This window comes from Anomalospiza imberbis, chromosome 2 (assembly GCF_031753505.1).
Source record: "Anomalospiza imberbis isolate Cuckoo-Finch-1a 21T00152 chromosome 2, ASM3175350v1, whole genome shotgun sequence".
NCBI classification, from domain to species: domain Eukaryota; kingdom Metazoa; phylum Chordata; class Aves; order Passeriformes; family Viduidae; genus Anomalospiza; species Anomalospiza imberbis.
Window position 1 is genome coordinate 67,217,693 of NC_089682.1, and position 576,716 is coordinate 67,794,408.

General features: G+C 40.3%; 1 protein-coding gene and 1 long non-coding RNA gene across 10 annotated transcripts; both read right to left on the reverse strand.

Moving 5' to 3' along the window:
• Positions 1–64,961: 64,961 nt before the first annotated feature.
• Positions 64,962–463,839, reverse strand: FAT3 (FAT atypical cadherin 3). Of its 9 annotated transcripts, XM_068181540.1 has the most exons (30): positions 399,100–399,937; positions 374,955–378,266; positions 281,009–281,323; positions 199,764–199,825; positions 173,836–174,150; positions 171,723–171,933; positions 171,205–171,273; positions 162,365–162,504; positions 152,571–152,846; positions 150,811–151,021; positions 143,099–147,172; positions 135,504–135,700; positions 134,258–134,411; positions 133,162–133,395; positions 119,373–119,762; positions 116,890–117,104; positions 115,999–116,136; positions 113,215–113,358; positions 112,437–112,634; positions 109,134–109,932; positions 101,785–101,919; positions 100,604–100,761; positions 92,588–93,056; positions 83,145–83,298; positions 80,978–81,633; positions 78,204–78,317; positions 74,782–74,841; positions 72,575–72,650; positions 72,146–72,181; positions 71,443–71,544 (listed from the first exon to the last, which is right to left on the reverse strand). In XM_068181540.1, exons 2-28 carry the CDS (start codon positions 378,247–378,249, stop codon positions 72,580–72,582), a joined length of 13,254 nt encoding a protein of 4,417 aa, XP_068037641.1. In that variant the 5' UTR covers positions 378,250–378,266; positions 399,100–399,937; the 3' UTR covers positions 71,443–71,544; positions 72,146–72,181; positions 72,575–72,579. The 9 variants fall into 9 exon arrangements, 8 of the variants coding, with proteins under 8 accessions (XP_068037635.1, XP_068037634.1, XP_068037636.1 ...); XM_068181534.1 differs by lacking the exons at positions 72,575–72,650; positions 399,100–399,937 and adding an exon at positions 463,716–463,839 and having other exon boundaries at positions 64,962–71,544; XM_068181533.1 differs by lacking the exon at positions 72,575–72,650 and having other exon boundaries at positions 64,962–71,544; positions 399,100–399,934.
• On the reverse strand, positions 427,650–431,608 carry LOC137469118 (uncharacterized). The gene is made up of 3 exons (XR_010996348.1): positions 431,412–431,608; positions 429,814–429,849; positions 427,650–429,105 (listed from the first exon to the last, which is right to left on the reverse strand). It is a non-coding gene; the product is annotated as an uncharacterized lncRNA (long non-coding RNA).
• Positions 463,840–576,716: the final 112,877 nt, after the last annotated feature.

A 576,716-nucleotide genomic window follows, 5' to 3' on the forward strand; every position in this document is an offset into this window, starting at 1 on the left:
TGTCTTGGTAGTGCTCACTATCCCAACTTACTCAGTGCTAGTCATTGTCAGGGACAGGATGATGGACATCTCAGCATGTTCATTTCCATTAGCCCAGTTTACTGGGGATCTCAGGTCATTATTTCCAGTCTCCTTCATTGCTTTGATTCCTCAAGGCTAGGATGAAGTAACCTTGAAGCTAGTGGTAGTGAAGAAAAAGGAAAATTTTGGGTTAGTTTATATCCTAATTGGCTTCAGGATACAGAGCAAAACCAGTTGGTTTGCAAGGATAGAAGTAAAGGTAAGATCCGGGATTTCATAAAATCACAGAATTTTCTTAGTTGGAAGCAACTCACAAGGATGATTGAGTCCAACTTTTAAGTGAAGGGCCCATACAGGGATCAAGCCAACAATCATTTGTAGCTTTTTCTAATTTTTGCCACTGCGAGCACCCAAAATCTTGCTTATGAGTAAAGAGGAAGCACATCTTTTATCAATATGTGTATATCCAATAATTTCATCTTAGTATACTCAAAATCTTATCATTTTACTCATTGTTAGTCCAGATAGAATCCACACATGGCAGCTTTTCCATAATTTCATGTCTTTAAGTCAAAATGGCATAATTTTCTATAAATATTATACAGGAAGGAAGGAAAAGGAAGCAGGTAAGACCTAATGCTAAAATGGCATGGTAAAACCATAGAAGTTCCAGTTCTTCAGAAAGGTAAACAAAACTGTCAATGAAAACTGTGCTCCCACCAAAAGCAGAAGCAGCTGTTAGGCATTTGTGGTGAGTGGAAGGTGTCCTCAGTACCTGTCTAAGGAGGATTCCTGCACATTCCCTCTCCTCAGAGATGAGTTGGGATGGGCACACAGAGCCTTACAGACAGCTTTCATCTCCTTGTGCCTCCCTTAAAATGCCAGCGTGCCCAAGTACCCATCTCATGTCCTGACCATTTCTCCTTCCCTCCAACCTGAACCCCATCTTCATCACTGTCTGCTTTACTTGCCTCACCTTTCAAGCAGGGATCCTGTATTACTATCCTAAACCTTATTTCCCCTCTCCCCAAACAGCTGTTATCTCTGTCCCAGCTGGAGCAAAAACTGCTGCCCACCAGCATCCCCAGAGTAGCTCTCCAGGCAAAAAGCCTCCCTACCATCTTTCCAGGGGTAGGACTTCCTTCCTGCCATCAGAAAAGAAATCCTCTGTGTCACTTGAAACTTGGATGAGGCCCTGGATATCCCATTTAATCACTACTACTGATATTTAGAGATTCTGTATATGTCTACCTGCTCTGTTACCACTTCTATGTACCCTTTAATACCTGTGTGGGACTATAACACTGCTGGCTTTAAGAGGAGATCATGAGGCAACAGGAGAGGCCATGTGATGTTCTGGTTCAGCTGTAACTTGCTTATACAGATTCCCTGGTACTCCAGCAGTATGTCAGATTTAATTTTTAGAAATGCAGTGCATTTCAAATAAATACAAATTTTAAACCCAGCATCACGGAGCAAAATTTCCAGTACATGAGAATATCTATTGGATGCAATAAATGAAATTAGATTTTTCAAATTGTTATTATTATTATTTTAAATTGCTCTGACATGTAGAGAGAAAGGAGTTTAGAGGATAGTAGTTTTATAAAGGAAATAAGTTACAAAATTCTGCACAAAAGAAAAGAGAAAGAAATTCTTTTCCCTCTGGAAATAGTGTAGTTGACACAGAGTATATTTTTCACTGTCGTTTAAGCAATGCATTTTTATTCCTTTGATTATTCCTCCTCCATCTTTCCCATGCATCCAGGATGTTTGATAGGTCCCTGTGAGTAGTGAAACCATATATTAATTCTATGGACTATCATAGTCAATCAGGCATGAGTCCTGGAATTTCTGAGCAATAAATTTTCCCAGATTAGATAGCATTTGCTCTGTTCTCTTCCAATTTGGACCCATTTCCAAATTATCCTCTTCCACTGCTAAGAATCTCACTTGAGTGAGATTTGACACTTCAGTCCTCAGTGTTTCAGAAATGAATTCACAGCTGGTATAAATCTAGAAGCTTGTTCTGTTTATGAACAAGTTTCTGTGCAACAAATGTCTGCAACAGCAGCAAACTAAACCAAGGACTAAATGTCTCTGCTGCTGCCATATTCACACTGGTATGAATAGAGCGCAAAAAATGAAACATTAGCCTTACCCTAAGCAGTTTATGTCTGTCAGCTTAGCCAAAGCCGCTCATTTCAACTGTCAACATGGTACAAACCCAATTCAAAGAAATCAGGTTAAACTGCAACACAAGTTGTTTTTTAGCTACCCTGTTATCCATCTACACTGGGGCATTCAAATTACTTGAACATAGATACACCAGCTGATTATGCTGAACCTTCTCTCGACACTCATGGGTTCTGCTCTTTTATTTAATATCCTAAAGTGTTAGAGTCAGATGAATGCCACAGAATCTTAGTTTCTTCATCAGAAGTCATATAGGTGAAAAAAGCAAGAACGAAAGTAAAAGCCCCTAATACATAACCCAATGATTTTCAAAAGTAAGAAATCAAGTTAAAAAAATTGAATATGTTGTTTTTAAATGTAAAGATTTTTATCCATTCTCAAGACTTCAGGATGCTTTAATCAGGTGTCACCCAGATGTTTTACCTCCATGGCTTTTTGTAATTTGAAAAGCTGTAAAATCAAAACACCAAAGAAAAGTTATGTGACAGATATTAATCCCATCACTCAGGTACATTGGATCTGCTTATGCTTCTCTATTCATGCAAGCTGATTATGCCCAAAAGCAAACGCTAAAGGGATCATAGTATCAGCGACTTAGAGCAGTGTGGGTTGGAAGGGACCTTAAAGATTATCTCATTTCAACTTCCCTGCCATGGGCTCGGACACCTTCCTCTAGATCAGGTTGCTCAGAACCCCACCCAACCTAGTCTTGAAAATTTCCAGGGATGGAGCACCCACAACCTCTCTGGGCAATCTGTTTCAGTGCCTCACTAGTGCTTTTGCCTTAGAAAAAACCTGCTGTCCCCCAGAACAAAGACTTGTCAGAGGAAAGGACAGTGAACTAAGACTGGCAGAAACATGCTAGATGCAATAGCTCCCCTCAGAGCTTTTCAGTGTGCAGTGGATAGAACTGAGATTACTCATTTCATGCACATTTTCCTGCAAAATCTTCCTTTTCATCAGAACTGCACAGGAAGCTCTACACACGGTCTAAGAGATTCCCTGTTAAGGGATAATCCGCTTCACAAAGTTTAAGATCACGGTGTACTTTATTGTCTCTGCCCATTCTGATTCTTTCCCTGCCAACAATTCCTTCAGCATAGCTATAAAGCCCATTAGGTGAGGTCACCAGCTCAAATGAAGAAAAACACGTTCTTATGTACATTTCCCAGTGTCACCCCAGGCATGTATTTTTATGGCAGGCATTTGGGTGATCCCTAGGAAGAGAAACCATGTCAGTTATAAATACTTTTGCAAAATAACCCAAACCTGTCAGACCATTTCAGGCCACAGAGTTGTACTCCACTGTTACAGCAGAGCTATCAGGTGTGATGATGGTAGCCATTAGTTGCTGTTGCTAAAATTCAACCTAATGGTCACTTTGCTGATAATTTTTGGAGCCAGAAGCAAGCCTTGAGCGTGTGCCACGTGAAGAAAGGTAAAACATTAATGTTAATATTGTTATTTTCTGGAAGAAATGTACCTGGCAAATTATGGGCAAACAAATAATTTTTACTGAAAGAAATGCCACTTGTTTCTTTAAAAATAGCAGAGTCTCTGTCAGAGAGACAGACTTTACTTAAAAGTGCTCTTTTAAAATGTAATACCACTTATCCTACTTTCACCTGCTTCTGATGAAACCAATGAACTAGAACATATCTGAACAGTCACTCTTTGAAAAAATGACACACCTTTAACTTTTTTGCATTGTTGTTATTTGTGGTATCCAGTTTCAGATAGTTCCTGCCTTTTGAAAATAACATGCAGCTGGAAATCCCTCCTCATACATACCCATTTAGTAGTGGGGCCAGCTTTTGGTTTGAATAATAATTATTGACAAGCTTTAAGAGTTTGCTCTGCGTAAATGCTTTTGGATTTTTTTCACTGCTTCCATAGAAAGCTGTCTAGGACAACAAATGCTCATTACATTGAAATATCTGTAAGATAATATCTGTATCTATGTGTTCTGTAAGCCCTTATGATACTTTTCTCCTGTATTTTTAATGCATGTTAATGCTGGCAATGGTGCATTTAAGACATAGCAGTTTCTTGCTCCTTTTTTATTCGAAATTGTTCATTACGTGCTTGTGTTACTTTCTTTCTTCGACGGAGTTGCACAAGGACCTTTCCTAGAACCAGAAGACAAAAGTAGAGGAACTCTCTAAAGTGCCACAATAGCAGGAACTTTCCAAGAAAAAATAGCAGTCACATGTCAAATAGGAAAATTACATTCCCTTTGATTCCAGTCATGTTTGTTTGCTAATCCATTTCTTTTCTGATATTCCAGTCTTCTGGGCAGAATAAAAACCAACATTTTAAAAACTCTTCCTGATATAAAAAGGTGTTCTCTTTGTCCTTGTGGATAAATGAGTTCTCCCTACTGTGAATCATTCTTTTGATCAGCTTTGCTGCAAGTTGATTAACACTCATTTTTGGGCCAGTAACATGTTTCCAGTATACCAGTTTCAAGGTCTGAAGCCTCATTGTAAGGCTGGAAAGTATTCTGCATGCTGAATCAGAGACCCTGAGTTGCTGAAGGGGACATATATTTGTTAGAGGCTGGAAATATCAGGCTATTATCCTGGAAAGTCATATTTTCAATATAGAAACACCACTTTCGAGGAGGGTTTATGCATCCTTTTAAGCTTAATTTCTTGGGTTAATTGAAAACTGAGTCATCTAGCTACATGTCTGAAAGGGCACAAAGTGTGAATATTTTAAGCATGAAAAATATCTGTAAAACACTTAAAATACTTTTTCTGTAACCTATGTAGCATATGTGTAGCAGCTAAATTTATTTGGCAGACTGAGATTTGCTTCATAAGCTTCAAAACTTTGTTTCCAAAACATTTGAATTTAACATTTCTCAGTGTGTGCTTATTTGGCAAAATTTCTGAAAACTTCAGCTATCATCTACCATGACAAAATTCTAACCTTGCCTAACATGAATTGGGTTCTTCATGCAAAGAAGACAAGAAAAGAAGACCCATAGCAATGAGAAGCAAACACATTGGACAGATATTTTCAAATGTGATTTATGTATAGTATTCATTGTGATTGTTTTAGGTTAAAACCAGCAGTTGTCTACAGAGAAGGTAATGTAGATAAGATAATGTCTGATAATAAAACTGTGATACAAGTAATTTGCTTTCAAAATCATACACTATAGGCTTTTATTTTTTAATCAGAACAACTCTGAAATTCAGTTGGTTATTATTTTAATATTTTGCTATTTTTAATTCTAGTTAAAACTTTTGGTCATGTTCATATTTACTTTAAGTATTCAATACATGAGTGACTCAAGCCCCAGGGAAAGTGCTAATTACACCTAGCCACACCACATTGTGGGGAAAGTAGACATTGTGGGAGCTTAAACTGAGATTTATGCCTTTATAAACATAGGGTTTACATCATACATAAAATTAGGTGCAACTTGGACATTCTTATTATAAAAAAAATCTGCAAAACAATCCTGGCTATCTGTCTTCAGGACAACTTTGTTAATGACATCCCATGGAAGAGAAGTGCTGTAACTGAAAGGATGTCACTTCAAATGAATTTTCCCAGCAAAAGCTACTGCTGAATCATCTAATTTCCTATATATTGAAACAAATTGAGAGCAAAGACCTTCCCAGTCACAACATGTTACTGGAAGTTCAGTATTGGAAGCTATTCTGTGCTTTAAAAGTGCAAATAGTGAAAGATGCCTTAACTGAAGATACTGCATGTGCTGCTCCCTTTTCAAATGGGATATACAGGAAGGCAAGAAAGCATTCAGATAAATATAGTCTTTTGGAACTCAAGTGCATTAAAATGCACGAAGTCTGGAAAAGCATTTTGAGATATACCTTTAAGTAACCTAAGGAGGAAACTGGAAGTTTGCTGAATTAAACACTTGACAAGAAACCAAAGTTGTAAAGCCAGCTCTGCTATCCTCATTATGTGTGGGATGTGTGGGATCTTGGAGCGTAACTGGCTTTCAGCAAGCTGCAGTGCAGCTCTCTCCAAGCACTGTGCTGGGAAGCTGTCCAAGGGATATTGACTTCTGCTTTTCTGGATCCAGGAAATAGTACTGTCAAGTCCTGAGGGTAAAACTAATCCTTATTTAATTAAGGCTTTTGATTAACTGAGTTTGGGTAAACAGGATGGTAAAGTAACCAAAATATTTTGAAAACAAATATAGGAATTGAGAGGCAGGTCCTCATCCAGCTACTTGTCAGTAAAGATACACTCTTAGTCTCTCTGCTCCTGCAGCTTTTGGGGATAAAAATGCAGACTCCTGGCTGCAAAGAAATCATTGTGAGCAGAGATGGGAGAACACTTTGGTAGAATTTGTGTGAGGCACCTATCAGCAGTGAGTTATAGGATTAGCTGTGCTACCAACTGCACTAGAAGAAAAAAAAAATGAACCTTTGTACTGGGTCTGCTTGAGATGAAGTTAATTTTCATAGCAGACTGGAGAACACAGTTTTGGATCTGTGACCAAATCATTGATGATAACACACTTTAGCTATTACTGAAAGGTGTTTTTCCAGTGTCAAAGCCTTTTATTTTTCCTACTCTCCCTTCCCCAGTAGGCTGGCAGTGGACAAGAAGTTTGGAAGAGTCAAAACCAGGACAGCTAACTCCAGCCAGCCAAAGGGCTGTTCCAGCCCGATGTTGACATGCTCAGCTATGAAATCTCAGAGAAAGACACAGAAAGTGGGATGTCTGACATTTGTCTTCCCAAATAACCATTGCATGCAATGAAGCTCTGCCTCCTAGAAATGGCCGAACATTCGCCTGCTGATGGGAAGTAGTGAATGAATGCTTTGTTTTGTTTTGCTTGCACGTGCTGCCTTGCCTTTCTAAAGACTTTCTAAACTGTCTTTATCTCAAACCCTAACGTTTTTTTGCTGACTATCTCTTCCATCCCTCTTGGGAGGGAGCTCCCAGGGGTGGAGCTTAAGTGCTAGCTTGGGTCAGCCTGCCACAATCTTGCAACAAGGCCCTAAAAAGTTCTTCTCTCTGCCTCTCCCTCCAAACCTTCATGTTTAAACATTTTTCCCTTTCAACTTATATAAAACACGTTCAAGAGATACTCAGTAATGGACCATAATAAGAAATATGTAAGTATGCAGTTGCATACTTAATTCAGGTGCACAGCTGTGAGGACACATGCAAAGGAAGCACTCAGAAATTAAGACTGGCATTTTTTGAGTGAGCTGCTCCTTTGGTTCTGAGTTGCCCAAATGTTATTTAATGCACGTGATGTAACTGCTCTGGTTGTGTGGCTGACCTCTTTGGAAGGCTGTGTCAAAGGCTGTCCTCAGTGGTAGCCATGCAACCACATTGATTTCTGTGCGATCACACAGGCGTGTTTGCAGACAGATCGCCTCAGTGGTGTGCCCTCCTCCACTGCAGAATCGCCCACTGTTTAGGTCTTTTTTTTGTCATCAGAGCTGGCTGCGGCTTGCTTAACTAATGTGTCAGTGTATGAGTGATTCTGTTCTCCAGTCTGTACAAAGGCATGCTGTCCTTAGTCCACGCCAGGTCATCCCAGGAGAGCTTCCTCCTAAATAATTTCCTTTGCCCCCTCACTCATTAGCTTATCGGAATCCTCTTTCCAATTCATCAGATAAAATTTGATTATTTTACTTTACAACAAAATAGAATTAATTTAAAATGGAAATGATGGAGAAACATTTTGAGACACTACCAAAATTCTTTGACAAAATTTTTGGAAGAGCTTAGTGTTCAGATCATTCTGAACTGTCATGCTGCACAGATAGAAGGCCCTATATGCAAATGTGGGGTAAATAGGCCCCTGATCAAAGAAACATTTTGATTCTTAAGGAGGGTAACAAAGGTCCCTGCTCTAGGAAAAAAACATGCATTTATTCCCACAGAGGACTGAACAGACCCCCACTCCACATAGCAAGGTGCTATGTATTAACACAGACTGAATAGGTGCCTCTCCTAAGGAATGGCACATAATGCATGCAGCTCTGGGGTTCTCAGCACAGGAAAGACTTGGATCTGTTACAGAAGGTCCAGATGAGGTTCACAAAGATGAGAGAGCTGGCCCACCTCTCCTGTGAACAAAGGTTGAAAGAGTCAGGATTGTTCAGCCTGGAGAAGAGAAGGCTTCAGGGATACCTTTTAGCAGCAATCCAGTACCTAAAGAGGGCCTATAGGAAAGATGGGGACAGACTTTTTAACAGGGTGATAGGACAAGAGGTAATGGTTTTAATCTGAAAGAGGGTAGATTTAAACAAGATGCAAGGAAAAAATGAGGATGGTACAGGTTTCTCAGAGAGGTGGCAGATGCCCCATCCCTGGAATCATTCGAGGTCAGGCTGGATGGGACTCTGAGCAACCTGGTCTAGTGAAAGGTGCCTCTGCCCATGGCAGGGAGTTTAGACTAGATGACTTTTAATGGTCCCTCCTAACCCAAAATATTCTTTGATTTTATCCTTTCCTAGGAGTGGCTAAACAGGCCAGTGCTCCCAGGACTGACACACATTGATTTTTCAGGAGGGTTAGAGATGTCCTCACCACCAATTATTGTTACCACAGTATGTTACCACTCTCAGACTGTGTCTCTTTCTCTGTCTGGAATTCTCTGCTCCTTGGCAAGTAATTTGTGCCATTACTATACCCAGCCATCTCCCAAAAATGTCTTTTCAAAATATACCTGAATGTTTTATGCTCAGTCTGAAAATCAAGGAAATTTTTTAAATACCTTGATTTCTTCAGCAATTATCTGTCACACTGTATGTCCTCAGCAGCTTTAGTGACCTGTTGGAAGCAGAAGGATAAAAAACAGCAATGAGGAGAAAAGTTTAATAAATACCCATTAGCATCTAAGCATCCACCTTGTAACCCATGAGACACAATTTAAATGATGGATGCTTCTACCTTGGTCCTCATGGCCAGACTTCTACCTCACCCAGCTATGCAGAACAGCAGGGATCAGTGTTGCCAGGGAGCCAGTTAACAGCGTCCTGGTTCAGCCATAGCCTGGGACACAGAGTGCAGCAGGCTGCAGGCTGCTTTAATAAACTCACAGCACACTGTACCTACCCAAGAGCAGCTGCTCCAGCCCCTTGTCAGCCCTGCCAGTTTACTCCAGCAGGTATCAGGATCAGGAGAATGTTGGCACTGGCAGTGCTGACTGTATGCATCAGAGCAAGCAGTAACAGCAGCACCTCATGGCCTTTTGCCTTAGAGGAGCTATGGGATCCTCTGGATAATGAGATGTTAAAGATGAGATATAACTTTGTCACTATGTCATCAAATCACTTTGATGGGATTTTAATGGGTTTTTTTACTGGCCTTCTGCCTACAGGATTCCTCAAGGGCATTCTCTTCCATTCTTTGCCCCTTTATGGTCAAGCTGGATTTCCTGCTTGAGTCCTGAAGAAATTAGATGCTGACTTTCAGAGGAAGTTGCTGTTGTCTAGGCCCAAGTCACTTGTTCTCAGAGAACAAAATGAACTGAGACCATATGAGAGTGTTGGAATAAGGGAAATAAGCAGAAGACAAAAATAATGATTCCATTAGGTTCATTTTTCAAAAAAGCTTGATGTTTTGAATCAATTCAATCATCATCAACTGTTTGAAATATGAATATATACTGCTTGAAAAACATACATGTTAGATACCAAATTAGGTGTAGAATTCACTTTTAGGAAGTAGCTGTAAGATGGAAAGAAATCTATTCTTGGAGGACAATAACTCAGAATAAGTTTAGAGAACCTGCTCTAGGCTGGGTTAGGAAGACAAATCTTAAAAGGTAAAGGTCTGGTAGTAGATATTGTCTGTGTTTCCCTCAGGCTATGCTTAGCATCTGTGGATAATAGGCAACAAAAGTCCAAACTGCTCCAAGCTAATTCACATCAATAAATGAAGTACAGGCATCCAGCACATGACCCAGATGAAGCAGCTCTCCAAGGATAGTGCTCAGAGCTGCTTACTGGCTCCTGCTCTCAGCATTCCCCAACCAAGGAGTGAACTGCTGTCCTTTGTCTCTCCCTCTCCATCATCAGAGTTGACAATTCGCTCCTTTCTGTGGATTTACATGGTAATAAAATTGCCTCCACTTGGAAGTGTTAAATAATTCTGATCATAAATTCTAAGAGAGGTGTTTTCCAAAACCAAGATAATTTTCCAGAAATGGGAATGCATGGGTTCCCATGGGAACGAATGGGTTGAGGGTGGGAACCACCTGAGCCAGATGCAATAAATAGAATAGGCTTTCTTCTGTACTCTAGGTTTGTTCCTTCAACTGAGACCTTGCCAGAGTGAGCAGCGGGGTTGCTGTAAGAACGCAGTCCTGTTGAAGATACTGAGGTGGGGTATTTTCCGAGGATAAATAAAAAAGGGGGAAAAAAGTCTTGACTTTATTTGCTACCCATATTTTGTGACTGGGTATATAAGAACAGCAAAAAGAACAGCTCCTCTCCCTGAACAGGAATTTGCAAGACCAATACCAAAGAAATCTTGGTAGGTACATTTCATATGGCTGTCATTCTATTGCCCTGAATAGCTGTTCAGGGACTTATTAGCCACAATGGGCTATTTTGCTTGTCTTCCAGTTGCTCAATTAGAAGAGCATGGGTCTTTTGTAAGGCTTATGCTGTATTTGCCTTGTTGGTACAGATATACTGTAGCTCTGATATCCCATTTGCAACTTATTAGTAAGGTGAAAATAAAACATGAGTCAACAATGTGCACTTGCAGCCCAGAAAGCCAATTGTCTGCTGGACTGCATGAAAAGGATTGTAACCAGCAATCGAAGGAGGGAATTCTATCCCTCTACCTTGCTCTTGTGTGACCCCACCTGGGTGCTGTGTCCACTTCTGGGACCCCCAAGATGAGAAAGACATGGGCCTGTTAGAGCAGGTCCAGAGAGGAGCCACAAAAATGATTTGAGAACTGGAGCACCTCTTTTGTGAAAACAGACAGAAAAAGTTGGGATTGTTCAGTCTGGGATTGCTCAGTCTGGAGAGAGAAGGGAGGCAACAAGAAAGAGCAAGAGAGACTTTTCACAAGGATATGTAGTGACAGGCTTTTAACCTGAAGGAGGATAAATATACATTTGACATGATAATTTTTTTTTTTATGAGGGTAGTGAGATATTGGCACAGGTTGTCCACAGAAGTTGTGGATGCCCCATCCCTAGAAATATTCAAATCCAGTTTGGATGGGGCTTAGAGCAACCTCCTCTAGTGGAAGATGTTGCTAGCCATGGCACTGGAATTGGACAGGATGACCTTCAATGCTACCTTCCAGTACAAACCATTCTATGATTCTAGTTCACTTCTCTTAAGGCAACTAATCCTGTCTCCAGTCTAGCTCTTCATTTTTTTGATGGGGGAAATAACTTAACCATAATTTAAGTCTTGGTAGAGGTAGGAACACTGTAAAGGTAAAAGAAAATACAGATTTGAGGACATATGAAAGGACAAGAATATCTATGAATAATGTTTTCTGTGGATGAATATGATGTGGTTTCAATCTCACATAAAGCAGATCCTGTCCTAGATATGGCACAGTTCAGCTGCCCCTCCATTCAATGCAACCCCTTGTGGAACTGCGCCAGTTTACCCCAGAGGAAAACCAGCAATCAGTTGCATCAGACCAATGCATGGAGCAGTAAGTTGTGACTCAGAGGCAAGAAAAAAATGACTCGAGAAGAAACTTCATATTATCTATAACCTTGGAGAAAAATCTGTGCTAGATTTCTTTAGATAAGCTTAGAAACTGGAAATCCTTTATCCTGAAGATGGACTTACATGAAGGCTGCCACTGCATTTAAGAAAAAGGCCTATCAATGATCTTATGGAAAGGGGAAATCAACTTGCATTTTACAAAAAGAAAAGCTTTTCATTTGCTGTCTCAAGAAGGCCAGTGGAGCAGTTCTTAGAGCAAACCCTTATACCTCTCAAGCTCTAGCACACAGGCATTTTACTGCTATTCATTACATGTAAATGTCTCTTTGTCCAAACACAAACTTGCAGCTGTCAACACAGCCAACACTAACTACCAGGAAATGAATCTGTCTGAGAAGGAAACGTTGCAAGCTATCAAGTCCCCACAATGTGCTAAAACATCCGTAGAGGCAGGCTGCCAGGAGTTTATTATAAACTATGGACCATATGTTCTTTTTGGCTTCATAGTTTTGAACAAGGAAATGTGTCATCAAATAATCCCAAAGGGAAGGGAGAATGAACTGTGCAGGGGAAGAATCATAATGATACTTCACTGGAATGGCACCCCAACGTCTGCTTTCCTGAAGAGTGTGAAGGCTTAAAAGACCAATAGAGATATAAAAAGGGGGTTGTTACTAGAGTGTGGATAGGAATAAACTTGGCAGGAACTCCACCATATGGCAATCTCAGGAGATGTGATGGGTGTCTGAGGAAAAGCTGCTATCATTCATGCTGGTTCAAGAAACAATAACTTTCTAATGTATGTATTACTCCTGGCTCTAGTCAAGAGAACTATGTCCAGACATATATGTATCCCAAAACTTAAGATGAAGCAGACAGGTGACCCTGCTATCCAGGCTTGCTGACCATGCTGTTGAACAAGCTCCACAAATGCGCAGTGTAGGTACAATTGCTGTTGTAAAATAAATGAGTCTGGTGAAATAGATCTACATAAAAAGGAGACCGAACTGAGTCTACATCAATTTTCACCATCTCAAGCTGGTAACATTTCTTTACAGGCTAATGTTTTCTATGCTGATACTGGACAGTGCAGATATCACTGCCTATTCCACCCCAACTCCTGCTGTTGCAGAACACTGAACACCATGGGCTGTGGCATATTTTTCTTCATTTACCTGACAGCCGATGCCACCGCTACCCAGAATTACTCTCACAGTTCAGTGCAGTGCCCTTCAGAGCTTGAAAACATGTTGACAATCAGACACTAAGGGTGAATCAGCAGTGCCTCAGGTGAGAGACCAATGAAAATAGAGATTGTGGGACATGGTAGGAAGCTTCAAGCATATGCTTCAAAGCATAGGAAAGGTTAGGGCAGGAGCTGTGTTCTTGCAAAGATGAGGTTGGCCAATTGATGACAAAACAGAAGCACAGTTATGAAAGACAAATAAACCAAAACATATTTCACTGAAGCACAACCTAACTAACAGGAGATAGATTTAGACTAGATATAAAGAAGAAACTTTTTACAATAAGGGTAGTGAAACATTGGAACAGATTGCTCAGAGGTGCCCTGTCTCTGGAAATTTTCAAGGTCAAGCTGGAAGGGGTTTTGAGCAACTTGATCTAGCTGAAGATGTTCCTGCTCATTGTAGGTAGTTTTGACTAGATTATCTTTAAAAGTCCTTTTCAATCCCAACTATTTCATAATATATGATTCTATCTGAATCTCATCTTTTTTCTTAGCTGCTCCATTCCTATTCCTCCTTTTCTCTAGGAGGAGTCTTGGCTGAGAGAGCAGAGAGAACAGATTCTGCAGCACCTCCTCCTCTGGGGTAAATTAATTTAATTTTCTCTATATTGGATGTGTTTAGTTCACAGCAGTAATTAGTAAGCAATCCTTCTGTCTTTATCTTGATCCACGGGCTTTTTTATTCCTGTTCCTCCTCTTTTTTATCCTTTTCCACTTCTGTCCTAGGGAGATGGAAAGTGAGCAAGCATCTAGAGAGAGAGTTAAGCTGTTAGCCATGGCCAACCCACCACAGTTTAGCATCCCTACATGGCATAAACATGAAAGACTTAACCGATTTTGTATTTTATCTACCTTGTTTCACTGTCACATCTTTCAACATTTTTGGAATATCTTCTGACTTTTAGATTCTTAAAATTATGTCAAACTTAAGACTTGGTCTGCAACCTGCAGTTCTATGTGTTTACCTCTGACATTTTGGAATAAATATCAGCAGACCTAATAAAAAAAAAATTGTGCTTTAGTATAAATAATCCTAAAAATTAATTCATTAAGAACATCCAGCAAGTCTGTGCTTTGAGTCTGTGCCTATAATTTAGTTAGTGATCTCACAACAAAGTTGTGCTGTTTGAAATCTCTCTAAATACCTCTTCAACTTTGACCAGCTGAAACAGCATTGGAGCTTTGGTTTTTGTGTGTGCTGTAGAGACCAGGATCAGGGATTGCTGTTCATGTCTTCTGTATGTGCGTGGTGCATGATCAATCTCCGTGATGCAACCAAGATCTTCCCTTGTCCTTCGGAGCACGCATGGAGGGCACAGATAGAGCATTATTCCTTGGCCTTGAAGGGGCATGTAACACCTTGTATTGTTCGAGCTTATAATGCTCCTCTTTCCTACACATGAAAATCTTATATGAATGCTGCGTGGGGACAATTAAAGATGGTGCTTTTATTTCAAACTTAAATGCCCCAAGTATCTTCTAACTAAGCATGGCTATGCTAGGAAATTCCTTCTGTGTCTTGACTCCCATATACTATGCTGCAGAAATATGCCACTTCTTTCTTTTTCTGTATTGGAACGAATAGAATCAACACGGTGCAGCTGTGAGAGTGACTCAGCAGAATGGCCGTGAATCTTCATGCACATGACATCCTGTGACAAAAAGAAATCTCATATTTTGAAGATTTAAAATGTCATAGTTTCATTAATCTTTTCCTCAAGGGGAGCTAACATTATTTTTATTAGGAAACAGTAAAACTGAAATTCTACTACACCAATTTGTCAAGATGGCAAACATGAAAATTATATCAAGAATAAGTTACACTTCAAATTTTATCGAATTCATAATTATTTTCATACTTCCCAGCAAGATTTAGGAGTTTCTAAGGCAAGGCTTAAATGCGAAACATATGGCAGATGAAGTGATGCTAATAACAATGGGTACTAATGAGAAGTGTTTTGCTAACAAGCATATTTTACGTTGTAGGTTTTTCCTGAGGATTAAGGAAGAAACTTGGAATTTGAGATCTGGAGGAGAAAAATGATGGAAATCCTTCAGGATCTGAGTATTTAACCTCTAAAAGCCCAGGGTGAATGGACTGCCTTTTACATTTACAAGGAGAACACAAAACAATGATTGATGGAATTATAGATTCTGGTTGGGCTTTTTGTTTGTTTTGTTCGGTATTTTTTCTTTGGTTGTTTTGTTGGGTTTCTTTTTTTTTTTTCAAAGAGCCTTGAGAGTTCAACAAGGCCTGACAAAACCAGTAAGATTTGCCTGCTTGAAAATATATGTCTGAAGTGGCATTATTTGGTTAAGTTTTCATCTGCAGCTCTGTCTTTCTGCCTCTACAGCAATGCACAAGGGTTTCTACATGTTTAACAGACCTCTTTCTTGTATGTTTCCTCATATCACCTCAAAGAAAGATATATGACCTCCATGCAACTCTGTTGCACCAAAGTTCCCAATTTCCAGATATTTAACTTCCATACTAATTGTGGCAGAGCAAAAAGACAGCCTGCATACAAGCTCTGATACAAATTCATCCTGACTTTGAGTTAGCTAGCAATCTCTGCTGAAAGAAAGAGACACTAGCAAGAAGAGGTGTTTTCTCAGACCTTTCATGTTAGGCTATTGTGGCTGGTGGGGCTCTAGCACTTGAATAGGCACTAGGCTAAGGATGGAATACACCATTAGATTGAGAATTCAGCCTGGGAAGCAGAACACAGTGGATAGCTGCCATGTGCAAAACCTGAGGATATTCAGCTGCTATGTGTACCCTAATCTTCCCTATCTCTGACGTTCCCAGGACTGTTTTCTGGGGTGAAGACTGATGGGCACAATCATTGCCTGTCATTCAAAAAATTTGGGATGATCCTGAGCCCTTGCTGAGGCCAGATTGGTTATTGGTTAAGAGCATGCTCATTGGTCTTGGCCAGAGCTTTCACAGTCCAAAGGTCCAGGGCCCCATCATATTCCTACCTATTGTTTAAATCACTATGAGTAGACTTAGCCAGTGAGTTCACTTTGGGGAATGCCCTTGCCTCTCACCACTTAGGAGGGTAACTCTGTGCCTGTGATAATTTCTGAGCTCCTGTTCACACTCCCACTTCTCAGGCTTCATGGGCAAATTGCATCAAACTCCAGGATAAAGACAAACACCATCCAGTACTCACTTGACTTCCTTAGAAAAGTGTACCTCTGAATAGTCCAAGCAAAGCCACCATTGTCCCTGCATGTCAGCACCTTTTAGCACCAACTATCTAGTCAATGGTTTCTGAATTTCTGGAGTACCTCATCAATATTTGTCAGCTTATATTTCTTCTACCTTTGATATTCTATTCCATGATGAACTTAAACTTTATCCTCACTAAGTGCAAAGTCCTGCACCTGGGGAAAACTCCATGTACCAGTATATGCTGGAAAGTATCTTGGCAGGAAAGAACCTTGCGGTCCTGGTGGACACCAAGTTGAGCATAAGCCAGCAAGAGGGCATTGCTACAAAGCAGGTAGATGGAATCCTGGCTGGCATTAGGCCAAGTATTGCCAGCCTGTCGGTCTCCTCTACTTAGCCCCACCTGCAGTATTGGGTCCAGTGCTGAGCTCCTCAGTACCAGAGAGTCATGGGCACATTTGAAAAAGTTGAACAAGTGACCACAAGGATGATTAAGGGGCTGGGGCACCTCACATATAAGGAAAGGCCGGGAGAACTGGAACTGTCAAGCTTGGAGAAGGATCAAGGGATACCTTAAAGAAGGTGCAAGGAGAGCAGAGACAGTGCTGTCCACTGATCAGAGGCGATTAGCACAAACTGAAACATAGAAGGTTCCCTCTGAATATCAGGAAACACTTTTTTTACTGTGACAGTAACCAAGCACTGACAGATACCTGGTGAGGTTGTAAATTTTCCATCCCTGGAATTATTCAGAAGCTCACTGTATATGAGTGACTTGGGAAACTAGCTGTAGTTAGTCCTGCTGTAGTGTGGGGGCTGAACCAGATGATCTCCAGAGTTCTCTTCCAGTCTCAACTATTCTGTGATTCTGTGAACATCTGGAAGCTTTTCCTTCAAAATGCTACCATATAAACTTTATTTTCCTTCAAAATGCTACCAAAGAGTTGCTGCCTATGGACATATGTGGCTAATTCCATGATTATTTGTAGCAAATTCTCATCATGTCATAGTGATATTTTTCAGACTCAATGGCTTTTTCCACAATTAAAAAACCCTGTTTTCTGAAAGACTGTATTTTAGCTGCCCAGAGGAGGTTTAATTACAGTGTTAGACTTATCTTGTAGTGAAAAACCCACTTTCTGTGTGCTAGTGACATTAATTTAAGGTTTAGACACTGAAAACTAGTAATAGGGTGGGTATTTAAAATACTGCTCTAGATGATTTGCCTCAACATAGTGTGTAATGTCATTGGAATTTCCTGGGAAAGACACCTGCATAGGGCTGGTTACTATGATAAAGAGCCTATAGGAAATCCCTATCTTTTAAAGAGGTGGTTGGAGGCTCAAATGGGTCTGCAGGTGTCAGGGTGTATGAATCCCTACACTAATCAGTACAATCAAGAGTCGCGTAAAAGGCAGTCTGGTAGAGATCAGCCTCTAGGAGGGCAGTCCATATATTCACATCTAGACTTGAGTGCCTGTAGCTAGTCCCAGCTGCACTGTGCTCACAATGTGTTCATGGGGCTGGTAGCTCTGTCATGGTATCTAAAGCATACCTACATGTTCCTGAAAGGCTACCTAAAGACCAGGAAGACTATCTTGGCTTGTTTATCTTGATCGATTGGCATCTGTCAAAGTAGTCAGGGCAGTTAGATTTCTCACTGTAAGTAATGGCATTGCAATGAAATGCAGTTTGGGAAAGGGTCCACCAACCTTTATGAAGCCCCTGTTAATAAGGATATATCCTTGTTTAGGGAACAACAGTTTTCAGGAGTCAGGGGTAGCACAGCTTGTTATACCTGCTCATTGAAAATGTGTGCATTCTTGAGTATGTGTGTATTTGTAATTCAAGAGCATTCTTGAATTACAAATACATCTTCCAAAAGGAGATCTGACTCTGTGTATCCTCACAGTGAAAGCTGAGCACAGGCCGAAGCAAAAGCATTTGCTTTGTGTGGGAGGAAGCCTAGGCCAGTGATACAGAATTACCTCCCACACTTTGGCTGGTATGTGTCACACTTTGAAAAGGGTATTAAACATTAGATGAGACAACAGAGAAACTTTCAGTCAACTGGCATTTTGTTCTGCTCTGTCTGCACCCCCTACACTTCTCTAAATGCCAGTCCAGTATTTCCCTTTTGGCAAAATTCTAAGTTTGTTAAATCTTTCATTGATCCAGTGAAGTTCCTGCAGGTCTCCTTGTTCTGCAGGTGATGCCTAGATCTCTCTGTCAGGGTTGTGTGACAGCACTGCTCTCCCCATTCCACCAGCTTCCTTCCAATGCCTGGCCTTCCCCTTACCATGAGCAATCTAGGTGGTTTCCCACATGCATGCTGAGATCCTGTGATTGCAAACTTTGATTAAGAAAGCAGGAGAGATCAGCCTTGAAAGTGTGATCTGTAAGGTGCAGATGGTGAGAACATGTTCTATCTTGTGCTGTTGTCCATCTGACCTGATCCTGCATCTCAAGAGAGAATGTGAGCCTGGCCTGGGCAGTCAGTGGTTTAAAGGTATTGATGATAAATCCCTGTGTCATCCTTTTATTATCTCTTTTTGTGCTTGCTTTCCAAGAAATTGCCTATTAGCCTTTTGGACCTGCCATATTTCTACCTGCAGGGTAGAGGCATATGCATGAAGTCTAAGGGCAGAATGATTTTCAGGTCAGCTAGCCCACTAAAGATAAAAAATCAAACCAATTCCTTCCCCTCCTTGTTAAGTCCAAATCTGTATGTTACAAGAAGCTATTTCATTGCTCAGAAAAAAAAAAAAAAAAAAGTCTATATCCTGTCCCACAGGGAGAAAATGAACACATGCATCCTCCTTGAAACAAACTCTGTAAGCCCATGTCAGAATACTGACCACTCTATATAGTTTTACTTTCCAGGCTTTGGCTGGTCCTTGGTTTTTAAGAGAAAAGCAATAAAAAAATCTAGGCCTTCCAAAGGCAAGTACTACTGGGGTAAAAATCATTTATACTAGTGCAACTGAAACCAAAATTTATCCCATTCTTATCCGTTTTCTCCCATCAGCCTCCCACTTCTGAGTTTCATTTATTCTCTCCCTCCTGCTGCAAGGTTTCCCTTAAATCATATCTTCCCTCAAGGCTTTTCTATGTTTCTTTTCCAAAAACATTTTGTGTTTGAATTCCTCTGGTGCATTATAATTGTCTGAATGGGGTAGCCATTTGTCATGACCCAGACCCTGTCTTTTATCTTGGAGTGGAGAAGTGCGAAAATTTATAATACTGTAGAATTATTTACAAGTTTAAGCTCTGTGCCTTTTTTTTTGTCCTCTGATAAATATGATTTTTGCTCTCATTAATGATCACGGTAGCATGTCACAGTTATAAACAGTTATTTTACCTTCTGATTACAGCAGCACCTCTTAGCTATGGATCTCAAAAAGGTTTGCAGTCTTGTAGAACTCCATTTAAGAGACAGGTAGTTTATTATTGCTTTCTGAAAGATACTGAGCTTCAATGTTTAACTGCAGATTTGTCAACAACCAGACTAAAACCTAACCCAAACATCTCTTGTTTCTTTATGAGCAACTTTTAGTGAGATTCAGCTCAGGAGTAATTTCAGGATTGGGATGTGCTGTTGAGTGCAGAGAGATGCTGACTTAAACCAAAGCAAAGCCTTGTATTTATATAATAGAAGTCAGGTCAAATGAGTCACAGTGTTGGTTCCCATGTCCTTACTGAAACTTCCCAAGTTTCAGTAAGGGAAAAAGAGGACTAAAAAAGGTTTGGTTATGCTTCTCTTGCTGAAGTGTTTCAAGACAGAGGACTGGTGCTGCATTACTAGTGTGCCCACAGGCTGGCTGCAGCTGTGTGCTGCGCAGGAGAAGCACAGGGCCTGACTGCCTCTGTTTGACCAGCTGAGCACGACTGCTTCAGCTTTGCTGCCCTCTGTCCTGTGCAGACCTCCAACTGTGCCCTGAACTCCCCTCTCAGTGTGTGTCTCAAGCTGTGCAACACAAACCCTGAGCTTCCCCCTGTGGAAACAGCTTCCTACTGGGCTGAGACCCACAGCCTCACATCTACTATGGATCTGAACAGGGAAAAACCCCAGGTGAACTAAGCAAGAATGATGGTTTTGTGTCTTCAAGGGACACATTCCATTGAGCTTGGAAGAGACCCTGGGCCTAGGGCTGTGTAGCTTTTCTCCCTGGCTTCATGGCAAGATACTCTCTCAGCAAGATGCTTCTTCAGTTTTATATAGCAAGGCAGATATGTTCTATGATGCAGATGTAGTCAGGCGAGAGTTTATAAGCAAAGCACAGGATTTTGTGTATTGATTTACATATACTGAACATTGCAGCTCTTTAGAGTAAGGCCATATGAAGGGTACTCGACCCAGCTCTGCTCTGCTCCAAAGCTGCTGAAGATGACTAATATTTAATCAACTCAGAGAGTAAAACCATTGGGATGAGAAGGAAAATATTATCACATTTTTAGAAGAATAAGGATGTGCTATTTAACTGAGATACTGTACTTTCATACTTTCTGAGTTTTTCTTGCAATTTTAAAGACATTTTCAGCCTGTGCAAATGTGATGTGGCTACTTAACCAAGAGGAGAGCCCTCAGCAATTTGAACTGAGATAGTACCAGCTAAGTCAGTTGCCTTAAGCAACTAAATTTAGTATAAACCTAGTCCAATAAACACAAAAATATAATCAAATTCTGACTAAAATTTTGGGGACTGATAACTCACTAAACATCATTTCATATTGTTAGGTCAGTGTCAGCTGCAAGGCAAGTGAAATGTCAGGGTTCTTTTGAAATCATATTAATGAATAAATGAAGGATGTTCTTATCTCACACATGAATGATGATTTCATGGTGAGGGAAAATTGTACATCCTATCTCTCTGCCTCACACTGCTGGCTAATCAGTCCTGATGGGGATTCCCATGCACTGAAATCCAAGCAGCAGCAGATGAACTTAAATGGAAGGATAAGATCTGGGTTATTTCAGGAAGATTTCCCTTTTCATCTAAATGCCAGCGTTACTGAAATTCAGACAGGTCAAATCTTGTTTTCTGATGAGCCAAATGCAGATTGCTGCAGTTGTCACAGCAGCAAAAAACTGTCCAGGCCCATCCTTTGCTCCACATGGGATCTGAGTGAAAGACAGCCTCAATAAACTGTTAATGTAATCACTCTCCAGACAGGTCAAATCATAACTAATCCCATGCTCGCTGTTGTTACTTTGAGAGCTAACTCAGTGCGTACCATGCAGCTATAATTTGATCTGATAACTGCAATACAGAGGAGATGATAAAGGTCTGCAGAGGAGCTGTGAAAGGAAGGGGTCAGGCTGAACAGACCCCTCTTTAAGAAGGGTGGACCCCATCACAGGAAAGGCTCTGTGCACTGTGGGCAGTGGGGTATGTGAGGACAGACAGGCCAGTCTAACATTGTCTGCACTCCTGGGAGCATGGCTTTGCAGGGAGTGTCAGCCAACCCTCTGGATGTGCGGGTTCAACCTTGCCTAATGGATGAGGTGTTCAGAGGCAGCTCTGCTGATGGATGTAGAATGCAAAATAAAACACTTCTTTGTCAGGAAAATTTCATTACACCCATGGTAGCACTCCCACTGCAGTGGAGTTTGGAGATCTTTTCTACAAAGGCTGCACTTGCCAGTGTGATTTCTTCAAGATTTCTTCTCTCTGGCAGAGATATAAATATCTTCAGGAAGTACTTTTTATTTGTTCCCAGTGGTGAATACCCTTTTGTGCATAAAACATCTTCTCTTTTATGCAATTTTTCTAGTAATACTGCAGTTGTAATTTTTCTTTTAGTAAATTGTTATTTCAACTCATAATCCCTCATTTATTGTCCCTTCTTACTGGAAGGGGCAGGGGAAGGAAAGTGGTTTATTTGAAGTTCAATTTTCCTGCTGGGGCTAAACCCAGCACATTTAATTGATGCCCAATGTAGGCCCGAGGAAGAAGTTGAAATAACATTCTAATTGAAGCATTTGTGTATTGGGTAAGAACTCCTTGGTTACAGTGCTCGATCTGTTTGTGTGGATGTGGTACTTAGCCCAGTATGTATTGCTCTATGTGCTCCTCCTGATAATATTTGTCAGGGTGGGGAGAGGGATTAGGATTGCTTTGGTAATGTGCTGCGTGAACTCAGTTTATGACATGACAGCATCACGGACATTGAGGGTCATTTGGGGTGTGAATTCAGTGTTGTTTTCGTGTCCTGGCCTTGGCTGCTACCTTTGGCAGTTCATTAATAATAGTACCCAGCTGGTGGGGAGAACAGCAGAAGATGACTTTACCCAGCCATTCACCTTCTTAATCCTCATTCAGGTTTGCTACAACAGCTTTTGAGAATTTCGAATTCCCTTTGGATGTTAAGGACAGCATAACCTTGCTGCTAAATCTGCAATGTCTCTGTGTAGAGTCTATATTGTCTTTAGAGTCAGGACAGACATTTCTAGGGAAGTTGTTCAGAGACGTGCCCCAGGGGTAGGTAGTCCTGAGTAGCATGAAAGGTGAGAGAAAATCGGCCAGCTTTTGAAGAAGTATTTTGCTCCAATGATTTGGAAGTTCACCCCTGAGCAAGTACAGACCCTGATAAAATGGCAGAATATTTGAAAGAAAATTGCTGTGGCGGTTCCAGACAGGCATGAAGCTGTTCTGGGCCCTGGCCACTGCCTACCACACACTGTTTGTTACTGTACAGCACCTTCAGGGGAGGGGAGGGGAGGGAAAGCAGACCAACAAGCACCACGGCCACTTACACTGCAGCTGAACCGGAGTGACAGCTCATGCCAGCAACAGTTGCTCCTGTTTAAGAGGAAGAAATCCAAGACCAAATCAATTCTTGCAGGGAGCGATAAGAGGAAGCAGGATCTTCAAAACCAGTGGAAGGATCAGGACCAGAGATAATCACCTGATCCCTATCCCTGGGGGAGCCCCTATTGACCTGGCTTCTCCAGTGCTGCGAGATGGTGGCCAATGGTGTGGCACCAGATGGTAGTGAAGCCAAACAACTGGGATCCCTCTCCCAGGATGGGATTCACTGGTATTGACCAGTGAATCAGGAGAAGACCAGAAACTTTCAGCCTCTGCAGACAGCTCTTGTCAAGTGTGAGGGAAAGATACCCATGCAAAGTTGAGCTTTTAGTGCACCACAAAGGCTGGAACGACATGGCACAAGGTATCTGGTACCCTAGAGAATTAGCTGTGCTGCAGATAATCTTTTCAGAAAACCAACAATTATAATCCAGATAGCACCCAGTGGACAGAAAACATGAGCCAGAAATTCATATGGAATGTGCCAGCCTCATAAGCCACCTCATTGGGAGTGATGTCATTGAAGGAGGGAGAGCAAAAAGTGGAAACTTTGGTTGGCACACTCTGGATATATGAAGAAACTATCTTTGCCCTGTTAAGGGCCTATATCTCTTCCATGGAAAGACTGATCAAGAATTTCCAGAATTAAAAAGAGGAAGTTAAAGAGGACCTCAAGAAATTTAGAGAGGCAGTTAAAGAGGAAATTTTCCATGTTCCACCAGTACCGACCTGAGACTCTGCTATTAAAAGCAGGTGCCCCACCATTCAAGAGAAAGGGTACACTCCCCAAGGTAAACTGTGCTTTTACCTATATGAACATGGAGAATGCAGAGGAAGTGGGATGGAAAACGCACCTCTGCCCTCACAGCTTGGGTTGAGAGGAAGAATGACTACCACTGTAGTGCACAACTGGGCTTCTCTTTTATTTTCCGAGAAGTTAACAATGAAAAAAATTGAAAGTAGATGCAGTAACAGACTCTTCTTCTCCCTGCTCTTCATACAATCTGGCAGTCTAGAAGGGGACTGATGGAAAAGCTTAGGTTATTGCAAATTGACTTCCACCATATTTGGATTCTAAGATCAAGGCTTCTTCTGAAGCACAAGCCTTCAGGTCCAGGATTAGATACTGATGATACAAATTGTACTTGAGGGGACCAAACCTTGACCAAGGCTGCAAACCTGACTCTCATGACACTGAAGCCCACAGGTTTGATCTGAATTCTTTAGTGCCTGCAGAAATTCCCTAAAGAAAGCAAGACAAACAAAGCAGTAGCTCATGGTGGCTAATAAGCCCTCATTTCTCAACCACCAGATGTAGCCATTCACTGGATATTTGAAACGCAAGGCATGTGAGTAGACAATATTTCATAGTAAAGCAGCAAGTGGATTTTCCAGTCTTTCTTCACTACCATGGGTAGGTAATATATCCACTATGCCACATCGAATAATGAGAATTATTTATCTTATCATTTTCTCTGTTCAACACTTGTTTTTCCTACAACTTCTGAGACATGACCGTGGTCAAAGCGGGTTTAAAACAGCAAAGTTAGATCTCATGAGTTTGCATTCAGGTTTAACACGTGGCCTTGTTCCAGGAGAAAGCCACAGCGCTGGGCTGCAGGACGCATCTCAGCATGTTTCCTGCAATTAGGTAAGGAACTGTACCGAGCAGCTCAGGATCAGCAGGGCTCTGCCCTCGCTTTGCTGCTGCTCCCAGGAAGAGAAATGATAATATTCTGAGGCCACCTACTGTTTGCTTTCAACACCTACATGTTAATGTGTAGGATGCTGTCCAAGACAGCAGGCTTATCCTCATGACCAGAAAGTATTCCCAATAGTCCTTGGGGATGTCACGATACGACAGAAACAGAACTTGCTCTACCTTAATTTAAGTAGCTTTATAAGTATAATCATACCCAGCTTTTAAAGATAATTTTTCAAGGAGAGTAAATATTACTGTCTTGATAATTTTTTACTTCATTAATATCTTCTGTAATCTCTCACTGTAAGAATACCCTTAAAAGTGCCAAACACTCCCAGAGCTTCCACTTTCAAGTACTCAGGAGGAGTCTGGATGCACAGAATGAAATCCTAGCTCCACTGACTCACAAGCAATTATTCTCCTTTGCATGAATAGAGCTAAGTTAGGGTTTTTCACTCTCTCAGTTCATCATAATAGGAATTTGCTGATCCCATGCTGTTAAATCCATCTGCTGCCTCAAGCTTTGACTTCAAGCACAATGAATAAAAGAAGGAGAGAAAAAGGGAGGAGGAGAATCAGAAGCTGTTATCCACAAAAGAGCCTAGACTGAAAGCCTCAAGCTGAGCCTGTGAAGGCCAGCTACTGCTGTACAAATGGAAAGACAGCTGAAACTCCAGGCACTAAAATCTTCTGCCTATTAGTAATAGCAGGATTCAGTTGACTTTAATACACAGGGACTCCCTTCCATTTACACATTCATTACACATTCTCAGCTGCTATTTAGGCATTGACTCCCAGTTCATGTTGTAACACAGGTCCCACTTCTCTTCCTTTTGAATGGAGTCAATTGGATGCTGAGTCCTCTTCATTCAGTCTCATCTAGAGTGCAATGAGACATTCAAGCCTGCTCACACCAATCCCTCTCACCAACATCTGGCTTGTAAAGGCTTCAATGCATCAATCAATCAATCAATCAATCAATCAGTCATCAGTCAAAGCATCAATAGCTTATTCTTTTTTGTCAATTCTGCTCCACTAAAGCTCCCTTCTATTTAAACCACATTCTCCAGAGACGTTTAGGAATCCATTTTCCCAAAGTTCTCTCTCCTCTGTTTGCTGTACCTTGGAAGGATAGCAGGTCCACTTGTGCAGAAGCACTGCTGCTGGGTGCAGCCTCCAGATCCTAACAGAGAAGTGACCTAGCATCTTCTGCAGAGCTTCAATAACCCATTTCCAAGGAAAATTAAACAACTTGGAGCATGTATAAACTCATATTCTTTTTAACACATTTAAAGTATTATAGACAGGGAAAAATAGGGAAAAATATTATTTTAAACCTCATTGTAATGAATGACCATGAAGTGCAAAAAAGTCACTTTTGGGGACTGAAAATCAGAAATTCTTTATTGGTTTCTTCACTCATTGTTAAAGAATACCTTAAGAGTTGGTGGTGAATGAGTGGCTGGGAAATTTGATGTATGCACTACCTTTCCTCAGCATCAATGCAAGATAATTAGAAGTAGCTTGCCTTGAATGATTTTTTCTTCTTTTAAGTAAAAAATGTTACAACTTTCCTCCCTAAATTCACCTTGGAGATTTACAGGACCATGCTGAATTTAGAAAATGAAATAATTTCTGAAATGAAAGCTAAATGCTACCTGGATACCTGCAATAATGACCTGATTATTCTGAACTTCTACAGACAGAGCTGGTCCCAACTATAAGAAACATACTTTATGTTTTGTAGGGCAAATTTTCCTTTTCTAAGGAAAATTATCAGGAGAACAGTGTAGCCATGAGACAGCAGACAAAATGGAAGAAGAATATTAGATTAGAGTTACACTGTAGGATAAGGCAGGGCTCAGAGGTGGCATAGAAAATGACAGCTTGGTGGCTTAGGCAGTGTGCTGCTCTTCATTGGTGGGCACCAAACTGAATATGCCTTAGTGGTTGTGTTTAAAAAATTGTCAACATTAACCTTGCATAGTGCTGCCACGTGCAGCAGACAGGAGACCTTAAGCAATCGGGATACTAAAATCCCACAGTGCTGGGCTCAAGTCCCTTCTTCAGCAGAGGAAAGAGGCCAGCCAGTGGACATGAATGATGAAAAATAAAAATATGAAAATAGGAAAATAGAACCATGTAAAATGTAAACTGTGCATAAAACTAAAGACAGGTGTGAAAAATAAGAGTGTGTTCTGGTTTGAAAACAAAACTAGTGAGAGACTCCAAGTCAGAAATACAGTTTATTGGGAAAAGGGAAAAGAAACAAAACACATGCAATAATACAAAAGGAAGACCACTGACAAAGTCAAAATACAACTTGACACCCCTTTGGCCATCGTGTTGGTAGCAGTCCAAATTGGAGTTGCTGCAGTCCTCTTGGAGTGGCAGATGTGGTTTCTGTTGGAGCACTGGTCCTGTAGAAAAGGTGTAGTCATCCAGTGGAAACCCCAGCTGTGTCCTCTTGGAAACCTGTGGGAAAGCTGCCTTTCTGCCCAAAAATCCCAGAATATATCTAGGTGGGAATGCTTAGCTCCTCCCCCTGGGCAGAGCATCTCACAATGGGTGATTTCATTCTGAGTCATGCGGTGGGTCCTTGATCACCTGTACAACAGAAACGGCTCCTGGAGGGAGTTATCTCTGAGCCATGTGGCAAGACATTGATGGGCCCATTAACAGGAGATAAGGAAAGCTGCCCAGAAGACAACTGCTATACAGATGGCAATAGAAAACATCCTGCTTCTCAATCTAGGACAGAGTGCTAGCAGTAATGAAACCCTAGCAATGGCAAAGTCCTATTATTAGGTGCTATAATGTAAAGCTGATGTGTTGAAGGTTACATGTATGGAAGCAAATGTTAAGAATATTTCCGTTCTAATCTAGATTTCCATTCTGCTGCTAAAGATAAGTGATATCTCTTACTTGAACTCTTTAGAGCATTTAACTTGCTTTCGCATTCCTGTCAGTACTGTACTGCAGAACATGAACTGAATGGATAAAGTGTTTGGTAAGTGAGGTTACATATGTGCTATTATTTCAGAGTCAACACAATTAAAACAACTGGAGAACATTTCACTCACTTACGAAGTTCTGTGCTGCTACTGTGAAGCCACAAAGACTCTAAAATAGAGCATGTGAGCCAGGTGACCAGTGTCCACACTGCTTCAATGCAGTATGAGAGGAAGCTGTCTACCCAATTTATGCATCTTGGCAGCAAAGAATGTGGGACCCCTCCAGGAAGGACTTGCAAAATACCCCAGGATTTATTTTTTGACTGTCCTTGATATGGACCCAAGCAGGAAGGCAGATTACAGTTCAGAATTAGAGAGGAGGGTATCCCATACTCTGTGTAAAACTGTTAAATATAACATGAATCACACCTCAAAGTGAATGACTGATTCTATCAAATATAAGCCCATTAGAAGTTTAAGCCATTGAATTGCTTCATTCAGTCTCTCAATTTATTGAAGATCAAATTATAGACCAATACAGTCACCACAACAAAGAGGAATGTGCAGACAGAATGACTGATCAGGGCTGCTTGGTATTCTTAGTCCATCCAAGCTGCGTTTTAATACAGCCAACAACAAAGGTACACATGTAAGTACCAGTGCAAAGTGGTAACAGCATATGGAGAATACAAAGAACGGCAGAGTAACTCCTAAGCAGCAGTGGTTGTGAAAGCAATTCCCAGACTGTGTTGAACAAACAGATGTGGTGGTAAAAAGAACTAGTATTACTGAATCTGTAATAAGGGCAATAATTGTAAACATAATCAGACCGCTCATTCCATTGTGTATTTGGTATATTTAATAAGCCCAGCACTGGAGTAATGCATCCTTTCAAGAGTGCTTAAAAATATCTGTAGATGTTCAATAGAGAGCCACAGAGATATTTGAGGGCTGAAGGAACTTCTTCTCTGGGACCAAATTATTGAGCTTAGTGTTTTTACTTTGTTAGAACAAAACCTTACAAATTACTTCAGTCTATAAGACCATTACAGACTGTGCTCTCATGACACAGAGGAATGCTGAAATTTAAAGAATTAGAGAGAAAGGAATAAGAATCTATACCAGAAGATGGAAGTGACCATTTACAAATAAGAAATCAGGCAGAATTTTTTCTATTGGAAGCAACTGACAAAAGGAACAAGCCAGCAAGGGAAGGGTTGGGACCTGTGTTCCCTGATAACTTTCATTTTTGGACTAGAAGTAAGTCTGGAAGGTTTCCTGTAGTTTAGCACAAGGCCTGTCTGTGGATAGCTGGGTGAAATGCAGTGGCCTGTGCATCACTGCAGGGCTCAGTGTATCACTGAGTATTTTGCTTTATACCCCTACAGTTGTGTCTACCTTTGCCTCTGTCTCCAGCTTCCCTGCATAAACACCGAGCACAGGAAACCTGGGCAGAATCATCACTATTTATCTTGTCCACAGGCCCTCTCCTTGGGTGCAGGCTGCAGTGATCCACTCAATCACTAGCACACAGCTAACAGATAAGCCCTCTCTTCTGTTGTGCTGATCTGACATGCTACTTTTATATGTTACCAACGTACTGTGCAGGCATTACTGCAGACCTAAAGAGAAACAAAATTGTCAATGCACATACATAATTGGAATAGAATAGAATAGAATAGAATAGAATAGAATAGACAATTACAGTTGAGAGGATCTACAACAATCTTCTAGTCCCTGTGCCCGACTAATGTAGTTGAAGAACTATGTCCAAATGGTTCTTAACCACTGACAGGCTTGGGGAATGGACTACCTCTCTAGAAAGCCTGTTCCAGTGTGTTTCTCTCATAAAGAAATGCTTCCTCATGTCCAGCCTAAATCTCCGCTGGTGCAGTTTTGAACCATCCCTATGCATCTAATCACTGGATACCAGGGGGAAGAGATAAGCACCTTTCTCTCCACTTCCCTTCCTGCAGAAGCTGTAGAGAGCAATAAAGTTGCTCCTTGGCCTCTTTTCCTTTAGACTAGACAAGCCCAAGGTTCTTAGCAGCCCACTGTAGTTGCTGCCATCCCCTGGATCTGCTTAAAGACCTTCACATCCTTCTGAGCTGTCAGCTCAGCACTGCACACAGCACTCAAGGTAAGAGGACACCAGTGCTGAATGCAGCAGGACAATTCTGGTCGGCTGGTGATGTTGTGTCTGATGGACCCCAGGGTGAGATGTGCCCCCTTGGTTGCCAGGGCTCACTGCTGGCTCACACTGAGCTGCTCCCAACCAGCACTCCCAGATCCCTGTCTGCAGACAGGTCCTCCCCCAGACAGGTCTTCTGCACCGCTTACTTGACTTAGGACACACTGGAATTGCCTGCTCCTGAGCTTGTAAAACATGTTTCTTACAGACTGACCAGCCCTGAAAAGTGAAAATACTTTGCTAAATATCTCCCTGAATAACTCAAAGCTTGCTCCTCTGAAGGCCAGGGTAGCAATTTTGCTGTCCTTTATTCTTTTCTCACAGAAAATTTTAAACTCAACTGTTTTGTCATCATTGTGATCAATACTGCCTCCTGCCTCACATTCTCTAATCCTTACCCAGAAGCTCAACCACATCACCACGAACTGTAAGGAGTGTGCAATCAAACCTCTCCCTTACATATAGTGTCACCCCTCCTACCTTGCCTGTCCTGCCTATCCACCCCAGCACTCAAATTGTGGGACTGGAGAGGACCCTCTATCTTCTCCAACAGGACAAAAATTTCCCCAGTTTTCTTTATCCCGTTAGCCCCAGAAAGAAGGTAGAGAAAAGGTTACACCCAGCCCAGTGTACATATTTAATTGCTTATACAAATAAAACAGATATTATGTGTACATACAGCCACACAATTTAAGTGCCTCTGTAACAGAAATACTTGTAAACTGTAATACTTGCCGTTTTATTACAGTCAAAATTTTTAATTAACACAAGTATAAATCATAAAGATCTGTAATTGTGAGTTCCCTGCCTTGAAAGTCACCTGGGATTCATGAATATTGTCAAGTTATGCGAAGATCGTGAGACTTATTGACAGAGGAACAACTGCTGTTAATGAGCAATATCTGGTGTCTCCTCATAATTAATACTCCCCAGTCATTAGCAGTAGCACAACTACCATTCAGATTGACATTTCTTTCAACCCATTTTCAAAATATTTTTACCTGTGGTAACTGCATCTACAGAAAAAATCCTGTACAGAACTAACCATGTGCAGTATGCATGTACTATTTTACTCGAGACGTCACCAAACTAAGGGAAAAAAACCCCCAAAATATAAAATATTAGTTGATAATTTACCATACCCCTGTTCATTTTTTTCCCCAGTGCTTTAGTCTCTATTATAGAAAGTCTAAAGTTAAAAATAACTGTCAATGCTAGTTCTTCCTCAAGGAGGAATACTGGCTAGGAATCTCATTTGTTTATTAATCGATTTTCTTCTTTTTCAGAACATTCCCTAGGAAGCATTCAGAAACTGTGTCCTTGCATATACACACTGTGGCCTTTCAGTATAAAAAGGGGAATTACAAGAAAGATGGAGACTTTTTACCATGGCATGCTGTGACAGGAGAAGGGGCAACATTTTTAAATTGAAATAGAGTGGAGTTATATTTGACATAAGAAAGAAATGTTTTTACAGTGTGGGTGATGTGACACTGGAACAGGTTGTCATGAGTTGTGAATGCCACATCACTGGAAGTGCTCACAATAAATGTGGATGGGTGTTTAGCAACCTGCTCTAGTGAAAGATGCCCCTGCCCATGGAAGGATGGGTGGAACTAGAAGATATTTGAGGTCACTTTTAACCCAAACCATTTCACAATTCTACAACTCTTTGATTCCAATGCAAAGATGGGAAAGACTAGGAGGACATAACAATCTGCATTTTGAATAGGCTGATAAAAGCACTTGCCTCAAGAAATGGTTGAATCACCATCTTTGGAGGTATTTTAAAAGACATGTAGATGTGACAATTATGAAAATGGTTTAGTGGTGAACTTGTCAGTGCTATATGGTAGGATTCAGTGATCTTAAAGGTCTTTTCCAACCTAAATGATTCTATGAATTTATGATTCTCTGTATGCAGAATAAAAAGACAGTGAGGCATTAGTTATCCTCCAAGGAAAGGACAGTGCCTATAAATGTGGGTGTGGTTATGTGTGACTCATTAATTCATCACTCCTTTTAGTTGTCTTGCAAGTTTATGTCAACTTGAAAGTCGTCTCCTTATTGTTAGTGTGACAAAGTTCCCTTTGAGGGGAATTGCTCAATTTGTATCCCATGGTGATCATTATAGCAATTTCTTGCCTGCTGCTAGGATTTTAATGCAGAAGGCCGAAACTGCTAACACTTGCATCCTGGGCAACTCTTTTGACTTCAGTAAGATTGCACAGACTATTAATTAGCGCAAAAATTGGTCCAACTTCTGTAGGTTTTTGGGAGCATATAACACATGCACCAATACAAGAAAAAAAAAAGCAGTTATTTGATAGAACAACCTAGACTCCTTAATAGCAATATGAACACAACAAACCACTTGAAAAAGCAGTGTCCTTGAATTTTATTTCACAATTGAACATGTCATTTTAAGTGTCATGATTCATAGCTACTCAAATTCTGTACTTTTACAAAAAGCATTTATGCACTAACTTGTAATACAGGTTGTTAAAAATGAAGAAGTAGTGCTTAGGGTTGTTTTTATTATGATAGATAACATTAATTAGCCCTGGTATGGAGGGGAGGAGAAGTTTCTCTTGAATGCTCTACTCTGCAGTGCATTATTAATTTTCTCATTCATTCCTTTTTAGCTCATTAGCTTTTAAATGTTATAGTCTAATGCTGAGGTGAAGTTTCAAGTGTCTGTTCCCTCTGCCACCCATTTCAAGCCATCTCACAATCACTGTCATTATGGTTGATTTATACTGCAGTGGTACCTAATCTATGGTAGGGATGCTATCATCACCACAGCTTGTGGTGATGACAAAATGGAACTCTTAAAGAATTCATTAAAACTTAGGTAATTCTCCCTTTGTCAAAGAAAACTTATTTAGCAGGTAGGACTAAGCATTATTCTTTATAGGCAGCAAGCCCAAGAAGGAAGACTATCAAAATACTAATGCAAGAATTGTGGACTGAAATCCACAATACCAGATAGCCTTTCAGGACCTTTGACTTGCTAGCTTCATTTTGCAGGATATCCCTTTGATGAAGGAATTTACTAAGCCCACACTTTTGGAAGAGATCTCCCATATGAGATTGTACAAAATTTTATGGCCTGAGGCTATAAACAATTTACACTATTTTTTTTTATTCACCATGTAGTGAATGTCATAGAGCTCTAGTCAACTGACCTACAATATCTTAGGTATAATTGTTCAATGTACCTGTAGTTCTCCCTTTGTCAATGGTGACTCTGTTAGATGCACTACAGAAAGCAGCTCCTTCCAGCACTGTACTAAGGAATAAAAGTACCAGGAGTTGGGTGTTTTTAGGAGGCAACTGAAATATGTGATTTTTCTGAGAGCACTGTGACCCTGCTTTTATGTGTTAGAGTGTACTACTGAAAGGATTATATGGAATGAGAAGGGATTATTTTCAAGCAGGTATGGTTTCTCCCACACTGTGAAAAACATATGACTCACTTTGTGCTAATCACACAGTATTTCTGTGGCAGTACGTGATAGCAATTTCTTCAGTTCTTGTCAGTAATTTACCTTCCTAATAAGGTGGAGCTGCTGAAAGGGAACCAAGAATCAATAGAAGTTGAAAGTCAGTGAAATCTGAAATGTGAACCTAATGGTGAATCTCTTCAGCTTTACACCTTCTCCCATGCTTCCCCCACCCCTTCAAATTAGTTTTAAAATCTCCAGTTATTTTAGTTCCTCCTGAATACAAGTCTCAGAAGAGCATCTCTGCCACATCTACCTTGCTTAGAAAGCCCAGCAGGTCCAACTATGCAAAGCATGGCTCTGCCTCATATAATGTGTGAGAAAAGTTCTGGATAGCCATCACTGTGCTGAGTGTCCTGCACAGCACAGAAACCCTTTTCCCTTTCCCCATCAAGACATACACTTTACTTGCACTGCATTGTACTATCAAGGAAGAAAGCTTATTTTAGGTCTTGCCAAAACCTATGCAAAGTCACAAAAAGTTTACATTTTTGAAAAAGTGTAGGGCAAAGACCTAATGCTTTTCTGGTCTTTACCTTTCACTCCTCTTCATGTCTCTGCTACAACATTGCCATCAGCAAATTTCCTCTTTTCTATGCTCTGTTTTTTGCATAAAAATGAAAATGTTTATAAAATAGCATATCTTTTGCTTTTCTGATCCCAAAAATATTTGAAGTCCACTCTACACGCCATACTACACAAGTTGACACAAAATATGCTCTCTATCCCTTTTACCCCAACATCTGAAAGCTTCGTAACCACTCCTTTGTAGAACTGATGATACGGTCATGAGTCTGACTGCACCTGCTGGAAGCACAGTGACCTGGAGTGCTAGAGCATTGCATTTCAGATCTGTATCCCTGTTGGAAACAAACCTGCAAGTCTGGATTGTGGGTCTGTTGCTGGAGACTTTCCTTACAGTTTTATAAACCATAGCTGTTCATTGTTATCCTCTCTTTTCATCTACAGCTGCTTCATCCTCATGGATGAGTTTTGAACAGAGCTGTTTGCACCAAATGTAACAGCTGATTGCTGCCAAAAAGGAAGAATCCCAGTTCTCCCTCATTGGAGCACATATTTTTCTCTTATCTTCTGCCAGCCTTTTCTGTTGTTCTTTAAGCTTTTAATCACTCAGTAAAAATGGTGGATATTCTTCTGCTATCTTGGCAAGCCAGGTGGATCATAATATGCTCCAGTGAGCAAACTGACATTGTGCTTATTCACAAGAGTGAGTGCATGGTTTGGAGGAGACAAGGGAGGAGCCTTAGTGCTTTAATTTGATGGATGGGATTGAATCAGCTTGGATATCTCCTGGATTCCTTGACACTGGTTTATGATCTATCATGGGGGCACCTTATCACAGCCTTCGAGTCCACTGCCTGGAGATAAATGGTTGTCAGTCACAAGTTCTCTATGAACACATCCTCATTAGGACCTGGAATGCAATGCAGAGATACTAAGCCAGTGAACACCTGAGGCAATAAAGCTACAGGATGTGGTACAAGGACTTGTCTGGTAACAGCAAAGCCCTGCTTCCATCATGATGTGTGCAGGACAGGGTACCTATCTCCCTTAGAGTGACAACTCATCCGTTTGGAAACCAACTCAAACAACACAGCTGCAGAGAGAACTAGCTCCCACCGATGTACCAGATCTGGACAAATCCTCATGGAGAGTTAGGTGACACTTAGAGAAGAAAACACTATATCTATTACAATGTTTCAAGTTACAAAATGTTCATTCATTTAAAAATTACTTTGTTAACATAATTCTTGAATAATAATTATTCTCTGGCATTGAAATTGTTTTGTCTCTTTATTGTGATAATAATTTCAGTAAATTTTATTCTAGCCTATTAGAAATTAAAAGTTTTCCGACTCCAGAAATTAAAACTTCATTGGGTTCATTTGAGAAATGCAGAGTGCTACATCCTAGAAAAAAATATTGACCATGACTTCATACTGTTACCATGGCTACTCTTTAAATAAATTAAAGAAAATAACCACTTTACTCGTAAGTTTCAGCAGTGGAGGCATTTTTTGTATCAGCAGCTAATTTAACAGGTTATAAAGAAATTATAATCTTTCTAAGGGAGCTGGACCTGATGATCCCAATGAGTGTCTTCTAACTCAGCATATTCTATGCTTCTATGATTAAAGATATTGATGCAACAAAGACCTTCAATGTATGTCTGTGAAGTCTCTCCCAGATCAGAAAGCTTCTTAGTTCTAAATGTTCTTTTATTCCCTTCCTGTAAATATCAGCTTTGTTTCTCAGTCAGCCAAGACCACCCAGGCTGATTTAATCCCCAACCCAATGCATCTTACTGACAATTTCCACGGCACAGAGGGAGATCTGGCAGGTTCCTTTATCGGGCCAATTACTGCATCCCCAAGTGCAAGATTTGGAAGGTAGGAGCTCATCTCAAAATCAGCAGTCTGGATGGTTGTCTTCATTACACAAAAAATAAACCATATCTATGCAATTCATACAGCCTAGTACTTATTATATAACTGTTGTGGTTTAAACCAAGCTGGCAACTAGGCCCCACAGAGTCATTCATTTTTCCATGACAGTGGCATGAATTCTTCCTTTTTCCCTCTGCCCTCAAATCAGTAAAATTTTTGATGTATATGTTTATTTGCTTGGGTGGGTTTTTTGAGTGCTTTTAGTTTGGTTTGGATATTTGGTTTTATTTTTCATTGTTTATTTTTCTGATTGTTCTGTTTTTTGTTTTTTGGTTTTTTTTTTTTTTTTTTTTTTTTTTTTTTTTTTTTTTGGTTTTTTTTTTTTTCCCAGAAACAAGTTGCTGAAGTAAAGCAAACAGGGAAAAGATAAGCTTCTTGGCTGGAGAGTCAGATTTACATAACATATTTCTTCCAGTCTTTTCCTTTACTGTGTTTAAAAGTCATTATTTCTATTTCCCAGCATATCCTATCTGACTCTTATCCAGTAGTAATAATTGCCAAACGTCTTTTTTTCTCTTGATTTAGAAAAGAGGTAGAAAGTACCCCAAAGAAAGAAACTCTGCCTTTGTAATAGAGTTATGAACATTTCTGGGTTGTACAGCTGACTGGGCATTTAAGAGGTTTGGTTCATCTTGCTTGTGAACTGTGGCTTATTAGTGTTAATTGATAGAATTAGCATGAAAATCCCTCCTTATCCTTTTCTTTCAAGGTCTTTCCCAAACTTTTTCTTCTTTTATCTTCTGTAATATGGAAGCTTCATCAGAGATACACACTCTGAGTCAAGGTTTATGTTACTCATCACATTAGCCACTCTACATGGCAGTAGTGGAAGTGGAAAAAGTGGAAGAGAAGACTTGAGAAACTGGAGTAGAAGGTAGAAACCCCAAGGCACCTCAAACACTCCAGAATTCCTGCCAACTGGAAACATCAATGGCAAGGATTTTGTTTATTCAATTATGAAAATGGACCTTCTGGAAAGGAAGACACACCAAAAGTAGCTATTTTTATTTTAATATTAATGGATTGTACACACTAGGCTTAATAGCTATATTTAAATGAAGAAGAATATGACAGCTAGACAGTCAGAGACAGCTGAAAATAGTGTGCTCTAAAAAGAATGATGCATTTGAAAGGCATCAACTGGATAGGAGAAGCCGAAAGAAAGGAAGGGACTGCTGCATCATTTATAACAGATTTGAAACTGCAGAGCTGAATATGCAGTTTTGGATGGTTTGCACAGTCTGAGTCCAGATGGGATATCAGGGACTCAAAGGAGAAGCAGAAATGCTAAAATTCATTTTTTTTAAGTTAAGGAAAAGCAATCAGAGTTTGTCAGGCTGCAAAAAATAACTGTTCAGAGGGAAAACTGAATAGTGCATAGTGGACTGCAAGATCAGCAAGATCCTAGAGACTGTGAAAAGGAAAAACAAAAGCACATATCCTGAGAAAGGATTTTAAAAGTACAAGTTGAGTATATTTGCATGAGGAAAAAAAGAGAAGTTATTTTGAGGAGTCACCATGGCTCTGAGAAGCAGTTTTTTTGCAAAAGTCTTCAATTAAGGGGATGAACATAAAGAGTATTTCCAGTCAACTTAAAGAATCAGAAATCTTTGTGAGAGCTGGTCAAGATACAGGTGCTTCCAGTCCATAGATACTACTTTGAGGACAAATGCAACTCTCACAAATAGGCATCTGGGGCTCTAATCCATGGCATATTGTGCAGAGAGAACTGTATCTGTTGGAACAAAGAGGTAAACTTCAGATCTTATAATGGGGCATAATTCTTTGACATTCTTTCTGCAAACAGATTACATTCTATTCAAGGGGAGCACAGCCCACATCAGGATTAGGGATTGTCTCACCTAACCTGAGGTGTCTGCAGTGCACACATCCACACCTGAGCTGGCCCATTGGTCCTCTTCTGTGAAATGGAGAGGAAGAAAAACTTTTGTAATTCAACCAATTCACTTATTTTATGTGTCTGCACCAGGACACAGTGAACTTTTTCCTTGAATTGTCCATTCCTCGCTGCCTGTTTGGACATTGAGGGAGAGTGGCTGGCTCAAGGATAAGTACATGAAGTATGATAAACCTCACTGAAGGTCTCAATGACAATGTTTGTTCTTTAGAAGCACTGAAGCCCCAGAAGGTTTCAATCACCCTGCCTTCACTATTATCAGCTTACTGTCCCATACAAAGATATTTTAAGGGAAACATTACATTAAACTTGTTTTTATCCACTGAGAGAAAATAATAGTATACTTTATTAAAAAAATGATGGGTTAATCAGGCCATTTTTTGTGTGAATATACACTTATTAACAATGGAGACAAGGGATACCATTTCTGTTGATGAGATGATGTCCTAGGGTGATGTTATGGTGCTTGTATCCCCAGTCGTGTGTTCTGTTTATGCCTGATATTATGTTCTGTGCCTTCAGGACTGACTCTGAAAAGTGAAGGTTTGTTTTGTCTTGTTATCAGCTGGCTCACCTCTCACCATGGTCTGTGTCGAGGAGAGGCTAGGTTTGCTTGCTCACTTGCTGGCTTACTTGCTTTTGCTTTGCCCTTGCTTTTGCTTTTGCTTATTAGTTAGTTTAGCTAGGCAGTCCAATTTTTACCCTGGACTGCTTCTTTTCTCCTTCCCTTTCCCTTTCCTGAATATCATCTGAACCTGCTCCGGACCGGGACCTGGGGAACACCAAGAAACACCAAGAGCCTGCATTTTGTGACCTGCAGCAGCCATCCCTAGTGCCAGAGACCGAGAACTGGGCGACCACTCCCAGGAGAGACTTTCTGAATTTGTCATCTCTTCAGAGCGGTGAAAGAGTTTTGTCATCTGGTGTTGTTTTTTTTGTATTTGGGAGTGTTACGCTTGTTAAATGAACAGGTTTTTTTTCCACTTCTCTCCAAGGAAATTCTTCCCCAACCAGGTGGGGGAGGGGCCATGGGGGGTTTGCTTTCTGGGGGTTCCTTCTGGAGGTTTTCTCCCAAATTTGCCCTAAAATAGGACAGATGATCATCACAATCAAATTACTGTCCTTGTATTTCCTGGGGAGGTTAGATTTGCACTTCATAAAAACAGCTTTTGTGTTTGGAAGGGCAGAGTAGGGCTGCTTCTTACAGGATGCTTTGCATTTTTCAGGGTAAAGCTGACAACAAAGGATTTATTGTGTATCATTGAAAAAGGTGAGTTTTCCTTACATTGATGAAGTGATAAATCTGTTTCTGATAACAGGGAATAATGAATTGCCACATAAAGAGAAGAATCAGCCATTTTGTAATCTGTCATGTTTTTGAGGAAAAATTGTTATTTTTCTACCCCAAGTAAGAATCTTGTAATTATCTTTTTTATGACTGACTGTCCTTAGTACTGCATGAATTTGAACATGTTGGGTACAAAACTAGAATTGTCCTATCGTGTGCTAATCCTTTCAGCAAAGATATTTTTGTGAATATTACTGCCAGACATAAAGACAGACACTATCATTCTAAAAACGTCTCCTTCATTTACCATGCATTTTGAAGTGTACAACTGGGAAGGATGGACATCAGCTCTACTGCTTCATTGTGAAAGGCTTGAAAAAGTTATGCTTGCAAATGGGTCTAAGCCCAGACTGCCAGGTAAAGTTGGCTTAGCAAACAGCTGTGGTGGTGTCAGGTCTAACTGTATTTTTGAGGGTTTCTAACACCTTTTCCCCATTGGAGTGGGGGCCACTGGCCGTGTGCTTCAGTTCTCATTTTGCATGCCATGGCTGTGGGGCAGCAGGGGAGTCAGGGGCCTGGGCTGTGTTGTTGAGCAAGTACCAGGAGAAAGGTTGAGTAGGCAGCTGGAGGCATCAGCAGCCCCACAGTAAAATTCACAGCAAGTTGTATAAAAGCCTTAGGCAAGTCTGTGTAAGAACCAGGACTAATGTTGGTTGGAGGGATCTCTGCAGGTGTTTCTCCAACATCCTCCTTGAAGATCACCAGCACTGAAGCAGCGTGGCTTTACTAGCTGACTTGAAAATCTTAGAATGGATAATTTTCAGACTTCTTGGACAACCTGTTCCAGTTCTGATAAAAAATTAATGTCCAACCTGAATCTCCCATATCCTGGTCTGTGACGGTTGTTAATTTTTATATATTCTCTTACTGCTGTTGCTGAAAGGAGTTTCTATCTCTCCACTAAGTCCTACAGACTGCAGTTAGGTCTCTAACCTCCTCTTCACAGTACCAAACAATCCCAGATCCCTTAACATCTCCTTGTTGGAATTCTAGATACTGACCATCTGTATAGCCATCCTTTGGACTCTTTCCAGTTTCTCCACAACCCTATTGGTCTGGAAGACCCAAAACCAGTTTTGCAAGGTGTAGTTTCACCAGGGCCAAGGAGATGAGGCTGCTTGCCTTTTTCCTGTTGGTCGTGCTCCTCCATGTATAACTCTGCTCTGCAGCTTGTCTTATTTGTGAGGAGAGCACACTGTAGGTTGATGTTGAGCCTTGGGTCCATCATAACTCGGGTCCTGTTCAACAGAGAGCCAGTCTGTGTCTCATGTGTACTGATGTTTGTAACAGTGCAGTTACTCTGCCCCAGATGGAGCACATTGTATTTCTTGCTGAACTTCTTGAAATTTCTGTTGGTCCCATCCCTGAATTTACTAAGGTCCCCTTGAATTAAATCTCTACTGCTTTGCATATCAAGTGCCTCCAATTTAACTTAATCCACAAATTTGCTGAGGCTTTGTTCTGCCTCATTGCCTGGGTAACTGATGAAGATAATCAACATATTCCATCCATTACTGGTTGCCCACTGAGCACTGAGCCACTGATTACTGCCCTCTGATTCTGGCATTCCAGCCCATTTTTAATACATCTAATAACCTGTCCATCCAGCCTGTGGTTTGGATCAGTCCCAACAAGCACTCTGCCCTGCAATGCCCAGGCAGGGCCTGGCACACACAGCAAGTTGTGGCCCATTCCCAAAAGGCCCTCTGAGCAGGAAACAATTGCGTGCTAGTTGGACATAGCATTAGATATTCACATTTTTAGTTTGTTATTCAAAAGGAGAAACTGTCTCATAAAATAATTAAGGCTATAGTCAGGTCTTAATTAAGGGCAATTTTAAAGGAGGAAATTGTGTTTTTACTAAATTTTGCATTCAAGCATGGAAGTCAAGAAGGTTCATGTGAGACCAGACTAAAAATGTTCAGGGGTTCCCTGAAAAGAGTTTATTCTTTCCCAAGAGCCTTTCTTGTAACTATTTAGGGCTTGTTTCTCTAAAAAGCCCCAGAGTAAGGAGACATCTCTTTGTTCCTTGATATGGTTGTCTATAAATCTATTCTATACAGAAGGGATAATCTAAGTGTTAAGAAGCTGCTGTTTCCGTCTCAAAAATGTTTCAGCATGTAGCAAACAATAACTAGCTTTAAATTTGAATTACAATTCAAGATATAATATTTTCTTTGGGAGGAGAAATTATGAACATATTTTGATTTAAGTCTTCTCAGTCACCTAGGGGGCTTTATCCATGTTTTAATCCTAATTTTAATTTTTATTCTTATTTAATTTAATTCAAATGAAACCTCTAAAGAAATAATTACTTTTTCCTGAAGAAATCCAAATCTAACAACATAGAAGTTGGATGCTTAGACAGAATAACGTTATCTAGATCTTCTTCTACAAGAAAAAAAGTTTGCCCTCACTGGAAGTGCAGTTATTGAGAAAAATACAATAATTTTTCAGGCAATTTATATTTGCTTTCATGAACAAAGTACTTTGTGCTTTCTCTAACACTAACCATCTCAGATGTGTTGGTAGAGAGAATGGAGTGATGCTAACCAGAGAAGGACCTGGCTAGCCACACTTCCCCATCAGTGTCTTTAGGAATCAGCATCTGGACATTTTGGCTCAGTCTCAAAAGGAAAGTAAAGAAAGCAAAGATGCAAAATCATTGAAGTTTATGATAAAATTGTTATTATATGTCTGCACAGCATCATGTCCAAATAAGTTTACTCTAATCAGGGTCTTGAAGCAGAGCTCTGATAATAAAAGATAACAATTCCCTGGAAAGGAAGGAAAGGAGAAATGCAAACCAATGGAGGTGATTACCTGCTGTATATATTTTTCAGGGGATAAAACCTAACAGTTTTCAGATAAAGATATCTAAATTGTAAATGGTAAGTAAGTTTTGTGTTGGATAACAGCACATCTCAAAATACATGGATGCCTTGGAAGTGTCTGAGGGAGAGCTAGTGTATTTTAAATGGAAAGGCTTTCATTCCAAATCTGTCTTTTCAGTCACTGAAATGTTCATTAAATATTTGCACTTGCTCTGAAACTGATGTGTTTTTTACAAAGGGGTTCATCAAAGGACAGCTTATACCTGTGCATTTTTGTCTCCAGCGTAAGAGATTCAATCCATAGCAGTTGCTCCAGTTTGGGTAAACTGTCTGAAAGTGAATCAGTGTGAATGCAGTGCATTCACAACTGCTCCAGGCTAAGCAGTCACATGGCTAAGCTATTCTGGCATAACGATTCTGGAAAAAACTAGCTGCATAAAGATGTTTACTTGGGAGTAAGTATTCAAGCATGAAATAGATGCTGTCCTCTGCCTTCATAGCATATATTATTCTGACTTAACTGCTAGGTGTAGCTGGATACACTATAAAACTCTCATCTGAAGATTGAATGTAGAGTGGAGACATAGTAAGAGGGTTAGTGAGAAAAGCAAAGCTTTCAGTAAAACTGAGCTGCTGCATCAGGTGCATTATGTGGCTTGTCTTTAGCTCACACATGTGATGGTGAGTAACCCTTTGCAGTCCTTTTTAGTCACTGCATGATCTTGGCTATTTCTGCTTTGAACTTTCTAGTGGTCTGGGCAGCAATATCATCCCCCTTTGAAGTATGTGCTACAGTCTTAGGGTAGAGCTCCAAAGTGTTTTTCATATCTTCAGAGTGGCCAATAAAAGTGTTGGGGATTTTTTTGGCTTTTTTTATCTTGCCTTTTTTTTAATCCCAAACCAAAGCATACCACAGTCCCTCTTCATTCTTTATAGCTCTGCTGGCTCAACACTGATGGAAGAAGAATTGTGATACTCAGAAAACTTCACCATGAGTCAGTGTAGATTTGAAATTAGTATTAACACTCCTTTTAATCCCTATAATCTTTTAAATAATTTAGCCTCTTTGTTCAAGGGATATCTGTGTTCCATACACTGCAGATCCTACATGGCTCATTGCTTTTTAGCCTGAGAATGAAAATGGCCCCACTAATAGAAAGTTATATTAATTTTATTAGATTGTTATTCAAGAACATTAGAAAATATTAATGTCTTTTTATAGTTCTGTTTTTAAGACACTTTCTATTTTATGTAAAAAGGATCATTAACACTAAGAGACCGGTTCTGTTTTCTTGTGCATGTTATTAAACATGTCATAATATTTCAGGTGTATTACACAGAACATTGAAATGAAAGACCTCACCTTTAAAAGCTCTTTGTACCCACATCATTATGCATAGCCTAACTTTTATACTCTTACTTACAATAAATATGAATTGAAAATATTATTCTGGAAACTGCACAGTTAAGAATAATGGAGTAGTTTACATAGCAATATACTGCTTGCCAGGAATAAGGATACATGCACTAGTCCCTGTGTGTTAGTGATAAAGTAAAATGGGAATACTAATGTAGACTTATGCTAAAATAAAATGTGCCACCAGACATTATGCATCACAGGAGATAAGCCTGTTTTCCATGCTTCCAGACTGCTGTTAACCTCAGCTTACAGGTCTAGCACATTTCTCCTCAACTTTCCTTGCATTTACCACAGAGGTCACACTCTGCTATATTGTTCATTCAAGCAAGGGTAGTAGAAGTCAGAGGGGTATTTAGGGCTAGGAAGGGATCTAAACAGAGATAAGTGGGCATTATGATCAGAAACATCCTGCTCTAGGCACACAGGTACCAGCCCATCACTCCTCTATGTGAATAAAAGAACCATAATTGGCAGCCCTTTATATAATGGACTGTTTTCATCCTGCCTTCAGCTGCAGAGACATTAATTTGCTAAAGCTGCTGTGATTCAACAGAGCTTTGCACTTAGGTGACACTGAAGTACTCTAGAGGCTGTGATCCCCAGGAAGCTTATTGCCTCTCTCCATTTTTCCTTCTTAGGCATGCAGGAGTCATAGGCATATTATTATCCCTTCATTCCCTCCTCACCACTATCTGCTTCTCATACTGCCTTGAAGTTTGTTCCAGTCCTGTGATGCATTCAACAGGTCTCTGTACAGGTTCATGTGTCATCACGAGGAGACCCAGTTGTCGTCTGGCTTGGGAGAACTGTACTTTAGCACACCCCTAAAAGATGCAGGGTTTTTGAAACTGTGCCTCAGAAACCTGTGAAGAGACCTGTGCATGACACTCAACCTTCAGAAAGAAATGGAGCAGGTGGTTAAAGAGAAAAATGGTTTGGGAGACAAATCTGTTACAGCAAGAACAGTCAGAATGGGACTGCAGTGAGAAATGGGAGCTGATACCTGATGGAAAACTGATTGTTAGTCCTTGCTGTAGCCAAGGTAAAAACCACATCCTGATTCACCATGCAATCAGTAAAAAGGCTTTTTTTCATGGATTGATGTATTTTGAATTCAACAGTAGAGGCTTGAGCCCTGGTTTGTTATGACTCATCCCCACGTTCCCCTTCCCCTGGTTCAATGCAAATGCCTCCCTCCAGTAGTCCCTCCCTGCCCAGTCAGCCTGGAAGTACAGCCTCCCACACCTGTGTAGTGTGTGAAGGGGCCAGCCCAAACACCCTATGCAGCAGCTGAGATGCCTTTCCCAGCTCCTTTAACCATGCATGTGATATTCAGCACAGCTGTGTGCGTTTGGCTCTTTTCCTCCCAGTGAGTGGGTTTTTGTACATGATCAGGAGGTGACTTGACCTTTGATAAAGAGATCTGAGCGCTGTGTTTGCCAGCGGGACACAGGGTGACACATATGGTATTTTTACTCTGTGCTATGTCTGGTTTCTTTCTATCCATGTGTACATAAAAGAAGGGGAACTCATGGATTTGACAGATGTGCTTGATAATTCTTTTCAGTTAGAACACGCCAATGTAGATATGTATTAAAAACAAACAACACCCCCCTTCCCAGCCCCTACTGGTAAACACACCTCCATGTCTACATTGTTCCCATTGCCAAGCCCCAGTGCTTCCATGGTGCTGGCAGTCTGTGCAGGAGGAGGCATCACACCCCAGATTTCTTTTTTCACAGGTTCATGGCCTGCAGATAATGCTGGCAGGTTCTCAGGCTTTGGATTGGCTTTCTTTTAGGCACTGCAAACAGCAGCAGCTGCTGAATGCTGAGCATTGCTGATAACATCATCAAACTTGCTAGCATTTTGGTAAATATTGCTCTTGGTGGAGACAATCAAACACAGAGAGAGAAACCTGCTTTGCAGATGCCATCCATCCTCTCCAGCAGAGAGCACAGAAAGCAGGCCATGCAGTGGACTGGATACTTGTCAGGGAATGGACTACTGTATGAGCCCCCAAGGGCCTCCAAGTATCCTTTTGGCAGGAGTCAACACACTGCTGATGGACATCTTCATGTCTCAGCCACAATTGTGTCATGAACACCAAAGGAGAACTGTGGGCCAACAGAATCGACATTTAAAAGAACAGGGCACAAGGAAAAGAGAACAAGTAAGGCCTGGGAAAAGAAGGAATATGTAGGGAAATGGAGATAAGGATCCCAATAGCCATATCAACTTTTACTTCTATCCCCTTAGTCATATGTCCTGTCTCCTTACCAGCCTTTTTTTTCCTCATTTTGGCTCTTCAAAGAGCTTTAGCTAGGGTGTCACCAAATGGGATGAAAGAAACTTATCCAACACCAATTTGATGCAAATAAGCAGACACTTCTTTTTGGGGTGCTGGGGACATGGGGCACAACTCCTCTGAAATGTGTCCCACTCAACAAACAAAACCCACCCCTTTATATACTTTTTTGCTAAAACATTGTTGCATAAGTTCTTAAAATCAATATCCTAAAACAATCATTGGCTATATCTATTGAGGTCTACTGATTGGAGTCCTTGATATTAAAATCAAGAAGAGAAGGGAAGGGTTGGGTTTCCAAGCGGCATAACTGGTGAGCATGGTTGTCTCCACAGTTTCTTGACTGAAACACAAGTGTCCTGTAACTTCTTGGTGAGATTTCTATGGTTAAACAGCACTCCGGATATTTCTATACCTTATACTTTGCAGTTTTCTACTTATAATCATAGCTAACCCTTTAACATTATTTAATTGATTATTTGATCAAAATATTCATAACAAGGGAATTAAGAAAATAATGGTGAATCCATTAGTGAAATGTTCCAGGGGAAGGTTTTCCCTCTATTTTTTTCATATGTTTTGATATCAAAAGAAAGCCTTCAGCAGAAGATTAAATGACATTAATCTTAAATGACATTAATCTTAAATGACATTAATCTTAAATCTAAGATTAAAGATCTTAATGACATAAGAAGGGACTCCTGTTGGAAAATAGAATTTGATAAGGAACTGATGCTCTAAGAAGTCTGTGAGCTGCTGACAATAATATTGCTTAAGGCACTTCTATAAACCATGTGCTGTCCATGGCAGACATACTAATAGAAGATAAATTTCTCACTTGCCTGATGAACTGGACTAGAAGTCTATCTAAAAAGACAGGCTTCTAAGAATTTACATTAAAAGTTAACTGCAATTCTCCACTCCTCAAGCCCACATGGAAAAAAGAAAAAAGGAAAATACAAAGTTTAGGATTTATTCCTTGTGTCCAGAGATTTTCCCTAAATGTAACGCTTCCAGAGGTCTGCTCAAAAAAGGCATACTGGGAAGCCTGACTTGGAGCCATTCATGGAAACCCTGCACAAGTAGTGAAGTACCACAGCCTTTTCCATACAAAAATTAATAATGAAGATGAAGTTTCTACTGCGAGGGACCCACAGGGTGTCTCTCTTGGCCCAAGTGAAGCAGCTTATCCACTCTTTCTGTTGAGGATTCCTTTATCAAGGAGTCTCGTGGTTAGAAACTCACCTGTGCAGTTGACAGACTGTTCTTTCTTAGTTCTTCATGCATATGACATGCCCTGAGGCTGTAGTAAAGATTTGTAGTCCTTACACAGGACAGGCAGCACAGGCAGAAGTATTTAGCATTTGGCTCTTCACCTTGGGTTAGTTTCTTCTCCTGTCTGAGATGGATCACTAAGTGCCTGTGATCCATCCATATCCTGCTTAGGACCTCTCAGCCTGTGCATTCTTGGTGGTCCTCCATGCCTGTCTTTCTCTTTTGCTTTTGCAATGCATCTTGGAAAGGCATTTGGGCAACATACAAAACCAGCTTTTTGTCGTGATATGAATGAGGATTTGACTGTTCATTGTATGAAAATTGCATCCACAGCATAAAGTCCAAGCTATCAGGACAGACCCCAGGCAATCTGTTAAAAGTGACATATTTTTCTGTTTCCATATGCAGGGAATGAATTTCTCATTATTTCAGGTTCCCCCAAGAAATAGGAAAGACAAATGTCATTTGCAGTAATAATAGGAATTTAATACAGGAGTAAACAAAATGCTTGTTTTTCTCTTTGAGGAGTCATTTCATCCTGGCAGAGGGCCTAAACTGGTATTCTGGGAGATCCTTTCCTTGTTTACCATAAACAGCATTAATCTATGTATGTCTGTGTCTTCTTGTCTGCTGCAAGCGCCCCATGGGTTATGTACTTGAAGGCAGGGTTGTATCTTGAACCAACTGTTCAAGATACTGTCTGTTATGGATGCCTCTGGAGAGAAATTTCTCCATTCAAAGTGCCATTGTAGTTCATTTAGTTTTCTTTCCACCATGTTATTTAATAGACCTTTAGCAATTGTAACTGCCCAATGCAGATTTACCGTTTGACTGGCCATGATCTGGTCGTGACTAAGTGGTGATAACTAAGTGTCCATTTCCAAGGAAAATGCACAAGTTCATTCCAAGAAACCCGAGGTTGTTGTTCTGAAAATGGCACACATAAAGACACTAATGTTCCTGAAACATTTTGCTCCTTTCCCTGCAATGGCCCCTTAGATACCCTCCAGTAACCTCTCCTTATCACAAGGGTGATTACCAGTGTACAAACAGGAGCTGCAGTTTGTGCAGTTTACCATGAAAATAAGGCATAATTTTCTCTTTCTCTGAGACTTGATAGTTATGGCAGATCAGGGTACCAACAAAATGCTATGCAAACTTTTCATCTCCTTATTAGTATATGTGTAGTACTGAAGTCAGTCATGGCATTATCTTCATTTATTCCATCTTGGATTTATTTCCAGGGTGCTTTCCAGCAGACAGGGAGGGCCTTGGTGAACTGCTATTGTCACCCTCAGGGCAATAGCCTGGAAATGCCATCTACTCAAACAGACACCCCACAAGTTTTGCTGGAGGGTTTTCTGCCATGTGGTGGTTTGCTTTGGTTTGGATCCCAGTGTTTTTCTGCTTCTGTCTCTTTCTTGTTGTCCAATGTGTGTGGCAAGGAAGCTGCTTGGTTTATCTAGAATTACCAGTATTTTTCTCTAACATCCAGCACTAAGAGTTTTTTTTTATTTTTTTTTTCCCCTACTGGAGTCATCCTGAATTAGTGGAGGGCATTTAGTCTTAATGTTTTCCAGGTCTCAGACTCAGTTTATTTAGTAAAAGTGACTACTTTCCACATTTGTTGGGTTACTCTGTGCAGCAGGTGAAACACCTCTGAGTCATTCATACCTTTTAAGATACAATATATTTAGACAGTATCTTTAAAACAAGTCTTGGCTGTCTCTTAGCAGTTCATTTGTAGTGGAGCCAAAATTCTCAGTGCGCTTTGAAATCTTTTTGTGTTCTGTTTGTTGTACACATAGCTGTTCCATAGCATACTATAGGCATTAGGGTCAGGTGATCCACAGCTGAAAGAAAAGATACCCCTCTTAGCCTTCTGCCTGAGCCTCTGTGAGGCAAGATTAAATCAGTTATTTAATATTCTGCTGTGGGTATGTAATCGTGCCTTTCTGTTGTCCAATTCAACCTTTGCCTGGCTGCTGTTGTCCAAGTACCTTGTGAAAGTTTCTGCCTCTTCCTCTTGCCTCATAATGAAACAGAGCAATGAATCTCAAATTTAGAACTTTCTAGTTGGGGAGTTTCCTCTTTACTCCCAGTGTTATTTCAAGTTGGTGCAAGTCATCATCATTTTTATTAAATCTAGAATAAAAATTGATTTACTGGCATAGCTGTTTTTCTCTCCATGCTTCCCACTCCTTTCTGCCTTCTTTTCTGTTTGCCACTCCACCAATATGCTTCTGACATTAAGTTGAGAGAGTCTTCTTTCACTAGGCATTCAACATTCTTCCATTAAGTGATTCCTAAAAGCAAAGTTTTTGTTTCCTCTTAGCAGTTTCCTTAGAGAGAAATGGGGATGACACGGATGTGCAAGTAGCACTTAAGAGAAAGATGAGAATTTTGTCTGATGGTAGTGACAGCATTAGTATTTGAGGAGTCAAAATGTCATGTAAGTAGTTCAGTTCAGCCATGAGCATATCCTGCTATACTGTAAAATTCCTAGTTTTACATCTATGAGTCAATAATCATCTGTAAGCCACCTGTTGTGTCTGAATTCTGAATGACATATATCTGCACATTTGCCCTTCCTTCTTGTCCTCACTCATGAGTACTGCAGAAGTACAAGCACATATTAACAATGTCAGCTTCAGTTCAGTTTTTCAGCTGTCTCTGTCAAACATTTTGGAATTGGGGTTCATATTCTTAAAAGAATTAGCAATTGCTGAAGCTCATCTCTTTCTGATCAAAGAAGGGTGGTGAGGTAACTCATGGGTTTCATTTTATGAACTTCTCACAAACAAACTTGAAAAAGAAAGATTCTGGTTTTGTTTTTAAATAAGCAAGATCCACTGACGCAAAGTCTTTAGGCATCCTTATATTTTAGAATATAGTGTACTGCCAGGAGAAAAAAACAATGAAGTGCATCCCTGCCTCCAGGTAGACGTTGCCTTTAATGATTCATCTACTTAAATGTCAAAGCAGATGCTTGAAATCAGACTCTACTTGAATGCGGAGGAGTGGCCTTCTTGTACCCATCACCAATAGCACAGTGACTGGATTTGGGAGTTGCAGTGTCTAAAATGCCACATTTTTTTCTTGTTCTTTATTTAATCCTTTTATTTCTCTTAATGTGGAACTTCAGGGGCCTCAAAGAGAAACATTCTTATTCTAGAGAACAAAGAAATCAGAAGTATGTGCTGAATCCACACTTTCAAGAAAAGCTTCAAGTGAGATTATAGACAAGTGGCTTCCTAAATAATACTGCACTTTTTAAAATTAAATCCTCAGGTTTAAATTAAATTTCTTTTTCTTGTTGAATGACCATAGGCACTTGGCACTCAGATATGAGACATAAGACAAAGGTGTGAGATTGCAGTTAGTTTTGTTCTTATTTATCAAGAACTGTTGTCTATAAATAACATTTATTTCAGGTTTAGCTTTGCACTTCTTGAAAAAACGTCTGAAATTCAGGAATGTCTTAAGCATCATTATTGGTTGCTGACAGACACTTCCATTCATACAAACACAGAGCAGACTTGTTCCCTCAGGAGTAGATAGGGAGGAAATACACATGCTTTTCTTCTCCCCTTGACCCATCTGTTAACAAGAAAAGTGTAAAGGGAAGTAGGAGCAGTTTCCAGACCTGTGGTACCTAACTTAGCTATTGCACTGTTCAAAAATCCAGTGCCAAAGGGAGGCACTTAGCTGCTCTATACACTCACTGAAAACATTCTGGTACTTCTCAAGAGTGTCAAAGCATTCCCTCCTCTGACTAAATAAAGTGCCTCAGTATTTCATACTTCTACATACTGGTTCACAACATCTTGACACTGAGCAACAAAGATACCAAGAACCAAGAAAAATTAACCATGGAGGATGCCTTAAAACAGACCTGAATTGGACATGCTTTATGGGCATTGCTGACTACAATGGACACAATGAGACCTTTCAGAGATTGTTAACAGAGGACGCAAAGGAAAGTGCAATGATGCAGTTGTCTAATAAGCAGAACAGTCCCCAGTACTGACTGAGTCCTGGGGAACCCTGCTTGTAATGGATGTAACTCCAGCCACCATCACCCTCTGAGCTCCAGCATCCAGCCAGTTTTTTACCCAGCAAGGAGTGCACCTGTCCAAGCCAATTTCTACAGGAGAATGCTACTAGAAACATTTTCTAAGACTTTAATAAAGTTTAGGTGTACAACATCCACAGCATTTCCCTCATTCCCTAGGCAGATCCTGCTGTGACAGAAGGAAGGAACTCAGATTGGTTTGCTGCATAGGATGCGTGAAAGTCCCACTCCATGCAAAAATATAATCTGTTCCCAGGGACTGAGATTGCCACTCACAGTGTAAAGGCTAGAAACACAATATTCACTGGTTTGATGTCATAGCTATGAATTATGAATATTTCTTAGTCATCGCCTCCAGATTGGTATGCTAGTAAGGAAGTGCAATTTGTCCTATTCATTTACTGTGGGTGTTAATACAGAAAGGCCTTTTAACACATTTTTAGCTATCAATGCAGAGAAGATTTTCATCCATAAGCAAAATCTTTAAAATTCCTTACTATGCTTTAAGCAGCTATTATGATGGTTTTAGTTTCTTTAAAAAAAACCAATCACTTTGGCTGCCTGTGTTTAGGATGCTTCACTATAAGTCTGGTTTTCTGAGCTCTCAGCATGGGCTGAAAGCCTTTGTAACGGCAACTTCATGAAGTCTGAAGAATAATCTGCACACACATTTTTCTGGCCACACGGGTGACTACTGGACAGGTATTCATGGGCTCAGGGTATTAAGCAGAAAACCAAGACCCTAAGCTTGGAGAGGAGGTGGGAGGGTGGTTTGAGGTTTTTTTTGTTTTTGTTTTTTTTTTTTTTTTTTTTTTTTTTTTTTTTTTTTTCCATAGGCAGTGAAGTTTGTTTGCATGCAGTTTTAACTATCCTGTTCTGTAAAGGCACGTGTTATTCCAAATCCTGATGTACATGCATGTTTACATGCATATATGTATATGTGGATGGGGATACAGATAACACATAGAGGTGCTATCTGTACAGCTTCCAGTAAGCTATATCTGATCCTTTTTCCCTGAATAATAAGAGCTTCAGCAGGCCAGACCTCCTCTGCTGAGTGCCTGGTTCAGACCCACCTTGCTGGGTATCTGTAGTTAAGCAGCCTGATGTTCCCTTTCTTCCTTCAAAGAGCAATCCTTTCCCTTTGCACAAGTGCATATAGCTGACATCCAGCCCCCTCAACGACCTGATGTTTCAGCAGCTCTGGAAGCACTGACAGCTGCACTTGAATCCATTTAGCCAGTGAAAGCTGTAATTTATTCTGGCAGCATGCCAGCCAGGTTGGTCACACCCAGGAACTGTATGTCTGAACTTCAGATGAACCTTTCCCAAAAACATGATGGCAGATGAAGACAGTAATGGAAATTAATGTAAATGAACATCAATACAAACAGTTTTGCAGGGCCTAATAGTCAGACCAGAGCTGATCACCCAGACAGTTGTTAAACAACTTAAAACACTTAGTTGAACACTGAGTGTATCAGCCTCTAATTCCAAGAGCATGGTTCAAAAATAGGGTTGGGATTTCAACTGTAGAAATGTAATTAATCTTGTGTGAGACAAATGTCATCTGACAGAAGGTAACCTGAAGTCAGATCACTTAGCTAAACCAAAAAGCTGGTGCTTCTTGAAGACAAATAGATACAAATTAAACAAATACTGCCAACTTAAATTTTAAAGGAATGCTGAGATTTGTATTCCACAACACAGCAAATTAAGAATGTAAGAACACAGGGTGACACTAACAGCCCATATGTCCTGTCTATGAAGGTGACTAGCACAAGATGCTTAAAGAAAGAACATAAGAAATAGAATAACTCAAAATATGTAGTGATCCTTATTAGTAAAGAGGGCTGGGGAAGACTCCCAGGAAATACCTGAACCAGAGATTTCCTTTAAACAATTTCAGTTAAATAGTCATCAAGGGATCTGTGAAACATTTGCTTTATATACTTCATATGATTCTATTTTACTCACCATTTATGTTTTTTTTAATCAAAGGCTTCTCAAGTTAACTCTATATAAATAAAGAACTGCTTGCCATTTGTTTCAAAATCATTGCTTAAGAATTTCAGAGAATCCCTATAATTCTGTATTAGGAAAAGCAGTTAATGATTATTTCCCAGGCATGTTCTCTGTACAAGTGTTCAATGTTTCCAGTACTTCCAGGTCTTTATCATAAAAGATTTTGGTATTTCTCTCTAAGATGCAGTATCTTAATATACGTCTTCCTCTATGGTGGGATACTGCTATTGATGTCCTTTTCTGCCCTTTCTGCAGTCCTATGTGAGAATGACAAAAATAAACAAAATTGAAGATAAGGGTGCTTTATTTCTTTAGAAAGAAGTATATTTTTACCTGTATTTTCAATTACTTTCCTTATAATTCCCAATACAAATTGCTTTTGAACAGCATCTAAGCATTAAACTGATATTTTCAGAATAAAACTCATTTTCATAATAACTGATGATGACATCCTTTTCTGAATTGAAATGCATAATTTTAACCCACTATACACAATTAGAGCTATTTTTTTGAATGTGGAGTACCTATCACATATCAACATAAAATTTAATCTAAGATTTCTGAAAGTGTTTGTAGTCACCTTAAGTTCTGTCTATCCTGAATAATTTTATAATTATTTGCACACTTTGATAAAACACTTTTGTGAATAATTTGTGAATATCATGAACTACCCAGATTCTATCACAGAGCCTTCTGAAATTATTCTTGTAATTCTGTGAAATTAAAACTCATGTCCTCCTATCTTTTATTTCTGATGTCGCAATCAAGTTTCCCCCCTGAGGGATCTCTGATTTTGCACATTAGCCTAATTTCATTGATGATTTTTTTTCTTGTAGGACCATATAGAAAGTTTTTTAAGGACACTAGGTCCTTAAAAAACATGTTTACCAGACACCCATTACAACATCCTCATTGACTTTTCCAAAGAATTCAAGTTGATTTGTGACTACCAACCAAATCAGTGCTAACTCTCCTCTAATTCTATTCTCTGTCACGGTTTTGAGTTATTTGCTTAATGCAGTGGTCAGTCTTATGGGTCTGTAGTTACCTGGAGCTACCTATAAAATTTGGGATCACACTTGCCGTTTTCCATTTTTCTGGTGTTTTATTAACTAAAGCAATAAGTTCATCACTTAGAAGTGCAGCAAATCTGAAACTGTAGAACTCCTGGGGAAATTCTAGGAAATGCAGAAACGGATTCACAATGGGGCAATCCTGGCCCACTAAAAACCATGTATACCTTTACAGGAAACAAATTTTCACTTATTGATCATATCTAGGGCCATGAGAAATCACTTCAGGAAACCTGAGATGTTTAAAGCTCTGATTAAATGTGTAGTTTCACCCCATGGTTTGGTTTGAGTGCTTTCAATAAAGTGGCACAAAGGACCTTCAGTTTTAATCCATGTTCCTCTTAGTATTTTGTTCCTAAATTCTTCTTGTGAATAGATTGATCCAGATATTTGAGACTTAAGTATTTCCATACTGAGCTACATTCTAATTATCCCTTCTACTGTAAGTACTTCATTTATTTGGGGAGACAATGGTATGTAACTTAGCAAAAGGGCAGCAAAATTATTGCAATATTAATAAAAATGCATCACAACAGTGGTGGAACAAACTGTTAGGCTTTAAATCAGAGAAGTAATTATAGGCCCATTATCCAATATGGCTACAGCTGCTCTGTGTATTTATACACACAATTGCTTTCACATATACTCCAGGAGGATTAGAATGAAATAAAATCCATGAAAAGAAAGTATTTATCCAGGGAGCTGGAGTAAAAGCAAAGATTTCATTTCCATACCAAGAAAAATGGAACCAAGCAGCTGTTCAGTTATTTTGGATTCTTGTTCTTGCTTGACAATGATTAAAGATATTAAGAGCACCAAAATGACATGTCAAGATAATAAATGAGGTTTACTTGGTGGTGATCAGCATCTGTCATCAGAACTCCTATTGCTCTTAGCAGTATTTCTCTACTTATCAGAAATTGCTCCTTCCAATAATGATTACATTTTATTTTCAGTTTCACATACATTTTTTTTTCCTTGAACTTTTGCATTGCAAAACTCTAGATATCCAATGAAGAAAATGAGAAAAATGATTGGTAATAAAGGTTCTCACAAACTGTCCATTTTGACTGAATGAAAATCCAAAGCCTGTGTGTGCAAAATGTTTATAGGGTTTCAGGAAATCAAATACAGTTATAAAGCCCATGTTGGTCTGGCATCCAAGTTTCTGCATTTCTGTCATGGCCATGCACTAACATTTCTGCCATGCTTCTCTTCTCCAATGTGATATTCAATTGCATTCTAATCTAATTGACAAATTACATTTTCAGATGCCACTTATTTACTACTTGCATTGCACTTTGGATCGGGATAGTTTCTGTGGGCACTGGAGGGTGCTTTAGCCACTCTAATCTGCTTTCAGAGAAAGTTAAAACCCCCCAAACTACAGTAATTTTTTAGAGGAATAAAATTTTTATATTACAGCCAGGGATTGGGAGAGGGCAAAAGATGAAAAGCGCCTGTACACCCAGCGGCAGTTCCATAATCAGCCCCACTGCGGAGTTATCCAGCTTTTGCCTGCACTGCATTCGCAGGACAGAGGCATTGCCACCCCATGCTTTAGGAAATAATCCAACATATTCATCCGGAATAACAAGCCACATGATCTCCTCAGGCAAAACGAGCATAGAGAGGAGGAATGCCTCTGCTTATCACAGTCACCACAGGCATGCTGGCTCCTGATAGCACCATCTTATCATGTCCAGAGCAGCGTCTCCCAGGCAATTTGCTCCTCTCTGTGCTCAGACAATCAAAGTAGCTTAGCTTTGAAAATAGTTTATAGGACAAAAGCAGGTGTCCTGGGATCCTGCCCTGGCAGAAAGCCATGCTATAATTGACACCATAAGTCTGAAGACTAGAAGAATCCATTTGGTGTGAGCAACAGAAATGACATTGCAATAGGTGGTGGCGCAGAGGCCGTTCATTAGAGGGACCTGCACAGATGAAAGTATGTGGGAGGGAACCAGGCATCAGGATGCAAAGGAGAGGGCATATACAGGCAGTTGGCTGCTGAGACAACTTCTTTTTCACCAACGCCAGCATCACTACCCTGGTTGGTACAGAGAAGCTCCCACTACTGTGACTCACCCAGGTCATGGCCAGAATCTCCAACTAGCCAAAACACTGCAGAGAAAACAGCTGCTTCAACTTGACTGTTGTTTCCTCCTTGAAACCTTTTTTAGTTAAAGCTACCTTTTCATACACATCCTCAGTGTGGTTTCCCTGAGTTACTTTTTCTATGCATCTTGTTGTACTTTGTTTATATATTCTTCTGCCTCGTCATCCAGACAGGAAAGCAAAGGTTATAAAAAGGACAACAATTTAAGTGGGCATTATGCAAGGACCAGTCTTTCAGGGAAAAAAAAAAGATATAAGAATATTGATACAGCAAGTAAAAAAAAAGACCCAAGTAAGCGTGGAGATGTCTGACTGCTGGACAGAATGGACACCTTCTGCCTTGCTGCTCCCCTGGCTGGTGGAGACTTGCTGTCTGACTGCCAGGTTGCTCAGTGCTCTAGCTAGGAGAGCAGGAAAATATGACAGCTTAGTGATGCACCTTTCCTGACAAATAAGGAAAGAAGGAATACAATTTGCTCATCTTTGGCCTCTGATGTGATTCTATTACATGGAGGAGAATTCAGAAGGGCCCTAAACCAGTAGGGAGAAGGATAGATACTTTAATTGCCACTGAAGCAGCTACCCAAAAGAACAAAATTTCATGGGAAACGTTGTTTTGCCTAGGTAAATTTGACCTGATTAAATCAATGTATATTATTTCAGTGTTGCCTATCACATACTAGGAACTTGACCACAATTTTGTAAGTGTTTTAAATTACTGCACATTGCTTCCCAATTAGAAAGGGATGTTTAAAACATGAAAGACAGCTGAAAGGTCAGCTGAGATATGCTGACATTTTTACAGTCCATTGTAGAGCATTAACTTAAAATGAACAGTTTGGATTTTGCTCAGTTTTTCGGGACCATCATAGAACAAGGATGGGTATCTCTGCATTACCTGCAAACCTTATCAATGCTTATATATAAAAATGCTTATCAAGACATACATGCTAAAAGATCTTCTTTCAAATCCTGAAAACTTGTATTAACACTGAGTTCTTTGAGATGAACAACCCTGAAGTTCAGTGAAACATATGTCCCTAACTTGCTGCAGAGTCATGCAAAACTCAATCACTGGTTTCTGCAGTTGAGGACCAGGAGGCTGTGTCTTGGTGAGCACTCACACAGCAGGTACCACATTTGTCCTGTGGGATGCAGCAGGAACACCCAACACAGCGGTTTTCCCTATAATACATCTCAAGAATTCATTGCTCTATCACTACAATTAATTCTAATTTGATGACCTAGTTGAAAGCCCTGAAAGCCCTTACAACTGTTGCCTTGTGTCCTGCCAAAAGTGTATCCATTATCCTTTCTAATATATCTGTGTGGGGACATGGAAGACCCCTTTCAGTCATCTAAAACATTTGTAGTTTGAGTTTCTAGTGAGTGCTTTTGACAATTTGAAGTTTTTCTCTTTTGCTTAGTTTCTCTAAGCAATGAGTAATTTTTCTTCACATGATAAACTCTATTGTCCCCTAAAATTAGTCCCCTGTGAAGAAACCACGTCAAAGCAGTGATCTAATGTCAAAAACACCTCTGGCTCTTGAAATCAGAGCAAACAAGAAAGAAGGAAAAGAAAAATTAAAAACACCTTCATTGACAATTTGGAAGAGAATTTATTTCTTCCTACAGGGTGTATGATGAGTAATTCCTTTGCAAATGCTAAATTCCCTCAGAAAGCGTTCTGGAGAAATATTGTTGAAGTCTCATGCTTTCAGTAATGCAGTCAATAAAATGAAACTGTCCCTTGATTAAAAATATGACTTAAGAAAGAAAGAAATGAGGTGGTAAAATAAGAAATAAATATTGAAAATGATGGATTAGTGCTTATAAATCACCCACCTCTCCCTTAGTGGTTTCTAGCAAAGTTCAGCTGCAGACATGGTTGACCAGGGCAGGAGTGCTGCCATGGTGCTCACAAGGCAGACACACTGCAGGAAGTTTCCAGACAGGATCTACTCAACACCAAGGGACATTTTATATCTCTCAGACTTTTAATTTCTTCTCTACATTAATATTTTTTTAATCATAGAAGGAATTAATTTCACCATATTGTCTGGCTTTTGTTTACCATAAACCAAACAACCTTCCTGGGTGTACCTGTCAGTTCTTGTAACTTCAGCCTGAACGACAGCTTATCTTTCAGAGATACAGATGGAGTCCTGTTTACAAACAGAGAGATTTAAGATCAGAGGGATCTAAAGACATCCAGAGATGAGCACTCAATCCAAGCTTTAAGTAATTTCTCAATGTCAGTTCCCTGCCTTGCTACAGAACTAGCCTGAGACAGACAAAGCTTTGTTTTCTCTAGTAACTTTTAACAATCTTTTGATAGCTTGCTGTGGTGTGGTTTTTGCTTAAAGTTTCTGTTTGCCCATTATTGTCTTCCCTAATTTCTTCCCTCCCAAGTTATTAATCCTCCCTATCCCTACCCCTTTTCCTAGAGTATTCCTTATCTATCTTGGTAGTATTCGATACCCCATTTGTTGCTTTGTATTATCCCCCTCCTCTGCTCTCCCTGATAGGTTTATAGAATGTTAGTCCTGCCCTAAATTCCTCCCCTGCCATGCCCTCATTGGTTGGTTGCCCTATACCACTCACCCTATAAAAACTTCTGCAGAGCCCCTGGGCTTTGTCTTGGGGTCCCAGGTCGTGGACCTAATAAACCCATCCAGTTTTACCCCAAGTCCCGTGTCGTCGTTATCTGTTCCTGCGTCGGACCAAGCGATAACTGGGAACAGCAGAGCTCACAGGGGGAAGGTCGCGCCCCTGCTGTCACTGCCCAGCACAATACAGCGCACTGCGACAATGGCTAAATAAGTAAAGTTTGAATCTCAACTCCTATTTCAGTTTTACAGATTTTCTGAATGCTTTCCAGCTTCTCAACATTCTTTTTTGTGATTTGAATGAGTGCAAGTATAGCTGGAAATATCATCTACCTACTATCAATCTTACGCAGCCAGGTTGCTTCTCACCTATAGATCAAACTCCTACCATCACACTTACAGCACTTATTCAAAGGATTATCTACTACACTATTTCTTAGTTCACTGAGACACAATACCAATGCATAGGTGCCAAAAAAACTCATGCTTAAATGTATTTAAGGAGGAAGCTGCAAGGGTTAAGACACATGAGAAGAGACAGTAAAGGAAGCATCTGGAAGGAAATGCTGGGAAAATGGCTGGAAATAACTCTTGGAAAGAGGTGTTCCATGCCAGAGAAGGTACACCCAAGGGGACTGCAGATATGAGTGACCCATACTGGGGTGTGATTCCCTCTGAGGAATTGTGGCATTGGGCTACTCATGCAAGTGCAAGGACAACCCTGAGGGATTGCATCTTGTAAAACAGCTTTTCCCATAGCTTTTTGTGCAATTTGTTGTGTTCTTATCTTATTTTCTTACCTTGCTATCTGAATCAATAATCAAGTTATTGTTAAAAAGCCATGAACTATATTAAACAAAATTCCTTAAGTAGAGACTGCTTTGAAGATCACAACCTCTTCTGTTCCACCAGCTGGAGCAATGCTGTTCTCTGGACTTTCATTTGGGGAGCGCTGCTCCCACACTGACCTACGTCCAGCCCAAGGGAACAACATGACAGGGGGTCAGAGGTTCAGTTTCTTTGAAGAGGGTGACCAAACCACAGCATTCAACACTCCAACTCTCCAGGCCTTTGGGTACTTTTAGAGGGGAATTATGTTGTTCTTCTGGACTTATTTCAGTTTGCTATTACTTGTAAGTAATTTTTCATTAAATGGCTCAAATTTATCACTGAACATAACAATCAAAGGAATTTGATTACCTCTGGCCTAGGAGAAATGATACTGTTTTCCAAAACGAGAGGGCTGTAGAGCACAGACAAAGGCAGGCACTTGACAGTGTTACAGGGCTGTATTTCCCTACAATCTTAGAGTGCTGCTCTTCTCCTGGCACCTCTTGCTCTGATTCTGCTATGCGCTGAAGAAATCCTTCATCTCCGGGTATGTACTTGGTTCACAACTGTAGAACCAGTGGCAACTGCAACAATCCTAAACATTTTCAGGTTTTTAAAGGATGGAAGGAGGAAAAGTGGTTTTCTGGTCAACTTGGCTAATCCTGAGAGCTGACTAGGTCTCCTGTTTCTCCAGCTGCACTGATGCACAGCTCAAGTACTGCTGGTTTCATCAGGCTACGTGTGGATGCATTCAAAACACAGTAGACCAGCATGTGATAACAAACCTTTGAAATAGAAAAAGGCCTTGATCAGAGCATTGTCTTCTTGCTTCAGGAGTAAATTCTTCCTTCTCCTGCAGAGTAACATGGTTTTTGAGGTTTGCATTAAGTAATTAGTACTATTAAAAGTTAACGGTAAGCTGGGATAATAGAAAGTTATTTTTCCTGAACACCTACTAAATTAGATTTACACACAATAATTCATGAAAGGAAAATAATATTTATATATAGCAATGGAGAAATTTCAGTAGAATAGAAAACATTTTATTTCTTAGGACAGAAAGCACAGAAATAGATAGAATCACAGAAGGAGGTAAGTTGAAACCTTTATATTCTTCCTTCCCATATGTCATGCATTCCAGGCCCTGATCCTCTTAATGGCTCTCTTCTACCTCTCTCCAGTTTTCTAATCTCTCTCTCTCATAGGAGTAAATTTTAAATATTTATATTAAATTAAATATTAAAGCGATTAAAATTTAATTAAATATTAAAGCAATTACATGAAACAACAATAGGAAATTATGCCCTGGAGGCAGAATCCATGGGATCCAAATAGAAGTTCACGACTAAGATGATTATCATCTGGAATCCTTAATGGTCACTGAAGACAAATAGTCTGTTCCCACAAGGTGTCCTAAAGTCGATACCAACATTAGGTTAGATGACTTAACATATTAGATCTCTTCACTGAACACAAAACATCCAAGGATGACTGTCTCAGAGGGAAGCACCGCTACTGCACATATCTGAGGGTAGATAACAGCAATCCTCCCCCTGTGGCTGTATTTTGGTCTGTGCTGGAAGTAAACACAAGGCACAGTTTTACACTGGAAGCTCTGCAGGCAGCAGCTCCACTACACCAGGTATTAATCTTCAACCTCAAGATGAACAGAAACAGTTAATTCTGCTTTGATTTTAGCAGGATGGAGAATGACAGGAACTTGGTCTCCTTGCAACATATCAATTCACAACTAGCTTTAAATAGCACATATTGAAGTTTTCCTAGCAAACAATTCCCAGGAGAAATCCTTCCTCTTTGTATTAAGACACTGCTAATGCCCTAACAGGTGGATTGCAAACACCATTCTCAGGGAGACCCCTGAAGTTATTGAAGACAACTGGAGTGACCTAGCGGACTTAACAAAATCAGCACATTAACTTTTAGGACCATTAAGGCTTAAATACTCATGCTGCTTCAATCCTCACACATTGTTCTGTACAGATATGATCACATTCTATCATCGTGTTAACTCCTAATGCATTTAATTTTCTGTTATTTGAAATAAATGCCTTAAAGTGACTTAGAAAAATTATGTTAATATTTTATCTTTTTTTTTAATATATATTTGCCATATAAATGACCTTACAAACACTGCCAGGTAACAGCTCAGTAGGCTGCAGCAGGCAGCTGCTGTCTCTGCTTGGCCTGAATACAGCAGCATTTTTCCTTGAAGGGCAATCTGTGACATGTCTGAGCAAGCCAAGAACTAGCCAAGTGCGACAGCTGGAATTGGCTTCTGTGCAGCTGGTTCTTCGTACCTTTGTACTTTCTGTCTTCACTGGGCAATAGCTTCAGAGCAGCAGTGTCCACTGAACTCCGTGGATTCACCCTGGCTTTTAAAGTCCATCTCTTGCAGGAGGTGCCCATGGCTATCCAATGGCTCCTGGAAGCTCAGGTTATGTGTGCTGCAGAAAGTTATTCCAAAGGTAGTGGAAGCTCTAAGTCACATCAAAGCAGTGGCTGAATTACAACTCACATGCCTGTGGATTAAAACTTCCTTAACTGGCTTGCATCTGATCATCCCTGGCCATACCTCCCTGGTGAACAAACATGGAATCACAGAATCACAGAATGGTTTGGGTCAGAAGGGACCTTAAAGATCATCTAGTTCCAACCCCCTGCCACGGGCAGGGATGCCTCCCACTATCCCAGGTTGCTCCAAGCACCATCCAACCTGGCCTTGGACACATCCAGGGATGGGGCTGCCACAGCTGCTCTGGCCAATCTGTGCCAGTGCCTCACCACCCTCACAGTTAAGATTTCATCTATGGCAGTGGCCTAAGGGACATTGTAGGGTTTCACTGCCAGGGCTGGTCACCACATCTTTAGGTGTCTGGCTCATTAAATCCTATAAGAAGCCCTCCTCCACACCAGAACCATGGTTTCAGGTGCTGGAAGAAATTTATGTAGTATCTGGAAGCCTAGAAAAGCAAGTTTAACTGGGGGTGTGAGCTAAATACATGCACAGAAAGACTGTTGGTACCACTGGGGAGAACGTAACATCTGAAGAAGTTAAAATAGGGGAAGAAGAACTTGATATTCACCTGCTGTTACAACTTCCTTGCCTGTTCTCCTATGAAACCACACACTTCTCTCCACAGCCAGGAGTCCTTCCTGCAACAGGCTGACAGGCCTTCTGCAAAATGCTTTCTTCTTTGTGGCTATGACTGCTGGCTGAGAAGACGTAAATTGCTTTCTTTGAATGTTAGAGAAGTCACAGTCACTTCACTGATGTTCTGTCCCCCACTGCATGATAGAGTGCAGGGTAGGCAGAACAAAAACTGCAAGTAGGAAAGGTTTTACCAGCACGGAAAAGTCTGTCTTTGACCTGAAAATGAAGATTCGTAGTAAGTGTTCAGATAGGATGGATTGTCTCCTTCTTAATGTTCACCTGACTCATCCCTAGAATACTGCAGAAGCCCTCCAAGCTTTTCTGAAGGGCTGGAAATGCCACAGCCAGTCACCTATCTCTGATTTTCACGTTGTTTTGCACTACAGATTTTTCCATGCAAATAAAGGAATAAAGGAAAAAATTCTGTGCGAAAAACTTCAGGTCCATTGAAATGACTGGAGCTGTCATTTTAGTGTCTTCTCCTTTTCATACTTTCTCATGAGGTGTTCCCCCTCCTTAGCTTTTAGACCACAAAGGCTTCTGGTGTGACTTCATGCACCAGCAGCACTGCAGTGTTAACAGGGGAGGGTTTCCACCGCGACGGACAGGATATGCTGCATATTTACAAAACCTGTTACCAAAACACATGGAAGGAAGAAAAAACTTATTTTTGGTTGATGTGAAGGGGAAAAATCAGTGGTGCTGGTTCCATTTTGACAGAACACTTAGGTGCATTTTGACCTGTTTGCCATCTCAATTCTCATCTTTTCCACCCTAATGGAAATACTGATGTCATTTCGTATCAATAGCTTTGAACATTAAACTGAAGCAAGAAAATTACCTCATTTATTCTTGAATGTTCTCTGAATTATACTCACTTTCTCTTTAAATGTTTTGCTTCATCTCACTGTAACAGTGAGCCTTGCTGGACTGCCAGGCTACTTCTGCCACCGTATTTCTCTGAGATTCTGTCAAGATCTACTGGTAATGGTGAAATAGAGAAAAAAGAGTTCCTCTACAGAACAGAAATAGAAACAGAAACAGAAATAGAAAATTAAATAGGAAACTGACTAAAATAAGGTAGTCATCCATGCTAGGAAAAAAAGAAAAGGGTATTCTTGAGGGAAGAGACACTTCTAATGTTGACTTGGTATTTTTCTTTTCCACAGCTTAAACTTCAAGATTGCTGAGAAGGGGTATTTGTGTGCTGACTGGTGGTGACTGAAACACTGCTCTGAGTCCTTGCTCTAATGGGACACACAACGCAGGCAGCATCCCTCCTCCCCCGCAGCATGAGGGGTGCTCTTGGCTGTGTTGTGGCAGGGTGCTCAAAGAGCTCAGGAAGGACTGTCTCCTCTTCTTCCTACACTAAGCTTCTGAAGTGATGCTTCAGTCCAGGCCAGTTAGAGCAGCTTGGGCTGTGGAGCTGGAAAGGTGTGATGAAGGAGGAATAAATGGGGTATCCCTGAATGCAAGGCCCTGACCAGACTGAGTATCATGCCCAGCAAAACATCTCTTTCTAGGGGCAGTGCTAACATACATGAACTTGTCCCAGCTGGTCCCACCTGCCAGTGCCATGATGCTGGAGCACAGAGATGCCCATGGCAGGCACACTGTGGAGTGGGATGCTGCTTTACACACCCACTCCTTCTATCCCCACTAAGTAACTAGACAGCTGCACTGTCCCCCGGAAACTGTCCCCATTGATGGAGCTCACTGTCTAGATGGCTACATGATGCAATAATGCCTTCTGCACTCTTTGAAGATGTGGTTTTGGTCAAGCAACTGCCTTAGCTTACATGCATCAGCTAAGCAATTCTTGGCAAGAGTGCTCTGCGGTGCAAGTAGGGGCCCCTATGGAGGAACTTCCATGGAATAATGAAATTAATTTAAAGAGTTCAAAAAACTAGCATTTTCTGCAACACAAAGAAGGAATGAAATGTTACATTCCTTCAAGAACAGGTGTATTTTATCTCGCTCCCTCCTTTGAAAGTAGGAGAAAAGTCAAAAAGCAGTCAACACAGCTGGGCTTTTCTTTTTGTTTACTTGGAAAACTTATTTTAACCATCAACTTTAGCAAATTTTGGCAGTTACAAACCTGTACACTTTTTTTTTGTTGCTTTGTTTTTATAGAAAAAGAACACAAGACAATACTGCCAACAGCAATTATGAAGGAACAATTAGTTTTCAGATGAAGAACTATACCCATTCAAAGTGATAAACCTTCCCTTTTGCATAAGGCTGAATTTGTTGTCATTGGAAAAATGACATTCTGAATACCTACTTGAAATGGAATAAAAATCATACCTCTAGGTTTTTTGTGCAAAACACATTCATTTAAAAAAGTCAATAAAAAAATCTTCTTAAAACCAGAAAGAAGTTAAACAAAAAGAGCTGAACCCAAAGGAAAGTTACAGTACATTTTAAAATGATTAAAAAGTTTTCAGATCTAAAACTTTTTTTCCTGTTATCTTAGAAGTTTAAACCAACTTTGATGACTCTTTAGAATTATATCAAACAAACAAACAAACAAACAAAAGAAATTAAAGCAACCTGATTGGCATCAAATATCTACAAAAGCCTGGTAATTTGAAACCATTATATACATTATTTTATAAACTTCTTTTTAAACACCAAAACATACATCTTTTACAAACCAGCCTGCTTGAGACAGGTAAAATTTACAAGACAATCTTTTCCAATACAGTGCTTTAAAGAGAACTGCTTTCACTCCTTAACATCTTTGTCATCTCCTGAAAATCGGCAGTATGGGCTCATTGCATTGTTGATTAATAGTGTTTCAGGTACTCCTATGACAAAAGCATGCCACAGTTCTGAGGGCTCCAATCTCTTTCCATAATACAGTTCAAGTGCACTCTTAACACTGGTAAAGATTACTTATGGCCTTTGTGTAGTACGACATATTTGCAATTATTGCTTTTCATTACTACATAAAGAAACAAATTTAATTTCATTTCCTCCCCATCTGCTTGTCCCTTGGATGATGCAGCTAATTTACTAACTGAATGGCCCTTCTGGTAATGGAGATGTTAAATGTCAAGTTCATGAAACACAGGCTAAAAACCATGGGCAACGGGCAATGGTCTAAATTTCTAATGCTCAAATCCCAGTCTGGTGTATTGAGAGGAGCAGAGATGCAAACAGGCAAAAAGCACAGTTTTTACCACATGGTAAATTATGGTAAACCATCAGGGAATGAAGCTGAAGATGTAACTCTCTTGTTGGAAACCAATTAAATTCCCATTATTACTGAGTGAATAGCTCCAAACATTATCTACAAAGCACAAATGCACTTTCATACTGGTTCTGAAGAGCTGGCTTCCTCCATTATTAAAGATGCTTCCTTTTCAAATGAAGCTTAGCAGAACTGGTCCAGGGCACCCTCACCTTCCTCTCCCATGACTGTAGTAATTGACTGTAAGGATATACTTACTATAGCATCCATTTATCTTTTTCGATGAGGAGTAAAGTGTGTTCTTAGCCATTTGTTCAGCCCACTGTTCAGCCCACATTCTCCTTTATGATGGAATTCATAGAAGACAAGAGCAACAACTTTTATGTCATGTTCTCCAAATGTCTCTGCCTGGCTCACAGAGACAACAGGCTGCTGCCTCCCCACTGATCATCATTTCATGACATGCTTTTATTCACTGTGCTGCAGCCACACTGAGTTTCTGACTAGAGAGGGTACCAATATATGAAGGCTCTCGCTTCTTCAGAATACACTATAGAATTTAGAGAATGGGAGAAAAAATTCCAAAGACCAAATTTTAAGTTCTTTGTGGGACATGCAGAGGTCAAGACACTGCTTGACAGATGGAGCACACAACTTTCAGGTTCAGGAAAACAGTGGCAGTGAGAAGCCTTTGACTCCTTCCAGCCTTTCACTGGAATTGTATGTTAAAGAAACCCCTGGGATAGTTTGGGATCAAAGGTGTCACTGAGCTTAAGGAGAAGAGCTCTACTGACAGGAAATCACGGTTCTGTAGTGAATCTATGCATTCCAAAGTCCTCCTGGTTGCCTAATATGCTCTATCCTATAGGAGGGTCCTAGAGGAAGACAACTTTATGTAGGCCTTCTAGTGGGGTTGTTCATTATTTCCCATGGGAGGGAAGTGATTCTATAGCTCCATGGTGTCACATTTGGCCCTTTATTTGACTTCAAAATACTGGTCAAGGATAGCAACTACATCAGTATCTATAGTTTTGTGTGGGGGGGTTGCCCTTTGGGTTTTTTTAATGTTTATAATACAAAGGCAAAGTAATTAACATACTTAAGAATGGTATATAAGCCTAATTTTTCCTTTTGCACAGGGCCACCTAATGAAGTACTGACAGAATAAATGATGTTTTAGTCACTGTAAGGCTTTTTCCATTGACAGTGTTATTAAAAAGGCCAGCATTGTGCATGACATTCTCAACTTGATCAAAATGCAGAGAACAAGCACCCTTTTACTTAGACTCATACACCTCTGGCAAAGTTCATGACTTTTAATATAAATGTGTATTTGCATTTTAACAAGTTGCTTTTTTCTCTTGCTGTTTCTTTCCAAAAAGCAAAAACTTTCTTGATCCTACGTTATAAGCCAGTGATACTCAAAAGTACTTCATTAAGACTATGAAATCATCTGCTACAGATGATTCTGAGAGAAAATACCATGTAGTGGAGCCATCTACAGGGATGTAGCTTGAAATACAGACACACAGGATAAGCAGAGATGTGCAGGGTAGCTGTTGCAGAACCAGGGACCTGACAGTAGCAGTGATACAAAAATCATCTTATGGCAGAAAAAGGAAATATATATTGAAGTGCTAAAATGAATAGTAATTCTTACATTATGTTATGAATGTGTTCTTATGTTCCAGATTAGAAGATTTTGACTTGTTCGTGCGGAGTAGTAGTCAAAAAAAACAAAAAACAAAATGGTTTGGTTTAACAAGAGATGTTAATATGAAAATCTTACTCTCTAAGAGATATTTCACCTTTAGATCTGCACTTGGGTCTTATCATTATCAAAAAGAGCCTGAAAAAAACCAGAAAGGCCACAGAAGTACTAATATTCACAGAGGGGACTCTGAAAATGGATTTGGAGGGGAGGAGATATTGAGGTATAGAAATCATGAATAGGACAGAGAAGGCTGAACGGGTGATCCTTGGCACCTTCCCAACAGCATTTTAATAAGTAGCGTTCAGTGAAATGAAATGGCAACAACATCAAACAGAAAAATTGCTATACATTGTATTTATGCATATTTTACTATTAAAACTCACTACCAACAATATATTACTGAGGCAACAAGCTTGGTAAGAAACATCAATTTTTTTTTTTTTTTTTTTCTTTATGGCAATCACTAGGCTCCCATCGTGCTGTCCCTTGTGACACTTCTGATATGTTCCAGTAAAGGTTTGATACTGGTGTCTCAGGCTTACGCAAGAACTTTCACTACAGAAGACAGGTGACAAGTACACCTAATAACTATCTGGGGGCTTGAACAGAATTACTTGCATAATAGATAAAAATGTCTCAAACCAAAACTGAGTAGGAGCAAACCTCATGTAAACTGCAGCCTGATGCTAAGAAAGCATCACATTCTCAGAAGGTCATACAAGCTTTAAAAAAGTGCAACTAAATTTGTAGAATTGCTTTGCCAACTCTGATGCTCCTAACTCTTGAAGAGACATAATCTAATTGCATTTTCTTTCCTGTAACACAGACTTCATGAACAATACGAGTTATCCTCTATCCGTGCCTCTAGGCTTGCCAAACCATTTTATGGCCTTCTGGCAAATCCCTCAGTTCCTTGCAATCACAATACAAATTTCTGTATATTTTTCTTCTCAAAACCTCAGGAATAATGTCAGGGGAAAGGGTTTGGAACGCACCATGAGCACATTCAGAATATATCACTGTTACAGAAGCATGTTTACTTTGAGAAGACCAAGTGACATTCATAAATTCAATGGACAGGACCTATTTGCAGACAAGTACTTGATAATACTTGTATGTGCAGTACATTCTTTCTAGAAGTTCACTCATTTTATTCATATACCTGAATAATGAGCTGTTTTCTACTGAAGAATTGCTGCATCATCCCAAAGAAAATATCCACACCAATCTTTCACAGCTATACAGCTATTGGAGGGAAGCAGCAACACACTGTACCTACTCCAAGAATTCTAGAAATCCTGTTTTATTAAAAGTGTTACAAGATGACATTATTTAAATTACATTCTACTAGTAATTTCTTTGTGTTGGGGAAAATTTCTGAAGAAACCCTTTTTGTATGTCAATAAATGGCCCACAGTTAAATTTCGTGTGAAACTCATGTCAGTCAAGAACATGCCCTGGCATACAAATGCTGAAACTATCCAGTTTAGGAGATGGACCAAGGGACAAGACAAGGAAAGCAGCACAGGAAACCGACTAATGCATCTGTTCATTTATCAAAATGATGTAGGTATTCAACAGCTTTTCAGAATGACAGAATATTATGCCATGGAAGAAATGGATGAAAACTCAACAGTAATGCAAGCTTGTAGACTCACATTCACTGGTAAGGTACACAGATGCTGTAAAATGCAGTGGGGTAAAAAGATTTTCAGAGCACCAAGCAACCGATGTGCATCCTTCTGCTTTAATATATTGAGTGAAAATCCAAGATTTCCAGATTGCACTTGACTATTCTGAGCAAATCAATGTGAATGACCACTTACTCCAATCAGGCTGAGGGAAGCATAAAAGTATACAGATGCCATGGTTTTCTTGATTCCACAACAATATTCTGAAGCCTGCAAACAACCTTTGGATGTACTCAAATCCTATAAAATCATGCACCCAGTGGAAAATCTGGTGACAGATCTTTGGCCACAGTCCATTCCTGCAGCTTCACCGACTGAGTCAGTCTACAGCAGCTGAGAACTCATCCTGTGAATGAACTCTAGGGATGGACATTTGCCAAAAGATGTTAAAATAATGATGTGAGATTACAGCAGCCTTATATGTAACTTAATTGCAACTAATTTTACTGCAGTAACTGCAGCATGAGGACTGCTGTTAAAGAGCTGATTGCCCAAGCAAGAAATTTCCAAAAAATAATCAGCTGTGTAGGTTACCTCAAGTTTTCAGATCCATGTTCACGTTACATACACATTAAGAGAGGCTGTGTGTACACAGCTGGGGCAAAACCAGGCCACTCCTGAGCCAAACTCTGACATTTTGGGAAGTCCTCATGGGTAAAGCGATGCACATGCACCTGACATCAGGTTTTAAAAATTACAACCAAAGTAAGCCAATTTAGAGCAGATATAAACTGTATGTATGTGTGTTACTCTACACAAAATAGAATGAAATGCTATGTAATGAACAAAAGTATAGATAAATATTTATGGACAAACAACTGGTCACTCATCTTTGATAGGTCAATTCCTAATTGTTGCTTTTTTTAGTCATCTGACATGTATGCAGCAGCCCCAGCAATCAATTGCTTTCACTTTTTTTGCTGATATAAAATTTCATGCAACAGTGCATTCTAGAATGATCCATACTCGTTCCTTAATACTGTGGGGAGATAATAACACTGTAACACTTTTAATAACACAATGCCAAAAAAAAACCCCAAAACAACCCAACTTTGTAAGAGAGAAAAATTATTTAGCAATTATTTTTCCCCCTGTCTCAAAAGCTGAGCTTTACTCTTGGTAATAAATAGAAGGTACACTCTTTCCAGATTGTCTGTAACCATTTTTTGATTTATAATACTTAACACAATTGGTCTCTTTGTGTCTGCACATACAGTATCATTTCTGAACAAGTTAATAATGGGTTATACTGTACTTTTCTTTGCCCAATATATATATAGACACACCTTCAGCAAAATTTCTTCTCAATATTTATACTATTAATTGGACCAAATGACAAAATTAAAAAAAAAAAAGAAGAGGAGGAGGAAGAAGAAAGGAGCTTCCTTTACACTTGTGTCTGCTGCTGGGTCTCCACAAATGGAATGTGAACATTTTCTAGGCTGAGTTCCTCCACGCTTTCAAAGTCACTCATGGCTACTTCAGAGTCATCAAAGCCACAGCCGGCTGAGACGTCAGAGGAAGAGGCGTTGAGAGAATTGTGCAAGGATAAGGGCATCTTACCTGCACTAGCATTTTCTGTGTTTTGGCTTGGGCCAGCAGCAAAAGTACTAAATTCATTCCCAGTCTGGGATCCTGTGGTGTCCGTCTCATTGGGGAATGGGTGAGGAGGGAGGTATTGGCTTGGGTGGAAGTGCGGCCGTCTCCGGCAGTCAGGGCTGAGAGTACTTGCCATTGAGACTGGCTGAGAGGGTGGGAGGGTTTCATACTGGTCTGGGTAATCCTCTGGAAGAGGAGGTGGTAACTGGTCCTGGCTCAAAAACTCCTCTTCGTGAGGGGGAGGGTAGTCGCTGTCGATGTCATAGCCACCAAGGTAGTAATCTGTTTCCAGTTCTCTGGTGCTGCTGTGATGAGCCGAGCCTCCATCTGTCGTCTCAAAATTGGGCACTTCCTCAATGTCAGACAAGCGAGCACTGGGCATCCAGTCAGAGGTATCCCAATGATACGCTGCAGCAGGGAAGAGAACCACAGCGCTCTTGTTAGGATGAGACCACAGAGGAAAGCAGTGTCCTGCATGCACTTGCCTGAGTCCTCACAGCACAGTCAAATCACAGCATGCCCCACAGGCCACGGACACAGGTCAGCCATGCTCTGACCAGAGGGGTAGAGGAAGAGAATAAATTGCATTATGATGCTAATGTAAACAAGCAAAGAAACAAAACATGGCCACTCTCAGGCATTTTGTTTTTTAAGATGCTACTGGGTTGTATTAGAAACTGTGAGTCCAAGAAATCAAAATGTCTGAATTACTGCTTTTCACAGTTATTTGAAAAAAATCTTTAAATGTAGTCAGCATGCCTATAGAATCTTATCTCCCCTTCCACCTCCAATGAATTCAAGAAAGAAAGTGTGCAAGCAAATAATCTGATTGACTGAAAACTGAATTTTGAAACAAAAAAAGTGGCTGACCATTCTCATGCATCTTTTGAACCCAACAGAATTCAAACAAAAGAGTACACGTGAAGCAGTTCAAGATAAAAAACAAATAGATCAAGTCAGTACTCTGCCCACCCTGGCCCACAGGCAGAAGGTGCCCCAGAAAAATCACCTCTGTTGTAGTTCTGTCCTTGATCCATAACAGACACTGTCAGATACAAAGTGAAAAGCAAAAACTGGTAACTCGGATCTTGTCACCAGCATAGTATTACATGTGAAAATACAAAACTCTGCATGCATATTTCTAATGTACAGCTGCCATGGTGTCATTTTAGTAGGATTTTTAATTATTCTTTATTTTAACATACAAGATAATCTTGCCTGTCAAATGCAGACATACATAAAGGAATGTTTATGTTGTGTATTATATTCCTTTTCTATCATATCTTAATTATTTACCCTCACTGAAAAGATACAGAATTACATTAGAGTTGTAATTCTTAGTACAAAAAAAGGGCTATCCACTATTGACACGGCTTATAATTGCAAAGTACATTTTTCTCTCACTTGTTCACTTTGAAACAGAAAAATAAGAATCTACCATTCTCAGGGCCGGTTCAAACAAATCTGGGCCCACCTGGGCTCAGATACCATGGTGATGGGCACGGTATAAGAACCTGAATAGAATAGAATACAAAGCCATTTAATGGGGCTATCAGCTACAATGCTCCGCAACCCCACACCCACCTCCCACCTGCACTGCCATGCTAGCTGGTGGGGAGGGAGGCATTCCAGTATGGAGACGGTGCAGGGGTGGGGGAGAGAGCAGGGAAGGAGGTTTCATGTGAAACAAGAGCGGGGAATAAGCTGCAGTGTTTTCTAGATGGATATGCTCTTGTTCAGCTGCATGTTATTTGGCTTCATGCAAGAAGTCATCGGGCAAAGTCTCTGGATGACATTGCTGGAGGAGGTCTGGCAGGAGAAACAGACCTTTATGGCATCACAGCTCGTAACCTCTGTGGCTCAGACACAGGTGAGGGCAGAGAAGACTTCTCCAGCCCTTCACCTACTAAGACCACACTTGCCCTTGCTCATCACCACATGGTGCATGCAGTGATGGTGATTTCTCCCTTAGCTCGATAGCCAGGCAGGAGTTCTCCACTTGCTCTGCCATGTCCTGGAGTGAGGAGGGCTGGGGCTGTTACAGGTTTAGCAGCAGTGTCTGAACCGGCCCTAACCTCTCTTCTGCACTTCTCTCTTCTTTGTACAGTGGATTTTGCTGTATTCGGGTCAGTGTGATGGCACTGCACTGAGATGTGTCAGGGCCCTCTGAGATGTGTGTATCAGGATCCACGAGAACCTCACTAATTTGCTGACTTGCACAACCCTGGGCAGGTGCCTGGGGCAGAAGCCCCATCCTCCCATGACTCTGTGGCTGCAGTTCTGCCCAGAGCTCCAGTGTGGCTAATTATTCACCACTTCCGACAGCTCTGTTGCAGAGGAGACAATCCTAAGAATCCTAAATTTCATATAAGGAACTGGGAAGTGGGCAAAGCATTTTCAGCAACAGTCTTGAAACTACTGCCAGACTGGATTTTTCTGACCTGTAAAGGATGATAATGAGCCAGTGTATTTGCTTAAGCTTTCCCTTAGAAAGGTAAAGTCATTTGCAGTGCCCGTGGTTTCTTTTCAAGGTTATTTTTTTATTTTTTGAATGGGACTTTCTTTTGAATTAACCTTGGCTAGGTTTTTTTTTTTTGGTGCTTTTTTTTTTTTTTTTAATAGTGAGAAGAATGGCACTCTGACACTTCAGGAAATCAATAAATGTACTATTAAAAATACTCAAGTGTCATCACTAGCTAGGAGTAAAAGTGTTTTTCAAAATAACTGTGACACTGGCTCAAGGAAAAAAAATCAGTAGTTTCACAAAAATAATTTACTTAATCATTTTTATGTATTATGCAGACTAGATTAGCTGAAGTATGTAAAATCTGTCTTAAATTTGTTAAGGAGAGATGAAGTTTTTGACTTGTGGATAAGCTGAGTTGATGCTGAGTTGACATTTGCCCAAGGGTAGGAAAAATGTTGGAAAAAAAATAAAAATAATGTTTATCTATGGTAACAAGACATTTCCTCAGTGCTTTATGGAAAAAAGAAAATAGTGATATCCCCGCATTACAGGTTCACTTCTAACATGATATGCCTGAGGTTACCCAGGAGGTCAGTGGAAGAGGTGAGCGTTGGGTCCTTGGAGCACATTGCCATGCTCTGGTGAATGGGCACACCAACACCACGGGAGAGCCATGGCATCCGTGGAGCTGTGCCCACACATCCACTGTTTGGCAGGGTTTCCTGGGAGAAACCAGCCACCAGCCAACCACCACTGTGCTCCTCTCCGTGTGATACCACTGGGGTACATAACCCAGCTCTGCTGCAGCATGGGATACTTTACAGACTTCCTGTGTCATCTTCTGTTTCCCAGTCTCTGCAGCCAGGATCATCTCAATTATATGGCTCCATTATCAGTCTATTATTTTCTCTGAAGGCAATGAGAATAAGCAGAAACATTGACTTGAACAGAAGAGGATGAAGGCTTGACACCTTTTCTACCACCTCCAGTAACCCACAGATATTTTGTGGTACATTCCTCTGGCATTTTCATGTTTGCTGGTGAACATGCTGATCTGCAAAACCCAATCCCTGCCACAGGATTGCTGGTCAGTTTAGATTAGTGAGGTTCTGCTGGAATGTTTCACAATGAAAATAGGAAGCATTGTTGTATAACAAGAAAGAAAAAAATTTAAATACCTTCATTTTCTATAGTGTCAACTACATTGTTGACAAGCTGTATGACAGTCACTATGGAAGCTTGCAGGGGAGGGAAAGCAGAAAATAAAGGGAGGGGAAGGACAGCTTCAGGTTAGTATTTAAAACACACATTGTAGGTTACCACAATAAATACTCTCAAAAGACAGAAATGACATTGAAAAAAAAAAAAAAAACAGGCTGCTGACTAATGCATGATTTATGCAGTTGGTTGCAGGACATTTCATTTCAGATAATCTCATATATCTTCAGAGTGCTGATAAATTCCAAACCAGCATTTCAAGAAAGGCATATGGGATGATGTGTATCACCTCATAAATTCAAGCAGACTGGTCAGCTGATTCAATTAACTGAAGCAGTATCTTGTCTACCTGACACTAATTTCTAATTCATTCTTGCTTAGAGGTCTCCAGAGATAGTGCCATGTGCTCCAAGGATCATTATCTTTTAGACTATCACACCATCAGAAATGGTGTTAAGCTCAATCTATTTCCTAAGAGGAGTGTTTTACTTATTTACTGTCTGTGCCATGCCATGCAATACCTCAGGGAGGTTAAGCAGCACAGCTATAATTAGGAGGACACAGCTATGTAGCTGTGGTTCAAATTTTGACCCGTGTTTGACAGAATAGTTTCACAAATGCTTTGTGTGTTCTCTGCAGGTGTTCCAGCAAAACATACTTTTCCCTTGAAATCATTAATATAAAATTTGCAGCTGTTTAATGTGGAGGCCTATAATGTGCGGTCCTCTAGATGATCTGCATTTTGCACCACCCAACACTCCTACCTCTGAGAACATGAAATAAACCCAAAAATCAAAACTGAAGAGAAAGCTCTGGATGAGAGGGCAGTGGATCCCTCCCTTTTCCTTTGTCTTTAGTTTTGAGAAAACCAATTGCTTGGAGCAACGTGGGGCAAAACATACTTTGTTTCACACAGCCAACAGACTTAGAGATCACAAGAAATGTGTTAACAGTGCAGACACACGTTGAATATTTTCACATTTTTGCTAAATTTTGCACATGGGATCAGGTGTATCATCCAATATCCTCAGTTCCAGTGAGGGCTTAGCAAAAAGAGCCTTGATAAACCAAAGGACCCCTGTTCTGTGTCTATGATCAGCATATTTATGCCGTCAGCAGCAATAGTAATTATACAAGGGAGACTTGTACTGGTTAATGCAAAATAAACATGATAGAAAAATAAGGGGCTCCATGCAGTTAGTGCTGCATGGCTGGAAAAAAGATGGAGGGCAGCTGTAAACTATTAGAAGGAAAAAACCTAAGAGTGAAAAACAGGTCAAAACCCAGGGCCAGCACAGTTTTATTTGCAACTAAAGGTTGGCTCTGGTGGGAGCTGTACAGAGGATATTCACAGAAAAGAGGGAAACCCACACCACACAACTCAAGTCAATGCTCAAATACAGCATTGGTCAGATTTTGGACTACAAAAATTACTGCTAAGTCCTCACAGAAAGACTAGGGAAGCTGAAAAATTTAAATGCAGGAGAAAAAGGTGAGAGAAAACAAATAGCTTCAAAATCTCACTCCATGTGAGTTTTCATGGTTATGACAAGCTCTTGACACAGCAAGAGAAGGCTCCAAGAGCCCTAGAGAGGGTGAGTAGAAGCTGCCTGCACCTTCAGTGGAATTCATCCCAGTGATCCACTGCTGCAAGATAGGTTTCCCCAGTCAGAAGCTGCCACCCAGTTTCTCAAGTCAGTGTCAGCATAGCCGTTTGTACATCTGTGTGACACAAGCCTGTCTCCCCTGCTATCCTGAGAACCCAGCAGAATTGCTCTTGGCTTTGGAGGAAGTGGTTTGGAGAAGGAGCCACTGTCCTGTCTCATCAAAGAGTGTGGATGCTGAACTGTATCTGTTGTGTTTTCAATGACAACCTTCTAACCTTTGCAGGCATGTGAAGTACAAAAAATTAAAATGACAAGGAAAGCAAGGATTTATGGCTTCAGGAGGCATATCCATTAGACCTAAACTACAGGCATGTGAGTATGTATATGCTTACTTATGCCTGGCTTTGCCCTTTAGGCTCTTTTACTGCAAACCTTCCCTGCTGCTTCAAGCAAACCAGAGCGTGTGGTCTTGCATCGATCTCTGCAAATGACTCAGATGATTTAAATTTCTTCCCTTGTTCTCCCTGAAGATATGGATTTGTTTGAACCCTGAACTAGAAATGTTATCTCTAAAGGCCATATTTTAAATGCAGCCTTCACAAAAAATGAGTGGGCACAGAAGGTCCAATCCAGCTTGTGGGTACTGTGTCAATGATTTCAGTGGAGACAAGATCAGGAGTTTCAAATGTCTAATTAGAATTTGTGAGATATAAAAAGTAACAATATACAATAAATGACCACTTGAATAATTATTACAAAGGTAACTATAATGTAAATACATATTATTAAGTAATACTTATCCTAAAAAAAGGCTAAAGGGGTCTTTTTGGTGCAGGGGCAGAAAAGCACTGGGAAGCCTGACAAAAATAATTGTAATGCTTCAGCCACAGTGGACCAAAAGAAATTGCGAGTGTACTTTGCTATCAGTGCTTTTTCCAACATTTTAGAGTTCCTAGAGAACAGCTGCATGACATGACTGAGCAACTGAGTCTACAGACAGTTCATTAACTGGTGGCTGAGGTAACCAAGTACGATTCCTTTGTGCTACTCTTTTTCTGTGTGTCTGAACAAGGCTTCCCAGCCATCCACCATCCCTCCCCAGCAGGAATATCTTGACTTTTCTCGGACCCACTGCTCAACATACGTGGGCCACAGAACAAAGGTTTGCTCTGACTCTGTGGACCTTTTAGTGGGCTGTGTATGGCTCTGCCTGTGTCACCCAGGGAGATAATGATGGAGGACATGAGAGGCAGGCACTGAGTATGCACTGAACAAGGATTTAATGGTGCTCTATTGTTTGCTGAGCTGTGATTGCCAGGGAGAAGCCAAGATGCTGGGGACTGGCTCGTCTGCTCATTGTTGCGGCTGAACACCAGCAGAGTTTTGTTGGGACCATGAATGAGACCTGGCAAATAGCACAGAAATCCCTTTTATTCCACTGGTGAAACATGAAAGTCATGCTCTTCCCAGAAGGAAAATTATATAAATTCTACAGTTTCACTTGCAACCTATTAGTCAACTTACATCTTGGCAATGTGACTGTGCTGTAATTTGCTGTAAAGCTTGGTCCTGATACAACAGCCCCAAGCATCAAGATTTTTATTACGTTCCTATAATTTAGTAAGTGGAACACAAAGTCAGGGTTCGAACCCACGACTTTCTTACTTTTGGCATCGTTAAAGGGTTTCAAGAAGTCACATAAATGTTTCAATAATATTAGAGAGAGAGATAAATAGCTTTCCCCCCAGCATAATAAAGATGAAATAATTTCTTACCATTATCATCACCGGAATCAGACTGGAAGGAGCTGAGGGACTGTACTTCAGAGTTACTGCCTTTATTACTTCCTGAAAAACAGGTCACTTCTTCAGCGTCATCAACCCCTTTACCTTCATTGACAGCAAAGACAAAGCAAAATGGTACTCTCTAGGTATGCAAATGTATCTATTTATACCATGGACACATTTGAATCCTGCCTTCTATTATCTGAGTCAGAATGAAATTATTTCCTTCATACAGAGGACATGACCTATTCATCAAGAAGGCAGTTGGTGAAGATACTTAGACTTTTGAAGTGTTTGAAGCCCAAGGAGTCTTTCAAGTGGCTGACAACACTGTAATCAAGGAAGAAACATCTATATTCAATATTGTCTTTTTAATGACATATAGTCTCAAAAGTAATGAAAATGATGACTTAAGGAATGTAGTATAAACAGCTTATACAAGAGATTACAGTTACATTTATCTTTACTGTTCATTTCCTAATTTGAGAGCCTCATTAAAGGCTCATTCAAGTTAGTAAAGTTACTGTGCATCTTGTTATTCATATCAATGGCCCTTGCATCAGATTTTAATAGCTCCATCACTGACATATAATAGATTATGCTTCAATTTACATTGCTTTTCATCAGGGACATTCAGTCCTCACAACTCTACTGTTTGGAAATGTAACTGCAACCTATGGTATAAATTCTCCTGTAATTAAGTTATATAAAAATAAACACATTCAACTACACATTATATGGGCAATAATTAGGAACATAAAAAGTGATCCTCCATTGTAAGCACTAAGATACCTGAGCCAATTGCAAATGAAGAAGGTCAGGTGCTATCAACATGACAATACAGCTCTCTACCTGCCAGCTGTAGGTATTTCTACCCAGCATGGCACACCTCCACATGGTAAGAGCTGATTTGCTTCTGCTGAGCAGAAGGGTATGGAGCTGATGAAGTGAGTGCTGCAGTAACAAAGCTGCACTGCTTTCCACTCCATGACTGCTGAGGTTTGTATTCCTGGTATGGCCTCATGGTGTGCAGAAATTCCTACCAGTACCAGCAGTGCCTGTGGCACAAACACCCAGGATAATACAGAACAGAGCATGTGTGGGGGCTGGTGTGTTGATGCTTTCAATCAGCATAACTATATTTAAAGTTTAAAAGGTCAGAACCAACACAATCCTGAAATACAGCCCAAATAAATGGAAATTAATTCAATTTCTCATGACCTTAGCCAGTGTGCTGCTTTGGATGAAAATGTGCAGATCAGGGTACAGGTATAGCCTCTATAAGGCTGGAAAAGACTTCCAAGATCATTGAGCCAAATCTTTGACTGAACATCACTATGCCAACCAAACCATAGCATTAAGTGCCATGCCCAATCATTTCTTGAACACTTGCAGGAATGATGATTTTATCACCTCCCTGGGTAGCCCATTCCAAGGCTTGACCACCCTTCCACAGCAAAAGTTCTTCCTGATGTCCATCCTGGACCTCCCCTGGCATAACATGATGCTGTCCTCTTGACCTGTTGCTAAATTCCTCTTTCTATTCCTCAGTTCCTATTGCTTTCAGCTATAGGACTGGTGACAGTTTTGGTTAAGGCTGTGTTGCAACAGGGTTGAAGATCATAGAATCATAGAACGCTTTGAGCTGGAAGGGATCTTAAAGATCAATTGGTTCCAATTTCCCTGCCATGGGCAGGAAACATTTCACTAGACCAGTTTGCTCAGAGCCCCATCCAATCTGGCCTTGAATACTTCCAGGGATTGGATGTCCATCCCTTCTCTGAGCAACCTGTTTCAGTGCCTCACCACCCTCACAGTAAAGAATTTCTTCCTAATAGCTAATCTAAACCTACCCTTCTTCAGCTTAAGGCCATTCATCACTACAGGCCCTTGTGAATTGTCCCTCTCCAGCCTTCTTGTAAGGCCCCTCCAACAGGTACTGGAAGATGCATTAGGAAAAATCCCTAATAAGAGAAAACATCTTTTAAAAAATCATATATTGTGAAGCAAACGTGTCCCAGTCCATATGGCATGGTCTGACTTGCAAGGGTAGATGATGCAGGGCTGTAACTCTTTCCCAGAAAAGTGGTATTTCCTGCCATGACAGAAGATGTGAAGTTTGCTGCATCTCCAGCAACTCACTCAGGAATGGAGGGAGCGCTGTGTTATCAGGTGAGGAACCATCAGAGCACAAACAGGGTAAGTGTGGGGATTGAAAATTCCACGATGACTCTGATACTGAAAGCAAAGGGGAATGCAATGGCCTGAAAAGGTGATCCTATACATCAAGCCGTATGTGATTTTCTGCTTCACTTCACAGACACTGAAAGTAGGGAATATTGGTTCATTTCTCCCTGATGTAAAACAGGATTGCTTCTTGCAGAAAGTTTAAACATTTTTAACTCCCTTGGGAAACAAACAGCCTGAACCTAATAGAATTTATATTTGAGAATTCTGCCCCAAATTGTTTTTTTCCAATAGAAAGATGATTGCATTGTATCACTAAAAAATGCTCAGAGCACTTACTCATATATGCTTTCTGAACAAGTGAAATAAATGCTTTTAGTCATACTTCATGCACAGAAGGAGAAGTCTTGTATGCCTGGCTTAATTATAACCTTTCAAAATTAAACCAGATCACTTCTTGGAGAAATGTAACAATTCACATGTATTAGGCTGGAGCACTAAGAGTACCTGTGCTACTGTACCTGCTGCATCCTAACCACTGGCAGGGAAGAACGAGACTGGCACGCAGTGCTACTTACTTTCTGTCCCAGCATCCCATGTGCTCTTCCTGATGGAGTCACAGTCGGAGCGACAGGGAGACACAGCAGGCAGGTTTGGAGCTACACTGCACACCACCACCCCTCTCCTGGCTGTCAGTATTCGAGGGGACTCCGGATGAAACGTTGTCATCTCCTGGTGCTCCACACCGAGCCCATCCACTATCTTGTCCAGGTTATTCCGTGAGTCACTCTGGAAGCACGGGGTATAGGCCATTGGCCTCACCGGCACCTGTGGAGGCCCAACCTCTTGGTAGATATTTCTGCTGTCTCCACTGTTCCTGATGTTCTTGAATTGGATGCCATTGCTCTTGTTGAGCAGGGCTGCAGTAGCTGGATCCTGTACGAGCGTGATGTTGTTGCGGGAATAGTTCTTCCTGAAAACTTTCTTGCGAAAAATGATGAAAAGAACGATTAACACAAATATGACAAACAGGACCACGGCTATTCCTATCAACTCCTCCTTGCCAACATAGGAATGTCCAGCTTGTATATTGGGAACCACCACGGGACGAAGACCACAGTATTGACCCACATAGCCAGGGGTGCAGTTACACAGAAATGAACCAAAGATGTTGACACAGGAGCCACCGTTTTCACATTCTTCTCTTTCACACTCGTTGATGTCTTCTTCACACCTTAAAAGAAGAAAAGGAGAGTCTGGAATCTCGAGAACATCTAAGAAGCAGTCCAGGTTGTGCATGATGCCTTATCTTGTCAAAGTGGTGCCATTAGTTAGCACCTTGTGGTACTTTGCAAATTATTATATTATTATAATATTATTTAATGGCATTTAATCTTTTCTACAGCTATTCCATTGGTTTTTTAAAGACAATAAAATGGAAATATCAAGAAAGAAATAATAGTATAAAGCATCTGATAGATATCAAGAAGGAAATAATGCATCTGATAGGAAAAGGCACCTTGATCCTAATGAGGCTTACTGAATGTAATAGAGAATCTGCTTTTTTATATTGTTTTTGGACTACCCCATGGGTTTCAATACAAAGTATTTGAGGAGGATTCAAGGAGAAGATAGTTGAGAAAAAATATAGCAAAAACATCAGAGTATTTATTGAAGAGAGAAGAGAGGGGAGGGGAGGGGAGGGGAGGGGAGGGGAGGGGAGGGGAGGGGAGGGGAGGGGAGGGGAGGGGAGGGGAGAGGAGAGGAGAGGAGGGGAGAGGAGAGGAGAGGAGGGGAGAGGAGAGGAGAGGAGAGGAGAGGAGAGGAGAGGAGAGGAGAGGAGAGGAGAGGAGAGGAGAGGAGAGGAGAGGAGAGGAGAGGAGAGGAGAGGAGAGGAGAGGAGAGGAGAGGAGAGGAGAGGAGAGGAGAGGAGAGGAGAGGAGAGGAGAGAAGAGAAGAGAAGAGAAGAGAAGAGAAGAGAAGAGAAGAGAAGAGAAGAGAAGAGAAGAGGAGAGAAGAGAAGAGAAGAGAAGAGAAGAGAAGAGAAGAGAAGAGAAGAGAAGAGAAGAGAAGAGAAGAGAAGAGAAGGAGAAGAGAAGAGAAGAGAAGAGAAGAGAAGAGAAGAGAAGAGAAGAGAAGAGAAGAGAAGAGAAGAGAAGAGAAGAGAAGAGAAGAGAAGAGAGAAGAGGACATACTGACTATGTAAAATTGTTTGGGCTGGGAGATAAAACAAACAAATATTATAGGCAGGGGAAAAAAGAACAGGAACCATAAAGAGGAGAATATGAAAGAACAAGAGATAGTAAAATACAGAGGAAAAAGTACAAACAGTAGACAAATCAGATGAGGGGAAAAGCATGTTGATGAGCAGGTCAGGATTTTCTGTCTCTACACCAAGTTTATGATCAAGGCAGGGATTTAAGAAAATGACTGCATTAAATTACCCTTTTATGTCAGGGCTAAGGTGACTAAATAATTGATCCATTTTCAAAACAAAGATTACAGAGCAGCTTCCACAGGTTTTACGAGATTGTTCAAAAAGCTGGCAACACTTAGATAGGTGAAAACTGTCTCGAGGTAACATCCTGAATCAACAGCTTAGGAGGGGAAGTTCAGAGAAACCATTTCTCAGCATGCAAGTCTCAGGGATTGAATCATAGCTTTTGGGTACAGAATGCCTGATCAAAAAGCCCACCATCACTGAGTCAAAAAGCTCCCATTGCCCACCTGAGGAGAGACACTTACGTTACTCCTGTCAGGCCATTTTTGCAGTTGCAGATGAAAGCATTGCCGATGGGATCACATGAGCCTCCATTCCGGCAAGGATTTGGGAAGCAGGCTGTGATCTCTGACTCACAATTCCTTCCTGTAAACTGGGAGAGGCAATTGCAATGGTACCCTGGGAGGTGAGGGACAGAGAGATGCAAATTAGACTCCTACCACTGAGTACGTCTAAAAGCGAGAGGACCCATTTGGCTGCTTTACACAGCAGCCAAATTATTACACAATTTATTTATTTACAAAAAATAAATTGTATTGTGGGGGCAAGGGGATGTTTACACTCATTCTGGTCTGTCCATGTGGTCCACACTAATGCTAGTGAAGAGTCTGTCAATCTGAGATGCCCAGACAATCAGAGCTCATGTCTACAACCAGAGGCTGCAGCCCACACCATCCTAATTGCAATGAATAAATGTAATTTGTGAACATCTTTTAAGAAAGTTAACAAGAAATATTCTAGATCAAGGATTATTTCCCAACTTTTTCAAAATGTTTGCTGATAGAGGCAGTCTACTCTCCTTTTGGGGCTTCACCGATGAACAAATACATCAGCTGAGAGCTTTTCCATCTCTGCCCTTTAAAAGGACAACACAATGGGGATGTGACAGTAATAAAACACCAGTTTTATAAAGTGCATCATCAAGGCAGAAACTATAAACTTCAAAATACCAGCTGACCTGGGCAATACCAGCCCTAATCAGAGCTGATTATGTTCAGTGTGTGTTATCAAATTCTGATTAATCACTCACTGCAATTCATCAGACATAGCAACAGTCATGTGGGGAGGGGACTCTGTTGGGGACTGAAGTCCCATTTCTTTGATTTTTGCCAACACAGAGGCAACATCAAATTAAAAAAAAAAAAAAGGTTTTAAACACATCAGTTCACCCTGCCAACTATCAAATGACAAATCTCTCTTTTCTTTTTCTCTCCTTGTGAGTTCATATAGCACAGTGCCAATAATAAAATCTTTATTTAAGGTCACAAAGAAATCCAGTGAGGCAGCGCATCTCTTAAAGTTGTGAACTGGATATAGAAATTTGACTGCTTTTTCATTTGAAAAGAACATGGAACACGTAGGCTGTGAAAGCCATGAGATGGCCAAGACAGTCCCTGGAAGTGGAAGACTCCTAAGTTAGAGCTGTTGAACCAGCAAAATTTTCCTGGACATATGTAAAAAAACTCAGGCTGATCTTTTAAAAAGTTCCTTATATAATCCAAATGTCCTAAACAGATGTGTAGGCAAGGTTCAAGCTCCAGTTATGGGGTTCACATACCTACTGAATATAGCATATTAAGGAACTAAAACAATGAACCTTCCTGCCATTAATACAGCTGCAGTTAGAGCTGAAATGGTTGAGTGCAACTCAATTCAGTGTCAAAATTATTGGCAATCAAGCTGATGTAGTGGAAATACCATCTCTCAGTGGTGAGCCTTTTAAATTTTTAAAAACTTTCTATATCTATACATCTGGAAAAAAAACCAAATATTTGTTTTTAAAGTTACTCTTTCTGCAAACACGGCAGGAATTTCCAGCACAGTTACAAGGAAAAGAATTCATGGAAACAGTATAGAAAAACCCAGTGGAGGCATAAGGAAAACAATCCTGCATCAAGACTCCCACATGTTTTATGTCCTATATGGTTCAATTTGCCTTGTTCAGCTACTCTAATTGAATTCTTTCAGGAGGACAAGCTTTAGAGAATAAACTTGGAACCAGACTTGCTGGCATACTCAGTCAAGAGTCCAATACTATTTAATTGAATATAAATGAAATAGATACTCAAATATCATGCTGTTTCATTGTTCTGCTACAAGAAGGGAGACAGACACACTGATCTTTCCAATGTTACAGAGTTAAGAAGACAAATTATTCAACTTCTGGTCTTCCCAAAAAACATGTTTAGTCAGCATCAGCAAGATGGGCTTATTTCTTTTTGTGCCTTAAAAAGATCTCACTCAGACAATATGAACAGCTTTCTGGACCTATAGTGATCTGGGTCTGAAGAACTACAAACCTGTGACTGTAGGTAGAATTCACAGCGTGAATAAATAAGGCTGTATCAGTGCTTCCTTTTTATGACTGAACAGTGACATCTATAGTTCAAAATTTTACACTAATGTTTTATATTTTTTTTACAGTCTCAATGAGTTTAAGCAAAAGGAGAATGTTCAATTCAAATATAAACCACTTTATTCATAATCAGTTCTGTTGCCTTATGTAACAGCAGAATATATATGTTATTCTATTTGTTATCTGATATTTTATGAACCTCCATAACTCTAAAGTGGTGTTAAAAGCCAAGTTTCTGTTGTTTTTTAACAAAGTTCTCAGGTGCCAATCATTTGTAAGACAAAGCCTTTGAATCGCTTTCTTTTCATGTCTTGTGTTCGTTTCAGCTAAGTTCTAAGTTCTGTAACATATTCTGTTTACATTTGTTCATTATAGAAAACTTGAGAAGTATTGATTTGATTAAAAATGTATTTATACCACTAACTATAAAAGAAACATGGAATTATGCATTTTATACTAAGAAGAGATGAAACTGAATGCACCAGATGGGTCAGAGTCCTGTTCAGCAGTGTATGAATAGGACCAAAATAAAAATCTGCTTCTGAAAGCCTACATTTTTCACACAATTTGATTTAATGATGGTGGATCACACATCAGGTATTAGAAGACTACAGTATTCATTACAGATTCTAAGTCTAAGGATCAAAGTTAAAAATCAAGAAGGCACTAAGACAAGACAGTATTAAATTACCATATTTATCACTGGTGTTTCCTCTCATTGGATTCACTGCCATACACCTGCCAAGTCCAATCCACTGGCAAAAGACACAGAACTTTTCCGTGACACACTTGCTCAGAGCTGCAGAGAATTCACCCGGGAGGTCTCCAACACAGCAAAGCATATGTCAAAATTCATGGAGTAGGGAAGAGAAGAGCTGATATGATGGCTCAGTAGACAGCATATAGCACTCAGCCAGAAGACCTGCCAGACCTTTCAAACCTTCTCCAAACCTCCCAGCAGAGGCTGTAATTTTGCTGGCTACTGCATATTTTAGCCATATGACTGTGGACAAAGGCAAATTGTGATGAAAGCCCCTCTGGTTGGGAGTGCATCTTGGGTCCAGTAAAGGAATTTTATTACATTTTTCATTTAATATCCTGCTAATGTACCATTCATTTCTTCCCTCCAGTTTAGAACAAGAATAACAAGCAAACCTCTCACATTCAAGGATGAGAAAAGGCTCAGTGTCCTGTCCTCTCAGCAAGGGATGAAAAATCTCTTTTAAATAATGTAGGGCTTGATCCTGTTAACAATGAAAATACTGAAGTTTTAGAAATTCATCAGCATTTAAAATCATACAGTCCATCTGAGCTTCCTCCAAGATTAATGAATATTTAATTCCTAGAAATGTTGATCTGTGCTCTCCAAGGCAAATTTTGTGATGTCACCACTGTATTTCTTCAGAGGGAATCAGTGGAAAAAGACAGGAAGCTCTGTAAAACACCTCTGAAAAGCTTCTAGTGTGGGACCACAACATTCTCAGCATGTGCCATAGCAGCATGCACTAACAGCTGATCTAAGAGCAACAAGCTATGAACAACAATACAGCTTTTTTAGGCTGGATCTACATTAACAAGTCCTGCAGAGCAGCAGCAGTGGGTCTGTAGAGCCAACAGCTGATGCTGAGGACCCTCAGAGTGTGCAGCTCAGGGCTTTGGGGCTAGCTGTCTTCCAATTCAGCCTAGTCCTGTCCTCTAAGACCTTGCCTCTCCACCGTGGGAAGTGAAGCCCAGGGAGAGATAATGATCACGAGAGTTGCATCAAACATCATTCATGACCTGAAACATTATGTAGACATAGGTCTACACATTGTCTTGGGCTTATTGGTTGTTTTATACGGCTTCTCTCATGCTTCTTCATCAGTCTGAGTCCCCTCTACATAGTTAAACCTCACCTTCTTGCTGTGACTCAAACAGCTGCTCTTACTGCTCTCTTGGCATATCCCTACCCAAAGGAAAAGGTGTTTTTCACCCCAGACCTTACTGAAGAGCAACATGCAGTAAGACAGGACACTGCACAGGCTCCCTGCCTATACCTGTGTTTGTTTGGCACTTAAGAAGCAGAGGCAGCAGCACAAGGCAGGCACGGTGCCATCAGCAGATGGGGTGTCATTATGTAGCGAACATCTCTGCTGGTAGCATTCCCAGCCTGAGCATCTGACTGTCTGTCTATCCCAAGGTTTACTTGGCTTTATTAAAGAGGATGCTCCAAACTGCTGCCAATTTTTTTTTTTTTTTTTTTTTTTTTTTTTTTTTTTTGGAACATGTGTATGCTCCTGTTTCTATCTATCCCATGCAAGACAGGCTGGCTTTTATCTGTAACATGCTTTGGCCTTTCCATTTGTCTCTCTGTGTAGTTTCTCTCCCTGCTGTGCAGCTAGACCTGACAAATTCGATGTCCAGAAACAGCCCTGCCCTTGGCATTGACCACACAGTATCACACACCAAGTTAACTGATGAGAACTACTGAAGGTGAAGAGGACCTCTCCCAGCATTTGTACTTTGGTACGTCTATAGCCAAACCAGGCCACCTTCAAGCAGTGTGTGTTCTCCAGCCATACAGAGTCCTGCCACTCCAGATTTAACTTATCTGTCTTCAAACAGATCATTGCCTGCTGCCACTTGTTGGTATGAAAATAAACCTCAGTCTTTGCTGAACCAGTGCTTTCTGGGAAGATTGGCATGTACATGCTTTTACATGGGAATTCAAGAACAGATGCCTATATTCACTAGATATTAAAAAGCTTAAACACCCCTAGAATTTCTAAAAAAGCTTAAAAAAAATAATTGATGTGCATTTGTTGTACTCACATCACAGTATGCTGGGTGTGTGAAAAAGCAAGATCAAGAATATTAATAAGACCAGGCCAGTTCTGTGGTATTATTACACTAATTTTTTCCTTATTTCTTTTTTATCAACTCTCTGATCCTTGAAACTAGCTGTGAGTAATGCTGCCAACAGCATTTAAAGCATGTATTAAACCCACCACCCAAGTGCCCTCCCTTTGGATTTTAGCTCTGTTCATGAAAAAAAAAAAAAAAGAAAAAAGAACAGAAGAAAAGTGAAGAGTGGGGAAAGCAAAATGACTTTATGTCCCCAGACTCTGCCCACAATCCTTGACTCAGTAAATATTTCCGCTAAAATGCTTCATGTTCAAATAAAATCGCCTACTCATATAAGCCATTTACTTTAATCAAAGCCAGATGTATATAGGACTGATCAAATTAAAAGGAAGTAACTATACTTATAATTGCAGGCTTTACAAGCTTGAGGTTTCTCTCTGTGGTTGAAAACCTTGATGCACTCTTTGCATTCGATTACAGTAAAGCTTTCTATTGCTCAGATTGCTCATACTGTTACTCATGCAGATAAACATACATTTACTATTGGCAGCCCTCGAAGTGCCACACTATTATTAAGGTTGTGTGACATTTCCCATTTTGAGACCTCATATTCAGCAGCTTATAGCTTAACCGCACTTTAAACACTTGGTTGAGTTTTCTTGGCAAATTTCAGTTCAAAGACCCAAGCTGTTTCTGAAAGTCATGCTGTTCATCAGGTTTCAAAATGCTAACTTTCTTTAAAAATAGCTTTACTGACCCATAGTTATGGATAGAGAGTGAAAAGTCTGGAAGAATGTGGCCTGTACTTCAGGGCTGTGGTTTCCACTGTCTCCCAAGAAAATTGTCATAAGACTGAGTATGTCTCTTTCTGCTATGAGTCTCTTGAGCTGTCAGATCCAGTGAGTGGATTCCTCTCTGCCAAACTCTATTTAATCATGCATTGGATCTACCCATGGGGTCTCTGGACATGCAGTCCCCCCTCTTGTACCACTGACATCGCTTGGCCAACACTGTTGCCTGAGAGCAAGAAGAGATTCATGTCATTGTTGTTTTCTGCTGGTTGTTTTCTGCTGTTGTTTCATGGTTGTTTTCTGCTGGCTCAGAAACCAGATTTTGAAAGCAGAGAGGCTTTTCTATACTCTTGGAGTTCCCATCTGAGCTGTCTGTGCTCACTCATACAGGCTGAGATCCACATTCTGCTCTGTTCCATATGCAGAGAAGTCAGGCAGAAAGAGCCACTGTGGGTCAGCTTAGCCCTGTGCCAGCCCTGCTTTGGGGCAACACCTCTGTGCTGAGTCCTGAGCTCTGTGCAGCCTAGGCACAGCCCTGCCCTGCACCAGGTGCTGTGAAGCTGCTGGGAATGTATCCATCCAAACCCTAACAGCAGTGGCACAGACACACTCCTAGTGCACACAGAGCACTTCCCCAAACAGGGCCGTGGTATGACCCTATTCCCATAATCACAGGATGAAGTGAAAGGCAATTGAGGCAACTTTTTATTAATGGTGAACAGGGCAGTAGGCATTTCTACTGAAAGAAAGATTTCAGGAACAGAGATAGAATAGAGAATCTTAGATTCTCTATAGCAGGAACACTGATAGAGAGGTTTGTGTCATAGATGCTCAATTTATGCAAATCATATGCAAATTAGACATGGCCTCTTTGACTTCTGGTATGTAGCCAGCAACTCTTTCATGTTATAATGTTGGGTAACCTTTGCTTGACTGTTTTCTTCTTAAGTTAGCTATCAATCTCAGCTTTCTTTTTCTTTCTCCTAATTTTCTCGTAAAGCACAGTAGGTTGTCCATAACTACAAGGATGCTAACAGTATATGAAATCTGCTTTGTAAAATTTGAACTAGAGGGTTTATTTATTAAAACAAATCTTATGCCAACTACTGTCTGTTTAGGAAAAGGAACAGTATTCTCCAAAATCTGAAAAAGGAGGATATCATAGAAAATATTAGTCAAGAGATTCTGATGCTACTGAATGCCCTGTGATTGCGAAAAGGACTTTTGCATGGTACATTTTTGCATTCTTCCCCTCACCAAACAAGAAAAAAGCTGCCATTTTCATTATTAAGAAAATTCTTTTAAAAATGAAGTTTTTTTTTCTGTTTTAAATTGAAGTCAGCTGCGAACATCTATGTCAGCAAGTGCAATGGTTGATGGTTCTTAAAAGCACATTGCAATTTGTGTGTCTACAACTAAGACTTGCAATGCTGTTGGACTCTTAGAATTTAATTATGTGGCCTTTCAGCATTTGGAGGACACTAACAACAGAACTGCTTTGCCTAGTGGAAGCAAAAATGCCCATGCTTTCTCCTTAAGGGCTGGGCTGTAGAACCACTGACATACAGTCAGTGCCCACTGCACTGGAATTATGGCTTTATAACAATCCTTTATTTACACACACTGCTGAGACAGTAAAAACAGCAAACAGATTTTTTGACGGCAGGCAGCCAAAACATCCCTGCAGGGCACATGCCCCTCGCCGAGGCAGGAACACAGGCAAGTTAAATCAGTTCTGTGACTGCCTTCCAGCAGCAAATTTTGTTGATGTGAAAATTATATTTGCCATCCCAGTAATAAGATGGGTCCAAACTTCAGGGCTGCTTGTTTCTCCCTTATCCCGTGTCTTCCCTCAGTTTTAATTGGCATGCAACATGGTGCTGGGAAAAAAAAGAATTACTGTAAGAGTTCCGTTAGAAAGGTTTCAATTTACTCATCATGAGATTGCTGAGCAATACTGTAAATAGACTCAAATAAAATCAATAGAAGGAACTGTTCTTATGCTTCCTAGGATGTGAGGTGAATGGTTAACCTCATTTATTAAGTAGGGACTCTGAATCAAAGCCCTCATACATACGTTCCCGTACATACTACAGCCATATTTCCTAGGAAATTCAATAATCATGCTTAGCAATTCTTCCAGTGGCTGCAGCATCCTTCTGTCTCAGAATTATTTTCTTTTGCCCTTGTTGTGCAGCCCTCCTTTTCTCTCCTGCCCTTGGTAAATAAAGACCCTTAAGGACAAACACATGAGCAGCAACATTTCTCCTCATGTCCCACAACACATGCTGGATTGCCAGGGCTGTGCTTCATTCCTTCTAACTGTCTTCTCATTCCTTTCCAGCAACAGCAAAGTTGATAGCATCCCTGATGCTTCATTTGTGATAGCACGGGAGAAGAGTTGGCTGAATCAAAGCCAAAGATCCAGAGGGGATGCTAGCTGAGACAGCCCAGCATGGACAAATCCACATTTTTAGGACTTACTTTATAAGAGTGGGGCTATCCAACTGAGAAACTTATCACAGTTTTGTTCAGATCTTACCACATGTCAACCTTGAACAAATCTGAAGTTTAGACCTAAAAAAATCTGTGTGGTGAAGGGAACTCAGAAAGGAAATATGAGAGTCAGGCTTAAACTAATGAAAAACAGAAATAATAACTATGGGTACAAGGGAATTGCATGGACACATTAAAGCAGAAAGCCCTGGGACAGTGGTTAAATGCTCCATAAAATAAGAGTTTAGGCAGGAACTTCCCTAGAGAACTATGACCAAAACTCACTGACAGTAAGTGGAGGGAAAGCACTGAACTTGCAGAAAACCTCTCTGTTGAGCAACCTCCTCTTCAGAGGAAGTTTTATTCTGCCAGGAAAGGAGTGCAATGCTGCATGCTAACACAGTATGGGGAATTGGAAGGGAAACTCCTACACTGCAGAAAGAGAACTGCCCAAGAGGCAATGCTTTACATGTGTGCCATTTGCAATCCTGCTAACATGCTGACTGTTCTGGTAACTTGTGCACTGCAGTAAGTCACTGGTATCAAATGACACAAACCACCACATAACCACTGGATAGGAAACTCCAACACAAGCACAGTCTAAATCAATGCCCTATAAAATTTGGATAGTATTACTTAGACCTTAGAGCACTCAGGCCTCCGAGAAAGCTGTAAAATATAGTTCAGGGGGGTTTATAATGAGCCCAACTTGCTATTTTCCATGCAGACATGTAATGAAATTACTCACTTCCAAAAGGACTAAGGTGTTTGTGGACAGCTCAGTAATTATTTGTGACAGCTTCGGAAACAGAGTAAGGCAATACTGCAGTTACATCTGTGACGGACATTTCAAATCACCATCTTTGTGTACAGCCCTCAATGCTGTAAGGATGCTGTAAATGGATTCTGAAAAATCCAGCTGAACATTACAGTAATTGTAATTCTATTGGTTTCTATAGAAATAGGATTATACTAACAGCCAATAAATCAATTTCCTCCTGGAACACTAATGCAATAAGAAGGGGAACCATTTCACTGTTATTTATAGAGCAAACAGCTTTTACCCAATTTGCAATACCTATCAGAGTTTTATAGAGTTCATGAGATTTTTCAAGCATGTTGCTGCATTAAACCATCTCTGGCAATAAATTACAGAGGAAAACTGGGAGGGGGAAGCCCATAAAGTAATGAAAACATTTACCACCAGATGGCACGGCAGTACAGGTGCCGCCGTTCTGGCAGGGGTGTCTCTCACAGGCATCGGGATACAGGACGCAGCCGAGCTTCAATTCTGTCAGGCCAACCACTTCTGCGAAGCTGCTGCGCTTGTTCTGGAGTGGCAGCTCGTTGTTATTTAGGACTACTGAGTCCAGGCAGCCCTGGAAGCCGCTCAGGACCTGCGTTGTCCTCTTGTCAGTCAGGCTGCGGACGTTATCCACTTGGACCTGGGCGCCAAAGTAGACGGAGCTATCTGTGCTGAGCGTCTGGAAGTAGAGGGGGGCTTTGCGGCGCTCCACGTAGCTGTCGTCCAGGGACAAGCTCGTGAAATTGCGGTTCAGCTCCAGGAAGACCGAATGCCAGCTTCCATCATTAACGGCCCTTCCAGAAATTCCCAGGATTCCTGGGCCGCTTCCACAATCCAACTGGAACCAGAGTTTGCCATCGACAATCTGCAGGAGAAAACAGAAATCAAACTGCTTCAGGCGCTCAGCTGTCTCATAATATGCTCTCACAGAGAATCTGGAAGCACAGAGAACTTCTAGACAGTCTCTGCACACTGTTAAATCTGCTCTCCTACATGACACTAAAACAGCAAAAAGCTGTGCCTTTATCATGAGCAAAAAAATATAAGGTGGAAAATATCAGCTTACTTCAAATTTGCCCAAAGCCAATTACTGCAGGAAAACTAAAAATACAGAAAATCATATGGGTGCAGAACACAGGTGAAAACCTGGATAATTATACGTTTTACTTAACAGGATATGGACTTGAGGACCCTTGTTCTGCTCTTGGCTCTGCTGTCTAACAGCTGTGTCTCTCTCAGCAAGTCCAAGAGCTGTGATTCTCTTCCCAGTGGCTGATGTTTTCAGAAGAATGGCCAGGGCAGAGGATCACCTCTTAGTGTTTGAAAGGCTTGTGGCAAAGTCAATGGCCACACTTTCAGCTGGTGATGTTGGGTACTCTGCTCATGCAGACATCCTGTGCTTCTGTAACTTTAAGGAGCTCTCAACAAGGTGCAGATTTGCCCCTAAACATCCTAAGTTCAGCATCACTAATTAAACAGTAAGATACTCGTTGACCAAAAGTCAGTTATTTCCCAAAGATGCAACACAACCTGCTCTGTGTATACCTCACAGATGACACAAGATGGGTCTTACTTTTCTTTCTTTCCTAATATTTATGCTGGACTCATGGATTTAGAGAGGTTGTAGGGGATTTCTCACTCTCCCTCCTCTCCCTCACCCATCCCAAGTCCTCATAAAGAGAAAATCTGTGCTACCCTGCTGGGGCAGGCAAAGTGCAGAGTGAGGGAATGGATATGAAGTGCTGCTTTCCTGATTAGCAGTTTACCCAAAGATTTTAGGTTTCTCTAACAGATGGCATTTAAGTTTAAAATGGCTGACAAGGTTGGAAATAATTTCTTATGACACATTAATTGGATTCAAGTTCTCTGAAAGCTCTTCCAAGTATTTTACTTTTATGTCATGCTCTAGGAAGTATTTATTTCTGCAAACCCCATTTGAAGACAGTTCTGTCCCATTATTTATCCCCCTGCAAAGTTCAGGTGCTGTGTCATTTTTCATCCTTCCAGGCAGCTCACATTGTCCTCTCACTCGGGTATCTGTTACAGAGACTGACTGCTCCCCACAGTGAGAGCAGAGTTTCCACAGCTGTCAGTACAAGAACCCCATACAGCTTTGGTGGCTTGCTGAATTGGAATGGCAAATGCAGATGTGAGGATGCTGCAATGTCCATCTGCCTTTGACCATTTTTAGCCATTTCTAGCATTAACAGTCATGTTAGATGAAGACATCCCTTGGCATGTGACTGTGTGCTCAAACTCTTCTCAGACAGGTTCCCTGATGTGGCTTGAAGGTGAACAGGAAAGTGTTAATCTATAGGAGCAGACTGTGCTGTCATGCCATTATCAGCATTTTATGTCCTTGGAGGTTGACAAAACTACCCAGGGAAAAGCTAAAGGTAAAATCTTGAGATCTGTAGATCTCTGGATCTCCTTCTCCTTTGCAAATCCTTGGTTTCTTGACTGGCTGACTCTGAAATGGACCTCAAGCCAAAACACACAGAGCAATCTGGGGATAAACCACACCAGTCCTCTGCTCGGTGATTGCTTGGTAGCATGGACACAGAGGTGCTAAGCATGGGGCAAGCTCCCTACAGATGCCAGCTGCCCACTTTGCATAGTGTGAGGGGGTGTAGAGGAATGAATACACATAGAAGGAGCCAAGGGAAGGAGCTAGAATTAGTCCCTGCTATGAACAACGAGATGTTTTGCAGTCTCTGATCTGTGGGATGTAATGAAACTGAGAAGAAATCACATCTATGACTGTAATATGTGCTTAAGGGATTGCTTGATACTCCTACAGCTCAATCAAATAAGGCTAATGGATGGATAGAATAATGAGTCTGGATCATTTTTCATTAAAAAACATTTTCTTAAAGGACTCAAAACTCAGCTGTAAACAGTTTCTGTAGATTGAAATTGGGTCTGTTAAAGCATATTCTCCGGAGGAATCTTGGTAAACAAGATGCCCTGATAAGCAGAGAATTTTTTCTCTCCAGAGATGGAGCAATAGTTTCTTTCCTCCCTTTGCAACAAAACAGTCCATAAACATTGAAGGTGCTGCTCAGAAAGTGTGGTCTGTCTCACCAGGAATACAAATCAAACAGAAAAATGCATGCCGACATATTACACTTTGAAAAACAACCATCACTGGATAAGCAGATACCTTGCTGCTTACTCAAAAGGCTTTTTCCTATGGAAACTCTTCTACTGATTGTGTAGAATATACATATACCTCCCCTATGACTACTTATGTCCTGAAGGACCTACTGCCTTCATGTCTATTCCTCTTACTCACAGAACATGTTTTTCCAATTATCTTTATAAATACAACACCACATTTGAGCACCTGGGATAAGTATTACACCATTTGTATACAGGAAACTATGATCTAAAAGATTTGCCATTAAAATATGTTTTATACATCTTTCTCATCCACTTTTACTTCTTTTTACCAGCAGATGATCTGACATACACAGTAAATATATATTGTCTGAAGGGTTAAGTTTCCTTCCTGTTATTGAAGAAACACGAGTAACCTCTAGCTAGAGTGAAAGATGGAAAGGATGGTCTAATGCTTACAGTACTAGCCTAAGACATGACAGATCTGCATGGGAATCCACACTCTGCAACATTCTTCCTCTGAGATCTCAAGCAAGCCATTAGTTTCAGGTCTCCATCAGTAAAAGAGGGGTAATGTAATTTCCCTACCTCACACCACTGCTTTACAGATACATACATTAAAGACTCTGTGACATGCCCAGATACCCCTAGCAATGGGACCATAAAAGCACTTTCATTAATCAGATGGTCACAGGCCTTGCTGTAGAGGGGCTGGGAGGAAGTATTTTCCCCTGATGGACCTCGAGGAGGAGTAGGGAGAACAGGAAGAGCTGGCAAGGAGCAGATGCTGCAAATGGCTCCCCTCTTGAGTACTTAGAAGCTGGACTGGCCAGGCAGGGAGGAGAAGGTTTTTCCACCTGACAGGTAAAATTGCTGTCCCCACTCCTAAGCACAGAGAATTCAACCATCACTCAGCAATTAATCCCTGGTAATCACTCAGCAATTAATCCCTGTGATTCCTTGTCAGAGTCACTGCTCAGTCCTCCGAGGGGGTTCTTTGATTACAGCCTGGACATTGGTACCAAGAAAAGCTGAACTTAAGGCTAACTGAAGGACATTCAAGGAAAAAATATGGGCATCCAATGAATACCCAGAGTCTTATCCAGGCTTAGCAGTTATCAAGACAACAACTTCAGTGGCATGGTTGGTCTGGTTGAGAGCTGGTAGCATCAGACTGTCAGTCCAGCACTAAATGTGTGGTGCTGCTTTTTTTATTCATCTATGTAGTGCAACACTGCAGAAAGCCTGAGTTACTCCATCTCACAGCAAAGATATGCAAACTTTGCAACCCCTCACCAGTGCAGCCCATGGCACCAGCAGGACCCTCTATACCATGAAAGCAGAGAGATACTGCTTCATCCTAGCTGGGCAGAAAATTCCCACAAAGCTTCCTCCTCCCAGAGCTTTCTAGGCTCAGGGTTTAGTTACAGTCTCAGTTATAACAACTATGACAGGGAGATTAATGTACACTTAAGCATATATGCCACAAGATTCCTCACCTGTAGAGAAGTTAAAAGAACAGTGAAGACTCCAAGAGCTGATGCAATCTGTTACATTTCAACAATTTCATTCAATGGGCAGAATGGAGCCAAACACATACTGTAAATTATATTAGAATATTAGTCTGGCTAAGATGTTTGGCTAACATCCATATTTGTGTATCAACATAGGTAATAAAATGATCAAATGGTTCTTCTGAGACCACCTCCAGCTCACACAGTCCATCTGCAGTCAAACACCATGGATACAGCATGCTGCCTCCTAATCTATCTGGGGAAATATTTCATTAGCTGAATTGCATTTCAGGTTTGTTTGTGTAAAACGGTGTATTTAATTAAAACATTACTCGTTTCAACTCCAGCCACAGCTGGGATCATATCCAAACTTCAGTCCTATCCAGCATAAGCCATGCAGCAGTAATGCATTAAAATGTGTAATACACACTTAAGTAAACCATGCAAAGTTTCGCATTAACTGCCTGGACAGAAGAACATATGCTTGCCTTTTATCATTTAGCTGCTATATTTATGGCATGATGGGAAAGTCTTTCTTTACCTATTTTTAATCCTTAAAATTTCACAAAACAAGATGAATCTCCATTATACTCACTGGGGAATTTTCTTCTGCACTGGCCTTGTAATGCTTTAAATGGTTAAATCTTACTTTTCTGGATTAGCTGCTACATAGGCAAAAAGGAAAGGGTGGTACTGGTCTTGGGACATGCAATCTTTCCTAAGGAAAAAAAGCCAACATTGACCTGCATCTCATTTTGCTCCAATTGTTTTAAAAGCAAGAGCATGCAACCAGAAAAAAAAAGAAAAGGGCCAACCTCTCAAAATCAATGGATGAGTTGCTTTATTTGAAACAGCTGAATAAATAAGACCCTTATTTTATTCTATCAATACAGTGTAGCTGGTAGGCTTTCAGCAAAGTAGTAGACAAGCAGTTTGCTCTATGGAATTGATTATTCATCCAGGAAGGACACTGTCTCAGGATTATGAAATATTTCCATCCCTGCAGTTATCACAAATGTATGAGCTTCCAAAATTAAGCTGGCCATTTAAGCACCAGAAAGCATATTGCAGCATTAATGTTTAAACAGACTGCAATGGCAGAGACTTGCTTCAAAACAATCAATGCCACTCTGTGCCCCAAGAGCACAGGTGTTTCTGCCTGTCTTCCCACGGGTTCATACCTTGTATGTCTAAATTTCTTCCACCTCTGCCTTTATTTGAAGCTCAGTGATGGTGCTGGGCCCTCTGGAGCTAATCCAGCAGATACTTAAGTAGATGCTTAAAATTAAGGTATGTGAATAGTTCCAATTGGTTTCACATACAGGAAGTTAAGCAAGTGAATAAGTGCTTTGCTGGAGTGATGCCAGAATGCTCAAAAGAACACAGGATTTCATCCTTTATCCTCTATTTGGAAAGCTTCTCCTCATGTTTAATTTAATTGAAAGCAATGCTCAAATGATAACAACTTCACATTTATAGACCTCTAATTAATCTGCTTAATGGCCTCATTTCTGAGTGCCTCCCTACCTCCCAACATATGTACCTGGTTAAAGGAAGCCTTACCTCTGGTTTACAAATTAAAAAAATGTGTGTTTGGAAAGTCTAAGCATAACTTCCTTGAAAACACCTGAGTCAGGGATCCCCACAGTGCAGTCCATGACCCAGCTGCCATGCCCTGAAGAGACCTGACAGGGCTGAATCCCTTTAGCATGATGCCATTTGTCTGCCACAGAGCACGTTTTTTGAGAACATAGCCTGATATTCCTTGGTTCAAAGACCTTCACAAATGGAACTCTGACAATTACTGATCTTTTAAGTGACACCATTTCTTAAAAAAAAACAAAACTGCTGAATGTAATGATTTTGGTTTCTTTAAAGCCCATGCATGCAGAAGCCCAGTGCCAGACCTGGGAAAAGGATCCTGCCCTACTGAAAAGCTCAGCAAGAGGCTTTGAGAAGGTAATTCCTGATGTCCTCCCCTGATCAATGCACAGGATAAAGCAGAGGCTTTGCATCCATACACGACCATGGACCTCACTCATCAGATATGAGGAAGTAGCTGCATGTGGAGCTCTCTACTTTCTCTTTCTTTGTTCTTTAGACCTAGGAAGCAAACCAGCCTGACATGGAGGTTGCTGACTGAGACTGCAGCACAATAAGCACAGCTCTTGTCACTGCTCCTTGAAGTATTATTTTTAATTCAACATTTTTCAAAGCAAAATAATTAGGTGATTATGTGAAGTGGGGACTGAAAACATGATTCCTACCTCACAACTAAATACTCAATTCAGGTGATTGCAAAGGGTGGTTCTCTTACTGGTTTTTTTTTGTTGTTGTTTGTTTTTTTTGTTTTGTGTTTTGTTTTGTTTGTTTTTGTGTTCATTTGGTTTTGGGTTTTTTGTTTGTTTGTTTTTTTTCTGGTTTGTTTTTTTTTTGTGTGTGTGTGGTTTTGCTTACTTTTTTTGTAGCAATAGTAGTAGCATCAACTTTTCTATTTTGGTGGCAAAATTTCCCTGCTTCAACTGGATGTTTTCACTCAGGTGTCTGTGACCTGGATATGCTGTGCTCCTTCATGATGAGAGCTTTATACACAAAACTCTAGCAAAATGAATTCCCCAATCACCATTCTAACTACAGTTGAGGCCATCTCTGTATCATCTCCTATTGTTTTCAAGTGGCACCTTCCACTAGGGCCATTTGTTTTTTCCCAGGTATTTTTTGAAATTACCAAATTGCAAACATTACCTACTGACAGATGCTAAGAGCAAGCATGATGAGGACATCAAAGAAGGTCTTCCAACTTCCAGTTTTGGTTGTTTTTTTTTAACAAAAACACATACTTGGAAGTTCAAACTGCATTTCTACGTCTCAAAGCAGAGGTTGTCTTGTGCAAATCTGAACAATCTCTGGTGAATGACAGACAATATTCTTGCTCAAGAAATACTTCAGTCTAACAGCCATAAAATTATTTGTTGCCCATTAATAACTCATCTAGCCAGTTTAACGATACCTAAGCATTGAGCCAAAAGTACCCTAAAGATTGCAAACACAGACACAAAAGGCTCTGTGCCATTTCTTCCACTGCTGAATTATAGAATGTGGCTGAATTACAAATGTCAATGTTTTCATTTGGTACCTTAGAGGCTATAGCAGAAATACTGTATGTGCAGGCTCTTGGATGAGCCCAGTACTCCCTTTCCATCCTGCATTTATTTGCCATTCCACAGGAAAAAAAAAGAATAAAAATTCATGGAAAGCTTATCAATTAAATATTGATTTGGTATCAATCTCCATTGACCCCATGACTGTCTCAACAAAGAATCTTAATCCAGAGTGCATAGATCTTCATATTCAGTAGGAGACACCTTCTAAGCAGTTGGTTCCTGTAATTAGCTCACTAACAGTAAGGGCATATCCTCTAACCACAGACAGGACAGAAGGGAAGAGCAGCAATTTCAGCAGGCTTCGTTTTGACTACATAGTCATAGAAATGGCCAAATCTTACATTTTGTGCAGACTGGCTCCTGCACAGACACACATAATGTGCTTATAATGAACAGTACCCAGTGGGGAATTCTCCAAGTAAAGCACCACTAACAAGCTGCTTTTCTGATCGTTGTTGCTGCTGCTGTTGTTGAAATTGTTTTTCCCTGTTAGAATCAGACTTCATCTTCTCAATCTACAGCTGAAATGAGAACAGCATTCCCCAAATCAAGAGTCAAGAGAAAATACAGAATCGAGAAAAACAACTGCAGAAAAGCTAAGTTATTTTAATTACCTTCAGAATTATACAGGGATTCGCTCTGGTGTACATTATAATCCCATTGCTTTGCAGCGTTCGCAGTCGGAGAGCCAACTTGAATTCCTCTTTCTTGCTATTTTCAGAAACACGGTATTTAATGTAGCTATTCCCAGCAAAGCTAAGGGAAGTGTGGCCTGAAACAACCATTTTGAAAGGACACATGTGCTTTTAGTGATACATAAAACAATTCCTTAACTGTTAAGTAATTAAAGAATTTATAAAGTTAATGAGAATTACTAGGAAGAAATAAATAAAACCCATTTTTGATGAGAGAAACAAAGCTGGCATCTACTACGAAATATTTCTGCATTTCCTTTTTTTAAGCTATTTTTCAGGGGATAGAGCAAAGTTCTGTTTTTCCATACTTAAAAATAAAAAAAAATAAAGAAGTTTCTCCAAGTATTCAGCATTTTTCAGCTTATACACTCCTGGAGGAATCAGTCTTGTCTCACTGATAACAGAGGGAATCAAAGATGACCACACCTGTACATTAGGCAGTTGAGCTATGGGTGTCAAGTTACATGTGGGCAGATGTCAGGCAAACCCTCGCAATGAGTCCCCTGCAACCAGTGCCCAGGACCACAGTTCAGTATTGGCCGTGCTTTCATCAGGCAAACAGCACAAATCCTTTGTCCTGCAGCCTGGGATTCACTGAAGTCAACAGAAAGCTCTGCTTCACTGGCTGTCCACCTGGCTCTTCATATCCCAGGGAATAACACAGATGCAGAGAACTAGCAGATGTCCTCAAACTTTCTTTTTGGGATAGTGTAGTGTTTTCATTAATAAAGGCTGGAATTTTGGTAATCTAAATAGTAAGCAGAAGAGTTAATTATAGAGCTTTGCCCATGGGCAGAAAAACATCTGGCATAACATTCTCTAGGAAAAATCCTGTTTTCTCAGCAGCCTGTTTTACTGAGCTGGTATTCAAGCAAGCCAGTGGGAATTTCCAAACAGAAACTGAATCACACTCTACATACAGCCCATTAGCTATAAAGACAAGTATTTATAGGGCTTATAAACACACACCCCAAGTGCCCGTGCTGAGATGGGTTAAGCAGTACATTTTCGGTTAACTTCACTGCCACCTCTGCCTAAAAAATGAGAATGGCAGCACTTTATTGTCCAAGGATATCCCCCTTCATGGCTGTGACATGCACCTGAACACTCGCCAAGCTTTCCTGGTGGGCACTGGCAGATGAACGGTCTCCGGTTGGCTTCATACCCCACACACTGCATGTCCCCTGGACACGGCTTCTCTAGACAGGGATCGTTGGACCCTGGGCAGAGTCCTCCTGCAAAAAGGTAAAACACTGTCAGGGATCCACAGTGTAAAGCACGATATGCTGCAATAAAAGGGCAATGAAAGACAATTTTTGATTGCACACTTCAGTACCAGCAAAAAAAAAGGCTTAATAATAATAACAAAAACAAAAGAAGCCCCAACAAACCTTCATAGAAAGGAACAGCTTTTGGGCAAGTACACAGCAGAACTGCAATAGTTCTTTTCCAAAGACTGCCCTAAATCCCATGGGAACGTATTATAAAAATGAACTATTATGAGCAGTAACTGGTTTATAAATGTGTATGATAACTCTCAGGCCATTCATTTCCCCACAAAGCTTCCTGCACAGGGGCTTTAAAGATATGAGGGAAAAAAAATTACTTGAAGCTATGCAGTCCTTTTCCCACAGCACACCCATGAGAAGCAAATCTAAGGAGGTAAAAATGGTCACAGCACCAAGCCTGCCAGAGTTCAAGAAGCATTTGGACAATGATCTCAAATACATGGTGTGACTCTCGGTGGTCCTATGCAGGGCCAGCATCTGGACTTCGATGATCCTTGTGAGTCCCTTCCAACTCAGGATATTCTGTGATTCTAAGCCATGCTTGGGTTACAGTGACACCTGGATTTTTCTTTCTCATACTACACAGAACATGCTGCCAGCTCGATCATACAGCACAGGCAAACTTGCCCTCTCCCTATGTTTCTCCTGACATTTCTGAGATCTCACATCCTATCCTGCTTGCCCAGGCTACCAAAACCTGCCCTCCTTTTTTCTAATCTGCAGGGAGAGAACTATATTGACTTTTAAATTTGTTTAAAATACTTGAGCGACACAATTATATGTAGGTTTTTCAAAACCCCTTAAATTCTTTACATCTATCAAGCTGAGCATGTCAAGGACTTACTATTTAAAGCCTGTCAATGCCAAAAGAATTTTTTGCATTTCATGGGGTTTGGCTAAAACTTCAATTTAGACACTTCTGAAAGTGTCTAAATGAATGTTTTGATTGCCCTAATCTTAAAAGATTTACACACACTGTCTATAATAATGCAAAACACGATACGACTATTGCTGCGTAACATATGAATGTTCAGAAATATGTGACTTCCACAGCAGCTAGCCTCTTCTTGGTTGCAATAAGGTACTTGGGAGATGCAGGGTCAGTTTCTACATTTGGGCATCTGTGTAAGCTGTTATGAAAGCAGTCTTCAAGTGCAGAAAAAAAAGGCACTCCTGTCCTTGCTTTTGTTGATTTGCAGCCCCAGCATGAATGGAGGCAAAGGCAGTTGCTGGGAATGGACAGACACCTCTTCTTTTCTTTATCAAGTTAATTTATTTAAGACATGCAGGTGATGAATTTAATGATAAAAAGCACCTTCCTATCCATTGCTTTCTGAATACTGGCAGTTCTTGTGTATTGCAGGATCTATATTATAGGATCCTTATCAGATTCAAAAACTCATTTACTTTTGAGCACATTGTTTTATTTACATAATATAAAGGAAGGAATCAACCAGTCACGGACTACATCTCCAAAAGTAATGAAAGAAAGAATCTTACTGCTCTCACACTTTTGTACAAACCAAGCAGGGCTCATAGTAAGCATAGCTAAAATTACCTGACACTATAAGTATTTTCTGGGAGAAGAAAAATTACTGCTGTAGCTTTCAAAGTGGACATGGGCTGACTACAAATATGGCAATTACTGTAAATGTCCTCCTTGATGTACAGCACAGTCAATTTAATGTTTAACATCCTCTCCTCCTTTATCAAACATTTGTTTGAGAGGTCTATGGAGTAAAAGATTTACAGTACTGCCTGCAGCACTGTTAGAAAATGATGCATGGCAATCTTTATTAATCACATTAGTAGGTAACTAACAGGAATAACAGCTGCAATACACAGTCACACTTTAAGCCTTATAGAATCAAGAAAAAAACTGTCATAGGGTTCTGGACTACAGATTTATATTTTATTTAAATGTAAGATCTGTAGAATTCAACAGAGAATATGATGTTTTCTATACTTTGGTTTGTTTGGCTTTTTTTTTAGAATAAAACTCCTCATTTCTTAGAATACAATGGCAAGTAGCAATTATTTCTGAAGTTAAAATGGGTTGTTAAAAATTCTACAGGCTGCTTTGTATTTTCACCTTGGTTGTTTTAGCTATTTTACTCATTCTTATGTGACAAATACACAGCATTCTGGTGTCTGCAGAGTATACCTCTCTTTGAACAAACTTAAACCTTTAGTGAGGCTGCAATTCAAGTGAGCCTCTGTGTAGCTGACAGACGTGTCATTTAGACTAAAGCCCCACAGCTTGTCACTGTGCAGCAGAAAGAGGCGCTGAGATTTCCAAATGTGGCTCTGCCAATTTTCACATCCCCTAACCTATGACTGTATCCTTGACATGAAGCAATAAAGGAACAGCTTCCTTTGTTATCCACCTCTGCCAGTTTTTTTTTATCTGATTCAAACTCTGATTTGTACTTTAGAGCCATCCTTTCACATTCTGAAAATATATGGAAAAGATCTAATGTACTCCGTGCAACAGTGGAGAGAACTGTTTATCCTGAACGGCCAAGAATACTCCTTCTGGTAAACTACAAGGAAACCAACTCTTTATTCATCCTGCTGCAGCAGGATTTCATAGCTGTCACGAAACTTTAAAATATTCAGACTTGCGAGAAGTGCTTTATGCCTGTCTGTATAGTTATAAGTACATAAGCTACAAATCTGCATTATTGCATTGCCCCAGCTAACACACATTTTCAGGCTGATTTCACAACTATGTGGAGCAAAATTGTAAAATTGTTCAAGGTTACGCTGTCCACATCAAAGATTTACAGCTTGAGTTTAAATAAAATTATTCTAATGTTGCATTTCCACTCCAAAGAGCAGTCTATTTTCCATCCAATAAAAGATTCAAGAAATATAAGTTCAAATTGATCTTTTTTTTTTTTTTTCCTAGGCAGGTCCAGACAATCTACAGCATTCTCTTGAAACTCACATTAGTATTAATAAGAACTGTTCTTTACAAGGTACCACAGAAACACACGAGCTAGCATCAAGCAGTGCATGGCAGGAAAAGGTGGAATAGATGCACTTGATTTTGACAGATCATCTTCAGTTTAATTCTCTAAAAGAAGATAAAAATATTTCAATCTTCTAACCAATATATTGAGGCAGAAAACACTGTTCCATGGCAAGAAGAGAGATTTATTTAATTCCTATTCCTTCAAAATAGAAGCACTTCTAGGATTTTAATTATATTTTGAAAATTGAGTGATTCAACAATTTTAACTTCAGCCTTGTGATATTAGGTGGTTTTCTATCAGCCCAGTCTCCTGAATCTGTATGAGTATTGCAAAGACTCTGTTTTCCTCACTTACAATAAAAAAAAAGCTTGAAAGGAGGGAGATTCCTGAAAGCCAGAGTTGCAGGAACACAGGGAGAAAACCTTCCTTGGACAAAGGTGACATAAAACAGAGATCTAACCATGTTATCTGCAGTTCTCTGTTCCCAAGCACAGACCTTTTTCTTCAATTTTTCCTTGCCAGGAGAATTCCAGGCTCATTAATATGAATGTGTGTGCTTCCGGAAAATGGGAAAAGCAGTGATGTACACATAAGAACCATGTTGCTGATGGCCAGTCTTTCAAAGCAGCCAGGACTCTTTTAGAGGCAATGTGTGCTCTGTGGAGCTGAGGCCAAAAATCACCTCAGAAGAACAGGTCCTGTATTAACAGCAGATCCTCACTGTCTATGATTTCCTTCTGTCAGAGCATTCACAAAATACTAGAAGTGGCTACATAAAGTCTGAATTGTCTTGTTTCATGAGAAAGTGGTCCAAGGCTGTTGTTCTCTTGATTAAATAATGTGGATGTGTCTACACTTTTGCTGAACACTCCTGGGTCTATTAGAAAAATTCTTTCAAACTATTAGGCCAGAACCATATTAAACATTTTAAATAGAGTTAATCTCATCTAACTTCAGGGCATGATTCATCTAACTGATTTTAGACATCTAGGGAGAGATGTATCACATTATTAAAAATATCTCATTCTTCCCACTATCTGCAAATGGGGCCTGGAGTGACCAGCACAGATGTAGATATATGCCCATATTTGTCAAGATTATTTTGACTCCATCCCTCTCCTGTGAACATATTAATGTACCATCACTTTTTTAAGATTATAAGGCAGAACAACTGTAGAGCAAAGTAGTCCCAACAAAACCTGCTCTGCCCCTGCACCTTTGTCTCAACACAAAAGAATTACTTTGCATAATGAAAAAATATGGAATAGATTTTTGCCTCTGAAAAATGAGAATGCCGTGAGAAATGTTTTACAGGAATATATTTATTCCATTTCTCCAACTTTTATTTCTCCCAGCACTGACAGATGCTTGCATACCTCGTGCCATGTGATGGGAGGTTGGTAATTGCATAGCCCCTCTGTCATGCTGACACAAACCTCAGTTTGTAACAGTATTTTTCATACAAACACAAACAGATGAGCAAAAAATCTAAGGAGACAGTCTGTTATTGGAAGACTCTTTAGTTCAATTTTATTGATTTAAAAGCTAAGATTGATGCATGTGAACTTTTGAACTTATCCTTTCAGAGCTGAGCTGCTGAACCTCTGAAGTTCACCCACTGCCTACTTTACAGTCTTCCTGCATTTTCACATTAGATAACTCTGTTTTCTCACAAAGGTAATCCAGGTAAGTTATGCACAGCTGGCATGCATAAATTGTGCATATCTGTGACATCTGCCAGTGGACAAAAACACTCCAAGTATGATACATATTTCAAGAATGAGTGAATTGGTTCAAACTCAAGCTTTCAGGGCCATAATTGAATCAGATCTCTGGAAACATATGCAATATTTTAATGGCTTTCTCATAATTCAAGGTATTAATATTTACTGGATGTGGAACTCTTTTAACAAAAAATGAAGTGTAATACTTTTATTACACTGCTAATATCTTGCTAATGCTCTCTCATTAAACAAGCTAAAATAAATTTGTGCACTTTTTCTGGAATTGCTGCATCTGTGCATTTATTTATAAGAACTACTGATGGAAGAAGTATTGCATTTTTCTAACTCTTTTACTCTAGTCTTTAGCTTTCATGAAAGCAAAACTACCCATACATTCTCTATTATACTCTCACAAGTCTGTGTTATTTAGTGTGTTTGCCTAAATACCACAATATTTTCTGTGGCTCCTTAAATTAAACACAGTAGAAGAGGATTACGCATTAACTAATGAGGAGAAGGCCCAAAGCATTAATTTTTGCTTCCCACCAAGCTGTATTATTTCTGTGCAAGTAATAGACACCAAGGTGCTCACCTCTTTGGCAACTATACCTAACTCAGCAGCTCTGGACATTTTTTACTACAGGCTGTATGGCAGGCTGGATGTGCCCAATCCCACCCCAAGTGGTGTGGATCCCCCATGGGAAATCCCCACTTAGTGGCTCAAATGGGAGCAGTGGGAACCCCTCCAGCTTTTCAGCAGGACCAGGACAAACTGCCTGTTACAAGTGTTCCCACACAGCAGTCTTCAAGGCCATGATAAATGGCCCAGAGGCTGAGGACTACAGTCGCTCTCAGAACCACACTGCCTCTCCAGCAGCCTTTCATCCATTTTGAGGATTGACTGGTACATGACAGGAGAATTTGGAAATCGCTGTCCCAGCTGAATTTCTTTGATTCCAATGCAAGCTTGCTGTGCCAGGAGAGCTGCTGGGTCAGAACTGTTCTGCACTGCAAAGTCCCTTTTTTGGAGCTAAGCTAAGGGATTATGAGGCAGAGGGAATAATATATCAGTATTGACTTTAATAGGTAGTGAAATCAAATGATAAACAGTGAAAATTTTGGCTGCCAGAAAACCAATTTCTGACTGTGAAGACTATTGCTATCCCCATGGAGATGAGGATTTGTGATTTCTTGATACAAAAGCGAGACTAAGTTATAACTTAGAGAATATAAAAAAGTTTGGCAGACAGCGTTCCCGCACTGGCTCCTGGACCTGAATGGAGGCTATTGCAGCATTGTTCCTTTTAAATCCGTGAAAATCCTTTACTTCAGAACCTTTTATGTGCAACAGAATGCTGGCTATTGTTATGATAGATATGTCTATTTGAAACTTAGAAGACTCTTACTTAAAAAGTGGACAGATAGTCTACTCTTGAATGTACCTCAGATAGAGAATCATGGTATTTTTTCAGAATTGAACTTCTTTGCCACTATTATCCATGTGCCACAGGAAGAAAAATGATTTCTGGTTAAGTTATATGCAATTTATGCCTATTTTCATCCCTACCGAGGTCAGTGGTAAAATATGAAGCCCTGCTGACTGCTGCAGAAACAAAGGTTGGTTATTGAGGGATATGGCTGCTGAATTCTTGTATTGCTCTGTGTGTGTGTGCATGTGTGCTTAAGATGAGGGAGACTTAGATGTATTGATTTTACAACAGCTTTTTTCTCTGCTCTTAAATGAAGTGGAATGAGGAGCAAATAGCCTGGCAAACAAAAGAAACAGAGCCAGTATTATAAATGCCCGAGGTTTTAAAATCCAAGTGCAGAATCATACAGAAGCTTGGCTCGTGGGTCTATTTGTCATATGCCCATATGAAATCTCTGCTAAAATGTGGAGCAGCCTGAAACCTACTCTGTCCCCTACTGCAGCATTAAAGGTCAGGAAAAGTGCTTGCTAATAAAATACTTCGTTGGTTTCTGTGGTTGTCTGCAACAACAGGACTGGGAAAGGCCTTTCCACCTACCCAGCTTAGGTCAGGGGTGCTTTTCCTTGGAGACTGCTAGTGCATTGCTGGAGACCTGGCTGCTCTGCTGCGGTCACAATCCAGGTTTATTCCAGTGGTGGCACCAACTGATTGGGAAACTACATCCCTCCCTCTTCTCATCTTTCCTCTCCCACTCCTTCCCCTCCCTGGAAGCTGGCTGATGGCTCTGGTTGCAGAGCCTCCAGGAAAGCAGTCTTTGTCGTAAAAGGCCAAAGTTCATAAACTTCCATTTACATCAGTAAACACGAACAATTCTTCCCGAGCCTGAGAAATCAATTCCCACAACGCATCAGCCAGTCGTGCTTTAGTGGACTGAATTGAAATGCCCCTTCTAATCTGCATCAGAGGTATAAAATGGATCCTATCGCATAATGTGCAGCGATGGGAGGGGAAGAGGGAGCAGTACTCACCATTGCACATGCAGCGCACATTCCTGTAAAAGCGGGGACACACAAAACTAATTCGTGCTGTGCTGTAAGTCATCAGGGAATGTGAATCAATAGACAGACTTTGCTCACAGTGTTGTTCCTGACAATCCAGTCTGGAGCAATTCTTCTCCAAGATAGCAGAAATACGAATCACATTTTCCAAGTGTCTCCTCGCATTGGTAAGCTTCTGAATCAAATAGGCAGGCTTATAGAAACCACCGCTGTGCATCTGAACGGCAAACAGCATGTCGAGCTGGCTGCTGCCTGCCACCGGCTGAATGCTGATGATGTGCAGGCTGTCCTGTTTCTGGGAGAGCACCGCATTGCGCAGGGTGCGCCTGAACCCGTGCATGTGGAGACCCACAAAGTCTTCTGGGGAAACGTTCTCAAAGCGGATGGTGACCGTGTTCTGCAGCATTTCTTGCAGCAGCTGCTCAACGTGGACCACAACATCAATGGGCACCTGGAACCGGCCGTCGCTCACGGAGACATTCAGGATGTACTTGCCATTATCCAGCCCTCCAAGGGCGATGATCTTCCCATCATGGCTGTTGACCTTGAACAAACTTTTCTGCTCTGATTTTAGCGTGTATGTGAGGACATCGTACACATCCTGATCTGTGGCATGAATTTTCCCAATGACTCCCCCAGGAAAATCATCTTCCATGGTGACAATGAAAATCTCCAGTGGAATGGCGGTTGGTTTGTGAATGCTCTCTTCAATAACCCTCACCTGAACATAGGTATGGGAAACCTGCTGAGGTTTCCCAGAGTCCTTTGCCTAATGTAATTTAGAAAGAAAACAGAAAAAATAAGAAATAAAACCACACATGGAACACAGCCTGCAACCGTAACTTCTTGCTATGTATATTCTCATAGCATCAGTCATTCTGAAAAGAAATTCTCAAAAGAATGCTCAAATGCATTTGACAAATATATATGTAAAGAAGTGTCTCAGCCATTTCTAGCAGTGGAACTTACAAACTCTTTAGGGAAGCACTGATCTCTAAGTGGATTGCAGAGAGAAATGTGTCAGTAGAATGTCTCATTACTCAAACTGAAATGTTCCCAGGATCCCACAGCTATCACTTGTCATCTTCACAATGGAGAATATACCAACGTGGTATGTTCTGCTCCAAACACAGTTTGGGATCACTTCTACCCTGGAGAAGAGACTGAATTCCAGTGAAATATCAGCCTTCTGCATTGCTTGGTGCTCTCCAAAGCACTCCACACCTTGCTTAGCTTGTGTGGATGTGAGGGAGTTCAGAATTTTTCTACAGCATTCCGCACTTCTTTACCTGAAGCAACCAAAAAACATGCTTGACATAAATAAAATTTATCATCCTCCAAAAATGAAATAGGTGCTTGTGCTGTTACTAATGATAAAATATGAGAGCAGTACTGCAGTTGGAAAAATGACTGGATGACCCAGAGCAGGTATTATAGCATCATTTGCACTATTTTTATAGAGAGCAAAAGAGCAAGTATGACAAAAAACCCAAGGCCATCTTGACGGAAAGGTGTGCAAACTTGAATCAGGGTCCTATCCTACAATAAGAAAAATGTTTTATTGCAGTCCCTATTACAATATACTGCTCCACACATTTATTTGCTTCAGAGAAGAACAGAAGAACAGAAGAATAAACTGCCTGTAGGCAGAGATGCAGGACATGTTCAAAGATCTTAGTATTTGGACACGGGAGGAAAATTTACAAGCTGAAGGAAAAAATGAGAGGATGACAACAGTAATATGGACACTACTATGAGCAGATTAGCAACTCTAAGACACTCTAAAATTCATTCATCTTCACTCCTAAAAGAGCTCTGTGGAGTATTTAAGAATATTTTATATATATGTGCAGATAAATACCGATGCACATAGAGAATAGATTACGTCTCATTCCATTTTCTATTTTAACATTAATTCTTAATAAACCTAATACAGTGGAGAAACCAGATAGTGGAAAAGAGAAAGCAGCACTCTGGCACATATGGATTGAAAGAAACACTTCTATGGTCTATACCCAACAGTAAACGATAAAATATGTTTTCACTGCAGAAATCCCTGATGAAAATAATACTGGGAGAAATCATGCCTCCACCATCCAACAGCATCGTTTTCTGAGCTTATAGGTGCATCTCAGACATGGTGCTCTGTCTAATATTTCATTTATATGAAATACATGGATCTCAAAACTTGGAGGGTGCTTCTCAAATTTAACTCTCATGCCCAGTTTTGGCTACACTAGAACTCTGGCTAGCAAATTAACCTGATAGCAGGATATTTTACTATTAAGGCATGGTAAGAAAGAAAGAAAGAAAAGTGATGATTTTTTATTTCCCTACAAGGCTAAAAAATAGGTTTCAAGGATATTAAATGGCAAACTTGTAAAACTTTGATTTGAACTGTTAGTTAGCATCAGAGCCTGTATTTTGTGAATTGTAACTAACAATTGCCTCTAAGGATGCTACTGCTGTGAACATCTTTAAATGTGCTTGTAAAGGAACAAACAGGCTGTGCTTAGAGAGATCAACCCCAGCAAAGCAAGTGGAGGAAGCAGGTATTTCAGACACAGCTTATGGGACCACGACTCATTTCAGTGAAGAGGTTCATTCCCTAGACCTGCATATTTACTGAACCCTAATACATCTTCTCTGGCAGACCTGAGAAATCTGGACAAATTACTTTTGGATTTACAGGTTTTGGCAATCAAAATTACCCTGGTTACAAAGCTTCTTAACGATTATTCTAAAGCTAAGTTTGAGCTGGACTTCTATTGCATGTCTTATTTTGACATTCTTTAAAAGCTAAGTTGACCTTGGAAATGTGATTTCATGAATTCTTGGAAGGCTTCCAAAAAATTTATGATTAAATTTATGACCTAAAAGCAGAAATTATTTTTGTTCCTAAAGCAGTATTTTGCAGTCACTTGTTCTGGGGTATATTTATATGTATATAATGCATTTTTTCTCATTTTCCTTCCTTAGCTACAGAAATAAATGATGAAAATCTTAAACCATAACGGTCGCTGCTCAGAAAATTCATTTCATGCTGAGGAAATTGGAAAGGTGGCTGGCTACCTATTTATATTTATACGAAACCAGGTTTAAGAACATCAAAGAAAATATTCTGCATTGTGCATTTGCAAACTGGAATGTGTGGTATTTACTTGTAGAATACAGCCCATTAAAAACAGCCCATACAGGCAAAGTACAGGTTACCTACCACTAAGAGATTTTTTTGTTTCAGAGTAGATGTAAAAAATATTAATTAAGCCTTACCTGCACGCAGAGCACATACTCAGTTGAGACCATGTGCCTGAAGATGACTGCAGACCTCAAAACTCCATGAGGGTCCAGTGTAAACTCCTCCTCTTCATTGCCAGTGAGGATGGTGAAGGTAAAAGGGGGGCCATTGTGAAAAGAGTCTTTGTCTGTCACTACCAGCTGCAAAATGCTTGTGCCCACTGGTTTATTTTCCTTTACACATATACACAGCGTATAAAGAAAAGGATTAAAATGATACATATTGCAACCATAAAATATCACATTTTTTTATCGTGAATATTCAACTGAATGCTCTCTGCCCAAGCTGGCATTTCACAAGCTGCATTTTGTTGACGCCGCTTACACTCCATGGACCAGTGGCAGAGATGAGGGTACCCGCCACACCTCCAGGGCCTGCTGGGCTCTCTCTGATACTCTGTCTGATCAGGACTGACTAAAAGTCAGGCTATACTCAGACTACTCTGTGTGTCAAGACTCACACCCAGAGCAAGGTATAAAGAAGTGTGAACTTATCCCAGAGCAGACATTTTGAGGTTGGAGTACCTGGTGCAGCAGGGATGGATGGTAAAATGTGTAACATATGCTGTGGTTAAGGAGCCTCAGCAAACAGAAACTTATCAAAAGACTCAAGAAAGATTTGTTTATATTTTCCTTTAGATAAGATCACTCGATACATGTTTTGCAGATAGATTATCAAAAGGTACTTAAGTGAAACCAAATGGCGGTGCATTTTAAAAGTCAGAGAAGTTTTTGATGTGCAGGATAAACTTACTTGAATTACAGCTGTGTAGTTAGCTGGAGTAAACACAGGGCTGTTATCATTCACATCAGAAATGTCGACATTGACCGTCACAGATGAAGACAAAGGAGGGGTACCACTGTCTCTTGCCTGGACTACTAATGAATAACCAGATATCTGAAAGAAGGTGAAAACATTAAATCATTGTGAAAGTGGGCCTAAATTTTAACTCAGGTTCTTTACATTCAGTGCACCACCTTCCATATTTTAAGGAAAGCTATTTGGCCTCATTACCTTCCTGTCCTTAGCATAACATTATCCTGTTTATCCCACATTGCGCCCCAACTTCTGTTTTATAAGGCTACCAATAAACATAACAGCTTCATTGTATTAAAATAACTGCATCAGATAAAGCATTCCTGAAACAAAGGGGAAGAGAGAAAAGAAATGACAGATAATTTCTGAACTCAGCTATTAGTCCTGTAAGCTTATGTTTTCATCTCTCCAAGGTGTCTTCTGGGATAAGTGACCTGATTCTATTTATCTTACAGTTGGTTTCCAAGATATTATATAAATTGCTTATTAGAACCAGCGACAGTTTGACACATACTGTTTCTAAAGCGGCGATGGAGAGCCAAGAAAAAGTTCACAGGCAGTTGGCTTAAACACACTGGAAAACATTTGGGAGTATGAGGGACAACAGTCTCTGTAGCAACAGAATATTATCCACCACTCTGCAGAAGATAAATGGGCTTGAGTCTGCTTTTTTGCAACAGACACAAACAGCGCAGTGCAGGCAGCTCAGTGTATCATCCATGGGCCCTCTACACACATATGTGCCCCTGTGTGAGGTGTGAGCATATGTGACAACTTGCGAAAGCTCTGTCTATGCACAGTTTATGGATGACAGTTGGATTTTCTGAACTGCATCCTTATGTTGGCTTCCTTAGGTCTTACTACTGCTTTTTACTGTATATTGCTCCTTGCTCCACAGGGAAAGCTGCTGACATGTCTGCCCCTGAATCCTCCCACAGCAGAGTGAGAGAAGGGCAAAACATGCCAGATACAACACTCTGCTCCACCCTCTCAGTGCAGGGCTGGAAAGGGGAAAAGCATGCCCCTGCAGAGGGGAAAAAGATAATGTTAAAGGGGCTATTTTGGGGAGGGTGTAGGAGGGAAAGAAATCCAAATACATTTGAAAAATGACAGCTTTTTTTGTGGTAGGGAGGAGGTCAGACTGAGCACACAAAATAAGGGGGCTCTTCTGGGATGTGGGACCAATACAAGGCAGAAGGAAACATTTTTGGGAGGTTGTACAGAGGAGATAGACTTCAATTTGGTGGGGGCAAAGTGACAAAGGAGGGAAGAGGAATCCTGAACTATGGAAAGTCAAGAAACTTGAGTAAGAGAATTAATCTGTTTTTTAACTGTAATTTCCACTGCTAGCTAAAATCAGAGAGTTTTGTAGAGTCTTTCCTAATTTTTTTTTCTATGTTTGCTTTCATTTCAATGTATCCCAGAAAGGTACATGACAAAAGTCATGGTCTCTGTGTGATTACAGCTCTGGAAATAAGTTGCCTTAAACCACAGAATCCTGGGAGTCAGCAATACCTTTGGGAATCTACAGCAGATGGGGCATCATATATAATTTTCCCTGCATGGGTCAGAAACACCTGTGTCTAGGAAATGCGCCAGGGAAGCAAAGAAGAAGACAATATCACAGCTTATTTTAACTAAGGAAAACTTTGGAAAATGCAGACCTAACACAGCTGGCGTTACACATACACACTCTTGTGAGAGTAAGTGCGTGTGTCTAAATGCAGAGCAAGTGCACTTCAGAAACTAGAAAAAGTCATATTAAGGAACTCAGTCTGTGCTTTTATTACAGCCAACTTGTAACATACACAGCCATTGTTCCTCCCCTGTTTTAGACAATCTGTGGTAAAGTCATTCCACCTCCAAACACAAACAATACTGCTTTTGCGATAATACAGAAAGGGGTTTTTGCCTCTGTTTTAAGAAGGAGGTTTCCTTCCAATAAAGAACTTCTGCAGCTCAGCTGATATTCTGAAGGTAGCAATCTGCTTCCCCAGTTTTGTGGATGCATTGTTGAGGCAGGAGGCACGGATTTCCTTATATGCTGCAAGATTTCTGAAGCCATGTAGCACTCTCCTGCCTTGCTAGTAGCACAGGCAACTGCATTTGTTTGTTTTTTTTCCCAAAAGCTGCTAATTGCTAGCTATGGCAAAATGGTGATAAATAATCCTGAATGAATAATGGAGTGAGCAAACAAAGCAGCAGAACCTATTTAATGAAGCACTCTTTCACTTTTGGTACAGCCTGGCCACTTCATAACATCCCCTCCCCAGTGACATGTTTTGCAGAGCGCTAATTAATGGCTGAGGTCTCAGCTCGGCACTCGGAGCCACAATCTGGAGCATTTTGTAACCACTCTGTTGCACACACAGCTGCACATGTGTGCTTGCACACACAGGGGAGAGGAGGCAGCTCATTAACACAGCAGCAGCTCCTGCTGGCACCACGGGAGAAATCCAATGCTGCTCCTCTCCCCTGATGTGACCCCAGCTGCTGTGAGGGTGCAGTGTGAGAGTGGCAGCAGAGCAGTTGGCATGTAGATAGACTGGGGACAGGGCTGGCATGGAAAGAAGTGGGGAAACCTTAGCAAGACCTGTTGGAGCATCTTAGGCTGATTGCTGCAGAGTATGAAAGAAACTCCTTCAACACAAGCTAGCAGCAGAGTGGAGATTGATACACATCTGTAAGTCATTGCAAGTTAAGAAGTCCCACATGTCTTACCCTTTCTCTATCCAATTTCTTTTTAACCTTCACGAGTCCCAAAACAGGATCAACTGAAAATTCATTGTCTTGATCCCCATTCACAATGGAAAAATGAATCTGACCATTGGGAGGACTGTCCAGATCTTCTGCTATCAACTTTTTTTGAGAGAAGAATAAAAAATTAGAAAAACAAGTATCAAGCAATCTGTATGATACATTAAATGGTCAACACACAAAAAGTAAACTTCACATTCCATCAGACTAGTTATACCTGAACTGCACACCTCTAAAACATCAATCCAAAAGGTTTTTGTTAGGAGGCTTCACTTGGGCCTTTTCAAAATTCTAGTCTGAAAACATACAGAATATTTTAATCTTAATATTCCATACAACAGTCTCTCTCTGGATCCACAAATTGCAAGACGAGAAAATTATGAGGTTTGGGGATGGCTCACTGCATGCCAGACTATACAAATACTCTGTATTTGGAGCTCTGAGCAGTCTGGTGCAGAGAAAGGTGTCCCTGTCCACAGCAGGGGGATTGGAACTAGATGATCTTTAAGATCTCATCCAACCCTATGACTCTATGATTGCATTTCACTGAAAAGTAGAATTCTACCTTTCTATTAAAACCTGTTTCTTTCTAGCCGACTCATGAAATGCAACACCTAAAAATGCCATTGCTCTTTGACAGCGTAACAGGGTTAAAAAGAAAGGGTCAGTACTACTACTGCTTTCCTTTGGGGAGAAACTGACAGCAGCTTGGGGAGCAGTAGCAGATGCAGAGTATTGTCTAGAAAATGGTTTGGGGGCCTCAAGATGTAGGAATTATCAATATTAAGCAGTGCAGCAATTTTTTAGGGGCAGAGGGCTTCATCGCACTAAAATGCCACCCATGGCCCCACTCACCATGACCACTGAGTCCCCGACGGCTGCGTCCTCGCTGATGACGGCGCTGTAGACAGCCTGGCTGAACGTGGGCGCGTTGTCGTTGACGTCCGTCACGTTCACGTTCACTGTCGTAACTGCGCTCAGGGCTGGCGTTCCTCCGTCCTTTGCTTCCACTACTAAGTAGAAGTCCTTGCACGATTCAAAATCCAAAGCTTCAATAATGGAAATCACTCCTTTGAAGCAAAGGAGGGAATGTCAACAGCCGGCAAAAAATAAATAATGCCACAGAGTAAGGGATTTGACTGTAGTAAACAGTACAGCATGCTATTTATCACCATGGCACATATACAATACTAACTGTAAGACAGCCCAATCCAATAAAAATGTTTATTCAGGTTTCTACTGCTGTCGTTTGATTAAAGAATGATGCCAATTGCACTTGGGTTGCCTTTGCAGAAAGGACCTTTACAAGGCATGAGGCAATGAATGGTTCCTTATGAAAATAGCTTTCATTATGTGAGGATCATAGATGAAGAAGTGGGGACCATATTCACCCATTTACAGTCTCATTCTTACAGCCTTTGGAAGAACTGGATGCCGACTCTGGAAATAAGCCCTGACAAGTCAACAGAAATTCACTCCCACACAATTAACTTCTCATGAATTAAATACAAATGAATAGGATATGAATACCTCTGAGAAATCAGTTGTCTATCATTTAAGTGATTAAACAGAGACTTCCCCACTCAACTAGGTTTATAAATTTTGTGCTACTTCACCACACAACCAAAATTAAGATTCTCTGTAACTTGATTCACTGTATAAACCCAGATTCCCTCTAGGACAGAAATGATCTGATTTCTAGTGTTCTTACAAGCCTCCAATAATATCAGCTTCCTAACCTTCTTAGGAAATGTATTTCAGGCCTCAATATACATTACAGCTAGGAATTTCTTCCTATAATTTTACCAAAGTAATTTAAATGTAATTTAAGCCCATTCACAACTTCTTATGACTGGGCATAGACTACAGTTTATTTCCCTCTTCTTCATAGGTAATTTCTAGAGGCATGAAAACTAAAAGCATGTCTTCTCTTTTCTAGCATAAACGGCCTTAATTCCTTCAGTCTTTCCTGTTAAGTCACATTTTAGAGACCTCAGATTATTCCTCTTAATCTTGTCTGGGCTCTCTCCAAACGAATTCCACCTTTCAGCATGACTTGCTGAAAGCAGGAGCCCTGAAGAGAAGCTTCCAAGTGGCTAGCAGAGAGCACCCACTGATAAATGGTGTGAAGGACATTATTTTTCAAGCTCTGATCAGGCATGCTACATCACCACTCTGCTGTCTAGAAACTGAGTTCCTGCCTCTAAAGGGATAATAATAGAGCTGTCACACATTAATGAGTAATATATAGTTTTAGTTTTGGTAGGGTTTTTTTTCTGTGTGATTAAGCTTCATTATGGGTTTTTATTGATTTATTTCCTTGGCTTCATTGTCAAACGTGAAGTTAAGTATCGCTGCCTAGGCATATTTATGTTTAAATTTTGCTAGCACTAATCAACATGATGAAGATGACAGACAACACACAGTTATGTTAAGTCCTTCACATGAGAGGCAGCAGCCTCTGCAGAGTGGAGAGCCATTTTTACACACAATTATAGAAATGACACAATGCATAATTTTGCGATTTTTCATGTTACTGGCTATCACAGTTGCACCCAAAGAAGTGTTCTCTTCAGCTTTTAAAATCAATACTGTTTTGCTCTCAGACTCAGGTGACAGATTTGTACTGGCCATCCTGAAGGGTATGAGAAGAAGGGGATCCACTACAGGAAGCACAGAAGAAACAGCTTACAGTTGATGGAATAAAAACTCAGTGAGGATAAAGAATATATCCCGCTAAGGAAATTCAGAGAAAATGAGTAATTTACACCAAATATGATACCTTTGTTTGGTATTTCTCATAGAGAAGCAGTGGTGGACTTCTAAAATTTGTGATGTGTAACCAAAACGACCTCAACCCAAGCCATGGCTGAAGTCAAAAAGACAAATCAGAACAACCTAAGTCAGGAAAGCAGCATATAGCTACATAAATGGCAATCACGTATTAGGACTGAATTGGTCCTAACAGGTCCAGGTAACACTGATTGAGGCTTTCTAGGGGGCAGACAGTTGAGACACTCAGCTGGTAAGCAAGTGAACATTGCAAGTGTTCAGAAGTGTTTTGCACAGTTTGGCTAATAGGTTGTCACATCTATATTGGCTTCGACAGACTTACTAATGAAGAAAAGTATTCTCCACTTGAGCTGGGCAGCCACGTGTGACCGTAATTGACATCACTCTCCGACCTAAAATTGCTTTTTAACTGTGCAGGTAATTACACAATGACAAGCTATGAGTCTCTGGCCTTGGAAATCTTTTGGTCCAAGAGCCTTCCCCAAAGCATTCATGTTTTTCTGATCCTTTAATTTAGCATTGCAAGTAAGAGCCACTTTACAAACCTGTTTTTGAGTTAATCTTGAACTTCCCTTTCTCATTCCCTGATCTGATGAGATAGGCAATCTCAGCATTTGTACCAATGTCTTGGCTTGTAGCAAAAACAGAAAGGACCTCAGTTCCAGGTGAGGTGTCTTCAGGTACTGTAACAAGATAATCTCTTCTTTCGAACACGGGAGGATTGTCATTAATGTCTAGCACTGTAATGGTAACGGTGGCAAATGAGGATAAGGTCAGCACAATGCTTTGATCTGAGGCCTTTACAGTGATGTTATAGGAGGACTGAAGCTCTCTATCAAGTGGATGCTCCAAAATAATGATTCCTGATGACCGGTCAACTGAGAAGTAACCATCTGCAGAGTCTGACAGGGAATAGGTGACTTTTCTGTTCACACCTGAAAGAGAAGCAAATAGGAAAATGAAAAGGAGAAATAAAGAGAATAAAAACCTCTCCCCAACTAATGGAAACCCTAAGAAAAATCTGCTATCACACTGAGCATTTCCAGTGGGGGTAGAGGGAGGAGTGCCTGTGGGTACAATATTGTTGAAAGTTGGGAGGTCAGGACATGCTCTTCTCACATGACAAATCCCTGCAGATAAGTTAAGTTCCTTCCCTCATCATGATACTTTTTTTAAAGATTGCTTTGCAAAACTGCTGTATATTGAAACTTGAAGGCAGAATCCAGATATGGTCCTTGCCCAGAACAGCTTATAATTGAATTAGATGAGACAAGCAGAATGCTGAAATTGGAAATGTCTCAGAGCACATCTTGAAGGAATAGAAATGTACATAAGGGGAAAATAAACCCGTAGAAATACATCAGGTGGCACAGAATGTACTTGCTACCAGTGTTGCCTTGATTCCACTGTTGAGCAGAAAAATATTATCATAAGATGGTACCTGTTAAACAAAAGCTGCATCAAAAAACTCCTGCCAGAATATGAACATTTTGAAAAGGAAAGTCCCTCTGTTCCCCAGCCTAAGAGCAAAAATTGAGTTGTAAAAAAGATATCCTGCATTTTAAAATCCTGCCCATATTTCCCAATACAAAGCACCTATCCACCCAGCTGCTGAATATGCAGATCTGTGCAAAGGTTGTTGTCAGTAATAAGGCCTAAGGGGATGGTACTGACTTGGTTTCTGCACTACAGTGGGATAGCCATCTCAAATCTAATTAAAAGTGAACACAGATATAAGCTAATTCAATTCCCTTGATGCTAGTTGATTTTGTGATTTCGTCCTGGGTGCTTCAGTAAGAGATTATAACTAAAACATGAAGATCCACTAAAATGGAGAGTCTCTAACATCTCTCACTTGAGCATTTGCTGCTGTTTTTGTGGGAGAACAGACTTTACAAGCCTGACATTAATCAGATGAACAAGAGCTACCAATCCCTTCTAGGCATATTTTGTTAATTTAAAATTTGTGACAGTATTATTCTGCTTTCCAGCAGCAAAGCATTATAAAAATGTCTGATCAAAAGCAGCACAAATCACAGTTGTTTTCTGCTTGATGTAGCAGGAGTTGAGCATCCACACAAGGGGGAGCTGGGAGACTCTTTGTTCAATCATACGCACATAAAAGCTAGAGCAACTACAAAGTCCCAGACCCTACTTGAAGGGCATTAGGAATTACTATTTGGCTCTTCAGAGAATTAAGTTTTTATGCAGTGCTTGAGATACCAGAGTATATTTAAAAAGCTCAATGTCTTCAAAATACGGAACAAATTAAATGGTGATATTGCAGTGAAACAGGCTGTTAGGATTTTGGATGTTTTGTTTTGGGTTTTTAATCACAGCAAAGCCTCTCTACTCACCATGGTATCACAAATGTGAAAAATAAAATGTCCCACCTTCAGCAAAACAGCAAAGCAATCAAGGAAGTGACTCCTGTCCTTCAGAGGAGGAACTAAGATAAGCCCATGAACTCACAGGAAATTCCTTCATGTTAAAACATGTAGGCTTTGAATACCCTACAGCTGCTGGAGAGCACACTCACCCCTTTCCTTAGTCTCTTGATATATTCATCCAAATACTCTGCCAGCTGACAGTCAACCAAACTGACAAACATTAAAAAGTAGTAAAACCCTCTAGAAAGTGGAAGATGTTCAGAGTCTGAATGGTTGGAAGTATCTATGTTTCCAGCAGGGGAGGATCTCCTTCAGCTAGACATCCTCCATGAACTTCCACTTACGAAAAAAGAACAGACCTGACTATAACAATTAATGAGTTAATAATAACAGCTGATCCTGAGGGATGCTGGAAAATGGGAATATTTCCCCCCTTGATTCAGAGCATGCCACTGAACACCCAACCTACACATGAGTTTTAAATATAAAACTATTTAGTATTCTGCACCAGCCACTCCTGGTGCCTGCCAGTTACTACACAGTTGATATCAAACACTCCTCTGAGGTAGGGACCCTAACACACACTTTCTTACACATCTGTAACTGCAGGACAGCCTTAGTCTGGTTTGCTCTTTTCTCTGGCACAAACTCCCTTTCTGATACTCACTAGAGCACACCTGGGCACAAGACAGAAGATTCATATACCACAGTCCTTGAGGGCACAAACAGCTAGAAAGGTGATGGATGCCTTGTGCCTTGGAACACCACAAAACTTCATCAAGAGTATCTTTCAATGGGGAATGGGGAGAGAGAATTTGGTGCATGCGACACCACGGAGGGCGAGTTACGTACAGGAGGTAGTAACACTAGTAAGGGCAATCTGACATATAATTCAGCCCCTCTTCTTCTAGGAATTGGAATTGCATTCTAATTCCTAAAAGTGATGTCCATGAATTAACAAAATATTAATTTTTTTTTTTTTTGTAAGTGATTAATGGCATTCGTACAATGGAGACAGATAAAATATAGATTATGGTGTTCTGGTTGCTCACTCTAATATATGGGATTTTTAGGCAAAAATAAAGAAAGTAAAATTTTGTAGGTAACTTCTTTTATTTTTCCTTCCTGGAGAATGAGAGGGGAACACAGAAGCTCCAGAGACATAGGTTATTTTGTACCAGTCTGGTATGATGAAGAGAACAGTCTTATTTTTCCAATGGGTTATGAAAGAAAAGCTCTTACACGTGAAAGTGCCATTTTATGCAAGGAGAGACAGAAGATTAGGTCAGAAGACCTGAATGGGTCTCAGATACCAACCCTTGGTGGCTTTTGGCCCAAACGCCAAAAGGAGGGAAAAAAGGAGACATACAGAGGGAGATCTTAGCTGTGTGCTGACCCTCTCACAGAATGTTTTGAGGGGTAGAATTTAATACATGCTTCTTAGCAGTAGAATCAGTGAAAAAGTGTGGCAGAAGCAGCACTTTGAAGAAAGTGGTGTGTTACATCAACAGCTGTTTCTACCGAGCTTTCTGACCCAAGGATGGGAGAGAAATGGGCATGAAGTAAAGGTGAAGTAGGAAGCTTTTTCTACTGAAATCAAAATGCTTTAGTCCAGGGTCTACCCTATCCTGAGAGATAAGTGTCCTCCAATGTGTGTCAATGGCATCCCTGCGACGGAGGTGACGGTAGATTCTGCTATGACTATAAAGGAGTTGCCTTCTGTGGAAAGGAAACAACTGCTTCAACGCCATGGTTCTTGCACTGGTAAAGAGAGCAATCCTCCTACACTGCTTGCCTACAGCTGTTGGTGGGTTAATGTTTGCAAACTGCTTTGTGTCAACTCACTCACTCAGACTTCTCGGATTTCTAAGGTGCCAATCATGAACATGAGCTATTTGAACATGGAAAGCCTTTGCAGGAATCACTGTTACAATAAGAAAATTGCAGCACATTTCTTTTTAAATAAAGGAATAAGGTAGCACATTTTCTATTTAGATTTGTATTAGCATATGATAGAATATTGCCCTTTGCCAAATCTCTGGTGTGAAGAGCTTGTAAAACATATACCTGCCTAGTACCTCAAATGCCATTCTTCTAATAGGCTTTTATTCTTGGTTTCTTCTGTACTGAAACAAAGGGGCACACACTGAATGTCACATCATGACAACTTCTATGTCATTACTACTCTAAATAGCATCAGGAATATATAATAACTTTGCTTCATAATTCAGCACTATCAATATCCTCCTTGTATAAAGCACAGAATCACAGAGTCATTCAGGCTGGAAATGACCTTTGAGATCATTGATTAGTCCAGCACTGTCACTGCGAGGCCACCACTCCACCACGTCCCTGAGTGTCACATCTACACATCTTTAAATACTTCCCAAGGTTGTAACTCAACTACTTCCTTGGGCAGCCTGTTCCAGTGCTTGACAATGCTTTCAGAGAAGAAAATTTTCCTTTCCTCCAGTCTGAACCTCCTGTGGCTTAACTTGCTGCCATTTCCTATTGTCCTACTGCTTGTTACTTGGGAAAAGAGCCTGACCCTCAACTCACTACAACCTTCTTTTAAGTTGCTGAAGAGAGAGAGAAGGTCCCCCCTGAGCCTCCCTTTCTCCAGACTAAACAGTCCCAGCTCCCCCAGCTGCTCCTCACAGGAATTGTGCTCCAGACCCTTCCCCAGCTCTGTTGCCCTTCTCTAGACAAGCTCCAGCCCTTCAATGTCTTTCTTGTAGTGAGGGGCCCAGAACTTAACACAGAATTTGAGGTGCAACTCAACTAAAAAAGGTGGAGTTACCACACATTTTGATCCAGATTGACACCAATTAAAAGGCTGAGAATTAACCCAACAGGCACAATCCCCATATGACAGTAAGTTTCTGCAGTGGGCAATACCTTTATGCATCACACATAAAGTAAAAGTTACACATATTAAATGCCACTCATAGTGTTTCTCCTTTCAGGTTTCATCTGTCACCCTAAACTCATTATTTATTTCCCCAAATTCAGCTAGACTACTCATTTTAGTTTATGTCTGAAAAATGACATTAACTTTTGTCATCTACTCTTTTTCATTTTGAAAACCTATGAAAATAAATGTAATGGCAAGTATTAAAAACAAGCAAACAAGATGCAGACCAGAAAGCAAGCAAAAAAAAATATTTTTCAGTTTAGCAGTGGTTTGCAGACATACAAAGCAAGCTATCTGATTATTGTGCTTCCTCTTACCTCTTTTATGATGTGATGATTAACACTGGTGTGTACCTATGACCTTTCCCAACTACCCAAATGTTAACCACGAGGCCCATTACTTATGGATAGAAGTCCACAACTTCATTAACAACAAACAAGACAAAAGATGAATTCTAAACTAGATTTTATAGTACTCTACTCCATCATTTTGAGATGAAAGAGAAACCTTGCCTGAAGTACCTTGTTGAACTGTAGAAGAATATATAGCCCCATAGGGAAAATATTTCAAGTGATTTTTACAGCTTAAGCAGAAAACCCGGCCGAGTTCAATCTATAACATCACTGCTAAGACAGACTTCACTGTTTTTCCCTTTTCTGAAGGAAAAAAATAGCCCTTACCCCAAAGGCCTTTATTCACACCACTGCTCCAATGGAGTCAGGGTACCAAGGAATGAGGGCAGGGCACACCTCAAGATAATCAGCCCCTTACTGAAGGGAAATACTTCAGTATAAACTGAAGAAATGGGAGGTATAAACTGTTAGCAGTATGGGACCATCCATGGGTGTCTAAACCCCTGCTTTCTATTTCAGCTGGGACAGGAGCTGTCTTTTTTGGTGGGAAGTCAAGATCTGGATAGTTGACTCACCCTCCATCTCTTTCTTACTAAGGATTTTCATATTCCTGGGTACTGGTTTACATCACTTGATGTATATACTTGTTTTTTTCAGTGATCCTGAGTCAATTTTTCTGAAGTCGGGATTTTGGAGATACCTGATTTAGAATTACATATTGCAGCTGGCAACATAAGGAAACATAACTGGAAGCAGTGGAATGCACACACAGAGAGAGATAAAAAAAAACATATACATTTATAAGCATGAAGAGTCATTAAGATAGAAAAAGATCCAACTGTTAACCCAGCTCCAAACCACGTCCTCAAGCAGCACATCCAAGCACATTTTAAACATTTTCAGGGGTAGTAATTCCACCCTGGATAGCCTATTCCAATGCCTGTGAAGAAATTTTTCCTAATACCCTATCTAAACCTTTCCTGGCACAACTTGAGGCCATTTCCTCTCGTCCCTTCATTTGCTACCTGGGAGATGAGACCAACCACCTCCTCACTACAAGCTCCTTTTAGGTAGTTATTAAGACCAAGAAGGTCTCCTCTCAGTCTCCTTTTCTCCAGGCTAAAGTACCCCAGCTCCCTCAGCATCTCTTCACCAGACATGTGATCAAACAGTTTGTATATTATATTTTATATATTTGTGTATATACACAGAGAAAGACTGTTCATATACATATATGTTTAAGTGATACAGTTTAAAGACAGGGTTTATTCACTCAATATAATCCAAGAGATACAATTCTCCTTTGTCTACTTCTTTACCTCTATGTTGTTAACAATATCTTGGAAATCTCAAAAATTAAAGAAACTACTGGAAATGAGGAAGTGTGAAGAGAGCTGGAATCTTGAGAGGTCATCTAATTCATCTCTGCACAAAGACAAGATGGATGCAATTTATCCCCAAACAGAGGCCTATCCTTTGATCAGGAGCTTGCACAACCTCCCTGGATACCCCAGTGCCTCACTTTTCTTACAAATAAAAATCTTGTTCTGACTTTTTGCTGAGATTGAAAAAAATAAATAAAAGACAAGGAAAAAAAAAAAAGGAAGGGTCAACTTCCTTCCTTAGAGCTACTCTTAGAGCTACTTATCTGATAGCTGAAGACTGTTATATTTTATCATTTCAACTCTTTTTTCCCTGGCAGACCCTCTCAACTGTTTCGATATTTCCTGACTTTTCCTCCAGACTTTTGATCTCTTTTGTCAATCTCCTACCTGTTCCTGGAAAATGTAGCCCACATCTTCTTGGAAGTGCTGCACCCAAAACAACCCAGCCTTTCAGGTCAGGATTTGACAACACCAAATAAATAGAAAGAACGACTTATTTTTTCCAGTATTACTCTGGTTTACCCATCTCATTAAAATATTTGCCTTTTCACACAGTATGAAAGTGTAAATACCTTCAACCTGTGGGTCACAGTAATACAGCTGCACCTCTGCAGTTCTGCTGCCCAAGCTGTCCCCACCCAGACAACACCAGTGCACTTGGCTTTCTTGCCTAAACATGAGACATCACATTTATCTTGATGACTTGCACTGGGTTTTTCCATACCACTTTTCCAACTGTTAAATACCACAACTGCAGCTTTGACACTACCCAAGGTAACTTGCAGCACCACTCCGCTTGCTGACATTTAGCAATACAGTTCTTATGCCTATTTATATATTCAGGAATCAAAATACTGCACCCAGTACCTTTCTTAACTTACCCCTCAGTATAATGGTTACTACAAACTCCCCTGATAGCAGTTTGGTGCAGACCATGTTTCCCTGGCTTACCCATAAAAACATGGTGCAGTGCAATGCCATAAAATTCACTAAACCTAAGCCAAAACACCCATAATACTTATTTCAATATGGCCTCCTCACATGTTGCAGAAGGAAATGAGATTGGTTTGATGACTTCCAGTTCCTGAATAAAGACTAGCTTTTAGTCATCTTGATACACACATCTCATTATTTTAATGCAAGGAGGGTTATTGCATTCCCCTGACTACCCTTGAAGCTTTAAAAATATGGCCCTCTGAGGGATTCAACAGGGTCGTGAATGTTTTGATAAAGGTTTTCAAAATCCCCGAATACCTTGTTTATTTACCTCCTAACAATAAGTGAAGTCTAAACTCCGAAGAGCCTGACTATTATTTTTTTATTTGGCAATTTTTCCGGGGTCCAGTGTGCTTTATCTCTGCATTCCTATTAGTGTTTTTGCCTTTACTAGGAAGGCAAAACCTAGGTTTTCTCCTGAACAGCTCACTGAGTGAATTTGGACTTGCAAGTAGGACTGGCCAGACAACTGGGGAATACGGGACATAGCCCTTCCACTCTCCTTCTCTGGAAGACTGGGACAGAAGTCTAATGGTAAAGACACCTTTCCAGGAAGAAGGAAGAGTACAAGGATATGTCATCATGGACTACTACTGTTCATTGAATAAGCTTTGAGGAACAGAGCCAAGAACCAAATCACCCACCAGGCTAGAGAGCAATGCTCACTCATGCCTTTTGTTTTGTGTTCTGTGGTGGGCTTTTTTTTGGTTAGTTGTTTTTTCTTTTTTTGTTTTGCTTTGGTTTTTTTAGGCTGTTTGTTTGCTCTGTTTTGTCTTTTGGTTGATTGGTTTCTTGTTTTTTTCTTCCATGGCTGATTCCTGAATTCTTTCTGAAAACAGCTTCAGTGACAGTGGACAGGCCTCCCTACTTCAGCTACACCTCTTACTTATGCAGCACTGTTTTGGATTGCTAGAGTAAAAGGAATTAATGATTCATGTCTCTTTCATATCCTGCATTAGAGCCCTAACCCAGGTACTATTTTAAAAGTCTGTGAGGCAACGATGTGGGTGAAAATATAGGAAGCACCATGTATATTTTAAAGAGAATGATTCATCCTCTGTAAAGTATCTTGTAATATTTATTTTATAAAAACTCAGACAATACCCAGAAATGCCATCTAGCTGGCCTCGCTGACAAAGTTAACTACCTATTAGCTGTTTAGTTTTAGTACATCTTCTGTCCTATTATCTCTGTTATTCTTTTTATTCATGTTTCGATCCCTGCCTTCATCTTTTTCAGACCCTGAATGCTCCAGAAGTTTCTAGGTCCATTTTAAGGGACATGACTAACATTAATAAACACAGAAAGCAAAGGTTTGCTGTGTACTGGTTTTGCCAGAAAATGCCAAAATCAGTACCTACTTCAGCATTTCTATTATTTTGTCACTCACCATTACACCAATTCAGGAGCTGCTCTCCAATCAAGCTGTGACTTTCTTACACTTCTCTCTGACCCCCCTGCAATCTAACCTGGCAACACTTTACACTTCCCTAAGCTCAGCTCTTAGGTAGCTATGACTGCAACACACTCAGCTGCCCTCATTTCTTCAAGAGCAAAGCCCACCATTGATGAGGCTGAAGTCTGTACTCTAGTTCCATGTGTGTATTCTTGAAAGTGGTGACCCACTGAACAGCCTGAGTGGTTTTTTTTCCATGCTGGGCTCACCAGCATCCTGATCCTACACACTAAACTGGACTGGCTGAAACCTGAAGAAGTCATATTAGCATTCTTCCCTAGTAAAGAAATGTAACATTTCCTGTGCAGGTGCCTTGTGGGCACACATGGTAAGGGTTTGGGCTTTCTTTGGCACAGCAAGTCTTGATTAAAACATCAAAATTAATGAGGTCAAACCTTGCAGGAAAATTATAATTTTTTGATACAGATTTCTTTGGAATCCAATATAAAATTTTCTATCAGAACCTGAAAGAAAATGGCAGTCCTTCCCCCAGTTTACCAGTTTCCCTATCAATTTTTATTGGAGTAGTTTGGGTTTAGGAAGAAGATGTCTTCTATTGAGAAGGTCAAATGACTTCCCTCAGAAGGGCTGAGTCTCTTCTGCTGCATCTCTTCCACTTTGTGTGAAAAGGTGAATAATTAGTTCCCCACACCAAGAATCAGACTGATTAGAGACTTGATTGATTTAAACTCTCCAGATTAAACACAAATGCACTAATCAGCTGACAACAGAATCCTTCTCATAAATCCTGGTCCAAATATTATTTAACTCTATAAAAATGCTTAAAGAGCAGAATCAAATTCAACACAATTAACCCATATAATCTTAATGTATAAACATATCTGTGGGAGGGTCTCAAATCATATTCTGGCTTCCTGAATTAGGCTTTCAACACCCATATTTTCTCTCAGATCCACTTAAGTACCAAAGCTTCAAATACTAGGAACAAAGAACAGAAATCAAGGCTCATCATTCAAATCTACTGACCCCAAAACTAGCTGGATGGGTTTTTTTCAGAACAGCTCAATAAACCTTAGACCATTCTGCTCATGAGGTTACAAGGCCCTGCAGAAGCTGGGACATGTCCAAAACTCTGGGCACAAAAGTGAGAAAATGCTTTGAATAAGGTAGCACACTGCTTATTTTTTTTCCAGGTTGCATTACTCAATGCTATTAAATCTTCTAAAAGTTATGGGGTATTTCCTGAAATAATACTTTTTTTTTCGTGTATAACAGATCATGGTGAGGATGTTACACTTTTGTCTGTATCCACAATGCAGGTCTCTGGTTATTCCCAGAGGACCTCTGATGTACTCATGCTGCATAGCAGTCAATCCTTGGAGGACAGCACTCTCTGCCATTAGAGGCAGCCAAAAGCCATCTGGACTGAGTCCTAGATAACCTGCTCTAGATGGCCCTGCTTGCGCAGGATGGTTGGACAAGATGCCTGCTATTCAAGGAAGAAGCAGATCAGTCTCATCAGTGACTCTGAGAAGCTCCTAGACTTGCCTTCCCAAACCAAAACACGGATACCAGACGGCTCCTAGCAGCATGCCCGTTACCACATCTCCTGTGTGATGCACTGGCACGGGCCCTGGGCTGGGGAAGGGCTGTGAGGTTGAGGGGCAGCTGAGCACAGAGCAGGGCAGTCTGCACACTGCATTAACTCTCCAATCAAATAAAGGCTGCTCCTGCCAAATTTTTACCTACATGCCCGTGTTTTCCTGCACGTTGGCTGCATGCAATACAAGGTGCTGGCTCGAAGATGGCCCAGTCCATCTGTACTGGCTGGATGTGCAGGGAACAGGATGATCTGCCACAGCTTTAAACATCGACTAATGGAGAGAGAGGCTGGAAGGCAGCAATGGCAGGCAGGACAGAGATGCCTGACAAGGATATTCCCATTGTGAGCCAAATTAGAATCTCATATTCATGATAAACCCAGAAAAAAATCAATTGGTCAGTGAAATCACTAAACTGACTACAGATCTGGATGGCTGATGCTCCAGTGGTGATGAAGAAGACTGCAGATGGATGGATAATGCACTGTTCATTTTTAGTACAGTAAGTGCTCCTGCCTTTGGTAGACTACACCATTAATCATCATGAAAACAGGCCTGAGCATGGAGGTCATTCATAAATCACAGCATCTGCAAGTGAGGCAGGATTTAACCATCGCTTAAAGCACTGCTGAGCTTGGATGATGTTGCCATTCATTTTTGTACTGTGTGAGCGAGGCCACATGTGCATGCAGAAAACATGAGCAGCACTGGAACTGAGTATGTGCCTGCACCTCAGCTTTGGGCTCCACGTTAATTCTGAAGTTTGTGGAGAGTATGATGCTAAAACATTGATAAAGTCCCATGCAGGTTTCCTCAGAGTCACTGCCCTAGCATGACCCAAATTCCTTTGAAACAGGCTGATATTGCAGTTGTTTGATGGGTTTGCTCATGTAATTACACCTCTGCATTCATTCCAGCTCTTCTAGTGCCTTAATTTGAATGAAATGGAGTAATTTGGCACTTTGCTTTGGAGACAATGGGAGGTGAAAAATTCACTGTTTACTGTGAACCTCTCGGAAAAACGTAGAACCAGCATTTCACTTCCACTCCTCAGTTTGAACATTTCCAAACCTGCTGGTGGTGAATAAGTCTCAAATACCATACTATGGAAATACTAAAACTTTCCAATCACAGCAGTATATGAGAAATAATTGTTTTCAATTAAAACCACTAAATTATCCTAACAAATAGACTTATGTATATTCTCTCTCCTTTAGGAGATCATGTAATTTAAGATCCCCAGCTTTATGTAGAGGTTATGGAAAATTAACTTGTGTGCTACTAAACAGTTAAAACTGTTTTCTTCTGTTGAATACTGTGAAGAAGTATCACAAGATTTTCCCTCAGTGTATCCAGCTGGTACAGCTAGTTTCTAAGTATGTATTTAAATTATAAATATATTAAACAACAATTTATAGTCCAGCCCTTTAATTTCACAGGATATTATGAGATCAGGAACTTCAACAGATATCAAAGGCACAAGGCAGATATAACCCTATTTTTCTCTTAACTGGAAATTGCCTTAATTATCCAACAGTGTCTGAACACAGTATTCTCAGGATTCTGTTAAATTGTGTTTAGTTGTGGACCGCAAAGGGACTTCTCTCAATGGCTTCAATATTCATGCTCCTGCTCTTAGAGTACATGGCCCTTGAAGCCCAAAGCAGAACAGGCAAATTCTAAGGCTGATCATAAGATGTTTCCTGAATGTTAAAAATTTATTTGTACGATGATTACTGCCTCCACTGATGTTTTCAGGATAACACTTCAAAAAGCCATAGAGGAATATCGCAGCCCATCAGGAATATCAATAATATATTTTTTCTCTCATGGGAACATTACACTACCTGAACTCATTTCATTATCTAGCAATAGGGAATCAGTGATTTTAGTAGGGACTAATGGAACAGTATTTAGAACAAAATACAGTTTTAGGGACTTTAGTCATTTGCTTATGATACACAGTATGGTTTGATTATCAGGTCTAAGCATTAATGAAGTACACAGCCCCCTCTCATTCATCATATCCATCCCTCCCTTTAACTTCTCTAGTTTCAGAAGGAAGGTACAGCAACTAGCTCCTGGTTTGTGGGGTTTGTTTTCATTGTTAACCATCTTATTATGTAAAGTTGGTGCTAGCAAGAACTTTTCTTGACAACTTTTTATTCTAAATGTGTCCCCTCTCTCCTTGAATGTCATCCCACCTACAAGAAAAATGGCAATTAATACAACAGTGGAAAATAACAACACTGTCTCTTCAGATGGTTCAGTAGTTTACCACCAGTAATTGGCTCTTCACTGCAGGACAGTATCATGATTTTAATTGCAAGTTTTCAACCATGGCATATAATGCAGGTCTTCATAGATATATTAATGAATGTTTGCTGCTCCTTTATGAATTCCTGTATATCTAAACTATCAGCTTTGCAAATAACTGAAATTTCCAGCATGCACTCTACACTCAGCAATTTTTTTTCACTGAATGAAAGATCTGCTTTTTACATGAAACTACTCAGGCCATAGGTTTTACAAAACACCTCCAAAACACAGGAATAAAAAAAACCCAACTAACTAAGTTATTTAAACCCAAGTGAATGACCTAAGAATTTTTCTAGTATTCAGTAGGTTTTACCACTGTATTATGCAAAATGACTCCCCTTTAAATATGTATAATTGAGCCCACATTTCAAGGCTAAGGTCCTCATATAATAAACTATTACACTTTCAAAGAGTGTGCAGTTAAGCAACCAGAACATTTAGTAACCAGAACATTTATAATGTACATTCACAGTGTACAATAGTTCTATGCTAAGGTAATCAGCTGGAACAAATGGGAGCTATTGCAGTATAAAACTCCAGAAAAGCTGTGATTAATCAGGTATAGGTTCCTTTGGCATGTAACTATATTATTTGCATAAATAGAGGCATGGGTATTCAAAATCATGGCTTAAGAAAAGAGGTGAGACCACTGAAAGAAAAAAGTTGCAATTTAGCCCCAAAATGATCATTTCCCCCTAAACAGAGCTACTGCTGATCAAGAGAAGACTATATGCTTCTGTGGCTGCTGCAATGCTTTTCTGTTTGTAACATCATTATGTCAAGATCAGACACAAGCATTTTGATGTGAGGAACAAGAAGAGAAAGAAATTGGGAGGATAATGAAGAAGAAGGAAGAGAAAATGAAGAAATTTAGCAATAGAAAAGTGAATTTGCACTGCAATTCTACCAACCCACAGAATTTTCATAAACGTTTTCTTTTTGCAATGTTATCCACTTACCAACATCAGGATCAGTTGCTTGGACTCTTGTCAACAAAGCTTTAGTGGCTGTGTTCTCATAAACACAGGCAGTGTAGTGGTCAGATGAAAAGACTGGTGGATTATCATTAACGTCTTCTAAAATAAGATTAATTTCTGACTGGCAAAACCTGCCACCACCATCAGTGGCTCGGGCAAGCAAGTTGTATGCAGGGATTTTCTCTCGATCAAGGGGGGCCAAAGATTTCAGCTCACCTGAAATTATTTAAAAGCAGCAGCTATCATTATTATTGTAGCAACATCACTAATTCTAGACAGCCTGAGTGTCTCAAAACCATGTGTTCCACAGGAATAGGAAAGAGAAAATAAAACCAACATTGCTTATTCCAACAAACAGATTAAAAACTCACAGCAGTGTCACTCCCCCTTCCTCTTTACCCAAAAAAGTGAGGTGCCAATATGAGCGCAGGGATGACAAGCCATTCATGGTGGCTTTAACAGCAGCCTACAGATGTACCCATATGAACACCACCATGTTTTTCCAAGTCTGTCTTTCTGTCACTCTCAAGATTTATAGACTCCTTAACACAGAAACATTTCCTTTTTGGCAGTACCTGCTGTGATATGACAAAGAGTAATAGTTTTAAATTAAAAGAGGGTAGATTTAGACTAGATATAAGGGAAGACATTTTTATGATTAAGGTGGTGAAACATTGGCACTGGCACAGCCCTAGAAACCTTAACTGGATGGGTCTCTGATAAACATGATCTATTTGAAGATGAATCTGCATATGGAAAGGGGCTTGGCCTAGACGACCTTAAAAGTTCTCTTCCAGCCCAAAATATCCTGTAGTTCTATGATAAAGCTCTGATCTAACTTGAAATCTGCAGGGAAACAAAAGGATGGATGGCCACTGCTCTGGTTATAACATCCAACCTGGCCAACAAAGATGTCCCTCTTTCTCCCTCCTGCCACCACTGTTCAAATGGTCACCCACATCTACCAGAACTGGAACAACTGGCTGACAGCCACGTGTAACCTAACTCCATTTAAGGAAACTAGTACCCAGATGCAGAGGGGTTAAGGCTATTCAGAAATATTTGGTTGTCTTCTTACCATTTTCTGGATCTAAGAAAAATTTATTGTTCCCCGAACCATAAAGAGAATAGCGAATTTCACCATTGGACCCAATGTCAGCATCTTTAGCGCTGATTTTGAGAATGACTTTGTTTGGTGGAATGTCTTCAGGAAACAATGCTGTGTATGCAACCTAGAGTCAAAAACAGACATGTAAGTTATACAGTAGCAGTATTTTACAGTCTTTGAACAACCTTTTTTAAAAAAGCATTTGTAGTGCATCTTTCTATAGAGGCAACAATTTTCCTTTACACAACACATTCCTAGAAATTCAGATCACTGTTAAGCTTTGAGGTGTCACAGAAACAATGCCAAATTATGACTGTGAATAGGGCTCATCTTAGGTGCTTAATGCAATACCATTTTGTATCTTCTGTTTATTCCATTGACATCTACAAAATGAAAATCTTGATGAGCATGCTAACAGAAACAATTGTTTTTATCACCTCATCCAGCACTTTTGAGGGAAATACAGATTGTGATTCCCCAGAGCGGTAGAGTGGTTCTTGCAATGAGACTAATTTAACAGTGAATGATAATGTAACAATGGGAATTACATGAGTATGTGCATGCACACACACACACACACACACACACACACACACATATATTTATAAATTTTCTTTGAGTAATACCATTAAGGAACTCTGGGTTTTATCATGTTTTTAATTTCACATAGACCTTTCTATTGCACTAACATCAGTTCCCTGGGTTGCCTTTCCACAAAATACAAGATAGCTAGCATTCTGAAAGCTGTGGTCAGGCCACACTGCATGCATTCCCGACAACAGGACAGCAGGCTACATTTTTCTGCCTTTTCTGCTGGATGTCTGGTATCTGGAAAGTTGAGGAAAGCTGGAGTTAAACTAGAATGATGACATTTCCACATGGGTTGTGAACGGAGAGCTCATTCTTTTTTGTAGGGGAAGAGTATCTGCCCAATGCCACCTCAGAAGGCATCACTTGTTGTAAAGCCAACTAAGGCAACTGCATACAAGACTCCTTTGAAAGCTTTATGAGACCATTATCCTTCAATCTTGGCTTCACAGGAATGTTTTATCCTGCTTCTCTCCCAGGTCACTGCAGATTCTTCAACTAAGACCATAAGGATGAAAATCAGCATTGTCTATGAATACTTTGAATACTTGCAAACAGCAAGAGACACCCGTAGGGAAAGCATTGCTCTCAACACAGCGGCCAATTGCCATGGGTGGTGTTAGCTCACCTGTTCACAAACTGGATTATTATCATTAACATCAGTGACAGTCACTTCCACGGCAGCTTGGGTCACAAAGAGGCCATCTGTGGCAGTGATGTTCAGATAATAAATGTCTTGCTCTTCCCGATCCAGAGGCCTTTTAACATAAACTTTCCACTCATTCTGAACCAGTCCCAGAGCGAACTTCCCTTTGGGATTTCCTCCTGCAATAAGACAAGCAACACACAATGAGCTGAGGTGTCCCTTCAGCGCTCCTACCTGGTTTAAACACAGAGACACATCACTAAGCAGCCATCATTTCTTTCACAGCCTTTGGTGCTTCCAAACTTGCAGACTCAGGAAATCTGTAATGAAATTACACTCCCTGTGTTTATTGCCCCCTGAATGCCCTGTATGAAAGTGAACTGATAACTTTCAGTGGAAAAAAAATCCATTTAGCAGAGCTGAAGATGATCTCTCGTTCAGTTCTCCGTAAGGGTAATCAAATTCAAACTGTGAACAATCAATAGTCCTCTCGGGCTGGTACAATTGTCTTTCCACTTAGTCTCAGGAGAGGATGTAATACACCGTAGCTCTTGTTACCAAGACAATTTCATTAGCTGTTGATTGTGCAATCAAGGACTGGAAGTGGGCTCTATTAAGGAATCCTCTAATGAAAGCTTTATCATACAGCTGTGCCATTCTTGTGCTTATTAAAATTCCAGTTTTTAAAAAAGTTTACACGACACAGGAAGACACATTAGTACTAAATAGTCCTAACAAGAGGTCATTTGAGGAACAGTTGGAAGATAAACAGTACAAATAGATCAAATGTATCCAAGAGTGAAAGCTGGTGAAAGGTGTGCAGGAGATAAAGCAGAAGAGTTTTTTACCATGCCGTAACACTGACACTGAATCTGGCAATGTTGCTCTTCCACATCATTAAATTCCCTGGTGACAAAAAGAGGTTGGGAGAGGGAAGGTTTTGGTCCACATCATCCTCAGGGGGAAGGGAAGGGGAAGGGGAAGGGGAAGGGGAAGGGGAAGGGGAAGGGGAAGGGATAAGGAAGGGGAAGGGGAAGGGGAAGGGGAAGGGGAAGGGGAAGAGGAAGGGGAGGGAAGCACATGTCACATACAGAAGTGTGCAATAATTAAGGTGGGCACAATCGTTAATGTTTCTAACAGTTATTTACTCTTTTATCTGAAATAGTACAGTCTCCTGCCTGGTCCATGAAGAAATCACCTTCAATCATCTTTCTGTGCATGTGATCCAAACCTCCTGCCAGACCAGACAGTAAAATCCTTTAAACCAATGTTATGACTTTACTTTGCTAGTCAGCTAAGCCCCATACAGCTGCTTGCTCATTTCCTCTCCAGTGGGAATGGGAGGAGAATCTGAAGGGTAAAAGTAAGAAAACTCATGAGTTGAGACAGACAGTTTAATAGGAAAAGAAAAAGCTCTGTGTATAAGCAAAAGAAAAAAGAATTCATGGCAGGTGTTCAGCCATCTCCAGGAAAGCAGGGCTTTGTCACCCTGACAGTTACTTGGGAAGATAAATGCCATTAACTCTGAACATCTCCCCTTCCTCCTTCTTCCCACAGCTTTTTTATGCTGAGAATGCTGCCATATAGAGTGGAATATCCCTGTGGTCAGCTGGGATCAGCTGCCCCAGCTGTGTCTCCTCCTAACTCCTTGTGCACCCCCACCCTCCTCACTGGTGGGTTGCCTGAGAACTAGAAAAGGCCTTGACTCTGTGTAAGCTCTGCTCAGCAGTAACAAAAACATCCCCATGACATCACAAATCCAAATCACAGCACCATAGCAGATTCTTCTTAGAAAATTAATTATACCCTAGCCAAAGCTAGAAAAGCCAACTACCCAGTCTTCTGTGCCCAGCTTGGTCTGTAAAAATTCATCTGCACATTTAATAATTTAGGATAGAGCCCTACGCTCATAGCAAACTCATGTGCTACAGAAACTGAGTGAGGAAATATTAAAAAGCATCATCATGCTCCACTGGCTGAACTATAATTGCAGCTAACCCACTACTAGCTCTTTGCCCACCATATTAAGCTTTCTCCTATGGTCTCCATGCAGGAATTCAATCTTAGAACTACTTTCCATGTTGCACATGTTTCCAAGTGCTGTGAAACTATAAAAGGAATGCTTATTCTTTCTTGTAACACATTCAGGAATGTCAAACATGCTAGTGTGCATTTGCTTACAAATTAATCAGGGTTCTGACATGTGTCATGGGATCTGTACCTGAATGGAAGCTGAATGGAAAGACCAGGCTCTTAAACCTTCCCCTCTAGTACTTCCACTAAATGCTTGCATAAGTAAGTATTAAAAAAAAAAAAATCCAAGGCTGAATTGATTTGTGTTGACTCTGTTATCAGGCAATTAGTGTCTCTGATATGTTGCTTCTGTTGTCACAATTCTGTCAGTTCTCAGGGACCTTTTTGTCAAAATAACAACACAGAGAAGGTCTGAACTTGAAGTTGAGCTTGAAACAAATCAAAAAAGTCAAATGTCCATTCCATAACGTCTTTCTACATCAAAAAGCAGGAAAGAGGTCACAGACTGTAATCTATGCCTTCTCCATTAGCTACCAATGACAAGATAGACTGGTTTCTATTTAATACGAAAACTAAGTCAGTTAAGTCAGGCTGAGCAGATCTTTCTTGTTAAGAGTCACCATTTGTGCTAGCTGTGACTGTGCCAAAAAAAGCAAGTTGTAATGAAGAGGATTTTCAGAAAATTAGTCAGATAGGCATTATAATTATAGAAGGCTTTTGAATCATATAGAGCACTAAACTCATGTATCAAACACAGATATTTACTGTTGACAGAAAACCACCCTTTTTGATTACAAAACCAAGTGGTTTTCCCAATGATCTCTAGTCTGGAATAATCACCAGAGGACACATTGTTTAATCTGTTGTGTCATATAAACACACATTTCTCCTAAAGAGAGAACAGACTGTTGATGTATATTACTGGCCAGATCTGAATACAATCCAAGGAAGTGAGAATCTGTCCACTGACTTGAGCCTGAATGTGACTTCAAAGAAGGCAGACCTCTACTGATTGATATTAAATTCCTTCTATTCAGTTCAATGTCAGCATAAAAAAAAGCTTAACTTTCCTTTATAAAAGGCTGTAATCTTTTCATAGTGAGTTTAATGTTGTAAACCATTAATAAAAGTAGTCTTAAATATTCTTATTTTGCTTCATGATATTAATCAGGGCTTTACTACATATTAGTCCTTTTGTAAAAGAAAATTATTAACTGTCCTGACCAACTAGGAAGCAATATATTCAAGCTGTGAGCATCCCATTGCTAGGAAAAGAGGAAAGGCAAAATCTTATAAAATCAGCTGGTGGCTTTTATGGTTAGCAGAAACACTACCTTGGAGCAATTTTAAAATCATTGTCACTTTGTTGCTAATGGAATGGCTTTTAAATAATATTTAGGAATTTGGAGAATATGTATAAAAATTGGTCCTTGGGATCTCTTTTTCTCCTCTTTACTCCACTAGAAAAGAATCAATCTGAATGACCAAAAAACCTGTGCAATAAGCAGGAATACAGGAATAGTGGTTTATCTGCATGTCTTTTTCATGAGCACATGAGCACTTTTTTTTTTTTTTTTTTGCTTCTCAGGATTGGCTCTATACTTCACTGATGGCAGGCAAAGGTGGGCAAAGGTGGACTACAAAGTGTAAGAGATATAATGAGATATAAAACTAAAACACCACCAAGAAAGTATTCTTAAAAATGGAAAGGCAAAAAAATCCACACTGTGGCCCAGGAAACCATTTCCTAGTATTTATACATATGTCTTGATGCAGATCTCGTTCTGCAGTGATTAATTAACTTTTTCACTAATTTATGCAAGCAGATTCAGTTTCCTAGGGGCATTCTAATTAATTAGTTTTTCACTCTGAATAATGTAGCTTTTCTAAACGGAAGCCTCCTGACTACATGTATTAATGGATTCTTTAAAATCTTTTGGCAGTTTTCTTATGTTCTACTTTGAATGTCACAACAGTGAAGTGCTAGCTACAAAAAACACTCCAGTAACTTTTTAGAAAGGCTTTGAGGCTAAAAGAATCAGCAGTATCTTTTATCTTTTGTTACTTGAAGCTTAAATAATGCTCTCCCTCCCTCCCTAGTCAGCAAATAGTACAAAGCCAAATCAAGCTCAAGTTGAAGTAAAGAAAGAAAACAGCCAGATACAAATGAAATGCAGAGACACAGTGATCCAAAATAAACAAATCCTGACACACATCATTACTAAAGCACACACAGAGGCCATTATAGCAACTAAAAGGGAATGGAAAACTAGAAGCCAACAGTATCAGTTTTCACTGCTATGTCCCCATCTGGGAGGGGGAACTGAATATTTACTAACTTATTTATTTAGCTTCTGTCTTGCATTTATGCATTTATTTAAGTACTTTCAATTCCCAGTTAGTACTCTAGGCATTTGCATTACACAAAATCAATAGGTTTATCTCCACTCCCAGTTTAAGATGTTGCATATTTACTCAGCTTCTGAAATGATAAATCCAATCCTCCTAGCTTTACTACCATAAAATTGCAGAAACTGCTCTTCATCTGGCAACACAAGGTCTTCCCTAACACTGAAACATCCATTTTTCCAGAATTCCAGTATCTCAAATATATGATAAAAATTAACAAAAGCCACACCTTTGCTCATACCGGGCAATCAACCCAGCAAATAACCTACCATGTACAATATCACTTCTTTCTTCCAAAACACACTGTCCATCTTCCTTGTATTCAACTGAACCAAGCCTAAAGACTGTTTACTCCCTAGCTTTATGCACCTGGGGAAGCTTAATTAACATCACTGAAGAACGCAAAACACTTCACTGTACCAATGTCTTGGCAGCTGACATTTTTCTGGTGGTTTTTCATGGTTTGTCACTCTTAAAATCTCAGTAATATCTGGCTGGGTGTAGATTGGCTAGACATCAGAAGAGCCCTGGTTTTATGCAAACTGCCTCAAATGATACAGGCAGTGACCTCAAATGAGCCTTCAAAAGAAAACTACTGTGCTTCCTAAGTGCATTTGTGTAATCTGCAGTTCCTATTGATCTTCTATTAAGATTTATCTACAGTGCTTTTGCTTTGTGAACATCTCCAGCTGCTACTGAACTACAAATAACCAGGAATAAGTGCAAAAATTTTTTTCCCTCACCATCAAATGCAAATGAAGGTGGACTTGACAATGGCAACTACTTGCCAGTAATCATGGAAAACAATCATAAACTGAAGGAATCCAAGCAGAATATTTATTTATCCACCCAAATGTATTTACCCCTTTTCAAGATTGACCAGAAGACTGCAATAGGCACTTGTACTTCTCAAAAGGGCACGAAGGACTCTTCAGTGATCACATCTGACTCAGAATATTTATTTTTCTTATCTTCTAAATAATGATTTCTTCTATCTATCTATCATCTATCTATCTATCTATCTATCTATCTATCTATCATCTTCTATGTGCTATTTTTCTCCAGATGCATTTTCACAAAGCTGTTTTTGCTGGATACATGACAGTCTCATAATTTGTCATCTTCCTTTTTGTTAATATACCATTTTTACTCAGAGTTTACTGTATTCATAGAAGTTTCTATGAATCAAAATTCCTCCAGAAAGCCACAGCTTTTGAATAATCATCTAGCTAATCTGATTCCATAAAATACTCAAGCATACTTCCTGAGATCAACTTGAGGTAAAGTGTGAACAGACCATTTTGTGAGTGAAACTATATTTTAACATGTTTTGACATTTTAATCAAAATAACCAAATTTTTCCTGGTGCATTTCCCAAGCTCAAATGATATATTCAAAGGAAGTGGAATTTCTGAGCCCATTCTGTGCTTTAGTAATTGGACAGTAAAGAAATTCTGGGCTTTAACATCTAGTGTTTTCAGAAACTAACAGAACAGCAAAATATCTGTCATATTTGTAACTGTGACAGAAACTAAGGTACAGAATGATTCTTAATTTATGAGCCACATCTGCCAGTTGTTATTCAAAAGTCCAGTTTTTGCTAAAGCAGCACAGGTATGTGAAGAAAAAACACTATGTAACTAAAGGCAAAATGCATTATAAGAGATGACTGCCAGACTTCACAACAAAGCCAATGATCACAGCACATTAACGTATCTTTGTTACAAACCTAAGGGTTTTCATTTCCCATCATACTTTTTACACTGGGATCCCCAAACTCCTTCAAATATCCCAAAATCTCTAGTATGAGACACTACTGATTTACATATGTGGGAACTGGGCCACCAGCAACTAATGCACCTTGCCCAGAGCTTCTAAATCCTGACATTTACACACAGGACTACTTTTGCCCCTACTCCTAATATCCTACAGCACATTACACTATAAACACAAAGTCTTTGCAAATCTTTGAAGTGAATCCAAAATTTCAATTTACAATTAATCAACGAATTTCTGGTTGCTTTGAAAATGATGCCACTTGTGATGTGTAACACAGGTGGTCTGTGGCTAACTGGGGTGTTATACCTCTCTCTACACACCACCTCACAGTCATTTTCATTTTGATAGCTAACAAAGGGGTAGGAGCTTTACCCTCCAGAGCAAAATACACAAACTATTTTCCCATTAGTTAAGTAATTTTTGTCCACAGCCTGCTTCCTACATGCAGTCTTATATATGTTGAATCCCATCCAGTGTGTAAAATGTGGATTTTTCCAATAATTTGGTTATTACTAGATAGTTAATAATAGCTCTTGAATTGCTAAGGTTGGGGGGAGTGAAAAGTTGTTCCCTGACAAAAGCTATTGGACAATGCAAGATGGAAGGAGAAAAATAACTGTAGCACCCATCACTCATAACATACTTACACAAAAGCCAGGCTGAATCTAGGAGAAAAGAATGATAATAAATATTACACAATAGGAAAGAGCAATGTTACCATGCTTTGAAAAATGTATTAGGAATGTAATGAAAATTTCCTTATGCTGTATATAACAATGCATGGCAGGTAACCAGTGCTTCTAAATATATTACTATTTCCCTGGCCAGAAATCTGTGCTGATAATAAATGGCATTCCCTCATTCCGTAATGTAAAATTCATTTGTGCCCCCCCTCTTCAAATAGTGGTATTTCAAAATGGCTCTAGCATCCACTTTCCTGTCTCAAAAAGAAAAATGTTATTTCAAAAGAAATTTAAATGCTTGGAAGTAAAAGGATTTTTTTTTTCTGTAAGAAGAAAATTTTCCTTTTCCCTTGTTTGAAACATTAAGTAATGATGGTTTTCAAGCTGACATATCAATTATGATGGGTTGATGGCTACACTACACCGCACTGCAACAAATCAGGAAGCATTCATCTTGGAAAATTGAGAGAGCAACACAGACACACACACACACATTCCTCTCCCTCTTTTCAGCTTTGCTGCAAATTCCGTCCAAAAAAAAAAGGAATGTAATTGACTCATTCACAGTGATAATTTAGCTGAAACTCTGCTAAACATTCAACTAAAACTGGACACATACACAGTTCTTCAGTAAGCTGGTTATGGGAAGAAAGCATGCAAGCTGTTTCTCACCTGTAATATGGTAGCTAACCTGCCGATTGACATCAGATGTGTCTTCATCCCAGGTGCTAAGAACAGCCACAACTTCCCCTGGAGGGTCACTCTCCTTCACCGACCCTCTGTACACCTCGTGCTCAAAGACAGGTGCATTATCGTTTATATCTGTCACAGTAACTGAGACCAAGGTGGTTGAGGACAAGGACAAAGCTTCCCCCAGATCTGAGGCCACCACTGCAAAAGTGAAAGCAGAATCCTTTTCATGGTCCAGATCCTTCAGTGTACTGATCCAGCCACTGTTGCTATCAATGGTGAATGCTTCTGTAATCTTCTGCAGCTCCGATTCCACCGCAAGTGTGTATGTGACCTGCCCATTTGCACTCGAGTCTGCATCAACCGCTTTGACTTGCATAAGTTTTGTTCCTATAGGCATCCCTTCCATTATTACAGCATCGTAGCTAGCTGCTTCAAACACAGGCTTGTTGTCATTTACATCCAACACCTTCACCTCCACATCCACAGTCAGCACAATGTCTACTTTGTCTAACTGAATTGTGGCCGCAACTTTGAAGTGAAAGGCGGGATTTATTTCATGGTCAAGTCTCTTATCCAATTTTATGAGCCCTGTGTCCTTCTCTATGATGAAAACTCCATCTCTGTTGTTTTCAGGTAGCTCACCATTAACTGTGCTATACAAAGCACCCTGATTGGGCAAAACATGCAGAATGTCAATAGTACTGCCTATGAGGGTATCTTCTGCCATGGTGAAAGAATACTGGGGTTGAGAAAAAGAAGGCAAAATGGTTTCTGGTGGTAAAACATGGATGTAGACAGGAATGAGGGAATGCTTTACAGGAATGCCACCATCAATTGCTTTGACAAAGAATGACAGAACAGTGTTTTTCAGTTGGTTAAAACTACCCTTGGTGACCATCCATCCATTATCTGGATCAATTTCAAGCAGATCAGCTACTGAAACAGAGGCTTCACTATACAAAGAATAGATAATTCTGGAATTGGCTCCATCATCTGGATCTACTGCTTGAACCTGGGTCACCAAGTAACCTTTCCCAACATCTGCTTTGACACTTGCTCTGTATTCAACTGTCATAAATTTGGGAGCATTGTCATTCTCATCCACTACTATCACTCTTACAGTGCAAAACGTAGTCCTGCCACCTCCATCAAGGGCTCTCAAGAATATATCGATATCACTTTCCAGCGGGCTCTCACGGTCTAACTTCTCAGTTGTCAGAATCTGCCCATTTGCATCAATCAAAAATCGGTCCTTGGCGAAGTCGTTTATTATGGAGTAGCTGATCTGGCCATATACACCTGAATCCCCATCTGTTGCCTTCACATGGATTACCTTTGTTCCAGGAGCAGCGTTTTCTCTAACCTCTGCAACATAAATGCTCTGTGAAAACACAGGGCTGTAGAGGTTGGCCCCAAGGATCTGAATGTGCACCTGGGCCGTGCTGGTGAACAGCCCGTCTGACACGGAGACGTTCAGGCTGTACATGGGCTCCATCCTCTGCTTGCGATGGTTGGAAAGGGTGATAACACCACTCTTGCTGTCCATAATGAAACTGGTCCGATCATTTCCTGATAGGATGCTGTACTCCAGTCTGTCAAAATCAGAGCTGTCGGCATCAGAAGCTTGGACACAAGTCACAAAATGACCCCGAGGCGCCAGTTCGCTCACATATGATTCATATATTAACTGGTTAAAAACTGGAGGGTTGTCATTCATATCTGTTATTGAGATACTAACGAGAACCTCGCTGCTCAGAGGCGGGAACCCATTATCAGTTGCTCTGACTTTCAAGCTGCACTGCTGTATGAGTTCATGATCCAGCATTCGGGCTGTCAGAATTAGGCCACTGCTGCTGTCTATATGGAAATAGTCAGTGCTGTTAAAGGTGTCCTGGACTATCTGATACTGTACAATCTTGTTATTGTCAGAGTCAGCATCAGTAGCAACAACCTGCAGTACAGGAGTCCCAATCAAAGAAGCTTCGGACAGAGTAGCATTATAAGCTGACTGATCAAAAACTGGAGGATTATCATTAACATCATTAACAATCAAGTCCACAGTTACCTCAGCGCGAGCGCCAGTGAGAGCATCGCTGGCTCGCACCATCAGCTTGAAAAGAGAATTTATTTCATAGTCCAGTGGGCTGATGACACTGAGAACTCCAGTATCAAAGTCGATATTAAACTGGTTGTAGGGATCTCCATCAACAATTATATAAATGATACCTTGGCCTTCTGGACTGGTTGCATTTATGCTTAAAATTGGCATGTGCATTTCTACATCTTCATTCACGGAAACTGTATAGAAGGGCTTGTCAAACACAGGCATTGCTTTGTTAACAATAGTAATGGGGAGCTCTACTGATGCAGACAATGATGGGTTACCACCATCTTTGGCAAGAATGACAACCAAGTACTCTATATTAGACAAATCAGAATTGAAGGCTTCTTTTAAAGTGACGCTGCCAGATCCTCTATCAATTTCAAAATGTCCATAGTCTTCCTTCAGCAGGTATGACACCTCGCCATTGTCACCCTTGTCTTTATCAATAGCTGTCACTCGGTATATCAGGGTACCAGGTTCAGCATCGACCTGCACAGCAGCATAGTATGGAAGCCCTACAAATACCGGGGCATTGTCATTTATGTCCTCAATGTAAACTCTCACCACGACTCGAGCAACACGGAGGTGATCTAGCTCACGGCTTGCTTCCACCACCAACTCATACAGCTCCTGTTCCTCTCGGTCAAAGGGGATGCCAGTGGTCTGAATGACTCCTGAGGTGGATTTGATTTTAAATTTGTTTCCTGGGTTTAATATGCTGTATTTCAAAGGCTCGTTGAGGCGGTTGCCAACAGCATTCACCACAGCGATCTTTGTGATATTGGTGCTGTTTTCTGATATAGAAGTGGAATAAAAATTTTGTGTGAAATGGAGTCCACTATCCATAGCTTCTTTTACCATTATTGTCACCATAGCAGTGCTATAAAATTTCCCATCAGATACTCTTACTATTAGCATATAATGGTCTTTGGAGAGACTATTGTTTTTAATGGTGAGTACCCCTGTGCTTGAGTCAATTAAAAAATGGTCCATATTGCCTTCAATTATACTAAATGTTAGTTCTGGAGGGATCTCTGAATCTGGGTCTGAAGCTTTGACTTTGAGAACCTCAACACCGATATACGTGGGCAGGAGCAAGACTGTCTCAAACACAGCCTGGCTGAAGACTGGTGGGTTGTCATTGACATCAGTTACCTCAATGGTCACTTCAACTGGGCTCTCTGCTGTAAGCTGGGGATTCCCACTGTCTCTAACATGAACATGGAAATGGAAGTGGGCTATCGTTTCATGATCTAAATTTGCAATTGTTCTGATTGCACCTGTGCTGGAATCTACTGTGAAATACTTTTTTGCAGTTGATTCAACAATCTGGTAGACAAGCAAAGCGTTCTGGTTGCTGTCAGCATCAGTGGCACGTATCACGAGGGGACTGTTATTTGCACTCCGGACCACGCTGTTCACAGGAGCAGCTTCACTTATGCTGCCCAAGTACTGAGAGAAGAGAAAAACTGGCGGGTTGTCATTTTCATCAACAATCTGAATGTTCACAGTGGCATTTGATGCCATGCCTGCCATATTTGTTGCCTGTATGATGAGCTGGTAGGAGGAAGCATGTTCATAATCAAGGGCCTTTTGACTGGTGATCACTCCAGAATATGGGTTTATGGTGAAGACTCCATCAACATTGCCATCTTTAACCTCATAAACTAACGTGGACTGACTGATTGCAGAGAGAGAAATGACAGAAGTACCAATATCCACATTTTCATTAACCTCTGCTTGGTATTCTTTTAGAGTGAACTTAGGGTGGGAGTTATCTGCCATCGTCACAGATATCCTCACAATTGCTGTTGCAGACAGCGCTGGAGAACCTTGATCAGTCACTTTGACTGACAAAACAAACTGTCCCATTGTGGTTAAGTCTGGCTCCTTGAGTAATGTAATGATGCCTAAAACTGGTTCAATCTTGAATGTGTTTCCCGTGTTTCCTAAAACAAAAGTATTGAATGAGATTAGAAATGAAATATGACTCACTTTATGATAACTTAAACCAGGAGACACAAGCTGCCTTTTTAAAGGCTGTTACTTAAATAAAAAAAAAAAAAACAAAAAACCCCCAATGTAACAGTATTCTGAAGGCCCTTCCAGCCTTTCTTTCTGCTAATTAGAGAGCTCACTAGACAGTATAGGTATTCAAAGCATCAGAAACTCAGGTGTTGCTACCTCTATATCTTGATTTTCAGTACTAGCATCAGAGCAAGAACTGCATGCACATTACTCCTACTGTAGTAAGGAAAAGCATCCCTAAATTACAGAAATTAGTCAAATACATGTACACCTAAGGCAAAGAAATGAGACTGGGGCTAACAAGCCAATTACATGACTAATGGATAACAACTCAGGCTCCTAATTGAATGGGATATTAAGAAACCATATGGGAGATTACAGTAGTTCAAGACTCAAAGAACTGAATATAAAAAGGTTAAACTGGCATTTAGAAAAAATAAAACAGAGCAAACAGCATAGAAAAGAGATTCAAGCGTCTGGTGGCACAAAGTTTTCTCATATGATCTCTGAGGAGGATGAATCCAGATGAATGAGATTTAGCAGAAAATGTCATGAAATGCTTGTTACAACATGAAACATGAAAGCACAGATATCACTGACTGCAAAAAGGTGAAAACAGTAAGTTTGGATCAGAGAACTTTTTGGGGGCCTTATTTCTTTCTGGTCTTTTTGCCAATCTCTTCTTCAGCAAGACAGATTCAAAACTTTCTGTATGTATTCCTACCCTGTAATTTGAGATCACCTTTAATTGGCAATCCTTATTTTGCTCTTTTTCTGAGTGCTTGCTTGAAGTAAGGATGCTGCATATATACATGGCATACTGAGTTACAGCAATTTCAATCACTATACCATGTTCCCTCTATTGTAATTCACATCTTCAAATCTAGAACTGCTTCTAATCTATGGTCAAGCATCCATTCAAGGCTGGGAGAGAAATATATCTCAGGTGATACACAAGAGGGTTTTTTTAAGAGTGATTGTTACAGGTGCTGCGCACAGAGAGATAAACGTGTAAGTTGTAGCTGGAATGCCTAAATACATGGAATCCTAAATGAAGTGAGGCAATGCGAACTATTTTTAAGATATGATCCACAATCTGTTGTAAATTCTGGAGGCTAATTTAAACTACATACTACTCTATGTAGCTCAATACTGGCAGTGGCTTTCTATTTATAACCTTCCTTTCAGATCAGTTTACTCTACTACCTAAACCAAAAATGGCGCTATTCACCCAGGAGGTGAGATTCTTCCAGAGCTACAAATTGTCATAAAAATAACGGTATCTGTCACATTTACAGACACTACAAATGCTGCTGTTATTTTGTCAGTGCTTGCTAATACAAATAATTTTGAGACACTGACTGCCTCCTGCAAGGCAAGAGCTGGTTCTTCTCTTTTAGGAATTTCTTATGAAATTACACAAAAACTACTTTCTTTACCAATTGCTCTCTTCAGAACAATGTAAGATGGGGTGAGTAATTCCCCTGAATCAAAGGGCTGTGTACAATTTGAATTCCGCATTAAAATCAATATCCTCAACTGCACATTTTACGGATCATAGAAACTAGAGCAGTAGAATACTGAATTTTGATGCACCTGAGATTGGGACATCTATACATAATGAAACTGGAGGAGTGTGAGGCTTACAGTAAATGGAAATTTGAGATCTGACATTGCAGAGAGAACTCATGATGAAACAGAAACAGGCTGTAATGAAAAAGAAAGTCTCTAGAAATCATCTAATAACTAAAGCATCTTTTCTAGTCATAATATTTTCCTGCCTGCATCATGTAGGATTCTATTACCAGTGCAATTGGAACTACACTCCTTAGATGTTAGGATGCTCTTTACATTGTGGTGGCACCTCTAGATGATTGGGAAGCCATAATAGTAATAAGGTGTCAAGAAAAAGCTGGAAATAGTCTTGAAAAACATTGCCCCAGGAACCTGGTCTAGTCTGCTCAGAATTTGTTCCATAAGGACAGTGTTTTCCTGTCTGGGCATGTGTAAGATTGCCCCCAATTAAAGTCAAAACCCACTGGAGAATACTGAGAAATAACTGGTAAGAACAAACGCAGTGCATAAAGGAAATATTTGCTTTGGAGTGCTAACATCTTCCTCATTCTAAGTTCAACACTTTCAGCTGCAAAAGACTTCACCTTCTGGTTTGCTGAAACTAGTCTCCTTCCACAGAGCACACAAGATAATGACAGAAAAAACGTTCCTTGAGTCTTCTCAAAACTTCAGGTTATATCATCTTAATTTAAGGTGTGAGCTTGAATTATATTAAGCTAAATCAGTATGAGATGGTGTAGATATTCTTGTTTCATTAGTTATTTGTCATTTAGCCTGCTCCTAATTGACATAAGCTATCCTAGCTGGTAAGTCTTTACAATAATATAGGGATAAATAATGATCCAGTAGGATCAGAGCCTAATGCTGGGAAAGGCTTGAGATCTGCCCAATATGGATATAATCTGAAGCAACTTCTTTTTATGGAAATAAAGGTTTCAAGTTTCACTAGTATTACAGTGGAAAGATTAATATTATGAATAAAACCCCCTAAGTAGCAATGAAACATTAAAAAATTCTGAGGTTACAATTTTCTAATTCTTTCACTCTTTTTCTAGGCATCCCCCTCTTATATATCTGTCAATGGTTTATCTCAAAGATAATTCTTAACTTCAGATTCATGTGACCCAGAGAAACTTACATTCACTTGCACATGTGTCAGAGATAATGCAAATGTTTACTACTGTGGAATGCTTTTGCTGGTACAGATTATGTGCTGAATGTAAATATGCAGAGTTTAACTGCAAAGGCAATTTTCATCTGGTATCATCATGCCCTCTCTTAGTTTCAAGAGACCTTGTGCCATTAAAATGCTATGGCAGAAGTTTTAGCATAGCCCTGTTCTTAGTCGCTGTGGTCCTCTGGTCCAAATACTGGCAAAGATTTCAGGACATACCAGCTGTTGTGGCATTTTTTATGGAGGATCCACTGTACACTAGTCTGAAACCAGAACCTTAAAAACAAGTCACTGGCTGCAGTTTTGAATAACTACTGTGATGGCTTTGACCCAATGACTTAGAGGTAACAGGCTCTGTAGCCATGTGGTGAAAATGAACCAGTCACAGAATAACAGAATGGCTGGACTGGAAAGGGACCATTGGAGAGCATCTAGTCCAGCTTTCCTGCTAAAGCAGGTTCACCTACAGCACGCTGCATAGGATCCTGTGGGGTTCTGAACATCTCAAGAGAAGGGGACTCCATAACCTCTCATGGACAACCTGCTCCAGTATGAGTTTGTTCTGACAGATTTTGGGTATAGTAGCTTCAAAAAAAAAAAAAAAAAAAAAAAAAAAAAAAAAAAAAAAAAAAAAAAAAACGAAAAGAAAAAAAAAAAAAAACGAAACAACAACAAGGTGTCTCCTTTGCCATCTGTACAGGAGAAAGTAGACCAAAGAAGCTGAATTGTATGTCAACACAGATGACCATCACATCACTGTTCTGTGTCTGGCATAATCCATGATACTTCATTTTTGGCCTCTGTCCTAACCTGCTTCAATAGTATAGATAAGCTCTGCATTTTCTCCTTTGTCTTTGTCCAGAGCTGTGACCTGCAACACTGCTGATCCAACTGCTGCTGATTCAAACACTGAGGCTTCATACAATGGGCTGGTGAAGTAGGGACTGTGGTCATTGGAGTCTTCCACATTTATGATGACTCTGGCCAGGTTTCTTCTATAAGGGAATTCTTGATCTCGGACCTATAAAACAAGTGCATAACACACAATTTGACAGTTGTCTAGTAAGACTTCACAAATATTACACATTTGAGTCTGAATACTACTTTCAGTTCTATTTAATACAAAGTAGTAAAAAAATCAATTTGTCCCAAAGAACAGTCTGAAATACAATCACACATGGGATACCAGATACTAAAAGCAAAGAAACGGGAAAGAGCTTAGCGACTTTTTTTTTCACTTGTGAAAAAATGCGTTGCAACTAACCATCATGACGTGAATTTTTCAAGTGGCAACCACATGAAATCTTAAATTTGGGTTGAGGTTTGCAAAAATTTCCTTTTTTATTAATACTTGTTGAATGGTCATGCCTTTGTCTTGCCATTGGCTTCTTTACAGAATATAAGCATGTCTAGGGCTTGTAGCTGCCAATGGGCTACTTCATCATTATATATGTAGATAATCATATCAACAGTAAACAGAGCAGGAATCACTTTATGAAGTGCTGGTAACTGCCAACAGAGGTGTAAGTTACCACACCTGTCTCAATCCCATACAAAATACCTCAGCACTGCTTCACTTCAATCCTGCCACCACTATCTCCTCAAAATTTTGGTTCTTCTTAAACAGAGGTAAAGACCTACTGCATCAGGTGAAGATCAAAACCAAGCACCAGGGAATTACCTCTCTCGGCCATGTGTTTCTGTTAGTCAGTTTATAGCTAGTCTGCTTGTCTGCTAGTCTGCAGTCTATTTCTTAGTCTGCTTGCCAAAGGACTTACAAGATTTTACTCTGTGAGTGGAGACCACACTCAGCTCCTTGCTGCATCTCACAGCAGCTTTTTGCAGCCTAGGGTGCCCTGCCGAAGCTGCGCCTGTACCTAACACACCATGAGTAGTTCCTTAGAAGGCCTCTGCTGCAGAAGTCTTAAGTGGTTAAAGAAAACAGTGGAGTCCAATGTTTAAACTAACACGGGGAGGTTTTTTGTTTTTTTTTTTTTAAATTATGTCTGTGATATACAATCTCCACTTGAAAACAGATAGATTTATGCTCTGTAGTCTAGACACACCAAGCAAAAATTGGTAATTAACTTCTTTTTGCATACTCAAAGATTTTGGAATATAGATAAAAGAAAGCTATTTTGTATATCAACAGTTTATGCACTGAAATAAGTCCATAAAAGTGAGCCATAAATGAGGTTTGTATTCAGAAAGGCTGTAGCATCCTCCCTGTGCAAGAAAGCAGTTATCTTCCTGTGAATAACTTCCAGCCTCACTTCAGAAACTCTGGAAATTACCTTGAGGGAAAGGATCAGATGCCAAGAGATTAAATAATTACCTGCTTGCTCTCCCTCGAGATAGAGAATCATATCACATTCCATACAATGGATTCACAAAAAGGTTTCCCAAAAAGCCGAAATAAAAACTGTGAAATAAATACACAGCAGGGCAGGTAAGATGAAATTAGTGGCTACGTATTGCACTGAGTCCTTCACTCAAGTGAAGCCTACTCCATGTATGTCCCTGAAGCAGCCACAACTGTGGCCAGACCCAAGGGAATACTGCATTCTTACCATGACATTAAGGATGTGCTTATCTTGAGCTTCGTGGTCTAATCTCTCAGCCGTATAGAGAACCCCGGTGTTGGGATCAATTCTGAATTTCCTCATGCTGACTGTATCAATGCTGCTGTGAATAGTGTAGCTCAGCTTATGCTTTTCATCTCTGTCTATAGCTTCAATTTGCAGAATTTCAGTATCAGGGAGGATGTCCTCTGAAATGGTGACATCGTAACTTGGCTGAGAGAATTCTGGGCCGTTATCGTTGTTATCCAGAACTTTGATAAGAACCTACAGTTAATTAAAAAAAAAATAAATCTGAAGTTATTGAAGTCCAGTCAGACTACTGAATAAGCACCTAGAGAAATGCAATTTATTTTGAATGGCTGAAGACGTTATTCTGCTGCATGGTGGGACTGAGAAACATTATTTAATATTAAATTCTTATTTTTCACATCAAAAGAAATAGAAAGGATTTGACTTTGGAAGTAAAATGTTCCTAACTGTAAGACCTGCTCAGAGCCCGATAAAGAAGGTCATGTTTTCAGTATCTGTAGATTGGAAAGTATTTCTACAATGGTCCTGGGGAAAGGTTTAGTCCTTCCTTGTAATTGCCTTGGTTACAAGAGACTTCTAGAACTATTATGTAATTCCATTCCCCTTCACTACTAAGAAAGCTATAAAATAATCATTTTCATGTTGCTTAAATCTGCTTTTTATACAATCAAGATTCAACTGAATCCTGTGTTTTCTGCCCAGTATATTGCATTGGGGCTTACTGGCAACATCAAATTGTGACAGCAGTGGAGACTTCAAGTTGCTGTGACACCTCAGATTGCTCTTACACTACTTGAGGTGGGCAGAGGAAACACAACTTCATTACCACACAAGCACACCCCACACAGATCAATATGTACCACCAAGGACAGCTGATCTCAGGGCACTGGTGACACAGAAGGATTTTTTTTTTTTTTGTTACATCATTGCTTTTCCTTTGCCAGTGATGGCTGCCTTTATTGCCAACTAGCTCACTTTCCCCTCCAACATCTATTTGCCTCCTTTTTGTTGCAGTTTATGAATGGTGGAACACTAAAAATGTGAATGAATGCTGTGCTCTTTGCCTCAAATCTGTCTTTAAAACTTCTGTATTGACCCTTAAGGAAACTTGGAGAGAAGGAGAGCAGGCCAGGGTGCTGTTCTTTCTGCCTATTACATTCATTTCAATATATCACAAGCTGACTCTGATAAATAATAAGAATCACTATTTTCCAAACTTTGCCTTTCATAAGTTATGCTATGCATGTGTCGCTCTGATGATATTTTGCGGATTTTGTCATTGAAGTCACTCCCAGTGGAAAACGTGCCTTCCAGACTTTGTATACCATAGATTGCTGTGGGTAGTGTGGCAGCAAAACCCTTGACAAACTGCATAATACTGAAAGCTGAAATCTGAAGAGTTGACTTCTTTTCAGTGCTAGAAACAAAAAGTATTTTTTCCAGAATATGCCTTTGAAAGGACACATCTAATTTTACAGTAAGTAAAACAGAACAATCTTTTTATTAAAAGACTTTGAAATAAGAAATAGTCCAATTAATGACTTGGGAAAGGCCACATACAAGACTCTTTGGTCAGACTAGGAGACCTGACCCATCACTCAATGTATTTTCTTTGTTGCTTTATTACTTGGCTCTTTTTAAAACAAGTATTTCATTATTTTGCTTGATCCAGCCCTGTTCATCCATACTTTCTTAACAGAAGAAAAATACAGCTATACTTTTACTGCAATATTGCACAAACAGATGTTGGCCTCGGAGAGAAATGAAACTTTAGATTTCCATGATATGTGGGAGGGTTTGCAGAATACATTACCAGAAGAACATGAGCAGTTGTAAGAAGCAGTTGTAATGAACTAGCCTGGGAAATGTTCAAAAGACAGCTGAAATAAAATGCTCTGTAAGTTAAACGGCATAAGACTTGCATTCCATACAATTTCATTTTCACCAGATTATGGCACACCAGAGTGAAGCAGGGTGAAGCCTATATTAAGTTATGCTTCAGTCTTGGAAAGATAGCAATAAAACGGGGGAAATTCACATTGCTAGGCCTATAATAATGATGAAGAGTTACTTAGCTTTTTATACTTTTATTGTTGCTGTACTATATCAAACATGTTTCTGATCTGAGGACAAAAAACCCACTCAAATCTGTGTCTTAAAAATATGTGAAGAAACTAGTTGTAACATATGAAACAAAGCCTGAGGAGAAGATTAAAGTCTTGAACTCTAATCTAATGGGACACAGAGCCAGTGCTGAACCACTTTTTAGTGTAGAGAATACACAGAGAAGCAATAGGAGTTGGCGATAATCAGTATTTGATATTTACAGAAATTTTCTTGAGCAGTTTTAATACTCTCAGACCTTGACAGGTACCACTGTAACATGACTGATAATTAACACAGATAATTTATTTTGCTCTTCCTTCAGGACCAAAAACTTTGTCATGAATAATTTTAGACAGTCCAACAGAGAAGTAAAAATTTTTTCAAATGGATTGAAAACACCAAGAGTGCTTGACTCTGCTGACAGTAGTACAGCTCAGACTTACTTGAACAAGTAAGCTTCCATGTGAGGGACAGCCCTGTATCTGTGAGTTTATTTTTAAAATTGGTGTGTGCAAGCTGAAGCTGCTTTTGAAGGCAAAAAAATAGAGAGAAACACACCAATGTGTCTTAAAAGTACTGCTACAGAAGTGACATGCTATTTTGTTTGCATGGTATATAACCACCCCAGAGCAGTGATTAATTTCCTATAATATCTAATGCATTTTGGGATCACTGGTAAACTGAGAAAGCAAAAGAGGGCATAAAGGTTTATCCATCCCAAGGCTTCCACTATGACTGTCCAAGCCACAGCTCCATGATTTTTGCCTTTACTAGACTGCACAAACTGAACAGGATGAGACTGGATCAGCATCGGAGACCAAGGGTAATCCATGAGACTGTGGAAATTAGAACATGGATTCACAGAGCAGCATTTCTTCCCACTGAAAAAGGCTTAAGTTACTGCCCTGACACACTACAGACATGATCATGCTTGGGAAGTGCAAGGCATGGAGGGGTAAAAGATATAAAAATTGAGGCCCTCATTCACTGTGATCATCAAACTTACAGGGAACTATACAGTTAAAATTGCTTTGATCATTGCCAAAAAAACCTTATTTTCCTTTTTTTTTTTCTTTTCTCTCTTTCACTTCACATCTACTGTTCAAGTGTCTGTTTAAGTGGTAGGCATCTTCCTCCCTAGAGATGCCAGTATTTTAATGATTTGTCAAGTGATCCACATTGAAATACACATTATTTATTACATACTTTGCACTTCAACAGCCACTTCCATCTGGAGATGGAAGGCGATGGGTTAGAGATGCTAATGAATAACAAAGTCATTATTGATTCACAATTTCTTCTATTTAAGCAGTTAAGAGTATTTCTAATTTTCATCAGCTGTCCCTCAAAATCCCCGAGAGTCAAATGTAATTTTAACATTTCTCTCCTTTAATAGAGGGGGGTGTATTTTCCTTGCAATAAAAGAAAGTTAAGTTATATATGGGAATACTGATTATACAGAGCTCCGTTAAACTATAAATGGAACTCTTTAATGTTCATAAAAATTGAGCTATCTAGGGAGTTACTTTAAACAAAACCAGGTAAAAGAAAATGGAGTTTTAGTCCCATTTAGAATAGATATTAATCCCTTAGTTCTTACAACATTTCTGAGGAGCAAGTGACTATCATCCCCATATTTTGTCCAGGAAAACAATGCCTTGCAACAAGGTTACCAAAATCCCAGGTGAAGTGCAGTGGTAAAGCTGAGGAAGGTGTCTTAAGTTTATTTTTGAGCCACACCCCTTTCATTAGGTCACCTTCAAATGCCATTTTTCTATGCAGATTTGCTGCTCCAGCAGGATAACTTCTAGTAAGATGTTACATAAAAAGAAAGGAAGGAAAATGTGACACTGACATGAAGACCAGGCTCATAGAAAACTGGATCCTACAAACATACATGAAGATGAGTAAACTGAGTGCCACCAAATTGTTAATATGAGAAAAGATTCTCAAATTCATTTCATGGCTGCCGACTTCAGGCATAAAATCTTTGTACTATTAGCAAATTTCCCACTGACTTCAAAAGGGTCAGCAAAAGGGTCCTTGAAGTCTTATGCTTAAGCCAGCTGGAAGCACATCTTTCACCTCAAATCAAGTGTTACACTACTGAAGTGACTCAAAGACTCCCAATGTCTGTGTAATTTAATATTTTCTACATATTTATTCCCAAATGGAAGATATGGCAAGAATGAGCTGTGTGGCATAAATATCCTTTACTACTGCATAGATGCCCGGGGTGTTAAGCTGTGACAATATCCATTGTATAGAATCAAAGCCAGGCTTTAGAAGTTTCCCAAGACATCTCCAAAAGGCGACAAATGGAAATGTTTACTATTTGTTGGCTGCTAAGTAGGGATTCCTCTTTGCTGATGACTGTTCAAGATTACTGACTGAACTACTTTTCATTGACAAACATTAGCTGCAAGTCTTTTTTTCCACGCTCATAAAGCCAACATGCAGCAAACCAGTCTCTGCCTGGTTCTTCTTGAAAGCCCATATCTTTTCCAGTGCATTGTGGGCTTCAGAAAGGCAGGCTTGCCTCCTTCTGTGTCCATTGTGTGGAGCCTAATTTATAGTCTGAACAAGCGCTTCACTATGAAAGATTTGCTTCTCCCTGCTCACTTCCTATTTCCCACAGTTAAAGCAAGTTTCAAATAAAGGAAACGGCCCTCCAAGATTACAAATTAGGCAAAGTAACACTCAGAGCATTAGCAAAGACTTTGTACTCAAAATGGTAAGTGAAAGGCCTAGAGAAATACAATCAAATCAAAGCAGGACAAAACCTAATGCAGGAAGTCTCTCCAAAGCTGATTTTAATGTTGCCCAGAACAAATACCTTTGGTTTAGGCACAGACATATTTGAGTGAAAACTGGGTAAATGCCAGCAGCTGCTTTAAAGACATTTGAAGCTGGAAGAATCTGCTTGGCTAATTGCTTGGTCTGGGCACCGTGTTGTAGTACAACCTATTAAGTGCTTGAATTATTTAAACTCAGGTTACACTTCTGCACAGGTTTTGAAACCAATTTTAATTTAATACTGCTTTCAATAGTGATACCACATAGCTCTATTTTTTACTTCCTGACAAGGTTTTCTTTCCTCCAAACCCCAACTTTAACATAAAAATTCAGCTTCCCTAACAACCTCAGTGGCTAGTTATTTATACTTTACTGTGTTCTTTGTGTTATGTTAAAATTGAAAGAAAAATATTTGCTTCATAGGCAAGGCAATGCTGAGATTACTGGGTGTGAAAGAAAAAAAAAAAATCAAGGAGTGGATTGATTACATTTTGGAGTAAATGTTCAACAGAGCAAAAGTGAAAAACTGAATTGAATCCCCGTGTCTCCTTTTCTGCCCTAGAAGAATCCACAGCCCAGAAATGCTTTTGGCAGGCTTTAGTATCTTATCTGCATTTTGGCCATGGTCCTCTAAGAAGAGCTTTTCACCATTCATGTAAGAGAACGACCCTCCCTCAGGGTGACTGATCAGCTCCTCTAAAGAAAATGTTGTAAAGAAAAGGTGATCTCTGAAAGGTGAGACAGAAACTCAGAGTTAAAAGTCAATCCTCAGCACAAGAATAAACTAAATTCCAAAACCTTCTGCAAGGAGCGACAGAAAGGGGCAATGAGAAGTATGCTCTGTCTGCTCTTCCAGTCTGGTTGGCTCCAGCAGAAGGTATTGTAAGTGAACATCTATGGATCTGCAAAACCTTTTCAGAGGGAATTGCACATTACCCTCTGGGTGCCCAGTTTACTGGGAAATAGTCAGGTGGTTTTGCAATAAGTGAAACTGAGGTGCCTTTTGCCTCCTAGCTTGGAAGCAACAGCCTTCATGCTCTAACACATCTTTTCTATAGCAGTTACAATGATGAGAAAGAAGAAGAAGGTGGGAAAATAAGGAGTAGAATCATCTTTTCCACACAGTAACATCACTCCAGAGGCTGTTTTTAGAAAAATATAATTATCTGCTAGGACAACATTCTCAATAAAAGTGAAACATTATAATAACTTAAATGATAGTTCAATGATTCCCCCCTGTACTCTGCTTCTGTGGGTATTTTAGCAAAGCTCAAGAGTATGCACTACAAGTAAGTAAATATATGCTATTCTTTTCCTCTGTTGCATCTGTATGTAAAATATCTCAGCTGTTCAGTAAAAATCGGGGTTTTGGATAAACCTGACTCATGACCAGGAGAATTTCTTATGTTTCAGAGTCAAAATTGTGGCAGGAATAGGCATTTAGATGCCACTGAAACGATTCCTTGTGGGGAGAGACCCCTCTCTGCTCAAACAAGGGCACCAGATCCTTTTGCAGGCCAAAGGGAGGTGATGGCTGTGGCTGGGAGCAGAGTCACTGCACAGAGCCTCTGTCCCAGCTCTCTCCAGCACATGGGATACAGAAGCCCCAACCGCTCTGCAAGGCCAACAGCTCGCCTAACAGCTGCAGGAGTTGTATTTCGTGGGAATTTAGAGCACACGTATGCCTTCAGCCTTTAATAAATTATTGCATGGCCTCAAGCAATGATGGATAAAAGAAAGAGAAAAAGCAAAAGCTCTCCCTGGCTAAGTCAGGAGACTTAGCCATTCTAGGAGTTAATCACCGTGACTGAAGTTTTATATCCACACTTCAAATATATAAATCAAACAAGTCAAAATTTCTTTGTATTTTTTCATCTCCATCCCTTCCCATCCCAACTGCTGGATGGTTCAGGCTTAGATGGATGGGCAGCATGGTGAATGGCAGTGGCTTAACAAGTCCTGGCACTTTGGTTCTCACTTTGGAGACTGTATTTATTTTGGAAACCTTGATCATGCCCAATACAAGTAGGCTTTTGGTTACACAGGAAATTTGTAACTTTTTTTTTATTAGTACTCCTTATGTTCTTTTTGCCTCTTTTCGCAACAGTGAACCATTATTACAACAGATGTAGCTTTTAAATCAAAATTATTTCCTTCCTCTCATGGTATAGTAATGAACTGTGTGCACAGCAAGGCATGAAGGAAGTGAACAGTTCATTGGAGTTTAAGACATGCAGGAACATTGCTGAAGAAACTTCACCAAGTCCATGCCAGGGATCATGTTACCCAAACAAAAATCTTCGGCATTTTTATGCTGTATTTCACCACCTCCAACTGTATAATAGACAAAAGGCCAAGAAGAGATAAAGGAAAACAGCTGGGGTGGAATAAAAAGCAGGAGTGTTCCATGGCACATGGTGATTATCAGCTGTTTCATAATAAACCATCATACTTTGAGGGGGCCTTTAAATTATTTTATTGTTATTCAAAATTGCCTTCTACCTGCTTTATCTTCTACCATAACTTCCTGCAGCTACAGTTAAAAATGCAGGCGGTACTGTATACATAGAACAAAATACTTAAAATGTTGTTTTTTTCAAAACTCAGAATAAGGCCACTGAGAGCTATCAGTAAATTATCTACTCTGTGACATTCTTAAATTAGACCAATCAGTTTAATATTTTTTGTTATTTTTCTAAAAGAAAATTAAGATGAGGAAGGTAACCAAAAGCTTCAAAGTACAGCCAAAAATAAAGAAGGAAAGTTTTGCAAAATGGAGTGATAAATATGAAGGCCATAATTTCTGGCAGTTTTCAGATAACAATCACTTTTGAAATCTTTCTTGTGAAGACCAAAAGAAACACATGCTTGGATGCCCTGGCCACAATTAAATAATTAAACAGTATCCACAGAGAGAGAAGATGGGGGAGGGAAGGGTCTGTACACACCAGTGATTATTAATGCTATACACTTGCAATTTGAAACTATCTTACATTCCTAAATGGGTCACATCACTGTTAAAAAGAATGCTCAGGCTTCTTTTAGAATGCAACAGCTTTACTGAAATATGTTTTTACCATATGTTTTAATTAAAAATGTAGGGGTTTCATCCAACTAGGTTTTGTATAGGTCAATTTATTAAACCAAAAGCAGCAGAAACAATAAACACAATATCCATGAAAAGAAAAATTACTTTAATCCAGCATGTTTGAAATTCCATAAGCCTTTTAATATTTTTTTGGCTGAAATGTTTGCAAGAAAGAAAAAAGGTCACATTAGGCATTCAACACCATCTAAAATGTGGATTAAGAGTGCAGCCAAGATTAAAAAACAGCATAACAAAAAAAAAACTACTCAAGAGTTGAAGAAAATGCCTTATGGAAAGGGAACATAAAGAGGTCAGTCGTTCTCCTTTACTTGTCTACCGGAAGACTGGGAGGTGATTTGAGTGTTGTGACTAAGTGCCTTCCCGGGGAGAAAATAGTGGTTTTTAAATAGTTCCTTATTTGAGCAGAGAATGACATAACAGGGAACATGGGTCAGATATAATCAAGCTTAAAGTAAGAGATGTTTTTAACAGAGGTGAGAATGACATAACAGGGAACATGGGTCAGATATAATCAAGCTTAAAGTAAGAGATGTTTTTAACAGAGGTGCAATTAATTCTGAAACTAACAGGGAAAAATGGATTTCCTACCACTTAACTTACTATCAACTAATGTTTTTTTACCAACGGTGGATTACTGGGAGAAAACATCAGACATTTTAGGGCTGGGTTATAAACAGGATATATAAACATGAATTCAGATTGAGAAAGCACTCAATGATTTAACAATTTCTTAGGAAAGCTGGTGTTGTGGCTCACTGAATACAGATTTACATCCAAAGCATTTGAGCAAAAAGGCAAGGTACAAAAGAAGCATCTGCATGTGCATGCATACATATAAACGTAAAAAATATTCAGGCTTTCTTTCTGAATTATAAAGAAGGAAATAACATCACAAACCTATTTTTTTCATTTACACTTGGGGAATAACTCAGATGTAGAATTTCAGGCCCTAAGTAATCCACAGCCCATAACTCTACCTTGTATCAATGGATTTTGCTGTTTGCAGTCTTCCTGGTGTCCCCTTAACCTCAGAGCTCCTATCCTCATGCAACGACCCAATTCCAGATTGCTTCCCACTGAACAGATACCTAGGCTCTGTGTCAAGGCATCTCTTACAAAGATGTGTCAGAGCCAGTGTTGCCCCAGCCCATCACATTTATCTGACCCAACTTTTAAGGCAATGAGCCTGATAAGCAAGCCTGGTTTTAAAAGATTCAGCGGGACTGCTTCGCAGAAAACAGTGTAATCACAGGTAGTGACACTAAAGGAGGGATTCTTTGAATTTTAAATTTTGCCTCTGAACAATTTATTTTCTGAACAATTGATCTTGTGTCCCACATTTGGGTCTTTGGAGGATGAGAGATATAAACTCCATTTAACATAATCAATAGCAATATTCCCCGACACCATGGAAGCACTATTGTATTTTGGACCATTATGGGGAGACGCAATTGTCAAAATCTAGGCTTTGCTGCCTGTGATAGGGACTCCCTCAGCTGGATGCAGGCAAATTGCTTTCATGTGAGCAGGAAGAGAACAAAAGGAGAAATAAGACTTTGAAACATTCAACAGCCGATTCTTTATAGCCATATGGAAAGGCTCTGAAAAATATCCCTTCCATTAGTTATTGGTGATCTCAAAGGATGAGGTTTCACTTGAACGGAAAAATTAATAACTTTTATAGCATATACATTCCAGCAACAAATGAATAACTTGCCAAGAAAGGAATTTGATATTCTACCTGAGTTGTGGCAATGTTTGTTCCATCGGTGACCTCCACAGTCATATTATACATTGACCTCTGCTCTGCATCCAAGGGCTTTGCAATGACAATCGTGCCCACTCCCTTATAGGCGTCGAAAGAACTATCGTAATTCCCTCCTAATTGTTGCACAAAAACACAATCAAATTAGCCATTTCCTGAAAACTTCCATTGCAAGTATTCCTACAAGTGGGCATTTCTGTTTAGTGTCATCCATCTTAATGGCCTCTCTTAGCATATGCAGTACATCTAGTGATACTTCTTTGTTCGTAAGTAATTTATATTTCAAAGCACAATTTGTATATTGAAAAACAGATATCATTAAAATGCATTGCCAAAAAGAAAGAATAAAAATCTAGCAGTACGTTTCAGTAAACTATAGCTGAATCTATGAAACTAATCAAATGGCTATAAGCCCCTAAGTTTTGTGCCCTTGTGGTTTGAGTAATGAACAAGAATAATTATCATTTTGAATAAAAGTCATTTCAAAAGGGTTTTAATCTACAAATTTTATTTTCAGGAAATTCTCACTGATACTTCTGGGTGAAAAGACCATTATCCGAGTTTTAAAAAATTACAATTATAATCAATTTTAAAAATGCAAATAGAGATTTTTTTACGTTAATACCAAGGACAAGGATAATTACTGGCAGCAGAGGTCAGATCTTGCCAATGTTTTAAGAATTCTTCAAATAGATCTGACAGGATACACAAGCTAAATTCTTTTCAGTACAAAAATACCTCTCACAAAGCACCGATCTAATACTAACATTCCCTTTTCCTGTCACACACTGAATGCTACAGCAGTGGGAAAACTCTCCTGAGTACTGAGTGAAAGAAAAGAAAAAAAAATCTATTAACAAGTAAAATAAGGCTATAAATAACATAATCTCAAATATAATTTCAGATTGAAGGGTTACAAGATTTATCAGTCACAGCTACAGTTTATAAATTTGAACCAGTCATTATTTTCAAAAGCAAAACACACATTCCCTGCTGATAAACTGTTTTCTTACTTACTCATCTATGAAGTGTAATTTAGTATTAGTTGAGTCTGAAATTTTTGGAGGCTAGGGAAAGGGAGAGGTGGGACACAACACTGCTGACAGACAAACTCTTAAGGTATATTCATAACACAGCAATTCAATGTCAATCCAGTTCTACAGAGATGACAAGCCTTTCAAACCCCACTGGTTATGAGACTTGTGTAACAGCTGCTGAAACCTCTTGAGATGAGCTCCACAGATAGAAAAATATCCATCCTATTGACTTAGCTCTGGTGATGTATATATAAAGAGAGATATATGTGAATGGCTGGTAGTGTCACAAAATGGCTCTCTAAATTTTAGGGATGGGGATTGAGTAGAGAAGAGGAGAGTCTTCCATGCTCTCCCATCTGAATGGTTTGCTGAACAGGAACTGGCATTATTCTCAGAAGCAGTCATGCATTTAGTGAGAGAAGAATGTTTTGGCATTTGAAGAAGCTGAAGATTAGGAGGTAACAGAGCAAAATCACAGACCCTGAATTCCTTAATGTGAAGGAACCTTCACTTCTACCTCTTGCACAGGCTATTGCTAAAAAGGGCAAGGCAGAAGAAGCACTCCTCTGTCCATTTTTTCCTTGAAAGACATTCAGGGATGGGTAGAAGAAAATGCAAGGAAAATAATAATGCAGGTGACTGCTGCAGAGGAAAGACAGTATTGGGGAATTTCTGGCCACTGAAATGATCCAAATGTAGTAATTTTAGATGTGCCATCAGATTTACATATGTTGAATAGATGTATGTACATATATACAGGTCTAAACCTAATAGATTAAGTTGTGGTTTGCCAGGAAAACATTGCCACTGGATCTCTTGTCATTTCTGGCAGATAGAAACATTGCTTATTCCTTACCCTCATTCTGCAAGCTGTCCTTGATATTTAAGCAATAGCAAGGTATTTGGACATTGATTATATCTTCAGTGCTCTCTTTTTTTTTTTTTTAAGTTAGTCTGGAAGAAGAAGTCTCTCTCTCCCAATTAATGTTTTAAATTGATTTACTTGAGAAAAATTGCACCATGAAAACCTCCTTTGAAGAAAAGAGCTTAAGATTCATGCAAGGAAATCTCAGCTGAAATGAAACTAGCCTTGGGACAGTAGGCACTTCACAAAGAGAATGTTTCATACTGATAACCATGAAAACAAAGTGCAAGTCTGTACTTTGAGATGCTTAATAACCATCTTAATGAGCAATCAAAAATTATATGATATCAACTGGCACACACTTCCAAAAAAACCTGCCTTTAAAACTTCCAAGAAGTAACATGGAAGGATTAGCAATAAATGTTTTAAATGACCTTCTGCTGGCTCAGAGCTGGGTTTTCAGGGCACCATGTAGTCTGTTGCAAATAGACCAACTTCTTCAAGCCATTTCCATTAAGTGAAGTATACTCTTCCCCTAAAAGAAGAACTGAATCCATCATGTGAATTTTTTATACATTATTCACATCTTCCAAAATGGTCTAGTGACAAACAAATTAATCTTGGTAGCCAGCCACCTCAGCCTGTAACTAACCAGGCAATGCAGTTCATTTTACATTGAATTGTTTTCTATTAAACAAGGCAGAAATTGCATCAAACACTGAGGCAGAGATGGATCAGAGAACATCCTGCTGTGAGATTTGTGATTATAATCTATTTTTGAGGGAAACCCTGAATTATTCATGTTTCAGTCTTCCACGTTTTAACAGACCATGGTCAGATGAAGAACCAGATGGATGAACTTCTGGGAATACTGCCTGAGATATTGGGTCCTGCCTCTCATCTGCAGTACTAGAGGCAGTCTGCAAATGGTTTGTGCTGCTCCTCAGCCTCCATATACACTCAAAACAGGTCCTCATATGATAAATGCTTCTGAAACTGCACTTAACACTGAAGAATTAATGAATTACATTAAAATGCTATAAAAGTGAAACATTAAGAGTCTTACAGATGTGTTAAGTCTATGCAAAGCCTACTATGAAGTTAAGTCTATGCAAGGTCTACTAGAAGCATTCACCACAATCATCTTTGAAAGATGTGTGTGGGTCGTGCAAATAGAGAAGTATCATTCTGGTACTTTTACAAGAATGTAAAATGTAAAATGTCCATCTGCACAAAAAGTAGTCTTCTCTTTAAAACTCTTGAAGCTCGGAACTCCACATGAAACCACTTCCATCTGAAGGTGCCCATGTAGACATTGGAGGGCTGAGGCCCTAGGAGGTGACAACTGAGATGGTGTTATCTTCTGGGGTGCTGGAGGCTGTTTTCAAAAGCCTGATGCTTTGTCTGTACTAACCTTTTGGAAGTGAGCTTGTCTGCAGTGACATAAGCTCCCACAGTATCAGTTTTAACAATTTTACTATTGTCCATTTATTAGTTTCTTTGATCACAATCTTCAGATGAAAGAGGGCTAAGGATGATGGCATTTTGTTCAGCTGCTCAGTTTCATTACTGTGAATTTTCATTATTTATTCCACTTTCCAGCATTTGGCACACGCTTTTCTTTTTACTGTCTACTAAACCCTGCTTTCAGATACAAAATACATAGAAGTTGTCTTTGCTAATGTGCTTGCAATTGCATTACGAAAGAAATATTTCAAATTAAGATAATACACTGCAAGTTCCTCAGGCACTTGGGGAAAATCAGTGACAAAGAAAGCAAGATGATTGCACTGACAATTTGGCTAGACAGGTTGTCCTGAGAAAGCATTTTAATACTGACTAGCCCCAGAGAGACGTGGATTAGCTGTTGTCTACAGGATCATTTCAGACTAAAATGTAATGCTGATACATCTTCAACACAGTTTAAAGACTTCCTTTAAAATAATCTGATTACACTTTGAATAAGATTTTATGAAAAGTCCACATATACTTTAAATGCTGTCTTTGGATGAGAAGACTTATCATTTTGGAATGGTAAAAAATCATCCTGAAAGTACTTTTTCTCTCTGATTGATTGTTAAGTTTCCCAAAGTCACCTAGCAGATAGTTATGTCCACACTTCGGACACCTAAAGTTAAGTGAGATGATTTCTACCCTTACTTTTTTGAGACTGATCTTAATGCTTTTGCATAAGCCCTGGAAGCATTAAATTTTTAGAACTACAAATTTTTTATGTCATCAAAAAGCCTGTTATAGTTTATATATGATTTTCCAATTCCAGCTGCTTTCAGTACAGCTGTAGAAACAGACCCTGGTACAAAAGAGTTTATTAGCTGGCCCTCACTACAACTCTCTAGAACAATCTTTATTTTCAGTTTAATAGATGGTATAGCACAGTTAAGAAAGAGATCTCAGGAAATTGAACTGAGACACCTCTGAGCCAACAGACTCTAAGTTGTGTACTTGGTATAGAGTTTGTTACATTTTCTGTCAGAATCTGGACTTCTACCTTTGTTCTTAGCTTATTTTTTGCTTCATAGTCACTATGAACGATTTTTCTTCTGACAAAAGTCCTGTATACTTTGGAAAGAATTTATTTTCCTTCTTATAGAAAAGAGGCCTAAAAAAACCCAAACCACTGAACCTCACAAGGCGAACAAGAAAGGTGCAATGGAAAGGCCAAGGAAAACTTGAACTATCAAAAGGGATTTCTGGGGGTCGGCTGAAGAATTTGCCTAAGGCAAGGCACAATCCAGATCTTGAATTCCCACAGGACATGGGCTCTGCATCTCTGTCCCTTTCTAATTTCAGTGTTGGGGTTTTTAATTTTCAAGCATATTCTTCTTATATTGCATTTTGCTGCAAGCAGTTTATTTTTTTTGGTAGGGCTTTTCATAGATGTGGTTCCTTTTTGGTATGATGCGGAGCCTCCCCATGTTCCTATCAGTTGCTGATAAACAATTTAAGATGGATCATGCTGCTGGGAAAAATAATTTTCTCCTCTGAGAAGGAAACATGTCAGCAAATCTGGAGGATTTGTAGGCAAATGAGTCCCATATAAGGATCTTTTTCCATATTTTCCAGCGGGATGATCAAAATGCTGGGATTGAATACCACCTCAGAATATCTGAAGACTGCAGAGGATCAGACTTGTTCAGTCTTAGATGCAAAGATGGATCACACTGAGCTCAGGAGGACATCCCCAATTTAAACACTGCTAAAACCTGGCAGGAGTCTTCCTTCACTGGCAGGTAGCAAACAGCACACAATGTTCCATGTTCAAATTTAAGACAGCCAGGATATATGGACATCCTCGCACAAGTCTCACTTGGCCCACCATGCCATGATGGACAAATGGAGAAGAGAACTATGGGAAATTATCTGATTTAGAGAACAATCTTCTAAACCACATTTTCTCAGTGCAGAGAAGATTCTTACTTGTCTGTCCCAAAAAAAGCTGACAGCAGGGAACAGTGATGATTAACTGGGCCAATTGCTACAATTGTCACACTGCTCAGAGGAGAGAATCAGAGTAAAATGCTGGAAACTAATTCACCCTGAAACTCAGGGGTGAGGCTAAAGTACCTTTAGAATTTTCAGAAAAAGAGCAAAGCCAAAATTTTCATTTCTTTTGTTTTCATAGAAGATGAAATAAACTTACTGACTATCTAAAAAAAAAATCAGCTACACATTTTCTTAATCATAACATAATAAATATTAGTAAAATGACAGGCAAATATTTATTCTTTTATGTACTATATCATGCTAAGAAGAAAGTAATGCAGACTCTGAATTTTAGATAAAACTACTGTAAAGAGACTCAAAGCCTTGAGTTTGCTGCTAAGAAGCTGAAAGCAAGGGCATAAAAAGCAAGAAAGAAATCGGGAAGGTATTTTAGATAGTTCTCAGAGAAGATTATTCAAAAAAGGCTAGGGAGTTACATGTTTTTGATTTTAATGAAAACTTGCAGCACTATGAATTAAATGGACAATTAACTAAAATTAATAGATATTAAAATTATTGGCATTTAAGCACGCTTGGTAAAAAGTGCTGATGTGGTTTCAAAGCTTGGCTGCTGTTATAAAGGCACAGGCTGGGGGAGGAAGCAAAGATAGAGGGAGGACTGTTTGGGGAACCAGAGAGATGTTGTGCAACATGCCACTTAAGCAAAAATTAGCATCATGCAGCTTAGCTCCAGTGTTAAAGTAGTCATCCCACCATTCCCATCAGTAACAAAGGAAAAAAACAGAAATTACTCAATTTACTTGGTACAAAAAAAGGTCTCTAACTTATCTGGGATTTCCCATTGAAAATTAGTTTATTATTAATGATTAAATAAATTGTAAACTGGTACAACTTATGCTTATGTCTTTCACACTGTGGGATGTGCATGAATTGAGAATGGTATTGAATGCAGTCTGAAAACAGAAACCAGGTATGACATCTCAACTATTCCCAATTAAAGAAACAAACAATCATCCAAGTATCCTGCTCCTCTCTAGTCCACCAATGGAAGATGACCTTCCTTCCTCTGTGGCATCTTCCTCTCTTGGAGCTAATTAACTCAAGAACTTAAACAGCTACCTAAAGTATATATAATTAAGGTGCAAAGTTAGGTAGACAGGATACTTTATAGCCAAACTTTATCTGTTCTCCCTCTCTTTTTTTGGCTGGGAGAGAGTGGATGTTATGCATTAGAAAAGAGATTGTCTGAAATTCCAATGCCCATTTAGTTTGAAAAGGTCATAAAGATAAAGGTCAAGCTGCAAACTCTATATTAAACCATGTCTCTACATAAGCCTTCGGGGGGTTTGTTGACATTACTGTGAACTATGCACAAAGGTACAGAATCATGAAATACCAGATGGATCAGGATCAGGTCTGGTTTTACAGCAGCACAGAAACCATCTCTTGCATCAGCAGTCACACACAGCTTTCTATATATGACAATTAACTTCTACAAATACCCCATGTCATTCATTGGGCTTTTCAGCACTAGACCTCAATGCTGATGACATCAAGGAACAATGAAAAAAAGTGGTTTTTGACACCAGCTAAAGGCAGAAATGGTTATCTAAATACACAGTGTTCTGTCTGTAAAACTCTCACGAGGGGTTTTGTCTTTGCTCCTTGCATGCTGAGTGTCTGGAACAACAAGGTCTTCTGCATGCCCAGGACTGTTGGCTATTCCTGTTGCAGAAATTGGTGGTGTTGGGAGTGCTATTATTTGTAACAGCAGCAATATTTAATGAAAACATTCATATGGTAACAGAACCAAACTGGAACGTCGGGGTCACCAATTTCTCATTAAATCTGGGAAAGCTCTGTGTCAGTGACCTCTGCAGTGATGCAGCATCTTGCAACTTCAGAAGCTACAGCCTGTGGGGAAACCATTAGAATTGTTTAAATAGGGAAACTCTTTTAAACAATTTGAACTAGTTTAGGCATAAAGACCACATTAAATGACAGGCTAAAATTTCTTAATGTTCTCCCTAGCATCTCTGTTTCGTAGGGAAAAAAATCAAATATCATTATAAGGTGTTGCCTGATTAAAAGTGACTCTAATAATGAAAAAAATGTAGCAGAAGAGCAGGGGGTTTCCCTCAGGGCAGCATTTTAATGAGAGTTGGTCAAGCTGCCATGGAAAGGACCAAAAGAAGTCCAGCAAAAGGTTCAAATAGGAAAAAAAACTGTCAATAATATAAAAACAGATGGATTTGTCCTGGAAGGAAAGGGTCAGTGAGGAAGGGAATGGCAGTGTAAACATTAGCTAATAAACTTCATGTAGCATACTGAAGCAACCAAGGAAATGGCAGGAAAACTGTAGGAAACATATGCTGTCCTCCCCCAGGGACTAGCAGGAACCCCAGAATATGGTAGTAGCTTTGGGTTTAATTTTAATATGATTGGCACATCAGAAACTGTGCTACAAATTCAGAGAGGAAATGGTGCTGCTTCTGTCTTTCATCTGCACAAATTGGCAAGAGAAGGTGGATGAAAACGACTCTGACAGACCCTTTCTCCTGTGGTCCCTGTATATAACTATGTTGAAATGAGAGCCAGGCTCAATCCCTGTAAAAAAGACTGCTGATGCACACTTTCTGCTAAGTCCATGGCAAAGGCTTTTTGTTTCTCTACTCTTTAATATAGCATTTGCTTTATAACCCTTCATTTAAATAACTACACTTTGTGCAGATGAACTGTTTTATATCCAAAGGCATGCAAACACTACATACAAGCATCTGCAAATATTAAGAAGCACAGTAATTTTCCAGGGGAAATTCTCACTTTTGAGATGTTAAATTAGTTATTTTAAATGACATTAACTGAATCAGCAGCAGAAGTGGGAAAGAAATGCTTAGGAACATTGACTCCCATTTCTTTACTTCAATTAAGTGAGATCCTTTGCTCCCTGTCATTTTGGCAGCTAATGGCATTTCCCTGCGATTTTAAGACTTCTACGGCGGCTTCTCCTTTTTACTAAAGATGCTTCTCCCTCCCTATTTTTATAAGCAATTTTATGTAAGGCAATTTTGTGGTTGAAATCTCACATCAAAACACATTTCTCTGTTTCAGCTTGCATTCAAGACAAACTTTTGGTGTCTCCATTTGTAACCCATATGTTGAGGCATCCCATTCTGTTTCACAGTTAAATGGATGGCACTGGACTGTGAAAAGTTTGAATTAATTATTTGTGATAAACTGTGGAAAATCCGTGAATAAAATGATAATAATTGGACACAAATACGGTAAAAGCTGTCATAGAAAGAAATGCAGCACATCCATTTGTCGCATTGCATCCTGTCACAGGCAGTTATGAAAGATGTAATACAAATTGTCTCAAAAAAACTTGCAAAAAATAAAAGGCAGCCTGGATAGTTGTATTTTAGCAAATGTGTTTGCACTAAGGGTACCTTCTGTTGAACAGTTCTGCCCACAAGCTGTCTGTAGAATATAGAACATCTCTCGAGCATGCTTGCCACCTTGAAGCAGGGCAGTCGGAAGCAGAAAAAAAAGAACAGAATGCAGAAAAAAAGGTGAAGAAAGAGAGAAATGAGGGACAGCAAGTCTAAGTACCATAAATACATTTAGAAATGAGATTAGCAAAGTATGACAATAGAATTTAAATGACAGACAACATTAAGATTGCAGTAAATAACATAGTACGAAAAAAAACAATTCAGCCATACAGCGCTTTTTTTAAGCTTAGCTAAGGAGTCATAACAAAAGCAGGAATAATATTATTATTATTACTACTGTTATCACTATATTAAAATAGCATTTTCATTTCATCATTAGGAAAATGGATTTAACTGGGATAGGGGAGAGAGGTGGGGAGACAGTTCACGGTTAGTTTTCTTGCTCTCAAAACCGCACAGCCGTATGCTTTGCTTCTGGGGCATCCTCCTGACACCACTGGCTCCCAACTTACCAATGATATCGAACCAGAGGGGGATGTTAGAGGGCTGCACAGAGACCACCCCGACAATCTCAGTCACTTTATCGCTCTCCATGACGGTGAAGTTGTAAAAGGGTTCGTCGAAAGTCAGGGGCACGGGCGAGGGCGCAGGCTTTTTTATCCACTCAATATGGAGACGTGCAGTGGAAGACTTTTGGGGCCGGCCATTGTCCACTGCTTTTATCTGAGAGGCACAAAGAAAAGAGGGCTCAGGCTGAGCATCCCAGCTTGGCAGCTCAGACCTAATTCTACTGCAGTGCAATGACTGCTTGGAAAATGGCCTTTGTAATCTTATATGTAAAATCCCATGGAAAGAAAGGAAGACAAACACTTATTACTCAGTTCTCACTTTTGTTTTTTTCTTTTTTGGCTAATGCTTTGACTTTTCACTGAAAAAGGTGATTTTAAACGGAAATGTTTTGCTTAAGAAATGCTGGTGTGAGGCTTCCTGCAGATGCAATTCAAACACTCCCCACATAGATCCTCCTCTCCAGAACCTGCTTCCCTCTCTGATTTAATCTTGCACCCAGCTCCCTCTTGCAGCAAAGCTGGAAGCTTTGTAATGACCCTGTGTAAGACCATGCATTTGCAAAACATGCTCACCTAGAGCATGTTTGACTCTTTCAGGTGGCATCTGTGTTGCAAATAAGTATTCCTTATATTGCCTTCCTCAGGACCTTTAATTGAATTAAATAAGTTTCAGGTAATTTCCCTCATTCTCCATAAAAAAAAAAAAAATTCAAAAATTTGTCATGTTTTCTTTTCTTTCTCTTCTCTGTCAAGTTCATTAAGAATTGCTTTGCTTGGTGCAATTTTTTTTTATTACAAAGTCTTCTAGAAAGATGGATAGGCTTGATCTTTGTGTGACATGCTTTATGGATTTAGCATAGCAAAGACAAGATGAGCAACAACAAACACTGGGCTGAAGGAAAGGCTGAATGCAGGTTACAAAATGGGTGCTTTGGTGGATAACATCAATGTTGACAAAATGTTAACCTTTTTTTTTTTAAAAAAGTGATGATTCTGGCTATATAGGTCCACAGGTATAAATATGCCGTTAGAATACCTTTTAAAAATGGGAAATACGTTTTTTTTCTGAGATATCATGCCCTACTCTTCCTCTGGAAATGTGTTAAGTGCATTTGATACTAACACTCGTCACTCTGCTCCATTCAAGGCAGGCAGGCTCTTTGTGAAAAGATACGAGAGTGTGACGAGCAGTTTTTAGTTAGAAAATCTTCAGTTGTTGCAGTATAAGAAGGCTCAGATCTCAAACATGACTTTGAGGTCACCAGAGGGAAAAGTACTCACTCACTTGAAGGCTCCTCTACACTGATTCCTAGGTATTTCTCAACGTTTTGTTATTTATTCATTTTCCAACATTATGAAGGCAACCCACTTCTGTAAGATACATTACCTCCAGATGTCAGACCATGGACCTCTGACATTTTTATTTCAGCTCCTTAACTACAACTTGTTGGCTTATTCCTGCACATGAAGAGCGCACATTTCAGTCTTGTATGGCTTTATATCAACTCAACCATATTTTATTCCCCCTTTCTTTCACTTTCACTACATGGTTAGAGTTCTGAAAGAAGAATTTTGACTGAGCTTTCTTGTAACTGAAATTGCTTCCACAACACAGAGTACAACAGTACTCCTCTTCTCTTAGATGCAGCCACTTTACTGGGAAAGTAGGTGCTCTCTGTAAGGGCAAACAATTGTGTCCACACCAAAAGTATCCTTCTGTAGCTGTATCTGCCCAGGCCAACATGATACAACTTTGGGAGCAGACAAGTACTTGGTCTTCATTTCTGCATGTTCACAGGAATGGCTTATGCTAACAATTTGCAGGCTGACTTAAGATTCCAAGAATACTTCATGACCTGCAATAGCATGAATGATCTCTCACACTTAATTTTTGGCAGTAGTTGTATATGAATACTAAATTTCTTAATTTAGGTCTTACATTCAGGGCATAAACACAGTTATATATTCCTCTTTATACAGGAGCGCTTATTTCTTAAAAAAAAGAAAAAAGAAGTCAGTCAAATCATGGTTTGTATGTCAATGAAAGAGTGCTTACCGTTAAGATGTCGTAACTCCCTGCTGTGAACTGCTTTCTGGAAGAAACCATCCCTGTTTTGGGATCAATGAAAAACTTCCCATCATCGTTCCCATCCACAATGCTGTACGAGATTTCTGCATTAGGACCTTCATCTTTGTCAAAAGCAAAAGCTCTGTAGATTGGCTCCCCTCTTTTCTTACGGTCCCTCTCGGGCAGCTTGATCTGATAGACTTTCTCTGGAAACTGCGGTTTGTTGTCATTCTCATCCAGAATCTGCACCACCACCCAAACAGAGGATTGCCTGGGAGATGTGCCTCCATCTGAGACAGTTACCTGAAAAACAGCAGTGCAAGTTATTCCCAACAGCTACAGTGGGACTTCAGAAATTGGAGAAAAACATAAAACATAAGGAAACACCTTGCCTTCCCCAAAGCTAACCAACAGTTTACAACATTGTCTGTGTGTACAATACATAATTACTAAAAATATGCTCATTGCTTAATTCAATTTGTCCACAATGGCAAATCCAGGAATCCTGAAGATTTTTTACTTCCGAGATGAACGTAGAATAAGGAACCTGCAGACTAGGAAGCTATTTCTCAAAACATAAAATCCTTTTACCTCCAATTCTGCAAGTTTATCTCAGAAGAGAGAACTGGAATTAACCCATTAATCAGGGATCCCTGCATTTTCTGCATACATATTTCAAAGTTTCTTCTGTCATGGAAAGAATTTGAAAGATATATTTCTTCTTAAACCCTAAAAAAACCTCTGTCATTTTTTCCCCATTAATTATTTGGAAATTCTTAAACAACAAAAGGATTTCTGTCAGCTCTTTTCATTCATTACCCAAGATGTGACAGCTCATTAATTCCAAACCTGCTTTATAAGATTATAAGGAGCACAGAGAGGCAGGTAACAAAAAATTTCTGCTGCATTGTGTAGAGAGTGCACTGTGCTGCCAGAAACATGTAAGAAATAAAATCTTTGAGATGAAAGTTAATTAGTAATTTAGCTGCAACTTAAACAGAATTACTAATAATTTTCAATCTGAAACACTATGAAAATGAAATGATTCAAGATCAACAAGCCCTCAAGAGATTTAATAATATGCCTTCAAAATGAAATCAATATGTTTCAAACTTCTCCCTCAATATTTCGATTGCATTTTTAATGAGAAAGAAATAAGGTAGAAAGTTATTTTTCTTTGCATGAAAGAAGTTCAAATTTCATTTTCAGCTACATATGGTAACATGCCAAATCCCACAGTAGCAATTTCTGATGATAGTGAGCCAAGATATTACAAACCCTTCCCTGCTCATTCTGATCACTGCACATCGATGGTAACTTCTTGATATTTTATTTTTCCTTAAAAGTTTTTGTGTTCCCTTGCAAATCCTATAGTCCTGATGTCCAGTTGTCAGACAAAGCTAAATTTTCTGGGAATAATACCCCTTAGCATTTTCCCATCCTTGTGTAAAGTCTGAACTTCGGGTAACCCCAGTTTAACACTGAGGTCAGCAAAAAAATCGTGTTTTCTATGAGGAAGGTAAACGACATTATCCCTTTCCTGTATTTAACTATGTGTTTAAAAACTGATGCAGTGGAAGGGAGCAGACTGACAGCCTCAGGGACTGAAACAGCTCATTTATAGAAAAGTGTGGAGCGTGGCAACATATAGTGGCAATGTAAATTCCCCAAAACAGCCCAGAACCCACTTGGAGAGCGGGACCCATCCTCTCAACAACACATACCAGTCTCAGGCCTCTTTCTCCCAAGACTGGAGTAGAGTTTCCTAAGTGCTGAGTAGGTTTGGCAATTAGCAGTTGCTGGGATCACTATCCTATGATGGGGACAGCTGCTTGCAGAGTGCTGGATGAGGATCAGACCCATCCTGCAAAGCCACCAACGTGACATCTGCCAGTTACCAGCACAGGGGTGTGGGAAGAAGACTCACACTGTTATCAGTGTGCTGTGCCATCCAGTTGCCATTGCCAACACTTTCTGAAACAGCATTTTTAGTGCTGAAAGGCTGTACATACAGCTGTGAATCTGCCTTTCCACATGGTGAGAGCCATGCCACCAGGGACCTCAGCCTCTCCACTTCACTGATGATCCCCTCTATTTCTCTTCTACTCTGCTGCAACTGGCCAAGCTCTAGGTCAGACCACAAGTTAACAAAGGAAAAACCTTTTTTTGGATTTCTCCACAGATAAAGTAACTATTGATGACAAACAGTACAGGCTGTATTGCATAGAAATGATCAGAGACACAGTAGTCCAAACTAAAAAAAAAAAAAAAAAAATCAACAAAATGCTTTTTTTTAGCAAGTAATGTTCTTGCATTAAAAAATACTAGCGAGATTCTGGAAACTCTTGTTCTCTGAACAAATACAACTTTTTTTTTTTTTTTTTTAAGATGTTTTCTTCAATCTGCTAGCAATAATCAAAAAAGATGCGTGAGTGAGATAAAGGGTTTACAACCAACTATGACAATAAAATCTGCGAAAACCACAGTGGTATAAACTATCAAACAACTATGATGAAAAAACCCTACCTAAGTATAAAAACTGCTCAAGAAGTGAAGCATCCTTCTGTCTTACCAGTACATTCTCACAGTTTCTGCTGAAATCCTGACTAGCATGGTGTTGTGGCATCAAATATTTACATGCATTTGTTTGTTTTGTAAGCCCAAAATTGGGGGGAATCTATTCAATTACAGAAACATTGCACTGTGAATATTTGCTGACAGTTAACAGGAATGAGTAATGGCAATAACACAAAATGACAGCTAATTAATAAAAATTAATGAAGAATGCCTGAAGTTAGTAAATTCTACTTGAGCTAAAACTTTACATGCCTGGAAAGGAGAATGTTAGGTACCAGCTAAGCCTTTTTGTCTGGGTGACATTCAAAACTTTTCAAAATTACAGGATGCATGCAGCTCCACTCAAAAAAGCTCTGAGTGTCAGATACAGGAGCTGAAGTTCTGTCTTTGTAGGCATGTAAATTAATTAAGCCTCCTTCACACCAGTTATACGATTATTTCCCCAGCTGTAAACATGCACCCTGGCTGATCCCTTTTCTATGCTCCATCATCCTGACCCCCGCCTGGCTATTCAGGTTCCAGTCATAAACCAGGTAAAAGAGCTGCAAAAATTTCCTCTGCCCCTACAGAAAAGCCCCACCATGACAACACATTAAAAAAAGCCAAGAAATTGCTGCCAGTTCAGAATTGTTGCCAGACAAAAACAGGGAGAAGCAGAGAGGTAATTTCAGCACATCACTCTGCAAATACCATTTCCATCAGGACACAGTATCACACCAGCACTTAGGGGCCCCTCTAACCAAGGCAATTTCAGTTCAAGCATTACCACAGTTCTTAGCTCTACCCTTGAACAGCTGGAAATTACAGTACGAAAGTAACCAGGGAGGGAGGTTAGGATGCTCATAGGACAAAGCTAATTCACAGCTGGTATCTCTGGAAATGCAAAAGGCGGATGTGCAAGGCACAGGAGAGCTTGCAGGACAGAAGCTGTAATTTAGGGCCAGTGAGGTTCTTTTGTTTAGAAACCTGCAGGTAGCATGGTAGGAAAAAGAACACGGAGAAGAAAGGTAATGCAGATGAATGACATCTGAATGACATCTGTCATTCATCTGTCAGTCTGAGACAGACTGTCTCAATATATGCTTGTCAAAATTTGCCATTGAAAACCCAACAAGAGGTGACTCTCACAGTAATCAGTATGGGAAAAGGGTAAAGACAAAATCATGGCTTTCCCAGTGGAGATGAGGAACGGCTGCTTGGTCAGCATGTGCTTTCCTAAACGGTGAACATCTTCTCCTGTCTGTGTGATGAGTCAGGTATCCAGATCCAACTGCTGTAGACAAGCTGCTGCTTGACCATGGGCAGGTGAGATGGACCAGGACAGCCCCTGCCCCCTCTGCTGCACTGGTTAAATATTGCTGCTCATGATGCATCAGGACAGCCTAAACAGGGGATACAACCTCCCAAAGCTGTGATTCAACCACGAAAGCAGCTGAATTTGGACTCCCTGAGTAATTAGACAAAGGGTTGGTCCATTCAGCAAGGGTGGAATGTCTTAAAAGGAATGTGATTACATATTTAATAGGGCCTGAATGCAACAAACAACAAAAATAATATGAACTATTAAATATTTTTATGGTGAAATCCTAACATCGCTGCTGTTTTCTCACAGCCTACAGACAGTTCCACTCCAGTTTTCTCCACAAAATGAGCATCTTCCTTTAGGAATCTGTATTTACCCATTGGCTTTAATGCTTATGTCTTTACTGAAATATGTCTGCCAACACACATACAGATGCTGGTTATCTGGGAATTTCTTTGCTAAAGTAACAACAGTCACACCTCTCTTACAATGTTTCCTTTAGCTGGATGGACCAGGACAAAGCCTCCTCAAATTCCCTGTACTTCTATCAGGTATGTATTTATTGAGAAAAATGCACTAAAATATCTCCTTCTGCAGCGTATGACAAATTCAGTGTAATAACAGAACTTTCTCTCCAAGTAAAACAATTTCCACTTCTTCTGCAGGATCTACTTCAGCAGGTTGGTCTATAGACGTTATCACTCCCCTACACGACTGAGAGATATTCATGTTTATGTTCATGTCCACAGAACAACTACAAAGGGATTTCCATAGAAGTAGACCTTCTCAGTGAAAATGAAGACTGACACTGACACTGTTAACATACCACAGCTGGAATGTTAGATGTGAGAATTTCTTCTTTTTATGACTATGGAGAAGACATGGAGGAGACATCTACTGTGGAAGTATGGCCTAATAATCCAGTCTAATCCAGCCTAACAGACCTCAGCAATGGTCACAAAGGGAATTTTGCCTTGAGACAGTCACTCCTCCTATGAGTCAGACTGTGACACTTAATTGGAGAAGGTGTAGCTCTTGAATCTTTCAGAATACAGATACAACTATGAGGACCACCCTCCTGAATTAAGAGCACTATATTGAGTCTCATTAACAAAAGATCATGACTTCCAAGGTAATTATTAACTCAGCTGGAGGGAGTAGCCAGCAGGGATGTTACTTCAACACATACAAGACAATTAGCAGGTGTTTAATGTGAGTCATCAAGCCTTGAGAAGAACAGATATCTTCTTCCATATCATTCTTTGGCAGGAGGAAGTACTTAGCCTACCTGATATTTAAGTCATGAGGAACTGTCACATCACTGTCATTAGCATTGCAAAAAGATGAAGACGCCATATTTGCTTGTTTATTTTTTGGTGTGATAACTGCTTAATGCAAAATAAAGTGAGCTGAGATGCTTGTTCCTCATCAAAGGAGAGTGCACAACGAGGTTTTCAGGTAAAAGTCTCTCCCTTCCCCCCAACAAGAAATGCTAATTTTGCTTCAGAAAAACCTTAGAAAAAGAGAATCTGGTTGAGCTTCTGAAGGCAGAAAAATGATCAAAGGGAGAGGGAGAGTTAAGGCATACCCCTGCTGTTAGTGACTAATGGGTTTGTTTCTTCTGCCAGTGTGTAAGTGAGCTGCAATACCTATTGTAAGTCTCTGGAATTCAGTCCAAGTAGGAGAAGTGAAAGATTATAAAGGAGAGCTCATCGAAGGATGAATACGACTTTAAAGTCAAATGCACTGATACTATCTCTGCCAACTTCAGAGAGAGACTAAACTCATGGCTAAATTCTTACAAGGATATATTTTTCTGAAATGCATGCTGTTACTGAACTACATGTCAGATTATTGCTACAAAGTGAAGGCAGTGTAGCTCAAAGATATACAGAATACGAGAGAAAATAAATGTACTTTTTTTTTTCTTCTTCTTCAAAACGAATACTGAGTTAGCTGTAGCAAACTAGATACCTTCTCTTTCTAATCCTTTATCTAGCAACTCTGGGAAAGAAATGAGTAAGTGCTTATTTCACTTATTCTAATAGAATGTGGTGCTTTCCCAAAAGACAAATTATATTTCTTGTCCAAAGGAGTTCCAATCATATCAATATGATCCATCTTTCCTTATTTCCTTTACAATGTGCTAATCTGGGAAATCTTTGTTTGTAAAAAAAATCAATACATTCACTCCGGCCAGGTATGAGAAATAAATAATTCAGAGTGCATTTTAAATAGAGATTATTACTGACATAAACACTCTAGGTGTTTGATTAGGTATGTCAATGGCTTCCAGCCACACTCAAGCTAGAAATGGTCTGTTAAACCATTTGAGAATTAACGATGACATCAGGTAATTTCAGTGCTGTATTGCCAAAAGACAGGAAGAAAGGAAGGAAGGAAGGCTTTTTCATTTAGAGTTAAATGCTCCCTGTAGTATTTGAAAACCTAAATATTAGAAGAGCGTACTGAAGAAAGCCTTAGAGGCTTAAAATATTAACTTTTGTCAGACTCAGTAAGCTGAGACCAGTAGATGGTAACCAAAGGACCTGGCAGAATGAAATATCAGAATGGGTGACTTAAAACTCCAAAAACACTACTACTACTTCTACTATTACTTCACAGAATAAACTACATTTATTCTGTGCCACACTTTATTCCACAAGCTTTTTGGAAACAGAAACAGTAAAGAAGTCTCTGTAAAGAAACTAAAGACTTATATTTCAGATTTAGTAGCAATAAAAAGAAGAATCTGCATAGCTCTTGACAGCGACCCTCTAAAAGAAAAATAGCAACTTTCTACAAGAATTTCTTTTAAAGTTCATTACAGTTTGGAGATCCTGACGACCTTTGTGCATCAGGCTTTATTTACAGTGTTCTTCAATCAACACATGCTAAGTGCAGAACCTACCATTACTCCATTAGATTCCCAAGAAAACAGAGCAGCCTGTCATATGTTAAAGGAAACTCCTTCAGGCAACCTCAGAAAGCACCTTCTCTTTCTTTTCCCTGAGTAAAAGACAACTATAATCCTTAGGAATGTCAAGCTCATATAATTTGCATTCGATGAAATGGAGATTAAACTTTGTCCAGAAGTGACTCTAAGCCAGTCACTTTCCAGAAATCCAGAAGTGCCTCTTGCACTGGTGGAATTAAATACAAAAAAGCTTTACCCCTATTGCCTAATTGTAGTATACAGACACGTAAGATTCAGCAGAAATCATCTGGTAAGGAAAAGCACTGCTCAACTAGGACTTTTTCTGACCTTTCAGGTGATAACAGCACCTTGAAACTGCAGGTATCATATGCCATGTTGTGCAGTTTGCAAAGTTTGCAACAAGAAGATTGGAAAATTTGAGATGATAATAGTAAGAACATCAACCTCAGTCTCCAAACAACAATTGTAAAGGTCTTTTGAGTAGATTATGAGCTTCCTCTCATAGCTCATGAGAGTAGAGTAATGAGTCTTGCGAAATATATATTGAAGAAAGAACTGAAAAACAGAAGAATACACTCCAAACTGTCCACTGATAATACCTGTCAAAGGACATTTACCCACCTCCAGAATGGCACCTTACAAACAAGATAAAGTATGATATGCAATTGCTTAAAACTGATTTTTTAGGCACATGAAATCTCTTGAGGAATAACCTATCACTAAACAGAAGTATAACTACCATCATAGCCCCTAAACTAGAAAGAAGATAAAAGTTGCCTATTGATCTTCACAGTAAACTTTGAAGAAGGTGTTTAGCTCCTGCTGAAAGTGAAGATTACAATCTGGGAGTTTTGTGAACAGAAAATGAATAGTCAAATGTGAGAATATTTCACTTCAAGCAGATTTAAATAATATAACGCTTGCAAATCAAGATATGCATGCAGTTCAATGTTAGCAGTATTCTCTATGTCAGTTTTAATCTGATTCATATCTCAATATCCACTTCAGCCATTTGTGGATTTTGCTTTTCTTATGAAAATAAACACCTGTGATTAAATATTGGTAAGTTCCCCTCTATCAGATCTACCTCTACAGATAATGCCCTTCTCCAAAAATCAGGACATACTGTAGCTCTCCATTTTTGTGCTTCAAAAGAGGTGTACATCAACTTGCAAGCTCACCACACTGCTGTTTTCTCAGAGATTCAATTACTCTTCATTTTCTATCCACAAAAGTTACTTGATTCTCATCTTCACTATAAGCAGGAAGCAAATACCTTCTTCAGTTTCCCCAAAATGATGAAGATTGTTATACATCGCCAAACTTCCATTTTGTCATACTAGACCAGTCCATATGTGTAATCATGTAAGAAAAACATTCTGGCTATTAATAAAGACAGAATATGTTATCCATGGTTCCAAGATATTTTCCTAGTATTAATAAGTTACGTTTTAACTATCAACAGACATGCCCTGCTCAAAAAATACGTGCTGATTTATTGCCAAAATTTAATCAAGCTATAGTACTAGTCACCATGGAGTTAACTAATCAACAGAATTTACTTTACATCCCTGTTTGGGTGTGCAGCCGTGTAGGTTTGTAGCACGGGTCCCAGATATCAAAACTGACGGGGAATTAACTCCCTGCTCTTTTAGCAGAAACTCTCGGATCCAAAGCAGGTGTGGGGCAATAGCTCTCCATCTGTCTGGCACTAAGTCAGCAGCACTGCCTCATGCTAATGTGGAACAAGCTGCTGAAGGTCCTCTAAGAAAAGGCATAGTGTGAAAGAGCTTGCTCTGTACACCCTTAAAAATATTGTGGCAGAAGCATCTGTTACAACAAAGCAATAACTTCAAATAAAACTTTCAGTCTTCAAAGGGAATAATCATCTTGTGTCCTAAACTATAATATAAACACCCACTTCTAAACAATTTTTGTCATACTGAAATCCACTGCCCTCAGATGTTGGATGAAACGTCCTCAGGTGAGCCTCTGTGATGGTCAGTTTCAAAACAATATTGCTGTTCCTGAGGAGGTAAAATGTTTATTTGGCCACCAATGAGATGAAAGATATACACTGTAGTTCCTTATATTTATTTACTTTATAGGTACACTGCATCCGAATTCTATGCTGCTATATAAAGCAAAACCAGGGATTTTCAAAAGAAAGGCAACAGTTTGGGTTTTTTTCCCCTCAGCAGCACTTGGTTGTGCTAACAGGGGATGACACCACCTTGTCTTTGGCCGACAAGCAGATTAGGATGCATCCAGCCCCATCTGCAGCTCCTCCTCTTTATGTTAATCCCCTGTCATCCACTTGCAGCCACCTCCACCCACCAAAAAACTGTTTGTGCATCTGTGCTATGAACAGGGCTACTGAAATAATTAGGGTTTAAAATGAACTGCCAAAAGAAAACAAATCCCCCCAAAAGGCAGACAGTAGTGAGCAAGGGCAATGAAAGAGCCAAAGGAGGGGAGGTTCCTCAAGTCAGGCTGAGGCAAGTTTACTAAGATGTTTGGTCACTGAAGGAACATGCATTGTACAACTACAATTTTGGTGATGAATTCTGCAATCTTACTACAAAGAAAAACTTAAGAGTTAACCCCCGAAACCTCCCTCCCAAAAAAATCTCTATCTCTGATCAATACCGAAGCAGGCAAAGCCAAAACCATTAATATTAATGTAAAAGCCTTCGTGTCCCATCAGTAATGCTGAAAATACCCAATTTTCCTCATACGCTGCTCTTCCACAATATGCAAGAAATGAGTGCTCTCCATCCACACACATAGGTTAAAAGTTTCAAAGTTATTTTTACAGCTGACAGACTGATGAGAAGCCTCTGACATTTAAATGCAATTTATTATTTTTGCAGTAAAATTGAAGCTTCCACAGTTTTATGTTCAAAATAAAGCTTACCTGCTAGAAAACTGATAAATAAAAAATTGATTTTCTAGCTGGGTAGAAAATATATAAATCAGACTTTTAAGCGATACGGGCTTTTCCCAATTTTTGAATATCCTTTAGAGATATTTTAAATTGCAAAAAGCAAAAATGTATGGTTTAGGCCTCATAGATTTATCTACATTTACTGAATAGTCACTCAGGAAGATTGCAGTGACTGTTTTCATTAATAAAAAAGGGAAAAAAAAAAAGATATTATTTTTTTGTGATATTCAAGTTATTTGACAATCATTTCTTTGGTTAGCAAGGAGGTGTAAAGTAAAATTTTAATCAAATTAGAGGACAGTATCATAGCAATTATTAATGCATATTTGAATAAAGTAATTTTTGGAGTCAGATGAGGATTCCATCCTAAAATATCTTACAAAATAGTATAAAGATTCTCAGAAAATCAGTATGAAAAGTAATTAAAATAAGGTGAAGGAGATAAGCATGAATAAGGAGCCTTGTTGGGATTCTTCCCAAGGCAGATTTTTTAATGACAATATCATCCTGTTTTTGTCAGACCAGGTTAAATTAAATCACATCAATAGTTGCTTTGATTTTAGTAATAAAAAGTTCTACTTGACTTCTTGAAGCTTACTTCACAACTTTCTGTTACAAATCAATTTTGGACAGATAACAGGCATTAATTGGGACATATTTAATCACACTTTCATCTAACAGGCAACACAGACAAGCCTTATTATCTCAACCTCTACTTGTCTTTGATTTTGTAAGTCCTGTAAATATCTACTAGCTAATTTATATTGGCATGGGGTCAATTTTACAAGCTGGTTGAGAATCAATCAGCATGGGGAAAAAGAATGAAGATTCCAATTTTGAAGTAAAACTCATATTCTTGGACTGATTACTTTTTTTACTTTTTCCACATTGATCTTCCAGCTTGGAAAACTCAATCTGGAAAATAGGCTCAGATGGATGTTGTGTCCAGTACAAAGATGTGAAACTGAAGTTCAGGTAACTGTTCTGGTGATAAAGAATGAGAGCTATCAACCCCTTCTCTGATGGGTGCAGCAGGACTCTGTGTTTCACCAGACACAGTACAAACCTTGCTCTTTCTCACAAGACAAGACTGGCACAAGCTAAGCATACCTTTAGGTACAGGTTCACTGTAACCTTCTTTTTCACTAAGTCTATTTAGCTCTTTTCTCAGCTCTACTGAATCTCTAAAAATCAGCACAAACACCTGAGAATAGTCTCGGCCTCCCCAGCCATGCCATGGTCAGCAGGGTACACAGATACTGCACAACTGGAGACACACAGAGCAAGTGTAAAGACAAATATTACCCTAATGAACCAATTTCATGTTGTCTGAGCAGCCAAATAAATACAGACGCCTTCTTGGTAGGGAAGCACTGGCCAGCTGTGAAAACCTCAGACTTGTAAATCAATGGGAATTTTCCCATTGACTTTGGTGAGAACGGGGTGGAATCCAGAGCTCAACAACCTAATTTCAGTACTTTTAATTCTCACTTAGCTTTTGCCCAGCCCTGGGCATGAGTTGCATGAGTACCTGAAAGCTGTGAGCCTTCAGCTAAAGGGTAGGGAAGGCGTGCACTACTGCAGCATCACCACTGTGTGCTTGATAACTGACTGGGAACAATCTTGTTTAGTGCTCAGGCAAATGTAGGATTTTCTGTTTGCTTTAAAGAAACAGCAATTTCACATGCAATTATTTTCTTTAGCACAATTTTTTTTCCTGTTGGTTCAATCTGTTACACACATAGCCAGTGATCCTGTGAACAGTGATGTATACAAAAAATTTTCAGAATGTGTCAAGACCATACTGCCAACATAAATAAGTAGGTGTGTGTATGGGAACAAAGTCATTTTGGGGTAACGATACAACAGGAAAAGCTGTCCCTAGGTTTTAATATCCCAAATGTGTTGAAAAGAAAAAATCCTGTCCCAAAACCTTAATTTCCCCAGAGTAACACTTGGAATGCATTAAAATGTTCAGGTTATTAATATTAATTAATTAATTAATACTATTATAATTAATTAATTGCATAGTGCCTGGAGTCCTGGAAAGGGATCTCTACGTGTTGGAATAATAATAAGATGGCATTCCACTCCTGCAGTGCGGGAGGCATTTTAAAAGATCACTACTTTTAAAATATTCTTGGCACTTTGATTCTTCTGCAGAATAAGTCTTTAACATGCATTTGGGTTTTGTAGCCACAGGATGGCATTCACTGCTGTGCAAAAGGGTCAATAAAATGTAAAATGTGAGTAGAGCTTAGGAAGCATACTTTTCATCTGTGGAAAAGAAATATTTAATCAAGAATGATTAATATAAATTTACTGCTTTCTCTTGATAACAACCATTGATTCAAAGAATGTAATACAGAAATCTTAACATGCATAGCCCTTAAGGTTCATTTTCTTACTGCATGGGCACCATGTCCCTCAATAGATAGATAGATAGATATCTTGCCTGACTCCAGTAAGCTGTGACACTAAAAATACAGAGCAACAATTCCAGCCTGGGATACTAGCAACTGCATAAAACACCTCAGTTTCACTTCCATGGTTTATGGAGTCAAAGTCACTCTTTATTGGATTTATACAGGCTCATAATTTACTGTTTATTTGCCCATTAGGGCAGTGTATGGAGTAGGTGTTGACACATAGCATACCAACAGAAGGACAGTTGAACCAAACGGATGGCCAAGGTGACCGATAATTGGACTGCAAATGTCAAAGAGCGGGCTTGAAAAGACAGGTGTATCAACCCGCACATACTTTTCCCAGTTGTGATATGAAAGTTTAGAGCAGGGACAATCAGCTACTAGTAGTTACAATTTATAGAACTGGGTTTGAAGTCAGTGGGAAGCAGCACCCAATTAACGGCAGCAGAAGCGACTGGTGAAACGACTAGATTTAGAGCGATGAGCAGGAATGTCAGATAGAGAGACAACCAAGTAATGCTATTAACCTTTGTGAGATTGCCTCCCTGATAATGTGGTCTGGGGGACAATAAAACACTGCATGAGACAATATGCCCAATTTGGTAGTGCAGGCCTGATATATGGGAGAAGGTGGCTAATTTCCCGGGATTCATTTTATAAGCCTCCAATTAGCCCTCACTAGGTGAAGGGAGCAAAAGGAGGAAGCAGAAAGAAGGAACCTCTAATGAGTTGCTTTGTTGGGTTTTAGCAGAGAAGATTGAAAAAGTAAAGTTTCAGAAGCTGCTTTGCTTTTGAGACTGTCTCGGGAGGTGTTAAAGGGGCAGGATACTCTGTTGGAAATTGTCGTGAGAAAGCTCCTGATTTATGGGAGGTCTTGAAGAGTACAAGTACGTCCTGTCAGGACCAGTGCAGGAGGTGTGATCCCTTGGCACAGGAAAATGAGATATGCCAGTCCCAGGCACTAATCCCCATGTCAGTGCTGGGTCACTACTGCAGATGTTTGCTCACTGTGTGGAGCCCTGGTTGACACTACCTAGAGATGCTGCCACTACTCCCTCTGAGAAATCCCATACAAAATGTAAACAAACTTGCTCTCCAAAAGTGCATCCAGTTTTAGAAATGGCATATTAGGAGCAGATCTAATCCACAGATTACTAATATCACAAAACACTTAAAACTGATTTACAGGCTTAGTGAGGCAGTTTGTCCATCAAGTGAAGTTGAAGAGCAGTTCCTGTTTTGGTACGCAAGTCTGCTGAATGCACTCGCAATAACCTCTAGAAAACAGAGCACAAATGTGTAATTTATTCAGCTACTACCTTTTAGGCATTCAAGGGCTAGTGGAGCTTATTGCACTCCAGAGAAACCAGGGGTGTGTCTCAAGTGAGGAAGTCATGAGGTAGGTCTCAGCTATAGCTTGGAGGAGCAGGAAGGGACACCAAATTAGCTCTGCAAGAACTGAATGAGCTGAAAAACAGCCCACAGCTCTGAGTTGGATAATGTGCTTTGTCAGGAAGCTGGATAAATGACTGCCTCATGCTGAGCACTGTGCTGCAGCAGCAAGGATTTCTTTTGGGACCTGAGCAGCTTGCTGGAAGTTGGGCATCCCATCACCACTGTGATCCATTATCAGGCACCCTCCCAGCGCTGCAGAAATAACACATCTTCTGTACACTTCAGACTTCTTTTATTAAAAAAGCCACAGCTTTCAATTGATACTTTCACACTGAGAGTCAGATATTATGAGGATTGAATGCCTGAAGAGAAGGCATTCAAAGAAAGTATTATTTTACTTTTTAAATGTCATTCCCCAGCTGAGGTGCTGCAGAGAAGACTGCACTCAGGCAGCATTTAGAGCGCTGCAACAAAAATAGTGAAAGATCCTTAACTGTACACATACTTGGTAAATGCCAGTGGGAAAGACAGAACAGGCTTTAGTATTCAATTCAATCCCATAAACATATGTCCAAAGCTACACAGATAGAGTTTGGGCAGGTCCATTTGAACAACAGGGTTTTGGTGAGGAGGATAAGGAGTAAATGAAAATTAAACTCACATGTCAGTTAATATTTTGATTCCTTCTGCTACAAATTATGTTCTATTGAGACCAAGCTAACACACAGCCTTCACTGCCTTCTGTCCCTCTCAGTGAATAGATATCATGCCATTTTGGCATACTTTGGTGTACCAAATAATAAAGCTCTGCTTAGCTAAAATGTGTGGTCTAAAATTTATGATTTTGTGGAAATTTTCTAAGTATTTTTTAAATTGTGGTCAAGTGTTGGGGTTTTAAAAAAGTGTGGCAATGCAAAGAAAACGCGTTTCTATTCTCCCTATTTTTTTTCCAATAAAGTCTTTAAAACCTGAGAGTTAGGAACACTTGTTTAAGTTGATACAACACCTTAATAGCTATCTGGAAGGGCAGTGGAAGACAAGATACATTGGGAAACCCAGATATATTTGAGGTTGTGAAGAAAATATGAACTTATTTACTAGTATCTGGGTTAAAGATAACATGCTGGATCTCAGAAAAGTCAAAGCCATGAATTTACAGACTGCTATTAGCAATACTTGTATTTTTTACTTTCCTAAGGAATGTGAGAAAAAAACCTCATTATTTTGATTCTGACATTTTTGCTCTCAAGTGCACATGTTAATCCTTGCTTTTGAATATTTAGAACATTCCTTGCCAGACAAAGTATTATTTTTTTGCCAAACCATAAAATGTACTTTAGGACTGCTATGATAACATTTTAAGTGTCTCTGTATCATGAGAAATTAGCAAACAGCAATATTACATTTCAGAATGATGAGATTAATCTGTTTCTTGACAACTGAAATTTGTTTGGCTGTGAAAAGAAAATTACTGGTTCTAAGGGCCGATTTCTTTGCACTTGATGCTTCAGGGCCTTTGTACTTTTCTATTTAAATCATATCTTCATAAAAAAACAAAACAACTGTTTGGTCCCTGATTATTATCAAGCTGAAGTCAGATAAGAAAAACATTAGGATTCTTATGTTCTGTGATAATACATTTAGGGAGAAAAAAAGTGTTAATTATGCTTAGTAAACTGATTCTCAACCCGATTAGAGGTTTTATTATCTTTAGGTATCTTGTAAATACCTTAATTTGTCATGTTACAAATTATGCTGAGAACTCCAATCTTATTTCAGCACATTTCACACGATGATGCATGTTTGCCATAACAAATTACTTTTAAAATGAACAAAAAAAAAACAACAAAAAAACCCAAAACAACCCAAACAGCACAATTTTTTCAAACCACCATGATTTTGCTTGACATTTTCCTATCCTGTCCAGTATATCCTTCTTGATCAATATGAATGTTTAAGGATCATATGGTGGAGGGATAGTGTGGTGATGTGGGAATGATCTGAAAGATCAGAAAAAGAGGGAAAATACATTATATTGAAGGACATTACAGGCTACAGTGAGAAGACTGTGACATGTGATGAGGCTCAAAGAAAATGTAGTGCATTCATTGAACACTGGGAAAAGGTTCTCATTAAATGCATGGCCTGGTGGGGGCAGTTTTGTGGAATGCTGAGTTTTTAATGTATGAAAATGATGAACTCCTGAAAAAGAAAAGCACTAAGAAGGGAAAGACAAAAAAAAAAAAATAAAAATTCAGAGGACAGAGCACTGACAAAACACGTATGTGTCAAATCAACCCAAAGGCCACTCAAGGCAACAGAATTGTAGAGTTAGTGCTGGGATCCCTACACAGGGTATTGCAGGGTGGTGGGAATTGGTGCATATAAATGGTGGTGGCAAGTGAAGTTGCTGTGAAAAAATTCCAGAATCAACTTTTTTTAGCAATAACAAAACTGAATTTGGAACAGCTGAGAAAATATCACCCTGGCAGAAAGAAAAAATGGATGCATATCTTGTTTTAGGGCATTTTCTAAATGGTGGATTAAATAAAAAAGCATTCTAGGATTTCCTATGCCCAGAAAAGATTTTAGTACAGATGCTAATGCATTCCTAACTGAGGAAGAAGATGCTCCCCTGCCCTAAATTCAACTCTCAGCTTGGTCTTAGCTGAGAAGGCAGGAAAATGAGACCTCTGCAAAAATGTGTGTATGTGCATGCATGTTTGTGTGCTCAAATAGTACAGACATAAATTAACAGTCTGGCAGCTGATGGGTATTACCCATGCTACAAAAAACATGATATTGCACTAAAGCAGACAATTCACAAAACATAAAGGCTTTGTATATTTAAAACAGGTTTGAATCATGTGAAAGAATTTCCTGAGGCTTCTGCAGAAGATTAAAACATTGGTACATTCATATAAAAATGTGAAGATTTAGCAAGGCAGCGCACCCTGCACAATGACTCTTTGTTTCACCAAGCACAGAGCCTGGCAAGAGAGACACCCTGAAAGAATATATCCAACCAATTTGGGCCTGGTAGGTGGGCTTCAGCCCATAAAAAAGGGAGCTACAGATCTTAAGAAACATACAATGAAGAAAAAACCTGTTAGCCCTGAGCTAATATATGAGCTAATCCCTCAGTGAGAAAGCAACATTAGACTAAACTTCTAAATCCTGACTGAAAAGAAAAGCTTGATGTAGATTAACACAGAATTTGCCTGCACAAGCTTAGCATGAGGAATGGTTTATAAAACAAGAAGGAAGACCACTAATACATCCCTCTCTGTTTCAACAGCATTTAACACATGGATGCAGACCTAATTTTTGAAGCATGCAATAAAACTTGATGTTTTAATAATACTTTTTCACCCATTTGTATTGATCTAATGCTCTGCTATCTCATAGTTCTGCAAAGAGAAGAGAGAGGTATTGAATGTATTTTAAATTGCTTTTCTCTCATGTATTCACTCACCCATTTCCAACACACCTGAGGAAATGCAGCCATGGGAACCAATGTCTAATTCTTTTATCCTTGGATTATGAGGGATAAGTTTAGGAAAATCATTGCTACTGAAGCCAGACTAAGCACACTACTCAGGATAAGCAAAGGAATTGAACTAGCCCCCAGCATAATACTTTCCCCTCTCCATAGTGACATCACACACATCTTAATATAATGCTAGTTAATCATAGGGTAATTTTCTTGCACTACACCATGATGCTGAATCCAGTGGGATTTTAATTAGGTCCAGAGGGTCAAGGAAGTGCTGATACACCCCTAGGCTCTCAGGAGACACTCAGAACCTTGCAGGGTGACTGCAGGCTGGATTTCCTTCCTGGCACAATTACATATTTTCTGTTATGCCTTTAAAAAATTTGGAAAATGCCTGATAAGATAGCACGCAAAGTCTATAAGCTGAATATCTCCTTCCATGCTTCCATGCTGAGGTGCTTAGAGCCAAGACCTGCTGCTAGAATGCTGTGGGTCTACAAGGAAAATCCTAAAAGAGGCATTTGATGCCCAGCATGAAAAAGCCAACAGAGCTGCGCTTTGCGGATATTCATTTCTTCATTTCATGACCCAATGGTTCAGGTCAGTGATTCATGAAATGTGTAAAACAACCTCCGTCCTTCTGCAAATGTCAGATATATGCAAATCATTCCTTGACTAAAGCAAAACCCTAGGCAATCAAAAATGTGATTTTTCTAATGAGACACAACCACCGTGGCAGACAGCAGTGTGTGAACCTAAGCCTCAGCCCTGGATGATTCTGATCTTGCCAAGCTCTTCAAAACATGAACCTCAATGAGTACCTGCAAGATCATCTGTACCTTGATACTGGGCCAGATTTTCATCTAAATAAGTAATTAATTATTTTTTTTTAACCTGGATCATAATACCAATTGTTTACTGCTCATTTCTAGCACACTCACTGTCCAATGAAACAAGATTTAGCAAAAAATATATTTGGGGCAGTATTCCACTGTAGATGGTGCATCTCTCATCATATGTCCATGAACTGGGAAAATCAAATATTTTCCATAAGCTGAGGAGGGAAAATATAATAAAAGCTGCACTTTCTTATTTTAATACCAAATAAATTAACACAAGCTTACATTACCTACAGAAAGTCTGTAAGCTATCTGGCTCATTCCTGTAATCATCAAGCATTCACAACAAAACCCCACAGTTTTGCATATTGAGTTATGAAGGTTTTTTACTTAGGAGGCTCATTAATGATAGAAAAGAGGATTGCTTTTCTTCATTACTATTGGTATTTGGTATCAATAAAATAGATTAACCAAACAATCATGAGATGTTTAATACGAGACTAAAATCCTGCCATGTAAAAGCTTCCATACAGTATCATATTAGCTGGATGGCTTAAACACTCTCAAAGAGAAGCCAGAATCAGGTACTCTGATATAAATGATGCACTGATGGAACTGTCAGTAGCATATCTATCCATGACATCATCCTGGCTTTAGCATGTGCAAAACAATTTTAAGAGAACCCAACTAATCATTAGAAAGTTAAAAGAATGAAATTATTATTATTATTGAAAAAATAAAGATTGAAATCAGCCACGAGCATAAGGCAAAAAAGTAAACAAAGCATCCTCAGAGCTGACTTGAAAGTCTACAAATTTTATGGAAATGTCACAGACATTCTTTGCACACCCAGTCTCTCAAGGCTATCAGTATTTCATCAAACAACTGAAATGAGCTGAGGGTCACTGTTACTATTTCATATACACAGACCCATTCTTACCTTCTCCCTTTGTATATCTATTGTATCATCAGAATTGTGGACATGTTTTCCAATGGCTACCTGAATTTAACATGGAATACTAAGGACTTTAAACACACAATTTTTTTTTTTTAATTCAAGCTTAATTTGCTCCATTATTATAAATTTATAAGGAGGTATTTTTTTCTTATTTAGTAAGAAAACATAATTAAGATTCCATGTGCATGAAGAAAAGCTTTATTAAATACAGTTTTCCCAATGCTTAGGCTCTCTTACTTGTAAAACTTCTCAAGACATTATCTAAAATAATGGGACATTTGGGAGCTATTGAAATTTGTAATAATAAAAGAGAATAATCTGTAAAAACACGATGCCTTAATTATTTTGCTGTTTAAAATTTCTGTTCATATCTCTTGCACAGAGACCACTCACTTAAGAATGGAATGAGTAGTATTTTCAGTGATGCACTTGATAATTCTTCATCTTACCAGATCACGTAAATTAGAGACAGCAGTCTAGCTGAGGAGACCACTTGTCACTGCAGACAGATGGATCACACCAGGACTTTCCCCTCATTTTGCTGTGTAAGACTTTCTGCCCAAATACCCAGGAGAAGCAGTGTGCAATGTCATATGTAAATCTGCCTCTGAAGGATAGTTTTAACCTCCAGTCACCTCCTGCCCTTGGAAAGTTCTTGACTATTTCTGAAGAGAGCAGCAGAAGAACACAGGGTGCAGGAAGGAAACCTGCATCATGGGGTGAGGGAGCTCAGTTTGTGCCTCCTAACTCCAGACCTTGCGTGTCTGCTAGATCTACCACCACACTGGCCAGGTGGATTTCCCCTTTGCTGACAGCCCCATGGAGAGGCAATATGAGATTACCATTTTTGATTTTCTTTAGAACTGTTTGTTTTCTTCCCTTTCTTTCCTCCCCACCCTCTTTCTCCTCTTTTTTTCTTCCCTTCCTTTTTTCCTTTTCTTTTTTCCCCTTAACTTTGAAGTTAAGGGGAACATTAAAGTTCAGTGTCACCATTTGAAGATGACATTGATACATCTTCCATTGTCCTTTTAGAAAGCTGCCTCCATAAATAAATCGTTCAACTGGAAATACTTTCAGGTGTCTCAAACATAACTAAAATAGTTCTCTTCTTTCCAGCAAGCACAACCAGTAATACTTTTCGAACTCAAGCTGGAAAGAAGAGACTGTTTACCTATTTTTTAAACTTCCCTTGTATTTTCTGATAAGCTTCAGTGTTAAAAAGGGAAAGGCATGTGCCTTTGGACCCATTTAAACCTCAGACAAAATGTTCAATCAGACACACAGCCTCATTTTTACACCATCACCAGCATGTCACTGAGAAAAAATGCAGCTTTCTCTGCCAAATGTGGGCAATGCTAAAGAACCATGAAACAAATGCTTACACAGACTTGTAATCCAGGATTTAAGCAATCAATGTGCTGTAGAGCACTATTCAGCTACATAAACCCAATGAACTTCAGCTTTTGTAATTCTCCCGTAAAAATATACATGAGCATATTGCCACACAGCTGCCTATATTCTTCAGAAAATGTTGCAGTTTCTCACAAAGGACCACTGACTTCAGGCATCACCACTAGCAAAGGCTACAGCCCAAGTGAGCAGGCTCAACAACAAAACAAATTTAGATTTGTTAATTTCTTGTGTGGGAGATGCTGCAGGAAAAGAGGGGGAGGGTGGAGAACACAGGCTGGTCCAATGCTGAGCCACCAGTGCGGTGTTTGTGGGAAGAACTGAGAGGTAGTGCTATTTTTAAATGCCACTTAGCGAGTTTTTAAACTCCTCCTGCCCTGCAAACTGTGGCCATAAACTTTCCGGCAGCAACTTCCCCAGTGATATTCTGGACCAAATTCCAAGTGGAATAGAATTATAATCCCTCTATCAACATTCCCCTCACATTTACAGCTCATCATTAAATGAGTGGAAATTTGAATTCTTTTTAGAAGGCTCCAATTACAGCAGATTATCATGTTTCCCTCTAATTACTGCATATAAATATATGCCATATAACGCAGTTTATTGTACCCTTAGTGCACCTACAGTAAATAGAAACCAGTGTGTTTCATTCAGCCCATGTATTTTGACACTCACATCAGATTTAGCAATTTGTCTTCATTACGACCCCTTGCACTGTTACTGCCATCCTTCTCAGTGCTGTGCTCGAGCTTCGCAGCAGGAAGATTGATGAAGCTTGTGTATACTGATTTGTGACAAAAGCAGGGCACTTGAGAGGCACTGTTACCATTCTGATAGCACTAAGTGGGCTAAAAATTAGCTGCACAAAGCCAATACTCTGCTCCCACTTCTCCTCCTCTCCAATTAGGGTACATGACTTGGACCTTGAAAGGCTAAGGCTGCTATAACACTATTTTTAAACCTACTGCCTTCAGTTGCTTTGTCACTTCTGAAGAGATTTAAAGTTCTGACCATGCTTATTAACAGCTATTTTTATTCTTTAGAGACACTTTGAATAGACAGGTTTTTTTACCATGACAAATGTTAAAAGATATTTTCTGAATGACTCTACAGTGGTAAATTTAAATAGCTATTTTAGTGTTTTGGACCAACAGATACTTGGATATAATTTTCAAAACTGGCTAAATGTCTGAAGAGCCCATACCACATGTGCTCATGAGGGAGAGACTAAACAGCCTCAGCACTTTAAAAGCACCAACTTATTATATACCATTATCAAGAGGATGGAGAGGTCACCTCTCACTACAGACAATTCATCCCTTCAATTATGAAGTTTCAAAGACTGTTGCTAGAATTGCACACTGAAGCCTGTAACTCTTCTGGCTCATTCTTTTGCTAAACACAGGTCTTGACACAGCAATTCCCAACAAGCTGAACTGCTCAGTGGTGGGTGCATTTTGCAGAGGCTTTCTGTGTTGGAAGCATGAGTAACAAAGGCTCTGCAACAGAGTGTTTAGAAGCTGCTCAGGGCAAGAAAACGTGCTCAGATCCATTTTCTGGGCTGAATGTGCAAGTAAGTGAAGTGTAGCCTGGATTCAATAATCCTCTCCCATCAAGTTTGCCCATGTACACTGGAAAGCAGAGCAGAAACTATTCATGTTCTGGAAATCTCAGAATCAGCTGATACTACACAAGGGTGCAGATCCTACATGAAATGGTTTCATTTTTATGCTCATTATAGGACCTCCACCACTCCTGCAGCTGTTTCAATAAAATCACACAGCAAAATCACTAGAGTTTGTAAAACTGTCAACCAGCATTAGGAGGCATCTGTAAAAACTGGGGGCAGAAAAAAAAAATGGCAGACTACTTTTGTGAGGGTTTTTTTCCACAGCTCAACCTCCACTAACATTCTCCACTTCTAGCTTATTTTTAGTAAATTAGCATAATACGAGAAGATTATATGAAGTGTTAATGTAGAAATTATTAGAGACAATACATGTCCTGAAGAAGGAGGAATTAAAATAAGGAAAGAAGAGGTAGATGTATTCAATTATTGAAGGAGAATAATGCCAAAAAATCTGAAATTTGCATCTCTCTTGGAAATACATAACTATTCTCATTCACTTGCGAAGCAAGCAGGTAGCTCTCAGGATTACTTCTCCTTCAGACTGTTATTTAAATACTTCATCCTAACTACAAAATATTTGAGAAAGTCTGTGAAATAGAACAAATGCTTTTGTCTTGCTTCATGTGAGAAAGTAATGTAATCAAGTGGTCATTTTCCTCCCATTTCAGGCAGAACCAGTCCATTAATAAGAATTCACTAAAGCAAGATACCATCCTGTATAAAATCCAGTGACATCCAATTTAAAAGTTCGCAGTAAAATTCTACCTGATAACAAGCACTGAATACAACTTGCAGATTTGCAAGGTATTACAAATGTGTCAGAAAAAGATTAAGCCCTCAATTTGAGAGCTTAAAAAAAAAAGCATTGACAATCAATGAAAAACCTGGGAGAAGCAATTATTTTTCTACCTGCTCGTTCCAAAATGCCAAAATAAACAAACAAACAATACCCAAAAAATATCACTGAAGCAAACAGAAAATCCCAATGATTATAAAAGGGGAGTTGATTTCTGACTTCTTCATGCATCTTTTGGCTCAGGGTCTAGACATGTTTCTGCACTCACTTTGGAACATACTCTTGGTAAGTGTAAGTCCTGCAACAGCAGCCTGAGGTACCATTAAAAAACTCCATGTGGACACAGGCCCACACATCTAAAGAAGACAATTAAAGGAGAAATGAAGAAGAAATTCACATCTGACCTTGGCCTCAGTATTTACTTTGCAACAGAATTCTCATGCAACTTAGAAGGAAAGTCACTTAGATTCACCTTTCCTAAACATGGAAGCCTTAAAAATACACATCCAGTCATTCCTGATAATTCATGTTTCCTTTGGTACAGACAGGGACGGACAACTCCAGAAGAACTCTATGCCATCACAAGCAGTGATCTGGAGATGATCACTGGCACTACACACAACCCCAGTGACTAACATCTGCTATCTTGTATCACTTTGTTTTCCTAACAGCTTAGGTGAAAGTGGTGGAAATACTGTTAATAACAAAATTTGCTAAGTGAATACTGATTGGTACTTACAGGGTATAGAGTCTCCGCCAAAGACAGGCTTATTAAAAATAATTACAAAGTTGTATCTAGGAAAGGTCTGTCAGTGGCTCACACAGACACTGGGCAAAGGGGAGCAAGGGTTGCTAGGTCAAGTACTAATCAGAGCTTTTCAAAGGGAGCCGAGTTTGTGCTCCTTTACACTAGACAGACTCCTGGAAGAAGGGTTTGAAATGAAGCCGGAAGGGAAACACTGTACTACTGGGAAACCATGGCTGTCTAGGCAATTAAGGCCTCCCCAGGGGGTTAATTACCCGGAGACAGACAGGCATTTCAGAAAACGTTTCTCAGTTTGCCACAAGAACAAGCACAGCTTGACCAGCCTGGCTCTGGACCCCAGCCTATGTGCGGATGTGCTGCAGGAATGAGCCTCCCAGGAGGCAGCGATGGGCAACGTTTCAGCAGCAGCTCAAAGGCGTAATTTGACCACTGGGGCTGCGTCTCCACCAGAGCCCAATTCCCTTTCCCACTCACTGTTTCTAGGTGGGCTTTACTGTGTGGTCATATCTGCACTTCTGCAGGACACCCTGTTTTTCTTCTCCATAGCCTGCCCTCCACTTCACTCCACATTCATAAGCCTCGGAGGAGTGTTAGACACAAATTTCTCTCGACTGCATCTTCAGCCCCCAAAATCTTGCATATTGTTATTTTTTCAAGCAAGATACAATTAAGGGGAAAGAACAGATTAACTTGTATTGATGAAAGCTCAATTCCTATAAGTAACTAATTTGTTTTCTTTTTGCTATTAATAGGAGCACTCCCCCATCTGTACGGGAATCCCTTGGAAAATGTGTATTTGGCATGTTTCACTGAGATCTCTGAGGCAAACACATAAATTACAGAATCACAGAATAACTGATGTTGGAAAGGACCTGTGGAGCTCATCTAGTCCAACCCCTGCTAAAGCAGGTTCACCTACAGCTGGCTGCGCAGGATCACATCCAGGCAGGTTTTGAGTATCTCCAGAGAGAGACTCCACAACCTCTCTGTGCAACCTGTTCTAGTGCTCTGTCACCCTCAAAGAAAATAAGTTTTTTTTCCTGATATTCAGATGGAACCTCCTGTGTTTCATTTTGTGCTAACTTGTTGTCCACCAGGATTACCTGGTCCTTCTCTGCAGAGCAAAGGAGACTTACAAACACAAGATTCTCATCAATAGACACATTTCATAATCAATGCCCTTTCATTCCATTTGTGATCTTCTCTGACAGTAGAAACTGGAAAGCTTGAAGTTATTAGCATACACAATTACTTTACTAACTTTACAACTTAAATCCTAAAAAGGGAAAAATTCTTGTATTTCCCTCCATTAATTTATGACATGGAATGTGTAAGAATCTACGGTGAATTATCAAGAAAAAACCCCAACCCAAACTAGTATAGTAATAATCAACCCTTTCCTCCTGTATTCTGCACTAACCGAAATAATTTGGGATTTTTAACAAATAAAATATCTAATGAATATGCTAATATATATTTTACTACATTTTCCTGTCAGATAGTGATTGCACTGAGAACTGTTTTGTCCAGATGTTTTTTAGCTTGTCTGGATTTGAAGAGCATTTCCTAATAGGGGTGATTGATTATGTGGGACAATATGGTTCTTTTCACTTGTACCAACAGGAATCAATAATTCCTCACTTCACAAATAGACAAAAGGACAGGCAAGGAACTTTTACCCAAAGGAAAAAAAAAAAACAAATCCAGAGCATGGTGTACAGCAGTGTGAAAGAAAACACATGTGGCAAAACCAGTAGTTTAGAAGTATATCACTCCATATCCAACACATGTGAGCTGCTTATGAAGAGAAACATTCATCACAAGGGCCAAGGGAATGGTTTAGATTCTCTTCTTTAGAAGATAGTTTTTAACCTGAAAGTTGTTGTTAACAATCCCAATAAGTGAAAGCTAAAAAAAAAAAACAAACCAAAAAAACCAAAAATGAAACCAAAAAAAACCACAAAAAATTCATTCTGATAATGCAGTGAATGTGAAAAAGTTCAAAGTTTGCTTTCATCCGAATTCTCAGGATGCACGTTAGATCCAAGATGCAAAATTTAAACCAGTTTAACCTGAGAGACTAAAAATCTTGGCAGGGTTGGGGTCATTCCACATATTTTAAAAAAATATTTTGCTCTGGATATTCTAAATTTCTGTCACAAACAAAATTTAAGAGCTACAATAAAAGACTTAACTGAAGTAGATTAGAGGTGGAAAACAAGTGTTCAATTTTTGTTCAATTTTTTTTTCTGTGCTTGTGACTTGCAAAATGTTTTATTTCTTCTGTATAATCAGGCAATTCCCAGCTTTGTGTGAGTCGGTTATAAATGAAGAGAAAGGAGATTACCACACTCCTGGAACAGCAAGAAGTGATTTTAAACTACAAAAATCAGCTAACCTCTTAACATATATTTTCCACTTAAACTTACCTCTAAAAAATGTTCTGCTTGCTGTTCCCGATCCAATTTTCTTGATGTTGTGGTAATCAAACCTGTGAAAAAAGGATGAAATTTGATTATCAATAGCCATTTAAAAATATCTATCTTTATCAACCTGAATACAAATTAATTTTTAAAACACTCAAAGTGGAAAAAATCTATTTGAAGCTCTATCAGACACAGCTCTCTTGACATCTGTCAAGGATTTTATTTCTCAGTCCAACCATTATCACTTTCTGACCAGCAATGAATCTTAAAACAAAAATGCTGTGAGAAAAATAACTGAGAAATAGTTAACTGTGTGTCTACAGTTAACATGCTACATTTATTACAGTGAATGAAAAAAACTCACTAAAGAATCACTATTTGTCTTATGATTAAGAGTTTCAATGAATCATTTGCATATGACTGAAATTCTTCTGTAAAAAACCTCAATAAAGATTTCAGAGTTCTCAAACAATTAATAGGATAGGATGCTGATTACTTCCACGCCAAGAATACTTGACAAAGAAGGCCATTTCTGTAGTAACTACTTGTATACATAATGATTTCCACATGTAAAAATTCTAATGCATTCAAGGTTCTGTACTAAAATTTCATCAATTTGTTCCATGCTCAAATTGGGTCTTTAAAATAAAGTACCTCTTGACATGAGGATGATTAAGATATCTTTTTTTTAAGGCAATGATTAAGCTCTTGTGAGATTTCTACCATGGAAACAAAAGGAAACATTTCCAAAGTTCCCTTAAGAAAACAGATGCATACCTTCTAGGAACATAGCTTAGTTTTTTATTTTGTTCTTACTAGAGATTTAAAAGGCAGATTTGGGTTTTCCCTCATACAAAACATTTCTTTGGCTAGGAAAATGCATTATGTTCTTGTTTTTTGATAGAACAACTTTTCCTAGATATAAAGCTGATTTTGGAGACAACACCAGTGGGCCCAGTTGTTCTCAAGAATTTGTCATCTTTAAGATTACCAAGGGAAACAAGAAAATAAATTCTTCCTGGATTAACTATTCTACTTATTGAATCAATCAGACCAGCCAAGCATCTAAACACAAATCCATGATGACAGTGAATTCTTAAAACACCCCATAAGCAACATCTACATAGGACTTCCAGTCCCAGGAGCTTCTACAGCTACAGCTCCTCATATACTATCACCTTCTCCTTGGAGGAATCCATTTATCTGTTTTGGTGAGAAGGGGAGAAATATTACTTGAAGTAATGGGATTAAAGGAACAAAGGCAAGCGCACTCTGCTTCCAGGATTTCAGACTTGTTACAAAATACATCAGACCACAGAAATGACACCCAGGGGGAGGCCACAGAAATTAAGAGTGGTTCATTACAATTACATGGAAGAAACTGGTGCTGGCAAAAAGCTGAAAAAACAAAACTGGTATAGCCTGCATCAAGCAGTTGTAAGTATTCAAAACTGTTACACCATATGGGAGACATCTATCTACTCACTGCATGAGTTTAAACAGAAATGACAGCACAGATGATAAATTGGTGTCATTCACACAAGATCCCCCCATGTCTAAAAAGAACTCAAAGATACAGGCAAGTAATTCCTAATTATGAAAGAAGTTCAGCCCCAATAAATTGATAAAGATTTCACATTTGAAATATCCCTATTCATCATACGCATGGCCACTATGGATATTTATCAAGCACAACCTAACCACATCACAGAATATGATAATTTTTATATTATCTTCCACTTCCTTCATTGCTAATGTGCCATTGTGAACTCTACCTATTTTCTTCTTAAAAAGAGATCTCTAGATGTAAATAATAGAAGGTGTCTGTCCTCACCATCTTCTTCAGGCAGAGAAATTCACAATCCTTTTGAAGACCAAGAACTAACATTCGAAACTGAATATCATGAACTCTTAGAATGAATAGAATAGTACTTGTCTTTCAGCGGTAAAACTAAAACTACTGCTACTACTGCTCCTCCTCAAAAAACTACTGTTATCATAAAGGAGGTTCCTTTGTTTAATGTAGAGCCTTTTTGACTGCAATAATTGTCAGAGTGCCTTCAGACCTGAATTTTCTTCCAAAAGAGAACACATAGCAAGTCTCTACAACAGAACTGCCTGTATTCTAAATGTAGCAGATCTCAGAAGATTTATCACCCAGATGTAACAGCTGATCCTAAAGGGGGAAGTAGCAGACCATCACCATCAGTTCTGCAGACCTGATTGTGAAGTATGTTGATTGTGAACCATCACAACTGCTTGTTTTTGCTGTAAAGGCAGCATACGACGCCCATTCTGGGCAGTTTCATCAGGCTGTTAAATGAATGTGTAGAAATTACTGTTCCTGTGTATGTGCAGTTATGAGGCTTTTAGTTTCTTCTCCTGTTCTCTGTCCCACCTGGCAACCATGATGGCCTCACTGCAGCATCCTGGCTGCTCACTGTCACATACGTTCCTGATGTCAGGGACAGATCACACTGTCCAACACTACTGCTCAAAATGTAACTACACATAAAATCAGGTCTCAGTTACTTGATATTAATATTTATTGAATTATTGTATTGGTATGGATATGAATCTGGTTCTTTCAGGTTACAAAACTGTATTTCAAGAAATTATGAAGAGTAATCACCAAAACTGAAAAAATAAATATGCCAGTTATGTCTAATACTACCCACAGCTTTACTAGTCCAGTCTCAAAGAAATTAATTTCCTGGGTTTTATGAAAACCTTACTGTGTTCCTCCCTCCTGTGTTCACTACTCCAAACCACAGATACGTAATGATAGCAATATTTAGCAGGATGTAGAACTTTATTTTCCAGACACTGGGGCAACTGAGAAAAACTTGACCTTGCACAAGACACCATATCCTAGTGTTAGCTCTTATCTAACTGCATTAAATTGTCATACTCTGTTATGGTGTAAAGGCATTATCTAAATAAAATAACTCTCAGAGAAAAATAAACCCCAGGAAATTATGTTAGGCTGCACTCCTGCCTATGAGAAAGTCACAAGGGGACAATGATAAAAAAACGACCCTTCCTTTTTTCCCTATCTTCAATATGTGCTGTAGCCCTTACGGACACCGCCATATGGACAACCCTCCAAAGCCAGCTGGGAAATACAGCACACATTTATAAAAAAATAGTCAAAACCACTAACAAGCTTCAGAAGCTGTTGCACACCTCTCAAGTAGTTGCTCTCAAATTTGCAAGGAAACATCATGGTCCTGCTAAGGGCAGGAGATATTTATAACTGTGATCTTTAAGAACATCCACAAAAGTGAAGAGAAAAATTGTATTCACTAGAGAAGTTACTTACAGTAACACCATCCACTTACAAGCAAGGCTATGTCATTGTCCTCACACAATTTCATTTTTTTCTTTGATTTTGTGAGTTAAAACATCTCTTTCTTCATCCTGGCACATCTGTTCCTCAGACCACATAAATGAGTTGTTCTGTGAAACTCTAAAACATTGTTTGATCAAAAATTTCAGCTTTGAGATAACTTGCTATATAGCACCTTGGAGGTCCAATACAACATGCTTTTCTATGATACCAGCCACTTTTGCTGTTGGGGTATTTTTCCCATCTTAACAAAAGAATAATTATTGTTCTACTCCTGTTAGAGAGTTTGGAAATGCTGGAAGGCAAACATGCTCACTCTACACAACATGTCCCATAATACTGCAGGACACAGTCACAGGTCCCAGCTGACACTGACAGGGGAACATCCTATCAAAAACCCACTGGCTAAGACACTGTACCATGTCTCCCAAATCATTACCCTGTAAAAGGCCATTCAGGATGTAGATGGAGAAGAAACATCAATGTTCTTCATCTCATCACTTTATAATGTGGATGGGGAAACCAGAGATGTATGGTGGGTAAAAAAAAGCAGACTTGCCTTAGTGGTTAGATGCAGCCTTAGTGACACAGAAGAAAGAAAAGGACCAACACAAAGAAATTGTGAAAATTTAGCCAACACATCAGCCTATACAATCTTTAGCCAATGCATCATCTTACAAAACACCAGTTATAAGGGCTCAGATGTGTGATTGAGACATTTGAACAACACTTACCACTGATGCTTGGAATAATGCTTTTAGCACACTGAGATGTGCTAAAGAATGGAAAAGTTCAGTGAAAGATCAAAACCCACCTGAGATACTTTGCACTTGCAATTAGTAAAGCCTGCAGTCGCTACACTGCATATGAAGAAATATAACTAATCAGTGAACTGTACCTTGGTGATAGGTCTGATGTCTCAGGAGTAATGCCAGGCAGGTGTGTGGATGAATGCACAAGTGTGTCTGTATCACTGAACATGATATAACTTCAGGAATAGTTACAAATTCAACAGTATGACTAATGCTTTATCATTTTTTATGGTTTTTTTTTTTTTTTAGAATTTGATCAAAGTGAAGGATTTAATCCATGCTCTACCTTCAGTGAGCTCTCGTTTCCTAGAAGGGTACTCACAGAAATAAAACCTCTGTGTGCCTGTGTGTGCTGAAGTAGACAGGCAGTGCTATGCAAATACATTCATATATACTGTATGTACAGTCAAATATTAGACTATGTATATGCACGTGTGTGACATTTTGCATCTACCCCGTAAGTTGAATATTAAAAGTTATCCTAAAATGCACATATTTACAGAGGTATATTTAGCTCTAAGGTTTACTGATGTTCATTCTTTCCATATATATGCATTATTTGAAGTATTTTTGTTGTAAACAAATGATTTAATTAATCCAAATTTCTTCTGTGGACTTAGCCACAGAAGAAAAATCCATAAAGGGTTGTTAAATGCAAAAGTTATGGCAGAGGAAATCTTGAAGCACTGGAGAGTTTGAACAGTACTACACAGAGGGAAGCACTGCTCTGGGTTTGCTTCTTCTGATGCTTATTCTCTACACATCCAGAACAGCCCACGGCTGTAGGTGTGATAGTAACAAAACTGACCCTTGACTTAAAAGAAATTCACATATTTTTCAGTACTATGGTACTTAGGGACCAAAAATTAGTTTGCTACAGGCTATTTTCGGATACAGATTGAATTTCCCTAATATGGCTGTGAAGCCAAGGAGAGTTCAATAGCCTTCTCCTTATGAAATTAAATTATTTTCATTCAACCTGTGGATGGATAACCTTACCTGAGCTGTTTCCTGAAGTACTGCTTAAAAGATAACAGAATCCGGTATGTAGAGACAGCATATTTTACTGCTATCTCCTGAAGTGCTGCAAATTTTACAGTATAAGGAATATTTTTTTAAAATTAAATTCTGAAGAACTCCTTTATTGATTTTTCATTCTCAAACTTTGTTTAGGTGAAATATGAAAAAAGTGTAGGACAGATAATAAGCAGGCTAAAGTAAAAGAAACTGAATAAATTTCTGTTTTAAGATGAAGGCTGAGTGTCTTCACAGAGATAGGAAGCTGAGAAAGAAAGCAACATCATCCCTTTCCCTGGCAAAAGATTAATAGGATACATTTACTGCATGTTTTACTGTCCATTAATTTTTTTTTCTTGTTCTGCATATTAATAAAAAACATTTATTAACAAAATACAAGTGGGGGATGGATGGATGGATTGGAAGTGTAATAGGGGACTTCAGGTTATTATGCAGGCTTTAAACACAAGCTCAGAACATACTGCCTGGCTCCAAGTCATAGCAGCACATGCTTTACACCTTTGCCACTCACAGTAGAGTCAGGATCTTTGCCTGGGACTTCAGGCAGCACAGGGCCATCCATGTATGTCCCACGACACACACACACACAGATGGTCTGGATGGATTAGCCGAGGTCTAATCTGAAAGACTTCTATTCCCCAGGTGATGAGGGACACTTTCTCCTCATTCAGATACTGATTCTCATTTTCAAAGAGAAAAATTTTGAAATGGAAACAAGAATATAAAATTAGACACATTTCTCAATGGAGTTCTTGTGCCCTGTGAGATGCTCTGAGCATCCTGCCACACTGCTCCTATCCTGTCACAGTCCAAAGTGGATGTGCTTCCCAGTCTGTCTTTCTCAAATACTGTAAGGAACAAGTATACAGAAAGAAAAGCACAAGAAGATATCAAAAGAAACATTCTGTAGAGTTACCCTTGAAAGCTCTGCTTGGAAAAATAATGCCTTGGGATTGTTTGCTGGAAATACAGCCCTTTTAACCCAACCAGTTAAACAGACAAAAGGAATAAGTAAAACAAACACTGCTTTTACAAAAATGTTCCATAAATTCAGTGAGTGGTTAGACACACTGCTCATTTACCAAAGCCCTAGGGCTGAATCGGCAGAAATTCATATAGGAGTTTATGGGTTTATTAGAAATTTACAATATTTATTAACATTACACACAAAGGTATGAAACAGACTCTCCACACATTTATGAACCCAGAAGAGAGTACACGGCTGCTGAGAAATACAGCCATCAGTTGTCAGCTGTCCCACTACTCTTTGAAAGTAAATTTAAGTCTTTAGATGGATAAAAAAGAAAGAGGGCAGCCACAATAAATAGCACCAGGATTTTCACTATATATTCAGGAACATAAAACTATTGCACATTCCTGACCATAGAAATGTCGAAATGAATAGCAATAACCAGGGTAATTCTATTATCCACAGGCAGCGAGAGGCATTGTAAACACTCTAACAGCACATTCATCTCCTGCAATAAATTAGGGATCGACAAAGCAAAATTGAATTTCAAAGATGAATGATAGAAAACTACGTACATTTTACTAGGAGATGTAAACAAACATATCATTTTGTATAATTACACATGTAAACCTCTAATTTAGAAAGACTGTATTCTGATCTAAATGAATGATACTTCATTGAACAAGAAAGAGAACCCACCAGGCGAGCCTGTGCAATTACATGGAGGACTGCTGCTTTATTGTTTTTCCTGAGGTGACAATGAAAGTGGAACGACCTTTTTGAAACAAGCTAGGTATAAAAAATGATAGCTTTTTAAAAACAGTTCCATTTTCTAATGCATGGCTATGTCTTAAAAAAAAAAAAAAAAGGAGAAGCTGAAGCAAAACCTTTTTGTTCTTCTTTCACTCTCCCTTCTGTCTCTTGTTAAGAGTTCCGTCAGCTTATCGCTGAAAATATCAAAACTATGAACAAAATGCACAGCAAACATTCACTTCAATGAGGATTTTGGATTATGCTTTCCTTTAAAGGCAGATTCTGGCTTTTTTTTTTGTTCCTAGAATATGTTTGAAGTGACAATATGGTGTGCCAGTCTGTTCTGCCTGTAAAACAGGGGATTTAGAGGGACTCCCTTTCATTCTTTAAAACTCAGCCAGTGTAGTCCCAAGGAACTGCAGGCAAAGCCACTACTTTTCTAAATATTCTTCTCCACTTGTGGAGTGGCCAGGTTTTCTGTTCTGTGTATTCCTCCTGGAAGGTTATTTGCACACATCACTGCTGAATAGCCTGGTTTCCAGACTGCATTTATGAAGAATTTGCACCTTCATTTTGGTCAACTAAACAAGACAAGCTCTATTGGCTCTTTCTCACCTAATAAATTTGCTGTTACCTTTCCCGCATTACAGTTCCAATCTTCATCCCCCCTAAGCCTGATGGATGGAGAACACTGCGCTCCAGCTAAAGTCTACATATCAACACTAAAGCAGCCTAACTACTGATTCCTGTGGATGCATCTAGCAGGGAGCAGCAATCTCATATTAGTCTTCAAATACACTGTTTAGTTTCCTCCATTAATGAATTTTTACTCTTCAAACTCCTAGAGAACCTTTCTTTGGTTTTTTGTCTTCTTGTTGTTGTTTTTTTTCCATTCTTCCTTTCTTTATTTTCCCCAAACCCTCCGGTGTGGATGATGCCTTCCAATCCTGGATGAGAGCAAACTCCCTCTTTTGAAGCCAGCATCACTGAAGAAACCACCAAGTAAGATCATTTGTGTAGCCAATACTTGAGATAATCTGTTAATGTATGCCCTTCAGCATGCAAATTCCTTATTCAAGACTCATATTTTTTATTTCCTCTTCAGCCAGGCCCATACGCAGTATCAATTCAACAATTAATCTCCGCGTCCTCGTGCCTCATAAATTCTGCAGTGCAACTGTATCAAATGCATTACTGAAGTCCACGTAGATGACATACAAAGTATTTCTTAGAATATAATTTATCTTATCCGTGACATCAAGATAGGCTGATACAATTTACTTCTGGTAAACCCATGAGCACTTTTATCCCAATTTCTATTTATTTTCACGTTTTTAATTATACTGTCCTTCAAAATACTTTTGAAAGCCTTGCGATTGACAGAGGTCAGACAAAGAGTTCTGTGACTGCAAGGCTTATTTCTTCACCCTGTCTTCCTGCTCTTTGCTGCTGATATTTTATTTGTTATCTCCCAGCTGCATGGCTTAAATCTCAAATTTTATAGTACCCCTCTGTATTTACTTGCTAGAGGAGTTGTATTTAAAGTGCCAATTCTTTCACATTTCTGGAGCAGAAATTATCATCGTTATTCTTACTTGATATACGAGTGATGGCAGTGAGTTGTGTTTGGCCAGGGAGAAGCCAAATCCAAACTCACTGCGGACAGCAGGATAAGGTCTGCAAAGGCTGCTATATCAAACCACAGTCACCACCTGAATATGGTCACTTTGGACTGCAAATGGCTTCAGGCATCTCACAATGATGTGCTTCTTGAACTCAGGTGGGATGAAACTCCAAGTGCAACTCAAGATGCCTGCCCTCTAAAATGATCCCTCAGGACCCACCCTTAAGATTGCAAGCACAGTCTGCAGGACATAGCTGCAATATTTATATGATAATACTCAACGTGCCCAAGCTGAACTGGCCCCTGTAGAACAACTGATGAGAAATTTCTCCGCGTTGTCATTGTTGCCTGAGTCATCTCTTGGGGCTGCGATGTTCTGGAACAACTGAGCAAATGCCCTTGAGGGACTGTCCCACAGAGGCTTAGCTCTTCTAAAACACTTCACAGATAAATTCATGCTTTGTAGGATAAGGTTTTAAAGTTTAAATGCTTTATTTAGGCTCAAACAAATACGTAAGAATAGAAATAGCACTCATATCTTCTTTTGCTTTCTTCCCTTCAGAAGCACAGTGCCACCTAAAAATCTAATTGCTAATATGATGCCTCAGCAGAGATTTTAACATCTCCCTGCATCGCTTCCATTTTCAGGGAGAAATTACAGAATTCTATTTGGGTTATAATTAGCATATCATTATTAGAGGCAAAAATAGCTATAAATATACCTAACTGGTGGCTAGCTTAGTAACCAGCACACATCATCATTAAACAATTTTCTTTAATTTTTTTTTTTTTGTGCACAAAGGCCTCATAATTCTGCAAAAGCAACAACTAAGCCTAACTAGACTCTGGATATAGTTTATGCTAATTAACTTCACTGTTTGCAGGAATGAAGACATATCTGCAGCAAGGGTGGTGGTGGTGGTGGTGTCACTTTCAATGGAAAGGGGCTATGCAAATATTCAGTACCTTGAACCTGGATACATCATGACTTTTTGTTTAATCTCTTTTTCTGGCATATTATAACAAAAGAAGGAAAAGAGAATAGTAAAAAAAGTCTCCAATTAACGCTTTCGTAAAAGATATGCATAGGTTACAGCATGATGAAGTCCTAGTATTTTCCCTTCTCATTTGTGGAGGAGGTGCAGAGGGTGCGCAGGGCGCAGCTGTCAGTTCCCCCCCCCGTCCCCCCCCCCCCCCAATTTACACACCCCCATTGCCTTTTAAAGAAAAGTGATTTTGTATTTTTCCTCAACCAAGCAGTGTTCTCACCAACAGAAAAACACCCCCAGCTTTTCCCCAAAATGTATTAAAAAAAAAATAGGTGCCAATCCCTCATGACCATCAATTGTCTCCAGCTCAGTAAAGCACAATGGTGAGAGCGGTGCCCTGCTCTACCTGCAGATTCCCCAGGTCAAGTCAATCTCATCTTCATCTCTAATAAGAAAATGATTCATCGGCGAGGTGATCTTGCTGATTTGGAGACTGAACACAGAGCTGTGGAAAGAAGCCTCACAGAAAAGATATATGGCCCTCTTTCATGACATGCAACTCACACTCAGCACTGTCAATATCTGCCGCCTTTCTCAAGGTGGTCTCCTGCCTGAGAAAGCATACTGAGACACCTCTGTTAGATTTCCAGCTCACCCTCTGTCTTGGTCTGTAACCTTACATGGGACATTTTATGTCTCCATGCTTCAGCTTTCCCTTCCATAAAACTGGGATAATGAGTATGTTTCTTTCTAAAGTGCCTTGTGACCTAAATATAAAAAAACTACTTTTTGTAAGATATTATTAACTAACACTATTATAAAGCACAGAGATAACAGCATTAAGCGTTTTCTAAAATTTGTCCCTTTTTTGGTTCTCTGAGCACAGATTTATAAACTGTTATCAAAGGGTAAAATACAGTATTAGGTGTGACCCCCGCTTCGGTGTCTCAGCACAGAACAAATAGCAAAAATGCACAGCAAAACTAGAACAGGGACAGTAGCTGCTTTTCTCTGTGAAGTTGGCCCAGTGCCCCAGCCTTGTTAAGCAGCTCAGTCCTTTGAGTAAAATCTAAGTCTCCTTAGATGCGTCCCTCTTGCACAGGTCCCTTTTAGAAATATGACGGATATGGATGAAACAGGAATGGAAACGTGTATATGTGAAAGCACTCGAAGAAACAACAGTCAGTTTTAAAGGAATGGTCTATACTGCTAACCAAGGAGGTGTCTGGGGAACATGATGATTACATCTGGGCACATTGCTAAGGTCCCAGCATTGACCTTTCAGCAGGAGATCTGTGGTTTGGTAACAGAAGGAGGGCAACAAGGTTCCAGCACATCACCAATACTATCATGCTAAGTAAAGGACAGATGATGGCCTTAAAAAGATCCAAGATGAGACAAAGACAGTCAGCAATGAGTTACAGAGGCAGAAATAAGCCAAATTGCAATGCAAAGTTCGGTTAACTCCTAAATGTTTTGGAAGACCGGTTTAAAACAAGACCTGTTCAGCTCCCTGTAAGTCAAGAAGAACCAAAGAGGCACAGTGAGGACTTCAATTTCCCGCAAGAGTCATCTTCACCACAGCACTTGGATACCTATGCCTTGGTGTGAGGAGTATGAGCATGTAAGAAAAACCAAGTTCCAGATCAAGTTAAATTAAATAAAATGGCCTTCTCCCTTCACAAGGTCTCACACTGAGTTTGCTACAATTAATTCTGACACTCTTATTTCAGCTAGTTTTAATGTAGGCAACTTCTCACTGAAATGGATGCCATGTTTAACTACCCTGCTGACCACAAGCTGAGGAGAACCATGAGGATAATACACACACCCATTGTGAAACCTATTCTGCGCTAACCTATCATGACTCAAAAGCTGGTTGTTATTGCACTACTGGATACTACGGCTCCAAGGCAGAGTGGGATGCTTGGTGTGCTCATTTGCATCTCATTACCCAGCATGCTCTTCCTCCTCAGTGCTATTTTCATAGTGGCATTGTTGTCCGAGCCCTGGGAACAAGTGAAAAGATTTGGTGACTTTGGATGCATGCAGTTCTTTTCTACTTGCTTTGCTCTCCCTTTATAATGAAAGGCTTTGCAAAGTGGTGAAAATGAATCAATTTTCCATTTTAAGGCTGTATGAGTGTGGGTTTGGTTTTTTTTTTCTTTTTTTTTCTTTTAGTTTTTTTTTACAGTAGTTTAAGCTATCAGGAGCAAATCTTGAATAACAAATAAGATTACAGAAATGTGAGCTTAATGTTCCTCTCTACAAGACACTCAAGCATGAAGGTTTTGATCGAAGAGTAAGAAATGAGATTTAACTTCCTTCTGATTTAAGTTTCATCTGTACAAAGAACCTGTTTCAGCAAAATGTGATTGCAAGCTCATTATTCAGCGAAGGGCAAATATCTTCAATTGAAATCTAGTAAGATTAGCAGCTTTTTCTGTGTTACAAGCCTCAGTGAAGGGAACTGAACATACTGGCTTCTGTCATTGTCTACATCTGAGACTGTGATGATTTCACCCTGTCCAATTCATTTCAAAAGCTGTAGCTTCCAATTAAATTTATAAGTTGTCAGCCAGAGTAAGTGTCTATCATTTGAGCCAGATCAGTTTTGGTTTCTGGCAGTTTAACTGCATCAAAGGGTTGATTTACAGATCAGTTACATTTTTTTTTTATTCAGTACTGAAGGGAATAAAACTGCCGCAAACATGGGACTCAAAACAACACTGAGTTACCTGTTTTCCATAGCTTTCAGTGTGTTTTAACAAGCTGGAAATAAAACTTCATTCCGCAGTGACTTGATGGTTTTCAACATGCACTTAAAAATTATTTAAAAAAAATAAACTCTAGGCAAATTTAAGAACCTTAATATCATGTTCTTTAACAACATCTAACACGCAAAGATTACATTGTACTCTGTAACTGTCAAAGAATTCAGCACCAAAAGCTTGTGTGAGGTATGAAGTTAGCCCCTTCTCAGGTTAAAAAGACTTCTCCCATTTTACAGATAAGGAATCTTAGCTATAAAAGTAAAACTATGTGTTGAAGACCGGTGGTGTGCATAGCAGAAGCACATTTAAAACACTTCAGTCTCACAGGTTCATGTTTTAAGAATCTAAGAAATTTTGAGAGTCCTTCTTGAGATAAACATGGGTAAATGTAGGTTAAAATAATGCAAAAATACTTGAGATGGAGTCTCTATGCAAGAAAAAAACTATGAGTTTTGGCGGGGGGGTTTAAGGCTGAGACTCAGTACCTCCTTAAAATATGCAGAGCATTTGCTCCTTGGGCTCCTTGTGGCAGGAGGCTGAGTGGCATTTCACAGCAGGATCCTGTGACAATGCTTTGAAGTGTTTGTGCTCTATAACCCTTGATTAATCAATTAGGCCTCCTCACTCACCCAAATTATTCTTTTTACGCGCAGTATTGTTTTTACAGCAATAGCACAGCCCTAAATCTAGAAACTGGTCCTGTAGGATCCAAAAGGATCAGGTTGTAACTACTGTAGGTGGTGGTTGGTGAAACTGAACCACCCAGAAGTAAAAGGTAGATGGATTAGGTTTTTAAAACCTTTAAGATGTTTTAAAATCTTAAATCACTATCAGGTAGCCTCTTAACAGCCTGAATCTACCGAGGCACACTGAGTTAAGAGCCACTGTGTGGGGAATCATGGAGACATACAGGAGGAACAGGACTGGAGACAGCATGGCAGCTTGATGGGATCAGAGTCGGGACACCGACAGATCTACTCCCAGGAACTAAACCCCACTGTTTTCAAAAGGGCCATGATGTCTGGTAACAACGACTGAGAGCTGAGTGAATGGCTGAGGACCTGGGCAATCCTGGTGGCTACTTAGAGTGGTGATGGTGGTCTAAATCCAGGAGTGCAGAGAGCTACAACAGCCTTTTCTCTTCCAGAAGAAATGCTTGTATGAGCAGGCAGATATGAATCAAGGTAGCCACAGGTAAAGTAGCAAAATAATGAACAAGTTCATTAAAAAGTGAAATGAGCAAAGAGTTAATTAAAGTTCACTAAGACACTCAATTTTCCAAACTAGTTTTGCTTTGTCAGTTAAAGGAACGAGGACAAAGAAGTGAAAGGAAACATGTTTTTAGTATATGGATTTTTTCAAGAGTCAGTAGTATTTCTGCAGCCACACCACCAAAACCTCTCTCAAAGCCATGGGCCAGCACAGGTGCCTTGGAACAGAACAGGACCCTGGTTAACCAGGACAGGCAAGACTCACTGTACCTGCATCCTACCCAGCTGACAAACATCCTTGTACAGTCAAAGCAGTGAAGCAGGCACCTCTTAAGCATGATTTATATGGGGATTTTTTAGATATTCAAACTAAAAGGAGATAAAATGTAGTTTAGAGGTATCTCTCTCTCTCCAGTCATATAAAGGCAGTTTACAGATGGTGCAGATCCCTACAGTTTGGCAGAGGGAGTCACAGACTCTATGTCCTAAGAAAAAATCCCCATGAGGCAGATGAGGGAGGCAAAACAGGATTGTCTCTTACCCCTGCAGGTCCTACTGGATTTGGGGCTATCAGCATGGCTTTATGGCATGTATTAGAGCAGCCCCAGAAAGTTGTGAAGCAGCTCTCCACCTCTTATTTTAGGCTACATCACTCTCTTTCCCATCACTGGCATTTCTCCAGGCGGGTCTGCTGGCTGGCCCTTTGCCTGTCTCTGTGCAGGAAGGGACCTCTCCCATGTCATGGCTCAGGTGGTTCCTTCCACCCCCAGCCTCTGGAGTTCAAGGAGGGAAGATAGCACCTGCGACCCCTATTTCTGCAGCCGTCATAAATTCAACTTTCCATTAAATTTTTATTTCTCGGTCAAGACAGGAATGATAGATTAAAAACAAAAATAGCTGAGCATTCAGTATGGAAGCTGCTGCAGCACAGCACTTCCAGCCTGCCAGACCCAGACAGCCTCCAAGTATGCCAGTTATTGATTTTTGTACCAAAACATTTACACTGGCACAACCCCTGGTGAGTGCAATTATATGGGTATAAAGGTGCTTTATACTAGCATAGATTATGAGATAAACAAGCTCACTTATACCACTCTAACTGCATGCACTTCGGGGTATTTGTACCGTTTTAATGATACCAGTGTAGTTAAAGCAATACAACTTGTGTCTACAGACTAGACCTCACCCTGATGGTAATTAACACGGGCATTTCCAGCCACCCTGAGCAGCTGAGGTTAGCGTTAGAAATAGCAACTGACCCATAACAATTTGCAACAGCATCAGAAGCCTCTATAAAATAGCTCCACCTTCAATTGCTTTTTCCACATTTGCGGGAAGGATGTTTATTGTACCCTTTTTACCAGAGGCCCCAAGAACTAAAAGTTGCTTGTGGCCACTTTTCTCTTGTGTCTGGACAGCAAAACAAAACAAAACAAAACAAAACAAAAAATCAATTCACCCAGTGACATTTTGCTGTGAAAGAGCGAAGGCAGCACAAAAACACTGATAGAAGTGGTGGTTAACCCTGTGCTACCCTTATTGTTCCTTATTCACCAGCTCCAAGTGCTGGAGCAGCTCGTGGAGCACAGGAAAAGGGGCTCTGCCATCTGTTGCTAGGGCTGACATCACCCCTGTTTGCTCAGGCATTGCTACTCCGGGCAGTGTTTGCATCATTAATCAGCACCAGCCCTGTGCTGGCCCATTCAGCAGCGCCTTGGCTGTCAGCTCTGGAGAACCTCAGTGCAAAAAAGCCTCACTCTCCAAGTGAGCGGCCTCACTTGGAGAGAGGCTTGGATATACATCAAGAGTGCTGTAGATGGAGTATTTGTCGACACATCTTGGGAGAAAGTGAGCCCTGCACAGTACACAACTTGACAAAGGGAGGAAAAATAATCCCAGAAAACCACCCCCATCTCCCATATGCATTCTCCACAGGTTAAACCTCAAGCCACAGAAAACCAAATTGTTATTTCCCTGAAATCAGGTTTGCCAAGAGGCTGCTGAACCCATCAAAGTGATAATGGATACATATCGCTTAATTTTTTTTTCCTGAATAATACTAGCACAATCTCACAGGAAGCAACAAGAAATTCCTTAATCAGAAAAAAATAAAAAGAGACTTAATAAAAAAATGGCTGCCAATGCAGACAGAAAGCAATGTTTCCATTGGACAATCGGGAAACAGAGGCACAGAGGGGTTTACTGATTTCCTCAAGGTCAAACACATCGAAATGCACAAACAAGGAAAGACTGAAACAGCAGCACAGACACCAACTAGACACATGGACACCCTATTTCCAATCATCTTCTGTTTTCCCAAATGTCCGAGTGGGTCATGCAATAATAGCATAAACAAAGGGCATGTCATGTTAGAAATACATAGGGCATAAACATGGAAAATGCTGAACAGAACTGACATATATTGAACCAGTTTCTGGAAACACTCAAATGTCTGGAAGGAGTTGTTTTGGGTTTTTTTTTCCTTGGGAAAGAAGAGGGGAACACAAATACAAATTTCTTTTACAGGCAACAGATCTGTTTGAAAAATTAGTAATTATTTAAACATAAAACATCAGATGAGAGTCATCTTGAGACTAAGACCCTTGAATTTAGGTGTCTGCACATGATCCAGAGAGCTCATCAGTACATGTTCAACTCAGATTCCTACACATAAGCATCTGTGGCTTTGGATACATCTGGCTCCTAGCTGTAGCACCCACAGGACTTCTCATTTAGTACTCCATGTCCACATCCAGAGTGCTTTTCTCCCAGTTTGAAGGATAGAAAAAAAAGTTTCTTTTCATACATGCTCCTGCAACACAGTGATGGAGACAAATAATTTAAAGAACAATTTAGGTTCCTACTTTCAGTAATTTTAATTTTTTTCTTATATGGCTGTTTTCCAGACCCTACCTGGCATCAAGCTAATTCATACCTTCCTACACAGCTCAGCACTAGTGCTAGACTCGCTCCCAAGTGGTTTTGACAAAATTGGACATCAAAGGAAGTACTTTTCTCACTCGCCAGCAGTTGTGAAGGGCTTTTTTTTCTTAAAAAAAACCAACCAAAACCCACTCACACCTTTTCATTACAGTGTTTTTAATTTCAATATTTTTTTCCTCTAAAACTAGGCATTTGGATTTGAGGATCCCACTGTGCTAACAGTCTCTCTTCATGCCTTGATGTAATCCAAGTTCTCAGCGAATCTCAAAGAGACAAATCCTACTGCTCAGAGGAAGTTGTGTCAGTGGGTTGTCCACCCCAGGAGAGTGGAAGCTGTAGTAAAGGCATTTGGACTGCTTCTCAAAAACAAAAGGTATTGTAAATGTTGATTTTTGACCCCCCAAAAATCAAACTTTTTTAATGGAAAAAAAAACCACATCAAAACCATTCAGTCTCTTCTTGCTTTATGCAGTGATATATTGGACAATGCTCCCAGGCACATGGTGTGATTTTTGGAGGCGTCCTGTGCAGGGCCAGGAGCTGGATTTTGGTGACCCTTGTGGGTGCATTCCAACTCAGGGTATTCTATGATTCTGTGATTCTGTATAACTTTGAGGCATGTCACCAACTGAAAATCCTCCTTGTAGAAGTAGTTTCTTGGCTAATAAGATTTGCTTTCTGTAGTACTGTTATCCCCTGACAATCAGGTCCACCCTGGAAGGACAAAGAAGCCAAGTTAGACCCCAACTAGCCCTTGAATGAGTGTGTGCTCAGCGCTGCAAGCAGATGTATCTGTTTTCTTGCTTTGCTCAATACTCAGCCACCATGACAGGAGCTTCCGAGCACCAACAACTCCCTTTTTCTCCGTCCTCTTAACCTTATGAAGGAAGCAAAGGGCTGGCATTGGACAGGGGTCTGCAAGAGGGTACTGTGTCTCCATTCTTGCTCCACACTGGCCTTTCCACAGGAATGAAGCCACCAGAATATACAGCCCTAAGTGGAGTTGTTTGATAGCTCTGCATTAAAACATCTAAGGGCAAAAAAAATCACACCCAGTAACTTATTGAGACCTACATCAGGGCAGCACCATTCTGTCACAGGAACAGTACTAATTCAGTTGATATGATTCCAAACACCCCAGAGAACAAAAGTCATCTTGTCTGGTTTTGGCTAAGTAAATCTGGGTGTCCTGCCTAAGTCTGTAATCCAGATTTCTGCTGTAAAACACACAGAATGGCCTGCTGGGCAGTCTGGACGGCCTCCCTCTCCAGTACCTACAGATCAGTCCGCATGCCTGGCTTAGCACAGAAGCCTAAATTCTGAAATAGTGACACTAATTAAATAAGAGGAGACTGAGGGGAGACCTTGAGCAGGCTACAACCTCCTCACCAGGGGAAGCAAAAGGCAAGCACTGATCTCTCTGGTGACCAATGACAGGACCCAAGTGAATGGGCTGAAGCGGTGTCAGGGAAGGTTTAGGTTGGATATTGGGAAAAAGTTCTTCACCCAGAGGGTGGCTGGGCACTGAACAGGCTCCCCAGAGCAGTGGTCACAGCCTCAAGCCTGACAGAGTTCAAGAAGCATTTGGACAATGCTCTCAGGCACATGGTGTGACTCTTGGGGTGTCCTGTGCAGGGCCAGGAGTTGGATTTGACAATCCTTTTTGAGTCCTTTGCAACTGAGGATGTTGCCTGATTAATCCCATCCTTCAGTGCCAGCATCACCACCACAAAGACTCTGCTCTCCTCTCTCCTGCCTTGCCCATTCCATATATTTAGTAGACACCCTGGGCGGCAGTATGCTGGTATTCAGAAGTCTTGATTTCATTTTGGCAATTTAGCCCTGAGTTTTAGCTGTTTATACAGGAAGACTTAATGAGTACAGTTACTTGTGTGAAAACACAAGCATCTGTGGTTGTGATTACGGCTAAATTCAGCCTGCAACCTCAGCTGTCAATAGTTTATTATCTTTTAAAAATATAATAAAACTAAATTACATCTTCTAATTATAAAGGGACCATTTTGAGAAGCCTGAAAGAGGTGACCTGCACCTTATGGGCAGGAGTGCGCTTGCTGTGAGACCTTCCTGTCACCCGAAGCCTAACGAAGCAGAAATAATTGGGAAATTCCCTCCGATGTCACCTCTCAGATTGCGCTCTCCGCTTCTCAAGGCTGTCATCGCGCTGCCTCCTGCTTGCAGTAATCGCTGCTGGCACAGGACATGCTCGCACCACACTGCATTATTAGCAAGCTGTCAGACACCGGCACTGCAGAGCCCCCATGCCAACACGCAGGGAATTATAGGGGTAATAATGTTGTTTGTTAGGTAAAAATAACTGAACTTTTAGCGTAAAAATAAAACCACAACACAAAACTCTAGTCTTTGGTTGAATGCTATTTTCTTTCTTTCCCGGTGCCAAGCTCAGGAATGGGTTTACAAGGTGGGTACAAGCTGATATTGAAGAGTAGTGATTTATTTGCCGAGTTCTCTCTGCAAGCCCACAAGGGTTGCTAGGGGCAAATATTTGCTAAGTTATAATTGCTTTCTACAGGCCAGATAGTGCCTGTAACCCAAGCCCTGAGTAAGGACTTGAACACAACCTCCACCACAGGGAGAGCAGCTCAGGAGGCCTCATGGCTCAGACACATACTCCTGGGTCCCACTTTCCTGCCGTGTCCCCAGGGCAGTCACCCACCATGGAGCCATGACAGTTACACATCGTGGCACAGCTCCCTAGGCCCTTTCTCCCTGGGAAGCCGAGAGGCAGGAGAAGAACCCCAGAGAGTCCTCATCCCCCTGCTCCCAGCACAGGAATGGAATAGTGAACAGTGACCCTCTGCACGCTACACCCTCTGTTTGGAGCAGCTGAAAAAGGAGCAGGGGGATTCGCACTCTCCCATAAAAAATATCCATCAAAAGTCAAAGTCCAGCTGTCAAACAGTTAATTCCTTTATACCATCTTCCCCTACATAAGGAACAGCCTCTCAGTTCAGTTTTCAACCTAACACCTCATTCAAATCTCTCCTGGAGCCCATAAAAAAATCTGTGAAAGGCAGTAAATATTTCAGGAAGAACAAGTCCAAGTTCCTTCCCTCTAACCAGCTCCTCAACATACACTCTCTTCTGCTTCTTCTGTTTAATTTGTAAACCCAGGATACAGGAATACTATCAATTTGCAGCAATGATGACTGTTGAAGTATCATAAAGACAACAGGATAATAAAACAATTTACAACTAAGTTGAAACACTTAGCAGCTGACTTCCTTTCTGTGCCTATGATATCAAAAACTAAAATTTCCCCTTCTAGAATGACCTAGCTTAGGAGCTTGGATCCTGTACCTCACTGCACCGTGCCTGTATCTGTACATGTAGCATGAGATGGCATTTTTCCAAAGAACACGCACTATATTAAATGGAAATAAAATATGACCATATACTTCCTATCCTCTCCAAATGACTGAATTTAAGATTCATTTACAGACACAACTCAGAAAACCGGACAAAATCTGTGTAATTTCCAGGAAAAACTGAGAAATAGGCACTTGGTGTGTTTCGTGGGGGTATACTGCACAGGGCCAGAAGTAGGACGCCATGATCCTGATGGGTCCCTTCCAACTCAGCACATTCTGTGATGTTTCCCTGAAACATTTATTTGTTGCTTATACAAACGGTCAATACCTGATCCGAAAGCAGCATGTAAATCACCATCGTTTTTTAAACTGGCACTGAGGAGAACAGTTTCACACATGGCCATCCTGATGATGAAGACCTATTTTACTAATGTGAGCCAAACTTGGGTAGATGCTGGATCTGTGATAATGATATTTCTTGTCCTGAAAACATCTCTGAGAAAGAATATGGTGAATAGTATAGTGGACTTAGGAGTTTGGCTCTGTCTTATCAACTGACTGGCTCCTTGGCAAAGGAATAAATGATCAGTCACCTGCATCCATCCTGTCAAATCTCATAATGTTTCTTAACACAGGAGTAAGAACTGATGTGCTACTGATGTTTTTACCTTTGCAAATCAGTGCCAAAGGCTAAAAGGAGTGATCATCAATAACCAGGGCTTGCACCTGCTGAGCTGCTCCATTCTCTTCCATTCTCATGCAAGATCCACAGAAACATCTAGGTCAAACTTTGCTAGAAACCAGAAGAAGCTGCAGCCCTGAATAGCAGCAGTGCACTGGAATGCTGGCAATGTCCCCCTCTGAGCCAGCTTACCAAGCAAACAAGTCTGCACCTGAAAGAATTATAAGTAACTGACATTAAGGCCCAGCATGACAATTAAGAGTTATTGTGCTCTTAAGCATAAGGGTAAAAGCAGTATTTCAACAACTACTTTTAATTTTCAGATGTAATAATCAGGGGTGGCACAACTGAAGGTACCTTAAAAATGTTTTTAGAATGCTGAAAAACTGTATCTTCTGAAATCAGATCATTGCTTCATTTTAGGTGCCCCTAAACTGAAGTAACTGACGTTCCAAATGAACTCTTTTCATAATTGGTCTCAATTAAACATATTACTTTAAATTAAGAAAGAAAAGACTTTTGTGTTAATATCTGGGACACAGGCACAACTCATAGGAGTCTGTCCTATCTGCTAAACTCCTCTTTTCATGGTGAGGTCAGGCACAAATGTTACCATATCCAGTGCCCTTCCTTTCAATCACTGAATATAAATTTGTGCCTTCTCTCTGATGATCTGATGATCTTAGAGGTCTTCTCCAGCCTGAACGATTCTGTGATTCTGTGCTTAGCTACCAAGGGTTACATCTCTGGCTACAGATCTCTGGTTCACAGGGAAGGACAATCTACAGCTGAAGCCACCTATTGCAGCAGAGCAGGCTTACTGCTTGAGCCACTTCTTCCCACCCAGTGCTTGGGAATGCTGCTGGGAGAGATCTGGGCAAGACTGTCCATCTCTGCCGGCAGTGAAAAAAAGAAATCCACAAAGAGATAAAAAGCTGTGAGTTCCTGAGTGATCTTTATGCACACTGAGACAATATGAGAATCCTGGCTGCTGCTGCTGTTTTGACAACCTGGGGAGCATGTAAAATGGGGCAGAGTGGAGCAGAACAGCTAAAACTATTGCTCCTCTTTGGGTAGAAAACCAGCAGAATCCAGACAAGAAAGATTTGAATATAACTGTATACAGAAACAAATAATGAATGCAAGAACAGAGCTCTGAGGCAAGAACCTTTATAGGGCTTGTGGAGAATATATCAGGCTTCTCTCTTGAACAAGGATGGGAGGAAAGCAAGAAGCAATGATGATGGTGGCCTCTCTCTCTACATGTGAGGCAGCTGATGGGTAAGACAGACCTGTCTGACTCTCCTATTAAGAAAATTTTACAAACATCTGTACCTGATATACTTGTCAGAACATGATGAGTCCAAATAGTCAGTGATCAGGCTGACAACTGCATCACTTTCTCTTTCGCTTGGGTAGCTCCAAGGAGCAATGAAAGCTGCTGTCAACTAGAAGTCATTATTTAAATTTGGGGATCAAGCATATCTCTTTTCAGTATTTCCACAATCAACCAGTTCGGTGCCTGTTTGCAAATGAGATGGTATTTTCTCAGCATAAGTTTATCTGAGATTTACACTTGTGCTTATTCATCTGGTCTTATGGGATAATTCTTGGACATCTGCTTTTCTCCACATTCCTAATGTATTCTTTGCTTATTTAGTAAACTTGATGAGTATATAAATTTATTTTGCCCTTACAATTAAGCATTACAGAAATCTACTTCTTCCTTTGAAGATGCTAAGCTGTCCCTTTAATAGACAAGGATTATGAAGATCATGAAAAATCCCTACGTCATTAATATATCTTCACATTTTAACAGCAAAATTAGGAGGTTAATGTGTCATTTAGACAGTACTGGTTATTAGTGAACAGTATCATTGTTTCCCCATCATGTCTTTTTCTACTAAATCACTGGACCGTCAAGAAAAGTTACAAAAAGTCTATCCTCAACCCAGGGAAGACAACTTTCCATATCTGTGGATAAGATGCAGTTTACATTAAGGAGAGGAATGGCATATATAAAGTACAATGAACTTTTAAGACACCACAGCAGCAATTCAGTGAAATATGACATCCATGATGGACCAACAGGAAGGATTTACATAAATTTGACTTTAGGCTTCCATATCTACACATCTTGTTTTTAAGTATTTGCACAAAGTATTTTTTTCTGTCTCATACACACACATAAGGATGTAAAAATGTGAGTAACCTGTAGCTACATGGACCAATTTTTTTTGGTTTTCAAGTTTTCAAGAGGACATAATTTATGGTTGCACCTATGAAAGTGAAGGATCTGTCATGGCCAGACAACATAGCTAGCAATCAGTAGCTCACTAGGTCTCTATTCAAAGTTGTAATTGTATTTGCATCTGCCTGGACAGCAGGGAAAAGGTGAAGAGAAGCAAAAAGGCAGGCTGATAACAGTTTAAGTTATGGCTGCTGTGCAGATCTTCCCTTCTGCAACTCTGTAAGGGTGGCTTTGTGCTGGGGCCACTGAGATCTGAAAAGAACCATAGAATCATAGGCTGGAAGGGACCTTAAAGAACATCCAGTTCTAAGCCCCTTGCCATGAACAGGGACATCTTCCACTAAATCAGGTTACTCAAAGTCCCATCCAACCTGGCCCTGAGCACTTGCAGGGATGGGGACTGTAAAGAAAGGGAACAAAACCGGGGGTTAGGAGGCACTTCTCTCTTTCTCACTCTGAAGATCTCTTAATGCTTGCATAATGCAGAATAAGCTGTAAGAAATCTTTATGTATTGAGGTGTAAAACATGAGATACAAGTTTGAGAAAACTGTAGGGGGTCAACATATCTCAAGACCAGACCCTGGGGCATTAAATATAAATACAGTAAGTTTAGTAATAAAAACAATGGAAAAGTGAATGGACAAAAACATTAGTTTCAATTTATTAGGTTTTGTAGGGAAAAATCTTCACTAAGATTTACTATTTGGCAATGGAACTGAATACAAAAGCCCTCATTCTCCAATTTTACACTACCCTAACTCTGCTGTGTCCTCTGTGGCCACTTCCCATTCATGCTATTGTAATTTGGATGAGAATTAGACCAAGCACCCTCATGAAATTTTAATTAAACACTCAGCACAGCACTCAATAACATTTTTAAAACTGCAGCTAGTAGAGACAAGTACAGAGCAACCAGTTGGGAATGCTGCTCTAACGCCATGACAGAGATGCTGCGTCAAGCCTGTTCTTGAAAGACTGAAGCAGCCCCAAAGAATATATCACTGACACAGAAAATTACCAAGCATTTATAAATAATACAGTATGCTCAAACCTATCATACTGCAAACAAAACAGATCAGCAAGCTATCGAGCAGCTGATGAGAGAGGAAGACACAAAGTCAGCCAGCCTGAAGTCAGCCAACTGATGACAACTGGTGTCAGCGACAGGGCAGGTGAACGGAGGTTTTAACAAGGGCTGTAGCAAGGGGGGCTGCAATGGTGCGAGGTGCCTTCATGGTCCTGACTCTTCTTATAACTGCTTCAGGCTCCCGAAGCTACAGCCACGGCTGACACCCCTCAGCCGCCGGCTAATTCTGTGAGAAAAAGCAAGGTAGAGGGAGTGGGGTACGAAGAGTGAAAGGAAAAGTGTGATGCCAGAGATTATCTCCAGCAGCAGAGTAGAAGTGACATTGAAAGCAAGCTTCACAGACAAAAGGCAAATACTGTCAAGAAATCTTAAGTACTATTAAAAGGCTCTGCAAACGGGTATGCCTATTGTGAGAAGCAGTGTAATTTGCTTTAAGTCTGAAAGTCACTCAAAGAATTTAGCAAGATGCAATAAATTATATCTGCAAGGAGTTTCTTTTCCTGAACCACTGCTTCACAGTAATGTTAGATAATAGGTCATAATGCTACAACTGAGTGCTCCTGTCAGGCAAAAATTTAGGTAAACTCACATTGCTTTATTTACAGGATTTGACCGCCAGGGTCAAATCATCACATCAAATCAAAATTGGTAATGAAACTTAATGGATTCTAGCTACAGTAACTAAACCATGATGTAAAATCCACCTCCCTTCTCTTGCTGACATCCAAATGCCACAGGCATACTGATGTTCACTCATAATGTACCCTTAATTCAGCCTTTTTTTCTGAGGTAACAAGATGACAAGATTGCACTGCCTGGTAAAAGTCCACGATCATTTTTGCCCTGCCTGTAAAAGCCCTCAAAATTGTATTTATATAGGTAATTAAAAAAAAAATTAACAATTCCAGTCTCAAATATATTAATTTCATATAACCTGTTATAGATTTCAGAAAAAAAACCCAGCTGAAACAGGTGAGGCACAGCAAGCTGAGGCCAGTGGTGGTGGATCTACCCATGACAGCAGGTCAAAGCTTCAGTACTAGGGGACACCAGTAGGGATGGCCAGTTCTGAGCTCCTGATTCTGTCTGGGGTGTGAAGCCAAAAACCTTACATCCCCCCTCCTCAGAGAACATCCAACTCAAACCTCAAGGCACGTGTGTGGAACCACAATGAAACAAACTATCTGGTTCCCCCTATAGGTACTGCACCAAAGCAAAAAAAATACCTAAAATTTACTGGCTCCGAGAGAAAGCTTCAACTGGATTACCAGTCTTTGGTGGAGCTCTTTGGTGGAGAATCTCACCTTGGAAATTCTCCAGTTTTATGTTGGTTGTGTTAGTTCAATTGAGGTTCATCAAGAAACACCACAGCTGCCTCAGCAGCAGAGTTTGAACACTCCCTTCCAGGTAAATACTCACAGCCCTCAAACTGAAAGTCTTATTTTCTCTTGCTCCCTTTGCAAAGCTTGCTGTGCTTTACTTCTCTCCTTCCATTACAGAAAATCATTAATTCTTTTTTTGCACTGAGAGTCAGCATAAAAGAAAGGGTACCGAAGGTATCATTACAGTACATCTAACCTACTACATTCACCTGCTGGAAGAGGAGAAATGCCATCTTGAATCTTTGGGATGAGAGAACATTAAGCTTCCTGGATAAGTGCTATAGTTCTTGCATTATTTCATCAAAGCCCCTCCACCCTTCTTACACCCTTCAAAAATAGCCTGGCAATGACAAGATGCAGGCTGCCCAACCCATCCTTTCCTTTCCTAAACCTTCATGGATCACGTTTTCAGTTTATATGTGAATTACAATCCAGACTGATCAGTCCTGTGTGGACCACAGTGGACTCCAGGACCCTGGGGCAGGGTGAGTGTTCACTATTAACACAAATGAGCGGAAAAACTGAAAAGACATCAGGGTTGTATGCAAGTAATTATGGTTTTGGGACTGAAATATTAGATTTACGTCTTTAAATTCTAAGTCTCATTTTAGGCAAGCGATGTTTTCTCAATCTAGCCCCTTGTGACCAGTTAGCTGAAGTAGATTTCCTGTTGTCTAAGCATATAATAATGATGTTTCACCAGAGTAACCACCCAAGTGTCCCTTCATAGCCTTTGGAACCTGGCTTCAGAAACGCTGACTTTTTAGAGGTCCATATTCAGTTAAGCAAATCCCATCCCAGGTGTTAATTTCACACGCAAAAAACCAAAACCAAACCACATTTTCTTCGGCCTGGAGGAAGCACACACAGATCTAGGGGATTACATTAAGAGGGAAGTAGACACTGGACGCTCGGATACCTGCTGGGAGAGCTAGAATGACCACAGGAGGAGGAAGGGGACAGCAAAGGGAAGTTTTGCCACACAGTCTGAATGCTCCTTCCCGGCCCCAGCCCAGCCTCAGGCACGCTGCAGATACTGTGCTCACCTGTGCACACCACGGATCCATCGGTCCATGCACAACTCTACTCCCAAAGCTAATCCCAAGCAATTTCCTACAGACAGCTATAACACTCAAACAAGATGATTCCACAAAAATCTCCAAAGTAATTTTAGTAGTAAAACAGTGTTCTGATTTTCCTGACAGTCTATTTTAGAAAGCAAACTCGCCCTTTGTGGCTCCTCCTGTACATCTTAACCTTTTGGATGCCACAGGAGGTGACAGGGCTGAATGAAATCTAGGTTTGTGAATTCACATGCTTCTGTGCAATAAAACTCTTCTTTTCCCCAGCTGCAGCCTCTACCTACAGACTCTCTGGGTGAGCTCCAGGAGCTATCTGTTTTCTACTTGTACTTTACAAAAACATGGTGACACAAAAGTGGTGTGAGCAGGCTTCAATGTCTGGAAGATCTGGGTTCTGGTTTTGCAGTAGATAGAAAGCAGATGTTTCTCACATGAAAACATGAGATTAGACATGAAATTTTAGGACATTCAGTGGCATTTACTTAAGGAACACTGTCTACTTTAAACATGGTCCCTGTAAAAAAAAGAAAAAGAGAGATTGCTTGCAGCTACTATACAAAGCCTGCCACCAGTGTGTTTCAAAGCAGTTAAAGAAAAGAAATAAACAATACACCCACCTAAGACTTCTTCCAAAACATACTAATTTTCTAGTCACGTTATGCTCCTTAAATACAAACTAACTCCTATGCAGATACAGATCTTCATCTTCTTTACCCAAACCCAAGTTTCACGCTGTGGTCACAGCCTAAAACAGGGTTCTCTTGCCTGGGATGGAGATGGGATGAGGGTTGTGAGGATAGGCAGAACCTGGTGCCATGGCCAGGGAAGGCTCATCCTCCTCTGTATGGAGCTGAGAGGCTGATGGTACACAAGGTGCATGAGTCTGGACACAAGGACTGCACTGGGGTATGATGGGGCCAATGGGTGAAGCCTTGCACAAGCAGAGTGACATTCACAGTATCCACACAGGCCAGACTTTCTGAGACAAAACACCACGTAAGCATGGAAAATCCAGGGCATACATATGTAACAGTCCTGCTCACACTGCTTGTACAGTGCCTTTCCTACTCTGTCCTTTCAAAACAGAAAGCTCACACAGGCCCCAGTCTGGTTAGAGATTCTGTGCATGTCTGGTTAGAGTCTGGTTAGAGATTCAGTTAAATGGGATTATGCAATTATAAGGAAACAGACTAAAGTACTAGAGATGTTGGATTCCAAACTTTGTGAGTATCAGAAAAATATTTGGGAAGAAAATCCCTTAAATAAAGAGAAGTAAAGGCACCTAACATCAAGTAATTTTTTACATAAGATTCAATTTCAGGACAATTTGTTACTTTAAACACGTAATTCTTGTCAGATTTTAGGATTTGGACTGATGCAGGGCCCCCCAGAAAACATTTTGGTGGTCAATTGATTAGGAGGTATCTGGAATGAAGAGAACTAGGACTGGATTAAAACACTTCTAATTTCAGTGAAATAGATCCTGAACTTCATGATAAGTGTCTGATTTGCACTTGGATTTTTACAGGCAGATCCCTGAAGCCTGTGTGGGCCCCTGAGTAGCACCTGAAGGATTGACTACTTAGTCTTTGTTTGACTGAGGAGAGCTGTCAGAAGGCATCAAATCAGCGACAATTTTCATAAATAAGGAATTGATTAAAATTCTGCACAAGAATTTTCCTCTTAGAGAAAAGCTCAGAGAACCTTCAAGATGCCACAGAAAGCAGCTGGCAGCGTCTCTCTCTGTATCTCTGGTAAATCACTCTGACTGAATCACATTCAACACCTCCCTAAGGCTTGGAGCCAGTCCTGCCTCCCTGTGTTTTGTAGGGCCTGACTAAGGCTTTCCACAGGATCTGCGGCCACTCCTGCAGCACAGCACCCATCTGCAGCCTGGGAGAGGTCCTGCTGGGACATCCTGCTTGCCTGGGCTCATGGCTTGGAGGTGTGGAGAGCCATCCCGACAGCACAGAAGGGGCTTAAACAAATAACTTCACAGTGATAACAAGGGACTTTTATAAGGCCACACACGGACTTCATGTTGGAGCAAAAGCATAGGCAGCTCTGGACAGCAAGCTCTAAACCTGTAACAAGGGCACCGGAATTAGTCCTTATAGTGCTGTGGAAGTACTTCTTCACAGCCTGGTAAAGCCTTATCATCATATTCACAAATTATTTCTGAACCCCCAGAATGCTGGAAAAAGCAGACGGAACAATTTAGATTAAAACCTCACAATCAAACTCAGTTTAAAACACTGATCCATTTGTCGTGTAAACTACTGAACTCCAGATTGCTTCACTGCACTCCTAGAGTCAGACCATGTCTTCAAATGCAGGAGAAAACCCAAAACCCATCGGCAACCAAAAAAGCATTTACAGGTTATTCCCTAACCATGGCTAGATGTATTGCATCATAAAATGTCAACATCAAAACAATATAGAAAAAATAATTACAGACAGTGTTAGTGTTGTAAGCTGATAAGGACCAGATGGTCTTTTGTATTTATGGTTTGCCTTGTGCATACAAATGCTTTTGGGATCTAATTAGCCTTCTACAAAACACAAACTGGGTAATTACTATCATTATCCCCTTTTCAAATAAATCTGAAGTCTAAACTGCAATTAAGTTTTTTATCTTACAATTCATAACCACGTATTTTAAGGATTGTTCCTTACTATCTTTTCACAAATCTTCTTCCAGTGATTGACGTAAATAAAATAGAAGAACTTAAAATAATTTTTAAAAGGATGATTTTGTACAAAGAAGAGTTTTTTGGTTAGTGGAGTTGAAGCCTTCCTGAGAAACGTCACATTTGTAGTGAAAAGGTTGCTGATTTCCCAATCATTTAAACCTGGCACCTTCATGGTCCTTGCGTGTCCTATATTCCTAATGACAGCAATCACTGAGAACAAAGAATGGGGCACAACTGGCAGAGCTGCTGACAGACACATGTAAGGAGGTGCATAACTCTCCTGTACATACAGTAATCATCTTTCATATGACATGAAGTGGCACTCATTCTAATTAACTATAAACTTAGGCAACACATAGGCTGATGATGGGCTATCAAAGGGTAGTGGTGCAAATAATAAGCAAGAATGTCATTTTTATTGGTTTCTTGCCCTCAGGACAGCTCATCACATGACCCAGGTAGCATGCTACAGAAAAGCATGACACTATAATAATGCACACCACTGAATTTCCTTAATAGGGAATTAATCAAAATCTGTCCAAAAATAGATAGCAGATGAGATTACAGCGTTATGAGCTAATCTTCTTCCACCTCCATCTCCGACAAATGATTACAGGTTACAGAATTGCACTGCCATCTCCTTCTTGCAAGAAAGAAAGTACTGAGTTAAAAGCTGATACTAAAAAAATTAAAAACCCCACCACAGTTCTGGCAACTAAGGGAGGACATACTAGCTGTTTCAAGTTTAGATGCAAATTTCCATTTTCCTGATGAAGTATTTTTATTTTATTTTACTGCTTCCAGGAGAATCATTAGTAGATTATCAAAATCAGTATCATTAGTAGATTATCAAAATCAGTACTAAAATTAGTGTAAATGCTGTTTCAATCTGAATAGGCTTTCTGATAGTAATAACAATGATTTCTCAAGATACACTTCTGAAAACATTACCTTCTTTCACACGTGAACCGAGTGAAAAAAAAAAACATTTAAATTGGACTCTTCTGTGAACAAGGGTTTAAGCACTTTTAACCCCCCTGACACTATGCCAGGTATTTCAGATATAGGTAATTCAGGCTGGAAGGGACCTCAGAAGGTCCATTTTGTCACATTCACCATGGGACTGCTTCTTGATGTTCAGTGCATGCCTTTGTGCAAACCAGGGTCAATTTTTGTTAAACTATTTTTTTTTTTGCAACACCAAAACATTGAAGCATTGAACTCAGGAGATAAACACAGGCTCCTATGCTGATACAAAGAGATTCCCAATACTCCTGCTCCATTTCCACTCAGACAAATTTCCATCAATGCCTGCATTCCTAAGCCCACATCTGTCGTGTGAGGAGCAAACAGTTTCACGCCTGGCTGAATTTTGACGCAACTAAAATTAGTCACCCGCTTGTCTATCAGCTCATTTAACTGTGACAGTGATGGGTAAGTGTGCTTGCAGCTTGCCTAAGCACCCAGGCAAGGACAGGAAAGTATGGCCATCTTGCCTCTCCCACCTCCTCATTCAGAGATGAATTCCTTCTGCTAACACATGCAAAATTGAAATTCAACTCTTCCCTTCTCTTGCTGCTCGGTAAGGACAAGAGATCTGAATCCAGGCCAGAAGAAATACTGCATTTACCTGGCAGAAGTTTTCTGGGATATCCCCTCCTAGTGCATCTGTTTCATTAGCAAAGAAATAACTGCATGTTCATGGGAGCAGGGACAGAAAAATAGATTTCTCTTTTCCCAGATAAGTGCCTGTATCACCTGGCTACTGAGTCACTGTCACTCTTTGTGGCCTAATTCTGTAATGATTTCTATGACAACAGAATTGTTTGCAATTTGAATAATGTGGAGCCTGAAAAAAAAATTACAGATAAAAATTCAAAGAAATATCACAGATAATATTAATAACAAAAGAAAAAATGGAAAAATCAGCCACTACTCAGGAAGCAATATCCATCTCTGACTTCAACAGACAATTTCTCTGTGTTTTAAGGTAGCAACAGAGACTGTTTATGGGCATCATAACATTTTCTGCCATGGTGAGATAAATACATGCTTAGTTGCTGATTTCCTAATCTTCAATTAAGACAAAAACACCCAACCATAAAAAAACATATCTGGCAGACCAATCTTTCACTAGATGATACATCCATTAAACAGACAGGCCCTGCCTTGGAATGTTCTATTTCTTTGTAACGATTATAGGGTCATAGAAATTTAGTATAATTCAGGTTGTGAATTATAGAAAGGGACATGTGAATGGCATTTAGAGCATTTCACTGCACAAATCAGGAGGAAAAGATCAGGTGGCTCAAGGACTGGCTGAATTTTGAGTATTTCCAAATACGAAAACTCCACAACCTCTCTGGGCACCTGTTCCAGCATCTGAGCATCCTCATAGTGAAAAAGTCTCTTCTGATCTGTATCTGAAATTTCCTATATTGCAACCTGTAAGTCTGGAGTGACACAGATAGGTAGACTGCATATGCCTAAGAGCAGGGGAGGTGAATGCTACTCCAATTCTTCTTCTGCAAGTAGGGCAAACAATATTCCTTCCAGACTTCCCAATTGCACATGTCCTGCCTCTGCAGGAGCTATTATCTCAAAAAAACAACCAAGTATCCTGGTATCTTGGCATTGCAATTCAACAAAAAATCAACAGAAAATCAATGCAATCCTGTGTTGTGGTTGTTTTGTGGTTTGTGGGGTTTTTTAAAAATTCAATTGCCTTTTCCCCCCCATTCTTCTAGTTTCATGCTTATCTTTACAATGCTACACTACAGTCTCACACTTCTTTTGGCCATGGAAACCACTGAAAGAAAAGTGGGGATAAGGAGGTCCACAGCCTTGTAAAGGGCTTGCCAGACTTCTGCTTATATGAGTCATGAGTGGCAGACTGCCTGTTCTTGTCCTTGTTCTCCCACGAGAGGATGGGACTAACTGGATGAGGGCTGACTGGTGAAAATGTATGTATCCCTGAGTTCACATGTAAGCTTCTCAAATCCCTCTATGGGAATCTGTAAAGCTGGAATTCTTCATGCCTTCCTGCATGTCTCCATACATAACCAACTGTTACACTGATGGAGTGATGACTATTCATCCCAGGAGGAAGATGAGTCAGACAATGTGCTGAGCAAATCAGAAAACTTGTCTTGTGCTACAGTGATGGAACATAAAAACCAAGTGAGGGAGGGCTTACAATGTCAAGCCAATACATCCTTGGTGGTGTGATGTGCTTGTGGAGTCAAATCTTAAGTGGAAGGAGGGCCCACCGCCAAGAGAGTCATTGTAAGGCAAAGGATGTCTCCAGAGCCAGAACACTAGGAAGGGTGAGCTGGTAGCAGACAGGCTCAAATGCACAGGAACCTTTCTTTCAGGGGGCTTCCATGGCTTCTGTGGGAGATGCTCAAATCTGCAGGTGTTATCAGCATCATAGGGAGCATGCCAATGGAGTAGAAAGTGGACAGAGTTTCCAGCTAGATTTAGAAAGATGGAGTTAATGCAGTTCATGCCTCTGGACCATCATGAAACCCTAGTGGTGCAATTGTAGCTACATCATTTGTGACCAGAGTTCTGTGAAATGGAGTGACACTTCCAAATCCATCAGTACTGATGGAGAAATGTGGAGAGGAGCCGATTGGTATGGAATATCAATATTCACAGTGCAAGGCTGCAAAGCCATGCTCATCTCAGGCAACTGTCACTCTGAAACCATGCTCTAGCCTTGGATTTCAGTAGAAGTTTGTGTACCCCCAAGTTACTGCATGCAGATCAGTGCTCTGCTACAGAAGCAGAGGATGACTCCACTAGGAAAACTAGAATCAGCTCTTCACATGCTCTTTTCTTTCCAGAAAGTGGACAATAAACGGACAGCACAATTCCCATGGGAGACACAGGAGTCCGTGGACATGGACTCATAAACCTCTGATCACGTTGAGTTCAGGAGAACCATGATAGTGACCAAAGGAGTGTTTGAGTAAGACAGGAGAAGATGAAGGCATCCTTATTTACAGAAGCTCCTTGATACCTGGTGGAAACACATCACATCTGAATTGATGCTGACCTAAAGTGGCCCAATTTCTTGTACAAGTTGGGCTAGAGGATTTTCAGGGTCCCTTTCAACTTAAGTTTTTCTGTGCTTCTGTAAATTAAAACAAATAAATTTAAAAGTGGAGATGAAAAGAACATTAAGGAACTCATCCACAGGCACAGGCAGGCTGTGAATGCTCTCTGTCAAAAAACAGCAGTTGAGGAGAGCAGGAATTATGCAGTCCCTTTCATGCCCCTTTGCATGGGGTCTTTGAAGCATACGGATAGACACTTGACAGAGATACACTAAGGAAAACAGTCTTGGCACTTGTGTGCTGGGTGCGTGGAGGTCTGCAGTGCAGTGTGCACACAGGCAAGCACTCTTAAGGATAACTGTATTTTATTCCCCAGCATAAAACTCAATTGTCCCAATAATGGTATGGCTTGCAGCCAACTGTACTGTTGTGTTTTGCTCCAAACAATAATTGAGTTGACAGTCCATTTTTTCAGTGGAGGTTGAAATATCAAATTTGATCTGATATTAATACTGATGCTGCTGCATTTTGCCAGCTTGACAGTTTTTCTGGATGACAGGGGGATTTGCAATCACAGCACCATGACTTGAAAGCCACAGCTGTGGCAGGAAATTGCCTTGGTCATGGATTTGGAACATGTGCTGCAGAATATAACACAGTGCAGGATTGGGAAAATGGGTCAAACAGACAGAACTCAGACCCATGAGTGACAGACGACTCTGGATTCACTGAGTCACTGAAAATGCTGTGGTTTGAGATGCGTTTCCTGCAATTTTCCAATCAAAATCCTGTCTCTTCTGGACTTTGGATGAATTTCTAACAAGAGGGAAACACAACACAGATAATGAAAATTAAAATATGTGTCTTTTCTGCAGCTCTGTTAAACTTGAAGTTGGTGATTATATTTAAACCTTTGCAGCCATTGGTTTTCAGATTTTTTTTGTCAAGCTTTTATTCAGGGAAACACACTGTGCATATGGTTTTGTCTCCTTGTTTTCAAGAACATGCTTAGCTTTACAAGTGCGCTTAAATGCCTTCTCAAAATGCTTTGTGATATGTGCCTTAATGCGGGCTGGCATAAGTGCTTAGCCACGTAGCAGCTCACCCAAGAAGTTCTTACTACCCATATGGCTCATTACACCTCTCTCCTGCAATCTCTGCTGGATGCCAAATGGCTCCTGTGTGAACCTTAAGCAGTGGTACTCGACCTTCTAATGCCACGTGTAACTGGTACTGCTTGGGAAGCCACCCTTCTTCCCCCCGATAAAAGCCAGGCAATCAGACTCTCCTGATGCAGTGGTGGTGAACTAAATTACTCAGCATAAAAGCTTCATGAGTTGCAAAGAATGCGGGCAGGTAGGGAGTTCCTAAATATGTGCATCCTAAAGAGGCTTCCTGAATTTTGATGGGCAGCTTTGCCCGTCAAAAGCTGCACCTGCTGACATGCTGTGAGCCTCAGGCAGACCCCGCTCCCACAGAATTGAGAGTTAAGTGAATACATTATGGGTGCCTGTCATTCTTTCTCAGTAACATTGTTTTTTCTGTCTTAGCTGATTTTAACCTTCATTTGACAGGAAGAAAGAATTCTCTATCCATGTTCCTGAGAGTCTGATAAAAAGCAGGTGACTGAAGGACAGAGGGCCATTTTAATGCCTCCCTCTCCTCAAGCTGAGCTTAGCTCTGGTCAGAGAATCCATGTGTCCAAAAATGAATGGAGGAGTCATAGAAAAAAAGTAACTTATGAAGCCCCAGCAACATGAGATTATTTTTTGCCTGATGTCCATAGCATGCATAATCATGTTTCATCCTTGATCCTCTTGTGTCTCTTAACCTTTCTGGATGGCATTAACTAACTATGGCAGAGAGGCAGCAAGAAAAAGGAGAAAAATACCCAAGCATTCCTATCAGTTCACTTCCAAAATCCTATCCATTAATCTCCACAGTTCCATGTAGAAGCCTATATGTCACTCTCAGAATACTCTGAGAATGGAAAGGTAAAAGATTAATTTAGAGATGTAAAGACAGAGAAAATTCTGTTTTCCAAACTCCAGTTATAAAGAATCTTTAGATGTTTCTAAGTATGATTTAAATTATGAGAACCACCTCCCTTAGTTGTGGATCTTCCTGGTACCTAACCTTTTTTGAGGAAATCTCCTCTAAGAAGCAAGTTCCCAGATGATGTTTATAGGCTTACTGTCCTTCCTGGACTGGAAATGTATTTAAGCCTGCAATCTGGGAAGAGGCCCCTAGCAAAACTCTCAGCATGTGCTCCTGATGCTGGCACAGAGCCAAGTCAGCAGCTTTTCCAGGTATTTAAAGACTGTCTCTGTTTTGTTAACTGCCCAAATCATTCACATACAGGAATGCAGCAAGGTGCAGTTTGCAATACTCCCCCCAACCTCAAAATATTTGCCCCCCTAGCCTAAGAAACTGATCAAATGTAAGCAGAATCTTAAACCGATCTTAAACAGGAAAAATGAACACTAAATCCTTTTCCTTCTGTCAACACTAAGGGATAAATTTAGTGCATGACCTACTGGCTCATGTAGCTCTTAAGGAAAAAACTGGGTTTGCATTACAAACTATAGCACAGTCACAAGTATTTGCTAAGAGAGATCTCTTCGGAGGAGAGATGATGACAAAGACTCTTGTTTTTTGCCAAGTTGATTTGCTTCAGAGAAATGACAGAGTGATAAACTCAGTAGAGTTTCCACAGGACTTTGAGCTTGAGAGGAGACAGGCAGGCCAAGTTATGCCTCAAATGGAGCATGCTGCTGATCCAAAACTACCAGTGCTGGCTTTCCAGTGGTCCAGAGCATGGGTGCTTCTTAACAAATTGGAAATGAAAAATGACATTTAGTGCACATTTAAAGGGAATAGAGTATTGATACAGGAGCCAGAGCACCACAAGCTTTAGTACTAATACAAATGCTTTGGTTCAGTCCCTGCTCCCTACGCACTACGTATCCCGCTTTTTTGTTTCTGCCTGACCAAGAGCTCCTTGACACTTCAACAGAGGATACTTGATGTTATTCGACTCTGCCAGCTCTCCAGGATTTTCCATTCATATGTCAATCTACCACTTGCATACTTACTCCAAATTCCTCCAAGAATTCAAAATTAATACTAAGGTCAGGGCTTTGGAAGGCAGAAATCAGCTCTGCTTCAGTGAAATCTCTCATCAAACCAAGCTGTAATTCAGCAGATCGACTACACAGCTCTGGCCAGAAGAGGAGCATCTCTAATCTTCCTCTTCACTCGGCCCATGCTCCCCTCCAACTGTTACAAGCCTGATGGCATCTGCTACCACCGATCTGAGAGCAGTTTTATTTCTATCCTCCAGTTAGACGCTGGTTTTAGGCTATTTTATGACCATCCACACGCTGTCAAAAACCACCCCCATTTCAGTACTGGACCTGGAACATTAACTAGAAGGATGAGGCTGCCTGTGCTCATTCCCTACCCACAGACTGTCTCTCTTGAGGACCATCTCTCCCAGGGAAGCAGGAGGTGTCCCTTGAGTTGAAGCCAAAAGACAAGAAGAGGACTAGTGCTACACAAGCCTCTCCAAACATTTTCCACTAAAAATGCCTGGCAATATGCAGTGAAACCCAGAACAGTGAAGTAACACTGTGTGCTTCACGCATGAAAGTATAATGTAAAAAGACTTTCAACTATGAATTGTCTAAGACGGAACCAGGGGCTGCCAAAGAATTTAGATTCCTAGCAGTCCTACTGTTTCATGACAGTGCCATCTCAAATGAACATCTGTATTTTATTAGATTATATAGTAATCTGTGTGCAACAACTTTAAGACAATAGATCTTTGTATTTGAAAGCGCTCCAAACATGAAAGCATAGAACCATGGGTAGCCTGCTACTCAGAGCATGTTGTCTGCACTCCAGCTTCAGGAGCTTTCAATCTGTTAAAATACCACAGAATGTATGTCAATGTATCCATGGAAAGGGGCCATAATCCTTTCTGTTACCCTTCCTGCTTCATTGCCAGTCACTTTTGGAGCCAGGGAAGGACATTTCTTCGAACATTTGTGTTTTACCGTGCCTTCATTTCCATCAAGACCCCCATAATACATATTGCAGTCTGTTGCAGGCTTCTTTATGCCCTGAGGGAAGAGAGGGGTGTGAGCTGTTCAAATCCAAATCCTCGAATAAGCATGATGCAGCCTCAGCAACTGAGGCCCTGCTGCCAGTGGGAAAGCTGCTGCACACCCAGCACCATTGGCTGAGGGAGGTTTGGTCAGTAATGAAACCCTGTGTGTGATGCTGCTGGAGGAGCCTCTGTCTGGATTTAGCACTGTGAGAGTCATGGACTAACGTGGGACACAGCTTGGTGGCCAGGATGCCTGCCAGGAGCAAGAAGACCTTGCAGGCACAGGAGAGAACTGAATCTGGTTCTCCCTTAGGGAGGATTTCTTTAGGCATCAAAAAATCATGCTGCACAGGGGTGATACTGTCATCTCCTTCTTGAAATTGTTTTTGTTGTGAATTGGTTCTTCCCAAACTCACCTTCATGCACTCCTGGGAATGGTAGAGTTCAGACTACCACATACAGCAACCCCATGGCCCAGCCAGAGCCCTGTTGGTAAATGCTGGTGCTTGTACCACATCTCATGTTTTACAACAATAATTAACTGTATGAGCTATATGTGACTCCAAACCCTGTAAGACCTTGTCTGGTCTTGAATTGGTTTTAGGTTGGTGTTTGTTGCACCTAAAAAAGTCAAGAAATGTTTGCTGCTGGCCCTACCATCAGATGCCTACGGCCCCATTTGACTAGCTGTAAAATTTGCCTGTGTTTATTTGCCTGTTGACTGCTGTTTGGTTTTGAAGCTGTTTTAGTTGCATAATTGCCTAATTTACTAATTTACCTTTAATTACTTCAGTTCTGCTTAGCTTTGTTCATCTGCAGATTCTTTTCCTGCTCCAAAAGAGAAATCGCAGTTTGTACGGAAGACTGGCAAAAGTAAGTAACTGTGGTTCAAGTAACCTCATGAACAACAGGAAAGCACAACCTGTGAACTACTGCGATATTGTACTATGGAGAAAAAAAAACTGAGTGAACCAAAAACTCAGGAGAAGGAAATCCCCATCATCAACATCCCACTCCTCTTACAAAGAGCATGTGATGCTGACAGCTCAACCTAATTAGAGAATGGAAATGTAAAATTTGACAGTTACTTGGGAACAAAATTTTACTGAACTGCTAATGACCCTTTACAGAAATGTGGTGATCTAGATTCTTGTTATAATTGGTCTAATGATAAGCAGCTGTTGCTGCATTTGATTACACTGAAAAGACATTAATTAATATTTTAAAATTCTGAGATTTGCATTCTTGTATTAGATGTGTTCTTTTGGTTACCCATAAGTTGTATGAACACATTTGGAATTCTATGTGTAAAAATATGCACGTGCATATATACAAACACAGTGATTTACAGAATACTTTTATTACACAGGAGTGCAACTGTGGAAACTATCACAAGGTTGATTCATGGAATTTAAAGTAAATCAGACCAAGTGAATTGCTGGAAGATCTGTATGCTGCTATGAACAGCCGTAGATAAAGTGCATAAAATATCTGTGAAAGTGATCCCACAAATCCCAGAGTTAATATATTTTATTTAAGTGGACTATAAGGAATTATATTTTTTCCATTGCTTAAAAAATATTTCACTATAATCTGCATTGCCAAGACCACACCACCTCCTCAGAAGAGATGATACAGGACAAAGCAGAGGCAAAATCTGCTTTTATAGAAGAAAGGGACCAAACCAATCAGTTCAGAACTGTTCTGAAAAACAGCTAAGTTGTGAATCTAGGCCTTAGCCTACCCAAAATACCTGAACTAGAAGTCTGTTATGTCATTTATGTTACTTACAAGAGTCACAGCCAAAGGGATGCTAGTTAAATGAAAAATCTTAATGCAATTTTCAGTGCTGACCCTTCCAATGCTCTTAATTTTTAGTGTTGCATCAATCTCACTCTCATCATAACTATTATCATCAAGCAATGATGAATACTCTTTATCAGCCATCAAAAGAGGCTTCTGAGGGTTGCCAGCAAAGAACACTTAAGGGAAAACTTTCCCAATTAAAAGACTATTTTCCTTTTCCTCCTGAAGTCAAAAGGTTATAAGATTTCCTTTAAAAAAATAGATTAAGGTAAAAAGAAGTCTTTGTGATTATGGGAAAAATTTCATTTGAGATGAGGTCAATGAGTGCCTTCTCAATTCATTATTAGGCTGTGCAGCAGAGGACCGGATGGTCAGCCCCCAGCTCTAGCCACAATCATCTATCACAAGGTAAAATCAAGTCTTTCATTTCCCCTGCTGTTTCATGTTGTTCAGAGGGCAGCATAACAACAGTTCAATCCTCTGCAGGTTTGTTCTAGGCCACCTCTTGCCCTGGTACGTGATTACTAGAATTATTACAGAGATACTCTGCTGAAGGATTTATTCAGGCTGGCAAAGTGCGCCCATTTAACCAATGCTTTAATCACCAGCTAAAACCCATGCTGCTGCTATCAACTCACTACAGGTTTATCTAAAGTGAAGAAAACCATCAGCTTGCTCCTGCTCTAGAAACAGTAACAGGAATGAGCAGGACAGGAGCTGCTGAGCTAAACACTAGCTCTGCTTTTATAAAGATAACCATGTCAAGGGCTGGACAGAAAGCATCTAGCTTTCAGGGACTGGACAAATTGCTTCTAAATGCTTCAAGATAAAAAAAAAAATTAAAATACCTTCCAGCCTATCTCATGACATGGCAGGTACTGTAGACAATTATGAAGCAATACTGAAGTCATGATCTGTGCAGACATAATGGTGAGCTGAAATCCTAAACCACTAGGGTTATTTAACAGTATATGGTGCAGCTGGTTTCATTAGAGCTTCTTTCTTTGTGCATCCTGCTTCCTATTTTATTTATATCCTGATCACTATTACATCTGTTGGTTCAAGCATGCATCTGATTTTCTGCTTCCAGTCCTATGTCATTTATTTTTCACAAATTTTTTCCCCAAGGAAGGGGAGTTGTTCCTCCACTGACTAATTAAGAAAACTCATAGCCACATATTAAACTAATGCTCCATATAGCTGCCAAATAATGTGCAATCGGCATCTTCATCTTTAAATTTATGATATATGACTGGTGCCCTGAGAAATTCTTAATTCTACCACCTTCACTTTAACAGGGATGAGTACCAGATGTTCCTGAAGAAGTTACAAGAAGACATCAAAATACTTACCCTGTACACTGTGGAAGTTTCTTCATACCTCCCTCCCAATTAAGGGCTGGCTCTAAAGCATGAGGGTTTATAATTCTTGGGTATTTTTCTCCTTATCCTACCTAGTACAACTGTGGATATTCTCATTAGCTGGTTTCCTATCAAGTTCCATACCTTAAGGCCACAAGCAGCACAGGCTCAATTATCTCACATTACTTCTAATTCTGATTGTCCAGTGCCTGAAAAAATGAACAGTAAAAACTTCTAAATGCCTAAATGGCACGAGATTCACTAAGGGTGCATTTAATGGGAAATAAAGCCACCTTTTTCACAAGGAATAAAGTACCAAAGGTGGAATAAAGCTTACCATGATCAGTCAACATGCCATACAAATGCTTTTACATTCATAAGTTTCACACTAAACATTTATTACGTGGATACAACTCCTCACCCTACATCCCTGCTGAAGGTATTTAAAATTCACCTAAAGCCCTAACAGCTTTAGTTTCTTCTCTTCCTAGTTCTGCAAGCAAAGCAGCAATTTAAGTCCACAAAACAGACACAACAGATTTGTATTAAAAATATGTGACTTGACTTGAAGACAAAAAACAAGGAGCGTTTTGACAAGCTCACTCTACAGACTGATGAATACACTGTACCTTACTGTGATTAAATATTTAATACTACAGACTATTTGCAGTTCACTTATAAAAAGCCACTGACTACTATGAGGAAACTGTGAAAAGCACACTGAAGAATTCTGCTGATGAACTACATTTTCAAAGGGAACAGTTATTCTTCTATTTTCCTAACCAACAAGTTAGCATTAAGAAACTGCTTATTGTGGCTTTGACAATACCCTCCTGTGGTTTCATCCTCACGTGTCTTCATAAACTCTGTGCCTGTGACTGTGCAATCCCGAGTACTGCAGTGGGAACAAAGAACCACAGACATCTGAGCAAAAAGTAGCAGAACATTTGCTGCACACAAGGCCTACAAATAGTAATTATTCAGAGTAGCCTTATCTCCCATATATCCAAACACAATACAAGTTTCTTTCAGTGTTATAGCTCCAAATAAAATGACAAATGTGACATTGAGAGAAGAAGCTGGAAATGACATAGGCAGAAAGAAAGGGCTCAGGATAAGCAGAAAGAAGAAAGCTTCCCTTAGAGAATATCCAATGTGAAGCTGAACAGCCAAGATGTTTTAGAAGAGGAGACCTAGAAAGGGAACTCAAAGGAGATGAGGGACTGCAAGGACAAGGTTTGCATCTGATGGTTCACGAGAGACAGAGGGCAGAAGCCCTCAAACCAAAAGCAGGCACGTACAGCGCAGATCTCTGCAGCTTGCTTAGCAACCCCACGTAAGTTTGCAGTCAATGAGGAATATTCTCCCACAGATGACTCACTTGGGTCTTGTTTGTTTTCAGTAAGCATTTAGGGAATCCTGGGAACAAGCTCAAACATAAATACCGCTATTACTACATTTCAAAAACTAGGTGACATTAATTCTGCAACAGGCTCGGCAACATAGCTGTTCTGAAAACAGATGCTTTGGAAACTGTTGGATACAAAATTTGGAAATTTGGAAACTTTCAAACTAAAAGCAGTTTTAGGAAATGTCAGTGAATTATAAAATTTAAGAGGTCTCACAATTTGTGTTCAGTGACAGAATTGCAGATTCCTATTAAATAAAATTGCCAGGAGTAATCAAAATGTTCATGTAGATCAAGAAAATCTAAACCAAAACTTTAATGTGATAAAGCAAAATTAATCCATCTGCTAATACCTAAAGTCTGCAAACACCTGCTAAGAGCACAACCTTACCACAAGGCATGACCACATGAAATGCAGATTTGATCATTCTCACTGTTACTGACCTGGACATACAGCCTGAATATAATGACTTGAATACTGTAATCTGTCACTGCCTTCAAACCACTGACCTGATTTTCCTTGTCACATGCCTCATTCCATTGTAGTTGGAACTCAGAGCTGTGAACGCTGTCATAACAAACTTGTCACCGTAACTGCTTGAGAGCTGTATCAAAATGGGGCATCAAACCTTCCCTTGAGCCCAAATTAATTTCATATACAAACTAAGACCAAGGGTAGATGAAAACAGTGAACGTCTGGTGAGTGGCAGGGATGAATTTTTGTGCTCCCAGCAGGACCTGGATGGAAACTGAGGCTTGCAGACCAGACAACCAGGTGGAAGCTTGTCCAAGAAGATGAACTCAGTCTAACATCAGGCAGCCCATAACAACTTCCAACCACAGTGTCTACACAAGGCTACCCCCCTTCTATGAAGGGGGCCAAGACTGCAGCAAAGCATTAAGTGATGTGCAGGCCCCTAAGCCATGAACATCCTGGAGCAACAGGGATCCCAGCAGGGATTTCTTGAGACTAGGTCCAAAGATTTTACTCTCACTCAGGCCTCTCACATGGCTTGTGCTACCTTCAGTAATCCAAAACAGTCACTGAGGACACAAAACTTGTCATCTGGGACTGGCCAGCTCACTTCAGTTTTATAGTGATGCTGAAACTACCCTACTTCTTGAGTAAAAATACCATCATGTAAATGTAAGTCAACATTTCAGTAAACTGTCTGTGCTGCAGAACACACATCCTTACAGAAGGATGATGAGGAGATTTCATTGTAGGGATTGTGAAAAGTAATCTTACTTAAATCAGCAACTTTCCAGATCTGACCATCAGTACTGGGGAGGAAAAGGCCATATTACAGTTTTATTTATATAATTCCAGTATATATTTATGCAAAAACAGCAAACAAAAATAAAGTAACAATAAATAATATTAAAAATTAACACATCTGAACAAAGCTTCCAGTATCACTTTCAAATATTGTTTGTAAATTCTAGCCATGGGCACTTCAACACAAGCACAGAAACATCACTAATTATAAAATCGGAGAGGGTTTCTCAGGAATAAAAGCGAATTTAATAATGCACTTGAGTATTCACTTCTATCAAGAATAGAACCAGCGAATTTAACACTTACACAGGATCAGTTGCATGGCTCCTGATACTCAGTGGCCTACAAACGTTCCATACTTGGGAATATTTGTTATTTATTGATCTCTATTTTTACAATTTAACAATGAAAGGCTTGCTAGCTGTGTAGGAGTTATTAAATTAAATGCTGCATTTCAGAATGTCTGGACTCACTTCTTACCTCCGAAAAAATTAAAGATGCCCTATTTGCTTGGCCGGGTAGAAATACAGGAGATTCCAGTGTCTGGCAGAAAGCAAGTCAGTAGTAAGGCTGTTTTCTTTCAACAGGCTTTGCCAGAGATGCTGGCAAGGGTGGATTCTCTTCTTTTAAGACTTCACAGGAGCTCCTTTTCTAACAAAAATGGCCATTTCTCTTCAGAAATCTCTAGTGTCTTTCTCAAGGTCTATTAATACCACCTTTAAAAACTTGCCATTCCAGATACTCCTCTTTGAAAAGGCACAGATTCAGATATTCATCATCCCAGCAGCTGTAAAAGCACACCACTTATGACACAGCTTAGGTCAGGTATTGTCTCAGTCATCCTAAAAAATCTTTACTGAAACCCTCTTCCCAAGCACCAGACAGAGTAAAAAGCCTTGCATCTGTATGAGTTTGGGGTTCAATTTGCATGCTTAGTCTACTGAGCCCAGAGACAGAGATAGACAGATCTTGTGATGCACTAAATGAGACAGATAGATGGACAGATGGATGGATGGACAGATAGATAGCCAGCCCTCCCTGATCTCATATTTGCAAAGTTCATCACTGCCTCTTAAAACACACCTTATAATGACCTCCTTTATATTACACATTTCATTGCTCAGACACCCACATCCAGGGCGCACAGTATGTTCAGAACAACCCATTAATTAACAAACTTAATAAGAGAATATGAAGACAGGACCAGAACACCTTTAAGCAGTTTTGTCCATCTCAGGGCCCCAAAGACAGATCAGCAATATCTAATCCTTTCCCAACAGAAATTCTCTTCACTACTCTTACTACTCCAAATATTCTCTAACTACTCAACTGCTCCTGGGTATGTTTCATGGCACTTCACATTTCATTACTGAAATGGACAGCTTAGCCGTCCTTATGGTTAAAATGTTTCCCCTAAAGTTTAGCCCAGATCTCTTGCATTACCATGACACTTGCTGAGAAAATGAGCCTGACATTTTCTTTTGATCACAAGTCCAATGAAAAGATGTCACATAAAAACTGATGTTAAGAAAATCCCTTGGAAACCCTCAGCCTGAATATCAAGTAGAAGAGAAGAGAAGGAGTGATAGGAGCTGTTGAGGCAGAGCACATTTACAGACGGGGCAGCAGCATCACCATCTGCTGGAAGAAGCGAATTTAGCTAATGTACCAGTTGCCACCAAAGGAGGAGTGAGAAATGCCTTTGGCAGATATGCAACACAACGAGAGGAACAGAGAGATGCCACGCGCTGCCCAGTTCACAACAAGTGAAAAGTATAATGGCATTCCCATGCCACGGAGCAGAATGTGCCTACCCTAAGAGTCTAAAGTAGTTTCAGATATTTTATCTATTAACCACAATTTAGATTGAAATTTTTAAAATTCACCTCTCTTCTGGTAGACATCATCAGCTGTAATGGAGGATTCCTGATCTCCATAGCCCAAGTGGAGCTGGGGCAAACCTCCCCTCACTGAGATGGAAGGTCATCTCCAAGGGATCAAGCTAGCAGGTGTGTATGTGCTTTGGGATCTGCCCATCCGCTTGTGAGGAGCCAAGACCAAAGGCAGTATGAAAAGCTGATAATTGTCTTGGGAACAGATTGGGCTCCTGACGAAGAGGAATTTCACACTTCTCCACAGGCACCGCCTGGTCAGATGGTGTTTCTTTGTGCTGTTTGTGTATGGCCAGGCAGTGAACGCTCACAGGTTCTTTCTAATATCTGTTCTCCCCTTCGCAATGGCTGCAACAGCTCCAGGAGCTCTGCAAGAGTGGGAACAGGAGGCGTCCATGCACAGCCGGATGTGGGACACCCTGTAGCAGAGCGTAGGGGAGATGCCTCCAGTGCTACTGCGGGAGTGCAAGGCAGCATGGTGCTCTCTGCAGGGACTCACGGCATCACTGGTGACTTCAAAGAATACCAGGGAGACAGCAGTGTCCCAGGGCATTTGGCTGCTAGATTTCACAGGAACAGACTGGCTCCCACTGCTGCCAGTTGAGCTTTTCCAAGGGCTCACACTGACAGGGCAATGGAGGCAAATTTCTACTGTGCTGATTTCAGTAGCCTGTGGTGTCATTTTTGGTGGTGAGCCCAGGATTGGAGAAGTGTTGAAGATGGTTACCACATGAATTAATGTCACTTTCACCACTGATAAATGGTGTTGAGAGGTGCAGTAAGCGGAAAGCCTGCAGACATTGCACAACAACAGCTACTGGGGCTCCAGAAGACACCTTCTGTTGGATGTATCAGTAGAGAAAGCTGGGAATTGAGGGTAGGATGCAAATCACCCTAAGTCATTTATGCGACACAGCTCATCCCTCACCCCCAGTTCATACTCTTGAACCTTTTCAAAGCTGTTGTCAGGGGACTCCTGCACTGAGTACTAATGACAATAAGCTGGGAAGTCATATATTTTATCTGCGGGACAACCTGTGTAATTTACCCCTGTGCAGAAGTGGTGACAAGGTCTTTTGGCTGCTGTGGAGGTATGGAGGGTGACTGCTGGTTAGAGTGCTAATGAGCAGCACAGGGAGGTTGTCACCAGCAATGCTTTTACAGCAAAGAAATCACTGTATGATAGCTGTCTCTGGGGAAAAATAAAAAAAAACCCTCTGGCTTTGTGATAGTGGAGATGGCCCTAGTGTCTTCTTCAAAGTCCTGCCAAAGCAGTGTAGATTTGCAGCATCGTCTCTCATATGTTCTGGTGAACTACCCTAACCCACAGCCTCACCGAGCTCCAAACCAAGCCCCAACAGACTGACACTGCTCTTCTGACAACCCACTTCCTATCACACCTGCTTTCCTACTCTTACCAGGGCAGTGTGTCTCAAGGAGCTCACTCCTGCCCTTGAGATCTACCTAAGACATTGCATTTAAAGTATCTTTGTGGTATTGAAAAACTGTAGCTGTCAGCAGCCTGCATTCTGCAGTCTGCTGAAAGCTGCCTTTGCACTTCACCAATATTTGATGTTGGAGTTATTTCTTAGACACATTTGTTTCTTGCTGTAAGAAAAGATCAAAACCCCACCACTTAATGCCTCCTTAGAGCCTACAAGCAAAAGCTATTATCACCATGTGTCTGAAATTGCTACCTTTTATTAAGCTAGCATGTCACTTCCAAAGGAATTGCAGCGAGCAGTCTGCCTCATGGATGTTATTATAGTGGAATCGCAAGTGTGAGCATGGCCCCGCTCCACACACTGCTAGGAAAGGAAGATTGATCAGATTTCACATCTAATAAAAGGTGGGAGACTGAACTCCTCTTAGCTCTTACTGCTAAGTGCAAAATGGTGCTGATTGAGGAACAAGTACTGAAGTTTCCAGTCCTGAGACTGTTATAAATATGAAATTAAACCTCTGTTTATAGAAATATCAATAATGTCATCATCATCACCTTGATGTGCTCTGCTATTGTCCAAGAAGTAAGGCCATGTAAATCAAAATGTGGTCCTGCACCATATATATTTGAGGTGATACCTGTGCACCCATATTGTCAACCATTGTTGGTGTTACCCCTGTGTGACGTTCTGCCACAGTCTTCTGAACAGGACTGGACTGGTGCTCTGAGAGCAGAGGTGAGATGCGACAGTGCCCAGAAGTGTATCACTAAGACTGTGATGTGTTACAGTGATGCTGTGACAGTGTTTTGCATATTTAGCAGTTCCCAGCTAGATCCAGGAGTACCAGAACTAAGTGTGTAGAGTTCAGTGCATACGTTGGCATTCAGTGCCTAAGACTGCACCATAAGCACCAAGTAACACCTTTGAAAATGTGGATTTTAGGCTTTCCTGAGATTTCTACTCACTATCCCTTTGGCTGAGCATAGCAATGGACTGCAAAAGAGAAACCTCTCCTAGAGAGGTACCACCAATTTTAAATAAATACTCTGCTCTGTTCAGAAGGCTATCTGCTGGTCACTGTAACATGACAACACCTTACAATAATGATGATGCTATGGTAAACAGGCCGCCAAATGATCATGTTCTTATTTCAATGGTTTTCAGTATAAATTTCTACTGATATTACTGCCTTCAGACAATACAAGCATGTATTGTTACCCTAATCACACCAGTGATTTCAGTGTCGCCACACATCTGGGAAAGAGATTTCAAGAGTGGAAAAAAACAGAGGACTAAATGATATATCAGCTGGAAAGGAGAAACTCAAAAACCGTGCAGCTGATTATACATTCAAGAAATATCAAATATCTGCTACAGAGGAAACTTCCTTAGATGAGGTAAGACTGACCCAGCCTTTCCAGAGCAGGTCTCTAGAAGGTGGGCTAATTTCAGCAGTGCTGGAAAGCTGAGGTTTCAGCCCTTCCAATGGCCATTTACAGGCTACTCAGCACTGTTGAAAACTGAACCTTGTAGTCTGGTGTCCACCGACTGATAGAAGAGTTGGCCTGTGGGACTACAGATTTCCCCATAATTTTTAATAAAAATAAATAAACCTCCAACCCCAAACTTCTACGCAAGAGAAGCTTTTCCTATGAAAAGGAGAACTGTCAAAGATTTTGCGACAAACACTTAGGTCTTTGGGTTATGAGGGAGTTTCAACAGAAATTGTGGTGATATCTACAATGGTGGTACCTGTAGTGGCATCAGATTTGGAAAGTGATGACGAAGACCTTCAGACCTATAGTTCCAGAGTGCCAGACAACAGTTACGTGCACAGCCCAGGACAACCAATGGGTGCAGCACCTAAGGGAAGCTTTCAGAGCTCTGGATTGAATACAGCCCTCAGCATAAACCTGTTGATCAGCAGCCTCACTCAACAAACTATGTGAATTTTTAATCACTCCTGAATTCAGACATCAGAGCAGGTGACTGAGTTTGACACAGTAAATCAGCTGGATATGAGCTATGTAATTGCTTCTGACTTTAAACAGAAAAAGCTTGGATAATGTTGAGAAGGCCATCAGAGACATTTGAATAATGTGTTTAAGCAAGTGAAGCTCATAAGCAACAGAAAACAATGCTCAGAGAAAGGAAAATGTGCAATAGTGTCAGGGGGAACCTCTTCACCAAAGAGTTCACCAAGTCCCATTTGATTCAGAAGCCATTACTCTGCATCTGTATGTTAACGAAGCAGTTGTTTCGCTGCTAATTGCTGCTCCAACAAATTGCTTTTGCAATTACGATTTTATTATCAGATTTATTACTGCAAACTGAAATAGATGCATTTCAATTTTAGAAAGACAACAGAATGATGCAATTAACCACCAGTCCTCCAGAAAGGCAAAAATCAGAGTCAGTAATTTCAAAGCTTTCCAAGTTCCTTGGAAGATGAGCAGTTATCTAGGTACACGAGTCTTCTGTGGATGTCTGCTTCCACAAGCATGCCTATATTAGCCTCTTTTAATTGGGTTGCCTAAATAAAATCCAGACATTTTAAGTCTTATCTAGGCATTTAGATAAATGGCTTGATTCTTAGAAATGCTAATACAAACCCCATATCCATTTCAGTTTGGTAGTCTTGCACATTGGAGGCCAAAAGGTGAACTAATCTTTAAGCAGCATTACAGTTTTCTTAAAGATTCCTCTACTATAAGGCTCTATTATCAATGAGGTAATTAGACTTTCAAATTAAAATTAACACACTTTTAAAACTGAATTCATCACTACTTTAGAAATATGAGGCCTGAACGACCTTTTAGTAAGCATAGATGCCAAAGTTCCTGCAATGGCCCACCATGGCTGGGAGAACATTTCTGATTACTATTTCTAAATGTAGTGACTCATAGAAAGACAACAAACACTGTGTTAACCACAGCAGCAGTGTAAGTTTGGTTTTCTAGCACAGGAGGTAGTGGCTGCACCAGCCTTTATCCAGTTCATGCAGATGCTGTGGTTTGCAAGGAGCCCTGATGAAGACAGTATAAAAGCCAGACAAGTAAAAGTATAAAGTGCTGGACAAGAATACAGTCAACTTTGCTGCACTGCTGTGCACAGATACTTGGGACTCTGAGGGACAGAACAAAAAGAAAGGAGACTAAAGTGTTAGGCAGCAAAAAAATAGTAATTTGGCAGATTCACAGACTCAGGCACATGGTTTTGGGAGACTAACATATATAACAATCCTGAGGTGGTCTCAGGAGAAGAGAAGAAAATTTCTAAGACATCTATTTTTTCTACTGCAGAAAAGAAACTGACCTTTACAAACATGTCCCTAGCTTGCAGAGATGGCAAAGAAAATTCATGCAATACAGGCAATTGATACCAAGCATTCTGTTCTTTTGTTGTGTACTGTATGTATTTTTTGAAATATTGCCACCAGGCCCTAAAATTGTGTCTCCTCTGGGCTGAATGGGTAACAGTATTTTCTCTTCAGAGGAAAGACCAATGACTACCACAACAATAAAGCATTTATCATCCTTGCTGAAAGATCTGAAAAACAATATCCATTTCAGAAGTGGGGTGCAAACAAAATGAACTTCAAGGACACATCTGATTCCCACTACTCCTTACAGCAAAGATCTCTCTGAGAGGGCAAAAGCAACCATCTATAATACGACTCTATTTTCACTACATTACTGCTACTAAAACTACAGTAATGACAGCCAGTGCCACACAACTGCCCCTCTACCATCAGTGGTTAGGGAAGATTTTAGCTGTATTTAGAAAAGTCAAATCACTTAGGACCTCTAAGATCATCGAGTTCAACCATTAACCCAGCACGGCCAAGTCCATCACTAAACCATGTCCCCAAGTATCACAATTACATGTCCTTTAAATAAAAACAGAACTATTAATTTTAATATTAATTGCTTTTTTTCTTATTCTTTTCATGCACATATAACACATTTTGTATTTTAACATTTCAAAATACTCAGTTTTCTAAAAAGGTTAGGCGAGCTTTTCAGAAGCTGGAAATAACACTGACAGCAAATTTACAACAGGAGAAATAACTGCTTTAAATACAAACAGGGCAATAGCCATCCATCTATCAAACATCTGCTTAGAGTGATGGATTACAGAGAAGAGCCACTTTAGTTAATCAGGTTGGACTTTGAAATACTTCTGTGTTCCATAAATAATATTTTAACAGGAGCTTTTCTGTTGGAGACCACTTTGAGCAAATGGTGGAAATAAGTCTGCCCTTTTCCAGAAAGTATCAAATGAGAAGACACACTGATGGCTATCTCTGCCCTTTGAAGCAAACTACTAGAAAATTAATCTTGTTGAAGATGACCTAAACCAGCCCCAGCAAAAACCTAGCAGCTTCAAAATCACATACTAACAGTCTGAAATAGCAAGGCTAAAAGGGTTAAGACACAGGCATGCAAATGTGGTTATTTTCTCTACTTAAATAAAAAGGAAAAAAAAAAAAACACATCAAAACTTTCAAGGTCTCAGAGACAATGACTTGGAAATACAACATTCAAGGAACTTTGCTGGAGACTGCAAAAGATACGGCTAAGTGGTCATGTAAGACCAGCATGCTGGGGTCTTTTTATATATTTGTTTTCACCAAAATTGCCTCTAATGCATCACATTGAAGTATGGCAAGGCTGACAATTTCCTAGACACTCTAGAAAGCAATTTTTCATAAATAGGTAAAACCTTTGACTCCCAAGGGAAATTTTCTTGAGCTTCCTTTAGGAAATCTATCAATAATGCAACAAAGCTAAAGTGAAGAATCCATTTATGGCAGAGGAATCCAGAAAGCCTGGAAACAACATGTAGTTCTGACACCTTCAAGCATGTCCTTCAGAAGAAAAGAGGCCTGCAGCAATGATCAGAACCTCAGTGTCACTCAATGGGATGTGTACTACCAGACAGGCATTCCCCTGGTGGATAGCTACTATAGCCCTGAAGGCTGTAGGCAATTAGTAAGCAGTGCATCGTGCAAGACAAAATTCTGTCTAAAGTGATTTGGCAAATTTCCACTGTTACAGAAAGTGGTAATGGAATGTAATGGCTATGTATATCAGATTGGGTCTCAGTCATTAAGATCTCATTCTGAGAGAATAAAATACAATAAAATGGGTAGTCTTTCATCTACATAAAAGGAAAGAATAAACACTGAGGTGATTCTGCCAAGATTTGTGATTCCAGGAAATCAAGGTATTTTTGGCTTAATGCTTAAGGTTAACAATCAATCTCATGTGGCTATTCATGTATCATCTTTCATCTTGAAGTATTCTATAGCACTTAAAACATAATATACAATCAGAATCCCTACTCACAGGAGCATTCATTTCTACTCTTCACATTTTAAGAGCTCCTAGCACATGCAACATATAAGTAATGGGCAGAAGCAACTTGATGTGTTAAGGCCAGAACAGTTTAATTTCTGCCACTGGTACTATAAAATAAACATACAGACATCCAAGCTCCTCCACTAATAGGAAAATGAAACTCCATCTGGCTCTTGGGTTTCTGCAGCTTTCTCTTGCTTGAACTGCAGTCAATAATCAAAATGGAAATACGCTGAGATTAGCCATAAATAAAAATACAATCCTTGATGAAAGAGTAGGGTGAACACATACATTCCTGTCCACTTTCTGGAATGTTGAACATTAGCCACTGCCACAGAAAAATGAAAGCTACTCAGATAGATCTATGATGAAAGCGACTGAGGTTACATGGAAAAGTCCATGATGTAAGGTTTATAACTTCCAACAGTAAAGCAAGATCAAAAAAGCCCCCAGTCCCTCTCTTCTATGCAATTGGATCCTATTTCACAAACTAATGCTTTTGTGATCTCTATTGGGAGTGAGCCCCAAGGACTTCTAAATATCCACAGCCAAAGGCTGTGTATATGTCTTATAATGGATGAGCCCTGCATTCCAAAATATGAACATTTTTAATTTAAGTAACCCATATAATGAAATCCTTCATTATTTTTTCCTCTCAGTTTATCTGCTTTGTTGGATGTTAACTCCCTCATATAATTTTTAAGACAGTAACATGGTTATTTGAAAGAAATGAGTAGTTGACTGAGAATAATCTGGTATTATACTTCCAACAGTGCCCAGTGCTGCATGCTTCTTATGGAGATGCAAGGAACCTGTAGATGGAAGACCTGCCTCCATGGAGGAGAACAGTGGTTTTAACTTTATATCAGAAGAATGGAATTATTTTCCATTCTAAGCATAAAACCTGGTATCACTTACAACTTTTATCTTACCAAATGTAACAGTGATAGTAACAACAAATACATTTTCTTTTTCCAAATGGTTCTACTTCACACTACTAGAGTTTCTGAACAAGGTTATAGGAAACTCTAGTACATTAGGGATGTATGAGAGGATACACAAGTTCTTGAGCAGAAGGAGAATGACACTATCCCTTCTGATCCTAATGTAAAAATCCTTTAAAGCATAGGTCAGTCACTTGGTTAATTTAGGGACACTGACAGCATAATTTTTGTTCTTTGAGCTCCAAGTCTTTGGATTTACTTCCTTTTTCCTTTAAAAAATCCCCTTTCCTTGAAGAGACTCCATTTATTACTAACTAGGGCAGGATCCCACTACAAGACTTCTACGACCAAACTCCAGCCATTCTATGAAACTGCTCTGCATAATTATAATATGTGATGAGAGGACAACGTTCTGAACATTCTTAACCCCAAAAGTGCCATTTCTGCTCTTTGAAACAGAAGTACAAAGAGAAGAGGAGACTGCATTTTACATTCCCTTTTGCATAACACATCACCAAATTTACTTATCAGAAGAATATGAATGTTTCAAAAATGAAAAAAAAAAAAAACCTTGGATGTTTGAGTGAACAAATTCTCCACATTTTCTCTTTTTAAAATCAGAGAGCTTCTCATATATATTCCTTCAGGCTTTAGGCAAGTGATATTCAAAAAACCTGAAGATTTCATTATGATCTCTTGTATTTTCTGTAATGCTGTGATGGAGATTAACCTCCAGGTTACAGTGAAAGCTTTCATGCCTTGTGTTTGCCGTGACTACAGCTACTCTCCAGCTGCACAAGACTATACCCTTAAATGAAACTGAAAAGTTCACACAAAAGCCTTATCCTACAAAGTCACACAATACCATACTAAGCCACACTTAACCTCCAGACACACAAACAGCCAGCCATAGGCAAGGTCAGTGCAATAAAAATTACTGCACTTCACAGATTTATCATGAGGAACTGTGTGCATGCTCCTACCCTGGCAATGCAAAGGAAATCATGCAAACTTTAAACTACCCTGTGGTGATTTTTGTGTTGTCATCAGTCAAGAGCATCTGATATCCACCACCAGGGTCTGCTGATGAGAGCAGTTCCTTAAGCACAGCAGCTCCAGTATTAACATCAATCCATAGTGCCCTGCTCCAAGTGCTGGCAAGAGTTGTCAAAGAAGGTGTCATTGCAGTGGGCAAGGACAAGTAAAACAAGACAATTTCAGACAAAAAAAAACCCAAAAGCAAACCTAGCAGTATGTAGGCTGCATAAAGAGGCCAAAGGAAACAATAATTACTCAACTTGTGATGTCAATGTACTTCGTTTAAGCAGAGGGAGAAGAACAAAATTCCTGAACTAGAGAAGACAAGAGGACTCTAAAACTTAATTGTGGTTTACCAGAGGCAGTTCTGTGATTCTGGAATAGGAAATAACAACTCTGGACAAGTCTCCACACTGCACAATATAAATAAAAAAGACTTAAATCACTCCGTCTAATCATGACTTAAATCAGCAAGCAGGAAACATTAATTTAATTAATCAAGTCTAATCTTGCTTTGCAGCTGTACTTTTTAGTTATTTTTCTAAACTAAGTTTCAGTCCAATGGTTGGTAATCATTAAAACACACCGAATTGTAACTAAACACTAAATTGGAAACCTGTTTTTAACCAGGACAGTGCATTAAATCTGCACACACTTTAAAGAAGTTCTATGTTTTTCTATGGTACATTTGTGATTTTCTTTTTCTAGATTATTCTTATTACTTTATTTCATATTTTGTATATTATTCCAGCATCAAATTGCCCTGGGAGGCTAACTAGAATTCAATTACAAAGTTCATAAATAATATTTTTAAAATTTGGTATTGCTATGAAATGATAGATTAAGTATATGAAAAATAGAATACTAGCTGATTTCTTAAATTAATGAAATGCTAGTCAAAGAATTGAACTGCTGATTTCTAGTCACTATGTGAAAACTACAGATTTTATGAACTTCCTAGTGCTTGGGCAAGTGGCTCATCACAAGTTTTGGTAGTTTTGGGATGGATGAACTGATTTGGTTTTCTAATAAATTTATGCATGAATCACTATTTCAAAAGGTCTGCTGCCATACAAATATCACTGGATTGCTCTAGGAGACAGTAAGAAGAAACTGGCAGTGAGATGGATGTATAAACAGATTCATTATTCCAGAAACAGTTGTCCTTTTGTGACCGTGCTTCTACATAAGGCATAGATAAGATACTGGCTCTTAGGCATTTGGAAAGAGGGATGTTAAAGAACATCACATAAATTTACTACTCATCTTACAAAAAGCTGGCTGAATCCATACAATATTGAATATCACTATATCATTTTCATGGATTATAAATAGATTGGGATCACGCTGAACACTAGAGTGACACCGTGTATAAAGTATATTACTCGCACAAATTTATTCTTGCTTGCACTCAATGTATCTTTGTTCAGAGACAGCCTCAACCAGGAAAAAGTATCTCACCAATACAGGACAAGATGCAGCCCAGGGGACCCTCCCAGCCTCCCCCACCATGCAGCAAAGGGCTGTGCTGAGACAGACAACATCCTCCTAATGGCCAGACAGCACCAACACGCAAATGCAGCCATTTAAAATGCAAATGTCATTAATTTTAATTAATGATGCACCATGCTTCAGTTTGAATATTTACCATTTGAGCTCAACATACTTAGTATTTTATGCCTCTGCTCTGAGCACTCAGCAAATATAAGCAGTGAAACATGTTTAGGGGCACCAAGGTTACACAGGCTTGCTTAATACGTGCTACTGAACAAATGTGACATAATTATTACTACCAAAATAATTAACTACTTACTATGAAAAAAAAGCCCATTTTCTTTGACACATTAGTTTTATGTTGGAAATTTCAAGTGCTTTTTTTTCCCCCAAATAAATCCATAAGGTTTTAACTGCATTATGCAATGGGGGAGGATTTAAAACAGCTCTACAGCCATTTGTGAGAGAAGATACAAACTACATCTTCTCTTCTTCTTCTGCAGAGAAAAATGACTGATGTGAGGAAAACAACACCACCATAACAACAGAATTTAACAACCTCATGTTTCATGAAAGATTCTCCTCTAAGTTTGGAACTGTGCTGCTAAAAAAACAACCAAACAAAATAAAGCACAGTTGCAGAGCATCACCTCAAAATAAAGATTTCATACAGTTCTCTGCCTACTAACGTATAAACTAAGTGTGTGCAGAAGCAAAGCAATCAGAAGGAGTCTCTGGGGCTTTTAAACACGATCCCATGGTGAAAGGGCTCTTTGGAGAATGCAACACATTCTCAGGACCACATTTCATAATTATAACAGCAGACTATCATAATTATACACATTCTGAAAGGCAGTGATAACTGCCACCTCTCATTCAGGAGTGGTACTACTTGACTTTTTTAATTGTGTTGGATCTAAACCTCCGTGTGGGTTGCAGACCATAAACCACAAGGGTCATGGTAGGATGCTGGAACATTGCTGCTGCTTTCAGGATTTTAATGTCATCACCTTGTTTATTTTCAGCTCAAAATGTGGTCAAATAAAATCGAAGGTTTTGGTTCTGCTAATTCAAAAGCCACCCTCAGGATGGCAGTTCTGAGTTTTAATAAAGGAAAATATTCAAGTTACACTTATCTTCAGTTATTAACTAAACTTAAGCAATGTTCTTTTATATCTGCACTTTTTATAGAACACTCTGCATTACTAATGGAATAGAAAATTGTATTTATAATACAAGGTACACACATTTAGAATTACGCACTTTTGCACACATTTAGAATTATGTATCTGCAGATTCTAAACACAAAATAAAATACTATATGAGACAGAAATCTGCCAAAGCTTACTTTACTCCCATTTTTTTTTCCCCAGGCACTTTCCAATTTTTGTTTTTACCTTACGAAAACAATATGTACAGTAAGGGTCACACACACACACATAAAAATACATATATCTGCTGAGGCCACATCTTGAATGTGTGCTCAATTCAGTTCTGGGCTCCTCAGTGTAAGACAGACATTGAGGTGCTGGAGCAGAGGGAAGGGCAACAGAGTTGGGGTAGGGTCTGGAGCACATGTCTGATGAGGAGCTGCTGAGGGAGATGGGCTGCTGAGGGAGCTGCTGGGAGATGGGAGGAGCTGCTGAGGGAAAAGCTGAGGGAGGCTGAGGAGGGACCTTACTGTTCTCTTAAAATCCCTGAAATAAGAATGTAGCCAGATGTGGGCCAGTCTCTTCTCCAAAGTAAAAAGCAATAGAAAATTGCCCTCAAGTTGCTCTCACATGCAGAGAAGCAAGTGATGCTCATTACAGTCGCTCATCACTTGATGACCAATACCCAGCCTGTCCCCAAGTAGTGGTCAGCACCTGGTGGCCAACTCCCCCCAGTTTATAAACTAAGCATGATTATCTGTGGCATGGCCAGCTCGGGCCAGCTCTCCAGGCTGTACTCTTTCCCACCTCTTGTGCACCTCCTTGCTGGCAAAGCACAGGACACCTCAAGTCCTTGACTTAGGGTAAGTACTGCTCAGCAAGAGCTTAAACATCAATGTGTGATCAACACTATTCTTATACTACATCCAAAATGCCGCACTGTACCAGCTAATAAGATGAAAATTAATTCTATACCAGCTGAAACGAAGACTGAAATCAAAGTAAAAAGTGAGACCTTGAGGTCCTGTCTTCCAGCAGATGGGTAACACTTAATTCAAAGAACTTGTCTCTGTCCATCCTAACTTTTGCAGTTGATAAATATATTTTGGGTTGGAAGAGTAGTCTTCTATAAAAAAAATTAAAAAGTTTATGACATTGAGGCTTGTAGAACAGGTACCACGCACAACAGTGGGAAAAGCTGTAAATGCCACTTCTGGTTGACTGCCTTTGTGAGTAAATGCATTAGTAAATTTTGGTTCAAATAATCCAGTACCATTAACACCGAAAAAGAGGCCGTAGGTGAAAAGATTTCCCTTAAATCAGAACCCAAAGCAAATCTAAAATAATTCAACCATGTAGCTACCTTGTTAAAATAGAGTCTCAGGGATGTCCCTGTCTTGCACTGATGCCCACTTTTATTTAAAGAAAAAATAAAGATGCTTAACCTTTGTGTGGATTGTATAGGGAACAAGTAAAGTGATTAAACAGCAAAATACATTGTCTCTCTTGTCTTGTACTGAAAAAGTGACTGGAATTCCTAATGAAGTTCAGCACACCTCTCTTTTTCATATGCTCAAAATGCCCTACTTTTCTCATGGTGCCTCCTGCACATTTCTAATGTCACCTATGCAACCCAGCTTCTTGCACCCAGCACTCTGTACTCCCTTCCAAAAAAACTTATCTACAGCAGCAGACACTGCTTCATTCACTTGACTGTTTTTACTGCATCCTTCTCTCCTTTATCTTCATGAAAATTTGAGATGAGAATAATGCACATGTGTACTCTGATCCAATGCATGTCTCACCAGGAGCTGCTGGTATTTTCTATGTGCTGCCATCTGAGTAACATTTTGGAAGCCTCAGGCAAACTATCTCTTAGATTTAGACATTCCTTATATGTTGAAGATGTGCCTCTCCTTGAACAGCTCAGTAACTGCACAGTAAAGTGTTTCTTCCGCTGTTGCCTCATAACAATTAATAAAAGTAAAAATAGAGAACCTAGATAAATGTAAGAAGAAGGATTAAAATAATAACAAATAAGAAAAGGTATGCTATGCCTTTTCAGTGTGTATGGCCATGAATTCAGAGTATGGCATCTGTTTATCCATATAGAAATAATCCACTATAGTGAGGTCTCACTGAACAAAGAATTTTACAAAGCTGTTTCTCACTAAGTACAAGAAGAAGGGCTAAAACTTGTTCTCTAATGACATTTTGGTGCCAGATTACCAGACTACCTTTAACGTAAAAGAATTCTAACCTTTCATCTTAAGCTTGCAAATATATATTTTTTCTTCTGGTAACACTAAATCAAATAGTTTTAATATATGGTACTCCTTTCATTCATGCTGTATTTTCTGCATTGAATCTCATCTGTATCTGTATCCAGAGTCTTAGCACTTGAGAACACATTTAGCATATGCATAAAAGCGATGACCTAGAAAGTTTGCTCTCCAATCTCAGATGCCCATACAGCTACAACATACACAGGAATAAGGCAGCAAATTGGAAATGTACTGTATATATTGTGACACAATGATTTTTTTTCGAGTGCCAGCAGTTGGGCCTGATGATCTTAAAGGTCTTTTCCAATTTAAACAATTCTATGAGTCTGTGACATAGCTGACTTTTCACAAAATCAATGCCTTTTAACAATGAAATGCCTCATTTTCTCTCAATCAGATTTGTAACAAACCTGGTTTGTTAAAGAACACTCAAGTTTACACTGGGTGTTAAAAGACTGTCCAGAAATAAATTGTTTTCAATCGAAAGGTCCTAGAAATTGAGGTCTCCTTCTGTTATTTGAAATAAAAGAGGAGAAATGCTTTGACACCTCCAACCCCCTCCACACACATGCAATCTCTTTTGCAACAAAGAACAGACCACCTTCTTTGTATGACTGCTAATATAACTGCAAGGATCTTCACATTCAGATGTCTTAGCAGAAAAAAACTCTAAAACATACTTAAAGTGGAGGAAAACAAAGTAGGCATGCTGCTTGTGGTGTGTACATGTGTGGCAAGGCACCGCACTGACAGACACAGCTGCAGCCTGTGCTGTGAACCTCCTTCACCTTGTTGCTGAGACATTAATAAGGCACTTCAGGACGTTTTGGTCAGTGTCAATGCTGGGAAAATGAGAAGTTTGCCTCTTTGTCAAACTTGCCTTGAGAGACATCTTCACCAATTATATCCAGGGCTGCTCATAAGAAAGCTTGAACTGTGTATGATTTGTACGAAGCTATTTGACAGCATAAAAAATGACCAATAGCTCATAGAGTTCCCTTCCCCATGGTTTACTGTCTCTTTATATCTTGTTCAAAAGTACTATGCAGAGCTGTAGTGTTCATCATTATTCCACCTCTTAACAGGTTACTGTGGCACTGAAGAAAGTTACCCAGCATGTTCTGAAGCTGTGCACTTTGTTCTTTACAGCCCCAGAAGTAATTCTGATCAAGAGGAGTATGATGCTGGGACTCCAGACCTAGGAAGTCATTTTAGGCTTGAACATGAAGTTCAGCAGATATTCCCCATCCCACTTTTCAGGCCCTTCTCCACCACTAACTTCCTTCGGCACCAAAATGGGGGTGAACTGAGCCTGGGCTGGATCTCTTACACTGCGTCCACTGCAAGTTCACAGTGCTGGTGAGTGCCACCATGCTGTTTGTGGACGGTTTGGAAGATAAAAAGCTTCCTCTCATCTCCCATAATGAGCCTTCACCATCACCAAGTCTTCCCACCCATGCTGCATATCCTCAGAACTTCCCTCCATGCCTGTGCACTCAGCCAAAGCTGAGGCACTTCCTACGTGACATCTCTGAAAATGCTGAAATGTGGTTTCAGGAGCCTGAGAAGTAGTAGTTTGTGCAGTGTTTGGCTTTCAGCCTATCTACGTGATGCCTCCAGAGCTGAATTTATCCAGGCTCTGCAGTGTCCCTCATAGCAGTACCTAAGTGCTGACTATGTGGGTGAACTTTAGCAGGGTATGGTTTAAAATTCTGTCACACATTTCATGTGAGAATGGCAGAAGGTACATTAATGAAATCATGTGACTATAGGCCAGAAGTGAAGATGGCAAATATAACATGAAGCTATTTGTTTTGTTGCTAGAAAACTACTGTGAGATGCCTGACAAAGCTGAGGCTGAGATGCAAGACAAGTGCCAAGCAGGACTGAAGTTATATGTAGTGTGCCTCCTTGGGCTGGTACAGAGATTCTCCCTTGTTAGGTAAGTCCCTGCTGTGGAGAGCTCAGGGAATTCAGACGAAGGCTGAGGCCAACATGATCTACAAGAGTGTCAGCAGTACAGACCCCTGGAGAAGCCCACAGACTATTTATATGCCGACAGCTGCAGCAGAGGCAGAGCAGGCTGAACAGTTGCAGACTCAGGAAAACCACGCAGCCTCATTTCAGGAGATCATTGTGATATATAAAATGTACAGTGCTTTTTGTTCATCTTCAAAGAAAGTGATTAAACTGATCAATCTGTTCATAGAAATGGCTAAGTGTTCCTCTTTAATGCCCGCTGAATAGTGAGCACTTGCTAGAGCTCAGAGCATCTGGGGAGAAAAAAATATTGAGACCCTGATTTAAAAAATGCCTGGCAATTTTATCTGCTTCAATACCCAAGTGGTGTATGTTTGCAGTCGATTAGTCATTACAGATCACTTTTCAGCCCACATGGCAACAGTTGCTTTTTTTTAAATCTGAGAACAAGGCAAATTAGTCCTGAATGGTAAAACTGAGATTTAAGTTTTTGATGTCCTTACAAATATGAAACTGTTTACTTGTAAAAAATACACCTATATATATCTAGTCTTTTATGATAAGTTAGAAGTCGTAATTAAAATAGTATTTTAAATCTTTATTAATAATATTTTAACACAGGAAAAGTAAAAAAAAAAAAAAAAAAGAAGGCCAACTAAAACCCCACCAATTCCTGTCACTGTATTCCTCTCAGTTTTCAAGTCTTATCATTATGTAGTGGCAGAAGAATATTCTTTCTCTGGACACTGTCTTACTGTATTCTGAAAGACAATTTAAGTAATAACCAGATTTGCTATGTAAATGAAACCTTGGTAAGTCTTACAACCATTTTTCTTCTCTATAACCTCTTCAGAAAGATGGATGCTCCATTTTACATTTTTCATTAATGCACCAAATCACAGGAGGTTGAAAAGGTTAAAGATGTTTAATTGTTACTATATGATAATCAGTCAGAAATTATATTCTAGCATGTAGCTGGCTGGCAAAGATGTTGTATTTTCAAACACATCCCTCCTAATTCTTACTTTCCCTTTGGAATTTATCATTAAACTGCACTTATCTGTCTCACATGATGCATCAAGGCAGGAATCAATCTGAAAAGCCAAATCTGAAAGCTCCTTGCCATTTCTCAATTTTCTGCAACCAAATAAGGAAGAAACCTGCATGACTTTGGTGGCAGAGATATTTACATCATTTATTTACATCATTTACTATGACAGCCCTAAATGTGGACCAAGACCAATTGTTCCAGACTCAGGACAAGCAAAAAATGAAAACAAGCCAGACGCCAAAAAATAAATATAATTTCACACCTCTCTTTTCCTCTCTCTTTACTGAAAGTGTTGCCAAACAGGGTCTAGAGGGGAAAATGAAGGAAGGGTAAAGAGATTTCTCATGCTACTTGTCCTGTGATGCCCAGAAGTGGTGGGAGACGGGAGACAGACGGAGGGCAATAGAGATGAAGTTTTGGCAATTCCTACCCCAAAATCTCTCCCTCCTTTTTATCTTCTCCTAGTCTGGAGCCACAGATCCTACTTCCTGTACTGGCAGTGTGTTTCCAAACAGCTAAGTTCTTTTTATAGAACCTTCAAAGACCCACTCACACCCTCCAACTGAAGTCAGAATGGGAAGATCAACCCTCTCTGTGCTTTCGTTACAGAGGCATTTTGAAGAGGTTTTTTTAAGTTTCCGGTTTATATAGGCTTTAATGCAACGAGAACTGAACAGTATATTAGTATTTCTTATATAGAACAAGTCTGCATCTTATTGGAAATGTTAAATGGATTGGTTAATGCATTTTTGAAAGGTATTTAAATGCTGTGGCATAAAATATTAATGTAAAAATATTAATACACAGCAAACCATGAGATGCTACAGTACAGACACTACAGTAATTCAGGCACCAATTTAAGAGGTAAATGGTATTTTTTGATTACCTTACATCTGCCTTTGTTAACCATAAAAAAGGAGATAATAGGCACAAGTGCACAATAGCCTTGAAAGTGGCAAAATACATAAAAGGTCACATAACTGAATGGAAAAAGGATGTTTTGAAATTTCTTTTTCTCCAGATACTGAGCAATACTGCAACATCTGCAAAACTCTCTGTGACTGGGCACAAGCTCAGGTCCTTGGGCAGACTGGCAGCAGCACAGGCAGGGGAAAGCTTGGGAGCTGGCACAGCACCCAGATGGCACATCCCCATAGAGAGCAGGTGCTGCCTCAGAGGTGGCAGCTCAGCTACCAGTACCAGGAAACCTGTCCTGTGGGTGTGGGCCCTGGGGAGGCAATGAAATCCCCACGTTCCCTCTAAAACCAGGGAAGATGACTGGTTGTCTCAAACCACAGCAACTCTTTCTGGTTTTGAAGCCTGTGATAGCAGGTATTGCTTCCTTCTCAAAAGCCAACAGACCAAGCCGCAAGAGGTGATCGCCACCTAAGAGTAAAGTCACAGTGAAACCTGAGAAAGCAATCACAAAAATCTCTGTCTGGAGTCAGGTGCAGGGATAACCCAATAGTATCACAGCAGTCTCTTGGCACGGAGCAATATAAAACCAGTCAATGGTGGAAACCAGAGGAGAAGGACAGGTGCCCTGAGGCAAATCCCCTTCCCTTGTCCCAAACCAGAGAGCTCTAAATGCAAAGATCTCAGTGAGAACAGAGGATGGGTGAGAACAACCTGTCCTGCCATAGAGCCAGGGACTGGAAGATGACCATGCTGCACTTTGAGCTCCCCAAAAGCTGCAGAAGATGGAGCAGCAGCAATGCCAAGTGTGACTTTGACTCCGGGAGTTGACTTTGGTGATGGAGAACAGTTCCACTGAATACAGATTGTTTCCATGAAAGCCAGTGCCGCAGCGTACTACTACATCTTTCTAAACAGTATTATTAAACTACCATAATAATCACCCTGCTCTTCAATCCAAGGTCTCGAAGCACATTACAGGCAGTAATGAAATAAGTCACACAAGAGCACTGTGAGGAAGAAGGGGATCGTTACTGCTGCTGCTCACAGTCATAAAGTTGTGCTTTCAGACACAGAAATTCATTGCGAGGACTGAGTGCACAAGTGTTACCACATACTTCACTGCCAGTTATGGGTCCTGTCAAGGATTTGTCATTGCTTTCCTGATGCTCCGTATTTAGCCAAAGTCTTGAGACTCTTGGTAATTACAAGAGACCCAGCTTTCATTTACAAGAAACAAAATGAAAACAATCCCCAGAAAAAAAGCTGTATTTGTGGATCTGAAGTTTGAAATCTGTTCAGTCTGCCCTAAACCAGAAGGCAAATGAAAACAACAAAAATTTATTTTCTTTTTGTGCTTCTGATACTTCCGTTCTCTTAGGGGCTGCAACTCCTTCTGGGGGATGAGTCAGGCTTTCTGTCCATGTGTGGGCATCAGCCTTGCACCGCTGGTGTGAAGTCAGCTGGATGGGGCAAAGTCCTGACATCTGTGCAGGGGAAGCTGCTCCAAGAGACGCTTCCAGATTGTGCACAAGCCTTATGGCAGAGCTAAGGAGGGAATCCAGGTCTTAATCACCCCACATTTCAGGTTAACAAGGAATTGTTAATACACAAGTGAGTTAACTGCCAGCCTGCTAGGGCAAACAGTGCTGCATCATGTGGTTCTGACTTGGAAATGGAATTCAGAGGAGCAAAGTTCTAACCTGTCACTCTCCCCCCACTTTCCTTCATCCAACTAAATCCAACCCCTCATCCATGATAGTTGTTTTCCAAAAAGACTATGATCTATTGGCTTCTGTGCAATTAGCAAGGTTTTGCCAGTGGGTAAGGAAGCCAGCACCATTCTGTTCATAGGACAGAGGCCGTGAACTGGACGGGACAGCACCAAGGGACAGCAGGGACAGCAGGGACACCAGGGCCTGCCACTTTGGTGAGCAAACGTGATTGGTTCACACTGGACTTCTTCTCTTCTGTGCTATACAACACTGCTCATCTGCAGCTGATAAACCCACATTGGTTGGGCTCACAGTGTGCATGAATCTGTGATCAGTGGGAGCAGAGCAGAAACAAACTGGAGTTTCTAAGAGCATCTGCCATACATTCCGGAAATATCAGAACTTGGGTCTTCCTATTTTTTTGGTCTTTAAATATATACTGCGATGTTTAGAAAGCTTACATCTGTCTAGATTCCTTATCCCAAAGATGCTTTCTACATATTTGGAGACAACACCAGATTTTCCATCTTTTGACTGCAAAGGAAGCATTAAAGGGGATAATTGCCACCAAGCCAAAACCTTCCATCTCTAGCCATAAAAACAGTGGGGGAACTTGTTCTTGAAGAAGGGGGGGATAGCCATGGTGGGTGACAAATGGCTAAGCCATATGCATTCACTTCCTATCTACAACAAAAAGAAATTAAGCATCAGCTTACTGTGGGAGCCAGTGCCACGAGCAATAATTTTGTGAACAATAAGTTGGCACACCTTCTTTGCTGCATTGGCAGCTGCTGCTGCTCATGTTGAGAAGGTCCTCAGAGCTACTTCATACCCGCCTCTATACCTGACCCTGGTTTTTCCTGCATGTTTCAGACTTGAGCAGGGAGAACTCTGAAAGTCACATTTAGACTGTGACCACAAATGGCTTTATGGAGGCAGAACAGCCCGCATATTTCTACATGTAAGTCAATGACAATATGGCACCAATTAAATCAGTGCTTCTTTTCCTCTCTGCAATAAAAACTATACTGTTGTTAATTAATTAATAATTGGATTAATGCATAGAAGTACCTGCACAGGGAGAAATTACTAGGGAGTAAAGGTTTTTTTATTACAGCAGAGAAAACTAGAATGAAATCTAATGTTGGAGAGAAGAGGCAGACAAATTCAATGAAAAATAAACAAGACATTTCAAACAATACAAGAGATAAGCATCAGGGAAAAGAAAAAAGGTCTTGTAGCCTTTAAATCAGTATCTTCCTGGAATACAGGCTTTAGTCAAACAGCAGTTAGATACCTCAGTGTAGGAGTAATTAGGTGATTTTCTACCATGTCTACCATGAAGGGGTCAGAGCAGGTGATATAATATCCCTTTGACCTAAAGTCTATGAATCTGTTTATTCACTGTCCTGTAGCACTGCAAAACCTCCGCAAAAACTCTGCTTCCATCTCTAAACCAGAAAATATCACAAGCAGGAAAAACAGAGGAGCTCTCATGCACTATGCTGGAAGGTCTAGGAAAAAAAAAATCACATTCATAAACAAATAAATACATAGAATTAACTACATTACAATATTGAATAGAATAATAGCATGAATATTAGTAACACAATATAGTAAAAAAATGGAAAATAACTATCTTAAACTACTAGTTTTTTCCTAAAGTCAAAGTAATTACTTAAATCCAGTAAACTGGATCCAGTAAACTGCCACTCCAGTGCCAGAGATTTCAAATATTTTTTCTATGTTAAATTATAATCCCTTTAAATGGAGGAAGTACATATGGGGGGAAGAGGGTATTTAATATTTGTGACATGATTTATGGTCAATATGCTGAAAGGCCATGGTAATCAGCTCCAACTGTTACCTTAGATGAGAATTCGTCTCTAATAACTTCAAATGAACCTGGCTAAATATATTTTCTCATTTCACACTCAGACAATCACTAAAGGTTCAATCCCACACCCATCTGCAGCAATGGCAAGAATCCCACTGACATCACTGAAAGCAGGATGAACCTCTTTCCTTGAAGGTGTTACATTTATAACACATTTTTTCCAAGGTATTCATGAGACAAGAGTGGGTTGGTTTTTTTTTGTTGTTGTTTGTTTGTTTTTTGTTGGTTGGTTTTTTAAATTATTAAATTAACAGAGAAAATGAAGTTGGGGTTCTTCTACGCCAGTTCTGAGTGAGACACCCTGGTGCATGTGCCATGTGCACAACATCAAAGCATTCAATCCGGGAGCCGTGCAAGGAGACCACACCAAAATCAGGGAAGAATGTATTTGCAAAGGCATCTAAAATGGATTCTCAAAAGTCACTTCTAAAAATAATTTCCAAGCATTTTTGGTGATTTCACTGGGGGTTGCTGTGTCATCTATCCCACAAATCAGTTTTGACTGAATGAAAGATTGCAACACAATTTAAGGTGGGGAAAGGATAAACTCTAAAGTAGTAAGATCAGACTGTTATCCATTTAGAGTACTTTCACATCCTGACAGCTCCACAATTTCTGGGAAAGATTTATCTTGTCCTAACAAAACAATTTCTCAAGTGCCATGACTCAAGTGGACCTCTGGCAAAGGCAGGGCTAAGGACTGGGTGCCAGGCAGAGTCAGCACCCTGCGTTTCACACCACTAACACCATGGACACAGTGATACAGGGGGAATGTCTCTCTTTGGAGGCTGGGAAAAGTGATCCTGCAGTGATTCTGAAATCACAACAGCATGGAAAAACTACCAAATCTGAACAATTCAGTCTTATCTTAGGAAAAAAGATGCAATTTGCAATTGGAATTCAATAAATATTTTTGGCAAAGACTCACTTAGGAAGGGCACTTCATGGACTCTAGAAATTATTTCTAAAGCACTCACAGTTTTGTCTATACCTTTTCTTTTTTTAAAGGTAACTGAATATTCAAATGCACGTTTGTATTTTAAGTGCAATTTCTAATTACATGCACAATTTCTAATCCATCTGTTTACTACATACTGTAAATGCCTGTTGTTCTATATGCTTGAATAATTGCTGAAAATTAAATATTGTGAAGAGTCAAATTAATTTCTCTCAGCATACCAAATTGCAAGAAGGCTGCAAGAGGATAAAATATTACACGCCTCCAGAAATGGAACAAGTCACTCCTACCCCACACCTCACCGAATGTGCTTATTGATGCTTCGTAACAGATAGGAAACTTTTTAATCCAAAAATTTGTAACAACAGTCTGAAAAGCTCCATTACACCTCGCTATCAGTGAGAGAGTGTTTTAAAAGGAATATGGTCTGCTACGTTGTAAGCTGTGACAGAGCAAGAAAATCATGTTTCTTATGTGAGACAAGTTGGTGCTAATGTATTCTTATTTTTATCCTGTTAGAATCAATATAGATATATAATAATTTTTTTCTTTTGTTGAATTATTTATAACATTTCACAGCAATAATAGTATTCAAGTAGCCCAGAGGAGAAAAACATGGGACAACACTGTATTTGAATACATATTACCCATTCCCAGAAGAGACATGGCCTCTCCTCCTAGCTTTTTGTGCAAAATGGAGCTGTGCCATAAAGCCCCTCCACTGCTATGTTATTTTTGGCTTAAACTGTGTTCATTATGCATTTATAGGTTTTTAGGACAGATCAGATCATCTGTTTTGTGCTCCTGGATAATAATGCTCAGGAATTTTGCCATTTGGCCTCTGTGTCTGGACCATAACCTTGGAATAGCATCTTTACAGCTACAACTATCCTAAGCCAGAAAAATAGGACTCTTTTAAGTCTGAATTTCTCTAACTTCACTATCTTTTATTACTTTTATCTGTTAGATGAAAGAAAACCTTTGTCAGAAATCCTGTTTCCATGCAGGCACACACAAACTACGAACGCACAACCTCTTCAATTTTTCTTGACAAATTACACAGACTGAAATTCTTCAGCTCCCCATGCTATGGTAGTGCAAATTTTAGGTATAAAAAAGGACACTTGAAAATCCCAGTGATGTGAACCTTTTAAGTTGATGTACTGACACAGGATCCAGTCATGCTTAAAAAGAGATGAGAATCTTGCTCTAAATGTCTGACTCTGTCATTTAACATTAAGTCTCTCTGCCCACACAGGTAGACAGGTGAAGAAAACGTAGGATTTTAATTCTGGTACACCTGTCTATATGTACATCATTACCAATCAGAAATCAAGTATTTAGATAGCTTCCCGGATCCTACTCTGGCCGTAGACAGCAAATGCCTCTATAAATCCACACTCCAAAACCCCTGGATCTCCAGTGCAGGAGGAAGGGATGGGGATGCACCATCAGGAATTTTCTTTCTGACTATGGTGAGGCCAAATTTTCCAGACTATAAAGGAATTTCACCTTTTAGGAGCAGAGCTCCACATCACGTTTGAAAACTTCAGCCTTTCCAGGAGACTATGACATTATGTCCCACTCACAGGGCAGTTAAGGTTTTCACCTGTAGACTGCCACTGTATTTCTTTTCTCATGAAAACAGAGAAAGAGAACAGGGAAAAAAGACCTCCAAACTCACAGATATTCCAATAAAGAGAAAAAAAAAATCTACTTGGAATTTTTTTTTTTGCTAAGAAATTCTTTTAATTAAAAAAAAAAAAAACCCAAACATAACAGAAACAAAAAGGAAAGAAAAAAAAAGCCAGAACTGAAACCCACCAGAACCAACTCTTTGCAATTTGTGTTAAATTCTGGAAGAAAAATAATCAAAAATTGTATCTATATATACACACCTCAGAGAGAGGGAGGGAAATCTTTCCTTAGATACAGATGCAGAACATATATATATCCTGTATCCTATTTAGAGCCAATCCCTGCAAACTCCGCAAGAGGCTGGGAGCTGCAGCCCCAGGACGAAGCCCATGGCACACAAGGGCACCTTGCCAGCCCATGTCCAAACTGCCCCATGCTCCGTTTTCTAAAAGCCTGCTCTCCACTCCCCCGCACACCGAGAGCGCCCAGCAACAAACTTAGCACTGATCAATACCGCCTTGGTTTTTCTGACGCATCTCCATCTGCTTTTCCCCATCTGTTGTCTCAGGCTCCCCCTAAACTGCGAGCTTTTTCGGAGTAGCAACCATCTTTTACTCCACTTATCCTGCCAAGCACGGCAGGGTGCTGCCTCGCGGCTGCAGCTACAAAGGAGCCACAAGATTACAAATAAATATTTAAAAAAATAAGTCACCGTTTCAGCTTACCAAAAGGCAGCACAGGTTTTGCTTTTCCTGACTGAGTTCTTAGCTATGAATTATTTTTAATTATTAAATAATTGAAATAAAGCGCTAAAGAAAATCCAGAAAAACTTGTGCAAAAAAAAAAAAAAAACCAAACCAGAAGCAAAACCACAAAACCAAAAACAACCTGAACCCCCACAATCCTTCTTACTTTTCTTGCAGGACTCAATATGCAGAAATTAAGGTATCTTGAGTATATGATTCTGGGTTGTTTAGGAACTATTAGATGTGGGGGTGGACATTCATGATGACAAAAGCCAAGTCCATACACATAGATGGGTGAAACAGTTCCAAACAGGCAATATTTTCTTTGTCATGCAACTGTCTTCATACAGTCCCTTCAACAAAACCTGTATTATCTTCATGTTTTCATCTCCTTTCCTCATGTTTGTTTATAAGAAAAAAATAATGTCTCTCTACATAGGAATCTTCTCTTCTCTGAAATTTTTGTCTTCCCATTAAATCTTAATTACATTCTCAGTGCTGCACTTCTGTTGTTAATAAGGCAGTAAAGAGGTTAGACTAATGCCTTGCAGGGTGTTTGCAAAATCCCAGCTATTTTGCACAATGACTTCAAGCAGAAATTAGAGACAGACGTTTTGGAGGTGGAGAGGAAACCTCCTCCTACAGGCTGAATACAATAAAAACTCTACTCAACATCAGGTTGCAGAAGGAGAGATGCACCAACAGATCAGAGGTAAGCTTGGGAGTGGGGCATGAAGCCCCCCCATGCAGCTGACCGAACAAGGGCTGTATCCAAATCCTGCCTGTTTGCTTCTCTGATGCTGAGCTGTGCATCCTTCTTACAGGACTCTGTCCTCTACAAGTGAATCCAACCCAAGCCAAGGGCTTTTCACACATACACGTGCAGGGCATGGGCGTCTTATTGAGTCAAAGCCGTAGCTCACCCAATAGACTACTCAAGTTAATTCTTAAGCATATGTTTGCCTTATTTTTCTTCCCTCTAATGCATAGCATTCCCTTAATCAGTTTGGATTACATTAAGTGTTAGAAGAAAGAAATAAAAATCCTCAGAGAAATCCCCTAAGAAATTACAGACTCACATGAAAAATATCTCAGCATCATGTGTATCTAAGCTGTTAATATAGTCTAACATTTTTCCATCCATGCAGCTACTTTGGGTAATCTTGTGTGTGTTTATTCTCTGTTTAATTAATCTAATTCACACCTACTCAATAAATTAAATTTAGCAGCAATTATTCTTTACGTCATTTGCAGTGCATTCCCAGGTTGTGTCTCAAGAATGGCCTCCGACACAGAATAATAAGGACAAAGAGAAGATTCTTCATCCCTGTTTGCCTCTCCTAAAGGATCTGAGTGGGCTTACAGCATTTCTTCAAAGATTTAAAAAAACTAATCTCATTCTTCTATTAACAAAAATAACTTCAATATCTTTGAGCCATGACAGCACCTTTCCATAATAACAACTTTTTAAGGATACAATGGTCAAATTCTCAGGTGGCACAAACCACATAATTCAGCTGAAGAGGTAGCACCAGAAGCACTTGTGCTTCTTTAAGCAACTTTTGTTTTAATACTGCACATTTTATTACACAGAGACTGTGAATAAAATGAAGGTCAGAAAATACAAGCATATGGTGAATGGAGCAAAATTAATTATAGCCAAAATATTCTCTTTCAGAGTAGACTTACATTTATCTTTTGGGCATTGTGGCTACATTACAAAAAAAGTGCATATGCACTGCTGTTCATACACTGCTGGTAAGTTAAAATTCAAGAAATAATACTTAGTTTTCAAACCAAATCCCTTTAAGAGTTGCAAAGCTACTTGCTAATTACCATATAAATAGATCACTGCAGCACAGATTCCTTGCACGCAACTCATCCAACACAAACATTAAATTTCTCTTAGAAGGCAACAAACCCACAGCATGTCATGACATTGACTTGTATACACAGGAAACAACGAGGAAACGTTCCTGCACAGAAAGTACAATCAAAGGTAGCATTGAGAAAGAAAGAACACGATTACTGGGGGTAGTGGGAGACTTGAGTGCTCTAGGTTTGCTTCCTTGCTCCATGACAGCACCAACACAAACACTTAGGCTTGTGCATTAGGCTGATGGAGAACGGGGTTGCTTCATCCACCCAAGAGTCAGCTCTGCCCTTATATGCCCAGGTTCCAATTGAGCCATCTGAGACTCCTTGTCCCGGTGCAAACTCTAATTCTTTCTCTCCTGTGGGCAACCCAGGCTTGCTTTTGGGCAAGAGAGAAAGAAAGGCCAAGGAGGACTGAAATGCAGGAATGGGAAATGATGTGCTAGCTGGGAACAGGATAGGAAATAGATTCTACTGGGGCTCCAAATTGCCCAGATAAATTCTGTACACACGGCAGAAAACACTTGTGCCAGGGTTGCCTTGCATTTAGCAGGGTAAGATGGGCTGGACCCATACCATAAGGCTTTGCACTACGTGTGGCCATTGGCTTTGAAGGCAAATTAAGACCAAATTTTTATTGCTGGCATCGGATGAGTTAGCTGCTTCCTTTGCATCAGTTCCCTGCTTGTAAAAAATTAAAAATGGTCTTATTTTACCTTACAAAGCAGCATGAAGAATTTAGCTACCACAGGGGGAGAAATCAAGTAGGAACAACATGCAAGGAAATAGAGGCATAGTAGAATCCACATGACAATCAACGTAAAAACAAGGTTACAAGAGCATGGTCCCATGTAAAGAGTGTTTAAAAAAGATTTAACTTCAGAGCTCTTCAAGCTCTTAAGAAAACTGTGTATAATGTGAAAGCTGTGATTAGGGGGCTCTTCTGATATTTAGCCCCCAGATACGGCTTTATTTTTACACATGTATGTCTCTGGTTAAATTAAGCTCTGTGCATGTAGACATATGGCAGCACGATCTGTACAATTACACAGATAAGGTCACATACTTAACTGGCAACAACACTACTAATTTCAAAGAAGTTGTGTCAGTCTTCCCAGCAATAGAAAAACACTCTCATTAACATAAGGGGAAGGGGGAAGGAGGAGAGAACAATTTCACAGAAAATAATTACCTTTGGTTATAACAGCGTAACTCTGATGGAAACAGAGTCAGAAAAGGGGAAAAATAACAAAATCCACTGTTAAGCTTGATTTTTGAACAGACTAGTTTAGCTGAACTGTGTGGTCATGAGACTTTGGGGGTTTAAGAGGTGCTGACACAATCCCCTGTGTGATGGAAGATAAAGAAGAATTAATAATTGGTGATTACTGACATCGTTATGGCTTATGCAAACACACCTGCTTTCCCAGTTGCCTTCTCTTTTTATTTCCATTTCCGAGCTTTTTTTTTTTTTTTTTTTTTAATACGCACATGCAGCATAGGTCAATCTAATTCTCCAAACAGGAAATAACACCATTTGCACCAAGGATCACATGTTAACTAAGAGTAAACCAGAACTACATTCCTTGCCTCTAATGTCCAGTCCACTAAGAGATTTTAGAAATTCCTCACACCAGGCAAAACACTACTGAAGCCATGAAAAGTGCCTGATCTAAGAATACAGTATGACTGTATTCATTGCACCTGAGTAAAAGGGGAAAAAGCTAGTTTAATATTGTCTGCTTGTGATTTGCAGTGTCCAACATCACAGACACCAGCAATTACTTTGACTGTTGAGCAAAAGATAAACACAAGTTATTTGATTGATTAAAAAGCAGTAGGAAATAAAAAGGAAAAAAGAACCTCTTCAACTACTCCCATCCCAAGCTTTCAGCTCCTCTGGGCTAACATCACAGCTTGATTTTCCTCCCTGGCAGATCCCTCTCCAGACCCCTGCTCCTGCATAAATGCCATGTTCACAGGCTCCACACCTCAGCATCCCTAATTCCTCAGCATCCCTAATTCCCCCTGCCAGAGTTCAGACAAGGACCACAAGCAATTACTGTAACACAGGGACATTTGCTGATGTTATCATAATAATGTATGGCAGGATATGTCAAGTATCCACAGCAGATGCATTGTGTGTACATTTAATAGGGCTGTTACTCAGTATTTGTGGCAAAATTTCACCCAGTAAGCTAAACTGTGCTTCTGCCATGGATAATACTTCTAACAAGAGAATTTGGCTACCTGGAAGTGAATGGAACAGCCCTATTTAAAAATAGTGCAGGAATAGCACAGCCTATTAAAAAGGTGATTTCTTAAACAGTTCTGCCTAGCCACGACTTCTGGAAATTTATGAATAGAGAAAGTAAACTGACAGACAAGGTAGAAAAATGAATTTCACAGCTAAGCTGGTAGGTGAAGTTACTTCTGAATAAGCAGAAGATGTGCTCTGTTGATGTTTGTAACAATAACAAATGATTGATCTAATGCACAACAACATAGATTTATGAGATCAGTGGCAAAATTGTGGCTGTTCCAGAATTGGTGCTAGGACAAGAAAAAAGGGAGCTGTCTGGTTACTGGGCAGCAACTTCCATCAGAAAAAAACTCTGTCCCACTGGCCCTTGCCATGCTTATGCCCTTCAGACATAAATCTCTACTAAAGCAAACAGGGCATTCAGATTAAAAACTGGTGCTGCAGTAAGTGAGGACACAATTGTCCAGTCAAGGCAACAGGAATACTCCTTATACTTCTTACTGTGAAAGAGGGCTAAAGAAGTCATCATGGACATCTAAAGAAAGGTTAAAATTTCTATATGCCAAGTATAAATCTGCTGATTACAAAGAAATGGCATTTCTAAGAAATATTGTATCTTTAAAAGTCATTTTAAAAGTGGCACTTGATACCAGAGACATCCAGCAATCTCAGCCATATTCAGTGCTTCATGAATAAAAACCCACTGCTAGCAGAAATCAGGTCTGCTCAAGAGAAATGATAAAACTGGATTTATTATTTTATTAATAGCAGCATTACTGTAGCTGCAACTGAGGTGACACAGCTCACACCTTTACCCTCTCCACAGATAACATATACAGACTGAGAAGGAAATCACTGCCAGGGAGGAAGGGAGGAGGGAAGAAACATGCTGGCTGAGCCCAAATTTTGTAATTTTCAGTGGAATTACTGGTCTGGACATTAGACAATACTTACTTAGTCTAAAATTCTTTTATATTTCTCTTCATCCTACCATTTTGGAAGTGATGCGTCTCTTTTATTTTTTTTTTTGTATGCGCACGAATACATGACTGTGAATGCACGTCTATTAATGCCAAGATGCCTGAAAAATCAATAGCTTGCATTTCCAGAGCATATTTGATCCCGAAACTGTCTACTGTGAATTAATTTACAGGACAATCACATAAGGCAAGAAAATATTTCCATTTACAAAAAATGCAAAAAAAAAAAAAAAAAAAACAAAAAAACAAAAAAAAAAAAAACAAAAAAAAAAAAAAAAAAAACAAAAAAACAAAAAAAACCCATGAGGTGATGTGACTCAGTCAAAAGAAGAGTTTAAAGAAGAGTTTCTGTCCCTGCTATGCTGCAGCTCAGGATGTAATTGAACATTTCCTCTGGGGAATGAACATTCCCTGGCAAGCAGATGGACTTGATTTACATCCTTCTCTCTATTTTTTTTGGTCTCCTCTTTTTTCTTATTACTATTATTATTGTTATTATGACAAACTCCTTAATGCAGGAACTTTGTCTAATATGCTGTACAGCACCTAGCACACTTATAGGTCCCACTGTGATTAAGCACACAACTCCAACATCCACGGTCCTTTGATTTTCCAGCTGTTAACCCTGGGCTCAAACCCCTGGATATACGGTGTCTAGTAAAGAATAAGCATGCCAAAGCAGAAATTAAAGCTTTTAAAATGCTCCAAAGCTCCATTTTTAACAGTGAGTGCATTACAAAGAAGTCATTAAAAGCCACACTTTTAAATAATAGAGAAGTGAAAGCAAAGAAAGTAGATAATTTAGCGTGTGTTGATACAACATAAATTACAGAGGATGGAAGCCAGCTAATGTGGTAAGGGAATTACACTGTAAAATTCTGTGTTAGTTATGGTCACGTATCAGTGATGGATATATCAAGCTGGACTCTGCAACTGTTGGTGAACTCAGCATTTGTACAAACTGTGTTAAAAGAGCATGGAAGAAAAGGGAGACAAATTCCTCAAATTCACCATTGACTGGAGAGCCTCACAATCAATGTTTTTTCCCCCTGCAAGGTTCTCTCTGCTCTTCAACAGGGCAAGGACACTTACAGGCTGAACAGCATTGAGCTATTCATGCTATGACATGATAAGCAGAGCTGATTTTCATCACACACATGAGCTGCCAAAAACAGCTCCATGGCCAACACACATGAGGGAGACACCCTTCAAGAGGAGCACCCAGTGGGGAGGCAACTGACCTGCAATGCCATCAAAATTCAAAATACATTTTCTAATTAGATCACAATAGCACCTAAAACACACCCTGGAGAAAGACTGCAGGTTAGACTAAAAACCAAAAAAAAGCTAATGGCCTTCATTTACAAGATATGGAAGATCTTATTTCAGAGGAAGTTTTTATTAAAAGTTTAGCAGCATGGATGGAGCAGTCAGGACAGGCAAGTGTCCCTTGGCTACAAGAACAGGCTGAGAAACCTAGAAACCCTCCACGACCACTGGGAAACCCTCCAGAGCTGCCCAGAGCAACTCCCTCCTCAAGGTCTGCTCTAACAACAGCTATAATATGTAAGTGTAATAGAAGGATAATCCCTGCTCCATTCCTGGAAATGTTCATGGCCAGACTGCACAGGCTTCTGAGCAACTGTGGAAGATGTGCCTGCCCATGGCAGGGGTGTTTGAACTAGATGGTCTTTAATGTCCCTTCCAATCCAAACCACTCCATGATTCTATGATTTCTCGGCTGAAAAGAGGCACTGGGTACCCTGCATCTGTACTGCTGGCAGCCATCAGGATGTGGAGCAACAGCAAACCACTGATTTGTCTCAGTCTGTGAGAGCAAAGATGCACGGGGGTTTCTCAGGACAAGCCAAAGAAAAGAGGTTGTAAAAATCAGGATGTACGACAGGAGGGTGAAGCACTATTTTAGTATGGCAGAGCAAACGTGGCTTTCAGACCCTGCAGGATTCTTTGCCAGTTGGCTTTGTGAGTGCAAAAGAAAGTGAAGCCCAGCCTATTGAGAAGAGTAGGGTTCGTACCAATTAAATTCTGACACTCACAAACCCCGTATTAGCTTATATAAATATTAATACTACTTCAGTGTGAAAATATCCAGAGTCTTCCCAAATCTAGGTGCAGATGTGACAGTTCAGACACAGCTTCCAGAGGCAGAGTATTGCTGCTCTGTAAAGATGTACTGACCTACATGCACTATTTCTAAACCTAAAAGTGCATCCTGCCTTAACCACTGCAGCAAATACTATTTCAGTGGTGCTAGGGGTCTGCCTCTGTTTAAATAGTGCCAACAACAAAAGGCTAAGCAAGGTGTAAGCAGATTTTCCAGACACACAAGCATAATTTTAGAATAAATTAATGAAGAAGAATGTGCACAGGAGTGAAATTTGATCTGATGGCATGTTAGTTAAAGAATCTCTTAAGTAATCTATATTAGACTGCAGAGAAGCTTACTGGGTTGGTTCAAAATATGTTAACACTAAACAAAGTAATGCAATGGTTTGAATTAAAATTCATTTTTCCAGAGTGCAGAAACATAATAAATCAACGCAGTAAATTACCCCTGTGCTGTGAAATTAACACCCATATACATGAAATAAAAGTATGAATTTACAGCTCTGATCAATCAATTTTTTTACTAACTCCATCTTCTGTTTTATTTACCTTCTTTCACATGCCACTCACCCAAGAGTAACTGACTTGGCTCGGGACGAATGTGGCACTCCTGGGAGCTGGTCAGCCCAGCTGCTCCAGCAGCAGCTCTGCCATCCTCCCCGTCTCACACCACCCACAAAGGAGCACAGCCTTGTGACCCTGTGCTCTGCCAAAGCAACCCTAAGCCCTCCCAAGCACAAAAGTCAAGCTATGAGGAAAAGGCCTGGCTCTCCCAGCAGCCACATCAGGGTTTAGGCTGACTTGCAGCTGCTGAAGATACTGAGCTCCAGGAATGCCTCCCTTGCTGCTGTGTGTATACACAGCTGGGAAACAAATGCCCAGGGGAATGCCTTTCCTTGTAGTCATGTAACCCCTAGAGTCACCTCAACTTTTTGAAAAACATGTTTCCTACTCCCCTCACAAAACTGTGCTTTTGCAATATATTCCCCTTGCCCACTATAAAGGAAAATCCCATCTTGCTCTCTTGGACCTGCTACACTTAGGCTGCAGTGTCCACCAGTTAGCAGAACAAGGCTGCCTTGTTCTCCAGTGTAAATAATCTATGGTTTCACACGTGCTCATGTGCTTCATTATTCACTTAGTACTTGTACCTATGAATATCAGCTCACGAGATAAAAGTGCATACCAAGGCGCAAACTGATGCTTGGCTGTATTTCAATAAAAATATCAAGGTGAGAAAAAAAAAGACCTTCATGGGAGGTTGCCTTTCCAATCCTGACACACATGGGTGGGCTGCTCATGTTCCTGTCCTCTTCCCTGGAGCACTCATATAAACCCCAAGCCCAAAGAGGAGGGCCCTTGACACCATGTACTCGTGCCCCCACAGCAGAGTCAGCCCTCAGTGAGAATACGCCCAGGGTGACTCCAGTGCCCAAATCTTGCTATCAGTGGCTTTTTAGCAGCTCTTCATTTCTGCAGGAGCAACTCTTCATCTCTCTAAAACCCAGAGCGCAAACTGCAGGTTATAATCCTGAAAGGTCTGAAGCCTGCCTTCAAACAGATCAAAATGCATGTGATACATTTGCAGTTGGACTGCCTAAAATAGCCACCACGAGCTGTGCCAGTCTATAAAAATGTAGGAAGGGACAACTTGACTATTAAGAGGTTTCTTCTATCTACAGATACAGCATACAAGGAGTAATGTTGCTTCTGCTATCAAGATAATCAATCACGAGTGTAAGAATTGGCTACAATTATGATCCTGAATTAGAACCAGGAACAAAACCTGGACTCCCTGTGTCCCCACTTGATCAGACATGCAGTGGTCCATGTGCCTCCAGAAACCTGCCTGACCTGCATGAGCTACAAGGCAGCTGAAAGTGAGCTCCAGAAGAAGGCAAACACAGTCACTGCTGACCTCCAAAGACAACTGAGAACATCCCTATGCTCCAGCAAACTCCCCATCTCTTCTGTCACTTCCCACCAAAAGATGTAAAAAATGCAGGATGCTGCCTCCGTGTTGACTCTCAGCAGTGGATTACTCACAGGAGTGAGATGTCAGTTTGCTGGCAGTGTTGAAACTTCCAAAGTGACACAGAAAATAAAGATCCCCTTTCTCAAATGACTATTCTCCCCCGACAGCAAGAGCATGCTCATTCAGCCCACGTATACAGCAATTGCAGCATATTTGGGTTCACATTAAACCTTTTCATCTTGATTATACAGCATGCTGTCACATTTAGGGCTGCTGTGCAACACTCTACATGAGTTACTGCTGTGCTGAATCCCAGCTAGAGTATGGGGCTGGCAGGCTACGAACCTCTTCTGTGCGTGGAGAAGTCTCCTGTACAAAACTACTGGAGTGTAAATTACTGTCTTAGAGAAAAGTAGTGCACTGCAGGGAGACGGCTGAAAGGAGCCTTGTCAGAGACCCCCAGGGGCACTCTCTAGGAAAATCCATTACGCTTTTATTTCTCGGACATCAGCATCCCATCAAGAGAAACCCTTCTGATGTCAAGGCCTGGCGCTCCCCTTTGGGAAAAGGGATCTCTGCACACACACACACTCTGTCAGACTCATCGTTTTCAAAACAAACTCCAAGAGGCCACCTTGCCCAGTTCTCACTGCTCTGCATTTGGCATTGAAATGGATAGAAAAGGGATGATTTATCCACTCTATAACAAATCACAGCCAGTCACTAGCAAGGATGCTTACTGAGTGTAAGGGGGGCCCTCTGGGAGTTGCCCAAGCAGCAAAGTTACACATCCCGAAGCCTTTTAATCTCTCAGACAGCAATTTCCACAGTCCAAATGAAGATTAACCACTGTCAGTGTTAACTGTGAGAGTAAGATCTCACTGTTAGGGAAAGGGATCCTGCCTGCTCTCCAGAGGGACAAAGAGCCAACCCACAGGGTGTGCCACCAGGCTAGGGTGCTGCAGGACTGCCACATGCCCGGCTCCAGTCCTTGTCACAGGCACACCCTGGCAGATAAGCAGGGCTGTGCTGAGCAGATTGCTCTGCTGGAGGAGCTCATGGAAAGGAAGCACAAGCATTAAACACTGTGAGTCCTAACTCTGCTACTTTGCCCAGATGGGATTTATGGGGTGGGGAGGGGGAGAAGGGATGCAGATGGAAGAGCATCTTCGGCCATTCCAAGTGTTAAAAATAAGTGAGATATGCGCCTTAGGGCTCAGCAGATTGAACACAGTGATTATACATTCTCCATAATTCTTCACCTGGGCTTATGTCTGAGAAGATCCTGACCCCTTCTTATGCCACACATTGCAATAGGATTGCCCAACCAAATGTTGAAAATCTATTTAGTGAACACCATTTCCGTACACAAAATTAAAAATGCTCCCTCTCGCATCCATTCCTTCTAGTTTTTTATCTGTTTAGAAATTTAACAGAAGATATAAATACATTTTAAAAACAATCAAAACCCCAGAACAAAAGTAAGAGCATGAAAAAAAGCAGCAGCACTGTGTGAATTCTCTGAAGTCCTGTCATAAAGATTGGTATATTGCTCTGAAAGATCCCCTCGACTCTCAAGCTCCAGATCATGCTGGAGGGTCACCACAAGCCCAATGAATGAGCAAAGCTGGGTACATGCTGGAGTGAGGAACACAGCTGCCAAGTACAGGTAGGTACCCGGCAGAGCATCCAGGACCTCAGGCTACATCTCCTGAGGCAATTTCTTTATCAGCCTCATTCAGCAAAGGCACCTGGGGTACAGACATGTATAGAGCTGCTCTGCATGAGTGCCATGCTCCACTGCCAGCTAAGGACAGTATTTTAACTTAAAACAATCACCATCTCTGCCACACTGTACCCACAGGCTACCTCCCCAGCTGTTAGAAATCAATGCAAACACACAGATTTTTTTTGAAAGGCCAGAGGGACGTTTAGGTCATCTAAACTGTTTTGGTTTGTTTTTTTTGGTTTTTTTTTTTTTGGGTTTTTTTTTTTTTTTTTTTTTTTTTTTTTTTTTTTTTTTTTTGTGAAAACCAAGCTGTAGAATTAAATCCACCTACTTTAATGTGGAACCTTATTACATGTGCTGGACAGCCATCATGTCACTCACTTCAGTGGTGCTACACCAGCTAATAAAAAAATGAAACCTGCTCTGTAACCTGCAACAGCTTGAATCTGCTTCCTAGCACTGCTCTGCAGAGTCAGTGCAACAAAGTCTCATCCCTGTAGACACAGGGAAGAGGCAACAGCCAGCAGTGATTCAGTGACCCAGGCCAGAGTGATTGCTGCAGCAGTACACCTGCAGCACATCATCTGCCAGCACCTTTGCGCACCCATGCAAAGCAGAATGCTTCGGACACATACAAAATGCTTTAGTCACATAAGCTATCAGAAAACAGAGAGGTTTGGAAAGCAAACCAGTGCACCCTGAAGGGGTAAAAGCCAATAAATATGTAAATTGCATTTTCCCACTGCCCTGAGGCAACAGGGTTTTGTTACCTGTTTTGGGATTGATTACAAAGAAGTTCTGGGGATTTCCACTCGTAATCCGGTAAATCAGTTTTTCATTAGTGCTGGAGTCAGGGTCCTGGGCTTGTATCTGAATGACAGATACATCCTTTGGGGAGTTTTCCATGATGACTGGGTAATAGATAGGCTCAGAGGTGAGAGGGGCATTGTCGTTCACGTCCTCCACTTCAATGTAGACTTCGATGGTAGTGTAGAGTGGGACAACACCATGATCAGTCGCATACACTGTCAACCAGTAGGATTTGGTTGTCTCCCGGTCAAGAACATCTGCTGTGTAGATAACTCCTGTAGAAAAACAGCAAGCAGAGGATGTCATGAATAGGATCAATAAAACATCACATCCATTTTCATTTGGCTGTACTACAGAAATGTGTTCAGCATGTAACAAAGGCTCTACCCGTAGAAAAATTCAAGGTATCCAACAAATGAAAACAGAAGCCAGAGCTCAGGAATTGTTTTGTGAACTCAGCTCAACATCTCAATCCTTTGTTCCAAGAAATTGAGAGGGAAGGAAGGTAAAAGGATGGCTCTTCATAAATGGCCTAATGCCACAGCAATTTCTTTGCTAGAATGGCAAAGAAGAAGAAACACCATCATTTTCTGCTTTGTCATGCAAACTTGTATAAACCTTGGTAGGAAGGGATACAACCATTGACAATGAATTGTACAAAAAAAAAAAAAAAAAAAAAGTGGCTTTTCTTTTCTAGTTCCTGCCTGCGCCCTTGTTAAAGAAGAAAACCTAGGAGGCAATCTAAAATTAATCCATCCAAGTTCAGAAAATAGACAGTAAATTTAAAATTGAGCTCCCTCATAGCACAATGCCAAAATCCTGGATAACAAGCAATCAAAAGCTCATGCAGTAGCCCTTAGACAATGAATATAACGAATATATTTCTATCCTCTTTTATCACAGAGGAAGAAAAGGCTTTGCCATGTTACCTACTGGTGTAAGAAAACATCAGTTAGTTTTCCACCTGGTCCTAAGAAACAAAAGAGAAAGTCTATCTGCGTATAAAGAGATGAAAATGTTCATGATATATGTGCCACAAAAGTGGCGGTGAAGTGCATTTTCTTATTCTGATGCTTATGTGATTCTGGGTCAGAGCCAAAGAGAGGGACTGAATTACCAGCCCCGTGCCTGAACTGTCCTGGCATGAAGGGCTTCCGCTCACCTAATTTCTGCCTGAAATGCTTTAGAAATTCCATCCTCCTCCTGACATTAACACCTGGTTTGTGTCTGGTTGGAACGAGGTGTCCCTTCAGGTCCCTTCTAAACCAAACCATTCTGTGATTCTATGATAAAGCAGAAACTCTGTCATTCCAAGACTTGCTTGTATTGGCATAGTCCAAACCTGCACTGGCTTAAGCAGTGACCATGAGGGCACAGAGGACCAAATACCCCAGTACCACACACAAAATCACACCAGCATCAAAATTAGCAAATGCACTTCCTCACCACTTCTGTGACACTTATATCAAGAACATTTTCATCTCCTAATACGGCATTGTTAATCTTGAGAGACACACTAATGCAGTGGATCTCAAGCTTAAGAAACATTCAAAAGGACTGTTTGCAAACCATCAAATCATGTCATTAGTAGATGGCAAATGATGGAGAAATTGCAGGGCAAAACAGGAATACAAGAAACCTGAATTTAGTCTCAGATGTGTTTGATGCTATTTAGAGCAAAGTTATCAGTTAGTTATTAATTATCAGTTATTATCAGAGCTGCTCTAAGGTCAGCACTAATAAAAGATATGTGTGCCTTTTTGGCTTTTTCTTTTTAAGGATCCAACTGCACTGTTTCCATGACAGCTTCAAGTCTTAAAAAAGTTTTCAAGGTAGCACAGAACTCAACCACACAGTCACAGAGATGCTACATGTATTTGCTCTTCTAAGATACTTTTTTTTTAATACTACAATTTTTTTTTCAAACTTTGGATATTTTTTTTTTTTGTGTCTTTTAATGCTAGTTTGAACTGACAAGTATGCTCCTAAAATTTGATCAACCATATAATATAGGAAGGGGAAAGGAGCAGCACTTATTCTGGTCATGTATGGGCTTAGGTAGTTTTGTAGTAACCACAGATCCGTGTCCTTCTCACTCAGATATATTATTCACCCATTGTAGGTGAGTAGGGCAGCACTGGAGGACAAAAGCAGTGTGTATTCTAAATATTCTTGTTGGCAGCAGCCTGTGCTACGTAATGAGTTTCTGTAGAAACATAGGTGAAATATATGGTGAACTGCAATGAAAAAAGTCCACAAGTCCAGAAGCGAAATTACACTGCAGGGATGAGAAGTGCCCATAACAACCCACAGAAATAAATAAATAAATAAAATAAATCAACATAGGAAAGAATCAGGGAAAAAAAAAAGATGAATATTAGTGATACTAGAGATGATGATTTATTCAGAAGACATGAAGAATTATTTTACATCTTTAAACAAAATTTGAAATAAATAGACTTCTCCCCCCAGTGAGAGCACAGAAGGTTTTAGCAGATTAACCTATGTTTATGAAGCTGAATTTCACCAATACTGAGGTGATAATAAATCTATCTTCTGAGTCATTCCTTCATTTTATAACTCCTGGCAAGAGTTACTTTTCATTTCTGTATTTCAGAAGGGAAGGCTCATTGAAAAAGCATTAGGTACTGCCAACAGGTCTTTTACACTGGTTCTTACTTTTACTTTTGATTTATTAAAAGGTCCCAGATACAATTAATTCCTTTTCTTCAATAAGTCTTGTCGTTTCACCTGTCAACACCACACAGCAGCTTGATAAATAAGAAGACTTTTGTTCAATTTCAGGTTTTCCACATGGAAATCCTTCCATTATCCTAGGAATACCTCCTACCATGGTCTTCAACGTTCTGTACAAAATTCCTCCTTGCTGTACACCCACATATGGATATAAAGGTAGTAACCATAAGAATACACAAGCTGCCCAAATATTTAATGGATCACTTTGCACAGGTGTGGATGACATCCTTCCAGAGGGATGCCAAATGCCAGCTTCACATGAGGTGTTAACACTTGAGACTAATGATACTTGGTCATCAACACTGCTTTTTCATCACTATGGCATGAATGCAAAGAGCTGACAGAGCTGGCGTCAGGGGCTGCAAAATATTCCCTGAGTAGTTCACAGATAGGCTCTCACTCACTTTAGCTGAGAGAAAGGAGGGGAATATCCTTGGATAACATCACAATAAATTCAGAAAACACACCACTTACTTCAAAGCTCATAGATATTAACAGGTAATAGCTCCTGTTATTACAGGAGCAGAAAGAAGGAGAGGCCTTTGGGAGCAGCTCTAAGGGCTTTTCTTGGATGGGTTTTGTAGTGCACTCTTTCCACCCGCTTGTTAATTAAAAGAGAAATGTGAGCAAAGTAAGGACGCTTGGACTAAAAAAATCCAGAAGAAACACCTGCAGAAATCATGAAAATTTCAATGGGACTAAAAACCAAAAAGTTCCAAAATTTTGCAGACACATTTCTGAACAAGACAGATAAAACAGATGTTCTCATCCACTGGGATGCTACACCATGGTGGCACTACAGTGTTTTTATGTAAGACAGCTGAAATCCAACCACACATCTGTGAGCCAGCTCTTTATGTCGCCCTCAGCTGGATTTTGCAGTATCCTTGAAGGCCTGGAGCCAACAACACCTGAGGCCCAGGGCAGCCTCAGAAATAAAGCCAGCCAACAATCCAAAAAGCAGTGCCACTAATATGCTTGCCACTGCATACCTCCAAGTACATATGCGCCATGCAATTTCCCAGCCACCATGTGCATTGCAAACACTGTAAGTGAAAAATAACAACAGCGTGCATTAGTTGCTAAATAAAATCCTCAGCACATTTTTATGTAAATTAGGCACAGCCCTTAGGCATGGCAATGTGCCAGCAATGCCAAGGTTGTGTGCTTGTTTCTCTTTAAGGCTTGTTTTCCTTCTTTCCCTGAAAAAATAATGAAATAATGCTTTCTGTATGGCTCCTACAATTGGACACAATGAGACATAGCATTATGAAGGATGAAGGTTAAAAAAAAAAAGAAACTATTAAAGTGGATAAAGAATTGGCAAACTGGATTTCCCTCTTTCATCTCCCACTGATTTGCTGTACATCTGTCACCAGAGCACTTCAAATGATGTGGTCCACCCAAAAAATATCTGAAAGTCATGTATTTACTATCATGATGAGAAACCTGAGAGACTCTTAAAACAAAAAGGGATTAGAGAAAAGCATTATTTCTTTCATCACTTCTTTGTTGCCCCCTGTTTGTTTACTTTACATATTTGACAGTACTGTGTATATAGGTAGTGTGATGGATGGACCTGCCACAGCTCTTTAAGAGAATGTTTACTGGAGCTGTCAGCCTGGCTGTTTACATAGGTGCCCATCGCCATGGATATCTGCTACACACATATGTTCCTCCTAAAAGTCAGATCATCCTTCATGAATGCCCTCAATAGGACAAACATTGAAAGGAGTTCAATTCTGTTTAGTTTTTTCAAGGCAAGATTAAAAGACAACTTGGTGGTCTGTAAGAAGCTGTCCATGGAAAAGTCAAAAGAGAGTAAGAAAGCTCTTTAATCTAGCTGAGAAAAGCAAACTGAGTTCTGATGGCTGGAAGTCAATGGCAGAAAAAGGAGAGTGCAAATATTCAACAAGGAGGATATCTAGCAGGAGCAACTGCTTTTCAGGGACAGGCCAGAATCTCCCGTCATTTGACACCTTGGTACTGAGACAAGACAATAGAACCTATTCTTCTATCCAAGTTATTGGCTTAGCTGCAGAAACTAACACAGAATCTGATTTTGCTAAGTGACTCAGTAACCCATGTTAAAAAAGTTGCCAGTAGAAGTAGCCATACACTCAATAAACAATGAACAAGATATGGGGAAAGAAGACTGACTATGAAGTATCTGCTACTCTGCCAAAAATTATCACAAAAATTGCCACATAAAAACAATTAGTTCTCTCCTTTTCAAAATACTGCAGTAGTTTTGCAGGGGGACATATTGCATCAGCTATCAATTGAGAAGAGCATCAGTGACAAAAGATGTTGCTTATTCTCCTCAACCCTTTTCAGGAGTATGACCTAATTGCACAAATGTGCATCGCAGACTGGGAAATCAGGAAAGGTTAGATAAGGTGAATGGCCCATTTATTTCCAGAGCCTGGCCCAGGACTAGCTGTATGTGGTGTTATATTTTAGTTAAATGGTATACTCTGTCTCACCCCTTGAAAATGTATGGTTTATTCCAAGCCCGTGATCCTCCCCTGCAGTATCCTGTGTCTGTAATCCCATTGGCCCAATCTGTTCCGCGCCCACTTTGAATCTCCCTGTTAAGTGTGCAGGGGGATGGTGCTCACTCTCTCTTCGCCAGCTCTCCTGGCCGGTGCTCTCTTGTCCCCTCTCTCCCCCTCCCCTTTCCCCCCTCACTCCCCCTTCCCCCCATCTCCCTCAGAAACCATGCTGCCTCCCGGGGGTAGGACCCCCAATAAACCCTCATCTAATGAGCACCCTCAGAAGCCGTGTGGAGTCTCCTTGCCTGCCTGCTGCTACCAGCGAACTCACAGCCTAGGGGGGCCCCCCGGGGACACGCCGGAGGGTCCCCCCAAACGCGCCGCAACAGCTGTAGAGGTGGGCAGGAGGAGTGGGAGGCAGCAAAGGCAGAACATGCCCTCATCACAAGTTGCAGCACAGGATAGAAGTGACACTGCAGTAACACACTCCCAGATGCTCCCAGCTACCAGAGTGCAATATGCCCATTCCCACCCAAATCCAGTTCCTTGCTAGTGCAAATGCAAGGTTTGGTGGTTAAAGTCACTATAAAAACATATAACCTTCAGGGTGAATGAAGCACTAAGGGTACCGCATGCACCTTCCTGACCTCAGACCCCAGGACACCAGCAAACTCCCTCAGTAAGTCCAAGGGCCATATCAGCTTCTGCCATGAAATGCTAGAAGAAAACATTTCCAGAGCCCCCCCATCTGCCTTTCCCTCCTCCAGCTTCCAAACAAAGGGGCTCAGTGCAAACCAGCTACAAAGCAGAAGCTGCTTTGTCCCCAAATTAAAATGACAGAAATGAGGCCATCAGGAATGCCGACTAACAATGAAGTACTCAGAGCTGTTACATCTCTCAAAGGAAGAAACAGAAAAATCACTGATTCCAAAATGCTACTAATTATTCATGATCCTTTATCAAAGACTCTGTGAGTCTCCTGGAAGTAAACACAACACCTTGGTTGTCACCGAGCTGTCAGCCAAAGGTCTTCATTTACATTGCCTCACTGGGAAAAAGTAATAAATTAAAGTAGCTTGAGAAGAAAACACTTGAATATTGAGTTTTAAATTTTTTTCTGTCTAAAATACAGAGGGAAAAGAAAGAACTTACATACTTCATCCGGCTGCACCAAGATGAAGGCTTTACATCTGCCTACCCATGCTCCTACCCCCAAGATCTGGCTAGAACCTTCCCCCACACATCGGCACACAGGGGAGCCATGGAAAGATTTGTGAGTGCAAATGCAAATGTCAGAGCTAATTCAGATTCCTTGCATTGAGCGGAGATGTGATTTTTGAAGGACACTTAGTGGAGAGCTATTGTAAGCAGGAAAAGTTTAAAAAATGTTGCAAGCCCATTATTTATCAAACCAGTGAATGTAAAATCAACCAAAAGGTCATGATTTGTAGACAGGAATTTCACACTAAATTAAGGAAGAATATTTATGATTTCAAGAAAACTAACATTATACCTAACCCATTGTTTGTTTTTTTATTTAGGTTCTTCACATAGAACAGTTTTGTGTGCATGAAAGCAGACTGCATACATCTTTTGGGAGATATTTTATTCATTAAAGGGTAAATTGTAAATATAACCCAAAGGATTAAACAGTTTTAGCATAAGAAATACATGAACCTGAAGCACCAATGCCAGACCAATTCAGCACACTGGGGCCACCGAAGCCAGTGGGAATCAGAATAAACCATAATTATATTGACCCCTTTTTAAGGTCTTCTCAAGCCATAAATAACCAGGGCCAGTTCTGAATGCGGGCAGCGGTATCACATCAGCCACAAACTCAACCGGAGCATGAAGGAGACCTATCGCTCATCCCCCCCATCGCTCGCAGCCGGCAGCTTTGAAAATCTGCCTCCTTACTCTGGTGATTAAACGCTATTTCAAGGCCTTCATTTAAGGCCCCCCACTGCGCAAAGTGTGCCCTCCTGTTTTTATTTTATTGCACAAATTTTGTAGGCTTTACTGCGTATTAAAACACAAACTCAATTCGTATTGAAGCAAGAAGAAAAATCTCCACTGACTTAAATGGAGATTAGATCATGCCCAGGAACGAGTCCAAAAGCAATATTAACTTTGTGAGGTTATACATACCTACAACTTCCTAATATTCTTATGTCTGGTTGAAATACAAAACACATATCATAAACCACTCTTGTCAGACAATGAAAAGCAGGTTACATTCCTGTCTAGGGCTTAACTTCTGATTTTCTCTTTTTCACTGATGTTTTGAATGTACAGATTTACTGTTACCTCAAAGTGCAGTTTCTGTGATGAATATCACATATGAGTTCCCAGAGCAGTAAAAGAGAATTAGAAAGCCAATCCTCAGCAACGCTATTTCCAACAACACCGAATTAGTCTGCAAATAAACCTTTTACTATGATATGACACACAATATCACAATCATCACAACCAGCCAGAATCGTGGCAAGGACATTAACCGTGTCAATAAATGTAATATAATTGCATTCAATAGATAAGTAGATAAATAATATATAGTTTGCAACTCAGGCTGGACATGACATGCCAGCATGTGTTTCCAAGCCAAGTTCAAGTTGTTGGCTCTTCCCAAAGGAGGGAGCACTGCTGCTGCTGTGAGCAGAGCACCAGTGTACAGAGGGTCTGTAAATCACTCCTGCTCATAGAGGAAACCACCACCAGGCAATGCTTTAGATCAAACTCAGGTACGTATTGAAACTCCCAAATTTTAACGGCTGGAGCTTGTTGCATGCCGGGTCGGTTCATTTAGGGATTTTAATAAACGTTAGATAGTCCGTTCTATGTACCCCCATTTCCCCCTCACAATGGTCTGCTCCAAGCTGTCTGCCATAGGGACTCTTACATGTCCATCTTATAGCCACCCCCTGCTCATTCCTGAAAGTTCTGTGTCAATCACCCCACCTCTGCATTCCCATTTGTCCCAGAATGCTGTACCCACCTCTGTAATGTTCCCATAGGTTGCTGTGGTCCGTGTCACTCCCCTGTCGTCTGTCCCCATTGGGCAAGGGGGCTTCCGCCCTGTCCGCCTGCCCCCTATTTAACCCAATGCTTCCTTTGTTCAAATTGCCATTTTGTCCACGCGCGCGACCTGGGAACCCCGTGCTGCTGCGACCACTGCAGCGGCCACGCGGGAAATAAACAGTTCTCAGCCACGCAGGACAAGGTGTGACTTCTCTCTCCCTTTGTCTCCTCTCAGCATGTGGCTACGAAGGCGGCAAACCCATGTGGAGGCTCAGCCCTAGAGCTCCGCACACGCGGCAGCCCCGGTCTCACTGAAAGGCAGCGCCACTAGCCGGGCGACCAAGCTGCCCGGGACTGGGGCAAAGAAGAACAAAAGCTGCAGGAGCTGATGGTCTTTTCCAACCTTAATGATTCTGTGATTCTTCTGACCTCTGAGGTGTTGGTTCAGCCACAGTTAGGGAGGGATACTCATGTGACTTAAATGCAAAGTGCAGCTGCAGCTGTGCTCTGTCAGGGCCATTAAATCAGGTACAGCCCATCAGTACAGTTTAAACTGGCAGGACCTCGACACCAGGCTGGGAAGGGTGTCCTGCCTGAGCAGGAATCCTGGCCAGCCCTGCCTCAGGCTGCAAAACATAAAAGTAACCTAATTTCCTACAGATAGAGGGGAAGTTCAACAAACTAAAAGCAACAGTCAAGTTCAGGTCTGGCCACTGCCCTCACAAACAAAAATAATTATTTTAAAATGTATTTATTTTTAAAATAATCATATATGAACACATAAATATTTATGAAGGCATACGTATTTATATATATTTATAATACATACATATATATATGAGCAATGTGATTCCAAGGGTGAATGTTGCATACTGAATTGGCAGTGCCACCCACCATAAGGTGGGTTTTCTCTGGAGTCATATCACATCTCCCCAGGTGTCCCAAGGCTGACACCAGGGTTGGGGGACTGCTGCCACAAGGGCAAACTTCCCAGTGAAGCAGCATTTTAATAGCACTGAAACAGAGATACATCTCAGATTAGGTGCTTGACTTTCCAGGCTATTTATATTTTGAGTTTTGAGGAGAGTTTCTTCCCTCTTTACCTTGAAATTACTTAAATTCAATGCTGAGTTCCTTTGCTTGCTTTATTTGAGGCCAAGGGGGAGGCTTACAACTTCACATCAAAATGAGCTATCACTTAAATACGACATCTTCAAGGTCACTTACACATCAATTTCAGAGCCATTTTCCAAACATATCATCAAGACACTGAACCAGAGGCTTAGTCAAATAAATTCTCTATCTTCTTCCACTTATGAATTAAATGAAATAAGATGTGCCAACATTTTTACCTGACTAGGCTTTATTACCATTTTTGTGTCTTCCATCACATCCCTCTACTTATTTTAAGAAATATCCTTATTCATCTTGCTTTAATATCTTTTGCTTGGGGAAAAAATATTTTTAAAAATCTTATATGGATGAACAAAAATTACAGAATTGACAGCTCTGGAACAAATTGCCTTCAAAAGCACAAATAAAGGAAAGAAACCTCTAATTTATGAATAACCTCTGTCAAAGTTTAACACACTCCATCACTGCCAGACAATGCAGTAAAACTCAGCAATAAAACCAGGCTGATGAGTCATGAAGCCCCACTGAAGACTAAACTGCTGCCATGTTCCATTCCCTACTTGCTCCAAGTGCTTGAGAACAACGGGGAAAACCATGACAAAAGGGATTTGTTGCCACCCTGCATGGCTTGAGCCATATTGTTCCAAATTTTTAGAAATCTGGGCTGCTACTGGCATCCCTTTAGTGGTGGTAGATCCACCTTACCCTTTGGTCTCACAAGCACAGCAAAATCAATGCCTACGCATTGAGTGAACTTTGTGTTATTCCCTGGATATGCACAGGCTCAACTTGTCAGCCAAATGGGCAAGAAAAACAAACAAAAAGCACAATTTCGTGGCTGAATTTTACATGGCAGATGCCATGTAAAATTCAGACACCTCAAACTTTCACAAGATCTTGCAGGAAAATCTACTGTGGGAACACATTCTTGATTGATTCAGAAGAACAACAGTTGATGGTATAATTTCACTCTACTGACTATGCCTTTTTTTTTTTTCTTTTTTTTTTTTTAAGCAGTTGTGGGCACTGCATTTCTAGCCACACATGAATTACATACTGGGAACTCTCTTCATTATTATAGCCTCTCTGTATGTATTTTTCCCCCCTGGATCTGTTTGTCTCTACAGCAAATGACAACTTCTGCCTTATTTTCTAAGCACTTCTGGGATTTCAAAACCCTTGCATGCCTTGTGCCCACCTCTGCAGCCTTCCTAACCAAACCAAATGTGGGAATGGCACCAGCAGAAATCCTCACCAAGGATGAAAGCTATTAATTCTCAATAATAATCTGTTTCAATGGGGGAATTTTTTCTCAAAGGTTCTAGCTAATGCCCAGAGTAACCCAGATTTTTCACACATCCTCTTTAGTAGATTAATAAAGAGATCAAAGTCCGACCCATGTGTCCTCTGCCTGCAGGACTGTGAAGCTATTTTAAAAATAAGGGTTTGCTCCTGGTTATTTTAGAAATAAGATCATAAGTGCAGCAAAGATGAAGCAGAAAGAAAAGATGGAGAAAAAAGGCAAAGAATGCTCAAAAGGATTCTGATTAAAGTCCTGGCAAGGGACTTCTGTACGGGGTCCTTTCCTTTACACAAAGATCTGCATCTTTTGTAGTTCCTACAGTACAAGACATGGCTTTGGGAGCCCTTCTGCAAAATCTGTGCCAATGTGCTTCAGTTGTTTTGTACCAGTAGTGAGGGAGGTGGAGGGAAGCAGAGGCAGCTCTGCAGGGGACCCTGGCTGCTGGGAAAGGCTGCCCTGGAGAGCAAGTAATCCTGCATACTGAGCAGTGCTGGCCCAGGATGGCTGGCCAGAGCAGACAAGGAAGTATTGGGATATTCCAGCTAGAAAATGTCTTTCCCTTTTCAGTTATATACATTATACTGAAATCAGAGTATGTATATTTCACTGGAAAAAGAGTAATTTTCCCACTCACTCCCCCACTCTGTCCTTCTTACTTGTTTATCTTGGCCCACAACAAATGAGCAACCCTATGAAAAAAGTAACATTACTCTGGAATCTGCCTTTATCTCTCTATCCAAACATTAACCCAGAGGAGCAGTCAAAAAGGGGAGAAAGAGTACCTCTTAAATGGCTTAATAGCCATGCTGCCCCTGAACATGAACACAGCAGGAAAGAGGAGTATGATGAACAAAGCCAGCACAGGAGCATCATTTAACCTGCCCATGTTTCCTTTTCTCAGACATACCATGCATGACTCTGGAGTCTATTTTACAAAGCATGTAAAAAATACTGGGGAAGATGAAAAGAAAAAAAGGCTCCAAAAACAGTCTGAGGAGCAGAGACAATGATTTACTGTAAGGGAGTTTAAGATTTCAATCTGCTAAACTTATTAAAAAGAAGATGAAGAGGCAACTTGATTAGAAAAATCCATGTAAGGTTCATGGGGAAATATTACTGGGAAGCAAAGGGCTCTTTAATCTAACAAAATAAGGTGGAGCAACATCTAATGATTGGAAACTGAAGCCAGGAAAAATAAAATTAGCAATCAGCTTGATACTCTTTATTTATTTATTTTTTTTAAAGCAGATGATTAATTCCTGGAATAATCTCAGACATCTGCAAATGAGAGCTACAAACTGTTGAGGGAGAAACATTTCATGGCAAATATATGCTATGGTTTAGTTAGAGAAGGATCATTTATTAAAGTTGTATAAAAGAGATATATAATAGATAGAGATACAAAAGGGATGAGATCAAATGATCTGATTTTTTTCTGTTTTTAAGCACTACAGATCTGTGAACACTGTCCAGCTGTTTTCTCCAAGGAGCTCAGTAAAGAAGAAGTTCACTGGGTGATGCTGGGCTGCTGCAGTGCTCCCAACATTCCCAGCTCCACTCCCATGGTCATTTTATCCCAACAGCTTCATTGTCAATGCCACAATGAGGAGAAAACACATTTAATGAAAAAAAGAAGCTCCCAGTATCTTCTTGCTTCACATATGAGGGCATGAAAGAAACTGTAGAACCTATTCTAGAGATGTGCATCAGAAGCAGCCAAAGTGCTGGATGTGACCAGTGGTGAGCCTGGAGCAATGCACACTGCTCCTGTCCGGGCAGAGCAAAAGGTGGGAGGCACTGCAGGGATGGCAGACAGGGAACAGCTTGGTCTCAGATTACAAGATGCTCTCAGACAGACAACTTTGTGGCTTTGTGAGAACAATCAATTGTCCCTTTGTTTCTCTGAGTGAAATTTCCAGTGGTAAGGGCAGTCTATACTTCATCAATATTGTAGCAGAATGTTTCTGCTTTGCAAAGACACTTTGCATTTCACCGTGACATGCAGAATGGACACACTGATACCTGAAGTTTTATCTGGACCCATTTTCAGGAATTTTCTCAGGTCCATAATATGAAAGTTTTTTCTCTATATCACATTGGTTTTGTGTACCAGGAACCAAGGTACTCCACTGTAACCATGTCAAAAAAAAAAAAAAAAGAAAAGTGACTTGTTTTGGATCAGTACTACTGCTTTAAATTGCCCAGAGGTAAAGCATTTCAGTTTTTCTTAAGTATGCTTTTAGGTGTACTCTATCCTCTTTTCTCTAGAGAGGCTGAGCAGGAGACTCATCACCTTTCATCCTTCTTATCCAGAGGGTGTAAAAACACCTCAAGCTGCTGCTTCTGCCCTGGGCAAAGGTTTCAGTGACTGCAGCAGAAAAGAATTCAAGAGGCTTGCCTGGAGGCCAAAGTTTTGTTCAGATCAGCTGCCTACATTGAGAAGATTAGAAGCATTTTTTTTGTTTGCTTCAGAAAGGACACATCAGTTTTCCCTTATTGAACATAAGCAACACTGTCTCTGGTAGCATTTCTAAGAACAAGAATGGTTCTAACACTCCAGACCTATTTCACAAATGGGAAATTCACCTCCACAAAGCAGTCCCCATGAGACACCTTTTGCATAGATGCTGAACCTCTGCAGGGAAACCACACTAGCATGATGTTTTCATTCACAGTGTCATTCTGGATTTAAATAAGTAGGGCCGCAAGCCCCTGTGGTTAGCTGTGATAACTGAAAAGCTGATACACACCAAATCATGCCAAAACCCACCTTCCTTAAAAGTCTGTGGGGTTTGTTTCGTTGGGGTTCTCTTTAATGTTATTATTTTGTGTGAGGATGGCATAATATCCCTTCAGCTCTCTCGAAGCTCCTTTTCTGATTTCCCAGTCACTACCCCACCAGCATACACCTTTCACCAAAAACTCCCAACAGTCTTCAAAGACTTCTCACAATTAAGCTGACTCTCTCTTAGTGTGGAACAAATATCTACAAAGATTGCCAAGTGTACCCCCTGATGCTTCTAAGTGTCTTTCTAATAATAAAGTCATTGACACAACTACAAGCTTTGTATGGAAGGCAGCTCACCTACAGCCCTATCTGGAACTGCAAAAAGTGAAATAACTAGGATTCATTTCCATGTTGGAATTTTTCCAAATCCCCTTGAGCAACCTCACGGTATCTCCACAGGAAAAACTGCACATGATCATTGAGATAGTCAGAAGTTTAATTTTCTATCTTTCATACCGGAAATGGAGCTGGGTTATAACATCAAACCTAGTGCAGATCCTGCACAAGCAGACCATAATTACACTTCTGTTTCACTCTCCATACTCTTTGTGGTAATAAATCCAAGGTTCAAAGAGTATATGGGAATATGACAGAGTATACTGGTGGTAAGCACCAGTTTTTTAATCTTGGGGAAGCACTATTCTTATATTCATGTTACAAAAATCTCCCACAGGTAGGATATTCTTCTTTTGACAAGGGAAGAGAAGGGAGAAGAAAGCTGAGATACACAAGGGACTGTGGCAAATGAGAGCTGTACAATAAAAGCCTTGACTCAGACAACTCTATCGTAATTCCTGGGAACTGTGCCAGTGACTCTGTGGGTGCTTCCTTTTGGCTCTGAAGAGAGAGAAGCAAATAAATGTGCTCTGGCTGCTGCACTCCAAAGTACAACCTTTCATTTAAGACATACAGGTCAGCCCTTATCCCACTAGAGTCTTCCAAAGTCACAACACTTCCTACCAGCTTTACCTGTTCACGGTTCCAGGAGATATTATGGCTATACTCACATCACTGGGAAGCAAAGTGGGCAGCCTGGCACTAACGGGGTGCCGAGAGTTCAGCATCCACCCAGATGTTCCCTTGCTACCCAGGGCAAGGCTCAGATGCAGTCTGTAGGAGTAAGTATTGCCTTCCCCAGGTGGTGTATTTATACATGCATATCAACTGCAGCAGCTCAATTTTAAAGTGTTTTCTGATGAGACGAACTAAGGTCCCTAAGGAGACAAGGCAAGTGAGTGTCCTGATAAAGTAAATAATGAAATGTTGCAGTACCAATATACACTGGGTGATCCCTTGAGGGAAAACACAAGCATGAGCCCTAATGAAATAAGACATGGAAAATAAGAACCTTGCTGTGGACACAACACTTAAGTGCTCATTATGCACTGCAGCAACTTCTATCACTTTATCACACTTAATCATCATGATGAAATGTTGTATATATGTACAGACAGGTATAATATGTATAAAAATACATGTACATCCATACTCACAGACACATATATTCCAAAAGAAAGACAGGAAAAGGAAAGATGATTTATTTTATTTTCTGTAAATGGCCAGACGTAAATGCATAGGATGCTTTCTCTGCATGGATTGCCTTGCAAATCTATCACTGTAGGCAGTTAAATCTATCATTGTAAGCTTTCATAAACAGTTAGCATTTGAATCTGATTTGTGAGTATTTCAGCTTTTAAAAATATACTTGTATTTTATGCTTTAAGTTCCTTAACAGTCAGTTGTACCAGTGTGGGCTTTGCCTAGGGCTAATTGATAGGCTGCACTTATGAAAAGTCTATTTGTCTATTTACACACAATTCTGAAATGGAGATTATATTTTCACTGTTTGAAATGCATCAGTTTGAGGAAATCATAAAATAGAATGTCATTATTTATTTATAATGCAACTTTGCTGACTGTGAAAGCAATAAACCCTATCAAACAAAACCGAAGAAATTATCCCTGATCCAACAGCGGAAGCATGGTTCCTTCTAATTGAGTTTCCTTTGCTCTTATCTTCTCAAGATCCCTTAGATTGTTTTCCAATTTTCATTTCCATTTCTTCCATTAAATGCTTCTAACCCATGACCTCCATTTACTGCCATCCATTTATCTTCCATTCTTAATTGAGATGCAACATGTCCACTTGTCCAGTGCTGAGCACTAAAACCCTGACAGCATGCTTGATAGGTAGTGGCTTCTTCAGGAAAGCTTATTTGGGAAAGTGCAGTCCAGGACTTGATTCCTGAACAGGTAAGTCTGTTCCATTAAACTTGAGTTTACCTTATAAACATACTGTGATAAGGACCAAAACCCCAATAAAAATAATAATATCTTTGGGTTTATTTGCTTTTACTGCTACAGGATGGAATTATATTTGTCTTGACCCTGGGAGGGTACAGTGTAACAGGGCCAGTGGGAAGCAAATATATAAAGCAGCTTTCAGCAGGCAGTCATTTTTTTACTTTCAGTTTTAAATGTGATGGTTTGCAATCAAACTCTCTCCCTCGAGACCCAGTGTACAGGAATTTTTGAAGGGTGGCATTCTTTAGAAAACAGTTAGACTTTATACACTCACTTCAGGAGCTCTTGACAAACATTAATAAACTACCAGCAGCCAGATGCTTCTGCACCTATTTAATGGAGGGGTAAGCCCAGCAGCAGTCAGAAATACAACAGAAGGAAAAGAATAAAGCTCCAGCTACCAAGCAGTCATCATAATCTCACATAGCACTACTAAGCTAAAGCATGAGAGAACCAAACAGCCATATCTTGGCCTCTTGGAGCAGTAAAGTAAAATTAATACAGCACCCCAGGCTACTATTAAATTGTAAAATGTAAGAAAACATACTGTGGTCAGGCATTCAACCTCTCAAAATAAATAGATGAATCACTTCGTACTTATTCCAAACGATTAAATGTTTGCACCAGTGACACTAAGTAAAACACAAATTCGCTGAGATCCTGAAGGTGAACAAGACAAAAATTTGTCATTCAAAACTATCATACCAGGGACTAGGCTGGAAAGCTCCATAGCCAAAATGACTGAGTGGAGCACACTCCTACTTCATACTGCAGGGGTTTGCGAACTGCAAACGGTTCTGACATAGCCAGATGCCTTTAATTCCAGGTCAGTGCTTGGTACTGATAGACTGATACTGGTGCCAGTCAGGCCAGGAGCAGGCTAACTGGACAGCACTAGGCTGGCTGTGGCCCAAGGCTGCCCAGCAGCAGCACAGCCACGTTGCTGTGTGAGTGCGTGTCAGGCATCTCCCCAGACACTCCCAGGATCAGCCAAAGTTGAAAAAGGTATCTAATGAGGTTGCAGCATTTCAAGGAATGTCTAGAGGCAGTCAGGGGCAAGAAATATAGGCTGCTCTTACTTTTGAAAGAAGGTGACAGGCAAACTTCTCTATTTTGTAGTATAGTCTTCCCAAACAGAACCAAGGAGTATTTTGCTATGTACAGGTGCCATTTCCACACAGAACAATCAGGTATCTATAAGGCTCCCAGGTGAGCAGAATATTAAACTTTATATTATAGCCATTTATAAGATACACAGTATGCTGGAATTACTGCTGCTGTCTCCTTTTTTCTGGATGTGTCATGGCCATAATGAATCCTACCTCAAGACTATGTCACCCACTGCCTCTATGCCCAAAGTTACACTCAAAAGCTCATGTCTGAATAGCTGCTGCCACAGGAACAAGCTGGCTGAAAGGATCTCTGGAACTGTTAACTGAAACTGTGACCATGCCACTGAAAGGCAGCACAGACTTTCCTTTAATCTCAATTTGTAATGCCAAGAGGAACTGTGGTATCAAGGTTTCTGATCCTGAACACTGCCAAAGAAGATCCTGGGAAGACATAAAAGCATTACTCTGGCTGGTCAGTAAGTTTTAAGCAATGCACTGAGGCACGCAAACCAAGCTCTGAAGGAACATTCCTTGCAAGCGACTTGAAGGCACAACTTGGAAGTAAAGCGGAGGCTGAGAATGAAGAGAGACAGGGGATGTTCACTGCAGAAGGCACCACTTTGAGGATGAAATGGGAGGGGAAGCAGCGATGGCATTGCAGTAATATTGGCATTCCCAACATGAGCGTGTCTCTACTCACTCACCACCAAACAAGCATCTGGTGCCACCTAATTAAAACACCAGTTCAGGACGTGACATCCAGCATCATGAATCAAATGAAACATCTGCTAATTCTTACAACAGCCAGACAAAACAAGCCTAAAAATGGCAAAACAAACATGCACACACATTACTAACTTTGGCACTGACATCCCGGCTGAACATAAGAACCATATAAAATTCCCACATTATTAACCAGTGCATCTTCAGTTTAACTGGCTTACTGTGCAAATTTACTACAACACATGTTCAGCTGCTCAATGGGCAAACTGGATCAAGTTTTGCAAAAGTGAGCAAACACGCCTCACCGCACAGCACTGCTCTGTGGACGGGAAGCCCCCCTCGAGCTTGCGCAGTGTAATGGTGCAGGCGATTAACTCAGGTGATTAAAGGACTGGGGACTGCAGAAATCTCAATACATGGATGGCCTATTATAGCACAGTGCAGGGAGCGTTTTCCCCAGTGACAAACAGATGCTTTGTTTTTATTTCTGCTATAAATGATTCTGGGGGTTTTTAATAGGTATACATGATCAGGCATTTACATGGTTTCCAGCAGAGAAGCAATATTAAGCTACTATGTTACAGCCATTCATATACTGAATACAATGCTGAAATTACTTTTTATTGTCATTATTATCCAACAATCTCTACAATATGCATTGTTACCGCAGAAGTAAAATGATTAGATTCTGAAAATTGCTGGAAGTCTGTAAGTAACACCATGGAGGTGAACCCTTAGCAAAATGAAGTATTCAAGAACTTCAGATGGTCCCATTTTCTGAACACTGCAGGCTCCTTAAAACAGAGTAGGGACACAGTTCATGGACTCAGTTCTGTCATCTTTTACACCAGCAACATTTCATGTACATGATTTAACCCTACCAGTGAATGTAACCTACATGTGTGTGATAACATTTGTTGAAGTGCTCCACGTCAATACTATAATAAATCTCGTTAGCAATTTTGCTTAGCTTTGCCTTCTCTCTTGCACAAATTTGTCCATCTTGCTTGGAACATATCTTTTTTCCTAATTCTTTACTGTAAGACTTTGCACATAAAGGCATCTGGAATTGCTGCAGAAGGAAAATCCTACAGTAACCCTTAATGACCTATTTATTCTCAGTCAAAGAGAAAGAGTCGGGTTTTGCTTCCCCCCCCCCCCCACCCCCATGATGAAAGAAATAGGAATTTCATGAAAGGATAATACACAAGCTGATTGCAGCAACTTGCAAATTACCTAGCAGGGGGTGTCTGGGAATAGACAGCAATTTTCATTCCAACCGGAATGGAAATTTCTGTGTCAAAGGGTATTACTTCTGAGCAGCCAGCATGGAGGGGGAAGCTGGTGCAATAAAACAACGTGAAATTTCTAAGTGATCGGGACCAGGAAGAGAGAAGAAAAGCAACTGAGGCTGCAGCCCTGCTAAATGCTAAGATGAGGGGGATATGGAGAAGATGCAGCTGCCAAGGCAGTTGCTGAACAACACACTTCAGAGATAAGAGACACCAGCCATTCTTCGAAGTAATTGTAGCTGCCAAGAGCTATTGAGAAAAGAGTGAATTGAAGGGGATAGAGGGGTCAACTGCAGTGAATATGAAAACAAGTCAAGGCCAAGGACAGGCATGATGCTTTGGGATTTGGCCAGAAGTGATAATTTGTGGGTTTAGTCAACTGCAATCTCAGTGGAGTAGAGAGGGCAAAAATTCTGAGAGAGCTGGCAGTGGGAAGATGAAGGCAGCCAGAACACAGAAGAGGAATAAGGAGCTTGGGTAGGAGAGAAAAGGCAAAGGGGCGCCTGGCAGCAGTAGATATGCTTGGAGAATTGTGGGCTTTTCCCTGTGCAGGGACACAAAGGCAGAACTGAAAGTTGAAGGGATGCCAAGAGAGAAAATAGGGTTAAGTGAGGTGGCACGAAGAACAGTGAATAAAGGTCAGTAGTGATTGAAGGAGGAGCAGGTCAAGAGCAGGAAGGATGAGGTTTGTCCATCATGGGTCTCACATGAAAGAGCTAAAAAAAGGATTTCTATCCCAAAGCAGCAGCAGTTGCTGCTCTTTGGCCATGAGGAAGAGCTGTGCCCTCCCACTCATTCTTCCTCAGCTGGTACTCTGGGGCTCGTGTGTGCCTGTAGTTCAGGAAAAGAGGTACCAGAATCTCTTAAAGAGAAATGGCATCCTTTCACATCTTCTGTTTTAAAATATAAACTAGATTCATACAGCATCTGGGTTAAACAAGGTACAGTATATTCTTATCTCCCTATCCCCTCTAGTTGGAGCTCTGTCAGGCTGTAAGAAGCAATGACTTCAATTTGCTTTCATCTGCATTTACTACACTCACAGAAGCGTAACACGTACCTGTCCTGAGAAGTCTATTTACCTCATTTTCCATTAAGACCACAGCAATAACCTCTAAGCAAATGTTGCATGAAATCACAATGCCATTCATATCAATGCTGAATCTATCATGCTCTGAAAAAAATCCAGATCTCACCCTCTAGTTTTAAAAGTATCCCGTAAGACCAGCTATAAAACTTCTCCACTGCTCATATCATCATATATGTGTCAACGAGATTTCTGTTTTCAGTGGACATATTTATTATCGACCTTGGGATACAATTTCTTATGCTATTTATTAAATAGAAAAATATGTCCTGACAGTTTATAGGAGAAAAAGAGTGTTATGATTACACAAGAACAACACCATTACAACCATAATTACAACAAAGCTGCACGTACTGACCCCAGCAACAAAGGAAGAGTTGGAGGGAAATTCTGTGTAATATTTTATATCCGGAACTAATTAAAGATCTCATTCCCCAAACAGCCAGATAGCAAACATAAGCAGTGCCTCCAGATGAAGGACTCCTGTTTTGATGGTTACTGTAATGAGCACATTCCCAAAGGAAAGAGCCAATAAAAAGCATCTCCTATGTGGAGGATGCTGAATGAATGTTGGACTTTTCTTAATTTTACTGCAATTCCTTATTGCATCATATCAGCCTCCACCAAAGGTCTCAGTTCAATTTTTCTGTAATGAATTTGGAGACTCAAAAGAAAAATTCCATCCCATCTCAACCAGCTAAATTTCTCTCCTTGACTTAGAGCTGACAATGACTACTCGTAAAACACCATTTTTACATCACTCCATGCAGCTTTAATTAAAATTTATTAACTTGAGAGAAATTATCTCCTTATCACCAACAGACATTTAGAACAAAAATGCCTTTTATTGTGTTATTAAACAGTTTCAGACAGAACCATCACTACAGGACACTGTAGCTCAGCTACCTAGTGGCAAATTAGACTGATCTTTTTTCCTGCCCCGCCTTTCTGTTCATATGAAGTGTGCCACAGACCAAAAAGAAAACTGCCTTCTGCAAAATTTTGTACCTACACTGATAAAAAACACCTTGCCCATTTCTTGTAATTAAAAAAAGCAAATAACAGGGGCCAGGCTGTGAATCACAAGTCCTGGATCATGTGTGCTTTGAAAGGATCTTTGGAGTCACTTATAGAAATGACAGCTGCAGCTAAGACAGTCAGAGGGAGAGCACATAAGAGTAAAAATATTTAAAAAATACTTTTAGAAAAGGACAATATTTAAAATGCCAGTGAGTATCATGACAGGGGGTTAGGCAATAAGGATTCATGAAAGGAGTTGGAAAAGTAAGCTGTAAACCAGGAGAACACCAGACTCCGAAATCCAAACAGGAAGAGATATGAACACATTGAGTAGATTAGCAAGATGCTACTTGAAGTGAGAGATGAAGGGAAGAGTTATTAGTGATGTGACTAGTACCTTCAGTGACAAGGAAGAGACAGAAGAAACTAAGAAAATCCCTCACCTATTTGAAGGACTTGAAGGGACTATGATGGGAAAGGAGGAGGAAAAAATAACAGACATTTCCCAGGTTAGATGTCAGAAGAGAGCTGTGGGACCAAAGGTTGGTCAGCCAGAAAAGGCAGGATGTGACACAGCTAAAAGTATATTAAAACAGAATCAGCAGTGCTCTCTGCTAACTTTTAAAATACGATTTTACATGTGGAGTTCCTTCATAATGTCTCTCTTGCACTGGATGGAGAGGAATGGGGACCACAGACAGAAATATAAACATCATGACCACTTACATGTTTTGGGTTTTTTTTTAAGGAATAAAATTGAAAAGAAAGAGGCAGAATTAGCGGAGAGACAAAGAGAAGGCTTGTCTCTTTGGGGGTGAAGAGATACTAGGTACTGGGTAAAGCACAGATAAGCACAAAAAAGGAGATGTTTCCCAAAGGGGGAAGGCTCACTGCTCTGAAGTGGTTAAGATTATCAAGAAAAGCAGAGCCAGGAATCAAATTGCTTTGGTGAGAGAGAGAGAGAACACTCAAGGTGAGAGACAATGCACTGGAATAGGTATTTACCGTGACAGACTGAGTGGAGTGGGATCATTTACGAGGGCTTTGAAAAACAGTACAAACACAGCAAGCAATTACAACACAATAAATAAACCAGCAGCACGCGTGCAAATGAGGCATCTAACAGAGTGTGCACAGCAGATACAGCAATTGCCAGGAGAGTCGATATTTGAGGGGCCCTGAGGGTGCACCAGGGACGCTGTCCCCAGCATAGGCAGAGCGAAGCAAGTGCTGCCCTGCAGAGCCCTTCCTCTGCTAATCTGCTGCATGCAGATAAAAACGTCAAATGCCTAAATTGGAAACAAAAAAGGATGTTTTCAATTCTCTTTCTCATCACCTTGAAGATACCCTACACAAACTTATGCAAACACTTAGTTCAGGTTGCTGATCATAAAAATCAATCCACTTCCATTTAATGGGATTTAGCAATTAGTCACATCCTGGTTCCAGTAATTTTGCATGGTTTTCTAACCATCTCTCAAGCATTACTGTAAAAGCACAAATATCTGCAATATCATAAACCTACCTCCTGCAATGGTGGTCCTTGTCTCACTCTTTATAGCTAGAACAGACTAAAGATGACCCATGTCCTATGCACGGATTCCTGCCTATGTATGCGCTACCAGCCACAGTTAAACATCTTTTGGGTTTGGTCTCATGGAATATGGCTATTTTCTTACATTACCTAATATTACCAGATCTTAACTCACGTTTTCAGCTGGATTCAAAGTTCCCACAACACTCCTGGCAATGTCATCACCTGCTGTGGCTGGTAGCACTGCACAACTCACCATTCCCAGGTCTCACCTCTTCCACCAAGAGCAAATTTGTTGCCTGGATAGGTTAAAAGTTGATAAAAACAACCATCCTCTTTCAGTAAAACCTACGCACAAACCCATAGCAACATGACCATAAAACCTGCCATCTGTAGCTCTGTCTTGAGTTCAGGAGGTCTCAAGTCAAAGCTGAAGCTTAGGATGATCCCAGGCACTCCAGACAAAATTTCCCAATGAGAAGATGACGTTTAGAGAATTAATAACTATTAAGAATATTTTTTTTTTTTTTCAGAATCCATAATTTTAATCTTTTTGGCATAGCTGAGCATGGAAGGCAAACTGAAAGCATTCTTAACTTCATGGCTTCCCTGGAATTTGCTAAACAAGTCTAAAAACCCTTTTTATTTCCCTGCTCATTTATGTCTCTTCTTTATGTACTGGCTCCTCCTTTGGCTGCTTAGTGTCTGGGAGATAAAACAGGATAGGTTCATGCCTAGCTGAAAAGAAATCACGTTGGACTGAAAAGGTGGCAGTCGAAGTGACAATCCCCCAAGCCCTTACTGCCTCTCTCTAAGCCCTGGCGGAATTGCAGCTGTCCAGCTGCTCTGGAGCTTTTGGCAAACACTGCTCGCCTGTCGGAGTCAGGTGTGCAGCATTCCCCCCTCACCGCCTGCCCCCAGCAGCATCTCCTCCTAAGGACCTGCCATTTATACATGCACAAAGCACCAACCCTCACTGCCTTTCTGGGACTCCCTCATTTCATGCTACACTGCAAGGTGTCTCTAGAAATCCTGTTGCCTAAATTAATAGCACAAATGAGTGTTTGACATAAACAGGACATCTTCTAGCTACTTTTTGTCCATTTATGATGAGGCTGGTAAGGGGAACCTACCTTCTCTGATGTAAAGCTTATATACAGCTTCACTGACTGAGCTAGAGAAAAGCCTCTGTCTTCTTTATTCACAACCATCACTACTTTGTCAAGCTAACTGTCTCAACTGAAAACAACCCTCATATTGATTGGCACTGAGATAGGGTTTAAGGCTGGCAGGAAGATAACCACTTCCCCACTTTTAGCTCAGTGATTTTGACAAAGAAATGTGCTTGGACAGCTACAACTCTCCATTTACAAAGTCAGTTTTCAGAATAAAATAATCCAGTAAAGACTTTTCACTGACAGTCAAAAATAATTCCAGCAGCATAGTTATAAAGTGTCTAAAAGATGTTTTAACCTGCCTTGAAGAACCTGTATGCCATCTTTGGCTGCCATGAGAAGGAATAAAAACATAAGTCACAAGCATGAGAGGTTACTTTTGGAAACTGGAATAGCAGGCAGTCTAAAAAAGATATATAGGAAAAAGCAGAAAAACAAAAAACCCACAGCTAGGGAAGCCTGTCATGATGAGACCCCAAAGCAGAGGCTACAGCAATAGGCTTCTCCAGCCCAGGAGTTGGGTGCTACTCCTTGTCCGCAGGACAGAGAAACCCCGCAAGAAACAAGGTGCTCGTGTCCCCACACCAGCCACATGTAGCCGTCAAGAAGTGACCATAGCATTAAGCTTTTCTAACCTGAATACATCTGGGGAGAGGCATGCTATGGAGTGAATTGAAAATGAGCCAGGCAGTCCTAAATATGGTAGTTTTAACTTTTCATTAATCAATCCCTCAGCTCCTCCAGCTCTAAAAACTTCTCAGTCTTTTCTTTGCCCCTCTAAAATACACGCCTCCATGCTGACCACTAACATGCCACAGCCACCAAGCCACACTGAGCCTGGAACACAAAACACAACCATTCAAATCACAAGCACAAGAGAGAGCCTGCACTAAGGCTTATCATCGTTACTTAATCACATGTTAAACAAGCTAAGAATTAACAGTTAACACAAGAAAAAGTTGGCTTTCCATCAAAAGCAATTATAATTAATTCCTAAGAAACGTATTTCTGGATGCCAAATCAGATGGAGGAATCAACTAGGGGATAGATACGCTTCATCCATAGCTCCACTCGAAATTCTAATTAAGAACAGAAATACAAAAGTGGTTGTGGTGGAAAGGTTAATATAAGAGGAGGGAACCTCTAGAGACACCATGCCAGATACTCAGTCTCTCTTTTTGGCTCTTCTACACTTTTCCCTTAACAGACAGTCGCTAGAGACACAGCTATGCAAACACACACAAACATACTCTACCATATGGATATTTTAGTAAAAATAAGGTGACCACAAAGTCACATGCTCTGCCATACGAGAGATCTTGTAGACAACATGGCTTTGAAATCATGGGCTCTGCTGTAGTCAAAAATCAGCTGTGTCAGAAAAGCTGAGCTGCTGGGGAAAGGAGAGAAAGGTGAGATCTGTAACTCTGAGGATGCTGAGTGTGCAACCCACTCCCTAAACAACAGCGGCACTGAACAATTACAGCTCAGACAATAGGAAGACGGTGTGCAGCTCAGAAGAGCAAAGAATGCTTTTCAGCTAAAAACTCCCTTTCTTCTGCACAGATTCTGCTGAAATATTCATAAGATAAGGAGAACCTGCACAGAAGAAAAAGCTTCCTTGATGAAACCTTCCCCAGACTGGGAGCAAAAATAAGAGGTAAGTGCTTCCAGCAGTGTTTTGCAAAGCTAATGTTCTCCCAACAAGGATGCAGAAAGAAAGCTTTGAGATATGGGAGAGGAGAAGACTTTCCTGACCTCCCTAAGACATGTCACCCTTATAAAAACCTTCAAGACTGAGCTGGGTGTTCTCAATTTGCAATTCCTGGCTGGGTTTGCAATAAACCTGACTGCAATACCTCTGAGCCATGAACTACCCCTTGTGTTTCAAATGCAGTTACTCCAAATACTGAGAAAAATACTTTCAATATCACTGCTGTGAAAACCTGGGATTGCTCACAATGAGTAAAAACAGCCTGATTAAAGTCAGACACTTTTGAGGACAATGAAAAGAGGTTTGTAGGGAAACTATCGGAAAGATTTTTTTCTTTCTTTAATTTTTTGGTTTTTAACCAGTTCTCCCATTCCTCACTGATGCAGAAGACAGGGACAAACTAAAGCATCCAAATCAACCTCTACTGCCATTTCCCAAATCCTTGTGCATATGCTACACAGTCAGGAATTCTGAGGGAAGATAAAGCTTACAAAGACCTATGAAACATTGTTCTGTGAGAAAGAATCATAGGAAGAAGGTATTTTTTTAAACTTCCATCCAGGTTATTTTCCTCTGATGAAGAACATACCCTGAAAACTCACACCACCTTAGTCACTCAGACCCACACATGAATGGTGTAGTGGTCACCTAAAAGCTTAAATTAGTCTTGTAAAAAAACACCCTTGTTTAATATTCTTATTTTGATGACTCAAATGTCATTCTTCTGGAAATAAAGCAGCATGGAAGTCCCACTGCCTGTCATTTCCATAAATATTTAAGCTGTTTAACCAAAGTATTGTGCATAAAGGTATCTCAAGGATTATTATATACTTGTCACCTTATCAGAAGAAGTGCTTTCCCCTCCTATTATTTATCTTCTGTAAAATAAGCCATAGTGCTGGGTTGTTTTTTGCTATTTTAAGATTAATTTATTGGAAATTCTCTTTCTGCATTAAGATTAATTCAAGACCACTAAAACCAATAAACTGTTGTTATTGGCTTCAATCCACACTACCTTTTAAATCTTTGGATTTTCATTCTAGGGCTCTGATGAAAGATTCATTCCAAGTACCTAAAGTAATCTTTGCCTTCTACTCTCCTACACACCACAATTTTCCCGTATAATCCATTCTATGCTTTCAGTTACAAATACATAATTCTGTCTACCTGGCACCTCAGATAACAGAGGTGCCCATATAGCACAGTCTGCCTAGACCATGTTTAATGTCAATCACGAGGACCTGCCCTCTTACTGACGCTGGTCATCTCACCCGTGGTGTAGAGCCAGAGTGATGAAGTATTGCCCTATTCAAGGCAGGAAGACAGAAGTCACAACTCCATCATGTTGCCACACCTCAGTAAAACACCATAAATAAAACATTATTAATCTAGCAGTTTGGGGATCAAATCCAGTAAAAACTGACATCCAGAAGAAATGGATAAATTTTACGCAAATTGAGGTTATTTCGTGCTTTACTTCTACTGTTTCAACTAACTGAAACACGTAAGCCAAGTGATAGAGAACTGGATGCTACAGAAAGCTATGAAAGCAGGTGGAAGGCTTTCGTAAAGCCACATTTTCAACTACACAATTCTTTTTTATTTTAAAATTAAAAATCTCATCACTCTGGAGAATTTCTGATGCCATGGAAAGCAATAATCTGCAAACACAAAGTCTGCCCAACTTGTAATGCACACACACTGGCGTACAGAAACCAACATAGTATCACACTAAGAGTTTTAACTTCATTAGGTGTATAGTTGAATTAAAGCACACACAGGTACATAATGTTACATCAGACAGGCACTAAACCTAAACAAATATTTAGCATCCTATGATGTAGGGCAACAAAAACCAGGTCACAAATGTAGAAACTTCCTAATGCAATATTTATACCAATCAACTTTATTTTTTATGACACCTTGCAAGACATAAAATGCTTTAGAGGGTTAAATAATAAATGATAGGAGAGAAATGAGAGGGAGAACATTGTAAGGACTTAAATTTATATCATCTGATGAAATATAAACCGACAGGAGCTCATTGAGGGAGGAAAATACAAAGAGGCTGGCCCAGATAGGGAAAACTGCAGAGACCCTTTAGTGTTAATAGAGCCTGTTTCTTTGTTTTTATCTTGAATCTTATTTTCATTCTAGAATAATAGAGTATTCAGAGGCCAGCTAAGGGGTAAGAGCTTTGTCAAAGGACAGCATTTATTAAGATATTATCAAATATTCTCCTATTCATGTTCTGTGGTGTTTTCAAATCTTGAATCAAATTTTGCGCTTTTTTAAGAAGCTTTGCAGCTGGCAGGTTGTTCGTTCACTGTCAGTGCACACAATGGAGAACAATGGCACACAGTCACCACCTGACTTTACTGGAGGATGGTGGCTCAGATACACTTCTTATAGCTGTCATCATAACATAAATTATTATTATAGCATTGGTGTTATGTTATTGATTATTTTATTTGATTTAGCATTATATAATTGCTTATACTGTTATATCATTGAGTGCCACCTGTGCCCTCAGGATCACATGCTCCAGTGATGCCAAAATACAACCTCCACAGTCTCCATTTCATTAACAATCAAATTAAAAAAAAAAACATTGTCACAAGATCCAGTGAATTACTGTGTTACAAAAATCACAAAATACCAAGTCTCCTACCTGTGAGCGTATTAAGACAGAAGTGATGCCACAACAGGCTGGATACACCACTCCTGCTGTGCTACCACACACAGCACTCACAAGGTGATATTGCATAAATAACAAGTATTTTCTTAACTGGGTCTTTCAATTATTTAGAGATACTTGGTGAATGCATTGCTAACAGCTGTTTTATAACAGATTTCATGCTACCACACACCTGGTACTAATGCTTCAGCATGTCTAAATGGTTTTCTAAAGATTACACAATCAAACCTCGTAAGATAAGATCACTGTAATTGGAGCCCTCATCAAAGAAGAAATTACCATTACATTTTACAAACCGAACACACAACTTTCCAAGGCTGAGTAAAAGGTAACATTATGATGGCCATAGAGCTAAAAGATCTTTCCTAACCTTACCCCAAGTATAGGGATCCCATTTCTTGCTGTGATTCTGTAACAGGCTTACAGGGTCTACCTGATAATATGAAACATAAAGCCTATCTCTGATTCACCTACTTGATTTTAAGCCAAATAAATATCCTGACTTAATATCCAAAGCAGAATAGTATTTCAAACACTGTGTCACAGACCCCTTTCACTTTTTTGGAGGAAACTCTAAGACTCAAAATTTATTAGTGACCTTAGAGTCATACCTTAAAAATTTATTTTCTCAACACTGGTACTATGCTGAAAGCAATTATTCTGATCCCTAAATACTACCTAAATAAGTGAATATTTTTTAGATGCTGAATATTGAATCGATGCCAGATAACTGTGAGTTTCCCACAGGTGTTTTCAATAAAACAAATTGGATAAAAGTTATGCAACACAAACTTGCTGAATCTGGTGATGGCTTTAGGGAATTTGCTATTAAAACAACACACAGGAATTGCACGTGTATCTCCAGGTTTATAATCTACCAGGAAACCCATGAACAGGAAGAAAATTTATAACTATGTTAATTTTTGCATGTGTTTGAATGCTGCAGGATTACTATGACTGCAATTTGCACAGAAATGGTGTCTGCAGCTGTTTAGGTGTGCAAATATCTATACTGGGAGAAATCTTAGGTTTACTGAAATTAATATCAATATTGCCACTAACTTCAACTGGGATTCTGAACACAAATAGATTATGTTAGATGAGATCACATTAGATCACAGCAGATCAAAGACCACACTGAGCTGAATAAAACAGAAAGGAGATAATTGATGGGCAAAGCCATGGACACGCAGCCATGCGGGCAGCTTCTCCTGAGCTCTGAAATCCCACAGGGTCAACTGGGAGTCACCACTCTCCACAATTAACTCCTAGGAAAAAGACCATGATATTAGTCCAAATGTAGCCTCCTCCCTCCTCCTCCTCCTCCCAAGGGTCATTTCACAGGGATCTGTAGAGTGAAGCAGCCACCTTGGTGCAGACCTTTCCACTACCACCAAGATTAAGCACAGAGTCTGAAGTTGGTGTGAGTGAAACTGAATAGCCCCTGGCTCCTTGGAGCAACTCAGTAACACTGAGTTAAAAGAAAAGTTATTCTGATTAACCCCTCTTTGTTGTCTTCTCTTTGGGGAGCTGTGCGCCCACTCCAAAAGGCTGGAAATACACTGGTTTTATTAAATCACATCCAATTACAATGGTATTTATTAAAACCAATAACTGCAACTGGTAAGAATCCCTGTGTGCTTGTTTCTAGGTATTTAAATTAAGTTAAATGCACAATAAACTTTGCATTGTTTCAATTTACATGACCCCTGAGTCTTTAGACATCCCGTAGGCAAAATTCACAGACTTATAAACTTCTATTAAACATGAACATATGGTGGACTCGGCATCCTGTGCTGTTTCTGCTCTTACTGAAGGGTTATGAAGTGCCTTGCTGCCGCTAAATCCACTAAAGCAGCCTTACACCAAGCCAAAATCCTCTTTCATCCCAAGGAAAGGTGCTTTACTTCCAGCAACAGCTCCAGTGAAATGGTGACACCACCAGTGAGACATTTATTTCCTCTATGTCCTGACACATGCCAGGCTATGGATAGACCACTGGACCTGCATTTTATGTAGCAGATACACCAATGCTCTGGTTTCTGGGCCACTACACATTTCACAGACCTCAGAATCCATCAGGGACTTGGATTTGCACAGGCTCAGTAACATGATAAGGTCTCCTTACAGAAAGATATCCCCTCAGCTGCAGATGAGGAGATGTTTGCCATGGCTTTTTCCCAGTACTGTCTTACTGAAAGCTCTCAGAGTGGTACCCAGGCTCCCTCACCCACCCAACAAACTGCTTGTATTCAAGGAGACAATCCTCACCTTCATTTGGCAACCACTCCCAGTCCTGTGTGAGCCACCACTCTGCATCAGCTTTCCTTGCATTTGCATTCAGGATAGAAGAAAATCACTGAATTTCTCTGGCCAATTTGTGATGTACATCTTCTTTCTGCCCTTCTTTTTTCCAATTTCATTGAAGGATTCAAGTCAATATCACATTCAGACAAATACCTATTTTCATTCCATTCCCTTGGTAATTCTGTCTATGGCATTTTTCTCATGTTCAGAGTTTCCCACAGTCACTTTTTTAACATTTTACACATCTTTCACAGCAGAAGTACCACTTAGTTTCCCTGAACTAGTTTGAGTCCTGCACTGAAAGCAAAGACTGCACTACACACAACATAGCACATCCTCCCTGTACAACAGACAGTTCAGACAGCATTTTCTGAGAACTCACAAATAGGGTCATTTGTCATTTTGTGAACAAAAATGTGAAAATACATTGGTAGTAACCTTCCTCAGGCACTACTCTTAACCATATCTTCATCCCTCAGGCACAACTTAAGAGGAAAAGATAATTTAAAAGACCAATTTATTCTGCTTCAGGACTTTAAAAATAATAAAACACTATTATTCACTCACAATAATTATAAAGCTATTACATGACCTCAGTACAGAACAAAGTAAAGATTCTTTGGGAGAAGTGACTGTGCATTTCCATTCCTGAACATCTTTGATTTATTTTAAGGTTAACCTTCATTCTAGATATGTTGCATCTATTAGGCTTATTTTAGAATATTTGCAGTGTTCCTGTCATGTGCCCAGCCCTAAATTGCTTTCAGAAACTCTTAATCCTTAGCTGCATTTTAATAAAACTTTAATTTTGTAATGTGTTTTAAATTATACCTTTGCAGAACACAAAGGAATTTCAGGTTTGACTTTGTGACTCCTAGGAAGCTTTTATTAGAAGCTGAAACGCTGTTCAATGCGCCCGTTCATGTCTATTTTGCTTTGCTAAGTCCCCACCTCACTTCAACAGCTTAAGAGCATGTAACCCAACTAGTTTCTTCTGCTGAAAACTCTACTGTTCCTGCTTATGCCATCTGCTTCCTATGCGGTTTTCCCTCTCCTACTGGTATATTATAATACCCTGCAAAAAAACCTCATGCTACTTCCAGCAACTGAACACCACAATATTTGTGCAATACACTGGTAAAGAAAGAACAACACTATTTATTCAATCATCTACATGATCAGCTGTAGTACCTGGATTTGTCACTAATGGGCTCTCCCCACGTACTGATTAAGTCACATAGTGCTTATCTTCTGACAGCAGGCATTACGCAGCAAAACTCAAGGAAGGAAATAATAATTTTAGCCAATCTCACAAGAATTCTAAAATGTCCTTGCCATTAATCACTACACTCCCTTCAACAAACTTTATGTGGCAGCAAGATAAATTACCAAAGCCAGAGCCTGTATCAATATAAAAAATAAAAGACTATGGGAAATATCCCAGAAGAAATCTGGTGCAAAGACATAAAACTCAGATTCTACTAAACAATTTTGACATTTTTTCTCTAGACAAATAATATCACAACTATGAACTGCGTGTAACAGATGTGGTTTATCCACATCTAAAATAGAAAATGGCACACAATAATAGCTTATAAGGTAAAAAGGAATCACAAGATCACATAATTTGACCTCCCATATAACAGACATCGTCATTTCACTGACCTTGACTGGACTTCAAAAGCTGCACTGTGCTGCTTATATATTTGCTTAAGGCTTATTTTCCTGATGACATGTAGAGATGGGCGGTAGATTTTTGAAGCGGTGGCTCTGACATTCAAGTGCAACCCTCCCTCTCTGGGGTCTTTCCCTTTCTGTGATGCACTGAAGAGTCTCAGAGCACCTGGCACTGTCTCTGGGTGAAGGCTTCTCTCAGGCCAATCAATACCTCATCTGTTTAGATAAACTAAGCAGAAAACATTCTACAATTTTAAGACTTCTCACTGAAAAACACTCTCCATTACTTCCATGACTGCAGTAATTTTTCTGTTTCCTTATCAGGTTTTCTGACTCAGGAGTACAGATACCCCCTCCCAGCCTACGTGGACCATGGAAGAAGTCACTGAATTTTCTTTTTTCTCTTTTTCCTTACATTGTCAGTCAAAGACGAATTATTTCATTAGGATTTCAACCAAGCCAAAAGTTAAAACATTCAGTTCTGACCTATATAAAACCAGTCAAAATGTAAGAATAAGTCTAAAGAACAATAAGCAGGCTTAAACTCCTGTGAGAGCTCAAGCTAAAATGGCTGTGTTGCTCACATACACACAACACCACACTGGGTGCTGCCAGCATTCATGCTTGTAAACTCCACTATTCCTTTTGAGTCTTAATCACTAACCAACCAACCAAAGGCAGTGCTCAGCAGCTATGAAATGCATGGGAAGATAGAGGAAAGTGTCCTGCTGTAAGTTGCTTTATTTGATGTCAGTGTTGAACACCACAATAGTAATTGTCAGTAGGGGAGGATAAGGAGAAACAAAGGTAAATTTATACTTATGGCATGTTGCTTCCTTTTAAGCTGTAAATGTAGAATTATACATACACTTTACTTCAAATAGTCTTAATAGTATGGGGCATTTATTTTCTGACCCTCTGCTACTGAAACCTCTTTATGCCACCATTTGCTTCCGAAAGTTCATCTCACCTCTTCCTTGGGCTGAGAAGTAGTCTCTGGCTCTGGCAGGCCTTTTCCAACAAAATCTAAACCTAAACAATAAAAAAAAAAAAAAATCCTGGCTAGCCATAATGCTGAGGTGAAGAAAAACCATCTGCAAGCTTTAAAAAGCCCATGTGCACGTGCACACAGATAAAATAAAGAAACAATTTGAAAGCTATAATAAGAGCAGCTTTTATTAAAGTCAGTAAAAAACGTGGCAGAGGCTTGGAAGAACCAACAGCAAAGGAACAAGTATCCTCCTATTTTTTTCTTTTGATACCTTAGATTCAAATACATATTTCTTTCATATGTATAAAAAAAAGAGGGGGTAGCAGTTGCTAGCTGCAGCCATTAATCCAAGGGAGTACACTTGGATTAGACATTAGAAGCAGCATTTTCCTTTGGTCTTGTTTCCCAAAGGAGGGAAGATGATGCTACTCATTTAGTCTCCAGTTGCTGGAGGGAACAAAATTCAATGACTGGATCAAAAGCAAAATTACTTCTGGAGTGTTGCAGGAGATGTCCATTTTTCAGCCTTTTTATTAATTTTTTTTTTTCAAAATTGAGGAAGTTAGTGAACTTGATTATGTGCATAGATTGACAAACATCGCCCATGAACTGACACAGTGACTGTGGAGACTTGTTATAGTAAAACTACAATAATCAATCGTATCTGTTGAAGTCTGTGTGTACTATACACAATTGTTTCACTCTTTGCTCACTGCCAGCCTGGCGGGACAGTGGGGAAGAGAGCCCAAACTGCTCTCAATCCCCCGGGGTTAGCACCAATCCCACATCCTGCCCGGGCTCATTCCGTTATTTCCCAACCATGCAAAACCCAATTACTGCACAACAAGAAACTCCCAGCTCTCCACACGTGGCTTTAAAATATCCTAGCACCCTCAGTGCAGACTGAGTCTTTTATTTGGGATTTTTTTTACTGGGGGGGTTTTCTGAACTTGAAGTCTCCCATAGAAGAGTGTGAAGAGGACTTAGAAATAAAGTCACAGATAATTTCCAGTGACTCACCTCATGTGAAATAAATGATTAATATTAGGCCAATTATATCTTACAAATTTTTATCTTCTTCTTCTTCTTTGCTTTGCCAAGGAAAGGCAGATGGTAAGTCAGCCTACAACCAAGACATGAGAAAAGAAAAAAAAAACCTTTCAAGACAAGTAAGTGCAAACTGACCTACTTCTAAACGAGAGTTTTAAAGAGTTCTGGGGTTTAATTACAGTTATATTAAAGCAGTGCCTTCTGAGAAATTTCAAAAAATATTAAAAAGGACTAATTTAAAAGCTCAGCAAAACAACAGGCACAAGGAGGTCTGGACTGAACCAAACCATGAGCTCATTTTTGCTGCTGCTTGGAGCCATATGTAAGCCTATGTTTACAGGGAGAACAGGGAGACCTCCCCGGGCAGGCCTTGCAAGCTTTTGGCAACCTAAAACTAGGAGGATTCCTGAGCTGTGAGGAATAACTGTTCCTTGGTTAGTAATAGCTCCACAGGGGCCTTTCTTCTGTAGCCCTTTTGTGTGCCCATTTTGGCCCTGGCAGGCAGAGCAGCCAGGGGTGCAGAGCCACACAACCCCAACACATGGTGCTGGGGAAAATGGGGTCCCCCTTTTTTGCTCAGAACTTGCTGCCCACTTATTTCATATGACACATCTACACCTTTTAGCGGGCATACCCATGAAAAATCACTTCTTTCTATCTTCTCCCTGCCCCTTGGAAATGGCATCTCCACATGCCACAGCCCGTCTCCGTTTCATTTCCTCTCGCACAAAAGCCATTTGACGAACACGAGCGTCACTATCGCCTCGCTGCAGCTTCCCCGTGGCACATCCTTTTGATCTAGCAACGGGTATATTTTTACATGCATTTCTCATTTTTTCAGTCTCCATGCCTTGGCAAATGGTGATACTGATGACTCAGCCTCGCACGGAGCACACACAGACGTATGCATTTGCTCACATGCTACAGAAGGGGAATGTGCACTTCAAGCTCATTTACCAGTAATGCAGAAGCTTTTGGCCATGGGACTCTGCTCCTCCACACTTTGCCAAACTTAAATGACTCAGTATTTAAACTTTCATACTGGAGATCTGTGTCACCAGATTAATAACCATCACTCTTTATTGCAGGCCAGAGCAAAACCAGCTACCAGTTTTCTGATTGGAACGCTTTGCTTTGCAAATGTGGTGAGGTGAGGTTATGTCTGGTCTCCGAGCTTTCATTGCATGAGTAGATACACATTTGTGTTTGACTCTTCAGGATGCTTTTGGTGTATGAGCTGCAGATCCAGAGTGAGATGTCCCTGTAGCTGCTGCTCTGGCTGTAACAGTGCTGGTCACTGTCCAGAGAAGCAGTGGTATTTTTATATGGTATGTTAACTGCTGTATAATTCATAGAATCATGGAATTGTTTAGGTTGGAAAAGACCTCTAAGAGTATTGGGTTGAACTGTTAACCCAGCACTGCAAAGATACCAATAAACCATGTCCCCAAGAGACATATCTACACACCTTTTAAATACCTCCAGGGATGGCAACTCAGTCATTTCCCTGGGCAGTCTGCTCCACTGCTGGACCAAGAAAAGGAAAACTTGGGAGCAGTGGATTGGGTGGAGATGGACTAGGATGGACGAATGAGACCAGGAGAGTGAATGATTGTGACAATCCCTCTCCCCACACCTGAGACTGGAATATGGAAATCTCAAACTCACCACTGCAGAGTTTCTGCAAGTATCTGCAAAACCCATAGGCAGGCCTTACACCTCTGCTACTTCTGTGGGGCTTTCCAAGCATATGTAACAACAACAACCATCATCACCATCATCAACACTAAGAATTACAACTGCAAAATCAAGCAGTCTAACTTAGAAAATACTAGAAGTTGCAATCATACAAAATTTTTCATCCCCACTTGAAATTTTTTAGTTTTTTTCCTTTTTTTTTTCCCTAGCTGTTTGTATCTTGTATTAGAGGCCAGAAGTTGCATCTATTCCTTGACTTGGGTCCCACAGTATCATCCCGCCATAAACATACACGTTCCCCCACCACATACAAACTCAGTGGAAATTACCGGCACAGAAGAAAATTATCACTGCCTAGCACACAAAGGCATCATGGCTCCTATTCTTATTGTAAGAAAAAAACCCCAAAGAAATCCAGACAAAATGAAACCAAAATCCCAGGAAGAACAGCAGAAAAACCCAAAAAACCCTTTAAATTGTGCCTCTGTGTAAGAAGTCACAAGTGTAGTGCTCTGCAAGGAGAGGTGTACAGGAAAGGGGATAAGTACACATACACACAGAGCTCTAGACAAAGGCTTGCACACAGGCTCGAAGGAAAGGGGGCCAGGAAAACAAACCTTACCAGCAGTAATGCATAATTTCTTCCACAGCACTACAATTTTATTTTTTCCCATGTTCTAGGCTTTTTCACTTCTGTTTTGAAACAGAGAGAATAGACAAGGGACCTCTTCTATAAAATGCTTCTGTACACTCTGTTAAGAAGCTCATTTGCACTTTAAAAATCCTGTTAGTGTTACTGGGTTTGCTTGAACTTTGTGGTGCAAAGCAAACAGGAGTCTCTCTAGACTTTCAAGACTCAAACATAATTCCATTAATTTTCAATTAGTAGTTGGTCCATGTACATGCAAAATAAATGATTTAGCACCTGAGTCCTGAGATACCAAAATCTAAATGGAGGGGTTTTTCTTCCTCTATTGTATCCTGTCTGCAAATATTAGTTACCATAGCAGAATATCACGTAAATCAAATAACTGCCTCTTTTTCATAATCGTGCTGGCAGCTGCAAGTGCCATGTTTCAATGGCTATCCACTGGAACTCATTAAGAAAGCATTATGTATTGTAAATTAAAATGCAGGGTCTATGATCTGCAGACAAAAGAATGACAAAGCTTATCAAATGCATGCTGTGGACTTCTCATTAACTCAGGGCTTTAAACAGCATTGTCCTCTCCAAGTGGGCTGCTGTGCCCGAGCATCTCTCTGTTTGCAATGAACAGCCTGTATCTCACAGAAATTGCTCTGAAGAAAAGTCTGTTTTCCTTATTCAAAATAAGATGAAATTTTGATTCGGATGAGATTGCACCCTGAACCAGCTATTAGAAATATCCATGCATGTGCAGAGCCTGAGCAAGGAGTCTGACTGAAGGCAATGGGTGCCAAGTAGAGATGAGCAGCATTCATGAGGACTTGTTTTTGCAACCTCTTGTAACTTTAGGGAAGCAAGAACCATGGCCTGGCAGCACATGTAAGGACAGGCAAGAGATTGGTCTCACTAAAACCACCAGTAAACTTCCAGCCCCACAGACATCAAGGTCAGTGCAGAACAAGTGGCAGGAGGTGCTCCAGGCACCAGAAATGAGATTCCCCTGCAGCCCATGGTGAGGCAGCTGTGCCCCCAAGGGGGTCAAATATTGAGCAGAGATCCACCTGCAGCCCCTGGAGGAGCCCATTCCAGCACAGGGGGATGCTCAAAGGAGGCTGTGATCTTGTGGAAAGCCCCCAGTGGAGCAGGCTCCTGGCAGGACCTGTGGGACTTGGGAGAGAGAAGCTCACACTGGAGCAGGCTTGCTGGCAGGACTTGTGATCCCATGGGGGATCCATGCTGGAGCAGCCTGTTCCTGAAGGACTGCAGCCCATGAAGGGACCCACGCTGGAGAAGTTCATGGAGAACTGCAGCCAATGGGCAGGACTCATGACAGATAAATTCGTGGAGGACTGCCTCCAGTGGGAGGGACCCCAGGCTGAAGGAGAAATGTGTGAGGAGTCCTGGCTGAGGAGGAAAGAGTGGCAGAAGGAGTGTGATGAACTGACTGCAGACCCCATTCCCTGTCCCTCTGTGCCACTGGGAGTGAAGTTGAGGCCAGGAAGAAGGGAGAGGCAGAGGTAAAGGGTTTTAAGATTTGGGTTTTATTTATCATTATCTTACTCTGATTTGATTGGTAATAAATTACAGTAATTCCCCCAGCTTAGTCTGTTTCACACATGATGGTAATGGTGAGGGATCTCTCCCCATCCTTATCTTGACCCACAGACATTTTGTTATATTTCCTCTGTCCAGCTGAGGAAGAAGCAGGTTTGGTGGGTATCTGGTGTCCAGGCAGCATCAGCCCACCAATAACTCTTGATTTTGTTACAGATCATTCTGTTTTACATTATACATGGTGCACAAAGCAACTACACCTCACAGCAAGTAAAGTTATTGTGAAAGAAACCTGAAATCTAAACAGCTGACACAAATTCTGATAAGTTTAACACAGGGATGCAAAGAGAATTTGTCAGTGCATCTGACAGATGCATAGTTATCTCTGCCCATAAGCTTTGCCATAATACTGCTGGACTTGCACTGAACGTGACAGCGAAGACAACACCGGTTGTCACTTCAGTAAGCTCTGATTTCCCCAATGACCGCTATTCAAAGAACATCATTCACTCACCAGAAAATTAAAAACACATCAACAAACTGCCCAGACCCTCACAAGTGCCTAATTATCTACAGTCTCCTTAATACAAATCAGGGCATTGACATTGATGCTCCTTGACTCAGCTTCAGAAAGAGAAAGAAATAATTTATTAAAAAACAGTAATTCAATATTCATCTGGGCTGCAAAATTTGCAAGCAGAAAAATGTAAGGAAGTCGTAGGGACAAAAAGGTTAATAGCTGCTGTTTAAACACTAACAAATGAACACATCTTAGACCTTAGTAATTGAAAGAGAAAATTACCTATTTTTAACTGATATTTCTATCTATTTTCAAAGCATATAAGTAATTTCTTTTTATTACTTCCCAGTGCTAGGCACACTGACAGGCAGTGCTACATAAAATACAGCACAGCAGCAGGAGAAATAGCACACGGCAGTGTTGTGACTTGAAACAGCACAAGGCTTCGGTGCCTGTTCAGGCGCCAACACAGAGGTTCCCTGTTAGAGGCAGCCACCACAATGACAGCGAAGCAATGCCCAGGCATCGCAGCTTCCAGCTCTGCCAGCCTTTACAAACCCAGATTAAGACACCAGCACAAAGGTACCCCTGTAGTTCTCCCACTCCATATGCTAACACCTCCCTCCTTGTAGGCTCTGCACCTCAGATAAGTCATCAGCCCATTAATCCAACTGGATGTCCACATCAAAGCAACCACCTGAGTTCTCCCTATTTTCCACTGTTGGCTCTTCAAAAGACCCTGACCAGGCCTGACACTGTTGGGAGCCACAGCCACGTACCCTCGCATCAACCCAGCTTCTCTGCAACTCTGCCCAGAGAGCATCATGACCCACAGGATGGACCTCCCAGAGCTTATGACACCAAACCTTCAGCACTTCAAAATGTGGAGATGGAAGGGAAATCCTGATTTTTTAAAATTTGTTCCTAATTCCGTGGTGTCAGTATTTAGAAAGAATTTCTGTTCAGCAAAAAGGCATCAGAGGCTTTCAGGTGGAGGATGCTGACCAGATGCTCCCTTGCCCCAGCCTGCATAACACATAAGGTGGGAGATGGCATCTACAGCCCATTTAGAATCCAACTCCCCTGCATCACAGCCAACACTGCCCTTTAAAGCAGTTATCAGGGTCTTCCCAGACCTAAACTTATGTAAAACTGTATGGACAAAGACTGAATTTGAGCCTGTCAGCCCACTCTAAAGTAAAGGGCTTGAGTCAGACCACACTGGCTAATCACATGGATTAGGCTCCTGCTTCATCTTCAGAGACTTATAAAATCCACCTCCTCAGTGATATCTAAAATATGTATAATTTGTGCTTTTCTGTTCCCTCACCTCTTGTCTGTGTCCATCTATAAGACTGAGAAGGTCTTTGTATTTATTCCTATTTAACTGAGATATCAACACAGTTGGAGAAGGAAAAAGAAAATGAAGATGAAAGCCCCAACCTTTGCCAAATGAGTGATGCTTATACAAGCACTATAGTTTTCATCACGGTGCACAGATGTGACTGAGGATATGGGGTTATTACTACTCTTCTTATATACTGGTAGGGTTGAGAGCTAGCAGACCCCTTGGCCAGCCCGAGTCTAAACAGGCTTTTGCATTTTCACAGGGTTAAAAAGTAGTAATTATCCCCATGACCATCCTGCTTGGCACTTGATGTAGCGGTCAACTCTTGCATCCAGGGCTTCCAGTGGAGACAGTAACCTGCTCCCTGCATGATCCAGCTGCACAGGAGCCTGGTCAGGCTGCTCCCTGGGGAGGACCAGAGGTTGCAAACATGCAACCCAAACACAACATGCATTCCTGGCGCAATACTCTTCCGAAGATAAGAGGAAAGAAACAGCTTTGGAAGAAGGGATGAGATGAACTCATGGACACTGTAAGACCTGTGTTTTAAGATTTCACATACGTTTTTCAAGATGGTGCATTTAAAAACCTGATTGCGTGAGTGCCTCCCCATGGACAGGACACTGCTGTTCAGTTCTGCTTCCCAGATGTACAGAACATCTGGCCCCTATGGAGTTAATCACCAGGCAAAGGTTCAGCTGTCTTGGCAGAGCAAATACTGAAAACAGTAAAATACTTTGTGGTTTTAATCTGCATGGATCTCCTGGCAGGCCTAAGGAGGCCAAAGCTGCACTGAGCTGAGCTGTGCCATCAGACAATGGCAACACCACTGTGCCTGAGTAATTTTGTTGGTCTACCAGTCATAGCAAGCAGGTTTCATAAATAATCATATGAGGGGTTTGGCTTGTTTTTGCAAACATTTCATTTTTTCTTGTGGGCGTCACTAGATGGCAGAGCCCATCACAGGACTCCCACAGCTACATTCCTACAGCTTTCAGTATTTGGATTTCAATTAAGCAGTGCATTCTTGGGGTTTTCAGTGGCTATCTCTGGGGTAATTACAAAATCAATGTCCTTTAAAACAAACAAAGCAAGCTTACAAGTTAACGATATGAACGACTGACCTATCTTAATATAATCCATGTTTACGATGATGACCTAAATTTAACCTTTGACTCAAAAATTATTTGAAATATCATGCCCAAAGACTGAGTAGCCTCTGGGAAGGCACTATTTGGTGCTGCAAGTGGCTCTAACATCTGATCTCTGTGACACTCTGTGGAGCAAAGGCAGCCAGAGAGTTCAAGCTCCCATGCTGGGAATGTGCATTTCAAATGCAAAGCAAAACGTCCCAGCCTGAATAGTTAATCTGCAGTTCATTTATGCACTCAAGTTACTGACAGCAGACGATGAAAAGGACAAGTCACAGAGAAGCAGATAACCTGGGAAGCAACCTGCACAAATTCCAGCAGGAAAAGCTTACAGTGGCTGTGTCCTGCTATTATTTAAACTACCTGGGCTGAAAACAGGCTTTAATGAACTGCTACTCATTATGTTAGACTCATTTAAAATGCTAATAATACAGAATCCACTCTGTCAGGAGACCAAACCACATTCTCAGCAACTACTGGCATCTGCTGGGAACCGCCCATCACCTGAGGAAGGACCTTCACTGTGACACCCAGCATCTCCAACGTGAGCCAATGACTGGCAGGCACCACGATTCAAACAGGCACACAGAGACACACAGACAGGTAAGTCTGTGCCCTGATTCCAGCCAGGACAGGGTTAATTGTTGCAATAGCCAGAAGGGGGTATGGCCAGGACCCAGAGGTTATTCTATACATAATTTTCCAGGGGTAGGGGAAGGACTCCCTTCTGGGTGGCACAACATAGCAGAGGGAGCAGTCAGGCAGTGTTGGAGGGTTTCCACGTGAATCATCTGCCTCTTTCTTGTACCCTCTGTCATTAGTATTGTCGTCACCACTATTTGTTCTCTTATCTCACTGCTGTGTCCAGTAAATTGCTCTTTTCTCAAGCTGTGATCTTTACTTTTTGTGCCTCCATACCCTCTCCATCCCACTGCAGGGGAGGGGAAGGGTATGGTGAAGGGTGGGAATGAGTGAGTGGCAGCGTGGTTTGGAGTGATTTCAGGGGGAACTATAAATTGGAGAATACCATTCCTAAACAACAACAATATGACATATATAGATATATACACACATACACGTGTAGAAGCAGACGAAAACAGCTTAGCCACCGACTACTGCTATGAAAAATTGATTGCTCAAAAATGGCAAAATCCTGCTGCACACATCTCCAAGTTATTTTATTTCCACCTATTTTTCAGTAAAGGCTTTACAGTACAATTTACTGTAGGAAGCTATATATATCAACTGGTTGTTAAAGATCTCAGGAAGACAGAGGCAATCTTTATCAGTCAGAGTTCAGCTGGAAAATTTTGGCTTTTCCCAAAAAACACAGAAACCAAAGTGTTTCATACAGCTTGGAAAATCTAGGAAATTTGGAGAACTGTTCTCCAGGAATTATATCTCTACAACACCTTCATCCCATTAGTCTACTTGACAATTACTTCCCTCCCCAGGATTGCGATGCTCTCAGAGAAATGAACAAGCTGAAGATATGACATGCACACCTTTTATATGTGATTGACTACCATTACCCTGCTCCCGACAAGCCAAAGCCCTCATGTTTCAAGAACTGCTCTTACTTTTTTTTTCTAAGTGCTACCTATGGGGACAATCAAGCAGGCCAAACCCTCTCTGTTCACAGTACTGCAGGTGGTCAAGGGGAACTGCAGGATTATATTCTCCTTCCTACCCTAGAATGCCTAGGGGTGCTGGGAAGGTTCTGCACACTGGAGTGTTCCTACATTACCAGTTTTTCTTTCTCCCCAGCAAAAGCAAAAGGGTCCAAAAGAATACAATTATATCTTAAAATCCACAAATTTTAATTAACATTTCTGGTGTCAGAGTAGCACCATACTCAAATCCAGGGGTTATAGATTCAGCCCCAAGTAACCCAGCAACGCCACAACAGAAGACCAAAAAGTTTCAAGAGACATTTGGGGTAGAAGATATATCTTTGAAGACCAATCCTACATGGCCCCTTAAGGATGTCTACATTGAAAGCTTCAGGATGTGAACTGAATCATCCAGTAGTCAGCACCAAGGGTGCCCATGTCAATACCTATAGGAAAAAAAGGCAGTTCCAAAAAAAAAAAAAAGAAAAAAAAAAAAAAAAAACCAAAAACAAAAAAAACCAAAAGCCAGCTAGCCAGCTGTGTTACTGACTTAGTCTCTCTCTTTCCAGAAAGCTGCTTTTCCAGGGTATTGCTTTAGGGCTATTTACTCCTAAGTGGTGGCTTTCAATTTAATTTACCCTAGGATTTCTTTTGTTTTGAGGAAAGGCTGCATTGATCACTAAATGCATCCACAGCTGTTGTCTGGTTATCTCCTGGAGAGAATCATGTATCTTTCACCTCTCTCCTCTTTTTCTTTTTTTCCTGAGCTCCTTCACAGGGCTCATCAGAAAAGCCTACTAGGGATAATTAAGTACATAAAGCACCTTAGATAACCAAAATGAAAGAGCTCCTTGAATATGCACAATACACAACCATAGGAGGAGCTTTGAAGGACATGAGGACAGCTGACAGTATCCTGAGTTTCCATGTGCTGTGGAAAAAAACCACAAAACAGCAAAACCCCAAGCACTTGAAAATGCATATTCACCATTAAACCTCATCAGAACAAGGAGCAGGAGCATTTTCTAGCCAGCTCTGGGGGGAACGAGTGGATGAGAAACGTTCACTCTGTGAAATGTGTGAAGGTACTAGCATCAGCCTTTCATCTTTCAGCCTGCTAGTGTGAACCCCAGGTTAGCAGCAACAGGAAACACAGCTCTCACAGGGCACAGGTGGTAGCCTCAGCACAGGCCTAAGCTGAAATAGTATAAAGAAATACTGTGCTTTCTGCAGGCTACCCTGTCATGCTCAGTTTTTGTTAGGAAGCAATTAAAACATTTGTTCTGCATTGATGACATGGGCCTGTCTATGGGAGAGAAATTCTGTGAGCTGAAGTGTCCTTTTCCATTTGATTACAAATTTCCTTTTAAACATAAATTGAAGAACAGAAGGAAATTGCACACACAATGAAATGCCTAGAACCTGCACCCAGATATACTAAACTATGCATTTTCTCAGCAGATGCCTTTGTCACTCATTTTTGGGAATATCACTTGTCATCCCCATTTCAAACACTTTAAGGAATGATTTTACCACAAAAGCTTTCAAGAGACTTCATGTTACTCTTTGTATATTGTTACTTCTCCCTGCCATGCCCCCTCCCCAGTCTCTCTCCAGTACCTGATCAGCCTTTTAGCTGTTCTTCTGAGATCCTTAAAACAAATTATTTAATCTTCACTACACCTATGTGTAAAAAGAGTCTTTAAGTAAAAGTAATATTTTTATACAATCTGGATTTTAGTATTTTTATCAATGTGGTACTCTCAGCAAGTAATACCTCCCAGTATTCGGAAGTGAGGATAATGGTATCCAAGTTATTGATATCAACAAGGTTCTTTCCTTTCACCAGTGCATAGCTCTACGTGGCCATGCAGGAAAGCCTCTGCAAAACAGCTAAAATTCTGAAATCTGCCATTAAACCGATGTGTCAGCTGCTCACCTAGCAGAAATATCTTCATAAACATCTCTGGGGCTGATAAAGTAGGTTATTTAAGGATGTGAGGGTTTTTTGCTGCTGTTTTTTTGGGGTTTTTTTTTTGTTTGTTTGTTTGGTTGGTTCGGTTTGGTTTTTTTTTTTTTGTTGTTGTTGGTGGTGGTGGTTGAGTGTTTGTTTTTTTGTTTTTTGTTTTAGTTTTCTTTTCCTTGCAGATTTGGAGGCTATGTCAGGCTTGCAAGGTTCACTGCTTCACAGGGAATGAGCCCAAAGGGCAGGCAGCATGTGTATCATCCAAGCAGAGTGCAGCTGGAGCAAAAGCACAGCTTATAATGATAATGGCACAGATATCCCCAGCTCAGTAGTGGCTTGGATATCACTATTTCCAGTGGCACAATCTACCAGTTGCATATTGGTGTAGAAAAAAACTTGTAAAGATTTCTTTGCAAGTGGCAAGACTTCTTTGTAAGCAGGAAGGAGGACTGTTGAAAGATGCTAATACACACACATTTCACATGATGTTAGAAACACGAAACAGCTCAGGTTGGAAGGACCTCAAAAGACCATCTGGTCCAATCTTTCATGTGAAAGAGAATTGAAAAATGTGGATTGAAATCTAATGTCATCCACAACCAGATAATCAGTTGTCCACATCTTTAAATTGCTGCATATTTAAGCACTATAAAGAACATTGAAGAAAGGGATAAGAACACTACTAATCATTCTTTTATTTACCTAATGATCACCCCTTGATATACTCCTGATGATACACTTATTCATCCAGTAGAAATTAGCAAATGTCCACCTAAAATCTGCAAAACTCCAAAATATTCATTTCACCCAAATAAAAAGCATCAATACAGTAAAAAAGAATCAAAAGTATAAGTAGAACAGTATCCCATCCTACCAGATGAGTAACAGATCTTTCCATGATTTTTAAATGGGACTGAATATAGGAAAATTATTTGGAAGTATAGACTATATTGTCTAATTTCATCCCCTGGAAGCATATTCAATCAAGACCTACTTTTGGCTCTTCAGGTAATTCTGCTGCCTCCACTGACCTCAGGTCTGGACCTGCGTTCCTTCAGACATGCCAGTCCTTCACTGCCTCTGGAGGGCCCCTCTTAATTCTCAGTTGTTGCACAGCATCAGGAAGACAGAGGAAAAACCTGGGCTAATACACTCTTGCTAAGGTTTTCACATTTCCTTTGAGCTTGCAATTTAATTCAAATATGAAGATAGTAGAAAAAAAGTTTTAACTCTCAGTTATACACTTGAGAGGTCCTGTGGACTAACTCCTTCCTGCCCCTGCCAACCCACAGCTCCTCCTGTGCAGATGGCCGATGCTCCAGGCAGCCCTGGCCCTTTCCTGGCTGGTGGGTTGGTTCCAGGTGACACCCACAGCACCATCCCCTGACATTATTAAAAATGAAGGACTTGATGAAGCTGTATTTAATGAAATTTTATTTAAATAGTATCATATGGCCTCTTCCTCTATTGCTCCAACTTTCCATTATCTCATAAACATTTATGTTCACATGCTGGCAGCAATTGTAGAGATTTTGGGTTTTTTCATTTACCAAGACAGAACTTTCATTTAGTTTAACAAAGTTCAGCTGTACAAGGTGCCTGAGTGTGTTGCCTGTGCCATAAGCATCTGCCTCAGAGGTTTTCACAGGTCAGCAAATGCATTTCAGGAACTGCAGTTACTGGCATCATCTGACAAGTGCCCAACTACTGGACAAAAAAGGGGAAAGGTCATTTTTAGGAATGAAAAACATTCATTTGCATTAATTATTCTAATGCTTATGTGACAGTTCATACCCATAATGTAAAATTAAGGCAGACAAATTATTCTTACAGGAAACCAGTATTCTTACAAACTTCCACAGCCAGATGGTTTTGAGGGTTATTACAGAGCATGTGCACTTCTCCCTAAATCCCAGAACATTTGTAGAAAGAGTCATTAAACCCAGTGGAGGTGCTTTGCCAATTCAAGTCTCCCTTTTTGGGTCTCTGCAAAGACCACAAACCTTTCTCCCCTCCCTGCAACAGCCCATGAAGCAAGACCTGCACCTAGTGCAAGGTGATGCAAGGCACCAACCCTCCCAATCGCAGCTGAAATGAAGCCTGGCCAGACAGAAGCACACAAAACTCCTCAGCTTTTTTCATGGGACACCTTCCCAAGATGCTACATCACTAAGTGATGAGCTTGCCAGGGTCTGGCCAGTGATGATTTAAGGTTGAGGTGCAATCCATGACTGGTGTTGAACACCTTTAAGCATTGTTTACTGTCTTTGGGTGATGATTTACAAGGTTTGATTACCCATTTTTCAAAATGACCAAAAGTGAGATTAAAAACCTTCTCGTAAGATAGACTGGCACCGGGGAGAACCACAGCCAGGCAGTGAGGGTTTCTGAACGGCAGCCAACACACACACAACAGCAGTCAGAATTCACTGACCATTCTCTGCTGACTACGTGTCAGAAAGTTAAAGAAAAGAAAAAAGCACTACAACCTTGCCAACACTTTGTAGAAGTATAACACAGGCATTTTAAATATCTGTATTTAAATTACCTGCTTCTTTGCACCTAACAGGGAGCAAAAATTAAAGCCCAGGCAAGAGTAATAAACTGGGTTGAATGGCCCTTTGGTGAGGACCCAAGAATGGGATGGAAACTCCAAATAGGGAACGCTGAGATGTGAACAGGAGTGAACAAGCAGTGGGCAACCTCCCTGTTCCCTCCCAATATGAGCCCTCTCTAGCTGGGACTGGTGAGAATTCCTCTTACCTTTCCAGGAGGAACAAAGAGGGAGAGGGAACATCAAAATAACTTCTCACTAGACTTAAAACTGCACAATACTATCCTCTCCGTGAAGGAGAAAATATATTAAGAAAACTCCAAATAAGCCCACCAACCTACAAGTCAATATGCTGTTTTCAAGGGGTTCTGCAAATACCTGAACAATCACAATTATTAACAGTAGCTACATTTTTTTGCCTGATCCACAGAAGCAAGAAATGCAGAGAGGGAAGTTCAGTGTGATGCACATCAAAACTAAATAAATCATAATTATAGACTGCTCTGTTCCATCATAAGGAGATTACTTTCTCTGCTGGTCTGTGCATTCCCCTGCCTGCACCACCTTTTTTTTTAATTCCTGAAAATAAAATTTAAAAAAATTAAAACAAAAGCATCTACTGTAATAATTTTCTGCTGAGGTCAAGAACATGCTCCAGGGGTGGTAGTGGCAAAGAGGAACTACAGTGAGAATACAAACAGATACTCTCCACCTAAACTGCTTTGATGTGCCATTCCTGGATAACTAGCTTTCTTCCCTTTTTAGCTTCGGGCCTGTGAAGATTTTACACTTATTTTCTTTTTTTTTTTTTCTTTTTTTCTCCTAGATATCCTTAACACAGGACCTTTTCCCGACCTTACAGTAATAATAAACAGGAGATGAAAAACCTATGTGCTACCTTATCAAAGCCATCTGCAGAATTTAAGCTTTCATTTATAGAGAAAAATTAAACTTCTAGCCTTTATAGGTTGCAGCGATAACCTTCTCTATGTGAACTGATCCACAGCCATCCTCTATTTCTATCCTCCTTTGTCAGACTTTCCTGAGGTCCGTAACTGCTCCCCATGATCAAATGGACTTTTCCGAAAAACTATTTCACAAATAATGGTTGTCTTGTACTTCCCAAGTGAAATACCATTGGTTTCTTACTGCTGATACGTGAAGCTTGTAAGCAGACACAAAGTAAGGCTTCTGCCATACAGATTCACAGCACCAAAACACGGGCACCTGTAACACACTGGTAGCTAAGCTAAATGCTCCTGAGCCTCATTATAGCTCACCAAGAGAAAAAAACACTTCTGCGTGGAATTCATCTTGCCAGCCTGCCAGGTCTGCAGGGAGAGGCAGGCACTACTGGGTGTGACTCCTCAGGCACATCACAGACACTGGCCTTAAGGTGAACTGCTCTTAGGCTGCCTGACTCTGAAGGGGAAAAAATGGCCTTGGTGCTCACAGTTCCTGCTAGAGACATGGCAGGGAAATTATTAGGGGAGATATAGGCAAAAATGACTGCCCCAGATGATGGATGAGCCCTGCTGCAGAGATGAATTTTTTTCCCAAGTTCTCTGTTAATCATGCGGCAGAAAAATCTCTCCTCCCTTCAAAGAGCTATCACTGTGATCCTGACCACAGAAACAACCCTCCCTGGCCAAACTAGTAGGACTAAGCATTCGTTCATCATGCTGTGTTTCTTATCTCCAAATAAGGTCCCTCTTTCTCCAAGGAACAGAAAAGAAGGAAAAAAAAAACAACAAAAAACCTCAACCCAACAAAGAGGAAAATCAACAAAGAGAGGCACAGCACATCCCCAGTTAATTATGTACTGATAAAGCAGTGATTCATCCATTCTGAACCTGGTGGACAAGTCAAAGAGAAGAAACACAGAACTGGTTTTATTTATCAGCTGCACAGAAAGCCTCAAATATTAAAAATTTCCTGAAGACAACACTAGTAATCTTCATTCTTGTCAAGGATGATAAAGGGTCAGGATGAGCAGGTGGAGTTGGTGTGTTTATATAAATAAATATATATATATATATATATATATATATGCTTTTCTTTTCAAACTCTTTTTAGATTTTCCAAGCCACGGGACTATCACCTTTCTTTGCAACCATTCTGGTACCTAGTGACTTTCATTAGTAAGCAGCAGCCCTAATTCAAAATAAGAGATTTCTCACAAGGACTTTCAGTCACTGGATCTTGTAATCAGTTCACCAGGAAAACCACAAAGATGCTGCCCTTCAGTAACTATGCTCTGTGCAACTACATGGAGGGATGAAGACACCAAACAATGTTTTCTTGTATAAAAACAACTATATTGAGCTCCTTGCTTTCATATCTCCTCGCAAGGACTGAAGTCTCCTCCTGTCTCTGCTCAGTACCCCACTGCCAGTATCAAGATATTATACCTTTATATTATTTTGTTCTGGCCAGTGTATTTTTTTTCACTTCAATAATTAGCTGGTTTTAACCTACACTGACAAATAGCCTCCTCATCTTTAGCACCTCACCTATCTTTATTACATCTGTAAATATTTGAGACTGTTTTCTTGGTTGCTGCCAAGAATACTGAGTAGCATCAGGACAAGAACTGCTCCCAGGAGTATATAGTGAGAAGTAACCTCCTCACTGATACCCTCTTCCTAACAATGACATTTTGACACACATCATTAAACCAGTTTTTAATCCACCTAGCATGTAGTGTTATGCCTACACAAGCCAAAACAAAAGATCTGGTGGTACCAAGTCCAAAGCCTTGCAGAAATGCACAGATTTTGTGTTAGAACATGTCTCTCAGTACCAGACTGGCAGAAAACATCTTTACAGACATGGTAGCTTCAGAATGAACTGACATAAAAAACTTTCTGCTTTACTTAATGAAAGTGACATATGCAAGAATATGCAGAAAATGAAGTAATAAACCCCCAAAACAGTGTCAAAAAAAGCAGGTCAACAAATACATGAATGAAGAATAAAACATCAGCAAATTCAGAGCAGAATTATTTTATTCACAGTAAGAATTTAAAAAAATGCAGCATATAATTCTTTAAATTATTCCACTGTTTCCTAAACCAGAACTGCCTAAGCTACATATGCTATCACAAAGCTGGAAAAATCATAGAGTAATATATTGTTTCCATTATTCAAAAAGACAGATAATGATCCTTTCAGGTCTTAAATTCCCTGCCTCTAACAGACAGAATAAACCTTGCCTACACCAGCAACAGTATGATGCAACTGGAGCATGTCTGTACAGCACAGTAATGGGTTCTGAGGAGCCCAAACCCATACTCTGTGCATCGGGGTGTGCTCCAGCCTGCTCTCACGGCTGCACACCCATGCTACTGGAGTGCAGCAGGTGCTTATCTCCCAGTACAGTTTTCCAAAAAGGCTGCACATTTGGGCCCTGTAAGACCTTCGCCCAATCTGGATCAAAGTCTAGTACATGGGGACAAATGGACAAATTTTTGCTTCCAAAAATCCCTCAATCCAAACATATCCAGCAACATAGATCCAAAACTGCAGGATGCAGAAGGTGATCAGGGATCATTTAAAATGAGCAGAATGTTTTTAAGAGTCAGGAAAGCCACATCTTTACTAGTGTGACATTTTGGGGCTGCCTCCACACTGATAAAATTTAAACCTATCAGTAACAGATGTGAGCAGAGGAACATCATCAATAAGCTTACTGATAACAAAAATGCCTATAGGACACAAGTGGTACTGGGTCCTACCACAGCCACCACTGCAGGAATGGAGGGATGTTGCCTCAAAGGTAGCAAACAGCTTAGTGATCTAACCTCAGGATAATAAAATACAGACACCTCTGCCTGGATCTGGGGGAATAACAGTTATTTTCATGTCATGCACATCCCCCAGGATGTGCCCAAGCACTTACTCCCACAGCTCACCACCTCCTGTAACCACTGTGTAGGAGAGGAATGTGGTCTTACCACGAAGCCCTCAATGTGGATGAGAACGAAGCATAAGGCACTTGGACTCCCACAAAATATCACAGTATTTCCAAACACTTTTCCCTCTGGCTTTGAGCCAGTATTCTGAGCTTTGGCCAATGGATTTGATTATTTCTAATTTTACTACAAACAAAAAAGGCATGATCCACAGACTCGGGTACACCCTCCAGCTTTCTTTTTTTATTGGCTTTCAAAGCAGCCATTTTCCCCATTAGATCATATTTGTTTGCTTTATACTTCAGAAATAAATAGATGACATTATGCAGCAGTTACCGTATGTGTTTGCTTTATCCATTTTTGTATTTATTGAAATGACAATTTCCATGCCTGAATCTTTCACCAAGTGATAACACCCTCCCGCACATGTTCCTATTTATTTTAGACCCCGGAAATGACATTTCTAGAGATAACCCCACACCTTTCCCAACCACTGTGGCTAACTATATATAATGCCCTTAAAGTACTAGGGGGTCTGTCCTTATTTTACCTTATTTTAATTAAAAAGCTTTTTGAATTTGAAACTGATCCTCTAACCCTATCCTCCTTAAGGAATGAAAAAGAAACAGGCATGGGTTAGAATCAGCTGAAATATTGTATTTAAAGAATTCTCAAAGGATCCCACTGGAAAACAAAATAATAAAATCCCCAAACAAATAAAGCTCATGCTTTACCTGCTGCTACTGTTCTTTGCTAGTCTGTGACACAGCACACTCTAGAAATGGGCAGAAACCCCCAAAACAAATCACAAGAAGTAAAAAAATTCCATCACAGAACAACAGCCCTGAGAATCCTACCAATGAAAACAGGACTTGCTTTTTGGCCACATCAGGTCTGAAGGCTTTGACTCAAGGTCTAAAGCCTGGGAAGAACCAAGGTCCAGCTGATGGACAAAGCCTCGAGCAATTTCACAGCACTCAAACACCCATGACCTGCAGGCCAGACTGCTGTGTGTGGGGAGGAGGTGGCAGCACCTTCTTCACCCACCTCCCCACACAGCATCCTGCTCCTCACAGCAACCTCCAAGTCCTGGGCTTGTCCTTAGGGAAAAGAGGAAAACGTGTCCTCTTTTTCTCTGTAATGATAAAGCAGGACTGTACAAGGAGGAACCCAACACAGATGCCTCTCTTCCCTCCTGCTTTTGCCCCACCTGCAGAGGAGATGTGTCTTCCATGAGAGTTAAATCAATGAGTGCTACAGTAGAAGCATTCTTGGGGCCCAGTCCAAGACCACAAATTTAATTCCTCCAGGAATACAGGCATGCAGCAGACATGCATATTTAAAAACAAAAAAGCAAAAACTCTACCAAACAAAACATCTTCCTGCACGCACACACTGCTCCATGCAGGCAGGGAATAAACCACAGAAGAGAAATCCTGGCCATCCCACTTAATGCCCAAGATGATAGTTATGAAAAGGGAAGCAGCTAAGCCAGATGATGCAATCCCACATTTATAGCATCACCAAGGTCTAGTGTGAAGACAAGAGGACTGCATATCAAATGTGTACTTAGGTAGGAGGGAAAGCCCTGTCACTACAGAAAACCTAAGAACATACGATGGGTAACATGCCATGGAGCTGTACTTTCTGCAGTACATATCTGCACGCCACATGACCAGACTAACATCATCTTGCAGACAATGTACAAATTGAGGGGGCTGTAGGGGAGGAGAGGGTTTCACTCATTTTTCTTTAGATGCCTAATTGCTTTTGGTGTTTAGAGATATATAAATAGCTGTATCACACATGGCAGAGATTAGATCTAAAATATCCCTTGGAATGTGAAAAACAGATTCTTAGAGAGCTCTTCTCTTTTGAAGCATCGTTTGATACACTGCCCAAAGAAGTGGCATTTCATGGAGGAAAGATTCATGTGAGCATTCCCCTTTGAGACAGCAAAGACAACACTTTGTTCCTCAAGAAAAGAAACCTATTACTATCTCATCCGGAGCAAGAGTGATTTCATTCTTTAATATTCATGTGAGAAGGCAAATAGTTCATCTTTTAAGGTTTGCTTGTTTATCCACGTAATGAATGTCATGCTTCACAGAAAAAACTAGTTTGGTGATGGTGCAATTTCTTTGTATGCTAGTTTTAGTTCTCCCTTTTTTTTTTTTTTTAAGAAAAACCCTAGAACACCAATAATAATTTTCTGCTAAGTGATCAGTGATCCATTTAATATCATCTGTTACAGAACAAAGCAGCCTTAGGATGGGCTTGTTGAACTTTAGCAGATTCAGTATTGAAGCCTCTGTTGATTTCTTTCTCACTTCCTCCAGTGCATCTTACAGCAGGATAACTGGCAAGTTCTTAGGCACTTAAACTGTTTTTCCTAGGATGATGAGTCACACCAAACATACTTATAGTGAAAGCCCTGATTAACATTTTCTTCAGAAATCCTGACCAGAGACATTAGTAAGTCTTTTAAAACCTTGAGAACTGTGGATGCCCTCTCCCACCTCACTGGCAAAGCAATGTCATTCCGACTAGGGGGATGTCCAAACCCTGTTTTAAAAGCAAAGAATCCCAGTTGGTCAGAGTGGCCAAGCCTGTCGCTCATGTGTGGGAGTGAAGGCAGACTGGAGCCTCAACAGCCAAATACCTACCACAAAAAAGCACATTAACTCTGCACTGCTGTACCTGGGATCAGCATCACAGTTGTTGACATCTGCTGCTCCCTTTCTTTCTGCCGATCCATAAAATGAGAGACAGTCAATTTTGAAAGCTCATCAACCCCTATAGTTATGACAAAGTATACCCAGGAGAAAGGCTGAATTTGCATGAGTATTCCCCAGGGAAGCTGATGTTTCCTTGTTCCAGCCAACTGACTACAATGGAAACATCATCAAGCCTCAAGAGTACTCTTGTCCTGAGAGGGCTCTCATCTCCCTGGTACTAAGGACCTTATGAAAGCTAATGCATTTACCACCAGCATCACTTCTGTAAAAGAATGTTTTCATCCCTGCTCACAGAGACGGGCACAAATCCATGGAAATTCTCCATACCAAACTGTGACCAAGATGAGGAGGAACTGCCTATATACTTGTCAGGGAATCTGAACCTACAGATTTGCTGAAAATCCTCCAATGTATCATTTTCAGGTAAGAAAAGGGACTTGAAGCCCCCACCCTGTAGAATCTCATCCTTTCCAGAGGACCCACAGTCCCATGAGCAGGAGGCTAAAGGTGACTCGCAGGGTGCAGTCCCGAGGTGCTGAGCACTGTTCACATCACATCAATCTACCCCAATCAGTCCACAGATGCTCTCCACCATTGCCATGAATTGTAAAAATAATAGAGGCATCAAAGAAGCCTGTGACAGGCATGTCATCACAAAAGGCAGGGATGCGTTGGGTCCACCCAGTAGCTGAGCTGGAAACTGCCTTATGTATTTGAAGAACACATAACTGTCTTCCTTTCCCATGCACAGGCTGGAGGACTTCATATTGGAACAGTATTCCAACTGAGGAGTGCAGGAGTCCAGAGTCAAATGGCGGGCAGTTTGCTTAGTTACCCCCAGCTCAGTCCTGACCAGTCTAGCCAGGGCAGCACTTACTTTACAATCACTAAAACATATAAACAGAAAACAAAAATGTGATGTTTTTAAGTTGAAACAGAGTTGTAATTAACTGTCCATCAATCACACTGAAAGCTGACTGGCAAAAATGGGTTCCTCAGGTCCTCTATGCGTGAGGCTCAGTTTCTGCCCAGTTCTTGTGCAATACTGTTTCCTTTAAGCCGCTCTCACTTTCGCAAGCTAATTTTCACCAGATCCTTGGGTATAACAATGTACATGCAAGACACATAGAGCACACAGAGAGCTGGACAGATGCAGGTGCCAAGTGAGGTTATGTCTCTCTCATCTGGTTCACACTCTTTCAGCACCACACCTCTATCTAATGCAAACAAGGACATGGTAGAAGAAAACTGAGCATCACTTCTTAATCTTTACTGAGATCTCTTCTTAATGTACAAGTACTAATATTTGTTGAACAGGTCTCAGTTTTGAGATGAAAATGTGTTTTTGAGGCAAACCCTGAAATATCAGATCCCACAACTAAAAACCCTTATCTGGCATGGGTTGTTTATTCCTGCATTATCTGTTTACTTGTAATAACCAAGAAAACTTAAAAAAATAAAAGAAAGACCATGAACAAATACTGTCTATGGGTACCAAGATACCTCTAAGTGTCATTAAGTCTGGAACATGCTACAGAGCTTGCTTTATTTGCAGAAGGACCTGGCAGGTTATCAGTTCTCCATCAATAAAAAATAACTGTTTTTACTGCACCTTTATGGGACTGTCAGATCTCAGGCTTCCTCTAAACTGAAAATACAATTCATATAAAGCATGTAGTTGACTGAAATATTACTTATCAACTCTGTGTGATACCCAGACAGGATCCCAACCCCAGTCTTGCAAGCAATTTATGGAGACTCAAAGTTTCTGTTCCCAGTGCTGCTGGGAGACCTTTCAAACAAGGAGAAGCGTGGAAAGCACACTATTTTTATTGTGTAAATCAAATTATATAAAGTAGCATGATTGGCGAAGCCACTGTAAGACCAGTTCCCAAAAATATAGTTGATGCTCTGCATGTTTTTTTCCACTCTGAGTGAGCTGCAACAGACTATTCAGCTGGTTTCTCACTCCCCCTTCAATTCTTCAATTTTCCTTTTTTTTTTAATCCCTTGGGGCAGAGCCAAGAATGTCAATGTGCCACAATAACCACGTTTACTTATTTCCAACTCCTGTCTGTAGTATCATATCATATAAGCTCAACCTGGCATCAACATGGTGCTCCTCACTGACAAGCCCAGTAAGGAATCCAATCTGTTCCTCATTATGTGATGCTTGGGAGATATGGGAGGGTGGAAAAAAAAACCATAAAGGAGTGAAGGGGGAGCTAACTAGGGCAGTAGTGGACGGAATGAGAAATAGGAAGCAACTAATGACTGACAAAAGTGTGAAGGAGGAACATGACACAGGTATGTAGAAAGAATGAAAAATAAAAACATGAAGCAATAAGGGAATGGGACAGGTGGGAAGGAGAAAAGCAATAAGACAGAGTTAGGGGAAGTAAGAAATCCTAAAGAAAACAAACACTCCTGGAACAGAGTCCCATTGCTTCCTAAAGCACAGGCTTTCTGAATAATTTTTCCCAGAGCTTAATTCACTGATGGAATTGAAAAAAAAAACAAAAAACCCCAACTTCCAAGGCCAGTAAAAAGTGTTCCCACACTAACCCACTATCAACTGACTGTGATTTCTTCTAATTGCAAGTGAATAATCAGGTTCCCCCCGGGCAAACCATTAGTGGAAAAAGGAGAGCAGAGTGAGCGAGGAAACACCTGCTTAATTGAGTGGATTTGCCTTTCCAGAAAGGCTGGTGTATTGGTGCATTATAGAGAGTCACAGCAGAGTTAGGTGTGGGCGTGAGCTTACACAGTCTATTAAGCATCATTTAATTGCATTTAAATAATTAATAATGAAGTATATTTTAATTGCATATAATTTCTTTGTTGTGCAATACCGTGCACATTGCAAAGCCCAAGTCACAAACACTCAGCAATGCCGGATCTCAGCATGCCCAGGCTGTCTACAGTCACCTGCACCCATGCCTTTAGACTTGAGGTACAATTAGCCAAACACATGTAATTACTTCCTCCACAGCCCTGACTCCCTCATGGGGCACAGAATGGTAAGGGGCTCCTGAAATAAAATTGCTGTTCAACGTACCTTTGATATCCAGAGGGGCTTGGACATGCTGGAGAGGTGATCCAATTTGAATCTCATCAAGTTCAACAAGGCCTTGCCTTGAGGACAAGGACCTAGGCATGCTGGTGGATGAACAGCTCAACATGACCCAGCAATGAGCCCTCACAGTCCAGAAAGCCAACTGTGTCTTGATTCTGCATCTCTCCTCCCCTCCAGCAAGACCCCATCTAGAGTGCTGTGTCCAGCTCTGGGGCACCCAACATAAGAACATGGACCTGTTGGAGTGAGGCCAGAGGTGGCCATGAAGATGCTATTTGGGCTGGGGCACCTCTCCTATGAAGACAGGCTGAGAAAGTTGCTGTTTTTCAACCTGGAGAAGGCTCCAGGGAGAACTTCTAACAGCCTTCCAGTACCTCAAGATGCTACAAGAGAACTGGAGAAGGACTTCTCACAAGGACATGAAGTGCTAAGACAAGGGGAAACAGCTTCCAATGGAAAAAGGGTAGGTTTAGGTAAGGTACTAGGAAGAAATTCTTTACTGTGAGGTTGGTGAAGAACTGGAACAGGTTGCACAGAGAACCTGAGGATGCCCCATCCCTGCATGTGCTCAAGGCCAGGCTGGACGAGGCCCTGAGCAACCTGATCTAGGTGAATGGCATCCCAGTTCATAGCAGAGAGACCTGACATTGTGTGCCACCTAAAAGATAAAGGCAGAGGCAACAAGATCTTGACTTTCTGTGTAAACTGAGCTTAAACTGGCAATCAGGTAAGTGCATGCATGTGATCCCAAAAGCCTGCTCCCCATTATTACCTAAACCTAGAGGTAGCTCCCAAGAGTTTCCTTCTCAGTCTCCCAACAAGGCTCCCTGTCTCAGCATATGTATTCTATGATCATTCATTCTTTAGTCATAAACATTTTTCCCTGTCTTTTTTGGAAGGATACATTAAGGGAATCCAGATACTCCATTTCATTTGTCTGCTGGAGCTTCACACTTAGGCTTTATTTAGCTATCAAAAGTATGTATGGCTCTTGTCCCTATGCTTTAAAGTCTCCCAAAGATTTTGAAAGCAGCAGCTTACTCAGTTTGCCATATATGGTTTGCATGATGGTGTGATTGATATGGGTCTCCTTGGAACTGGCTCAGGTTGGTATCCACATCTCACAGCAAATTAATCAACAAGCAAAAGAAGCCCTTTCAGGCCAGAGGCTGATACAGAGTGCATGATAAGGGCACTGAGAGTTGCCTGAGGTATCTGCATTACAGGGAAGCAGTGATTTCCTTCCCTTCAGAAACCATAACACTGAGGCCTGCTATGCTCAGACACTGTGAGGCTTCAGGTCAACTGAATTGTGTCAAAACCCACTAAAACAAATAAACAAAAAAGTGTCTGTGCACCAACATGCTTGTACAAGCTAGCTAGAAATCAAGGGAAGGGGCATGGCAGATACCTTGGGAAGAAGTATGGACAAGCATCTGCAGCTAAATTCACAACACAAGTTCAGAAAACTCCATCAAATCATGTAAATTGACCATTATAGGTAAACATATAACTCCCAGCTACTCCCTCACAGATCCCAGTATTTCCTGTTTCCTTGAAGATCAGTTTTGTTGGGCTAAAACAAGACTTAATTTGAAAACAGAAAGAAAAATCTAACATTTCCAAGGATAATTTGTTCCAATGGATTGTAACTCTGTCAAAAATGTCTAACTTTCTGTGCAAATTTGTCTGCCTCAGCTTTTAGACACCCTTTGGTGCTCTCTTTCTCCACTAGGTTGAAGAGCCCTTTAGTGCTTAATGTTTTCTCTCCCTGAATGTACTTAATGCTTGCAGTGAAGAACTCACCATTTCAGACAATTTTCCTTTCAAAGCCTGTTATTTCAGAGTAACTGCACACCAAAGTTAAAAATCACAAAAAGTGTCTAGACTAGTGTATTCCTCCTGATAACATGCTTAGTAAGCAGGATTACTGGCTAAAGCTCAACTTAGCTGGTCAACTGTATAATAATGTCTTGTTTATTTAATACTATTTCCAAAGGCTTTACAAATTGCTTGTAAAAAGAGGTCTGCACGTCACTGAAACAGTCTTATTCTTCACCACATATTGGTGGCTGGGTGAGCCTGAGCAATGCTCTGCAACAGGGAGTGAACTGGCTCTACCCAACACGCGGTGGACACCTATGTCTTGCTTTTCTACACCACTTCCTGAATAGACATTAACTATCACAGAGCTTACAGTATTCCAGTGTAGCAGCTACCCAAAACCAAGCTGGAATTCACATCTTCATTCATAGCACTGTACATGAGAAAGCATCTTGTTGATTGCCAGCTGCATTAAGTGCTACAGGAAAGTAACTGGTTGTGCTATGAAGGTGCATGAACAAACCCACAAGTGTTAGCTGCTGGTACCAGTACCTGGTGTTATGGTTGCCTGAAAATGCCTTCCTCAAGCACTGTTTTTGATGGTTACTCACTACTCATCCAGACTGTAACCTGTAATAGACTGAGGTTTTCCAGGCCAGATTGCCTGCACCATGGTGAGTACTTGTGAAACTTACTGAAGACAGAACAATGCCTTTTTTATTACTCATAATAAATCAGAGCTGTCTGAAGATTTCTACTGTCCATGTAATTTGCAAGATGGACTTTGAATTGGCATGGGAGGAGCCTTCAAGTCCCAGTATTTTTTTTCTTCTCTCTGTTAAATGCTGCCCATTTTCTGTCCCAAATTACAAGCCCTCAAAAAACTGTCACTGACAAATAGTTGTTGCTCATTTCCTACAAGATCAGAGGTGATCTGTGCAATGTCCCTGCAAACCAGATGCAATCCACTCCCTATGGATATCACATGTGATTGCTGTTACTGGCTGTACCAGTCTTTGCAACATGTTTGTCCTAGAGATCAGTGCAGGCACTGTGCTTGTCAGTGCTTTCAGCAGTCTCCCAAGGCAGGAAAGAAGGAAGATGGAAAAAGCTATACCAAGGACAGGCAGAAAAAGCCTGTGCCTAATAAACTCTCATCCAAAGCCCACAGTGAGAAAATTCCTGCACCTCAGTATTTCAAAGAAAACAACTGCAAAATCCTGTGGAAAAGTGCGTGTCTAATGACAGCTGATGCTAGACAGTCTGTTACTAAAAGGGTTCACCATTTATCACTACTACACAAGGGTACTTTATCTTTCCCAACCAAGAAGTTACAAGCTGAAATAACAATTGTTATTGTGTGCGCCCAGGAGCAGCCCAAGCTCTTCTCCTCACTGTCTCCTTGCCTGCAGGCAATGAGGCTGCTCTCAGGTAAATCAGGACCACAGAGCTGCAAGGGCTTCTTGGTCATCACCTGCTGCATGAGCTGGAAGGCAGGCAGGAGGACAAAAGGGGGTTAGGAGAACAGAAGCTCAGCTGAAGGCTCCATGGGCAACTGCCTCCCAACCTTTCTGTCACAGATATATTCTGAAACAAAGGCTTCATGGGCAGCTTCTACTCGCACACACCACACCTCCACCTACCCTGGCCCCTCCAGGTGTAATGGTCCTTAGCAGATCCAGCTGGCACCAGCTTTTTCCAGCACACATCTGGTGCTTTCTAGGGGTATGTGTTCAGACAAGTCAGACACCCAAAATCATCTACAGAAAGATACTTTTTGGGATGTTAATCATTCTCTATTCAAATGCTGCTCTACAAATTCAGTTGGACTATGGAAGAGAAACTTTGTGAACAAAGTTGAACAGTCATTCAAAGCCCAAGCACCACTCAGGAAGGGAACAGAATAAGGTAATTGGTTTTCAGTAAAAGTGACTGCTCAATCCTTTAAATTAAAACCAGGGAATACTGCAGGGCACAAGAGAGGAAGGAAGGGCACCATGGGCAGCCTTCACCCTGAAACCACTTAAGCCTGAATGCTTGCATTCTCCGCCTTATTAATCTTCTTTTAACATAATTGTTTGCAAAGAATAAGCAAAGACATGGTTTGTTCTCCTAGTGACAGGCAACTTGATTCTTTTATGACTGTGACACCTTTCTTTGTATTTCATTTAAACAAAATAATAAATGTATATCACTAGTTTGAAATTTACCTGCCCAAACCTAGACACAAGCTGTGTTTGCTTTTACTATGAGATATTGTTTCCTAACAGGAAGGCAGAATTATCTGATAGAAAACACAGTTAATGTAGCACAAACAAGTTATTAACTGGAGTCCAACAGGGCACATGATGAGCAATCCTAAAACCACAATTCAATGGGGTAAAACACCACCATGCAACTGAGCAAAATAACCTGCTTCCAAGGTTTTGAGACTGCGTGGGATAGAAATAATTTTAAATCAATTGAGTTACTGTTTCTTGGCAATTTGATAGAAAGGAGAAACAGCGTAATTGGCAATCAAGTACTCCTTTGAGAGCTTCCAAACACAGCCAGCTGGATTTGTAAATGCATGTTAATCTGCCAGGGCTAAATCCTGCAAGGCGCTTAGAGCAGTGGGGTAAATTGCAAGCTGGGTGTACATTATTCCAAACAGGGATGTAAGCAGTAAAGAAGTACAACTTGCATGTCAAAGGAATGCTGCTTTTGTCCCTAAAAGTAAATATAAACCTGCTTTTGCTCCCTTGCCAACACAGAGTTCTTTCAGTGTAATCAAGCACAGATCTACTCACCCTTTGCTTGCTAAGCAGTAGCTAAATATAGCTCAGGGACGAATATGCAGTCTGCATGATTAATTAGCTGGTGTCTTTATCTAACTTTCCTTCAACCTTTATATGCTAAATAATATCTATTTATTAAATCAATGAGCTTGTGTATAAAACTGAATCCATTAGTTTATTTTAAGTTACTATAGACAAGTTTTCATTGCAGGAGCAAGCACTACGGGCAAACTACTGGAGTCATCTGGATCCATCACTTGAGAGTGAGGGGGGACACTGATAATGACCTCAACTCTAAGGGACAGTTGTTAGAGTCCTTCAAGGATTGTTTCAGGGTTTGCATAGAAAGAAATAGCTTTCCAACTGAACTAATAATCTTCTTGCATTCCTTGAAATAATTTCCTTCTAGCATTGCTTGCCTTTATCTGAAAACTACGAAGTTTTCCTATACCCTGTGCTGTGAAGGAAGATGAACTAGAAGTGACCCTTCTTGCTCACCCAACCAGACTATTCAGATAAATAAATTCAAAGACAAATTCCCTTCACACAGAGATATGCTCCTTGCCCATTACCATGTCTCTAAACCATCCAACCAATCAATCACCTTAGGCATTCCACTTGAGAGAGGTGGCACTGTGTCAGGCAGAGGGATCTCTCTATTGCTTTTATGGCAAGAGCCCAGATGACTACCTAAAATACTCATCTAACTTCCAGATAGCTAAAGTCATGTGAGATGAATCCTGCCTCACTCTGGCCATGTGTCTGAAGAAATGGCTGGCGTTCTCTAGAGCACATCTCCAAAGAACTTCACTTTAGAATCACAGAACAGAGTCATATCCTGAGTTGGAAAATATCTACAAGGACCATCAAGCCCAGCTTCTGACCCTGCACAGGACAGCCCAAAGAATCACATCGTGTACCTGAGAATATTGTCCAAATTCTTCTTGAATTCTGTCAGGCTTGATACTGTGACCACTTCCCTGGGCATCCTGTTCCAGTGTCCAACCACCCTCTGGATAAAGAAGCATTTTCTAAGATCCAACCCAAACCCTGCCCAACACAGCTTCATGCGATTCCCTCAGGTCCTATCACTAGTCAGCCCAGAAAAGAGATCAGTGCCTGTCCCTCTGCTTCTCCTTGTGAGGAACTTTTGATTGATTTCTGACAAAACCCCCACTTTTACACAAAATTTGTGATGCTTTCTTCTGTATTTTTTGTCATATATGTCCTCCACCATACTGAAAAGGAGAGCCAGTGCTGAATCCTAGTCCTATTGCTGTCCCCTGAGAGGTGTTTGAAATCATTCATAAAAACAGACCCTGTAGCAGCAAGGACAGGCAAGCTGCAAATAAATCCTTTAAGGTTGCTGGGAGAGCCCAGGCCAGCATCATCTGGATGTCCCAGGCAGTCTCATTTCCCACCAACTCCTGCACTGAACACAAGTTATTTCTGAGGGATTTGCAAGTCAATATGTATTAAATATGAGCAGTTTGCAGAATGAAAACTACTTTGGGAATGGTACTTTATAAGAAATACATAAGGTGTGGAAGAATAAATTCTTCCCATGTGAAGAATAAATATAATTATATCATGCTCCTTGCCTTTCTTCCCCGGTAGAGAACAGACACTTCAAGAGGCCAAATTTTCTCTGATCCATTAACATGCAGCCCTTCACATTAAACAAAGCAAACTGAAATTCTACAACTGCAAACTAACTCCTGAGGGGGCAATGGGAAATTAAAACCAAAACCACAAAAATATTCCACCAAAGTTTCCCAGGTTTCACATGCTCTGAGGAAGCAAAATCGTGATATCCATGTCAGTTCCAAAGGTACAGAGTGAAATTAGATACTTCAAGGTGTAGCAATTCAGCAATATGAAGATGCCTTTTGTTATTCCTGTGACATTTCAGAAAGACCACTCTATTCTGCATCTGGCCTGCAATTATTATCTGAACACATCTCAAGGAAAGTGCTGTGACATCCACAACAAGGAAGTGTTTTACAACTAAACCAGACTAAACAGTAGAAAATACAACGGGAAGTAAAATACAGCATTGTTTCCCCAGAGATGGCTCTATTACAGTCTCCACTAGTCCAAACTACCAGAGGATTACTTCCTTCCTCCTGGTTATGATTAAATGCTAATTTGGAAAAATGGGCCATAAAAAAAACCCAAACCTTAAGACTTGAGGGAAGACTTCCATGGTCTTAAACCCAATGCCAAATCCCAACACAATCGATTCAAGCTGCTGCCTTCCTTCATTTACACGTTCTTATTTCATTTTGTTCTCATACTTTTGATGCTTAGTGAAGGCTGACCTAGAACAGAGACTAGATGGAGTTAAAGACTAAAGTAGGTATTTATTAGGAGGTCTCAATGGACAGACCTTGAGCAGTACAAAAGCCCAGCCAGGGCTACACCCCAGATGAACCCAAAACGGTCACAAAACGGACGACCAGTCACGGGGTCTCATACTTTTATAAGTTCTGGTCCATTAGCATATTAGAGCTATTTGTGCAATTATAGCTTTAGATTATGAAGTCCCATCCTTCTCATTTTTCTCTCTTCAGTCCACCATTGTTTATGCTCTTGGGCCTGAAATTTGGACCATTTGTCATTGGTCCCCAGCTAGAGAAGGAATAGTTTTGTCTACCTACTCTGTGAAGAGAGCTTACTATCCCTTAACATGAAACTCAGAACTACACACTAAAGCAGTACAGAATCTGATAAATACAAAAGCTAAAACCTGAGGCATCACCTTTTTTTAAGTTACAGTGCTGGCAGCCTTCCAAATGCTTCCTTCTGAGCCCAGAGCTTGCTGGAAGACCTCTGGCCACTCTTGATGTACATCACCTACCCTGTAGCTAAAAGGTGAGGTCAGTAAATCTCCCTTGGCAAGCCAGGAGCAGGACTGCAGGAGCAGCACCCTGGGGCTCTGCAGCAGGATCCAGATGTCAGTGCCCAGGAGCAGCCTGGCCAGTCCCCACTGCTGGGTGACCAATTGGCATAACTCAACCACACACTTCAGAGGGATGCAGCCAACACACAGATGCTGGGATGCATCCCCTGGCCTCTGTCAAGCACGGTGTAAAACAGCAGGCATTGGCAGTTTGGAATGGAAAGTAAGGAAATCCACTTTTTTTCTCACATGAGGGACAGATATTTGCTAAAGACTGAACTGCAGCAGGAGCGGAACTACCAGGCAGCGGAGCTATAGTACAGGTCTATCACAGAAACATGAAACCCATGAGTCTCCTGAGATAAGGAGCAAGAGAAGAGCTCCTCAGAAAACATGGGAGGAGAAGGAGCAGGATATGACTTTTTATTTTTTGGCTATGACTAATATAGCATTCAAAATAAGTGCTTCACGCCCAACTTGAAAGAGGAAGAAAAAAAGAATCATTTATCTCTATTAAAAACCCTAAATACAGTACTTCACTAACTACAGTTACTCTTTGACTAACACTGTGATTAAAAAGTATATTAAAAGGGCAGGGATTTTGCATTAGAACCTGAACAGTAGGGATGAAAGTCATCCTATTTTCACTGTATAAAGATTAAGAAGTCTATTGTAAAGTAATCATTTCAATTATAATTCCTGAATAAAGCAGCCCCCTATGCATGCCCCCAAAACACAGCTTTTTAACTTCAAGCATTAAAATCCCAATACTGTTTTTGCAAACCTAAGAGAGACAATGTGAAACAGTCAAAGACTCTCAGTAGGGCAGCTACTTTCTCTCCATTTATTCACAGGAAGCTTTCTTCAGTGGAAAAACTGGAAATAGTTTGGAATTTTACTCCAGAGCTATGGTGCACTGGACACACCTTTTCCCTTGTTTCTTTCTCTCTTCTTTTTTTTTCTGTCCTAAAACTACAACTAATAAAATGAAGTTAGAATTGGGAAGTTAAAACCATCCCAATTATAAGAATTTTCTACTTTGAGAAACTCAGAATGAAAAATTACATTTCTCAGTTCATTGTAAAAGCTTAAAATCTAATGTAGACTAAAATTTAAACACTGAAGGGAATTAGTTGACAATCTTGACCTAGATTTGCTAGATTCTTAGTTTGTGATAATGTTCAGTTTGGGCTTTTTGAATCAATTCAAGAAAGAAGAACCTTCAAAATACAGAAGATACCTGTGAATTAAATAATTCCTATCAAGGCAACACATCTGTAGATCCTAGTTCCTAAATATTTGGAGCAAAAGTAAATTTAGACCACCCATTTTCTTGTTAGTTGATTGGCATTCCACTTCTAAAACTTCAGAGGGAAAAAATAAAAATAAAACCTACCAGAACTCCCTCCCTTGTCTTACAGGGTGTACCAGAGTTTTCTATGAACTCAGTCCTTCATTGTATGATGCCAAATGGACTGTGAAATTGTTTACCTTTATGGACAGTGCTACTTTCTCTTGGAAACAGAATTAAATTTATGGAGTAATCTAAAGCAAAACAACCAGATTTTATTCCCTTACAGTGGAATTGCTTCTGCTCCTTCTCTGCTCATATGGCCACTAGGCTCAGCTGAGAAGGTGAAACTCCAGCAGTCACATCTGCGCCTCGGTCACACACAGCGCCAACAGAAATGCACCAAACCCTTGGCACTGACACCTACTAATGTGGGCAACACGTCCTAATAGATGGAACACTGGGAATAGCTTCTGGACTTTAATTTCTGAGTCAAGAATTGTCATTTTTCAGTGGCCGCACAATTTTAAGTATATAAACCATTAAGATAAAACCCAAAGGCATGTAAACACAAAACAAAAAATAAGAACTGAAAAAAAACACTATGTTTTCATCTCAACAGGACTAGACACAAAATACTTCCAGATTACTGAACTTCCTCAAGGATTATGTATCAGCAGGCACCTATAGAAACATATGGAATAATCGCTTTTTAATTACTGCAGAAGCCAGGCACTGGTTTAACCCAGAGCCTAGGAAGCACAAGCAGGTTATGACAGTGACAAACGGGGTTACAAGCCATCCAGACTTCAATCTCATTTGATATTTACATTATTGTTAAAGTAACTCAAGGCCACAACAGAAGATAATTCAGAAACTGGATGAAACTCTGAAGCACAAGATCTAATATCCCTCCTAAAATTCTTAACATCAATAATGATAAATCTTCATGTCTTTCAAAAACCTGGTTTAAAATACAGGATACCTTCAAATTACTTTTTGCAAGTTATCAAGCTGACATCAGACAGCAATGTTATCAGCCCAGGGCTATAAATTAGTAAGTCTGTTTCTACCAACAATGCCATAAACCTTTACAAATTTCTTCAAACTTCTCTTTAGAAATTCTGGCAGAAGTAATCCTGTGACACAAGACTAGTACATGGCGTGCGAGGAGAAGCACCTGCATAAATCCAAGCACCTCCCTTGAATCTCAGGAAGTGCAGTAAATCTAAGTGCAAGGAGATGCAGATCTCAGCACAGACTGTAAGAAGAACTCTCAGAGAGCAGCCCTGTGGTGAAGGACTTGGGGGGGTTCTTATGCATGAAAAGCTGGACATGAGCCAACAGTGTGTGCTCACAGCCCAGAAACCCAACCTCATCCTGGGCTGCATCCAAAGCAGCGTGCGCAGCGGGGTGAGGAAGGGGATTCTGCCCCTCTGCTCTGGTGAGACCCCACCTGCAGGGCTGTGTCCAGCTCTGGGGTCCCAGCACAAAAAGGACACAGACCTGTTGGAGCAGTCCAGATGAGGGCCGTCAAGATGATCAGAGGACTGGATCACCTCACCTATGAATACAAGCTGAGAAAGCTGGGGTTGCTCAGCCTGGAGAAGAGAAGGCTCTAGGGAGAACTAACAGCCTTCCACTATCTAAACAGACTACAAAAGAGCTGGAGAAGGACTTCTCACAAGGGCATGTAGTGCTAAGACAAGGGAGAACAGATTTCAATAGAAAAAGAGAAGGTTTAGATTAGGTTTTATTGAGAAATTCCTTACTGTGAGGTTGGTGAGGACCTGGAACAGGTTGCACAGAAAAGCTGTGGATGCCCCACCCCTGCAAGTGCTTAAGGCCAGGCTGGATGGGGCCCAGAGCAACCTTATCTAGCGAATGGCATCCCAGCTCACAGCAGAGAGAGTGGATCTTTCAATCTTTCCCTTCCAACCCAAAACCATTCTCTGATTCTAAAGCTGCAAGCTGTGGCATCTGCATTCCTCTTTATTTCATTTTACTTTCTGAGGGAATGTATGAGGGAAAGCAATCTGAAATTGCTAAAACTGCTATAAATACCAGATGGACAAAATACGGCAAGCTGTAAAACTGAAGGGTAGAGGAAGAAAATGGGGAACACTCCAGGACAAAGGATTCTCAGATTCTCCATCTGCCCTGACTGTCCAACTCCATGGAAATAAAGGAACTCAGGAACCTCACAGCATGAAAAATAATGAAAATGGAGAGCAGATATTTTTAGTATAATGTAAATGCCACAAATGATACTCTCTAACTTCTGAATAAACAAGTTCGAATCCATGGAAAATTAGAAGGGAAGAGTTAAAGCTCTTTGCTATTTATTCTTATATAATTCAAACAAACAATTTACAGAACATACCCAAGCAGTCCTATAAGCTTCGCTTTTAAATCCATCTTCCTTTCAAATTAAAGGGAAATAACTTACTTTGAATTCAATTGCATTTAAATTAGTGTCTTAACCTGAAATCTGCTATGGAAGAAAATGCAAGACCTTATCTTGAAATCTTCAGGAATAAAAGCTCCTTTTTTGAGCTCACAAAATTCAGACATGATTCTGGGTGAAAGACAAGGAGAAAGAAATTTTTTTCTTCTTCTTCTATAATCTCAGAAATGTAAAACTGTAGTCATGTTTTGCCAAGACTACAATAAAACAAAGACCTTATAATGAATCTAAAATTGTGGCAAGGAAGAATACAGTGAACAAGAAGAGGTGAAGTTCATTCAAATCAGGTGGCAGCATAACAGGAACATTTACCAAACCTAGACATGGTGGGAGACATAGCTGACCCTCAATCACTCAGGGTTGACTGATCAATATGCATAATCCCTTAGTATCTCTTGATGTGTCCAGATGGTCAAGAAATTCCTGGATGATATTCCAGTTACTCCCATCATTTTTGCCAGCACATCAGCTCTACTGCATGTACTGCCCATCCTGCCTCCACACCAGGGCTCAGATGCGCTCTGCTCCATGGACTGGGTACATTTTACCCAATTGATGTGATTTGGCCAAAGCTAAACAGACTGAGATTAACTAAAGCCTACAAGCATAAATCAAAACTTTTCTATGTCTGCCTTCCTAATGAAAAAGGCAGATGTTAAGCAAAAAAAAACTGGTGTCACTTCCCACTGCCCTGGAAGTCAGTTTATATTTTATTTAAGGATACAACTCCTCTACAACTATCCTTACATGTCTAAAAGTTTGGTTTCTGTTGCAGCCTGGTCTGATAGATTCACTGTGCATTCAGAGGAGAGAGAGAGCCATTTCCAGAGAGCAAACTATCCTCAGAAGAGCCTGTTACACAGGAAGCTCAAGGGATTGGACACGACAGGCAATTTCTAGACAAGTGACATCAGGTGAACACGTGCTACACCATCGGACTGGCAAAACACATTGTCAATAAGCGTATCAGATACTTAATCCAGACTAGGCTGCAAATAAACTTCTCCTTGATGCACTCTGGCTCCCACAGCCAGGCAGACCTCGGCCCCTTCCACCCCACGGGTGGAAGATCAAGCCTGTACTCAACAGAGATGCTAACACCACGTATTAGAAGTTTATGAGGGATAAAACCAAAGTGCGCTGACACTTATCCTCATACCACTGTGAAGAAGTTTCCTAGTAAATATGACTATTTCAAGTAACATCTAATAAGAAAGAATGAATCTGCTGATTAATAGTCAAAACTCTCATTACAAGCATCACAAGTCACCTTTTCAGTTCAATGTTATCTTTGCAACCATGTCTGCTTTCCCTTTGCAATCATTACATTTCTCAGCCATCACAGAAAGCAGTATACTTCTACACATAACTTAGGGAAATCACCAGTCTGTAAAACAGCAAGTCCTCACACTTGGGATTGCTCTCACATCATAAAGTGTACACATGCTATTTTATAAACACATTTTATTAGCTTGGCTAAAATAATTGGGCTGCAGTGCAGTCATTAAAATTGCTCAAAATTAATTTTAGAAGTATCTCTCTTCATTTGTTTGAAAGTTTACCCCATTACTTAGCATTTCTTCACTAAGCTTTCTATGCCACAGACCTGCCTTGAACTCAACCTTTTCCTACAGTTCAGCTTAAGTTAATAACACACTCAAGAACTGCAATGGTGAAAACCATTTTAAAATATTTTTTTTAAATGTTAAAATAATTTCCATGAGAGGTCATAGCATTTCTATGATTCACCCTGGAAAAGGGGTCAGAAGCAGCAGGCAGGTACACAGATGTAACCAAAGTTTCTGGAGAGCTTAGTTCAGGCTGCTACTGCCCAGGGTTGAGCCCAGTCAAGAAAGGAGGATCAGGGAGGGCATCCCATGCTCACAAAGTGAGCAAATTGCAAAAGGCAGTATAAGGAGCTGGCAGCCAAGAATAAAATTCTACAAGCGGTAACAACAGCCTTAAGTGGGCCTTCCCACCCAACCAGGAGCACACAAGGGATGTACCTATGGGATGTACCAGTGGGATCCAGGTCATTACAGCAGGTGCTGAGCCTGCAGTACTGGATCTGCATGGAGGCACCATGCTGAGCATCTGCAACAGGCTGTCCTCTAAAAAAACCACGTGGTGGGTGGAGCTCTCTTTCAGCTGGAAGAGAGCCAAAGTCATAAATTTGGTACTCAAGTGGATATACCAGTAGCCAAATCAAAGCTTTACTTAAAACACAACTCACTATGGTTTTCCATAGCTTTTGCAGCATAATTTAGGGGATTTGGACTGGATAAGTAGACAAAGTGAAGTTACTGGCTGCACTGCTGCATAGAAATAACAGAGGTCTGTAGTTCCAAGTGTTCTGGCTCATTACTCAGGTGTTCATTGTGACAAGGGATCCTAAAAGGTCAAGAGTGGAACTGTTGCTGTTCAGCCACTACCTGGGTGGTGGATAAAAACCAGCCTCACCCAGTTCACAAATGACACCAGTTTAGAAGGAAGAACGGATATTGTGGAGAGCAGGGCTTCTCTTCAGAGGCACTGCAGTAAGATGGAAGATTGACTGATGTGAAAGCAATTGACAAGAACCATCAAGACATCAATGAATAAAACCTGCACTGGGATTTGCTGTTCATCCACTGGAGCCCCATGGGAGCAGGTCAGAGGCAAATGTCATGGTGATTCTGGTGGGTAACAGAACGAGCCAGCAGTGTCTCCATGCAGTGATGATGGAACAGCAGGCCCAGTTTCAGACTCCCCAGTGCCAGTGCCCCTAAGGACAAACTGGTATCTCTCCAGTAAGACTGTCAGAGGACCCAAGCATGTGGTGGAGAAGATAAGGGAATTGGGTCTGTGAAGAAAACGCTAGCAGTGGTAGAGGAAAATCTCATTGCAGTCCTCCCACCTAAAGAGAGGCTGCAGAGAAGACAAAGCACAGAGAGGAAGCCGTCATGTGTGACAGAATAAACCTCTGCTGGAACTAAGTGAAAACTCATTGCCAGAAGGGTGGTTAAACACTGGAACAGCCATCCCACAGTCATTTGCTCAACCAATTTGGACAAGGACTCCCTGGAGTAACTGGACCCAACACTGAGGTTAGATGAAGCTGGAGTAAGAGGGCCTCCTAATCTAAAAGATTCTGCCATTTTTTCTGATGTGCTTTGAAATACAGATAGTTGTATTTTCTGAAAAATCAGGCCATAAAATTTCTGTGTATTTCCTGTTTTAATTTCTTCGTGCCTGTTTCCCATCTGCAATGTGTTATTAACATTATTACCAAGAATGGAGTCCAAGTCCAGATTCAGATTCTTAAATGTAGGTGTCTCGACGTGAGCCAAACACCTACACTCTCCTCATGCTCAATGAACATCTGAAAAATCAGCTCCCTCCACACTGTCATTATTGCCATTTAAGGTTCCTCAGCATATTACCTGAGGCATCCTCAGGGGACTGACAGAAATGACAGAAATTATGCATGGATTGATACTCCTCTGCAGTTCAAGCAGGAGACTGGGTAGGCAATGCTAGGACATACAAAATAGCCCCGCTAGACCTTCAGCTGGAAAAATGAAGGCTCACACTCAGAAATGCCTGACATCATGCCCATGGGTCTCCACTTTCAAGTCTCAACTCCAGCTGAATCCTAACCATGATTTCCAGAGCCAGTAAGAGATGTCTCAAAAAAAGAAATTAAGATGTAAGATACAGTGGGGAGTGAAGAGCATCACGGTAATTTGAGTTAAAGACAATGGAATTTATCTTTTTTAAAAATATGTTAAAAATAGTGAATTGGGCTACAATAAATAAAAGACAAGGGAAAAGCAAAGTAATGAACAGTCCCCAAAATACTGTGCTTTGAATAATAAAGACCTTGCAAAAATACTACTGCTACCACTAATGACTGTATAATTAAAGCGTACCCAATAATGCAGAGAGTGGACAGACTAGATTCACACAGGTATTTTTCCCTAACTTGCAAGTTTTCTGACTTTCTCACCTTAATCCTATTATTTTAATGCACTTGCAGTGTGCAGTGTTCCAGGCACAGTCATGAGTATATGAATACTAAAGGGTAAAGTTTTCAAAGACACTCAGTGTTGGATTAACATTTGTCTCCCTGAAGACCAGGGTAATTTCTTTATACTTCTGACATCTTCCTCCCCCTCCTCCCCAGCTTGAGATTTATAATGTAACTTTATACAGCCTTACTTTATCTTCTTGAAATCATTCTTGCAGCTTTATGAATTACATCCATAATATCATGTTCTGAATACCTATTTTAAGGAGTTTCTTTCGTCCTAATAGTTCATACAGAAAGTAGGTTGGGGCTGGCAACACTCCAGTGAAATCCACATTCAGTCACTCCATTAAGGAAAGAAGTGAATACTTTTGCATATGCACTTAACCTAAAATATAAACTAGCACATGGCTCTGAAATAAAGCCATTATTTTTCAGCATCAGTATTGTTTTCTACCAAATGCCCTAAAATGAAGGGCTTCTTCAGGGTACAAAATAAAAGCACTTAACCTTAAAAATTATAAATTTTCAGCAATTAAATGTTTAAAAATATTTTATTTCCTATCATATTAAATAACACAAATTGACAACAGCTCTACATGCTGAAAGCATCCAGATGCATTTCCTGATTGTGAAAAATCAGCAATATAATGTAGCAAGAGACTGGTATTGTGCTCATTAGATCACTAAGCAGCAGTGCTTACAGAATATTTAACTACACTCTACAAAGATATTCAAATGTAGCTGTCAGAATGTGCTTGGAAAATTTCCACCTAATACAAAAATGCAATTATCTTCCTTTAAAGGAAAAAGTTCAAGGTGAATGTTACCTGATTAGCTCACTTTGTTATTAATTAAATTCAATAAAAATCCCAAATATGGAATGTCATCTTTTATTAGCATTTCTGCAGCAGTAAGAACTATGCTTATAATTTAAGAAAATTTAGTCAGAATAAATGAAATATCAAAGAATAATAACACAGCAGATGAAGGATATAAGTTCAAAATGTGACACTGAAGGGAGAAAATTTAGTATCTCCTAGAAAGATTTATAGCAATTTACATATATTTATTACATACTCCATATGTATTGCATGCTATAGAAACAGCAATTTCTTTAGAATTGCTTAAGGTATTTTAAGGGGGAAAATGCTCACCTAAGAGCAACATGACACCAGAAACATGGTTCCTTACTCTCCTTTCTGTCTCAGCTGGATTTTTTTTTTTAATCTCTTGCCACATGGTACAAAGGTTTATTTATTTTTAATATGAACTTGCCAAGAAATGGCCTGAGCAGTGTTTTTCTGTGAAGTCACTCCAGTTTCAGTATTCCCATTAGCCTACCACCTAACCAAGCACACCCTTCCAGTAGAGAAGCCAGATCTGCTTTAGCATGGAAAAAGGGCAGCATTGCCCCATTCACTCTGAACATTAACAATGAAGATTAGCCTGGGGAATTTTGTATCTCTGTTGCTCTGCTGAACTTTTGGGGTATAAACACAGAAGTAGCTGTCTTCTTTCAACAATACAGAAATGAACACTATGAATATTCCATACAAATCTGTATTTCCATGTAAAGGGAATTTTAATTAGTTAAAAATATTCTTTTAATCTCAAAATACTTATTCTCTGAGAAGGCATATTCCCAGTTGAAAGAACTTTCCATGGTATAGCCTTCTAGCATTAGGAAAAAAAGGAATTTTCCAGGTATCTGATAAGTAGTGGTAATATCAAAAGACTCACTTCATAGTTAGCAAGAATTAATGCCCACTTAATCAAAAAACACTGGTTAATCTCTGGCTTACCAGAAAGCTCTAACGGGTATTAATTGATGTCATCTGTACACAAGGAAGAATCCATTTGTGACCCAAATGTCATGAAAATCAGCATAATTACACACTTTATAGTGCAGGTGATTTTTTTCATTAAATTAGGAGTTCAGAGTGTGACTAGAGTTTCATCATTTGATTAGCTTTATCTCATGAAGAGCACTTCCTTCCAGCTAAACCGGGAGAGCAATGCTGAGAGCTAAAGATATATGTGCCAACTGTTAAACATACAAAGGACATTAAAAGTTGAAATACAACATTTTTCAAGTTAGGGAACTGGTAGTCAACAAGAAGGTAACAAAAAACTACAAAATTATGCTACATTGCTGGAATAGAAGAAATAACCAGCTCAAACAAGGAGAATGGGACCTTTAAAGGACTAAGGACACCATCAGGAGAAACACTAGGAAACCCCAACCTATCCCTCCTCAAGGAATGAAACAGTGATAGCCTTCAAAAAAGAGAAACCTCAAAATCAAACATGCCTCAAGCTAAGAAGTTATGAAAAATGTTCTCAGTAAGTTTTTCCATGAGACAAATCCATCACTCCCATGAAGCACAAAACAGATTGTATTTGGGAGACAGAGAACTGTATTCCTTCATGGTGCAAGTAATTTGGGAGGCACCACAGTATTTACTTAGGGAATGACTAATTAGGTATGAAGACAACAGGAAAAAAAAAAAAGAGGGGGCCTCCTAATGTGGTGGAAATATAATTATTTTTAAAAATGCATGAACTGCAGCTCTAAACATGGTCTTCGGGAGGTACCAGGCACATGTCAAGATTCAGCTTCACCTCTGAAACAGCTGAGTGTTAAAAAGGTTTATCTGTCACCATGCTGGACACTGGGACATCACAGAAGTAATGATGAGGCTGAGGAAGAAGGGGCCAAAGTGGCAAAAAGGAAATCCCCCTTTTATCAGCCCAGCATGCCCTGTGTGAAAGAGGGGCAGTCTCTGGGCACGAAGTCAGCTCCAAGATGGATGATGAGAAGGAGAAGGCTGCCTGTGACAGAGAGAGGAGAAGCACTCTGCATACTGTGTCCAAAAATATTTGTAAGAAAAAGTAGCATGAATTTCTACCTGCTGTCCAAGAACACCCACAGATCCCTGCACTAATAAAAACCTTCCATAATAAATGTCCACACACTTGGGACATTTAAAATGAGGGTCTAAGGTCATAATGCAAGGGGTCAGGAAGATCATTAAATTACCTGCAAAGTCAAAGTAATTATGACTGAAACTTATCACTTCATCATGTACTCAAAAAAACTCAGGAACTGAATTGTTGCTATTAAAAAAAAATACACCATTCAGCAGGCTTCTGTACACCCACACATGTATTCATCCAATGCACCACTACCCAAACAGAACAAAAATATATTTTAACAAATCTTGCACGAAGTCAAAACATAATTTCTTTTACAGACATGTTAGTTCACAAATCTGCTTTTTCATTCAGCTTACACTGCTACAATCACTTATGGACATCTATTACAGAGATCTGCCAAATCCCTAATTTGCTTCTTGACATTAAGTAATAAATACATAATGCAGACACGCATTTGTCCTTTTCAAAATTCAGCTGAAACCCATTTCTTTAGATAAGAGCATGACTTGTCCAAGTCACCTTCCAAAATTCAGAAAATCTTCCTGCACTGAGGCATGCACTCCAATCTTTATATCATGGCTCCTACTTGAAAGAGGAGCTATATACATCCAAGCATTTGACATCAAAATAGGAATTTATGACTGCTTTGAGTGCCACTGGCATGTGGAAGTGCCATTCGTAAAGCAGACACTCATGGCAGGGCTCACTGTTCAAGCAGAACCAGAGGACATCAAGATCCATAATTAAAATTTTCACACGGAAAACCCCATGTTGGCTGCTCCTATGCCTGGAAAGCGTTTCACTTTAATCTGTTCAACCTTGCATGATACCTACTAGCCTGGGTTAAATTAGTGGTGAACTTTGTATTTTGCAAACAGCTACACTCAAATTGTCTTCTTAAATTTGCTTTTAAGAAGGGACGTAGATGCTGAGACCAAAGTTCGTATAAGAAAGTACCTGGCTCTGTATTGCTTAGAAGTGCAGCCTTTTGGTGGCTTGTGGCAAGCACATTTCTCTCTCTCTCAGGATTTTTATAAAGGTCCTGGGAGAGAGAGAAATGTGCTTGCCACAGTGGCTAATGTAGCTGGAAAGGGGTCTGTACTATACAACACTTACAAAACTTCCTGGATACCAGCCCTGCTTATTAGTGCTTCAATTTCATAGTCAAATGGAGGTCACTGCAGTAGGTGTTTTTCAAAGAAAATTATTAGGATGGAGAAGGATGTAGGGAGGATTTGCTAGAGATGAAAACAAATGACACTGGCCTTGCAATAAAAATTCTGAGTGCAGCAGGGAGGGGAAGATGTATCATCATTAGCTCATTTACCGGTTGTGAACTAGCAAGGGCTCATATCCATGAATCTTTTCATGCCGCATGCACAGTTTTAAGAAGGCAGCAAGCTCTAGCACGCACAAGTGATGTCAGACCCAGTGATCACACAAGTAATATGCACCCAGAAAGAAAAATAACAGTGGAAGTTTTCTAGCTGGAATACTGCTGAAGTCTGTCGCACTGCAAGCAGAGCAAAAGCCATAGAAGACACCTCTGAAAAAATGAGCTGTGCTCTGCAGGGGGAGTTCTCCCAGTGGAAGAGGCAGAGCACTTGTCAGCTACTGCTGGGAAAAAAATTAGAATCACAGGATCACAGAATGACAGAATGGCTCAGATCAGAAGGCACCTTAAAGATGCTTTATTTAACTCAAGACCTACTTCCACCCCTCCCACCATGGGTAGGTGTATTGAGTTTGAATGACCAGGTTTCGGTAGCAGGGTGGGCTACAAGAGTGGCTTCTGTGAGACAGTGCCAGAAACTTCCCCATGTCTAGCAGAGACAGTGTCAGGCAACTCCAAGATGGATGTGCCACTGGCCAAGGCTGGGCCAGTTGGAAATGGTTGTAAAAGCTCTGATAACATACTGAAAAAGATGGAAAAAAAAAAAAAAGTACATTTTCTTGTTTGGTGATGTGAATTAAAATATTGGCATTTACCACAAGGCAAACCTGACTATTAACTTCTTTCCCAGGGCTCAGTGACAACTTCTCCTTAGGTATGCAGATTGTGCTGGTGAAGAGGAGAGGGACCCAGCAGGATGGACCACTCTTGTCACTCATTCACTGGATTTGAGTTCTGGAAACAGGCATTTGGACTTACAGACAAATTTAAAAACATAAACCATACAAACAGAAGACTCTTACACATTCAGAAACTGCAAACTGACTGCAAGCACATCTTAATTCTCAGTGTTTTCTTATCTCTGGCTCAACTCTTCATCTACACAACTGCAGATGTAGACTGAAATGTCGCTTTCATAATAAAGGGCTGTAAAGCTAATCCCCTAATCCCCTTCCAAAACACTCAGACAGGTATTTAAATCCCACTGGCTTCATTGGGTTAAAAGCACTCAACTAAACAGGAGGCCAGTGCTGATGGCAGAAATGAAAATACGTGACAGACAGACAGGAAGAGAGGACATACCAGGGTAAGCGCAAATTTGCTAGAGAAGGCTTTGGAAGAAAATAAAAGACAGAATTAAAAAATGGGAGAAAGCTCTCTACTTAATTGAAGATTAAGAAAAAGTAGAAATAGGAAGTGTCACTCAACTGAAGGTACAAAAGGTTGACAGAAGAAGGCAGGAGATTACTTACATTTTTACACAATTAAATTAATTCCTTTTAATCTTTTTATACATATTGTAAACAAGATCTCTCTATCCCATGAAAATTACCTTTTAAAGGCTAGGTAAATACATTAACTAATCCTAAAATCCCCAAAATCCTGATTTTTAATTTTTTTTTAATTTTTTGTGAAAGCAAAAAGCAAAGCAGGGAAGAGCACTAAAAACCGTTGTGACCTTCAGAGAGCCTGGCTTTCTCTTAAATTATTCCAAAACAGAAACACTGCTTCAAGCAGGTAAAGGAAAAAAAAAAAAAAAAAAAAAAAGGTCATTTCAATGGAAATGGCTACACACCACATTTGCAGTGACCAGGAGGATACACCCTAAACATTTGCAATATTACACAAAACCACAAAACCAAACAGGTGCTACCAGCAGTTCTCACTTTTTTTTCTTGAAAACAGTTTAAAAAGCAGTCTAAAGCATCTAGCAAGACACAGGAGTAAAAGGAAATTTGATTATAGCTCTGAATTTAGTATTGAGAGTTACTTAATTGCTACTATTCCTTCATGTGCTCATTTCCAAATACTGTAATTCCCACTGGCATTTTGTACTTGTGCCTCAGGTGAAATAGCAGCACCCTGCACCAGCATACATGGTGGCAGACACAATGGGTGCTTGCATGCCAATTTCAGACATCAGGGTGGAACCACAACCACACTCAAGGCCCATCACTGCCACAGGCTGAGCCCACAGGGCTAGGGGGGCATGGCACAACCCAACTCCATGCTATGGGAAAGTGACCTTGCCACCACCACAACACAGTCATTTGAATTGCATCATTTCATTTTCAAAGACTGATTTTCTCAGAACAGAATATCCCGATGAATAATACAAATAGGCTACCTTATTTTCTTCTGCTCACTTCATATACAGATCTATAGGAATTTTGATTACAGCCTAAAAAGTTCCTGTTTCACCCTAATATTAAGAGTACAACCCATCATGCTCAGCAATATGGAAATCTCAGTTAACAACAAAATAGAAATGTTAATTCATCTAGGAGCTGCTTCATGAGAACAGAGATATCCATCTACTGCTTACTGCCCTGTGCTCATTCAAGAGAGAAACCACATCTAAATAAATAAATAGACATGAAAATGCCAATGCCTCCCAGAGTAAAGAAATCTGAAGGCAAATTGCAGGAAGCCTACAGGCTACAAATACTGCATTAAGGAGAAACGTGGTCTGGAGGATTTTGTGTTGAAGTTTCAGGACAATAAAACTCAAATTCAGCAGCTGCTGTCATGATATAACAACTGGCAAGACAAATACTTTTCTTTTATATATTTCTTTTTCATTTGTGGCACTATACATTTTGTTGCCATGACAACTAAATGTTTTCTGCCCATCTGTATGGTGACAGAATAGGCGCATACATCTGTTCACAGATTTTGTTTTTAAAAGACAGATAATATTTTTCCAACTTCTGTATGTTTTTAAAGCTCTCTTTAGTAAGAAGCAGAATATTGCAATTTCTCTAAAATAGTGGACCATAAATCACACCACTCAGGCAGTATGTTGCCCAGGAGACACTCTTAACATCACTCATTGCCAGCACAAATGAAAAAGTCAAAACAGAGGCCGGTGACAAGGACCAGGGAACATTTCTTTCAGCATGACTTCTTCCATGTTGATTTTGCTTATCACCATTAGCAATATCACTATCAAGAGACCAACTTCCTTTCTGGCTGATTAGAAACACAAAGCCATTTTCTCACAAAAAAAGACAATATATGAATGATTAGGGATAGGGTAATGTTTTTTTATTGCCATGTATTCTAATAACTCTCTAAAGTCTGGTATATTTTCTATCCCAAAGATTCTACAACTTTTGGACATATAATTAAATAAATGAACAAATAAACTTCAGTGACATCAAGGAACTCAACCAAGGATGTAGAATCAATAATATTTGTGTTCGACTAAATCTTAGGTACCTCCATTAAATTAAAAAAAATCTGTCCTACATTACCTAGCCCTGTTCATACAGGTGCCAGGCTGTGACACTGGCAAATCAAATTATTCCCAATCATTATAGATTCCTGAAATCTTTAGGAATATTTTCAGTCCTGTGCTTATCTCCAGTTAGTGAAAAACTGAAAAAAAACCCACCCAACTGATTCTGGAGTTGAAGCAGTGCAAGGGGTTTGATGGGAAATTACTTGGAATTTAGGTGGTACTGGGAAGAGAGACACTTTCAAACGAAGAAAAAAAAACATAAAAAGCCAAGAAAAACAGAGACAGTCAAGCATCACATGAAAGAAAGGAGAAGTCTGCAACTCTGCTTGTGGGGTAGAATTCCTAAGTTTAATCAAAATGGGAGGAATATGACATGGTGGAGCATGCTTCCCTAAAACAACTACCACCTTCTATGCCACACAATGCAGCAAATATTTTAGCAAGACAGTGAAGCCACGGTAGACACGTCTTCCTTCAGCACGTTTTTGAGCCAAAACAGCACGTGCTGCAAGCAGCATTAATCTGCTTCCCCGGCTTCTGCATCCTTCCTCAAAATTCCTGGCCCCAAACCCAAAAATGGGAATTAGTAGCTCAGCTTTATTCCTGTCACTTCTGGTGAGCCTCATACTGGATTTAAAATAAGGACACCATGGCAGTGCTCTTTATTGACATGGAAAATACTCTAAGCAGGCAAGTTAGCTAGCAGCTGCCAGAACTATTTATTTAGATAAACAGAGAGAATCTTCACATCAGTTTCTGCTGTACTTTGCTCTCATCTACAGCTTTCTCTCCATGCTACGCTCACATTGCACCCATGGTATGGACACAAAACCTGCACATTTCTGGCACACTTTGCTGTCTACTGTCCTGCAGCTGAGCATGCTGGGCTAGACGTGCTCCTGCTTTCTGGGGCACAAAATCCTGGTTCTGGACAACAGCAGAGCCCCATCTTAGCATGTTCCCTCAATAAATTATCTATGGTATCACTAAAAAGTATTACCTGTCTCAGGAATACTTAAGTGGCCTTCTCCCATGGTACCTGAAAGCCAGAAGCCTAACTCCAAAAAATTCTGAGCCCACCAAAATGATCTCTCATTATGTCTTAAAAGGAATGCTTTCCCAAGGCAAAAGTTCAACAGCTCTATCCACCTATGGCTATCAGCTCCATAACTGGGAAGAATGGCTAAAAACAATACTGTAGCTTCATTTTTTATCCATTTAAAATGATGCATCACAGGACTACTTGCAACACAAAAACACAGCCAGCCCCTTGTCCAGGTAAAACAGAGACACAGCAATTATGGCACACAGGGAGCAACAGTGAGGATTTGTCTCATTTGATCCTGAAATTTATTTAGCATTTTGTTTCCACCCACTGCACTGCAGTGAGCCAGGATTTGAAGCATCACTCACCCCTGTAAGGCTGAAAAGAATGACTGAGCAACCTAAGCACATGGCTGTTGAGTATGTCCAGTGCAGTCAGTGTAATGTTTCTATCATTAATTGTTTGGAATAAATGTAGTGGCTTAAATAGGTCACTGTGATTCTACAGTTCTCCTGGGAAATCAAACTGGGAAGAAGCAACTCCTGAAGGGACTTCTCTTTTAACACCCTCCAAATACCAAGTGACTGCATTACCCAGTTGCTGCATTGCATTTTGGTATGTGTTTCCATCAGAATCACTCACAGCATTTTAAAGCCATTAATCATGCAAGCATAACAACTGGCACAAAACTGCCTTTGACAATGTGATGATCATTAGACTTACTGTACAGACAGATAAGAAAGGCATGAAAAGGTTAGTTATAATGCCAGAGGGATTCTGCCTCTCTCTGTGACATGTAGTAAGCAGCTTTAGCCATCTGATAGTCGTTCTGACTTGTGATTTCAGCTCAAGGCCCAGGGACCCACACCATAAACACCATGTAGCAAATAAGCATCCCAATCAGCTAACACACCAAATCCCCACATTAGCACACATCTTGCTCGCTCCATCACATATGCCTCTTCCACAGCAAAGCCAGGACAAAGCAGTAGCTCTTGCACGTGCTATTTCCAAGCCATTCCTCGATCATGCTAAATTCACTTCTGGTTTATCAGGTCGACTCTCCACCAAGCAACTTCTACAAAACAAGGAATTACAAATTTCCTATATCAACAAGTAAATGTCTACTATGGATATTCTCAGTTCAGTCAGAGAGAAAAAGAGAGGGTTTTTCTGACTAGGCAAGAGCCTGGGAAGCAGTTGGGAAATAATGTAAGCAATTCTCTAATCTATCTTTCTTGTTGTTCACATTGTTTATAGATATGTTCTGCCACTGTGCGTCATTCACTACACACCAATGGTGTGAGATGTTTTTACTCTAAGACCAATGAAATTAATCCGCACTATGGTCTCTATATATAGAGCGGTGCCTTTGAAATAAATCAGAGTTCATTCTCTTGCCTTTTGACTTGGAGTCATTCTGTTCCCGTCCTGCTCAACAGCAACAGTCTACTATGCCTCAGTATGAATTTCAAGGACATAAATTACTCCACTGCAGCTGTGTGCATGGATGTTCCCAAACCCACAGGGCTACAAGCATCAAAAGGGCAATGCAATACTTAGCTTTGCACCTGATCTCCTTCTCTAGTCAACCCAAATGGCTTGTACTTGCAAGGCCTATAAATGCAACCAGGGAGCTGGATCCCCCCAGTCTTTTCCTCAAAAAATGAGTTCTTCCCTCATGGCTTTCTTGAGCTGGTTCACCACTGCCTGTGGGACAAAACAGAGCCATGAAGGGGAGGTGGTAGGAAACAGCACTCAGGTTCAGGAATGGGCTGCCTCTGCTGCTTTCAGAACAGATAAAGGCCAGGTATAAAGGGAATGGAAATCACAGCCTTTTTTAACTGAAAACATGAGATTCTTCAGAAGCAATTCAAGTTGCAAAAGCCTGCTGTTAGTTTGCTTGGCTGGGGGATTTTTTGTGCATACTTCAACCCTTTAGGAATCCCACCAGTAAGATTGTCTCTCCTAGATCCAGGTGACTGGGAAAAGGGGATCCTTCGCCCCTTTACCAGAGGTTCCCATACCCTCCAGGGACTTGCCAGCAAAGTCTAAACCCTCTTGTTAAATTGGACTGGATTATGATTGACAGTGTGACCACACAGTCATTACTGACCACATTCAATATCTAGATAGAGCTTCCAACTGTAATCAGATGAGTTTTAATTTGTGGGTACAGAGAAAGAAAAACAGATTTTCTGAGAATTAGCTGGGTTTTATCTTTGCCAGTGACAGATTAATGTTCATTATGAAAGATTAAGCAATTAAAGGAAATCCCCATGAAAGAGCAGAAGCATATGCAAAAAGTTTTAAACACTAGTATGTTTACACAAAGACAACAGGAACCCTTCTGTGCTCCTAACAATATAGGAGTAGAGCACTTTGCAATGCAGCAATGGCTACGCCCAGCAACATCCACCAGCTGAATGGCTTTTTCCACTTCCAGCATAAACTAATTCAATCTTTACAGTTGAGGCAATTCCAACATTATTTAGGTATTACCTTAATTTTTAGAGAGAAGCTGCTACAGGTTTTGACAATGAATGGATGGAGGGACAAACTTTAGAATCAGCAGTCATAAATTCATTAGGTCACATTTATGAAACAGATTTTGCTCTTTACCCAGCACAGCTAAATGTCAGTCCTGGCCCTGCCTCATAAACAGCTCCCATCTCCTTTACAAATGTCACTATGGGCACAATCTTCCTTTTTTGATTATTTTGCTTGTCTCCAGCATGACACTCTGTACCTCAGAATCAGCTTGCTGCCCACACTGAACTACTGCCCACACTGAGTGTTCCAAAAAGGAAGATACCTCATTAAAGGCAGACCCACGTTGGGTTGCAAAGGAGCCGCATGCTCACAAAAAGCATCTCATCTCATTAGCAACTGCTCCTCGTGGAGATGAAGACACACCACTAATTTGAGGTACAGAAGGCATGGAACAGACTGCCCTATCCTGGTACCGTGGGAGTGAAAATAGCACATTAAATGTTTGTTAGGTTTCCAGTGGATGCTGTTTCCAATGAAGCTGTATTGAGCTCACAGGGGCTCAATCTGCTGTTTTCAGGATTTCCTTAAAGAGAAGAATCAGCCTGGGAGAGAGTAAAGTGAGGGAGGCTGCTCCATACCAGGAAGTCTGCCCCATATTGGGAAGGCCCCCACAGCCACTCAGAGCCACCCAGAAGAATCAGCCCCAAAGGCCAGCTGACGTTTCTGTCCAGCTGCCAGTCCTGTGGGCAGCCCAGGGACTCTGGTTATCCCTGGACTGACCCTCACTGCTGATGCTTGTGTCTATCCTCTGCTCTTTCCCCCACAGCAAACCAGGAGGTTATCACCCCAGAGGAAGCTGCATTAATTATTGACAGTGGCTTACGCTACAATCTGCCATCATCAAAGAGTTACTGTTAAATGATAATTAAAGCACAGTAAAAAAACCAAAACAAATGAACATATCCAGTGGAAGTAGAGCAGAGCAAACCAAACCAGTTCATCCTTACAAACTATCTCAAAAAGAAACAGTAAAATCCAACCCTTTTAAAACCAGCTCCAAGATCCTGTACAGTGTAAGAAGGGTGGTCTTACATGGAACAACAGGATGGGACTCAGAAGAGTCCCATCCACCCCTATTTGCTGTGGATAAGTACAGTTTCATCACAGAGATGCCGAACACCTGAAGTTCCCATGGCTTTTAATGAATTTGTGCATTGTCATTCCTCCCTTTCAAAAAAAAAAAAAGAGAAGAACATCTCAAACTATTAACTTACCTACACCTTTCAGTAAAATAGAAACTACCATAAGCATTGTACATCAAAGAGATTCCTTCATTAAAATGTGGAAAATAATTTGTGTACTTTAGATGAAAGGTGTTCTGGGACTGTGAAGTATTCTGGCAAATTTAATTAAATCCCATAGTTATTTCTCTTGCAAAAATAAAGTTTTTGGGCAAAAAAAAAAAAAAAACTGATTCACAGTATTAGTTTGTTTTCATCTTTTTGTCAAATCTCTACCCTATAGAATGAACCACTGTTATGAAGCAAAACCGTTTTTAATGACAGATACATAAAGTTACATTTCCAGAACACAAATTCTCAATAAAATTTTCAAATGAAGATGAAAAATTCCCAATAAAGATGCAAATAATTCGTTACGGGCTGCAAAGATCTAAAATCTGAAATTCATTTGCTATGCATATTTTAGCAAAACTGAAAAACCAAAAGCTTCAACTGTGAAAGACGGGCAGACCTTGCCATCACAGGGGAAGCAGAGAGCTGCTGAAACCACAAACAATGAGATTATTCTCACCTTTCCCATCCATCACCTTAAACAATTGTTGCTCATGTACAGTGAGCACATTTTGCTCAACTCCAAGATTATCATCAAAGTAATTGAAAAACATTTCCAAAGAGAAGTAGCTTCAGGCTGCCTCCCTCTCAAGGAGGGTTGCAGTAACCAAACCGTCTCCTGTGGGTAACAGCTGCAAAGTTGAGACATCTTGCTCTTAAGCAAAAAATCACACACGTATCTCAGTGGAGGGGTGGGTAAGTGCCACAGCATGTCCTGATACTCCCAGTCATTTAGGTGGGGATGTACTGGCATGTACCACAGCTCTCAGCATGGAGGAAACAAAGCACAGTCCTGCACCTTCATACAGTTCCCACTCTGATGGAACACTGCAGCAACACTTGGGACAAACTTCTTGCCACAACTGAATGGATCTACCCCTTTTGCTCACCATGGACAAAATGACCAGGTCAATGCCAGCAGATAACTTCGCTCTGAGATACACAGATGTATTAGTGCAAACACCTAACGCAAACCAACTGCAATGAAAACCCCCTCCCCACATGCACTCTGCTTGGCTTTCTCTCAGTTATTTCTTACTGGCAGCACTTCAATGCTAATAAGACACCATAAGTGTATAAAATGCAATAAAGATGTTTACATTAAACAGCAGACTACAGATGGAAATAATCTGTTCCATGAGCTACAGAAGCTCATCTCCAAACATCTATTTTCAGGTAAACATGTATATGTGAATTCAAAGAGATCTGACAGTGGAAGGGCTTTTTAATTTTATTTTATTTTTACCTTGTTGGCAAACACCTAACAAGTTCTAAGACTCCAATACCAAAATTAGCCAAACAGCCTTACAATATGACACAATTTTTAGCAATGAAAGTAATGAAAGATTGGAAAAGCTTTCCAAGCAACTGACTGATTAACCATTACTTGTAGTCCTTGAACTGCAAACAGCTTTATAAAAAGTACCTTTTAATCCAGCTTCCAAGGAAAATCCTTGAGCCTACCTACGTATTCAAGCAGGGGAAGAGATATATGATCAGTCCAGTGTTATCACTCCAAACCAGCTCTACAAATTCCTGATTAACTCTGTCCAGTTCTACTGCTCCCTAAAAAGCCACACAACCTGCTGCAAGGTCAGACAGCAAAATGTGTCCTCAATTTTATTAGCCAGCGGAGATTTTTCTCTATCTTGGACTTGTCACAGCAGAGGATTAGGCAGTGCAACAAAATGGCTCCATGTAATCTTAGACATTGTCCAAACATCCTCCTCTGCATACTCCTGGAAGAGGAGTGCCCATACTGCCCTCCATACGCTCATAAGTTTGCATTTCTGCATGAACGACATCACTTCTCAATGCCCTGGGCTTCCACGAGTGCTTTGGAACAGCTAAAAGGGATTTTTCTCCAGTTTCCTCTGAACTGCAATGAACTGCTGGCAGTTCAGCAGTTGCCAGGGTAAAGATGGTGCTCACATGTTAAGACTGAACACCAGACATTGGAAGTCAATTTTCCTCTAATATCATCAAACTCACTACCTTGTGTCTTGGTACCTTTGCTGGCACCTTAGAGAAAAGCCTTCTGCAGGAGCACCTGGGTATAATTTAAGAGATGATGATGCATGAGCTAATATAGAGGTCACTTCTGGGATTATACACTAACAGAAGATGTAATACAAAATGCTCTTGGAAACATCTTTCAAGGGTAATAAAGGTGACAGGAGGAAACAGAGACTACATATTTCTTTATTAATAAATAAATTACTCAGTGATTGAGACAAAATGGGCTATCACTGGGAGCATCCTGAATAATAAAGGAGATTCCCTAAACATTTTCCAAAGAAGGGAACTCATGCAAATTACAGCTAGCTATAAAAATTGTATGTTGTGAGTTGTTTTATGGGGTTTAAACCTAGAGAGCTGAACAGCTCGAATAAAACAATTCTTCATGACTGGCCTCACTTTGGAAACTCTGAAAGTATGTCAGAATGATACTCAGAGCATTTTAAAGCAAATATTTTCATAAGCTGATGCATTGTTTTAGGGTTCATATTACTAAAAAAAAGTTAAACAAATTTGCTCCAGTGAAACTAAGACAAGCCTTGTTCCTTACTAATTTACATCTAGAAATGACAGGGAAATTATAAAGACACAGAATTTGTATAAAAATTATTGGTTTTCTACCACAACTAATTTAAAAGAAAAATTAAAGGGTTAGTGATTGTTGTCCTAAAAGTAGAAATCTTATATGAAGGACCACTTCCACTGTTAAAAGCTGCCAGAGATAACTCAGAGAACAATAATAACACAGCACCACAGGCTCAGAAATAGCTGCTCTCAGGCATGCTTCATTCCTGCCTGACACAGATACAGGCTGACAGACCAGATTTTGGCCAGGACTGTGCTCTGTGATCCATCTGGCACATTCCTCCCTAAAAAGGCTGCTCAGGAGAGACACCATGGACAGGCTGAGGGCTGATGATATTGTCATGAGTGCCTGCTCCAAGTGTCTCCCCTGTGAGCAGCCCTCTTTTCCCAAACTACCTCCCAGCAGCACCCACTGGCACTTCTCCTGTGATACGGCCTGAAGTTACCTTGAAAATTTGGTTTAGAAGCCTGGAATATTAAAGAGGCTCCAAAATACTGGCTCTGTGTAATGAATTTTGCCTACACTCTCCAGGAAGATGAATAACATCTGTAATACTAGTGCCTCCAAACCCTACAGTGAATTAAATTCTGCCAGTGAGTCCACCTAGATCCACCCACTAGCTCCTACACGCCTCCATAAAATTAAACAACTGAGAGGGAAAAAAACATGTATCACAGATGATTTTCATTTTACTTTACTTTGTTTCAGGGAAACACTAGCAATGGTCCCACATAAATATTTATCAAACCACTCAAATTGTAGCAAATAAAAATATCCTTCAACCTGCATACAAAATAACTGAAAACTATTTTAAAAGACAGCTAGAAGATGGAAAGAGTCTGAACCAGTAAATTAATTCCTTTCTGCCAAATAGATTGAACAGTGCAGGCAGGTCTGGTTTATTGTAAACTATATCATCGGGTGTTTCTAGTTTCCATTATGAGACGTTTGAAGCCATGATTAGGATTTTCCAACACCAACTACCTTCTCCAGCCACAGTTTGTTAGGAATTTCTATCACTTTTGAGGTATCCAAATAGAAGATCAGACCATTATCCTCAGCACCATAAACAAACCCATGGAGTCTGTAATAATTTGAACTCTACCTCCATTTAACAGTACCTTTAAGCTTTCAGCACTGTGAAAGACAGGACTGGCCTGTTAATGTGAATTTCAGGGCTGAAACACATAAAGATATTAAGTTAACAGGGTCATCTACAAATTGCATTCTTATCAGATGTCCTCTACAGGGTTAGAAATTAGTGCCAGCTAACTCGTAAATTTAAAGTTCTGATGAAAGCTGGGGGACTCAGGTTCCTGAACAACCCTAGGAAATAAAGTTAGTGAGTTTAGAAAGCATTCCTTAAGTCCGTGCTCATGGGCTTTGCAAGAACATCAGAGATCCTGTAAGCATTTCATTAACACCACTGTTTTATCTTCATGTTCAATTTCAGTGGGACTTAAGATGTTTCTATGCTTTCCTGAGAACAAGTAAAAAACTTGTTGCTTCATTTTTCCCACCTGTGCAGTGGAGTTAGTAATTCCTTGCATATCAGGATGATGCTCCACCAACTGTGACAAACCCTACAGAAGCTTCTGCAGCAGCAGATGTTGATTTTGTCTTGCCTCTCTGCACCTCTAGAATTCACTTTGATAATTTCCTATTACCAGTATGTCCATGGGTAGTGTAAAGGTAAATATAGAAACTCTTTGTGTGCCAGACTGATATATTAACATATAGAAACAGACGCCAGACTAAAAAGTGAAGCTAAAGTAAAAAGGTAGTTTAGCTGAACTACAAATTATCCAAAAAAGGAGAAGGAGGATTCCAGCATTTAGGCCCGATCTCATCTAACTCAGCCTTTCAAGAAGTCATCCCACTAGTTGTTCAGATCTACACTGCAGCCAGAAAAGAGGTTCTGATAGATAGTATTTAGTCTCCCAAGGTGGGTGATATCATAAACCCATATGCCTTTGTTGGACTTACCACCAACTCCTGAAACAACAAAAATAGACCACTTTGCTGTGCTATTGGCACTATGAGGCTGTACATACCAGGGCTAAGAAAATCCAGGTTTTTAATAAGGCAATGTAGGACTTCTGACCCATTTCCACAAGAGTAGTCATAACTGTTAGAGCAAACCTGTGATGGAAACTCAGAGCGTACTTTCACACCACAAAATTTTTCACCACATGTCTGCTCATTTGTGTCACAACAATCTGGAGATAAGAGTGCATTTTACACAATTTTCTTTTAAGAAACTGCAATTAGCAGACTGGCAAAGAGAGTAGAGATGCACACCAGGCAGGAAGCAGTACTAAAGATGAGGAAATGGCTCCAGCTTCTCTTTAGCATGAGAGTTGCACAAGGGGAAGGTTACTAGTCACTTTTGCAAGATCCAAATATAAAATATTGATCAATTTCTGTAGATAGAAAAGAGGGTCCAATGCTTTAACACTGTATTGTCAGAAAATGAAAAATCATAAACTATTGTTTACATGACTCTCACTCCTACACTATTAAATTTTTTTTTCTACTTTGTATTTCTAGAAGTCCACTTATGTGTGGGTTTCAGAATAAAAGATAATTCCCACAAACTAGATTAAAACCATGAATCTGGTAGAGAGGAGTCATAAAAAATTACCTAGCAGTAAGGCTGGCAGTATATCTTCTTGTTCACAGTTAACAGGGATGGGCTATGTCTGACCAAAGCAAGGCACCCAGTGTAGACCTCTACCTGAGCTAGTCTCACAAGTACCTCTACACATTTTTAGAGCATGATTCACCCAACTTATTTCATATTTTTACATTAGGGTCAAATGAATCATATTTCTCAGTGACTTGTTTCCTTCTGTTGAATTGAAGAAGCTTGCAGTGACTAGTTCTCATTGTAGACAACCATATTTTATAACAGATTAAATATCTGGATCCCAAAAAAATGAACATGACAGGGGAGAAAAAAAAAACAAAGGCAGTTCTGAACAGGAGACAGAAGGATCACATTACATGTTCCTCAATGCAAGGTTTTTAAATGGTATGTTTTTGACATTTATATCAACAGTCAATAAATAAAAAAAAAAACCTTCATTTTTTTAACCTCTAGAAAAGTCTGAAACGAGATTTTTTAGTTATAAATCAAGACTGACTTCTAAACCCATGAGAAATTTCATTTTCTATCTAAGGTAGTGGGAAACCACAGATGGAGTTGAAAGGTCAGGACGTGCAGCAATCCAGTTCAGGAGACTTTCTATTTATTTTCAGATATGTACTGGCTCTGACTCCTGGAAATGGAAAGTAAATCCACTGAAGAAAATTTGGAAGTGATTCACACTTCGTTCTGGCAAATACTTGCTATGCTTCTGGTTACTACCATGTATGCACTGGCATATTTAGCAGTGAATGCTGTAACAACAATCTTCCAAATCAACTCTATATGACATGAGGCAAAGAGCAGCACTGTAGGAAAGGAATCCCAGGCTCACTCCCATGGCACAACTTACCAAACTACAACAGCACACAGATTTGCACATTTACACTGTGCAGAAGGATCCATAAGGACCAATACAGGGACGACTCCCAAGCTTCCTGACTGCAATTCACTGTTCTTACCTGAATGGTGAATAGCCGGTTGTAGAACCCACACCAAAAGCTAGACCAAGCTTGGTGGAGATAGATCACAGAATTACAGAATCATTTAACTTTGAAAAGACCTCCAAGATCATTAAGTCCAACCACTAACCTAGCACTGCAAAGTCAATCACTAAGCCATAGCCATGACTGCAACATCCACACATTTCTAACACTTTTAGAGATGGTATTCCACCACACCCTTGGGCAGCCTGTTGCAATGGCTCTCAACTCTTACAGTGAATATTTTTTCCCTAAAACCCAATCTAAACCTCTCCTGGCCATTTCTTCTTGTCCTGACACTTGTTACTTGGAGAACAGACTGACCCTCACCTCACTACAAGCTCCTTTCAGGCAGTTGTAGAGAGTGAGAAGATCTCCCCTGAGCCTCATTTTTTCCAGATACACCATTATGCACCCATGTACATCTGTAGTGGGAGAAGAAGCAGCCATCATGACAACACATGTGCAGCTGCACGGTGCAGTGTGTATCCATCATGAAGGCCTGCTTCTCCTCATTTCAACTCCTCAGTATCAATGTGCCTCAGGAAGCAAAAGCACATCTCACTCAACACACAGGGCAACACCAATAACATATAACATTTCAGAAAAATAAAAATAATGTGCTTGAGCAGAATTTTGCTGAAAGCACAGACTTGCTTGCTGTCCAGCTTGCTCATGTATCAGGATGAATTTGGCCCAGTTTATATCTTAATGATTATAATGGATGCTGCAGTCATCTTTTCATTAAGGCAGCAGCCAAAAATATTGATTTGTTATACTTCACACTCCTGCTTACCTTCACAAATTTCAGGAGAGACGGTACATAAGCCAATAGAGTTGGTCAGTTTGAAAGTGACAAATGAACTGCACTGAAAGTAAATAAACAGCTATCTCTTTATAAATTAATTCAATATGCGACTTAAGCCCTTCTCTACAGCTAGAAAGCTGATTCATCATTCAGCAGCATTTAAGTTGCCACCGGTTCAATAGCAGAGTATTAATGTTGCATTCTATTTGGCACAAAAGGTCAAATCCTGCATTCATCTTACAACAGCATGACCCGGAGAAACCCTGAAGCCCTGCCCTCCACATCGCCCTGGCTGCACCTCGGCACCCAAAGTGTTCTTCAAATTGCTTTCAAGAAGGCTTAGATGATATTGAACATTTGGGGAAATCAGAAACAAGAATCTCAAATATTTTTATCTGCTGGATTATCTTCTGGAATGATTAAGTGAAATCGCACAGGTTGGCTCATTTTCACTTAACACTCGTGAATGAGTGAAAGGCATAAAAATCTTTGTATCTTGGGAGATTTGGGGCTTTTTTGTCTCCACAAAATCTATTTCAATTTTATAAAGAAAGTAAATATATTTAATGTGGAACAGTGAGTACAATTTCCATTCTCATTAAAACATGATTTGTGCTTTACTGAACAAGGGACCTAACTTATTCTAGGCCATCACCTCTACTAGGGTAGGCACAGGGTAAAAAAACTGGTTATTTTACTTATGAGTTACACACACTCAGTTACTTTCCCTACAAGCTCTTTTAAATTCAATAAATGTCAAATGCTGAGATTTCTGTACCAATACTGCAGCATTGGCATCAACCTCCCAGTGCTTTATAAAGAACCCATTGAGATGAAGCTGATACTACTCAATAAATAGGTAGGATGACACTTTCAAATGCAGGAGCTTAATATTTAAACACATGTCCAAATATCTAAATAATGTTGGCCTGAATGCCTTCCTCTACTACCAGTGCTGTAGGATATGTGAGTTTCTAACATTTCTGGAAATTACACTGGGTGCCCTCTTGACTTCTGACACTCAAGTCTGATGTTTCTGGACATAAGGTTTTGACTGCAATCATCTGCGTACAGCTGTAGCAGCAAGGCTGTAGCAAAAATAGAATAAAAATATTTTTCCCTGCTTATACTATGAGAGCCACAGCATTTGTGATGTCATCTGTTTTTCATAATGTTCAGTTTAGAAAGTTGACATTTGATTAAACAGTTTGAATTTGCCAAAACATACATTTTAATCTTATGTTTAATACCACATTCTCAATTAAAAGCTTCAGAAGAAGACATACAAACCACAGTAAACCCACAGACCCAACATATTTAATATAATTTTTGAAACTGTTGACTAATATTTTCTAATTTCCTCACTACTTCTAGCGGTGCACAGCTGCACTATTATTCCCAACAACTATCAGACATTTAAGCAGCAAGTTTTTAAGTGTTTTACTAAACACACTTTTATATTTAGTGTTTTGAATGTTTTCCAGTAGGGTGGTGTGGTAATAAAATACGGCATCTGAAGAACCGTCACTTTATTAACAATGCTTTCTAAAAATCAATGTTTATAATACTACTGCCATGAAAGGAAAACTAGCACAGGTCACTTACAGCTATGAATATTTCCCTGGATTTCTACCTTTTATATAAGCACACCAACACTGATAAACACAAGAAAGTGTATTACACAGGATGGTGTGTCATTCCAGAATAACTCCCATGAAAAACGACTCCCAGCAACAAGAACAAGGCCACAAATAGGTTTTAGGACAAAATAATCTTTCTTTCATGCTCCTTATTTCCTTTCATTGGGTTTAATACTGGATTCAAAGTCATGAGTATTGTGACTTTGTGGAGGTAGCCTGAGTAATTTACAGTGATCAACAGATAATGCAGTGACTGTAAGCAAGTCATTCTGTAGCTATCACTGCCTTCTAAATGGAGTCCTCATGTAGCTGCTGGAAAGAAATGTGTATTATTTCTCATCCACAGAGTGATGAATGTAACCAGGTAATTAAATCATGTCATTGCTCTGCCTGGAAAATCCTTACTTATAATTTTATCTTGCCTGTTAAGAAGAACTGAATTTCTTGTTAAGGGTAGAAAACAATTATGCCTCAGCTTTGCTTTTGAAAAAACCTCTGTGAAGGAGAAATTAGAAACAAAACTCACCAGTTTCTTCATCAATGCTGAATCTCCCCAGGCCACTGCCATCCCTGATGGAATACTGGATCTCCCCATCTCTTCCAGAGTCCTCATCTCGAGCAATAACTTGCAAAACACTTGTACCAATGCGGGAGTTTTCCTTTACAGATCCAATGACAGCAAAGTCAGGAAAATAAGGGGCATAAAGATTTTCATTAACATCCACCACTTCAACTTCTACAAAAGAAACAGAAGAGAGAGAAACTGGGCGTCCCTTGTCCTTGGCACGCACAGTCAGGTTGTAGAACTGCTGCTTCTCGTAGTCGAGCTCCTTGTTCAGGCGGATGGCGCCGCTGGCTTTGTCGATCTCAAACCGCCCATTGTAATCGTTTACCAGCGAGTAGCGGACTTGGCCTCCCAAGCCCAGGTCTGGATCATGAGTTTCCAACCAAGCTATGACAGTGCCAACTGGAAGGTCCTCAAGGACCTTCACGTTGTAGCTGGATGGGATAAAGGCTGGAGAGCAATCGTTAACGTCATCCAAGAAAACCTTCAGAGGCACAACAGAAAACTGCTGATGGCCACTCTCTGCTCTGTCCCTAGCCTCAATCTTCAGTGTGTAGTTTGCTTTTGCTTCCCGATCTAGTTGATCTGCGACATACACCACTCCCGTGGAACTGTTGATAGCAAATTGATGGGTGTCTGTCAGCACTGAGTAAGTCACTTCACCATTAGATCCTAGGTCTTTATCTCTGGCTTCTACCTGGATAATCTCTGTACCAAGACTTGTACTTTCTAAAATATTAACCGAGTAACTGTCCTGTAGAAAAACAGGCTTGTTATCATTTGCATCCTCCACAGTGACAGTCAGCAGTCTCCATGCAGATTTCTGTGGATTACCTAAATCATAAATTGTAATATTAAGGAGATAGAGCTCTGTTTTTTCACGGTCCAAGGGCATGAGAACACTAAGTATACCCATCTCCATGTCAATGTTGAAACAACTATCTACATTACCATCAGAAATTGTATAAAGTACTCTTCCATTAAAGCCTGAGTCAGCATCATAGGCTTTTATCCTCAGGATGGTGGCACCAATTGGCAGATCTTCTGAAACCTTCACATCAGTAGGAAAGGATTTGTCAAAATGAGGTGCCTGCCTGTTGATTGAATAAAAATCAAGAAAACCATCTTCCAAATTCAGCTTCACATTTGCTTTTGCCTTTTTGAGCAATTTTTCTGCTAGCTTCTGAGCAACTCTAGTTTCTCTACAGCTAAAGGTCTTTGAAGACACTTTCCCATGAACTACTGAAATATTAACAAACATAGCATCAGCAAAGTTCTCTCCATCAGTTGCCGTTATCTTAAGGCCAAAATTGCTATTCTTTATGCCAGAGTTAACAAGAGATTTTTTAAGTTGCAGGACACCAGAGTCTGGACTTAAATAAAAAAGACCAAGTTCATTTCCAGAGATTATTTTGTACTTCACAAGCTCTAACTCATCTATGTCTATTGCAGAAACAGCAGTGATGTGACCACCAACAGGAAAATCAGATGAAATCACTCCCTGACAGGCCACTTTTTCAAAGAGGGGCTTGTTGTCATTGACATTGCCTATGTATATGGTGACATTCACCTCACTTTCGTGGCGGTAGGGAGAACCCCAGTCAGATGCTCTCACAATGAACCTGTAGCTTTCTGGTGAGGACTCAAAATCCAGTTCTTCAGATGTGCTGATGACACCTGTAAACTGGTTTATTGTAAATGGCAGTGAGTTCAGACTGGCAATACTGTATGTAATGTATCCGTTCTCCCCCCTGTCTTCATCAACTGCTGACACTGCCAAAACGCTGGACCCCACTGGGACACTTTCATTGACAAATGAGCTGTAGGAGAGCTGCTGGAACTCCGGAGTGTGGTCATTGGCATCCTCTAACCTGACAGTAACCTGTGCTTTTAAATCACCACCTTTGTTTGCATATACTTCTAATTCATAGAGGTCTTTCTCAATGATTTTCAGAGGATGAGCAGTAGTAATAAGGCCTGTGTTAGGATTGATCTTAAAATACTCAGCTGCCTCACTTGGAGATATTTTATATTCCACACCCTGTGGCTCAGGCATCAGCTTAACTACTGTAACCACCACACCAGGAGGTGAAAATTCACTGATGAAAACATCATATGCTTCCTTTTCAAACTTCAGGGGGATACTTTCTTTCTTCGGACTAGCAATGTGGACCAGTTTGACCGCAGAAAATTTCTGAGGAGATCCTTTGTCCTTAGCTTGAAGAGTGAGGTTGTAACCATAAGGGAAGCTGTCCCAATCAATAGGCTTTCTTTCTTTGATTTTGTACTCATTCATCCATTTTCCTTCTTTAGTCAGAAAGAATTGTTCTAGAGGATCTCCAGCAACAATAGAAACAGATTCTATTTCTCCATTGGCTCCTTCATCTAGGTCATCAACATTAACAACTGCATAGGTAGGTTCCTTGTCTGATGGGAAGGGAATGTGGGTTACTACACTTATTGTTGGGGCATGTTCATTTATACGTTCAACGTGAACATAAAGCTTGGCAGTGCTGCTTACGCCATTGTTTCCATAAAGCTTCATCCCACGGTCCACTGCCAAAACCTCAAGGTCGTATCTGTTTTTCTCATCGTAATTTAACCGGCCACTTAAGGAGATAACACCACTCGTAGGATGAACTGAGAAGAGCTCAACTTTACCTTTAAAGTAATAATAAAATTCACCATTGGACCCAATATCCGCATCTGTTGCGGTCACCTGTGCAATGCTAGTCCTTAAGGGAGTGCTTTCTGCTATTGTGACAGAGTATGTGGTTGGTGAAAACAGAGGTCTTAGGTCATTCATATCCAAAACCTGGATGTTCACTTTTGTCCATGCTTCCAAGTCCTCTCCTCTGACAGACCCTTTTACCATCAATAAATAGTTGTCCTGGATTTCTCTGTTCAATATCGCAGAATTCCCACCTTTAGTCCTTATTCTGAGGAAGCAGAAGTCAGCAATGATAACTTCCTCTGCTTTAAAAAACCCCTCATCATCACCGGACACTATTTTGTACTTGATATCCCAGGAAAGGTCAGCCATGGTAATGCCCATCCTCGTCTGACTGTTGACATAGGTCCTGGCTGCAGAATTCTCGTACACTGTGGCATTGTAAGTGGAATGTGTGAAGTGAAAGCCAAGCGGGGCAGTCCCGTGAGCCACCTGGCAAATGGAAGCCAGGAACTTGACAATCAGAATGGCAAGGCATGACGGAGGTAGCCGTGAGCCTGACCAGCGGCCCATATTCACGTCCATCACATCATTCTTTCACCCTGTGACAGAGAGAGAAAACATGAAATAGTTGCTCAAGAGATAAAAACAGTGCTGTGAAGTGACATGTCAAAATGACTTACTAAATTTCTGACCTAAAGTAAAATCTATGTAATATCAATTCACCACATCTTTAACAAAACTATACAAATGCACACACCCACACCAGCTCTGGGTATTATCACAACTGAGTAGTATATATGCATGTGCACGTATATATAACTATATATATGTATGTATGCACACATTTTTAACACAGAAGACTCTACCACATGCATATACACGTGCACACAGTCCAGAATAATAATCACAGTAAAAAAAAAATTAAAATCCACTATAAGCATTTGTATAAATTTATATCAAAGGATGAACCACATACAGAAATTATTTTTTATTTATCAGCAGCTCCAACTAAGCCTAAACTTGTTTGTTTTCAGAGCATATTGGAAAATTCATTTTCAGACCCAACATTTGGAAGAGAGACAGGATTTTCATATGTATGTAGCACTGTCATAGTCAAATGTTACTTTTTTTATGGTCAGTTAAGAATGATGAAATTTGAGCCGCCAAGAACAAGTAGAATAAGAAAGTCATTATGCAGTCATTACTTTGAATACGAATACCTTCAGAAAAGGCCCATTTTTCTCACTCCAATAATCTAAATTGTGAGGTTAAGCAGAGACAGAGTAAGTGGAGGCACTGGCTGAAGGTTGCTGGAGGGTATTGCAGAAGGTGGGAGCCAAGTCCCGCTTATCTATCGCTTCTTCTTTGAAAGCAGAGGAAAGGAGCCTGAGGAAACTAGGCAGGTGCTACCATAGGCAGTGGGAATAAGCATCTTTGTTATAGAGTACATGTACTGCTACTTGTGAAAAATCATAAAAATCGATTTTTAAAGGCAACTATTGAAAGACCCACTGCACACAAACATTGTTCTCATTGTTGTTTAAAAGCTACTTGGAAATGTAGTTTTCTCCAAGCTAGAATACAGGGAGGGAAAGGATAGGAAAAGTTGTCAATGACACAGGTTAATTTAAACTTCCAACAAGATTTCAACTTCCCCAAGGAGATTTATAAATTGCATGCAAGTTTTGAAGTATGAATTCATATTAGTTATCACCTCCAATGTAACAGAGGGACTACTGCAGTTTCAGTACTAACAACAAACAATTTATCATGCTGCTGTTGCAATGTCCACATCAGCACAAGATCCTGATCCCACAGCCTATACCCCATTTTTTAACACACTAATCAATTTGGTCAATTCTCCCAAGTGCCTGTCAAAGCACTCATCTTCCACTACACTTATTTTCACATGCAGTTCTCCCCCTACCTTTGTTTCCTTCTTATTTTCTTTTCTATTAAAAAAAAAAAAAAAAGGAAATAAACTCTTTAAAAAGAGAATAAAAATGTAAGATTATATCAACTTCTGGACCTGCATTCCCCAGTAGCCAGCAAATATAATTTGTGGCAGTTCCTTTCCTGAATATGCCCACTCAATTACTGTGCGCATAGCATGTGAGTCCTGTGAGTAACATCTTGTTCCATATGGTTCATACATCAAGTAAGTACAATTCTCCAATATGCCTAGGGTACATGAGGGAACAGGTTCACCTCCAGAAGTCCCAGGATGGAATTAGTCTACTTCACACAGGAAAGATTATTTTATTGTTGTTACCATTTCATTCAGCTGAAAGACCAGCAGTGGCAACTTATTGTTCAGCACAACAAATATTCATCAATTTAATCCACCAGTATGAAAATATCAAAGTCCCTTATTTTCATGGGGCTTTATGGGATCACTTCTGAGTACTGAAAGTAAAAGCTGTTGCTTCAGACTAGTGTGGGAGATTATGCTAGCTGTATTTTATATATATATACATACATACACACACACACACACAGAGTATACAATGAACTGTTGAGGAAATTCAGCCAATGAAATGAGAAATTCTAATGAGACACAGCTCATGGGAAAATAAAGGGCCGGACCTATTCTCTGATGTGCATTATTAAAATAATCAACAGACAATCACTGCATTGATGCCTTTCATGAAGAGCACTTCAGCATCCTTTGTCTACACCACAATACTCATCTCTCCCCCTGCTAAGAGAGAGAATTTTTGCTGACTCACTAAAAAGACTGATGTCATGTTTCATATGAGCATCTAGATTTCTTTTCACTACAGTTCAGCAACTTCCTAGAAATTAATTTTCCTACTCTCTGAAGTAAGGAAATGAATTGTCTTATACTATTTGTCTCATTTGGTGGTCTACTTTATCCTGTCCATGCCATAGTCCAGCATGAGCTGGTTTCTCTCTACCTTTCAGGGTCATCAACATCAGGTTTTCAAGTCCAGCATAACTGGTAATCAGTTTTCCTGAGAATATCATTGCTAAAAAAAGAAATTATTTGAAACTTTACTTTCAGCCCTACCCCAGGTTTCAGACTGCTGTGGCAGACAGGCATCAAAGCAGATTATTTACAAAGCTCTGTGATTAGGGGAACCTAATGAAAAAGTTGTGTATATCCTAGGCAATATAACATGACAACCTTATGCTCCTATTCCATTTATCTTATCATTTTTAAGGAAAGCTGGAGCTAAGACCTAATCTCAAACACACTGCTGCAAACTCAGTCATGTCAATAGTCCACCAAATTTTAGAGGTTCAATGCAATCAATATTAGTCCTGAAACACTAAATTCCACCTAGAAGCAGCATATGTATATGTGAGAGTGTGCTATTGAAAGCATATTTTAGCTATGTGTACAAATATATACAGAGACACACAGATTATGTATTTTTATGTAGAATTTCATGGTTGCCACTGGAAAAATTGGACCTTCACATCAGGCAGCACTTTCAGAGTTTGATTTCATCTCAAATGTGGTATGCAGAGCTGTAACAAGCTCCCCATTGAAGTTATTCATCTATCCATATATTTATATGGCTATCACCATTATATTATATGAAAGTCCCAATGGATGAGCTATTAAGCTGCCACTTGGGCAACCCAAGAATGTTTTATTCACTTACTGATTCCTTTCTTCTGGGATATTTGTTTTTAGGAGTTCATAATACATACATACTTAACACACAGGAAATGTAACGAGATAGGTTACAGAAACAAAGTACAAAGCAACCCACCGCAAATTAGGAGGCATTTCTTTAAAGGCACTTCTTGTCAAAAAATGTTATGTTTAAAGTGAAGAGAAAGGTTGTGATTACTTTTGCTTGATTTAAAAATGTTTGGGCAGGAGTAACTAAAAAAAAATTCCCCAGTACTGCTCAGCATGGTTAGTATGAAGGAAATAAAAAGGGGGGGGGGGGGGGGGCGCGGGGGGAAAGGAAATTAGGGGAAAAGGAAACAGGGGAAAAGGTAAAAGCTTTCTGAGAGAGGAAAACTGCTCTACAATAGCAGCAGAGACTTAAAGGGAACAATTCCCTTCTAACTACCCAACAAAGTGAAAAAAACAACACAATATAGGAGTCCAGAATCTAGTCCACTCTAGCTCTCATAAAATACTCTGGCCTTGAAGTGCAAAGGAAAAATGGAAAAAAAAGAACAGTGTGTCTTGATTTTTAATACTCTTTAAAATAAACTTGAACATAGTCTATGATTTGAAATTGAATTCATCATTTGAGTAATTTTCCTTTGCTCCTTGAACAAAGTTGGCTAACTATGTGACCCAAACCTTGCAGAATAGCTGCAAGGACCTGTAGGCGGCTGGTGCTCCTTAGAGGAATTGAGAGAGGTATGATCATCATTCCTTTATCTCATCTTGGCTCTGGCAACCTCCAGTCTGGGCCGCATCCAAACATAACACCCCACCAGACAGAGAGGAAGACTGAAGTCCCAGAAACTGCCAGGATTCCTACACACCAAAAATGTGGCTCTAACTCAATGTGCAGATATGAAACAAGTGTTATCTGTTCCTTGGTTTGACTCCCTCTCCCTAGGCTAATTTTTCTAATTCTAAAGATCTCCAAACCATAAACTACTTGAAAAAGAAAACAGTGCATATGTCTCTTGGGTAAACAAAAGCCAAAAGATCTTTTATAGAATGTAAGGAATATAGCAGGCAAATTTCTTCAGCAAACAGGAGGAATAAGCTTTTAGCAGGCGACAGAAGGGATAACAAAAGAGCCGCCTCCTCTCTCCCTACTGCGCCTCCAAGCCCAGTTATAATCTGAGAGCATGTTTCCAGCTGGCCATCAAGCAAATTAATTCAGGCAATGTGACTAGCTAATACGAAACAACCATTAAAGACTTTTTAACATGTCCTTTGAAAACAGAAGAAACTCATTTGTGCTTTAATGTCCAGCTTCAGTGAAGGGTGAAGAACCCAATGGAGCTCATATATAGCTCTAGGCTATGAGAAGTATAAAACAGTTTCTCAACTTCAGATACATTTCTTAGAGTCGAGGTATTTATGCACCTATGCGTACGGTGGAAAAAAAGGGGTCAAGAAACCTTGACTGAAAGGTTTTCATCCTAATTTGCATTTCTCTTGGTGAAGCTGGGAAAGGACGCATGTCTCCTCACACAGGACAGGATTGGAGACCTCATGGTATGGACAAATACTACAATTTGAAATTACTATGACTTCTTTGAGAGAGTTGCCACAATTCTCTAAGCAGTTTTACAGCAAAAACAGTGTATTTGAAAACGTAAAGGTATTTTTGGGAAGCAGAAGAACAGTAACATCACATGCACATGAAGTCTAAATAGTATGTAGACAAGTCATGCATGTACTCTAGGAACAGAAGCTGTTGATTTCTTTGGAAGTGGCCTTAGTCTTTCAAGGCAACTCCTGCCATTTAAACGTCAACTTCAAAAACAGCTAATCTTTTTTCATGGTCTAACCATCAAAACACAAGGCATGAAACCTCTTCTCAGTATTCTTTTCTATCAACAACAGCAATTTGACTACACAGAAACTTCTGCATGACCAGACCATTAGGATTTGCAAAAAGGATACAGGGAAGATTGCAAAGCATTGTGGTAAGTTTGCAGTTGTCACCTATGAAAGGCTTTCATCAAGCTGCATCAGTGATAGAAAAAGAATTGTCAACAAATCTGTTGTCAATATTGCAACCAGGAGGTGAGAGTCCATGTATGTCAGTGCCATCTTGGAAGAAGTCTCTTCCATAGCACAGAACCATTGAAACCTCTTCTGAACTCATGGAAATTATTATTTGGGCAAATGGAAGATATTGATCTAGGAGTTTAAAGACCAAGGTCTACCTGCAAAGCTGAAACAGACTAGAGAGAGACATGGATTTTTTAACTCTCCTCTCATTACACAGGCAATATCATTAGCATGTTGTCAAATGAATAGTGAGTAAGGGAAAAAAGTATGTTGGAACAACACTTCCCCCTAGCCAGACAATTTCCTTGCACTCCACAATAATTCACCCAGTTAGGAAAGGCTAACAATTTACTGGCCAGGAAAAGAAGTCAGAATACAGAATAGGAATTTAGAACATGCGCCACACAGAAATGAATTGAAGATTTGTGTTCAAGTCTAGGCAGGAGGCAAAAAAACCTTACTGACACTGACAGATTTACAACAGGAGATATATTCATGGAGCTACCTGCTCCCCGATGAGCACGAAGATCTGCTTTTCCATATATATGATTATATCATGATGTGTTTATCCCCAAAAGAGAAGGTGAAGACAAAAGGATCATTTCTGCAGAGTAAGCCCTTGCAAGAGACAGCACTATAAATCCTAACCTTTCTCAGAGCTGCAAATCCTCCTGCTGCCTGCATGTCATTCCACACGGGAGACAGGCTGCTCAGCGTGTAGCAAGTGTAATTCAGGCCGTCCCTAGGAAGTGAAGATTTAGCCACCCAGCCGTATGCTATGAATAACTTTGTTTTGCTAGCAGGTGCTGGGGATTTTTTCCATACAACACCAATTTTTGCCAAGTATCAGTTCATCAGCAAATGCTTCCACTTGCAAGCAGGGACTGAGCATCATTTTTCTTCCCAAATAAAGGGTGCAAAGGGTCTGTTGGACTCTCCCTTTCCCCTCGAGGCTGAAACGTGGCTTGAGGAAAATGTAGGAGGAGAGAGGAATAATTTGCCACCATGTGAGATCTGTCCAAAGTGAATTCCTGGGAGCCACCTTACAAAAGGATTTGAGCTTGTCCCTTGGTGGTCTGCCTCCAGGGAAACAAAGGCTGCCATCCAGTTTTCACGCTTTGTGTATCTCAAATCCCCCTGGCTCCTGCTTCTTAGTCACTGTAAAATGGGGATGCTTTGGGACAGTATCAAAATGAGCCAGTTATTTTCACAGGGGCTTCCTTTTGGAACAAATTCAGTGATACTATTTCTTGCTTATCTGGCCTTTCTTTTTTTTTTTTTTTTTTCCCCTTATGTATTATTCATAAACCTACTTTGACCCCCGTCCAAGGAGTCCTAGCTTGGAAGTTCTTTCAAGGTGTAATGTCAGGAGCAAAAATTCAGCATTAATGAGTCCCACTTCTGTCACTGCTGGTCTTTCCCCAGTTCTCCCTTCACCACAAGTAAATTTGGATCCCCTCCAAGCAGCCAGCTTTTTACCAAGCTGCACTTCTGATCCTTAGCGGCAAGAGCTCTACTCATACACCCAGAGGCTGCTGAGGATGGGGAGAAGGAGTACAGCCTGCCTTGGGGCACATTCCAGCTGCATACAGTAGGAGTTGAGCAGTGATTTGACTGGGCTTTTTGCAACTCCACCCTTACCATAATGCAAATAATAATGCTACATAATAATAACAATACAACAATTGAGACAAGATGGTCTTTGTACAAAACCCTAGAGCAATCTGAATCTCAGCTTTTTACAATATCTGGTTAAACACAGCAATGAAATAAGCACTTTTTGAGCTGCAGCACTAATGTACCTGAAGGTGATGTACCTGCAGCTTAAAAAGCATATTCCACCTTTGCCACACAAGGCTCAGCTCCCACCATGAACTCTCTTCCATGGTTGTTTACCTGCAAACTCACACCGGCTAGCCCCAGCTGCTGCTGGTTGCTGCCTCCAGTCTGCTCTGTGTTTGGGGTACTGCACATACTCCTTCTGACAGCTTGCAGAGGCTTGTATAAACTATTTGGATATAGTTTATAGTAAGAAAGAAGTCCATGAGATTTACAACTACTGTTTCCAGGGCCATAAATAGGTATGTAGGTATAAGAACAGCAGAAAGCTGTTACTCTCAAAGGAAAAAAATACCATATATCTCCCTCAGACCCTCTGTGTGGGGAGGCAGAGCAGCTCAAATGGTCCAGGCCTTCATAGATGGGCAAATGAAGGGAGATTGAAAATAGAGATACATATACAAAAGCTTCTTCACCGTTGACAGCACAATGTAAAACACACAACATAAAATGGAGGTTAAGGAAAAACACTGTCAGGTTGGACTAGATGATATTTAAAGATCTCTCCCAACCCTAACCATTCTATGGTTCTATGATTATGAGATGCCAAATCAAAATCTTGATAGTCCAGGAAGGACTTTACAAAGAGACTGTAGGATAAAGCTTTTTACTCTACACCAAAGAAGACATATGAATGTAGCCAGGTGCCTTTAAATAAAAACACAATTAAACAGAACAGTCACTTGAAAACTAGCTTGATCTTACTAACTTAGTCAGGAAGAAAGAAAAAAGATAAAAAACCTTTATTGAGGCTAGGAATTGGATCATTTGTTTTGCAGTGCCATGTCTTTTTAAGAGAGCTGTGACACGCAGCAATAGAAAGAGATCATGATGGAAGTGGAAGGAGAAAATATTTTGATTGAGATTCTCAACAAATCTGAGATTTGAGAACAAAACCTAGATTTAGCAATGAACATTATTCTTTCAGTAGGGCAGGAATCTGCAAGGTGTTGGCACTTGCTGCTGTGTCACAGGCTGACATGGAGCTGCTTCTGGAGCAACACACCAGAGTTGTCTACAACCAGCTAGAGATCTCTACATGGATCTGGCTTCTAGGCACTGCAGAGCAGCCACCTTTCTGAAAGACAGCCCCCCAAAATCTGTCTCTCATGAAAGAGTCTCCAAAAACTTGGACAAACTGTAAAAGTCCATAAGCGTTCATAAGAAAACAGAAAGCAGAAAACAAAAAAAAAAGGATTGTTGATAAATACAGTGGCTGCTCTCCAAGTTTTTCTGAAAAAAAATCAGAAATTTTGTCATTTGTTTTAAGAGGCAATATTTAGAGAGAGGGCTCTTGCCATTAGTTTTTAAAATTACATCCAGCTCTGGCCATAGTAGTAGGTTAACCCGCCTAAGTAAAAAGCAATGCACAGCTACACCAGGTCAAATAAATCATACTTTATCTCAGATAAGTGGAATACATACTGCAGACATCATGTGGGAAATAGAAAAGTAGATGGAGTCAGCCTTAAACCTAACAGTTCTGAGAAAAACCTAGAAATTTCCTTCCAGCTCATGTGTTAAGGTTCAATCACTGCAAGAAGAAAAGCTCTCCAACAAAGCTGGTCTTGGACAGCTATCTGCATTAGAAATGCCCAAATCCATACAAGGTGCTAAATGCAATTATTTTGAAGAGAATATAAAAATATACTATTTTTGATGCACACGAGGGAGTGCTTGTGGCACTTGGAGAGACAGATCTGTCTTGGCTGTGTGGAAGAGGCTCTGTGATGCCACCTCCACCAGTCACCACCACTCAGAGAACAGCCTTCAAGGGAAAAGCACAGCACTGGAAGTCTTCAGCATGCTGGAACTCCTTCCACATTCAAGTATTTCATCTGTACTGAAACCACAATTCTGCCCCCCCTCTAATGGTCAGCTCATGCACAGGTATTTGAGATGATAACCACTTTTCAGCTAACCATACATTAACTGAAACCACCACAGCTTCAGCTTTCCAACTCGGCCAGCTCAGTCACCACAGCTGGGAGTCCCTCAAAGTCAGTTGCGTGTTTGGAAAGGTTCAACTTTGCAGACACGGCTCAATTAACAGCTCCACAGAGCACAGATCACTATTTAAAGCTAAACTGTTCACTTTTGTTTATTTATAGCAAAACCATTAATTGCTAATCACATATTTGTTTGCTGGAAAACCAGTGCTCCAAAATAAACACCAAGTTTAAAGACTGTTCACAGAACACTGAATGGTATCAGGAACAGTGCTAAAAATGTAAATCAGAAACATCAAAACACATCAGGACTTCAACTGAAGGAACAAACAACCCATTATTTCTGTGCCAGAAAAGAGGTTACCCATAAGCCACCAGTTACCCACAGAGTCATCTACAGTCCAGCAGTTATTCATGTCCTGAAGAATAACAGACACCATGGCAGAGTATCTGTTGAAAATATCTTCATGGCAATCAGCGTATGTTAGATTAAACGAGGTATCTCTTAATGCATATTTCTGATAATCACCTTGGAAAAGTGCCTTTAAAATATTTGGCATAAGAAGCAGAACCACAGAAAAAGTGTATTTTCATTTATGATCCAGTTTCAAATGTCAAAATCACATAAAATTTGAAAAAGAAAAAAGATGCTCAGCCTTTTTTAGCTCTCCTCACTGACAGAGATCCATGCTTCCCTTTAGAGAAGCATGTTCCTCAAATATCTACAGGAGCAGTGCATGGAAACCCGAAGGAAACAGCCATATTGAGCTATGCTCAGCCCTTTCTCTATGAAATGCACTTCAAACAAGCACAGCAGCCAGGCTTCATGGAGAGCCTCACAACCAGGCACACTGGGAAGCAGGAACGAACTTCCATGGCAGACTGCTATCTACCTCCTGAAATCCCCATGGGTACTGACTGGACTGAGGCACCCACACTCACTGGCTGTCACATAAACTTTGACTCTGAAGTGCCTCCACCTGCCCTGACAGCAATGCCCTTGAGGTCCCTGATTTTCATGCATACTTGAAGGTCAGGTTAGGGCACACTTAGCCCATTTCCAGCTGAGGAAACAGGAACAGCATCTCAAGCCCATTGCTCTGGGGTACACAGGAGACCTTCCCCACATACTCCAGCTTTCACTGCCTTGCTACGCTGCCCTTGGTACTTGCAAAATCTAGGGCAGGAAGGCTTCCCTACAAAGCAATACTCACCAGCATTTATGGCCTAAATTCCCAAAACAGAGGGTCATACGGTTGTGTTTCCCACCACCACTGCCACGGCTGCCATTCAAAACTCATCATTTATTCACAGGTCAGGAGTTCAGGCTTGGTTAGGAGTTTGGGTTTCATCTTCAAAATTACATGTAGATCTTGGAAAGTTAAGTGGACACTGATCATGAACTGGAGATGAGTAAGGCAGAGGTAGTAATAATAACACCAACAACATCAACAACAGTGTTATGACTCCATTATGTTGTTTACAGTGGCAGCCACCAAGAAGAACAGCCCCATCTCAATGTCTCACCCTTTTCTATTTGCTCTCCTGGAGAAGGGATCACATGCAGCCAAAGGTCAAGTTGCAAAGCCTGTGCTCCCAAATCCTGGGTATGCACACCAAACACTGGCTGGAGTAAATCACCTAAACGTGCAAGGCAAGGTCAGGCCCTGTCCCCCAGACCACAAATTCATCATGTCTCCCTCCTGTGAATCAGTTTATTGTCAGACTCCTTGGTCTGCTCCCTTCCTGCTGGTACCACACCAGGTTCCTGTGGATGAATCTTCCTAGTAGAGCCACCCCATCCCCCAGACACTTTGACAAGCAGAGAAATTCCCAGTGAAGTGACCACATCACATGCTGAACATCCACCTCATGTCCTCAAGCTGCTGATCCATGTTCCCGAAACATAGTCAGTCACTGGCTCTACATCTTCTGTTTGCTCACCCAGAGGGGAGTAATCAGTGCTAGCACCCCCATATCATCCTACCTGTTCCCTCAAATCCCAGGCATGGCTATGCCATACTGCTCCATCACTCCAGCCTCATCCCAAAGGTGCTGTGATGGTGTGCAGCTCCGAGGAGCTGTGGCAGGCAAAGGTACATGGATGTTCCCTCTTACAGCATCCCACAGAAGCAAACTCAGGCTAAATATTCACCATTCTCTTACCATTCTTCTGACAAGAGAAGGGGAAAACTTCCCACATGAAATAAAAAGGATTCCAGCCTAAATAACAACTCTTAACTCATGCCCAGCAAGGCTCGCTGCTCCTGAATTTGAAACCTCAGTTTAAAATGAAGTTCCACATAACAAGGCACTACTTGCAAATAGCTCTTCCTCAGGCTCCACCATGCACTGACTGAAAGTCAGCTGCCATTTCAACCCGACCCCTGCAATCTCCAGAAAGGTAAAAAACCAAAAAGAGTTGTTTCAGAGAGCATCAGGTTAAAGATCAGCATCATTGGAATAATTTAACCTGTTTCCTCTGTGTTTGTAAGATAAAACCATGTAGGGGGAAAAAAATAAAATAGTAGTGTATAAGGTTACAAAGCAAATGTACAAATCCACAACTAAGGGGGGAAAAAAGCAGCATGCCTCACTTGTGAAACTACTGTGGGTAAGGACAAAATATCTGTATATAATATTGTTCTGTACCACTTTGATAGGAAAAGACTGCCAACAGCTTTTGGCATATGAAGGCTACTGTGAGGACTTCAATAAAACTGAGTATACTGTTAAAAAACCTTCTCATATGCATCCCTAGAATTTATCTTCAAATGCCACTTTATTAAATTTTGTATTCTCTGGCTTTTGGAAAAATGCTTTTATTTGATTAAATGAAATCTACACAATATATTGTTTCTTTGAAGAAAAAGCATCAGTAGGAATATAAAGTAGTTCTTTCAACACTAAAAAACACACATTTTGAACTTGAAACCAGGAGGAGAGCACACTTGTAGTTTGAGTGAGGGTGTACATACACATGTACAGCACATTTCATCACGCCCAGCTGCCCTCATACCTCATGTAACTACACAGCCTGTGACAGTTACAGACATTTCAGAGTTTAAACCTTTGTTGCTGTGTTTCTAGGGAATACCCCAAGGTCTAACAGAGTCTTGAAGAACACGAAAGCATTAATTCTTTTTTTGACATGCAAAAATACTGCTCCCAAGCAGATGTTCCTCAAGTGCATATGAAAACATCCTCTGCAGCCAGTGGAACAATGAGATGTGCAAAAATCATGGCGGTAACACACTGAGCTTCATGCCCATGTGCAGCATCAGTTAAGGGCCACAACAGACAATGCATCACCATGTGAGCCTGGGCACCACAGCCTGGAGGCTCCTAACAACTTCTTTGCAAGAGTTGCAGACACTCTGCACAACTAAACATAATTATATTCAGGCATAATCCTTTCATGCCACAGCCTGGTGATCACTTTACAGCAGGATAAGCCACCGTGGCCACCAAAGCAGCTGTCCAAGGCTCAATCCCCTTGCTTTTTCGTGTTGGTTTGGTTTTTTTTTTTTTTGTGTTTTTATTTTTTGCTGTTTGTGTGTGTATGCATGGTTTTGTCTTTGTTACTGTTGATTTGGTTTAGTTTGGGTTTTGTTTATTTGTTTTCTGTTGATTTTGTTCTCAGTGGGGATTGAGCTGCCCTATTGCAAATATGCCTGTGAACAAAAGGGAGGGAGGGAGATGGGAACGGGTGCCTGGGGCAGGCAGGATCCTTTCCATGTCCATGGCAGCTCAAACTGTTTGTTAAACAACAGCCGGAGTTGAGGCAACCAAGATGGTGTGTAAAGAGCAGAAAGTACCTTTGTGAAACATACTGAACACTATCAAAATACCCAAGCCTTAAATAGACACATGAAGTATTTAAATGCTTTCACACCCATAACAAGTTTTGCTTACTGCCCAGCATTTAAACAGCTTTTTCTTTACTATTGTAAAATTGTTCCCAAACAGTGTGAATTCCATGTTACAATGAATAGTAGCACTCTAACCCCTATTTACAACCCATTCAGCAACATAATTCCAGAAATAGCATGCAGGATTTCCACACTCTAAAAAATAAAACCTGTTCTTGGCTCAAAAGAATTTGTGCAAATTAGCTGACAAGAATCACTTCCTTTTGTTCTTCCTCTTGAGTACAGAATATTAAAGGAAAAAGAGACTCGCTAACCAAGTAATATGAAAAACTTTTATTAAAACCATTAGAACCACGAAGCATTGTTAAAGTCCCTCTCATAATTATATGCAAAACGTTCAGTAACCAAGGAAACAGCGTAGTAATGAAGTTGGAGACTACTGTATAAATGCACCTTCTAAATCACCACCAAGAATGTCTGCTCCAGAGAACTGGCCAGTTTATTAGTGTGTGACACCCTGATCGCTTAGACATGCTACAGCTTAAAAACAAAAAGCTAACAAGCTGCTTTTACATAAAGGACCCTTTTGTTTCCTGTGCATGAACTGCCCCCTTTTAGCATCTGGTTACAGAGCTCCTCTGCAGAGCTGACAATTTCTCTAAGCTTGTATTCACCTTCATGGGAGTTGTTAAGTAATGATGGGCACTTATTAATTAAATTAATATTTAAATTAATTAAATCAATTAAACCACATAACCAGCAACAAATGAAGAAGAGATGCTGTCCTTTGCCCCAAGTTCTCAGCAAACTGAAATGTGCAACAGGAGAAATACTGAAACTGCACTCTTCTCCAGACCCCATTGGTCTGAAATCCACTTCATTGGCACCAAGCACTACTGCATATTGACTCATGTCCACATTATTAAAATTAATTGGAAAATGAATACTTATGCTCCAATATCAACAGCTCATGCTCTGGGATATTTCGTAGGAAGGCAGGCTACAGTAAGGAAACCAACGCAAAATTAACTCCTGCTTTTGGTGTTAGCACTTAGAGCACCCTGCTAAACCCATGGGTTTTCAACTCAATTTCAGCAAGCATTCATTTATTCTCACAATTTCTGTGGCAGCTTATTCCCCCCAACAACCACTGAATATAAAGCAGTCCTAGTGGGTTCAACCACTCTGTCATGCTGAGGATGAACTTTGGTACTCTGCTCTTCCAGTAGGTGTGACTGGAAGAGTCACATGTTTATAGAAGCACACACCTCAACATCCCTGCTTCTCCACATGTCCCCACAGTCTTTCTATGTGACCTTTGCATTCCTTCTTGGCTCATTTTTTAACACGACTGACCAACAACACAAAGAGTAAGAGAACTCTGTCACTAGCCTGGATGCTTTCAGGGATGCTAATTTGGTAAAAGAGGTTCCACCAGTACCTTCATGCTCCCTCTTCTTTTAGACCTTGTCTCTTCTGTCTTCCCAAACTACTCCTTTCCCAGCGTAACCCTTGTCATCTCTGTAAGGCCTAAAGGTAACTTGTCTGCCCTGCTCTTTCCACTCACACTGTTTTGGGGAGGGGTCTTGTATCATTTAAAGAACTTTCACATCTTCAGTATATTCTGATACTTTTTTTTACACTTCCCCCCTTCCAGACTGTGTAGGGATGGTCCTTGTTTTTTCCATCGTGAACAGTTTCGTCTCCTGGAACACCTCACTGCTTTGCCTGCTGCCTTCTCTTCTCAAGCTCCAAAGCCCACTTTCACATACCACAAAAAAGATCTTGCCCAATTAACCTTTCAACTGGCTCCTATGCCTAAAATGCTTTCTTAAAAGGCTGTACAAGTTAGGGCCATGGCTTTCTGTCACTACTTTCTCTCTGTCAGTATATCCCAATTGTACAGCATGTCTTAATGGGAAGTTCTGCATTGTATCATATACCTACAAATCTGGCTTACAGCACCATAATTATCTGATTAGCAGACTGGCTAAACCCTTTATTTTCTAAAGGCATTGCCCTGTATTCTTGTACCCGAAGCAGCTGTGCACTCAAAGCATTTAAGTGAGTGAACTTTCTCATTCCCATTCCATTTTACTGTATGGTCAGCTCATCCACTTCACCAGCATTGGGGTGTTTTTTTTTTTTGTTTGTTTTTTTTTGTTGTTTTTTTGGTTTTTTTGCCTATGATCAACAGCCACAACAGCAGCAATGCCAAGAGTACCAAACCTTTCTTAAAAGCCACATCAAAGATGGAATACCCAGAAACACTGCATCAATGAAGTCAGACCCCAGTAATGGTCACAACCTGTCAGTGTTGTGAGAGCTGGCACATCTTTGTCAGTCACTTTCTACTTAATGCAAAAAGCTACAATTCCAATCAGGGCTGCTTAATTCAGAAAACTCTGAATTAAAAAAAAAGTCTGGAAGGGCATGAGGACATTTCAGTAACTTCCCAAGATGATACTGCTTATGCAGACTCACCAAGAACTCAGCAGCAAGGAAATGCTAAGGCAATTTTAATTAATTAAATCTTTAATAGGCAGGTGCTAGATTTAAAACTGTAAATATTAACTACCTCCACAAAATCCACTGCCAAAAGGGTAGCTCTTACAGCCAAGTCAATAGCATCCTCATTTTCAGAGGTAAATGGCACCTATAGCTTGGTTCACTGGGAACGTCACTGTTCACTACCATGGGAAACTTGAGTTCTTCACCTCTTCCTGTTTTAGTTTACTTATTGTGGTTTATGCTTATCTGTCTGTCATGAACATCATGAGGTTTAACTAGCTTTGGTCTGCAAAACACACCAAGTTCCCCTGGAAAACCTGTATATGCAATCACAGTAGGATCCCTGCAAGATAATTTTCTTGGCATCCCTACAGGACTCAGCACAAGCAGCCAGAGGACAACTCCAAAGACCAGTTTGTACTCGATGCACAAAATTCTGCAATCTCCATCCATAGCTCAAGAAGCAAGTGTTTCAGGGGCAGCATTCTGGTGCAACACACAACAGAACTGCTGTGGGAGTTAAAGTGAAAAGTGCTGGCAAAAACATTATCAACAGCATCTTTCAGCATAAATAAGGCAAGTAAAAAAAAATAATCAATGCAACAAAAACCTTAAAATGAAAATATTAGGTGAAAAAGTTGAAATCAACAATACTAACAAAGGCACCATGTGGGTTTCTTAAATATCCCAAACAGCTTAAAGTTGCCCAGACTCCTGCATTCATTAACTGTTCAGGACACAGATTTATTTATTTATGGCTCAGAAAAGAATTCCCAGCTCAGAAGCTTTCCAAAGAACAACCCTCCCCAGTTCTGCATGGGCACCTCAGCCAACTTGCCCTGCCATTTCTTATTCTGATGCTAATGCAGTTCAAACAACCCAACCCTGCATTTTTTATCTATGCAATAAGCCTATCTTTAGGTCACTTAGTTGTGTCAGTTTAAATCACAACATTCTCACAGAGGAAAAAAAACCTCTTTTTTTTTTTTACTTCTGGGGACAGAGAAGGCAGAAGAAAAAAAAAAGCTTATTATAAAAACCCTATTTTATTGTTTGTGGTGCCTAATTCAATCCCCTCTGAAACATGTGTGTATTTAAACAGCAGTTGAACCACAAGAAACAACAAATTTTAATTAAGATTTGCAGTTACCTTCAAGACAAGGTACCCTGAGAAAACCTGACCATATACAGGCCTATCATATAGTATCATTAGTATTACAGTATTATTGGAATAAAGGCCAAGATTCTGTTGATCTCTGTGGGTTCCAGTTCTCTCTCCTTTGTAAAATAAGCCTGGATTCTGCTACTCCAGTTTTCACAAGCATCCGCACAGGAATACTCACAAGGCTTCTCACAGGAGGGAAAAATCGTGAAGTTGAAGCCATCCATAAAAGGTACTGGATTTATTCCAGATGTGGAACTGTTTTTAATTAATTTGGAAGCATTTGAAGTATTCCCTCATTAAATATGCTTTGCATTTTACACATGCACATAAGAGAACAAGAAAACCCAAAACTGAAGCCAAAATAATAATGTCTTATTAAAAAGACTCTGACACCACTTTTAGTAAAATTAGGCTCATATGAAAACAAGATTTACAGCACTGCCATAATACACCAACACCCAAAGCACGCAATTCCTGCACTGCCCATCCACCCCCAAACAACCTCACCTTGACTTGGAGGACTCACTGGCTGGGAGCTCTCCTATCTTCACGCAGCCCTATACTTCCCCACACAGGACACTTCCCACTGTGCCCATTCTCATCACATAGAGCAATCCCTGAAAATCAAGAGACCAGATCTTGTCGCAGCATACGCCACAGTACATGCTACAGTTGACAGGACAACACACAACATCAGAAGGCTTTGACCCACACAGAAGTAACGCCATACCACATCAGAAGGCTTCAGGCATCTCCCATACAGAGCAACACCATATCACTCCAGAACACTTCAGGCATCTGCCCTTCTTGTTCTTTAGCCCAACCTTTTATACCCCTCATGTTGATGTATGGCACCTGTGCCCTCTGTTCCCTTCCCTGACTGGTCAGGGCACTCCAGATCTCATTACCTCCAATGCTGCTTACCTGCTTTTCACAGCTGTAGCCCACTGGGGATGAGCTCAGTACACCTGGGCACTCCAGATCTCATTACCTCCAATGCTGCTCACCTGCTTTTCACAGCTGTAGCCCACTGGGGATGAGCTCAGTACACCTGGGCACTCCAGGTCTCATTACCTCCAATGCTGCTTACCTGCTTTTCACAGCTGTAGCCCACTGGGGATGAGCTCAGTACACCTGGGCACTCCAGGTCTCACTATCTCCAATGCTGCTCACCTGCTTTTCACAGCTGTAGCCCACTGGGGATGAGCTCAGTACACCTGGGCACTCCAGATCTCATTACCTCCAATGCTGCTTACCTGCTTTTCACAGCTGTAGCCCACTGGGGATGAGCTCAGTACACCTGGGCACTCCAGGTCTCACTACCTCCAATGCTGCTCACCTGCCCTGCACAGCTGTAGCCCACTGGGGGTGAGGCTCGGCCGCAGCCCCACTCCCAATTACCACAAACTGTGTGCCTACAAGTTCTCTACAGAAGGATTAAACAACTTATGGTAAATCTATGTGCCAAATCATCACTACTGGTAAAAGTCATAGGATATCCTGAGTTGGAATGGACCCAGAGGGATCACTCAAGTTCATCTCTTGGCCCCGCACAGGACACCCCCCCCCCCCAGGAATATGACCACATGCCTAAGAGCATTGTCCAAGCTGGTGCTGTGACCACATCCCTGTGGAGCCTGTTCCAGTGCCCAACCACCCTCTAGGTGAAGAACCTTTTCCTGATATCCAACCTAAACTCTGCCCAACACAGCTTCATGCCATTCCCTCTGTCCTGTCACTGGTCACCAGAGAGAGATCAGTGCCTGCCCCTCTGCTTCCTCTCATGAGGATGCTGAAGACCACCAAGGACATCTCCCCTCCTCTTCTGCAGGCCGGAGCCCAGCGAGAGAAAGGCTGTGTACAGAGGCACAGAGAGGTCCACAGGCAGAAACTCCAGCGCACACGAAGCGTGGGCACGTTTCTGCTCCATCTAAACCTGTCTCAGGACACCACCCACCACAGCAGCGGGAAGCTCCTTGCGAAGAGCACCTGTATCAGCCCACACTACGCCCCAGCGAGCACCGCCGCATGTTCGCGGCACGCAGGAGATGCCGGCCGTGTCCGTGCTCGGTGCACACCCAGCCGCGGACAAGCGGCTCCCGGTGTTCCCCGGCGGTGCCAGGCACCGGGATAAGCGGCTCTCGCCTCCCCTCTAGCGGCTGACCCGCCGCCGCCGCCGCCGGTCCCGCTGCCCGCGGCCACGGGCGGCACGGAGCTGGGTCCTGTGCGGGCACAGCCACCGCTCCCTGCTCCGAGCCACGCCGGACAGCAGCACTGCTGCACAGGCAGAGCGCACAGAGCACAGCTGAGCACATCTGGGCAGAAGCGCAGCTCTCCTGCCTCCACGGAAGCCCAAGATTTCCAGTTTTGAGAAGAGGTGAGCAAATTGCCATATAGTATGAAGAACCACAACTAAGTTCAGAAGAGTTATATTTTTAATTGTCTCTCTTAGAGATCCAAAAGAATCACGTATTTGGTGACAACGAAACTCAAACTTTACCTGCCCTAAGACTAAATTTTGTATCAGATAACAATGGTTTTGTCTCCAAAGGTCAAATTTAATTCTAGTGATAGCCAAGCAGGTCAGTTTATCGGGGATCACCAATTCTGCCAAATGCTACCAAACTGTGTATGATGTACTGCTCACAACCAGCACAGAAACATTAACTTCACACGTCTTCACAAGTAGTTTTGGGTTTTTTTTGTTTTTTTTTTTTCCTAAAAAACCCCCAAGCAGGAACATTCCAGTTTCTTTCCTTTGGTTGCCAGTGCTAAAATATGCTAACAGCATTAAAGCAAGGGACGACTTGAAGAGCTCGCAATCTGTATTCAGCATAATTAGCAGATGCCAATTTAACTTATTACTGCTTCTTATACCGCTTTCTATATTATAAAAAGAATATCAATGAAAATCTGTTATCTAAATGACTGTTTTCTCAGTGCTGATATGATGCAACAATAATGGGAAAATAAGAGTCACAAAGCATGTGTTAGAAAATACCTGATTTTGAAAAAAAACATTTATAAACAGCCACAGTACAGAAAGAAATGAATGCCTGCAGACAGGACTTTTCTCTCTTCCTTCACACTTTGTATTTTTAGACTGTTTTCAAAGTAATTACATATTTAGTGGCATTCCTGGTTATTCAAATAAGCAATGCAACATTCCTGGTAAAGCGACACCACTAAATCAGGTTGCTCAACTGTCTCAGCCACTTTTGACTGCAAAGCATGAGAAATGAGCACACTTAAGATGCATTTTCCATGCAGAGAACTAACAGCTAAGAAGTAAGAACACAAATAACTGAAAGAAAGCAAACCCAAGCCCTAAAATCAGCCCTTTCCAAAATGCCGAACAATGGGCTGTGTCACAGCTAAGGGGACAGTTACAGAGAGCACTTCTGCCTGCCTGCAACGCAGAAACACATTAACACATTTTAGAAAACAATGCCCTCTTGAACTAAGAGGCTGTTGAAAGATGTATCCAGCACACACGCACAAAAAAAGCAGTGCGCACCAAGGTTGTGGATTAAACAGGTTTCTAACACATAAACGACATAATGATCTAGTCCAGCATCATTCACTGCTAATTCTTCTTGGTGAAGATGCCTTCCTGCTTACAATTCTGCATAATACATTGCAGAGAAAAAAAATATTTTAATAAACTCTCAGGCTAAGTTGAAGAGCCTTGTAAGGCTATGCTTCTCCACAGCTTTAATCGATTTCAGCTATAACTTCATTTGCTATGCCTAACAGACAGTGTAAACTTCACCCTTCCCAAGAATTAAGAAGAAAATAACATTTCATACTCCCCCACTAGCAGAGTATGGAAAGCACAAAACAGAACTCCTGCACACATACCCCCCAGTTAAAATGGTCTCTGTGGAAACTAATAACTTTCCACAGTATGCACTGTAATCCAAGTAATAATTTTAAACAGGCATAAGCTGCAGTGTGCTGAACTAAGGCATTCTTACCTTGAGAAGGGTGCTTGAAGACATTTAGTTACAGTTACAGAGAAGAATATGCATGTTGCCAAATATTTGCCATGCACCAGGGTTATGCCTTACCCCACATCTGCGCACACACACCAACTGGATGCATGTGCTCCCCAGGTAGAGAAAGAGCACTAGAAAAGATAAGCAGCAGTGATAATGCCCCAGCTTTATGTCTCAATCAGTAGCAAGCTAAACTGGAGAAACCATTTGAGATTAAAAGGGAAACAATTCCAAGAAACAAGATCTTTTTTCCTCCTCTGGATGCAAAGAGCTTTGCTTGGGTGACCTATAATACCTTAACACAAAAATCTTCACAACCCATCTCCCTCCTGAGCCATGGAGTTGCACATGTCAAATGACACCACAAACAATGCACAAAGACTAACAAAAATACTAAAGAACCCCTTACCTTTTAGTCAGAGTAAGTGACAGATAACAGTCATGAGAAACTCAGTTGGCACAGCTGCTGTACGTATTTCTCTGCAGACTTCTTTTTAGTGGTCCCAAAAGCACTGAACATAAAAAACCTCCAGCCTGCCTGCTTCATTCTTCAGCAACAGAGATACATGCTGTCACGGTAACGCAAAAAAAAAAAAAAAAAAAGGCAAAAGGAACTATAGATCTTAGTTTTTAAAGCCTTTGTGCTTATAGGGAAGAAAAAGAGAGAGTAGGGAAAAGAAAGAACAGAGCAAACACTTTTTCTAAGAGAAATGTGGTCTTGGCTATATAAGTAACCACAGCACAGAGACATTCAGTTTAAATTTCCCTGTTTGCAAGCTCCTTTGGAAAAATAATAAGAAAAAAAAAAAAAACGGTCTTTAGGGGAAAAAAATCAAATGCATGGTTGGGGGGAAGGGAGAGGAGGAGGGTACTGCTCCTATGTGACATACATATGGAATGAGCATTAGAACAATGCTGACAGGACAGCTAAGCAACTGCACTCTGGGGCAGCAGTTTTCAAAGCAGAGCTTTTGCAGCTTTGCAGACAGGAGAGGAAAACAATTCAAATAAAAAAAAAGCCCTCCGCAAATTGGGGGGGGGGGGGGGAAGAAAAAGCATAGAAAAATAAAAGAAAGGAGCTGTTAATTCAAGAATAACTACCAGACTGAAGAAAAAAAAAAAAAAAAAAAAAAAAAAGAACAAAAATAGTTAGCTAATTTCTGAAAGGGGGGCGGGTGGGAACCGCCGCGACTGCTTCCCAGCGATGCAAGCAGAAGCCTTGATGTCTAGTGCACTTACATTTTATGCTGCGCACAGTGGGTCCCCTCCTCCCTGCCTACCTCCCTCCTCCTCTCCCTCCCTCCTTCCCTCCGCCCTCCCTGCCTAGGAAGCTCTCTCTCCCAGGGGACAAGAATTCCAGTGGACCCAATTAACACTGTACTTTGCTGGCTCCTTGGTATGATCGATATTAAATAAGAGGAGTTTTAGCAGCATTGAAAAATAAAGCAGCCATGTAATGTGTGGCTGATGGAGACTGCATTTTTCCTCCTACATCTCTACTCCCCCAGTCTCGAAACGATCCAACGCAGCAGAAAAAAAAACAATTTCAAAAGCATGTGCAAGTACCAGTGATCCAAGCTGCATCAGAAATTTGTTAGGAACTTGATGGGAGCCCTCGGCTGCTCATTTCACTAGCTTCGGCAGTACTTTAATAAAGTGGATTTACAAATCAATGGAAGGAATCCAAAGGTTCACAAACAGGCTCTTTCATCAGGTCCGCTGCCTGACCGTACAGGAAGTTTGCTGAAGGGGTCTGGGGACTGTTTCGCCAGCACGCTTGCTTTCAATGGACTCCCAACAACACGACTTGTTTGGTTTGGTGAAAGAAAGTCAGTAAGAGGTTCACTGCTTTAAGGGAATGCAGCCTAGTGTGTTTACTGCTTCATTCCTGAAGCACGTGTGGCAAGGCATCCTACAAATTGCGAATTATTTTCATTTGAAGAGGGAAGTTGTTGGGAGGCAGTAACCTTCTTTGGTCCTGTTTTCCCTGATCTATCAATCACAGATTGCCATGTAAAAACAACCTACTACAGGCTCTCTCTATAGAGGAAAAGCAATTACTAGCATTAACTCTCGCAGTTGCAAATTAATACAATACAGTCCACAACTAATAGAGTCTGCCTGCAAGCTATTAATCTAAGAATAAATGGATGGTTTGCTTAAATCCAACTGGACTGAAATTCACAGGTTAAGTGGTCTCCATTCCCTTTCCATATTTCTATTTGTATTTGTAAAACTCAGTGGAAAGGAAAGAAAGCCGTATTTATTTCCTGTGGCCAGTACAATTCCAAGCTAAGAGTATCCATCAGTGAAACTGCCTACAATTACAGGATTTCAGCACCAGTAGCTGCTTTTCCTTTTTTGTTTCTGGGGTGGCCATGATCTTTAAATTAAACCCAAAAAATAGCACTGAGCAATATCCTTGATTGAGCAGCTGGGTTGACCACTGATTTGAATCCATCTTGTTAAATTAATGTTAGATTACATTTCCATACAAATAAGGTCAATTAAAAATACTCATAAAACCATGCGATCAAAGGCAGTGAAGAGTTAAATTAATTAACTCAAAAGGCCTCCAAATAAATACTGTTAAGGTTATGATTCTCCCTCTAGCTAACAGAGGGGAAAACCCAGCAGCAGGAAAAATTTCTGTTAGTGTCTACAAGAGTAGATCCAAGTATCGCACCATTTGTCAAAAATTCTTTATGATGCCAAGTAGCATCCTTCATAGTTAGATAAACGTGGGGCACGCAGAAATCCCAAGAAGTGGTCAACTATTGCAAGAAATATCACAAAGCAAAAGTTTATTTACATGGGAAGATCCAAAAGAGTGCAGCTATACTGCTTATAGACAGGAAGGCATGTTTCTTGAGCTATGGTAATTCCTGTACTTGCACCTGTATTTGTGGTGAAGATGCTGCACTTCACAAGTATCCTTTAGCTGACATGGGGTTTTTTTTTGAGCAAAGGGAAGGGAAGAAGTAGGATCCAGGAAGAAGTATCCCTGAATAACAGGCGCTAAGCAGTACAACACCGGGTGACAATTTGAAAGAGAGGAAAATATAAAACCTTCACTGGAAATCACAGGAATTTATGTAGAACATCATGTAGATCATGCTTCACAGTTGTTACTAATCCAGCACCACAGCATGGCAAACTGGATTTGAAATGTGATAAAGATCACTGATAATATCAACCTGATAGTGAGAGTCGGCAAAATGACATTTCTCTTTCAGTCCCCTACCATGAATTAGGGGGCAATGCTAATTGGCTAAAGTCCTCCTGAAAGTGGCCTAAACCTTGTACACAACACTTCTCTCAGCAAGGGGATCAAATCACTTTGCAATTGCTTTGGGACAACATCAGAGTGAAGGAACACATACAATCACTCACCCTGGCAATCAAATTGCTTACACAAAAAACCACTTTAGTAAGGATATAATGCACTGAATCTACACTGGCTATGGAGACCCATTGGGTAGCTGCATTTTGGGAAAGGTTGGGGTTTACAGCCACACAGGGGAACATAAGGGCTCTTGGAACCCATAAATGATCCATCAGTTGGTCTGTCATCTCAACACTCCCTGGCACTAAGAATGTCTTTATTATCCCTGTTTTGGAGATGATGATTTGATGACTGAAAGCCTAAATTGCCTCCCCAAGGAGATACAAAACGTGTTGGAGAATAGCAGGAAACTGATTCCAGGCTTTTCATGTCCCTTACTTGCAAAGACTGTTCTTCTTTCATATGCAATCAACTGAAATTGACATATTTTTAAAGTAAAGCTTTGTTCCTTAAAAAAATACCAATACCATTCTAGACCACTCAAGTTTGAATCAAAGCACTATTCATGGTATTAGAGGAACACCTGTGCTCCTTAAAAATTCTACATGTGCATTCACTCTCAAGTTTTATTCCAAATAAAAATCCACACTATTTTACTACAAAATAATTTAAAGACTGTTTGACAATTAGAATTACAGTCCCTGTTTAGTAGGATATTTCAAGCCAGTGGGGAATTCAGTAAATGGACACCTGTTATGTATGAAGAAAAAAGGATAGAGGACATTTCTCAAAATAAGCCAGTATGCAGGATCAGACCAAGTTATTGGTCAATGACGTCTTAAAGTAAAAATCTTGAATGCCAGAGTGAAGGTCCCAGTCCCTCGCTGTCAACAAAACAAGCCCTTCTATTGCTGGAGGCAGGGAAAGAGGGATGTACTGCGGTCCTGACTTGGGCAAGAGGCTTCTAAAAAGAATCTAACATGCACAGACATCCTGGTGAGCTGCCTGTGCTGCCTCGTTTGCCCCGGAGAGCCTCTGCACACCCCACCTGACAGGAACAGCCTTTGCAGATCAGCATCACCCCACACACAGCCACCACTGCTACCACCATCAGACATGGGGCCCTGATAATCACTCAAACAGAATCCACAGAACAGGACATATTTAGCCTAAAAGTATTTAGAAGAAGAAAGAGTTGCTAGCAAAAGAGAAAGAAGTCAGTATTACTGCCTGAGGGCAGGAACTAATGATTGCTAAGGGGGCAATACTGTGTGATACAGAGGAAAAGCTATGAAAATTTTTCTCTTCTCTCCTTTGGAAACTACATTGGAAAGTGCCAGCATTTTGGACAACCAAAATGTGCCCTCTTTTTGGACAACCACAATCGATCTGGGTATTCCCAAGCACGCAAGATTGAAATTGCAAACATGGAAGTTTAGCTAAATAAAAATAAATGGTGTAACAGAATTTCTATCAGCTAATCCACTTTATTACAGGCATCATCAACTCTGTTCATTATATAAACCTCTCAATTCAACTGTTCTCAAAGACTACAGCCTTTGGCACTATTTAAAGTTGCTTACATTTTCTTTCAAATATAGTCATTTTGATTATTAAAAGGGAAATAAATTGGTTAGCTTTTCTCTCCTTCTTTGTATCTGTTTTCATAATAGTACAATAGATACTAGAAATTACAAAAGAAGAGAAAACATTTAACACACCTCAGCTTCATAACATCAATACTCAGAAACAAGACTGAACACGTGGTTTATGTGGTCTTTGCTCAAGAATGTGAAAAAATGTCTGCAGATATTTTAAATATTTACCAAGTGAAGGGGAAGTATATCAGGTTGCAGAGCTCTGGATTAAACACACTTTCAAGAGATGATGATTCATGTTAATGTACATCAGTAGGGTTGTAAGTTTGCTTTGTTCTTTTTAATTTCTAATTACATTTTAGTATCAGAATAAACAGAGAGAACACATAAAGCCAGAAACTAAACCTCAACTAAAACAAAGGAAAAACAACCTTTTAAGGCACTTAACATCAGAGAAGGTTAGTCAGCCAATTACAATTTACAACCAGGCAGTAAACCATGGTAAGGTTCAGCTGACTAATGCTCTGGACCATTATGTAGCAAGTACCAAAGATAAAAGGCCAATTTCCTATTTGAAAATTGGGTTTCAGTAATGTGCAGCTGCCAGTCTGTGGGGCTGGGTGATTACCCCCCCAACGGCATCCACCGCAGAGGTCCAACGATCCCAAACGGAGCTGCAGTGCCCATCGCATCCCTCCCATGCCCCAACTCTTCAGAAGGTGTTCCTACTTCCCAGCTAGGCATGAGGGGCTCACTGTACTCTATGTCAGATCAACCATACTTTGGTGAACTGGGAATTGGGAACTCTTGTTTACATCCTCATGATGCTAACAAACTCTCTAAAGGCACTTTATTTCAAGTGACCAAACAGCCTTGATTAGCTCTTATTTTCACATTTTAAAGTTCTTTTTCAGCAGGTCTGCAAAACATACCCTTCTGAGAAAGGTCCTACAAAATATGATAGAACACAAACTTAGAAAACAATAGTTATTTCTTACTATTTCCCCCAGAGATGCTCTCACTCTGCATGAGCGGGGTGGTAAATGACACTGTACCCAAAATCCAACTACAGCACAGAGAAGCAAACCTAACCTAATTTTAAACAAGACTGAACAGCATTGAATAGCTGTTCACAGCAGTGACTCTACAAGTATCAGCACAGACCACATAAATCTAATCAGGGTCCAAGGAGCTCTGACCACTGACCATACCACGATAAAGCATCTGTTACTGTGGCTTTATGGCAGACACAGCCACTCAGGCAAGCTTGGTTAAAGCAGCTGGCACATTTCTCATGCTTCTGACTGTAGCATTAGAAAGATCTGTAATTTACTGGGGAAGATGGAGATCCTTCTAGAATGAAGTGAAATGAGAACAAAATTGAAAATAACATTGGATGATGGGTAACATACTATTCAGCTGTAAGTGCTTGGTTGGTCCTAAGGCAGCTACAGGTAGTGCAGTAGAGCTCCTGGGGCATCTGCCTGCCCAACTGCATCGGCCTGGGCTGATGCTGCTGCCAGCTTGATGCAGTCGATCCTACCAGGTGTTTAGGGTTCCATGATGTATGTCTCATCCCTATCCCTATACCATGCTCACTCTGAGCATGAACACAGGACAGAGCTCTTCTCAAGCAGTTTTTCTGTACAACACCTCCGATCGCTTCTCCCAATTCAGACTGAGTTACCACGCTTTGGTTCCTTCTCTGCAGCAAGGAAACCTTCCCCCACTGCTACAGCTTGGCAGCTTAGGGACGGAGCTGGCTCAAAAGCAGAGAGAGACTTGTATCTTAACAGAGCCAGAAGAGCCTGTAGTGATGGTTAAGACATGCCAGCCAAAGTCTACTGAAGAAGGAACTTCATGGGACAGTGCGAAGGGAAAATAAGTATGTTTAAGAGCATTACAAGTACCTAACAAAATTGCTATGTAGTGGTCTGTGATTTCACTGAGAAGATTATATGGTAGTATGGCTCCACTGCTAATTTTGGTTACTGATACATAGGCCTTTCTATAGGATATTGGCATACAACATGGAATACATTTTAAGTGTCGCTTTGCTTGAATATGTATCTCCAACACATGCTAATAACAGTTAAAATGAAAAACTCTGCCACATCACAGATGCTCACGTCTATTATCTTCGAAGACAGAAAGTAACTGCTAAGCATCATTCCTCAGAAATGGAGAGAGAATGTGGGAAAAGAGATGGATAAATTTGGCAAGAGATCTCAAACGCCTAGGATATCTGTCTCCCACTCACTGCAAGCTTGCATCCTCTACTCCTCCAGTTTTATTTTAGCAGCAACTTTTCTAAGCACCTTTTGCAAGCCAGCTCAAGAGAACATGAAGTATATTGGCACATCCCACCACCACCATCCTGTCACTGTGGTCAAGCAGTCAAAACCTTCATCAGCATATTTTCAGGATATGCGTTGCATCAGAGTAGTCAAAACCACTCCTAGTTATATGTGGACACCTCCTCTGACAGTCTCCTGGGAAGATTATGGAAAGATACAACTTGTGGAGGATCTCCAGTCACACGAGGATGAGGTGATTACTGAGTTCACCCTCCCATTTGATGGACATCCCTGAAGGTCAAGCTGGAGCTCATGCATGTTAGTTCCAGATTAATAAGTAAAAAGACGATTATCTCCTCTGATGTTTCTCCACTGGTTTGGTAAAGCTTTTCTCACCAAAGCTCTTTCCCACTCCTTTCTCCTCTTCCCCTGGCCACCCTCCCCCAGAAATGCTTCGTATTTTATGGTTTGCCTGTATAGGTCTCAGTTACCATTTAGAGAGTAAGAAAGAGAAAATAGAGATATCATTCTGAAAAAAACCCATCCATTTCTAACAGGTTTCCAGCACAGCCAGACTGATGTGTCCATTATTAGGAGAGGCTGCATTAGTGTTATTGTCTTATAATTTTGACAGTTTCTGTCATTCTCAGAACAAATGTTCTACAAGTTCTGCCCTATTACCTAAAAGTCATCAAGTCACAATATCCATCCATTTAGGGGAGGTCTTCTGAAGCAAAGTGCATGGGTCTTTAGAGTGACTTGCGCTCAGGACTGCTTCTTCAAAGGCTACAAGGCTAGTTGCTATGGTTGCTGAAGGTTAAAACTCTCAGGGCTGATGCCTTTATCAAACCCAAGCACCAGCTGTGGGAATGAGTCCTGAAGGTTGTGGAAACTCCACAAAAGCAGCTTCAGGGCTAGAGGTCCTGGCAAAGGGAGCTGGAAGTGAGCAGATGAAAAAATGCAGCACCCTGTAAGAAAAAGGCAGCTGGGATGGTCTAACTTTGGTGGATTGGGATTTACATCCCAGTAAAAAGATAAAATAATAAAGGTTCAGGTTTCCTCTTTCAACTTAGTTTCAATGTACATGACTCCAAGTCTGGCATAGTAATACGTATGTATCAGCCCTCTGGTAATTCTGGGACTAAACGGCATTCATCAACATGAATCCCAAAGGCAGGTACAGTCTACTTTTCGAGGCAAACCTCAGCCAGACTCAGGAGGACCTCTGAACTCTTGGTTTACTATCTCCAGCAAAGATGAGAAAACAAAGCCCAGAAGAATCCATTTTCCTTAGATTCTACAGTATTGTCATGAGAAGAAAATTCACAGCTTCATCCATTTTCATAGCCTGTTTTCAACTCCCTAAACAAACACATAGAACAGGGGAGAGGAGCAGGGGTGAATAAATTTATGTTGCCCTGGTTGCCACTTTCCTAACTCATTTTGAACTCATCCTTCCTCAACAAGCAGAAAGGTCAAGAGCAGTGCTGGACATCCAGGCCAAGAGACTCAATGAGAAGAAGACAGAGCAGCACCATCTCCACCATGTGTGCCATGATTCAATTGGGCTAGGGCTCAATGACCTCCACTCCAAAACTTAGGCTGGGATCTTTAGCTTATACACTGTAATTACAGCCAAAACCAAGACTTCATAGCTCCTTAAGTTCTGATATTTTACACAGAATAAAAATGTCAGAGCAAAGGACATCCATGTCACTGTCACTGAGCAATCTCCCACCCCATTTGAAGGTGGTAAACCAAGTTAAAATGTGACAAAAGTCAGAACTGCAGACCATAATATTCAGCACTAGAAAAAAATGAGGGCAGAATAAGAGAAATGGGATAAAATACAGCATAACCTTTGAGGTCAGGTTGTGGCAAACAATGGAGACAACAGGTCAGGGTTCACCACAAAGAAAGCAAAGACTTTTTTTTTTTAATTGTTACTAAGCTACATGGTACATGAAAAATAGGGTCTATGGATGTTCCTGGCAGACACAGAGGGAAACCCATCCTCTTGGGGCAGCTAAGTGCTTGACTTCTGTGTATTTTTATGTGTTTGTCAAACACTCAGACACTATAGGCACTTAGAATCCTTTAAATAAATAAAATGCATTGTGCTAGTTCAGTGCAAAAAGGCACTGTATCACTGCATGTTAACTACTTTCAATGGAAATTATTACAGGGTATGGGCCTAAGTGCAGCCAAAAGAAAAGACTAATAAAAATAAGGTAGCAAGGAGAGAGGGGAGGAAATGTAAGGCTGGCAGAATTGCAGCCTAAAAAAAAAATCAGAACAGTAGATCTGAGAATAGCTCAGATCATAAGACAGGGAGGGAGAGAAGGTACCTCCCATTTTACTGCGATTGGACCAGCTTACATTTCATTAGAGGGAATCCAGGATAGGCAATTGTGTAATCAAGACCCAGACAGCTTTACTCATTTATAATTAATTCAGAGTACTTTGAAAGTGAGCTTAGAAAATAGCCAAGTGCTTCCCTTTAAGGAAACCTCTTGTAATGTTTCTGCAGGGCACCGCAAGCAAAGCAGAAGTTGTTCAACTGAAGACAAAAGGTTTTCTCCTGACATAAATGAATAAAATGTTACCACAGGCAGTGAAGCAGAGAACATGGCCCATCTTAAAGGAAAGCTTTCATCCAAGTGCTGTATTTTTCCAGCAAGAAACACCATTCTGGACTGTTTTACACCATTTTAAGGGTCAAAAGCAGCCTCAATACATTATGGACTGAGATGCAAACTATTCAGTCTTCTATTTACTGTACACAGACAACTGTTCCTTACAGGCAAGCATGACTTTTGGCTCCAAAACCACAACCAGCACTTCCACCTGCCCAGAAGCACTTGCCAAAAGAGTGGACCTTAGAACCCAGCAGAGTTGCACTGACCCCCCCCAATAGAGCCCTCCATCTCCCACAGCCACCACACCGTGAACTGCGCTGTCAGCGGAGCCCTGCACACTGGCATGGCCTGTTTTGTTCAGATCCTCAGGTATTCATTAGCTGTCCTGTGCCCACACAAATAATTCACAAAGTTAAATGCTGCCTTCCGTTTCGTGTAGTTACTAATTTATCCACACTTAGCCTCTCATCTGTAATTCACATTGACATTAATGAAGAGACAAATATGTGTGTAACAGAAGAGGCAGTCCAACACAAATGAGAAAAAATGTGGTCACCAGAAACCCATTATACATTCAAAACTGTATTGTGGAAATCACCAGAGTGTTGAAATCAAGTGAGAAGGAAAACGTACCAAAACCACACACTTGGACTGGGGGAAGAAGCGGGGGGGCAGGGATGAAGTTGCTAGCACATACAATCAGTCTCAGCCTCATGGAATAGAATATAAATATTTAGACATGAACAGACCTCTTAAAATACAGTTGCAGAGTCTGCTGGCACATGGACAAACATACAATAAGCCCACCAATGTGGAGACACAAATCAGGTAAATCAGACATGAAATTGGCAGGCAACATGTGCAAGATGCATTTTGTAGAGGCAAAAATGTGTTCACCACAAAATACGAAGATGATTTTTCTAAGACAATCTTTAGCTGCACTTGTAAAAGAAATAAATATTAAATATTTAAGGCTGTTCACCTAAATGCTATAGATTGAAGCACATGGTGGTGGAATTTTCCTCCACCAGCACTCTTCTTGCTACAACAAGAAATGAAGGATTTAAAGAGAAATACTTGAACAGTCTTGCTACTTGGAATGCTGAATATCTTCAGAGATGGCCCTGAAAGAGTTAACTCCTTCAGAGCTCAGATATTCTCCTTCCTATGTCTCATGGTAAGTATTAGAAGATTTATGTGCAATGAATTTCCAATTACTGATCTGCACCAGCTGGGCTGTCAATCAGCCTGCCTATACAGTGCATGTCTTCACCTCACCATGTTATCCTTGCATGTAGAAGCACACACAAAAGCACGTAATTCCTATTTTCCTACCAAATGGAGTAGGTGAAATGTTGCTTTGGACTTTCCTTGCTATTCCAGTCTAAGACAGGCATTATCTTCTCACCATGGTGTCCAGGAGAACAATTCCAGTAATGACTTTGAGACATCAAAGAGTATTTCAAAAGTGGAGTGACATTTCCTCCAAGGCTATTCCCATTAGAGGTCCTTTGCAGGGAATGCAGGTTATGAGGGAAATCTGGGAGGAATGCCCTAGGATCAGGACACAAAATTATCCTATACTGTTATATGAGGTCCAGATACAAGAATTAAAGAAAAGAAAAAACTCACTACCTCATGGAATTTTTAATTACGATTTTGACCAGATAAAAAAGTACAAAGTTGTCATACAACCAGATATATAGTAACTTCAGGATCTCCAAAAACTCATCAGATTTCACTTAAAAGGTATTCTCTCCCAATAAATACTAAATTCTTTTACGGGCGTGTCACAATTTCATCTCAGTATACATGAAAAGTTCATGAAAACATGTGTGCTACTCAAGGTCATCAACAAACCCATTTTAATGGATTATCATTTATTTCTTTAATACTTGGAGTCATTCTTAGCACCACCACACATTCTTTACTTAATTTCTGAGCCACATGACTAAGGGAAACGCTTGAATCAATAAACCTTTGCACAACAACAGTAAGCAATATAACCAGTGATTATATCTTGGTTTTGATGTAGAATTCAGCCTGAAGAAACATAATTAAAAAAAAAAAAAAAAAACCTAACCACAAAGCTCAGAAAAATATTTTCCTCTTCTGTTTTCTAAGATTTCCCTAAGTCATATCCCTGAAATAAAAAAACCCAAAGCATCATAGACATGGCATCATCCTTGAGACTTTTTTACAACATGATATTACCCCAGGCTGTTGTTTTTGCACCTGCATTTCACTTACTAACCTGGGTTGCAGAGAACACGATTCCTGAAATGCTAATAAGCAGCTATGTAAACAGCAAATCCTTGTTCTATATCAGAGTGAGTGTGTTTTACTGCAAAGGTTGAGCATCCTGCAAAGGGCAGGACTCTGAGATACGGTGCCAAGCCAGATCCTTTAGCAGACCCGTAAGTTTTTTGTGCCCGTAGAGGCCTTAGCAGATCATTCTGGAAATTTTCATCCGGGCTCGGCTGCCTACAAATAGAGTTGCAGCTCCCAGGGGCTGTGTGGTTGTGTGTGCTGGTGTGCTCCGAGTTGCTAAGGAGATGGCAGAGCGAAGGCACAAACCGCGTGGGGAAACTGAGAGGAAAGCAGCACCGCTCCGGGGTCTGGCTGGGAGCCAGGGAGGTATCCTCCTGCGGCTATCCTCTGGATCAGAAGGAAAAAAATAAAAAAAATAAAAAAACGAATCGAGCTTCCCTCTCAGCCTGACACAGGCCAGATGCTGGGAACGCTAGGGCAGGAATTCCCATCAACAGACTCCTGAATAATTATAACAAACCATCAGCCTTCTGGGCTCTCACAGCATCCCTGTTTCCTGAATCCAGACCTGGGTTCTTTATAACAGAGGAAAGTAATTATAGCTTATATTAAAAAGATCCAACTAAAGGAAATGGAATTTTTTAATCCTTTTATTATTTTGCATGTAGACCAGTAAACAAGACGGATAGGCCAAAAGTCAAGCTTTGAATTGTAGCTGTGGAACAAACTACCTAAAGGAACTGAGACTAGTATGACTCCTCAGTCAGTTTTCAGATCTGAGCCAATTCATTTATCTTTGACTAGAGAATGCCTGACTGGACATGGAGTCTGACTCAAGGCAATGAAGGAAAATAAGGGTCATCCTGATTTAAGATTGGATGCAGATACTACTGTCCAGTTTAGCTGGTGAAACTACATACCCAAATAGGAGATGACTCAAATCACTGTGATGGTAGCAACCACCAGCAAGACTGAGTGCACACCCTGACAAGAGAAGGTTTTGTGTTTTCAGCATGAATGGAATTACAATTTTACAGGCATGTATCAGGCTTACTTGAAGCTTATGCAGAAGCAACTTTACAAGTCCGTCTGGTGGACTGGAAAACTGCTTGAAGATAACTACATGAAAAATGTAAGAGTAACTTCTAAGAGCAAAACCCTTAGGAAAACAAAAATGACAAAGAAAGGTGTAAGAATTCCTCAAAAGAAACAGGCAGATGCTGTTCCTGCAAATGCAGCAGAAATGCTTTGTGGTGTTAGCTGTAGTTTCTCACAAGATCACTTGGTTAGGATAGAAAATTAAATGCTTTTGTTTCCCAAGACTCATCCACAGCTAGCATGATGCATATTAGCAGAACAAAGGCAGTCTCTCTTGCCAGCAGTATAAGCTCACCTCTCACTGGAAAATACAAAGACATAGCAGAAAAGGTGTATTTTTCTTTGTGGTCACCGCTGTTTCAAGCCACGGAAGTATCAAAGTGTGTCTGACAGTTTCCCAATATTAGGTGAAAGAGAAAACTGAACTTTTTTCCTTTCCCTGAAATAACAGTGAAACCACAATAAGAATACTTGAAATAAAAAAGCACGTAGAGCACGACTGATTTGAACTCTTACTATCTTCCATTGTTCACAGACGCGAATGCTAACAGTAACTTGCTAGCAACAAACTGATGGAAAGAGAAGGAACGTATGATCACGGCTTATTTCCCAGTGTACGTATTTCTTAATATAGAAAAGTGTATGATAGATCTGCCACCATCTGACCCTCATTGTTGTAAAACCAGTCATTCTGCCTTCATCTGCCAAAAGAGTTTGAGAATTACTGGGGATATTTTTGGCAGCCTTAAGAACACAGAAGCATTAAGGCATACTCCCAGAGGACAGTTGAAAGTTTCTTAATAATTTCCATCTATTAATACCACTTTTCCACATTACTTAAGGATTGTCCAGTGCAATTTTAAGTTAATTAAGGAAGAGGAAAGTGGGGAAAGAAGCTTCAGATCTTACTGTTGTTACTGCCTTTCTTTTTTCCCCACAGAAGTTTTATTTTTTATGACACTTCTAAAAAATCAGAAATCTGATATTGTATCTAATAAATTTTATGACATAATACATCCACAGAAGAGGCAATTTATAATAAAGATCTCATAAAATATTATTTTCTCATAAATATAACCCTTAATGGGGTGGTGGGGGATCAACAACCCTCTCATATATAAAGGGTTGGGGGGGAGGCAGGCAGAAAGTGGTGAGAGTTCTTATTCAATGATATACACTAGTTTTTTAAGATCTAACTTCCCATTTTGATTTCTGAAAAAAAATATTTTTGTCCTGATTCAGCCACATTCCCTATGAAAAAAATAATTCTAATTTTTTCAGGAAATTACAAGGATGAATGAGCCAATATAATTTAACAAAATGCTGAATACAAATTATTTGCATAAGGAATATAATTATGGCCAAGATGCAATGGGAACAAATTGAAATACGGGAAACTCTTTTTAAATGTAAGAGAAAACCACACAATAACTTTTCCACCATGAGGTGGGAAAGGTCAGGCACTGGCACAGGTTACCCAGAGAGATTATGAAGTCTCCCTCTATGCAAATGTTCCGAGTTCAACTGCTCATGGCTGTGAGCAACCTGCTCTCACTCGCCCTGCTCTGAGCAGAAGCTCACCCTAGACAGCCTTCAGAGGTGCCTTCCCACCTCAGTCAGTCTGTGATTCTTTGACTATTAAGAACAAAGATCCAAATTTATCAATTGTGTTAAGGATGAATATCAAATTTAATCTAGTCTCAGCTATACAAATAAAGAATTTAATTTTGGAAACTTAAGCCATAAAAGTGGTAATAAAGTGGCCTTTTAAATGAACAGAAGCCATAAGTAATCATATTTCACATTTGCTAGCCCACAGAAGAGTGTATAAAAAAGAAAAATACCATTTCTTTTTACATACCTTATACTTCCAACACTTCAAGTACTGTGCCAAGAAATTCTCCATTTTCCAATTAAAGGAACAGTTTTGCAACAGGGATTCTGGATTTATCTCTGCACATTGCTGTAATAGTGTTGATGGCTATGACCTCTTTTCCTGTCAATCTTTAATTCCATATGCTATCTGATTGACTGTCACATTTCCTTTATTTCCCTTTATATTCTCTCCAATTCCTAAGCTTTAAACTCATGTAAAGTTATTCAAAACCAATACCACAAGAAAGCTAACAAACCACGCAGCCCTTTGCAAATGTACGAGAGCTAGTAATGAAAGCCTCTTCCAGCCAAGTCAGAAATGCATTTCACATCACTAAATGATGCTCTGTCCAGCACTCACTGTGTAATTCTTCAATTATTACTTCTCCATCACTGCCAAAGTTGGAATTAAGTGGCGTTAGCAGTTTTGCCATCAATACCACACATTCAGCACAGGTAGACTCACAGCTCTCAGACAGGTGTAAGAGGGACAGAAAAAAACTGCAGGACTTCAACTTCTGCTATGAGCAGAGGGCTGGAGCATGGACAGGCAACCAGAATTTGAAAAGCTAAGCTGAACAGCAACAGCTGAACAAGCAATATCTAGGGGCACACAAATCTGAAAGATAAGAGAGAACACAGCAAACACAATGGTGCAAGTCACTAGAGTGCAGTGTTAGCGAAGGCAAGTATTTAAGGGCCAGTAAATTAAATTCATAATCACCTGAATCCAGGTATTTCTATGCTGCCAGACAAAGAAACTTTTCAGTCTTCCTTTAGAACACAGATGTTAAAAAATAATAAAAAGTTGGGGGGGGGGGGGGGGTGGCGCAGGGAAGTGTCCAGTTAAAATATACTCAAGATAGTAACATCCTCACATTGTAGAAACTCTGCATTTTCACTGTGCTGGTTTACTCTGTGCAATTCTCTCAGCCAGCTTTCTGGGAGAGGAGGGAACTGTGGGAAGACTCAATACAGCTTACAGGTTTGTGTGCATTAGCACTGTTAAAACATCCAAGCTGATGAGATTTAAAGGGTTTATTTCTCTGCTGAAGCAAAACCTTTCACTGGGTCAAAACTGGATGAAATTTGCATAAATGTGTGGATTCATACAAGCCTGTTTGATAAAAAGGCTACACTGACAAGTCTGGGCTCCTGAGCATTCACTGCCATCTCTCCAGAGGTTCAAGTTCCCTCTGCTGCCCTGATAAAGAGGCAGGGGAAAAACAGGAGCAGAAAATATCACTTAGCTGAAAATGAGCTCACAAAGATTTCAGAAGCTTATTGCTGTGAGTGCAAAGAGTTAAACTCCACAAGGCATGCTCTGATCTCACACATCAGTGAAAAAACAGCAGCAGCTCTATCCAAAGCAATGCTGCAAAACAAACATGAGGCTGAATCAGACCCATAAGCTCTTAAAGAGAACAGGGAGCTAGATATAGATATGGATTTCCCAAGGTGAACCATTTTTGTACCAGTGCAACTTCCAGACATTATTTTTCCACCTTCTTCAAGATTCAGGTTTGATTTCAGCCTAACAACAACCAGTTGGAACAGCCATATGAAGTAAAGCTGAAAGAGTACTTAAAAGGGATGAGAGAATCCACCTGAAATAAACATTTGGTCAAACCTCAGGGCTGAAAAATAAAATTGTGGTCAGCACAGTGGAATCAACTTCAGTTATGCTCTTAATGATAACGCTGAATTACCCACTTACCACCTGAAGCTGATACAAGCTAAGAAATTAAATTATGAAACCTTATAGGTGCACCTTTCATTATCTGGGCTGGGGAAAGGGTGCAAGGGGGGGTGGGGGGCAGTGCTGCATTTAAGCCACATATTTAAGCCACAAATAAAACTCTTAAAATTTCTCATAGTATTAACACTGCCCACCTGCAGTCCCCACAGGGTTAAAGTTGGAAAGCTCAACCCTGCTTCTCAGTTTGGAGCTTTCTACCACTGTGGCCAGCTGTTAGAGCTTAGGCATATCATCAGGAATCCAGTGATACAGCAAAGGTCTGAATGCACACATACAAATGCACACATACATTCGTGACTCCCTGTAAGCCGAAAGCTGACCAAAAAATTATGCCCATGACTAATAAGTCCCATCATGCCTTCTAAGCCACTTCAGTATAAACTGAAACGAGAATGCAACATTTGTCAAAAACAATAGCTTTTCTTAGCAAATATTTTTGTTTATATCAAAGTGGGCAATTTATGCTTTTTATTTTGTTGAAAGTATCAAAGATATTCAGCTGTGATGAGGCACAACCACTTGCAAATCAGATTCTGTTCTGAATAGTTCTGTTCTCTTAGTTGCAAATACAACTAATTTTGTTTCCTGCACTGGTCTAAGGAGTCAGAAAGAAGTCAGAATTCAATCACTAGCGCAAGCAGTAGCACATTTGTCTCTCCAAAATAGCAGATAGCCAGGGGCATGAGGCATGGCTCGGCCAGCCGGTCTGTGAAGCGAGTCAATCTCCACGCGCAAAGGCTGTGCTGGAGCTTCTTCATCCACCAGGCTTGGGAAAGGTGTGACACAAAAGCGAGTGGACAGAACTGGCAGGGGATGGAAACATGAATGAAAATTAGAATCAGGGAATTAATGTCAAGCAAGAGGCAAATATTTCCCTTTTTCTTCTGTTTTTCTTTATCTTAACTCTCAAAACGCTGCCAAGAGAAGGAAGGGGAAAAAGTTCGTGAGTGTGACAGCATCACTGGAAGACTCAGACGGGGAAACTGGCAGCTCAGACATGCCAGGGCATGGCCCAGGCAGGGACATAGCAGGGAGTCGTGGTCCCAGCCACTGGCCATGCAGGAACGCCATATAGGAGCTGACAGGGTTTCCTCGTAGAGCTGGGCTAGGCTACTGCACAAATGACAAATAAAATTGGGTTCAGAAAGTGAAAAGTGGGTCACAGCTACAGAGAGAAGGATGAGCCCAATGCAAGGGCTGTGTGCAGTGGGCAATGGAGAAGCAATCAGCAGAGACCTCAAGGCCTTTATTAGCGGTGCTATTATGCAAATTTGGCACACTGACAGCATCAGCCTGTCAGTCTGGTAGCAGTGAGCTGCCCTAGGCAAATGCCATTAAATGCCCCTTCTCTACACTTCATAATGCTTGCTTTACCCAACAAAGGCCATGGTTCTCCTCTCCCAGCACTGTCCTTCCCATCCTGACTGCCCCGTGCTGCCTGAGACCACTCTGCACCAGCACCCCAGGCAATCTACTCCTTCCATGAGGGCCCATTTTCAATCCCACATCCCCATGAATCCCTGGCACTGAGCAGAGGGGTGGCCTGGGGCAGAGGACACTCGGTCCCTATCATTTCCCCCCTGGGCTCTGCTTCTTGCAAAGCCAAAGCAAAGTGGGGCTGCAAGCATGGGCACATTGGTAAGTCTGAACTTTTACTTCAGGCATTCCACTTTCCCCCCACAAGGCTGAAGTCCCCAGAGGCACATGGGAAAAGGAAAAGGGCACAACCAAGCTTCTGCAAGAAGCACACAGGCATCCATCTCCCGCCTCCCACCACTGGGAAGGACGCAACCACTGCGGCTGAGCACAACAGCCCTGGCTACACTCTCCCAGTCCTCCCCTCAGTTAACATTATAATCTCCACAGGAAAAAAATCTGGACTTTTAAACAGTGCTTAAATGATTCTCTCCCCCAAAGAATTAAATTACCATTTATAGGCTGTTCTTATTAAAAATTTATCAATTTATTCATCACTTCTAGGACTGAAACCTTTCATTTGTTTTACAATGAAGAAACCTTTGATCTGCAATTCTCCAAGGCTACCATTTTTTATTCTTTACTTCTTCTCATTAAAAATAAAACACTTCTATTCTCCAAAATGCCCTGATGGTACTCTCAAAATGCCTATTTTAACAACGAGAAACATTTTTTATCCTTACATAGTGATAGGCACTTCGGAAGTTTATTTTAAGTTTTTGGGGGTGTTTTTTAAATCATAACAGCACTGTACTGGGAAAAAAAAAAAAAAAAGGAAGAGGGTTTACCTTCATGATCACCTTGTCTCAAAGACACAGAAGCAAATAGCTAAAATAAGGGTTTCACAATACTTCATCTGGCATGCTGTTTTAGGCTAATGTGAAATGAGTTTGCCCTGAGCCTCTGCAGTACACCTGAGCCCTGCCAGTCTGTCTCCAAAGGGCAAGTCTTAAATGGAGGCCAAGCTAGAGTATGCATTAAGACTCAGAAGCGCAAGCTGCAGAAGAACATTTGGAAACCCTATTTTAGCATTTTTCCCCCTTGTTCATCCTATTTTCCACAGCTGGACACGCAAAGACCCCTTTCAGCGAAACAATCATTAGCAGTTGGGTGTGACTAGGACTACAGAAAGCAGATTTACCCCTACTCGAGCTGCTAAATATGTGTTTCACATCAGTGGCTCTCACGATGCTCCCACCAGAAGCAGGACAAAATGTCAAAGTGGATTTGCTTTCCTGCATTCCTGCTGCAACTTACATCTCACCAACTGCAAGGACCACACACTTTGCACTGGTTTTCTGCATCAGGTCTTCATTAGAGTTATTAAAGGCAAAATGGTTACACACTACTGATCGGTAGAACAGGGCCAAGGAGCTTCCACCAAGATTCAAGCTGTGTGGCACAACCTGGCTGTATCCATAACATAAAACCTTGGCATCATAAAGGACAGAGCTACTACTTGGATGTTGAGTTTCAGATCAGAAAACTAACATGACCCAAGTTTTATCTCTGTTGCTTGGCAGAGGCTTCTTCCTATGCTGGAGAAGGCTACAGAGAGTCCCAGGGTGCAAAGTCATGAGCAGGGAACAGAGCCTAATGCCATGCCAAAGTGCCTTTGGTGAATGGCCCACAGGACAGCCCTGGCTGCTGTGGGCCAGGCAGTCAGCTAACACTTCTTCTATCTTGTCCCTCCCATGTGTGAGGTCCTGCAACAAGGGTTCCACTTTGAGCTATTGCCTCGCACAGGAACATCTCATGGACTCATGCTGGTCCACCACACACAGTTCTGCACTATGCCTCAGTGCAACAAAGACTTCCACTGCACCAAAGTTTCAGAAAGGGCATTTTTCAATAGACCTAGGCAAGAATTTTCCTTTTAAAGCACCTTTTACAGGAAAAAATGGATTTTTATCCCAAACACTCGTTTTCCTACATTCACTCACCAGAGAAACTCTGATGCCTGTCAGGAAGAGGAGTGCTTGAAAAGCAAAATGTGCTGCTTGCAGTTTGATTTTTAACATAGAACCATCTTCTGTACAATTAAATGCTACTTTCTGCACACCTCTGTCCAAGACAGCTGAAGAACAACCTAAAACTCCTCAGAGAACTTCTAACAGACTTCTAACCCATCCTAAACCTGAGTTCAGCTCGGATGCAATGCATGATCAAACCCACAGTCATCTTCTGAGGTCAAGGAAAATAAAAACCTAAACCACCCAATTCCCAACACTTGTCTTCAGCAACACCAAAGCAGAACAACCTACTAACTTGGTAGAGAAACACTAATATACTCCACTACTGAAGCAGAGCATATCAGAGGCTCAAAAGCCACTTAGTGTCCAATCTTCTGTTTAGTGCAATGTAAACTCTCCAGCTGCTGGAGGGAGAAAAGAGCCATCTTTTGCCAGCAGACACATTTTTTGGAGCCCCAGTTACAATTACAGGAAACTGCAAAGTATACCTGTACTCCCTCCTCCTCATCCCAACAGTTGTAGCTATGCTCATGAGGAGGGAGCAGAGGAGGAGCAGAGCCAGTAAGATGCAAAGAAATCTGGAAAACTACTCCATAAAATAGCACGTGGCTGACTAAGTGCAGTTAATTACACTTTTGTCACCAAATGCAAAATGGACCAAAAATATTAGTCTTGAAAATCACTTGCATATGCCAGAATATTTCCACTTTGCATAAGTGGATTCCATTCAAATATTGTGAAAATGAATTCATCCCCAAAAAACATGACAAGCCTAACTGCATGTCACCAGATGTCACCCAGGCTATGATGAAGCCGCTTGAGTATGCTCTTCACTACCATTGCCGAAGAGCCCTGAATGTCTGATGAGCCCCAGGAACATGGGTTTGCCAAGCACTTGTCAATCTCCAGTGCATGTTACTCCTCTTCAGTAATCCAATGCAGGCATCTTGTTCCTATGTATATGAAAGCTTGCTCAGCGTGTTCAAGTGCTGCAATTCTGACAGTCTCATCATTTGGCGAAACGCTGCCATATTAACAGATACCAGCTTGCCCTCTCTGCAAACAGGAGGCTCCTACTCTGCATCATTCATTTCAAGGAAGATGATGGATGAAGGAATTTCACCTCCTGCTCCCCTTGGATAAGTGGTGGGATAATAGTATCTATACTTAATGCCCACTAACCCCAAAGCAGTGCTCAAATATATGCTGGAGGGCTGTTTTTTTTTTTTTTTATATTAAATAATACACACAGTCAGAGAAGAGCCATTATTTGTGTTTTACAGAATGCTTCAAAAAGACAGAAAAGAACTTTATATGACAAAGGAGACGTGTGGACTGAGATGGAAAACTGAATTCATCCCACCCAGATGTAGTCCAAGTAACCATAATATTATTGAATTAGTGCTCTGTTGAAAATGAGTGGGAATCAGAGGTTCCCAAAGAGAGGTTTGCAGCTGACCTTTGCTCCATGAGTCACAGGAATGACTGACAGAGGTCAGGCCAAAGGTTTTCCTAACCCAAATACTGCCTGATAGTGGTCCACAACAAAATATGTATGGTGGAGTAAAACCAGGCAACATCCATCATAATAACTAAAGACAGCAAAAGAGCAATTTGCAGCTCCCACATTTCAGGAACTAAGGTGGATTTTTCTCTTTTTAAGAGCATCTGAGCATTTTCTCTTTTTAAGAGCATTCTCTTTCATGAATTTGTACAGATGCTATTTGTTGGCACAAGAACTTCTGGCATCCACAAGATCCAGTGGCAGAAAACTGCACAGCTTCATTACAGATCTCCAGCAGGTCACTTTAAGCCTGATGCCTCAGATGTAAAATAGCTGGGACAAAAAGTAATAATCCTTCACTTTCCAGCTAAGCAAGTTTGCCTTTCTAATAATAGTTATTATAGATCCCATTATTGTGCATACAAAGTTACGGTTATTCTTTGCATAACTCTGCATTCAGGTCCACCCCGAGGAACATGCTAAATTTTTGCACTAAAATGCAGCACAGTTTTAAGGCAGACGGTAAATTTTTAAGGTTTTTTTGATTTGTGGGTTTCTTTTACTATTAATGTCTTCCCTCTTCCACAGGGTATGTATGACCAGTCAGAAACAACTCCTATAACAGGACTCTTGCAGCAGGCCCTCCCAGTACAGTCAGTAAAATGCTTACTTATTTAGGCCAATGGTTCCCAAATGGTCTCTTCTAAGTGTGAACAACCTTCACCCCATTGCACTTCTTTCCACAGAAACCCCTTCAAGCATTCTTCCCTTAAATAGGTGATCAACTCCATCCTCTTGTTTCTTTTTTGCATTTTTCTCCATGACTGGATACCCATGTTAGTGCTCACAATACTGTCATCAAATCCACGGCCTCTCAAAGAGACCAGTAAAGGGAATGAATACCTTCACTATATCAACAGTGCATTGATCAATGTATAAGTTGGTTTGTACAGGAAATAAACAACCTCCATCCTGATCAAAGGTCCTGAACATGGAGCCTGACAGACTATAAGGAAGTGTTTTAAACACTGCAGGGCACTGTGTTTGCATTTAATCTTTTCTTTTTTTATTACTTTCTTTTTTTAAAAAAACACTTTTCCCCAACCTGTCAGTGTTTGCTTTCCAATATTTGTTTATGCTATGTAAGCTGTAGGTTATTTCTGTTAGAGACCCTAATTTCCTCCTCTGCTGGGACTGTGGTGATAGCCCCAAGGAAGTTTACACTGAGAGAAAAGCATGACAGGCAATGAATTAAGTGGTTCAGAAAGAGATACAATTAGCTTTCTCAGCGGAGGAAAATTAAGATAAAAAAGACATTCTTGGCAGTTCTACTCTCCTGTCTCCATCTCAACATGAGAAAATGGACATCAAGAGACAGTCAAAGAAAATAATCATCAATATTTGAAACTTGCTATGACATCTGATTTATTGACACAGGACTAATACCAAAATCTGTCCTTTCTTTTTTTTTTTTTTTTTTTTTTTTTTTTTTTTTTTTTTTTTTTCTTTTTCTTTTTTGGTAGCCAATTCCTCTGCTGACTGAGCTCAACTCATTTGCTTCTACTAAATGTTTGCTTTTCAAGCTGCCCTAAAATTAGATGGCAGGAAGCCTAGAGCTCCTGTGTAGGCATCTTCCTTACCAACTCCTAAGCTGTGAAGCACAGAAATGGTGTGTTTGTTCCAGTGAAGAAAGCCTGGCCAACATTTCCACAAGACTTAGAGATGCTTTGCAACCCAGCATTAGTTTCAAAGCTCCTGGACTGATCAGGACTCATATGCTGCAGGGAAAAATCCCAACCTAACAGAACAGTAACACCAGTACTGAGGAGACAGATCCTGAGAGGTGTTTGAGCCCTAATTTTTGAAAATGCCAGATATTTCTACATCTGATGACTAAACTACTAAGCTGTCCCTTCAGGCACTGGTGGAAGTACTTATTTTTAATACATGCTGCCTCCAGGCAGAGGCAAATAAAATAAAAGAGAAAGGACAAGTGTCCCTTCAAATAAGAAAGTTGTTTGTATAGTTCAGACTTTGCACTATCAAATGCATGTGGCACCTACAAAGAGAGTCAAAGCTTTACAATCATGGTATTTGTGAGACCAATTATTTCTTTGCATTTATAAATACAGAGAATGCCATGAACATTATTATTCTTTGATGGCACACTTTGGCCTGGAGAAATGAATGCAGGAATATTAAAGACATGGGTTGCTACTGAAAACTGAAGGCATCTCATTAAAAGTTTTTAAAAAGAAATGTGGAGTAGTTAGGAGAAAGTGTCCACTTTTAAGTCTCTTTTCTTCTTCCTCCCCAATTGTGCTCTGGACCATGAAGATTAAGAAAGTGTTAAGAATGCTTAATAAAGGATTTTTCTTTACAGCAGATTGTAAAAAGTGTAAAGGAAGCTTAATTTGATTAAAATAATAATGACATTTACCAAAGCAGAGACTCTTTTTCAAAAAGGAAGTCTACGTGCAAACCAGTAATTTTCACACTTTCACAAACAGAAGGCTATTCCATGACAAACTATAAAAGGCTGAGTTCAGCTGTCCTTGGGATTTACAAGGCACTAATAACATCTCCCATAAATTGTTTACCACACCAGCAATACATTCATATAAATGCCACCATGGTGGGTGAGTGATGCTACTCTGAGAGGGCTCAAATAACCATGGAGTCAATGCACAACCTTTTCACCATTTTCTTTGGTGATGTCGTATCTGAAATAAGACAGGGATAAAACCTGGAGCCTCTTAGAAACAAAGGCATCACAGATAGGACATCTACTTTATTAAGACAAATCTGTGAGGAAACAGTAAATTATTCCATAGTCCACCTGTTCTGAGCACCACAGAGTTCCGCACAACCGACGGTGGCAGTGTGCAGTACAAACCTCCCAGGACTGACCCCAAACATTCCAGCAGACATGCCCAAAGCTGGATCTTGTAGCATTCTACAGACTCTGCAAAAGGCAGCAACTCTCAGCTTCCACTCAATTTCTACTGGCACATGCAACCTCTTATTTCAGAAAAAAAAGGCTACAGGGCGGCACACCCTCACTGAAAAAAAATGCCAACACCTACTTTAAAATAGCCCTTTTAAATTCCAGGATCTCTTCCAGCCAGTTTCATCAAACTTCCACTTAATTTTATTTCTACAGTCAACAGCCTCTTTGCTCAAAAACCTTTTAAGCCATTATTTCCTGAAGTGAAATATAATACATCATTATCCTATATCATAAGAAAACACAATACAATACTAGATCGATACCTCAGTCTGCTCAGCCAGCCACAAATCTTCCTGTCCTTATCATTCAAATAGTGAAATACCTCATAGAATTATAAAACAGTTTGGCTTAGAAGGGATCTTAATGATCTTCTAGTTCCAACCCACTCGCCATGGGCAGGGACACCTTCCACTAGACCAAGTTGTTTAAAACGTCATCCAGCCTGACCTTGGTAGAGATGCCTAAGGTTCTTCTCTTTCCCAAAAAAAAACTCTTTACCATTTCTTATCTTTCCCACTCAGTGGCTTTTTTTTTCCTTGAAGTCAGTTGCACATATTTGAATGATGTATTTCCTCTATCACTTCCCCATCTGCAACTTATGCATTTTTATGAATTTAACTCCAGTGAACAATAAATTTGGAGCCAGAAGAAACAGCAAGCAGTCATCACACAAACTTCTTCAAATGCATCTGCCGTCACTTTGGTACAAGAGCAGTCAAACATCCTAGTGCTCGGTGGGGATCCGTCCTCTGTTCCAGCTGACATACCAGAGAGTCTCTGACGAGGCCGGTGAGAAAAAAAGCTTCATCTTTCCTTTAGGAAAAGGATCTCGAACTTTTTTTCTGCTCCACACTTCTCATGTTGGTCAGAACTGCAGTCCCATGGTAGCAAGCTTGATCCAGTGCTTTCCCAGCCAGACTTGAAGTGGCCACCAAGGACCAAGTTATCCTACCCAGATGGTGCCATTAACATGAAATCACAACCTCATTGGGGACGCTCCAGACTTCATTTTATATAAAGCTAACTTGGAGAATGAGGCTCCTTTGGAAAGGAAATGTTAAGAGGACATTTGCTATCATAATACTACTGCAACAGTGTATTAAAAATCTAAAACATCACTATTTTTCATGGATTCAACGTAGTACACATTCCCTGTCTCCCAGGAGAGCACATCAGGTGACAGGGCTCTTAAGGCTGTGGGGCAGGCTATGGCTGGGACCTGCTCCAGCTACGGCTGAGACTTGCCCTGGCACTTCTGCACATGCTCCCTCTGGATTCTGGAGACAGGGGAGTGAGAAAGAGACACAACTTCAGCAATGAGGTCTTGATCTTGCTCACAAAGATGACAGGATTTCTCTTTGACCAAGATTCACCACTCTAATTGTGTCTACAACTACCCAAAAGAAGGTTACAGACAGGTGGAGATCAGTCGTTTTTCCCAAGGAACAAGTGATAAGACAAGATAAACCAGTCTCAAGTTGCATCAGGGAGGGTTTAGATCAGATATTAGGAATAAATTTCTTCACTGAGAAGGCTGTCAGGAGTTGGAGCATGACCAGAAACACCACGAGAAAAACCCAGCAATCATCAGTAAAGAGTCTTACACCATGCAAATGATCAGGTTACTTTGTCTCCGAGTGCCCCTGGGGCCCTCCAGAGGAGGCGAGCAGGTCCAGAGCCTCCTGCCCTCCCCCTCCCAGCTGTCCCTTGCCAAGCCCAGGCACTGCCAGCAACATAGCATGGGCTCCACAGCTGACTGGCACTTTCCCAGGAAGAAAGATTTCAGTTTGGTTTCAATTAAAGAAACTATTCTGAAGACAATTTAGTCCCATTTCCAGACACAGTGATTTCCAGCTCCCCCTCTTAGAAAACCCCTCTCCAAATACTGCCAGTCTCTGGCCGCTCCACAAGCAGTGCTCTTTTTAGGCTGTGGACGTTAATCAAGCTGCTCTTTATTTTTAGATTTTCTTCATATGACTTTACGCCACAAACTCTATTAACATTATGCCTTGGAACCTCAGAGTTATTCACAGATCAATCAAACTGACAGAAGATGTTCTTCCTGCCTTGGGAGAACTGAACTCAGCTGGCTTTTTAAGAGCAAAGCTGAGAGAAGAAAAAAATTTTTAAAAATACCCCTCACACCATAAATCAACCAATTGGACATCTTGGCTGTGAATGAAATTTCTCTGAGGAGGTGGGGAGGAAGGGAACAGAGCAGCAATTTTTCCCCACTGCCCCCTGCCTGTGTGCACAGATTAAACACTCCTCTGCACAGAGGATTGACTTCAGGCAGTGCCCAGTGCAGGCAGAGGAGCAAGGACCCACCTCTGTATTTCCAATCCATTTAAAAATACACTGTCTCACACTCTTGTTTCCTTATTCTGTCTCTCTCAATGTACCAAAGGGTATTGCAGCTGCAAGAAAACTCAACCTCTGATCTCAGCCCAGCCTAACAGGAACCTTCTAATTCACCCAGCTCAAAACTGAAATATTCAGCTGATAGGCTGTGACCTAGGGCTGCTGCAGGTATGGTGAGCCCTGCTGCAGGGACGAGGGAAGGACTGCAACACCACGCTGCCCTCCAGCCACATGTCTAACCCATGCCTAATCAAATGCTTCACTCTCCCCTTCCCCAAGCAGGATGAAGAGAGACTGAAAATAAAAAAGTCCATCACTTCAAACCCTGTCTATTCTGTTTACTGTACTGAGGCTGGCTCTTGAAAGCACCCCCCTCTCCAAAAACAGAAAGAAGTCACAGGTCAACAACACGCCCTGTACAAGAGGCTGAAATGTATGTAGATTTCCTCACCAACACTCAAAAGTGCTTAGTAAACTTCTGCAATGTAGATTTTTGTTGACATTTGGAGGCACAGAGGTAAACCATTAATCAGGAACATGAACTACTGCATATCTCAACCGGTGGAAGAGCAAAAAAGATGCCAAATTTGTAGATGCAAATAAAGACTAAAGATATGCTGCACCATTTCTGATTGGCAAATTCAGATCTGCTGCTGTGACCAGTGAAACCTTAGATTACGCAGAAGGAACAAATTATACACTTATTTTTTCCTCCATGTGTTTACACTAAGCACAGCAGCATAGCCAGTGACTATCACAAGCCCCATGCAAGTGCTCACAGTGCCACAGGCAGATGGGGAGAGACCCAAAGCAAGGAGTGAAGTTCCAGCTCCTACAGATACCAACAGCTGTAGCACCATTGGAGATACGCAGGGAAGTGTTAGCAGCTACACACCGTCTGCTCAGACACAGCAATACAAAACCTGGCTGGGGGTAACAGGACAATTTTTCCCCTTTCAAAGCTAAAGTCCATGGCTTACTGAATGTTCCTCTGTACATGAATTTCTTCACATTCACTGGAAAGTGCTGAGTACTTTTGCCTGCTTTGCACCTTCAATGTGAGACACCTGACCAGCTTGTGTTCTGCTACCACTTGAAAAAAAACCACCTAAAATAAACAAGCCCCAAACACAAAAGAGTAGAATACAGTAATTTACCAACCCTTTGCTAAATTAATGCAGACTACAATTCCACCGAAGAAAAAGGATAGAAAAATTTGGCTATGGAAACATTCCTCTGTTTGGAATTCTATGCACTGACACGTAATTGGCTTAGTCTTAAGACTGCAGGAACTTAAGTAACAACTTTTGTAAAAGCTGCAAACTTCTGGACAACTCTGTCACAGGGCAAAGTAAGGTGACATTGTCCAACACTTCTCCTTTTTCACATTTATAACAAAAGGGATTGCTCTGAAATTTTTCACCATGAACAACTTTGCAAGGCAAACCACAGTCCAGAACAATACATTCCTATTCCAAAAGTGTTTCAACTGATCTGTGAGCTATCCTCCAACCCATGGAAATGAACAAAAAGCAGCAAGCAATAGGCTCTATGTTCACACAGGCAGCTCCCAGAAAGACACAAGTTTCTTCTCTGAATATTTTTGTCCCGTTACCAGTCATGAATTACTGGTTCTGCCATGTGAAAACAAACAGGGCTTTTGTTATGCTTTCTAAAGTGTTATATTTACCCATCCTGGTTATATTTTTTCTTTTGGCTGCTCATCTGATGATTAAGGAATGATAAGGATTCCTTACTGCATTAAGGAGGTTTAAAATGCAGTGCACAGCCAGGCAATTGGGAAGCAATTGCTATGTTTCTAAAGTGAACTTTAATCTAGAAATGCTCATAAAAATCATATTATGGCAAACGGAAACAATAATGTTAATTAAATAATTTGCATTTACATAGCAATCGGTCCCAAGGGCCAAGCATATAGTAGCACAATTCACATGAAGTACACCACGTGCTCAGCAGCAACAGATTTTTAAGTTTTGACCTGAAGAAATCCAAGTGCATGCAACATCTGCTTTCTCTTGCACCTTCTGCCCTCAGCCCCTGCATAGGCAAAGGCAGCCACCAGTTTTTGGCTGCCTCACATTATACAGAAGGACTTTCATGCTTGGTGGTTAGCTGTCTGAGAAGCATCCACTCCCCTGGGCCGTTCTGTTTTGTTTTGCTAAGCCACAGTACACAAGTGGCAACAGGTTTTTGTTTAGCAAGATGCTCCTGCCAACCACAACCACCTTGCATAACTCGTCGTGCCAGGTCCTCTTCAGCCAGCTGGGCGCAGGACAGCTCCTCTCCAGGAAACACAAACACAGACAGGACCTTCCACCCTTAAGCCTTCTTTCTTTTCTTCAGCACAAGCAAAGGTATCTGTGGAGACACTTAACACCCACAGCTAGTCTAATTCAGTATTCCTGGTCAGAGCGGTTTTCAAACATGACAGAAATAACTGCATTGCAAGAGAAATTAATTCTTTCCAAGATCTTGCCCATTTAAAGAGCAATGCCAAGCTCCTTAATTTTTTGCAGGTCTCTTAACAATTTAGGAAAAGAATTTGCAGTGGCAAGAACCAGAAATTCCAAAAGCACATGATTGCTTGTAAATGACACTGTCAAGATTTTAAAAAATACATTTATATATATATATATATATATATATATAAATGTATATATATATATATATATATATTACACACAGTGTCTTAAAAAAGCATAGACAACCCCATCTTCATTTGTGGTTTTTGTCACATTTTCTGCCCCATTTATTATCTCTGTCAGGGAAGCAGCACTAGCTAATTTCATTATTTGTTCATATCCAATTTGACTTTTTGGCTTCCTTCCTATGCCCTAACAGAGTTGCTCTGTTTCCAAAGAAGGGAAAATAGTCATTACATTACTGGAGAGCAGACAGCTTCCTCAAGTCCACTCTAGCTCCATGGGAGGAAAGCTCCAAGGCATTGCTGGGATAACATATCCAATCCTCATCTTCTTTTGGCTTCTGCTGGCTACACAAACACACCACAGGGACAGAGGTGCAGAATGAAACACCTGCAGACTTTCCTCCTAAGTGAGCACTTGACACTGCATTAATGCAAAAGACTTCAGGTAGTTCCACACAGGAGTAGCTTTAATCTGCATTACCCAGTGAAACTCCCATTAAAACAAAAGGATGCATTAAGTAAGGCAGATCTTCATATGCAGGGAAGATCCAGATGTTTTGTAACACACCCCTTCAGCAGGCCTATCTTGCCTCTTTGTTTCTGGAAAAAATTTAAAAAGCCAAAAAAGCCTACAGGAAACAAAAACATACAAAAAAACAAACAAACAAAAACCCCAAACAAAAACAAACAAACAAAAAAATCTTAATAAAATATAGGCCTAATCTAAGTCCCACAAGTTTAAAAGGGATTTGCATATGGCCCAGTGCTACCATAGCATTTTTCACTTCTGTTGGGCATTAAAGGAAATAACCAAATCTTGAAATTAGAGTTGAGTGTTCCTTGTGGCAGTGTTGAGGAACTGAGCCTTTTTCCTTGCCCCTTCATTTTCTTTTCATCTTCAATTTTGTTTGCCACTGCTAACTTAATATACAGAAGTTAATTTCTTTCCTGACTCGACGTATCACTAGGGGAATATTGAGTGTTACTGTGGCAGCTGGAAGTCATTACCTTTATACAAAAATTAACCTGTGGCACTAATCTCTTTACTTTTTTCTCTTTTTTTTTTTTTCATTTTTTATTTATACAAACGCACCTGCCTTATTAATACTGGAGGTGAAGCAATTGCTAATGCAAATAACTGAAATGCTAACTACATTAAATATGCAAATATATCCCCCTAAGCTTTTCCTTAAATCAATATAAATAAATTCTTGTTTCTTGAACTGCAGAAGTTTGAGTTATCCTAAAGCAATGCGGTGTGCACCATGAAGAGAATGGTCTTCCATCCTACTCATCTTTACAGCAAACCTTTCATATGAAATCAGGCCTCTTATTTAGGACAGCCTAAAAGGAAAAAGGGAAACTAATATTTATATTTCAGAAATGCGTATTATACTAAACTCTTAAGGAAACTAAATAAATGGACTGAAAAAGAGGAAATAACAGACAGAAAATAACTGAAATTGATGAATACACTGAATATAGTGTTTATATAAACTTAAGACATTCAACCCATTAATCCTAATTTCTGAAATGAACTCTTCCATGCCCAAGCACATACCAGGTGTAAACATTCAGGGGGAGAATCACCGCCCCTCCCAAAGACAGCTAATCAGAGTAATTTTATGTATGACACTCTTCTTCCATAAGCACTACAAGTGTGTCTATACTATTTTCCACGATGTTTAGTGCACACAAGCAGCAGGGAAAATGAGCTTGTGCTGAGCTCCATGCTGCTGCCATTGCTCGATTGCAGCTAGTTCTCAACACACCATTTAAAGCAAGCTGAGGTGTTTCTACACTGCAGTGTATTTTGGGGACTGCTGTACTCGTACAGATGAGGTAATAGAAGCAAAACTTTCAGGCATGTGCTCATCCCAAAGCTGTATAAAAAACTATCAGCCTATTTATTCTCCATTCAAAACCATTGAAACAGAGAGTAGATTTAGATTAGACATTACAAGGAAATTCTTTACTGTGTGGGTGGTGAGGCACTGTAACAAGTTGCCCAGCAAGAACGTGGGTACCCCATCCTTGGAGTATTTGAGACCAGGTCGGATGAGGCCCTGAAAAACGTAGTCTAGTGGAAGGTGTCCCTGCCCACAGTGGGGGACTGGAACTAGATGATCTTTCAGGTCCCTTCAGACCCAAACGATTCTATGAATTATGTTCAAACCAACACAAAGGAACTGGACAGTTTTTAATCAGAGATTAACTACTCTCACTTAAAACCAACCCACGTTAAGGCTTGTCCTGGGGAACGTTCCCACCCTCATCAGGGAAAAGCAACCAGCACCTCAGCAAGGCAATAAATCCCACGCAAAAAAGATGCCTCAAAAGAATGAACAAAACACTGCTGGGTACCAACTGTATCCACAAGGGAGAGAGGGGATGCTGCTGTGCCTGGCTCATGCTATGCTGCCATCTCATGAATACTGATGTTCAGCCAGATGAAGCCCAGCCTGCTGGACAGCCGACACAGCTCGGCAGGACAGCAGTACTTTCCATATAGTTAGTATTGATTCAGGTTAGTAAAATTAATCCCTGGGTCACTCGGGGGCAGCTAAATGTTTTCAAAAAAAGCCCGACATAATTAAAAGCATATCTGGACAAGAATGTGAGGTGGAAAATTAGAGTGTGTCTCTAAGTGCTCTTGTGTATTTTGCTACATTGAGATTAAAGGGCAGGTCACTCCCCTGCCAGCTCTCAGAGAGAGGGATATGTATTTACTAAGGCAGCTACTCAGGGCAAGTTACAGCTGGGAAAGTAATGCACTACCAGTCACCACCTTGATTTGCCCTCTGAAAGCCTGAGAGTTTACCTGACACTTCGAAACTGCAACACACACACTTGCCAACCCTGCACGCCCTTCTCCTGCATCCTCCTTCACCGTTCACTGAGCTCACTTGCAGAGACTTGTACTCCTCTTTACCTGGGAACTCCTCCAGCCTGGGGGCACATCCCCTTCCTCCAAGCATGGAGTGACTCACACTCCCAGTAACAGTGCCCAAGACACAAATTTAAGTGCAACCCAAAAGGACATCTCCACACCAGATGTGCAGGGAGACATGAGACTGCACCCCCAGGCAGCAGGTCAGGAGGAAGCTCTTTCATAGCATGCCAAGCAGAGATAGGGCCATCAGGTCCTGTGGAGGGACAGGACATTTTGGCCAGGACTATTAGCCATGTTTCTGATCAATGTCCTTCCCTCTGGTTTGGCATACAGCAAGAAGGGAGCTTTCAGCAGCCTGCCATCACAAGCCTTCAACAGTCTGAAATGCTGTTCTTCTCTAACACAATTCTGTTACTGTTATCACTCATAAATGAAAGTGATCAGACAATCATATAGAGTTTTAAACTTTTTCCTTAATTTCACAGGAAAATTTTACATACTCTTTTTCAGCTAAAGCTCTGACTCATTCTGTGTCCTGGGCATCTGTCCTGCAGCAGATGAGAAATCCAACACTGCAGCACCTAAGCATCTTGAAGCTAGAGTCTGAACTTGAACCTTGCTGCTGTCTTCTAGAACTGTTTGCAAAGCAGCTTTACAAGTGAGAGCTTTTTAATGTACTTAATTTTCTGCATCTTTTCCAATTCTACCTTTCTTCAAAAATATGATCCTTCACAAAAACCTCTCGAGATCCTACCTTTTGATTTTCTGGGATAACACTGTAGTGAAAAATACAGGGTCAAAGTTTGAGGATTTAAAAAGTAATACAACTTCTCTTCCCCTGACTCTTCTTTTTCTGCAATAAACTACTACTGGACTCCCTTTAAGATAGTAAGACTGCTTTCCTCTCACTATCCAAACTGCTTTGTACCCACCCACAAAACATGAACTATGTAACTCTTTACTGATGTTTTTTGGCATCTTTCACAGTGGCACAAGAACTAATGAATTCTAATGTATTTCTTAGGTTTCATCACTCAAGTTGTCATTAGAATAATTTTGATGACCACATTAATTTTCTGTTTATTTAGTTTTGCTAGATCATTACAGTTAATCTAAAGCAGTAAGGTTGCTACTCCTTGGACCCAGCGAATCTGACAAATAAGTGAAACAAGGACCATCACAAACAGTGAGGAAGACAATTTTTATTTTGGGTTTACTTAGGGATGATGTTTAACCAACAAACAGTTTATTAGCTCATAACTCTATTTTCAAAGGTATGGAAAAATCAATTCCTCAATAACTTCATTGCAGTCTGTTGTTCTTTATAATGTCAGAATAGGAGGCCATCTGATTCTACATAACCCATCCAAAAAATGTAGTGCGGGCTATGGCATCCATATTACGAAATTCTACTTTTGACAGCTTACAGAAAGCTGGGATAAAGCCTCTGTCTTCTCCCCTCACTGGTTTTGACACAAGCTGAAGATTTCTGACATTGGGCTTCAAAATGAAACTGTCCTGTTCCATATTTAGATAATGGGAGCCTGTGTTCAGATGCCAAATCTGCAACGTTAGGATCATCTCCTGCCTTCTCTGCTGCACAGGCTGCTTGTCTGGGTCTGTACCTACTGGTCCTTCTGTGTCCATACATACCTGCACAGCTGAACTGGCTTTCACTGGGAATGAGAGTTAAATTCCACTAAAAGCAAAACCACTCCCTTTCTCCCAGAGAAAGAAATAGAAGATTGCCCTGCTCAGAACACGATCTAACAGAACAAGAGACAAGTGCAGATTATGGGCTGAATCTACCTCAGAAGTGTTACTGAAAGCTAAGCAAACCCAAAATAAGTCAGACTTAGAGTTTTTAGTGCATCAGTACTTATAATTTCAATGAAATGTATACAATGCAGGATGGACTAACTTCCTCCTTCTCTCTAAAAATGACCTGCCAGACTGATAAAAACAGTACGTATAATTCAGGTCTACCTTTCAGGACATGAGAAGTTTAAAATGAAAAAAAGAAATAAAAACATATCACAGACTGCCTTTCCCTCTGCAAAATCCCACAGAGCTCCCTCCAGGTCATGGAGATAGCAGTTTGGGAAGCCAGTGACCCCAACACTGAAGAGCACTTACCCATGGCTCCCAGGGAAGAACCTCTGAGACTCTTTCTGGACACAAGAACCACCAAACCAAGCAATGCCTGGGCCATTGACTGAAGGAGTGCCATACTGCTTGCCACATATAGTTTGTTTGCTGCTCTGACCCAAACGCCAGGGAAGGCTGGCATACTCAGCTTTGACTCCCTGCAGAAAGGCAATGCCTCTACCTTGATGGCACCAAAATTCCACAAAGGAACCAACTGGAAGGCAATGATAGCTCAGAAACTAAAGAATTCACAACTTACATTTAAGATATAATCCCACTAACTATTACTCAAAATTTCTGATGGTTTTGTCAAACACTCTGTTACAACTACCTGAACAGATACCCTAGAAAGGTGAGGGTTGATCTTTTCTTCGATGTAACAAGTGATAGGAGAAGAGAAAAAGGCCTCAAGTTCCAGGGAGGTTAGATAGGAAAAAATTCTCCACTGAAAGGGTGGAACAGGCTGTCTAGGGCAGCTGTGATGGAGTCATCATCCCTGGAGGGATTTAACATTTGTGTAACTGGCGCTTAGGGTCTAGTGGTGGACATGGGTCAATGTTTGGAGCCAGTGATCTTAGAGGTCTTTACCAATCTTAATGATTGTATTATTTTGTGATTCTATGAAATCATGCAGGAGCTCCTGGCAGGAACAGAAAACACTGAGTTCAGGGTAATGCCTTTGGGTGTTCTGTGCTCTTTCCTTTTCAGCCTGGAGGCTCACATCATTTCTGTTGGAAAAGGTCATTGCCAAGGGGTAGCTAAGCAACAGCTTAAGAGTTGTGGTGGTCAAAAAGAGCCACAATGTTTTAAATTACCTTTTCAGTAAGTGATGGACAGTCCTCAGAACACCCAGTGACATCCCTCACAGGAACCCAGTTAACGGAATTTATTTTTATTTCTTAAGTAGTTTCCATATTTGAGCCAAATGAAAAAAAGAAAAAATACTGAATAAACATAGCAGAGGTACTTGAATTGCTCCCTGTATTACACCAAAAATTCCAACTTCTCCAAGAAAATACTGGGAGGCCAGCGCTCAGAAGAGAACTTGATCTGTGCTCCCTTTTGTGCCACTTTGGAGCCCCCATCTGCTCCAGCTAGGGCAAGGAAAAACAGTCTGTCCACTTCTACAACTGCACAGGTGGAGAAGTGTCCAGGGGCACCAGCCCCAAACCCTTCCACATCATGGACCACAGGTCAGTGTGGCTGGAGATCCTCCACTCTTCTGATCTCCAACTGCTGATGCATGAATGCAGATCTCAGCTCCAGCTGTGCACCCAAGCATTTGCCAGACAGTTCTCTGGTTATCTGTACAGCAACTGCATTAACCCAGTCTTTGCAACACTCTGGCTATGTTGAAGCTTTGAGCTATACAACTTTCAGTTATAGGGTTGGGTTCCCACTTTATTTGCTTCTCTCCCAACGTGCAGATCACTGGCTTACCACAGCTTTAAAAGGGAGTGCAGGGAGCGTCCACTCAACATGCAGTATCACTGCTGAAATACAGGTGCTGCTATGCTGTCACTGCCTCTGGGGCTGGAAGGCCTTATATTGGTATCCTGAAGCACTTTCTGCAATTCAAGCACACACATATTAAGCACACAGTTCAGCAACCAAAACTTTAAATGCCTCTTGTGCTTTATCTGCACTGTAGCTCATCCACCTGAAGCATTTCCTCTTTGGCACATGGGCAATCTGACCAACCTGCACAATGCTTGGTGCCCAGTAATACCAAAAACCTTTGGGGTCTACTGAAACAGAAGTAATGATAGCAGGCAAGTCAACCAAACCTTTCAGCATCTCTTCCCCAGTCAACTCCCGTGCCAGAGTCAGAGACAAAGGAAAGGGGTGAGAAACACAACACATTCTGGCTGCTGGATCCTCAGTACCCTCAGCTCTCAGCACGGCCCTACAGCCATACAAACAAACGCCAGCAGGGCAGTCTGTGACCTACTTTCCCTCCCATGCATGGGGAGCTGTGCCATTGTGAACCTGCCACTGAATTTCAGCTTCACAACGATGACAAGAGGGAGCTCAAGCGGCCACATGCTGTGTGACTAACACTGACACAGCGGCTACTGCCCTGGCATCCATGTCTTCTACCGGGGAGCCTCCACCGTGCCAGGCTCCAGCTGCTGCAAGAGGCTGAGGTATAGCTCTCCAGGGCAGCACGGCAGCAACCCACACATCTTCCCAGAAGCTCTGTTTCTCCCTCTTTCCCCTCAGGATCTGCCTGGAAGACTATCCCTAAGTCACTTCTCTGAAGTTTCTTGCACACTCTGCCTTTGAAGACCTTTACAGTGCTGAGACCATAGCTGCCTCCCAGCTGTCTGGCATGGAAATGACAATGCCATTCCATTAATGCCACAACCAGCCCAGAGAGCCAACTGTATCCTGGCTCGCATCAGAAGAAACATGACCAGCAGGCTGACAAGACAATTCTCCCCTTCTACTCTGCCTCGTGAGACCCCACCTGAAGTACCTCATCCAGCTCAGGGATTTGACCAGAAGAAGGATGTGGATCTGTTGGAGTGAGTGCACAGGAGGGTCACAAAAATGATCAGAGGTCTGGAGCCTGTCTGCTATGAAGAAAGGCTTAGAGAGTTGGGATTGTTCAGCCTCAAAAAGAGACGCCTCTGGTAAGACCTCCTTGCACACTTCCAGTACCTAAAGGGGGCTTATAAAAAAGAGGAAGTAATTTTTTACATAGATAGAGAGTGATCAGACAAGGGGGAATTGTTTTGTACTAAAAGAGGAGAGTCCTGGGTTGTGTCAGGTTGCTTTAGGAAGAAATTCTTTACCCTGAGAGCAGTGAAGAACTAGAAGATGTTGACATTGTAGAGAAGCTGTGAACATTGCTGCTTAGCAGAGTTTTGAAACAACCTAATGGGTGCCCAAATATGGATTTTAGCCTAACTTCAAGCACACAAATTTGACTAAGCAGGCTGAGAGCTCACATTAGGATCTCCAACCCATCTGTGCAGCATCTGCACTTCTAAGAGCTCACACCAGAGAGCTGAGCCTCCTCCAGACATCAGGAAGCTGGTCCTGAAACAGGAGCTCCCTTGACCCACTGTACCCACATCACCTCTGAGCATGGCGTTTTGAGGCATGTATAGGCCACTGCTATTCCAGTGACACATCCTCCAGACCAGAGCAAGTCCACTGGCTGAAGAGGGTGACCTCAGCCCATCTGCACAGACATGGTCCTGCTACAACAGCTTCTGCATAGCAAAAATGCCTCTCCTCTGTCTAGGCAGGTCTGAACTCAGGCTCATTGAGACCTGGCCATTTTCAGTTCCCAAATCTTGTTCATCTTTGGGAAGGATGAGCTGGTCAGGCAGCCTTTCCTGAGGGCTGATGACAGTATTTTCCTGCATTATCATTTACCACTTAGCCTTGCAGCCCAGGGGGAAATTTCAAGTCTATACAGACTTAAACCCAATACAAATGGGGATCTATTATGTTAACTCCAAGGCAAGCCTCATCCAGCACCTCCATATAATATTAAACTAAAGAAGAATAAGAAAGGAAGTCTCCTCCCAGTTTTACAAGAATAGATTGATCTTTAGATGCTTTCTTTTACCTCCTATGACTACAGAATAAGAAACAGTCATTAGCTCCCACCAAACATTGTGCCTAACTATCCTGGTCCACATGCACTGAAAGCTATTTTAATATGTTGATAGTTTGATACCTACTGAGGGTAGCAGAGTCCCTGAAGAACTCCTCCTCCCTTTCCCGCATAGGGACGTGTTGTGCAATACTAACTTGGTATTCCACAATCCTTTTTTTAAAAAGAACACTATGCTATTAGTGTAATTATCTGATTAATCTTTCAGCCTCACTTTGCATTAAATAAACACCTGGATGCAAAATGCTTTTTCCTCAGAGTGCACCTCAAGTGTTTATCCAGCACACTAATGCAAGGGATACCACCAGCAGTCCAACTGGTGGTCAAGGAAGAAAGCAAGGACTACTGAGCACGCCAGGGACAAGCAGGTATTAAAAAATACTTCAAAGTAAAACCACAATATTCATTGCTTTATACTTACAACCTCCTCAGGATGAGACAATTCCCATTTTAGAACTATAAAAAAAACTTTAAATGAATCTGCTGGAAATACGTGCACACACACACACACATAAGCAATTTGAGTGCCTTACAGAATTTAAGGTTAACAGCACATTGCTTGACTGCTCAGTTCAGGCCAAATGACTCCTGGATCTAGTGCACCACTTTGAACTGAGCCACACGACCTCTCAGAGAGGCACCCAGTTGTGAAAGCAGCTGACAGCCATGAATCATATTTTTGGATAAATTCTTCCTAATCATTAATTGCACTCACTGTGAAAAAAATTTGAGTGTGCCTTATTTTCTTCAGTGCTGCTAGTACCACCTAGTCTGAGTAATATTCTCCCTATGCTGGTACAAACAGACCTTGAACAAATACCTTTTTCATTACTACTTTCAATTCCATCAGAGTGGGATGTAGGGTTGTGGGGTTTTTTGGGTTGTCTGAAAAACAACGTCTGCTTTCTGGCTTGCAAAATTACAGGGTTTGGTTATCAGGTACAATTTCCTTAAGCTCCCAATTTTCATTCACATTACCTCCTCCAAAGCTTTTGCTTATAAATCATTTGCTCATAAATGGTGTAAACAATATGAGATGCTGAAACGTTCCTCCCACTTTCCATCCAGCAAAGGTGAGTGGAACACACACAGCAATCAGAAGGATATGGTGCAATACCTGCCACTCACCGTTAATAAAATGCTGGGCTTGTAAAGGTCTTCAGAGAAGTGGAACCTCTGATACCTCAACTGAAAGATTTCCCTGAATCGATGGTCAGGATAAGGCCCTGCTACAATGTTTCAAAACTTACTGTGAAGCTATTTAAAAAAAAATAAAAGCCGTGAAAACACAAGACAGCCAGAAAGCATACAGATTCATTCTTCAAACTGCACTAAGACAGGAGAGTTCAAGATAATTATTGCCAATAATATACTACCAGCATATTACCAGCACCTTCTGCTGTTCTCCACTCCTGGGTGAGGCTGCAAGGCAGCTCAAACAGCTCTTGCAACCTTAAAACAATTCTGCTTCCCACATTTAAAAGACTTTTATTAAGACAGTCAATATTTTAAAGAAGAAAGCTTATCTTGTTTCTCCTTTCACATCAACCAAGTGCAAAGGAATAAAATGAAGCGGGAGTTTATTATCGTGCCACCAGGACAGGCACCACAGGGCACCCACTCACACGCCTCTCTCCTCACTCAGTGCAGTGTCCATTACCAACATTTTCTTTAGGTATATAATTAATGTAGTGATGCACAACAGGCCAGTATCTTTGGAATAGAATGTCCCTGTCACACATACAGAGAAAGAAAAAAAAATTATTTAATTACTGTGCTTACAAAGTAATACACACCAGAGTAAAAGAAAAAGTTTTTAGCTCTCCTGAAGCAACAATCTGCCCCTCCATCTTCAGTACTTCAAGCAAAACACAAACAAAATCACATTCTCCATCTTGTACCTTGCTTTTGTTGTTGTTGTTGATAAGTTTCAGCAAAATCCCTTCAGGCACATCAGAATGCTGCAAAGGCATAATTAAACTTTCAACAGCCATGAATGATACTACCTTTCACAACAGGAATGGGTAAGAAAGTTCCATACATCTGTAAGGACCAGATCGGCTAGGTGCAGCAAGAATCAGCCCCTCATTTGATCTTTCATTGTGTGAATGTGTAGCTAACTGTGATTAATACTAAGCATAAGAGATGTAATGGAAACCCTCATGTAACAGCAACACTGGGACAATGGTGAACCTTGAAAGACTGCCAAGGTGTGCTACCATCCATCCATCATTCTCTCAGACTCTCTGCAGAAATCTCCTAAGGCTGGCAGAAGCTCCCTCTGCCCTCTGAGAGATGACTTCCTACTCTTGTCCAGAACAGTGAAAGGCACAAAGACAGAATCACAGTGTCAGTTTGTGTAGTCAGCATTGCACTGAGCTGCAGACTCAGTCTGGACATTTTTGGTATTTTCTTTCCTCCTTCCCATGTCCATTATCACCTAAGGTGGATGGTCTCATCCTACACTCATGATGTTTTCCTGCAGTCTGAGGAACCTGCCAGGCACCTTTCCATCCAGCTAAAAATCCATCCTCAGCACCAGAAATGTAGAAATGCAATCCAAAGACAACCTATCATACATCTTTTCAATAAGGTGATCCATTAACTTGCAAAACTAAAGAGAACTTGATTTGTAATGAAGTAAAACAGCAACATGGCAACCTGCTCAGTTGAAAATCGCTCCAGATACATCTGTGCTGAAAAGATTCAGCTCACTTACTCTGAGTTCTCACCCCCCGACCAGTGCTGACTAATAAGCTATGTAAACATGCAGTCTGGTGCCCAAAATTTAAAATCCTTTTTTTTTTATTCACCTCCTTAGTTGATGTTATGTTTTAAATTAATTCCTGAATCACAGTCTCTCAGCATATTTGTAAATTCCATCTACATTTATCAAGATTCAGGCTTTAACCAAGATATTTAAAATCTATACCTATTTGTTACCACTACTAGTGCTGAAATTCTTGTAGGCCTACATGCTTATTTGTCAGATTAGTTTAGTCAGCATGGTGGATATAATGAGGCACAGTGCACTTCAGGTTCATCTTAACATTAGAGAGAGCCTCTGTCCCATGCAATCACTGCAGCACACAGGCATGTCTTAAATGAAGGAAGATCTAAAGGCTGGAACTCAACATATCCCCAGCTTTCATTTAGACTATCAACAAAATCATCTGGTCATCTCTCCTTTCCTTTGACAGCTGTAATATCTGCAATTAAAATTTGAATCAGTGGGGGCTATTTTAAGAACAAAGAAGGTATTTCAGCTCAGTAGAACATTGACAGATTGGGTAGGATATGCTACAATTGGCCTTCCAGCTCATTAAACCAGCTTTGCTGTGGACTATTCGTCCTGAAAGCGTTCTGCAACTTTATATACACAACACAAGCACCACTCACAGCATCAGTGTTTGCTTAAACTCAGCCAGCTTCACGTTGCCCTTGCACATGAAGAACTTGTCACAACAGCCCTTCAGGATCAGATGAATGACTGAAGCCAAGAAGAATTCAAGGGAAGAACAATTCCTCTCTGAGGACTGGGAATGGCAATAACATCCCCATCTGCATGAGGCATCCCAGGAATACTGTTGTAGTAACCAAACTGGTCAGGAATTTGCTCCACACTGCAACTGGGAGTCACCCTATGAGGTTCTCCTGCTTCTCCTCCTTTTCCATGGCAGTGACAACTACTGCTTCCCTCCTCAAAAACCCTACATACCACATGGAATCCCATCAATAACTGAATCCCCCAAAAGAATAAAAGCAGAAAATCATTTAGGTTGGAAAAGACTTCTAAGATGATCATGCTCAGCTATTAACTTTGAAACTGATTTTAAATGCTACAGTACTTTTTGTCTGTAAAGACATTTATAAAATGTAATGGGGGGGAGGGGGAAGTACAGATCTCAGGAAAGATCCATAGTCTTTTTTGGAAATGTTTTTAAAATGGAATTTGGAAGAACACACATTCCCAATCAGGAAGGTGAAAACAGGTATATCCTGTGAGCTGAGGGAGTTTCATGCAGTTAAGGAAAACAGAAAAAAAATTAGGCTTAACTTCACTAATTTTGGGAATACTAGACAGTTAGAGAATCCAAGTCAGTATTTGTATTTAATTGCAGATTCTATCTATTTAGAAATGTGTTCTCATGGGGCCACATGCAAAATACCTACTACAGTGCCAGATTAAGGTAGACAGGCTTTTTTTAACAGTTTTCAAAAGGTGTAAAGAAAAAACCAACCAGAAAAACCTGAACTCTAGGGAAAGTTGGACATTTCTTTCATTTAGTTTTTGAGCTCCTTTCATCTATTTTTTCACCTTCCCTTTCCTGAGATTTACTTTAACAATATCCAGTTATTAAATGCACCAGATAGCATGAAAGACGAGACAAGTTTGCAACACATGACAGTGAAACAAATTAAAATAGTGGACGCTGTCAATGCATGCCTAATGCCAGTGTAATGCCAACCCCCTGTCCTGCTATGATAGTACACACTGAAAAGCTAGATACAAGCACATCCCAATGAAATTTATCATAATTAATTTTTTTTAATACATTGTAACATTTAACTTTCCTGCACTCTCTCCTAAAAAAAAACCAGCTATATTCCAACTGCCTTAAAAATGGATATTGCTAATATTGGATAGATTGCTCAGACAAGTTCTGGACGTCCCATTCCTGGAAGTGTTCAAGGCCAGGCTGGATGGGGCTCTGAGCACCCTGGTCCAGTGGAAGGTGTTCCTGCCCACAGCAGGGGGAGGTTGGAACTAGATGGTCTTTCAATGTCCCTCCCAACCCAAGCCATTCTATGATTCTATCATATATTGATGTAGCAAAATTGATCAAATAAATTACTGTTTTATCAGGAAATATAGAAATTTGTGAAGCATCACACTGCTTATTCCCCTCACACAGCACTTATCACTTAATTAACAGAAGCCTACAAGAGTTTATCTGCCCAGTCACTGGGGCACGGTGGCACCCGAGAGGCATCTTGGAAGCTGAGAGATCCATGCCCTTTTGAACCAACAAAGATGTACTACCCTGAAGCTCCTAACATGGCAGCAGATATCTCTGTTTAGGCAACACAACTCCAGCCTTCATGCCTATTTAAGCATTGTAGTGCTCATTGAGCATTGCACCAGTTGGCTCTGGGCCTCAGTCATTTGTGTGCCCTCCAAAACGAGCCCATGAACGTTGCCAGTACAATGGATACCAGTCAGAAGCTTTTAAAAGGAGTCAAGATGGAAGAGGAATACAGACTGCATCCAGACACTGTCAGCATCCAGACACTCTCAGAATGACAGACAGCTGATCAGATAATTCCTTAACCCAAAGGAAAATAAAATCCTCATGAATTTTCATAATGCATAAAGTCATTACAAAGAGCAAGGATGGGATAACGTGCTCTCTGCCAGTGTGGGAGTACTGTTTGGGTCCCTGTATTTGGCACCATCTACTGCACCCATCACTTGTCTTCCAGGAAGAGATTAAAAACTGAAGCTCTGAGAACAGGCTTTCACTAGATTAGCTCACCAATTCTCTTTTGCTTGCAGATCACATCAATTAAGCACAGAGCAAAGACAAATGTACTGACCTGGTATGAGGACAACCCAAGTTCAAGCCCCTTGCACCATTTGATTCAAAATAAGCAGGCTGAGAAAATGGGCTTGAGTCAAAAATCGCATCTGAACTGCAGCACCCTGATACTTCTGGTTTTATGAAAAGGAAGGAAAGCAGAACACATCTGTACTGTTACAGAGGAAAGTCTGATTTAAATTTTTTTCAAGTTACTGAAAACCCAACTGCATTTCTCCCATCAGCTTGACACTCCCCAGCAGAGATAGCACAGGTAAGAGCACCTGGGACTAACCTGGTCCTGCCAAGTTGCCAACATTCACAATGACCATATGTCTGTATAATCTTTTGTAGTTTCCTTTGCCTTTCATGCCCCTGAGTGAATAGTCAAAAGGACTTTTTCACTGCTGGGTCAAACACTTCTCCAATTCTTTGCCAGCAAACTAGGAAATTCATTCGCTCTTTCACATATCCAGAGAAAAATGCAGGAAAGCTCTGAAGAGCTTACTGCTACTCCATGAAAAGTGAGAGGGTTACCAGCTTGAGTGAAAGCAGAACATGGGCGCTGAGCCATCACCAGCACAGCCAGCTTGAAAACACCACTGCATGCAAGGAGGGGTTTTCTGTGTGGGCACAGGAGGAGTGAGACAAGCAAGCAGGAGGCAGAACATATTCTGAAATTAGGGATGCTACCAGTGAGCTGGGCCAACCTGCTGCTTCCCAGAAGTGGTCACGGAAGAAGCTGCCTATGCTTGGTCAGCACAAGCAGTACTGCTGAGTGCCTCATCTCAGTAGCAGAACTCAAACCCAGAAAATTTGATCCTAGTCTTCATCTCTGCAGCATCAGTAGTTTAATCACTACAGCCATCTCTCTCACAGAAGGATAAAAATTTGGCACCAGTCATGCAACACTGACCATTAGAAAGCCACTAGAAATGCCAACTTTATCAGTTTAAATGCTCTCTGTTCATGGGCAATTTCTCAAAAAAACCTATCAGGAATAAGGTTTAAGGAATAAAACCAGCAAGAAACAGAAGTGGTTTTTTTAGCTGTTTTTTTCCCCAAAGATATCCTTAGTTGATGTCAGGCAAATCTTACTGGTGCCCTTTCTTAAGGAGAAGCTTTCTCACCTCCAATGCTATCTATCCCTTCAGGTGGTGCTTAAAAGCTTAAAAGTGAGGAACTAAGGTCACAGTGACAGTGTTGGTAACAGATCAGGCACTGTAACAGAGAACGCGTAATGTAAAATGAAGACTCTGCTGCATTACCTCATCTCAGGTTTAATACTGTAAGAATTTCTTCTTAAGAACACTACAGGTAAACTGGATTTGCCTGAATAGCCTGTGTATGGTATCTCTTTACATGGAGGCTTTGAGCTTCCTGGTTCACTGTTCCATTACCCTATGGTGGTAAAAAGAAAAAAAAAGAAAAAAAAAAAAAAACTATTAATAATCAAACATCAAGCAGACAGAATAGTCGGGGTGCAGAGGATGACAGGCAAACTTTCAGAGACAAGTCCACACTCCCACAAAAGCCATTTGCTGTCAATCTACGCAAAGCAGTAACCACTCTGTTTTCTGCATATCATCAGATTCAGAAACCAGTGGTTTTAACCACAATTCATCAATGGACTAGAGAAGTTCAGACAGCTCCGAAACCTTTTCCTGCCTCATACAAACAGGAGCCAGCCTTTGCCTATTCAAAGACAATACTGTCATTTTTATTCACATGTGGCATGTGGAGAGTTGCCAGGCACACCTTGAAAAAAATTCATCAGACTCCCTATCTCTCATAGTCTCCTCTGCTAGCTTCAGCTTCTCATAGAGAAATGAAATAGTTAACTCTTGCATTTGTTCTTAGCAAGTTTTGGACTACACTTTGCTATGGGCATGCAATAGCTGCTCTCTCCTCATCTCATTAAGGCTGCACTGATGTTCCACATACTGAGGAAATAGGTCTTGCTTTATTTTCATTCAATGCTATGCCAAGTTCAAATTTAAGAAGATCACAATGGTTTCTCCAGCACAATCAGAAATGAAGAATAACTTAAAAACAAACTACAAACACAAAATGTTATTTCAGTTTTCCTCTCTCAAGTCTAGCACTGAAGAGTAAAAATGTCTGGATCATTTCCACAATGAAAATATGCAAATTAATTACCTTCTTATGTAGATTGATGCAAGTTATTTTGGTTGAGAACAATGCAAGTCACCCACAGTTTACAAAACAATGTGTCAATAAAATGAGCTAGACCTGCTGAAGAAATTATTTGTTGTAGCTATTTTTGCACATGCATAACTTTGAATTACCATTTTTAGAAAAAAATACCACTTTCACGTTCTGATCAGCAACTACTAAGTTGAAACTTGTTTTTCCTCATGTATTAAAGAAGCTATTAATGTACCAGGCAAAAATACATGTAGGAAGGTTACACAGAGCATATTACCACCCTTCATGATCCCAGCAAATGAAAAGTGATAAAACTGAAAAAAATTACAGAAAAAGCTTTTTTTATCACGGAAAAAAATGCTTCAAGGCATCAAGCATTACTACTCTCTCAGCAAGCCCTCTCTTCCTCCAACCCCCCAGCATATTTGCATGAAGAAAACAAACCTGTATAAACAAAATGTCAGTACAGATGAAGCCTCACTTTCCATTAGAGCTCTACAGCACTTCATAGGATTTTCTGTAAGGGCCAGAGCTGCCTGCTGCTACAGCCTGACCTGTGACACCAACAGCCACCCACCCTGGTCAAGAAGCAGGACACAATGCCACAATACCACACCCATGCTGGGGAGAGCAAGAGGGACTCAGCAGAGGTGTTGGTAGAAAGCAGGTTCAGGGTTGGAGATGATGAGACAGTGACGGTTAAAGACAGTCACACAGTCAGAGGTGTGACTACAGCTATCCGTAAGATGCCAGTGGTTAGGACCTGCACGTACATCACCCTCCCAGCATGCCCAGCTCAGGGCACGCATCTCAAAGCCCTTACACAGTGATCCCATAAAAATTAAGGGCCTTGCCAGTTTGCTCTTTTTAAAATTTCGGCAAACTAAAATGAGTCATAAGTACCAGAAATCTTCAAATATGCAAATATATACTGCAAGGAATCAAAACATTTACCCGACACCTGCTTGCTGGAGGATTTAACTCAGTCAACAAAATTTTCGGGCAACTCTCTGCTGAGTACCCAGCTTCTTGTCACCATCTCAGCTTCTGGGGATGAAGAATCTGGGATTCTTGTCAGAAAACTGTCTCCCACTCCTATCTCTTGTGTTAACTTTCAAGAGCAAGATGGGAGAAAACTGTGAAGTTTCACATTCCTCCGCAATCCAAGTTTCTGGAGACAGCTCACTTCGTCACCTCCTCCCTACTCTGAAAGCTCCTCCTGAGCCAGAGGTATAGGAAATCTCATTTTATTAACTTCCCTGAACTTGCAGCATCCTACATTACCACTTCTCTTGAGGATAGCTCTGGTATCACTCAGTGCTGCTTGCTGCTCCCCAGAGTGACACCAGCTATGAAGGGCAGCTCAGGGACAATCCCTACCAGTCACAAAGCTCCCAGTATCAGCTGCAGAACAGACCGTGGGTCCTGTTAACTCCACTCTCCAGCTGCTAGGAGAAGTATTTCAGCTGCTGATCTGCATTACATGAAGTTGTTGCCCTAGAAACCTAAGTGATATTACAAATTCAAGCTAAAAAAAAAATGTTTTTGCAAAAACTACGTACTTCTTGCTATACCTTTTCCCCCTCCCCGTATTTCTGAAAAGGCCTAAAACCCAATAAATGCAAATAAAATCACAGAAACACATGAAGAAGCCTTCCAATTACAGACAGGGAACAATTTCCACGCACTAATATTACCTACATCTTTTTGGACATCGGATTGAGACTTGGCAAACTAAAACAGTTATTGCAATGGGGTTATATTACTCAGGTCCAATTAACAGTGGATGTAGAAGTGAAATGAGATAAACACTACTTTATTTTAGAAGTCTTACTGAGTCTGTGACATTACCAAAGATCAAAAGAAGCATCTTGAGCAAGATATTCTCACTGCAAAATAAATAAATACATTTTAATGAGAAGGAAAATATCCTGTGTGTCAAGAATTAGCAACTTGAATGTGGAGCAAGACTCCCTGACTGCAATGGAAAACAGACCTTAAAAACACCAGATTAACCAGAAGCTTGCAACATCACTTCTTAAACCTCAAAATACAGAAGGAAATGTAAACTAATACATATTCTATTTCTGCAGGATACGTATTTTCCCTACTCACCTCCTTACAGACGGATATTACTTCTCCACAGGTGCATTATCTCTCTGTATTTCTATTTCAAGTAATAAAAAATTGTATTAATTTGAGGCCACCATAGAAACACGAAAAAAGTCCCAAAAGTCACCTCCCTGCCTCCTCAAAAACTTAGACCAGATATATCAGACTGAAGACGCTACAACAGGAAATCCAAACTAAAAAAAAATCTGAAACAATCTAAAAATCTAAATAACTAAATAAACAAGAAATAAAAAGTAAATAAATCAATCAGAATATCCAAATAAAGAAAATCCAACAGAAAATTTTAAAAGGCGGATATAACCTGGTTTTTCATATCTTTTATAAAATAGGCAAAGAGAAAAGCCTTCAATCTCTTAAAAATTCTTGAAAAATTAATTTCAAAGATGACTGAATAAGATCACAAATTATGGGTTATACCTTTACTGTACAAAAAGCAAGACAGAAAAAACCACCAAAATATATTCCAGAATTCTTTTCAACCACTGACTTGCTAAAACTACAAGAGGCAAAATCATGGACTGATCACAGGAAGGAATACTCCAGCCTAACTGCAACCTGGACTTGCATTAGAAATACCCATAATTCATCAAAATAAGATACACACCAAACCATATAATATAATGATTTTTATCTATTGGATTGACTCCTCTTGAAGTGAAACACAGCTCTGGAGCAGTGTTATAAAACCAGTGATATCACAGACTCCAGTTTCACATGCTTCGTTTTCATGAACACGCCAAGTATTTCTCCCTTTCAATTTTAGGCTTAGATTTTATAACAAACATAAAACTTCTCTCAGACAGCTATATCTCATACTGTAGATTTTATTAGGCTAGTTTTTCACTTGTATTTGCTTACTACCACGTGAAATCCGTAGTTCTGCAAAAACATAATTCCGTGCTTACAACTGGGAATACCCGACGACCTGATGCAGGAGTGCCATGCCTAAAGAAGCTCCTGCCGTGGCAGATGAGGGATGTTTCCAGTTGGCTGGTACTACCCCAGGCTGAAGATAAGGCACCAGTGAAGAGAGATACAGAGCAGAGAAGGAAAAGTCACTTCCCTTTTATTGTAAATTCATTGTGATGCTTCCAAAGTCACTGAGACATATAAATATGACTCCAAAATACCAGGTTTACTTTGAGAGACAGCTGTGCAATGAGGCTGTCCTAAAATCTCCTGTAGGATGGGCTGCAGAGACAAGACCCTACGGCAGACTTCTACCTCCCTCTGGAGACAAGAAAGCCACATCCACATCACTAATAATTTCTTTAATTTATAACTTTCATTAATGTATACTAACCCTTCTATGGATTTATTTGATATTTGAAGACGACTGGACTTACCTTTTTGTCCCAGTCATTTGGCAGGTTTGACTTTCATTATTCCTGCAACTGATTCCACCATAGAGCTGTGCATTAAATAAAGAATAATTTCTTCTCAGAAACTTCCTACTCCAAAATATAAACATGTTATACATCAAGAAATTATTTCGGTATCTCATACGCCTTTAGTACTGCATCACTAGTTTTACAAACCTCTAGAAACTGTTTGTATAACTTCCTTCGCCTGCAAAGTAACAGGATGATTCAATTTATTTACATTTTCTTTAATTTGGCATGTTAGCCCTCAGAGATATTACTTTGTTGTCATCTTCACTAAAATTCTGCCTTGTTAGCATCTAGAGAAATCAATGCCATGAAGCACTTCATTTTTATAACTTCATCTTCTTTCAGCCCAGAGCTTCATTAATGTGATAACTAAACAGGTACACAGCTCACTGCCTCTCTACATGTTAAGTAAATTTATACAAAAATAAAAAGAGATAAATTAGATGAGGATGTTTTTTACTTCTGTGCATGCACACAGTTATCTTTTATTAAAGCATCTCATTAAATTTTCTGAAAATTTTTTTAACTGTTTGGCGAATACCTAGTGGGTTTCCTGGTGCAACAACCATCTCTTGTTCTTTTCCACCTTGTTGCCTAAAAAATGGAAAAAATTTTGGAAGAGATGGAAAATGGGAGAACAACACTTTTGATTTTAAAAGTGTTCCTAAACAACTCTATTTGGGTGAAAATTCTTTTCTGTCAAAGCCAAAGCAACCAAATAAACATAAGTAAAGATTCAGAGGTTCCAAAGCATTTCCAGAACAATGGCTCATTCATGATTCCTCACCATATTTTCCACTGAAGCGGCAGATTTGGCTTCCCAGGGTGCTGACAGGTCTACTGCTGCAGCTTTGTACCCACCAGTCAGCTCCAAAACACTCCTGGCTCACCAGTACCAGTGCATATCCCACCCACTGCTGTCATTGCGCCAGCGTTCTGCCCCAGATCAGCTCTTCCAGTTGCTTCAAGCTTCTTAGAAGCTTAGAAATGTCATTATTTGAACCCCTCATGCAATAAACATCAGTCTGCATAAAGACAGGTTTGAAATTTCCCTTCCTTAAAAAAATTAAAGTAAGTAATGGTTAATACTGATAGACTTAATCCTGTTTTGTTTTGACATGTCTATATTCTGACCCATAAATTACTCCTCCATCATCCCCGGGATGTTTCCAAAAAATGCTAAGTTATTTGGTCACAGCCTCTTTTCTACTCTACCTTATGTGATCCCCAGATATACCATGACAATCGCATCATCCTTTCAATAATTTCAAACTTCAAGAGCCAGAACTACAACCATAATCACATAACTAAATAATGAGGCTTCCCAGTGCAAAATGGAAGCAAGAGAGCATTCCCATTTTGCCTTGCCAAACTCCAGTCCTTCTTTCAGTGACCTCCTCATTATGTGCAAAATAATTGGACTCTTACCCTCACGCTCATTGGGGAGCGGGAATCATGTCGTCACTTGCTCATCACACAAATGGCTTTCTGAATCAGGGTACCTCGGCTCCTGCACACCCCCTGTGACAGCAGCCTTGAGCAGGGTGCCCCACAGTCCCTCTGCCACCCACGCCGTGGCATGGGACACAAAAAGAGACAGTGCCTCGCACTAAGGTCAGCAATCACATGTGCAGCACAATAATCTTGCATGGCCTCAATTAATCTGCTTTTGTCCCTCCATCCACAAAACCCAAAGACAAAGAGTTTGGCTATCTCTGCATGGGAATGCAGGGCTGACAGAAGTTTTATCTTAATTTTCAACCATCAAAATAAAATATGTTTTCTGTAATTCTGACTCTTTGCTTTATGCAACCAACCCCTGACTAAATTGCCATCTCAACCTCCTCACTGTGTGAGGACTGCAAGTCTGTTCAGGGTCCTTTTCAGCTCACTGACCTACTTGCTACTTGCATAAAGACAGGCATTAATAGAATTTCCTCTCTCAATTTCTGCTATTGCCGTCTTCCTAACTGCTGTTTCCCAAATAGAGTTCCTCTAAGTTAAGCGTGCTTACCGCTATCAAAAACTTTCATCCAGAACTTCCACAAAGCACAATGCCCAAATGCCTTCATGCCCTCAACAGGAGATATCTATAGAAAGCATATTAGCAATTTCTAACCATCATGGATCTTCAAATCAATAGAAGCCTAGTAGTAACACAGTCTCTCTCATTTGTTTTTCTAAATGTCTTTCTTTATTCTTTTCTCTCACCAATACAACACTAGAAGCACTACTGGAGGTCACTAAACTCACCCAAGATGATAAGTGGGGAATTTTTCTCATCCAATTCAGTCAGCTAAAATGTATTAATCTAATCTAAATTAGTCAACTCCATTGCCACAGTAATCAATGTAAGCAGCATGAATCGCCCACCCCCGAGTTCCTGGCCAGATATATGGGAAGGAAGGAATGAAACCCACCTGGAAGTGCTTATCATTAACCATAGAGGGAGGCTCTGTTACTAAGCTGGGGTGACCTTTCACACATGGAATTCCTTTATCTCTAGCTCTGCTGATGATAAGGAGGCCAGGAGACCTGTCTTCTTTGGCGGGGAGGGCATCAGTTCCCAGGACTTGGACAAACTGCAGCTCATGGGCGATATTTGACTACCTCAATATCGGAACCAGTTTTCTTTAGAAAAATACCATGTAAGTACCTCAATGCTGCTCTCAATAGTCTCTTAAAGGAAGAGAAGAGCAGGAAGGAAACCTGAAGTTAAATCAACAGGCACAGTGCCCTAAGCAGTATGAGTGACTTTTTAAGCACTGCAGTGCTAGATCAAGATTATGTGTCTTCTTCCTCTTGGGCAGAATTGCTGAGCATAGTCTTCTGCTCATCAAAAATCTGCGGACAGCTGGGTCCCAGATCTCACTCGACCTCTAGTACTTGTGAGGCCATGGAGCAAGTCAGTCCACCTGCCTATGCTTTGATTCCTTAATTTCTAAAACGGGAGCAAGTCAGGATCCTGTCCTAACTCATGAAGCCTTTTGATATGTATCAGTGAAACAAACTACAGGTTTGTGGGCTGGAGCTGTGTCTCCACAGCACAGACACAATCCTCCAGAAGGGGCTGGCTGGGATGACCAGTGAGACTATAGCAGACAGCAGCAGCTCAGGGCTGCTTAGCAACATTTTCACTTGTTATCAGTAATTCCTATCAAACTGCTCCATGATCTCCCTCCTTCTAAAGGTTCATCTTACGAAACACTAAATACCAAGATATAGCAGATATTTTCTGGGAACTCATTAAAGAAAGCAATGGCTAGAACAAATCAGGATCCCTGTGTCTGTGCAGTCCTACTACTACCTGCAGGTGGAGCACAGGTCTGTCCATTTAAATGGAGTGTGAGGGTTTGGCACTTACCCCTTCCTAGGAGACAGAGCTTTGGGACTTACTGCTAGGGGTGAGACAAACTAACATCAGCCCTGAAACCTTGACCCTCAGAGATTCTGCAGACATGTACAATACAAGACAATGCAAGACCTGAAGGAAATAGGCAGTAACATTTCTCTCCAAATGAATTTGGGAAATATTCCCTAACGTGTAAGAGTTTCAGGGTTTCCAATTTTCCCTTCAGTTTCTTTTTTCAGTGGAAAAAACACAGGCATGTGGGGACAAGGATGGTAAAATGGTTTCCTTGGGGGGACTATTGGTCTGTAGACTTATTTCTTCATTCCTTAACTACTAAGTGAGTATGTCGGTGCAGATTTCAAAGTCTGGGTATCATAAAAGATCCTAAACCTTTATATGTTCACAGCACAGTCAGTAAGGAAGTCTGCTTCAACTCAGGGTCCATGCTCTCAGGAAGAAAAGAGTTACTGGTTTTGTAAATGGTGGCAAATCCTACATGCACCTCATTCTTGTTTTTGTCCCAATGACCTAATTAAGAGCTAAAAAAGAATCAGTACAGGAAAGCAAGCTAGAAAAAAGGTTTTTCTTTTAAATTCACAGACTGATTGATACCTTTAAAATACACAGTCTGGTGTGTTTTTAGCTTAATTGTGTGGTTTTGTTTGGCTCATGATAAAATAACATTACTGCAAATGAAGTGATCCTGCTGGCAATAGCAAAGACAAGATGAGTTCAGTCTACAGCATTTCTGCGTCTAGATCTCAACAGCCACCTGATTCCTCCAGCTGCACATGGGGTTGACCTGCTGGAATAAGCAGGTTGAAGTACTTCCATTTGCAAGGGATGGCATGCAACTCTGCATGATGGTTGGTTTAAAAGTCCTGCTCTGTAAACAGCAGGTGCTCAGCAATCACTCTGCAAAGGGCTCTGCTCCCATCTCCACCCACGACATCAGCTTGAGTCTTATGCTCGTTGCCCAAAAGAAAGGAAGGAAAGAACAAACCAACCAGCCACATCTCCCTCAGGAAACACACCCAGTATTAATCCAGCTTTGCCATTTCCACAGAATCTCAGCCCTAGGACTTCCTAGCAGGTATATGAAAAGCAGATACACTCAAAGACTTCATTCCTCCTTTGGATAGGAAACCTGGCACTGACTTTATTAAGGCATACTTGAGCAAATGCCATGCCACAGGAAGCTCTGGCTTTAGAAGGCAAGGCTGTTTTGATAGACCCAGAGCTGCGTATTACTGCAGATAAAGCTATCCTAAAAATCCAGCCCTGAGCTGTCATTTCATTACACTCAGAACTGTATAACCAAGAAACATTTTCAATTACAACCCAGGCTTATATTTTTAAATATTTGTTATAGTTAGCCCTGGACACTTTGGTGTGAAATTTGATCAACATGTTGATACATGCAGAGATTAAGTCATCCAGCTTCTACTGGCAAGGAAACAAACATTCGCGAGAAGTCACTATTCCTTTTGTCTGAAATCCAAAAAATTAGATCCTAACCTCAGTTTCACTCTGGTGGATGGAAAACGACTCCAAAGCTGCCAAGAACTACTTAACCAAGAGGACAGCAGAAACTAGGACTTCTGCTGACCCTCAGCAACAAATATGGTTACACTGTCAGTACAATAAAGACAGCCCACACATAAAGTGCACCCTGAAGGTCGCCAATCCTATTAGGAACAACTTTAAAACATGTAAGAGCACCATTATTTAAATCTGGTAAGGACATACCACAATAACAGCCACAATCCTCAATGTACACACACACTGCACAAGAACTCCCACTCCACACATGGTAATCACCTACATAATTTCTGCTTAATGACTCCTATTAGAGCCAGTGCATATCTCCATACAACCCCTGAAGGGCATCTGTGAGGATGGCCATGAGCACAGCATGCTCTGTGGCGACAACAAGCTCCCTGCACAGCCTGCCTGCTGGACAAGCCCCATCTGCCCAGGAGCACCAGCCACCAGCACTTGGGTTCATCAGCTCAGAAGAGGGCTTCACCTCCTGCTGCAGTTTTGGTCCTAGTGGCAACATGTGAACAACCCTCAAGATGCAGGGTTGACATACTCAAGTGAGTAACAGTGCTCCTACAGCTCCAGCAACACATCAATCAGGAGAAAAATTACTTTTAATGTAAAAGGCTAAGCTCTCTTTTGCACTGGTACATGGAACTGCAGCTGGGCATGGGAGGAGAGCACACAGTAGATAAAAAGCAACAAAAGTGAGAAAGACAAATTATATGCACAAAAGATCACTGCAGGATACTTCAAATTCCCTCCTTTTGCCAAGACCTTATTAAACTGGCCACGCCAGTCCACACTGCAGGTGAATTCTTTGCAGGGCATATACTGCAAGCTGTGACATACTGTAACATCTGCAGTAGTCATGGAATGCTAAATTCAGCTTAAACTTGGGTTGAGGAGAAGTTGTGCATCACAGCAATTGGGAAGCCAAAAGGAAATCACTCAGAAGAATTAGTGAGAAAAGCAATGTCAATTTCATCAAAAAACACATTTGTTTAGCTCATCTGCCTATCACAGTAACGCCTTAGTTAAAGTTTCTGGGAAGAGGTGGAAACACTGCTTTTATTATTACTATCACCTTCATTTTTATATACAAAACAATAATGTAAGGGATGAAGCATTCTCAAAGTTACCAAATTTTGATAAGTCAAATTTGATTCAATCTCAGCCAAATCCTTTGTACATCACTGTCTCTCAGAATCTATGTCCAGACACATTTTCCACTTGCATGTGGTTAGATAACAAAAATCTAAGTTTGAAAGCCCATTTTAGGCTTGTCAATCTAAGAACACCAAACAAAGACATCATCTATGTTGTTCTAGCCATGCTGAAAATCTCAGGTATTTAAGACAGCTTAAAAAAAAAAAAAAAGGCCAGTAAAAGCCTAATATAGCTGCAGTTCCTTATCCATCTTTCTCCTTCTCCCCATTCCCCAGCCAAGTACCTAGCATAGTCCAGGACCCACAAACTTCCATGTTCCTTCACTGAGTCACCACCATCAGAACACTGCATCCCCCACTGTTTCTTTCCCCCTCCATATCCATTAACCCATGCCCAGACAGAGCAGTACGTTCTACTCACTTCTTACCTACCTTGCAATCTCTTCTTTCACTTTTTCCTTAGTCTTTCCATGCACACAATCTACAAGTGAACAAATCAGCTGTGGATCAGCTGATATTTGTTAATGTTCAAGAATCATTTTAGCTGTCACTAAACCACTGCAGAGAAAACAGCTCTTGGAAGGGTGTTTCAGAATGCAGCTTCTCAAAACAGCTGAAGAAGCAAAGAGAAAGGAACAGAACTCCGCATCCTGCTGCTTTAACATGATATGCAGGTCTTTTTCCCTACACCATGATAATCCATAGGGAATCACAACTGGCTTAATTTCCAGCAGGGCCCTTCAGGCTCTCGCTGTCAGTGTGATCTCCTGGTTTACTCCAGAGCAGAACTCAAGCATGCACTGTGCAAGCTCAGAGGAGCAGGGCCCAGCATGAGTCCAGCTAAACCTCACCATGTCAGTTCACCCGAAGACAAACCATAGCCAAACAGATGCATCACAGACTGGCAAAGGTCAAAGCCCCAACAGCGACATACGTGCCTCACCATTTACTCCTGACCTCACAATATGGCTGCAAAAGCACACAGAAAATTTGCTCATAGTCCTAATGATCTGAATCACCATGTTTTTTACTCATGCAGTAAACCACACCAAAGGAGCCTTGTAGGCATCTTTAAATATTCCCTGCACCAAACGTGCTGGGTAAAGAACCTCCCAAACAGATGCTGCCATGCAAAGCCGAGGGAAGCGAGCCAGCAGCCTGCACAGGGCAGCAAGGCAGGCTGGCAAAGCCTCCTCCAATGCATCAAAGGCGACCCAATGCTCACACATCTTTTGGAGAGAACTGTGCTCATGCATGGAAGGTCAACAGTAAGACTTTAAAACCAGTCTGCTCCCTGAAGACTCACAAAAATCTCAGAATTATTCAGCCCCCTGGGTCCAGGCAAGTGGCAGAAGTGTCAAGAGGCTTCACCATCATGATGTCTCCAGTTACTCAGTATCTGACAGCACGGAAGGCTTTGGCTACCGGAAAGCAACATCTGCCTTTTCACTCTGTTTGCATCCAGGCCCCAGATGAAAACCTCCAGCTTAAAATAACAATAGTAACAATTAATCCTGCTGTTCTTCCACCCAGTCCTCTACCTTCTCTACCAGAGGAACACTTCCTTCTGGATAGTGCAGCAGACTTTTCTAGGTTTGGACTACTACAATACTATGGACACCCTCTACCAAAGGCAAAGCAGAAGTAACACTTTTTTTTTTTTTTTTTTTAACAAATTGAAAGAACAAAGAAAAAGGCTGGTCATCTCTAAATGAAACCAGCAATTATGCTTCTTGAAAATCCTAGCAGTGAACAGTGGTATCTCAATTTTGACTAAAAAATATCACAGCAAACCTCTGGAAAAAATGTCCATGTAAAACATCAGCTCTGAGTTTATTGACTACCAGTGTATCCATCACTGCACTACAGCAAAAATCCATAAAGCTAGGTCATCCCAACACAAGCTGGCAACTCTACCTCACATGCAATTACACCACAAAGATGCTGCCATGTAAGCAGTGACTTCACTCACCTGGACTGCAGCAAGAGCTGCCATTACCTAATTGCCACACAGAGGATGAATGAAAGACTTTCAAACACCAGCTTTCAAAAAAAGACCCAAAAACCAAACCTGAACAACCAACCTAATCAAACTCACCCCACACATGCATATCTCAAAATTATTAACTGCTTATTTAAATATGGACACATGGATAAACAATAAGCTCCTGGACAAACTCTAACACAAAAATGAAGTTCACAGAGGATGGCAGCAAGGACAGGCAGCCTGAAAGAAATACAGAGAGATTGTCTGAGCAGACAGGGAACAGAGGTTAGGAAAGCCAAATAACTAACAGAATTAGTTCTGGCCAGGGATGTAAAGGGCAACAAGAAATGCTTCCATAAGTACACCAGTGAACATTTTTCAAGAGCATGTAGTGATAGAATAAGGGGTAATGTATTAAAACTGAAAGAGGTCAGGTTTAGATTAGATATTTTGAAGAAATTATTTACTGCGAGGGTAGTGAGGCACTGAAACAGGTTACACAGCGAAGTTGTGGCTACTTCATCCCTGGAAGTGTTTAAAGCCATGTTGGATAGGGCTTTGAGCAACATGATCTAGTGGAATGTATCCATGCCCATGGTAGGAAGGTTGGGACTACCTAATCTTTAAGGTCCCTTCCAACCCAAACCATTCTAGGATTCCATGAAATATGAGGAGTCATCAAAAAAAAAAAAAAAATTCACCCTGTACCAGAACACAAAGGCTTTCTCTTAAGACTCTGGGCGCCATGATTTGTTTAAGCAATGTGGGACGCAATCATGTTTAATATTAAGAAGATACTAGAGCTACACATCTGATAGCAAAAATGACATTTATACTGTCATTATATGCACTTACCAAGAAATATAACCTGCACTATCATGCAAAGTGCTCAGATGGTTTGAAGGCAAAAATAATCTATGTTCAATGTTATTTAGGAATATTAATAAGCTCCTTTATTTTAAGATGTAAACCATTAATAGCTGTTCTGAAGAGGGCTCATTTTTAACCTTTGACAACATTCAAGTGTCTGTTATTTTTATCAGATTGTTTGGATTTTGACTGAGCTAAAGTCCTGAAGCTACAATTAAACTTGCAGCTACCTTCTCTCACTAGGCTTCCTGCAACAGCTGGAAGACTCTTTGAAGTCTGCAAAGACATGGAAAGAACATTATTTATGGCTGATTTGCACAGTGCAAGCAGAAACAAGTTGTGTTTCTGATGCATTTCCAGTGCTGGTGACAGATGATTTCTCACCAGCATTACAGGAAGTCTTCAAAACTATTTCCCTCTACCCAGATGCTCTACAGGACCAAGTGAAGAAGCTGGAGATGCAGGACAGGATTTCAAGAGCTCTGAATGGCCCAAAAGCAATTCCTAGTACAGTCAGCATTAAATCCCACCACCAGCTCCACTGAAAACACAAGTGGCCTAACTCAGCCTGTTAATGGCTACCTGCCTAGAAAGTCCAGAACATCTTAGGATGGTCTGCTAAACTCATTTAAAATTTTAATTTTTTTAAAATCAGGGATGCATTTTTAAAATAGAGGAGAAATCAGCTTAGATAGTAGAAAAGGAAGGAGGATTTCATTCCAGAGAAGCCACCCCACATATTGCCACATCTCTCAGACCAGCTCCTCAGCCAAGGGACAGAGCTGTGGACTCTGCAGGAGCAGAGGGAAAGCACCACTGAAGCCCTGCAGCAGAGGCTGCACTGTGTTGGCACGTGTAATGACCAAGCCAACACACACTGATGTCAAAGGAAGTTACGCTCACGCACTGGAAGCCATACAATTAGTAGTGTCATCATCTAGGAGAAAGAAATAAAATACTGTTTTCTCCCAGGCAAAGCCACTGGTGTTTTTCATTTGTGTTAACTTGCTTTAAGTGCCTGCAGGGTCCATGCCTTTGATTTACAGTGGATGACAGGCAGTACAGGCATAGACACATTTAGGTATAATTATTATAGTAACCAGGCTCATACACCAAGAACAGCAGCAAAATCAACAACAGCTCAATAACACAATGGAGAATTTTCCAACACAAAACCCTACATCTCTCTACATCCCTGCAACCCCACTCAAGGTCTGCTCTTGATTCTTTCAAGAAAAAAAGGAGTGAAATCAGGAAGTTTTAAGTATCAACATTGCTACTAATCCCATGCAACACCAATTTCACCCAAAACCCCCTATATTTTGTAGTTTTCACATAATCATAGAATTTTTTTGTTGGAAAATACCTCTAATATGTTGGAAAATACCTCTAAGATCATCCAGTCCGACCACTAACCCAGCACTGCCAAGTCCACTACTAAACTATGTCCTTAAGGGCCAGATCTACAGATCCTTTAAATCCCTCCAGGGATGGTGACACTTCCCTTGGCAGCCTCTTCCAATGGTTGACAGCCCTTTCAATGAGCAATTTTTTTCCTAATATCCAATCTAAATATCCCCTGACATAGCTTTCTATATTGTAGAAGAGATGGACCTCCAGCAGTTAGACACTCCTTTCAAGCAGTTGTGAGAATGATCAGGTCCCCTGCCGAGCCTCCTTTTCTCCAGGCTAAACACCCCCGGCTCCCTCAGCCACTCCTCACCAGACTTGGGCTCCAGACCCTTCCCCAGCTCCGTTGCCCTTCTCTGGACACGCTCCAGACTGTCTTTCTTGCAGTGAAGGACCCAAAGCTAAACAAAAAGCTGAGGATTTAAGGTGTGACCTCACCAGTGCCGAATACAGGGGAAAATCACTGCCTGGTTCTGCTGGCCACATGATTGCTGATAAAGGCCAGGGTACCACTGGCCTTCTTGCCCCCTGGGCACACTCTGGATCATGTTCAGCTGCTGCTGACCAGCACCCCCAGATTCTTTTCCACTGGGAAGCTTTCAAGCCACTCTTCCCCCAGCCTGTAACACTGCACGAGAAGAAAAACAAGCAAGCTAAGAACAGCATCTCTCCCACACTGCATCACTTGATGCATATTCTAGTCCAGCACCCAGCAAGTCCTGTCTCTAGCTCAGCCTTCAAGTTCAAGCACTGAAAAGAATACTTAGGGCTTAGACACAGAGCAAAGATACAATGATGGTTATCATCAACTCTTTGATTTTCACTTCTGTTAAAAAAAAAAAAAAAAAAAAAAAATCAATCCGCAAACCCAGAAGCTGGAAGTCCATGCAGATCCCAGAGCAGAGGTTTGAACAACAACCCAGCAGGGTTTGCTCAGATCCCTCTTCACAGCACTGCCATCTTTTGCATACTGACAGTACTAACAGTACCCAAAACTTATCTGCATTAATACATACATCCAGATGTTAACCACTCATATGACTTCAGGGTCTAACACAATGCCTTTTATGATATCTATAATTTTTTATACTAGGACAAAATGAGGCCTGTGCACTTACATAAAGTAAATAAGAATTAGTACTGTTTTGTTTAGATGCATAAACAAACAAGCAAAGAGACATTAACAACGTACAATTTACAAATGTTCAACATTTTCTCCTTATTTAAATCTGTTAAAGTAAGGATGCACATGTAATACAGGCTAGTCAGCTTCACATTAGTTTATATTTTCATTTCTTTCATCATCATACAGGAGCAAAATACCTAAAAGTCTGGCAGGAATGCAAGGTAGAAGAATGTACTGTAAAAGAAAACTGTCTACACTGGAATTGCAGACACCAGTGTTTCTAGTAGAAAAAAAAATCAAAATCTGACAGATTCAAATACCTCAATCCTAGTCAAAGTTTTTGGTATACATTAAAAAACCCTCTTCTACTCCACTGAATATACTAAACTGAAGCAACACATTCTTGTTGTGACGATCAGTTTTATTATATGGCCATGACCTGAACTAGCTTTCCATCAGCACTGATTAAATACATATTCTGATATTCTGCACTGCATACCTTTCAAGTTGTGGAAAAAAGCGGCAAACACTTTCCATTTGTCACTGTCATGTAACATAAAAATTTTTCTAGATGCTGGATATATGAAACGTCTCTGAGAATCACTTACTAGATCACATACATACAGAAAACTCACTCAGTGTGCACAGGCTAAGTAGGGTTGAATTAATGAATGTACTGTTGCTTCACATATTGAATGTCTGTCACTAAACCGATAATTTGCAAATGCAGAAGCAGGGACCGGGAGATGCACTGGCTGCAGGCATTGACAGATCCCTCCTCTGCAGTTTCAAGAAGCTAATTGTGCTCAGTTCAGAGTTCTTGATCCATGTTCCTGGGAATGACTCAGGACACAAGCAGCAAGACAGTCAGCATGTGTCCACATTTGGGGTTTTGTTTCCACCCCTATCTGCCCTGATTTCCTTCCCAAGAATGCTGTGCTTGTGAAAGGCATAGCATGACATCTTAAGAGACTTCTGTCTTCTCTGCCTAACAGACTCAGTCTGGGTGGCAACAGAAAACCAAAAGCTTCCCTAGAGAATGCACCAGGATTACCAACAAGAAGGGAGAACTACTTCTGGATTGAAGTTTTGGCCCATTGTCATCTATGGCAAAACTCCCACTGAAGTCAGCACAGCCAGGATTTCACCTCTGTCGCAGCAATTTTGAGTCCCTGCTCATTCTGCCTTGGAACTTCCAGCCGGCACAACAAGGGTCTTTAGAGTGCCAAGAGCTTTTGTATTATGTACTGCAGGCAGAAGTCATGAAACCCTTCACATAAGCAAGCAAATACTCATCAAAACCGTTAGGAAATTTAAGACACTGCTGAACTGTAAGGGATTTAAAACTGTATGCAGAAGCACGATGTTTCACACTGGCACATCATTCTAAAACAAACCTTATCCTAACCAACTTTCTGTCCTTCACAAATCCTGCCTGTAAATACAAGCTGTATGACTGCAGTAGGCATGTGTCAGAAGACATTTTAGAACTCAGCACAGAAATATATCTGTAGAACAGCACCTACAAACTGCTCCTACCAAGCAATGGCTAAAGACCCTAATTGCCTCCTAAATGTTCGTTTCATTGTATTTGACAGAATCCATCAACCATAGTACATAAGGTCACAGTAGCGCAACATGGTAGGAGCCACGACAACGTAATCTGGTGCAACAGAAGTCCCTCATGTGAGAAATGGAGCAAGCCAGCAATTTAGGGAAGCTGCGGGGAGGGCTATACCCCATCCCTGTCCAGCACACAGGACAACAACACAGTAACGTAACACACAGGTCAGGAACCATCCTACATGCTGTCGGCATGCCGGTATGGAGCACAGTCATTACACTGCCAACAGATGCTTTGTTAAGAATCAAGCTTACAAATAAACAGGAACAAAAGTAAATAAAACTATGCTTTACTGCATCAAGACAAGCACAGCCAACCTGCTGATTTTCTACAACACTAGCACCACTGAAGGATCAGACAGAGTGATACCCATAGTCTGCATTCCTGCAGTACACTGTCTCCTATCTGGCTCTCTCTAGTGTTTTTTGGAACACAACGATCGCACCTGTAAGCTCTTTGTCAGTAGCACTCTGCAACAGCAAGCTAGATCCAAGGGAACACTCCTTCTCTCCCTACACCCACAACCAAGTCCTCTCCAAAGAACAAAAGGAAATTTTTGTTAACTTGAAGGAGCAGCCCTCTGAATGTCAGCAGGAAGAGACAGGCAAGTACTAGCCAGGTTATTCTGCCTTGTTCTGCTTTCCCGGCTAATGCTTACGTCCTCCCACAACTGCTCCAGACCAGGAATGAATCCTCAGTGAAAGCAGACCATTCAGGCAGCAAGCAGAATGGTGCAGCAGCTCTCCTCTGCATTCCTCACAGTTCATCCTCTCCTGATTTTTAATTCCTTTGCTGAAGACTCAAACCGAATTTCATAAAGCATTTCCTAAATGAGAGATAAATTATATCACTTGTGCCTGCGGAGAGGACTTTTTCTTTCTTTGTTGGACAGAAGTTGGTTAAGAACACACAAACCCTGATCAAAAGACACTCCTCTCTAAGCTGTCTGACAGCACTGCACAGGGAAAGCAAACGGGTATGAACAGAAGCATTCATTTCCTCAAATCCCTTCCTTTTAACCAAACTTGATGCTTTAGTGCTTCTGCCAGGATGCCAGTGCTGACTTCCCTTTATGTCCCATGTATTTGTATGTATTTTAATTGAATGTGGGGCTAAGGACACTCGGCAACGCTTAATCCTCTCGACAACAAAGCAAGGGCACTAAGCCACCATGAAAAATAGTAATAAAAACAAATTTTAAAAAGGTAAAAGACACCCACTGATGCATTCCTTGGGGCACTGCTGCTCTCTTTTCCTCCTGCAAAAAATCCAGTGGGATTCAAAAAGTGTGTAGAAGAGGCTGGATTACTTCCTTTAATAGCAGAAGTTAGAGCTCGGAGCGCCACGTTTAACCCATGGCCAGCCGGAGCAGGTTCCCTTCCCAGGGGTGCACACCCCAAGCCCCTGAACACACACACACACAGACACACACTCACACACGGTCTGAGTTTCGGGGCGCGCAGGGGGAGGGAACCAGCAGCGAGCAGCCCCAGCAAAGGCCGGCAGGGACGAGGGGACACGGCTGCTGCCCCGCTGTCCCGGACAGAGCGTTCCCCCAGCTCCAGCCAGGCTCCGGAGCCTGCGAACAGGGAGGGCAAAGCGAGCCTTCCCTCCTAAAAACATTGAGGGGAAAAAAGAGATGGACAGACAGATAAACCAGGCAGGTCCTCCGATAACACCCGTCTCTCCCCAACCCAAGCAGCTGCATTCAGTCCCCAGGCTCAGCCAAGAGCAACTGCAGCTGAAGAGCGGCGACAGACACGCACACCCCCTCGCCCTAGCTGCCACAAGTTTAAAAGAAAAAAAAAATAGAAAAAAAAAAAACTACAAAATAACAGCACTTCAAAGGCGGAGAGGAAATTCTTAAAACACGAAAAGCCAGCTCTTGCCTGCTTGCGAGCTAAAGCCCGGTGCGAAGCGGGAAGCGCACTCGGGGCAGCCGCCCACTGCTGCACCTTGCAGGGCAGAGCGGGAGCGGGACCGGCGGCTGACAGGAGCGGCGCGGGGATGGGAGCGGGACACGGGCACAGTGCCGGGACGCTGCCGCGGCGGAGTCCCCGCGGCAGAAGCTTCCCCGAGTCGCGGCCGCAGCCCCCGGAGCTCCCGCGCACCCCCGAGTTTGCCCGGCGGAAAGTTTCTCCGCCATCGCCTCCGCGCCCCTCCCCGAGCCCCAGCAGGGTACACACCGGCCGGCTCAGCTCCGGGCGCTGCCCCACGGCCTCCCGCGCTGGGTCTCCATGCCTCCTTGGGCGCCGCCGGGCTGCAGCGAGAGGCAAAGAAGGAGAGGAGCGGAGCGCTCCCCGCCCGGCTCAGCGCAGCCTGCCGGGAGCGCGGCCCGCGCCCGCCTCCCGCCCGCGGGGAGGGACCGCGCCGCCGCCGCCGCCCGCCCCGGCCCCAGCCCCAGCCCCAGCCCCGGCCCCGCCCGCCGGGGGGCTCCCACCGCCCAGCCCTGGCCCACGGGAGTTCGAGGAGGCGCTCGTGGAATGTCTGTCCTCCAGAGGACTCGCCCAAGGTCATCCGCTCCGGGCAGGGCGCCGCGCCGCCCCGTGTCCTCCGCTGCCCTGGGGGTCCCCGCTCCTCTCCTGCCGCCGGGCGGGCAGTGCCGGCTCTGCGCTCACCGGCGGCCGCCGGCGGCTCTGTCCGGCGCGGCTTCAGCTGCACCCCGAGCCCTGCCGGGAGCCGCGCTGGGCGGGCGGCGGGAGCCTGGTCCCCGCGCGGAGTAGCGCCAGCCCGGTGCCCTCCAACACGGTTCCCCCGGGCGGCCGCTGGCTGAGCACGGGGACACGCTCCGGTTTGGCAGCCCGATCGCGACCTGCCTGTGAGCGCAGTTGGGTGGCTGAGCCAGCGTTCTCAGAGCCTGTGATTCTGCTGCGAAGCTACACCTGTCCAAAGAGCTGGTCGCTTTAGCTTTAGTAGGGAGGAAATATATTTAGTGCCTTCTGCACTTGTGAGTTGATATCCAAGTTCTCACTCTGCCTATTTTAATAGGATGTTGTGATGAGGCACCTGTTTGATCATCTGTTCAGTTGATTCCTTTCTCTAGCAGTAGAGCCCAGGCCCCTGCCTGATCAGGTATCTCATTCATGAAAGAAAGAGAGGGATCACTTTAACATCTTTTTCCCTTTTTTATTTTTCTTAATAATGTCAACCTTCAGCTATTCTTTGCTCTGCAAGAATTCTGAAATGCTGCTACTTTTATTTGCTTTCTAGTCTGCTGTTCTCTCACTTTGTCCATGCCTCCCACTAGGCTGCAGGTCACAACTGCTAAAGCCAGGTACAGGTAAGACAGTCCCTGTGAGGACCGGCAGCATAGCGCCTGTGACTGGTTCCATAAAACACTCATGGCCTGGGCAATTTGCTGCTGTAATTTAGAGTGAAGGTGAAAAACAAGTAAGCAAACCAACCAGCAGCTCCACACTAATCACAGGGACCAGGGAAATAACCACAGAGCAGGAGAGCATGGGCTACACTGTGGAAAAGGAGAAGGAAGATAAATACAAAAACTGCTTGTAAAATTTGGCAGCTGAAATAAAAAGCTCTACAATGGAAGCATGTAACAAAACCCAGCTTTGTCTGAAATCTACAATAGAGCTAATGATTTTATACCCACCACCTGGTTACACTGGTCATGGAAGGCAATCTTGGTGCATTATAAAGCTATTTAGAAGGCAGAAGTTCAGAACCTCACTGTGCCACTCACTAAATGAACAAAGCAAGGAGATGTCCTGTTCCAAAAGGCCCATAATCCACATCACCAAGACAAATTTAGAGTGGGAGGAAAGTGTATTATGCTGCAGATGGCACTGAGAAAGAAACCAATTTGCCCAAGGTCATGCAGGAAGTCTGTGGCAGAGCCAAGAACTAAACACAACTCTCCTGAAACTCAGACTAAAAATAGTGCTTGATAATTGCACATAAACTCCAGAAAACACACATTTCACAGATAATAATCTTTTGACCAGTATTTTGAAGTTATTGGACTCCATTTCATTATAATTTTCAACTGCACTGATAACTGAATGGTCACTTTCTAAATTTAAACCACATTATTTGAAAGTCCTCTACACAGAAATTCATACTGTGAAACAAAAGGCACTAACAGATAGCATCTGGGCCAACACAGATGCTTTCTGCGTGTTCTGCTTTTGCTACCCCATTCCTCAAACAGAACCAGAGCATGTCCAAATCTTAGTCCTGGGAGGGGGAGATGATCCTGCTCCTCACTGTGTTTTCCTTAGGCACCAAAGGGGCTGTGTAGTCCTTACCTACACTTGGCCTGGTAGCAGCACCCTGGATTTATTCCTATATTCCACTCTCCCCTGTCTGGCCACATTAAAATGTGCCCTGGCATACAGCTTTCATGTGCTCTCATGTCAAACCTGTCTCCTGTCTCAGAATGTGCCTTCCGCGTGTTCTTTTCCTATTCCATCTCCCTCTTTCAGGTTTTTTTTAGTCAATGCAGAAACGTTTATTGCGATGCAAAACCCACACAAGCAGAAAACAACATCATGTGGCACCCTTCAGGCACCTTTAGTTGTCACTTTAGGAAAGTTATTTACACATATATTTAGTGGATTTTACAATGTATAAATGCTAATGAGTATTAGTAGAAGCTGTTTTTCTAATTAATCAATCCTACCAGCATGGTAATGATTTCTGTTGTTCTGGAGCTTCCTCCAGCAGGGAGTTAGCTCTGTTGATTAACAAGACCATTTTGCATGTATATAACATTTTTGCTCATCTATAACAATCTCATTATCTTTTTTTTTTTCTCAAGGAGGTGAGCAGTTCTCAAATTATGCTTAAGGAATAACTGGGGCAGAAAGAATCATATTGTCTCCTGTGTCACCATTTTATAGTTGTGTATCTGTCAGGTTCAGTAAAATTTACACTATTGTGAAAGATGATTCAGAGCAGGTTGAATAAATTCTTTACTCTGAGGGCAATGAGGCACTGGTACAGTTGCCCAGAGAAGTTTTGGATGTCCCTGAAAGTGTTCAGGGACACTTTGGACAGGTTGGATGAGGCTCTCTCTGTGTTCTGGTGGAAGGAGCCCATGGCAGTGGCCCTGGAACTAGATGGTCTTTAGGGGTCCTTTCTAATCAAAGCATTCTTTGATATGAAACTGGAAATGTGGTGACGTGATTAGTCTCGAGAGCTGGGGCCTCGTTGGGGACCTGCTCACTCTCTACAATTGCCTGAAAGGAGGTTGTGGTGAGGGGGAGCCCAGTCTCTTTTATCATGAGAGGACTAGAGGAAATGGCCTTAGGCTGAAACAGGAGAGATTCAGATTAGATATTAGAAAAAAAACTTTTAACTGAAAGGGTGCCCAGGGAGGTGGTGGACACCATCCCTGGAGGTGTTTAAAAGGCATCTGGATCTGGCATTGGGTGGTCGTTTAGTGATACAGGGGTTACACTGGTAGTGCTGGTTTGACAATTGGACTTGATGATCTTAAAGGTCCCTTCCAACTCTGAGAATTTTATGATTCTGTAATTCTGTGTCTGATTTATAATGTCAGCATGCTCTACAGATAGAGACCAGGAAACAGTTTTTAGATTCTTATATCCTGAGAAGTGGGAATTTCTCCTCATTTTCCTGCAAAGACAGTAAGATTCAAGGAGATGTGAGTAAACCACTATGACAACAGAATATCTCACATTCTCTTAGCTCAGTAAATCGCATTGAAATTATCATAAATAATTCAGCTGGTATAAATAAATATAAATCTAAGCAAAAAAGGAAAGGTTTTCCCTAAGATTCAAGGTTCAGGAGACAGGAAGGCAAGTTTTAGACCTGATGTTAACTGAACCAGTAGTGAGCTATTGAAGCTTAATCTCAGCATAATATCATAAATTATGAAACATTGACATTTCACTTTTAATTAATGCACAGGGCTATTTATAAGCTGGTTTACAGACAGTTGCTTGGGCAAATGAATACACTTTTTCCATCACCAGGCCAAATGTTAACAACACTGCTATTTTTCAAAGTATCTAACTATTTGCATATTGGAACTGTTTTAATACAATCTGTCCCCCAGGGCTGCTATGTGAGTTACTTTGAAAAGGTAATCAGTCATAATTCACTGGCTCCTTAATCCATAATCTAACTTGATTCAGTATACTACCAGTGATTTTCAGTGTGAGAGATTGCTTGTTTTCATGCAATTACTTTCTGTTTGAGAGCCACAGGCCACCAACTTAGGAAGAGGCATTCTATGGGCTGCAATTGCCTTTCTGGGCTTGCTAGCAATAAAAGGTCTGGATAGCAGATAGCAGTGGAAGAATAAGGCATGAGCATGAAGCAAAAATATTCCATATACTTGCCTGAACTTTGAACTTTGAATGTGACTAAATAGCAAGACTCCATTATTGTTCATATGCATTGACAATGCTTTTATCTTTTTTCCCTCTTTTTGAAGGGTGAAAAGTACAACAATGAAGTTACTTTTTGTGAGACTGTTTTTTACAGAACAGTGTTTTAGTTGTCATTTCTGTAAAGTATTGGTTAAGAAAGTGCTTTAGTACTGGATGGTTAGACTTGCAAACAGTGCTTAAGTATTTCACTAAACCGGGGTTTAAAATAATTAAAACAATTACTTGAAATGTCATCCAAATTATACAAAAATAATCTGTCAACTTTTGCAAATTCCATGAGCTTCACTATGAATCTTGTTAATTATAAACAAGATACTATAGTATCTCCTGCTCAGAGCCTCTCCTTTATCTTTCAGAGAAAAATCTCCTGATTCAGAAGTGCCTCGAGACTGATGTGAGTGAATCGCAGTCCAATATTCCATACGTGGGTTTCTGTCTGACTGATTCCCTGTAGAGAGGCAGCCTCCTGGTCATACCAAAGACTTCACTACAAATTTCTTGTGGCTTTTTTGTCTCTTCTCACTTTTCCTGACAGTGAGTAGCCCTAGCGCAGTGTTAGGAAAGTTAACAAGTAGTGACAGTGCTCATAGACTTCTCTAGAAACATGATGTGGCAGCACAAGACAGCTTGATGGTGATGACACCAGAAATTTGCTTCAAGGCCATTCTTCATGTTTCCTCAAGAAGCAACATTCCTACACACATCTTATTCAAGGACATTGCAGGAGGGTCAGCAACAGAGGGTTTGCAGGAATAATTAAGGGGATAGATACAGCACAAAGCTTATCATTAGCTAATGGTGCCATTCAACCAGAAAGATCTGTTAATGCAAGAAAAACTGGATCAGGGTTTTGCCAGATATCTCCATCTCTTTTAGAGGCTGCAATGGGATCACACATCAAAAGATCCATTTTGACAGTGCATATTGAAGTATTGCCTTGTATTATGTCGGATTATGCCTTGCAGCACAAAGTTATTAGCATTTCTAGCAGCTGAATGTCAGAGGTTTGACTTAAACTCACAGAGTGAGGTCATCCCATGTAGAAGGGAAACTTTCAATTTGGTGTGTCCGATTTTTTCCCTTTAAAGGATACAGTAATAACAGAACCATAGAATACCCTGAGTTGGAAGGGACTCACAGAGATCGTTGAGTCCAGCTCCTGGCTGTGCATAGGACAACCCCAAGAATCATACCATGTGCCTGAGAGCATTGTCCAAACCCCTCTTGAGCTCTGTCAGGCTTTGTGCTGTGACCACTTTTTTTGGACAGCCTATTTGTGAAGGACTGGGTCAGCTCTGGCTGTTTAACTTAAATAAAGTTTGCTTTTCTCTCTGCTCTACTTTGCTCATCTCAGCCATAGCCCAGTGTCATTCAAGCCCAGCTGTGCTTAGCGCTGTCTCAAAGAGGAGTGCATCACATGCACAGACTCCTTTCCCAGGGAACAGACCTGCCAGTCAAAGAGGGCTGCGGTGTCATCAGTGAGCTGAAGGCAAATCACAGGAGGTGATGCTGGAACACTTACCCTCCATCAGGGTAATAGTGCATTTGATGGCTGGATCTAACAGATCAAATCCTGCTCACAGAAAATTGAGAGCAGGTTTTGTGGCTTTTTTTTTTTAACTTTATTTCATTGAAACAGGTCTGAGAGAGGAAGGAAGTACTGTGTGGAGAGAGAAGTTTCCATTCGTCTCAGTTCTGCCGGCGAGTTTCTAGGTAGCTCTTGACCTTTACTTTAACCTCCTTGAGTTTGATTTCCCATTTTGCAAAATTAAATACAGAGTCACTGGAGATCATAAGATAAGAAAATATATATTTTTGCAAGTTTACCACAAATTGCAGTTTGATTCCCTGTTTTGCTACATGTATCTTGTGAGAATTTAGAGAAATCATGGGTTGTGTCTGTGCCTCAGTTTTCTGTCTGTGATACAAACACAGAAACATTTTTTGTCTGTCTTCTGTCTTGAGACAAATAAACATATATGTTGTTTTGTATTTTAAAGTGATTTAGCTTTTTGATGTCTGACTTTGACTAAGGTCCTTTAATTTTATTAACAGGTACAATAAACAGTTCTGAGATTTCTCCTTGGAGCACTTTGAGGTCAGTGGAAATGTGCACCATAAGAAGTATGTTGTATTAGTTAATGCAAGAGACAGAATTAAATGAAAGCAACTTGATTTTATAAAAATTGTGAGAGGTCCTGCAACCAGACAGTAGAATGCCATCAGGATACCGTGCAGCATAAGGGAAGGATTGATCTTACCCACGATAGCTTTGTACAGCTTTTACTGTTCATTTTACAAAGAACTGACTCCAGTAAACATTTAAACATGTGCTTAACTTGATAGACATAAATGGCTTTTTTACTTCAATGTTAATGCACATTTAAGCTTAGGCATGGATGTTTGTGGGGTGGGGATTTAGCCTGGGATTCCCTGATTCTTTGCACACATGATTTCATTAGGTGTTGTCTCCTTCTGTAGTACTGCCTTAGGGCATGAGCCAAGCCTGGCTGAAGTCAGGGGAATTTCTACAGATTTTCATGGCAGTTGGACTGGGCCCTTTATAGGAAATAAAAACAGATTTTGTGGAACATAAAAGCAAAAAAAAATCCTCCTAAATTTGTGGGGATGAAATAGTCATTTCCTGTTTTAGGACTAGAGACTTTATAAATCAAGGTTCTAACCAGAGAAAAATTTTACCAGCTGTACACTGAGCTGCTGAAAATAAAGAGGATGAATAACACAGACTTAACAAACCCTTAGTTTTAAGTGAGCAGAAGGAATTGCTTGGCTGTGCATAACAGTTCAGCAGGAGGTAATGATCGTGTTTATTTGAGTTCACAGGTTCTTTTGCTGTTGTATGCTTTCATGGTACCTGGTTTAAAAAAAATCTAGAAAGTATATATTTACAAATGCCAGCTTATCTGTGGTTGCATGCCATAGCTGTCATCACACATCAGGTGAGATGACTTTCAGTTGCCATGCCAAGCAATCCTAGCTTAACTTGTATCAGAGCTCCTGTTTCTGCTGTTGGCATCAGCTCATAATAGAGTTACAGGATTAAAAACTTGTCATTCCTAAAAGCCTTCTTGGTAATGAGCAGAGTGTGAGATATGAATTTGAGTCCTGTTTGATTGCATTGTTACTCCCCCTCTTTTGGTGACCGCATTAATGACAGGTTGTCAGGTGCATTTTGTAATTCCAGTGCTGGCTTTGCAAGCTGCCCTCTGCCCTCTGCTTCCAGCTGAATCATTCCTGGACCACAATCCCTGGTGCTTGTACTCAGTGAGATAACAAACAGAAATGATGAAAAGCAAGGAGAAAAGAGATGATAGAAAAGAGGGGAAAAAAAAACAGATAACAGCTGATCAAATAAGCACACCCAATATGCCAGTGTTGGATGACTTCAGTAAAGACAGGTAAGAATAGTCAACTGTATAACAGGACACAAAGAGGAAACTAGAGACCATAAAAGAACATTGGAAATGAAAGGATAAAATGTGATTAAAATCAATCAAGACAAATACATCATTGTCATCCTGAGGTGTCACTGCATTTTAAGTGCTGCTACCTACTGCATGCTGCTGCCTCACAGCTCCTCAAAGTCCCCAGCAGACCTGGGAAGTAAGATGATCCAACTTGGGAAGGATTCTGGTTTTTACTGGTACCATTTCCCCAGTTTTCTGGAGGTAGGTAGCTGCAAAGGTTGCTACTCATGCACCCAGAAGGTTAGTTACTTTCTGGGGGTTAAGGGAAGATCCAAAGGAAGTACAAGGGCTGAAGAAGTTTAATAGTGCCTAGTTACAGATGATGCAAGTTTTGGAGGGCAGTTTGCAGTAATTAGAAAGGGGCCTGGTTAACTGTTAGCTGTTTAATACCCGCTGAAAATCGAGAAACTGTATCACTTCCTTCCATCTGGGAAACTGAATCATAGTTGCAACTCTTACCCCGGGGCCACAAGGGCAGAAATGGATTCTCTGTCTTCTATTAAGATGCAAATTGGTATCTTTTCCACTTTAGGGAAGTGATGGTATCTCTTTGTAGAATGAATTCTTTGGTATCTAGTAAGTCCCTTTCAATCTTTTTCTCCTTCCTTGCAACATATTTTTATAACTCTTACAGGAATTTAATATCTTATAGATCCCTATCCTAAACAGGGATTCAGAAGTTTTGGGAGCAGACTGCCTGACAGAGGCAATAAGGCACAGTATGACTGAACAAAGCCTTGTCTCAGCAAACCAGTATGCAAGCGCAGAAAGCAGAAGATTCATTGAGATGTGAAATAGGGAAACCCTCGGTGTGTTTGACTTTTGTTACTTGCACCTACTGCAGATTGTGCCCTTGAATGATGTCACTTTGTTTTCAGTCCTTGGTGATGAAATGGCTGTGATCTTCAGTGAGACCAACCTGGCCAATTTGATACTAAATGCAGTGGTACAAAAGGCTCTGCATCACAAACCACACAAACCAGATGCTCTTCACTTTCCCCCATCGAAATATGGTTCACCCAGCCACCCCTAAAGAGACAACAGAATCCAAGACTTTTATTCCACCGAAACGAGATCCCATCCTGTTCCCTCGCAAACCTTTTTTTAGACAGAAAGGTGTTACAATCTGAGCGGGTTGTTAGATGAGATTACGGCTATTTCTGTCTCATGGAAGAGGTAGCAACCTGTGGGAAAGCCATATCCTGAAAGCAGCATGAGCTTCCTTGCTATATTTAGGAGGCTACCTTACAAAATAACTCAGTAATCTCAATTAAAGAATGTATTTTAATGCAAAGAAAAATCATCTTTCTAGTAGCAAAATCTGAAGCCTTTTTGATGTCTTTATTCCACTCTGCAGTTGCTCCATATATTCCACAAGGCTTCTGGAGTCATTAGGGTGTGTGACAGTCACACAATAAGGTTGTCAAGCCACTTTTATTTCATACATGTCAATTAGCTGCTGGGATTAACTACACACTAGACAGAAGCAGCAAGGACAAAGCTAAAATCAGTCGTGGGACAAGAGAAGGGAGAGGAGAGGAGAGGAGAGGAGAGGAGAGGAGAGGAGAGGAGAGGAGAGGAGAGGAGAGGAGAGGAGAGGAGAATTAAGAGATGCACTTAGGAGAGAGCTGAGGAAAATGAGAAAGAAGAGACCTTGAGGGACACATGTTGGGCTGCCTGGAAAATGATGCTTCTGTGAGAGATACATTAAAACAAAGTAAAAGCTGACAGGAATGTTTTAGGCACCCTTCAAGAGGAGAGCTCAGCAGGTGGTTTGGAAAGCTGGAGGCAGTTTTTCGAGTTGTGTGCATCCTAAAGATTGGTAATGCAGTATTGTGATATAAAGAAATCCCAAGAGATTTTACTGGAATCCCAAGGCAAAAGCTGAGACTGTGTCTCTCTGGACTGCAGGATTCATCATACTGTTATGTCCTCTTCACCATTTGAAATGCAGGAGCTTATTGTCAAGCTTATTGAACCCTTCAAGTAGGAGATGAACATAGCAAGGACATGTCCTGAACAAAACTAATAAAAAAGTTGAAAAATAAAATCTATATATTTGTTTTATCAAGCATGAATTTCATGTGAGAATTCCTGGGTTTGTCTTCAGTGGAGATCTGTCATTTGGTAAAGTGAAGTGACACACTTCAATTATGCATTGTGACAAGAACTGGGGATTTTCTAGACTGGGGATTCAACCAAACCCCATCAGGATTCAACAACCTGGCACTGAGCATGACTGTCTCCTGATGTTTTGCAGATGGAAGAAAGAAACAGCCTAACAGATGATGAGGGAATAGCTTGCAAACAGAAAGTTTCTTCTGGTTAACTCAAGAGCCATTGATTGGCTTCTGTCCTGAGGCATTAGAGTTTATATCCCTAATATATTTTTATATTGCCTAATAAAACTGTTGGCTGTTGCCATTACATGGGTAATGGACATTTACATAAAACTCTTTATGAGCTGTAGATGGGGATCATCTTCTTCACCACACATGTGAAGCCACCTCTGGAGTACAATGCAGTAGGTGTTTGAAAGTGTTGGCTCTATAGATAAAATGCAGTTATATCAAAGAGGAAGAATGGCTCCTCATCAAGCATGCCTAAGAAATTTAGAAAACCAGATTTTGCTCCTAGAAGAAATTAGACCAAAACAGGGCCTTTCTGTGCTTCCTGGAAATCAGCAAGTCCGAGGAGCCTGGATTTCTGTTGCATATAGCTTTTAGAAAGCTGGAAAAACATAGCATTTCAAGTGCAGCATGGAAGAATTCCTTTCCAAGCATCATCTGCTGCAGTTTGAGAGGGTGGGAGATTCCAGCATCCCCTGAATTAACCCAAACATGTTTCTGTGGTGAGATTTATTGTAGGAAAAAAATGCCTGCTTCAAGACTTTTGCTTTTTAGTAATTTGTTATTTTGTACTCCTCATCACTTGAAATAATTTGAATAATTTTGTTTTATCTTTTATTTGGCTTTTGTAGATACCAATAAAGTATTCTTCTAGGAATGAAGAAAAGTCATAATTGAAACTAAAAATAGTGAGGGATTGCCTTTTCATTTCACAGAACCATGGTTCAAAAGACAGAGTGAAGCATAGTAACAGAAGCTATGAAGTCCTTGCTCTTGGTAAGGACTGTCTGAAAGAGATGCAAACAACAAAAATATATTAAAATAATCAATTCAGACAATATTTTTGAAGAATCAACATAGCATTCAATACTGTGAGAAAACAACAATTTCTAGCTTGCTTGGTTTGCACAGTATATAACATTTGATGCAAAAATCTATTTCAAAAATAAAGTATTTTTTCCTGTCATTGCTTTTGTACACCTAATAGTATACAGCACTTATGTTAAAATTTCTATCTTCAAAAGATGGGAGTTAGTTATAATCTCTCAAGGATAAATATTCACTTCCTATGTCATTTGGAAAACTGAGAACGGAGCTTAAGTGGATTGGTGAGGGCTTCCTGTACCTGAGCCGGCATTAGAACGGGAGAGTCCTTGTCTCACGGGTTTTCCATCTAAAACAGTAGAGAGGAGTTATGCCCATACCATTAATTTCCCTGTCTTTCTTAAATACATGCCATCATTATAACATACCTTACCCATTTGAGTTAATCGGATATAAAACATTAACTTTTGCAAACGTATTAGAGCTTCACCAAAGAGCACTCGGAGATATTAAAGGGTAACATCAAAATTAACATGGAAGCAATTTAGTCCTTCAGTTTAAATGCCTTCAGCAAAGGATTAAGACTTTCCCATCACCACTCAAGCACTTCCTTACATAGTCCTTGCTTATTAGGCTCCCCTCACTTACTGTGCTAGTTACTTTTTTAACATAAAAATGATGCTGGGAGTCTTTCCTTTCATTCCTGATAGCTTCATCATTCAATTTAAAAAAAGCAAGTGACTATTTTTAGCAATGTGTGGCATATGCTTTTCTCTAGAAATTACCTGTAATGTCCAGATGACTTAATGTCTGTGAAGCTTCACCCCATTGAGGGCAAAGACTGAAAATAAATGCTCATATGAGGAGGATTATTGGATTGGGAAGGCAGCATGTATTAATATGTCCCATTCTTCTGTGAGACCTTTATGTTAGATTAGCATAGGTGGTGAGAGAGCATAGACTGGGAGCACTGAGATGGCAAGTCTATCAGGGAGAGCTAGAGACTGGATTGGGACAAATAACAGGGAAGGTGCAGTCAGGAATAAAGTCCTGCATTGCGCAGGAGAGGAGATGGAGTGATGTCATGGCAGGGAGAGAATAGAAGAGAGAATTTATTCTGGGAGGCTGGAGTCACCTCAAGGAAAAAGAACCTGTATAGGAGAGGAGATGAGATTTAGTCAGTACTTGGACAGGCATGTTAATTGGGCAGAAGCCCATCACCTCACTGTTTGAACTGGACATCATCTACACCTACAAGTATTTACTGAAATTTGGGCATCTTAATTTTGACCTGAATTTTATCCCTCACATCTCAGACCACAGAGGGGGTGCAGAAGTTTGCTAAATTGAGAGGGAGGGTCTTCTCACTTTCAAAAAGGGACATTCACTTGGTGGGTGGTCAAAGCTGGTAGCTCGATGATGAGGTAGATATGCATTTCTGAACTTCATATTGTCTTGTCTGCAAAGGTAGTGACAAGAGTGGCTCCATGATGTGGTTATTGCAGTTCTCTGTGGTTCAGAAGATACCATTTGTGTCTGGGAAGGGACCTGGAGTTTGGGATTTTCCTACTGGAGAAGAGCAAGAAGTGGGGAAGCAGATTTGGAAAGAGAACTTGCATCAGTGCTAGGTGTATTTGTACTGTCCTATTTCCCAAAATTCTGCCTATTAAAAAAAAAAAAAAAAAGAAAAAGAAAACAAATTGAGCATAACAGTATGAAAAAGAGATGCTCTCCATGGTGGTGTTCTCCAGTGTTGAGGCTGTTAGTCAGCCCTGCCTTAGAGTTTATTTAGGCTTAAGAGGCACTTGCAGAGTGTCAGGGCACAAAGCTGGAGAGGCCCCCAAGGGACAAGATGAGCTTGATGTAGTTTGGACTGCTACCAAGGGGATTTGTGATTTTTCTCTTGGGCTATGCTTGTAAAGATTGTTGAAGCTAGAGGTAGCGGGGGGGAGGAAATGTATATGGATACCTATTTCCCATTTCTTTCTCTCCAGGTGCTTTTCCAAGCACAATATCTCTCTAAAGTCAGGTGGTCTGCAGAGGTGCTGACATCAACGTGTGGTGCTCACGTTTCACCACGGCATCAGCAGCCTTTGGTCTGGCACTGGGCTTCAGTGCAGAGTATGCGGCATCCTTCCCTCAGCACTGGCTGGTGAGATCAGCTGGAGGAGTACTGCTCTGTTGTGCTGGGCTGTCTCCAGACTATTAAACTTTTTTCTTTTTAAACCTTATAAAACTGGGAGGCTGCCACCAAGCTGTCTGTTGGCCTTTGATCCATGCTAACATCTAATCCATGGCTGGAAGAAGGTACTTGGCCTGGGATGTGTGGTGTCAGGGACTCTGTGACAAGTTAGCAGTCTAGAGGACTGATTTCCAGTGCTTGAGAACATTCCTGGCGCTATTTGTAAGCAGAAGTGTATATAAGCTTACAAGCATATGTGTAAGCATACTCTCTAACTACTGTTTTCCCACAAACCCTGTCATTTTTCAATGATCCTTCATTTATTCAATCCAGATAGGAGCTGGTTCCTTTGATTTAAATTTTTTACACTCTTTCATACTCCTGCATATTTTAAATCTGCAGAGAGTGTTTGTGAACTTCCAATCTGATTGCCCACGTAACACTGCATTTCCCCATCAGTCGACAAAAGTGATAGTTAAATGGTTAAGGCGTTCCCTTTATAAGCAAACAACCTGTTCTTTTGGCGCTTTTTGGTGCACTTGGAAGTGTTCACTGATAGATTTAAATTAGCAGGATACCACTTTGAATGCAACTACACCAGCTTTTAGTCTGCTTTCATTTTGAAGCAGGGCTTCTGTGCTCATATTCTCTGTGCATCTATCTGTCACTCTCTTCCCCTGGGTTTTTTTGGCTTGTGTAATTTCAATCACATTTAGCAATGGTCCCAAGGAGATTATTTTTTGACAAGTTCTAATATAACAGAGGGAGAATTGATGAGAGAGATGCTGTTAATATCCCTGGGATAAGGGCCACAACATGAACTCGAGTGTTTTTAAGATGTACCAAGAGTACGTCTGCAAGGCATAGATCCATGAGAGACCAGGCTTTCTCAGTTTCACTGCCTGCAGATATTGCATGTTTTGTCCATATTTACCAATCTGACCATAATATAGATCTGTATTTTTTTCCCAATTTATTTCAAATTAATTCCCAATGAACATCCTGAATGGTTGGAATTTCTTCTTTTTCTACTCCTATGTAAGTCTGAACAAAATTCTTGGATCTGATTCCAACAGGCTTTTTTTTTGAAAAATTACTGGTATGAATACAACAGTAACATCACTAGGCTAGGAAAGCTCAAAACTTTGTTTTTCATGAGAATGAGTAAGAATCTTTCAGCAATTTTCAGCTTGAATGTCTATTCTGTTTATGGATCACAGCAGAAGGAAAAGAAGGAAGTAATAAAAATATTTTTGGAATTTAATTATAAATGGAAGAGATGTTCCAGAAATCACCTCTGCATCACTCAGTCTCTGGTGCTGGCGCACTGTGCCTCAGGACTTGCTGCTGGGTTTTTGAATAAAATCTGTAAACTGGAAAAATGAACCAGTTTGCGGCTCCAATTTTGTGATGTCTATGCACTGAACTGGATCCTGTCAAGATGGAGCAGCCTTCTTCTGTAGCAAGTGGCAGAATATGAAGCAGCTGGTAGCAACAACAAAAAAAAAAAAAAGGCATGAAAAAAAAGAAATTAGAAAAAACTCATGCAAACACTAGAGAATCATCCCCACAGACTTTCTACTTGCCCAGTATGCTTTCTGAGTGCCAAGACCAAGGAAAATCACACCACTTTATTAAGGTAAGCTGCTTTCCAAAGGCAAACCTGGCATCTCTAGGCTCTGTCTGAGAGAGCATGTTGCAGCCTTAACACACCATGAGATGCCCAGATGATGGCAGGTGGGTTTGGGTTTTTTTTTATGAGAAATACTACCAGATTGACAGCAGAGGGTTTACGGTCCTTCTCAGCCCTACTCTTGATGGCAAGTAGCCTCTTTTTAGATTAGCCTATTGAGATCACTCCGCTGTTAGATTGTCGACAGAGTCTCAGCATGCAGGAAAACCTTGTTTCATGGATTTATTTTTTCCTGTGTATGTGTGACTGACACTGTGAAAATTCACCCAAATAAAGCCACAGGTTTCATAGCTGGCACACAGAGTAGGACTTGTGGGTTTTCAAGAGCTATTTCACCTGGTTTGGGCCTAAAAAGAATATTAGGATTCCTGTGTCGGGAGCAAAGAGGGAGGGCTGCCTGGGAAGCAGTATTGCCCTGGAAGGTGCAGGCAATGTTGCTGTAAATCAGTGAAGCCAGGGGAGGAAAACTCTGGTTACAAACTGGATCTGAGACCATATGCTTGCTGCCAGACAGGAGACAGACTGGACTCAAACCAGGTCAGAAGAGAATCAGAGTGGTTTGGTTTGGTTGGTTTGGAAGGGACCTTAAAGTTCGTCTAGTTTCATCTCCCAATAGAACAGGTTGCTGAGAGCCCCATCCAGCCTGGAACTGTACACTTCCAGGGATATGGCATCCATAGCCTCTCTGGACAACCTGTGCCAGTGCCTTACCAGCCTCATGGTAAATAATTTCTTCCTAACATGTAATCTAAAACTACTCTCTTTCAGTTTAAAACCATCCCCCCCTTGTCCTGACACTTCTTGCTCTTGTAGATAGTGTCGTTCTTGGATCAGGTGCTGAAGGGTTGTAGTTAGGACACTTTTCTGGGCTAAACAAGCCTGATTCTCTCAGCCTTTCCACTTAGTCAGGTTGAATTTTTTGCCTTTTATTCTGGTGGAAGTATCTAGGATGAGAAATGACCAAAGTTTATCTGGTCTGTGCTGGGATCAGGATTGCTTGGGAAAAACTAATTTTCACAGGTGCTGTCTCTAAGGGCATTCAACTGGTTGCAAGTGCCAAAAGCACAAATGATGATAACTTCAAAAGGCACTCAGAAGGTTGAGTCAGATGGTAGTGGCTAACCCTTGGTTAACTAAGTGGGTGGGCTATATCACCACTCTGAGGAGTCTGTCATATTTGATGACTTGCTTCAGCTGCTTTGTGTAAGCAGTGGTGCAAGGTCTGGTCAAGCATCCGCTCTGAAAGATGCTCCTTTTATGAAAGGCATCATGTCTGGTAAGGATGCATGAGTGCTGTTTTTGAGAATGGTTTATGCTGCTGGTATATAATAGTGGTTGCAGTAGAGTTCAAAATGACACGTTTCTCCAACAAAATACAGACTAAGAAAGTAAAGTTCAGATTTTGGGACATGCCTTGTCAACAAATGCTACCCCAGGCACCAGAAATGAGTGCTGGTGATGATTGCCAATACAGTATGAGTATGAGATGAAGCAAATAGCTTTCTGTTTGATATCACTGCAGCTTGCTGGTAAATACATCCTCAGCTTCTGGAAATCAGTAGCTAATTATGCTGAAAAATCATTATTCTTTAAGAGTGTAAATATCTTTAAACAGCAATTAAAAATAATTGTTACTCAAAATCTGTCATGTATTTGAGAATAAGAATTAACCTAGCTGGATGAGTACATGCTGCAAATTGAGGAAAAATTTGTGCTTTACATTTTGTGATAGTTTTTCTAGTACCAGTTTTGTTAATGGGTATGGATTGTCTCTTAAATGCTTGCCTGTTGATCATGTTAAGGTGACCCATGCCAGATGAAAAGGTCTTAGAGTAGGTCTTAGAGGTCTAGGCTCTAGGTCTTAGAGTCCTTTGCAAAATGGTGGGAAGCACAGCTGGTTTTCTGGGATTCATGCTTGTATTTTGGGTTGCAGCTCCTCCAGCAGGTTTTAACTTTATCAGTGCTTTTGAGGAAAGTTTTCTGGGAAAGCATGGGGGTTTTGCCTGTCAAATTTACTGAATTATTTTTTCAAGAGCTAGGCAGGCTTGAAATTAAAGCAACAAGCAATGAGTTTAGCAAGATTACCTGCTTAATTATGAAATTAGTTACAGAAGGAAGAAAGTCATGGAAGTTAGCTTTTGATTTTACTTAAGTGCGTGCTTGTGCTTAGCTCTTCCAGTGCTTCAGTGAGACACTAAAATAGGAAGCTACAACATTGTTGAATTGTGCTCACCACTGTGCTGGCTTGGTTCAGGAGACATAAAGTTTCAATTTCCTGCTTCTTTGATAAAAGATAGTTTTTTCTTTGATTTTGTTACATGTTTTAATCCTAACTTCTCCCGATTATATTCAATAGGAATATAATATTAAAATTTGTGCCAAATACGATCATGATGACTCACCGTCCATAGGACTGTGTTTTCCTGCTGTATGCAATTCTCTTGTAATTGAATTAGAAAGTACAGATAAAGCAAGCTGGATCTCCTCTCTGCTTTCAGGGCGTTTCTTCAAATTTACTTCTTGGTTCTATTGCACAGTTGCACAAATTTTTGCCATACTTTTTAAACCCCATGAGAGTTTCATCTTACAAATAATTTGGCCTCAAACATTTTCCTCCCTTTACACTGGGTATTTTTTGTATCCCCAGGCTGTGGTGTGCTGCTATTCCTCCTGCTGACAGAGCTCTTGTGGGATCATCCCATCAACTGCTTCAGGAAACCAGGTTCCTTTGCTGGTGCAGCACCTGGCATTGAGAAACTACATCCTTACATGTTATAAATGGCCATTTCTAGTTGCTTTTCTTGAAAATCACTTGAGAAAAAGATGGGCTAGATTAAACAATATGTATGTAGCTACAGTGCTAATTTGAAATGCATGTAGGTACATAAAGTACAAATGCAGGTACATAAACTTTAAAAGTGTCTTGCAGTCTCCTTAAAATTTGCATGCATAGCTGATTTATTTTGTAGGTGCCATGGGTCTGGATGCCTCATACAGCCCCATACATAAGAGATAAGGAGGATTCAAGTCCTGCAGAAAACTATGAAGAATTTTGTCTTATTCTTGAAAAAGTTTTGAAGATGGCCACTGTTATGCTGTTTGTCACAAATTGTGAAAGTGATTGTAAATGGCATTTGAGATCCTTTTCCAGCCCTATTTCCTACAATTTCTATTATCCCTTTCAAGTAATTTTACAATTTCACCTTGGCTTTTCTTTGAAAAAACACATACTGTGTTAATAATACAGATGACAAATAAAGCAGTTTGAGTAATTTTTTTAAGTTACCTCCTCTCTCTGACAATCAGTTTTTGTCAGGTTTGGGTTCTGCCATCACATCCATATAATTTCAATTACACACAAAAAATTGGCTCCCACTTCATCAATAGATGCCCTAAAAATACCTCTGAAGCCCATACTGTGGATATATGATGCCTGCTCTTCTTTTGTGTCTGCTTCAGTTCAGTCTGTGAGGTTCATTGCTGTGGACACCTGTGGCCCTAACCTCTGTATGCCTGTCTGTCTCTCTGTAAAAGCCACTGTGTAGTTTGGCCTGGCTGTTGGGTACTGAGCAGACAAAAACTGATTTAGCAATGCGCAGTGAAAATGTCCACGGCTGGTTAGGCAGCTTGGATCAAGGCAGTCCTGACAGCAGGCAAATAAAGACCAAGCTTTTCCAAAAGATTGGGAAAAGATATGGACTTGAACATGGCTGTGAAAATAATCACAAAAAAGCAACAAGAAGATGTGAGAAATATAAGATGGTGGGTCCAAAAAAGCTGAAAAAGATTGGAAGCAACAGAAAGAGGTCCAAGGATAGAACTGTGCTGATGAAAGTTACCTCCATTGAAAAAAGCTCAGCTGGCTGATTTTGCTATTTCAGCTTTTTGAGAAAACTTTGACCAGAAAGACTTTATGTTTTCAATATGACTGCAACTCTGCTGGCCCTACATGCCCTAACGTCAAATTTGCAACCTACAGCTGAGTCATTCCTTGCATTGGAGAAACGTCATTGTCTAAAGTGAAGGAAATCCACAGACTTGTCCCTCAGCCTTGGGCTCATTGTAGCAGAGGAGCTTAAAAATAGAGCCTCTGATGCATGAAGGGGTCCTTATAATGAGGGCACCTTGTGCTTCTCCAGAAGGTATGGTTAACCTTGTGCCTTGCTGGATGTGTGCTCCAGGATGAACCCAAGGCCATGAAGCTGGCATAAAAAAATAATTTACATTTTGTGTTGTTCTCTCTTACATTGGAAAGGCTTCATGGCTTGACTGACACAATGTAGCTCTTCATTCATAGGAAGATTAATTCCTATTCCTCTTCCTATGTGATACCCACATATACAAACAGAAATGTAAAATGGAGACTTTTCAACACAACATTGGCCCGTAGTAAGCCCTTAGTTATGAGCAGCTGAATACAGGAAGCTGAAGGCAAAGTGGGATCATTAAATCACTGAACTTGCTGCACATAACAGGATATTTAATTTCATTCAGTTACCCTGCATGAAACCCAAAACCTGTGCTTGTCTGACACACAAATTCAGGAAAGGTATAGAGTCCTGCTCCAAAGACCCTAAATGGTGGGGAGTTTGCCACTTCCTTTAGTAGTTTGTTCAGGATATTAACACTTTCAGTGCTTTAAAAATATGTGCTTAATTGTACTTTTGTTTTGTGTTTTTCTTCTTTAATTTCATAGGTTCATGTTTTGCTTATTTCTGGTAGGATGATAAGGTTTCTATAGTTCGTATTGGAAATGTTTAATGGCAAGCTTCACAAAAGAAGGAATAAATTAATGTGTCCTAATTAAAAAATGAAGTGAGGAATATAATGACTGGAGAGCCCTTGTTCTTTTTTTAATCCTTGAAGTTACTACAACATTGTGCCACCTGATGGACCCTCTTCTCATGTAGGAAGAAGGACATTGGCCTTATTGAGACCCGGATGGTACACCAGGGCCACCTACTAGGAACCTGGCAGCAGTCACTGGTCACACAGCTGCACAGTGGACTGGTTCTGTCCATGCTGTGGAGACTGGAAGCAGTATAGTCACTGATGGCAGCTTTGGACCCAAGTGCTTAGTGCAGAGCAGGTCTTCTGGCTGAATTACTGTATTGATGTATCTGAGCTATTTCTGCATCTAGAAAAGGCTCAGATGGCATTTCCACCAAACCCAGCACTGTCCCATGGCACAACATGGGAGGGGATGAGAGGGCCATTCTCGTGAGCAGCATATGTACTGGAAATCCACACCAGCTGCTCCTTTGGAAGGCCTCCTGGGCATGCTGAAAAACCTATGCAAAAGCGCTCGGCAAAAACTGTGCAGAGCTTCGTAGGCTTACTCCTGTGCTCTGGTGGGCCATGAAAGAGTTAACAGTGTTAGCATATGAGCATCTGAGTTAGCATCTTGGATGTGAGGAGTGCAGCAGTTTATATTTCTTGGAGGGATTGTTTCAGGCTGCTCTGCTGTTCCAAGCCCACGCCGTTGCTCTAGTGAAGCTCAGCTTGGATTTTCTTCACAGTTGTGACAGCCAGAGATGACTAAAAATACAGAGTGCTGAGATTCCTCAGAAGAATTGTGAATTCTGTCTTCCCTTTCTTCCCAACTATTCCTTCTGTTTGCCTGGGAGAAAAGTTGAGTTTGAGGGGGGAGAGGGTTAATTTAATTCCTTTTGTGTTTTTAAAGGTTGCTTTTACATTAAGGTCCTATGGGAAGGAAATAAGTGTCCTGATAGATGCACCGTCTATAAATATACAGTGAGCATGAAAGACAAACAGCTTTGGAGATTTATTCCATGTTTCTAAAGATGGGCAAAGCCCTTGAATTAATGTGTTGTGTTGGTATGTAGTATAATATATAATTACACTTCAGCAAATCTGAAACTTAAAATTATATATAATATATATATATAAAATATAATATATTATATAAAATTATATAGGTCAGATATATTTTAAACTTAGGAGGAAAAAGCAAACAAGAGATAAATTTTTTGCAATTCTTTCTTCCAGAGGTGTAATGCCTTCTCAGTCACGGAAGGATTTTTAAATTCTTTTTCTTTGGATTCTAAGTACACCTTTGCTTTGCCTTTTCTTTTTTTTTTTTTTTTTTTTTTTTTTCCTCCTGGGAACCATACTGCCATAAGCTACAAGCTTTGATTCACTGTTAAGAGTGACATATGGTTTCTCACTTTAAGGAATTTGATAAGCATACCATTTGATCTTTCATGTTTAGTAGGAATTCAAGAAACAAAACAGATGCCAAGATGCTGGTTGGTAGCAGAGATCTCTGACTGGATCATTCCTGCCAGTTTATTGTATGTGCTGTGCTGTAAATTGTTACCAAGGCAAAAACAGAAGAGCAATAGAGGCACAAAGTAACTGAAGGGGACTGCCCAGATGTTTAGAGGGAGGATGGGTAAAGTGAATTCCCACAGAGTTTAGTCCAAGCACGCTGAAGTTCATGCTCTGTCATGATTCCTTAATGTTAATGCTCTAACTGCTTTTGTGACAATTGTTACTTTTTACATTTCTAAGCCATAAAAAGAGATGCACTTTAAAAAATGGCCACCCTCAAGCAAAAGAATGAACACTTGTTTGCATTTAATAATCACTAAAACTTGAAATTCTAAATTGGATTAATTGTGTCTATTATAAATTGACGGGGGAATAGCTATGCATTAGCCCTGAATTCTGATTACCTGAGAGGTTCCACTTGGAGTATAATTAAGAGCAACTTCATAGTAGTGGTAGGTGTATGATTGAATAATACATGCATCCCCTGCTGATGAAATTCAAGGCAAAGTGTTCATGGAGAAAAAGAGCTTTTTTTTTTTTTCCTTATTCCTGCACTTAAAATGCTGAAGGATTATTGCAATTGCAGCTCATACTTACATTATTAGCAGAGATACACCAAAGCTCTTGATGCAAATACTTTCAGCCTTAAGTAGGGCTGGCAAAAGAATCCCAATTTTGCAGCTCAGCCCTTGTTCTGTAAAGCATTGTGTTCCTAGGTACCTGTGGTGACTGGTTTAAATAGGAACATAGATCAATGCTTCAAAGAGGTACATTTTCCAATAATACAGGGGACACTACTTTGTTGACAGCTCATTGCTTAATACATATGCCCACTAGATGGCTGTAATTGGTGTGGTGATTTATTAAAACATTAAAATATTAAATTAAAAAAATACAGATATTAAAAACTATTAAATTAATTATAAAGTATTTTACACATTCCTGGCTTTGAAGCTTAGTTTACTCCTGTTCTTTAATATCTCCTTGTGCTTTCTCAATCTATAAAGATACCTTCTCCATGCATTAAACTCCATCAGCTTGCAGCCATGTACCAGACTGAAGCAGAATATTTCTAGGCTCCTTTCTAGGCTTTAGACTGGGCAGCCCTCTTGGATTCTGCAGTCTGACCCCTTGTAAGAGAGTGCATGAGGTTTCACAGCACCCTACCCACAGGCAGAGGTGCTCTAAGCCTTCCGTCCCTCCCATGAAAGAGGCAGCACAGCCACAAATGTTCCACCTCAAGTGGCCATTTGGTCAAAGTGGTCTTTGTGAAATTGCTCCTGCTTGCTGAGATGAAGGGATTCAGGGATAACAGCCTGAAGTGATGGGAGAGGTGAAAAGTGAGCCATGAGAAAGGGAAAGAGCTATGTGGTGGCACACGGAGGCTGTGTGGGGTGCACCCATAACACAGGACTGCCCATTCCTCAATGCTTTGCTCTGAGCTTTTCCTTTTCTACTGTTCTGTCCATAGATGTTTAATTTTGAAATGATGCATTTGTCATGCTTGTCACCACAGAGGCAAGACATTCAGCTAATCTCTTAATTCGCCATGTATCATTATGGTGAAGAGCTCATCATTAGAGTGAAGGCACATCTAACATGTTTTACTGATATCAAAGCGGGAGAAGTGAGATAATGCTTAGCAGTTTTGAAGCCCCACTCATGAATTTCAGATAGAGAGGCATGGAAAAGATATCTTGACATTGTTAACTTCCAGTCTCGGTGTCAGAATCCATCCTCAGCAGTGAAACAACAGGTTTTGTGCTGCTTTAGTAATTCCAACACTGTGCTGTGGTGACCCAAGAGGAATTGCCCACTGACAGCTTGGGCCACGATTCTGGGCAGAATTTACCAAAACTTCAGTCAAAAGCTGAATATAGTGGAATATGATCACCTGCAAGGGTTTCAAAATTCTATTGGTCCAGAAAGTTTGAGAAGCACCGTGAGTGTTTGTAAATATATATTTACACTTGTCATGCATAGATAACAAATTATCACAGAAGCCTGCTTAGGTATTTGTGAATTCAGCAGGAAGAAAACCTTCCTCTAGAACCAGCATGTTGTTGGTCAATTAGTGCCCAGTCTTTTGAAATGCTGATGACTTCAACCTTTTGTGACCTTGGCATTCCATGGCACTGTTGTCCTGTTGGCACAGTCATGCTGGCAGCACTAAGATCTCTCCTGAGGTACAAAACCAAACTCCTGCAGGTCCAGTAATCTCAGTGCAATCCAACCTAGGTTACCACTGTGGATTTTAGTGCAGGTAAGGTGAAACCCTGGAAGGCTGATATCAGTATGTGAACCCTGAGCCACCCTACAGAAGACCAGACACTTGTGCTTAAGAGGAGGCTGGCAGCCACACCTGCATGGTCATTGCACCTTCAGTAACTTTGTCAAAGCAATATCAGGAAATCTCTGATTTTCTCACTTGCTTTTCTTAGAAATCTTCCTACATGCTCTTTGCAGGCTGAAATCTCAGATGACCTGATGGCTTCAGTTCTGTTAGCTCACCTTGGGTTCAAGCATCCTGTTTTCTGTACAGATATAGGATTTTCATAATCCCTGGCAAATATGCACATTTTTTTTCTCTATACAAGGTGTGTTTTTCAAAAGTATATTTTCCAGTTACCTAAAACTTCCAAGTGATCTAAGATTACCTTTTAACTACTTATCCCTTGCGTTGTTGGCCATGTATTACAGGTACATAAATGAAAGAGAAAACAAACCAGAAATCCCTATTTTGACATATTTCCAGAGGCAAATTATATCATGGCAAAAGCATTCACTTTGTTTTAATAGGCTGAAGTGGTTTTTCTTTCTTTTTTTTTTTTTTTTTTTTTGGCTGTAAATGTGTAATATGCCTATGACAGATACATTGACAGAAAGAGCCAGCCAGCACATTTTCTTCAAACTGACTGGTTCATAACCCAGTGGTACATTTTCCAGTGTTTTTGTCTGAGCAGTGAAAGTGGAAATTTGCAAACAAGACTCTCTGTATATGCAGCATATGAGGATAGGAAACAGTAGAGTAAGTCAGCAGCAATTTGTGAGAGACAACATGCCATCAAAACAATCCTTACCGTCAGTCTGTCTACAAAATGTTGCTTTGTCTTGATGCTTCTTTTGCCACAAAAGTAATATGCAATGAAACAAAAATGTGGAAGAAGAAAGAGTCTCCATTGAAAAGAATATCAGGAAGGAATTAAAAAAAAAAAAGGTGAAACCTTTTCTTGCATATGGTAAAAGTAAAGTCCAGTTATTAATCTTGCATATGATTGCACAAAGTGAATAGAAGAAACCTTGGAATTAGACATCTCATGTGCTAAGTCCTATGTTGGTCCCAGTTCTCTGCTTTGTAAATGTTGCACAGCACGTATGCATCATTAAATTTCTCTTAGTCCCATTGGTTTATAGGGGAAATTCAATACCTTCACTTCAGTGGAATTTCTTTAGTGTGGAATACATGCTATTCATTGACAATGCTTCATGCAAAATATCTCATGCATTCCAAAGCTGGAATACTGTCATCTTTCCCCACAAATTCTCATATTCCTCACCCAGCCTGGGCCCACTAAATTTTGACCCAAGACACACTTTCTTTCATAGCCATTTCCATGTTTTCTTGTTCTCCTTGTGAGCAAATCATCCTCATTTGGTCGATGGGGGCTTGACCATGGGCATATAACTCTGTGAGGATCAGAGGTTCTGTCGGCTGAAGTGAAAAGTCTTCTGCAACCTTCCCCCCTAGGCATGTTCTTATGAGAACATGCATCACTGAGTGAGGAGGCATCACTGGCAAATATCCTCCTTTTCTATGGAGTCAGTATTCTTTGCAGCACATGCTATGGCAAACACAAGTGAGGTTGCAGCTGCAGTCACTGGTCCAGAGCAGCAGGTCCTTTGATTTAGAGATCAGTCCTTGGAATTTGACATATTCTGCCCATTTTAGGTATGCCAGTATCTAAACAAAGGTCTAGTCTAATAGTAGAGGGGAGATATGAAAATGGGAGGATTATTTGACTTATTCCTTCCCAAACACATCTGATCTCTTTGGAATATGTTTAACTTTGGGCTGTTTAATACTATTCTCCCACCGCAGTGCTGCACATTCTGCACATTCAAAATCCAGGATTCACAGACACCTTCCAAATGCAAGAGATAAATGCAGGAGACTATCAAAATGCTGAAAATCCAATTCTTCCCTCCGCCTTCTGCTGTTTTTTTGGCTTCCTTTTTTATTTGTCTTCATATTTTTCAAGCTTAAAAATTTCTTCTTTAGCCATAAAAAAATAGAATCATTCTTGAAAAATGAAAATAAAACTGATGTATAGACACCAGACCAAAGGAGCTGCAACTTTAAGTAAATCAGTAAATTTCTCAAGCTTCAATAAAACAGCAACAGTTGGCAGCCCTGGAGCACTAGCCATGCAACCTTATTTATTTTCTTTTACTTCCTTTTTATGCATGTGTCCAGAAAGCAGCACAGCATGCTTAGGCAGTGAAAAATCCTTGACTCTCCAGAACCCTCAATGCGATCCACAGCAATCCCATTTTCTTATATGCAGCTGGAGACAGAGTCACATCATTGACTGGATCAAGGGACCAGCAATTTGTGTGCCTGAGTTAGAAACAGCCTCGTTATGCTTCTGCTGCCATCAGCAATGAGGTAGGTCAGTTTCTTAAAATGTTTGGGGTTATTCCAGACTAGGTATGCATAGGGCCAAGGAACACTGTAGTCATTTTGACCAGCAAAATACAGATGTACCTCACCCATACTCTGTCTCTATGATACCTTTACAGTATATTTGCTATCATATTTCAAAACATATGCTTTTTTCCTGGCATGGACAGAGTTGAAGGAAGTTTTGTCCTCAGCTTTTCATTGAACTTTTGCATAAGCATGCATTTCCTCTGGGATAAAGAAGATATTAGAAGCTACTTTTATGCTCTCTATGCTTTGGAGACATGAAGATTTTTTAAGTTTCACATGTTGAAAGGTGATGTATCAATGGTAGAAAATGTCACATCCCCTGACATTTGAATAAGCTAATGGTTGCTTCCCTAGGGCTCTCTAGCATTGGAAAAACCCCAGGAATTCTGACATTCAACTTTTTAGAAGTGGAATTACAGATTGTTGCTGAACTGGTTTCAGTGAGTATGAAAATTGAAGGCAGGGAGTAAGGAGAATAGCACAAGAGCTCTTTATTGCCTGCTAATAAAGTAGAAGTCATCTCCAAACACTATTTAACATAGAAGTTTAGAATGTAGAATGCTCCTTCCCTTTTACCCAAAAGACACTAAGTTAAAACTATTTTGGAGGTAAAGAGAGTGAGGAAAGGATATATTTTCTTTGGTAAGCAGGGAGAGCTCGAATGTGCTGTACCCTATCTACATAATACAATCAGTCTTTCCTCTGGGCAAAAGAGTAAAAAGTTATTTGAGCAATGACCAATTTCCAAGAGAAGAGTTTGAAGTAGTTAAAAATACAATTTCTAAGTCTTTAAAGAAATGTTGCTGTAGTTTCTCTTCCTGGGGTACCCAAAGACTGTTGACAAAACCATGTAAACTGCTGTTTCTGACTGCAAGTTGGACTACGCTGGGCTTATTCTTGGGGGATTCATTTTATTTACTTCAGTTTCCACAAATCTTTCAAAGTCCCTGACTTCCAAACTGTAATGTATGTCTTTGTAAGGGAGAAAAAGAAAAAAGACTTGGTCTATAATAGCTTCTTATAAAATGTTCATGTCATTTTGAAAATCTTGGAAAAGTGGTACCAGGTAAAATAACTACTTCAAGATGTCTGCTGAAAGATGAGCAATTCTGACAGTAGTCAGATAATCTTGGCAGCAATATTAGCTCTACTGCATCTTAGGCAATAGGTGCTGACTTCCCTTAGATGAAATTCATACTGCAAAATCTGTTTCTGATCATGTTGCTGGTATTTGTTGGGTTGAGAATACGGCATCAGCCTGCAGTATGCAGAGCATCTTGGCACTGATCCAGCACAGCATGTGAAAACCATGTTTCTATAAATATGTGTTTAATCCCTATTTTCAGTGGAGAAGAAAGGCCCTCATTTTCTTTCAACACTGAAGCTTAAGGGTACAGTCCTACTGCTGTTGAGTACGGTAGCAAAGTGCTACATATTTAAGGGTGAGAATGTGGTCCAGAGACTCACCTTGCTATGTACCAAGTGGCCCTAAATGTCACCAACATAATGGGGTAAAACTATAAATTAAAAGGTTTGTAGTACTTAGTTCTATCCAGCATTTATCTGGAAGGGGCTTAAACTTTCCTATTTAAGCTGGAGATACTGTGAATGCTCATATTGTGAGGATTCATCTTAGATGAGGATGGAGATCACAATTGTTTGTATATTCTTGTGCTCCTCAATGGGCTCCTTTTTCTCAGCTGCCCTGAACAAATCCTCCTCATTTCTGGGACAGTGGGGCAACTTAATCCTGTCAGAATATTCCCAGATGTGAGCTGCCAACTTTTGTTTTGCACTGTCAAGCCTGTCTAAGAATATTAGTTTAAATCCCAATCTAAAAAAAAAAAAAAGGAAGTTGGTCCTTCCTTCAATCAATGCTTTTTTTTTTTTTTTTCAAGGGTAAATGTGAATTATGTTCATGGGCTGTATAATTGAAATCTCTTGACTGAAGAACTCATATCGTAGACAGAAATGATCGTTTTGTGGTGAAATGAATGGGTAAATACCCAAGAGACTCGCTGTCTATTCCTGCTTCAGCAACAGATGTCAAGAGTGGTTTGAGATGTGTTACTTAATATCTCTCACCAGCCTGTAATATCTTAAAACCAGGGTGGTGGTGAAAGTGTTTGAAGAGCAGCGGTTATTTAACTCGCTTGTGACAAGTGCTGTAACAATGCAAAACGTTATTGCTATTACTGAATTTATTTTGATACGTTGCTCCAAAGTAAGCCTGCACAGAAGGAAAGTATGTCATGAGCTGGAAAGAGCATCTGGGCATTTCCTTTTCTTAGCCACTACATATCTGCAATGTCAAGTTCAAGTTACAAGTCTTCAATTCAAATTCTGCTTCTATCTTAACATATAGATGAAGGCTGGACATTCGTCCAAGTTACAACCAGATGCATAAGTGCCATTGAAGGCTGTAGAAAATTATTAGGTGCTAAATAGATTTATAAAATGTTGAAACTGATTAAGGAGCTCACTGACCTCCTTATCTTTAAGGTTATCCACCAAATATCTGGGACATGTTAGAAATGAGCCCAGAGTCTCAGCTGTGGGAGATGTACTGTTGCATAGTGAGAGTCAGAGGGGAAAGATAAAGAACCAGAGGGAGAGGATTGTAGAACGTCCTTTGATTTCCTCCAGGGAGGAATATAACCACAGTGGTGACTTGCAAGGTGTGTGTTAGCTGTGCCTGACACTTCAGGTTTTTCTGTCTTATGCAAACAGACTCCTGGTGAGGCATGATCTGAACATGAGAAACTTGAATCTCCTTCCCTTTCCTTGTGTTTCTTCTTTCACCTTCTGTCCCTACTCTCAATCTCTTTTCCATGTCAGGTGCCAGGAGATTCCTTCAGTTTCTAGCACTCATATAAGCCTGAGGTCTCATTTTCTGGGTGTTATCAAAAACCTGCACTGAGGGCTGAGTGTATTTATTCCTAATAATTCCTTCTTTTCCCATCTCTTCTTACAGTTCCATAAGCAATACCTACTTAGGCTGAAATATACCACTTCCAGGTCTGTGGGAATTTGTCTTTTGGAAACATTGGTAGTGTTGTGATGAATTTATGGAACATGACTGGAGCTATGCTTTTACTTTAGCAAAAACATTTTTTTGGCCATGCATAGGAAGAAATTCTTGCAGTTAAAAATAATTTATTATATCATACCCAATTGTGAAAACTGATATGGAAAGGAACCAGAGTTATCTTGCAAAGACCACAAAATCCATTGCTGATTTTTAAACTGAAAATTTAAAAATCACCAGTGGCAGAGAGCCTGTTATAGCCAAAGCTGAGTTTCATGAACGTGACTTTCCTTGCTAATGAAAACACAGCCCCTGTGTTTGAAGGCTTCTACCGAAACATTTCAGCCAGAGGTGGTTATTCTGACTGTCTACGGCGCTGAGAGGCTGTTACCAGTGTTTTGTGCACACACACATAGACAAGGAGCAACTCTCTGATGTTGTGATCACACTGCTGTGGTTACAGGCAGTCCAGGTTCCCTTTAATTAGAATCCCCTTCTAATAACTAGACAATTTTCAGATTTAGAAGCATTACCAGCCTGATCACTTAACAAATCATAGTAATTTTCTGCTTCTGTCAGATTTTTGAGATGTTTTTTAGTTCTTAACTGTGATATGCTGACTCTAAACATCCAGAAGCATTTTATGATTCAGTAAGGGGAAGGATTTATGTTTGTTTCTTTGTTTGTTTTAAATAAAATCAACAGTTTTGGTGACATTTGCAAATGATTGTGTCTGGAACTGATTGAAAATTTGCAGTTAGGAAGATCTTTGCAGGAAATCAAGTTTTGTGAAGCAGATATTTTTATGAGTGTTATCTGCTTTCCATAAAAATCATGCTTGTGTTGTGGTAAGAACCACAACAAACCATTGAAAAGAAATCCTGAAACACTGTGGATCTAATTGCTTTTTCAGTTCCAAAATCTCCTGTCCTCCTGTGTATGCCATGGGCCTGCACTTGGCTGCTTTCTCTGATACCCAAGAGAATTATTTTACTCTTACTGAGACAATCTTTCTTCCCTTCAAAAAAATATAATGGCAATCAGAAGTCAGAGAGAAAGTTTTTTGAGCAGTTCTGCTGCTAGAGAAGCATGGGAAGTTGAGGGAGATGGACAAACCCATGCAAAGTGTGTCCAGGGTTTGATTTCCTTGCTGGGCACCAGCATGCAAAATACAGTCAGCAGAGTGAGACCAACTCACTCCAGTGCTTCTGTCTTCCCACTGTGTTTTAAGTGGCTGGCATCTTGTGGCTGTTGATATTCCTCACACTTAAGGTACTGACAGGCAGTGAATTCCTTGCCTGGAGTGTAGTTATGTGGGGATTGTACTCAGAGGCAGCAGTGGAGACTACCCAGATGAGAGACAGGAGGAAAGCACTGGAGGGACATGAGAGGGACAGCTAAGGTTTTGATTCATCCTGGTGCTTAAGCACCTATCTGATTATGGCAGTGTGAGGACAAGGAGGCCTTCATGTGTTTGAATATAGTACTCAATGGAAGGTTTAACAAAATAAAGAGAAATGGTGTGGTATATTGAATATATTGCACATATGATTTTCTATAAATTATGTATATATTTTCTGTTTGTAATTTCAATATGAACCTCCCTTTATCCCATAATTTTTCATGTCTCCTCCAGTCCCACATATGGTTTGTAGTAAAATTTAAGGTTTCTCTTTCTAGGGCACATTTACCCCTCTAGCAAGACTCTGTGTGCATATGGCTCTGGACTGAGTGATGCATCTGTTCTCTAATGCTTCATTTAAATTAATTATTTCCCTTGTCATATTCCACATTATGCAGCTCCAGTTTTTTGTCATCCCTTATATCACTTTTCACATACCTGGAAAACAGAACTTCAGCTTTTTTCTCCCTCTCATTTAAATATAACATGATAAACAAATAAATAAATACATACATAAGTACATGAATTAAAGTGCTTGGGAATCAAAACTGGCATCTGAAATGTTTTCCCAGTTAAACTTTTTTCCAGCTTAAGTATAAAAGGTCCACTTGTGGCCCCTTTTTTGTGTGTTTATTGCTTTATGCAGCCAGATTTTGATAGAGCCAGAACCAGCAAGTTCTCCTGCAATATTCATTAGACATTAACTTCACAAGAAGAACATTTCTGAGTACCTACTTGAAGCTGAAAGACTCCAATGGCTTTTGCAACCCTTTTGTTTGTTTTTAACTGAGGCACTGACATAGCTGAAAAGTTTCAGCATTTAGCTGGGTTGGGAAACATTTTGTCTTGTTTACTTTAGAGTAGTAATAGGTTTCTTTCCTTGTTCTAAGGACATAGTTGCTATGTGTTTGCTGCATTTGCAGAGATTAGGAGATTTGATGGTTTTATTTTCAGAATTCTGGTCCAAATATCCATCCCAATGAGAACCAATTGCTACAAATGAAGACCCAGTACACAACCACAGAAAAATTGATAAGCAGTTTATGTTTGTGCCCTTTGCAAAAGGAAGTTGTAGTATATGCATACCTGCATTTTTAAAATGTTTCATTGACTTGGAGGTTTGTTTTTTTCCCACTATGAACAGCCTTATCTTCATTTAGTGCTGTTTGCATATAGTCAATGTACCCTGATGCTGAAGGAGGTTAAAGATAAAAAGTACTGCATTTGTTTTGATGTTAGAAATTCACAAGTTTTGTGTGGATTGTTTGGTTTTGTTACTGGAAGTTTTCTTCTTTTATTTTGGTTTGTTTTTACTACCCAGGAACAGGAAAAAGAGAAGTCACATTAAAAATAATGCAAAATTTCTGCACATTTTATGAATAACAGAGTTGAAGAAGAAATTATTAACTACCAAACATGCAATAAGTGAAAGACCTTCATGGTATTCAGTATTCTTCATCTCAAGTGACCAGTGATCTCCACAGGCTAACAGATGTATTTAAATTACACACGTAGCCTCTTTTTTCACCACTGAGGGGAAGCTTCTTAAATATTTGGCAATGGTGTTTAATACCATCCGAGAAGGATCTTTTTAATAAAAAATACAGTTGATTAAGTAGGAATACAATCTAACATTAAGATAGAAGCTGCATTCTTACATAAAGTGTTCCGGGATCTTCAGTTACAATTGCCAGAGCAAAATTTTATTTTATATACAAAGAATAGATGTATCTTATCATGCTTTTTTCTCTCCTGGCAATCTCTAGTTGACCTTAGAAATGCAAAGAAGACCAAATCAGACAAAACTTCACAGGTGATGAAACAAAAGCACAAAGGTTGTCCTGCTTTATAGCCCATCTATCTCACAGCATCATTTACCCCAGTGTAAGACAAATGCTTAAGCTGGCTGTTCTGATTTAAAGCCCTCTTGCTCTTAAGCCACTTTGTTGTGACATAGAGAAGACACAAGGCAGAGTAAAATACAACTTTTCTTCCCCCACATCACACAGATATATGGAGAAAACTATTTAAATAACCCAATTTAAATAATTTAAATAACCCAAATCTCTGGCCTTCAAGATGAGGTGCAGGAGTACCATTCTTTCCTTCTGAGAGATCCAGATGCCTAAACACCCATGAAGGATCAGGTAAGTGGCAATTTCACCTGATGTAACCTGGCAGCTAATATAAATAAATAAGAAAGAACAAACTCTTCTCCCAGTTTGAAACTCTCCTTCAAAGTCCCACATAAGTGTGAATATGTAGTCTAAGCGCAAATCAGCAACTTATGTGATTTCCCGGTCCTCTTTGCAGATGTAAGTGCAAAGGAGTAAAGGAGAAACTTAAGTTGCTGAAAAATCCAAGGAGTTCCTGAGCATTAAGACATTTCTCTTTTGTGGGGAGGGGAAGAAGCCACAAGTCTCTCAGAGCTGTGGTGAGAAATAATGGCTTGGTCCTTGTCTGCTCGTATATGAAAGGTGCCATGCAGAAGATCAGTGGAACAAACCTGGAGCTGAGAGGTGTTACTTTCCATTTGTCATAGGTAATGAGCAGACAGATGGGAAAGAGGAAGCATTTTCTGTGGTCTGATTAAAACTTGTTTTTGCAGAGGTAAGGATATTTCCTTCTCCCTTTCTCCCTTTCCCCCAATATCTATGGCTGTATTTCATAGGGATGTGGTGACTTAGGGACGCAGTGCCATGGCTGATCTCTGTCTCAAGAGCAGCTCAAACCTGTCTCTCAGATCAGAGAAGCTGCTGTGCTGTGTGCATGTATGTGTGTGCATATGTGCAGTGTGAAATCCAAATTTAAATCAAGTTCACTTCATCCCATCTGTGGCCTTAACTTACTTGGATGCTCTTCAAAACCTGCAAAAATGAAAGTCTTGAATAAAGTTTAAAGTATCAGTCATTGGCTCTTTTTCAGCCTGCAGGACACTCCCTTCCCTGAAAACTGTCTTCAGAGTTTCAGCCCTGTGGGTCACCATTGTCCCCAGGTCAGAGGACTGCAATATGGCTAACCCCTCCAGCTTTCTGGGCTGGCTTTTGCCACCAGCTATTGCCTGTGCAGAGGAGGAAGATGGACACACCATGCTGTTTGACAGCTGCTGTAACTGCTGCCAGCGTGCCCTGTGCTCAGTGCTCCCTGAGGGATCTCTCTGAGTCGCACTTCCACCCCCAGATATGTGCAGGGCTCTCCTTGGGAGAAATGCAGAACAGCAATATTTACACACAGATCTTTTGATTTTGACAAGAGGGAGCCAGGTTTTCTCATCTTCATAGAAGGCTGCATACACTAATGTTATCCAAAGGTGCACCAAACCTCCACAGTTTGCAAACATGCGTGCGGATCTCCAAATTATGGGTTCTTTCCTGTGAAAAGCTTTTCCTGAGTCAAGCAATTTATCTGTTTAACTGTGCAGGTAAGGGGGTACCCAAATATTGTACCCTCTGCAAGACCTCCTTTGTGGATGGATATCTCCTCTGGGAGCCTTTTTATTTTTCTCAGCTTGCAGACAGGAGTTAGTGGCCATCATCCTTTTTCAAGACCCTGTGTTCTGTGGCATAGGATGCCAGAAGTCACAGAGTGGGAAAGAGGCCCCAGGGTTGTATTTCTGCTCCGTGGGGAGAAATAAAGGGAGGAATAAGGAGGAGCATGGCAGTTCCTCAGCCCAGCTTTGGCAGGACTTCACATGTATGCTCTGCGTGGCTGTGGCTGCATGTGCCTGCAAGGATTCACTACTTGGCAGGCATGATTTAGTTCCCTTCCTCTGAAAATCTGACTCTATTTTTCAATCAAAAAAAAGAATATCTTTTTTTCCTTTGGGTATTGCATTTTATATGATGTTGCTACCAATGCCAGATGACATTCCCCCCTGCCACTGTGGAATGAAATGAAGGAGAAAATGTGGAGGCAAAAGGAAAAATTGTTTTGATTTGGAAGCATTTGTTAATGATTCCCCCTTCGGTTTCAGGCTGGAATGTTTTTCTTCCTTCACTGCTTTGTATGTATCTGGATACAGAGAGACCACATCAGGCAGTCCAAGTGCTTGGAATGCCATAATTTGACAAGACAATATTGCAGACATGCCATTAGCATTCATGATTAAAGAGATGGTGGAAAAGAAATTGTCTTGCTCTTACGATATGAATATATCTATTTCACAGCTTTTTCAAAGGGAAATACGATGCAATCAGTTGTGAGGCTGGATTTTTAAGTTTTTCTGCCACTCTGCTCTATTTTTATCTGTCGCTTGAGACTTCTTGTCCCTGGAAAAATCAAAAGAATTTTAAGATGAAAAAAAAATTCTCCATCACTTTTGAAATGACCTCATATCTTAGTGTCAGTAGGGATGTTGCATCAGTGGTAAATTCAGCACTTAACATATGCTTGCCCTGGGGAGGTTGGAGAGAGAGCAAGTTGTTTCATCTGATACTATCAAGTGATGATTTAGGGCCTACTATCTTTTTTCTGACATTTATCTAGACTTTTCATTGTTCATAACCTTACAAAATGCCTGTTGGGTTTCTCTTGCTCTTCTATGGGGACAGCAGAATTTTAAATAAGAGCACAATTAAATGGAAAGCTGAATTGTAGCCAGTAGGATGTTCACAATAATCCAGTACATTGGGGTGCTGTGCAGTATTGATCTCTTGATGTTTCACTGGGGGGTGACTTAAAGCCAAGCTTCTTTATAAAGTTGCAGGTTTCCATTGAAACCTCCCTTCTGTTATAGTAGTGAGGTGTGCCAGGCTCTAAGGTGATATAATTAGTTCTGATGCAAAATAGAAGTTTGACATTTTAAAAAAAGTCTGTATGGATTGCTATTTTATCTTTGTTAATGACTGAGCTCTGATGTCTGTGACAATTCCCACTTAACATCACTTAGAAAAAAAAAGAGAACCAAGAGCATGGTTTTCTTAGATTTAAAAGCAATTACTGGCTGCAGAGAGAAAAGGAGTGAGAAATTAATCCATGCAAAGATGTGTAAGAGTAGATGGTTTCACGAGCAACTTACTTTATACATCTAAACAAAGAAGCTGCCAATAAATAAATTTCCTGATGCAAACTTAGTTAACTTTTCTATATAAAGGCACTAAACTCACCTACATATGTTACAATCTCCACATTTTCTATATTTATTCAAAAAATGTTGGCATACCCAGTAAAGGAAGAAAAGTACTATGCATCATTCAGTGTAAATCACAGCTAGGGCACCTTCTGTTTGATTTTTTCAATATAATAAACTAACCAAACAAAACGTAAGGCATAATCTTTTATTTTTCAGCTCCGAGGTACAGTTAGGAGATTAGTGTGCATAAAAAGATGGACCTTTGTCTTTACAGAAATGCAGCATATACATTTAATTTTGCCATATATTTGTGGGAGAAGAAAAGTAAGGTGGGTAGAAGTTCCCCAGTTCAGATTTAGACCTCTCCAATACAATTATCAATATGAGAAGCAGTCAGTCTTGAATCATTGCTTATTAAAAGAAGAGAAACAAGGGCCTCTAGAGGGTGCTTCATCTCTTTCTCAGGTGGATGGCTAAAACAGATGATATGAAACATGCCTTAGCAGAGGCAATATCTCCCCCAGTTCCATGGGGCTCTTGATCTGTGACCAAAGATCCATCCATCTGTCCGTCCATCCATCCATCCATCCATCCATCCATCCATCCATCCATCCATTACATCCTTCAGCACATGACTTATGATTCCAACATAGGGTGTCTATGAAGTCAAATGTTAGAACTGTTCATGGGTGTTTAGTTATGAGACCAATGGCTACAGAAGGGATCTGCCAGCTCTGTCTCAGATGCTGAAATGAGAACAGCAGAGGACTAGGAGTGAGATAAATTGCATCTATGTGCTTTGGGGAAGAAGTCTTATTTTCAAAGGAAGCAGCTATCTTCTATCTTATTTCTGCTAGGTGCAGATGCAGTGAATCATGATGAAGACAGAGGTGAATTTGGCTTCCTTTTTGAAAAAAAAAAAGATGAGTTTTCCCTGGATTAGTTTTTAAATAAATAATTTAAAAAATATATTAATGACAGTACATGACCTTGTTCTGTTCCTTGGAGCTGTTGGAATAGAAAATCTTTTATGTTCCTTTCATGCTGAGAGTACACTCAAGACTTTAAATTGCCATTGTCACCTAAGACTTAGAAATTAGGAGAATATCCATCTAAAGGTGCCAAAAATCAGGAGGGAGATAGGATCCTAAATCTTTTTCTTTCTGTGGCAGCTAAGGAAAAAGAGAGTTCAAAAATGGGCCATAGCCACATCATAGAGTCTCTTGCAATTTCATCTGAGTATAAAAAAAATGAAAAAGGTGATTTTCAATGACAAGCTCAGAAACAGGGTTAGTACATTTCATTATATGGGATCTAATCAGTCATATGGCCGAGGTTATGGTGCTGTGATTAATCACCTCACTTGTTGCAGGATGCTCCTGTCTCTGCCTAGTGCTGATACAGATCAGTAGCTCCTGATGTTCAGCCACAACTCCCAAGATTCACTTAGGATTCTCAAATGTCCAGCAGTTTTGGGCTAGAAAAGCAGCATGGATTTTATTTAGGAACAAATCATTTAGGTCAGATTTTATTTAGGAACAAATCATTGGCATGTAAACTTGGATGTACCATGACATGGGGAATGCACAGATCAGAAGCCTTTTGTAGGTATCAAACCTGTATGTGTACACTTCTGGCAAGCCCCATTTTTCCTGTCCATATTTGTGAATGGTCTTACCTGTCAGAGTGTTCTCTGCAAGGTAAAGTGATCTCAGTCTCGGGGTGCCAAATGCTCTGGAGGGGAGGTGCCATATATAAGCTCCACTAGCACCATTTAAGCTCAGTATTAATCGAGGCTGATCCTGTCACATGCCTGGGGTTCAAGGCAGGTGTTTCTTATCCTGTGAATGCATAGCAGATCTGTGAAATGAGTGTATATATCAAAATGGACCATCTTGACGAAATTCTTACACATTCCTTTAACGAGTGGCCCAGATGCATGTCCATCACATAACCGAAACTGCTCTGTTGTGTCTCAAGTAGGACTGAGTCAGGCCCTGTGAGAGGAAGAGCAGCAGTTCTTGTGCATGTGGTCCAATGTCCACAAACACCGCTGTGTTCCTGGATGGATGGATGGATGGATGGATGGGTATGCTCCATATGCTGAGCTCTTAGCAACATGTGCCAACAGACACTTTGGAGGAATGTATGAATCTACAGTCTGGGAGTTAAAGACACTCTGAAGGAAACAGAAAGATGAGGCCCAGGCTGCAGCCTGACTAAGTAATCTGTTTTGCAGCTCAATCCCAAGTATATACAAGAAACTGATTAGAAGGAAAGCAGCTGGCTTGGGCTCTGGGCAGATAGTTTGGCTCTGGCAGGTTTGTGGTGGTACTACTGGAGGCTTCAAGACTGCTTGAGAATGAAAATTCAAAATGTTGAAGTCCTGGAATGAAGTAGAGGGGTATTTCTGAAATTACTTTGGCAACTGAGTCAGTTATTGATTCATACTTCAGATACTCAGGGAAAGACCTGCATCAGTAGATGGGGGCAAGACATAAATCTAAGGACCTGCAGACCTGGAAATATGTCATGAGTCTTGTCTTTTCTTCCTTTTCCCTATTTTAACTCTGAACGATTGATGATCCTACTAGAAATCCTGTTAGAGGCTTGCCTTTACTCATGTTCCTGAGATTTGAAAAATTGCTTTACACAGGCTATGGAAACTGCAATATCTCAGTCCCCAAACAGGCAGCAAAATTTCCTGGAGTTAAGGCCAGAACCAGCCAGTTCATCATCTAACCTGACCTCTGCTATACTTATCTCAAGCTAATAAGCTTCACCCAGTTTCCACTGCACAGTCCCAGTAACTTGGCTTAGAATAAAGCAGTTATTTCTGGTCTGGAGGTGAATGGCTGCTGAGTTAAGCTGTGTATGATCAAGATTTTTCTCAGTCACTATGCAGTGCTGATATATTTTGCTATTCCAAAAATGGAATGAAAGCTATGTGTTTGTTTAAATAATATCCATAAAACTACTTAAAAAAACCCCTCAACTATCCCAAGCTTCAAGCACAACATTTAATATAAAGAAAACTGAAAGGATTTGTTTTGATAACAAAATATAAAGCATTCAATTTTTTTAAACTTTTCTCACACTTGCCTAATGTATAAGACAGAAGTTAAATATGGAAACAAAATTTGAAAGTCAGAATGTTCTCTTCCATTTTTAAAGTGAAGTCACACCAAAATAAAGATGTGACATTTAGATATAGACAAAGATAACATTGGAATCTTCTAAATCTAGTTTCCAAAGATAATTAGCTGGCCTCCTGCTGAACTTGTAGTTTTTGGGTAAGAGAAGAGGAGTCAGAGATCAGGAGAACCTGCTTTTCTATGCAGTATAGGTAGAGCTGCAGTGGGAATGACGTTGATAAGTTGGCCCAAACCTGGGTGCTCCGATTACTTGCTGTAATGGTATTTTTGGATAGTAACCCAATCACTGGAAAATCCCTCATCAGTCCATCTGCTGAACTCTCACATGAGTAGTTCTCAGAAGTACAGGAGCCTGTGGTCATTTGGCATAAAAATTATGTAGGTGGCGAATCCCCATAGGATTTTGTTGTGTGATGCTTTCACTTTCCCAATTAATGTGATTTCCTTCATAGGTAAAAAGGATGGATCACTTAGTGGTTAAGGATGGTGATCCAAAGATTTCCATTTGGTCTGTGGCCTAGTCCCTGTTGCTTTTCTCAGCCTGTTGACTCAGCCAAAATGGTCAAACTATCCTATTGCAGGGAGCTCAAGACTTAGGCCCTGTATCCAAGACAAGTGTGGGCAGCAGCCGCTCATACCTTCCTTGGTGAACTGCAGATTATTAACATTAAGTGTTATGCAAGGAAACTGCAGTGCCCAACCTGTATCAATTAAAATATTGCATGTTACATAGCATCAGAGAACTGCAAGTGTTTTCAAGAAGGATATACTTTTTTAAGGATTTACATGTACCTAGAATTTTGAGGCTATATCTTCATATTTAGCTTTTACAAAGTAAACCTCAATGTTGAAGTTATTAGCAACCAGACAAGAAGTGTCGTTGTAAGTCAGGGTTTTGTTTGAAGTTCATTTTTCCTGAGGGTTGTGCTAAGTTATTCTTTAAAGGGGTACATCTCACACCAGGAAATCACTCTAAAAAGGCACTCTGGGAAGTTCTGCTGCTCTGTTTCTTGTTGGAATATTGGAAATTATGCAAACTGGACACTTTATTTCCCACAAATCTGCATTTAAAATTCCAGATGCCAATACATTCAGTTCTGTCTGCAAGGGAAGTCAGTCCTGAATATGCCTGATGTATGTTTCCTATGAAACCATTTTAAGCACTTTAATGATATTTCAAATAATTAAATATAACAAACTGGCTAGTCATGAGTCTTGGTCAGTCCTGATAGTCAATGTTTTACTGAGAGCCAGCAGAAATGAACAAAAAAAGGACATCTGTGCTATGTTTAAGATGAAATATTTTTTTACTGTATGAACAAAGCCAACAAATGCTGTTGGAGAATTTCCCTTTCATCCACGTGGCTCTGCTGCTCTGCTGCTGCTCTTTTATTTAGTCTTGTCCAGAGTTAAGCTGTAAACTGCAAATTGGAAACACAGCCCCATGAACACCGATCTGGGCAAATTTGGGTGAAGGAATCATAACCTACTCCTTGGTGTCGTTGATGTGTGTTTTTGATCAGTAATTAGACCGGCACATAGTGTTTTGCTCTGTGCGGTGATGCAGCTCTGTGGCCAGGGTAATGATGGGTGAGATTAGACCTACAGTCCTGCCAGTCCCTCCAGTTCCAGCTGTTCTCCTGGCCCTGGGGAAACCCAAGCACCAAGAGCATTTTGAGACTGGTATTCAAGGGGACTGTGAAACCCTGTCTAAGAAGTGCCTGCCTCTCTGCAGGATCTATATGAGTATAGGCTGTGTAGGCAAAGCTTTAATTTGTGATTGGGCTGGTTAGAAAGGGGCTTGAATTCTGAGGACATGCCTGACAACAGTATTCTCTGGGGCTCTTCAATTACACCCCAATCTTCTAAATATTTTGGACTAGGAACCACCAAAGAAATAGCTGGATGAATGCCAGTGTGCTATTTGCTGATGCAATCTGTTTTTTAAATTGAACTCCATTCAGTGAAATATTACTCCTTTTGTTGTGATAAAGTATCATATTGCTGGACACATCCATACATAGCATTTTCAACTTGTTAATATGACACGAGGATTTCCTGTATGAAGTAAGTGTAAATTAAATTGTTCTAAGTGAAGGAAATCCATTCCCCTACATGAGCTCAGTGTGGAACATATTCACTTCTGACTTTCCATTTATGGTAGCTGGTGAGTGTTTTTAAAGCATGTCATATATAGGTCACAGAATAATTTATGTGAGTGCGAATATAATTTTTCTATGTAGAAATGTAAAGCACTATCACAGGCTTACCTCCTTAATAATACTTATTCAGAGAGTAGAGCGCTCACATTTCTGAATTTTAATATAAGGGCTCTGCCTCCTATGTGAAGCAAGGCTTCAGGTGGTGCATGGTGATATATGAACCATTTATTGATCTTCCCTAATGGGATGAATTTTGCCTATCAGAATTAGTGAAGAGCAATCCAAGTTTTAACTCAGTGTCTCATCTGTGCACCTAATTTTAATTTCATTATTATCAGCAGTTTGGAGTCTGACTTGGTTTGATATTAACAACAAGTATTTGTATGGGAGTCTTCCTAATTAAACTGAAATGTCAACTTTATGCCTCTATGTGATTTTATTTTCTAATTTAAAGTTCTGTTCTATGGGAAGTACTTTAATTTAAATAAATCTCTTGGGAGATATTTATTTATTTTGTGAATTTCAAGTAAGTTTTTGTCTTTGAAATAAACAAGCCATGCAATGGAACAATACTATCTCATATGTATGAAATGGAAGTTGGAGTGTTGCAGAACTGCTGACAAGGGGTGTCTCTAGTTCTGACCAAAGGGCAGCCCTCCAGATGGGCCACTGCAGACTCCATAGCTCCACAGGCTATGAGGCTGGAGATTTTATAGCTTCCTTGCTTTGCTGCTGAGAAACTGCAGAGATTAGATAGGGAGCCCATAGATTTCTCTTTTTCAGACAATTTTTAAATATTGGGACTTTTTTTTCTGAAATTGGATAGAATTTTGACATGTCTGCCTGCCCCTATGAAATATGGTGACCTTTCAACACAAAGCTCTGAAAAGCACATGCTTAGCAGTTTTTTGTATTCTGACTACACAGGAAAAGGCTGAAAGAGCTGGGACTGCTCAGCCTGGAGGAAAAAAGTGCAGAGGAATTTTATCTATAAGTATTTGATGAAGGAGTTTAAAAGGCAGAGTTGGACTTTCCTTGGCAGTATCCAGTGTGCATACAAGAGGTGATGGGCCTAACTGAAATACAGGAAATTCTTTTTAAACGCGAGAAAAGAGCTTTGTCACCGTGAGAGTGGTCAGACACTGGGACTCTGGCCCAAGTTGCCCAGAGAGGTTATTTAGACCATTTGAATTATCAAAAAAAAAAAAAAAAAAAAAAAAAAAAAAAAAAAAAAAAAATCATCTGGACACAGCCCTGAGCTGCCTACTTTCACTTACTCTGCTTTGACCAGGGAAATGAACTTGCTGATCTCCAGAGGTGAATTCCCACTTCCATGATTCTGTGATGCTGTGTAACTGCAGGGGATATTAGTCCCTCCTCAACCATCCCTGGCTGGGGTTGCTGCAGGAAGGGAACTTTTTAATCTGGGAACTGATGTTCAGCCTTCATAGCCATTCCAGTATGATGCAGACGATGCAGTACCATTGCTTTCATGAGGGTTTTGAAGTGGGAATCTGTGCCTTAAACATTAGATCTCATTTTCACTGGGGGCATTCTTAAATCCTCAATGGTTCTACACTAAAAGAGAACAAATTGTCGAAATACTGGCCCCAGACAGGTCAGTGGCAAAATTCCCAGCAACTTTAATGGGTCCGAGAATCCACCAAAGTCGAGGTTCTTGTAATAACAAGGCATCTATGTTATGTCTGAATCTTGTTTACAACCTTATGGAGTATTTATCTTCGACAAACAATCTTTGCAGAGTATCTAACTAGAATGTCTAACTGCCTTGAAGCAGAGCCATTTGCCAGTGATTACTGAGGATTGTATTTAAAAATGAAACAATGCCATTCACAGTGGGACTATATTTATAGCTAAAAGAAACACACCAGACATTAAAAAATGATGAACTTTTCTATTTCTGAGCAACTGAAAGACTTACATAAGCAGCTTGGGAAATCTGAAAGACAACTCCAATATAATCCTAAAAGCTGGATTAATAGTTTTATTTTTATATATGCAATATTAATAGCTGGTTAATATTATATCTTAGAAGACAAGGGGGTGAGTAAATATATTGAAAATTATCACCTTGAAACGTTTATCTTTGTTTTCTTCATTTTCATGCCCAGCATTATTATACTAGATTCTTGCACTACATGTTTCTCAGAAAAATACTGTGGCATGTATTAATCCATTGTTACTGGTGAGATTAGCTGTGTTTTCAAACTGGAAATTTAGAGATGCAGAATTCGCGTACGTGTGGCCATTGCATGTGCAGTAATACGGCACATGTGCACTCATCACAAAAAGTTCAATGCAGTGTAAAATCCTGTCTTAATTGGGAGCACCCTTTGGATTTCAGGGTCTTCAGGGCCTACAAGTGGGGTGCTTAGTTCATGTCAAGAGCTGAAAAGTTGTCCTGGAAATACATAACCCACGCATAACTCTACACTGAAAATTGTCAAACATTTGCTAGATAAAGCTACAGAGAGGATCCTTATCTGAAGAACAGCAAAGTTAAATTGTTTTCTTATAATTTAATTTTGTGACAGTTTATTACCAAAAATTGGTTAAGAAATATTTAAGGATAATTGCCATAAAAATATATAAATATAAAAACTGCATAAAAGGTGAAGTTTAGAAGCAGTGGAAGTTAAGTCACAATATTTTTTTTCTTGCTTCAACACAGTGAGATAAACTGTGGCCTTGCAGAGCAGCTGCAGTGGGCTGAGTCTGCAACCCTAAGTGCAGTCTGTCCCCTTGCCCCTACAGCTCCTCCAGCCTGGGCACATCTTGTCCCTGTCTGTGTCATTTCAGCAACAGAAAGAGGCTGAGTCACAAGCAGAATCAGGTTCTTTCTGTTCCACTTCAAGACATATAATATTTAGAAAACTTTAAATTAAATTATTTGTTTGCACAATATTCAGAGAATTAATCCTGCATTAGAAAATGTTATGCCTTTTCCTTTCTGCCTTCCCCATCTCCTTGAGAAGTGTTCATAACACTCACTCTGGGGTTCTGAGTGGTAGGAGATATATTTTGATAGATATTTTCTTGAGCAGGATATCAAACATTCATAACAATTCTTCACAGTTATTAGATTTAGCCATTTCCAAAGAACAAAGCAGAGCATTAATTTCCTAGCTAATTTGTCTGCTCTTTAATATGTTCTATGAGATTTTTCCAAGCCAAATTTTAAAAACAGCCTGCAATCCACCCATATTCTCTAAGTAATATCTGTAATGTTGTTCCTTACAAAGAGTGACAATGCCAGCAGTTGTTCCTTGGCTGTATTCCCAGCAAGTATAATTTAACAGGTGAGAAATAAAGTATGTGACTGAGATAACAGTGTGATACTCTAAATTTAGATGATATTGAGAGCTTTTTTGTAAATTGTAAATATTCTTTCTGTTTTTTCTCAGTAGGCATAGAAAGTCTCAGTATCAACTTTATTAAAAACAAAGAGGGTTCTGGAGTTTGACTGGAAAAAAATTGTATCTTTTTGCAAGTTGTTATAAATTAAAGAACAACTTTTGTTTTGGTTTGTTTCTTTCACAGCTTTCTTATGAAAGACAATTGCTTTGGAGCTAGTGTTAAGAAAGATAGCCAGGAACCAGGGTGTTACTGTAAAATTTGCTTATAGATCATACTTGATTAAATTCACATTTTAGCTGACTAAAGAGTTCATTTTTGCTCTGCAAGAAGTCTGGTGGAGGGTAGTGAAGACATTTCATATTCTGCTTTCACTCAGCTCAGACAGATCCAAGAACACTAGGTCTATGCATTACATTCTGGAAAATCTTGCCACCTAAATACTTCTCTAGTTTTTTTGGGGTTTTTTAAACCTTTCTCTGTTTCGATGACATCATTGACTGTATGCTGGGATTCTGTGTTGATTCTTGCTTTTTTCAAGACCCAGTAATTTTGGAAAAATTTGGAAAAGAGAAATTTCAGAAAAGAGGAATTTGGAAAAGCTCAGGGTATCTGTTAGGTTTCTATGGAGGAGTGTACAGATGTCATGCATGCAGTAAGAAATCTTGTTTGGGTGCCTGTTACACAAAGTGTCCCCAAAAGGTCAGATCATTTTCCATGAGCAAAAAGCTTCCTTTTATGTGAAAAGGCACATTTTGAGGTACAGCAGAAGACACTGTTGTAGATAACTGATAAGGGTAAAAGTAGATTTATATGTGATGGATTTAGGGTTCTGGAGCTGCATTCCTAAATAGGCAACAAGGCCACTTACCATCAGAGCAAAACTTGATGTTAAGACACAAGAACTTACAGTCCTACATCTTGTAGATACTTTTGGAAGTCTTATCCATTGACTTTATGGCGAATACCTTGTAGATTCTTTTGAAAGTCCATTGGTGCAATGGCCGAGAGTAACTATGTAGTAACTGTGATTATCAGATTTTGCAAAAATATTAATACAGTCAGTTCATAAAGAGACAATGATCAGTCTTTTCCAAGACAATAGTCTATCTGATCTTACATAAAATGCTATCCAATCAAACATTTAAAATGCTAATTGTCATTGTGTTGGAGAGGAAGTCAAAACTTCAATATTCTGCATCATTCTATCAGTTCTACTACCGTGAAAGATGGTATGTAGCTCTTTGTGAGATGTATCTGTTTGTTTCCAAAGGCTTTTTGTTGCAGAATTGGAAATAAAAAGATTCTCTAAAGAATCTCTTTCTAAACTTGTTTAATGTGTCTACATTTTGTTAATTTATTTGGAAGTAAGTTTTTAAAGCCAAATATTATTACACTATAATGTGCAATACTGAGCTTCTTTGATTAAAGATATGTTATTACTTGGAGCCTATTAAAAAAAAATTAAGCATCTCAACCTTGGATTTTGAATTGAAATATGTAATGATCCATGAATTCTCTGCTCTGAGTAGCCTGTTGATTGATATGGATTTCAATACTCTTATGTTTTAATAGCTCCCTTTCTTACCTTTCGTTAGCATTTGTCATTTTGATAGTCTCCACAGCTATCTTAAAACCTAAGTACCTTCTCAAATTTTTATGCTGAGTATAATAATAAAACTCAAACAACAGGAAGTCATAAAACTTATATTCATGTTTTCTTTCCATTTTAACGAGCCAGAGTTTGATATTTTTCTTTTACTAATATCTCTTTACCCCAGGAGTGATCCCAATGGTTTCAGTAAGAATCCTTGAAGAACAGACTAGTATTCAGTCAATAAAACAGACTCACAATGCATCTATTTTCCAGTATTATGTATTCCTATTGTAAGCATATTTAAAAACAGGAAGAGGGAAAAAGGTATAGAAGAATTCTGATTCTAAATTTCCCTTTATATTAATGGATAATCTAAGGGATAACAGAAAAGTTGATCACTAAGACAGTATTTTCAGTATTATCCATCTTTTGCATTAAAAAGAAAGGAAACAGTTTTAGTTTCAGCCTCCGAACTCTTCTTCCAATTTAGTTTAGAATATCAACTACTATGTAGTTATACAATTCATCACAATTACTGAAATTAGATAGAAGTAGAATTATATGACTTAGCATGTTAGAATCCTTCAGCTGAATTTTATATATGCAATATCTGGTTATATGCCAGGCTGAGAAGAAGGCTGGATCAGAGACAAACTAATCTGTGGATATATTTGCAATACTTCTTTATTGCCTTCAAACCCAAAGAAATCAGTTTGTAGATTCTACAGGTTCATTAAAGCATCTTAATTGGAAAATGGGAAAGGACCTGAAGCTTTGAAAATGCACAGATAGACACTACTGTGGATTTTGACCGTGATGCTCAGTGTCGGGGATTATTTTTGTCAGTGGCTTAGAGAACTGTGTTGTAAGCAGCTTGGTCAGTCTTTGCTCTGACCGTTGCAGATTTCTGTAGGTGGTTATACTTTATTAGCTGGCAGGACAATGGTGTGTTTCCTTGAGAAGGAGCAGAGAATATTAGTCTGCCTGCTGACACTCCACAGTGTCATCTGAAAGGAAAGCAGGGTGTAACCACTCTTCAGTGTTGAACTCTGAAGGGTTGAGATCTATGATTTTACAGGAACTGGCTGTGAGAACATAGTGAGCTGGTTTATTGACCTTGTTGCCCTTCTTGTTGAATGATCTTGTCTTATTGTAAACTTCTGTGTCTTACATCTACATAATTCTGTCATAGTGTGACTCAGTTTTGTACATGGTCATGCAAGTAAGTACCATGTAGCCATTATATGCATTAAGTACCTCATCTATTACCTCTGGTGGGTTTTTGACCCACCAAGAGGGTTCATCTGGACTCTGGTCTGCTAGTGAATTTCTTTTAAGTTCTCCCAAAACTGGGCAGGTCAAGAAATTTTATTCAAAGCCTTTTAGGAAGAAAATGAGCTTTTGTGCCTACTGAAATCAACGGTTCACTCTAAACACATGACATCATATTACTCCTCATGGCAGGAAATTTAGGCTAAGATATATCCCATGGCAAGAATTTGGGCACTTCTGGCCTCCCATTAGCTGGACAAGCTCTCCTGGCTTCTTCACAATTCATACATTAGTGTCATAACTCACCACAGATATGAGTTGGGAGAGTAAATATTCATGTTGCTCACCACAGAGAAAGCCAAACTGTCAAGGGAAAGGTTAAACAGAACTTAACTTGAAACTGCAAATATCAATATGCTAAGTAGCTCCAAAATAAAGTAATATGAGAGATAAGGTGGTTTATCCATGAACGAAATATGCAATCTACTGACAGCATGAAAGAGATAAAACCAAACATTTAATATACAGAGGATTCAAAATTCTTCCTTAGAAATCACTGTCAACTTGGCTCACCTAATAGGTGAAAAATTAATGCTGTTCAGAGATTGAGGTTTGGAAAAGGTCCTGAGGCAGGTGTAGGTGAGACCTTCTGCACGAGCCTGTTCATTGAAAGCGGAACAAGCAGTATAAATGTGCTTACTTTGGCGAGTTATTTGTGCACAGGTTTGTTTTCCCAGTCTTGATATTGGAAGGTGTCAGCTTATCTCTGACTCTTCATATCTGTGTTCTGATGTTTTCCTGTCATTTTTTGACATGTTAAATGTGAGTTGCTCTGGGGATTCAGGCTCCAGCTATCTGCCTTGTGCAGCTTCCACAAATGGCCAAGTTGTCGTGGGGATAGACATGGTGTCTCTGCTCCTCAGCAATGCTGCCAATGGCATTGCTTCCAGGCTTGGTACCCCACTGGAAAGGAAAAGTGGAGCTGACAGGAGTTTGTAGGCTGGAAAAATGCATAGGTTTCCTGTTGCTAAGCATGCTGTGAAGCAAGAGAGGGGAATTTGTGTGTGTATTTTCTGGCAGTCAGCTTTAAAGTGTAAAGAGACATTTAAAAATATATCATTTCATTGAAGGTCTCCAGTCTGACTTTCAGGCATACAATTTGAGGATGGTGACCTTTTGGGGGTGTCAATCTGCAATGAATCCAATACTGGGGCATAAACCCACTAATGTCACTATTTTAACCAGGGAAGGAGTGGTTAAGTGACAGAGGAGTTAAAGCGGCTGCAGGCCACCTCTGTAAGGAGATGGATGTTCACCTGGTCCTGCGGAGGAGCAGTAGCTGAAGGGCTGAACCTGGTCCCGTTGTGGCTGCAGCTGATGGCACATGTCCTGCTGGAGTGGTGGTGAAGCCTCTCTGTAATGACAGTGTGCATGTTTTAGTTGTACCATTTCTATATTATTCATATTTTTCCCCTCTGGGAGTAAACAAACCAAATGTTTCTGTGTGTAAAAGTGGATCAGCTGCAGTTAGGAATGCCTTCTGGACCAATAGCTACAATTAAAAGCAGATTCTTTGTATGAGTGGGAATGTCTGAGAAGTGTCACCTTTTGGGTAAATTTATAGCAGTTTATTTAATCATTATAGATACAAAAGACATATCAAGTAAGTTGGTGCTAAATAGAGTTATAAAACAGGCAGAAACCTCATGCAGAGGGCTGGCAGCAATACCTCAAAACCCAATCTATCAGGGAGCTTGAGACCCAGGCAGATAGACAGCACATTTAAAGGACAAGCCAAACACCCATCTCCTGGGTGCTCTCCTGGGGGATGTCAGTTGCTCCACATGCATGTCCACTGTCCACATGCACCAAAATCTACCTGACTCCCTTCTCACCAGCATCTCTTGTCCCACTGAAGGGAGGCAGGCTCCTGCACAAGGGTCCCTCTGTTTTCTCCCTTCTTCATTCCGTTCCAAAGTTGTCTTCCTGTGCCTAATGCCAACAATTCTTTGCCTAAACTGCTGGAGGGTTTTTAGCTGCTGAAGTGCACAGTGCCCGGTGGAACAAGGTACCAAGCTCTTTCTGGGAAGGTCAAGAACTCTTCTTCTTCTACTCCACAAGTGATCTCTCCACCCAGTGCTTCCACTTCCCTCGTGCCTTTGTTCCTTATCTTAGATTGGTGACTCAGAAGAAAGAGTGCTTCTAAAAACTAGTTATTCCAGGCCTATTCTAAAGGGTTCTTGGAGCTGTGGAAGCCTTGGCCTTCAGGAGCTATGGAAACATCTGAAACAACAATTTTTCCAGCTGCAACTGAAAAAAGCACAAGTTGCAAATACTTTTGTTAAGGTGGCTGATTTTCATGCTTGACAAAGAGCTGACTGGTGAGCAAGCACTCTCTCCTTGGGAGAGCTACTATCTACTGTCAGTGAGCAAAACCGATTGTCAGCCAGCTTTCAAAAAAAGAAAAAAAATACACACATTTTTTGTATGGTGCACAACCATACACCATTCTGGGGAAAGGAAGGAAGTTATAAATGGGATGCTGAGATTAAGAATATGTTTGGAACCCAGTAGGAAATTCCCTTTTGGTAAGCCAGCTTTTTGTGCATGAGCTGCTGGTAAGTAGGATCCACACTGCACAGGGTTCTCTGCCTCTTGTGCTGGAAGCCAACACAATGCTGGTGGCTGGTTTTGAACATGGGTGATTTTCCATAGGCCATACGAACAGAATATAAAATTGTGGAAAACAGGCAATATCACTGTGAATCTTCTTTTACTGGATTTATTGTCAACGGATGTATTCCTCGGCTGCAGTTTGGCTAATGCCCACAGGCTTTGAGGGTGCTTATCAGGTTGACCTCTTCATGCTTTTCTATGTCTTTATCCAATCCCTTTCATTACTGCAGCTGGCTTACCGCAAAATAATAGATAATGCGTCATGTTTCTAGTTGTTTTTTCTTATTTTAAATACCCCCTTCCCAATTAAAAAATTATAACCAGACCAGACTCATTATTAATTTGAGAGAAGAATCTCAAGAACCACACTTACTTTAGACACTTATTCAAAAAGTTTACAGTTAATATTATCCAGATACCTTACATACATAATTCTTATTTCTTGTCCATCCCATTTAGTTTTTGTGACCTTCATGTGATGATTAAACTATGCCTGGAAGCTATCGCAGTGAATTGAAGTAGATGTGAAGACCTGTGAAGACTTATGCTGGTGCATCAATCAGAATGTCTAGGTTGTTAATTTTCTTTATTTTTAAAGATCTGGCCCACCATGACTTAACTCAATGCTATTTGTCGGGTTTTTTATTTAATGTGTCAGGTTTGGGTATTTTTTTTCATAGTTACTATGGATAGGTAGAATGAAATTAGGCAGTCTAGAAACACTTGGGCAACACCACAGTCAGAAACAGTGATATTGACATATCTGAATACCTTGTAGCTTGCTCTTCAGTCGCAATGCCTCTCTACAGATATGTCTCATTTAAGACTGCTATAAAGCTGGAAATATCTTAAAGGTGGTTAACTAACAGTTTTCGGAGCAAAGATAGACAAAATAAAAATGTACTCACTTCATCAGAACAAGGAATGAAAACCTGGAAATTCAGAGAGTTGGTTTTGGCTAAATGTCATAAATATGCAAATTGTAAGACTTGGAAACAGAGTGAAGAAAGAGAAGAAATAATCCTTATGGCTCTGACTCTGAAGGAGAAATCTTCCCTTAAATTTGCTATTCTTCTTTGACTGCCAGCTCAGTCAAAGAAGCTTGTGACAGGTAATGGAAAGGATTGGTGGCAATAACTATTAACAAACGTGATAATTACAATAATTTTTAATTGCCCCTGGTGTGTGTTCAATGAACATTTATTGTACAAATGCAATGGAAAGAAAGATGTCTTGTACAAGACATATAAAAAATATTAATGTAGCAGCAGTCCTCAAGAATTGCTTTGAAGTACAGGTTAATCTAGGGGGAAAAACCTTAAAAACCTTAGGGTGTTGTGGTTTGTTGGTTTGTGCTGTTATTGTTGCTGCTGTTTTTTTTTCCTTCCTTCAGTGTTTTGGCTGGGAAATTCACCCTTGAATCTAAAGGAAGGGTTACATAGTGCCAGAAAGAACAGACTCTAGGTTTTACAAGGCTGAGCTATGCCACAGACACTTCTCCACATGGTTAAACACTGCTTCAAGTCCTAATAAGTCAGTGACAGTGTTGCAGGAACACTTCTGAAGCACATTGAAAATGTCTTGTCTCCATTTCATCACTAAAAACATTTGCATTTTGTTTCTCTTGCAGCTAAAAACTGTTTGTTTTCCCAAGGTACATTGTTGCACTTCCCAGAACATGCTCACTTGTTTACTGTGAGTAAACGGTCGAGGGGAATGAGTGCTCAATGTGATGGGCAGAAATGGGATAAAGTGAGACATCCAGTGATTCTGGATGCAGTAAAAGCTGTTCTTTTGCTCAGAGTGAATGTTAATGATGTTTCCATGGTTCATGAATAAACTCAGTCAGAACATAAAGTTCTCAGGGGAAAAAGAACAACCTTACCTATTGAAGAAATCTGTCCATGTTGCTATTGAATCAGAAGTCAGCAGCTGCAATAACAGTTGCTGACAGTGAAATAAGTTTAAAAAAAAAAACCCTCTTTTTTATACAATCAGTTCAAAGTCCTAAAGACATCAATGCAGAAATATCCTGGCTTTGTATGCTGCCAGTGTTTTGTCCAAGCCCTTGGCATCAGGATATCAGCCAGCTCAGATCTCTCTCTGTGTCAAGATTTGTTGACTTCTCTGGATCCAGTTCAGGGCTTCTCTGGCCAAACCATATGCCCAGATTTTCTTTCTGTAGGTAGCAGGGAAATGAGACATACTACACAGTATGGTGCCAATTTGCAGCCCAGCAGCTAAACTGGAATATGCTTGCAGCCACACTTCTGCTTTCTCTTCTCTCTGGTACTGTGACATTTTGTCTATGAAGATCTCCCTTGAAAACATCATCGACCTGCTCAGCCCTTCCCTTTTTTTTTTGGATGTGGAAGTAATGAATGATCTTCTATCTGAACACTGGCTAGGAGCTCTCTCCTGAAGATGTATCTGTGCATTTACAGCTTGGAGAAAAGTATATTTTGTATGAAATTTGGATTTTGGTGTGACATAGCTTCAGTCTGGAGCTGGTGAAGGTTTTGCTATCATAGAGCTTTGCTATCACAGAGCTACTAGGAAGCTCTGGGGAAGCCACAGCATGCAAATTCAGTCCAGCACCTTTTTCAGTTGTTCTGGATTGGAGTCAGAGAGATGAAGACCTCATGAGCTCTCACAAAGGTGAGTTGTGAGAATTTTTCTGAGTGCTACTTGATTTTCATGTCGAAAGTGGAGATTTCTGAACACTCTAAAATTCAGTGCATAATTCTGACACGGAAGAGGGGATTTGGGTGGTTTTTATCCCTTCCTGGTCTGATGCTGGTGGTAACATAGTGCTGCTGGCCCTGCTGTGCTTTCTTTGCCATCTCAAAGTGGCACCCACGAGGTTCTACAGGCAGTTTGCCGCACGTGGATCTCTTTTCCCATCAAGCTCCAGGAGCAGGTAAGAATACAAAGATGTAACAGCTTGCTGTGATCTCTTAAAATGATGATTATTTCTAAATGCTGAATTGTTTGGTTAAATCTGCTGTCTGCTTGTCTTTCAGGTGTAAGCATTCTTGGTTATTTCTGAAATATTGCCCCAAATCTGCCTTCAGAGAGCACACTGGAGAGCTGCAGTCTAAAGCTTTAAAGTGCAAAATATGAACCCTAAGTCAAATCTCTGAGATTTCAATTCATGTCCAGTGCGATAGAAATATATTTATGTAGACTATACTGCATATAAATTAATTATGATGAACATAGAGCCTTGTTATCCCCCTCTAAAAATTAAGTTAAATTAAGGAAGTATTGAGTAAGAATGAGCTTCTCTAGCTATAATTTACAGGAAAAGCATGGTTCAGGATGAACAGGGGATAAAAGCTGCCTTGTACAGCTGACAACCTAAACAGACAGATAGCATAGCTGGAAACAGGCTCAATCGTTGAATAAAGGACCAAAAGAGTGCTTTTTATTGAGTGTGGATTTGATTCTACTCAGTGTATTTTTTGTGTTATGAAAACATTCAAGTGTGGGTATTCAGTCTCCTTATCTGGGTTATTGAGTAAGGGAAGTTTTCCTAAACAGGCTGCATCAATCCAGGCATTCCAGCTAAAATTCTCGTTCAGTGCAGTCCTGCAAACTGCTGGAAGTAATTCATTATTAGACATCCTTTATAATTTCTGAAGCAGAGCGACAGATAGAAAAAGGAATATTGCATTGCATTTTACTGATGTTTTTATTGAGCAGAAAGAAAATATATGTCTAACACTTAGTTGAAGGAATTGCTCACAGTTATGTAGTTAACTTCTAATTCATTGCCAAAATTTATTTGCTGTTAGGTGACATTGACTGCATTGACCAATGGCTCAGATTATTTTTTAAGGAACAATTTTATAGCTGAAAAGACCACATATTACAGAGTCATTTATAAAGTTTAGATGTCTTAAGCTAACGGTATGTGATTGCACAGCCAAAAGTGAAAACATTATGGCTTGCTAGGAGAACTCATAACTCTAAAACATGGTTATGAAATTGGGCTCACGACAATGAAAACACAGCTTATGTCAGCACAGTTTCTGTAATGAAGCAGCAATTGTGATAGAAATCTCTGTGCTTCATCTTGCCTAGGTGCTCAGCTTGTGCCTGTTCCCTGATTGTTCTGATTTCATGCAGCCACGCTGTGAAGCTTTTGTATGAATATTTAATACCACAATTTGCATTACATTGGTGCAATTGTGCGAGGTACTGTACAAATCACATAGTGAGAGCCAGTCTTTCTGCAATGACTTTAAATTTTAAATTGACAAGAAGACAGAGAGAGTGGAAGAGGAAAGAACAAGTAGACCGAAGGAAAGAGGCACATCTACAGTTTCCCTGAAAATATGTAGTGGAGAGAGAGATACACACAATACTTCTGAGCCTTGTGTCCTACTCATTCCCTCTCTAGGAAGCTTATTTGTGTCTTTGGGTTGTGATAACAACATTAAGCATACTTGATAATTTACATCTTTACTCATTAATGAGATATTGGCTCCTTCAAAGTGATGCAAAAGCAATAAAATATTGCTTTTACAAGAGGAAACCCACAAAGAGCCCATTTTAAAGCCACAGGACTATCATATCTTCTCCTGATTTGTGGGCTTTTGTTTATGGTCTAACCCATGTTAGCTTAATTTTTGTCTTATCTTGTGCTCAACTGCCAGTATACAGTGACACCTGCAATTTCACAGCAAGGCAATGAAGCCACTGAAAAATTTAACACTTTTTATATGGATGACACTGATAATGACACCAGTGGTTTCTATGCTGAAGTGATAATCTTTTCTTCACTTCTTTTTAATCAGCATCATTCATCTATGTCATCATGAGTGCTAGAACTACCTTCAAGAGCAAATTTATTTTGGGAACTAGGTACAAAAATTTGTAATTTGATATTACCAAACCATATTTTATTAATGGCTTAGATGTTGCCAGTGATTACTTCAATAACCTTCCATTCACACAGTTAAAATGCAGATGAAATATTGGTCTCATAATGACTCTTCATCAATTAATTGGCAAGGCTGGAGATGCTTTAAGCCAAATGATAGCAAAATGCTCTGATGAGCTGTAAGATTGGAACAAAAATGCGAGTGAGAAGCACTACTTTGGGATGTCTATGAAGGAAAGTCAACTGAAAGACATATATTTGAAAAGAAAAAACACTTCAGAATTAAATTTCACCGTGATATAGAGAGTAGCTAATAGGCTTTTTAGTTTTTTTCAATATATCCTGGTGTTTCTGCTCTGTATTCAGAACTGAGGGGAAAATTCACTGAGTATATAGAATGGAACAGAATGGAATGAAACAGAATAGAGCAGAATAGGTTAGAACAGAACAGAATAGAATAGAATATTTCAGTTTGGAGGGACATAAACTGGACATCTAGTCCAAGAAGTCTGACCAAAAATTAAATCTTATTAGCATGATTGAACACAATTTTATTATTACATTTTGGAACAGGATTCCTAGGGAGGCGGTTGATACCCTAAGCCTAGTGGGATTTAAGTGACACTTGAAAATGTCCTTAGCAACATATTTTAGAGGTACACAATCTTGCAGAAAAGTGTATATGATTTTGAGAGCATGCATGGGTGGATGTAGTTGTCTGTCTATCAACCTGCAGCCTTGTCCCCTTGAGGATTTAAAGGCTGTCTCTTTCCTAAAGGACATGATCACATAAAACCTAACACCAACAGCAAAGGGAGTGCTTAATCCATACACAACAGCACATCTGCAATGTGTAGGTAGATCTAATCCTGCCTAGTGCAAGGCAGTGAGACAAATGCTTTGTACAGCTATTTCTATATATTGCTATTAAATGTATGTTTACACCTGTACATGTGCTTCCATATTTAAAAGGAAGTGCTTCAGGAAGGCTTTTCAAAGCTCATTCTAGGGCTGGAGACAGTCTTTCATTAGGGGAGCAAAGATTTGTATTTACCTTTTATGCAATTGAAATGAAAAAAATTTAGGATCCACCCCCGTGGTTCTTTTTTTTTTTTTTTTTTTGTTAGCCATGTAGCTTCTATAAGCATGATACTTACATTGTTGACCTGAATTTTCTCATTTCTTACCCATTCTTCTAGCCATACTTCTAAAATGCATAGGAAACAAGCTTGAGCTTCTTTGTAACAAAGTCGTAGCAGTTAGTTCTAAAGCATTACCCACACATGCACACCAAAGATAAGTGTTAAAGCTGAAAAATGAATCATATGTGTCAAGGTAGAATTACTACAGGAATTTTTGTTTTAGAAAATCTGTAAAAATATGATGCCAAAAATGTAAGCTGTGTCCTGTTCTGGTAAAAGGTGCCTAAATTACTGGTCTTTTATAGCCTTTCATATATTGTTATAACCACTTCCACATAGCAAATAAATAGTATTATCATCTCCAGGAGAAAGAAATTAAAGAAAAAAAAAAAAGAAAGCTCAACAACAGCAGACACTTCTTAATCATCTTGCTTTAAGAGATATGCTAGTTGTGAGCCAACAGTGTGTGCAGAGAGAGATAATTAGAAGAAAAGCAGAGATTAAACAAGAAAATTTAATTTATGTGTAAGAAGGCAAACACTCTAAGATAAATGCTTAATCCAGACTATTTAACTGTTTCATTGTTCAACTTGCTAGTTGAAATGGAGCTGAATGAAAAGAAACAGAAGCTCGTGGTCTCTCTGTGCTTTCCTAACTGGATCCACTTGTTTCTTGTTTTGTTTTGGGATGACAAACTCTAAAGGTAAGGCTCCTTTTCTTCACTTTCCCACTACATTAGATGAGGTCTTTTGAATGCCAATATAGAAATGCATGTGGGTATTTCTAAAGATGCAGAGTAGTTACTCTTCAGTATGATTTGACACATTATCAATACACTGACCAGCAAGTCTTTTTTTCCAGGCAAATCAGATTCTTCAGCGAAAAACCAGCCAGAGAAGAGTCCTGGAGAGTGTGATATGAAGTGCTTTTAGAGTGATTGATAGCTGCAGTGGCTACTAACCCTAAGCCCAGTAAGGCTTTGTACTCCTTGGCTATTGAACTTAATTCGTACTCTTGACCATGTAGATATTTTAAAAAATTTTATAAACAAAGGGGCATCTGAAGTTTCAGGGAGACAGAAAAGCTGAAACTACCGTGTGAAAATGATGCTCGTTCTGGATAGTCACAGGGCATGGGTTGAGGAAGCTATTCAGCTGTGCTGCCACCATGTCTGTTGCTGTTCAAATACTGTCCAAGAATAGGGGTGCTTCCCTTGAGAATGGGAAGATGGACAATAAATTATAGGACAGGTAAGGCCTGGATGCAGAAGATATCACTGAGCCAGAGAGATATAGCTTTGGAAACCTAAGTAATTAAATGTCTCTTTCCTAAATCAACTCTGTTGCCAAAGAATGAATATTAAAAAAGAACAAGCTGAAAAGTGTGAAATTAATCCTGAGATATGTCCCTAGAATACAGTGACAACACTGTATCTTAGGTTTTATGTATATTTCAGCTTCTGCTACCTGACTGGATGCTAATTCTTAATCTGCCATGCTGCTTTACACTCTTTTATAGTAATCTAGGATTATTCAGTAGCCAAAAAATGCACCCATAAAAGTCAAACACTCTGAGTGCATAAAAATACCTGCAACAGCCAGGGAAATTCAGGATGTTCAGGGAACATGGGACCTTGTAGCTTTGAGTCTGGAAGCTCATATAGCTCCTGCAGACATTCCAACATTTTTCTTGACTGCCCTGCTTCTGTGTGACATTATTGACCAGGTCATTATTTACAGCAGTGTAATCAAATTGAGAAGCCAGACCTAAGCAAAGTGCAAACACAAAGGACTCTGACTAGCTCTGAATCTCAACATATCAGCTACTTTACTGTTAGTATTATTTGAATATAAGGGAAAACACTAATTAAAACCATAATTTTTGATTATAATTTATGTGAACTTAAAGTCCACCTGGAACAAAAATATCTTAGTTCTCCTGTCCACTCTTGCTAACTTATTACTGAAGTAAAAAACATTTAATACAGGGCTATCTATTTTTTTTCTTTTTTCTTCTTTTTTTTAAACTTTTTTTTTGGTTATTCAAATTTTTTTTTTAATTTAATTGAAACATTTTTTCCAACGCCTATTAAAATACATGCCACACTGAAGTATTCAAAACTGGAGGGGAAAACAATATGATGAGAATTCACTGAACTGAATTTTTTATTCCCTGCCTAGAGAAAGGTAACAGGTTCGGCTGTAGATGCTGCAGGTGGAGGCTTGCTCTCAGTCAGAGGAATCTCACCAGTATGTCAGTCAGATCTGGGGCAGTTGCTTCTAGTCACGGTAGAGGGTTTAGGGATTTCCTGGTTTCAGTGAATTAAAAATGAAAAAAGTGAAAACAAGTCTCAGCAGGGCTGTGAGATGGAGTGATGGGAGAGTGACAGGAGTGTATTGCTACATGTGTTAACAATTACCATCACGTGTAATTTCAGGTAAAAGAAGAGGCGAACAAGCAAAGGCTGCTAAAAATCAATACTGATCCCAGGTTCACTTACATTCCTCAGAGAGGAATTTTTCTAATCTGACATATGTGGTGCAGTCAACACTCTGGAGGGAAGGGATGCCATCCAGAGAAACCTGGATAGGCTTGAGAGGCAGGCCTATGCAAATCTCTTGAAATTCACCAAGGTGAAGTGAAGTGCAAGGTCCTGCACCGGGGTTGGGACAATCCCAAGTACAAATACAGGCTGGGCGGAGAATTCATCAAGACTAGCATGGGAAGAAAGACTTGGGGTTACTGGTTGGTAAGAAATTCAGCATGACCCACAATGTGCACTGGCAACCCAGAAAACCAACTGTGTTCTGGGCTGCCTCCAAAGCAGTGTGGGTAGCAGGGACAGGGAGGGGATTCTGCCCCTCTGCTCTGCCCCTGTGAGAATTCTCATGGGACCCTGCCTGAAATACTGCATGCAGCTCTGTGGCCCCCAAAATAAGAAGGATATAGACTCACTGGAGTGAGTCCAGAAGAAGCCACAAACATGATGCAAGAGCTTGAGTACCTCTACTGTGAAAACAGACTTGGTTGGTCTCACCCGGGAACTTGGAAGGGTTGGGGTTGTTTCATCAGGAGAAGAGAAGGTTTCTTAGAGTACCTTCCAGTACCAGAAAGCTGGAGAGGCACTTTTCACAAGGGTCCGTTGAGACAGGACAAGGGGGAGTGGCTTTCCATGGTAAATGGATAAGTTTATATCAGGTATGAGGAAGAAATTCTTTACTGTGAGGGTGGTGAGGCACTGACACAAGTTGTGCAGAGAATCCGTGAGTGCCCCATTCCTGGAAGTGTTCAAGGCCATGTTGGATGGGGCTTTGAGCAAGGTTTTCTAGTAGAAGCTGTCCTTGTTCATGTCAGAGGGATTGGAACTAGATTGTCTTTAATGTCCCTCTTCCAAATCAAACTATTCTATGATTCTGGGCTATTAAAAAAATGTGGATTTCTGCTGAAATCAGCTGCTAGTATACACACATAAAATATCAATGCAGGTAAAGAAACCTATGTGCACAGGCCATGGCAACTTGTTGTGAAGTGCAGGATGTGGGTTTGTCACACAACTTTTAATGCCCTCAGTACAGCTTAGATGGCAATAGGCTAAGAAGAGGGAGCAGTACTCATCACAGAGTAAATGACTACTTTTGTTTATCCCTATAAACTCTACTCACCATATTGACTCCATTTACTCTGTATAGATCTCAGTTAATAATGCAAGTATATTAGGCATCCGTCAGGGTTGGACCTATATCTCAGTTGATAATATAGGCTTTCTGTAGATAATGGCTCTCTGTCTACCTTCTGATTGGAAGCAAATCTATGATACAGGTTTGATTTTTTTTCTCTGTAACTTAGATAATTAAATCAAACATTGCTAATGTGTTGGCACTGTGCCACGGAAGACTTATCCATTAGGATATGAGCCTTATAGCCCAGCAGGTGTGTGTGTGTGTGTGTGGGTGTGTGTGGGTGTGTGTGTGGATAAGGCAAAACTCAGTTTAGTTCATGCAGGTGCATTGTGCAGGTGTCCTGAAACCTTCAGAGGGTCACCACCATCTGCAGGTGGTTCTTTATGTGATGTCTGTCAGGAATAGCTCATTCTCTCCCATTGCAGCCTCAGGCCAGAATTACATGATGACTGGCTCATTGATTTTTTTTTTTTTTTTTTTTAATAGTAGGTAATCTGTTTTTCTATAGTAAAGGGATGCCCAGGCATCACAGGTGTATTCTCAGTGACTGAGCATCACATCATCAACACCTAGTGCTCTAGATCATGTGAGAAAAAAAGGGCTGCTGTGGACCATATGCAATGACAAGGACCAAAATCAAGTTTCAGAAGAAAAATCTGCCTTTTTAAGGTATGGGGAATATGGCTCCTGCTGTTTTACAACACCATGGCTTTTCTTCTGCACTACTGCTTTATGCATCCAATACAGCTGGCTCTAAACAGGCTGTGAAACCTGTGAGCTACCAGCCCTGATGCAGAGTCCTAGAGGGAATTGTGTAGGAGCAAATGCTGGACTCCAACTTGAGGCAAGATTGATCAGGTCTGAGGGTACATCTGTCAGGGATGTGTCTGTGTCTTCCCATCTGTGCCTTGAACCATCTGGACCCCATCCATTTCTGATGTGGAAGCCATGCACTCACAGTTGATTAGAGAACACCTGAGCCAGAGCTGGCTTGCGGCCGGCTAGCTTTGAGTTACAAATTAGTGCCATCACCTTCCCATACATCCCAAATGCTTGTCTACTCAGCTCTTCTTGCTGAATGCAAGCTTTGGAGTTAACTGTGGGTTTCTTCAAGCAAATTTGTTGCAGAGATTCGCATCAGCTTTCTCAAAGCTCCATTGCCTTCAGACCCAAAGATTTCCTCAGGGCGGAACCCTCTGTATCTAAGGGGCTTTCTCTTTAGAGGTTTGGGTGTATAAGTCTGGATCAATAGAAATTCTGCAGCATTTGTGAGTTTGGGTGAGATGACCTCTTTTCAGAAAACCTCTCTGGGGAAAAGTCAGGGCAGTGAGCTGCCTTCTTTAAAGCCAAATAGCAGTGTGGTTCAGCAGCTATGCTGTAGCCAGGCTTGCTTTAAGTTCTGCAACAATTCCAAGTCCAAGGAAGTGTACTACCCACTGTCTATTAGGTCTATGAGAACCCTTCTCCCCATGATTTTAACTGGTATTTGGAATAGGAGGAGGAGGAGAAGAACAATTTTATACTCTTCTGTGTGCCCATGCAAGGATCAAAGCCATGCTAAACTGTTCATTTAGTGCAGGAGGAAGGTATCTGCTTAGGTGCTCTATTTGAGGAACTTCAGGGATAAATAATTTTATTGTGACTCCTCCATCTATCTGTTTGCCATTCAGTAATGCTAAGTAAATGCTTTGGATATGCCCCATTGGTTTTGTTCTTTGTTAAGTGCTGACGGTGGCTTTGGCAGCCTATAAAAACTGCAGAAGATGCCACTATCTGGTACTACCAAGGTCATGAATGTGGATATGGATCATGTGCTGTGGCCTGGGCTCAGCTCCCATGTTTCTCACAAAAGTGGATGTGACATCAGCAGCAGGGTCTTTCTGAAGCACTGAACTGCAAAGCACTGTAAGTGCTTTGAAGGAGCCAGTCCTTCAACTGAGAGTTCATGGTGGTGGACTTGAGCATCTGCCCAAAGACTTTGAGAATTGCTTTTCCAACAGGGCTGCCAAATCCAGCTGGAGGACCTAACTCCTAATTATTATTCCTGTAAAGAACAGGTCATCTGTCACCAAGATTTATTTGGGAATAAATATTAAAATTTACTTCTGATTTGATGGGATAGTATCTGTCTGGTGTATGATCTCTAAGGATGGCAGGCTGACTAGGAGTCAGTGTAGTCTAAACTTGGCCAAAAGGGAGAAAAAGGAGAGTGATATTAATTTGTATAGATATGCATACATGTATATGCATATATATATATATATATATATATATATATATATATCTGTGTATTCATGTATGTGTGAATATACTTATGAAAGTGCATTTATGCATATTGCAGGCAAAGTCAAGATTGCTGTCGGTCCTTTAAGTGTGAACTTGGGGAGGGTGAAAACATTCAAAATTCTTCTTCCCTGGCCATTTTTCCCCTTTAAACTCCTCTTCCACCAAACTATTTTTATGTTATTTGACTTTATTTTGAGCAGCAGTAGATTTTAAATCTGTCTCTTTATTCTTTTTGTATCTTTCCATTGGTGAAAGGTATATTTTTAAAAGACTTTACAGGATTAAGCTTTTTAAGTATAACAAAAATGAATCTAACAACTTCATTGTACTGAAATGTGACCTTTTCCTTCTGAAAAATCTTAAAATAATTAGGTCAAAGTTTTTATTGTTGGTATTTGTGCTACAGTAATTCATGGCTGATAATTTAATTGAATTTTCATATGTATGAAGCAGATGTTATAGGTTCTCTACTACATCACTATGGTAGTGTTAGTCATGCAGATTTATAATAAAGCAATCCTTTATTGTTCTTTCCCACATTTATCTACATTTTGTGCTACAACTGATTTCACAATTGTCTCATTTAATTATGAACATTGACATCATTTACAGGATTTATGCATCTAATTAAGTGGGTTCTAATAGAGAAGCATCAGAAATAAAGCCAAGAGACTAATATATGTTTGCTAGTGGTTACATTGGTTTCTATTGTTCTTCTTCAGAAGGAGGACTGAGGAAAAAAATAAGGTATTCGTCTCCTAATAACAGAAGGAGTCTCAAAGTAAAATATTTTCAGTCTTAGCAGTCACATTATATATGAAGGAATATTTTAAAATATTAAATTTATTCTTAATAGTAAATACTGTGTAAAAGTAACAGAGAAGAATACAAAAAGAGGAGTAGTAGTGAGAGCTGAGAAGCCATGGTATACAGGCAGTATTTTGACCAAGGTCAACAACAACTGGTAAACTACTTATTAAAGTGTACATTTATTCATTGAATATGACTTTATAAACTGTATGTGCATGACACTAATACAAAGTGTGGACCTATTCATTTTCCAGGCAAAGATAAAATGAAAGAGATTTGTCGATTAATGATCCTATAAAGGGATAGAATGGTCCAGCAAAGTCAGGAATGAGAAAAAATCCAGTTCATTACTCAGCAAGTTTTTCCCCCTCATGGTTTAATTGCACAAGCTTGCTTATTTATTGGTCAAGACAAGGGAAATGATCAGGAAAAATACTTCTACATTATTGTTGAACTCTGCAACAGGCAGATATGGCTTCCTGCCCTTCAGGAGTTTCCATTTCTGCTCATCCCCAAGCCATGAAGTGTTGGTGCAGACACAGCTCACTGGAAACCACAAGTAATATTACTTTAGCCTGACCTCCATCACAGACAGGACAATAACTGTGTTTTTCCATGTCAATAAATCTGTTTAAGCTTGATGGTCCTTCCTGTTTTAAAGCCTTCTGGTGAAGGGACAGTCTACTATGACCATAAATGCTATGTTTGGTCATTTATTCAGGACCAGGCTCATCACCAGGAGCCCTTTCTCATTAAGGATGGCAGTAAGCTAATTAGAGTGCCACTGGTGGGAGTAAAGATGTTCTATCTTATGGTAATGCCTTGTATCTTAGTAAGTCTTAAGGAGGTCATAGACATTCAAAAAGATTTGAACCTAGAATAGCTCACAACTGATGAATACTGGTGATTGGTGAAACACAAAACTGCAGAATTCAAAGGGACATCAGTCATCTGCCTCAATTGTTATCCTTCTTTACCTATGATAACCTTCCTCTTCTCTTTCCTCAGTCAGAGAGTTCATCACTCTCTAGGCAATCTGTTTTCATGAATAATATTTGTGAAATTCTGTGAGTTTAGAGTGATTCTGTATTGTATTGACATAATCCGATAATTTTTGTGTCTACTCCCAGAAAACATGAAAAACAATTTATTGCTTTTTTTTCTACATTTTTGAAGGTTCATATGTCTCCTTTCAGTCTTCTGTACACTGAACAGGATTAATTTTTTCTAGTAGGGAATGGAGAGAGGTATTAAATTCCCATGAACTGAATACCCATGTGTAGAAATTTTCAATTACGTAGATGCCATCTGTCTCCCACAACTTTTCAGTGTAATTGCAATGATGAGCATATCTATCTATTCTGATCTTTTCAACAAAATCTTGGTGATTCTTTTGTTTTCATGAAAGGTAGAGATCCAGCAGCCATGACATCATTTGAAATTTTCAACTTCTACTAGACAAACTTTTCAAAGAATTATAGCATGGTGGGAGAAGAAAGGGAATTTTTTTCTGGATCAGTTCTTCTTTTCCCTCCTTATCTCTATGAATTACTTTTTTCTCTCTCTTTAAAATTACAGATCAGGAAGAGCTGTTATTTTGCTTATTTTTGCAATTTACATTAAAGAACATCAGTTAGCATTGTGTTGGCTAGCAGACCACACAAGAGGGGTGGAAGCTTCCCAGCACCTATGGTAAGGTAGGAAATGACAACTGTACTGGTTGACCAACTGGGGTGTTTTTGAGAACCCCATTACCTCCAGAACTGTGGGATCTTTCTCAGAATGGAGGAAAATCTGATGGCTAGGGTATAGTATTTTTCATCTGCATGCTTTCAATTTTAATAAAAACCCGAGGCAGATGTACTAACTTTCATTCCTCTTAATATTGTCACCCTACCAGCAAGCTGAGCTGATAATACATTGAAAAACTGTAGCTGGGTGGCCATTACATTTAATCCTCCAGCAGTTATTCTTGCCCTATTGTTTCTCACAAAGACTATCTTACAAATACCCCATGGTTTATCCACTGCCTCCAAGCATGTATTTCTGGTGGAGTTCTTGTGTAATGACATGGAAGGCAGATCAGGCTAGCTGTAAAGTAAAAAATGGATCAGGCTGTGTGAGAACCACAAGGTGACTTTACAACAAGAACTCTATCAAAGAAGGAGAGGTATGACTTGAATTAAGCAGAAGACTGTGGCAACAAGGTGCCAAATGATAGGATGGAGTCATCTGTCTGAAAATATCTAAACGTCTGCCACTTAAGCATACACAAGTGCTTGAATAGGTAATTTATTAGAACATTAGTGTATTGCACTTCTTGTCTCTCCAAGCATTAGAGGAAAAGGCATGTTTCATCTTAATATGCTGAATGTGTTTTCCTTTTGTCCACAATTCACAGTTTAGTGATTTAATTTTCATGTCTGACTTCTATTTCTTCCATGGACCCAGAAATGTTACATCTGTAATGGTCTGATGAAAAATCCTTTAGAAACCAGTGGAAAGTCTTCAGCTGACATTAATGGCCTTTAAATCACACTTTAAATCAAAGTTTTAAAGTGAAGGACTGAATTGGTAGCCTCTGTATTTCTGCAGATTAGTTTGTTGATGACACTGGGCTATATGTTTAAGAACTGAATATTCACTTTACCATGAAAAACAGCTAATTTCTCTTCTATGTAAAATGTCTGAAAAAGAGCTCACTCTTTTTTGAAAACACAGTGGATGGCTTTTTTCACTTTTCTTAATGCATTTCCATTGTGTTGAACCAAAAGAAAATCATTCTATTGCTATAAGCTATACATATTGTCATCATCTGTGTATCTGTCAACCTTGACTATTTTTTTAGGGGATATTGAGAGTGGGGAATAAAATCATCTGAACTCAGCTGGAAATTAAGGATACACTTGCAAAATAAATTGAGCTACAAATAGAAATGCTTTCAAAGAGATAAGCAAGAACCATGGAGAAAGCATCTGAAAGTATAGAAGAAAGTGTTTACTGCTAAGGTTAGGACCAGGCCCACATTAAGATGAGAGGGCATAGGTGGGATGTGGGGACTTTGCTTTCTCATGGGATCTAACAATTTCTATGAGAGGGATGCATGAGGTTACCTTCCTGCATGGTATAGTGTTGCTCTGGTTTTGGAAATGTGTGAATTGCCTGCAACTGTCAATCTAACAGAGGCTTTTGCATTCCCCTTTTCTGTCTTTTGTGAATGCCTATGAATCCCAGGACTTCTGTTCTTTTGTACATTTTGTCTTGTCTCTCTGGAAAGGGAATAGAGGGAAAAAAGGTTCTTGAAATACACTTAAAAGAGACTGGTTGGATAGAGTAGCTGAGAAAAGGTGCCCCTGATGCACATCACAGACTCTCAGGTGCTAGTGCTGCCGTGTAGCAGTGATAGCAAGAAAGTAGTTCAAAGCTTTTTGAGCTCCCTTCCTCCATCTGTATTTATACGGATGGGTATTCTCATTCTGCTGAGAGAACTGTATTTAGAGAGGTGATTTTCACACCTGTAATTACCACTCATTGTTCCCACTTTGGAATAGAAATGCGAACATGCAAGAACACCGACTACATTTGGGATTATTTAAGGGGTCTAATGAACCCTTTGGAAACACTTCCAAACATATTCATATCCTTCACACCTTGCTTACAATGCATACAGCAGGAAAAGAATGTTCCAGAAGAAAGTTGTGTCCCTTATTTCTTTCTAAACACAGTAGTATGTCCATGCTAAACTATTTTGTGCATGATTACTATTTTGTCTGAAAAGCAATTTTTCTTCCTGAAACAAATCCCAATTTCCTGCTGCCCTTCCAGCCTTCTTCCATCAACAGCAGGAAGATGAGCTAAAAACCAATCTACCAGACAAAGCAAACCAGTCCCTTGAAAATAGAGTGGCAGAATTTGTTAATTAGACACAAGGCTTTCCACAATGCCCCACATGCTTCTGTAATGTTGAGCTCAATCATCTTGAATCTCTAAAAGCAAATGCAGGTGAGCAGCACATCCATAATTCTGTCATCTCTAAGTGTTGTGCTGTGCCTTTACCACACATGCATGCTCCCTGTCTTGGAAATGAATAGAGTGAGAAATGCCTGATGTAACAAACTTTCTGGGCTCTGAAAAAGCCACACATCTGCTAATATTTAGGGTTCTTCACTTTCATTTGGTAATCTCCTCACCTTTCATATACAATGCCATCTAACACCCCTCTTTCATTTTCCAAAGATAAAAATCCACAGATTTCGCTCATCTCACATTTAATGGATTATAATCCCCAAGACAAAAACAGAAATTATGCTAAGCTCCTGGCAGAATCTATTCAGCACACTGCTGAAATGAGGCACCACAGCCCCTGCTGAGGTACATTTGCAGCTCTTCCTTTCACCACACACACAGAAGATGCCTGAAGCACTTCACATCACAATCACAGCTCTCCTGATTGCTCCATTTTTATCTTCAGCCCTTCAGGACACTTATAGCTAATAAACTGGGTGCAGCTAAACTACTGGCAGGTGCTTCTTCCTTTCTATCATTTCAGTCAGGGTCAGCAGATTTTAAGTTGTTTGGGTAAATAATGTGTGTATATTTATATAGCTTATCTCTGTTATTTCCTTGTTTTCAGAAGTCCAAGATGTAGGAGTTACATAAAATACTGCTAATAGCTGCGAATACCTTTGGGCTTTGAAGATTTATAGGTCCTGATGACTCTGAGTATTTTTACATGAAAAGAAAACTCCTCCCTAAGTATGCATCCTGAGCATATTTTGGACTCCAACAGACAGAAGTGAAGCTGTTCATCGGTGAGTAGTGAGTGGTATCCCTGTCCATGGTAGGGAGGTTGGAATTAGATGATCCTTAAGGGCTCTATGAAGTAAAATCTTGCTATGATTCCATGAATTATATCATTCTACAATGCTATTTTTCTTCCCTGTCTGAGCTATAGTTGATGTCTGCATGAGAAACAACATGATTCTTGTGTAAGTTTATTGTCTTGCAGATATCATATGTAAAGAGGGAAATTATCCTCAAGCTCTTGACCTTCAAATACAAGTTCCAGGCAACAAGTTCTCACAATTCAGACCCTGAGGGTCACTTCACAATCCTGAATGTATCTTTCAACAGATGTGCACAGCTTGGATTTACTTGTACTTTATTGGACATTAAGGAGCCTCAGCAACTTCTAGGAGTGCCTGCAGCAGTGCTGGCCACCACTGGAATTTCTGTGCTAGGCATGAACCCAGGAGGAGCTGCATTTTGTGCTGCTGTGTACTGCTCCTGCACAACGTTGTCCCATGTCCCTGCCCACGGCCTCAGCACCCAGCCTTCTTTGCCATTAGGAAGCACGGAGGATATATTTGTTAGAGGGGTTACAATCACAATTATGCCTTTAAGGAAGTGAGACATAGCCTGTCTTTATTTGGTTTAATAGGTAACTTATCACCTTTCACATTAATTACCTAAGTATTTGAGGCCTCTCCTCTTATACTACAGGGGAATCCTATGAAGCTTGTCTAAAGAAAAACAACCTTTCCTGCAAACCTTCTTTTTTTGGGGAAGAGTTGCTTTTTTCATTAACAAATGTTCTTAACCTGTAATCAGAGAGTTCTTGATAGAGCTGTACTGAGCAGTACCCAGGAGTCAAATGTCTTTTGCATATGCTTTTCTCATCCAGAATACAGCTGTACTGGTTCTGCTGTGTCCAAGACTGACCTCTCCTTTCACTCAAGGCATACTCAAAGCCAGGACTATGGGCTACATCATATTTTCTTATATACCTCAGTATATTTGTTATGGAAATACAATCTGTCCTACTAAACATTTACCAATCTTCCTCTGTATGTTTTGAAGTGAAGAATTGCTGACCTGCATCTGGAAATGGAGTTGTACCTCTTCAGAGAAATTAAGGATACCATACTGCCTGACTTCCAGGAACAGTGCACTGTACTCCCATAGATCACTTGTGTGATGGCTGTCTGAAATCATAAACAATGACCTAATTCTTTATTTAATACAATTTTTCCTATGGATTTATGGATTTAGCTGCTGAAGGTTTTTTTTTTTTTTTTTTTTTTTTTTTTTTTTTTTTTTTTTTTTTTTGTGGGGAAATTAATTGTTCCAATATATGCAGAATCCTTTCAGTAATATTAATTTACTCCATATGAAGCACAACCATAAAGACCTCAATTTCTAGAAGTAGCCACCAAGACTCTGGCTTTTGCTACAGCTCTGCTGGACTACTTTCCCAGTCCTTTTGGCTAATCTTTCATATTCATGCTCTGTGTGCTTGCAAAACACTGTTGCAGTTAATTTTGTGTGAGTGGTAATTCCCACAATTCCCATCTCACCCCTATGCTTCTGCAATTACTCTTATTCCTTCACTACAGAGAATTATTCCCACATTTTCATATTATTTTTGAAACATTTTGCACACATAACTCTGCTTATGGCTGCAGATTTAAGACCTGTTCCAGTTTGTTGTACTTGTCCTGCCCTTGATTTACTATTTGAAATGGTAAATGTGGAACATTTATGTAACACTTTGCCTATGGAGGCTCCAATGTGCAGAACAAAGGTAGCAGGTAACACTATCCCTGTTTTACAAGTGGTAAAATCTGACATAACAGTGTTTTCAGCTGATTCAGGTAGTCCTAAAACTGGGGGAGGATCTCGCTGCAGCTGTGCTTCAGCAAAGTAGTGTTGAATTAAGCATTTGTAAAGCACCAGCCCTGTGATACCTCTTTTCCCTGAAACAGAGCTGAAGAACAGCAGTGTTGAAATGGGGGAAGAAAAAGTGCCAGAATAAGTGTGTTTTGCTGGGTACAAGTGTAAACTGGGAGAGGAGTGCCTGGAGAGCAGCTCTGTAGGGAGCAATCTGGCAATGCAGGTCAGCAGCAGCTCAGTGTGAGCCAAGAGTGTACCACGGCTGCCAAGAGGGCAAACCACATCCTGGGGTACATCAAACACAGCATAACCAGACAGTCAGAAGAGGTGAGTGTCCTGCTGTATTCAGACAGGTGTTTCACACACCTTTCCCCTGCCCTTTGACACCCCTGCTATGTGTGTTGAGGGCTTGAGCCAGCCTAAAGAAGCAAAACTCCATGAAAACCAAAGGAATGACACCACTTAGAGCCAGCTAACAGCCTCGATCATAAATGACCATCTCTTTCTGTGAAGGGAGAGTCCAGCTTGCTTTTTAAGATGCAGATGGGATATCGATTGAAGAGGAGTTGAAGACCACCAGGATAGTTTTGTTTCCAGTACAAGCATCAGTCTTCATTACAGATGAAAATTACTGTGTCCATGCAATTGTTCCACTTCTCTCAACATTTATTTTAATCACTGCTTTCTGTTTTGCCTCCAGTCACTTTCCTGTAATAATAATAATTAATCAGGATACTTCAGAACAATATTCATGGACAAAGTGGGATTTAATTTCCTGGCGACAAACATGTAACTTACCTTTTAAAGAGAGAGGTCTAAAATTAAAATAAATTTTTAAAAATATTTTCTGTAATTAATTCTGTAAGCCATGCTCACTTATATGTGACAAGCACACTGTAACCCAATCATGCTAGTGAATCACTGTATAGCTTGCACCAAATAATTAGAAAGACATGGGGGACCAAATTAAAAATGTGCAGGGGTTTCTTTTTGGTACATCACAGGTTATTTTCAAGACTGAGTCCATTCTTCAATTCCATGTGCAAGTCCTGTAAAACCACATTCAACCTGGAAATGAGGCATAAACAGAGGATTTTAAAAAGAATTATTAATAGCCATGGACTGGAAGCCAAAAATCCTTTTCACATTTTATATGCTACTGGGTGTGACAAGGAATAGCCACAACCTGCTTTTTATTTCAAGAAACAGATGCAAAGCATGGATTGCAAAGGCTTTGCTCTATTTTGTTTCAGAATTTATTATCCCACTGGCTGAGACTTTTGCAGTTAAGATTCAAATAATACACTTCCTATGCCACACAAGAATAAATTTTCAGCCACATTCAAGTTCTGGTAGTACAAACCTGTCATCCTTGTCTTTTGTTGGCAAATGGGTATTTGTATTTTCTTAAAAGATTGTGGGAATAATACAGCCGACATTAAAGACTGTCACAGAGGGTTTGGTCAAAATGTCCAAAAGTATCATCAGACTTCTCAAATTCTACACAAATAGAACTAAAATAATTTATAGGGACATTAGAACCCTGTCACTGCTCTTGACCATAGCAGTACTTGGATACTCCAGGACTGTGAGACTGAAGATACTTTTATTTGTCAGCTAGATATTCATTTAGCACCTTAACCTATTTGATCTATGTCTATCTCAACAGGTTAAGCACGGTGGTGAAAACTGCTGGATGTGTACATCTAGGATGTACTTGGGACTTCAGTAAAAGGAATTGGGTGAAAAGCCCATGTGTATACTGGGGAACAGTCCAAATGGTTTATTAGCACAGACGATTTTATTTCAGGGTGCAAGAACATTCCAGGACATATTTGGATTTATTACCGGAATATTTATATATTCATATTTATTAAGCAAAGTGGTTTGTGTCAAACTTCTGCTTACACCTCTAGGGGAGTCAAATATAAGGTAGTACACTGGGGTAATCCTGTGGCTTTTACTCTGTTGAGAAACTTAGCTTTCCAGGAAGGACATTTTTAGAAAATTAAATCCATCTGGGTACTTCAGAGTTCTCAGCTACCCATTGGTATGAAGGACCTTCCTTCAGTCCATGTGATACTCAAGAGGAAGCACTTGTTCAGGAATAAATCATGACTATAGGGAACTTAGCACAAAAGCTGCATGTAAGCAGAAAAGCATAAAAATTTATGTTGATGTGTTACAAGTGAGATTTCCCATACTACACAAGAAACCATCAGGAATCTCACTCCCTTGTCTCCTCCTTTTCAAATACATTTATGGGCTTCTAGTGTTTGGTGTGGGCCCTGCTATTTGTTGTCTCACACTTTACTGAGTGCCTTTTACTTGTGGGCTGGCAGTGAATGCAGAGCCTTTTCAGGGAAAGCTGTTGGTTCTGGGCTCCCAAGATGGTGTGGCAAGGGCAGTTTCTTACCTTGGCTATGGCTGAACAAGGGTGAGATGGAGCTGCAAGGTAGTGGCTTTAAAAGAAAGTTCTCTTTTATTTTTCTTTTATTATTTTCTCTGAAGGAAAAATTTGGGAAATCACTGTGAATCTATAGCAAAGGGAGCAAGCTAATATTTAGGAGCATTTATTTGGAAAGCCCATGTTCTCTAGTCTCTCTTCTAAGGCTGAAGTCAAACCTCATTCCAGAAACATCTGCTCATCTTGCCCAGGGTGAGAGAGATAAAAATGAAGATTGCACTCCTTCCCCACCCCTTGTCTCCTGAAGCAGAGCCTCACAGCTGAAGTGGGAAAACTCTGTAGCTTGTTTCTTCTCAGTCCACAATGTAATGCAACAACAAAGTTTGCATAAGAGCAGTAAGCAATGCTTGGTGTTTGTATATGCCATTGCACATGTGAGTTGAGATCCATTGCTACCTCAGATTTTAATTACTCCAAGTGAATTTCTCCCTTTCTTTAAAGGTATATGAATTTTCCAGATTTTGTTATCAGGGCAGAAACATGCCTGTACTGCCTGAGGACTGTTCAGTACCTGTTCATCCAATAGCCACACAAGTTATTAGGTGCCCCATCTGAGAAAGAACATGGTAAAACACATTCCACAGTGCTCTAAAGAGGGCAAGCACACTTATCTAAAGTGGATCAAGCAAACACACACATCTATACCACATGTTCTTTTAATTAACAAACACTTTACCAGCACAGTAACTTGTATTCAGAAGATGCATCGGAATGGAAATCTGACTTTAGACTTGAAAACTGGTCTAATGAGAAATTAAAGCTGCAGAATGGTCTTATCAGAAAGAATTCTGAACACTTTCCTTTGATTGAGAAACAAAATCCCTGAATGCCCTTTTGTGCTCAGAGTCACTGAATATTACTGGCTTCTTTAAGGAATGTTTTTAGCTGGCTATTAAATGAGATTGGAACCAACCACAAAATCTCTCACTGATGATTTCTGGAATAAAGCATGAAAATAACTAGATAATTTGATCCCACATTTCCTCTCCTGGTTCTTTCATTTTGTTTAGTGCTTGTTACTGATTAAACAGCATCCAAATGCCAAGAAAGGGAAGGAAGGTGGGATGTGTTTTAAAGGCCTTAGCCAAAAAGAAAATTCATTAAGTTTCTTTCCAAAACCAGCTAGAGACCTCACGGAGAAATATCTTTGTATGTTTTTGAAATGTGGCTTCTTGGAAAAAAAAAAGAAAACTGTATTTCCTTGGACATGACCAGCTAGGACATAGAGAGAGGATTATCACAGGAGCACTTAGGGGCATAGCTACCAGGGACTGGGTCTGTTCAACTTTCTAAAAATCTTCCTGTTCCAGAAAAAGAAAAAAATATTTGTCAGTTTTTCCAAATATGAACTAAATACGAGAACTGTAAAGAACATGCAGAATTACTTTCTTTCCTTCAGAGATGAATTTCTGAAATGGTAATGCATGAGTACATCAGAAACTGTATTAAATATGACTTAGCAAGGGTTAATAGACCAGGGTCAAAAGAACACGTGCAGAAGAAGCCAGAATTTGGATCTGTGGAGCTTGCCAAAAGCTCCACCAGGGCTGAGATTTAGCTGGCCTCTAAAATTTTCAGGAGTGTTAGTGAAAGCCCATGAATTCTGAGCTGCAGATTTTTGCTGGCTTTGTAACAATCAGGAGGTATTTCTTCAGGCTAAACAGATGACTTACAGACCTCTTAGAAGTACCATAAAAACAAATATTAGGAAATAATACACTCCACGCTATGTTGGTTTTGTGTAACACATTGCATAATGTTTCTATGCACAGTACACTTCCTTTGTTGTGTGAAATATTCACAAGCTTTCTCAGAGAGATGTAATTTTTCTACTGTGGCATCAGCTGTGTAATCAATGTTTTATTGGCCAACAAGATTGAAATGCAGCTTGTTCAATATTACTATGTGATTGAGGTTAGAAATCCCTTTCCCACCTCTAAAATAAAGTATTAGATAACCTTTATTTAACATTCTAGTGGGTAATTCATTTTAACTGAATACTTACAACTGATACTCACAGACAGGATATTTTTATAGCTGTGGAGGCTGGGATGGTGGCACTGCACATATGTTTAATTCCTTGTCATCATGATGATCAGCAATGTTTGTTTGCTAAAGGCAGGTGGAATGAAGCTTGTAGTGGTAGAGATCTGGCAGCAGTGACAAATTGTGTACAGTTTCCACTTCCTTTCAACAACAAGACCCTGGGAAAAACCTGCAAGAGCATCAGATCACTTTGTTTCAGTTTTGGATGCCTGCTCTGAATAAATCTCTGTCATCATCAGCCTCCCTCAGTCAGTGGAAAGATTTAGGCATTCAAGAGCACAAACTGGATGCCTTCTTTTAGATGTCCCATCTTAGATGATCAGTTGAGGGTGGGATAATCCATTCTTTTTCAATGCCTATTTCTTTCAAAAAAATTGTAAGGCAAAGGTAAGAATCTCTGTAGCTGTTGAAGTCTACACTAAAGACCTTTAATCACGTGAAACCAAATTTATAGAAAAGGCCAAAATGCTACCCAAAGGCTCTTTATAACTGCATAAAATATTGCTAGGGAGTCAAAAATCATCTTACAACAAAGAGCAAGAAGCAAAACATTGATCTTCTAATGGAAATGGCTACTACACACTCCTATTTGTGTTTCCCACTTCAGTGAGAGATTTTGTCACAAAAAATGGTAGAAGAAAAAGAAAGAAATTAAAAGCATCTACAGTGAAAACAATTTTAATATAGTTGTTGTCAATTATACTGCAAGTTTTTTGTCCAAAAAGTGCAGAAATACAAAGCTTTACAATTTGCTGCACATAAAAATAACCAGATTGAGCAAACACTCATTGCAAATTCTTTCAGTGTAAAATAATTCACAAACAGAAACACCTTAAGGTTGTAAAACATCTTGTCATGCATCTTGAAACATGTTGATGTGACAAGTTACAAGATGAATGCAATTTGGCAGGTATACATTAGGACAAGTACTATATCACATGTAAATACTTTCCTTTTTTCAATAGAATGAAAGTTTCTAATACTCCAAACTGCTTTCAAAAAGCCCACAGGAGCCCTTTTAGGCAATGTGAGCACAAATTACTCTATTATTCCTGAGAATGAATCTAGTGTTACACATGATGAAGTGTAATCAAGCCAAGTCAGAAAGTTTCCACCCATCATCTGGTACCACGTAGCACTGATTGTATGTACCTTTTTGGCATACATTCAAGAATGATTGAATCATTGTGGCATAAGAAATCAATGCCTAGCAGCTGGGTGGTAATAATTGACTCTTCATGCTTTTCTCCACCATTGAGGAAACATATTTTCTTCCTCTAATATATTCTGTTTCATTATTGGAATAATCCAGGAGGCACGACTTTCCAGATGTGGGAGCTCAGCTGCATAGTGGTAATTTGCTCACCTGTTGTATCTCAGCCTTGTTAGATCATGTGTCCACACCTGCTGTGCTATATGCTCTGGACCTGGTTCTTTCAAAGGGCAAAGAAAAAATTTGAAAAAAATCTCTTGTGCATCAGTCAAACAACATTTTTAATTACAGCCTAACCAACCTTTGTCATTTCAATGACAACAGACACAAATAAATAAATCTCCGTCAGTTCAATCTTTTCTCAAGAATTGGTTTGGATACTGTAATCTTTCCTTCTAGTAAAAAGTTTCAGAAGAACTAAGAGCAAAAGTTTTAAAAACTAGTACTGTTAAACAGCGATGAAGTCTGTATGCAATCTCTTTTCAGAGCCTCAGTACAGATGAAAGAAGGATCAGAAAACTTTTTTTTCCTACTGTTACCCCCAGGAGCAGACATTGAAATGGAAAATCAGGCTGTCCCACTGTTTTTTACAGAAAGGTGGTCCTGAACTCAGTCTCTGAAATAAAAACCTGTAGAAGTTGTCTTCAATCCAATTTCTTTTCCACCTTCTGTTTCAGTAAGAATTTCCAGCAGATTCTTTCTGAAAATCTCTGGGACACTAGAGGTCAAGTAATTCCTTAAGACTATCCTTTGGGACACATCACTGTGAAAACAGAGAACAGCGTGAACTGTAGGAAATGGTTTCTATAAAATACATATTAGAGCAGCACAGCAGGATAGGACTCCATGAATAATTGTTTTCTTGATTTGGATGCTAAATGGAAGAGGATGGTTTCTTTCAACATGCAACTTAATCTATTTTTTAACTTGTCTAAATAAAAAAAAAATCAATAAAACACTAGAAACAGTACATTTGATCTGTAAATTAAGAATGTTATTGTAATTTTGGAAATCTTTAGGAAAAATGCTACCAATGGCTCTAGAGGACTTTGTTTAAAGTCTTTTCACAAAATATAAGAAGAAAGTGAAATGTGTCCCTTTTAATCAGTCCTTCAATATCAAGAGAGCTGTTTATGGACTGGAAGACTGGAGTTCATTTCCCTACTTTGCCTAGGGGAAGGAAGACTCACATCTCCTATGGATATTTCCTTAAATTGCTACTAGGCTTTTTGAGTGGCTTGTTCTCAAATTGTAGTTTCATAATTGGTAGAGTTAGACCCCCTTTCTGATTAAAGCTACAAGATTACTATTCTCCCACCTTTTTCTTGGATAGTTGTTCTGTTTCCCTTCTAATGTTGTTGCTAACCCTTGTGAAGCCAGGAATATGGCCTGGCTGCAAGCTACATCCATGTGGAAGAAAACAATAATTGCTTGTGCCTGGATCTGATCCTGTCTCCAGGTTTTCTGCTCAACTGCTGAGGGGCCAGGAAAGGTGAGAAAGGAGGAGTGGAACTGCACTGCTGGAGATGGCAATGGAACATGCAGCCCAGGGTTTTAGCTGCCTGTGACCCACGGCTTGGATTTTGAAACCAAGCTCTCTGATTTCAGCTTAGCTCAAATGAAAAGAGCAGCTGTCAAACTCTAAGGGAACATAAGCCAAAGCCATGCAAAAGAAGAAAATTCAAAACACAGACAGAAGGAGAATTAAGTCCTCAGGAGAAAACTACTGACATGTGATGGCACAAAACTCCAAGAAATGAGAGCAGTTCAGGAAGGTCGAAGTTCAGTCATTTCCAACAAGGAAGTTGACACTTCCCCATCTGACTGATGGCTGCCTGGACAACAGAGAGGGTGCCTCTGTCACGGACAGCAAGTGTGCTCCTGCTGAGCCTAGTAGCCTGTTATCTATCCTTCATTGCCTGCTGTGTGCATTAACAGATAAATAATTGTTGTCAACACACAGAATGTTTATATTCCTGCTTGCAGTGTCTGTGCACCAGGCAGGCCACAGGGCTACCCACAGCCCTGCTTTTCCTGACTCTAAGTATAACACTGCAATGGGCACGAGAGAGGCTGGCAGCTACTCATCACATCATCCACTACTAGGGGTCAGTGATTGCAACCAAGGAGACATTTCGATCCCCTCCTGCAGAGCAGGGAACCAAGTCTGGGTCAAAGCCCTATTCACTGCAGTCCTGGGTAAAACGGGGTGACTGTCAAACCATGCAAACAGTTAATTCCCTGTGCTCTGCTGCAGCCCAGCAAGAGCCATCCAGTGTGATGTGTCCTCTCCTCCTGCAAATTAGCACATGGCCTACCAGCAGCAGAGACAGACATCATATTGCTGGTAATTGACATGCATGGAACTGTGCCAGTCCACACCAGCTGAGAATCTGGCTTATAGACAACTTGCATTGAATTTATTGGCAGCTTGGTTTATGCACATAAGCTTTGTCTTCAGTGCAGAGAGAGGGTTTTCTGCAGGATTTACAGCTATCTTCCTGTAAAACACTAGGAGATATTGGATACTGGTAGTTTTTGCCACAAATTAGTAGCCAAAATCAATTGCTGGTGGGGATTGTAGGGCTCAGTTCGTTTAGTTTTACTGAGGTTACAATCTGTGCCTTGTCATTAGGATGTTGCAGCAAGAGTCACCTCTGAATAGAAACAACCATCACTGAAGACAAGCTGTAGCTGATGCCCAAACTCATATAACACATCGTGCTTCCTCCAGGGAAAGAGCACACACTGGGATGAAGACAAAAAATTCACTGAAAGATATTGTTTGGTTTAGTAAGAAGACACATTACATTTCCTTTGCACATTATAACGGTGAGCTAAATTGATCCTAAAAACGTACTGGTCCGTACAAATGGGAAAGCTGCTGCATTCATATGTACATAATAGGCTCATCCCTGCTGGGGAGCCAGCAATAGGTTATGGGTAGTTGAGAATCGACATGCCTAATTGCTTCACCTCAGTAATCAGTGGCAAAATGTGGGGTGAGGAGCAGGGGTAAGAGTAGCAGGGGTGGCTATCAGGCAAGCTAATGCATTATTCAGCTATTTCTTCTCACGAAGCTTCATTTCCAAACTAGTGATCTTCACTGTAACTCCCATCCTCTTTTTCATATGTCTCATTAGACCCACTGGACTCATTTACACCTGTTCAGATGAGTTAGCTTTCAAAGGCGATAAATGAAGGGGGAAATGAAAAAAATTGCCTACTCCCCAGGGATATTTCTGTGCTAGCCCATCCATTACTGCTTGACTAATGTCCTGAAGCATGAGATTTTATACCCTTTACGCATTTTATTCTGTTCTGTGTAACTAGCTGATATTATCCCTATGTCTAATTAAGATTCCCGCTCCTTAATTCTGAAATAGAAGAGAATTGCTGCTGTATTTCTTCATATAAAACTATTTTATGCACTAACGAAATGATCTTTGTTCACAACCTGTAAAACTCTGCACTTCATAGGAATGAAAAATGTTAGCGAACTTTTCTGGCATATACTGACATATGAGTGTGGAAAGGAATATATTGGCATTTAGAGGCTTTTCTGTATTTGGAAATTCAGATGAGGGGATTGAAATCAGTCAATTGTTTAGTAGATTCAGGGCAGATAAATGAATCTGCAACTTTTTTTTTTTTTTTTTCTGAGGGGACTTATTCACATCAAGAAATAATCAGCAAAATTGCCAATCAGCAAATGAGCCAAGTAACATGGTCATTGAATTAAACTCCTGAAGATGCATTGCTCCAAGACTCAAAGCTTACTTTATGAATGTTGCAAAAAAATTCACCTTCTTTCATGAGTTTTTTACTTTGATATTATTTTCAACCCCTCCTGTGGTTTGAAAATTAACCCCTCCTGCATTTTGAAAATGCAAGGAGAAATGGCAAGTAAATGTTTTCAACCCTATCAAAATCAGCTCTAGTTTTGCTCAGGTTTTCTGAAAGAAGCCTGTATGTACACACAATGTTTTCTAAAGGTTATACAGAAATGTATTGAATTTCAAAGTTTCATGTTACAAATTTTGCACTTGTAAGAATTTTTCATAAATGAAGTATTTGCTTATCTATGTCTGAGGCGTCTTCATTTAAATATTATAATAAATAGAGAATTTTGCTCTTATGAGGAACGAGATGAAAAGCAGTAGAAACTTTGAGAAGAAAACTGGCAATTTATTGCTATAATTTTAGGATTCCACTGCCAGTTTTTGTCCCAGGTCATCTCATAGTCCTGTAGTGTACAGATCATTAGTGTCTCCCAAAGCGTTTTCCTTTATGAGTGTATTTAGTCTACAGATATGCAGATGCTCAGGGTCCTGTCCTTTCATTTGGTTCCCATTTTTCACTTGTGCAGGCTTATAATAATGCTGTTCCAGAGTATATCTTTGATCTACGTAGGCTCTGACTAATATTAAAATGTAGATATTAAGCATATTTTTTGTGTGTCAGGGTTCTCTGGAATTTCCCTTAGCAGGTTTTTGATTGCAGCTTCTGTATAATTTAAAGAGCACACAAGATATGCTAATGAGGCACTGAAGGTATTAACAGAATTTGCAAAATTAAGAATTGGAAATGGTATCAAAAGGAGCCCTTGGAATTTAACTTACATTTGCAAGGACAAATGTACATATTTTCTGTTAGTGTCTCTAAAAATTGCATTCTCTGCTGTTTACAATGGGATGAGGTTTATATAGCTTTAGATAGGAATTTATCAAAATAGCATGGTTGTTTTTTTCAACATTTTGTCTTGGGTTTTTTTTTTCTTGAGAGGACAGGGAATATTTGCAGACATATTTTCATCATTCCGTCTTCTGCTTGCAGAACGCAAAAGGGCCTGAAATTGTCTCTAAGAGTAAGACTGATGGATAGCCTTCATCTTTAGTCACCACAAAAAAAAAAAAAAAAAAACAGTTTTCCTGCAAAAAAAGAGAGAAACAATAAGAGATGTGTTTAATGAGCTCCAGGTGACAAGCAGTGCAGAGCATGCTCTGCTTCTTCCTCTCCCATGCTGGCCATCCTTTTCAGGATAAGACCTCTGGCCCCATGGTGACCACCCATGCAGCGCCTCCCATGCAGCACCTGCTCCATTCCAGGCAGGAAAGGGAGCTAGGAGCACATCTGGGGGCTGAGCCCCTGTCCAGGAGAAGCCAGGGGATGTTAGATGCTTATTTTCCTCTCTATCTGGCACCACCAATATCAGTATTTTAATGCATGAGCACCCCATGAGCATGCCCCTTTGTTGTGTAAGAGGAGTGTTCATACAGTTGTGTTGATGTCTAATGACGACTAATGAAGCAACAGCTTTTTGCACTGTGTCAGCCCTTCTGAAGAGACAGGACACTGCAGAGCATGACTTTATCCATGCATTTTGTCTCTGAGGCCTTACTGGGCCTGATACTGATCATAATTTGAACAAAGCTGGAGGCTCTCCTGGTTTTCAGTGTGTTTTGCCTTGATCTTTTTCAAATTACCATCTATCTTCTATATCACCCAGTTTTCTATAGCATCCATCACTGTTCAATCTACACACTTCCCTGCTAAATCAATTCTATGCTGTGAAGTCCCCGCAGGACTCTACGGCTGTTTCTGCTCAAGTCCACAGCCTGCTTGGGGAATACTTTGTTTCAAATCATCATAATTCTCAAAACCTTTTAAATTGTGCCAAAGTATGACTGTCTTTCTAGTATGGACAAAAAAGGGCTTAGGACTGTGTGTTTGGAGGGATACAAGCTAATTTAAGAGATGTGGTTTGGTCAAAATGCCAAGATCTTTTTTTGAAATCAATTTATAGGGAAATAATTCTCTTTAAGCAATGTATATTGAATCTTCACTGCCTTGTGTGGAATTCCTCACTGCTTCAAAAGGGGCTTTGCTGAAGGAAATAAAAGAAATCGAAGAAGAGAGATGTGTTGTGGCTTAAGAATCTGTTTGGCATTGTTGTAAGTTCTAGAAACAGGTTATGAAATACAATACTTGCTGATTTGTATCTGATGCTGTTAGTCACAAACCCTGGCAAGTTGTAAGAGAGGAAATATATTAGCACAAATGATAAAAATGCACTACTTCACCACACTGCTAATGCTCTAGTAGTTACTCAGTGATACTCAGTGTTGAGGGTGTTAATGGAAAAGGATAAAAGATCTGGTGGCTGCCTTTGACCTTGCTAGGACTCTATGGAATAAGGCATGTCACTCAACCACTCCACTGGCATGAAACATCTGCCCAGGACTTGGTTTCTGTGCTCATCTCATCTACACAGCCTTATTGCTGTGACTTTAGTCTTCCTTCACTTCCACTCTGATTCCTGTTTCACCATCAGCCTCTGCTCAAATTGGCTCTGATTTTTGCACTTGTGGAGGAGAAAACTGCTGTCTCTGCACAGAGCCCCTCTGGTAATCGATAGAGAGCCTGCACAGGGAGTGGCATGCTGCCAGTCGTGAGCTTTAGCTTGAACTTGAAAGATTTTGGAGTCAGAGCTGTCATCCTGATGTTTGTTTCTTCCAAAAAGATATCAAATAAATGCAGCTCTTAACCTGGACAGGGTTTTGGGTGTGTGGCCTTGTAGACACTTAGCAGAACCCCAAGAATCAAAGTGAAGCAATACATTCAGCAATATCTTCAGGAAATAATTCAGAACAAGATTTGTTGAGTGCTTTGAGATCTCTAAGGGAAGAAGAAAGCCCTGCTCATGTCAATATCTAATTGGTGTAAAGTAGGTTCAAATGGACTTTGCTTTGGTGAGGTAGTTTAAGCTCTTCATGACTAATGATATTCAAATCCATTTTTCATTCAGATAATGAGCAAAAATTGATGAGAAAAAGCTTCCACTTCCATAACTTCTAACACAGCATTTTGTTATCCTGTCCAAGCTATCTGTCTCTGGTCATCTCCCCTCCCATACATGATGATGAAACGGTTGGTGTCTTTGTCAGGAAAACTCCCAGCCATGCAACAATACTGGAAGAGACAGGGTGCAGCCCTGTGAATTTATTCAGGGCTGTCCAAGAACTCACAGCACCAGCAACCTCTATCAGTAACAGATAGTGCAACAGATGCCTGGAGCAGAGTGGGATAGTGCCAGACGATGCACAGAAGCCATGGTCCAGCACGTGAAACAAGATTGCTCTCCCCATTAAGTTCCTCTCCTATCTCAGCTTCCCACCTGCCGTCTCATTTCCCTGCTGAATCTGGCCACCTGCCCATTCAGCTGTGTATCTGTGGGAAGGGGCTTCCTCTTGCTACTGTCCTGGACTTGTGCAGCCCAATAGGACCCTGCTTCTTGCCTCTGGCTGTTAATGCCTCCTGCAGTGGAATGAGGAGTGTTAATTCAGGAGAGAGATCAAGAGCAAAGCCTGGGCTATGGGCTGTGAGCTTGCTGCATATTGAGTGGTCTGCCATAACTGTCCACAATGATTTGCTCTTTCTACAAGACAAATGTTTCTGTGATAAGAAATGAGAGTCACCTGGAATGGAAACTTCTTTTCCATTCATGGTTTAAGTAACTGGTAGATGATGTCAGATAAAATCATAGAATAATGGAAAGGTTTGTGTTTGAAGGGACCATAAAGATCAACTTCCAATGCCTTTGCCATGGGAAAGGATACCTTCTGCTAGACCAGGTTGCTCAAAGCTCCATCACACCTGATCTTGAACCCTTCTGAGGATCGGGCAGCCAGAGCTTCTCTGGGCAACTTGTTCCAGGGCCCCATCACCCTCAGAGTAAATAATTTCTTCCTAATGTCTAATATAAACCTACCTTCTTTCAGTTTGAAGACATTACCCCTTGTTTAAACCACTACTGCTTGATATCATGTCCATAAGCATGGACACAGATCAACCTACACTCTTCCTAACAAGTTCACAGCCAAGCTTGTACAAAGGAATCTTTCCATATATCCCTGCTCAAACAAAATATTGCTATGCAGCTGTCTGAATTTCAGTTAATCTTTGGGACATTCCCAGTAAAACATTTTTCTCTTGCTGACAGTCAGTATTGCATTCTCATTAGTGACTGAGTAATATGTTTGAATTGTACAAAAAAAAATATTTACAACTCATAGAGGTAAGGAAAGCATTAAGGAATAAGATTCTTCTATTGAGGCTTGCTCTAATTATGTGCTTCAAATTCATATAGGGTTGTCATATTTCAGTGTTCTTGGTGAATGAGCCTGTTTTTAGAATGGAAACACCATAGAACCAATTGTTAGTTGTTTTTTTTTTTTTTTTTTTTTTAAATAAAGGAGAAAAATTTCTATGACTTTTTAAGGTCTACGGTTAGCCAGAGGATATGAAACATCTGCTTTTCTGTAAGTAAAGATTAACTCCAGCTGAGCATCCAATCACAAAATTAATCTGCATTTTATGGTCTATCTAAGAGAAACCAACAATTTATGCTATTTTAGATGACAGAAGGGTATGTTCTAAAGAAATTTTTGAAAATGGTATTAGGCAATTAAATAAACCAAACTGAGGACTAAATAGTTTATCTGATCTTTTTCCAAAGGAGTTAGTTTTGATATTGTTTTTTTGGTAGAACTTTCCCTTTTGATTGAAATTAAAGTTAATTTTAGTCATACCTAGAGAAAAAAAAAAGAAAAGGCAAAATATACCTTTATGCAAGCTGAAAACTTATGGAAAAGCACAAAATGCTTAATAATTCAATTCAGATTCTTGTTCATCTACAAAGATATCTGAGGCAAAGCCAGTGAGCAGCATTCCAATAGCAAAGAACATGGAAATGAAACTGACTTCAGACAGAACCAAATTCACAAAAATTGCACTTAATAGAGGGGAAAAAAAAGAAAAATAAAGCTAAAAGAAAAAGGAAGCAAGCAAGCTAGGTATGGATTTTATCTGTAGGATTTTATTTTAAACAGATTATTTTAATTGTATGCTAACTATTTTCTTCCAATTATTCCCACTACATTTTACTTGTAAGTCCAGCTTTGTTCCAAAGAAAAGTTCTTTTCTTTCTTGTTTGTAAGTGTATATTGATTATTTTACTCTGTTTGCAGTGGAGCTTGAAATGAGTATTTTTCATAGTTTCCTTGGTTGTGCACCAGCATTATCAATAATCCTGGCAGAATATTAGTAAGAGGAGGTGAAAAAGGGCCCAAGCACCTTGATTTGCTTGACATGACTGCAATGACATAAATAAGCTTGCTACTGATTTATACTAATGAGATTAGAACCAAGCCCGGTGAAAGCAATGTGTAAACACTACATTTGACTTGTCTGACTTTTGTTTACAGGGCCTACTCTTGCTGATGTCCATAGCAAGGGGCTCAGTAATACCAACACACACTGGTCTAGATGGGCTTTTTGTAATACCATTCCTAGCTTTAGTGAGATATATTGCCTTTATACTGGGCTGTAATGGAAGCCCTGTGTTTCCATGATCTTCAGTTGATTAGAACATAGATATTCCTGCAGGTGGACACTTTAGACTGATGGGATGAAGTCCTTGTGACTTCCATTTAGCAGTTTAAAGTTTGGCTAGTTGACTACATGTATACTGCAGATGAGAGGAGAAATATAATTCCAGGCCAAGACAGGCATCTGCACAAGAGGCTTCCTTGTTCATCTTACACCACCTGTCTCTCTTCTTGGAACAGAGCAACCCAGACTCTTTGAGACCAGCTCAAAAGTTACGTAGTCCCTCCTCCCTTTCCTCCTTAGATGTATTGTCTGCTTCATTTCAAGGGATATATGCCATACTGCTTGATGGAAAAGATTATTTCTGATATATGTACTGAACCTCTCACATGTGCTCTCTTGTCCATCCACCCTCCAGACTGCCTGAGGAACATTTTCCTCTGCTGCCTTTTGCTTTCCCAGCCAGGGTTCCCCCCTAGCTGTGCTAGCTGTGTGTGCAGTGGGAAGAGATAGCTGTGTGATGCAGAATGGTGAGAGCTGTCAGTCTGATCCATGCTGGCACATGTTGGGCCACAACTTCTCAATTTCAGGAAATCCCGAAGTTTCAATATTGCAGGTTTAAAACTCCTTATGAAAAGTAATTACATTTTTATTTGAGCTGAAGAAATGTCACAATAGATTTGAGATTTTGCATTCAGGTCAGTGACAAGAGGAACAAGGAAGATGGTTATGTGCATATAAGGCAAAGCAAATAGGTAGCACTACTGGGATTATAATTGGAATACATCAGTCTATTAGAAATGTTGTGTTACAAAGACAGCACAGAAAAGTTAGGGAGAGTTGAGAAGAAAAGTAACAAATATAAAGTTTTGTCAAGGAAAACTTCTCCAGGTTTTCCAGAGAAGTTCAAGAGGAAGAGGCCTCTGCACACAAGGAAAAAGCCTGAAGGGAGACAGAGTAGCTATCCATAAACATAGAAAAAAAGATCACACAAGGCTTGGTGTTTTGCCCTCTCATAGCACTTGGTATTGTTGTTTCTCCTTATGGCTGGGACCAGCCTTGTGCAGGGTGTCAGCCACCAGAGACCTAATATGTCCTTTGTGTGTGATCTGCACAAACATAGAAGACAGCCTGGCAACAGCCAAAGTACTCAGAATTTTTTGCCCATGGACCTCAATATGTTTATAAACACATAACCAGAGGAAAAAGTAATGGAGAGTATTAAATGTCATTACTTGCAATTGTCTTTGTTTACGGTGGTTCAAAACATCCCTAGTTTTCATTCTACAACTCACACTGGTGGAAAAAAACAAAGCAAAACACCACAAAAAGACCTAATTTCTTTCAACATTGCCCAAATGAGCTATACTACACTTAAAAGTAAAAGCCAATTTAGTCCCTATAAATACTTATCTTCATTTCACTCTACATGTGGTTTGCACTAGAGATGACGTGGAGACAACAGACATTTCTACCCTTAGTACATTAGCCCCACCCCTTGCACTGAACAGTAGCATACCCACCATGGTACCAGCTGTAGCTACCACTTTTCCTGCAGATATCAGACCTGATGGTCCCATTGAGGAGTATGGCTGCTGGTCTGTGGATACAGACTGCTGCTGTTTTCCTTGCTTAGAAATTAACTGCACAAAATCTACACTGTGTCTCTGAATATCATAATTGCTTGCTTTATAAATTAGGAAACTGAAACATTTTTGTCTCAGAGGCTGGAGCACTTCAGGCAAGAAAAAGGCAAAAGAGTTTTATTTTTCTCACTGTGGGTTATCTTAAGCTGAAAGAAGAGAAAGCTTATTTATTTTTCTTCCTAATTATATTTCACAGATGTCCCAGAACAAGCCATTTCTGCAAAGCCCCTTGAAAGTGCATGGGGTGATGTGAAATATGGTGTGCTTTCCCAAAAGAGCTATTGGAGTGCCCTTTCTTGGCAATACAAAGTACACACTTGAGCACTCAAGGGGCAAGTGCTTTCCTTCAAATGCTTCCCAGTTGAAAAGGAGGCAGTGAAAGAGAAATTGCTTTCCGTGAGCTTTGACGTGCTGTGTAAGGCAAAGAATGATCCCACAGAGACTTACTGGGCTCAGGGTATACCTGCATTGCCCTCAGAGTAGCTCACCTGGAACAGACACCATATCCTGTTCAGCCCCGCTGAACAGAGCTCGGGGCTGCTGCAGCTTGGCCGTCACTGTCCGGGAGGTTTAAAGGGAGTGTCTCTGCATTCTCTGCACACACCTCCCCTTTGCTTGTGGGAGGCAAGTTCAGCTCCCTGTAGCATTAAAGCAGAGTCTGTGACCATGGGAAGAAGACCTCTCTCTGGGCAGTCACTGATGGAACGTGAGGGATCCAAGCAAACACCACGGTGTCTATATAATGCTCAGAGGCTGATGCCTCTATCAGCCAACCCATTCAAGCATATAGAATGATTAGATTGAGGTGCCCAGCATGTGAAAAGCTAAGATGAGAGGAAATGAATCTGAAATGAATCCTCAGCCTCTCTGTAGAGAGGAAAACTGCACTTCCAAGGCTTACCTTCCTCCATTTTACCTGCTTGGAATCAGAAGTATTTGGGCCAAAACAAATCCTTTTATCTTTTCTTCCTTGTGCTCTGAAAATCTGATCTTAATAGTCTTTTGAGACTTTCCAGTGGGGACCAAATCTATTTTCTGTGTTTGCACAGAAGGTCATGGTCCTTTAGTCTGTCTTGAAGCACAGACAGACTCAGAAGGATCATAATGTAGAAATACAACATACATTAAATCTTCTACTGCTTCAGTTTACTATATGTGTCTTCAGTTTATATGTCATGTGATAAGAGAACAATAGGTACTTATTTTAAAGAGATTCTTAAAAAGATAAAGTTCATCCTATTTCTCACCTGCAAACTTTTGGGGTTACCAGAGGCAGCTAATTTCTTCCATCATCTGAAGCTAAATTTGATGTAGCTCTAAACTTGGAAAAGCAAGTCATGCTGTCAAGCTTAGATACTCAAAACTGGACAATACACAGTTGAAGGTAGACTCCTTTATAAATAGGAACGAATTTTCTTGTTTCCTGAGTCCTTATTGTATTTTTGGTTGTAGGTACAAAGATCCCAAGACATTTGATTTTAAATCCTTAGTTTTAGACTTATATGTGTCAGTTCAGGTACTGAGCTAAGTAGGAAACATATCTCTTCACGATCAATCCAGCTTTCCTTTTGTGAAGCAAAATCTAACCCCGTACCTCTAAAATCAAAGGCAGGACTTGTATTACTTTCCAAATGGTTGGTGACCATAAGGCCTTCTCTAGATGATCTAAAGGAGGGTTCATTTACTTGGATGTCATGGTTAATTTGCCACCTCTAGTAAGTAGCTACACTGTCAAGAATTGCACATTTGGGCATTTGGCCCCCAAATTGCTACTTCATTTTCATTTTTAACACTCTTTTTGTGGGAATGGAAGATAAATTAAACAGTAATTAGGGAACCAAATACACAGTTGAGCAATTCTTTGGTCCTCTGTTGTGCAGGCCAATGACCACAAGCCTTAAATAGAAATGCCAAAGAAAGCATGGGAACTTCATCATTTTTGTGCTGTTATTTCAGGCCTTTAGAAAAGTATTCAAAGATAACTTGGTTGCTAAAATTCCTCTTAATCTATGAATGCTAACAGCAATAAACTTTAAAAAGGGTGGTGGTTTTATTTTTGCATTTTTTATGTGGAAGATGAATTCTATGATCAATGGTAGGTACCTTGATTTGATTGCTAACAGGGAACTTCTAGTGAAATACAGTGTATTAATTTTTTTTCTGGGAAAGTAAACACATAATACATGAAAAACTGTGAGACTTACAAAGTTTGGTGGTTTCCGATACTGGTTTTTGAAAATAAATGTCCTTTGTGTTTAAAATACATGTTTCATCCATAGAAGCTTTCATTCTAACTGGTCTAAAATGTAGAAAATGAATCACACTCTTCTTGAAGATAAACAAGAGTTTGTTAAAAATGTATAACAGAATATTCAGAGCAAAAAAAAAAATCTTTCTGATAAACAAGGCAAGAGAATGACTCAATTTTTTCTCACTCTACTATTTTGCAGCCTCAGGTTAAATCCACCACAGGACTGCTCCCAGAAAAGAGACTGATAGGTAAACCCCATTAATAGGAGATTATAATGACTTCAAACTGCCCTTGTTCAAGGAAGTAGCATATGGAGAATCCCAAGTGGAAGAAGAAAGCACTTGATATTCCACAGATGCAGCTGGAAATGCTTCCTTTTGACTTCATAAGCATGCATTCAAATGGACATGACCTTGGATATATTTTCCCTTGCAGTACACAATTAGCATTGTCCAGAATGATACTTTATGTGTAATTTTTAATTAATTAATGTTAATAATTATTTTTTAATTTAATTAATGTTTATAGTGAAAATGGTATGTCATTGAATTACTATAAAATTTCTAGTTAGTTAAATGCTGTATAGTTTTAAGCAATTGCATTTGTGTAGTGACCTGTTGCCATTTCCTACATTTATTTTAATATTTAAACACAGATGCTCAGTCAGCAGAGAACTGAGCTCTCTTACTGGAGAGAGAGGAAGGAGGAAATGAGTGGGTGGGTACGAAACAGCGATAACCAAGGTTTTATTTCATCCTGCAGGTGACATTGAAGACATATTGCCATCTGGCATGATAAACATTATAATATATCAGTGCTTGTTTGCCAGATGTTGCTAGACACAAATAGACAGTGGTTCTGATGCATAGGGATGATTTAGCAAAATGTATCTTGCTAAATTGAAGCATCTGAGTTGTCACGTTTCATCTTGCTTCCACTGGCTAGGTATAAAGCAGGAGGGAAATCAGAGTTATTGAAAATTAGGCAAATTGTACAGTAAAACTAATATTCTACTTCAGACCAACAAAATAAGGCCACTGTGTGTAACAGCTAGTTCAAATTGATAGCATTTGAAATAGGCCAACACGTGATAGCATGCTCTGCCAACACTTCACACATTCATGCTAGCATTTTTCAAACATAGATTGCAAGGCAAATAAATGCACCCATATTTCCTAGTTTTTCAAAGCAGAACTTTTTAATTTCCATTTTGATCAGAGTGTGCATGTGTCTGAGTGCGTGTCTAGGTGCTTGCTGTCTGGGAGTTTTTCATCTTCCCTAGTTGAGACATAGAAAGTTGTAAACATTAGTATGCCTTTCACACAGAAAATCAGACATTTTCTGTCCCACATTGCTTATACATCAAATAAAGCCAAGGTGGTAGGGAACCCTGGACCCTCTGAAAATTGAAGGTGAATATCAGTAGGCACTGCAGACACTAGAAGGGAATTTGAGTGGCAAGAATTCTGCATTACCCTGAAGGTAGTCTTTTATTTTCTTCTGTATTGTAGCTATACTGGGAGTCAAGACAAGATGGATAAAAACCCAAGACACAACAACCGACCAATAAAACCCTGGAAAATTTCTTTCCTCATTTCAGTCTTTTTGTAGCAACCCCATGGGCAGCCTTTGGAACTCACAAGAATGAAAATGTGAGAATGAAAATGGAATAAAATGTGTCTTTATTCTATGATCTTATGTATATTTTCATTTCTCCCAGAAACACCCTTTCTATTCAGAATAATAGATGGGGGATTAAAACTGAGAGAGTTAGGAAATCACAAGGAAGCTTCCAACCTGATTAAAGCATCTATCTAGGTCTGGGCTGCTGCTTTAACACATTGGTTATACTGATGCTGTAGACTAGTCTGATGGATGGTATCAGAGGAGAAGAAGAAAATAATAAATAAAGCATTGCTATACAGATGTCCTCAGGGCAGGGCTTATGTCACATTATTTCATCTCTTGAGAAAAAATGAAATATCTTGCTGGGTCAGGTCAGTGGCCCACACAGGATGGGCTTCTGACAGTGCAGAAAGTGAGACTGTGAGCGTGAGCCAATCTGCCACCTGCGGTAGGCTTTCCCTCCCCCTGTATTCCCCAGTGTGCCCAGCTGCAGCCAGTAGCATGATGGCTGCGGATTTGTTAAATATGGCTAATCTCATTCTGAATCTGTTGGTCCTGTCTCTTTCCATAACTTCCCATGGGGACAACTTCCCTGGCTGTGAAAAGCAAAATCCATTCAACCATTTTAAGCTCCTACAATCTTCCATGTTCTGAAGCTATTTCTGAAGTGTTCCAGATAGTTCTAACATTGTGGGATCAGTTGAACAATAATTCTGCATCTTGATAATCTACTGACTTAATGTTTTTTAAATTCAATCTTTTACTGAGTCTCCTCTCAGAACTGTAAAACAGAGATATTTTTAATCTTTCCAGATACTACAGATCCATCCTTATCATAATTTTCTTCTCTGTATTTTCTCTATCTGTGCAATGACCTTCTGGAGGTGTGGAGATAAGAACCATGAACAATAATCAAGATGTAGATGTGCCAAGTTTTTATACAGTGGCAACATAAAGTTTTGTGTTTTGTTCTCAGAGGCCTTTCTGATGATACTTGTTGCTTTTTGGTCCTTTTAGCTGATCCTTTTTCTTCACTCTGTAAAATGACCATTGACACCCTGCCTTTTGGTTCCCATCCTTTAAACAGTTTCACATCCATAAAAGGGCTTTTCCTTCAACCTCTTATCATTGCTTCTTTGATGGTCTTTCTAGAAAGAACCTTCCCAAAATCTTCCTGGGCAACCAAACCTAGGAGGTTGATTGAATCAGCTTAGAGACACAGACATTGAACCAAGTAAGGAATTCCCTTTGCAGGTACTGTGCTGAGCCTTTCCCACCAGGCTGTTATGGTTCTGTGACCTTTCACTGTGTTACAGACTCTTCTGTTGTGCTAAGGCTGGAGGTCAGACTTGGCAGTCTGTGCTTTTGAGACCCTCCCTGACCCTTTTCTGTGGACAAATCACCTTGGCACCCCACCATTGCTCTAGCACAGGGGATTCTAGCTGTGCTGTATTTGAAACGTACCAGATGTGGCTCTGCAATTTCAGTTTCTTAAATTCTCTCAGGTGAATGCCAACCAGTCCTGGTAATGTCTAAGTTGTCTGTGGGGTTTAAAACACTCCATGTATTTGTCTGTATCATGTCAAGCATCTGTGACCTATCGACTACAGAAAAAATTAGATATTAAGGTATTTCCTCTGTGCAGGATGGGAAAGGCTGATGGTAAAGAGTTCACTGAGCTTTTTCACTGTGGAATTATCTTCCCTGAACCTCTTTTTCATACTTTGTTTGTCAGGCAGTTCCACTGATTGACTCACCTGCATCCCCCTCTTGAGATATTTAACGAGTATGTGACCATCAATTAAAAAAGCCACCCTGTGCATACTCTGCAGTCCTAACCCTTCAAATGACCTGCTTTCCTTTTGACCTGTTTCCCTTATTTGAGCAAGCTTTCAATTTTTTAACTGTTGACCTTTTCCCTGTGACAGCCTCCTTAACTTTCCCATTGAGCCATGCAGAATATTATTAGATTGCTTTGTTGTCCTTTTGAATTATGGCACATATTTTATCTGGGATCTTAATATAATATTTCTTCCAAAACTTTCATGATGCTTATAGATTTCTTGGGTTTGGACTACTCCTTTTAGACTATGTTTTTATTTGTTTCCTCTGAATCAATTACCTAATTTTTCTGCAGTCTCTTTTCTTTTGTATTTTATTTATGAGGAACAAATTCTCCTGAAAAGTTAAAAGGGACTATAAAGTCCTTGCTGGAGGTCTGCATAGATGGATCAGAACAGCCAAGGGCTCTGAGGCACTTACAGCAGCATAGCAGTTATTGTTACTATCAGTCTCTTTTTTATTGTTTTTTGAATAACCCAAACCTGTTTGTTTTTTTCTTTAATATTCTTCTTTCCTCCAGTGTCATGTTATATCTGCTGTTCATTTAGACATTCCCCACACAGATTTTACTGTTTATATATATATATATATATATTGTTTTTACATGGCAATCTTTCTTGGCATGCTTTTTCCCCTTGAACTCTTGGAAAATTAAGGGCCTTTAATAAAAAAGATGAAAATTTATATATTCCTTGACATTTTGATGTTTTTCATTGTTGATTGTTCTGGTTTTCTGACTTTTCAGTATTGGTTAATGAAATGATACGAAGCATGTCTAACCCATTACTCTGAACTTATCTTTTTGCTCCTCATGCATTTTTCCGTTTTCAAAACCTCTTCCAGACCAAAATCCTTAGCTCTTTGCTTGTGAAAATTTCTGAGCAGGAAAAAAATTCAACAGGAAAAAAATGAAATAAAAGAGAGGATGGGCCTTCACATACCCTGAGTAGGATAGACAACATTTATTATATTTGCTAAATGATGAAGTGAGAAGATGGGTGTGAAGAGGCATATCCAGTGCAACAACATTTCAGCAACAACTTTCAATTTCTTGAGCAAATCTTCATTGATTTTTTTTTCCACTTTCATTTAGTGTTTTTTTATGTCTTCAAAGTTGGCTTTTTTCTTGCTCTTGTTTCATTTTTCTTTGATACAGCATTGTTAAATTCCATCTCATAGATAACGAGTACTGTACCTTTGGATTGCACTGTTGACATTTCCAAAACTGGAAATACCTGACTATACAACAAATAAAAGAAAGTATTTCATGTTATAAATGACTATTATACCCTGTTTCTTTAACTAACTAAATGTATTATTTTCTGTATATTTAAAAGAGCCACTTCACAAAGTGCTACACATATTTCATCCCTAATATGAAACAGAGGTGAGAGTAATGGGCTTTTCTCTAAGGGGACATTAGTACTGTCTGTGTATAAATTAGAAGATATTAGAGATTAGATATTAGAAGTTTCTGATGTTATTCTTCCTTTGAGGAAGTGTCATTTAACTTCAGATGGTGCAAAGAGGACTTTAAGGAAACTGAAATGAAGAAGGGACTAGTGGAGTTAGTAAGAGATTTAAAAATCAAGGAATGCCATATGGAGAACTATAAAGCTTAGCACAGGGTGGTGGCTTCCACTTGTGTCTTCATGAGAGAATATGGTCTTCCTGTACTATTGTCTGGAAGCTCTTTGATTTTTTTTTTTCTAATGTAAGTTTCTCTGTAATCATCAATAGATAGGTGCAATGAGACAGATCAAAATTAAAATATTTCCTATAAACTAACTACCACAGGACAGTCCATCTTTAATGCAAACACTAGAGGAATGCAGGTGTAAGAGCTGATGCAATCTCCCACCTCTTCTGTAAACAGGCTCCTGCTGAACTGACCTTGATGGCTCTTTGCAGTGGCAAATTGCTCATCATTGGTTTTTTGAGGTAAAGGACTGCCATGATTTTTTTGTTTTAGAAACAGCTACCTAAAACCAGTCTCAGTTCTGGACTCTTCTGTGTGTAAGTGTGTCTCTGCAGGAGGTACAGTTGCAATGCACCACATTCACTGCAGAGAAATATGATCAAGGATGATCTATGTAATTTAAGTCCCACATGGTTGCAGGAAGAACCGTCCTTCTTGCTGACAGAAGAAATTTGCACACACATGAGCTATGAAATGTAGCTTGGTTGTTGGTTGGGTACAGTCACTTACTTTGATTGTTCCTTTTGTGTTTTTCATTCTGGAAAGGACCATCTGGCTTCAGGGAGGCTCATCTAATGAGAATGATAAATGCCTGGTGGAAGACCGGAAACTTTCTATGACTTTGGTAGGTACTTTAGAGATTCTTTAGCCAGAGGGTATGACAGACATTAAAGTTCCATCTTTTAATAATGGCAGCTAATATTAAATGCCCCATGTTAATATTTAACACCTATAATAAATGAATTGATTTTCACTGTTCTTCAATTCAAAAAAAAAAATCAAGGAAAATTAAGCATGTACAGTGCATGAAAAAACGTTATATTTTGCTTTGACATCCAGATTTAATGCATGTGATCTTGGCATGTCATCCTAAACATTCAGTAGAGGTGGAACACAGGTAGGATTTGTCCGATCCTATTGAGTGACCACTGCTCTCATATTCTGAATGAACAAGCTCCTTTGCAAGTGATATAGGAGGGAATCTATTGGCAGGACCATCTTACCATGTTATATAACAAGCAAAAGTCAACCATGATGAAAACTTCTGATCCATCTGCTTGTCTTAGTCCTCAAACTATTGTCCAGAGTAAGATATGAGTTGCTCAATGATTCATTTTTTATTCAATGTGGACATAATCTCTTCAAAGTCTATTTTGTGGGGTTGGACACTGTCACTCTACTTTTTTTTTTAGTTTAACTTGGCAGGTCTGATTGTTTTATGCTCACTTGCTGATTTTTGGGGCTTATACTTTTGTGAAACCGTGTTGTGCAAAAAGCATAGAGGCTTTTGGGGTTTTGCATTTGGTTTTTTTTGTCTTTCCCCAAGTAAAAGAAGTAAAAATAGCAGTGGTTAGCCATGCGTATAAACAGGAATTATTACTGTGTTGAGATACAGCTATTCAACCTCTCTGCCACTTTAATGCAGTTGATTAGTCATAATTCTTTCTACAGGTCAGAGGCAACGAGTTTGGATGTTATGTGGGATCTCCTGGGAAAGGAAGCCAGCCTGTGTTGTACCTCCATGGATTGGCTGAGCCGTGACAATGAAGTCTGGACTAGAAACAGCTTCTTTACTTCTTTCTAACTCTGGGGAAGTAGTAGCTGTTAACAGCTCCTCTCTGTAGAGGCCCTGCAAGGTCATTGTAAAAATGTGTTTTTATCATAATCACTGTGAACCCATAGATTGTTTACAGGAAATAAAAGGGAGAAATGAAGGGGAAAGGACAGGATAATCAAATCAGAAACATGATGGTGCTGAATATAAAACTTTCAGGGACAGGGTTTTGGTTGAAAACTCTAATTTGGAATAATAGGTCCCATAGCTCAAAGTTAGAACAGATTGAACAACTGACAGTCAATTTAAATTCTGGAGAAAATAATGATTCTGAAACAAAGACTGGGCTAGAAGCAAAGATTTTATAATTAGTTGTTGGTCTCTTTGGAATCAGAATGAAATGCTGGGCTTTAGCTCAGAAGAAGACACATAGGAAGTTTCAGTGAGGGTGCTGAGATCCTTCTCCCAAGCATTGAATCCTGGCATCCTGGTCAATGGATATGTAGGCAGGGTGAGGGATGTGATACATGAGTCTGCACTGAACTGCGTTGTGAAGAATCTGAAATTTTGGAGAGAGGGTTTCAAGGGTGTTTGTCCTGGACTGGACATCCAAGACCATCTTAGAAGAGTTAAGTTAATTAACAGAGGTAGTAAGCTCCCCTTGGATCCTAGAATCATAGAGTCATTGGGTTGGGAGGGACCTTGAAGATCATCATGTACCAATCTCTCTGCCATGGAAGAGATGCCAGCCACTGGGTCAAGTTGCTCAGGGCCTCATCCGTCCTGGCCATGAACACTTCAAAAGATGGGGCTTCTCTCCAGCGAAGCAATATTTAGTTCTAGATACCTTAAATGATTCCTCTACAAGGTTATGAGAGAATACAGCACAACAATAAGTTTAGATAAAAGTACAGGCTTAAAAGGATGTGTGCGTATATCTAAACATGGTGCCAAATTCAAACTTCTATGACTTCACTGTTGTAAGCACTTCATATTGTCCTTCTCCTCCTACACCATCAAGTGGGTTTTAGTAAATAGCCAAGAAACAGAGAATGTAGAACATACGAGAGATAATTTTTGTAACAAGCCACAGTAAATTCCTATTGACTACTAGAGGAGAGAGACGAAGTTGGGTTGAATTAATTTCTAAGAATTATAAAATAACTAATTATTTTGCTGGAATGTAAGTGAAAGTGTCTAGGAAACATGTTTTTTTGGATTTAATCTTATTTAATTTTGTAATAACAGTCTCATGAGTCCTCCGAATTCTGTGAAATTTTGAGAGGTTGAGTCAAGTCAGAAGGATTGGTAGCATTTTTTTATTACATTGAGTTGGGATTTTGGTCTGGGTCCAAAACTAATTTTTGATTGTTTGCAGCTGAGGGTGTTAGAATGAACTGTTTGACCAGGATTGTTCTAGAACAATTGCATTCTTTTGGAAGTAAGGCGATAATAATAACTAATATCAAGTCCTTCATAGAATTAATTCAGTCTTTTTGATGTTCATGAATTGTTAATGAGCAGCCTGTGATTTTATTTGAACTTCTAAATAAATTAATTTTCTCAATATTTTTGATAAACAGTTTTTTCTTTATGGATTGTTTATAAACAATTAATTGCAAGTACTCCTCAATCAAAATTTAATTGATGTTCATTAAATTTTATCACAGCCAATATTCTCTGTGTTATATGTAGAGCTAAGCAATAAACATTTCTTTCACCTATTTAAAAATTTTACTAAGGTTTGGAAAAGCCCCCAAACATTTGGAAATTTCCTACCAAAGGAGAACTAGGGTGCCATGGTACCCAATGATATTCATTTGGACTATATAGTACATGCATGGAACAAATATTTACTCTGTATTTTGAATTACAGTCACTTGGAATATTGCTGCTGGGTTTTTTTCTTTTTTTTTTTGTCTTGTATTTTGATATAAACTCATTCTTGATGGAGATTTTATTTGTGCCAAGAAACCCAAAGAAAAAAATGTTTTGATTTAAGGCAACAGTATTTTCAGAGGAAAGTGGTTTTGCTGAAAAATCCTCTATTAGCTCCCTATAACACACATTTTAAAACAGGTGAACTTCTCAGAATCAGGAATAAACCTCCATCATCTGCTGTTTCTTCAATTCAGCCTTCAGAGAATAGCCCAGTTTAAGTATTCGGCACTGGAGAAAAAAGCCAAACAACTTTTCTGGTAAACAACTTTCCATTTGCCTGGAGCAGCAATTTTTGTACCCATGAGCAAGCTAGATTAGATGAGCTGAGATTCACTTGGCCAAATGAAGCTGTCTAAACCCAAGTTAGTCAACTTAGATGCCTTCTAAAGGATATTATTTCTCTGAAGTTTGAAGTCTACATTAGATAGACTACAGGTGGCATGGCAGTATTTTTAACCAAACCCTGCTTGTATTATCTGAAATGGTCATTTATATGTATCTATGTGTCTATGTCTAGTGGATAAACTCCTAAGACTTTTTCCCAGGATAAATGTTCTCATTTGCAAGTCCCATAATCTCATGCTCTGTGAATTCTTTTAATATCCATTTCGAAAGAAGCATTTCTTTGAATGCCCGGTCCAGCCAATCTCTTCTCTAAATGGCTCATGGAAAGGAGGGCACACTGCGTTTGATGTTCGGCTGCCTAAAGCCTTTGAGATGAAATGACTTCTAACTTCTGAGACATGTGTGCCAAGAAGCACCAAATATTGCTAATCTCTAAAGCATTTTCTGTTATTGAAACACAAAAAACACAAGCTACCATGACATAACTCTTTATGTAGAGGATACTTGGACTGAGACACATAGAATTAAGTGCTTAAAAGAAATCTGTCCCTTTTGCCTACACATTTTGTCCTTTTGGGCCATTTTTTTTTCTTTCTTATAATCCTTTGTGGACATAAGCAAACTCCACAGGATCCCTAGGAAAACTTCCTTCACATCACTTTTCTAATAAGACTTCATATATTTCCACTATTGCCAAAAACCCTCCAGCTATGCTCTCAAGTTTCCTGTTCTGTGTTTGGACTTACTGTGTATTTCTAAATCCCTTTTTGCGCTATTTCATTCCTGAAGCTTCACCCAGCTGTGATTATTCCAGGAGGATACTATTCTCTGTTCAGAATGCACCAAAATATGTAATCGGCAGAGACTTGGAACTAATTAAATGGGTACATCATCTGCTGGAGATGGGAAAGCGAGTTGTGATTTGCTGTTATATCTTCCTCTGTCTTTAAACTCTTCCTATAATCTCCCTCACAGATGGGCTTGTGCAAGGGAAGTAGTAGATAGTTTTATTTTTATATTTACACGGTTGTTGACAAACTTGCTGCTGTAGTACATACTCTTGCAAACATACAACTTCATTTTTCTGGTCATCTTTTTGCAGGGCTCCTCAGTTTCAGAGTTTGTTCAGGATGCTGCAGCACCATTGTTCTTTGATTGGAATGAGTAAATAAAAATACAGACAAGAACACAAACACAAAAATATATGTGTAGGCACATGCCTTACATTTTTTTTCATAACCAGACTATAAAAAACTTGAAATCAGCCAAGATTGTCAAGACAAGACAACTGAAAATAAAGCAGTGACCCTGATAATTTTCAGTTCTCCATTACTATCCAAGTGGTCCTACTGCAGTTTGAAGACCTGCTACAATTTGATTGACACTTCATGCTTTATTAAAGAAAATATAAAATAATTCTTAAAAAGAACACTTTCTATTCTGGATTAAAATGTAACAGATGGACAAGATTTTTCCAAGCAATCCCTATGAAAATTGACACAACAGGACACCAATGAAGTGGCAAATGGATATTTCTACAGGTTTAATTTTCTGCTCATCAGTTTTGGGAAGAAAGTTTTATTACAAACCTAAACCTTGGTATATTGAGAAAATGTGTCGTTTCTGCTAGTTTTTCTGAGAATTATATATTAAGCATGTACAAACCCTAGCTTACATGCAGGTCCTACTAGCTTGGGTCCCTGGAAGAGTAAGTGGTAAATACTAGCTTGGAAGAGCACAGATCTTATGCACAAACAGACAAACAGTGATCTACGTGACATGAAGAAACAGAAAAAAAAAGAACCCAAAAAAAAACCCCAAAAAAACCAAAAAACAAACAAACAAAAAACACCAAAAATCCTGACCGCAAATTAGCAGCTCTTTCAGGAAGAAAAATAGAGACATAAATTTACAGTGCTTGTCTGTATATTTGAGAACAAGGCAGCAATATACATAAGGAAGTGGGTGTTTGTTTTCTTATATTTAGCTGGAAACTAAAGAAGCCAAAACCAGATTGTACTTTTATAATTGCAGAACAGCATCCACACTTGCAATAGCTATCTGCCTTTTGCTACTTCAGTGTGACACTCCAGATGTTTTATTAAGTGAATTGTAATATCCTCTCATCTTAAGAGTCCAACATCATGTGGTGATATAAAGGGATGTTCTTCCTTTTATGTTCATTCTGATTATTTTCCTCATTTTATTCATTTAAATGCTTAGACAGGTGGTTTGAATAAGTCAAGAGTACTACCTTTTTTATGCGCATTCTATCTTGTATCCAATGTTAAACTGTTTCTACTGAGTAATAGGAGAAGGGGTAGTCTCTTGCATGAATAGATTTATGCATAATAACCCCTTTCTGTGGCTCAAGGAGGGCTGGGTTAGCAGAGATATGGGTTTTTTCTGTAGTTTCAGGAAGGTGTTTTTAGATGATTTGCTGTTTCAGACATTCCCAAAACCTGCATCTTGGATGGACATGAAAGAAATTTAATTTGTTTGAGAATCACATCTGGTTTTATTTTTAAATGAAAGCTTTTAAGGGAGAAGGGATATATTTTTCCAGACCAGCTGACAGAGCTGTGGAAAAATGAATGTTATTTTCTGCTTAAAAATTCTTCTTTGGTTCCCTGACTGGCTTTGTTAAGTCTGCACATTTTTTTTTTCATTTGTATTTTGATTTAGAAAGAGATACCACATGTCTGTAACTCTTCTGCCTTAGGATATGTTGGCTACCACATTTTTATTTTGTTTTTCTCGTTTTGGTTTCTGGCTTATTAGTACATGGTGGTTTTTCTGCAAGGGAATCTCCTCTCAGTTTTTTACCTGTTTTTCTTGCTTCATTTTAATTTTCATAATTTTATATACAAGCCTCTCTAAAAAAAAATCCTGCCTTTATCTATCTCACAGAATATAGAATGATATTGTCATAGAATCATAAAATGTTATGGATTGGAAGGAGCATGTTCCACTAGACCAGGTTGCTCAGAACCCCATCCAACCTGACCTTGAACACTTCCAGGCATGGGGTATCTACCACTTCTGTGGGTAACTTGTTTCAGTGTTTTGTAACCTTCATTGTGAAACACTTAGTTCTTGTATTATATTTAATCTAAATTGACCCTCTTTTAAAACCATTTAAACCCCCACAACATTTCAAAAAATGGTTAAAAAACCATTTTTAAACCATTACTCCTTGCCCTATATTAGCATGTCTTCGTAGGAGACATCATCTAGGTGGCCTTCTCTGGACACTTTCTGACAGATCCATGTCCTTTTTATGAGGGGGACACAGAGCTGGATACAGGGCTCCAGGTGGAGGCCTATAAGGGCAGAGCAGAGGGGCAGAATCCCTTCCTTCACGCTGCTGGGTGCAGCCCAGGATTGGCTTTTTGGGCTGCCAAGTACATGTTGCTGGGTCATGTCCAGCCTCTCATCCAGTAGCACCCCCAAGTCCTTCTCAGCAGAGCTGCTCTGATCTGTTCATCCCCCAGCCTGTGGTACCAGGGGTTGCCATTACCCATGTGCAGGACCTTGCACTTGGCCTTGTTAAACCCCATGAAATTCTTATGAGTCCAGCTCTTGAACTTGTCCAAGTCCCTCTGGCTGGCAGACAGTTTTCCTAAAATTTTATTTCATGTCTCTTCACTGCTTTAATTATTATTGCTTCCACTATTTTTTCCCCTACAGGAAAGCTATCTAAATGGTCTTCCTTGCTTTCACGGTAACCTTTTCATACATTCCTGAAAATATTTAAATAATTGATCTTTTTCTCCATATAAATCACTGATTCATACAACTACTGAGCCACCACCATTCTTGTGCCAGCTTTTGAACATGCCCAGAATTGAGAGCATAGAAATATTTTTATAACATGCTCCTTTATCATGAGAGGTCTATTGAAAACTACTTGGCAAGGAAGGAGCTCTGTAAGATTTCCAAATACATAAAGGACCTTCATCTGATCCAAATTAGACCAATCTGTCAGCCTAAGCATATGTCCACGGAAGGCATATCAAAAATTCTTACTACCATCAAGAATGTGATTCAAAACCTATTGCTTAGGCTAAGGACTTGATCTGTCTTTAAAAAAAGGCATGTAAATAAAACAGCTGTGCCTGTGTGAAATCCTAGCAGGGCTGATGTGGGCTTTATGTCCAAGACAGTTTGGTTATGCATTGCAATTTATGAGGAGAATAAGCTGCTTGACATTGAATCGACACAGAGTCTAATCAGCCTGCAGGAAGTAAACAAAGTCCCTATCTCCCAGTGAAGTACTCAGAGCAAGGCTAAGCAGTACTGGGAAAACCAAGATGCATGTTGGCTGTAGGGCTTTGGAAGCAGAAAGCTGAGCCAACTCAGCTGTGACATGGGAGACCACCATTATGAAGAGCACATGCTCCAGAAAACAGCTCAGATGTAGATGTGGGTGGTAGCTTGCAAATTAATGAGCAGTGTCTCAAAGAGTGAACAACTGATGTTGATAGTGTTTGGAGTAAAGTGCATGTCCTTCCTCCTTCTGGGAACTTCCTTGACTAGGAAAAGCCCTTGTCTGCCTCCTCTTATCCTCAACCACTTACACTGCCAGAATATGTTTGGTGGGTTTTGCAGCTATAAGAGCTCTGTATCTCTTTCAATTTAAAAACATGGAGGGAAAAAAATCTCCAGATTTGATGGAAATTCGGTATCCCTGATGATCATGTACAGAAGCTTCATAACTGACAATTTTATTTTAAAGTAAAGGAATTGTCTTTCCATGAAGGACAATTTTTAACAGTTTGAGATTTCTGGGGACATGACAGTGTATCTAATGCACAAGACACATGAATATTGACATGGACTTATGTTACAATATTATAAATTATATAAGAGAATCATACAATGACTTGGATTGGAATTGACCTTAAAGATTATCCAGTTCTAACCCCCTGCTGTGGGCAGGGACACCTTCCACTAGACCAGGTTGCTCAGAACTTCATCCAACCTGACATTGAACACTCCCAGGTACTGGACATCTGCAACCTCTTTCACCAACTGATTCAACTGCCTCAGTGCTCTCATGGTAAAGAATTTCTTCCTGATATCTAGTCTAATCCTACCCTCTTTCCACTTGAAGCCATCCCCACTTGTCCTCATGCCCTTGTAAATTGTCCCTCTCTCTCTTTCCTGTAGGCCCCTTTGAAGTACTGGAAGGCTGCAATTAGGTAATCTCAAAGCTTCTTCTTCTCCAGAATGAACAATCCCAATTCTCTTAACCTCATCTCATAGGAGAGGTGCTCCATCCCACTAACCATCTTGGTAACCCTTCTCTGGAACTGCCCTTATTGGTCAATGTCCCTCCTGTGCTGGGACACCAGAGCTGGATACTGGATCCAGGTAGGGGTCTCCCCCTCCCTTTCCCTGCTGGCTTTTATTGCAGTCCATGACACATTTGGCTTTCTGTGCTGTGAGTGCCCCTGGCTGGGTCATGTCCAGCCTCTCACCCACCAGCACCCCCAAGTCCTTCTCAGCAGGGCTGCTCTGATCTGTTCATCCCCCAGCCTGTGTTGATAGCAGAGGTTGTCCCTACCCAGGTGCATCACCTTGCATGTGGTTTTGTTAAACTTCACAGGATTCCCATGGGCTCACTTCCTGAGAGAGTCCAGGTCCATCTGATCGGCGTTCCATCCTTTAGGAGTGTCAACAGGACCATTCAGCTTGGTGTCATCTGCAAAGTTTCTGAGAGTGCTCTTGATCTCTTCATCTATATTATGAATGAAGAGATTAAATAACATTGGTCCCAACATGGATGCCCTGAGGGACACCACTCATCACTGATGTCTACTTGGACTCTGAGCTGTTGACTGCTACCATAGGGATGCAACAGTATAGACAATTCTGTATCCACTGAACAGTTCACTCATCAAATCCACCTCCCTCCAATTTAGAGAAAAGGATGGTGTGGGGGACTGTGTCAAAGGTTTAACAGAAGATGGTATCTGGAGCCCTTCCATTGTTCACTGCTGTAGTCACTGTCCTGTAGAAGGCTACCAGGTTGGTCAGGCAGGACTTGCCCTTGGTTAAGCCATGAAGACTGTCTTGAATTACCTCCCTGCCCTCCATGTGCCACAGCATAGCTCCTAGGAGGATATGACTCCATTGAACTGTGGCATGCCGTGCCATACCATGCCATTCCAAGCCATTCCAAGCCATGATGTACCACACAGCACTACACTGTGCTATGCTATGCTACACTGTGCTAAAATATACTACAATTTTCCATGCTATATCTAGGAAAAAAACAGGCGTGACCTATTTACCTGCTCTGGGCCTTGCTCACATTCATCTAGCATACAATGGTCTTGCTTAAAAGCAAGTACCATTCATATTGGTAACTGATTTTTAGTTCAGTAGTGCCAAACTTTGATCTCAACATCAGAGAAAATCTCAAATACATATAACAGAGCTGCCACTATTTTTAGAATGTAGCAATTCTTTTATACGGAGACAATTCTTGTACAGTGTATATTAACTCCTCAGAAAGCCTTTCCACGTGGTAAAATAGATTTGGAGAACAAAAGCAATGAACATTACAACTTGAATAAGATGATGGTCTTTTATTGTTAGCTTTGAAGCACTGAACAATGTCTGAGACTTGTTCTGCAAGAGAGAAAGGGAGAAATAGAGAATTTCACCTCCATTTACATTTTAATGTTCTCTCAAAATAGAATTCCTCACTGGCCCTTGAATAAATACCATAGGGTAGCTTGGGGATATTGCTTTAATTTCTGTGGCTGGTGACAACAGAATGGGCCACAAACAATTCTTTTTCTCCAGTGTTTATTGCCACTGCTTGGGTGGGGATTGAGTGGGAGTAACCAGAGTGGGGAAACCTGCAGTACAAGGGCTCCCCTGGCCTGACAAATCTCACTGATTCTAGTTATTAAAATGATAATCTGGCATGGCTGGCTCTAACAGTAACAGTATCCTCTCTGCAGCTAATATATCCCACACTGAATTGGCAATACTTCCTATACTTCCTATCAGACAGTCTAATTGGACACAGGATCTGGTGACAGTGGTGATGGCAGGATGAGGAGGGGGCTGGTTGTATGGGAAGATGTAGCAGGTAATAAAATGTGACTTGGATGTAAGGTATTGTCCTGCTCTTTGGTTTCCTGATAGCTGATTTTTTTCTAGTAATTTGTTTGATTAACTTACACAAAACACAGCAGAAGAGAGAGGAAGAACTTGAAGAGGAAATTGGTTTGCTGACAGAGACATACAGTTTTGAGTTTCTTAGAGCTAAGTCCTTTCTACTCCCAACATACATTTGCATACTGTCTCCTGCAGAATATCTGCATTATATCTACCTGCAGCTACCTAGCCCTGTGTGCATGTGTCTGAACTGCTGTCATGTTGCATTTAGCTGGCAGCACTGGGACAAAGCAAAATATGAAAAACTGCCTGCCTTTTTCTTACTGTGACAATCTAGAAATTGTTTGGCTATTATTAAAGTCAGCATGGTGCAAATAGCTCACTGATGTTTTACCAGGATTATGGTTGCTCTCACTTGGCATTACTGTTGGCACAGGCACATGAGGGAAAAGAAGAGGAACTTGCGCACTGGCTTAGGATTGCTGCTTTTAAGCTAATTTTAATTCAATATGCATGAAAAAGGAAGATCCTTACCCTTTATTCTCAGTAACAGTCCAGTAGGAAGTTAGCTGGACACAAAGAAAGAATGATCACGTAATCACACCACATAATGTAGGCTAGATGCAGGCAGAATTTAGTGCTTATTTTTTTCTCTGTGGTTAGTACTTTAACACACAGAATCTGTTTTTGAAGCTCAGATCAGGGTTTTCTGCTGCATGCTTCATGAAAAACTATTGCAGAGCCATCATTGGGCAAATTGTATGCTGTCCAAAAATTGTATTCTGTGTCTTGTCAAAAAAATGTTTTTGGCAAATACCATTCCACCAGGTCCACTAATTTTGGACATAATCAGAAAGTCGTGGTAAATTAACAGTTTCCATTCTATAGCACTGACCTGGCAGGCCAAAGCTTGAAGACCTATAGGGTGATTTGACACTTCAGACATTCACATGTGTGTGAGCATGTTTGTGTGGAAAAAAAGAGACAGGCTGTGCTTGGACATGTGCAGAGTTCATTGTCTAGATTGTTCTGTGTGTTACCACCTCTCATCCTTGCAGTTTGGTTTTGCATGTTTTTCATCAGTACTAATTAAATGATGGCATGTATTGGTGATGAATTAAAAACATACTTCAGGAAAGTATGGAGTGAGAAGTAATTCTGGATAAAAACACAACTAAAAACTAGATTTCAGATTTTCAGAACTCATTTGGTACTGGCTAAAATCCGATGCTCAACTGGGGAACCAGTCAAGAGGAAACTCCAGGCAGCTGCAGTGGGTGGCATTACTTCTGTTGCCCATTTCATTCTGTCTGCCTCCTTGATGATTTAACTTTACAGAAATATTGTACCCACTGCTGTGTGTCTTGCTTGGGTCCTTTTCAGATGTGGCATCCAGCCAGACCAGCATGATGAATGGTGGCTCAAGTTCAAAAAGTTTAGTTCAGATTGTGAAATCATTGCAAAACTAAGATAGTTCTCAGAAGACTGCAGGCTTCAGTTCAGCTCAGCTGTGTCCTCACACTAACCAGAAGGACCTCTTACTGGTTTTTATTTCCATTGGTACAAAGCAATGTATGGTGCTGGGAACCAACATGTCGACTTGGGTCTTAATGCTCAGCTGCATCTTCATGATAAGTTATGAGGGGAAAAAAATTGACAGTGTGAAATGAATTTGCCATAATTTATCCTTGCTTAGCCAATGACTGGTCTTTTCTGTGCTCACTAATGACCAATATAATCTTCAAGATCACCTGTGCTCTTTCAGTCTCTGACGCTCAGCCTCTACACTGGCACAGTTGCTTTTCAATGGGTACAGTACAAGAAGACCTGATTTGCATGTGTTTGATTTGAGCTGAATGCCATGGCAATCAGAATCAATTGTGTTAATACTTGGTGGCCATAGCAGCAATTCTAAGGTAAATTAAAAAATCCTTCTCTCATCCTTCTTACTTGGTGATTACTGAACCAGCAGGTTTTAGAATGTATTTTGGTAATGTCATTAAAAACATTCTTTAGCAGTGTCCTGTCAAATGCATTCAGCCTAGTAAACACTCAGGAAAAAGATAAATCAGTAACTCCTGGGTTCCAATTCTCTCTTTGTTCATAGCTAGACTCAAGGGAAATAAGGAACGGGAAATTTAGACAGATCATCTATAGTTACATTTGTGCAATTCTTTGAAATGGAGGACAGATGTATTATAGTTATTGATTTCTGTGGAAATATATTCTTTTATCAAAGAAAGGCCCATGCCATAGAGAGAGAAACTGCCTCAATATCATCTATTTATACAGAAAATTTCCTACCTGGTGGCTGGGATGATTTTCTCCTTTTCCAAAGGCAAAGGTACCAAACCCAGCTGCTCAGCTCACCTGAAGGAGGAAGTGCCTGGTCTGACTCCAGGGGCAGTGGTGCTAGGATTGAAATGTGAGTGCCATGGATGGTCACAGAGGGGACATGAAATGAAGGTAAGATCCATGCATAAAGTGGGAAGCATGGCACATCTGATTGAGACAGCTGCTCAGAGAGATCTGGCATTAGGAAGGAGATTTTAGCTTTGGCCCTCTGCATACATGGATCCTGAAATACACAGAAGGCAGCAGTGGAAGGCAGAGAGGGTAGAAGGGAATTAAGTGAATAGAGTTTACCTGCTCATCTTTAGCATAAAGGCAGTGAATAAAGCTGTGATTACATCTATGATCACCCGCAAAGAAAGAAAAGCTTTGCCAGAGAGATGAGGGACGTAATCCTTCCTCTCTGCTCGGTTCTGGTGGGACACATCTGGAGTTCTGTGCCCAGTGCTGGGCTCCCCACTGCAGAGAGACTTGGACATGCATGTCCAGCAAAGGGCAACTCGAGTAATCAAGGATTTGGAGCATCTGTCATACAAGAAATGTCTAAAAGAGCTGGGTTTTTTTAGCCTGGATAAGACTCAGGGAGACCTTATCAATTTATGGCTATAAATACCTGAAGACATGGTGCAAAGAGGACAGAGCCAGGCTCTTGTCAGTGGTGCTGACTGAGAGGACAAGAGACAGTGGGCACAACCTGAAACACAGAAATTCCATTCAAATGTGAGAAAAATGTTTTTTTACTGTAAGAGTTAGTGACCACTGAAACAATTGGCCCAAAGAGATTTGGTAGTGTCAATCCCTGGAGATATCTACTACCTGACTTGACAATGCCCCTGCTGACCTTGCTTTGGGCAGGGGCTTGGACTAGATCTCCAGAGACCACCTCCCACATCCACCATTCTTGGTTATTCTGTGATAAGGGAATATCTTACAGAAATATGGATTTTTTGACCAACTAGAAGTGCTAGTCCTTTTGTGCATGTTGCTATTTTCAACAGTATTTGATTTTCAAAAGTGCTTTGTGGAGCTCATCCGGCTAGAATGAAGACCCTTAAATATGATCCAGAGAGTGTCTACAGATCCTCACTTTCCTTTCATTTCAGTTTTTAAGTCCTTAAATCATGTAGATTGCCTCTAGGAGTTTCATTGATGTAAACCAAAGATTAAAAAAATAGGGTTTTAACTCTCCTGAAAATAAAACAACATAATGGATTTTTATTGTGAACTATTATAGATATCAGTATGTTCCTTAGTCCCCCAATATTTTAAGAAATTAGAAATAAAAAAGGAATTTCAGTATTTTCTTAGAAATAGTTCTAAGCAATATAAGAGGAGACTATTTCTTATTTATTTCATAACATTTGATTGATACAAATCTCTCCCCAGAATCTTAGAGGGTGTTAACTTGGTTTGATATTAAGATTCTGTTACTAAAACATATGTAAAGGGTTAATAAATGAATGATAGTGTCAGTAAATCCTTTATAGATTTGGGCTGTGTCTTAGTTATAAGCACATCAATAAATGACAATACTGAATGTCATAAGAGTTAATCAATTAAGCCATTAGACTGCATAAAATGTACATCCATTCTTTAGTAATTTCTTTAAAGCTCCAAGCATCATTTATTAACCCATTATAAACCATGTCCAAATGAAATTTTAATTAAAAGTATACTGAAGTGTGAATAAGAACACCTCTGATATTTTAAAGATTTCAAGTATATCTTCTTTAAGGTCCCTTTGATGATGGTCCAGCTGCTACCCATGATACCTGCACTTAAAGGGCATAATAATTTAGATGTTCCCTTCCAGTTCATGCTTTCACACTTCACTGGGGGAACGTCAACTGAAGATGGTCCATTAGATCAGCAGCATCAGGCTCTGCCATCTGAGCAAGTGCCATCTTTGCTTCCTTCCAAAGAGAGTGATACTTACCTGAAAGACTTCTCCTTCAAATGATGATACTATTCATGTATATCATATACTCCTTTCTTGTTATGCAACAGGATTTTATAACTGGGGATCAGCAGCTTTCCCCCCATTTTATTAAAAAGCCCTCTATAAAGCAGCAGTCCTTGGTACCCTCCAGACAAGACAGGCATAGAGAATCCACTGAAATAAATCAAGTAAACAAATTTCTCACCTATCCTGAAATAGTCAGGCATATCTGGTGTTAAGATAAAATTTAGGAAATTTCAGCATTAGTATGCAAGATTGGTCTACAGTTGTGAAGTAAGCAGTGACCTGAATATAACACAGAATAAAACACTTGAATAAATATTTAGGTATTAGTACATCACCTAATGCATTTCTTGCATTGTTGCCTCTTGAAGAGAAGTTTGTTGGAGAGGGTAAAGATTGGTTTGTTATTCATGGTCATGTCATGCCTGGCCTTTGGCATAGGCTTTGAAAAGTCCTGCTATTCCCAGGTCCTGAGAACAGAGGGCCAGATCAACCATCAACTCATGTGTGGTTGGCTTTATGGACCGAGTAGTACAGCTACGAGTTAGCAACAAGAGATCAGCTTTCTTGGAAAGAAGCTGGTGAGAGGGGAAAAAAGCAGCAGAAGCTGCCAGTTGCTCTGTCTCATTTTTAAACCAGGTTTAGCTCCCTTCATCAAAATTAGCTGAAAAAAACTGCAAAAAACCCCTCACATAAAGTCAAAATAATTAGTTAAATACATTAAAGTCAATTTACGGTGATATAATATTTGGCCCATTGAGGTGGGAAATAAGTGTCTCTACTAAAAACTTTGGCTTCCCTGTGTTCACCACAAAACTTCACTTCTTTGCTCAGAGTCCTGTTAATGTGGAGTAAATTCCAGAAATTTGATAGATTGGAGAAGTTTGTTATTTTTACTCCATATGAAACTATTCTCTGTCTGAATTGTCTTGAACAAATGTTATGATTAATTGTGGGGTTTGTGACTCTTCTTGAATGGGTTTTCATCTTACACACAGAGGGGTTTGGAGACTGTATTAATCAAAAATGAATTAATCAAAAGGTGAACCTGCTGGTGATAACACCTGACTACAACATTCTTTCAAACTTTAATAGCTTTGATTGGTTTATAAGGGAAGCATCTTCTTGGAAAAAAATGTTTTGCCTAGATGACTCTCCCACATCTGTGTTTTTCTAGTGAAATCCCTAAAATAAATATCTGATAGGGCCCTGAGCTCCTGGAAAGATGCCATATGCTGCTTTTGGAAAGATCAGAATTGCAAAATAGATGTTTTGAAAAGATTATACAAAAATCCTTACATGGCCCCAGTGTAAATGGAGAACAAGAGCTGTCACATGGCCAAAATGTGTCAAGCTTTGGGTTTGTATAACTGTATTCTTTACTAGCTGCAGGACTGTGTATGCATAGGGAATTGCAGTCCTCAGTTGTCCTCTTTAATCCATACCCATAAAATGAAAAACTGGAGTCTCCAACTGCTATCTTCATGTCTATACCCCCCCACTCTACTTCTCTTTTTAAAGTCTAGCTGGAGAGAAGGCTTTTGACTTGGAGTGCTGCTCTTAGTTCTACAAGAGTCTTTCCTGGTCACAATAGCCAAATCAAGTTCAGAGCCCTCAAAGAGGGCTTTGAGCTTGGCTTGCAACCTCTGAGTGCTCATGGAGTTTGCAGAAATGGGCACTGCTCTTTCTTTTCTTGTGTGTTTTTCTTTTCAGTCTTTAAAGTCTCTCTTTGTGTTTTGTTCAATGCCTGGCTTAGTTGGACTTTAATCTTACCTTGGGCTGCAAAGCACAGCACCTGAGTAACTGGGACTCTATCCCACTCTCTATTGAGGAGTGTGTAATAACAAGCACAAACAAAGAAAACATTGCTCAATGCTCATTTCATGGCCATGAAGAGTGATGTCATAAGGAATTTTATTAAAAGTCAGTGTTTGACTGACTTCTCTGTATGCGAGTTAGAGAGGATTAGGAAATTCAAGTCAATTACTCACAGAAACAACATTTATAGGACAGAAAATTCCCTCTTTTCCTTTCTGTTCCCTCAGTCTCCAGAACTTAAACTCTCTCTGGGTATTGCACATTTGCATTCCCTAATGGACTGAAATACAACATGAAAAAGATATTATGCTGGGTGGTGCGGGGACCTGCTGGTGAAAGAGTATGAGGTATAATGTACCAAATATTGACTGAATGTACCTGTGTTTGCTTAATTTATTTTGGTATTTAATCTTCCCTTGCTTTTTAGAGCCAATTAAAGTCTTGAGCCAGATTCCCAACTGTCATGAATTACTCAGGTAAAATGAAATCAATGAAACTACATTGATTCATATTCACAAAGGATCTATTCCATTCATTGGTGTCAATTGAAAACATGGATTTGGCATAGCATTTTTGGGAATGAGGTGGAAGTATTCAACATAGAAGCATTTTCATATTATCTCTCTGACCTGCAAGAATGTACAAGCACTGGAAGTTTTATGGATGTATGAGACTTCCTGGAATATGAACAAATAAACAAAGATAAGTTTAGACTGCAAATTAGAGTGGAAGTGCTCTCCAGTGTTACATTTTGAAATTCTACAATGTCACTGAGCATGCCTGCAACTAGAAACATAGAAGAAAAAACTGTGCAGCAGAGAGATATGTCAGTCTACCTACCTGATCTTTCAATGTCAAATTTTGTATAATCATAGAATCATGCGAAATTTTCTCTTTTTTCTGCAGTACAAGAAAGAATATACATTGTTGTATTGTGTTTTTATATCTTTGTAACAGTTCTGTAATGGTTTGCCCCTTCACCCCCCATTTTCTCCCAATGGTTCCACCCTGAGCTCTCCTGCCCCTCCTCCAATGCCACCCCTCCCTGGTGCCTTGTCCATCACGCAGCTCCTAATCCCACCCTCCCAAAATCTTCCACCTTGGGCATCGAGTGAGTGGACGAAGGCCAGGGGTCCCTCCCTTAACCTTCCCCCATTGGTTTGTGTTTCTGTCTGTCCTTCTGCCTTCCACTCCCCCGAATTCCCCCATTGGGCAGAGGGCATCCTTCCGCCTTGTCTCCGCCCCGGTACTTAAGGTGATTACGAAAGCCATGTGGCCACTTTCGGATGCAGGGACATGGAATTCAGAGCTCTCCAGAGCTTACAATAAACCTGAGACTTTTCCCCGGACGTGAGTTGACTCCCTCATTACCTTCTCGGATGCCGCCTCTCCTCCATACAAGGCAGACAGCGAAGCGCTCTGTCTTAGCCGCTCCCCGAATCTGCCACGAGAGACAGGGGAGTGTCCCTTACTGCTGACTGTGCCTCTGCCGGGCAGGCGAAGCCAGAGGGCTTCAGAGAGAGCACAGCGGCAATACTTAAAATTTTGGTTCATATTAATGATAATAATCAGAGTTTCTAACATGCCCTGTCTCTGAAGTGTTCAAGGCCAGACTGAAAGGGGCTCTGAGAATCCTGGTCTAGTGGAAGGTGTCTCTTCCCATGGCAGGGGGTTGGAACTCATCGATCTTCAAAGGTCCCTTCCAATCCAAACCATTCTGTGATTGCGTGATTCCTGCGGCAATTACCTAATCTCAAGGCATGTATTAGACTCATATTTCTATGCTCAGTTTTTTTTTATTTCCAACAATTAATTTGCATGCTTTTTTCTCCCCCTTCTGTTCTTTTCAGACTCATGATTTTCATTATATTCTCTTCCATTCACAGAGGAAAAAAAAAAAATTGTGAATCTTAGTTAAACACAGTTTTAGACTTCTTATTCTGCACCCAACTTTTAGCACATTTCTGGTCAGTTCAGGTGCCAAATGACCCTTTGTGTGTTACACAGAGATTTTAATTAGGTTCCTTCTCAGACCTTATAAGCACCTGTGCATAATGCCTCTTGTTGCTACTGTTTTCCACTACATTTTTTGGTCAATCTTGCATTATACTCTGACCTCTTCTGTCAAAAGTCAGCCAGTGGGAGGCAGGGTGCAGGGGAGTAATGGTTCTTCTTTAGCATTTTGGTGCCAGTTCAAGCATATTTTTAGTCCTTCTTCTCCCTTGGGTGCATGGATTACTCCTTTCAAGTGCTCTTAGAGTGGAATCTCAAAAAAGTGCTCTTTTTTACTAACATCATAGAGTGTTCAAGAGTGATTTTCATTTATTTCGTATGACACTTGAGCTTTGCCAGTAGCTTTTAGGACTCCTGTGATCATTATAGGAAGGGCTAAAGATACTGTCTAACATGACATTCTGCCTGGTGAGACTAGATATCACCAAGAAAGCTCAACATTAAGCCTAGAATTTAGAAAGAACTTACAAGTAACATCTGGCTAACAGAAAAGATACTCTTCAAGCTTTTGCTGGGGAGTATTTTTTCTGAATAAACAGCACTTGAACTTGTATGTGAACCATTTGGCTAGGAATGGCTGTAGCTGACCAAGAAAACATATTACAGATCACTTATCTGCTGTGATACATGTGTGATAAGTGAAAAAAGAAACTTACCATGGACAAGTCTGTCATAGTCTACTAACATTTGCAAAAGGCAGTTAAAAAAACTTCTAATTGAAGACTGCTAACAATATGAAGACGGGA

Bases quoted from the DNA above. Each gene is read 5' to 3' on its own strand.
- FAT3 (XM_068181534.1), bottom strand. From the start codon at position 378,249: ATGGACGTGAATATGGGCCGCTGGTCAGGCTCACGGCTACCTCCGTCA. The intron at 147,173-150,810 runs GTTAGGACAGAG...CTTTTGTTTTAG, and splicing joins TATCTATACTATTGAAGCAG to GAAACACGGGAAACACATTC. The intron at 133,396-134,257 runs GTAAGAAGACAA...AAATAATTTCAG, and splicing joins TTTCTTAGATCCAGAAAATG to GTGAGCTGAAATCTTTGGCC.